At 46.3% G+C, this 576,716-nt stretch overlaps 10 protein-coding genes, 1 long non-coding RNA gene and 2 other non-coding genes across 29 annotated transcripts; 7 read left to right on the forward strand and 6 right to left on the reverse strand.

Annotated features, from left to right (window-relative positions):
• The first annotated feature begins 10,349 nt into the window (after positions 1 to 10,349).
• Positions 10,350 to 62,122, forward strand: SYT6 (synaptotagmin 6). Its single transcript, XM_059673245.1, has 7 exons — positions 10,350 to 10,594; positions 21,234 to 21,561; positions 22,943 to 23,501; positions 48,130 to 48,250; positions 52,547 to 52,718; positions 53,896 to 54,046; positions 59,207 to 62,122. Exons 1-7 carry the CDS (start codon positions 10,432 to 10,434, stop codon positions 59,276 to 59,278), a joined length of 1,566 nt encoding a protein of 521 aa, XP_059529228.1. The 5' UTR covers positions 10,350 to 10,431; the 3' UTR covers positions 59,279 to 62,122.
• A 46,529-nt stretch (positions 62,123 to 108,651) lies between these two features.
• Positions 108,652 to 112,105, reverse strand: OLFML3 (olfactomedin like 3). The gene is made up of 3 exons (XM_059674560.1): positions 111,826 to 112,105; positions 110,562 to 110,847; positions 108,652 to 109,915 (listed from the first exon to the last, which is right to left on the reverse strand). Exons 1-3 carry the CDS (start codon positions 111,937 to 111,939, stop codon positions 109,095 to 109,097), a joined length of 1,221 nt encoding a protein of 406 aa, XP_059530543.1. The 5' UTR covers positions 111,940 to 112,105; the 3' UTR covers positions 108,652 to 109,094.
• A 1,547-nt stretch (positions 112,106 to 113,652) lies between these two features.
• On the reverse strand, positions 113,653 to 159,082 carry HIPK1 (homeodomain interacting protein kinase 1). 3 transcript variants are annotated; one of them, XM_059674550.1, is made up of 16 exons: positions 158,764 to 159,082; positions 148,523 to 149,597; positions 140,979 to 141,102; positions 134,874 to 134,993; positions 133,958 to 134,044; positions 132,733 to 132,917; positions 132,246 to 132,408; positions 130,956 to 131,181; positions 126,897 to 127,018; positions 125,861 to 125,995; positions 122,988 to 123,127; positions 122,430 to 122,612; positions 121,729 to 121,935; positions 121,042 to 121,283; positions 119,332 to 119,462; positions 113,653 to 118,254 (listed from the first exon to the last, which is right to left on the reverse strand). In XM_059674550.1, exons 2-16 carry the CDS (start codon positions 149,593 to 149,595, stop codon positions 117,766 to 117,768), a joined length of 3,627 nt encoding a protein of 1,208 aa, XP_059530533.1. In that variant the 5' UTR covers positions 149,596 to 149,597; positions 158,764 to 159,082; the 3' UTR covers positions 113,653 to 117,765. The 3 variants fall into 3 exon arrangements, with proteins under 3 accessions (XP_059530533.1, XP_059530532.1, XP_059530534.1); XM_059674549.1 differs by having other exon boundaries at positions 122,988 to 123,130; positions 158,764 to 159,081; XM_059674551.1 differs by lacking the exon at positions 158,764 to 159,082 and adding an exon at positions 151,562 to 151,582 and having other exon boundaries at positions 122,988 to 123,130.
• Positions 159,083 to 159,178: 96 nt separating this feature from the next.
• AP4B1 (adaptor related protein complex 4 subunit beta 1) lies at positions 159,179 to 182,794 on the forward strand. Of its 6 annotated transcripts, none has more exons than XM_059674553.1 (11): positions 159,179 to 159,350; positions 172,559 to 172,696; positions 174,285 to 174,509; positions 175,646 to 175,776; positions 176,148 to 176,295; positions 176,845 to 177,341; positions 178,151 to 178,234; positions 179,167 to 179,270; positions 180,245 to 180,452; positions 181,511 to 181,792; positions 182,049 to 182,794. In XM_059674553.1, the coding sequence occupies exons 2-11, from the start codon at positions 172,584 to 172,586 to the stop codon at positions 182,474 to 182,476; spliced, it is 2,220 nt and encodes a 739-aa protein (XP_059530536.1). In that variant the 5' UTR covers positions 159,179 to 159,350; positions 172,559 to 172,583; the 3' UTR covers positions 182,477 to 182,794. The 6 variants fall into 6 exon arrangements, with proteins under 6 accessions (XP_059530536.1, XP_059530535.1, XP_059530541.1 ...); XM_059674552.1 differs by lacking the exon at positions 159,179 to 159,350 and adding an exon at positions 172,300 to 172,420; XM_059674556.1 differs by lacking the exon at positions 159,179 to 159,350 and adding an exon at positions 172,936 to 173,033 and having other exon boundaries at positions 172,577 to 172,696; positions 175,541 to 175,776.
• On the reverse strand, positions 166,092 to 171,856 carry DCLRE1B (DNA cross-link repair 1B). Its single transcript, XM_059674559.1, has 4 exons — positions 171,668 to 171,856; positions 170,871 to 171,036; positions 170,209 to 170,391; positions 166,092 to 169,081 (listed from the first exon to the last, which is right to left on the reverse strand). The coding sequence occupies exons 1-4, from the start codon at positions 171,854 to 171,856 to the stop codon at positions 168,009 to 168,011; spliced, it is 1,611 nt and encodes a 536-aa protein (XP_059530542.1). The 3' UTR covers positions 166,092 to 168,008.
• Positions 170,689 to 170,792, reverse strand: LOC132221417 (U6 spliceosomal RNA). The gene has a single exon (XR_009449971.1). It is a non-coding gene; the product is annotated as a U6 spliceosomal RNA (small nuclear RNA).
• A 7,239-nt stretch (positions 182,795 to 190,033) lies between the features above and the next one.
• BCL2L15 (BCL2 like 15) lies at positions 190,034 to 201,835 on the forward strand. Of its 3 annotated transcripts, none has more exons than XR_009449882.1 (5): positions 190,034 to 190,777; positions 191,316 to 191,437; positions 194,461 to 194,685; positions 195,220 to 195,292; positions 199,827 to 201,835. XR_009449882.1 is itself a non-coding variant. In XM_059674561.1 (4 exons), the coding sequence occupies exons 1-4, from the start codon at positions 190,645 to 190,647 to the stop codon at positions 195,235 to 195,237; spliced, it is 498 nt and encodes a 165-aa protein (XP_059530544.1). In that variant the 5' UTR covers positions 190,040 to 190,644; the 3' UTR covers positions 195,238 to 195,432. The 3 variants fall into 3 exon arrangements, 1 of the variants encoding a protein (XP_059530544.1); XR_009449881.1 differs by lacking the exon at positions 199,827 to 201,835 and adding an exon at positions 195,829 to 195,985 and having other exon boundaries at positions 190,035 to 190,777; XM_059674561.1 differs by lacking the exon at positions 199,827 to 201,835 and having other exon boundaries at positions 190,040 to 190,777; positions 195,220 to 195,432.
• A 2,939-nt stretch (positions 201,836 to 204,774) lies between these two features.
• On the forward strand, positions 204,775 to 247,373 carry PTPN22 (protein tyrosine phosphatase non-receptor type 22). Of its 2 annotated transcripts, none has more exons than XM_059675529.1 (21): positions 204,775 to 205,015; positions 215,803 to 215,911; positions 216,184 to 216,260; positions 216,376 to 216,471; positions 217,143 to 217,181; positions 218,312 to 218,383; positions 218,499 to 218,558; positions 219,127 to 219,269; positions 219,781 to 219,847; positions 221,706 to 221,783; positions 224,191 to 224,277; positions 232,659 to 232,735; positions 232,884 to 233,698; positions 235,858 to 235,941; positions 236,090 to 236,199; positions 237,457 to 237,484; positions 237,946 to 238,026; positions 238,273 to 238,388; positions 241,467 to 241,497; positions 243,678 to 243,755; positions 246,915 to 247,373. In XM_059675529.1, exons 1-21 carry the CDS (start codon positions 204,929 to 204,931, stop codon positions 246,995 to 246,997), a joined length of 2,418 nt encoding a protein of 805 aa, XP_059531512.1. In that variant the 5' UTR covers positions 204,775 to 204,928; the 3' UTR covers positions 246,998 to 247,373. The 2 variants fall into 2 exon arrangements, with proteins under 2 accessions (XP_059531512.1, XP_059531513.1); XM_059675530.1 differs by having other exon boundaries at positions 204,776 to 205,015; positions 246,933 to 247,373.
• On the reverse strand, positions 229,306 to 245,946 carry LOC132221308 (uncharacterized). Its single transcript, XR_009449943.1, has 3 exons — positions 245,857 to 245,946; positions 229,642 to 229,778; positions 229,306 to 229,479 (listed from the first exon to the last, which is right to left on the reverse strand). It is a non-coding gene; the product is annotated as an uncharacterized LOC132221308 (long non-coding RNA).
• Positions 229,618 to 229,781, forward strand: LOC132221482 (U1 spliceosomal RNA). The gene has a single exon (XR_009450014.1). It is a non-coding gene; the product is annotated as a U1 spliceosomal RNA (small nuclear RNA).
• A 1,182-nt stretch (positions 247,374 to 248,555) lies between the features above and the next one.
• RSBN1 (round spermatid basic protein 1) lies at positions 248,556 to 278,484 on the forward strand. Of its 4 annotated transcripts, none has more exons than XM_059674174.1 (8): positions 248,556 to 249,660; positions 260,024 to 260,249; positions 261,763 to 261,880; positions 270,238 to 270,375; positions 270,700 to 270,842; positions 271,805 to 271,972; positions 273,179 to 273,287; positions 273,864 to 278,484. In XM_059674174.1, the coding sequence occupies exons 1-8, from the start codon at positions 248,949 to 248,951 to the stop codon at positions 274,335 to 274,337; spliced, it is 2,088 nt and encodes a 695-aa protein (XP_059530157.1). In that variant the 5' UTR covers positions 248,556 to 248,948; the 3' UTR covers positions 274,338 to 278,484. The 4 variants fall into 4 exon arrangements, with proteins under 4 accessions (XP_059530157.1, XP_059530155.1, XP_059530154.1 ...); XM_059674172.1 differs by lacking the exon at positions 261,763 to 261,880 and having other exon boundaries at positions 248,559 to 249,660; positions 260,024 to 260,697; positions 273,864 to 274,271; positions 276,341 to 278,484; XM_059674171.1 differs by lacking the exon at positions 261,763 to 261,880 and having other exon boundaries at positions 248,560 to 249,660; positions 260,024 to 260,697; positions 273,864 to 274,340; positions 276,341 to 278,484.
• A 1,846-nt stretch (positions 278,485 to 280,330) lies between these two features.
• PHTF1 (putative homeodomain transcription factor 1) lies at positions 280,331 to 309,882 on the forward strand. Of its 3 annotated transcripts, XM_059675098.1 has the most exons (19): positions 280,331 to 280,841; positions 281,104 to 281,177; positions 282,255 to 282,311; positions 290,395 to 290,464; positions 290,930 to 291,088; positions 293,965 to 294,121; positions 295,356 to 295,490; positions 296,600 to 296,759; positions 297,784 to 297,957; positions 298,064 to 298,153; positions 298,859 to 299,077; positions 300,986 to 301,114; positions 301,516 to 301,788; positions 302,501 to 302,632; positions 303,127 to 303,213; positions 304,224 to 304,379; positions 307,942 to 308,037; positions 308,529 to 308,654; positions 309,405 to 309,882. In XM_059675098.1, exons 2-19 carry the CDS (start codon positions 281,133 to 281,135, stop codon positions 309,423 to 309,425), a joined length of 2,286 nt encoding a protein of 761 aa, XP_059531081.1. In that variant the 5' UTR covers positions 280,331 to 280,841; positions 281,104 to 281,132; the 3' UTR covers positions 309,426 to 309,882. The 3 variants fall into 3 exon arrangements, with proteins under 3 accessions (XP_059531081.1, XP_059531082.1, XP_059531083.1); XM_059675099.1 differs by lacking the exon at positions 298,064 to 298,153; XM_059675100.1 differs by lacking the exons at positions 280,331 to 280,841; positions 281,104 to 281,177; positions 282,255 to 282,311; positions 290,395 to 290,464 and having other exon boundaries at positions 290,930 to 291,036; positions 309,405 to 309,881.
• Positions 309,883 to 316,747: 6,865 nt separating this feature from the next.
• On the reverse strand, positions 316,748 to 460,390 carry MAGI3 (membrane associated guanylate kinase, WW and PDZ domain containing 3). 2 transcript variants are annotated; one of them, XM_059673614.1, is made up of 21 exons: positions 459,570 to 460,390; positions 369,995 to 370,111; positions 362,441 to 362,560; positions 358,114 to 358,323; positions 355,802 to 355,976; positions 352,175 to 352,254; positions 349,937 to 349,994; positions 345,663 to 345,757; positions 344,226 to 344,414; positions 340,898 to 341,494; positions 339,692 to 339,723; positions 337,632 to 337,788; positions 335,582 to 335,673; positions 333,519 to 333,711; positions 331,363 to 331,551; positions 326,434 to 326,619; positions 324,324 to 324,426; positions 323,627 to 323,717; positions 322,988 to 323,131; positions 320,177 to 320,315; positions 316,748 to 319,016 (listed from the first exon to the last, which is right to left on the reverse strand). In XM_059673614.1, exons 1-21 carry the CDS (start codon positions 459,883 to 459,885, stop codon positions 318,178 to 318,180), a joined length of 4,122 nt encoding a protein of 1,373 aa, XP_059529597.1. In that variant the 5' UTR covers positions 459,886 to 460,390; the 3' UTR covers positions 316,748 to 318,177. The 2 variants fall into 2 exon arrangements, with proteins under 2 accessions (XP_059529597.1, XP_059529598.1); XM_059673615.1 differs by lacking the exons at positions 362,441 to 362,560; positions 459,570 to 460,390.
• Between the last annotated feature and the right edge of the window lie 116,326 nt (positions 460,391 to 576,716).

Here is a 576,716-nt window from a genome sequence, read left to right on the forward strand (position 1 = left end):
CCACCTTCTATAGATAAAGAAATGGAGACTGGGGGGTGGTATATACATTGAATTCATCAGATCCCAGGATTCATGTCCATCACTGAGTAGCCCCAAGGCCCATGCTCTTCACTTCCATTGGGTCTTGTCCCTGGATGATTATCTGGGGCTGAAAATGAGGGGCATCCATCGCTCTGGGTGGCAGTCCACTGGGGTCTTATTCATGTTTTTACCAGAGAAGTGGGCGTGGCCTGACCTCTCCAGCTCATCTGAAGACTGGCAGTGGCTGGGAGGGAAGGCGGCTTTCTGCTCTGCCCCAGATTATTTAACCTTGCTCACGCCGCCCCACAAGGCAAGTTGTGTGAATTCCCAAGTGTCCGCGGCACTTGCCCTGGGACCCCATCCCTGCTGGCCTCTGGCATCCCGGGTCTGCAGCTGGGACATCAGCACCCACTTCCAGTCCTGGTGGCTTTTCGCTTTGGTCCCTCTGGTCTTGCACAGGCGACCACTCGGCTGCTGCTGCAGAGCGTATGGTGAATGCCAGGGCCCCTCGTTCCTGCCACTTAATTGGCGAGCCCTGAGAGCCCAGCTCCAGCCCCTCATGGTCTAGGTCCGGACCTCAGGGAGGCGCCTGTGATGGGCGCCTGCTCTTTCAGGCTGGAGTGTGGTGACTCTCCGGTCAGAGGCTGTGCTTTGGGAATCTAACTGTCCAAAACCACTTCCGAGGATCTGTGGTTCCTTCCTTCGCGGTCCTGGAGGTGCCTCTTCAAATGAACAGCCTGTCACCCCACACGGCAGCAGGGGACCAAGTCTTCCCTGGGAGCATGCAGAGGTGGCGGCTGGAATCAGCAACAGATTCGGGTGAAACTGAGGGGCAGACATGAGCTCCTGGTTCAAGGAAGACGATTTCCAGGGTGTGGCACCCATCAGGCAGGGAGAGCAGAGAAGGGGAACTGAGGCCTCCCTGGAAGGTCACCCCCTAGCTCTGGTCCAGGCAATGAGCCTCTGGGAAGACTTCAGAGCGTTACCTGGTAGGTCTTCAAAGCAGCTGGGCTCGGCCCTAGCTGGTGTGGTTTAGTGGATAGAGAGTCGGCCTGCGGACCAAAGGGTTCCAGGTCCGATTCCGGTCAAGGGCACGTACCATGATTGCAGGCTCCTCTCCAGCCCCGGCCCTGGTCGGAGCTCCTATAGGAGGTAACCAATCGATGTGTTTCTCTCATGTCAATGTTTCTCTCTGTCTTTCCTTCTCTCTTCTACTCTCCCTAAAAATCAGTGGAAAAATATCCTTCGGATGAGGATTAACAACAACAATAAAAAAGCAGCTGGGCTGCCCAGGCGGGCGGCTTTAGGGATTTCAGATGGAGGACATGCCCTCTCCTGTCCCATAGTCTGCAAAGCCCTCTCCCGTCCTATGGTCTGCAAACCTCCCTGTGCCCTTAGACTTTCTGATGATGCCTTCCCTGCCTGGCCAGGAGGAATCAATCAAATTATAAACAACTCCCCGCCATCACCGATTTGAAACGCCTCAGTTAATTCATTCCATTAGAACTGATTGAGCACCTGCTAGGTAACAGACGGTGAACCAGGGCTGGGAATGCCGAAGTGAGCAAAACAGATACACAACTTGCTCCTTTGCTGCCCCACCGTCTAGTCCAGGGGTGGGCAAACTTTTTGACTCGAGGGCCACAATGGGTTCTTAAACTGGACCGGAGGGCCGGAACAAAAGCATGGATGGAGTGTTTGTGTGAACTAATATAAATTCAAAGTAAACATCATTACATAAAAGGGTATGGTCTTTTTTTTTTTTTTTTTTTTTTAGTTTTATTCATTTCAAACGGGCCGGATCCGGCCCGCGGGCCGTAGTTTGCCCACGGCTGGTCTAGTCCCTGCCCCGCCGAGGAGACAGATCATTGGATAAGTAATTACCGGAAAGTCTGGGGGCAGTTAAGACAGGAGACCTGGGGAACTCTAGAGGTCCTACCTGATGAGCAAGACAGGACTCTCCTCTTAAAGAAGATCCTCAAAACAAGGAAAGGCTCGGTGTCATGTCTCTGGGCCTTTGCGGGGCAGTGAGAGGGCAGTCAGGGTTGTGGGGGGCAAGGAACTGTCTGAGCAGGGTTCGAGGGTAGCCAGAGGGATGAGACAACCATTGCCCAAGTTCTGCTCACAAACCCGAGTCCCGGGAGCCTCCAGGACACCTCACTCACAGCTCAGCTGCCAGGACACTTTCAGAGAAAGCAACCGACCTCCCTGCGTTGGGCTGTTTGGCTCTCACAATTGGATCCAATGAGCAATGAAAAGCCCCGCCACCCTCCCCACCCACCCCTACCCCAGGTGAGCACAGCTGTGAGGTTTTGGGCAACTTTCATGCACAAGAATCATAAAGACTTGGATACGAGACAGGCCAGGCCATCCAGCCAGCCTCCTACCGGCTCTCTGTGGTTTCCCCGAGCTGCGGAGCTGTGCCCAGGCTGCCGCCCCCACGCCTGCTCTATCTGGAAGTTTCCACCGCATCCAGGCCTCACTTCAGCAACCTCCTGCCCCATTCCTCCTCTTTAAGGAGCAGGCTTAACCACTTCCCTCTCCCTTCCTCCCTTTCTCCTTCCCCTTCTGCCCACCCTCAGCCTCTGGGCGGTGGGGTTGGCTCCATCAGCCACAGTGGATTTCTGCTGGCCAAGTCAGTGGGTGTCTCTCCAGCCCACCGGGGGGCAGGGGGCAGCCCCCGCAGAACAGAGGCCTCCGTGGGCCCCGGGCCTCCCCTCCACGCTTTTCTCGGCAGTTTCAAAACTTGCCCGTCTCCAACCTACAAAGATTGCTGCGGTTTTCTGAAAACGCAACAGCCTCCCAGCGGGAAAGCATGTCAGAAGCACTGTCAGGTGCCTTCAGGAGCGTGGCCGACAGTCCCCCTGGGGCCGCGGGTCGGAATGCGGCCTCTGCATGTATGTCAGTGTGGCTGAGTGTGTGTGTGTGCCTGTGTGTGTGCAAGGGTAATAATTACCCAGAACGAAGCAGAATACATTCCCATCAAGCTCAGCTGCTGTTCCTCCCAGCAGCCTCAACAAGCACAGTGCCGCCCTCTCACAGCCCGGTATCTGGCCCGGCATGGGGTTGTCTCCCCACGGCTGGGGCCAATCCCCATCTCCAGGGCATTAGACGGGGTCCCTGGCATGGCAGACCACCACTCCACACCCTGAAGGGCAAGTTGCTCTCACAGGCCCCTGGGCGCCTCCCTTTCCAGTTGGCAGATCTCAGCCTCTCCCTGTGCTCCCTGCCCCCTCCCAGCTCCACAGGCATTTGGTTGATGAGCGAAGCCTGAGAGTCAAAATCCAAACTCTGGCACCCAGTCTGGGCCCTCCCTTCTCCCCCAGCAGCTCTGCCCTGGGAGGGAGAGGGCAGCGAGGATGCGGGCAGGCGTGAGAAAGAGCAGAGAGAGGTAAAGAGGGGGGGAGGTGATGGGAAGGGAACGGAACATTCCCCATTAGTAGCGCTAATTGCACAGTAATGACTCTGTGTTATTACCAGAAATTTATCCTGGAAAACAGTCAGCTGTCCCAGCAGACACACACTCTTCACAGCGCTAGCTTGGCACTTGAGAAAAATGAGCAATTTCTTCTCCTAAGGCAGTGGTTCTCAACCTTCTGGCCCTTTAAATACAGTTCCTCATGTTGTGACCCAACCATAAAATTATTTTCGTTGCTACTTAATAACTGTAATGTTACTACTGTTATGAATCGTCATGTAAATATCTGATATGCAGGATGGTCTTAGGTGACCCCTGTGAAAGGGTCGTTCCACCGCCAAAGGGGTCGTGACCCACAGGTTGAGAACCGCTGTCCTAAGGAAACTTTTCAGGACCCAGACTCGGTGGTTCCTCCCCGAATCCTATGGCTTCAGCCCAGTCTCCTGGGGGGCAGGGACTGGGTCTCCCCCACTTGCCTTCTGACTGGAAATGACCTGGGCTCTCCATGAAAGTCAGCGGGGTGGGACTGAGTGGGGCGGTGAATGTGGGGGTACTTGGGGTCTGCCAGCCCGCTCTCTCACCCTGTCTGTCATCTGGGCTCCAGCCACGAAACTCTGCTCACTCCCCCTCCACATGAAGCCGAGGAGTGGAGGTCACTCAGAGAGACAGAAGAGAGAAGGGATGAGCGCCGAATCCTGGAGAAAAAAAGGGGTTGCGAGGAGCCAAAGGAGGGAGGGAGAGAATCGGGAAGGGAGGGAAATCCAGAGAGTACCATGTCACGGAAGAGAATTTCACAGTTGATGTGGGCGCGGGCAACGCTGCCACAAAGAGGTTAAAGAACTCATTTTAAACCAATTTCACACGGGGCCTCTCTCCACAGCCGATTATGTGCATTCCCCCTGGACAAGGCCGTGCTGCTGAGGGCTCTGACACGGGTGTGCCTGAAGGCCGCGTGTATGGGAAACAACACTGACCGTGCCTCCCCTGCCGGTGCAGAACTGGGCCTTCATAGCACCTCAGTAAGTGCTGAATGAATGAATGAACAAATGAATGAATGAATGAACGAGCGAAAGACAAGCTCAACTTCTAGCTCTGCCACCCGCCAGCTGCCATCCCAAGTCAGTTATGTTTAGCCTCCCTCAGACCTCGCCAGTGACATGAAGAAAACAATACCCACTTCTCAGGGCTGTGTGAGTATGAAATGAGATAACATATGGGAGACTGTTGTGCAAACTGTACCACGCTTTACAAATGTACAGGGGACTGACTCATTAAAACCACTACTGTACACACAGCAGGAATGGAGCTGAGGTTGCGGCTGGGGCAGAAAAGGATTTTTATTCCGCCAAATGGACGGAGGCCAAAGTTTGGGGAGCAGATTTACTGTCCTCAGGAGGTTCGACCCCTCAGTTCCACAGGGGCTGCAGGTCCCTGACCCCAAACAGGCTCTGTTGATACTTCCTGCTTGGGTTCTGCTGAAATCAAGCAGTAAGACTTCCTAGTTTTGACAGGGCCTTTTCGGACCTGTCACTTTAATCAGTTTTGGCATTTTATCTGGTTTCTTTTCATCAGGGGAGCAGCCAGAGTCCTGAGATTGCACACTCTCCCCGGGCTCCTTGGGAGCGTTCCAGTCTTTGGGGTGCTGGCCTTACAAGAAGCTTGGCCGTGGCCCTTTCCTGGAAGCTGGGGTCTGACCTCAGGACACGCAACCCAGAGACGCCCAGGCTGGCCTCTGAGGAGTCCTATCTCTGTGGCGAGTGAAGCAGCCACACGCACCCTGAGCCATGAAGCTGTCAGCTCCAGTCCTGTGTTTCATCAGTGACACTACCTTTTCTCCAGACCAGCAACTGGGTTCCAGAGGCGTTGGGGCAGCTCGGGTCAGAGGGCCAAAGGCTTTGCCGAGGACCCAGGAGTAAATCTTTCACTGCTTTGTCATTTATTTCCAAATATTTTTAATTAAAAAGTCCATTTAAAAATATTATAACCTTTTTGGTAAAAGAAGTACAATTCTTCAGACCCTCACCACCCTCCCCAGTTCTAGTATATGGAAATGGCACTCACCAGGGTTCAGAAGTCCTAGATTCCAATTCTCTGTCACCTCCTCACTTAATTTCCTCTTTTGCCAAATGGACCTTAGCGGCCACCCATTCTGCCCCTTGGGTTAGTTATAGGATTAAATGAGATCAATTCCCCTTTGGCAATCTTCAGGGACTTGCCCGGTGGGAGAGTAAGGGTTAACCCTCTGGATGCCCTCTATGGTCTGAGAGATGGAAGAGGACAGGAACTGTCATTTAACACCTGCCACTGATCAGTCACAGTATATTAGGTTGTCAACCTAACTCACAGGATCCTTGTAGACTATAAACCAGGCCTCACAGGTCCCATTTTACAGATGAGGAAGTTGAGGTTCAGAAAACTAAAGTTACGGTGCTTAACGGGATACAGTTCGTAAGAGACAGAGCCAGGATTTGAACACAGATCTGTCTGACGCCCTAACCAGCGCTCTTTCTTCTGCACAGGGTCAGGGTGAAGAGGAGTGAGCTTGGCTTCCTTCCTCGCCCTTCCCCTCCAAGATCATCCTTATTTCTTCAGTACTAGATCTGTGGACCCACCGTGGTCAGGTCCAGCTCTAAAACTGACTCAGGGATGATGCTGCCTTCTGACCTTGAACCCTGTCCAGTCTTCTCAAGTCTGATCTGGAATACTGTCTGCTTGAGCAGAGAGCTCAGAATAGAGATGAAACCTCTGAACCGGGGAAAGAATGAGAAAGCGGTACATCTAGCCCTGGCTCGGGAGGTGTGAACTGCCCGGCATCTTTCCTAGAATAAAAGCAAGGCTGGCCGCTGACTCAGGCCTCTGCAACGCCTTCTGCATCTTTCCCGGCGAGGAGGAATGCCTGGAAACTCTGAGGATGGCGTGGAAGGGCATGGCTTGCCTTCAGTCACCCAGCGTGGGCTAGAGTGGCTATGTTGGTGTGGGGGATGGGGGAGCAGAGAGTGACATCTACTGGAAATATTGATAAAGCTGTTCTGGCCCAAACCCCGTAGAGATGCCACAGCTGAGTGTGTTCCAAACAGTGGTGCACAGTGACTAGTATTCCCCCTGCCCAATGCAGGACATCAACTCAATTCTCCACCAGCAGTACAATGGGTTCAACGGATGTCTGTTTTCTTAAATTTAAAACCTTTGCAGAAAGTGCCTCAGTAAGCAGGAGATGGGGGAAGGTCAGAGGCCCTCAAGGTTTGGTTAGAGCCCTCTTATGAGACAAAGCAAGGGTCCACTTGTGTCCCTTTCTCTACCCGCCCCTGCACGTCAGACAACCCAGCTACGAACGTCAGGCTGCTCCCTTCACATCTCCGCTGGGGGCTCCGGAGGAGGAGGGAGCGGGAGAGGGCTCCTTATTTAGAAATTGCGTTGAGATGGAAAGACAATATGACACATCAGTTCATGTCAAAGGAGCTCATTCTTCCCGCCTACAGCATTAGCAATTTCCTACCGAGGCTGAGGTTTTTAAAAGAAATTATTATTTTGTTTTCATTTCTTTTATTTGTAGCATAACTCAACAGGGCCCTGCCACTCAGAGCAGGGTGGGAGCCTGTCCACAGGCATCCAGGCCACGGCCTGAGACTTGGGCGGGGGCGGAGGGTGTGCCTGTTGGCTATTTCTAAGGAGAGGAGAGCAAAGGAGTGGGAGGCTGCTGGTTTCTGCTCCAAACCTCCTCTCATTGGGCCTTGCCCCCCACCTCCAAGTCCCCTCTCTGCTCCTGAGCAGTCTGGCCAGTGGTGGGAGGGAGGTCCCAGCCTCAGGACGCTCCAGCCATGGCTGCAGAAGAGGTAAGAGCAAGAGCTATGGGGGAGGGGAAGCCCAAAGTGAGCCGGGATGTCTGTATCGCCACCCTCTTCTTCAGAGCCAGGAAAAGCTGCCCTTCAGTGGTCCAGCTCCTTCCTTGCCCCCCTCAGTCTCCTCCCTTCCCTTCATGGAGAATTCTAGATTGCTGCTGCTGGAAGGGGGCCCAAAGAGCTCCTCATTTAAGCTCGTCGTCTCGCAGACGAGGAAACGGATGCCCTGCAAGGAATGTGACCGCCCCATGGCTGGTTTGGTGCACCAGCCCTGGAACCCAGCCTGCTGGTGCCCTGCCCAGCGCCCTTGTTTGCCGCTATGCCATGCTGACCGTCTCGGCTCCTCCCCCTCTCTCCCCACCCTAAGCCAGGAATGATTTTCCTCTGAGACACAGCGCTGAGGGGCAACGTTCCACTTCTGTCCTCTCCCTCCCAGGTCTGGGGAGGACCCAGCAAATGTGCATTTGGGTTCTTCATACACGAAGAAGCATAGCTGTGTTCTGAGCAGGCTTGTGGGAGGAAGAGGGTCTAGAGAGGAAAAGTCCCCGTCTGTACACGAGGATTTGTGTTCTGCTTTGTGGCTGGTGATGCGACGCTAGAGACAGGAGCTGACCTGGGGGAGAGGGCATGAGGACAGCTCAGGTGACTCTTTTTCTTAATGTACAACAACAGACAAAACAAAACATACTTCTCTTTTATCTCTCATCCTCCATGTGTGCCAGTCCCTCTGTCTCTCTCTGTTCTGTCTCATCCTCGGCCTCTCTGTCTCTTTCCCTAGTGCCTCCTCTCTCTCTCTCTCTCTCTCTCTCTCTCTCTCTCTCTCTCTCTCTCTCTCTCTCTCTCTCTCTCTCTCACACACACACACACACACTCCAAATTCAGTGGTTATTGCCTGACCGAGAGCCCCGGCCCTCCCCACAGCCCTGTCTGAGCAGGACCTTCTCTCTGTTTGGTTGAGAAGTGCCAGGTCCAAAGCTGCTGCCGGCGCCAGAGATGCTGCAGAGCTGCCTGCCGAGTGTGGAGGCTGAATCCGGGAACAATGAGAAATTATCTGTTAATTCTCGGCTCCTGCCACCTGCTCTACTCCTAACAGGCTCCTTTACCTGCCGTTTAGATGTAAATACCCCCCACCCCCGCCATTGTTAAGTAAAATATTGATTTCTCTGCATCACAGGTCTGGGCCCTTGGACTCCTGTGTGGTTTTTTTTTCTCTGCAAAGGCAAAACAAGGTGCTTTGTTCTGCGAATTTCCCCGGGAACTCGCGATGGGGAGGGAGAGATCACCGCGGAGTGACAGAGTTGCCATAAACACCAGCAGAGAGCGGTTCTTCCCCATTTGTATTTTACATCAACACAAACCTGCCACCTGGGAACCTGCTAATGAGCCGGTAACAGGGGGCCTCTGTGCTCCGTCTCCCCCAGGTGCTGAGCTTTGCAGTCGGTGGTGGAACCCCTGGGCTCCTCAGGTGGGTTCTGGAGCACTGGGAGGCGAATGGGGACTCCACAGCCTCCACTCTTCTTGGAACAGTAACTCAACACCTCCCGCAGGAAGGCGGCCTGGATTACCTAGTGTCGCCTGGGGCACACCCGCTGAGTTCCTCCTACCTGCAGAGGTCAGGGCGGAAGCTGCGAACCCGCGGCCATTGCCCACCGTACCCCTTCCCTAACCCAGTTCCCTCACCCACTGGTCCTTCAGCACCGTGGACAGAGCCAGGGGGAGAGGGTGGTATAGTGGGAAAGCCCGTTCGGTTAGGCCGGGCCCTCTCCGGGCCTCGCAGGCCCTTGGTCCCGGGGCGCTAGCTGCCTGCAGTCCTCAATCCACACGCGGCTGCCGCAGATGGTGCAGACCTGCGGGAACTGGGCTCCGAGAATCTCCTCCCGCCCAAACGTGAGTCACCACCAGAGCCACTTCCCATTAGCGTGTTAATGAGGAGGAAAGACCTTCCTCCCCCACCCGCCACCCGGGCACACACCAGCCCCGCGGCTTCCGGAGGCTCCAGCTAAAGTTTCCTCCCAGCTCTAGGAAGGCAAAGGGACCCGAGCCTGGAGCTCCGGGTGGGCTCCACATAGGAAGGGGCCTACCTGCCAAGGAGGCGAGGACGCTAGACTTCTGTGGCAGGTCCCCCCTAACCCCCCCAAATCCGCGGGCGCGCCCCGGGGCGGCTCAGACATCTGCAGGGCTGAGCGAAGCTCCTCGGAGCCCCTCCGCCAACCTGCTCCTGGACCTCACGCCACAGTTCCACCAGTGGAGTTCTGCCTAAAGTCTAGCCTCCATCCTCCCATTTAATTTTGGTCTTTCTGGCCCCCACGATGCTTAATTGCAACATACATGATCTCCGTGGTGGTGTAGGGATGCAGGGAGGTGGGTCTAGTGGGAACCCAGCGCCCTCTTGAAAGGCCCCCACCATCCCTATTCTCCAGAAACTTTCCCCTCCCGTTGCCATGGAGAGAGACGGCCGCTGCCTCCCGTCGCCATAGCAACATGCGGTACCGGGGACCGCAGGATTGCGGGGCTCGGGAAGACTTTTTGCAGTTTGCATTGCCCCGCAGTCTGAGGGTTTTCTGCCTCCGAAGCTGGGACTTGGGGCAAGTCTAACTTTTCCCGTCAGGAACCTTGGCCAAGGCCCCCCAGACCCGCCGGTCGGCATCCTCTCTGTTACAGGTTTTTCTATTTCGTCACCACTGGTGTGGCATGGGGCAGTTCACCAGTGTTTCACAAACACTGTCTTTATATCCCCAGGTGCTCGTGAAACACTGCTCATCGTTATACTCCCGTACAGAGAGGGGAACTGAGGCCCGGAGAGGCCCAAGGTCACCCCAGGCAGTGAATGCGGAGCCAGATCCCCGGCCCTCTCCGGGGCCTTGCATCCTCCAGGGTGCGGGACAACCGGGTGCCATCTCCTGGAGCCCGCCGGGACTCAGGCGGGTCCCCAAGTGTAGAGGGGGCGGCCGAGAGGCGCCAGACGTGCCAGCTGCCGCGGGATGGGCGCGGGATGCCACGTGAGGGGCGGAGACCCTGCGGGAAGTGATTAAAAGCCCAAGGGAGCCGCAGGGGCCGCGCTGCTAGGAGGGTCTTCTTGGGGCCGCCTGTCCCGCCCCAGTCCGGCCGGGCGCGCGATCCCGCGGCTGCACCGAGGGCCTGGGTGTCCCGGGCATGAGCGGGGCGTGGGGGGTCGAGCGGGCTCGGTGCCAGGCGGCGCTCGCGGTCCTGGCCTCGCTGTGCCGGGCCCGGCCGCCCCCTGTCGGGCTGGACGTGCAGACTTGTCGGAGCTTCGAGCTACAGACCCCAGAGCGGAGTCCGAGCGCGGCCGACGCAGGTAACGCGAAACCCGAGGCCATCTCCTTTCCTGGATCGTCACCCTAACTGTCCACCCCCCCTCTCAGTCCCAACCCTCTGGCCCCGGGAGCACGGGACCCAGAGAGAACTCAGGCTCCAGATCCCGGATTCGCAGTCAGTCTCCGCCAGTGCCCTGGCCCGTGGCCCGCAGGGCAGGCGGCGCGGCGCCAAGGGGCCCCGGGAGGAGAGGACCCCCTCCCCGCTCCTGTGTGACCCCGCGGAAAGCTGGGCCCCCGCGATGCGGCGCCCCTTGGGGCCTCAGTTTCCCTTCGGTCCCTGCGCTCGCCCTGGGGGCGATCTGCCCGGGGAGGGGTCTGTGCGGGGAGCAGACCACGGACATCCCGGCTGAGGACCTAACTCGTCTCCTCGGGAGGTCGCGGTCCCAGGGCCCGCCTGTCGGTCTGTCCGTCCGTTTGTCTGCTCCCGGGGGGAGCGCGGCCCGAGCCCCCTGGGCCTCCCGGGGAGAAACTTGGGTCTGAGGCCGGCACGCGGTCTTTGTGCCCCGGCGTCTCGGCGGCGAGCGGCTCCCCGCGCCTCCGCTGGGGGGCGGGGTGGGAGGTGTCGCAGCGTCCTCCCCCGCCGCCTATAACTCGCTCCCGCGGCCTCCCTGACTCACTCGGACTCGGGGCTGGGGCGCGACGGAGCCGGTGCCTCCCGCCGACTTTGCCAAGCGGGCGCCTCCCGCCCGAGCGGCGCGGACCCTGCGCCCGGCGCAGCCCGGTGGCCGCCGAGCCCGGCCGGAGCCCCCGCCGAGGCGAGCCCGCCCGAGCCGGTGAGTCCGCGCTCGGCCCCGCGGGGTCAGGGCCGGGGCGGCAGCGTCTCCCCGGAGTCGCGCCCTGGCGGCGGGAGCGCGGGAGGTGGGCAGGTGGTGGCCGGCGGGCCCCAGAGCCGCGCGGCCAAGCCGCCCGCCGCAGCAGAGCCTCTTTGTCCCGACACCGACGTCGGGAGGGAGGCAGGGGTCGCGGCGCCCCCGGCGGGGAGGAGCTGGGCGCGCGAGGCCTCGGAGAATGCGGGGTGGGGGTGGGGACCCGGGCGCCCCGGCCCCCTTCGCCCCGCAGACTCCAGCCCTCCCTGTCCCCCACCCTGACCCCAGTGGCGCGGGGTCGGGGGTGCGCGGAGATGGCGCGGGGCTCGGTGCCAGCGGCGCGGGAAAGGGAGGAAGGGGCCGCGAGAGGCGGGAATTTCGTCTCCTCGCACTTCTCCCGGGAGGTCCAGGGTCCTGTCTTCACTTGAGGTTAAAGGTCAGGCCCATCGGTAGGTCCTGGGTTAGGAACGGCCCTGGGGTCGGGGAGAGGGCGGAGTAGGGGCCTCGGGGATCCTGTGTGTGAGGGTGTGTGTCCAGCCCGCAGGGGGGCCCAGTCCGCGCTGCGTGCGGTTGTAGGAGGCGCTGCTCTCTCTCTGGCCTTGGCGATGTCTAATCGAGGGGTTCTCTGCGACAGGAGGGACTCGGGTTAGACATGAGGAACTTTAGAGGGTGGCGGGTGATGGAGGTGGGAGGTTCCATCTCTCCCTTGGAGAATCTCAGACTAGGTTAGACCCGGCCAGTGCTATTAGACTTCGGTTCTCCGGTGCCATCACCTCCTACACCACCCAACTCCCCATCCATACCCGCCGGGCGCACAATTTCCCCCAGTCAGGGAGGCTCTTCCTGCCTGCCTCCCGCTCGCTTCCATCCTCCCTCCAATGATGCACCCCCGTGGGGCCCTCAATGCGAGTCCTGAGCCTCAAACCCTAAAGGGGATAATACAAGGTGGGGGCACACCTGTCGGGTTCCATCTGGAATGGAGGCGACCCCACCTGTCTGTCCAGGGCAGAGATGCTGGGGCGGGGGTAGTTGTGTGTGTGTGTGTGTGTGTGTGTGTGTGTGTGTGTGTGGTACATCCTGATACCGGGAGGCACTGGTGTTCTGACTAGAGGGACACCCTGTTGTCTGGAATGACAGGTACCTGACCACCGGCTGAGGGTGAGAGAAGGCAGAACAGCGAGAGCCACCGGGCCCAGATGAACCAGTATGTCCTCCCCGCAGGCTGCTCCAGAAAGCGAGTTTGAGTTGCAGCCCTCGGGGACTTTAACTTTCCCTGCTGAGTCACAAGCCTCAGGAACCCTGGGGACCAAGCTGGGGGGCTGAAAGGGGTGGGGGAGGCAGCAGGGGGTCCTGGATCACAGCAAAAGAAAGAGGCTGAGAGCTGCTGTGGGATCGTGCCCTTTAGGTGAGCACAGGGTCTGGGGAGATGCTGTAGCATTCAGGACCGGACCTCCGGGGAGCCCCCCTCCCAGCCTGCTCCCTGCATCCCAGAGCCACTGCCTGGGTCCAGATTCTCCATCAGAGAAGGCTGTGTGTTTTGTTTTCTCCATTTGCAGTTACATGAAAAATGCAAGTGGCTAGCGCATGCCCAGTCCACTTTATCATTGTATGTTTCTCCTGCTTTCCTCCTGCTCTAAGTCCCTACCTCGCGGGGTTTCTAGTAACACCCTGAGATGCAACAATTGCGATTCAGACTCTACTATCATTTACCGGGACCTATTCTAAGCCAGCGTCTGTGCTAGGAATTGCACAGGAAATCTCAAGCAGACCCCGACTTGGAAATGCCTCGACGCAAACTGTCCCAGCTAAAAGCAAGTTCCCTTTTTCTTTAAAAGCTCTAAAGGCAAAGGGTCTGCTTCCTCCTTGATATACACCTCCTACCCCTGTCCCCCTCGCCCCCCCTCCCGCCACCAGGGGACACGGCAGGCAATCTCCATCTTTCACCTTTTTCCATAGGCCAAGTTTTAAAGCGTTGGGTGTGGGTGGCATGGGCTCTGGACTGGAGGTAGCAAGCAGAGGTTTGGAGGTGTTCCAGAAAATGCAGGAGCCTGTGGGGGAGACCCCGCGCTGCCTGCCCCGTCTCGGCTGGCAGCCAGGAATGGTTATTCCCTTGCTCACCTATGGCCATGAGATGTATGTGATGTTTGTTCACTTCTCTAATGACTCTGGAGATGTACTTTGATTCAGCCACCGGCTTTGAAGTTGGCTGTTTGCAGCACAGATAATATTGTCCCTGCTTGTGATGGCACATTAAATGCACAGCGTGTCATCCACACACAGAAGTCTTGTTTCTGTTCTGATCAGCCCCTCTCTCCCTCCTTGCTGGGAGGAAGGCCTTCTGCAGGCTTTGCCTTCCTTTGAGAATCCTGGCGTTCGCACCTGGCCTGGTGGTCTTCTCATCCTCTGGTGTGCCTTGAGCCTCAGGATTCTAGAACCAGGCTCCAGCATGCTGGAGTGGTAGAGCCTTGGACTCACAGTTCTAGAAGTTCTCTTCTCCTGACTGGGGGCATCAAGAGTGGGGGAGGTGGATCCAGAATGCTCCATCCCTCCGAGCTCTGTACAAAAGACGTGTTCTCTTCTAACTGGTGTAGTGTCACTCTGTGCTCCCTGCCCACAGAGTTGGGCTGTGGATAACATGTGGCTGCAGATAATGAGGACGAAGATGGAGGCGTGGGATCAGGCCAGGTTTCTGGAGGGTCTGTGGGGCTGTCTGGAGTGGAGGATGAAAGGGGGAAGGAAAGGCCCCCCCCCCCCCCCCCGCGCTTGGTGGCACCCCTGCTGGTCCTGCTTAGAAAAAGCGGACTCTCCGGACTGAAGGCCTGGGCCACACGTAGGAGCTGAAGTCAGGGGGGCCTCCAGCTTGGGACACCTCAGGGACATGGCACCCCTCATCCCTCCCTTCTCTCTATTGCGGATCTGTTTTTCTTGCTCTACATGGGCCCAGGCAGACCTTTCCCCTGACGAGTTGCAGGTATAAACAGGAAGAGCGGGGTGGAGGGTAAAGAATATTCTGGCTCTCTGTCTGCCCCCTCCCCCCCTATCACCCCAGCCTCGATCTCCCCATTCAGAGGGACCACATGCCCTGACCAACCAGGCAGAAAGGTCCAGTCACCATCTGCCAAAATAACACTAAGAACTGCTAAATGAATGCCAATACTCTGCGGGCTGTAGCACTCATCAGCCCCGTCTTACCGCTGAAGCCCTTAATGAAGGTGGACGCGGCGGCCAGTCAGAAAGCTTGGTGCGGCCGTAATTAGCCCAGCACTGTCTCTCCCCATCACGGCCTTTTCGGGAGCATTAATTCCTTTTCTGTTTGGACTCCGCTAATTATCCCCATCGGTACTTTGGCCTGGATCTCTGAAAGCAGGAGAGAAAGCAAAGTCTCTCCACTCCCCCTCCTGCTAACCCGGAATTTTAATTACACCAGGTTCTCCTAATAAATTTACAAGCCTCGGCAAAGCTCATTATGAATGGATCACATCCGTGCGCCTTGGAACAGAAGAGCCCCTGCCCACCACCCCACAACACACACACACACTCACACACTCACACACACACAGGTATTTCTCAGGTACATCTCGGCAGTGAGACTTTCCAGGGGCCATAGGTTATTTGCCTGGTGGCTGGTGGGTAACCCGCCGTGTCTGCACTTCCCAGGGAAGAAAGGATGGGGGATGGGGAGGTTGGCCATAAGCCTGGTCTCCAGGTTCTGCCCAGGTTTGCAGGGTCCGGTCATAGAGTAGAGGATGGCCCCCACCCTCTCCTGATTATAACAAAGAGATGCTGCCCCAGTTACTCTGCCCAGCCCTCAGCTGGACAGCTCTTCAGCTCAGCCTCCAGCTCCCTCGGAGGCCTGGCTCAGGAGCCTGGACTCGGGCATCAGAAAGTCCCAGGTTCAATTCCCAGTTTTTCCACTTAATGCGATGTTCTTTTGCACAAGTTACTTAAGAGGTGAATACTAATTTCTTAGGGAGGCTTTAAAGATGAACTGAGATCATGTAAGGGGGTACAGGGCTGACCCCATATAAGTGAGTAACAAATAACATGACTGGTATTAATATTGGAATAATAATGCCCAGAGGCGTTTCCAGTCCCAGACCAGGCCCTGTTCCTCCCAGGCTTGAGCCTCTGTGGTTTTTGCTTTATGGCTCCGGGTCTCTGGGTCGCATTGTCTGTTGCAGTCTGTGTCTGAATGACAGCCCCTCGCCCTGCAGCCTTCTCCAGATTTGAGGGGAGCAGGGAAAATGGTCCTTTCTTTTCACTTCCTCTCCCCAGTTTATCTTTTCAATTACAATCTGTTAACGAAAATGCCTGTTACTGTTGCAAAATGGATTTTCCTGACATGGGAACCCATTGGAAAAATGGGGACAAAAGCAAGCGATAAGAGCCACAGATGAATCCTAACACTATGGGTGGAGAGAGGGTGGGGGCACCGGGGCTCTGTCTTTGGAGAAAGAAGTGTCAGTTGTGGAGATAAGAAAGCCCTGGTTGCTAATTAATAACCCAGCATTTCCTGGTGAGAGAGGGAGGCCATGAGCCATCACCCGTGCCAGACAGCCTCACTTAAGGTGACAGGCAGGTCCTTCAGGAAGATCTCAACTTCCCGGGACAGAGGAGGGGCCTGAGGGTCTCTCAGACACTCCGCCTCTGGGCTGGTGTCCCCCTCCTCTGCCTCAGAGGGCCCAGCTGTGGGTCCATTCTGTACGCAGTAAATGATTATCCTCCAACAAAAAATAGCAAAGCATGAAGAACAATAACAGTGTACGTTTGGGCCGCTGTGCTGAAAGTCTTCGCTTCTTTAATATTCACAGTGAGTCTGTGAAGTAGGGATAATTAGAATCCCCATTAACTAAAAGAAGAGACCAAGGTTTGGTGAAGTTAAGTAACTTGTTCAAGGTCACACCGTCGGACATGTGGGTGGACATGCTCTGGTCATTCTGGCGCTGGTGCTCCCCGAGATGTCCTCCCGTGTCTGCGCCCCAGTGAGACCCACTTCCCCAGCCGGGCCCAGAAGCCACGCGCCCTCGCACAGTGCCAGGTCCCTGGTGTGTTCCCCATGCCTCGTTCCAGAGCTCTTTGCTGCTGGGTAATTGGCCAGAATGGTTTCCCAGAGCAGGTGCCTGTGGAATCCGGCTCCTCTGATGCCCAATGAAGATGTTTCATGCCTAATATTGAGCAAAGGACTGCTTTCCTCCAGTTTCCAAGGAAAGTGTTGCGAAAGCGTCGCACAGTCTCAGTTGTTGACTTTTCTTTATGATTTTCTTTTGGAGCTCACGCTGCCCACCAGCTGGCTGGTGAGGGCAACAACAAAACAACAGGACAAGGAGCAAGCACATGAGTAGTGACTGAGAGACTTGCAGATATGAGAGCTTTCCTGCGGTGCCCATATGTCTTGAGCCAGAGAGAGACCTGGCTATGTATGAAATACAGTATTTCTGCTAGTAAGTTTGTTCCTGGTTGATAATGATAAAGTTAAAGCTATCTCTGCTTATTAGAGTTCATGGCTTGCAAGTGTTCTGCCAACAAAATAAATTTCACAACGAGGGGATATTTAAAGCCTGACTGGGTGGAAGCAGGTACTTCCAATGAAAATAGCTGCCCGGCCAGCATGGCTCAGTGGTTGAGCATTGACCTATGAACCAGGAGGCCTCAGTTTGATTCCCAGTCAGGGCACATGCTTGGGGTTGCGGGCTTGCTCCCCAGTGTGGGGCCTGCAGGAGGCAGCCGATCAGTGATTCTCTCTCATCACTGATGTTTCTATCTCTCTCTCCCTCTCCCTTCTTCTAAGAAATCAATAAAAATATATATTTTTAAAATAGCTAATATTTATTATGTTGCTTACTACCTTCCAGGCACTGTCCTCAGCATTTCTGATATACTTTTGATCTCACTGAAACCTCACAATGCCCCTATGAGGTAGATACTATCATTATACCCATTGTACAGATGAGGAAACCAAGGCTGAGAGAGCTTAAGTAGCTCGTGAAAGTCACACAGTTTAAAGCCAGTGGAGATGGACATTGAATGAGCCCAATCTGAGCTCCCTTCTCTCCAGGCTGAAGGGGAAATAAAGAAGGAAGATGGGGAAGAATACCAATATTTAGGAAGTATTTTCTCTTTCCAGTGCTGTGACAAGGGCTTTTGCCCTAATGAGAGGGCTGCCTCTGCCTTGTCATGAAGCTGTGCCTGGTATCCATATGAAGTGCACTGGGTCAGGACTCAAATGGTGGCTGAGCTGCCCATCAAATCTTACCTGCCTCACGGGGCTGTGGTTCCAACAAGACACGGGTGGGGAAACGGCTCTGAAGGCTACCTGTGCACCTGTGAGGGCAACACATCCTGGCCCATTGGCCGCAGCAGGCAGGGTAGAAAGGCACACAGCTTAGGTCAGCGGTCGCCAACGGGTGATCTGTGAGGTACGAAAGGTTGGCGACCGCTGGCTTAGGTGAGCTGGGCCTCTGCACGGTCCTCAGGCCTCGGAGAGCCTACCCTTACCAGCCTCGATGCACCTTTAACCAGGCTAAGTGGGCTGGCTGAGTTCAAGGCCATATGCAGTGATTTGAAGGGGGCTAAGTCCTGTACAATTACCCCCTGCCCTGGCCTAATTCTGCTCTTCCCGGCCTTGCTCACCTCCTTGCATCCCCTGTGAGGGTGAACCCAGGACCCAGGACCCGGGACCCGGTTCACCGCACAGTGCCTGCCTGGGGGGCGTGCAGGGAGAAGATCCGGTGGGCAGAGGAAGGCCTCCTGGTCTTACATAACCAGCACTGAGCGCTGGGTGCTGACTCCCAGGAATCCATACCCCTGCCTCCCTTAATCACAGCTTCGAGGGAACAACAGCAGGGGGCCTCGCGGAGAAGCGTTCAAAATAGCAACCACACGGAGGAAGAATTGATTCCCTCAGCCCGCCCCCTGCCCCACCCCTCTCTTCATTTAGGAATTCAGTATTTAGTCAGGCTGAGCATTTAAATGCACGCTATGCTCTCTGGACCCCTCCACCTCTCCCCCTTCCTCATTAAAATTCGAATTACTACCAGAGCAAGTCAGATGTATGATCAAAAGAAAGCCAAGTCCTAGAAATACCTTTTGTTTTAAGATGACTCACTGCAGAGAGGCAGCCAGCACAGCTGTAACAGAGAGCAGAGGTCAAGGGTCCGGAGCTGGCAGATACTTAGGAGGAGGATGCATCTGTCTGGGGTTGCTCTCGAGCACCCCAGGGGCTGAGGGCCTAAGGAAACTGTGCTTATCTGTCCCCATGATATATGCCACACATCAACAGAGAGAACTGCAGAGCCGGAGAGCCTGGGTCGTATCTCAGCGCCACCACTCGAGCTGTGTGGCTCTGGGCAGTCAATTCAGTCCTTTGTGCCTCAGTTTCCTCATCTGCAAAATGTGGATGATAGCCAGGCCCATTTCCCTGGAGAGTATGAGTAATACACATAAAAAGCGCTTTGTACTTTGGACATGGCAACGTTCGATAACTTGACCTACATACAATAATAAAATGCCATCATTTCTATTACTACCAACTTGTATGTATGTTAAGGTTTTTATGTATTCTTTTCTTAATTGTTTGATTTTAGAGAGAAAAGAAGGGAGAGGGAGAGAGAAAAACATTGATGCGAGAGAGGATCATCAATCGGCTGCCTCCCATACACACCCCAACCAGGGATCGCACTGGGGATTGAGCCCACCACCTGGGCACATGCCCTGGCTGAGAATTGAACCGGCAATCTTTCAGTGCACGGGACAACGCTCAGCCAACTGAGCCACGCTGGCCAGAGCTTGATGTCTTATTATTAAGATAGTAAATACCTATTAGAACAAGCTGATACTTCTTCTCTTGTGCCACCTGGATGCATGCAACACCCCATTAGAGACCTCAGTCTCTGGGGAAGGACTGACCGGCTCCTCTGGCCCAGAACGGCTCCATTGTCTCTGCGCAGGGGCCTGGGGGTTGGTGCAGGTGGCCGAGGACTTGAGGGTTCTCTGCTGTTACTCCCTATTCATAACGTGGTAGCTGGTCAAGGCCAGTACCCTAAGCCAGGGAGTTGGAAGGCAGTGCTGGTTCCCCAGAGAGGGTGGCTGGTGTCCTCGCCTCCTTGTCAGGCCCCTCTGGATGGGGGACTGCTCTCCCTGGGGCCTGCATGCTGTGAGAGTACTCTGGGTCCCCCCAGGAGGGACCTAGCATCTCTGTACTCCAAGCAGAGCTTAGCACCTGGCCCAAGGCAGATGCTCAGCAAAGTTGCTTGAAGAGATAATTACAGCTCCTTTATGTGCCATTCATTCATTCACTCATTTATTCTCATGGGCCAGTTTCTGTGCGAGGCCCTGAGTCAGACGAATATAAAAAACACAGGGTTCCAGTAGCCGACAGCTTAATCAGAGACAAACAGGCTGGGATGGTGGAAAGAGCCCCGGGCTGGGCGGTGGACATCTGAACCCTGGTCCAGGCTCTGTGTCTGACCTGTGACCCAGGCTAGTCCCTTCTCTAGACCACTCCTCCCACCTGCAGCAGCACAGCCTGGCCTTGATACTTGTAGGGTTGTTTCTCTCCTTCCTAAGATTCTTAAGGCATCGGAACAAGATCATCCCGGGGCTGCAAACTCACAGGCCTGCTGCAGGGGCCAGGCAGGGAACAGGGAGCAGAACTGGTGGGGACACACCCCTCCAAATGTTCCCATCAGGCATGAGTGCAAGGGTAGGTACCAAGTCATCTGTCCTTTGCCAGAGTAGCAAAAAGTCTGGTGGTGATGGCGGTGGAATCTCAATCTTCCAATCATCATGTCAGCATACAAGACTTCCCTGCTGGCCTGTCCACAGGTGACCTTTGTGCACACCTGCTGGGGTACCATTGCTTCAGAGCCTCTGACCTTTCTTCTCAGAGTCAGAAGAGGCCTTGGGCTCAAGAGGCCTTTCCTACAGGTGGGACGAGAGGTCTGCTCAATCATTTCTCCCAGAGGGAGGCATCCGCACAGCTCCCTGGGGATAAGGGCCATCCTACTGGGGGCAGGGGTGGGCTGGGGGTGGGGCAGTGAGCGTCCACCCCTGAACCAAGTACAATATTCAAAAATACCAGTTTCACAGCAGAGCTCTCAAATAGCCACAGGGATGGGGCAAGAAGAAGAGACAGCTATGGGGATCGTTTGTGTTTACTAGTAGCTTTGAAATAAACTGTGTGCCTCGGAGTCCAACTTAATACAAGTCTTTATGGAGCCTACTACGCGCAGAGTTCTGAGTACAGAAGAAGTATTAGAGTTAATCTCGGCCCTCAAAGCGATGGTGCAGGATTTCATTCATTGCAAGTCAAATCAATAACTACTTACTGAGCTCCCGCTCTGGGCTCCGTGGGGGGAGGGGGAGGTCCTGAAGCCTCCCATCTCCAAGGCGGCTCAGCCTGTTGAGGAAGAGAGCTGTGCCCGAAAATGACCCTGCCATACGCCGGCCATCGTAACAGCTCTAATAGAAATTCAAACAGCATCCGAATGTGAATGCTTCACGACTCTGCACATTTGCTTAGGCTGTTACTGAAATTACTCTCCCTTCCCCCGTGCACAAGCCAACAAGCATCAGGTGCTCCCCAAGCTGGCCGTGGGGGGAGGGGGCGCTGTAACATCAGCCGCGGGTGAAGGCCAGTGGACTGTGGAGCGTCAACCCTGAAGCCATGTCCCCTCCGCCTGGGCAGCTTTCTCACCACCATTCTTTTCTCTTCTTCCGTCTTTGTCCCTTGTGTGTGCTCCCTCTCCCATCGCCCTGCCCGCTTTTCCCGCCTCCGTCCGCCTGTCCCCCCCTGCCTGGCGCACGCCGAGGGCAGGCACCTCTGTCGGCCTCGTCGCAGTCGTAGTTGTCGTGTGTGGCGTGGCCCTGGTGGCAGTTTTTCTCTTTCTCTTTTGGAAGCTGTGCTGGACGCCCCGGAGGAACAAGGAGACCTCCAGCCCCTCTTGTGCTAAGGTCCCCGGCTCCAGAGGCGCCATGGCGGACAAGCTGAAGGACCCCAGCACCCTGGGCTTCCTGGAGGCGGCCGTGAAGATCAGCCACACGTCCCCAGACATCCCGGCCGAGGTGCAGATGTCCGTCAGAGAGCACATCGTGCGTCACACGAGGCTGCAGCGACAGACCACAGAGCCAACGTCATCCACCAGGTGAGGGGTGCCCTCCCTGCCCTCACCCCACACCCCCACATTCTCATATTCAATAAAGAGACTCTGCGAGGGGCAGAGGCCAGAGATAATAACAAGTGAACTATGATTGGAGAACATTTCAGAGGATGTGCTCCATGGTGGGTGATCAGCTAGGAGGTGGCACTCCCAAAGTCCTCAGGAAAGGGGAACCCCCGGGTGGGTGCTGTGCGTGTGGTGTGCATGGGGGTGTGTGCGGGTGGGAGGTATTGGGTGTTTGGAGGGAAGGAAAGACATCAGGCAGAGGGAAGAGAATATGCCAAGGCCAAGAGGCATGAATGTTCATGGGCATCTAGGGATATGTCAACAGGGCCTGGAGCTGGAGTCTGCAGTGCCCGGGAATTTCTTGGTAGCCCCTGGCAGAGTTCCCCACACGACAGTGTTTATATACATGGCATTCTTTAACGGAAAAACCAAAACCAACAACCGCCACATAATCACAAAAATCTGCTCTAAATCCAGAAACACTTTTAACAGAAGTGATGCGTGCAGGCATGAGGCATTGTGTTTCTTCACAACGCAGGGCTCTGTGGGATCCTGGTCCCTGCAGTGTCTCCCCCAGCTCCCAGGGGACCAGCCGGAAGGAAGGAGGCCTGGTCTCCAGGCTGGAGGGCTGGAATGAAAGGGCTGGGGTCATGTTGACAGAGTTCATCGTATGGCCTAGAGCCAGCCTCACTTTTCCCCACTGTAAAACAGAGCTAATGACTCTGGGGTGGCTGTGCGGAGCCCATGAAAGAATCCCTTTGATAGTGTGACATGTCCCTTAGCATTCACTGGCCCCGTTCTAACAAGTACTCTATATGTATGAATTCATCTCATCCTCACAGCAACCCTATGCAATTGCTCCTCTTATCACCCTCATTTTATCGCAAAGAGAAGTTAAATAACTGGCCCAAGGTCGCATAGCGAGACCGTGGCAGAGCCAAGATGAACTTGTACAGCCGGGCTGTAAAGCCCAGGAATGTTAACTATGGTGATGGGGTCGTGGTAGAGGGACAGCCCACAGCCACCTCCAGGACAGGAAAGGCTGGCCCTCCTCCTCAGGGATCTCATGGTTTAATGTAGGAGGCACGTCTCCTAGGAAAGAAACCTAGAAAGCAGGATGGTGGCAGAAAAGCAGGGAGAATGAGAATGCACGCAGTGGCTCATTTACTGGGCTTACTACATACCAGCCCCACTGCAACTACATCGCATATATTAAGATGTACGGCACACAAAGTGTGTGCAGAGGAAAAGGGGGCCCCCACCGCCGGGAGGATGAGCCAGGGCCACTGGGGGTGGGGGGGTGCCTGCCTACACCCCCTCCCCCTGAACTCTGACCGTGCCCTCTGCCCGTTCCCGCCAGGCACACGTCCTTCAAGCGCCACCTGCCCCGGCAGATGCACGTCTCCAGCGTGGACTATGGCCACGAGCTGCCGCCGGCCGCAGAGCAGCCCACCAGCATCGGCCGCATCAAGCCCGAGCTGTACAAGCAGAAGTCGGTGGATGGGGACGACGCCAAGTCCGAGGCCGCCAAGAGCTGCGGGAAGATCAACTTCAGCCTGCGCTATGACTACGAGACGGAGACCCTGATCGTGCGCATCCTGAAGGCCTTCGACCTCCCCGCCAAGGACTTCTGCGGCAGCTCGGACCCTTACGTCAAGATCTACCTCCTGCCCGACCGCAAGTGCAAGCAGCAGACGCGGGTGCACCGCAAGACCCTGAACCCCACCTTCGACGAGCACTTCCACTTCCCTGTGCCCTACGAGGAGCTGGCCGACCGCAAGCTGCACCTCAGTGTCTTCGACTTCGACCGCTTCTCCCGCCACGACATGATCGGGGAGGTGATCCTGGACAACCTCTTTGAGGCCTCCGACCTGTCCCGGGAAACCTCCATCTGGAAGGACATCCAGTACGCCACGAGCGTGAGTACAGCCCCGCCCCCGGCTTCTCGAGGATCCCCAGTTCTAGGTGGAGCGGGGCGTGTCCCAGCCCCCTCGCCCTGGGGACAGGTGGGCCTTGAACTCCAGGATGTGAAGAGGGACGTGGAAATTGACCAGTGGCCCCGTCTACCCCCAGGGAGTCCTTGCACTCGCCCCGTGTTGGTGAGAAGGGAAGGGAAGGGAAGGTTTATCTATTGCTTCTGATCACAAGTTCTAGGTAATTCTCTCTACCCGCTGGGCCTCGGGTTTCCCACCTGTGGGATAATGGCATATGTCTCTCCGACCCTGGGTAAGGAATGGGCCAGCCCACAGACTGAATCAAAGGCAATCAAGAACAGGCTACATTAGTTAGGATGAGCCAGGTTATGCCCCAGAAACAAACAATCTTAGGATCTGGTGACTTAAAGCAGCGATTTTCAACCGCTGTGCCACGAGAATTTTTAAAACATGCAATACCTGTCTATTTAGTCAGGGGCACTGACCTCTTTTCCCTTAGCTGTCATCAAAAAATGACAACAGCCAACACAATAGCCATCTGGTATAAATGAATGGAAATTATCCTATTTATTTAATTTTTTTGGTCAGATGGGCAAAAACATATTTGTTGGGTGTGCCACAGAATTTTAGTCACTAGTGTATGTGTGATGAGATGAAAGAGATTGAAAATCACTGGCTTAAAGCATTAGGTTGCATGCATGGCACCCGTGTTCTGCAGCCTGGCCCGGGCTGTGCTCTACCTGGTTACCCAGGGATCCAAGCCCACAGCTCCCTCTCCACACGTGCTCCCGTGACCATGTCAGAAGGAGGGGGAAGTGCCAAACTGTGACCGTCTCTCAAAGCTTCCACGCAGAAGTGACACATGTCACTTCCACTCACATTTCCTCAGCCAAAGCAAGACACAGGCAGCTCCTAATGTCAAGGGGGCTGGGCACAGCCATCCTACCGTGTGCCCAGGGCAGCCGGGTGTCCTTAGTGACCACACAGCAGAGCCCCTTCTCGTAGGCACTGCCTGCCAGGCCAGGCTGGGAGGGGGCGTGTGTGTCGGGAGGTGGCCTCAAAGGGCACCTGGCTAAGCCCCACGTGGGAGAGAGTGGCTGGGCTGTTCACACTCAACTGGAATTAACCCAGAGGATTCCAGGAGCTGAGGCTCAGTTCGTTCTTAAGAGGAGGGAGGGCAGCTCCGGCACAGAACTGGAGAGGCCACGCCCCGGGCTCTTCGGTCTAGTGTAGACGGAATGCTGCAGGCTCTGGTGGGTGCTGAGGAAGCAGTGTGATGGCCCTGCGGGTCGGTGGTGTGTCTGCGGAAGCCTGCCCAGGCCACCGAGAGCCCAGCAGGGTGTTCCCACATGGCAGCGATGGCCCCTCATCTGGTGTCTTGAGTGCTAACTGCTTCACTGTCTCCCAGATCTTTCTCTGGGGCAGAGACCGTTTCTCTGGGGCAGGCGGGACCCCACTCAGTCTGCGGGCCCTCTCTTTGGACATCAATACCCGATATCTCTTTGTTGAACTTGTAAGGGGAGGGGCTGGGGAAGCCAGCCCTGCTCTGGTGAGAAAGGGCAAGCACCTGGGTGTGTTCTGAGAGCCAGAGAAAGCTTGCTGGGCCCCGTTTCTGTGCCGGGGCATTGTCTCTGGGACACCCCATTCTCATAGCTGGTGCTGACTCTGACCTCCCCTCCCTTACTTTCCTGAAATGTCACCCCCAAGAACAGCACCCAGAGCAGGGCGGGCAGACGGGGCGGGCGCCACAGCCGCTCTGCCCCCTCAATCACTCGGAAGTTCACATGGGGTGCGTCTCTTCCCTGGTGGTCTCCTAAGGCGGCGGCTTCATTATGGTGACTGCGCAGGTAGAGACAGGCAGCTCATCCTCCCCACACTGCAGCTGAGACCCAGGGGCTCAGAGAGGGAGACTCGAGGGCCAGCCCTCCAAGGAGCCCCCTTCTAACCAGAATGCTCCCTCTCCTGGGACTTCAGCTCCGGGCCTGAGTGCAGGCCCCAGTCCTGGAGGAGGCAGTCCGCCCCAGCACACCCGCACCTGGATAAGACACCCTAGAACTGGTGGCTGTCCCTGCTCTCATCCCATTCCCTTCCGCAGCCCGGCTGCAGAAAAAGGCAGAGCGTCCAAAAGGTGCTGAACGAATCAGCGGCATCCCTATCATGCCCATCAGAACCATGACAGTGCCCCTCCACCTCTTCCGGCAGAACACTGTGCCAGGCCCTGAGGGCTGGGGGCTGGGACAGACGACGGCCTCTGCACCCCACAGAAACGCAGAATCCAAATACAGAGACAGGAACTGTCCATGCAGCAGCTAGTGATGTGCAGTAGCAAATACTATACACTGTGCGAGGTTGGATCTGAGAATCTGCACAGCAGGAAAGTTTCCCAGATGATGGGGATTAGCTAGGTGGGGAGGGACTTCATAGGCAAAGAGGAAGGGGAAGCATTCTAGCCAGGAGCAGAGGGGCTAGGAGCAGAGGGGCCGGGAGCAGAGGGGCCAGGAGCAGAGGGGGCCCAGGTCCGGGAGTTTCCGATGCTGAGGAGCCAGTGGCCAGGCTCACACATCCTTCTACCTGAGCTGGATGTCCTGCCTAGGTGAGGCCCTTGGGGACCTCCTGCAGGCAAAGCACCAGGCAAAGGAGAGGGAAGGGAAATAAAGAAGGCTGGTGCTTTTATCCGTCTCTGGGGGGACTTTTTGTTTTGTTTTGTTTTTGGTGCTGACTCTAAGTTGTAATTATTTTGAGGCCAGAGAAGCCCAGGTCACAGTTCCCAGGAATGATGGCGCACTCGGTGCCTGTGAAGTCCTGCGGCCCGCGCGGTGGGGGTGGAACAGAGTAGCGCAGCCAGCTCCCGCCCGCCAGTTTCCTTCCTAGGGCTGCATTTTGGCCCTGAGCTCAGAACTCCCGCAGCTCCTGTGCCCGCAGGCTGGTCCCTGAACATGCAGACATTCCTGCCTCTAGCCTTCACTCACAAGGTCCTTCCCCCCCCCCCCCCCCCCCCGGCCTGGGGCAGGCCCTTCCCCCACCTCTCTACCTGGCCCGAAGCAACCGCCTTTACAGCATCCCTGGAGTCCGCTGTCACTCCTCTGGGTTTTTTACTCTGTCCGTATCCCTCAGTTACACCCCGAATCGTATTCTGTCTTGCCAAGTGCTCCCAGTGGCACAGCTCGGGAATGGCTGTGTCCCACTTTTGGTCTCTTGGAGTGTCCCTCGGGGCTCAGCATGTCATCAGGAGCTCAGCACATTCTTGTTGAATGACCAATGGCTTAGTTACCTCAATCACAACTATGGACAGATGCGCCTTGACTGTCCATGGGATTATGTCTCAAGAAACCCATTGTAAGTTGAAAATATAGTGACTCAACATGCATGTAATACACCTCACCCACCAAACATCGCATCCTAGTTAAGCCCACCTGACACATGCTCAGAGCTCATGAGCCTACAGCTGGGCACAGATCATCCGACACAGTTAACACACTGTACTGTGCCGGTGGGTTTCCCTCGTGATCGCGTGGCTAGCTAGGAGCTGAGGCTCCCTGCCGCTCGCCAGCATCATGAGAACATCAGACCACAGATTGCCAGCCCAGGGGAAGACCAAAATTTGATATTCAAAGTTCGGTTTCGGAGTTGAAAATAGGAGGAAACCAAGATGGCGGCGTAGGTTAACGCAGGAGATCGCTGCCCTCGAACAACCACTTCAGAGATATAACTAAAGGACAGAACGGACATCATCCAAAACCACAGGAAGGCTGGCTGAGTGGAAATTCTACAACTAGGAGGAAAGAGAATATCATACCCAGACTCAGAGGAGGCGCAGTGCTGAAGTGAAATACTCAGGTGCGGAGTGCGCGCGCGGAGCGGGCTGGCAGCGGAGGGCGCGGTTGTTGTTTTCAATCGGGAGGGAGTTTCAGACTCTGAGCTCCAGATCCGGGTGAGTCTCTGGGGAGCAAGACTCAAACGGGAGAAGCGGGACTGTCTGGCTTCGGTCGAAACTCGAAGGCAGCTTTCTCTCCGAGGTTTGCAGCCATTGCTGGGACTCTGAGAGGCAGAGCCCCTGGGGAAGGAACTGAGAGCAGCCATAACTGCTCGCTCCGGCCAGCCCTGTAGATCCCCTGGGACCCGCCCCGCCCAAGCCCTGCGCAGAACCATTTGCCGGATAGCCTCAGGCAAAGGCTAGATTAGTACCGCCTTAGAGATCCAGCACAGAAGCCCTCCCACTGCAGACCCAGCGGACTCTCATAGCCAGTTAGCCTGGAGGTCAACTCACCCCCGGTATTGCCGACATCAATCAAGGCTTAAAGGCAACAAGACTGCACACAAAGACCACTAGGGGGTGTACCAAGAAAGCATAAAAAATGCGGAGACAAAGAAACAGGACAAAACTGTCAATGGAGGATATTGAGTTCAGAACCACACTTTTAAGGTCTCTTAAGAACTGTCTAGAAGCTGCCGATAAACTTAGTAAGGCCCTCGAAAAGACTGGTGAGACCGCCGATAAATGTTGTGAGATCCTCAAGAAATCTAATGAGACCCTCGATGTTATATTGGGGAACCAACTAGAAATTAAGCATACACGGACTGAAATAACGAATATCATACAGACTCCCGACAGCAGACCAGAGGAGCGCAAGAATCAAGTCAATGATTTGAAATGCGAGGAAGCAAAAAACACTCAATGGGAAAAGCAAAATGAAAAAAGAATCCAAAAATGCGAGAATAGTGTAAGGAGCCTCTGGGACAGCTTCAAGCGTACCAACATCAGAATTATAGGGGTGCCAGAAGATGAGAGAGAGCAAGATATTGAAAACCTATTTGAAGAAATAATGACAGAAAACTTCCCCCACCTGGTGAAAGAAATGGACTTACAGGTCCAAGAAGCGCGGAGAACCCCAAACAAAAGGAATCCAAAGAGGACCACACCAAGACACATCATAATTAAAATGCCAAGAGCAAAAGACAAAGAGAGAATCTTAAAAGCAGCAAGAGAAAGAAACCCAGTTACCTACAAGGGAATACCCATACGACTGTCAGCTGATTTCTCAACAGAAACTTTGCAGGCCAGAAGGGAGTGGCAAGAAATATTCAAAGTGATGAATACCAAGAACCTACAACCAAGATTACTTTATCCAGCAAAGCTATCATTCAGAACTGAAGGTCAGATAAAGAGCTTCACAGATAAGGAAAAGCTAAAGGAGTTCATCACCACCAAACCAGGATTATATGAAATGCTGAAAGGTATCCTTTAAGAAGAGGAAGAGGAAGAAAAAGGTAAAGATACAAATTATGAACAACAAATATGCATCTATCAACAAGTGAATCTAAGAATCAAGTGAATAAATAATCTGATGAACAGAATGAACTGTTGATTATAATAGAATCAGGGACATAGAAAGGGAATGGACTGACTATTCTTGGGGGGGAAAGGGGTGTGGTAGATGTGGGAAGAGACTGGACAAAAATCGTGCACCTATGGATGAGGACAGTGGGTCGGGAGTGAGGGCGGAGGGTGGGGCGGGAACTGAGAGGAGGGGAGTTATGGGGGGGGGAAAAAGAGGAACAAATGTAATAATCTGAACAATAAAGATTAAAAAAAAAAAAAGAAAATAGGAAAAAAAAAAAAAAACAAAGTTCGGTTTCTACTGAATATGCAGCTTTGACACCATCATAAAGTCAGACCGTTGAAAGTTGGGGACCGTCTGTATTGGTGCAAAGGGGAGGATTATTAAAGAGGCAGTGGCGTTGGGTTCGGGCAACCTGGGAGGGCTTCCTGGAGAAGGCAGCCATTTGGAAAATGGGTGGAGCTGGGGTTGGTGGGGAGAGACCCAGCCTGTGTTCCTTCAAGTATGGTTCAGGCAGATGGTTTGTGTCCAAAGCAGCAAAGAGATGAACCAGTGGGATCAGGTTGCCTGCACTGAAGTGGGGGGTCAGTGACCCACAGGCTGGATGGAAGGAGAGGGGGCTCTGGAGGGTTCTCTGAGGTCACACGGATCCATGAATGCCGTCCCCTTATTGCTCCCCCTGCTTGTATCAGAGAATCAGCTCCAGCCCTGGCCGGGGGGCCCATGTGGGCCTCTGTTTGGGCTCCACCCCAGCACTCGGGTGGTTTGCAGTAGCCAAGCCTGGAGCATTGGTAGTGTTTCCCACAACCACTGAGCGTGGAGCTTCAAGGCTAGTGAAGGGAGTGTGCGTCAGAGGAGTCCAGCTCTGTTAATTGCAAACCTTAAGCCAATTGCCTCGCCACCCCCAGGTTGTTCTGGAGGGCAGCCGAGGCATCAATAGAAGCCTAGCTACTGTCCCTCTCCAGGCTGCAGGGCAAGAAGTAAGGGAACCAATCACGCCAGGGCAGGGGGAGGCCTCTACTGCCCCATCCCATCAAGAAGCCCACGCGGGGGAAGGAATTGAGGGAGTTCATTAAATCCACCCCATCCCCAGCAGGGCTGCCTCAATGCTCCCGTCCTGCCTGGCTTGGCTAAGGTCCCGGATGGTCTCCTGGGCTTTCCCAGCGCCTTGCCATGCTTCTCCCCACCCAGAACTTTGATTGGCTGAAGTCACCCTGCTCTTTCCTCCCCCTCCCTTCTGCTCCCAGTCTCATTATTTCTACATAAAGCTGTAGATTTATCATTATAATAGAGCCACCGTCACCGGGTTTGCTAACATCTTTGTAATCTTGTACTTATTGCTACCGAGGCCTCAGACCTCAGTGCGCACACTATTCCTGTCGCTATTCCAGGTGGCGGGGAGGGGAGGGAGGGTGAAGGCTATAATTGGGGCCATAAATATGTGTTGTGCTTGGTGCTAATGGGCTCGGCCATCTTCCTGCCTTACTAGGTCCCTGCCAGGTCAGAGTGAGCATGTGTGTTTGTGTATACACGTGTGTGTGTCTACACACAACATGTGTGTGCATGTGTGTGCAAAGAGCTCAGGCTTTGGTGCCAAACAAACTCATGTTGCATTCCAGCTTCTGCCCCTTTTAGCCTGCAGACCTTGGGGACATTATCTAAACTGTGCCTTGGTTTCCACATCCACAAAATGGGGATGATTATAATGGTGTGGAGCTCATAGCGGTATGATAAGCAGGAAATTAAATAAAACTCACAAGCAAGATGCCTAGGAGAACGTTGTCCCGGAGCAGGCTCCGGAGCCCTTCTCACCGTGCCTTTCCTTCTAGCTCGGCCTGTGGGGCACTGACCACTCCCACGCCGGACCCCCCACTTTGGTCCAGACCACTTGTTCTGACTGGTCATTGGCTATTATTACTCCTATTTTATTTTATGTCCTAGCTATACCACGTGCTCCTGTGTGACCTTGGGAAAGTGACTTGCCCTCTCTGGCCTGTGGTTTCTCAGTGGGAAACCAGCTGCAATGTGCTGGGATGGGCTGAGTTTGTAGATTTTTCCCACAGAGAAGTGCTCGGTTCCCTCACGGTCACAGAGCGGAGGTGCCCCGTCCCTGGAGTGCGGTCTCCACAGGAGAAACTTAACCCCCAAGATAACAGGCCACTGAGCAGAATTTCAGACCTACCACCTCCCTTGAATGTCAGGAGGAATCAGGCCTCTCCTTCAGCTCCTGGGAAATGTCCTCTAGGAGGTTCTCCTGCCCCAGGGACGGCTGCCCCAACAAGCTGTCTCCCTCCTTCCCCACGTGGCACAGCCTATGCCTGGGCTGAGTTCGCTCCCCACCTGTTGCCTTTGCTGGGGATATGCCGGTTAGTACTTGAGCGCCTAGTACAGCGGTTCTCAACCTGTGGGTCGTGACCCCTTCGGGGGTCGAACGACCCTTTCACAGGGGTCGCCTGAGACCATCAGAAAACACATATATAATTACATATTGTTTTTGTGATTAATCACTATGCTTTGATTATGTTCAATTTGTAACAATGAAAATACATCCTGCCTATCAGATATTTACATGACGATTCATAACAGTAGCAAAATTACAGTTATGAAGTAGCAACGAAAATAATTTTATGGTTGGGGGTCACCACAACATGAGGAACTGTATTAAAGGGTCGCGACATTAGGAAGGTTAGAACCACTGGCCTAGGAGGAGCCAAGAGCACAACCAGCTTTATTACATCTCATCCTCACACAATCCTTATTATCATCCCCTGCATAGAAATAGAGAGACGAAGGCTGTAGGCGACAGGGTTCACCGAGTCACCCACAGAGAGCGGCAGGAGCCAAGATCTGACCCAGTTCCTCCGCAGAGCACAGCCCTCGCATGGCCCGAGGGGCGTGGTGACTCTGCTCCTGAAACGGGGCAGCCCGTCCAGGGATCCGTCCAGGGACTGTTAAGCTCTCTCATTCTCTCTGGGGCAGCTCTGGTGCTGACACTGGACTCCTCTGCCACTTCCCCGTATTCTTCCTGTGGGCACTGACCTTGACATTCTTTCATTCAACAGACCCGCCCCGAGTGTGGGCTCTGCTCGGGGGCTTCGCTGGGCACCTGTAGAGCCGGGCTGTGGAAACAGTGGCCAAGAGTGAGCCCTCCACAGAGTGCCCAGGCCGACAGGGACCGCAGAGCATGCCCAGTGGCCCCCAAACCCCCGAGGCCCTCACACACAGTTGGGGACAGACCAGTTCAGGAAGCTTGCTACAAAGTCACCAGCTGCTGCGCCACAAGCCACGTGCAGAAGTGGAGAGACGGAGAAAAGAAAGCAGGGTCAGGTGCGATTTGTCTAAAACAGTTTCTAAAAGAGGAAAGTTCCAGGCTTGCCTTTGGCGGCAGGGGAGGTGGAGAGTATAAAAGAGGCTCCGAGGGGAGAGTGTGTTCCTTTGGGTGGGGGAAGGGGCTCTAGAAAGAACTCTCGTGCGTAAGACAGGCTTTCTTTTCTGCACGCAGCAGCTATTTGTGGTGTAATTGCTACGTACCAGGAATACAAGGACTTCAACCCCAGTCCTGCCCCCCAGGCCTCCCAGTCTAGTTGGGGGGCGGGGGAAAGCGGGCAGGCAGGGAAGCAGCTCTGCCCTCCTGGGGAGAGAGTAAAGATGAAATGGGAGGTAAAGGGGCAGGAGAGGTTCATGGGATGCCACAATCATAAGTTTAAAAGGTTCACTGTAGCTGACGTTCCATCCAGCCTCAGTATCCCTGGAAACCCGCCTTAAATTCCTGAGCGTTTGCACTCTTGCAGGCAGCACCAAGTGGGGATGGAAGCAGACAGGGAGAGCTTTCCAGAAGGGACCTGCAGTGCGGGTCAGGGTCACACAGAAGCCCCGGGAGGTGTGAAGGGAGCAAAGCTGGGCCTGGGCTGCCCGCCCAGACCCATGAAGACTGCTCCCCAAGCTGGTCAGCCAGAGCTGCTCTGAATAATGTATGAAGCTGGCCAGCCCTGCCGTCAGTGGCCTGGCCCCAGCGAGCCCTGGCTGTGCCCTCCTGGCTGCCTGGCCCGCCGCCCGATCAGAAGCCGCCTGGGGCTGCCCAGCGGAAGCTGCCTCTGGCTCGCTTGTCTCGGCTAATATTCCTTTACCACAGCACTCCCTCAGGCCGGCCTGCTCGCCTCATTCTCTGGAATACCCAGCTTTCCTCCTCCACTTCCGTTCCAGTGGGTGGGAATGTCCATCAAGCCCCCGCTGTTTATCCCTCCGGCCCTTGGCCGTGCGGAGGGCAGCTGCGTGGGGTCTTTCCTTTCCTCTCCTCCCGGAAGAGATGGAAACATCGAAGCCAGGAGCAACTTTGGAAGTTTTCAGCTTCCAAAGAAGAACTGCAGCCATACCCTCAGAGCTCGGGGTGCACTGAGGGTCCCCCATGCTCAGATCTCAGGTCCTGGGAGTGTAGCTCAGCCTGCCAGGTGCCATGTTCTGAGGCCAAGGGGACCTTGGCCTTCCTAGGACTCCCCAGAGAGCCAAGGCTCCTCTAGAAAGCAATAGCTGGAAATCCAGCAAGAACCCAGAAGGGGTGGGGGGTGCAGGAAGCACACTGGTTCGGGAGATGGGCAGCCACCCCCAGAGTGGCTGCAGCAAAGGTGGGCGCGCCAAGCCTGCATCCCTTAGCAGAGGCGATGGATGGGCGCTGACCCTTCCTACCCTTCCTCTTGGGCCGGCTGGGGCCAGTGGCCATGGTTGGGTACATGGGGTAAAGGTTTCCTGGGTGAGGCTGGAAAACAAAGCTAATTGGTCCAGACAGGGCCCTGGCCTGGCTGTAAGCTGAGTTGCTCAGTAACCTCCCGGCTGGCCTGGGGTGTTCTCTTTGAAGTCGTTTCTAAACACAACGGGTCCTTCCCTGCGGCTTCAGAGGACATGGCCTTCAGAGGCTGCCAGAGGCTCAGAGCAGTGGAGACGGTTCCCTTCTCTCCGTTACTCAATCCCCGGCATCCAGGCAGCCCGACTGCCCACTCCACTGGCCTCTGAACCCAGCTCTGCGGCGTGCTACAGCTCAGGGCTGGGACCAGCCCATCCTGCCCACGTGTCCGTCGCTAGGGTGCGGTGCGCCTCAATGGTGTACATCCCTCATCTTCCCCTACATTAGAATGAATGGGAAACCACTAGCGGACAGGCTCATGCACCAACAGAAATGTGTCCTCCAACCCTGGGCATGCCGTCCTTCCCCGCCTTGTTGCTTCTGTCACCTGAGAACCCAGTGACATGCTCCTGGAGGGAGAGGATTTGGTCCCCAGGGAAGCAACCACCCAACATCCCCTCGAGGGTGTTCAAACCCAAGGGTTCACTCTGGAGGAAGGGGAAGGGGTGCATTGTATCCCCTGGATCAGCAGCAGTTTGGGGGAGACTGGGCTCAGGGGGTGTAACTATGACCAGAGTACCAACGGCCTTGGGAGAACTGGGACAGTCCCCGGGGGGTTTCTGATTTCCAGTGGACCACAGTGTTTTGTGTCCATGTTCTCCTGGACTTGGGGAAGGTCAGAGCTAGAAATGACCTTAGGGATGATTTGGCCCAATGTCCTCTTGCCTCAGATGAGCAAGTTAAGACCAGAGAAGTCACACCTGTCTGGGGGGGCTCAGTGAGTCCGTGCAGATCTGGACCCCGAGCCCAGGTCTCCTGAGACCCAGGCCTAGGCTCTGCCTGTTGCCTTTCTTGTCTCTAGGTTTTTATAGGCAATTCTCTTGCCCTGGTTTTTTTTTAACTCACTCCTCCCCACTTCCACTCCAAGCTCACTGCCCACTCGCTGTCTTCCTTCTGGGCCTGGGAGCCTCTGTCTTATAGGGAAGAGGCCAAGGGAAGATGTGGGGTCTAAGGCATGAAGTGTCCTAAAAGGCACAGAGCAGAGATGGCATTTTCTCAGCCAACAGTCGGTCTCTTCCATGAAAGGGACTTCCTGTCTCTACTGAGACTGCAAACAGGCAAACTGACAGGAAGCATCAGCCAGAAAACCGAGGAGGAAAGAGAGGCGTGGTCAAAGTGCCCCGACCCTAAGCCAGCCAACCCCTCCCATGACACATAAATATTTATACCTCGGAGGAGGAGACCAGGCTGGCCTTAGAGTCGAGGTCGCCCGTGTCCAGTTGCTGGCATGTTTTTATGGGGTTTTGATGTCAACAACAATGTAGAAAGCTGCAGCCGCTCCAGCAGGGAGCCTCCTCCGCACCACTCCTCTGCCAGCCCTGCACCCATCTGGCCCTCATCCATCCTCATCACTCGGCCCCTGTAGCCACATTTCCCTCCTGTGTCTGAACTGACACCTACTCATGCTCCATGAATATGCAATGCCTTCCCTTCTGGACAAAGAATGACCTTGAGGGTCTCCCCAGGGCTGCAGCCAAACTTGGGACGGAGGGTTCTCCATGGAGACCATTTCCACTTGGCCACGGGGTGAGGGGATTAGAGTTGAGAGACAGATCGTGGGCTGGGGGGGGGGGGGGGGGGGCGGTGCTGAGGAGAGATGTTTGCATATGCCCATCTCTCTGGCAATAGCCCTCAGCCTCGGTGGCCTGAGAAATACCAATAATTGTGTCAGAAGACGGCCATGTTAGAGCTCCACCCTGCTGATGGCTGGCCTGGGCACAGCTTGGAATCCAGGGAGGGCACCAGCATCTTCAACTATGAAACGGGTTTCTCCGGGGGCTGTTCTATACTGTGATCTGAAATCACAGGTCTGAGCGTGTAGGGGGTGAGGAAGTCGAGGTGGGGTGAGGAATGGTTGGGAGAATAAGACTCGGATCATTGTCTACTTGCAGAATTCCGATTGCAGGTATAACTGGGGCATCACTGGGGCTCCCCTGCTGCCTACGTGCCAGGCTGTAGGTGCCATAGCTTACATTGAATCCTCACCACCACTCCTGCAGAGCCGGAGTCAGACCCGGGGGAGTTGGCTGCGCTCCATCTGCTCCTCCCTCTGCCTTGCTGCTGCCGCCCAGAGCTGGCGAGGGGCTCTCCCCAAGGCCTGCCTGCCCGGGGTGGGGCCAGCAGGTCTCCCTGCTCTTTGTTTCGGCCTTTTCTGAAATGTTCTCCTCAAGCCTCCGATGGCTGTTCCTCCGTTGCCCCAGTCAAGGGACACGAGCCCAGGCCCCGCACCCCAAGCAACGCGAAGTGAGTCGCATGCTCCTGCGGGAGGTTGGTTGTCATGGGAACTGGGCATTGACCTTCCCACTGCCCAGTGAACAGCCCCACCTGGCCCAGGACTGCTGGTGGGCACCTGCCCAAGGGGTCCTCCCCCAATGCTCCCCGCAGAATGCCGGGTCCCCTCTCCTACCGGCTCCTCTCCACAGTCCCCCAGGTTCCAAGCTCAGTCACAGCCAACTAGCAAGACTGTTCTTTAAACTGCCGAGGGCGCTTTACTCTCTGGCCCCTGTGCCCGGCTCAGTTCCAGCCCATCTCTGAACAGTCAGAACCCTACAAGCGGCTTCTCCAGGAGCCTCGGACCCTGAGGCTGTCGCATAGCAGGTGACAGGCTCTGCCCTCCAGGGAGGGCCACTGTGGCTTTACCTGGGGCTTGTTTTGTCTCCTCACATTCTGTGAGCCATGAAGGGGCCTGTGGGGCCATCGCGTGTATCCCGAGGAAGCCCAGCCTTAGGGGGCAGGTGGAGTTGCCACCTGCGATAGGAAGGGGGGTTCTGTCTCCACCTCCGGTCCTGCCAGTGGGCCGAGGAGGAAAAGCCCTCAGAGGGAGCCCCAGGCCCGTGGGAGGACTGGGTGGGGTCTCAGGAAGGAAGGACACAGGCTGTTAGGACACCACAGGTGGACGTGGAGGAGAGGATGCCACGCCCCAGAAAGGAGCAGGGAGCTGCCTGGGAAAGCGCCAGGGAGGGGCTGTGGGTTGTCCCAGCCCCTGGGGGGTGGGGTGGGCGGGCAGTGATTGAGATGCCCAAGGCCCGCTGCCTGTGTGTCACTTGCCTGGTCTCTGCTTGTTCCTCTGTCACTTTAGTGTTCAGAGAAGTCCTTTCCCTCGCCAGGCTGCTTCCGGGAAGCCGTGGGAACCCCGAGGGAGCGGATTTGGGTCTCCAGGTGGTCAGGGCTGAAAGAGTGTGGGGGGCAGAGGTGATGGGGCAGCTGGGCCCAAAGAGAAAACCCCAAAGAAAAGCGGGGAACTCAGCTGGGAGAGAAGGGAGCCACTGCTCTGCCCCCCCTGTCCCCCCCGCAGGCCCTCTCTAGGCCCTTCCCTGCTGCCCCCAGGGAGGCGGCCACTTGCAGGAGGGAGCCCTGTCCCCGTGAGGAGCGATGGGGGTGGCGTCCCCCTCTCAGAGCAGGCTGTCATCGGGCTCCTTCCCTGGGGGGCTGACTCACATCCCTGGAGTGACACCCTGGGCCCTGTGCTAGGAGCCGCCCAGTTCCAGGGAGAGAAACAGCGCTGGTGTGTCATGTAGCAGCCGCCAGTAGCATCTCCCTTCTCGGGAGGTCGGGGACAGGCTGGCTTTGTGACTCGAAAAGGCCTCCACGTTGTCAGAAACCATCTCCAGCAGAGTCCCTCCCCAGGGCCCTGCCGCGGTGACACTCAGAGGGGCCATCCCCCCCAGATGAGTACATGGCATTAACTGAGAGTTAGCGGGAAGCGGAAGGGAGGGGACGAGAGCAGCTCGGTTTTGAGAGCCTGGAGGCCTGAGAGGAGAGGGACCTGCCACTGGGGAGACCCTGGAGCTGGCGGGCAGTCCTGGGAAGGCAGACCCTGGCTGGGTGGGCATTTTGATGGCTCTCAGGTGGCTTTTAAGGGGATGGGAGGAACATGGGGCCAAACTCTCTTCTTGCTTCGGGCCCTTCTGGCAGGTGTGTGTGTGTGGGTGTGTGTGTGTGTGGGGGGGGGGGGGGTGAGAAGAGGCCAGGGAGAGGCAGGCAGCGAGTATCTCTGTAACTCCACTTCCGATTCTTGCTGACAGCGCTCCTTTTTGTTGACTTTTGGGTATTAGTAAATCCTACCCGAGACTGGGCAGGCACCCAGCTCTCTTCAGGGAAAATTATTTCCCAACTCTATTTGGGCGATGGTTTCTGCCGGAGCAGCTCTGGCTGAGTGATGGCTGCCTCTTCCAGGAGACAGCAGGGGGGAACCTCAGCAGGGCCCCTGCCTGCGGGGGTGGCCAGCTGGCATCAGCCTGGGCCCCCCGGGCCAGACGCAGGCAGCCCTGTGCACACTCGTGCACCCACACGCACGGGGTCCAGGACACAAGCTTGTCCAACTCTGTCACTTCCCCCCCCCCCCGAGGACTCCAGCCCCCAGTGTGGGACACTTTTTCCGTTTCCCTAAGAAACCACATTGGGAAAAGGAGAATTGCAGGGAGACCATGCGTCCTGAAGATTATGCAACTTATTTGATAGCCACGTGAGTGGTTAGGATAAGCCCGCAACTGCTCCCACTTCGGTGTGTCTCCCAAGCGCTGAGAAAGGAGGAGGAAGATATCTCGTGTCCCTGACGGGGAAGCTGAGGCACTGATGAGGGAGTAGAGTGTTCCAGGCCACGGTCAGCTCTGGGCTGCCCGTCAGGAGGCCTCTGAAATGTGTTTGGTAGACAGGGCGCCGGCTCCCCAAACCTGCAGGTGAGCAGGAGTTGGAGTCCGGAAGCCAAGACTAGAATCCTGCCTCTGCTGTGTGGCCTCAGACAAATCACATCACCTCTCTGGTTCCTCGGTTGGCAGAAGGGAGCCGTGAGTAAAATGTGGGAAGTGTCCTGTGTTGCACAAGGTTGCGGGGAGGATATAATAAAATATCAACGAGAAAGGGCCTTCTGAGGCTCTAGCCAGTTTATCGATCCTGATTCTAAGAACAATAATACAGAGCGTGTTTCTAAAGCACATTCCAAATACATTATCCCATGTAACCCTCTCCACGCCGTGAGAAATCGGAACTTTTATTTTATAGATGCGGCAAACTGAGGCGATTCCCCAGAGTCACACACTTTTAAAATGATGGAACAGAAAAGCAGCACGGCGATCGTTTTCTTTAAAAGCTGCACGACTGTAACATATTTTACCCTTCCTTGCCCCAAGGCAAGTATTACATTCCTGTTTTAGGTCGTTTGGAAAAAACAGAAAGCCACACCGAAATGAAACACTGCTCACTGTAAGCTAATTATCCTGAGGTAACCACCGCTAACGTTTTTATGAAATCCAGAGTCCTCCCACTGCTTAGAAAAACCGTATGAGTGTGGGAATGCACTGGAGACAGAAAGAGCTGATGCCCCGGCTAGGTCAGGCCTGGAAATTTCCAGGATTAAGCTTTCCCATTCTGGACGAATGCTGGGAAGAAAGGAAGGATGTTGGTGGAGAACAGGAAGAGGGAGAGTGTCAGGCGCGCAGGGCCAAGGCTCAGAGGTGGGGTAGTGAAGACGGGCAGGGCGTGCGCACCTGGTGCACCCCCGGCCTGCCTTCCCACGGTAGACCAGACCACTGCGGCTCTGTTATCAGGGGGCCCCTGAATTCCCTGGGATATGAGGTGTAGGAGGGGCCGCCAGGCATGGCCTGGCCTTGATGCCAGCCTGGGCCCTTCTGGGGGCCTCTTCTAGGTTTATTCGGGGCCCAAAGGCAGTCGCTTCAAAAGAGCTGCTCATTAATTCAACAAGAATTTCTGTGGAGCTCAGAGAGCCGCTGGCCGTGGCTCTGGCACGGGGACAGGCCGGGGCCTGGGCTCCATGTTTCCTCTCCCCACCCCCCCACCCCACCCCCCAAGGCTGCCCCAGCCCGAACCCCATCTCCCTGTCTGCCCCCTGAACTTGGTGCCTGGAAGAGAGGAAGTAGCCATGTGTGTCACCTGCTCACCCATGGGAGGCGTTACTGACGCTGGCAGAACAGGCGCCCTATAATTTTGGACTGGCTACAATAATGGAGCTAATCTGGTGCCTTATCACCGAGCTCCTGGGTGAGCGAAGGGGGAAGAGAGGCCCGGACCTGGCTCAGAACCACCCCCGGCACAGAGCTCTGTACTTGCCCGGCTCTCCCACGGGTGGTGGAGGCTGCCCCCCGCCCCCTCGCCCCCTAACCTCCCCCCCTCCAGTGGTGCACTGTCACAACACAGCAGCGTGGCGATGGCTGAAGCCAATTCCTGGGGCCCCAGACGTAGCTCCACAGGACGGGGCAGAGAGTGTCTAAGAGTTTGCTGTGCACCCTCACCTGGCGGGGGGCGGTGAGCACACACATTCATGCATTCTCATGGCTGCACACATTCATGCATTCTCCCGGCCAACCCGTTTTACTGCAGAGAAGGGAGGGTCACCCCGTGCAATGCTTTCACTTTACAGCTGAGGAAGCCACAGCTCGGGGAGGCATGATGACTTGCCCTAGAGCAGTGATGGCGAACCTATGACACGCGAACTCATGTTTTTGGTTGATTTTTCTTTGTTAAATGGCATTTAAATATATAAAATAAATATCAAAAATATAAGTCTTTGTTTTACTATGGTTGCAAATATCAAAAAATTTCTCTATGTGACACAGCACCAGAGTTAAGTTAGGGTTTTTCAAAATGCTGACACGCCGAGCTCAAGGGGTTCGCCATCACTGCCCTGATCATTCCGCTGGTTAGCAAAGTCAATGTTAGTCCTAAGTTTATCCTGCTGCTGGAGCCTCAGAAGACCCACAAGATGCCTTCCTCAAGTCCACTTGCTGAAGGTGCTGATGGGTGGGGAAGCGCAGGGCTGAGAAGGAAGAAAGAGGCAACCCACAAGCTAGGGCAGCCGTGGGCAAACTACGGTCCACGGGCCGGATCCAGCCTGCTTGAAATGAATAAAACTAAAAAAGAAAAAGACCATACCCTTTTATGTAATGATGTTTACTTTGAATTTATATTAGTTCACACAAACACTCCATCCATGCTTTTGTTCCGGCCCTCCGGTCCAGTTTAAGAACCCATTGTGGCCCTCGAGTCAAAAAGTTTGCCCACCCCTGAGCTAGGGCATCTTCCCGTGGGCCCTAAAGCCAGGAGCTGTGGCCTCTGAAACCCAGGCTGGAAGATGTCCTCACTCCCGTCCTCCACCCAGCGACATACCCAACGCAGCTGCCCTCCTTCTCCTCTCGCTGGCCCCTCAGCCCACCAGGTGGGCTTTTGATAGCACAGCCCGTGGTGCAGGACAATGGGAGGTTTCCCAACAGGTCACATGCTTGCTGCGTGCCCATCTTGATTTTTCTCCCAACAGCCGGTCAAGTCTTCCTAGTGGCTTCTGCTCATGCCTGCCAATCCAGGGCTTGGAGGAGCTACCGGTTAGGGACTACCTCGAGGGCAGCGGATGGGCTGTTTGTACTGATTCTCAGACTTGTGATCCCTCTGGTTGGATAAAGAACAAAACCCCAGCTTCCCACCAGAGCCCCAACCGAAAGTTCCTCGCTGATGACTAACGTGGGTCTAGTTGAGGCCAAAATGCTTTGAAACATTAGACAGCCAAGAAAACAAAGTTTCTGGGCTTTGGCCAAGGGAAGAAGGAGTAAAATCTGACACGACCTCCCAGTGTGTGAAGGCGCAGTGTCTGCCTTGTATGATGAAGTGGCAGATGGGGAGGAGCGGAGGAGGAGGGAGGCACCGGGCTGGACATGAAGGAGAGTTTCCTGAGGTCCAGGTGATAGAACATGGAAACGTGTGAGTGACGTGTTTTAAAAAGAGGCCTCGGTGTTGGGGGTACGGTGGCCCTGCTTGGAAGCTGGGACTGGGTGAGTTGAACAGTCACTCGGTCTCTTGATGCCTAGTGATGTGAGATGGGAGTTTCCTTGCTCTAATCCACAAAGAACCCACCCAGGGAATGAATCCTGAGATATGACACCTTCAGCTTTCCACAGGGGCTGCAAGCCATCCCCTCACCCCATCTCAGGACTTCAGGAAGCGAGAAAATAACTCCAACTCTGCAGGAGACAGAGGGAGACACTCCCAATACCCCCCCCCCCCCCCGCTTCCTCCCCCAGTGCCGGTGGCTGCACCTGGGGGAGCTCAGATGGGAAGGTCCGGGCAGAGAGCCCAGGGTCCTTCCACTGAGCTTCCGCACGGGGACAAGAGCTTCTGCCCAGGGGTCCTGCCCACCGCTGCCCGGCTTCCTCCTCTCCCGCAAAGCAGTGTCCACAGCAACGTAGCACCTCACGAGATGATGCCATACATACAGGCTTTTTTCGAGACAAACGGGCTGCGGCCAGGACATACACTGGCTGCGGTAACTTAGCAGGAGATGGCTCCCCTGAAATCTGTAGTGCAGGCTGTAAAGCCGCCCCTGTGTCTGCCTTCCAGAGGAAGCAGGCCGCAGCAGGCGGAGGGAGGGATGGGGGAGAGCAAAGCCTTCAGCGTCAGCACAGAGGAGTCCACATCTACACTTGGTTGATCGCTCTGAGAACGTAGGCAAGGTTTAGCCTCTGCGAACCTCAATGTGGCTGTCATTCTGACCTCCTCCGAGCAAAGTGGCACAAATGAAATGAATTAAATACAAGTGAAGCGCCCAGCAGGGCCTCCAGGAACCAGTAGACACTCTTTATCTGATAGTTCCCTTCTCTGTTGACTTTGGCTTTGATCACCAGAATAAGTAGGCTAAACAGAGTGGAGGGAACTTCTAAATCCCGGCAGGTGCACATGCCGAATTGGTTCTTTAACTCGATAAGGCAACATTCTCACTTGCTAAGACTTCCCGAGAGGGCTTGTTGGACTCCACCCCTGGTGAAGGTGGGCCCAATAATGTGCATTTCTGGCAAGTTCCCTGTAATGCTGGTGCTGTTGGTCTGGGCATTGCGCTTTGAGCAATGCCTTAAGGAATATTTACAGAATGGGGCCAGACGTCTTTCAAAACACTACCCAGTCTTCTTAAACCCTCTGCCTGGGGCTGAGATGGCTTCTGACTACAGTTTAGCTATCCAGGGTACCTGGTACGTAGGGAGAAGGTGAAGGGCAATAGCGACCGGCCCCCATGAGGATCCCATCGGGATCCTGTCACCTAACGGAGAAGAGGCCCTTTTAGGATCATAACTTTTGCTCAGCAGCACGGGACGGAATGGCTTTGGTCGTGCTCCCTGGGGACATGCTCCATGTCACAGAGAGGCTAGTAGGGTCTGATCCAGGGCAGCCTGCAGTCTCCTCATTTGCCTTAAGTTGCAAACTGAGGACACGTAAGAATCTCCCGGGAAGCTTGTCAATCATCCACATCCAGGCCCCATCTAGAGCCTCTGACTCAGCAGATCTTGGGTGCAGCTCAAGAATCACACCCCTGCCTCCCAAACCGCACCCCGAGGAACACACCTGACCAGGCTCTACCCTGAAGCCATCCTGTTACCTACAGGGACACTCTTGTCACCCATCCTTTATGCCACCTTCTCAATCAGTTAAACCCCACAGGGCTGAGTTGCTCATTAAGTCAGCAAGTATTTATTGAGCACGTGTTGCATACCAGGTACTGTGCTCAAGCCCAGAAAGACAGTGCTGAGGAGAATGGAGGGACTAGGGTAAGGAAAGCAAGGCCTAGGGGGCGCCACGGGAGGAGACACCCACTCTTGGGGACAGGCCTGAGCCCCAGGGCGGGCCTCCTTCATACTAGTCCTGGGAAAACAGACCCGCCCTGTCCTTCGGGAGCTCAGTCTAGAGCAGGGACTGTGGCTTTGGAGGAAGTGGTGCCGGGGATGAGCGGGCACCTGCCTCGTGAAGAGCTCGGGAAAGTGATCAGAGGGAGCGAGATGTGCAAAGTCCTGGGGCGGGAATCGCCTGGACGCTGTGGAGCTGAAAGCCAGCCTGAGAGCTGGCGGCGGGAAGGAGGGCCAGGGCAGGGGAGAGGGCCACGAGTCGGGCCTGTGGTGTGGGCCTGGCAGGTCGTGGTAAGGGTTTGGGTTCTCATGCCTAGCGCCAGGGGAAGCCAGTGGAGGGTTTGAAACAGAGGAGCGGTGCGGTCCATCTTACAATCTGAAAGAGCACTCTGGCTGCTGGGGGGGAGGTGAGGCAGAGCCAAAGGAACCAGGGAGTTACCTGTGGCCAGCTGAGAGGTGGCGTGGCCCTCTGGGTGGCACTGAAGATGGGGAGAAGTGGGTAGACTGGAGATGGAATTTGGAGAGAGAACTGACTCAGGTGAGGAACTAAATGCAAAGGGGAGAGGAAGGCAGGAGTCGGCGGTGATGTCTCGTTTCTGACTTGGGCAACGAGGTGGGTGGAGGGGCCACGCCCTGAGCTGGGGAAAAGAGGAGAATGTAAATGGAACATGAGAGTTCACCTCTGAGCGTCTGAGACGTGCTCGATGTCTGCGAGATGTCCACAATGAGGAGTGTTGCTCCATGAGTCTGGAGTCTAGAAGACAGGCCTCTGACGGGGCCCTAAGTTCGGAGTCGTGACCATAGAGATGGGCATTGACGTGGATGAGAAGGAGGGAGAGGCCCAGACCCGAGTTCTGATGAACTGTGCTATTTAGAGGCAGGGAAGGGAGGAGGACCCAGCAGAGACTGGGAAGGGACAGCCAGAGGGGCGAGAGCGCGGAAGGGGATGCTTCCAGAGCAGACGGTCATCTCCGTGAAAGGCTTCACAGAGCGGCCTCACACAGCAGGACCGAGAGATGCAGGGGCAGGGGGCGGGGGAAGCCCAAAGCTTCGGGTCAGCAAAGAGAAGGAAGCCCAAGCCGCCGTCACCGGCAGTTCAAGTGTGTGCCCTTGGCTGAGCCCAAAGCCCTGCCTGTTTGGTGTCCCCAGGCACCTGTTGGCAGAACCATTCAGCTGCCCCAGGAGACCACCCACTGGGACCAGGACTCTTCCCTCCTGCCACAGCCCCGCCGGCACAGAGAGGGGGTGCTCACCGCCCCAAGATGCCCACCCTCTTCCTGGGGAAGCTGATGGCTATTTGACAGCCACAGGCAGACGAACAGCCCGAGTCAGGAAATGAAGACAGATTGTCATTGCCAACTTCGCTTATGTGCCTCTTGCTACTCCCGTCATTAATGAAGATGCCAGTGGGCGGACCAGGGTGGAGGGGAGGTCCTGGGCTCTGGCCTCTCGTGGCCAAGAGCCCAGGGTGCAGACTCCCCAGCTTGCCCAGGCATTGCCTCCATCTCTTCTGGAACTTTTCTAACTTCGCTCCCCTCTGGCTCCTTCCACCCCCGCACAGCCCCCTCCTCTGCGCCCACCTTTCCAAATGTCCTTAGGAAGAGAGCTGCACCTCCCCATGTGATTCTGAGTCACGGATATCTTTCCAAAAGTAATGGTGCGTGCGAAACACTGAACCTCTTTTCAAGGGCAACTTCACGAATGGGAGAAAGTTTCCTAAATAAAGCCGTCTGTTTCCCTGAAGATGCTCAGATACAGTAACATTGGCCTCCTGCTGTGCTGTGGCTCTCCGGGTCCCTGGGGACCAGACCCAGCCTCCAGATCTCCCCCACTTCCTGCCGCACCCCTGGGCTCCACGTGAGCTGGAGGGTCCCCTCTTCTCCCGGTGTCCACACCGCAGGCTGCAGCTGGAGTATATGGAGTCCGTTTGAGGCACCTCAATTCTGCCCCATTATGTATTCATAATGCTGCGCAGCCCTGGGGCGGAAAGCATTGAGAGAGGAAGCAGGCGGGGAACTCAGAACAAACAGAACCCAGCAGGGAGCCCGCGCATCTCGGCACACTTCCCGCCCTTCCAGCCACCCATCCAGGCAGGGACCCACCCACCCACCCACGTCATCAGACCAGCGCTCACAGCAGGAGCGCGCTTGGCACTGGAAGGAACGCCCACCCCGGGCCCCCTCCCAGCAGAGCCCTGAACCAGCTTGGGGGCTGGGGCAGGTGGAGTGAGTCTCTCTCTCCTCCACTGCAGCCCCCTCATCAGTGGGTCTCCCCATCCTACAGATGTGGTCTCCGATGGGCCTTAGCCTTGCTCCAGGGCACTTGTAACATCTGTCCCTAGGCCTCTGGACCCAGGGACCATGGGCACACACCCCAAGTCAGACCAGGGGAGTGAGGGGAGGTGACCCAGGAGGAGGGGACAGGACAGCTGGCCTGGAGAGGCAAGTGTTGACCAGGACAGGGAGAGGCTATTTCAGGGTGGAGAGAATAGGGCGGAGGCCTGGCCGTGCAAAGTAACCTGGAGAGTTGGGGGAGCAGAGCCTCAGAGAGGCAGGAGGGTGTGACCCAAACTGTGGGCTCTCCGGCCACACCTCTGGCTGCAGGGCCTCACATCCCAGCTCTGCCATGTTGCAGCTGTGTGTTCTCGGGCCAGTTGCCTAACCTCCCTGTACTTCAGTGTCCCCATGTGGAAAATTGGGGGTAATGATAGTACCCATCTCATTAGGCTCCTGTGAAGATTGTGTGGCTTCATATGTATAAGCACTTAGGACTGAATGGCACATAGTAAACATACAGTAAATGTTAGTGGGTATCACAGCTGGTGTGTAGGGCACCTGAAACAGAAGGGCCAGCAGCAAAGGCAAGGGCTAAATCCCAAAGAAACCGGCATGCCACTCTATTCTGTTAAATACGTCGTGCTACTCATAAAGTCAGAGGTGGAGCTTGCCCCAGAGCTTCCCGACCCCCACCCCTATTCACAACCACTCCTTCGTCACCAGTGTTTACTGAGCACTTACTATGCAGCAGGCAGTGGGCTAGACATGAACACTATAAAGATGGGTCAACCCAGCCCCCAGCCCTGTGCTAAGAGCCCACTATCTGGTGAGAACACAGTGTTCACATGTAATCCCCACAATCAACTGAGAAGTTGTGGTCGTGGCTCAGGCTGTGAAGGGGGGGTCACGGTGCTGTGCGGCAGAGACCAGGGCAGGGCGGTCCCTCCCGTGTCCCGCCTCCACATCTGACCCATCTCCACCCCCAACTCCAAGCCCCAGGCCGACACGGAGCGTTGGGAAGTTGCTTTATTCAATGGAGCCAAATTGGCTTCCACCGGTCTCTCTTCCAGGCCCTGCCCCGGGGTGACTGGGTGCGCCCTGCCCAGGGCCGCAGAGCTCCCGTCTCCTGTGGCTTTCCTGAAAGTGCAGCGGATGCTTCTCGCTGATGATGAGAGGTTCAGACAAGCCACTGAATGATTAAGAGACTGGAAGTGTTCTCTGAGATGGGGAAGCATCCTGCTGGCTCTGCTCAGCCTCGATTCCCAAGACGGACCGGGAGGCACTGCGGCCACTCACTGCCTATTTAGGAGAAAGAAAGCTGGTCCTGAGGAGGATCAAACTCGTGGAGGCGGTGGGGCCCGGAGGAGGAGAGCCTCTGGATTTCAAAACCAAGTTGCTTGATTCTTTGAGGTGGGCCACAGGCACCAGCCAGGCGTCCTTGGCCATCTCAGTGGTGACAGGCTTTCCACTTTGATTCTTTGGTTTAATGACGGGGACCTTAAGGATAGAACACTGAGTACAAGTCCCTCATATCACAGACGGGAGCCCGGAGCTGTGAAATGATGTGCCCGGGTCTCGAAGCTGGCTAGCGGCCGAGGGACGAAAGCCCCTGTGGGTCACGGCTCTTTCCCGGGCAGCCATCGCAGGGATTTGTTCTCTGCGTGGGGCCATGTGAGCGCATGGAGAGAGAAGCACTTTCGTGAGCGCTTGCAGACGGGCTGCTGGGGAGCCAGCGGGAGCGATGCTGCGCCTTTAAGAATTGGACTGCCCAGATGCCTGGGCACTGCAGCCAGGGAAAGCTCGACTGTGGGCAGCGACATCAGGGGGACAGGTTGCACTTTAAGCACGGACTCTCTAGGAGCCAACATCCCGGCTCTTCCTCCCTGGCAGCAGGCCCGCCCCTTCCAAGCCCTAGCCAAGACGTTTAGCCAGCCACTGCTGGGTTCACATCTACCCTGTCACCCCTAGATTAGGAGTTGGGAGGGCCAAGTGAGTTTCTGGACAGCAGTGACCTCTCCGGCAGCGGGGAGCTCATGACCAGGCAGGGGCCCTAAGGTGGCTCCCCTGACAGTGGGTAGAAATGAAAGCAGTAACTTGCTGGCTCTTCTGCAGCCCCTGGTCCCTCCTGGTTTTATTAAAGCCAAAGTGGCAAGCATCCCTAATGCGGATCAAGGCTAGGAAGGCACACAGATCTGGGGCTGGAACCTCCTGGGAAAGAGCACAGGGCAGGGAGAGGGCCTGGCAAGGCCACCTGTGGGACCAGGCTTTCCGAGATGCCGACTCTGTTTCCTTATTCCCCATCTCTCTATTCACTCAAAATCTACCTGTTATTTTCCTTATCAGTAACCCAGTCCTCTGCCTCCTGCGTGTGCAGGGGGCAATATCCCCTTGATCCACGGAGCCAAGAGCAGCCAACTCCCCACCAGGCCGGGTGAGGCCGTGACAAACAGCCCCACGTCTAACCTCTCATCTGCTTCTTTGCAGGAAAGCGTGGATTTGGGGGAGATCATGTTCTCCCTCTGCTACCTGCCCACAGCAGGCAGGCTCACCCTCACAGTGATCAAGTGTCGGAACCTCAAGGCCATGGACATCACCGGCTACTCAGGTACCTCTCCCGCCCAAGGGGCCTGCCACGGCCACCTGGCAGCCCGAACGTTAGGATTTGGAGAGAGAAGGGGAACGAACTGTCAGTTTTCACAGAAAAGCAGCCGCTCTGGAGGGACACGCCGTGGGCTCGCATCCCCGTTCTGCCACTTCCCTGCACTGCCATGTTTTGGTTTCCTAATCTGAAAAATAACTTCCCAGGTTGCTTTCAGGATAAACGAGTTAATTCACATAAATGCTTAGAGCTGTGCCAGGCACATAATGAGCACTCAGCAGATACTAGCTATTACCACCGTTCTTTCTCCAGAGGAGGGCGAGAATAGGAAGCGAACACATAGGAGTGAGTACATGTTTGAGGTCCACGCCGCCTGCAGCCGCTCTGCAGTCTCAGTCACAGGAGCAATGCCACCGAAAAGCAGAGTGCATCTGTGTTTGAGTTTTCCCTGCAGGGCTCCCGGCCTCAGCCTCAGCAGCGGGGAAGCTGCTGGGAACCGCAGGAAAAAATTAGTCCTCGTCTAGCCACCGAGGAAATGCCTGCTTGGGGGCAGCTGTAGCGATGCAGCTGGACGTGGGGTCGGAGGTTTGCCCCTTTGCCACGATTCTGCAAAGCTGTCAGAGGAGAAGGTGTTTGAGTTTTGATATCCCGGAGGAGTAGCTTGGGTCCCAGGAGCCTCCATCCACCCATCCACTAGGACACAAGTTAGCCCTAGGAGTGAAATGGGGCGAAGCACCCCTAAGAGCCGGCGCACGGAGCAGGCTGCGCCACACACGGAGGGCACGTGCAGGTAGAGGCCTGGCTGGCTTCCCGGGAGCCCACCTCAGAGGCTCTGATGACTCGGATTACAGCGTCAAGCCTCTCCCACGGTGCCTCCGAGCTTGGGTGGGAGTGTAGGGAAGGTTTTCCCTTTTATCCCTTAGGCTAATCTCCTTCGTCTAATCACAGTTGCCATGAGGAGGGGCCGGTCCAGCTGAAAACATCTGGCCCAGGTGCCACCTGGTGGTGCCCTTTGAAGAAGAGGCGGTAGAGGTCTTGAAAAATGAGGTTTCAGGGAAACGCCCACACACTTACTGTGTCTTGGTTGCAGCTTTGAATCGCTAGGAGCTTCTGCTTCTAGCCACCCCCACCCCGCTCCCTGCAGCGCTCTGGCCTCCAGGCCAAAGACTCCCCCAGTTAGCGCCCCCCACCCCCCGCCCCAATGCCTCTCCTTCCACCGAAGCTACCAGCTACTGCCACTCATCAGGAGGTGGGCAAGAGCTTAAAGAACCTTTTCAGACATAGTCAGCTTTCTCCAAAAATATAGCCACCGTAGATTTCATTTTAATATCAAAATAAGTGCATGCCAGGGACAGAAATTCACAGAGGACTCTCAAGGCTGCTGAGGCAAATGGGATTTTGCTTCCCAAGTCCCCACACTATCTTCTCGGGTGTAATTAAATGATGTGCTAGGGAGAGAGCTGGTGGCCGAGCCACTGAGGTCACTGCCGAGGCTGCTCCCATCAGAGGGTTGGGGGCAGAGGCCACGGGCTGAGTCTAACCTCTCTCTCACAGTTGCCCCTCCTTCCCACCTGGACTTAGAATCTGCTGTTGTCTCAGCTTGATTCTGAAAACGCAGGGGTCGTCTTCTTGTCAGGGATTTCTGCCTGTTTTGTTCACTGATAGAATCAAGTGTCTGGAACAGTACAGAGAACACAGTAAGCAATGAATAAATATGTATTGAATGAGTGAATGAATGAATGAATGAATGAGTGAGTGAATGGATTTATAGCTTGAGGAGCCTTATCCGGGTGATGCAGCGGGGGCATACATGCCAAGGGCCTCTCAAACTAGACCCCGTTTTTGAGGATGACTTTGAGGTTACCTTCAGCCCAGACTGCTTTGATGTTGGACTAAACGAGGAAGGAGCTTATTTGTGGTCTGTTCTTGATTTATATGGCGTTGACATCTAAAACCAAGGATCTTCCTACTCTCCTTGATCTAAACTGGTCGTGAATCAATCCTCTAAGCCTATCTACTGGAACCATGACAGTGAACATAATTCAAAATAGTAAGGATGGTTTGCCAGGAAGGGGTGGTGAGTCAGTGAACTCCCCCATCTCTGCCACATCTGGTCTGTACTACTTTGGATCCAATGGTTAAAAAGTGAGCTTTGGAGTCAGACAAGCTAGGGCGCAAATCTTAGGCAGGTTTCTTCATCTCTTTAAACCTCAATTTCCCTACCTGTAAAATGGGGATGATGATGATGACGAATATTTCATAAGGTTGAGGTGACATGTAAATGACATGATGCAGATAAATCTCTTAGCTCAGTGCCTGGCACATACTAAATGCTGAGTCATGATGGCTCTCGTGACAACGAGGCTGAATACCCTGCTGGCCTTTGTGCCCCGCCCTCGCTGCTTCAACAGCACAGGCTGTTGGAGAGGAGAGGACCTCAGAGGTCGTGTGGAGCCAGCATCCCACCGGAAGCCGTAAAGTTAGGCCTCAGCACCCTGGGGAACAGTCACCTCTCTGCTCAGTGTCTCGGGTGCTGGTGAGATGGTTGGTTCCTGCAAGGGACGTGCACCACTGGGTTTTTGGATTTGCCTCGTAGGGGTGGACAGAGGGAGGCGGAAGCTGAGGGTCAGGCATAAGGCATTTGCTCCATGCATGGCCCACGGACAGGTGGCTCCTTCCCAGCTTGGAGACATGGACGTGTGCCCTGCCATGGGAAGGTATGGACACAGGCATGGCAGGTGGTGTGGCAGCCTCCGCCTGAAGACACTTTCCAAAGCGGTGTGCACCCTTCAGGAGTTTCAGGGTTGCCATGGTAATGACAAGTCTGGGCGCTAGCTTTCCCTCTTCTCTGCTTGGACCTGAACTCTGTCCCGGGCATATCCACAGGGAGGGAGCCGGCAAAACCAAAAACGCCTGCAGCAGTGCTCAGGCCGCCTCTTTCTTTTTTACTGAAAATCCTCCTGAGAGGGGGGCCTTTCAAATGGGCCACGGGGGACACAGGTTGATTAAACACCTCATAGTCTCCCAGTTCCTCCTTAAACCCAGGTCTCCATGTCCCTGTGGTTAAGGCACAGCTGCCACTGCACAATGGCTAGTCAGTGGCTCATCTGTCTACGGAAATGCCTTCAAGGCTTGGGGTTTCTGATCAGGGTCACGGCTCCCTCTAGCTCCCCTGTAGCTGTGTGCCTCAACTGCCACCGAGCAATGCCCAGGAAGCGTGAGGCCTGCTGGGCGCCGGGGTGCCTGGGAGATGAAATACACCTGTGAATCCAGGAGCCGGGGGGCAGCTGCTCGGCGCCCCCCTCCTGACAGATTCGCATGAGCCCTGGCACCTAGGCAGGAGGGTGTCTCCGCACATCAGTGTCTCCCAAGCTGCTATTACCCGCGAGCCCCCCTCCCGCTTCTCGAGCTGTGCCCCATAAATCACAGTTACGATGCCGCCGGGGACACCTGTGCTACGGGATACAATGGGCGTCACTTCACTGGAATGAGTAGAAAATTCCAGGGTAGAAAGGTGACCATGAAACACCCATTCAGAAAACTAAAGAGACAAAGATGGGAGGCCCGTGGATGCCCAGTAAAAGGACGTCTTCTCGCGGGATGGCGAGAATCCAAGATCCCACTGAGAAATGAAACGCCAGCCGGCTGCCCTCATTGCCCCGGCCACAGCTCCCTCCTCACCACTCCCAGAGGTGGGCAGGAACCGGCCTCAGAGGAAGCAGCGAGGGGCCACCACTCCCCTCCTGAATGCTGGAAATGAGCTTCTCGAGACAATGGGACCCCTAATCCTTCTGCCAGGTGTGGGGCACACGGACAGCACTGTGACTGTCGCTGTTCAGGGACTCGGACAGCGTTGCTTCTCTTTGGGTGCCATCGAGTTCTATTTTTACCCCCTTACTCTTTGGTTAATAACGCCGACAAGCCCCCCCGAGAAAAGGACTCCACCGAGGTGAAAGGAACTGAGTGCCTTTGTTCAGCTTCACCACCCTTGGGAGGCAGCCGGCCAGCACGGAGCTGAGATTTAGGACATTGATTGCATACCCACGGGCAGGGGTCCTGTCTGACTTGGGGCCAGCCTTCCCATTAGTGCAGGTCTGTTAAGCACTCTCCCAGAATCCTGAGGTCTCTGAAGCATGGCGTGTCCTCAGAGACAGGTGTGCTTTGTTTTAACAACCCACTGGGGGCATCTGCTGACCAACAGTAGATGTAATCGGGCTTCTGTCCCTCTGGTGCAAATGGTGTTAGAGGGCATCTGTTTAACACGCTGCCTTCCCTTCCTTCCCGCCGCCCCCGTCGGCACAGATCCTTACGTCAAAGTGTCCCTGCTTTGTGACGGGCGGAGGCTGAAGAAGAAGAAAACCACCATAAAGAAGAACACGCTCAATCCTGTCTACAACGAGGCCATCATCTTTGACATCCCGCCAGAGAACATGGACCAAGTCAGCCTGCTCATCTCGGTTATGGACTATGACCGGTAGGTACGGGCCCCAGAGGGACACGACTCCCTCCGTCTCCTGGCAGCACAGGGCTTCTTGACCTTGGACCTTGTGGTTCACAGCCCGGTGTCCACCGGCCTCAGGCCTAGCTATAGTCACGGAGAGTACAGGAACTTGAGCAAGAGCCTGGGTTCCCCTAGGCAGAAGCTCAAGCTTCACTTCCCAGCTGCTCCATTTCCATCAGGGCAGCTCCCCCACCAGTTCCCCTGCATTCAGTCCTGACTATTCCCGTCCCTCCCTCCGGCACCAAGTCCTGTCACCTGTTCTTGAAAAGGCCTCTCTATCCTCTCCATTTCTGCTGCCGCTACCACTCCCGCTTGGGATGGCTGTGCAGCCTCCATCACTCCCTGGCTCTGCCCAGCAACATACGAAGGGCACGCCTTCTTCATAAGAGACCGCTTTCTTTCCGGGCCCGCCCTTCTCAAGAACCATCCTTGGCTCCTGGTGCCCGGGCTCTTCCCCTGAACTCTCAAGGATTTCCATAATCTGGACCCAGCACGTCCATCCTTGATTTCTCCTTTATTGGAGATATATCTTCTCTTCCACTTATCCAAATCCCACTCCTCCATCCAGACTGGCTCAAAGTATTTTCCGACTACTCTAGCTGCCAGCACTCCTCTCTCCACTTGTCACTTCTGCCGAGGGAGAAGGAAACCATGCGGCAAAGCCTCCCTCCAGGATTTTTAGTACAAGACCTCGGGCTTAGGAGGTGCTCGGTGAGCATAGTTGAGCGATGATTGATATTCTTGCTGAGTGAGTAACTCACCCCCCAGCTGCTGGGGGTATGGAGCAATGGTGCTCAGAGCAGGTTGATTTATTTCCACATGCTGATAGCATGTCAAGCCGGGTGTGATGTGCAAGCCGAGTCCAGTAAGGGAAGAGACCTGGACCCTCCAACTCCCCAGAGTCAGGCCATCTGCCCGTCGTTTCCTGAGACTCCAAACGAGTGTATCACCTTTTGCTCGTCTGTGTCCAGTGTCCACCCAAGGAGGCGGGGCAAAGCATCACTGTTGCTGGCACCCTGCGGCCCTGCCGAGCACCTGTTTTCAGAGCTCAGTGCCCTGAGTTAGACCTGCCAACAGAGTCCCAGCCCCAGCCCACCCTCTCTGAGTGTGCGCCTGGCCCCCCATGGGGGGTCTTTTGTCTCTCCCGCAGAGTGGGCCACAATGAGATCATAGGAGTCTGCCGCGTGGGGATCAACGCGGAAGGCCTGGGCAGGGACCACTGGAACGAGATGCTGGCGTACCCGCGGAAGCCCATCGCGCACTGGCACTCCTTGGTGGAGGTAAAGAAATCCTTCAAAGAGGTGGGTGAGGTCGCCCTCGGCCCTTGGCATGCTTGCTGCATGGCAGCGCGCGCTGGAGAATGGCCGTGGGCTGCTGCGAGGCCTCGCCTTTCTGGTTCCTGGGGGCAGGGGGCGTGGGGCCATGCGCTTCTCCCCCAGGGTGACGGGCAGGGAGGATGACCGTGGGCAGCTGCCTGGCAAAGAGCTTCTGATGTGGGGCAGACAGAAAGCAACACTGAGTTTTAGTTGGAAAATAAAAACTCAGAGGGAGCCTTACCAGAAGCCCCGAATGCTTTCACCAAGGCCCTGGGCCAAGACAGCCCTTGAGGAGCGAACCCCATGGGGGTGAGATCAGAACTTGGCAAGAAATTCGACCTCTGTTGGGAGCAGCAAGTTCCCGAGGCTGCAGCCTGGCAGTCAGGGCAGTTTTCACTCGGAGGGAGATGCCAGAGACCAGCGCTGCTCTAATCTACGTTGGTGCTCGCGAGCGCGGCTGTAGGGCCTCACTTTCTGGCGGGTCTAACAGAGACGCAGTGGACCGGGCACTGCCCGGGGCTCCCAGGATTCGGGCTTCGAACTCGGCCGCTCCTGCCTTGCTGTGTAACCCTGAGCCAGTCCTTTCTCTCTCAACTGCAAGGAGAACGTCCCCTCTCGTGACCGTTCCTCCGCCCCACCTCCACGGGCCTCCACCACAGTAGGCCCTGTGATGTATCCGCCTTGGTGGCCCTAGCCTGCTTTTCTCACGTGGGCTGGGACGTGGGGGTGGCCAGGCAGGCTTTGCGTCTCATTCCGAATGACACCCCCTTCCATATCCTGGAAAGCCCAGTGATCATTCACTCATCTTAACGGACTCCATGCCTTACAAGTCTAGGGAGCTGCGTACAATTGGAAAATCCGCTAATAAGAAAATAAAGCATCGTCCCTCTCGCCACATGGGCCCGCACTTAAAAGCAGAGTCACCTAAAAACAGAGGAGTCCCGTCCCCACACTCTGGGACACAGAGAAGGTGCGGCAGCCGAGCCAGAGGACCTGCCTGCCCCCTCCTTCTCAGTGGACAAGCCCCTTTCCAGCTGCTTCCAGCAGGGAGGTGTCTCCAGAGAGGCGGGGAGCTGAGGGCTGCAGGAGTGGAATCAGTCCTGGGGGAGCGAGGCCTCGGGGAGCCAGGCTCTTGATCTACCTCCCAGGTAGGTGAGGGCCTTTGAAGCTCCCGCCCTGCAGCCTCTGGGGCCCCCAAGAGGGATAAGACATGGACGCAAAGTTCCTGTCCACCCCCGGCCTCGCCTTTCCGTCTTGTGGTGGCCTTGCTTTGACCACAGCTGTGGAGCTTGAGTGATCGAGGCTGGTTCCCCAGCTATGCAGCTCCCAGCCCTCAGGGAAGCCTCTGCCTCCTCTTTTCCAGAAGATTCTCTCTGGAGAGGGGAGGTAGGGTTCCACAACCAGCCTCCACCTACACAGAAGGCAGCTACTTACTGGTTTAGGGGCGGGGCATAGGATGGGAGCTAAGAGGCTCTGATGGGCTCAGGCAGCTCTCGGTCCCCACCTGGTCTTCAGTTTCCTGGTTGATGAATGAGGGCTAGGCTCCTCCCAGGCAGCTCTGACCCTCCATGATGACTAGGCAGGGGAGCCAGAATCTTGCACCCCCTTTCTAACCTGCGGTCTGCAATAACCCATCACTGTTACCCAACTGGGCTGCCCACATAAACTGGATGTAACCAGCCAGGCGGGGGCTCGGGTGGAGGCAGGGCAGCACAGAGGTGGTACGACCCAGAATCACTCTTCTTTGAGATGAATGCAACCTAATTAAGCCAAATAATTGATTCCAAATCCTGTCTTTTATGAGTCCAACTCACTCGTTCAGACTACAAAAGAAAGAAAGATAAAGTAGAATCAAGCCCTTGAAAATGAATATTTGATGAGACAGTAAAGGGAAAGTAACAGTATATGGGAAACGAAAAGAGAATAAATTGATTTATATCCTTTGGGTTCTACTTTTTTCTTGACCTCGCCAATGGAGCTCCCCAGACCGCTCCTCCCCACTCGCTGTCCTGCCTTCTTCTGCTCAGCTGATGGGTTCTCTGAACGAAGGAGCTGACAATGACATTCGGCTTGGCAACCTAGGATTCCATCGGTACAAACGTGTATAAGAATTCTATCTACACCTTGAGCACCCACAGCTTAAGGATCTTTATAAACATGCATCCAAAGCCCACCGGGCTAACATGAAGTCCGCGTTCTTGGGTTCATGTGACGCGTTGCACTTGAACGCTAATGTCAGTCGTCCTTGGAGCTCTCATCCCGCCTTCTCTTCCGTCCTGTTCTGGACACTGAGGGAGAGTCTTGCCCCGGGACCGCTCTCTCGGGTTTGTATAATCCGCGAAGAAAGCTCACTCTCCAGCTCCCGGGAGGATAGATGGCATCGCACCTGGGAAGCATCTGTATTTATACTGCACGTTTCTCAGAGGAGTTTCGAGTGCTGTGATCATTTCTCTTTTTATTAACGAGAACAGACGGCTCCGTACTTGCTCGCTTGTTTGGGGTTTTAACATAAGGTTGAGGGGAGCAAATGAACTGAAAGGTATTTTTTCCCTGCTGGGATTTTCCCCCCATGAGTGCTAAGTGATGAAGCCACAGCCAGCATCCTTCCGTCTCTGCCTGTCATCGCTGTCACCACCTACCGCACCCGGGATGGCCAGCACTTTCTCCAAGGTGTTCTATTTTGAAGGGCCAAGTTCAGACCACCTGCCAGAGAGTTGAGGTCTATGTTGGAATGCGATCCCTTTCAGGACAGTACAAGGTCTTCCTGGAGTGCAGCCCCCCCCCCCTCCGCCCTGCCCCCAGGAATGACCATCTTCCCGCCTGTGGGGACCAGGTCTCCGCTAGTTCACAACCCCCGGACAAGCCTCCGGGTCATTCATTCGCCTGCCCACTGTCCATAAACCCGTCTCCTCTGTGTTTATCGTCATGGGAAAATCGGGTTAGTGGGGAGCCCGTGTGCCTGCTTCCTTTGCCCTGGATAAACAAGTTGCTCTGTGTGCCTTCTCTTTGAGCTGTTACAGAAGGAAAAACGGGCGCTCTGTGTAGAGATTTCATTTTTCCCTCTGATCTGACCCATCAGTCAGGTGGTTTAGGTAGCGTGGGAACCCAGGGGAGAAGCCAATAATTACAAGGGACCTTGTACCAACATTAATGGTCATCACAGATAAAGGAGAACTTCTACTAATAAAATGAAGGTCTGCTCAATGAAAGCCTTAGTCACCGTCTCATGTCATGTCCCTTTTTGGTTAAGAAAGACTTGAGTCGGAAGTCACGGTGGGCTCAACAAGCAGGCATTTATTGATCTAAAATATTTCACCAGGGAAACCCTCGGTTGTGAGTGCATTCACGTGGATGCTGCGAGCAGAGACTGCCGCCCGGAGTTAGGAGTAAGTACCAAAGAGGTTAGGCGTCTCACTGCATTCCCCTTCTCCTTCCCCTGGCGCGGCCAGGTGCCAGGATGGCAGCTAGGAGACCTGGTTTCGGATCCTGGTTCTGCCCCGAGCTAGCTGTGTCCTCACGTCTCTGTGTCTGTTTTCTTATCTTCAAGAGGAGAGAGTTAGATGGGCTGATCTCCCAGGCCTGCCTCGGGTCTGGCGTGCTGGGTCACGCAGTGGTGGTCAGTGCTGCTTGTCCAGCTGTGGTTGGCTGTAACGCTGCCGCTCGGCCTAGACGGGAAGCGCGAAGGGGCCACGAGGCGCTGAGGGGGGGGGAGGACGGCAGAGCTGGCTTTCCTGAGAACGGGGAGCATGAAGGCGGTCGGAAGGCTTGGGTCCCCTCAGCACCGGGGCCTCTGCCTTTCTCCAGAGGAGATGCTGATGGCAAATGGCCTATTCCTTAGGGGGCCCGGCTTTGTCTGGAAATGGCCGTGTTGAGGGGGGAACGGCGTCCTTTCCCCCCTCCACACACACATGCACAAATGCATATCCAGCCCCCACTCAGCCCCGTCACTCCCCGGGGAGACCCTGAGGCTCACAGCAGCACAGGCTGCACTTCAGTTCCAGAAAGGCCATCCTGCCCTCCCCGACTCTCCCTGGCCTTGTCCTGCGGCACCTAGGAGAGTGTTGGGTCTCCTTCGCTCATGGAAAAGCTGGACTGTCTCCCTCTGAAGCTCACAGCCCCCAGGCAGGCTGGGAACATCCATCCGCAGGATCAGCTCCTGGTCCAGCAAACACTGCTGTAGCTGTGACTGGCTGGCCTTTCCATGTAAGCAAGGCCTAGATCAGTGATGGCGAACCTTCTGAGCTCGGCGTGTCAGCATCTTGAAAAACCCTAACTTAATTCTGGTGCCGTGTCACATATAGAAATTTTTTGATATTTGCAACTATAGTAAAACAAAGACTTAGATTTTTGATATTTCTTTTATATATTTAAATGCGATTTAACAAAGAAAAATCAACCAAAAAATGAGTTCAAGTGTCACCTCTGACACGCGTGTCATAGGTTCGCCATCACTGGGCTAGATGCTCAAGTGCGGGTCCATCAGCCTTACCCTCTCCTTCACCCCATCATGTCTCATGACATCACCCACTTTCACAGAGGGGCTAGGGCTGGGCTGAGAGGAGGCAACCCCGAGACGAGAGAGCCAAGGGAAACAAAGGCGGGCGCCCGGGAGGGGGAGGGGCTGCCGGCCCTCCACCTCCTACCTCTTCACCAGTCAGCGCGGATGCCCCGAGGAAGCATTAAGACTGAAGAACGCCCAGAGCTAGAGCAACATCGGGCTTTTAACTGTCCTAACAGCTCGCAGACAAATCGCTAATAATTCATGATCGGGCTCTTGACAGGGAGGGCATACTCTGCAGCCTGCCTCTCTCGCTAACATAATCCGATTTTCCGTGTGAGAAATGGCAGAAGCTCAGAAACGGCCCAGTCATCGCACCTCCTCAACACACACACACACACACACACACACACACACACACACACACACACAAGCACGCCTTCACGATCTCTGCAGTAGGTCTATTTCTAAAATCAGGTATTCCCAGCCAGTAGCCCTAGAGCTGTTCCCTTACGTTTTGTGCATGGCTGACAGCAACAGCCAAGAAAGCTTCCAAGAGTGAATTCAGTGCATGAGCCAGACCAGTTCTGGAAGCTGAGCTGTCAGTTTCCTCCGCAATCAATAACCGGCTTCTCTCCTCCCAGCAGTGGCAGGGCCGCGCCGCCAGCTTCGACAGCGAGAGCTCGTGCCCCTCTCCGAAGCCACCTCCGACCCCATGAGCCGCACGGCCGAGCCACACCAACGGGACCCAGCACCGTTCTTTCTGCACCTGTTCAACCGTCTAAACACAGCGCCGTGCCGTCGGCGCACCAGGGGCAGCGCGGGGCGCGGGGTCCTACCTGCTCCTGTGTAGGTCAAGGCCGAGACACTTGTCCTGCGCTCAGATCTGTCTTAGTCTTTTCTGTCTCCCAAGGTGATGTTTTTTTGTGTGCGTGTGGCTTTCACTTTTTCTGGATCTGCTGTCAAGAAAGGAAGAAAAAAGAAAGTGGGCAAGAACAGAGTGGAGAGCCCGGAAGTCGGGTCAGTAAAGGACAGTGTAAAATAGTCGTCTCTGGGGGAAAGGTGATGTGAATTTCTGCAATGTGTGTCCCCATCAAGTGCCACTACCCTGGAGAAGGAGGACGTGGGGTGGGGCTATGGCCTCTTTCTCGGTGGCCTGCAGGTGCCCATCCATGCAAGAGCCTTTATGAGACTCTTGGGAGCTCTTCGCTCTGTGACACCAGCCGAGAGGCGGACTCCCGGTCCCCTGTGGAAAACACGAGCGCCCTGCGGTGTCTGCGGACCTTCAGGGGGTTGGACAGGGCTCCTCGCCCCCTTCCCCATGGACTTCATTCGTGATGTGAAAAGGTCTTGACCCCTCCTGGGAACTTAGTCACTTTCTTGAGGAATGATTCTGCTGAAACTCAACGTGCCCCGTGTTTTCACGCGCCCCACCGTTAATGACCATCTTTGTTTGGAAACGGGATCTTTGGTCTCGAAAATAACCTGCCTTGTCAAGGAGGCACGTGTCCTGGAGTGATTTCTGTATTATACGTGGCTTTATAATTCCACAAGGCACCAAGCGGCTGTTTCAAATGCCTACACAGGCCAGAGAAAACCCTAGGTAAAATGCCTTTTCTGAATGGGGAGGCGTGAAGTTCATGGAATAGTGGGAGCCCATCTTTCTAGGAAGAGTCTCTTCTTGATTGAGATCAAGGCAGCTTAGACCTAGTTCAGCCCCTTTGACTCTGGGGCAACCTTCATCTCGAACTTTAGTTCTATAAACTACTGAGTACTTCCTTCTGTGTTTGTTTGTTTCAGTGGTGATGAAGGGTTTTGTTTTTCTTTCTTTAGATATCTAGCTTAGGCCAAATTCAGTTTAGGAAAAATATATCTGAACTATTCTGTATTGTCAGAGCACATCTCTGTTGAGTTGGCCTCCCCACCCGCCCCTGTAACTAGGTTGATGTGCTCAGCTCAGTCAATGGGGGAGGGGAGTTTCCCCTTGAACTTGTGCTCAGAGCCGTGTGTGACGTCCCAAAGGCAGGTCTGCTGAAAGACCCCTCCATTCAACCACGGGAGGTAAAGAATATACAAGCTCCTCGCACACCGTGTCTTATTCTTTATATGTCACGTACTTTAGGAGCTGCAACTCAATAAAGTCACCCTCATTTTAAGCCAAGGTACCAGGTTTCTCTGCTGATAATACCTTTGGGTAGTGTGTTCTAGTCCTAAAAATGACCAGATTGGGCATGAGGTAACAGGATATGGTGGCAGAAGACATTTTAAGCTTAGAAAAGTAACTGTAGATAAACCCCAACTCCCCACTGTACTGAGCCTTCAACTTAGGGGCAACTGAGTCATTGGTATAAAGATACATTTTCTTCCCAAATGTCTTGTGATGGATAGACAGGCCTTCCTAGTCAGGCAGTCCTGCAGCGGATGTTCTCTTGAGAGCACGAGAAAAAACCCAAGGTCATGGCAAGATTCACATCCAGCCATAAACTTCATTTTTCTTGACTGACCCCATAAGAGGGCCATGTCAGTCACTGAGCAGACGCTGTGGGTCCTGCAACCATGAGGGGACACTTGAGTTTCCTGGGCCAAAAGGAGCCCAGAAGTGAGCTCAAGCACATGCACATCCAGCTGTCATCCACAACCCGTAGGCATGCCTGCTGTGTGGCTCAGTGGTTGACCGTCGACCCAAGAACCAGGAGGTCACGGTTCAATTCCCAGTCAGGGCACAAGCCTGGGTTGTGGGCTCGATCTCCAGTAGGGGGCGTGCAGGAGGCAGCCGATCAATGATTCTCTCATCATCGATGTTTCTCTTTCTCTCTCCCTTACTCTCTGAAATCAATAAAAATGAAAACAATTAAAACCTGCAGGCACTTGCAGATAACCACTCTAACCTTTTGGAGAAGGGAGTGTGATCGGTGTGAAACTTGGACTAAGTCCTGCTCTCAGCCATCTCTCTTCTGTCCAAGCAGCTCTCACACATGGTTTTGGAAAATCCTTTCCTGAGCAGACTATGGTCAGCCCCCACACAGCCTAACCAACTGCAGTCTTGGTGAGGTGGTAGATTTCCACAGGCTGGGAGGCCCCCTCCTACTCCCCGCCCCTCCTCCCCCAGGTCCTCAGGGGAAACCGTTTCTGACCGGAAGCCTGAATGAAACCTGAATGTCTGCCAACTTCATTATCTGGCCCAATATCTCTCTCCCACAGACGAGAATAAAATGAATTACAAGTTTCTGCATAAAATAAAACACAGGGTTGATTCGTTTGTTAGTTTCCTCCGCCATGAGAAACCTCCTGGGCTGCTCTTGTGAGCTTTGCTGACATTGGGATAATCGCGGCCTCGGCACAAAGATGTTTTCTTTAAAACTGCACAGCTCCCTGCTCCTTGACGCAGCAGTGTTCCTGGACTGAAACATGCCTCCTCCCCCCCTCCCCCCTCCCCCCATACTCGGGATGTTAATTAATTGCATCGTCATTTAAAAAATTATGTTGTTAATTACTGCCTCGCATCTCCCTACCCCTGTCACAGCCTGGAGTCTTTATTCAATTAAATCTCTGTCTCTTGCCCATTTCTCTCGTCACTGTGCGTTCCTGGGGTCTGTCAGTCAGCGCGCACACAGGGCGCTGCAAAGCTTTTATTTTTCATCTGCGTTCCACATAGGTGACCACGTCCCTCCCGGGTACAGCAAGAGGGCTGGTGGCTTTGATTCTGCCCAAGGACTCCTGCACAGCCCAGACAGCTGGAGCCACCTGTGTTCGCCAGGCTGGGGGCTCTCAGAGCACCTGGGGCATGGGTGGGGCTGTCTCCTCAGCTGTTCGGTGCCATCCGTGGCCCCTCCAGATGCCGAAACTTCTCTAGGGAAGTGGGTCACACCCTCAATCTGGAAAGCACGGTGCTCCGCCCACCAGGGGAGGGATCCTGCTAATTCTGATAAAACACACCGCGGCTGAGTGACAAGGTCCAATAGCAGACTGGCAGATTAAAAAGAGCATTCTTCCCGGCCGGTGTGGCTCAGCGGTTGAGCATCAAGGTTCGATTCCCAGTCAGGGCGCATGCCTGGGTTGCGGGCTCAATCCCCAGTGGGGGGTGTGCAGCAGACAGCTGATCAATGATCTCTCATCATTCATGTTTCTGTCTCTCTCTCCCTCTCCCTTCCCTCTCTCTAAAATCAAAATCATACATTAAAAAAGAGCATTCAAACTTCATAGAATACCATCTCTGCTCACCACAGCTCCTAATTTAGAAGGCAGCCCATAGAGAGGAGAGGGAAGGCTCCACCCTTTTGTGCATCTCTGCATCTAAGTGAGATGCCACCCAGGGAGCTAAGCTGCTGAGAGAAGCACTCTGCTGCTCCCCCCGCTTCCGCCTCCTCATCAGGTCACCCACGAGGCAGCACGCTCCCATGCGGTGATGTGCTAGCGGTATCGAGAGCTGATCCTCCCCGGGGTGAATGTGCCCGGCTGGCGGCCTGGGTCATGCAGCAATGCCAGCCTTCGGATTTCAGTGGCTGAAAACAACAACGGCTTATTTATTCATGTCAGGTGTCTATTGAAGGTCAGCAAGGGGTTGGGGGTGGGCGGGAGGATCTGCTCACGGATTTATTCAGAGGGACTCAGAATGGCACAGCAGCCAACATCTCAAACGCTGCTAGTTGCTGCCAGAAAAGAGCTCAGACGGGTCTCATAGTGGCCTCGATGCTCTGGCCCGAAAGGAACACGTCACCTTCCTTTGACAGGTTATCGCCCGGAACTACTCATGTGACCTCTCAAAATGTGAGGGGCCCAAGCGCTAGGGGAGAAGAACTGGAACTGTTTGGTTCTGGGCACTGGGAGGACCACAGTGAACTTTGACTCCTGGGAGGGCTGGTTCAGAGAAACTAGTAAAGGGAAACTAGCTTATTTATGGTGATGAGATGAAGGACTGCCCATTGGGCCACACCACTGTGCCAGCCTCAGGCTTGAATCTTGCCCACAAAAAGCTTTTAGTCTAGTAAGTTGCCAACACAAGTAACGCAGCCCAAGGTAGGAAGTGGTAAGTGCAGGGAGGGCGGTGAAACAAAGGCTCCAGAAGTCCCGGGGGGAACACCCCACGGGCAGGTGAGCGACAGCTTCGAGAGAGAAGGGGCCTCTGATGGAGACCTTGGTGAGGAGGGTGCACCTTCCAGAGGGCCCACCAGGTGCCGGCCTGGAGCTGAGGAATTCCCAGGGCTGCCCAGCACCCTGGACCCAGGGGGACAATGAACACAACTGCCACCTGGCTTGCCCTGCTCAGCCCAGGCAGACGCTGGACCTCTGCCCCAGAGCCCTCCTTTCCCCGCCCTCACCCCTCCTGCCAGGCCATAGACACGGCCCCTGCCCCGTTCTTGCTGCTGCCTCCACTGGGCATGGACCTGCTGCCCCTCCCCCTCCCGCGCTGGCTTGGCTTCTGCTCCCGAAGGGCTGAGCGAGGATGGGCAGGGCCCCGGGAAACAAGGGCGCCTGTGCAGGATCACAGACGGGCGGGCAGCTGAGCAGATCTGGAAGACAGGAGAGGGGAGGGGGATGCAAAGCATTCTATGTTTTTACATCCGAGGCAGGAGAAAAACGACAGTGCCTTCCAGAAACCAGAAACTCAGCAGAACACGGGGGGGGGGGGGGGGATGATGAGCCCAGTTTGGGCCAAACTAAGTTTGAGATGCTGGAGGGATGTCCAGCCGACAGCTGCAGCTCAAGGTGCAGCTCGGCAGAGAGGTCAGCGTGAGACGTGAATTCACAGGAAGCCTGCGCACCAAAACGAGGTGTGAAGCCAGGAGGGGCACTCTGCCATGAGGGCACAAGCTGACCAAGAGAGATTCTTTGGGCACCATCAACATTTAGAGGTCAGGGACCTGCAACGACCTCTTTGTGAGCCATCGGTCACGCGTACTAATTCGATCCCCTCCACCAGGTATTCTTCAGGAACAGCTAAAGAGTGTGGAGTCCGCCCATCACACCAACCCTGGCCAGTCACCCATAAACGTGCTGTATGTTGGAAAATGCACCCTGGCCCGTGTGGCTCAGTGGTTGAGCCAGGAGGTTCCACTCTTGGTCAGGGCACATGCCTGCGTTTCGGGCTCGATCCCCAGTAGGGGTCGTGTAGGAGGCAGCCAATCAATGGTTCTTTCTCCCTCTCTCCCCCTCTCCCTTCCTCTCTGAAATCAATAAAAATATTTTTTTAAAAAAGAAAACACAAGGAAGAGTGAAGGCTGGCTGTAGCTGGAGAGCGGTGCTGAGCTCCGTCGGGGCAGGAGGGCTCATTACTCTCCAATACTCAGCTCCCAACAAAGCCGGTGCCGTTCGACTTGAACAGGGAAACCCATGGATGAGCTGCCATGGGAGAGGGCAGGCAGAAGACTTCAGTGTCTGCAAACCAGACTCTCATCCAGGCTGGCTCAGTGCTCCTGCCTCCTGGCGTCTCCCCTCCCAAGGAGGTCTCAGCAGGGAGACTGACTGGCAGGGACTTAGCCTGGGGCTGGAGTGGGCAGCCGTGTGACTCCTTTCCCTGAGGTGATTCTTTTTCCCACACAGATTGGGGGAGTTTGTTGAGACATCAGGGATTATCCAGAGGGACCCGGAGCGCCCACGTGGCAGGTGCCTCCGGCTTCCTGAGTCAGGGAGCGTTTCTTGTCTTCTCTGCAGCTTCACCTGCAGCCTGTGCCGGAGCCAGGCCTGCGGGACCCTTCGGGCTGGGCAGTCAGGAATGAACCCCCGTGGCTAGAAATCCCAAGTGTTTGGGGGAATGCGAGTCCCTGAGACGCAGACTAGCTCATCCCGGTTGAAAGGGCTGTGGCCCTCTGAACCATGGCCTTTCATCTCCCCGGAGAAATGACTGGCAATGACACCCTGTGGCTTGTGAAATCAAAGAACCAGACGAACTTCAGACACCGCCTTCCTTACATGACCAGCAGCTTTCTTTCTCAAATGGTTCGAACATGCGTGACTGCCATGCACGGGTTCTTCCTCTGCCTCCTGGTTCGGAACCTGCAGCTGCCCCATTCTTCTTGCCCCAGCTCGCTCTCTCCCTGGCCCTGACGCTGGGGGTTGAACCGCATTCTCCCGTGTTTTAGTCCCAGGGGCCACCTGACAGGGCGCGCTATTTCCTGCCAGGCTGGCCACGAGGATGGAGTCATCACTTCGACATCAATACATCTGGAAAACTTGAGAGCCTAGAGCCAGAGTCCAGGGTTCAGCCCTGGTTCCCCACGTCCCCAGTCTACCCTGGGCAGATCAGATAACCCCTCTGAGGCTCGGCTTCCGATCTGCACCCTGAGAGCATGTCACAGCGTATCTGCCTGCACACCGTCCTCTTCCCTTGCAGGCCCTGTCACCGTGCATAACGGGTAACCGAGAACAAAGGGGACCGGCCACTGTGCTGCTCTTAACCCTGGTGAGGGTGGGAAGGAGCAGGGAGGGGGTGTAGGGAAGAAACCGAGTGGCTGTGTAATTAATTTGGAATAATGTAAGCACTGAGCCGTTGAAGAGAAACAAAAGTGGTGACATTTAATGAATGTGTCAGTCGATATCTCGCTCATTCCAGCTGTCTTTTTAAATGTCAAATATCTCACAGCTCCTTTTCCTTGCAGCTGGAAGGTTTGTGCCAATGACAAGCACCGACTCTGGTTTCTGCCCCCTAGGTTAGCATGGGCACGTGGTTTCAGAAGCAGGAAGTCCTAGAGGCTGGGACAATGACTGTCACCCCAGAGAGCCGGGCACGGCAGCTGCTCCTCGGGTCCCCCCACTGGTCCATTCTCCTTGCCCTTCACCCTCCTTCATGCCATCAACTCTGGAGAACACACGAGGTGTCCACTGAGAGGAAGGTGCCCCCCCCCGCCCCCGCCCCCCCCTGCCCCCCACGGTGCCTCTTCAAACTTCTCAGAGCTTGAAAATTCTCAGGAGAAAAACCTTAGCTGAACTCCAGGGAGAGAGAAAGCCAAGAGCCAGTTGCTCCAGGCTCAGAAATTTCCATTCTGAGCCACTGGCCCTTGGTTCCGTCCTCTATAAATACCAGATAACGCTTCGGAGACAGACGGGGGAGTGACCAGCTGGATTTTCACTCTGGATAAAAATGTGCAGCCACACGACGCTGCATGGTTTTTGTCCCAAACTCCATCCCTGCCCCCAAAGTGAGCTTCCCCCCTGTCAGCCACAGCTGAGCGGCCATTCTGTGACCTTCCCAGGCACCGGGTGGGAACAGGAGGAGCAACTAAGACCCAAGTGGAAAACTGGCTGGTGAGCAAGCAGCCTGGAAGCTGACGTGGCCGAGGCTGACGACAGAGCTCCGGCCAGTGCGGCTCATGGAGCAAGCGCAGCGCTGCCAGGAGGAGCCGAGGAGGGCCACGGTGTTCCAGGCTGCCGGGAGCAGGGCAGGGCGAGCCAGCTCAGGACAAATGGTAACAGCTCGGCCTTGGCCAAGCCCAGGTGCGCAGGGAGTACACAGTGACATGTCAGAGGACAGGCCACCCTCGATGGTCCAGCTCTTAGCCAGGAATCCATGCCAGCCTCTCAGGCAAAGCCAAATACACAGGGGCTCCCCCACCTAAGTGTACCGTCATCTAGAGGAGAGCCAACCACATGAACTCACCCCGCTGCCTTCTCGCTCATACAGAGCCAGTGGCTTATTACTCATTCCCAGGCCATCTCTTCGTGACTCCCACAGTGCCTCCCGCATGAGCAGCGTCCTTCCTTGAGGTTCTCTCCCTGCCCGACTCTGGTCTCCTCCATGGGATCCACCCCAACTCTTACGCACGCACCCCTAGAAATGAGAAGGCCCGCAGACCCAGGCCCTGGCCTCTCCCCAACTCTCATTCTTCCTGGACAGTTTCACCCACCATCGCCTCCACATCAGCGACTGCCTCTGTGCTGAAGCTGATCCACACCCAGCTGCCACGACTCTCGGAGCGCCCGGCCCAGACGGCCACCTGCCACAGACCAGGCCTCGGAAGTCCTGAGGCAGCCTAAAGCCCGCCTTTCCCACGGCGAGTGTCTCCCAGAGCTGCTCCTTCAGCTGTCCTTGAACCTCAGAAGCCTCGTTGGTTTAATCTTTGACTCCCTTCTCTCCCTCCATCAGCCCTTAAGTCATATTTATTTCTTCTTCTGTGTGGTCTCACTGCCCACTCTTTCTCTAGACCCTTATTATTTCCCTCCCAGATTACCCTCCAGGGACTGAAAACTCGAAGACCTCTGGGCTAAAAGGGTGGCATGAATGTGTGAGGCTGTAAGACAAAGGATGAGTGGCAGGTTGTGGGCACCAGACAGTGTAAGCTCTATCTAAAGACATTCAAAGTTTTAAAAATTTAAAACCCTCTCGGCAAACTAATCAGAGTTGTTCCCTGGACAGGGACTTTGCACCTCCACTTCCCTGGTAGTCTGACCACTTTTATATGATTAGTATGCCTTCCATATTACAGTACACAAAACCTTTCCTGACTCCCCTTTTGCCCACAGGGGAAAAGGAATGATTAATGTCTGCATAAAGTTTAAAAATCACCAAGAATTTTGTCTTACAGGAAGCTGGCAATGGATTAAAAGTCAGGACACTTCATGGGTCTCCACCTTTTCCACAGGCAAATGCAACCCCTCCTCTCACCATGCTGCACTGATGCCCACCCTCCCCTGGGAAACCCATCCGTTCTCTCCTTTTTAAAAAAATTGATTTGAGAGAGTGAGAAGCATCAATGCCTCCTGCACGCATCCCGACCGGGGATCAAACCCACAACTTAGGTATGTGCCCTGACGGGAATGGAACCTGCGACCTTCACTGTACAGGATGACTCTCCAACCAAGTGATCCATACCAACCGGCGCCCATCCATTCTTTAAGGCCTAACCCAAGCCTCTCCTGGAAAAGCCCTCCCAGAGCCCTGCAGGGAGAGTGACTCCTTCCCATCCTCCCAAAGCAGTTGCTGGCCCACACGCCCTTGTTGGATGTCAGTGTGTGTTTCCTGTCTTATCACTCTTTTCCATGCACACACTCCTGTCCTCCACCAGCAACCAGCGTCAGAGCCTTTTCCTTGTCTGGCTCCCTCCCGCTGTCCCGCTTATCCAGGTGCCCATCCTGGTGAGCCTGCCAGAGAGAAGCAGCGACTGCCAGAAGGGGGAGGGCACATGAGCCACAACCAGTCAAGTACCCAGATTCAGATTACCAAGTCTCTGGCTCAGGAAACAGCGTCTAGAAACCCCGGCATAATGGGAACTGAGGTCGGCCTCCAGCCACGGCTCTCAGACGCTCCTGTGCCTCCGAGCCGCCCGGAAAGCTGGTTAAAAAGGTAAATTGCTGCCACGGAGATTCCGGTGCACTAGTGGAGCCGTGGAGCCTGTGTTGCGCCAAGCTGGCAGAGGACTGTGATGCCAGTCAAGTTCAGGCCCACGCATGGAGGAACATCTGGTCCCTGAATCAGAGATTTGGCTTCACCTGGAGTGAGACAGTTGTTTCTCATCAAGAAGACCCTGACCCAGAGCCAGCTCCCAGGGTGACTGTGTTCTGAGCTCCACAGACAGGTGGTCGCAGAGGGCTGTGCTCATGGACAGTCTTGGGTGGGATTATTGCCTCCTGGGCATTGCTGTTTGACAGCCCCAGGGGCAGCACACTGTGGACCTGAACAGGAAGAGGGTGTAAGCAGCAAATGGGGTGTAAGGCGCCTGCTCCAGAAGCCCTGCCCAGGGCCCTGAAGGTCACCCAGCCAATGACACTGCAGTTCAGTCCCTACTGGAGCAGGACGCGCCATCTGCTTCCCATCCCTGCATCCTTTCTTCTGTAACCACAGAGCTAAAGCAGAGACAGGAGGTTGATCATGGCTGCGCAGGGGTTCAGAACAGGCTCCCCCAGACATGCCACGTTGGCATATGGATTATTTCAAGTTGAAGGCAATGGAGACCCTGCAGGCTCATAAGAAATTTGACCTCTCCCTAAAAGAATCTAAATTGGGGAGCTTTGCCCACAACAAGAGTTATTACCAGATAATCTTTTATGGCCTATCTATGGGGCAGGGCAAACATCTAATTATTTTTTAAAACATTTAAAAATATATATTTTTATTGATTTTGGGGAACAATGGAGAGGGAGAAAGAGACAGAAACGTCAATGATGAGAATATCATTCATTGGCTGCCTCCTGCACACCCCACACGGGATCGAGCCCACAACCCAGGCATGTGCCCTGATGGGGAATCAAACCATGACCTCATGGTTCATAGGCCAACACTCAACCACTGAGCCGCGTGGCCAGGCAACAACTAATTACTGAACATCTGCTTTGAAGCCCCAGGGTGCCTTCCCTCACTCCTTGGCTCAGAATGTCATATATACTTCATTTTCACTTCCTGTTTCAGAACCTTTCATGTATGTGGGGTTTCTGACCATCTCACATATGTGGGGTTCCATACGTATGTATGTAATTAAATTTGGCTATTTTGCTAATCTGCCTCTTTTCGATTTAATTATTAAACCAACTGGAATAACCTAGAAGGCTAGAGGAAAAATTCTTCCTCCCCCACAACTGAGAGCACCTGCTCTAACCAGACTGACCACAGTCTGGGCACCAGCAGGGGCAGGAGGCAGCGCAAAGTGCTGCCCGGGCCTGGGCACCTCTCCCAGAGCCCCTCCGCCTACCGCTCCCCAACTCAATGCTTGCATCTCTTTCTAGAACCCATTTCATTCTGATGTACATTACCGTTAGGATCTTCCTCATCAGAACTGAGGGTATTTAAGAGCTGATGTTTCCACTACACTTTACACAGCACCTGGCACATAGTAGGTGCTTCATAAATGTGTGTTGGATACATCAGGATGTGAATGAATGAGTAGATGACTTCTCCTACAGGCCAACATCCACATCATCACAATGACCCAGAATTATCCTACACCAGCCACAGACCACAGGGTCATTTCTGGGAGAGACAGGCTGAAGGGAATACATATTTCGGAGGTTCTCTATGGGCTCCCACTGCTGCTATGGTTTAGAGTGGCCACTTATGACCACACTGGCCACTATCTTCCAATAATGCTGATATTGATAATAGCAGCTCCCACCTGTTAAAGGATTATGATGTGCCAGTCACCATGGCAGCTTCTTTACATGTGTTACCTGATTCGTTCTGACATCAAGCTATGAGGCAGGCACCATTAGTATTGCCTCATGATATAGATGAGGAAACAAGAGAAGTAAAAGTCACTTGCCCAAGGCCAAGGGGATGAACCGAGATTCAAACGTGGGTGGGTCTGACCCTCACTGCTCCATCCGGCCTCTGGAGGGCTCGGTGCACCTCAGCCTGCACCCCACTGGCTCTTCCTGACCCATCAGACAGTAGGGACACTGTGAGCTCACACAGCAGATTCGACTCAGGCCACGGAAGACAGACCACTGCTCTCTCCTGCCCAAAGCTCAGGTTCCTCCCCAGGCCCCCAAACACCGCCCAGAAAACACCTTCCTTTGTGCCCTAGAACCCTGAGCCCATGCCACTGTTTCCAGACTGAAAGTGCTGCTTCTGGCCCATGCCAGCTTCCCTCCCTCTGCAAGGTGGTACCTAGGATCGGTGCCTGTGATGATGGATGCTCTCAATATAGTGGCCAGTCCCACTAAGAAGGTTTGAAAATAAACTGGGCCAGCAGGACAGGGTAATTAGGCCGAGCTCTCCTGATGGGATGGGCAGGTCAGCGGGTGCAGGATCAGGGAGCTGAGTCCTGGGGTGCATTTAATTAAGTATCGCTGTTCTGTTCACACATCGGATGGCAAAGCTTGATGCAATCCCCACCATCTCCCCTCAGGACTCCAGGTGGGGGTAGAGCAAGGAAGCCAAGGGGAGCCAAAGAAAAGAAATCAACACATCAGAGCAGCCAGCAGCCCAAGCCTTCTCCTTCTGCACCCTCAGCCCCTGATTATGGAAAGAATAACCAAAGGGGAACAGAGTCCTGGGGAGACAGGACAGCCCTGTGGCCCAGAAGGGCTGGAGGAAGGGGAAGGAATACTTAAAAATCAGTTAGGCGATAGCTGCGCTGTCACCCCGTGTAAATTCTAACAAGGCCCTGTACTTGGAGATAACAAAGGCCACCATGTTTAATTAAGGGTATAAATGGTAAAAATATGAGACAGGAGCTCTTACGAGATGTTAATGAGGTGGATGGGAAACCTCTAAAAATAAACCAGGCAAGTTGAAAGGGTAATTAGGGCTGCAAAAATAAACAGAGGGTGTCAGCTTGAGAGACAGTCCCTGGAAAGGCTCCTCCAACATGCTCTCAGGAGCCGGCGGGCCAGAGAGAGAGTGCCCCCAGGGGTCGCGGCCAGTAGGAGGGGCACAAGCGTCCTAACTTGCCTTGTCTCCTTCCTACACTTTCCAGAATGATCATGAGCTCCCCCACCCCACCCCAGCCCGCCCCAGCCAGCCCCAGCCCAGCAGAAACAGGGAGGCAGGCTATGCCTTATTTAACAGGGAGCCCCACTGACACCCGGGCAAATGTCAGGGGATAAGAGGCCTCTGGGCTAAGGGCTAAGAATCAACCTGGTTTCTGCCTTTGAGCCCACAGCCAGGAATTGTGCCTACGTGAGAGGGTGCATGCGCACACACACACACACACACACACACACACGCCCAAGATTTCAAGCCAAGGCCAGTTACTCCGATATAGAGGAGGTGGCTGCGAACCCGAGATGCCTCTGAGATGGTGTTGTAAGCCCCTGGCTTCCCCTCCGTAATATCTTTCTCCCCTTCCCCATTTCTGCTTTAAACCCAACCGTATTCAGAAGTCGTTCTGTGTCAAGTAAGTTTGGGAAATTCTTCCCGTAACAGGCCCCTCGGGAAGATGCACATGAGCACACTGAACAGGCTGAGAACTGCGGGAAGAAATCTCTTTGTGTTTATTTAACTCAGCATTTCCCAAATCTGGCCATGCCGCCCTGTTTTTACACAATACCATTTACCATCTGTCCCCACTACCCAGCCCAACGAGTAAACTTGGGGCACAGACACAGCCTCCTCCAGTCTGTGAGATCCTGTCCAAATGTGACTGCTCACTTTCTTACCACCTATGAACTAGATGATCCGTTTAATCTCTGCCAATCCCCAATATCGAATAATGCAGCAAAACCAGGAGGGGGGGACATTTACATAGAAAATAGAGGAAAGAAAGAGAAAACGAGAGGGAAGAACTTGATCTCTAGGGCGGCAGAACTGTGTTGACTCCTGGACCAAGCACATCTCAAAAAAATCCCAAAGCAGGAGGGGGCCCCTGGCTGGCACAGAAGGCCAAGGTCCTTGGAAGGCTGCCGACCGCAACAGCCCAAATGAATCGTGAAGACCGGGCCCACAGCCTGCCTGCCCGCCTACTGGCTGCTGCCTGGTCCAGAGGAGATGGGGCTGAAAAGGCCGAGGGCTGCCTGTCCTCATCCACGTTCCCACCGCAGCCCTGAAGACCGGCCTCTCGGTGGGGAGGTTCTTACTCGGTTCTTGCTGTTCCCACTGCCAGAGTGAGAGATGCCTGTTCCCCAGCAGCTCCTTTTCTTCCCAAATACTTCTTTTCCAACGGCCTGCACATCTGTCAATCAGGGCTTTAACTTGGTCACTAGCCACTTAATGAGACAGAAAATTAGGACCAGACCACAGTTTGGCAAAGCCCACTGGTTCCTGGACGTGGCTCTAAGTCATCAGAGAGCTCCCGCTACAGGCCGCGTGGGCTGCCTGCACCTGAGTCACATGACGGCCCTGCTCAGCTTGTTTGCTCTTAGGCATTCTGGACAGAAACCTGTGTCTGCTACTGGCCTTTATCTAAGGTTATAAGCAACACGCAATCTGCTGCATTATCCATTCAGGCAGCAGGCCTCCCAAAGCTCCACCTTCAGTGGGCATATGGCCTGGGTCTCAAGGGAGAGCAGGTGACAACTTAATTACTTGTTTGTTTTTTAACCAAAAAATCACAGGCTGAAAGCTTCCTATCCTGTAACGAAAATTTTTAAATTCTATCTCATCTCAGTGATACCACAGCTAGTCTCAGGTTTGAAGGCTCTATTGCTTAAAACCTCACTCCTGGTACCAATGCTATTCTAATGACAACTTTTCTGGTTTCACACTTAAAACAACTAAAGTAAAAAATATTTAAATGTAAATTTAATATTTAAATACCTATCTGTCTGTCTGTCTATATCTAGTGAAAGAGAAGGAACAAGGCAGCCAGGCTCAGGGAAACTGGGACTGAATATTGGAAAAAACAAACAAAACAAGCATCTTCTCTTTCTTCCTCTCTCAGGGGTGGTCACCCAGTTCTCCATCAATCTGTGTCTGCTCCAGCCTCCTCGCTTTTCAGGCCTTTCAGGAAGACAATGGGGGATCAATTTGCTGCCCTCTTAGCAGCTTACATCTGGCCCAAGAGCTGCTGTCACATCCCCTGTCGCTATACGACCTTCTAGCCCAGATGTCCATGAATGACTGGCATACTCAGTGGTGTGGCTGGAACTCTCGCCAAGACCCTGATGGCCATGAATGACTGGCACACTCAGTGGTGTGGCTGGAACTCTGGCGAGACAACATCCGATGGGTATGCTCAATGGCTTGACCCCGAGCACACGGGCAAAGCTACCTGTCAGCCGTGTGGATGCTGCCTTGGCGCCTGGCGTCTATTCCTTGTCTAGTCAGCGTCACAGTCCTGGGAGAACCAGAAGTCTGTAATTCTGTCCTTTCCTGGCGTTATGAGCAGCCCAGCATCGTGAAACAAACATCGGTATGTCTCCACGTGGACTCTCTAGGCTCTGAGAACGAGTCACAGCCCAAACTGAAATGATCATTTCTATAGACATCAGTCTTTCTCCTCCTTCTGTAACCCTGAACTGAATGAATATCACCACCATCCATACAGTTCTCCAAGCTAGAAATGAGGGGGTTACCCTCCCTGTCTCTTCTATCTCAATCCCCATATCTAATCAAACATCAAATTTTATTGATTTTTTTACCTCTCAAATATCTCTTGGACTCAGCCACTTCTCTTCAACCCTCTAGCATTATCTTAGACCAGGGGTTGGCAAACTTTGACTCGAGGGCCACAATGGTTCTTAAACTGGACCGGAGGGCCGGAACAAAAGCATGGATGGAGTGTTTGTGTGAACTAATATAAATTCAAAGTAAACATCATTACATAAAAGGGTCCGGTCTTTTTTTTTTTTTTTTAGTTTTATTCATTTCAAACAGGCCGGATCCGGCCCGCAGGCCGTAGTTTGCCCACGGCTGTCTTAGACCATGCTATTATGATCTCTTAACTAGCTTATACCAGGAGCCTTTTAACTGACCTTCCTCATTCAGCCTCTCCTCCTTCCAAAATAGTCCCCATTGGCTTTCAGATAAATTGGACCCTGTCACTCTTCAATAGTGCCCAGTGTTCCAAACCCTCCGTCTTACCACTTGACTTCACTCTCAGAGCCACACTGAACACCCACGGTCTCAGAGGCCACTATTTCCCAGTTTCTCTTCGGGCTCAGCTTTGCACATGCCCACCTCTCCCCGGCGGTCTTCCTGGCCTCTCAACCTACATTAGATGTGTTTTCTGTGCACTCGCATAAGGCACTTAGCATTGCATAGTTCTTATAACTCTCTATTGTAAGCACATGTTTTTTTAATCTGTATACACCACAAGACTCTAAGTTCTTTAATGGCAGGGGCCGTGGCTTACTGATCATTGTGCTGGGCACGTACTTGATAAGGTTTGTTGACTCAAACAGACACGCTTACCTGTTGCTCTGTATATACCACCCACCTCCTATATTCAGTTCTGTTTTCCTATCATGATTGCTTGCTTCTGTGCAGGATCTTATATTTTGTGAAGGATAGTTACAAGTCGTGTCACATGGGCTCATTCCAGCAAACCCTCCAGCCCTGGCCCCGTGACAAGGAACAAGGAAGAAATGCTACTTCCCTAAGAAGGAAACAGGATTCAAATATATTCAGTGACTTGCCTGACGGCAAGTGGCCAGGGTTGGTTCCTACTGGAGAAACCCACCAGACACCTGGGGAGCAGGTGCCAATCTCTGGCAGCAGAGAAAGCACATGAATGAGCGTGTTCTAAAAACACAAACATACTACGAGTTGTGAGATTTGAGGCCCTAACTCAGGAGACGCTAGGTTGTTAAGAAGACAATAGGAGAGCCATTCCAGCAGTTTGCAACTGCCACTTGGACGCAAGGAGGAGGGCAGCTCTGTGTCCTCACCATTAGAATTACATATTATGGTCCGTAAATGATGATGAATGGTGTTCTCTAATGTCAGCGCTCATGGCAGGGCTGAGCAAGGATTAGACGCAACACAGCCAGCTCAATAAGCAGCTAAAAACCATTGGCCAGCGAAACCGGAGGTACAGGGTGACCTGATTTTTAGGGAACAACATGACAAGGTGGGCCAAGCCGAGGAAGCAGACCAAGGATCAGGGCGGACAGCAGAAAACCAAACAGCTGCTGCCTGTGAGGGAGAGGCCGGCCCATCTCTGTCCCCAATTGTGTTTCAAGCATCATTCAGAGCTTCAGAGCCTCCACTCTTAAGTCTCAAAAAGAGCCCCCCCCCTTTTTTTTTTAGCTACAGGACATCAGAGCACTTTAGCAACAACAAAAACAATGCTTTACTCATAGGGAAAAAACTCAGGCAGAAAAAAAAAGACCCAGCTCCATTAAATAAGATTATGTCCGGAAAACCCAAGCCATCGATAGATCCGCAATGACAGGTGCACATGTCCATTTGTCTTACCAGATGTACAGGCAGCAAAAGAAAAGAGTGACACCAGAAACAAGTAGCTACCCACAAACAGCTTTGCCTCCGGCGGATGGGCGGATCACAGGCGGGCAGGAGTCCCCCGCTGGGATGGGTACTTGTGGCTGAGTTAAAGCTCCCTAGATGTGAAGTAAAGGTTCTGGCAGTTCAATGGGTATTTGCATAATTGATCTAACCAAGAGCAAATCTGCGGTCTGTATTCCTGGGCCCCGCTGATGAAATGCACTATACAGCATGGCCTCGTGTGGAAGAAGCGATGTATTCCAGGAGCGCATACACCAAGGGTTTCACCTGAAGGTGGAGAACTACAACTCCCAATGGGAAGAGATCTCTTCTTGCCCACCTTGTGGAATTTTGTAGAATTACAGAATTTCCAGCTAGTCAAACATTTCACCAGTCCTCCAGCCACTGCACGCCCCCCCCCCCCCACCTCTTTGCTAGCTCCCTACAGCTGCGTTGCTAACTTGGACTCAGCCCCAAGTCCAATAACATGAATTTGACCTGAGACATAAATAATTTGAAGAGCCTTGCTTTCCCATTTCCCATTCCCAGTCTAGTGGGGATTAATTTGAGAATGGAAACTCTTGTGTCCTCAGAGTCACTTTAATATTACTCTGGCCCAGGCGGCTGCCATACCCTCTCATCTGATCTGCAAGCTCTATCTCTGAAATCTGTCTTTATTTCCAGCTCCACCCTGCCCCTGCCACTCACTGCTAAGCCACCTTCTCATCTCTTTGGATTTCAGCAAAGCCTCCTAACCGGCTCCTACTCCATCCATCCTTACCCCCAGCAATCCATTCTCCACGCAACTGCCAAATTCTTTTCTTTGTAACTTTTAATATGCATTTTTAAAACATACCCCAGTAGAGAGCACAGCATAAAGAAGCCCTGGTGCATGTGTGTGTGTGTGTGTGTGTGTGTCTGTATATGTCAACGAAAATCTTAGATATTATGGCGTATTATCCACAAACACCTGTGCATTATGCAGCTCAAACTAATACAGACTTTTAACCTAAGAGTCATGCTATTATCACACAATTGTTATTTAATATCACCTGATACCTAGTCTGCATTTAAATTTCCTAGGTTGCCTCAAATATCTCTTTTCAGTTTGTTGGAATAAGGATCCACACTAGTTCTAGACGTTGTGTTTTGTTATGTCCTTCCGGGCTCTTAATATAAATCAGATCAGGTCATTTCCTGCCCCAAACCCTCCAATGGCTTCCCCATGCAGTTAGAATAAAATGCTAAACCCGTACCATGCCCAAGGCCCTGTGTGATGCAGGCCCTACCCCCTTTCCACTGATCTCTCATCACCTACTCAACTCAACCCACCAAACTCACTCCCACCTGGGATTCTGCACTTGCCCTTCCCACTGCCTGAAATGCGCCATCCTCCCTCACCGCACACACCCAGATCTCGGCAAAACTGGCTCCTGACCTTCAGGTCGCAGCTCAAAATGCCACCTCCTCAGAGAGAGATGCCTTACTGGATCAGACGTTCTAAATGAGCCCTTCTTCCCCCAGGCCACGCTTTATCACATCACCCCATTTCCACGCCTTCATGCAGCTTATTACTATCTGAAAGCACCTTCGCCTTCATTGGTTTCTTTAGGGCGACAGAACGACAGAACATTAAATAGAAGTTTCCACCCAAACACCAAGATACAATGGATGTGAAATTTCAAAGCTAGTTATCCCTCTATGAAACCCACAAAGGAAATGGTCAAGAACCTTTCCAGGATTGTTGAGCCCCTCAGCCAGATCCAGTATATAAACAAGGTAAGAAACCAAAAGAGGAAGGATTTATAGAGGATTTCTCTGGAAGGTGCTGTTGCTGTCCCAAGAAAGCCAACTGCGTCCACAGGAGAGGAAGGGATAAGATGGGGAGAGAGAGGGTTTAGAGGACCGCTTAGCGAGCTTACTGTGTTCTCGCAGGTTGCCTAGAGGGGAAGAAGGGTGGGGTGGATATTGAACTTGTGCCTGACTCTCACCTAGGAAACAGGACAGAGGGTGCAGGACCGGATTCAGCCTGAACTTCAGGGCCCGTTGGGATGAGAGAGCTTGAGTATTCCCATGGACCACTGTGAGCCAGGACTTCTGTGTCGTATGCAGGGAAACCTAGAAGTGCTGAGGAGGTAACCTTTGGCCAGTGGCTGGAGGGACAAATCTCTGACCAGAGAGGGATGGGAAGTGATGGATACATGCTTTCTCTTTCTTTCCTTCAGGTAGGTGGTTCTGAGATGTCGGTCAAATGGCTTCTCAGACAGTCCACGCAATCGGGTAACCGGGAAGAAGCCCAATTGACAATGCATCTTGGAGTCCGCTCTCTTCTTCCCTGGCTCACTTCCTCTGACTCTTACACATGCCTTCTGGTTCCCCCTCTCCGATAAAACCTCACATTTAAGCGTTTGTCTCAGGTTCTTCGTATTGGCTGCTTCCAGACTCAGACAGAGACGGAGAAGTTGACCCCTCAGAACACCTCGCTGCCCTGGTGGGTCCTGTGAGAGGGCACTGGTTTTGGTTAATTCTTTGTTCTCCATGTCTGACCCTCAGCCTTGTTGGTTCAGGAATTTGCATTTTTCAGAATCAAATGGAGAGGATCTCTCCCAGGGGCAGCTTATGTTGCCCACGTGCCTCAGGATAAGATACCCCACTATTTAGGTAGCTACCATCCAAGATATAACTGACCAACCAGAGACTTGAGTGCACCAGTGGATCTCCTCCTTGTGAGTGAGAAACTTGAGAGGCCCCGTGAACAAGTAACAGTAAATCCCCCAGCAGTTCTGGGTCTCATCCTCTTGGACTATAGCTCTCAGCTGAGCGCTTGAGGGTCTCTCGAGGCATCTTCTTGACAAGTAGCCTTTCCCAAGCTACGTAGCCTTGACCAAGTAGCTTAGCCAAGAACTCCTTTCCCAAAGCAGTGCCTACATGGGCACCATCCACAAATGCCCCTGTTACATCCCTATTTTTATGCTTCTACATCATCATTATTATAAAGAAGGCGATGTTTTGAACAATTACTCATGTGCTTTTCTCTTTTGCTTTTCAGGGGGTATGACCTTCCCCTTGGTTAGCCCCAGGCCTCCCTTTGCCTAGGGAGAGATTAAATTGTTACAGAAGAATGCAAAAGAAATAAAGAGTGAATATTCTTCTATTGACACTCAAAATGAGATTTCTCAGCAAGACACTAATCTTTAGATCCAGGCTGTTGTCTTGAGAGAGTCAGGATTGCCAGTTAGCGACAATGACAGGCTCTGAGGCACAATACCTGGGCTCACATACAGGTTATGTCATTACCCGCTGTGTGACCTTGAGGAAGTTACTGGATTTCTCCGTGACTTCGTGTCCTTATCTGTAACATGGGAGTAATGCTAGTACCTGCCTCAGAGAACGGTTACGAGAATTCAACAAGCTGGTAGCCATAAAGCTTGCCTTGAACAAATTGGATTCCTTCTAGATCCCAAGCGCCGTAACTCTTAGAAGTAGTTAGAGAGCGTCTGGAACATAATAAAGTAAGCAATAAACGTAAGCTGTCATTTTCAAAATTCCTTTACCTTCCTCTTTAATGTATTAAGAACCAGCTCTTAGAGAGCCAAAGAAGCCATGACATAAAATGATGACAGCTTCTCCTTTGAGTCCTGAGGGATTGTGGAGAGAGACTGAATATTTCCTAAAGGTATTGTTTACATTGTTGCCCTGGATTGAACTGAACCTAGATTTTTTCCTTCCAGCCACTTAGAGGCTAGAGACAAATCAAAGATTCCAATTATTTCTGGACATCCAAGATATGGTATAAGTCTTATGACCTTGATTCAGTATTTATTTTAGTGGATGTTCTCAACTGTGGAGCCCATCTTATTGGGGAGTTGCCCTCCACACCCACAAGGCAGGCCCAACAAACAAAACATCTCCCCATGAATAGGTCCTGCCCCTGCTCCTCCTCCAACTCCAATCTCAGGGATGATTGGTCCAGGGTGGACACGTGACTCAAGCTGGGCCAATTAAAATGTCTGCCTTGGGATTTGAGATTTGGATCTGGGGAAGATGAGCTGTTAGTTGCTGGAAGTCATGGCCAATTTCCAGAGCGTGACTCCAAGTACTACAGGGGCTCCCTGGTGAGCCTCAAACGGACCCAAAACGCAAGTCTGTGCTTCCGTTCTATGTAAGTCCATAAATTTTTATACACCGTGAGGAACTGTTTTGAGTAATCTACTGAATGGGTTATTATGCGTTACTAAAATTTAGGATTCACAAACTAAAGTGATTGTCCCCGTGTTCTGAGCACTCTCACCCCACATTCTGCTGGGAAGCTGTCTGCAGGGCCAAACTGGCAATGACGTGACACGACGCTTCAAGGCGCAGGCGCACACAGAGCTAGAATCCCTGCGATTTGGGATAACGACACTTTATTGTCAGTGCTTCATCGGTGTTGTTTTGAGTTGACTGTGGGTTTTGGATAGCTTAATTACACTGATCACTAATTATAAATTGCATTCATTGTAAATTACTGTAAATTTGGCTTTTGGATGATTTAGCTTTATAATTATCAGGTTAGTTTATTGTGGTTGTTGTGTGTAGTGATCTTTTGGATGAATCCTTTTTCAATAATGAGGCTTTAAAACTATGCATTATAATTCATTGAGCATCATCATGCCCCTATGCATGCATGAGTAATACTTCTGTTGTAATTTCATTAGTACAGTGATAATTCATGTACTTCTGGCTTTTATCCCATGGAAATTAGGATTAGTTGAAAGGTTTCAGAGTTTTTGCTCCTCTTTAGTGAATCACAGTGAAAAATCAGAGACCACTACTCTGGGGGAAGGATTCACAAATATCTGATTTTAAGTCCACAGAGCTGCCCTTATTCTCACTGTTCAGGCACCCCATCCATCAATTCCCTTTTTCATTCCATGGGTGTACATGACTAATGCTCATTTTGACTTAAATAGCTTGAGTTGGTTTCGGTTACTTGTATCAAAAGAACCTTAACTAATATTATCACAATGCTTTGGTCTGGGGCAAAAATATTATTGTAGTAGTATTCACAATCTTTCTACCTTTGCCTTCTCAGAAGGCTAGAGGAAGGGGATGGAATAGAGAGGAGTGAAGAAGCCAGATGGGTTGGAAGATTCTGGAAGGAGAGTGAAGACAGCTTTGTCAAGAACAATGGCCATAACGAGAGGTGAGAAATATGGGTTATGAGGATTTTCTGAAAGTTTTACTGTGTGCAAAGACCACACAAAAGTGACCAGTGGTACTCGGGCTTGAACCTGACCAAGCTGCATTAGTGTACATAGAGTTTTCTTAAAATGGGTGTATCAATGTGAAAAACATCCAAAACTGTAGAGAATTTTTACGAGTTTGAGCCAAACTGATGACAATTGCCAGGAACACTATTGGAACAAGCAGTGGGACTCAAATTGGGTCCAGTATCTACCCGAGTTTCTCTATTTTGGTAGTTATGCTGTGTTTATGTGGGGGAATATTCTTTTTCGTAGAAAATACACAATCAAGTACTTGAGGGTGATGGGGCACCATGTTGGCAACTTACTCTGATGATTCAGAAAAAAAGGGTCTTTGAACTGTACTTGCAACTTTCCTATAAGTGTGAGATTGTTTCAAAATAAAAAATAAATTTTTTAAAAAAGGAACTGGGAAACTATAACATCATGGGTGTGTGTTCCACCTTCTATTGTCATCACTTTTTCTCTCAGGCTCAGCAAAGCAACCTTATCTCATCCTCAACAGAGAATAATAGAGCCATCAGGATGGCTTTCCTCCACCTCCTGCACAACACCCATGCAGGTACGCCCCTCTCTTCCATCTGTACTCTGTCCTATGTCAATAAACGGGTCATCCCTCCACCTGTCCATGGCCAGCCAGGCCACATCCACTTCTCCTACCTCTTCACCTCAAGGACATCCATCCATCAATCAGTCCTTCTCAACCCTTTATCTTCTGCCTTCTCTGTTGGCTCTTTCCTTTCGATGACAAGCCATATTCACGTATGTTCCATTGTTTAAATATTTTTTCAAAGCCCTCTCCCTTGCTCCACAATTACTACTTCAGACCATCACTTTCCTCAAGCTCGCCATTTCATCAGGGAATTCTCCATCTTAGGCAACAGAACTCACTCTAGTAATTAATTCGAAAAAAGGTACTATTGGGTGTAACTAGGTAACTCACAGTATCTCTAGGAGTAGCAGAAGGACAGACTCAAAGGTGTGTGGCTAGAAACAGCCCTGCCTCGCTCTGACTAGCCCTCTCTTTCCCTTCGCCACCAAACGTTCTGCCAAATAAGTCCACACTTACTGCCTCTGCTGCCTTCCTTCCCGTCACTCTCCGCCCCCACATTCCACTGAAGCTGTCTTTGCCAAAGTCACTTGCAACCTCCTAGGTGCTAAGGTATATGAACACTTACATGTTCATTCCCCCGGGAAATTCCTACAGCATCTGAGACTGTTGCTCATGTCCTCTTTCCTGACACTTTCTCCTCACTTGAGTTTCCTAATCCTCCCACCCCCGGTTTGCCTCCTACCTGATATGAGTGGCCCTTCCTCTTCTCCTCCGGTTTCTTCTTACTCACTCAGCTCAAAAATGCTGGTGCTCCTCAGACTCACTCTGTCACTTTTTGTCCCTGTTAGTCTGTATTTCTTCCTCGGTGTACAGCCACTTCACTGGCTTCAGCTCCTACCCACACACTGTTTGTCTCCAGCTCAGACTGTCTGAGTTTCTGAACCATATAAACTTGCCACCTAACACTTCCACCAAGATGGTTCCCAAACATCTTGACATCGGTGAGACCTCTTAGTTACAAGTGAAAAAAAATCCAAAATGTTTTAATGCAAAGAAAATTAGTTGGAACAGCCATAGGTAGTTTTAGGTTCACGCACAACTTGATCCATGAGCTCCAATGATCTTACTAGGAGTCAGTTGTCTCTCCCTCCTTCTTCTCTCTGTGTTGGATGCATCCTCATCACAAGAGGGGTGTCAGTGGTGCTACCACCAAATCCATCAGATACAGCAGAGAATGAGAGCGTCTTTGTCCTTGTATTCCATTCAGAAATCATGAAATTCATTGTTTTGTCAAACTAAGGTCACATGCCCAACTTTGAGTCCATCACTGTGACCAGTGATGCTATTGTGAATGGTGCTGTTTTTACGAATTTCATTTTCCAATTGCTCATCGCTGGTATATATAAATAGTACAATTGATTTTTGTATATCTGCATCCTACAACTTTGCTAAATTCACTTACTAATTCTAGTAGTTCTTCTAGTAACTCCACCAGATTTTCTACATAGGCAACTGTGTCATCTGAGAATGAAGACATTTGTACTTCTTCCTTTCCCATCTTTTCACCTTTAATTTCTTTTCTTATCAGATTACACAGGCCAGAACTTCTAGTACAATGTTGAAGAGAAGTGGTAAGAGAGGATGGGGGTATAATCCTATATAATAAAAGTATAACATGCTAATTAGACTGGACATCCTTCCTAACGAAGCTGGGGCTGCAAGGGCCAAGGCAGCCAAGGTGGCTGAGCCCCTTGCATGAATTTCGTGCGTCAGGCCTCTAGTATTCTATAAATATAATTAGATCAGTTAGTAGTGTTGTTTAGTCTACTAGATCCTGATCTGGATGAGCAAGCATTTAGCTTTTATTATTAGATATGATATTAGTTCCAGGTTTTTCATAGATGCCAATTATTAAGTTGAGAAACTTTTATTCTATTCCTGGCTTTTAACAGTTTTCCTGCATCTATTGAGGGGAGCATATGGTTTTTCTTTTCAGTTTGTTAATACAGTGAATTACATTGACTGATTTTTTTTTAAATGGTAAAACAACCCTTCATTCCTAGGCTAAAACACATTTGGTCATGATTTACTATCATTTTATATATCATTGGATTTGAATTGCCAAAATTTTAAGAAATTCTGCATATATGTTCATGAAGAATATTGGTCTGTAGTTGTTTTTTTTCTTATAATGTCTTTGTCTGGTTTTGGTACGAGGATAATACTGGTTTCAAAGAATGAATTGGGAAGTATTCCCTCCTCTTCAATTTTATGGAAGAATCTGTTTAAAATTGGGATTATTTCTTTCTTAGATGTTTGGGCCTCGAGTTCTTTGTAAAAAGGTTCTTAACTACAAATTCAATTTCTTTAACAGATTTAAGACTATCTGTTTCACCTTGAAGGAGCTTTATTTAATAGTTTGTGTCTGCCAAGGAATTTTTCATTTCATCTAAGTTGTTGGATTTATTGACATAACGTTGTTCATAATATTCCCTTGCCTTCCTAATATTGCTAATGTATGTTTTTAAGAGATTGTTGTCTTCTCTGTGGATAATAGAATGGTGGGGGATGTTGGGGTATGAGGAGGTAGAAACATAACATTCATCTATTTTCCAAATGGGTTCTGAATACATGAGAGATTCTGGAGTCAACCATACAGCAGGAAATCAACACAGCATCTGTGTTACTGACAAAAGCTGGATTGGAGAATGTGACTCGGGTGTGGCAACATGAGCTTTCTAACACTTTTATCCAGAATTAATCCGTTTCCAACCCTTTACTCCCCAGGAACAGGCAGCTCTGTCTATGACAATGAGTCCCCTTTGGAGGGCCATTCCCATAAACCTCTGGGTGGAGAAGCAGAGCATAGCACCTGCCTCTCTAACAGTCAAACCGTAAGGTAACCCCAGGGATTTCCTGCCTTCTGGTGTCCCTGCTTTTATGTAATTCTTTCCCTTTGAGCGCAGGTGGAACCTGTGGCTTGCTTCTAACCTTATGGCAAAGGTGATGGGTGTCACTTTTGATTGGGTTAGATTACATGGCAAAGGTGACAGCATGACACTCCATGGTGCCATTACCTTATATAAGACTCTACCATAGCAGCTGGATGAAGACAGTCTTGCTGTTGGCTTGATGAGGTGAGCAGCCATGCTGAGGAGGCCCACATAGCAAGAAACTACAGGTAGCCTCTATGATCAGAGGGTGGCCTCCAGCTGATACCAGAAAAAGCCAGGCTCTCAGTCATACAACGTCAAGGAAACAAATTCTGCCAACCACCCAAATGAACTAGGAAGCACATTCTTCCCTAATTAAACCTCCAGACGAAAATGCCCTGGCTGACACCTTGATTGCAGCTTTGCGGGAACCTACACAGAGGACCCAGCTAAACCATGCCCCAAATCTTAACCCACAGAAACTCTGAGATCATACATGTATGTCATTTTAGTTGCTAAGTTTGGGGTAACTTGTTACACGGTATTAGAAAATGAATACAGCTTCTCCGAGGCCGGCAGATCATTGTGAAAGAAAGCTAAGCCTTGCATGCTGCTGAGCTCGCCACTCAGAGCATTTGCGAGGCCAGGACTGTTCATCTAATGCAGGTGCCTCCACATGGAAACATGAATCCAATGAGCCCACCTCTGTATCATTAGGAAGAAACGTGAAAGGAGAGAGAACTGGTAGGAGACCAAGACCATAGTCCAGGCAAGAGATGATGGTGGCCAGGATGGGGAGAAGTAAACGAATGTGAGACCTATTTGGAAAATATGTAAATTGCCAGAGTTGCTAACTGACTGGATACAGAGGGTGAGAGAGAAGGGATCTGGAATGACTTCCAGGTTTTCTGGGTTGAACAACGGATAGTGATGCGCTAACCAAGATGGGAAGCACTGGCAGAGGGGAAGTTTGGGGGAAGAGTGGAATTCGGTGTTTATTCTGGACAAGTTAAGCTTGAGTTCCTGTGAGACATCCACAGAGAGATGTCAGTTAGGGGACTGGATGTGCTGATCTGGAGCTCAGAAGAGAAGTCGGGCTGGAGATAGAAATGTGTGAATCATCGGCATACAGGTGTTATTTAAAGCCATGGGATGAGATAAAAGCACCTAGGGAGGGAGGCAGAATCTTGCCCTTCCAGCGTCTCTCCTCCGAGCTGCCCTTGGATTTGGACTTAACATTCAAAAATGCAAATCCAATCTTGCCATTCAGCTTGAAATTATGCAGTGGCAATCAATGGGTTTTCTTTCTTCTTTTAAGTTTCAATTTTACTAAAATGTTGTTTAAACTGTAAAAGGCAAGTTATGTTAACACATTGTACATTGACCTAGTTTCATAGAATAAATTACATAGCAGCTGATTAAAAGCCAGTACAATATTTGAAAAGTTGAAAAGCAGAGAGTGCAAAGAAAATATAATGAAGGCAAGTGAATAATTAAATTATAGTAAATGTGTTGCTTTTCTCGGAGAAACGATAATTTATATACCCAGCCCAAGATTTTAATTGCTTAAAAGGCCACTCGCTAGCTGTGTGACCTTGTAAATGGCTCTGCCCTTTCTATGTCTCCTTCTGATTTTCCTATAAATTACAAATAGTCATGTTCCCACTGTCCTGGAAAGGTTACTGAGGGTCAAATGAGATCATAAAAGTAGAAACACTGAAAAGTTTACAGGAGGAGGAGGAGTTACACGCTCCTTAAATTCAAGGACTGCACTGTATTACACTTGTATCCTCTCTGCCTAGCAGAGCACCTCAAGTTCATTACAGGGTTATTATCAGAAAGGAAACAATGCCTCAAGGGCTCCCCTTTGCCTTCAGAATAAATCTGGGTTGGGTTCCCTGAGAACAGGACCTATAATTAAGCCTTGGGTACAGATGGATCATGAAGTTGTCCAGACAGCAGGCATGAGGAAGCAGGAAGAGAAATACAAGGAGAACAAGCCAAGTGTGGGTACAACAGGCAACAGGGCTCACAGTTCTGCAAAGACCCTGCGATGCACACCGAGTCCCTTCCAGAACCATCCACCTGGAAGACGGGAGGCATCAGCCAGGTTTGTACCTTTATCACCCAACACAGGACCTGGCTTGCCTCGCCATACTTACTCCAATGAGCACTTGCTGATTGAATGAAGGAATGAATAGAGGCCCTTCACTGCCCTCCGCCAGGTGTCTGTGGCTCTGTTCTCTGGAAGACCCGCCTTGGCCTCGGTCACATGCAGCTGCAAAGAGTGCTGACTTCGTGGACAGGTGAGTGCTAAGGTGGGGCCAGCTCTTCTGTGACATTGCTGACCTGAGTCACTATCAGAGCTGAGTCTCCTTAGTTGCCTTGTGATGTGGTGCACTGGCACCGCCACTGCCAACTCAATTCATGCGACAGGTCCCTACAAGTCTCCAAGTGCCACGGGAACCACCTGCCACCTGGTCATCCTCTCTGCCTGGGTGACCAAAGCTGTCGACCGGAGAGTCAGGTGATCACAGAGTGTGGACTCCCCCTTTCCTAGCACAGCCTGGATGCTCTATGTCCGACTCTACAGCACCTTTCTGATGGCAGCCGAAGCAGTTCTTTACCAAATGCATCCGAAGCTGGAAAGACCCCAGACCCTGGGATTGTGGCCATTTTGCTCCCGTCTCCTTTTACCAGTGCCGTGCAAGGTTTCAGAGCTGAGTTCTAGACTCATGCTGTCCAAGATGGATCCTGGTTCCACCATTCTAGGAAAGACCTGGGGCAGGTCACTCGAGCTTTCTAATCCTTTGATTTCTCATCTATACCACAGAGCTAGTTAAGAACAGTGCCTTCTCTTAGGATTGCTGTGAGGGGTAAGTGAGACCAGACCATGGATGTAAGAGAGCTTAGCACAGACCAGGTCCTAAGTAAATGACAGCTACTATTATTTGCACACGAGGCGAGGCAGGGCCCTGTGGAAGTCTCCTCATTCTCTCCCTTCCTTCCTTGTCCCATGTCTTCCCCACACTGTTCTCCCTTTAAGCTGTCCCTCTGTTGGGATAGTCTTCCCCACCAATAGGGTGAAGACAGGCTCAGCCCGGATGAGTGGGGATGGGACGATGAGCAGATAATGGGTGTCTCGATTCCATTTCAACGTCTCTCCACCAGCAAATGCACGAGTCTGCGTCTCCCTGAACGACCTACAAGCGAGCACCCCTTGCTACGGCAACAATTCATTTTCTTCCTAAGACCGCAGTCGAGGATATGTGAGGAGCACGTATTCTTTCCATTAACACAGCTTTGACCCTGCTCTTTGTGAAGTAATTATCCCGGCCTTATTATGCTCCAGGCCCATTCGCCCATTTCCTGACCTGGTTTTTATTACAAAGCATCTCCCGTTAACTGAGAAGGCTTCCTTCCGCCTGAATCAGAAGACTTAATGGCACCATTCGGTATCATTTCTCTGATCCCCACATTTCTTTTAATAAAATAGTTGTTTTTCTTGCTGCTTATCCTTCTGCCCACTTCCCTCTTCCCATTTCGAAGCTCCAGCCCCTGTGGGGACTCCCACTCAGCCATGGTTTCTAGCCTGAAGGGCACCTCTTGGTCCCAGCTCACTGCAGAGATGACTAACATATCCTACACACAAGGATGAGTCACTAGGGTTACCAGCTCCAGCCAATTTCCTCCCAGACCCCGTGACCTCCTCGCCCACCCCATCCCATCCCTGTCCTCCTTGGACTGTGGTTCTCAACATGGTCCCTGTCCACCCACCCAGTGTGCTCTGGTGCCCACACTCCTAGCACCAGGGCATCGCTGGGTTTTTTCCGCTCATGCTCTGTGGCAGGAGCAAGCCAGTGGTACAGTATTGCTCCAGCCCCAGTTCTGACTCTGACTCCAAATCTTCCCACAGCTGAGCAATACAACCCCACACCCCACGGAGGGCCTCATTCTCTATTGTAGCCCAGTGCTACAATCTCTAGGCATTTCTTAAACATGCAATAGCAGCAAACATTACTCCTTCCAGGGGAAGAGAAGGCTCACCCCTACCCCCCAAGTCTCCAAGAAACCAATGAGAGTTAATTCCACCTAAATCTCAAGCCCCACGCTCCCAGAGGCCCCCGATAAACAAGGGCCCATAATGGGTACTCCGCTTCACTCCCCTCTTCACCCCAATTTTATGTCTGCTCGGCAATCAGAGCCATTACATCCGGAAACTAATTTGTAAGGAAAACAACGAGAAGAGTAATAGTGTCTCTGTAGGCTTCCAGTGGAAGGTCCCACAGGACTGGTGCTCTGGAAAGAACGGAGAAGGGCACCTGGGGAGAAATGTCTGTTAACATTCAACACGCCCCGAGAGGGATGGAAGCTGCCCCACTGCAAACGGAGATCTGCCCCAGCCCACAGGAGGCAGCACGCAGGCTCACGTTATTTATCCTGCAAATGGAGTGGCTAATAGGAAGCAATCTTGGGCCTGCTCCCACAGCTCCGGGCAGCCCGCAGAGCCATCCCCAGGATGTGTGCCTGGGTTGCTTTGGAGCCATGCTATTTGGAAAAGGAGAAAAACAAAAGGAAAGTGGGGAAGAGGGAGGGGGAGAAAGAGCTGGAACGGCTGAATGCCGGGAGCCGGTCCATCCTTGCTGTTTCAAGGAACCTGGCATATATGGCATACGGTTCTTAATATGTTTGCTCACCTTCTTGGCGCTGTGTTTTAACCAAAGTCACCTCTCCGAGAAAGGTTGAATCCCCAGGTAGGGATTTTCCCCTGAAGTTAGGGAGGGAATAAAACCCCTCAACTAAGTGCCAGGCGGGTAATTAATCCCTTTAACTACGAACAATCATGCTTAAACTACGTAATCTTTTCTCCCTGGAATGGAGATAAGAAGCGCCCTAACCTTTGTAATAGAGATTGATAGGATTGAATCAACTGGTATAAATACAGTTGTAACAAGACAGAAACACTCAGAACTTAGAACAGAATTCAGAAGACAGAACTTAGAACAGGATCAAGAAGACAGAGCCTACACGGAGCCTAGAGACAGAAGAACTTCGCTGGAGAGAGCATGCCGGAGGATCCTGGAGAGGGACTGGCCTCGGAGCCTAGAGACAGAGCCTAGCGGGAGAACATGGCAAGGGATCCTGGACTGAACCTGACTACAGAGATTGGCAGGAGAACCTGACTGGAACCTGGACACTGAACCTGACTGGAGATCCTGGACAGAACCTGGCTGGAGATTGTGGCTACAGAACCTGGCTAGGCTGCTGATCAACTGAACACTGTCTCCGTGCCCTTCCTCCATCACCGACTCCGTCCACACCTTTGGGGACCCCTGGACCCGCTGGGGTTGGACCCCGGCAGCTGAAGAGACAGTGGGCGGCGGAGAGGGCAGTCAGGGAGTCTTTGCCGGGCCCTTGCTGGGACAGCCAACCTTGCCGGGAGGGAAGCATCCAAGTAGCTTCTGCTCTTCAAGGATGTGGGCTGGGGACTCGGAGATGGGTAGAGTCACCTTGAGTCATCCCATGAGTCATAGGCAGGAGGCAGAAAGAGATCTATGACCCTGTTCCTTGTCACAGACATCTTGTAGCAGCTTTCACCAGGACTCCTGAGTGGGGAGGAATTCGGGTGCTCCTTGTAGCCTGGTTGGTCAGTTTGGTGAGATGTCTATCCTCTTCCATTCCAAAGATAAGAGACTTAAAGTCAAGAAGGACCAGGATCTTCAAACACATGTCCCTGCCCAAGGCTACCTCTCTACCCACATCAACCGTCCCCATTCTCGGCAAGGCACAGCTCATCTGTTTTCTGTCTTCCTTTGCCTCAGCTGCCTTCTCATCCCCACGTACCACACACATCCAGTCCAGCTAGGACTCTAGATCTCAGGGATGCTCATGCACTCCAGAAGGCCTTCCTTAATTTGATCAACCCAACTTTAACCCTGCCTCTTTCTTATATTCTCTTAGGGCTTGTGACCAACAAGGTAGATTGCCTACCCAACAGCCACAGTCCCTTCATGACCTTTGTCATCAGAACTCAGATTTAGTTCTGATTTTCTCCTCCCTTGTGCTCAAGGAAGGTGTTCCTTCCCCAGCCCATTCATGGTTCTGGACTCCTCACGTGAGGATACTACACTTTTGTAAGTGTAGGTTTTATTATTTTTCAGGTATGGTGAGGCCAACAGATCAGGAGATGATTGCCATTGAAAAGACAGTTTGTCACTCACAGTTCCCAAGAGGGAGCACAGCATGGGGGCCACATGGGGAAGCAGCAGGGTCAGTCAGGAGAGAGAGGGGGGGGAATGTGGACAAAAGTCTTCGTTGCAGTTTCTGTGGGACAGTACAGGCAAGGCAGGGCACTGCAGGACGAAATACATAGAGTCGGGGAAACATTACCTAAGAAGTGAGAAGACGAGCTTCCTGGGCTTGGCTTGGCTGCTGTCCAAATGTGTGACCTCTGCCGAATCACAGCACATTTTCTGGGCTGTGGTGTTCCCAATCACACAAGGAAGGAGTTGGATTAAGTTATCACCTCGAACTCTAGAAATCCCACGATTCTAAGTATAAACAGATCATCTCAACCCTCTTTCTGTTAAATGCCAACCACATACAATCAAGTTCTTTATGAGAAACAAAGACGCGAGTGTCCGGCACAGCTGTGTGTGTCCTGTCCCTGCCCACTGTCCCCACATTTACCTGAAAGGAGGAAAGTGACTTAAAGAGATTGAAGCTTCGCATTAGCCCCCAAGAAGGAAGCATCAGTGTCTATTCTGAGCAACATCTTCTCTCAACAGAATGATCCACATTCCTCTTCCTTTGGTAAAAGGTGGTGGGAAAGCCATCTGACTAAGCAACGTGTTTGGGTTAAGGCTGTCACGGCTGCAAATAACAAAACCCCACCTGAGCTAGCTTACACACAATAGGAGGATGCATTCTACGGACGTAAGAGTATCTCACAGAACCCACGAGCTCAGGACAGACCTAGACCAGGAGCTGGAAAACCCACAGGATCACATGGACTCTCATCTCTGCTTCTCTCTGTACTTCTACCTCCCCCGCCCCCCCCCCCCGCCCCTCTACCCGGCAGCCTTCATTGAACCCTCAGTTCAAGCCACACACAGGACCTCACTGGCCCTGAGTCACGGGTTCCAAGTTCCCAGGATTGATTCATTCCTATCCCAGCCAAGTGAGCACTTACTAACATAGTGGGACCATCCCAATGCCTGAAGAGCACGAGGCAGGGAGGGTTCTCACAGAGTAACTGAGGGCTGCACAGCTATCCCTGAGATGCCTCTACCGCACCATTACCCTCACGGACAGGGAACCAGCTACTCTTTCACCTGCCACGATTGCTGTTCTGTTCCCTTAACTCCAGCAGTTGTAGAGTGTTAAACAATGACTGTCATCTGGCTCTTTATTTATTGCTTTTCTTCTCTGAGAAAGTATCATTTGTTATTAAAACTCCTAGAATTATTTTTCCTGGAGTAGTTTTGTGGGTTTTTTAAAACTTCTTTCTGAATGTCTTAATAGGAGTCTCCAAACCCTTAGCTCATAATGATTCACCCCCAAACACTGGGAACTAAGGGAGTGGACCTGAGACCATTTTAATTAAGGCTAAGAAATAATAATAACAATCAGATGAAGAAGAAGGACGGTAACGAAGAAGAAATAGACGGGGAAGAGGAGGAGCAGGTGTATTGAACTCTTAGGACTGCCACGCATTGTGGTAAGCATCTCAGGGACTCCGTGGCTGGTCCTCTCCTTGAGCAAGTTAGAGACACTGGGAGCTGTAACTGTATTACCCGCCTACACCTAGAACTGCTGCTCTCCCTTTGCTGCCCCTGTGAGTGCTTGGTTTGATTGCACAAAATATTACTGACAATTCTCATTTACACAAATCGCTTTCATTTATACCTAATCACCATGTAGCACAAAGATGATTGTGTTGATTAACTTTGCTTTAAGATTAATTTCAGCATTAAACTCTGCCCATTATTTTCAGCTTCTTAGTTTATTGCTTGTACAGAATGCATCCTCTTCTCAAACTTAAAGATAATTACAGGAAACACCACATCCTGGGATACTGGGCCGCATACAGATGGCACGCGGGTCCTTTGACAAACAGCAGAGGATAATTGGATGTTCTGAAGAATTGATCTTAAGGTATCTGGATATCCTTTGTGAAATGGAAAGAATATTAGGGTTGTGGAGGTGGATTGTATGGTCTAGTTACATTTTTAAGGTACTAGAGAAGTGGGCAGCAAGGTACTATGGATGAGCACTAGTACTAACGTCAAAAGCCACAGCCAAGCCCTAACCGGTTTGGCTCAATGAATAGAGTGTTGGCCTGTGGACTGAAGGGTCCCGGGTTCAATTCTGGTCAAGGGCATATAACTCCGTTGCAGGGTTCTCCCCGGCCTGGGCCCCTGGTTGGGGCACGAGCAGGAGGCAACCAATCAATGTGTTTCTCTTACATCAATATTTCTCTCTATCTTTCCTTCTCTCTTCCACTTTCTCTAAAAATCAATGGAAAAATATCCTCGGGTGAGGATTTAAAAAGCAAGCCATGGCCAACTTGCCTCCAACAATTACTAGTTATGATACCTGAGTGAAGTGAGAATATGGGGTCAAGGAGGGGAAACTAACACTTGCTGGATGTATACTATAATTTTTTAATACTTTGTAATTGATTTTTAGAGAGGGAAGAAGGGAGGAGAGGGAGAGGGAGAGGGAGAGGGAAAGGGGGAGAGAGGGAGGGAGAGAGAGAGAGAGAGAGAGAGAGAGAGAGAGAGAGAGAGGCATTGCTTGGTTGCCTCCTGTACGCACCCCAACAACCAGGGACTGAACACGCAACATGATATGTGCCCTGACTGGCAATCAAACTGGTGCCAGTACACAGGACGACACTCAACCAACTGAGCCACACACGCCAGGGCTGAGTGTATACTACTAGAGGCCCAGTGCACGAAATCGTGCACGAGTAGCTCACTGCCACTTGCCACTGCTCCTGGATCGCCACCCCACCCGCCACCCTGCCTGCTGCCGCTCGTGGGGTGGAGGGGAGGGACCGAGAGGTGGTCAATGCACCTCATGGCAACTGGTGGAGTGGTCGTTCCAGTCGTTGTGCTTATGTTATGGTCCTTGGCCTTGTATTATATAGGATTATAAGTAATAGTACTGCCTGATACTTTAGTAATAGCAGTGATAGTAATGACCATAATACAGAAACAAGAAAGCCAGCACCTACTGAGATCTTTCTCTGTGCCAAGCAATATTATATTTAATCCTCAGAATAACCCTACGGGATTGGTGCTGTTGTCATCCTCAGTTCTCCTGAAGAGGAAACCAAAGTTCAGAGATGCTGAGGAAGTTGACAAAGACCATGTTGCTAGTTCAGAGGTGGTCTGATTTGAATCCAGGTCTCAGGGCATCAAAACTCAAGGTCTTTCCAGTTCTTCTGTCTCCAAGGTTACATGATCCCTAATCTCCAAGAATCTCAGCTTCCTCATTTGTAAAGTTGGATAATAATATTTTACTTAAAACACAAAGTATTGATGAGGACATCTGAGAGCACTTTGGAAAATGCTAGCAAATGTAAATTTGCTGGAGACTTAGAAAATTTACTAGTTTTCCTTGGGGGGAAAAAAATAGATAAGCTTTCCTTCCTTCCCTCCCTTTCTCCCCTTCCATTCCTTAAAGCCCTCTCTTTTGCTTTTCCTGCTTTCTTTCCATCCTTCAACAACTCCACTCTCACCCGCATCCATGCCTGGTTGGGAAAGAATGAACCGGGGAGCCCAGGAGAGCATGCATTTAATTAGTCATGTGTGACTCACAGGGAGATGGTTATGTCACCCTGAGGACAGGAGGCCTGCAAGTTTCTCACTCACACAGAGCTGGCTGCACACCCAGCAGGGCTCTGGGCACAGTTGCTAAATGATGGATGACACTGTTGCTCCAGTTAGGAGACTCATTGGACAGACCTGAGCAATTTCCTTTTATTGGATCATCTTCATGCAGAGTCCCAGGCATCAACCTGAAATTCTAGAGAAAAACTGGACTTCTGTCCTTGATCAGGTGTAGTGGGTAAGGCACAGCACCTGTGATCAGAAGATCTGGATCTGATTTCCAACTGTGCTACTTGTTTGCTGTGTGGTCTTGGGAAGGTTATTTACCCTCTCTGAGCCTCAATGTTCTCATCTCTAAAAAGAGGATAGTGATAACAACATGTGTTGAAGGTGTGTTATTCAAAAAGGTAGATACCTTATAAACAGTGTGCTTCAAGTAATCACAAATATCAGTTGTAAGTATTGATTGGTGGGCTATAGAAGGAGTGAGAGATGGTCAGGGATGATGTTCCAGGTTTCTTGTAGGAAACCAAGGTAGCTGCTTGAGTGTCCTCACAACATGGCGGCCGACTTTCCCCAGAGTGGGCAATCACACTCCATCATATCTGGTATATCCAATTGGTTACTCAGGTCAGCCCTATACAGTGTGGGAGGTGACTACACAAGGACACGAGTTACCAGGAGACAAGGATCTGTGAGGCCATCTTGGAGGCTGCCATACAAATATTCAAAAAAAAGAAACTTGCCTCATAATGTGACCCTCATCCTTACCATTCTTATAGGTACATCGTCAGGCCAGCGGGTAGCAGGAAAGCCCTGTTCAATAACGCTAGCCAACCAGAGGCCACAGTCCTGTCTTCAGGAGATCTTCTCTGAAGATCGCCGAAGGTCTGACTTATCTATGGATGAGACTTAGGCAATCTATTCTAGAGGAATGGCGGGAATGTTTGTCTTTTGCCTCCATTAATACTATTTTCTTTTGCAACTGAGCATTTGGTAAATGACGAGATGTAGGCGCTCAAGTCATGCTTCCTGACAAGTACATGGAGTTCAGCTCCTCCCTGCAACCGATTAAGGGTAGATCCACATTCTTTATTAGGCTGAGCTCAGGATGGGCTGTCACCTAAAAAGTTCTGAGGCCTCGCCAGGACACATGCTTGGCGGGAAGGAGAGCCTGCTGTGTGTAATACCTGCCCTAGATGCAGGCGGCCTTGGCATTTACGACACTCCCACTTTAAATCCACACTCCTCCTCCTCGCCCAGGAGCAGAAAAATAATTCATTCCCTCTTTTCAAGTTCTATGGAGCCTCAGAGTTCAGCTCAAAAGCTTCCTGTCCATCAAGGCTCCCTCTCTCCTCCACACCTGCTTTTCCACCTCCTCCAGTCCAGTGTCCAGGCCTCCCAGACCCTGCCCTGCTCCCCTGGCCAACCTTCCCGATCCACATGGAACTGACCATGACTGAGGAGGAAGGGTGGGTGCACAGTGTGGTTAGCAGGGTGCAAAGAAGTGGACGGATTGACCCCAACAAACCTGACCATCTCTTTCAGATACAGCACACGCCCCACCCAGGTACCAACAGGTCAGCTGTCCCTTCCCAGACCTCAGGCCTGTTCACAAGAAGCCCTGTCACTTATGTCTCTACAAACAGAATGATCGCAGGGGTACAGAGATGCCCACAAAAGATACCCACAATTTTTGTATTTGTTCAAGCATTTCTTTCCCTGAGGAAAAGTCCATGCTTTTCATCGTGTTCTCAAGACCCAAAGAGGTTAAGACTCCTTGTCAGAGAACACGAAGCAGGGCCGCAGGCCAGATGTGACCTCTGAGCTTATTGGTTTGGACCACACAGTGTTTTGGCAACATTTAAAAGTCAAAGGATTTTGCACAAAAATATCTATTTCTAGCTTAAAAAAAAAAGGAAATTGAGGCAACTCCACGCGCACATTCCCTGGTGGCAAGAATTGGCTAGATGGGGCCAGCAACTGCCCTTCAGAGGGGACCCGGGCTGCCCACAGTCCCCACCAGACAATCTTTTTTGATGGTTTTGCCTTCTTGACCCCAGTTGATGTCCTCTGTTTTACATCTTCAAAAACAGGTCATGTGTCTCTCCCAGCAGTTGGCTTTTTCTGGTTTCAGGCCATTGCTCGCTACTTTAGGTAACTCTCCACTCTCTCTCACACGGAGCACATCCTCATGCAAACTCTTCTTGGGTGGACAGCTCTTCTTCCCAATGCTGGGAGTTCCTTTCCTGGGGAGAGACCTACCCCAGCAGAGGAGCTGGCCGGACTCCTCCCCCCACTCCTGATTGGTGGACGGGTGGGTGGAAACCAGGCGGGTCCTGCCCTCCTGCCCCTTCCTCCCTACCCTAAGCTAGCATGCTTACTTAGTCTAATATCCTGAACATAGTAGGAACTTAATCAACTGTAATTTAGCATAATTTCTGGTCTCAGTGATTCATAAATTAAACCAAACATAGTAGGTGTCAATAAATATTGACTAAATGGGTGAATTATTGAATTCACGGATGAAAGTAAAACACAAGGAAACCAAAAACAAAATAAGAGAAATGCAGATTTTTCTCTGGCTATGGCATGGTCTCTCAGCTTCCCCTACCTCCCTCTGATGACCTCTGCAGTGGCTCCAGGAAACCCCAGGGGTCCACGCCCAGGGGTCCTCCAGCAGGGGTCCTCCAGGCATGGTTTAAACCACTATCCCAGCCTCCACTAACCTGGTATAGGAGCCAGACCCTGAGAGATATTCTTGATCCCTCTCCCTCCCTTACACCACCCCATCCAGCAATCTCAGGTCCCGCCGGCAGTCCCTCCTAAATTTCTCCCATCTCTCTCTTCCTCTCAACCTCACTGCTACTACCCTTGATTTCATGAATTTTTTTTTCTTTCATCCAATAATTCACTCATTTAGCCAATATGTATTGATACCTACTGTGTGCCTGGCACTGAGGTAGACACTACGAACACAGCAGTGAGCAACACAGACATAGCCTTGCCCTCAAGGAACTTCCATTCCACTGGAAGAAGACAGAAAATGGGTAAGTAAAAGATTTAGTATGGGGATGGGAAAGAAAAAAACATGGAAGTGGGACCAAGTCAGGGGTGAGGGGAAACTATTTTAATTAAAATGAGGAAGAAGCCTTCCTTGAAAAGGAGACTTTAAGCAAAGGCTTGGGGGAGATGAGGGAGTGAACTGTGCGAACAGCTGAAGGAAGACCATTCAGAGGAAAGAGAAACTGCAAGGTCCTGAGGTCAGTATGACACACATGTACAAGGATCGGCTAGCAGGTCCATGTGGCTGTGCCAGGGAACACGGGTGGGAGATGAAGTTAGACAACTGGTCAGCCTGGAGGGCCTGGCAGGTTGTTGTAATGGTTTTGAAGTCTTTACGCTGAGTGCATGGGGGAGCCTCAGTGACCCGCATGACTGCTATCACCTCCAGTCCGGCCTCCCGGACTCCAGTCTGCACCCTGCCTGCCCCACCTGGCAATGCTGCCATCAGCTTTCTAGGATCAACACTCCCATTCTTTTTGTTTGTTTGTTTGTTTCTTTAAAAACAATTTTTTTCATCACCACTTATCCCTCATATACCCTCTTCCACCTCTACCCACCTCCCCTCTTTCCTACCCTCTTCGAACCCAGCCCATTAAGCTAGAATTAACCTTTCCTCCACTCTTAACCTCTGCCTTGCGATTGATTTTTAGCAGTTATCACAGTGCCTCCTTTATTGGCTATGTGTGGACATGGGTGATATCGCTTCCTGGTTATAAACTCACTGGCCAGGAATCGCGGAATGAATTTTGATAACCACACTCCACCCTCATCCCCACTCCACCCGGAGCCTCTCGCAGGGAGAGTCTAGGAAAATTAAGAGGATGGGCTTTGGGATGGGACTGGCAGTTTCATCTCGACTTCCTGACCTGTGTGGCCTTGGCCAGCCATTTACCTTTAAGCTTCTCTCTCTCTCTCTCTCTCTTTCTGAAAAATGGGGGTGGCAATGGTGATGCCTATTTCCTAGCCCTATGGAAGGAGTTGAATGGGCTATGGGCAGGATTTGCCACTGATGAAGGGCTCAATGGGCGGGGGTGGGGGGGTGGGGGGATGTTATCATTAGAGGCACTGCAGAGAATTTCTCTGTAAAGTTCCGTCCGTCCCTTTGAAAAGAGAAAAATGTTCAGAGGATCGCTGAGGACACACATGCAAAGATACGGACTTAAATGGCGTTTTGCTTTGTAAATGGTGCGAACACTTTTGTAAAGCTTCTCACCAAATAGAAAAATCAAAATTCAAGCAATTCTTGGAGAACCTGCAGAGGCTGTGTCCACAGACCCCCATCTGGGGACCTCTGTTTACTCAGTTGGCTCTGGGCAGAAACAAAGGCAGAGGAAGGCGGGAGGCCACGGCCATGGCTGGCGGCGAGGTTTCCTTCCAGGGGACATTCTTCCTGGTGGTCTGCAGAGACGGGCCTTTTGTTCTTCCCATGGGGGTGGGGTTAGGGAGGAGAAGCCAGGAGACCAGCGTGTCCCTGGCCACGCTAGCCTGGAGCCGGTCCAGCCTGTGGGTGTGAGCAACCTCCCACCAGAGCCCTGGACAGGGACAGAGGGGAGAGGCACTGTGGGCAGGGGCAGAAGGGAGTACAGAGAAAACAAAGTAACGGAGGAATTTTGTGTCTCCAGCAGCTGGGAAAATCGCCAAGGCAAGCGGAGCAGAACCTCAACAACTAAAGTAAGAGGGCCCCCAGTCCCCTTCCTTCCCTGGCTCTCCCTCCTTCCCTCCCCCCTTCCTTCCCTCTCTCCTTCATTCCCTGTTCCCCCTGCTTCCAGGCCCCAGACCCTGCAGGGGCTGAGTGAGGAGCCTTTGGGGTCTGCTGCAAAGCTGGTCCCTAAATGCCACTTCTCAACCCCACAATGTCCAGAACACACTCCTCCCCCTCCCCCTCCCCCCTTGCATTAGCTTGTTTCTGGGCGACCCAGAGGGGAACCCTCTAGATTTCCCAACTTGCATTTCAAAGAGATCTCCAAGGCTCCCTCCCCATCAGCACAGGCAGCTCCTCCCACATCCTGAGGCCTCAGTAGTAAACAGACCAGCCACTCACCATTCTCCCTCCCAGAAACCTAAACGCGTGTCTGAGTGATCCCGACAGCAGCTGGCAAACTCATCCTGCGATGCCAGCCTCACCGACATGGGAATGCCCAGGGCAGCTGCCTCTCTGAAGCTGTTTTCTCACTAGAGACCCTTACTGGAGACCTCCAAGCCCGGCAGGTTCTTTTCCTGCCCCGCCCCCTCCCCAGACCCTGAAAAGAGTCCAGGCATTAAGCCAAGCCTAGCACCCTAAAATGGTCCCAGTGGCAACTTTGCAGGGACATAAGGTGCCCTTGACCTACCGCAACTGGGGGTGAAACAGCTCCTCAGGGAGCCCCTTCCCCAGCTCTCAGATCACCTGTGACAGCGCTGGTGGAGGCAGACACCCGGACCAGCCACCCCCAGGAAAGGCTCTAAATCACTGCACCTCAATCGGAACTTGAAAGACAATCCCCTGAGGACCCACAGAGCCCAAGGACCCAGGCAGGGCTCACTCCTCTCCTGTCACTTTCTTCTACCTCCTTCAACCACTCCTTCCTCCCTTCCCGCTGTAAACTGGGCCAGTTTTCCGAGAGTGAGGTGGCGATGTATGCAAAGTTCTTACCGTGTCTGACTTTCAGAAAGCTAACCCCAGAAGGTAATGTTTGTTTTGTTTTATATCTGTAAGTGTTCTCTTTGGATTGTTATTTGTAATAAACATAAATGACCCAGCAACAAGAGATTGAGTAAATGACGGTATTCTTGTCCAGTGGAATAGTATAAACTCTTGAAAAAAACATGCGGGGAAAAACCTCATGCTGTATTGGGAATTTTAAAAAGCATTTTTCAAAACATGATTTCAGCATATTTCCAATGATGTAAAGACAGCAAAACAAAATATGCACGCAAAAAAGGACTGGAAAGATAGGTTGCTGTATGGTGAGTATATGGATGATTTTCTTCTTCTTTGTACTTTTCAGATTTTCCACAGTTAACATGTATTACTTTTTCAACAGGACATACAAAGCAATACGTGGTCCATCTTTCTAAAAGACAGACACATCATTCTACCCAATACACATACTCGTAGAGCAAACTTCTTACACTTTGCTCCCTGAGAAAAGCCAGAGTTACAAGGGGCAAATGAACACAGTTCACTGACCAACGAAAGAGCCATTGGCAGGCAGGCTACATAATCGGCAGGACCTAGAACCAAATAAAAACAGGGGGAGGGGCCTTTGCAAAAATTAAGAATTAAGACAACAAGAGCAGAGCATTAAACCAGGTGTAGCACCTTCTCAGTGTGGGGCCCCCGAGGGAATGCCCAGGAAGGTGTCCTGGTCACTGGCCTGGAGCAGGACACTGGCCACCAAGTGCGGGTTTGCAGATCGGCACCCCGCCCAGGGGAGCTGACGGGAGGGCCCGCTGCCTCCTCACCTGTTGGTAAACAAATTCTCATTCTTTGTGAGTCCAGCTTCCGAGCAGTCACCCTTTGGAGCAGCAGCATCCTTTATCATATATATGCAAATCAGAAGCCAGCCAAGATTATTTAAACCCGGGTCATCACCTCCTTTTATTTAAAAAAAAAAAAAAAAAGATGAATGCTTACTTATTCTATTTTCAGCATATCAGAAAAATGCCAAGCCATCTTCTACCCTGAAATTAATGACAGTCCTTTGGGGAACAGAACATGAGTTATTTTTAAAGCAATTTCTGATTACTTTTCTTTCCAGAATCATCAAGAACCCTGACTTATGGAGTACCATGGTCTTTCTCTGGTCCAAGATCCCCCCCCCTTTTTTTGCCAGTCACATCTTTTGGGGGGCAGAGAGGAAATTCACTAACAAATTCACCACAGAGCGTTATTCATTCCACATGTCTCGCTCGGACGTTTTTAATATGAGGAGCCGCAGTAAATCACCAGAGTTGTGGTCACGTGGATCTAACAAGGCACGCAGAGCAACATCGCTGCTAATGACCAAGCGAAGGCGAGGCTGAGGGAGCCTGTTGCTCCCCTTGACAGAGGGGAAGCAAACTCATTAACTAACCGTGGGATTAAATTATGTGCAAATCTCTTCCGCTGCAACCAGTCACAGCAGCTGCCTGCCACAGAAATGCAAACAAACCAGAGTCAAGCCACAGCCAGACACCTGCCTGAGCCCGAGCTTGTGAGAAATGGAGGCAGAGCTGCTTAGGGAGAAACCCACACTCAACTCCCTCCTCTAAACGTCTGCAGGAGACACCCTCTGAGGCCAGGGCAGGAGCGGGGTAGGGCAGGCGCCCAGTTCTACCCTCGGCCCAACACCCCTCTCATCTCCCGCTGGATTTTCACTTTGAAGAAAAAAATGCACGGCCACGTGACACTGCACGGTGTTGGTCCCAAACTCCATCCCTGCCCCCAAAGTGAGCTTCCCCACTCTCAGCCGTAGCTGAACGGCCATAGTCAATATGTCATCAATATGCAATAGATTTTTAATTAATCAACTGGCCTGTCCCAGTTGGCTTGGACATTAAAGTGTTCCCACAGACGCTGCCTCTCCCATGGGCTTCATTCAGACTTTGCCGTCTTTCCGTGGCCTTCCCTGGCTCAGACCCCTGGCTCCCTCCCTCATTTTCTTCCTGCCCCATGAACTAGGTAGGCAGTGGGCCTGGCCCTAACTGTCATGGTGTTGTGACTTTGCAGCCCAACATTGCTTTTTGGCTTTTTACAGGGGTGGGCAAAAGTAGGCCTACAGTGGTGAGTATGCAAAATAGAGTTTATTCCTGTATTCTTATTTATTAATTATTGTAGTACTTTCCATATGAACAACTGCAGGCCTACTTTTGCCCACCTCCGTATTTTGACTGTCATATATTGTGTAAGTAGCGAAGGGAAGCTTTAAAGCTGTAACTAGAAGCACTAGCTCACTAATTAAGTAGGTAAGGGGAGACAAGGGAAATGCTAGTGGCATCCCTGGATTTTAAATTGAGATAGGAGTAATCTCATTTAAACCAAACTTCAGCATTCATTTGAAAGCCTATACGTTGCAGACAAATGACCAGCCATAAATTGTGATTTATGTTCTGTGGGTGTTTAATGAGGGCCAGTGAGGCAGCTCAACACTCTTACAGGGTGGAGCCAAAGTAGGTTTACTGCTGTGAGTACACGAAACATAGAGTTTATTCTTGTATTATTGCTTATTAAGTATTGTATCACTTATTTGTATTACAACTGTAAACCTATGTTGGCCCCACCCTGTATTTCACCTCCATCAGGACTAAGGAGGACTGGAAAGGACCGAGAGAGGAAGAGGAGGGACTTTGGCAGGTCACTATCAGGAATGAGAGGAGAAAATCACATCTATGTGTGTTAACGTCCCCTGGGCTGGGAGAGGAAATGCTAAAGAACCCAGGTCATGGGTAGAGAGAGTCCAGGGGGTAGGAACGATGGTGTCCTCCGCCACTACCAGCATCAAAAACGCCTGCTTCACAAGTGGCTGGACAGGGCACCGTGAGATAGAAACCACCTGCATGATGTGAGGGGCCAGACCAGATGATGTTAAGGCCTCTTCCTGCTTAGAACAGGCCATGTCTCTGGCCTGTGGAATACTCTGCCACACTCAATAAAGGCACCGGGCATGTGTGTCAACTCGAAATCTTTCCAAGCCCTGTCACTCTCGTGCTGTCCCAGCCCAAAGTGGACAGTTGATTAGAAACAGCGAGGAAGGTGTCTCGGAGTGGAGTCCCTGGCTCCAGGGAGAACGGACAGGGGACAGTGAGAGAGGAGAGAGAAGGAACAGTGAGTAGACAAGCATAATGGCCACGCTCCACACAGTATCGCGGGCCCTGCAGGCGTCGTCGCAGAGCAGCAAGCGTCATAATTGATGTGGATAATTCTGAGGCATCAGGAGAGGTTAAGTCATAGGTGTGTCACTAGGAGCTGGTCACTCAACTCATTGGCAAGGTATCTATCAGACACCCAGTGTGCTCGAGACCCTGTCTGGGTCTGGGGATGGGAAGACAGAAGGCACGGTCCTTCCCTCAAAGGCTCTCTGGACTTCTGTTTCTTCAGTGAAAGAAATGACACCAAGAGCTTTAGGCATTAGGGCTTGGACCTGGACAGTCCTGTGAGTGGTAACCCAGGTAACATAACTCTGTTTTGCAAAGGAGCCAACTGAGGCTCGGAGGGGTTGGCATCTGGCTCAAGGTCACACAGCTCATGGGAAGCAGGGCCAGGACTCTCAGCCACCGAAACAGGGAGGTCCTCTTACTCCCACCCCTGGGCCCTTTCCGCACTGTCTTCCTCCCTCCAACGGGCAATCAGAATGGATGGAGAACAGCTCGGGCGCTTGACAACTGGGCGGATTTACGGGTCTGGAACACGACGTCAACCAGCCACAGAACGAAAACCTTGTGCAATCGGACGGTAATAAATATCTCTAAGACCAAATGCAACCAAAACGGCCTTGAAGGATCTGTCAGAATCAACAGCAAATAAGTCCAAAAAGTCAACAGTGAGGGCTACAAGGGCACATGCTGAACAACTAAAATATCTTCAGAGGAAATGTGCTTGAGGAAAAAGGCAGCTTGGGAGCACTATGTTAAAAAAGAAAAAAAGCCAAATCCCCAATACACTGTCTCTCTCTCTCTCTCTCTCTCTCTCTCTCTCTCTCTCTCTCTCTCTCTCTCTCTCTCCTGGTGGAGTTGGTTCAGGCACTGAGAAGGGGCAGATGTGTCCACATCTGATGGCTGTCACTGCTAATGGAGAGACCTATGTGGGGAACAGGCGCCATGTTTTCCCACGGACAATGTGCAGATGGAGAGAAAAGGTGGCCGAAGAGCCACTGGATCCGGGCAGAGGGTCTCTAACACCAGACATGGCCACCGGCAGAGTGTCTGAGGGAAGGCGTTGAGAGCCATGGCCTGGGGATGGGCATGTCTAGAGCTCCAGTTAGTTTATAAACACCGGCTCGTCCACTCACAGGTCTCTGGGGAAGGTAATGCTCTCCGAAGCTCAGGGAATTGATCTGCCCAGGATCGCAGGGCCAGCGAGGGCTGTCAGAGCCTGGGCTCTGGAGGGGCCGGGCTGAGAGGGCGTCGTTTCTACTCTCTCACTCTGCCCTTTCATACACTGGCTTTCACATGTCTAATCCTTCTGCGGAGTTATTAAATCCATAAATAAAGATTTAATCTTTTAAGCTCTGCATGGTGAGAGCGGGAGTTGAAAAGGAGCAGGCAGAGCTGAGCTTCAGCCCTGGTGCCGCGTGGCAGAGGGGCAAGAGAGGCTGTGGCTGCTGCTGGGGGCTGAGGGCAGAGGGGCCAGACACGGCCACAGAGAGCCTGCGCACAGGCCCTAAAGAGAACGATCCTGCCCAGCCAGTGTTGCTCAGTGGTTGAGCACCGCCCAGTGAACCAGGAGGTCACGGTTTGATTCCTGGTCAGGGCACAGGCCTCGATTGTGGGCTCGATCCCCAGTGTGACACGTGCAGGAGGCAGCCAATCGATGTTTCTCGTCGATGTTGCTATCTCTCCATCCCTCTCCCTTCCTCTCACTAAAATCAATAAAAATAATTTTTTTAAAGGGAACCGTCCTGAAGGCTGGGAGACACCAGGGGAGTCTACCAGCTCTCACACTGAGCGTGTTCTGACCTGCACCGGGTGGAGAAAAGGGCAGCCAAGGAGGGGTGCTCCCAGAAGCCCCGGGAAGGCGCAGCTGTGTAAGGAGAGGGATTGAGAAAGCATCCAGAAACTCGGAGGGCAGGAGGAGGAGGAGGAGGAGGAGGAGAAGAGAGAGAGAGAGAGGGAAAGGGCTCAGGTTGGGCTCCGTTTGGCTCAGCCCCCGTCCCAGAGGAAGCCCTGACAGCTGAGTCAACACTCCATCGCCTGCATCTCTGCCCCTCCCTCCCCACCATGCAGGGGTCACACACACTGGCTCGGGTCCGTGATGACGACAAGATGGGCACTGTGGCTGCTCTGGCAGGGAGACACCAAGGCCCGCGCCAGGGGAAGGGACCCTGAGAAGAACGAGGAGAGCAGGGACGTGGGGACAGGACACTGTGGGGCCAGAGTCGGGGCAGGGAGCCCCTGAACCCTGCCTGGTGAGGGAGAGGCAGCAACTGGACCGGATCCGGGGAGGCTGTCCCTCCTGCCTCCGGCGGCCGCTCCCACAGCCCTCCCTGCCCTGACCGTCCTGGGGCCAGGCCTCGGGGGCGGGTGTGGGGCCGCCTTCTCTTTGGGCTTTTGCCCTGCTCCCCCATCAGGGTCTCGCTGCCTTTTGTTCAACCCAAACCAGAGGCCAGGCCTCCTGCAACCTCACTCCTCCTCCTGGTGCAGGACTCGCTTCTGCCCAGCCGGGCGGTGCAGGGTCCGAGAAGACGGGTGACAGATACAGCACCCAGGCCGCCCCGAGCGGCGGGCCGTCTAATTGAATGGACCCGGACAGTCCCCCGGACCCGAGCGGCGGGCCGTCTAATTGAATGGACCCGGACAGTCCCCGGATCTGAGCGGCGGGCCGTCTAATTGAATGGACCCGGACAGTCCCCGGATCTGAGCGGCGGGCCGTCTAATTGAATGGACCCGGACAGTCCCCGGATCTGAGCGGCGGGCCGTCTAATTGAATGGACCCGGACAGTGCCCGGATCTGAGCGGCGGGCCGTCTAATTGAATGGACCCGGACAGTGCCCGGATCTGAGCGGCGGGCCGTCTAATTGAATGGACCCGGACAGTGCCCGGATCTGAGCGGCGGGCCTTCTAATTGAATGGACCCGGACAGTCCCCGGATCTGAGCGGCGGGCCGTCTAATTGAATGGACCCGGACAGTCCCCGGATCTGAGCGGCGGGCCGTCTAATTGAACGGACCTGGACAGTCCCCCGGATCCGCCCGCACCGCCCCACCCGCCTCCCCAAAGCCCCGCCACAGCACCAGCTTTTGTACGGGAGCCAAAAAGGAGGGGGCGGGGGGTGGGGGGGAGGCGGAAAGAAGTAAATGACAAGGCCCCAGAGATGTCTGCCCTTTCAGAAAAGTCGGAGGGAACTTCCCCGAAGAAATGTTAAGGCCAGAAAATAACAACAACTCTTGTCCTGGAGGAATCAGGCAAAGAACGACGCCATGAGGGGGGCGGGGGAAGGACACCCCGGTTTTATACTCACATGGCGTCACGGGCGCCGAGTCGGACCGTCCTCTCCTCGGGTCCCGTCACCGAAAAGCCATTCCCGATGTTCGGTGCTGCATGAGGACAACCCACCTTCTAGCAGCTTCCAGCCCCGCACAGCAGGCGGGAGGCGGGAGGCGAGAGGCGACTCCCGCCAGGTGCGCATACGCATGCGCACACGTGCACGCACGCACGCACGCACGCACGCGCTCAGCCGCAGTGGGCGTGGCCACACACACACACACACACACACACACACACACACACACACACACACGCGCGCGCACCCTATGGCCGGACCCGGACCCCCCCCCCCCAGGCTGCACCGAGAACCCTCCCTCCCTCTCCTGCCTCCCTCCCCTCCCGCCTGCGCCTGCACCTGTGCTGGGGCCTCACGCTCTGTGGGCAGACCCCTCCGAGGGCTGATAGGGGTGATAGCCATTGCCAGCCCCCCATTAGGAGAGAAGTGGACGGGTGCGCCCCCACCGCCTCCGGCCCCTGCTGCCTTTCTCCCCCCTTCCTCATCCACCCACGTGGGGGGCGGCTCAGCCTGCGGGGAGAAGGCAAAGGAGGCTGGTGGGGCCCTGGCTGACCCACCCATGGGGGGTGGGGGGGGCTGGTCACTGTGGGGAGACCATCTTCCTTTTCCCTCTCCCTTTGGGGTAAGTCACCACGAGGACTCCCACGCCCCCATAACAGCAGGGGGTCGGCCGTCCAACAGCCTTGCTCAGTGCTGTCCAGGGCACCGGGAGGAAGCTGGGGCGGGCCTGGTCCAGAACTCAGCAGATTCCCAGGGACTGGGGTCCCAAACCCGGGGTTTTCCTCCTCCCAGAGGGTCTCCGGCCATTGCAAACCAGAGGCCAGGGGGCCATCCAGAAGGGGTTAAGTTTCCAGGACTCCTGGGCAGACTTCTACCAGGTTCCCGGCCCAGGGCAGGCCCAGGGTGGGTAGGTGGGGGGATGAGGGTGGAGAGAGGGAGTGTGTTGGGAAACTGGAGGCCTCACATCTGAGACATGGTCACTGCCCTCCACCCAAACCGCAGACGCTGTGGCAGCAGGAAAATCAGGGAGGCTCAAACCAAGTCCGATTGTGCAACCCTGGGGGCCAGCCCGCCGCTGGAGCCGGGAGTGCGGCTGAGTCCACTCCGGAGGTAGGACTTCAAGTTCTTACTGAAAACACATGCGTTCAGGGCGCTGGCTTCCACACACATGAGCCTGCCATGCAGCTACAATCAATCCACTTTCTGGTTCAACACCTCCGAGAGCTGGAATCGGAAGCTCGGCCGCTGGGCAGTCTCCAGCCAGAGGCGGGAGCCACTGGTGGACCTGGGAGGGCTGAGGAGGACGAGGTGGGTGTGGAGGGCTTTTGCCAGCCTCCTGAAGTGGCGGGCTCTGCTGCTCCCCGGCGCCTCACAGTGAAATCTGTAACCAGAGACGTGCCTCTCCCTCAGCCAGGGAACCCAGCCAAGTCCCCAATGTGGCTGGTGGAGCCGGGATGGGGTGGAGGGGAAAAGAGAGGGTCATGGGGTGAAATACGATCTGAGGGCTGCCCCAGACAGACACAGGCGAGGAGCCGTGGATTTTCCCTTTAATGCAAAACGCGTCAGTACAAAATGAGGTGGAGAGAGTCCCGTTCTTGAGGGCGTTGATGGGAGAGGGCAGCGTTGAAAGTCCTCTCTCCTCCAACTCACACGGAGGCAACAAATACTCTGTTGCCTCTCATTGGGGTGGCCCCCATCCGAGGGCCGGAGCTCTGGGTCATCTTAGGCCTGAAATTTGTGGACATGGGCCAGGAGAAAGGAGTGAACCCTTGGGTTTTCTCTTTTAGCTCTAAAAGGGGTACACAAGATCCAGAGTCCCCTAGGAAACAAAGGGGCCATCGGAACTTGGCTTCCATGGGCTAAAAGATGAGACTTGAACTACAACTTGCCCACGTTCAGAGAATGAGCAGGAAAGGTAGTGGGGCTATAAATGTATGGAGATGGGAGCGATTCCTCACACGAGGCCAGCTCCTCAAACTTCCTCCTCCTTCTTCCTCATCTCCAGCTTATAGACCAGCTGGTAGCCATCATCCCAGGCATAGAGCTGGCGCTCGCGGGGATTATAGCGGAGGCTGGCGTGGGCACCGTATCGGCGGGGGAAGTAAGGGAGCGCTGCCCTATCAGGGGTCAGGGTGCCGCTGGCATCGAAGGAGCATTGGATGCGGGCCCGACTGGCAGGGCGGGTGTTATAGACGACGTACAGGGTCCCACAGATGACAAAGGCAGCCTCGGCGTTCTCTCTGGGACACGGTGTGTCCCACTGCTGCTCCGTGTCCAGTGTCTGTGGGTCTAACTTGGCCAAACACAAGTGCCTGTCGTCCTCGCGGGTGGCATAGACAGCCCACAGGCCCTCCTCGTCGGCCGCCAGGTCGATGTACGTGTCTGACGTCAGCCCGTAGGGGGGGATCAGACCCTCTGCTGGGAACACTGAACTGTCCACCACCGTGCGGTTTGCCAGGTGGAATTTGATGAGCTGCAAAGTGTCCTCCAACTCCCCACCCCCTCCAGGTCCTCCAGGAGGCCTCCGGGCATAATAAAGAAAGCCACCGTATACCAGCTGCCCTGTGCCCACCCAGGGGAAGGGGACGCGGACGCGCGAAGCTTTCCGGGCAGCCGTGGCCAGGGTGAAGTCGCGCAGCCTCGGGAAGACAAAGGCCGTGTCATTCTGTGTCCCGTCCAACACATAGATCTTCTCTGTGGGTCCCAGCGGGTCCTTGGTCCAGAGCCCAGCTGAGCCCCCGAAACGCTTCAGGATCTTCATGGATCTCACCTGTGAGATGGTGTAGCCGCAGTCTGTGGGGAAGGAGGAAAGCACAGGAAATAGAGGCAAGAGTTAGATGCCCAACGCAGGAAGCGCCGGCTCCCAGGGTGGGCCACTGGAGAACAGTGGGCAATTGCCCGGTGGATGCCTCCACTGCTATGGGGAAAAGGGTCCCCAGAAACCCTCCTTGATGGGCCCGTCATTACCAAGTTGCCCTAAAACAGATTCCAGAATATAGTGGGGCCTTGACTTACGAGTGTCCCAACTAACGAGTTTTTCGAGATACGAGCCGTCTCTGGGCCGATTTTTTTGCTTTGAGTTGCGAGCTAAAATTCGGGTTATGAGCCAGCTTCAGATACCCCACAGCTGGTTGGCACAACGAACGTCACAGTGAACGTCACAGTGAACGTCACAACATCAGCCCAGCATCATGTGTCTCACTCGTTCACTTTTGATTTGACATACGAGTAATTTTGAGTTACGAGCTCCGTCATGGAACACATTAAACTCGTAAGTCAAGGCCCCACTGTATTCAGCCGAAGCGGATGGGGGCAAGGAGGGAAGAGGGGACTGTGGCGGACAGCTCAGGATTCCCCGCGCAGGCTTGGATTCCTCCGGACGGCCCGAGGACCAGGACACGGGTTCTCGGAGCCAGGCGTCTGCCTCCAGATCGCTCACCTGTCACCATGTCGTACTTCTCATTTCTCCTGCCCTTGCCTTTGGTCCCAGAGCCGCCGGGCACCTTCTCGTTCACCTCTTCACAGGGCAGAGCTGGGTTCTGGGTCTCCAGATAGTCCACCTCCCGCTCCAGACGGTCCACTCTCCCCGCGATGGTGTCCGCCTCCGTTCGGAGGGCCTCCCGCTCCTTCTCCGCCACCTCCAGCAGCGGCAGCATTTTGTTCTTGAAGTCCCGCAGCTCAGCAGCATGCCGGCTGCTCTGGTCCTGGCACTGGGCCAGCCGTTCCTGAAGGGATGGGGGGTGGGGGGAGGAGGGGATGGGGGAAGAAGGAAAGGATGCAGGGTTACGTACGACTCCCAGGCAGGGAGAGGCCCAACCAGGGAGTCGGGAATGGGGAAGAGCACACACTCAGCCGGGCAGCAACATCCCCTGCAGCCTCCATAGAAAGGAAACCAGATGTTCAGAGACGCTAACTGTGCAGAAAGCCTGGCTCGGGCTCACCTAGGCCCCTGCCACCGCAGCACGTCCCCGGCCTGCCTTCTCTGCCAGCAGGGCCCCTGAGCCACCAGCCTCTAGGCCAGGGGTGGGCAAACTTTTTGACTCGAGGGCCACAATGGGTTCTTAAACTGGACCGGAGGGCCGGAACAAAAGCGTGGATGGAGTGTTTGTGTGAACTAATATAAATTCAAAGTAAACATCATTACATAAAAGGGTATGGTCTTTTTTTTTTTTTTTTAGTTTTATTCATTTCAAACGGGCCGGATCCGGCCCGCGGGCCGTAGTTTGCCCACGGCTGCTCTAGGCCATCTAAGTGCACAGTGGGGAGGGCTCTCTGCTCCACGGCACAGTTCTCCTGGGATTAAGATGCTCCAGACTTCAACGTGATTAACTGGAAGCATGACTGACAGCAGAGCCTTTGTATACGGCTTTCCTTGGCCTGAAACAGGCAGAGTTAGTTCTCTGGAAGCTTCCAACTTGAGCAGAAGCACCAGCTCGTCCTGAGCTGCGTCCTCACAGTCTCAGCTTCCGTTTGCACTCTTCCCTCTACTCTATCGAATCCCAGGGGTAAGACGCAAAGGTCTGAATCGCTCTGTGTATGTGGGGAAGAGAGGGCTTAAGTTTTGAGAATCTTATTAAAAGATGGAGTTTTCTGTAGGTTCTGACAGAGCCCTGTCTTGTCATCCCTCGATGCCTGAGAGACCGAGTGCACCAACAAAAAAATGTGCCGCCCTGCCAGGCTGGGCTAGGAGAGGGGTCACTCACCTCTAGGGCGACAAGCCGGCGTTCCATGTACTCCACCAGGTGCTGCTGCTGTCCTCCAAGGGGTCCGGACCATGACAGAAGGAGCAGGAGGAGGAGAGGAGCGCAGGGTCCCATGGCAGCGGGAGAGTGGGGCCAGGGCAGGAGTGCACAGGCAGCCGTGTGCAGGCGCCTCTGCCCCTGGAGCCCGTGGGTGAGCCTGGGAGGCGGGGTGGGGGCGGGCCTTCTCCTTCTGGATCTCTGGGTCTCTCTCACTCCTCTGGAATGCTTTCAGGCCTTCACGGCCCCCCGCCTCCTCCTTTCTGCCAGGACTGATCAAACACAGATGGCCCCACTGCAGAGCAGCCAGAAGCCTTAACCACCTCCTGCCTAGGCTGTAGGCTCCCCAGGAGAGGAGGCGATGGAAACCCAGGGCACAGCCTTTGGGCAGTCACCCAGGAGAAGGGGGCGCTGGGGAGGCCCCAGAGAAAACCCAGCAAACTCTGTTCCCATGTTTCAGAAGGCCTCCAGCGCTGACATAAGAAATAGCCTTCATTAATCTTTCCCAGCAAGAAGGGCATGGGCTGTTTTCTGCCTTGGTCAGTGAAAGCTGGAAGCGGGAGAGGAGGTTTGAGGGGAAGAGGTGGGGGAAAGGGCTACAGTGGGTCTTCTGTATCATGGTCTACCGTAGCTCGTTGGCGCCACCTAGTGCTGAACACAGGGTATCATCTCAGGATTAACAGGGGAACCAAGGCTTCCACTTCAACTTCTTGTGGAATTTTCCACACAGCAGGCCAAGCAGACTGAATTTATAGGTGTTTTCATCATTAAATTGCAGATTTCCCTACAAACTACCCAAATACTTATGGGGCTATGCCAGCCTCTCTCCTATTTAGCCTAAAGACAAGAATATAACAGATAAAAAACAAATTGAAAACAAAACAGGTCATTGAGAAGTCGGTAAATTCCTGATTAACTGGAAGCATGATTGACAGCAGAGCCTTTGTATACGGCTTTCCTTGGCCTGAATGCTTTGAGGTACATTCTCTGAACTGGGGAGTGTTCAGCAAGTTCACCCTAACTTTACATTCATTTTATTCAGGGGAAAATCTGAAAAGTAGGTATGTGCAGTGTCAATCAGTATAAATGTATTATGACTTCCCTACTTATGGGAGAGGACTACTGATCATTAATCTTGGTGACAGTCCACAAGGGTGTTTCTGAATGTGTCTCATTTCTAGATCCCCACTATGACTTCAGGAGCCCCAAATGAGTGAATGGCCCCTGGAGGGTTAACTGGCCCTGAAACCCATGTCCAACGGAGTCAACTGAATGTAGCATTTATTCAGAGACCTGCAGTGATTAACCCAGACAAACCTCTAATTCTTGATCCGGAGGAATTTTTCTCCCTTTGGGATGAAGAGAGCTCTGATGACAAGTGCTCCTCCTCTACAAGGACCTGGCTTCCAACCAGCTGGCGCGGAGGGGAGAGGAGCAGTCTGGTTGTGACTCTGATGTTCACTCTGCTATGTGAAGTGTCGGGTGGAACTCGCTAGGAAATGACATTTATTTAATTAGCCTGTGTCAGAGGTTTCTGCCTCTGAAAGGGCCAGATCTCCAGTGAGGGCCATGCAACTCCATTCTTGGGAAATGTCCCCTCCCATGCCCACTCATTTCCACTCTGGAGGTCTGTATGAAAGATGAATTGGTCTCTAATACATAATGCGTCTACTGATTTTCAGGTGTATTTAGGTATCCAAAGATGCCATTTGGTGACTCCCTTTGGGGATCTTGCCCAGTAGAGTGCTGAAAACACAACTCAATATAACAAAAGTAAAAAAGCCACATAAATCAGAAAATTTACCCATTTTATTGATGCATGGCAATTGCTCTACATTTTACCATATTATGTAGAAAATACTGAAAATACAAGCTACTTTGTAAAACCAAAGACAAACATTGAATCCAAAGATAAACTATGTTTTACACAATGGACCCTTTTCCCCGTAGTTAGTATTAAATTTTAAATATCTATTTATTTTGTTAAAATGATTATTTTACATACTCCCTAAGTACATCTGCATTACAAACATAGCTCAGTAATTCTCAGAAACTGCTTCTAGAGGCTCATTGTCAAAGGAAGAGCGCGACCAGAAAAGGGAGGAAGCAACAAAAGTTTAAGTCGCACACAATAACTAGCCTAAAGTTGGAATTCCATTGCAATATCAAGGGTTCAAAGCAGAGATACTAACATTACATAGAATGTACATAGATGTACTGCTACATGTAGTGAGATTATTTTTCAAGCTGAATCAAAACCACACATTATATAAAGTTTAGCCACAAACAACCATGAAGACATGCTGCACCATCCATCAGTTAAAAACACAATCAAAATAGGAAGCAGGCTTGGGCCATTCCTGTCAGTGGGAGGCAACTTCATTTCCTAACTTAAAACAGACCACCCTAACCAGTGGGTTTTTGCATAATAATGCTGGAAAAAAAACGCCCTGTGACTGGACTTGCCTGGCTGAGGGCCCTCAGGCTTCCCCCCTCTCCTGGAGGATGGTGGGTGGCAGACCGCCTGACACGGAGTACTTACTCCTGGGGTTGGGAGCTGAGCACTGACTGCAGGACCACCTCCTGGGAGCGATTAAGAACTCTGGAGTGATCAGGCTGCGTTTAATTAACCCTTTCCCACCTTCTCTCTCACCCTGAAGGGGAGAAACAGGAAGTGCACTCCTGAGAGGGCCTACAGCCTTAACGTGGTCGGAGGCCAGGCCACCTCGACGCAGGCCAGCTGCTCAAACCCCAGGGACAGGATCGAAAGCCACACGGAGCACACAGACATTCAGCAGACACAGGTGGGTTTTTACCTGGGTGGATCTGAAATGCCAACTGACAGACTGACTGAAAAGCTCTAAAATCCCTAAAGCCACACAATGCTAGTAAGGTGATTAAGGTAACAATACAAATCTTGGCATCGTCTTTTCCCGCATCTTTAAACGGTATCTACCTACTGGACTGGGGGCAGGAGTGGAGTGTTTTGTGGTTGTTTTCCTGCATCTTGTTTCTTACAAAAACAACAATTCCTACCTCTTGTAAAGAAAAGGAACACAAAAAAGTTTCCATGACAAACTAGCTCTGCCTTTGAAGCAAGAAACTCTGAATGGACTTGGCACAAAGGAGACACAGAGACCACACACGCCGACCAGAACACGAACGCACTAGTGACAGAAACGATACTAACTGCTTGGGTATCTTGGCCAGTAGAGTGCTGAAAACACGACGCAATATAATTTAAAATACACAGAAAGCGCCGACCGACACCTTCCCGGCAGGCTGTGCTGACTGCCCCTCCCAGAAGCCCAGACTCCTCACAAAGAAGAAACTCCCGATACCTTGACAGCTCCTCGGTGTTCGACCCCGAGCAGGGCTGGCCGCCCGGGCTCCATGAAATCCCCCATCTCCATCCTGCACCTCCCTACACCATCTCCACAAAGAACCCGTCCCAGACGTATCCCTCAACCGGCATTTTCTCTTCAGATGGAACACTTCTGTGCCTTAGGGTTAACTCTCTTCCCCCAAATCTTCATGGGCAGGAACATCCCGTCCGCAGTCCCCTCTACTTGACCCAGATCCAGGCAGGAGCTGAGAGGACAAGGGCAGTTTCACAGTCGGAAGGGCCCTGAGAATATATGCGTTGGTAACAAGGAACCTCAAAGCCCAGTGGCTTTGGTACTTTCTTAATATTCTTCGCTGCCACCAGGGGCATCACAAGACTGTTCGTAGTATGGGGACACGGTGAGCAATACAACAGGCTCTTTGGTATAAACACATCTGTCATGTATTTTTTCAACAAGCAAATATTTTACTAGGAATGTCAGCTATCTGCAGGAAGGACTACCACACGGGAAAAGGGGGGCGGAATCTCATTCTCAAAGTGATTGCACATCCTTTTTGGAAAGAAGAAACAATGCATATGGAATACTGGCTTGACTCCTCTCACCTGCTTCCTGAACGCTCACAGGAGCAGGGAGCCACGCAGTGAGAGAGCCACGTGGGGAAATGCTTCTGTGAGAGCGAGGCTGAGTCGCTGGAATGGAGAGGGGGCAGAGGCGGCGGGAAAGGAGGACAGCTGCTATTTGAATGTTTCCGGGTCGGCAGGGAAACTGAGAACAATGCATTTACACAGCACAGCTACTAATCCTCTTCTATCAACCCAGTGACCAGCTTTGGGTTCCCGGGGGCTTGCTGGTCCATGCTAAGGCAAGCTCACTGTAAACTCTAGAACCACTACATTATCATATAAGGCACTACAATGAGGGAGAAGGAGAGAGGGGAGGGAGGGACACACACTGACCAGCTCCTCACCAGACACACCTGTGCAAAAACAATTCCAACGGTCTCCCCTCCTGGCAGGCTTCGCCCTGCGCTTTCAGCACTACAGTAATACGCTCTAAAGAATCGCAATTAATTCACATACATTCCAACAAGTATCAGTTCATTTTGGTTTAAATACAATGGAGACACCAATTCCATCTCCCGGGTAACACTGGAGGATCAGGTACACACGAAATACACAATTCAAGTGTAATCACTACACATTTGATTACAAATAACATCTTGGGAGAGCAGGAAAAATTGCTTATTATATTTTTCTAATCAATATGTACATATTTAATTATGCAAAATATTAAAACACCACCATTACAAAACTTCTAAAATATTTTTAAATTCAGTAATAAATTTTTAAAATATTTTTTGCAATTCCTACATGCACTTATTGTATAAGTCTTAATAAGAGGGCATTCAGTCTGCTGCTGGCATACAAAGGAAGCTAGTCTAAAGTATAAAAGCTATACACAATGTTTTCATCTGGTCTCGGATTCTTTCGCCTTCTCCCCACATCAATCACAGAGAACAGAAGGGAGAGGTGAGGCGAGAAGAGAGAGAGGTGGATTATTGAAAATACTTACTAAATCTTTAGGCGAAGCTCCTCGATGCCAGTAGCGCATAATACAAAGAGATTTTGCATATAATAAAACCACCACCACCATACAATAGCAACCACCTCAATGGCTTTTCCATAATAAAATTTGAGCTGAATCAGAGAACATTTTAAAAAATAATTTCAAAATAATGCACGGTGCTTCGTTTAAGAAGAACACCTGGTGCGTTGTGTTTTCATGGCAGGCATGGATTCTCACGCTGAGTTACCAGCCAACGGCGAGCTGCCTTTTTAACGCTACTTTGTAATGAACACAGAGCAATGAGAGAATCCCAATAGTAACTCAGAGCAGTACACAACCAGTTATGCAGAAATAACAATTGCCCGCTAAGTATATGACATGAAAACAAAACTAAAACACTGTAAATTTAAATATCTCACAGACAAAAGTAAAATTCTGAGGAGAAGTGCCTGATAGGAAAATAAGGACTTGTGAAAGCTACTCTTAAAATAGGCAATTAAGTCTTGGTTTTTAAACAAGCAAAAAGCAATGATTTTTGTTTTCTCACTAACAGACTCCAAGTCCTTCTATCAGCATTTTTCCTCTGACCAGTAACTACAATAAAACAAAAGTTAAATAAAGAGGGGCTTCACTTGTTTTTAAAAGCATTTATAGAAACAAAGTCAGAGAGAAAATATTTTTTGAAGGGTGACTTCAGAATGACCTCTCTCCCGTGGTCACTGCAGAAGATGGGCATCTGAACTCTTCCAAATACCAGAATGCTGTCGCAAAAATAAAGAATTAAAAACAGGCGGACTTGGGAGACTACAACAATGCAGTCAACACTGAGACAGGTTCCCCAGAGAAAAACCTTCTGTCAGTGGGCCCTGCAGAGCGAGGGGCTGGCTAAGGAGTTTCAGGAGAGAGTAGGGGAGGAGCTGAGCACAGCCCATTCTGCAGAACTCAGGGCCAGAGAGGGAAGCCACGGCCCCTCCTCCCTCATGCTCACCAACTACAAGTAGGAATACTGGCTGATCTTGGTAGGGCTCAGTGGGTATCCAGTGTAAATTGTTGAGCCTCGGGACGAGCCAATGTAGGACTGGGTGGCAAACTGGTGTTGGTACTGAGCAGGGGCCACACTGGCAGAGGTGAGGAGGCTGGGCCCCACACTGACAGGGACCTGGTGCACCAGAGTGCTGGGGTGGGTGGTATAGGCTGCAGCGTGCCTTGAGGAGCCCTGGGGGGAGAAGAGATGAGCAATGGAGCTGGTGGAGCCCAGTGCAGCAGCAGAGGTGGGGGCAGCGTACGTATACAGGTGAGGCTGGCTTGGCAAGTGAGCAGGGGCTGGGGCCAGGTGTGGGTGCCCCGTCGAGTGTATCGGGCTGCCATGCTGGAAGGCGTAGGGGGCTTGGGAGAGCGGGGCCACGAACGCCTGCTGTCTGCGGGGGGCAGGGTTGCTGCTTCTCTCCTGCGAGGTTGGAGCTGACGATGACTGCTGGTTCTGGAAGGAGGAAGAAGGGAGTCAGGCATCTCAGTCAGTGGTTCAGGGCACCGAAGGCCAAGCTGAGAGTTGAGGTGTTAACTTCCGCTGCCGCTGGGCTGCCAGAGCGCTGACCTCCCAGAGGGCCGTGCTGTCAGGAGGCAGCCGTCCAGCCCTCTGCCTCCTGGCAGCACATCCTAGCCCAGCCCAGATGGCAGCGCCTTGCTCTTAAGCATGACAGGAAGGCGGATCAGGAGTCAGGAGGGCTACCCACTCCTGCAAGTTAGTAACTGGTGGCTCAACTCACCCTAGTCTGGCGTCAGTGAGTCTGCATTTTTCCTAACCTTTCTTTCTTGGCAATGTTTTCTTTTGTTCTCCTCTAAGTTCTTCATCTCCCTCGTGAATTGTGGAGCCTAAAACACATGCACTAACTCGAATTTACATTTGCACTTACATGCGTGTGCTCTCTCTCACACACGCGTGCACACATACACACACACACATGCAGTTACATCCTCATATGTACACTTTCTCACTACTAGGGGACATCACACAGGCACCAGAATTTGAGCTGAGGAAGCGTGAGTGCAGATAGAATAGTGACCCCTCCCTGTACCCTATCAGAGGCTCGGATGGGAGGAAAAGGCCCCAAACCCTGCACTCACACATGTAGGAGTAGAACTGGTGATAAAGTGGCCAGAAAGCTTTTCCCTGTCTCTTGCTTCAAGCAGTGTGAGGCTCATGTTATTTATGATCTGGGAGATGAAGCAGGAGAATCTGGTCTCAAAGCGTGTGGTGGTGCAGAACCAGACACAGACTAAAGCGCCTTAGGCTCCTTCTGCATTCCAAACATTTCTCTCATGTCCCAGGACAGACAGGACAGTCTGATGGAAACCCTGGGATGTGCATCCTGCACACATTTACACATGGATGAAGAGACAGCGTGTGCGGATCTGACACGGGCCACAGAACACCACACCGTTTGACACAAAAGGAGCTTCATTGGGCTTTATTCAGCAGTCCAGCCAGAAGTGGGGTTCTCCAGAGAGTAACAACAGGGGGGGCCCCAAACAGAAGCCAGCAGCCCCTGGCGCTTACCTGGCTGAGGTTGAGTGGCTGTGCTGCGCTGGTCCCCCCGCGCTGCGCTCGGTACCCGGTGGGGGTGATACAGCATCCAGAGGACTGCCCACTCACCGAGGCCACGGGCTTGGTCTTAGTGCTCAGGAGACCTAAGAGAGGGCAGGCCCGCGTTAGGTACGAAGAGACATGGCTCAGACATGGGCTGAGCCTCAAATGGCATCGCACAGCGTCATCAGTCCACATCTGCCTGAGGCTTGCAGGAGTGAAGGTGTCAGGTGTATCTTATTTCCTGGTTCCATGGACACCAGCACACTATTTCCCTTTCCCTCCTGCTTGCTCCAAAGCTCAGAAAGGGTCCTCACCACACTCACTGCAGCAGATACTCTCTGACCTTCTGCAGGTGCCAAGCAGGAACTGAAATACAAGCAAAGCCCAGTTCCTACCCCGAGGAGCCTGGCTTTATGTAGGACGGGAGTAAACAAGTGTAGAAAAGCCGAGTACGATCCTGGTGATAGCAGGACGGCTGAATATTCACAGGGTTGAAAGGAAGGCAACGTTATATCTGTGGGCACTCACTGTCTTCAAGTTCTAAGAAATGCAGGGCAGCTGAGTAAGCAAGTTCACCTTCCAGCACTCTGCGTCCTCCTGCCCCCCCCCCCCCCCCCACTGGGAGGCTGGAGCAGTGATTCAGTGACTGTGGAGCAGCCTACATGCTCGGGACCCAACCGTGACCAGAGCTCTTCATCTTCTTGCTTGGGGCCTGGCGTCGGGAAGGCCTGCCTTGTTGACAATGGACAGTGGTCTACACCTAACGCGATACCCTCAGATTAGAGGCAGTAGCGTAATTCATTGTAAAACACGAATGCACACAGGACGGCACAGAGAGCTGTGCTGACACCAGAAATGCACGCTCCCCTTCTTCAGGTGTAAGTTTCTGCTGGAAATCAGCTGTCTAGTCAAGGACTACGTATCCCGGGCCCCCTTGCTCTGGGTGGCCTGTGAGTAGTTTTCACTATTTCTAGGGCTAAAGAGGTTAACAAATGTGTGTGTCTCTCCCTCTTTCTGACTGGATGCTGAGGAGGCCAAGCTCTGGTCCTTAACTCACCGCAGGCCTGCCAACCAGAAACACTTGTCTGGGAAGTCATGTGAGAAGGAAGCCTCAGTGTGTTGAGCCGGGGAACCCTGGGGCTTGGTACTGCAGTGAGCAATACCCAAATCTTAACCAAGAAGCACGCCCAGCATCTAACAGCAAAAAAGACCGAGGGATCAGGCTGATAATAAAGCCCACAAAGGACTGCTGCTATGACACTGGCAGAGAAAAGGACTAAAGTTCATACTGTTTTCCAAAAACACTTTTGCTGTCATTTTTAATATTATCAGTTCCTGTCCACTTCTAGATGGTCAAAATCAAATCACCTATGGCAAAACAACAACAAAACATTGCTAATTCTCCCTGCCACGTAACATATGTCTTGTCAACTTTCTCTCATCAACAGTGAGTGTATTTGTGAGACTACACATTCGTTTTTATACTAATCCAGGCAAAATAAACACAGGAAGAGAAACTGATGGCCAAAATTAATTTCACCACACAAGGAACTAGTTTCTGAATGAAGTAATCTGTAAGGAAATCTATGCACGGTCTCCACCATTGGCACAAGTAACGCTAGCAAAATGTGAAGGATACGCGCATCAAAGGAGAACTCAACTCCAGCTGGAGACACTCACCCGAGGCCTGGGTTGCTACAGTGCAGTCACCAAGCTGCGTCTTCAGCGGAGGCACAATGATGGTGCGGGTGCCAGCGCCGTCGCCCACGCCTCTGCCCGGCCCCTCCACAAGGGGCCCGCTATTGCCCCGGAGAGCGCTCAAGTTCTCGGTGGAGTACGGGCTGCTCAGGGAAGAGTCCGAGTCGGGAGAGTCATTGACAGTGACGTAGCTGATGACATTGGACCTTGCCTTCAGGCCAGAGCTGAGGAGGAGAAAATACATGAACATTCAGCCTCCTTCTAGCCATGTTTCTTTGATGGTCTCTGGTCCTCCCATGGTAACGATGATGATGATGATGACGACAATGACAGTGACAATAGTAATAATAATAGCAGCAGCAAACTTCTGAAGGACTGTTCTTACCCTCTACATACATCTCACTGAATACTCGGAACACTTCTATGAAGTAGCTACCATTATCCTTATTTTGAAGATGAGGAAACTGAGGCATAGGAAAAAGAAGAAACTTGACCAAGGGCACACAGTGATCAGACAGGATTCAGACCCAGGACAGAATGGCTCCAGAGTACACGCCTCTAACAACGATTCATGTTGCCTCAGCCATTCCCATTCCCACTTGCCTGAAGCCAACAGTTTACGGCCAAGGGTAGCAGCCGCCAAGATAGTGAACCGTTCACCCCTCTTACCTATTGGGCTTGTATTTGTTGTCCTCCTCCTCGTCGGTGTCACTGCGGATAGTGATGACACTCACAGGAGGGCTGGGAGTATCTGGAATGATGATTGGCTGATGCTGATCTTGGACAGGGACTAGGGAATTATAGGAAGATGTGGTACGGAGGGGACTGCTCCCAACCAGGGAATAGACTTGAGAAGGCAGAACATCCAGAGAAGACCTGTAGGAAAAGGTCGGAAGAAAGACCATTCAGTTCTTGGCCCCCAAAACTGTGTACAATCTTTTTTTCAAAACTCTCCAATTTGCTCTTTGGTTCCTTTTTACCTAATCATTAAGCCAATACACTTAACTATAAAAGTGCCAATAAAAAATAAACTAGCCACTCTAGCCAGGATTTCCAGGCACAAGCACACCAAAATACAACATAAATCTTATTTTTACATGCGCTTTACCCCAGGGTAACTTTCCCTCTGTAAAGTGGGCAGAAGAAAACCAGACTGCAGCCTCAAGGCCAGGGTCCCAGGTGGCAGCAGAGAGAAGGGATCAGCACAGCCTGGACCACCTGGTGCGCACGCCCAGAGGAGAGGGTAGCTCCTCCTCGGCCTGGCAGCACTCGCTGCCTCGTTCCAAAGTGTCCACACACAACACGCTACGTGCGGGGCCACATTGCTCCCAAACTGGCCCCGCTGAACTCCCAGCTCCAGCGAGACTTACTTAGAGGAGCCCGGAGCCGACTGCTTGTTCTTCTTTGAAGGCAGGGAACTGGATTGTTGTTGTCTGACGACGTGGGCAACGCCAACATTCAGGGGCTGCGCAGTGGCCAGTGTCACGTGGCTGGTGAGCAAGGACGGCGGCTGCATGACGGTGCTGTACTGGCTGCCATGCGAGTGGGCACTCCTGCATCCACGGGAAGAGATGGAGAAGAGTGAATGCCCCCAAACACTGCAGACCAGGGCCAAAGAGCCCAAAGGAGCTGCATCGGATTGGTCATGTGACACGTGGACCACAAGGCTGCAGGCTTTCCCTGGAGGGTTCCTAATTGCATCAGACTTCCTTTAAATCTGAAGTCCACAATTCCTGACTTAGCACCCATTATTTTCCTATATTCAAAGTCTGCTTAAACTCCATCTCCTAGCCTGATATGGGTTCTCCTCTCGAAGGATTTCAAACAGAGATAAATCTCTCCATTCCTTCATTTTCTCCCCAGTCGCCCCAAATCGAGCCCCTGCCCTGGGGGACCTGTCCTTGCACATCTCCCAGAGAGGAACTTGCCTCCAGTCTGCGAGCTGCTGGCCTCCACCCATGGCCTCTGGGATCACTGCCGTGGGCTGGACGGAGTTGTGCAGAGCTACTCCAGGCAACTGTTGCCAAGTTGAAGGCAGGAGGATCTGTTGGGTTCCTCCGGGCCAAGCCTGCTGCAAGGAAACACACAGAAAGATCCAGACTGGACTCATTCTTGGCTTTCTCTTTGTGTTTTTTTAGATGAAAGAAAAATTCACATCTTAAAAGAAGTCACTTGTAGATTATTAACTTGCAGAGATTAAAAAAGAAAGATCAGAGGGGCTCAAGGTTATATGTCTTACGTTTAGGAAAGAGAACATGCTGCTTTCTCTCGGCCACCTCCACAACCTGACCCTGGTTAGAGACTCTATTGTATGTACTCTAGAGCAGTGGTTCTCAACCTTCCGAATGCCGCGACCCTTTCAATACGGTTCCTCATGTTGTGGTGACCCCCAACCATAAAATTATTTTTGTTGCTACTTCATCACTGTAATTTTGCTACTGTTATGAATCGTCATGTAAATATCTGACATGCAGAATATATTTTCAGGGGTCGCGACCCACAGGTTGAGAACCGCTGCTCTAGAGCAAAGGGGTCTGGAAGTTCAGAGGTCAACTCTGGTTCAGTGCTGGAGTACCGTTTGTGCAGAGATTTAAAGAACATCCCAGAAAGTGTTAAGATGGCTCCCTTGAGATTCAAAATAGGAATGTAAATTTTGAGCACCAATCAGATAAGACATCAGATCCTTCAAACCCATAAAACAAAGGGGAGAATTGTTCCTTTTTTGAAAAGGTAGTACGTGGAGAATGGAGCCAGATGTGGATGACTGAAGACCAAAATCCTTTGGCAATCGAGCTGGTGCCGGCAAGAGAAAGCTGGCGCCATCATTTATAGCTAGTTAGTAGAATTTTAAAATAAGGCAGGAAGTAAAATATTTATGAAACAGATGCAGAGAGCACCATATTTTGTTTTATAGTTACCTAAAACATAGTGTTTTATGTATCATTTGTGGAAACATATTTCAACATAAAATTAATCACTACAAGAAAATATATCATTTCTAGTTTTTCACAAGCCATGTCACTTGAAATAGACAGCAACGGATATGTTGTCTGTATTTCTTACAGAAATTCTGGCATTTTCTAAAAAAATACCAACAGATTTGAAAGTTTCTTTTTAAAACCTGAAGTCTACAGTACTACAATCACCTACAGTGCTTAGGTACATATGGTTCTATATTTCTTGCATTTCAAACTGCAAGGCCATCAGACACTGTTTGAAAAATCCTTCTGCAAGTGACAGATCCACTTGTTACAAATACTGGTTCCAAACAAGAAGACTTCAAAGCAGAGAAACTGCAAACATGTCTGCTACCATAAGCAGAATTTAAAACAAAACAAAAAAATAAGAAAGTATGTTAAGTCACACCATGCGTCTTTCCATAAGCCAACACCTGCACGAGACAAAGCATGTAGTTTAATACAAAGCAAGAAATAACATTCCAACGCGAGGCAGAAATCTGGCGTTCCAAGCGACGAAACTGTTTTGACAGAAGAAGAACAAAAATAAGCGAAGCTTAGCAAACGGCCAGTGCAAACTTAAGAGAAGCGGAGAGGAGAAATGTCAACTACCTTCCCAACGTAGACCCTACAGGTGAGCAATCCAGACCAGTGGCTTGGATGAGTCCAGTTGGAAATATATCTGACTTCCTTGCACTTAGGTGTTATGCTTATGATATAATTAATCTGGAGGCGATAAAGGGCTTTTTAAACTGAAAAACAAACACATTCCAACAACCAAAGTATGTTTTTGGAAGTGCTTTCACTCAGACGAGTCCTTGAGAAACAAGAGAACTTGAAGCCTCTCTGAAGGACTGCAGAAGTATCGGGACTCCTGGTATCAGTTAAGTTTTAAGTGCTTGCCTGCTTTTAAATTTCAAAGTAATGAAATGATGGACGTCCAATAAGTAATTCTAACTCTCCCAAACAACATATAAAAAAAACACTCTTAAAGTTACAAATCCTGAAATACTCCTCAAAGTGCTGTTTGTATGTTCTTCCTCTCTCTAAGCCTTGTACTACTACATTCACAGCTGTATTTAATAAGTTTTCCTCAGAATTCTTAGTAACAAATCTTGTATTTGCATAAAATTTTTGATCCATATTTTCACCTTTGTATAAAGACTTCTTTGTAAAAGAATTTATCCATAAACCCCTAAAAATGAGTTCACCTTTATTTCAATCAACAAATATGATCTACAGTGATTCTAAGGCAATATCTTTCAATGGAAGATATAAACTGCCACTGATCGTGAGTGGCAAAAAGAGGAAAGTTAATAGCAACAGAGGAAGCAATAAACTGAGAGCATCTTAAACATGTCTACAGCACAAAAGTTTTAGAAGCTTAAAACAGCAAATAAAGAAGGATGCTAACTTGCAAGCAGTTCAGATTTTGGCCACCTGGGTGCCTGCAGCAGAGCCACACTAACAGCCATGTCTTCCCTCTCAAGGAGCAGAGGTAAAAGATTGGGCAGAAGACAGAGGGTGCTGGGCTCTTCTGAGCTACACCAAGAGCCTTTCCCACACTAGGCTGGCAAAGAGTCGGGGCCTGGCTCCTGACAGAGCCACACGGCACCCCAAAGTCAAACGGCACCTCAGCAAATGGGGAGGAAAACAATGAGACATTAAAGATGCAGCGAGAACACAGCCACAAGATGGCACATGCTTCCATGCCCCCTCTGCAAAGACCAAGTTGAAAATGTTTTTGAAAAAATGAGAAAACAGAACAAAAACGAAAAAAATAAAAAAGAAAGAAACCAAAGAAAACAAAAACTCCGTTAGTAACAATCAAGTGAGGGAATTACCAGTACAGCAGCGGTCTGTTCAACCAGCGCCGGCCGGCCGGCTGCGCAGCTCAGAGTAAAGGGCACCGCATACTGCGGTGTGATGGTGGCTACTTGAGGGTGGAGAGTTGCTACCATTAGTGGTGTACAGCTTCCCTGAAACGCAGATTAGGCAGGTGAGTGAAACAAACACGGAGGCAGGTAATCTGGATTCAGCAGGGCTCTCATTCCCCCCAAGTTATTACCAACAGTAAGCAGTAATTCATTTCCTATCACCTGGAACACACATACCAAACACAACTTTGCCCTTCAACTCTGCACAGCAGGGGCCCACTGGGTCAAAGGTCAATGGCCTAAAGCAAAAAAGTATAGGCATCCTTCTTGGGCCAGATTCAGAGGGTCAGTTCTACCAAGCTCAGTTCAAGTCCTGTTCACAAATTAGGGGGCTGGGATTTCAGAATTGCCCATGTGTCGTGGGCCATAAACATTTACACACAGAATGGAAAGTATATATACTATTGTCACTTGTACGAATACTCTATGATTTTCTTGACCTCTTAGTTGTGAGTTCTGGGGCAGATATAAAGACTCAAAGCTCTCTACAGGCCAGCAAGGCACAGGGAATAAAGGCATGTGATGCTTGAAGAGGCGTCTCATATACCCAGCCTCTCAACTGTGGTGAAATCCTGCAAGAGGGACCAAAGGGGACGCCAGGGAGCAAAAGGGGAGCCTTTCATTTTTAGAATCACAATGTTGTTACACGTGTACTGACCTCTAAAAGTGCCCACGTAAAAAATTAACTTCATCTCACAGAATGAGAGTATATTTACTCAAAAGACAATTTCTCCAAGTCTGGCCATTTGTCCCTGCAAGTCTAAGGCAGATGTTGGCAGAGGTGGGATGAGTACACTGTTCCATTGTAGATGTTTCCCTTCAAGTCCACTGAATCATGGCCAAGAAAGATCTTACACTCAAAGCAAACACCATTTTGTAGGACAAAATACCTGATTCTCAACAGTGCTTCAGCGACATAGATGCACGCGGCTCTGGCTCTTACCTGCGTGAGCACTCCCGACGGAATCTGCAGTGGCTGAGCTGCTGGCGCCTGGGGGACAATCGGCACAGCGTTATCCATCCTCACAGGGAACCCAGAATGCTTTGTCGTGGCCTGTAGTCCAGCTGCGGAAAACAGCATCACAGTTAAACTGCTTTGCTAGGTCTGGGGCTATTGTTTACTTACTGGGAGTGTAGGGTGTTTGTTTTTAGCTTTTCTGTTCGAATAATCTGCCACTTAAGTTTTAGTTCTAGACACTTAAGACAAAGTAGTTTCATGGAAGTCTGGGCTGTTAAGGAAAGGGAGACATGGTCCCTTCAGGTGGGATTAATGAAAAGATGTCTGATACATGGAAGGCTGATTTAAGGGAATTCTGAAATATCTTTTATCCTACAAAACTTAAAGCACAACACCCATCCCATTCTCATTAACAAACAGTATAGGTAGAAACAAAAAACCTTTCACTTAGTAAATCACATCCACTAGGGGGGAAAAAAGCATGTTCTTAAAATGTAATCAATTAAAAAGCATAGACTTAAATAAAATATAATTGTAACTTTAGGTTAAATTAGATAAGAAAAATATTATGAAAAGCTCAATAATTTATCAAGTAAATTAACCTTTTGTTCAGAGTATTTTAGGGGGACATTTTACTCCACTCCTCAAAGCAACCACCTAGTTCACAAATTAGTCCAATATTTTTTCTTTAACCAATGTGTGAATTAAATTATGCCCAAGATAAAAATACTTAAAAGGTAGACCTGTGGGTTTACAGAAACCCTTTTTTCTACTCTTTTAGAAATCTGACAGATTTCTAACAAGGCCCTTTTGTAGCTTGGACAGCTAGGAAAATCAAAAACTTTGAGCTGCCTTTAAAACCATGTCTCCCTTTAAAACCATGTCTCCCTTATCTTTCTATTCATTATGCTCTGGCACAAATACTGAATAAATGTTTCCTACAAACAGGAGTGTATCATTCTGGGGAAAAGAGGGGCTCAAGATGGTCTCCCTTTGCCGAGTTGAGAGAGAGCGGTCACAGCTTTCTTTTAAACCTACCCTCTCAAAACCATCAGGGGAGGGAACTTACGTTTCTGTCAGGCCTCTAGCTCATTCATGCCTTCAGATTTGTTAAGTAAGAATGCAAACACTTTAATTAGATCCTCCATCAGTGGTATTTTTTAAGCTATCACCAATTAATTTTTCTAAATATTACTATGGAGGTAGCCAATGAACATAACTCTAATACTGCTGCTTACAGCAAGTTGTCGTTGGATTTCATTTCAGTAATTTCCAACTAATTTAGTAACAAACTGTCATAGAGAGGAACATAAACACAACATGCAACGTAAGAGGGACTAGCAAAAATCATAATTAAAACACTCTAATAACTTTTTTAAAAGGACACACGCCTAATGACAAAACAATGTTATTGTAATAGCCTCCTACAAATTAGTAGACAGTAAGGAGGCAAAACTCAGGAAGAAATGGTCACTACAGAAGATCATCTATGTGTCCCAGGATGATGAAGTAAAAGGGGACAAAAACTGCAGAATAAAAGTTTCCACTGAGCAAAATGTGCATCTATTTTGGTCCACTAGAGGAGTACAGAAAGTAGTATTTATAGTACTGACCTACAACTGTGACTCTAGGTATTGCAATAGTAACTTAGGCTAAGCCACAGAAGTCAAGCTAGTTTCAGGAAACCCAAGTGGAAACAAAGAAGTTAATAAAAGGCAATACTTTTCGAAGGTTCTTCCCTGAACTAAGAAGGATTAAAACTTTATTTTGTGTTTTATTTTTGTGGAACACAGCCCTTTAAATAAAAAACCATGGAAGTCTGGAAAGAAGAGTAGAACTATCTAATCCTGAGGGTCCATTTCTCCTCTGAGTATAGGCATCTTGCAAAAGAGCAGATGGTGAAGGAAAAGTAGACAGCCTGGAATAAACAGAACTGCCCGGCAGAAACCAGCACATGGTTGTGGCTGGCAAATCTACGGACGTCTCTCTACAGCTATTTGAGTTTAAATACCGAGAGGTTGTATAGAGTAATACCGCAAAACTCATAAGCTATGAACCCTCCGCCTGGGTTCAAACTGTGGTTCTACCACTGACTAGTTAGAAAAAATTGGGCAGCTGAGGGAATCAGCTTTCTCATCTATAAATTGGGCATGATGTTACCCACCTCCTAGGGTTGTTGATGAGAATGAATTAGCACATGGAAAAGCACTCAGAATACTAACTGGCATGTGGTAACACATTTCAGCTTTCATCACCACCATTACCTTAATTTAAAAACTCCCTTTCATTTGGAAATTTTAAAATGTGCTCTACCTACTCCTCGGGTGATTTAGACTTCCCAAATGGGGGAAATTTCTCCAGAGCTTATACTTTCTTAATTATATCAAGAGTTGGTGATACTGCTTTAGCCCTGTACCTCTTCAGTTGACATTTTGTTTTGTTAAAGGAACTAAAAAGGTCGCGTACCTCATCTCTTAACTATTATCTGAGAAGAAGAAAAAAGGCTGGGAGTCCCACATGGGAAAGTTGTTCCAATGAAACTCAACCTGGAAAAGGTGAGGGGGCGGGGGGTGGCTATTTGCTAAATTCAGTAGCGGAACCACTCAGCATATAACAACCCAAAGGACAGAATGTACTATTGCGAAGCACGCGCAGGGAACAATTGGGTAAGTGAGGCTAAATTTGCATTTACGGGTTTTGAATCTGCTCCTCCGCTTTCCCTGGGGTTTCTCCCCAGTTTACATCACTATCGTTCTCCTCTCCTCCCGGCAATCTCTCAGTCTCCCCTAGCCCCTCTTTTCCTTCTGCTTGCTCCGACTCTGTCAGAAACCAAACAAACAAAAAAGTCACGGTCAATAAGTAACTGAAGTAAAAAGATAAAAGTGCTACCTGCTCCTATGGAAATTGCTATGAGAAGCCTGAATCCTGGCTTATTCCCACAGGGTACTGACATTGACTTTCTAATGGGAAAGTCACTGTGTCGTCAGGAAACATCCTTAAAAAACCCTAACCTTTTGGTCCTGGCCGGTTTGGCTAAGTGGTTAGAGTGTCAGCCCGTGGAATGAAGGGTCCTAGGTTCGATTTCTGGTCAAGGGCATGTGCCTCGGTTGCAGGCTCATCCCCAGCCCCAGTCAGGGCAGGTGTGGGAGGCAACCAATCTATGTGTCTCTCTCACATTGATGTTTCTCTCTCTCTCTCTCTCTCTCCTCCTCCTCCCTCCCCTCCACTCTCTAAAAAAAAAACAAAAAAAAAATCAATGGAAAAAATATCCTCAGATGAGGCTAAAAAATATATTTTTTTAATTTTACCTTTTAAATAGCTCGCTAGATCAATAAGCACGCATTTCCCATATTTCAGAAAAAAGGAACTGAACAGACTGAACAACAAGGAGAAAATGACAAAGGATGGGAATGTGAAAATTACAATCTTATTGCAACACCTGGGGGATTAGAGCACTGTCTTCAGCTATTCTGTTCCTCTGTTGAAGGAGTTTGTAGGAACAATAGGATTCATGAGCTGAAGCAGATAATCTTAATGCCTTCCCCATACAAGCACCTCAGCTTGTAGAATTTTCCAATGCAATAAATAAACATCTTTATTTCTAAATGTAACTTAAGAGGTTTCCATATTCTTAAACATGATTTTTACACTTTATAATGAAATTACCTCCTATTTTATATGGAATGATAGAGGAAATAAGATTCAATATATAGCAACTGTGTTTACACAAATTTTTTCAAGATTATATATTCTGCATATTGAGATACAGGCTTGTAACAAGATATATGACATTGATATCAGGCCTCAATGGGCAAGAAAACGGAAATCAGGCAATTCAAATAAGGAAACATTAAGTGGACTCCTGTCATGTGCCAGATAATACCCAATTAGATAAAAATAAAAAAGGGTAAATCCACTTTGTTAACTTTCGTTATCTTCATAACCGGAGATAGTTAAAACTTGTCAAAGACCAAAACTAAGAGGGATCTGCCCAAAGCAGGTAAGTCTGACATAAGACCCTATGAACAGGCGTTCCCCACTTACTTTGAAAAGCAGGTGGACATACTATAAAGGTTTGTTGGAATGGATCTGTCTGCGTGCAAATCTGGGTGGTTCCAGGCTGCAAGGAAACGCCCTGCTGGGCCACTCCAGGCACTGGTGCTGCAGACGAGGGGTACAGAGCTGACTGGTAGTTCAGCAGTGAGACATCCGAGTTAGCCAGAGACAGAGTAGCAGCTGCTGCGGTCGAGCTGGAAGCTAAAACACTGGCCTAGAAACAAAAGGATTAGAATTGTACACTGGTACAGAGAGAACAATATTTTTATACACAGGGAATCGGTCCAGAAAAACTTCAAGTGTTAAAATGTAATGCTGTCTGCTTAAGAAATTTTCCCAGTCTCTATATTTCAGACATGTTTAAGGTTGAATAAGAACACAAAGAATAAAAAATGGGCTCTGGCCTGGTGGTTCATTTGACTGGAGCACATCCTATGCACCAAAAGGTTTCGGGTTTGACTCACCATCAGGGCACATACCTAGGTTCTGGGTTTGATCCCTGGTAGGGGTGTGTATAGGAGGCAACTGATCAAAATCTCCTTCTCTCTCTCCCCCCCTTCTTCTTTCTCTAAAATCAATAAACATATACTCCCGTGAGGATTAAAAAAAAAAAAAGCATAAAAAATGGTCTTGTACTGGTTGAGGTTATATAAACCCCTCTCTCTTCTTTCTATGCAAAAAGTTGCTGGATTCCACCAAATCTCATTTAAAAATAGACATAGCTAAGAAAGCAGGAAGCTTACATGCAAAACTACTCTTAAAGTTAATTATTGGAGGGACCCAACTGAACTCATAGAAGCAGACAGTAGATTGGTGGTTGCTAGGGTAGAACAGGGACAGGAAGGGGAGAGTGGGTGAAGATGGTCAAAGGGTATACAATCTTCCACTGAATAGATGAGTAAGTTCTGGGACTCCAGTTCAGCATATAAAAAATTATTGGAAACGCCCTTCACTACATGTAACGAGACACAGAAAATCCTTCTAACAGCGTCATTTGGCTGAAGTTAGTACAACTAACAGCAGAAAGGAGTACAATAGCCAGGCTGCGTTTATTTGACGATGCTAAGTCTGAGGGCACAGATAAGGTCTTTATATTTAACTTCTGTCAGCACATGACCGGTAGGTATTATCAGTCTACCCTGTCTAGCATCTCTTCTGCCAAATAGAAAATTCTTAAGAAGCAGTAAGACCACCAAAGCCAAGACTGAGTTCTTTACTTCGACCTGTATTCTTACCAGTTTCTATCCCACTTAAGCTTGAGTTTCCAAAATCATTTACCTGATTGTGCACTGTATTAAGCTGGTTGCTGAAGCTCATGGTTAGGTTTGTGCTTGTATTTGGGGCAACGTGCGTCGTGAAGGGACTCTTGATCTGACTCACTGTATCATACATGTGAACCCTCCGCTTGCAGATCTCCATGTTCTGAAAACAAGACTTAACACTAAAAAAAGAGATGAAAGGTTCATTGAAATGAATGCTGAGACTTAAACAGATGAAAATAACTCAAGATGAATATGGATCAACGTTCCCGCTCCCCCCAAGTATTTTCAGATCAAATGAATAAGAGTTTTTATAACCATAGGGAAACATATATATCTGATTTTTAATTGCATAATTTTTCAATGAGAAAGAAAAGTTTCAGTCAGCCAAATACGTAAGCCCCAAAGCTGCTGCTCACGTGGTATTTCCATTTACCTATTAGATAGATGGTAACACAACAGATGAGCACATCATGGTAAAATGCCCCAAACCATATCATACTCACTGATTGCTATGTGGAAAATCCAGAAGATGAGTCATTGTTACAAATTGATGGTTAAGGGTTTTCAGAGGAGTAATTCTCTTATCTGCATCAATTGTTAGCATTTTTTTTAACAGATCAATGTATTCTCTGCGATCCGCCTTCTCTGCCAACATGTCTGTTCCTTCTAAGTCTGTGGACATGTTCACCTTCCCAGGAAAATTAAGAAATATTATGCTTCATTACTTAATCTTCAATGCTGCCACCAATTATCTACTTTCTCTCCAAACTATATAAAGTACACAAAAAATTTTGAGGAAATTATTTTTATTAGACTAATCCCTTTCACAGGTGGAAGCTCTTCTTATTCTAAATAAAATCTTCAATTTGGTAGAGTATGTTGGTAGAATAAAGCTAACTAATTTTCTGTTCATTCAAAATCTGAATCAAACAAGTTAAGCAAAAATGACTAGTATTATTTAAATATGTTTCTATTGTTAAAAAGATTAAACGACAAAGCATAAAACGTTTAACTAGAGTTTGGGACATAAGTACTCAATAAATGTTAGCTCTTAATAAGTATAGGGTGTCCCCCAAAAAATGTATACAGACTTTAACAGCTGATAGCTCAGTTGATGTTTTTTTCTTTTCAGATTTAACCCATTGGAATTATTAATTATTCAAAGTGTGTATACATTTCTTGGGGACATCCTGTATTTATTTAGTAGAGAATATGGACAAGAAAAAACTTTCACAAACAATATATCAAAATACTGACAATGCCCTGGCTGGTGTCACTCAGTCGTTTGGGCATTGTCCATTCACCGAAAGGATGCCGGTCTGATTCCCAGTCAGGGCACATGCCTGGGTTTTGGGCTTGATCCCTGGTAGGGGGGCAAGAGGGGTGTGAAGGAGGCAGCTGATCGATGTTTCACTCTCACATCAATGTTTCTCTTTCTCTCTCTCTCTCCCTTCCTCTCTCTAAAAATCAATAAAATATCTTTTGAAAAATGCTGACATGTAGTAAAACCAGTTTAACAAAACCAAGGAAGAAATATATAAAGTATCCTTTGTTAGGATTCAAATGTTATTTTATTACATGGCAAAATATCAATGCATTTTTTTTCTGCGAAAAATAAAGACATATACTGGAAGATAACAGATTGAGTCAGCCTTTAATATAACCAACAGAAGTATATCTCTGAACAGATACATAAATGTCTGGCTTTCTGAAAGATACTATACTCACCTGAGCCATGTCATCCAAACAATTAAAAATGTACTTTCGAGCTTCTTTTGATTTGATTCCAGTTTCCAGTTCATGTTCTTCAGGTGTCTATAAAATATAGATTTTTTTAAAAATTCCATCCTTATATTATTTCCACATTTTATTCTATTAAAAGCCAGAATACAAAGAAACAAGTGTCGTCACCTTGCCAACCAGAGATGACAACCATGAAAGTAATTTGCAACTAGAAAATCTCCCAGTGCAGAGATGTGGCCTTGATATGAAGCCACCTTTTCCACAGAGTAAATGTGCAAGCAACGATGTAGCCCAGTTCCTGAAGAATGTCAGACAAGATGGGGCATTACCACTTTTCTCTTATAGCTACCTTCACATGAGATGGTATTTCAAATGCTATCTATTCAAAGACCCAGGCAGAGAGTCACAGGGTTACTCAAATTATTCAGGGATCGCTCAAGTTAAAGGAACAGGCTCTGATGTAAAAAGCAGACATTTGTTTAAAGAAAATATAGAAGGACTTACTGAGGGCAGTTTGGAAATTATGTTGTTTTGTCATATTTATTGAGAATCCTCTAAAAAAAGGTCATTATTAATTACTCTAGTTTTCTAAGACTTAATGGTGAGTACATACTCTCCCTTTCTCAGCTGCTGGTTCAAATAGTCAAAATAACCTCGCCAACTGAACCCGCATTTAAAGTTTTGTTTTTTAATTAAGGGAAGGAGACAATAAAGTAATTTTTCTAAGTATTCCCTCCTGCAACGTATATTCACCCCTTTTTCCTCCTTCACCTCAAGAATAAACTTTGATGACCAACCAGAAAAAGTGATGTAACCTTAAAAATTAAAGTAAAAATAAACTTTGAATCTGCAGTTAAGAGTGAGAAGTACAGGTATGGGTAGTATAGCCGGGGAGACTGACCTTAAGCCTCCACAGTGGGTACCCCAAATTAGGATCTCTGTTGAAAAACCTGGTCGTTTTGGTCCCGGCACTGAGAAGATATTCAGCTGGCAGACCTTGTGTTTGTGAAATGTAACGAATCTGAAACATCAAAACCATCAAAACATTGATTTGGGATAAAAAGGAAGATTTTAAAGAATTTTTACACTAAAACATTATTGCCCTAGGCAAAAAAGAAAGCTATCACAAAGAAATAAACTCGTTGATAAAGAAAAATGAAATCTATTTATAAAGACAAATATATAAGCTAATGCACTCAGAAGTAATTCCCAAACATGTATTCAGAAACTTCCTTGTTACTATATCTGTGATTTACAAGGAAACCTGTTTCAAAACTTTTGTGTGTAATCTCTTGCTTTTTTGTAAAGTTCTGATACAAAGTTCAGAAAACTTTAGGAAATATTTTTTAGGACAGAACAGAATGGCTTTCAAGAAATTATACTTCATGGATTACCAAGGATTTTTTGTCTTTGTTTTTTGATACACTATCAAATTAAAATGATTAGGAAAAATTTCTATAAACCTCTTTCTTCCTTGGCTACTCTAGCTCCTGATCAACTGCCCCCCACTCTAAATTGTCACAGAGCTTATTTCTTGTACCATAAACTCAAGCACTTAATTTAGCTTCTCTGTAAGTACTGTGTTCATACATTCAACATTTTTGAACCACCTACTGCGGACTAGGTCAGCAATTCTCAAATGTGATCTGGGGACTCCCATAGGGTCTGACTCCAAGACCCTTTTGGGGGAGGGGAGGTGTGAAGTAAAAAATTATTTTCATAATAATACTAAGAAGTTATCTGCCTTTTCATTCTCTTCTCATGGGTGTACAGTAGAAATTTCCAGAGGTGATGGGTAATGATGTCATTGCTCTGATGGCTAATGAAATGTGTACTTGTATATGTTTGTTTTATGAATTTTCCAACTTAACTGTTCATACTTCTGGTTGTTTCTCCCAATCCAGGAAAGCGATAGAAGAGGCAATTTGCTTCTCTTCCTACTACTAAGAGCAATACAACAGGCAATTCTTTTTTTTTTTTTTAGAAATTTTGTATTCAGGAACCGTTTCTTTTTAAAAAAATATATTTCTTTATTGATTTCAGAAAGGAAGGGAGAGGGAGAGAGAAATAGAAACATCAATGATGAGAGAGAATCATTGATCGGCTGCCTCCTGCCTGCCCCCTACTGGGGATCGAGCCCGCAACCGGGGCATGTGCCCTTGGCCAGAATCAAGCCTGGGACCCTTCAGTCTGCAGGCCGACGCTCTATCCACTGAGCCAAACTGGCTAGGGTGAGAGGCAATTCTTTTCACCACCCCATCTTCATATATGAATGGCTATACTTAAGATAAAATTAGAGAAAAACTTGTAAGCAAAGAAATAAATCTTACTTCCTATCTATCCCTCCTCCCCCACCCCCCATCTTCAGTTTTAAATACTAATTCAGTATGCACTATATAAACAGAGCTCTTTAGGGTCCTCACCAATTTTTAAGAGTATAAAGCACAGGTAAGCCAACTATGACCTACAGGCAAAATCTGGTATGCTTATCTATCCTGAGACAATCTTAGCAGGAAATTACCCCAAACTGTGAAAACCAAAACACAGCATTAGCAAAATAGAAAACTTTTTATATGTGAATAAAAAAGTTTAAGTAGAAACTTCTTTTGCATGTAAGAGGTAAAGTATTTTTTTAAAAACAGCTCTATCTGGCCGAAACTGGTTTGGCTCAGTGGATAGAGCGTCGGCCTGCGGACTGAAAGGTCCCAGGTTCGATTCCGGTCAAGGGCATGTACCTGGGTTGCGGGCATATCTCCAGTAGGAGATGTGCAGGAGGCAGCTGATCGATGTTTCTCTCTCATCGATGTTTCTAACTCTCTATCTCTCTCCCTTCCTCTCTGTAAAAAATCAATAAAGTATATATTTAAAAAAAACCAAAAAAAAAAACAGCTCTATCTGTACAATGAAATACTATGCAGACATTTAAAATGATAGGGTAGACCTATATTTGTTATGTATAGTTTGCAATATACTAAATAGAAAAAGCAGATTACAAATTAAATATAATCTCTTTTTCTTTTAAATTACTACATTGCACTGGTTCTAAGAGACATATCTTTTCACATGCACATCTTTGAAATCAGGATATGTCTTAGCGCTGATACTGGCATGGTTTAATTGGCAGCATTTTTTCTCAGAGGTACAGAAAAATGGTGCATCTTTTAATCAGTGGTGTTGTAGATTTGATGAAATACTATATATATCTTCCTCTATGTCCATAAATTTTTACTTGGAACATAACTATATATAGCATATATTCATTCATACTTTCAATAAGTATTTATTGCGCCTGGCAGTGGTGATTTTAAAAATAGATATGGTTCCTGCTCTCATAGACCTTGCAGTCTAGTGAGGAAGACAGACGGTGAATGCATAATTCAAATCAGAATAAGTAGGCTTCCATAAAAATACTTAAAAAAGGAACCTGACCTAGACTGGGGACTGCTGAGGAAAGCTCCCTGAGGAAGTGACACTCGAGCTGATAAATGACTAGACTTTGACCGGATGAAATGGATGGCTGGTGGGGAAGCTCCAGACTGAGAACAGTATGTGCAAGGGCCTGTGTGGAAGGAAGCAGTGCTGAAATGATGCCAAGAGGACTAAAGTATGAAAATCAAGAAGAAACAGCATAAGATCAATCGAGAGAGAAAGACCAGAAGGGCCAGGACAACCTAGGCAGGGGCTCAGAGGTCATATTAAGGACTTAGCCCTTTATTCTAAAAGTGATGGGAGGCCACTGAAGAGCCGGGGAGTGGAATGATCAAATTTCTGTTTTGAAAGAAATCTCTCTGGAAAGTCGACTGAAGGGAGGCCGGAATAAATAACAGGAGATGGCCTGGTAGCCCAGGCACATGAGTAAGACAGCCTGGACTAGAGAGTAGCAGTGGAGAAAAAGAAGTATATTCAAGAGGCATGAGGGCATAAATGGTCAGAAGATACACTCGTGCGTGCACACACACATAGCAAACTACATTTTTTCTCTTTACACAATTTATCTTAATTGCAGTGTATAATTATTGGTATGCTTATTTACTTCATGTCTGTTTCCCACACCAAACGACAGCCTCCAGGCGAGGACTATGTTTTATTCAGCATGGCATCCCCAGCGCTCGGAGGACCTGACACAAAGTTGGTACTCAATAAACACATGATGAAAATTAACAAATTTTATACATATATTAAGAAAAGGCAAAATATAACCAAAACTTAAAAAGGTTACCTCTGAGGGGTAAACTATTGGAGGTTCAAATTTTTGTCTCTTGGCCTACTGTATCTTTTTTATTTTTCTACAGTGATGCACTTATGGAATTAAAACATTTAAAGATTTTAATATTATCCAGATACTACTTTTCACATAGCATAAGATAGAACAACAACAAAAGCTCCATATCTATGTAAACAGAAAGTATTTGTCATTTGTTATTTTAAACAATTCTAATGTTTCCAACGAATTCAAAGCCACTAATATCTACAGACTACACATTTGACTAAAACACTTGTACACCAATGCTCACAGCACCATTATTCACAAAGGCCAAAATACACACATGCACGAACAAACACACACACACACACACACACACACACACACACACACACACACAGAATGGAATATTATTCAGCCATAAAAAGAAATGAAGTTCGGATATATGCTACAGCATGGATAAAAATCATTATGCTAAGTAAAAGAAGCCTGTCACAAAAGACCATATTTTGTGATGAATATGATATACTAGAATAAGCATAACTAGAGACAGAAGTAGATTAGTGGTTAATATAGGGGAACTCACTTCAGAGATGTAATATGGCTCTCGCAGCAAAGGCATCTGGGAAATGTTGAACTCTCTACAACCTCAGGCTTGGCTATCCAGAAAGCCAGAATGCCACCCGGAGGTAAATGCCAGGCCCCAGGAGAGAGGTTAACGAATGTATAGAGTGTAATAACTGCCTGATGTGATCTTTTAACTTAGGGATGTATTGTTCTCTCGGTGGCCTATGTGACTACCCACCATATTGTTTTGTTATTAGTTAACCTCCTTTGAAAAGGGCCCTGTCCTGGAGGGGGTATGGTTTCTTCCTGGCCCTCACCACTGGGAGCAGCTGCTTTGCCTGTATTCGTTAAGTTTTTCCTGCTAATACAGTTCTTAGGAATCTGGACAAGGCTACATGTCATTTCTTCAGATCAACTGCCAAATCTAAAACTGATGAGCCCAAGTTTTTGGAGTTCTTCACCAACAAGGGCCTAGGGCAGGGATTGGGGGAGAATGAGGATTGGCTGCTAATAGTGATTAAAATGTTCTAAAACTGTTGTGATGGTTCACAACCCTGTGAACATAATGAAACCATTGAACTGTGCCCTTTAAATAGCTGAATTAGGTGATATGTGGGTTATATCTCAATAAACTTATTTTTTTTAAAAAGTCAGCTATAAGAATAAGGATGCTGCCAAAGGAATCTTTCGTACAACCAGAGATGCAGGATAAACTGTTCCCCACCCCCCACCCCCTTTCCTGCTCTATAATAGCAGCATCCTACTTATTCAGCTTGGTTCAACCAACTGTGGTTTTCCTCCTTCCACCCACAGTTTCACATTTATGCACCCAACAAAAATTCTCCAAACTACCAGATCTTTTTTTTTTTTTTCAAGGAAAGCCCCAGCTGTACCTTAGCTTCTAAATTTAATTGTATTTGGTTCCACTTCCTAGGAAATTTCATAATGGCAATCTGTTTACTAAGGCTTAAGGGATGCCAGTAAACAGTTGGGCTAGGAATGGCATTTTGGCGGCTGTAATTGCTCAGAGCAAGGTTTCTGAAGCAGAGGTCCATGAGTCCCCTAAATTTGTACACAAGACATGGTGAGCATACTTTTCTGAGAAGATCCATAGCTTCATCAGAGTCTCAAAAAGGTCTAAAACCCAAAAAGGAGAATCAAAAGCTTAGTTAAACCAGCTATGGTTTTGTATCATTTAATCTCCCAAATACTTCTTTGTTGTTGTAAAATAAGGAAGCTGCTTTTAACAATAAAGGATTTAAATTAATTAAAAAAAAAATAAGGATGCTGACTTGCTCCTCCCAAGGTAGAAGATAAAAAAAATTCCAAAGCACAATGTAACAGGTTATTTATGACATGAGTAACTAACTCATTTGTTATGTTTCACTCAAAGGCATGTCCAAAGAGTCAAACTTTTAGAAGTTGGTAAATGTTACATATACTCAATATATCAAGGAGTCAAAATTCTAGGCTGAATAGGAAAAGTACTGTTTTGCTCTTTTTGCCTTTCAATTCCAGATAACCATTTATTTCTCAAAAAAAAAATAAAAAAATAGAAAACTAGAACAAAAACAACACCCCCCCCCCCCCACTTTCTACACCTTGTGTACCTACTATGTTTAAGACACATGTAGCAGCCGATGATACACTGGTGGAATGAAACAGTCAATGCCCTTAAGGAGATTAAAGCATAAATGGTTAGACCACTTTTTTTAAAGAACAAAAAATTAGAATTTGCAATTTATTTCCATGGCAAAACTGTTGCCCTCAGCACCAGCTCTTTAGGAAATGTAGCATATCATCTAAAGCTTGTCTGTTTGAGACAGGTCATTTATTGCAACACTTTTCAAGTCCTCTGATTGCCCTCCTAAAGCCAATCTTACCGAGAACCCCCTCTACATCCCAGCCTCTGGGGCCCAAAGTGTTTCAGCATGCCGAGAGCATGCATTTCAGTGTGTGTCATGTATGAGAGGAAGTAGCAGGTGTGAATGAGCCAAAATTCATTCTTAAAATCTCAATTCCTCATCCTTACTTTGCTTTCATGTCTTCTTTCACAAGATGCCTTTGTTAACCAAAGTGAATACTCTAATAAATCATTACAGATCTGGGAAAGTACCAGTCTAACATAACATAAAATAAAATTCCCTTTTCATTGAAGAATTGCAAACATAACTTCAGACTAAGAAGCAGGAGGAGAAAATTCTATTCGTTAAAAAATTTAATACACACTCTTACCTGATCATATTCCGAAGCACCAGGATAAAGAGGCCATCCCAGGAACAGCTCAGCTATTACGCAGCCCAAGGACCACATATCAATAGCTTCACAAAATGGCAATCCAAGAATAATTTCAGGGGCTCTAGCAAAAACAAAAATAGTTGATAAAAAGATAAACGTTATTTGGGAAAATGAACGGTGTTGACTAAGTTCTGTTTTAGTATCAACTAAAGATACATTGATTTAATGAAACTGAAAACGATCTTTGGTATAAAATCCGTCATTTGAAATTCTTGGGGCCACGTGTTTTGGAATTCAGAATTTCTTTAATTTCAGAAAGGTACTACGATGACTATACTATATATTGCATAATAATCCCAAAGGAGTTTAGGAAAGTGCTCAGAATCAAACACATTAATGTTTCTGCAACAAAACATATGAGCAGTCATACTAAGTCAGCTAAACAAAGACTTCCAACTGCCTTACACTGGTTCAAGTCAGATCTTTCCAATCAATGAGTTTATACCAAACTCAGGAAAAGATTTTTAGTTTTTAGAACTTTCTGAATTTTGAAATCGTAAATAAGGAATCGGGGAATTATTCTTTTTACTTAGTACCTTTTTAATTATGGAAAAACCAATTAAATGGCTTGGTCAATAAATCCCTCTGCGGGACAGAAACGCGTCCTATAGAGATACAATGGCTGACAGCACAGACTAGAGCCAGCCTACCCGGGTTCAGAGCCTCAATTCCTTTATTTCGTAGCTGCAGACAATTACTTAATCTCTCTGTGCCTCAGGTTCTTCATTCATAAAATGAAAAGAAGAGGTACCCACTACATAGGGTGTTATAAGGTTTAAATAAGCAATTAATAATAGTAAGTATCAAAGGTCTTGGACAGTAAGCTCTTGTACTCAGCACATATAAAGTACTGTATAAGTGTTAGATATAATAATAACTATTAATATATATGATCATTATTTTTAAACTTTGAATTCTTTTCATTTCCATTAATGCTCCAAGTGAGAAATGAGGAGCCTTAAAGAGAAGACTAAGGCAATCCCATATACTTAGAGCTTGTAAATATGAACACATCCAAGGAAAATTGTGTATCCTCAATTATAGAGGAGGAAACCGAGGCAAATTATTAAGTGATTTGCCCAAAATCACATAAGTGACAGAGCTAGAATTTGAATTCTGACAGTCTAGCTATGGAGTTGAGTATATTATGCTGTGTCTAACTAAGTAAAAGTTAAGTACATACCTATCTATAACAATCTTTTTGGCATGGTGGTATACCATGGCATTTTGCAAAGTGTGTCGAAACTTAAGAGATCAATAAATGGGTTCAGAACAGGAATGAAAATAATAGGTAACACTATTATCAATAATACTAATAGGTGACACTTACATAGTGCTTACTATGTGCCATGCATTATTCCAAGTTCTTTATAAATGCGGTCATTTTAAACCTTACAACAATCCTATGAACGTATTACTACTTTTAAGCCATCAATTCTAAGATGCACTTTCTTTTACATTTTAACATCTCTGAAACTAAGAAAATTCTTGCAAACCATGGTGTATTTTAGTTTAATGGCAGTGCTTTTACTTTCTCGTTGGCACCTAAATAATGTTTCATCTTATAACCAAGGTATCTTGGCTTCTATGTAATAAAGTATGCACTTTACAGATGGGAGGAACTGGGCACTGAGAGGGTAGGTGCCCAAGACCACACAAGGACTGGGTGATGGCAGGCTTGAGCCAAGGTCTGAGCTCTTAAACACTTTAGCACCTTCTCCAAACAACTCCCTTTCCTTCTTACAAGTCATGGCATTTGAATCTGTAAGGACCCCAGATCCAGACCCCTCCTTTTAGAGGAGAAAAATGGAAAAGCAGATCTTTCCATTGGGAAGCATCGAACAGACCGTGTCTTCTTGTGGAGCGCCCACATTTCCCCAGCTGTACTTTCAGGTCATGTGAGCTTCCTCGGTGTGTGTGGAGGGAGCAAAGGGAGGAGGTTGAGTGGGGGAGGGTATCAAGATATTTCCCTAAATAAGAATATCCTCCCCAAGTTATTTTCTGAGAAAACAGGGTAAATTAGAGGGCTCTATAGAGTCTAGAACAGCCGTGGGCAAACTACGGCCCGCAGGCCGGATCCGGCCCGTTTGAAATGAATAAAACTAAAAAATTGAAATGAATAAAACTAAAAAAAAAAAAAAAAAGACCGTACCCTTTCATGTAATGATGTTTACTTTGAATTTATATTAGTTCACACAAACACTCTATCCATACTTTTGTTCCGGCCCTCTGGTCCAGTTTAAGAACCCATTGTGGCCCTCGAGTCAAAAAGTTTGCCCACCCCTGGTCTAGAAGCTTCCCTGATCTAGCAGAGAAAGAGCGAAAGACCCAGGCCTGTCAAGACTTATACTATGTGACAGCTATGGATGGAGCCATTAATAGACCGTTTCTGTGCTATTTAATGTGAATGAACTGTGGTTTTGTTAGCCAAAGAAACAACCATCAGAAGTGCCATTCCTGTTGCAGGTGGCTAGAGCCACATGACTGATGGAATTTCAGAGTGAGTGCAATTAAATCCCAACCACTAAGGCATGTTTTAAGGCAGCACAAGTTTGAGGGTATGAGGACCCAGAAACATAAAAGCTTTTCTAAAATTGAAAAGGAACAAAATTTTACTTTCAGTGAGTAGAATCATTAATTTCCAAGTTCGTGACAGTGCCAAAAATAGCTGGCAGGGAGCATGCAAATGGCTTTGTGCCCAAGTAAAAACTGGGCTTAGAGCATTCCTAAGCATCAGCTGGAGAGCGCGGATTGATTCTGCCATTCCCACTATAACAGGAAGACATTTTAAACCCCAAAGGGTAGGTCACAGGGAGAGGCCAGCACCCAATAACTTACTTCTTTAAAAAGGGAGCAGTAATATGTGATAAAACTTTAGCTTTCAGAGAAACACTAATTCCAGCCCTTAAACCCTATTAAACAAACAACAACAAAAACTCAAAACCTTTGGAATTGGCTGGAATCAGTTTTTCGTTTGGACTCACCCTGCCTCTAGAGTAATAAAAGCAGCTAAGGATTTCAAGTTCACTCAAAACAGTAAGCTCTACCATCTACCATACAAAAAGGTATCAAAAGAAAAAAAAATGAAAGCAGTCAAAATAAAATAAAAAGAAGGCTGTTCAGTCTCCTGAAGCACTTTTCACTATCATTACTCCTAGAAATGTTAGACTTACCGAGACACTGAACAGAAAGGAAATCATTTAGAGCATGTTCCTCTCTAAAGACTGAATGTTTTCAACTCTGAATTCCAATGATAATTCTTGCTAATATTTTCATTACTGTATCATCTTGCCCCTTGGCCTCTAGTATTTCTCAATCCCTTAATATAAACGTTTATCTAGACTCTGAAATTCCGGTTCTACTTCATCTGTGAAATAAGGAGGCTGAGTTAGATAATTACTCTCCTAGATCGCTTTCCAGCTCTGATGTTCTAACAGCTGGGCAGTAAAAAAGATTACCTATTAAAGCACAGGCAAGAGGGGGAAAAACAAAACTGGCAGTGTTCACTTTAGTACAAAAATGGCGCTAATTGCACTTCGGACATGGTGGTCTCCTCTTTGAAGATCCATCCCATCCTTAAAGAACAAATACTAAGTGGGCGCTAGTGACTAAAACCAGGTGGCAGAAATAGCAATGCCTGCCTTCTGATTTCCCAATTTCAAACTTCTTTAAACTGAAGAATCCTCTAAGGTCGTAAAGCTTTATTTCACCTGAACTGAGAGCAAGCTGAGGTGAGAATCAACAGCAATCATTCTCTACTCATTTTCATGAACACACTTGTTTCTTCCTGTCTATTGCAGAGGCATCAACCTTCCTAGATCAGAGATGTTACATAAAGGCAAACTTCCTGCATCTGTGGCTTAGATTAAGCTGCAGTTTCACTGTCAGATAAAACCAGATTGTTTGTTTGTCTAGGACAAAGTGAAAATACGCTTTCCTTCTGTAGACCTTGTCCTTCCATACAGAACAAATAAAGTGATCTCGGTTTTCAATGAAGGCCGGCTGGTTGGTTCAGAATGTGAAAGCATTGAGCTTATAAGCATGGAAACCTTTGTGCATAAAACTCAACCGCCAAAGACAGCAACTGTTCTTGCAATTAGCCTACATTCACAGTGGGCAGGAAATAAAGTATATTATTTCCACTGCCTGAGTTATTTAGCCATGCCGTGGCCAACAGACAACATGGTGGCAAAAATGTACGTCAACTGATAATAGTTTGGCATGCTATCAGCAAGATGAAGCAATGTAAACTAAAAAGGAGGGCTTGAGGAAGGCAGCCTGGGAGGCAGAATGCTTCACTGGCCAAAGTTCACGGAGGTTTTCTGAAAAGAGGGTGAGGACCTAATAGACTCTAATAAGGCAACAAAGCAACATGAAGTCACTGTGGGTAAAACACATGACAGAGAAGGAATGCCTGAGTGGCTATTCCCTGTGCTCAGGCTCAGTATCAAGTATTTCTGTGACACAACAGAACGTTCACGTTAAATCCTAAACACAGTCGAGACCTGATATTGAACCTCAGAATGCACAAGCATTACTCAGTCATATACAGAGTGAACTACTGTTTTTAAGAGATAAACTTAGCTCCATTTAAAATTACTCATATAGTCAATAACTAAAAGCCACGGATTTACAGGACTTTGTTGAAGAGTAATTACTAGTGGATTTAAAATTCTGCAAATCATATTTTCTATAAAAACAAAACCACCAAATTACTCAAATGACAGCTTAAATTAAAAGGAGAAGAAAAGGGGCAAAGACCAGCAACATAAGACTAAAAATTATTTAAATGTCATACTAGAGAAAGCTAAATAGCCAGAAATGTTTATAATCCCTCACATCTCCTTTACCTTTTATGAGAAAATTCCATAAAAAATTATTTCATTGCCCTAGCTGGTTTGGCTCAGTGGCTAGAGCATCGGCGTGCAGACTGAAGAGTCCTGGATTCAATAGCGGTCAAGGGCACATGCCCGGGTTAGGCTCCATCCCCAGTTGTGGGCATGCAGGAGGCAGCCGATCAATGATTCTCTCTCATCATTGATGTTTCTATCTCTCTCGCCTTCTCCCTTCCTTTCTGAAATCAATAATAATATATTTAAAAGCAAAAAAGAAAACCACACAATTATTTCATGAATAATTTTTATCTCAACTGCTCTTTTTCAATCTTAAAAGGGCTTCAGACCTCGTCCTTGTCTTTGACAGGGCAGATAAACAGTTAAACACCTGCAGGCACTGACAAGATGAAAGATCAAGAAAGCCCTCACTCCTCAGCTGTGCTCTCCTTCTTACTTCCCCAGTGCTCAAAATAAGACACAGAACTGAACTCTTCAGTGCACCTGTGAATGTGCTGTACACATGTGCACGTGTGGGTGGTGGTAGGATTGCTCAAAGGAGACTATCAGAAGCAAAAATAATTGGAACCTAACTCTCCCAAGTCATGAATAAATAAATGGAGGTGAGATTCTCAAAATTGATCAAGTTGCCTAGACAACATGAAACTAGAAATCAAAGACTCTAGGAATTTCTTTATCTCACTCAAGTAAGAAATACCATAGTTTTATAGAACTATAAAAAAAATAGATGAGAGTGGACTGGAAGACAATATTGTTAAAGTGTCAATACTAACCAAAGTGACTTACAGATTCAGTGCAATACCTATCAAAAGTCAATGAGGTTTTTTTGCAGAAAGAGAAAAAGCATCCTGAAATTGATAAAGATCTTGAGAGATTCCTTGAGATAACCGAACAATCTTGAAAGAGAATAAAGCTGGAGGTCTCCTACTTCCTGATTTCAAAACCTATTACAAAGCTACAAGTAATCAAAACAGTGTGGTACTGGCATAAAGACAGACATATAGGCCAATGGAAAAGAACAGAGAGCCCAGAAATAAACCCTCATATATACAGTTGAAGGATTCTGACAAGAGTGTCAAGACCATTCAATGGAGAAAGGATAGTCTCTTCGGTAAATGGTGCTGGGAAAATTGTATATCCACATGCAAAAGAGTGAAACCGGACCCTTACTTTACACCACATACAAAAATTAACTCAAAATGGATCAAAGATCTAAATATAAGAGCTACAACTAGCCGAAACCGGTTTGGCTCAGTGGATAGAGCCTGCGGACTGAAGGGTCCCGGGTTCGATTCCGGTCAGGGGCATGTGCCTGGGTTGCGGGCACATCCCCAGTAGGAGATGTGCAGGAGGCAGCTGATCGATGTTTCTCTCTCATCGATGTTTCTAACTCTCTCTCTCTCCCTTCCTCTCTGTGAAAAATCAATAAAATATATTAAAAATAAATAAATAAATAAATAAATATAAGAGCTACAACTATAAAACTCTTATAATAAAACACGAGAGAAGCTTCATAACATTGGTTTGGCAATGATTTCTTGGATGTGATACCAAAAGTACAAGCAACGAAAGAAAAAACAGACAAATTGGGCTTCATCACAGTTTTAAAATTTTGTGCAAAAAAAAAGTGAAAAATCAACCCCCTGGATGGGAGATAAAAAAAAAAACCCTGCAAATCATATTATCTGATAAGGGATTAATACCCAGAATATCTAAAGAACTCTTACAACTCAACAAAAAGCAACCCAAATTAAAAAATGAACAAAGGACTTGAACAGACATTTCTCCAAAGAAGACATACAGATGGCCAACAAGTACATGAAAAGATGTTCAACATCACTAATCATTTGGGAAATGCAAATCAAAACCACAATGAGGTATCATTTCATGCATACAAGGATGACTGTTATCAAAAACAAACAAACAAAAACCACAGAAAATAACAACTGTTGGTGAGGATGTGGAGAAATTAGAATCCTCATGCACTTCTGGTGGGAATGCAAAATAGTGCAGCAGCTGTGGAACAGTTTGGTGGCTTCTCAAAGAGTTCAACATAGAACTACCATATGACCCAGGCACTCTACTTCTGGCTCTATACCCAAAAGAACTAAAAACAGACACTTAAGCAACTGAATACCAATGTTCATCACAGCATTATTCATAACAGCTAAAAATGTAAAAATAAACAAGTGTCCACCACCAAATGAGTGAATAAACAAAATATGGTAGGTACATACAGTGGGATATTATTCTGGGGCATCTGTGAATTTTGATATCTGCAAGGTCCCGGAAGTAATCCCCTACAGATACTGGAGAACAACTTAAGTTTTGGGGGAGTCAAAAGGTATATGCAGGTTCCCCCTAACCGCCATGTTGTTCAAGGGCCAACTATATAATTCAACTAGGAACAAGCTTCGGAATCAGACAATTAATTTTTCTAGTGTTAAAAAAGATTTCAGATATACAATAATGTTGCTTATAGGAATACCACACAAACTAAAACATGATCCTGTTTCTACCTTGGACTCTGTAAATACATTCCTTGTCCTATGTAGCCTTATGTACTATATATTAACTATAAAGACAGATCTCGAGTCTGACACAAGCTTTTTAGCGTTGGCCACTTGCCTGTAGTAGCGTGACTGTAAGTAGGTTGAGCACACGGCCTTGGACACGTGACTAGCAGAACCAAAGTCAATGACCTTCACTCGGTAGGGCTGGCGCACTGGATCGACCAGCATTATGTTTTCTGGCTTCAGGTCGGCGTGAATGAGACCCAGGCTCTTGAGCTTCATCAGGGCGGTGGCCACCTGCTGCAGGATGGGCCTGATGTACTTGAGTGGCAGTGGACTGAACTTGTTCTGCTTTAGGAAATCATACAAGTTCTGCTCCAGCATCTCAAACACAAGGCAGGTGTGATTCTTATGCTGAAAGCACTCATAAGAACGGACAAAATTATACTCATCAGCATTTTCACTGCTGAGGCGGGAAAGGATGCTCACTTCGATCTGTCCTTGTCTGGCATAGGAGGGGTGGTTCTTCAAGATCTTAATAGCCACAATTTCCTTGGTGCTCCGCTTCCAGCACTTCGCCACCTGTCCGAACGTTCCCCGGCCGAGGAACTCCAGGACTTCGTAGCTGTTGGTCATCGAGCAAAGGATCTCATGCTGGACCAGCTGGTAATCCCCTTCTCCGCTGGAACTGCTACTCTTTGTGGTCACAGTGGTGGTCGTGGCAGCAGCACCCACCACAGTCCTGTTTTGCAGCATGAGAGGGGGATGTTCTTCTATGATCTGCACGCTACCGTTGCTGTCGACCTCCTCACTTTTTCTTTTCAGTCCACATTTTTGATATGGCTCAAGCAAAGAAACGTTGCTCCTGTGCGTCAGGGTCTGGCTGCTTTGGAAGGTGGATGTCGCAGCGCTGGCCGAGCTGTCAGCCGCTGTTACAACAATGTGCTCCACGGCAGGGGCTGGGAGGAGAAGGCCCTGGTCATAGGCAGGGATGTTGAAGTTTGCTACCTGGTGAGAGGAGCTGGCTTGCCCTTGTGCGGCGGGGAGGGTTTTGCTGTGGGGATAGTATTTGTCGTTGTTGCTCTGTCCAGAAACATCCCAGCCGGAGGGCTCTATTTTCAGTTTCTTCGCACTGCAGAAGGCACTCGACGACACTGATGGGGGGGAAAACTGCAGCTGTGATGCCATACCTGCACGGAGAGAGGAAGAGTCAGACCCCCAGGTCACAACTTCTCGTTTAGAAAAGCCACCAGGAAACATATCTGGCTGGGTTTAATTTGCTACATTTTCCAAAATATGTTTCCTGTTATAGAAGGATAAACCTTTTTTGTTATAGAAGGACAAACCAACTGAGCTACCCATCCAAGGCCCCCAAATTCTTATTTCTAAATAACCTAACCACTCTACACTGCAACTTGGATTAACTTACAGACACCTCAAATTCAACGTGTCCAAAATTTAACTAAGGAGCCTCCATCCCACCCCAGTTTTCTAACTCAGTTATGAGACACCACCATACACCCAGCACCTCAGGGCAAAAACCAGGGAGACCATGAGTCTGCTTCTTCATCTATAAAACATTGACAGTAATATCTACCTGGTGGGGTTATTGTGAGAATCTAAAGATTTGATACATGTAATAGTGCCTGGGACTCACTCACTGTTATTACCCTCATTCCTCTCCCTTATCCCCCCACATCTAATCTATAACCAAATCTTCCATTCTGCCTCCCAAGTGTATCTCCAATCGGCCGTTTTTCTCTACCCGTTGGAACTATTCTAGTTCACTGGAACTTCCAGTAGCCTCCAAACTAATCTTGAATCTTGAATGGGAGGTTTGAGGTTGGGAGGGAGTCCTATGCAAATTGAAAGACTGCTCTTTCTTTTTTGAGAAAGAAAGTCATCAGGATGATGATGCAAAGTCCTCTCTCTCCTCCTGCCTCCCAGGTTTCCCCTGCTTTGGGGATAAAGTCCAAAATCCTCAACCTGCCCTAAAGCTCCCAAACTCCACTGCTGTGACTTCCAAAGTCTTCCCCCCTTGAATCCTCCACTCCAGCCATACCACCCTTCTTTCAGTTTTCAGAAAGCTCTCTGATTCAACATAGATTCTCTGCTGGGAAAACTGTTCACACACACACACCTGCGCCAATCACCATCACCACTGCCCTGCCGCATTCCATAAACTCCCATAGCACCCTGTTCCTCCCTTACAACTTGAAATTATTTACTACATTCCCAGCTACAGTATCAGTTCCATGAGGGCAGGTACCATGACTGTCTTGTGCTTCGCTTATATTGCCAGAACCTACCACGGACTCTGGCAATTGACAGACACTCAATATTTGTTGGTGATGCAACCCCTGCCTACCGAAGGCAGAGCTACTCCCTACCATTCATATTAAACTGCAGGATTGTCGATGCTGGTTTCGTTTTTTAATGTCCCTCCATTTTAGTTGTGCAGTCCTAGAAAAATGGGGGAAGTCTCCACTCCAGGACACACAGTATAATTTTACTAGTCATAAGAGAATAAACACACACAAGTAGAAAGGAAGGAAGCGTGACAAAGGATGTTACAGAACATAAAAAAGCAGTGTGTACATTTCTTCGTGCCTGAATGCAACTGAAAACCATCTGCACTGGACTAGACAGCTGGAACGAACAAACCCTCAGCCTTCAATTTCTAAAAATGTGGTCTGGATGTACTTCAAACAAGAGTTTCCATAATTTATATGAATCTCGAAGAGAAAAAAGTGTAAATTAAAGGCTAGAGTCAGTGCAATTTAACTCCAAGGCTATAAATTTACAAATCAACTTGTTCTACCTATATCGCTGACATAATACCAAATTATAGTAACAGAAAAATCTGTACCAGGGCCTGTACAAAATGTACCTATTAAAATATATGCAAAAATATTTGTCATCATAAAATTGAGCAAGAAATGGAGAAAATTTGCGAAATTTGCTTTTCGCTGTCTATCTGTTGAGCTACTAAAAGAATTTAGTAAAAGAATTAGAATACACAAACTGCAATTTGTAGCTCTATGTCTGGGAACAGGAGGCCTTAAAATAATACTGAAAACAATTCATAAAATGTAATAGCAAATTCTTAAAAGCATGTTCATAACTAGACACTTTTTAAAAATATTGCATTCACCAGAGTAATGTTACTGACAACTCTTCACCCAATAAACAAAATAGCAGATGCTGATGGCTTCAACCTTCAACTCAGTACTGCAAAAGGCACCAGTTCTAGAAAATGTTTCAGAAGGTTCAAGTATATAAATGAATATAATTCTCACTCAGTGAGAAAAATTTAAGTTCCCCGCAGGAAAAGAACAACCAGAATTTCACGGGCCTTCCCCACAGCCAGGGTGGAGGGTACGCTTACGTCAGTATGGTGGCACCAGGACTCACAGGGTGGCTGAGACTCATGCTGACCTCAACGAGCACAAGGAGAGAAGAAAAGACAGAACCAAAGATGCCTACAAAAATCAACACTCTTACTGATGTAACACTCTGAAATTCAGCTGAAAACAGCCATTTGTAGACACGGGATAAAGGTACCATGTTCCACGAAATTTGCCTTTGCACATGGGCAGGCAATGTTCTACCTAGGCTGAGACCTCCCAAACAAAAACATGGAACAGACTTCACACTGTGGGAAACCTATCATGTATCAGCCGACTCTGTGAAGGAAATTACAGCTGCCCCTTGAACAATGCAGGGGGGTCTAAGGGCACTGACCCTGCACAGTTGAAAACCCTCCAAAACTTAACTACAGCACAAATATTTTCAATTCACAGGAGAACAGCTCCCAATAAACTAGACGTTATTTCTCTGACTTCCTGAAAATGTGGCACTTCGATCCAGCAATAAACTAGCCTTTTCATTTCGAACCTGACTTTCCAAGGATTTAACCATCTAAACGTAATGACAAATTTGCCCACTGCGTTAATCCCCAACTAAAATGAAAAGGCAAAAAGCTACTGGTACTTCTACTTACTACTAAAACGAGAAACGAGTCTTGCTAGAATCCAAGGCTTTCAAAACCAGGAAAGTTACCCCACTCCCTGCCATGGTCACATCTACTCAACATCTGTTGGGTGCCCCACACTAAGTCACTTCATAGGGAGAATCTTACAATAAAGAATTAAGCCCTCGCCGGTTTGGCTCAGTGGACAGACCAGCCTGCAGACTGAAGGGCCCCAGGTTCGATTCTAGTCAAGGACACATGCAGAGTTGCAGGGTCAGTCCCCAGTAGGGGGTGTGCAGGAGGCAGCCAATCTATTATTCTCTCTCATCATTGATGTTTCTATCTCTCTCTCTCTCCCTTTCCCTTCCTCTCTGAAATCAATATAAATATATTTTTTTAAAAATTCAAATATTAGCCCTAGCCGGTTTGGCTCAGCAGATAGAGTGTCAGCCTGCGGACTGAAGGGTCCCAGGTTCAATTCCAGTCAAGGGCACATGCCCGGGTTGCAGGCTGGATCCCCAGTGGGAGGTGTGCAGGAGGCAGCGGATCAATGATTCTCTCTCATCACTAATATTTCTCTCTCTCCTCCCTTCCTCTCTGAAACCAATATAAATAAATAAATAGTAAAAAAAAAATTCAAATATTATAACTAGGAATAGAACAACTGGGTATGACAACCAAGGTGATTACTTTGCCTTTAGTTTTCAGTAACTCCCATCTTTTCCCTGACATACCAATAACATATTCCTACTGTTTTCACTTAGTGTCATCTTTGCCTCTTTGATATAATTTAACACTTGGTGATCTAAATAACCTAAAAACAGTATATTGTTTCTTCCTCTAGTACTTGTCCTCAGCTGACATGTACACAGATGTACATACTCTCCAGCACACGATATATAAAGAGCATTCACATCATTAAAGTAGGTAAACAAGAATACATGTTCTGTAAAAATAAAGCAAGACAAGTTTGGCAAGAAAACTCTTTCACCAGAACACCATCTCTCTACTCCACCCTTTTTTTTCTACCCCTACTGCACAATTCAATAGTCTAACCTGTCTCCCCCAATCTGAACTCTCAAGGCCCACTTTTATTTATTTATTTTTTTGGAATTTTCTTTTTTTTTCTTTCTTTTTTTTCTTGCTTAAAGTATTACAAAGAGGATTACATATGTCTCCTTTCCCCCGAAGGCCCCCTTTTTATGCCTCCTTCTCCCAATTCACTCTTCACCTTACAAAAATGCGTATCAGTCCCCCACTTAAAACCTTCCAATAAGTGTTTCTAGCTGGGATCTCCAGGCCTTGTAAGATCTGGACCCTGATTAGTTTTGTAGCCTCGTTTTACCCATCCCAGGTTCTCTCTTTCAGAAGTACCACGTTTCTCTGTGTTCCTAGAGTAGGCCTTGCCTTCTCCTGCCCTAGTTCCTTCAAACATCATGTCCCCTCTCTGAACTTCATTTCCCCTTCAGCCTCCTTTTTTCTAATTTCTACTTATCCTTTTCATCTCCCCTCACAGCTCCCTTTTTCAGTGTGGTACAGGGTGTTGCTTGGGCTCGAAACTTCCTTTCTCCTTCATCCTAGGCTCGACTATGGTTCCCAGCCCCTCTCTCTAATAGGAAGTGATGTGGGGGGGGGGGGGGGGAGGAGGCTTTCATGTTCCTTTCCCTCTCCACCAGCAGGAACTCATGGAGACTCAGCTTCCACCATGAAACCACACCGAAGAATGACAGAGCAACGAGATGGAAAGAACATGGGTCCCCGAATGGCCATGGAGCGCGAAGCCACCTCCCCCACCAGCAATGATCACGGCAACCTGGAACATTCAGGCTGCTACATGAGAGAAAAACTATTTCCCTTCAGCTAGACTGTTGTTTAGTCTACCTTATGCTGACAAACATACTCAGGAAAGCCTTCCCCAGACCACTTCATAAGAGGGTAGGTTTGCTGGTAAAGGCTCCCGTAGCATCCTTCACTACTACATACTACACTTGTAATTACTCATTTCATTTATTAACAAACATGTCTATCTGCCTGGCACTGGTCTAGCCACAGGAGATGAGGTGTTCCAGATGGATAAGATCCCTTATCTCCTGGAGTCTACTTTCTATTGAGGAGACAAACACATACATACATACACACACATACACACACACACAAAATAGCAGCTAGTGATAAATGTTATGAAAACAAAACACAATGACATGATAGTGAAGGTGCAAGGAGAGACCCTGGGTTTGGTGGCCAAGGAAGCCCTTATAAGGTGGTGGCACTTACACTGAGACCGAACAGACAAGAAGGTGCCACTGAAAGTGAAAAAGAAGAGTTAGTGCCAAGACATACTCTTGGCCTCCTTGAAGAAGAGACCAGTATCGATGGAAAGGACGGAGAGAAAACAGTAGAAACAGGACCCAAAGAGGAAACAGGGCTAGTGACCTGTGGGCCGCTCTGGATTTTATTCTAAATATGACTATTTGTAATTATTTATTTAAAAGTTGACTTCTAAACTGCAAGTGTCATGGGCAAATCTCAACAGAAGAGTAAGTGTCCCCCCTTTTTTTAATCATCAGCATCTACCACAATGGTTGGCACCCTGTATGTGTAAAATGTTTGCTAGAATGAATGACTATAGAGAGATCACATTACTTCATATATATATATATATATAAACATAAGAGTTCAGAAGTCATTTTGACTAGATTAGAGAAATACATGATGAAAAATAGAAATTAGAATCTCACGTCTACAAGAAAATATATATATATATATATATATATATATATATATATATATATATATATATATATATAATCAGTTTTCTAAATATAATGATACTGAAGGAAAAAATAAGCTTGAAACCCTCAGGACATCATTTGAATCAAAGCTCCCCATCCCCTTTCCTGCAGCACTTCCTTCATATGGAACCATGTGAAACAAGCCAGTTCCCCAACTAGCACACAAAAACAGGGTGTGAAATAGGTGCTGTGAGCTGACAAAGTAACTCTCCAAGTCTATACAATTTCCAGCCATTTAAACCAATTTTGTAATTTTTCAGTAAACTGGCTGAGGGGGCTTTCCTTGTAGGTAGGATATTGTTTCCTAAATTCCAGTAGCTCTCTTAGGATTTGGAATGACGAATCTATAGTAACAGAAAAAAAGAAAAGAAAAGAAAGCAGGTGCTTTTGTGTTTGGTAAAAAGGTGCTATCTCAGTACGTGCACAGGACAGTCTACAGGCCTGTACAGTTTAAAGAAAACTGTATAAGGAGTACGTCAAACTAAAGCATAGCTCAATCTGAAACAGACACTAAAAGGGGACCCCATTTAGATCAACAGGCAAAAGTCTAAGGGAAACAGGACCCAGGCAAGGTAACAACCGTTTGGCAGGCAGAAGGTGGAAAGCGCTCTTTCAGATGAATGAGATGACTATTGCCAGTGTGCCAGGGGCCATGGAAAAATGAACTGTTTAGAGCAAGGAGAAAATCTGAATAAAAAACGTACTGCATTGGAGAAGACACTGGCAAAAAAAAAAAAAAAAAAAGGGGGGGGGGGGGGGAGACAGGGATTCTTACAGCTAAAACAGACCTTATATGCTTTCTAAAACTCCCTAATTCCAAGATGAGGAAAAGGAGACCCAAGAAAGCCCTAGTTTCACAGAGTTAATGAGTAGCGAGGCTGGCAAAGAACTCAGGCCTTCTGGTTCTTTTCCCTTAAGCTCTCTGGGAAAGCACTGTACCAGGTGTCCTTAAAGAATCCAAAAGAAATACACATAACTTTCCCCACCTCCCAAGAGCTTAGAAATGTGCTTTGGTGATATGACACACCAAAAAGAAAGAGAAAAATATAAAAACAGGATGTAAATTTCTTTAAGTGCCAAATTATGCTCTACCAAAATACGTTGGGCGTTTAGAGAGCTGCAAGATTCGGAACAGAAAAGGAATCAAAAGCAAATCAGTGACTGTTGAAGTGCTACTGGAAGGAAAATGATTTTGATGACTTGTGTTCAGAATAACATGAAACGTAAGCGAAGAAACTGTGGAGGGCCCAGCCTATGTGGCTCACTGGTTGAGCGTTGACCTATATATGAACCAGGAGGTCATGGTTCAATTCCCAGTCAGGGCAGATGCCCGGGTTGCCAGCTCAATCCCCAGTATGGGGCATGCAAGAGGCAGCCAATCAATGATTTTCTCTCATCATTGATGTTTCTCTCTCTCTCCCCCACTCCCTTCCTCTCTGAAATCAATAAAAATAATAAAAAAAGAAACTGGGAAGGAATTAATAACTAACTTTTTAAAAACTAAAAAAAAAAAAAAGGTAATGGATACTTTATACAGTTGTGAAAATGAAAATAAGAGGGCAGATCAGGAAGTTCATGTCTACAATTTACTTCAAATTACAAAAGGACCGGTTACAATATATAACTAACAACAAGTTGCACAAGTTCCAAGTATCATAAGTTTACAAGGCAGGGTTGGCTGGCTGGTTTCTACCAACACAACGACTGAGCTGTGCTTATGAAAACAAAACCACAGGATGAAAGAATTCCATTTTCCTGAGAACCGTGAATTTTGAGACTATCCTTTTTTACTTTTAGAAGGGAGTTCTGGTTTGGTTTTGAATCTCAAGTTACCAATCGACTTGCTCTGCAATCCATAAAACGACAATGTCCAAAGTGAGGATAAACTAGTCATGAACATGTCACCAGCAAAAGTCCTTTTACCAATCAGAGCCAGTATATTTACAAGATCTTATTCACCATTTTTTAATCATCAGATGCTTTACTGGCTTGGCTGCCTCCAGTTCCAACCACAAGTTGAAGGGTGGCCCTTTTTGTTCCTTCAAACCAGGAATAGTATCTTTCGGTCCATGATATCCTTCATCATACCAGTATTATAGCACAGAACCCCGAGATCATTACATGGAAATATCCAAACTCCCTTGCTGAATAACAACTGCTGGGTAAAGTGACTTGCTAGTAGATTTTTAAAACCGTTTTACAGAAAGCTTTAGACCTCGATGCGGGGAAAAAAAAGCTGGTAATGATTTGCACCCTCTGTAATCTTAAAAAAAAAGCCAAAAAAAAAAAAAAAAAAAAAACCACCACACACACACACACAAAACTGCAGACCAAGAATCAAAAATAGCTTTACACAAACAAGAGCAAAATTGCAGGTTTTGCTCAGGGCATCAGCCACTTAATTTAACCCCACTTCACCGGGGGCAGGAAGCCACACGGCTGTTTTCATCAGAGTTACTAGGAAACAAACAAGATAAAGGACATACTGGGCAGAACAGGCTCCAGTGGAAATGCATATTTGGATGCAATTCCTGAAAATTCCCAAAAGCAAGCATCGAGGGCTGCCTCAGAACGGGTGCACCTACCACGGAGTCGGCGGCGTAAGCCGGGGAGACCTAGCGGAGCCCCGGGTGGTTCCCCCTTCCCCGGCCCCCCGCTCTGCACCCCTCCCCTCCACTCCCCTCCCCTCCCCTCCCCCCCCCCCCATAAACAGGAAAAGCGCGCCCAGCAGAAACGCAGGCCCGGGCTCGGGATGGTCACGGCAAACCCGCGGGCGGACCCGCGCTCCCGGCGACCGACCTCCCGGTCCGGGTTGCTAGCAACAAAAAGGGCTCCTCCTTCCCACGGAGCCGGGCGAAGAGCGTGGAGTTTGGGTTGTTTCCTCGCCCTTTTATGATTTTTTTTTTTTTCTTAAACGAAAGCTTTGGGAAAGTGACAGCAGACAGCAAACAGCAAAAGTTTCCCCCGGAGCCAGACCTCGGGCTCGGCCCCGCACACACAGATGCATCCATCGGTGGGCTGGTCCCCCGCCGCCTCCCCATCGTTACAAAACGACAAGCGGAACGATTACACACCAGCGGGGCTCAACGGCACCGGCGGGGGGGAGCGGGGAGCGCCCACACCCGCCCGCCACCACCGATCCCTCCCGACGCCGGTGCCGGGCCCCAGACGGCACGCACGACCCGCCGCCGCGGCGACCGGCGGGGCCGGGAAGCACACACGCACCCGCCGCCCGGCCGGGCACCCGCCACGGGAGCCGCGGAGAAGCCGGCGGGGAGACGCCGGCGGCCCCTGTCATTCGAGAACAACACGCCCAGGAAGAAGTGGCAGGACGCAGGGGGAGTTGCCCCGAAAACCAGCCCGCAGCCTCCCCGCTTTCCCGGGGGCACGATCCCGTCCGCGGCCGAGAGCGGCCTGGCCGCAGGACCCCGACCCCGATCCCGGGGGGGGGGGCTCCCCGAGAGAGGCGTCCCCCGCAGGCCGGGCGCCCCGGACAGCCCGCGGCCCGCCCGGAGCCCCGCGGGGAGCCGATCCGAGGGCGCTCCCGGCCCAGGAGCCCGCCCGCCCGCCCGCCCGCCCGCGCCGACTCACCGCCGGTGTGTCTGGTTCTCAGCCGCGAGCTGGGGCTGCCGTGAGGAGGCGGCGGAGGAGACAGGATCCGGGGCCCCGCCGCCGGGTCATCATACCCCCCGCGCGCGCCAGCCCGGGCCCCGGCCCCCGCCCCCCGGAGCCGTCCCCGCACCCGTCCCGCGGGGGGAGCCCCCACAGCTCCCCGCTCGCCCCGCCGCCCGGGCCCTGGCCGCCGTCGCTGCCGCCTCGGCCCCGCGCGATCCCGCCTCGGCCTCCCGCAGCCGTCCGGGGCCGCCGCCGGGCCCCTCGCTCCGCCGCCGCCGCTGCTGCTGCTGTCGCCAGACCCGACGAGCCGAGCGCCGAGCGGCCGCCCCATCCGGCCGGCCCCGCCCCGCGGGAACTCCGCACCCGCCGGCGCCATGACACCTACTGAGGCGGAAGTGCCGGGAGGCGGAAGTGCCGGGAGCCGGCGGACCCGGACCGCCTTAGGGCGCCGGCGCGGGGGCTCGCCGTGGGTCCCCGCGGGGGCCTCCGTGGGGAGCCAGCGTGGATCGCGGGCGGGGGCCGGGCTCCCCGCCCCTCCGCACCGACCCCGCGAGGATCTGAAGGTGCCCGGTGGCGGGAGGGGGTCCGGCTGGAAAACCTCAGCCCTGCAAGTGTGACATCACCGCGGGCCGGTGTGACACCCCCCGAGAGTGGGCCGCGCGCGGGGAGGCGGGGCGCCCCGGGCAGCCCCCCTGCTGGGGAGGAGGTCCCTCCGTTGGGGATTCCCGGTTTCGTGGCCGCCTACGGGCGTTCAATCGGCGCCGGGTTCGGTGCACTGAGCGCCCGCAGGGGGCTCCCCGTGGCCGCCGGGGACCTGTGCGTGCACTGGGAGGTGAGGAGGCACAGCTGTGCTCGGACCAACCCCTCAGACCGGCGGCGAGCAGAAGCTGTGCCCTCATTTTCTTGCCTCCACCCGGAGCGCAAGGCCGGGTATCGGGGAGACGGAAGGCGTGGGGCACCCACCGCGCGGAGGGAACGGGCTGCGTGAGAACTGGCTGCCCCGGTGCCAGGACCGACGCCATCTCCCGGGGCCTGAGCTTCCGCGGGACTGACCGCACCTGTACCTCCCGCTGCGGAAAGTGCTCTGGTTTCTAGGGTGGGGGCGTTTTTAGGGAGACAGTGGTATAAGCGAGCTCTGTTTTTTTCCAGCCCACAGTGCTAGAGGCTGCATGGTCTGAGCCCTGGAAAGGGGCTGCCCAGCACCCTGGGCACCTACGCAGACTCCCCCACAAGTGGGCAGGAGTGGCCCAGACGAGATTCTGCCGAGATTCTGCCGAGATTCTGCCGGCAGCCTCTCTTCCTCGGTCTCACTCATGCATCCCTGGCCTCCTGGGATACCCATCTGCCCACACCAAAAAAGATCATTTTTGTGACGATGTGCGAAAGTGGTTAATGCTATTACCTTCGAGTTGTTGTGGGTTCCCCCCCTCCCTGTTTTAACACCACTGGGAGCAGTTCTGTTTTATTGGGAACAGGGAAGTTATTTCCCTAGAGAACCAGGGTTAGCAAAACAGGATGGCTGTTTGCTTATTTTCACAGCAACTGAGAGAACATCAAGTCCTCCATGGGGCTCTGTCTTTCCCCCTCCCTTCCACTCTCTGAAAATCAATGGAAAAATATCCTCGGGTGAGGATTGACAAAAAAACAAAGTTGCTGTGGCCTCCTAACCGGTTCCAGGGAGGGCAAATCCAGCATGTGTGATGGAGGTTAGAGGAGAACCTTCTCGCTCCCCCTAGGATTTCATTGTCTGTACAAGTACCAGGCACCGAGTTACAATGGAAGGATGAGTAAAGCATATTCCTTGCCCCCAAGGATCTCACAAGGTGGCCAACTAGGAATAATTATCACAAGTCTATGATATTGGTCTTCAAAGTGGGATTAAAAATACTGAGGAATATAAGAGTTAACTGTGTCTGGAGGTCACTGTAGAAGCTTCTAGAAGTATTGCTGTTGACTGAGCAGGGACTTAAAGAAGATGGCACTACGTCTGCTGGGCCATCGGTGAGATGTTATTTGCTTTTAGTAGCTTTTTTTTTAATCCTCACCTGAGGATATTTTTCCATTGAATTTTAGAGAGTGTGGAAGAGAGAGGGAAAGACAGAGAGAAACATGGATGTGAGAGAAACACATTGATTGGTTGCCTCCTGCAGGAGTCCCGACCAGAACCTCGGCTGGGGAATAGCCAGCAACCGAGATAGGAGGTATGTGTCCTCGACCTGATTCGAACCCAGGACCCTTCAGTCCTCAGGCCAATGCTCTAACCACTGAGAAAAACCGGCTAGGGCTTTAGTAACTATCTTAAGTACATTTTAAAGCAACTTGTGAACAGAAGAATAAATATGCCATTATACCATCATGTACAGGGGCCATGAGGTCTTAGGTGAGACAAGTACTCTCTTGGGAAGAAAGGGTTATCGGTGTGCTGCTCTAGAGTGTGGTACATCCAAAGCTGAGAAGTACGCACGGGCATTAGGGACCCGCCCAGAATAATAGGTGAGCGAGTGGGTTTTGTGGAAAAGGTCCCTCCCCCATGTTGGGAGAAGGCTTTGTCTCCTCACCACCTCCACGCTCCCCCCAGCTTCAACTCCCTAAGGCTGGGTTGGTTGCTGGGCTAAGTAGTGTGACCTGCCTGCTCTCAAGTCTAAGTCTTGCTAGTCTGTCTGCTTTTTGCATCAGAATAGGGCATTCTGGGGACTGGTTCCCAGCAGAAATGATGGCTTTGGTGGAATAAGAGTTTGGGTGAAAGAATAAGAGTCAAATACCAGTAATTAAAACAAAGGGAAGGTGAAACTAGGGAGAGGTGGTTGCCAACATTGTGAAGACACCCAATGTCACTGAACTGTACACTTTAAAAATGGTCAATTGTGCATTATGTGAATTTCACCCCAATAAAAAAAACACGGGAGGTTCATAGGAATTAGAGAGAATGGGCAAGAGACTTTATCCCTAATTGAACTGATTTTCAAGGGTCAACCCAGAGACTATTCTGGGGAAAGAGCAAATACCTTGAATACTCATACAACCCATGTTTATTCCTCCCCCGCCTCCCCAATCATGTCTATTTCCTCCCTGGTCTACACATAACCATCTAACCCTCCCTCACGCTCTTCATATACCAACTCTTTATTCAACAAAACTAAGGGATAGTGCTTTTCTCTCCCTTTCCTTGGATCATCGTCATTTCTCATCATGCCTCTGCCATTCTGTATCTTCTCCCTTTTCTTTGATCATCTTTGACCAACTGTTAAGCCTTTGGCACCTGCATTCCGTATCTTTCCCTCTCATTAATTCTAAGCCAAAGCCAAAGCCAAAATAAATGCTCTGGGAAGGGCAATGAATCAGGGCAGGAACTCGAAATTTCATAATTAGGTATTATTTGTGCTAGATCATTTTGCACTTCCTACAAACTCAGAAATGAAAAAGGCCCCAACGCAGTATCCCTTGCCTAACAAAATTCCTGGAATGTGGTTGGCACTAATAACTATTTTACTGAGTAAATAACTGAGTGTTTATTCACAGTGTTCAAAGCAGCGAAATTTGGTTAACTATAGAATAGAGTTTAAGAAATCTCAAAATAACAATCTTCATCTTTGGCTGTGAATTTAACTTATTTTTCTTATTACTTTTGGAAGCATTTCTATAAAATTGGTAAGCTGTCATCAAGTGGTTAGCAAGTGGTTCTCTCCACCAAGGTGGGGTAGGAGGTGTCTTATCAAAACTAGAGACGGACAGGCCAGCATGGCTCAGTGGTCGAGCATTGACCTATGAATCAGGAGGTTGAGGTTCAATTCCCAGTCAGGGCATATGCCTGGGTTTCAGGCTTGATCCCCAGTGTGGGGCATGCGAGAGGCAGCTGATCAATGATTCTCTGTCATCATTGATGTTTTTGTCTCTCTTTCTCTTTCCCTTCCTCTCGAAAATCAATAAAATATGTGTGTGGATAGGTAGATAGATAGATAGATAGATAGATAGATAGATAGATAGATATATGTATGTAATAACTAGAGGCAAAATTCTCTCGTGTGACGTAGGCTCTGCCTGACCAAGCTCAGTGCTCCCGGATGTCCAGTACAGAAGAGCGTGGGCTTCGGTGCCCGTCAGTAGGAAGCCCGACTCTTCTAGTTACTAGGGTGTGAGTGGACTTGCTCGATTTCCTCATCCCTGAAATGGAGGTGATAATGCTTTTTCTTACCTCCCTCATTCCATCCATCAGAGCATTTCCCTAATGTTACTTCCAAGATAACTCTGAATCCACTGCTGTTCCTATCTGCTGATCCTGTCTGTGAAACCAGAAAGTCTATGAGCAGTGAAAGATGGAGTAATAACAGGTACGGACTTCCACTGCCTTGATTAAAAGGGGCGGCAGGTGTAAATTATGTCTATCCTGACTCGGAGCCTTGCAGCGGGAGGATGCACTCTCATCAACTAAAAATTACCTTGTTCGTTCTGTACTCCCTGTAAGGAGACAGACTATTACAACTTGGTGAATTAAAAAGGCTTCAATTCACACTGATTCCAACTGTGCCCCGTTCTCCATTACATCTCATAGATCTCTTCTCACAGACGCAGATACTCACAGATCAGGACCAATGTTTTTCTCATAAACATTTATGGTTAAAACATCATAATAATTTCAATAATTTAAAAGGCAAGTATTCTCTGATGAGTGCAGTTTTTTTACTGAAGACTCTTATTCTCTCAGGAAATGTAACCTCTAACCCCAAGGCTTGTGTTGACTCCAAAGCAAGTAAACCATATCTTTTTTCCTAAGTACACAGTTACAAAACATGTCTATTATAGGAAATAGTCTTAATTCATAAAGTATTCCAGATATTCACTTAACGTTGTAAATAAACTTACGCATTATTTTCTTCCTTTCTTCCTTCCCTCCAAATATGTGCATCTACATGCTATCTGTGGGTGTATATATGGTTACATATACATTTCTCCTTTGGGTAAGCTTTGGTGGGAGAAAGGTTTATCTTAGTCCCTATACGTGCTTGTGCTAAAGAGGTAACGCTAATAGAGTCTAATAGATCTGAACACCATCCAAAGCCCATCTTCCGAAAACCCCAGTCCCGCTCACCAATACCTCTCACTGCTGGCAAGAGCTTCCTAACTGGTATTCCTGCTTTCATCCCTGCCCCTTTCTCCATCTTTGATTTTATTTGTTTGTTTGTTTGTTTTTTTGTTAACCAGGGTCAGGGCCAGGGAGGAGCCTACAACCAAGGTACGTGTCCTTGACGGGAATCAAACCTGGGACCCTTTGGTCCACAGGCTGGTGCTCTACCCATTGAGCCAAACCGGCAAGGGCTCCATCTGTTGCTTTGAAAAGTATGTATCATCAGGGGACATATGTAACACTTTAAACAATAAGAAAAACATTAAAAGTATTTATCAGATCGTATCACTCCCTTCCAGGGAAGCACTCCAGTAGCCTCCCATTAATTACACTGAGATAAAAACCCAAACTTCTTACTTTAACCTCTAAGTCACTTCTGATCCAAGGTCTGTCTCCCTCCCTGAGCTCATCTCCTCTTCTTCCCTTTGGCCATATGCTCTCCTTGATGTGCCTCGGGCACCAAGTTAACGCCCATCACGTGGTCTTTCATCTGACTGGCTCCTCTCCAGCACTCAGGTCTCAGCTTATGTGTGTCAACCCATAGACACCTTCCATGACCTGTATCTGACTTCTCCCCAACTCTGTTAGCCAGTTGTTTTTTTCTTAGCACTTTCACTACCTGGTATTTACTTACTGTCTCTCTCCTTTAGAATGTGAGTTCCATGTGGGTAGGGCAGTCTCTGTCTCGTTCGCTATTTTATGATCATAAGGGCAAGCAGAATCATTCTGTACCAATGTCGGTGGGATGTCCCAGGGAAGTGCCATGAACCTAAGACAAAATAGCTTGTGCTGGTTCGGGAGGGTTAAGAGTGCGAGGCAGGCGACAGCCTGACAGCTACTCACTAGCGGTAGCATCAAAATATGCACCCCCAGCATTTCTCCTGCTGAAGGACCACTTCGAGAATGTAGAGTGAACTCTGTCCCTGGGAGTGGACTTGAGACAGAGAACCCAGGTCCAAACCCCTTTTCTTGAACAAGCAGACCCACTTACCTCCTATTTCCTGCCACGAAGGGGAGTCTGAGTCAGGAGTGAGAGATGGTCCTTCAAAGCCAGCGAGGCCAATTTTCTCCTCTAAAGGGATGTAAGTCACTGCCGGTCTCCTTGTGGAAAAGTACAAGTTTTCTCACAGATCCTGAGACAAAAAACTAACTGACCTCCAGGGAACTTCCTTTCTCCCGGTACCTTCAAGCCTAATGGAAGATCTTCATAGCTCTATGGGGGTCAACCTTAGATTCTAAAAATAATTGCCTACTCAGATCTATGCCATGCAGCATTTTTATATGCGTATTGAGAAATAAAAACAAATAAGGCAATTGCCAATCTCTACTAGAGACCAGACAAATTTACTTTAGAATAGTAAGGAATTTTCCCATTACTAAACCACAAACTTGTACCAACAACTAAACTCCAAGCCCTTTGCTTCTGCTCCCCCACTCGAATGCATACAGATCCCTCTTCAAGGAATATGGGTGACACGGCATCCGCCAAGAGTGGGCAGGCTCCCTCTGTTACGAGGCGATAAGGCCGGCTTGGGTACCTTATCTCTCCCAAACACCTGTGGGCAGCACGGAAGTGAGCCAGCTGGAGGCTCCTGGAGGGAGCCAGGCTCAGCCTTACCCACACAGCTTAGTGAATCTTAACACGTGAGATGACTCTCTAAGTGTTTACATGTACTGTTCTAGTAACATCATTGAACTTAAAAAGCCTTCCAGGCATTTTAATGCTATCCTCTTCTGCAAAAAGGAGGGTAAGAAAATCTTTCTAGAGGGCAATTGGGCACAATTTGCATTAAGAACTTAAAACTGCATCCCATTTCCAATAATCTAACAAAAGTACCATGATATATGCACAAGGATGCTCATTGTGATGTGCATAATTGTGAAAAAGGGCACACAAAATGAATAATATGGAAATGACTTAAGATATACCCATATGATAGAGCATTATACAATTAAAATATGCTATTAAAAATGGCATTTTGAATATTTAATGATACAAAAAATGCTTAACCTATTAAGTAACCCACAGGATATGAAACTATATACAGCATTACCCAAATTTTGAAAAATCATATATTTAATACATTCACGTGCACAGAAAAAAGTTAAAACAATTGCTCTACATGGAGCAATTATACTTAAAGTTTTTCTTTATATTTCCATGATTCCCAAGGTTTCTTAGTTTATATGTAAACAGTTTTCCTTTTTACTCCTCACCTGAGGATATTTTTCCATTGACTTTTAGAGAGAGTGGGAGAGAGACGGAAAGACAGAGAGAAATATCAATGTGAGAGAAACACATTGATTAGTTGCCTCCTCTATGTGCCCTGACCAGGGCTCGGGCCGGGGAGGAGCCTGCAACCGAGGTATGTGCCCTTGATCCGAACCAAACCCAGGATCCTTCGGTCCACAGGCTGTCGCTCTGTGCACTGAGCCAAACCGGCTGGAGCTATAAACTTCATAAAGAACCAGGAGCTAAGAGAACCAATATTTGAAATACCCATCAGGTACTAGTAGTAGGCACTGAGATAGGAATTTCCTGTTCTCTAACCTCCACGACAACCAGGAGAGGTAGGTAGCCCAGCCCCTGGTTCACAGAGGCTCTGCTGTTCAAGCATGGATTCAAGCCCAGGACAATGCCCGTTTCCTGCTGCCCCACAGGCTCCCCAGCTGCGGCTCCCCGTGGGCCCACAGGAGGCTTAGAGTGAAGGCCACTGACAAAACACAGCTGTGGACAGCTTGCCCAAGAGCGAGGCCCTGTTTTGATATCTAAACTCTTCATATCTTCCTCCCAAAGTATGAAACTGTTTTTCCTGGACAAGAAACAGAGGCTGCATTACTGTGAGGGCTGGCGGGTCCATTCTGAAGCAATGGCTCTACATGCCGGTGCCCTGTGGCTCTCTCCTGCTTATTGGCTTGGCATCCGTCAGGCTGTGAGCAGAACAGGGCAGAACGGCACACCCCCACCCCTTCCACCAGCTGGCTCCTTGGTCTCTGCCCTGGATACTAAAACAAACAGGCTGTGTGCTCTGGCTCCCTACTCAACCCAAGGGCGGGGGCCTGAAGGGGGGAAGGCAGTAAACATCCCAGCTATGTGAACAATCAGGAATATCTGACAGCACATGTGATCTTTTGTAATTTTATTTCAGTCACAATCAGGGCCTCCAGGCAGCTGGGAGGCCCATCATACCCTCATCCCGGTTCCAGGTACCGTCCTGGGGAGGGTCCCCAATGCTCCAGCTGGCACCATTCCAGGTAGGTCTCCAGTGACAACTACAAACTCTCGTGGAGGCAAAGATGGAATTTTTCTGCATGTTCCAAGGCTCTTCACTTCCTGTTCCCTCCCCAAGACAGAGACAGGAAGTAGCTGGGATGGGGTCATGGCAAGTCAGTGACCTCCAGGATTGGAACGTGCTGCCTGGATCCCCACTTTATCCTCCAGCGCTACAGTTCCTAAGTGAGAAAACAGAACCACCTCGGGACTTCTGTCTAGGAAAAGGGAGGAGGGGACATGGAGAATGGCACATGACACACAAAATAACGGGAATACCCTGGGCCCCTTGGCTTCAGACTCTAACTATTTCTGCAGCCACTTAAGAGGATTGCACATTCCAAAATGTTGGAGAAACACTGTATTAACAAATTTAAGCAGGCCCTAGCTGGTTTGGCTCAGTGGATAGCGTGCCGGCCTGTGGACCAAAGGGTCCTGGGTTCAATTCCGGTCAACATCAAATGCCCGGGTTGTGGGCTCAATCCCCAGTAGGGGGCGTGCAAGAGGCAGCTGATCAATGATTCTCTCTCATCATTGATGTTTCTATCTTCTTCTCTGAAATCAATAAAAAAAATATAAAAAAATGTAAACAGATTATTACTGCAGGCCACCTTACAGGGGCTCACAATGTAAAGGAGTTTTAATGAAGATGATTTTTCAAACAGTCAACTACATACTGAGGATTCCATAAGCATTAGGCTTCCAATGATCACACTTTGAGGAGTGTTGCTCCAATGTGAGCCCAAAAGAATCCTGGGAAGACAGAAAAGGCCCTAAACAAACTCCCCACCAGCCATCAGCCGTTGTCTTTAAAACTGTGGCACTGGCTCAAACAAGGCTGTGCTCCCGTCTGCACTTCAGCAAGGATTTATGGTATTTTTCCATTTGCTGGTCGAAGCCCCTGGAAGAGAACCTTGCTTGGAAGAAGTTCAGTGGAGTCAGGAGGTATTTCAGGGCCAGGCCGCTGAACTCAGGAGCCAGAAGCGGGACAGCCTTGCTGCTGGGAGACTGGGGTGAATCCTGGCCCCCCCACGCACACAGGTTCCTGGAGACTGCTGTGCCATCATTGTCTCCCCTGGGGACCAAGTGGGGCCCTCCACCAATTTCCTCCCCAGTTTCCGGAGGGAGAAATTCCTCCTCTGGAGACCTTAAATGAACTGAAAGACCCAAGGGGGCAGTCAGCACGGTCACCATCTTCTGGGACTCGGAAAAAGGGACTGCCTGCTTGCTGCAGCGGTCTGGGAACAACTGCTTCTTGGTCCGCAAAGGATGGAGGGAAGGCTGCTTCTCAAGGTTCCCAGAAAGGTCCTCGTTCTTGGCTTTCTTGGAGTCCCCGTCAGCTTGAAATCGATCAGCCTTTTCCTCAGGAGATTCAAACACGACACCCTGGGTCCTCGGCCTCCTGAGCTTCCTTTCTAACAGGCAGAGGACGCTTGGTTTGCTGGAGGAGGCACTCATGTATTGCTGGACAGAGTCTGGAACCAAGGGCACGGGGAGCCTGGGGCCCAGACTGTCCTGAAAGTAGTCCCTACAGGGCTGGCGACTGACGATGGGCAGCACCTGGCAAGGCTTCAGCGCTGCCACAAAGGCACGCAGCTCCAAGTAGGAGGAGTGGTCGGAGTACGGGACGATGTGGATATTGGGGTGGGAGCTGTGGATTTTCCGGCTTGTGGGAAGGATAGCAATGGTAGGGCGGGTCTGGTTCCAGCGCAGCATGGCAGAATGGCAGATCTCCGTGTGGTTCACGGCGTGGATGCGGCCAGCCTTCTCCTCCACTGTGAACACATCTGCCAGGCCCAACAGCTGCACCAACTCCAGGCGCCGAGGACTCAACACCACCCAGGTCTGAAACTCCAGGGCCAGCTGCTCCAGCAGGGACTCTTTCCCCAGGCTGTAGAGTCCTGAATAACGGTAACAGTATTGGGGAAAGTAAAGGAAGAAAGAGAATGAAGCTATTGGGGAATCTAATAAATCAACCAAATGTTCAACAAAAACACACAATATAACGGGACAATCGGAGTGCATCAGGGATGGGATGGCATTTGAGCTGACATGTATGGAAAATGGGGTAGGAAAAAGCACAGAATTCACTCATTCAGTTCCACACAGAAAAGCATCTACCAGTGTTAGGCACTATGGGAACAAAAAGTCTCAGTCCTCTCGCAGCATGATCTACACAGGAACCCAGAAACCATGTGGTTAAGGCACTGTTAGAGGCACGCACACAGTAATATTGGGGCACAGAAAAGTATCTTCCAGTTGATGAAGTTAGGGAAGGTTTCCCGAAAAACGACAACTGCGCTGTCTTCAAGGATGGGTCCAGGTTAAGCTGGCAGGGGGAGGAAATGGCAGAACGTGTTAAGCGGGGTCAGTTTGCTGCTACTAAAGTACAAAGAAGGAACTGGTAAGAAATACCAGTAACATCAGACCCTCAATGAGTAATTAGAGATGTGGTACATACATACAACGGAATACTACTCAGCCATAATAGGAAATACTACCATTTGCGACAACATGGATGGATCATCTTGAGAGTAATATGCTAAGCGAAATAAGTCTGATGTTAAAGGACAAGAAGCATATGATTTCACTCATGTGGGATATAAAACAAAGCAACAAACTCAGAGATGCAGATAACTCAGATGCAATCAGGAGTTGGGAATGTGGAGGCAGGGACGGCGAGCAGATGGCCATTTTAAATTAAGATGGACAGCGCAGCCCTCCAGGAGGGTACGGTTCGGTCCGATTCCCAGTCAGGGCACATGCCTGGATTGGGGGCTCAATCCCCGCTAGGGGACATGCAGGCGGCAGCCAATCGATGATTCTCATCACTGAGGTTTCTCTCTCTCCCTCTTCCTTCCTCTCTGAAATCAATAAAAGTGTATTTTTGAAAACTTGAAAAAGATGGAGAGGTGTAGGTGTCCTGGAGAAGGGGGGGTCTGCACAAAGACTTGAGAGATGTGAGACGCCCACAAAGACCCTCGGCGCGCTCCCTACGGGCGAGAGAAAAGGAACGGAAAGCACTCACCGATCTTCACATCGTGCTGTGGGTGCTTTCGAATGAGCGCCACAATCTGCTGGGCCGCTTCGTGCTGGGAAGGGAGATCCAGCGCGGGGTTGCAATTGGTGTTGTCTAGGTACAAGGTGTGGATCTGCTTCCCCACGCTCAGGGCGGGCTCCTTCAGCATGGCCGGGGTAAACCGAAAATCGCCTGGGGGCGGCGACAGAGACAAAAGTATAGGAGACAAGCCTCCCACCTCCCACAACAAATGGGCATTAGCTTTCTGGCTCTCGGGAAACCTGGAGTCCGGCCCGAACTACTCCGCTTAGTACAGCTTCCTTGTGGAAATGTTTCTATCCCGTTCCTGTGCACGGTTTGGTCCCTGAAGGAGTGAGAAGTCTTCAGAAAGGGTCAGTGCTCCTATGGGGTTACGCTAGGAGGCCTTCAGACTTCTTTTTATAACAAATTTATTGGGTGGCACTGGTTAATAGGGTTCCATAGGTTTCAAGAAAAAGATGGAACTTCAGGAATTTGCGTGTTATCCTTCTGCAGGGGCCACGTTGATCTTTGTATTGTCCCCATTTTAGCGTATGTGCTGCTGAAACGAGCATTCTACTATTACGAGTTAAGGCTGGTCAAGGAAGTCGTGTGGAGGCTGAGGAAGTGGGAGGGGTTCCTGGGAGGCCCACCTGTGTAGAGGATGGTTCCAAAGTATCCTTCAAAGAGGAACATGACCGAGCCAGGGCAGTGATTGGCGTCCATCAGGGTGACAGTCATGGTCTCTCTCCCAATTTCATCTAGAGGCAGGACATGGCTCTCCCCAACCTCCAGGGCTCGGATCCACCGCTTAGACACCTGAGGAAACAGTAGGTCAGGCCAGTGAACACAGCCTTCCCCTCCCTGATACCTCCCTGGGCCAGGAGCTACTCCTTTCCCGACTGAGGGAAAGCTGGCCAAATGCTGAGCAGAAGCTGTAATGCAGATTCCTGCCTTCTCCCACTCACCACCCCACCCTCTGTACAATTTTAAATGAAGATTCCAGAAAACAGTCTAGTCAGCGATGCTCAAACTTTCCAGATCATCATAATCCCTTGGGGGCACCTGTTTTAAAAAAAATTTCCCACCAAATATCCAGGACCTGCGCCAGCTCTATCTACCGAACCAGATGGGGGAGGGGAGGTGGGGGAGAATCTATCTACCCAGCACATCGGGCGGGTTCTTATGATGAGGCCAGTTGGGGAAACACTAGCCTAGCTATGTGACGAGGCAGGAACAGGAGTTTCCTTGGTTGGGCTAAAAGGTCTCTCCAGCTTATAGCTGAAACATCCCAAGCCCGCCCGTTGGCATCCACACTCTCGCTCCGGCTAAAGATGCATTGCTGGGTTCGCACAACTTCCCCATTAGTAACAACCAGTCTTCTGGCCCCTCTAGGCCCCCAAGGCTGAGCTGGATGGGAGTCCCGGACGCCGACTCCAGCTCGCCGTACCTGTAGGTGACGGTGCAGGAGGAAGGCGGTGATTGGGGAGCAGTAGAGGGGCCGCGCCCACGTGCTGGACAGCCCCACGGTGTGGTCCGAGTGCATGTGCGACAGGAAGAAGAGCCGCGCGGAGCCAGCCCGGCGCAGGCTCCAGAAGTCCACCGCGATGGGCGTGTGCGGGATCAGGACCCCGTTCATGGTGGCGGGGTGGCCGTCGCCGTGGGATCCGCATGGGAACAGCCCCGCGGCGTGAGCCTCCGACAGCCGCCCCGAGAACAGTCCCGCCGGGGCGAGCGCGGGGCCGGGGACCCCGAGGGAAAAGCCAGCCCCGGGGAGGAGTAAGTCACCGGAGTGGGCAGGAAAGAGAAGGCAGCGACCGCGCTCGGCGGAGCGCCATGCCCACCCGCGCGCGGGAGCCGGCCGGGCCGGCGCGGAGCCCACTCAAAGCGCGCGCTGCCGGCGGGACAGGCCGAGGTAGCCGACTGCCGAGCGCCCGCCGCCGCCCGGCCGGACCGAGCGCGGCCGCACTCTCCGGGAGAGGTTGGGGGAAGGGCGCTTTAAGGTCTGGGCCAGGCGGCGCTCGGCGCTCCGGGGGAGAGGGTGAGTGGCAGCTGCTGGGCGTAGCCTCTGGAGGAGGAGGCGGGACTTCCGCCGAGCGTGAGCTAGGACCTGGGCGACGGCGGCCGCGAGGAGGCGCCAGAAAGGCTGGCACTGAGAGGCTGGGTCTGCGGCCTGTGGCCTGCCGGGCTGGAACTCCGAGCGGTGCGAGCCGGCGGGAAACTCCGGGGGAAGGAACCCCCGGGCCTGCGGGGGTGGGCGGCTCGCCGGGGGCGGCGGGGGGGCGGCCTGGCTGCGGCGGGTCCGGCCTCTGGTCCCCTCACGGGCACTTCCTTTGCGCAGGTTCCCCGTCGGGCCGTGCGGGGAGATGCCGTACCTCGGCTCCGAGGACGCGGTGAAGGAGCTGAAGAAGGCTCTGTGTAACCCTCACGTCCAGGCGGACCGGCTGCGCTACCGGAATGTCATCCAGCGAGTGATTAGGTACCGGCTCGCGCCCCCGCGCCCCCGCGCAGCCCGTCGGGGCGGCCGCCTCCGCCAGAGCGAAGGCGCTTTCCCGCGTGGGCTGGGCCGGGCTTCCCGCCGCCCGGAGTCTAAGGCCGTGGCGTCTCCCCCGCGAGGCTCAGTTTCGACCTCGTTTACTCAGCTGGGCGGTTCATCCCTCTTTAACTGCTGACTCCCTACCTGTCACACATCCAGTTCGGACCTTTTTTTATCTTCAGACCCGCAGCGCCTAACTGCTTGCTTGGCGTTTCCGCCTGGATGTTTCTTCAAAGTCATGCAAAATAGTTCCTCATCCTCCCCCGCCCCAAACCTGCTGGTGAACATCGCGGCCCGCTGGCCAAGCGTGGGAATCAGTCTTGATGACACTTCACGTCTCAAGCCGGACGGGTTCATAGTTCTGAATAACCATCCTTTAAAAAAAGAAAAAAGGGCACTGCTGTTGTCCCGGTTTCATTGCCAAAGCAATTGCAGTAGCCTAGGTACCAGCACGTCACCTTGCCCCCTCGTTGCAGGCAGAGAGATCTTTCCAGCGTACGAATTTGAGCATATAAAAGTCTTGCCTAAACCGTGGCTCACAAACTTTGGTATACGCAAAAGCCCCTTGGGGTGCTTTTTAAATTTTAATATAAAATTTTCATCCAATCCAGTCATTCTAATCTCAGTAGGATGGGATGGAACCCAGAAATCTGCATTTTTAACAAACATCCCATCTGATTCCTGCAGGAGACCATAGTTTGAGAAACGGCGATCTACAGAATCACATCAAAATTTATATTTTTATATATATGTGTGTGTATATATATATATTATTGATTTCAGAAAGGAAGGGAGAGGGAGAGAGAAACAGAAACATCAATAATGAGAATCATTGATTGGCTGCCCCCTGCATGTCCCTTATTGGGGATCGAGCCCATAACCCGGGCATGTGCCCTTGACCAGCATCGAACCTGGGACCCTTCAGTCTGAAGGCTGACGCTCTATCCACTGAGCCAAACCGGTCCGGGCACGTCCAAATGTTTTATCATTGCACCCAAGGAATGCCAGGCTAACTCAACTACCTGCAGACTCTCAAAAGAATGTACCATTGTTGCTCAGGCCTACCTGCCATATGGCACGTATTGTTACCTATCCACCACACCTGCCTGGTGAGTCCTGCGCATTCAGCTCTGGATTCCCACTGTCCCTTGTCTTCTGTTATCGTACTTATCTGTTGTACTGTAATTAGTGGTGCTCTTGTCTGGTTCCTTAGTAGACTTTGAGTTCCTAGACATCTGAGATCATTCCTTTTTCAAGATTATGTCCCCAGATCATATCCCTGGGATGTAAAGGCTGAATTTCACTGGAATGTATTCGGAATTCAGTAAGTGTTGAACAAATAGAAGAATGTTTATTGCAGGCCCCTGGGTGACATAATAGACAAGGTGGACCTGGTTGCTTCCCTCGCAGAGATCCTAATCTAGTTAGATAACCAGGACACGTATAAAAAAAAAACACCCAAAAAAACCCTTCATTATAGGTTGGGAATTAACGTGTTTTTGCTTCTTCCTACTATGTGTGTTGGTTTCAGGCACATGACTCAGGGCGTGGACATGTCTGGTGTTTTCATGGAAATGGTGAAGGCCAGTGCCACCGTCGATATTGTTCAGAAGAAGTTGGTTTATCTCTACATGTGCACATACGCTCCCCTGAAGCCAGATCTGGCTCTCCTGGCCATCAACACACTGTGCAAAGACTGTTCGGACCCCAACCCGATGGTGCGAGGGCTGGCGCTGCGGAGCATGTGCAGCCTCAGGTGAGCACCCTTTTGCTTGCTCGTTTCTCAGTGGCTGATGAATTTAGGGTGTCAAGGGGTAGGTTTTTTATTTCATTTTTAAATTTAATTTAACTTTTTCCATCACCATTTATCCCCTCTAGCTATGCCTTCTTCTATATCCCTTGTCTGCTCCCCTGCCCTCTGCAAGCACCATGCTGTTGTTCATGTCCATGAAGGGGTAGGGCTTTTTTTGTTTGTTTGTTTTTATTGATTTCAGAGAGGAAGGGGGAGGAAGAGAGAGACAGAAACATCAATTATGAGAGAATCATTGATCGGCTGCCTCCTACATGCCCCCTTTTGGGGATCAAGCCTGCAATGTGGGCATGTGCCCTTGACTGGAATCGAACCCAGGACCCTCCAGTCTGCAGGCTGACAGTCTATCCACTGAGCCAGACCAGCTAGGGCAAGGGGTAGGTTTTCAATGATGACAATTTATTTGAGCTTTTTTATCGTGAGAACGCTGTTGTCACAGTGTTCAGCCATCACTTTAGCTTGGAAAACTATATCACACTAGAGGCCCGGTGCATGAAAATCGTGCACTAGACGGGGGGAGAGTAGGGGGTGTCCCTCAGCCCAGCCTGCACCCTTGGGAAGTGGGCCTAAGCCATCAGTTGGACATCCTTAGCACTTCCGCAGAGGCGAGAGAGGTTCCTGCCACCGCCACTGCACTCGCCAGCTGTGAACCCTGCTTCTGGCTGAGCGGTGCTCCCACTGTGGGAGTGCACTGACCACCAGGGGGCAGCTCCTGCATTGAGTGTCTGTCCACTGGTGGTCAGTGCATGTCATAGCGACTGGTCATTCTGTCGTTTGGTCAATTTGTATATTAGCCTTTTATTATATAGGATACGATTGGTTCATTAGAGGGAGTTTTTCATTCTCACTCTAGATGAAATAGTTCTTGGGTTGGGTTAAAGGTTTCTAAACAATTGTGTGTAGCATTATTCCAAATATAAAGTCAAATAGGCTTTTTTTAGTTTGACAACAGCTTTCTCCAATTCATGATCTGATAGATGGACATTCAAACATCCACTAAACCGTCCGTTAAGTTGCTAGGGGCTGAATTGTGTCAAAACTAGGATTTCAAGATCTGGCTGATTGCAGGATGTGTTGCTTAGGATGCCTGGTGTACAGGAGTATATCCAACAGCCTGTTCTCAACGGTCTGCGGGATAAGGCTTCATACGTCAGGAGGGTGGCGGTCCTTGGCTGTGCCAAGATGCATAATCTTCATGGAGACTCTGAAGTGGGTAAGTTTCAGTGTGATCCATCCTGATCAATATTTATTTGTGCCTGCATTATATATATGATTTTGGGAAAGATTATGTAGCTTTTGTAGAAAGTAATAATGTGGCCCTGACTCTATTCATGTCCCTTTAAGCAGGATGCAGGGCTTGATATTTTCTGAGATTAGAGGAATCCTTTCTTTGAGGCTCAGGTGTGATCCTTTGTCTTAGGTATGCAGCAGATGGCAGTTTTGGGCCCTGACTTGGTATTGCCTTTGTGATTTTTGTAGCAGGAAGTTCAGCTTTGTTTACAGCTATTACTCGGGCTCTATTCCCTTATCCCCATGACTCTGAAGCTTTTCTTCTTTATCTGAGGTCTCTGTTCTCTTTTCTAGATGGTGCCCTGGTAAATGAATTATACAGTTTGCTGCGTGACCAGGATCCAATTGTGGTGGTGAACTGCTTGAGGTCTCTAGAGGAAATTCTGAAACAGGAAGGAGGTGTTGTCATCAATAAGCCCATCGCCCACCATCTCTTAAATCGGTGTGGATGCCTCACCTCAGTGCTCTTTTAATTATGACGAGATCTGCTCCTAGTGGGATCTTATCGATGTGTTGAGTTAAGGAATAGTAAAGAAAGTTAATTTTTTAAAAAAGAAAGCTTATCATAGCTATTAACTTCCCCATATTTCATTTGAGAGAATTTCTTTCATTTGCCTTAGTTCCTTTTAGTGATATAGAGAGATGGCAGAAACAGCCTGTGGGTTCTGTCCTCCTTTTAGTCATGTCCCTCAGACTAAGCCATTTATGCCGTCTTAAAAGGTAGAGGATCTGGATCGAGGGTAAAGTGATCATGATCATGTCTTTGGCCTTAGATGAGTGTGCATTTGTACCGTAAACTTGTATTAGAATTTAAAGACTATTTTGTGTAAACTTTAAGTAGTACATAAAAAGAATAATTTGATTACGGCACAGCCTATCTTTAAGAATTCTCCCTTTGTTATGATGAACAGATGACTGGTGACATGCAGTAGTATGCAAATAGTCCTAATTTTGTTGCTAAAATAGCACTTTTGTTTTCTTTTTTGGATAGAATGTCCAAACTGGACCAATGGGGCCAGGCTGAAGTATTGAACTTCCTGCTGCGCTACCAGCCCCGCAGTGAGGAGGAGCTGTTTGACATTCTCAATCTGTTGGACAGCTTTCTCAAGAGCAGTAGCCCAAGCGTGGTGATGGGAGCCGCCAAACTCTTTCTGATCTTAGCAAAAAAGTTCCCCCACGTGCAAACGGATGTGCTCATGCAGGTGAAGGGACCTTTACTGGCTGCCTGCTCTTCGGAGAGCCGCGAGCTCTGTTTTGCTGCCCTCTGTCACGTGCGCCAGATCTTGCATAGTTTGCCAGGCCACTTTAGCAGCCACTACAAAAAGTTCTTTTGCTCCTACTCGGAGCCCCACTATATCAAGCTGCAGAAGGTGGAGGTGCTGTGTGAGCTGGTGAACGACGAGAACGTGCAGCAGGTGCTCGAGGAGCTGCGAGGGTACTGCACCGACGTGTCTGCTGACTTTGCACAGGCTGCCATCTTTGCCATAGGTAGGTGTCTGCCTATGTTACCCAGCTAGAAAGCGGTGGAACCATAGAGAGCAAAAGGGAAGGAATCTTACCTCAGAGGCAGAGTACCATGCACCAGAGAATCGGGTCATTGATGACAAATGAGGGAGGAAGGGTTTTATTGGCTCTATCTTCCAGGATAGAGTATACAGGTAACTCAAACTATAATACTTAAAATTGATGTTGCTTTTTGTTGTCTGCTATCCTGTTCTTCATCTTACTTACCACTGTCTTGTGAGGCAGTGTTATTAGCTTCATTTTAAAGCGGAAGAAACTCGGGCACCAACAGGTTAACTTCCCAAAAGGAACTCGCAAGATGGAAGCGATTGGGGAACTAAGTATTGGAGGGCTTCAAGTGGAGGAGGGGAAGGAACCCTCCTGCATAGAATGAAGTGTGGCTGTTTTGGGGGGCAGAGACAGGGAACTAGGAGAGTGAAAATCCTGCAGTCAGGACACTGCTGCCACGTGTTCCCAGCAGGAACATTCCTGTGCGCGTATATTTCAGCAAGCGCTGCTGCCTCCTATCTGGTTGCCAAATAAATACCTTTGTTTCCAAAGCTTTCAACCTTGGTCAGTGGACAATTCTTTTTCTGTGAACTTTCAGTTTTCTACTGGTCTGTGAAAAACAAACAACAGATTCATTTTTACCAACTTTCCCTTTATAACAAACTTAGATTTGTATTTCAGTGTTTCTAGGTATCTCTGGTTGTCTTTGGCTGGTGGGAAATTACGTTAGAATGAGACGCTAGTATTTGACTTAACAATTTCCTCTGCTTTTCCCTCCTTTGCAGGTGGTATTGCGAGGACCTACACAGATCAGTGTGTGCAGATTCTAACAGAGCTGCTGGAGCTTCGACAAGAGCACATTACCACGGGTAATGGCTACCTTTCTAGGACTTTTTGTCACTTGCCTGGCTCAGAGTAGTTGCTCAAAAAATATTGTTGAATGACAGATGTTTAACCTTTTATTTTGCATCATCACGTTTGCCGTCAGACAAACGTAGTACCTATGGATGTAACACGGCAGTCTTCAGGTGGCCATGTGTTTGCAAGCTGCACTGTGGACAATGAAGGGTGTTTAGGAGGACCTCACTTGTTATGTCCCCACCTTTACTTCTCTTTTTGCAATGGCAGTATAATGTAAGCGGTGGCTTCTAGGGCTGGAACTCGGCTGAGGCAAGCAAAGTGCCTAGGATGCAAAAATTTTAAGAGTCACTCATTCTCAGGTTCATGCGTGGGCTAACCCTGCATGTCTTCCTAAATTATACACCTTGCTTGGCTCACTATAGTCCCAGCCCTGGGGGCTCCATTTATACTGTCTGCAGAGTATCACTCAACAACACTGCCCCACATTTGCATTTTACCAAGTGCTTTCACATCCATTAGCTCATTTATCCCCAAAGCACTCTCCTAAGAGCAACATTCACTTAAGAAACTGCCCACGCCCAGTTTGGTTGAGCATCATTCCATGCACCAAGAGGTCGCTGGTTGTTTCCAGTCAGAGCACATACCTGGGGCTTTGGGCTTGATCCCCAGTAAGGCGCATGTACGAGGCAGGCGATTGATGGTTCTCTCTCATAGATGTTTCTTTCTGTCTCTCCCTCTCCCTTCCTCTCTCTCAAATAAATAAAATATTTAAAAAAATTATTGCCCACATCAGACATCTCTCCGATAATCATTGACCAACCCTTCAACATCCATTAAAGAAATTCACTTAGAATCTAGTCTGAACATAGGACTTTTCTTAAGGTCCCTTCCTGCATGGAGGCTCTAATCCTGTGCTTTTGTGCCCTGAGCTGTGTTGTAGTGGTGGTGCAGACTTTCCGAGACCTGGTGTGGCTGTGTCCTCAGTGTACAGAAGCTGTGTGCCAGGCCCTGCCCGGCTGTGAGGAGAACATTCAGGACAGCGAGGTAGACTGTAATTCTCCTTTACTTCTCGGCAGAGGGTGAAGGGTGGGACCCTGACCTCTGAAATGGAATCTATTCTTTCTGCCCAGTGTCTGATATTCTTAGAATTGATGGCCGCCTCAGATTCTGTTTTAGGTGCAGATGGGATGTAAATGACAAAAACATTACGTTTTACCTATGGTTTTTATTACAGATACTTTATATCACTGTTCTCTTGAACAGTTTTGAGTCAGATTTAGACCATGGAGTTTTCAGCTGGAATGAATGTCAGAATCATATGTGGAATTTTTACAAATATTCGGGCTTCACCCACTTCTACTGACTTAAATGTGCCAGGAGTGAGGACCCAGCCACATATCTTTTTAAGAAGCCTCACATATGACTCTGATGTGTGTGTGCTACAGGTTAATCCCCATGATTACCTTAGAACCACGAAGTAATTTAGAGAAAATTGTCAGTAACTATTTCACTGAAACATTAAACCCCTAATTGGGGCAGAGGCCCCAAAGCTGAGGAAGCCTTGTTGCTTCATCACCATCGGCCATAAGAGTCTTGAGTCTCCTTTTGTGCAGTAGAATTTAATTCCTATTAGTTGTAGAAAGTGTAGGAGGAGGATTGATACAGTGCAAGTTGAAATAAATAAAAGATTTTTCACCACCCTGGCTGAGTAGCTCAGTTTGTTAAATTGTTGTCCTGATACCCCAAGGTTGTGGGTTTGATCGCGTTTCAGGGCTCATACAAGAAGCAACCAGTGAATATATAAATCGGTGTTACTCTTTCTCTCTCTCCCTCTCTCCCTCCCTCCTTCCCTCCCTCCCTCCCTCCCTCCCTCTCTAAACTCAATAAATAAATAAAAACGAAAGATGACACCTTTTCTGCTGACACTAGTGGGAAAACAAAACCTATAACTGTGTGCTGTCTGCAGTGTTTTAGACAACCAGAGGTTGAGCACCTGTTCGTACTCCTTCGTTCCCCAGGGGAAGCAGGCGCTCATTTGGCTACTCGGTGTCCATGGGGAAAGAATTCCCAATGCTCCTTACGTGTTGGAAGACTTCGTAGAGAACGTGAAGTCGGAGACATTTCCGGCTGTTAAGATGGAGCTCCTCACGGCGCTGCTGCGCCTTTTCCTCTCACGGCCCGCTGAGTGCCAGGACACGCTGGGCCGCTTGCTGCATTACTGCATAGGTAGGTTCTCCCGATGGAATGAGGACTTGCCATGATCCATAGTAAATTCCCACAGCTTTCCTGGTTTGTGAGTCATGTCTGGGACCAAGAAGAAAATGTTAATGTTTTCTAGAGTTTCTGTCCTTTATTTTTTCCCCCTGTTTTGGTTGGCACAGAGATAGGAGGAGAGTGTGTTTTTTGTGTTGTTTTGTTTTAAGAGTAAAGTTAAACTTTACAGTAATTTTTTTCTATATACAAAGAATTATAGTACATGTTCATGGGGACTCCTAGCCCAGGGCTCCCCTCTTTTCCACTAAAAGTTTCACTTACAGTTGACAATCTATGGGAGTGAGGAGGAGGAAAAAAAAAAAAGGTGATGGACCTCAGCTGTCCCCCACACCCCTTTTCTTAAAAGTATAAAGATAGATCTCTAATGTGAGCTTGTTTCTTTGCCAAGACTTTGAAATCTGCTCTTGCATGAGCTCCTGTGTGCTGCACCCACCCATCTTACACACTCTCACCTACATGCACACACAGGCAGCACCCACCGCAGACCTGGAGACCAGCTGTTCTCTGCCCTCCTCTGGAAACCTAAAGCACCAGACCGTTCATTTCTGCTCCTGCTCCCTGGGCTCTCCTCCTGCCCACCAAGCTGTGCTCAGCTTCCAGACTGTTCCACCTGAAGCCCCTCAACAGCCTGATGTCTGGAAAGTCATGGGAAAGCAGCGCTAGAGAAGGGACCGCTTAGAATTTAACGTGTGCTGCGTTTTGCTTATGTTGCTAGGAAACATTTCTTTCCAGGCTGTGGATTTCTAATTAAACTTTCTGCTTCCTTAAGAAATGATACCCTTAATCTTCATAAGCAATAGAGGTTCCCACAAGAGTAAAAGAGGTAGAGGGGGCAGAAGGTAACTGAGGGAGACCCCATACCTGTAGCTCTACCAACCCATTCCAGGCAGTGTGGACAGAGGCTATAGACAAGGTGACACCAGCCCTGAAAAACTCAATGGCCACCCTCACCTGGACATGGCATGAGAGTGTTTTTGTTTTTAATGAACTCATCTGTTGTTTTGCCTCAGAGGAAGAAAAGGATATGGCAGTACGGGACCGTGGTCTCTTCTATTATCGCCTCCTCTTAGCTGGCATTGATGAAGTTAAGCGGATCCTATGTAGCCCTAAATCTGACCCTTCTCTTGGACTTTTGGAGGATCAGGCAGAAAGACCTGTGAATAGCTGGGCCTTGGACTTCAACACGCTGGTGCCAGTATATGGCAAAGCCCGCTGGGCAACCATCTCTAAATGCCAGGGGGCAGAGCGTCGTGGCCTAGAGCTTCCCAACACTGCATCCTTGGCCGCATCAGGTAAAATAGTCCTTGCTTTATATCTTGTCACAAAACATTGTTATCTTTAGCAGTGACTAGTAGAAAGTAGAATACCCTAAATCTCAGACTGTTGCCTGAACTTGTGAGCAAGAAAGAAGTTCATCATGGGCTCTGTCAGGCATTTATCCAAAGATGAAAGTCACATTGTATACTTTTGGAAATCTGGGTTAAAAAAAAAATGTAGTTTCTATAGATTTAAGAACATCTCTTAACACAAGTTCTGTGATTCTTTTAGGACCCCTGATTCCTGAAGAGGACAAGGAGAGGGTGCAAGAACTCTCTGATTCTGGAGCCCTCATGCTAGTCCCCAATCTCCAGCTTACTGCTGAGTATTTTGAGAAAACTTGGCTTAGCCTCCAAGTTGCTCATCAGCAGGTGGTCCCATGGCAGGGAGCAGTCCACCCAGACACCCTCCAGATGGCCCTGCAAGTGGTGCACATCCAGACCATCGCAGTGAGCAGGGCTGGGGCTCAGCCATGGAAAGCCTACCTCAGTGCTCAGGACGACACCGGTTGTCTGTTCTTAACAGAGCTGCTGTTGGAGCCTGAGAACTTAGAGATGCAGATCTCCGTGAAACAGAGTGAGGCGAGGACGGAGACACTGAGCAGTTTCATTTCTGTGTTAGAAACTGTGATTGGAACAATTGGAGACATAAAACCGTAAGAGTTCTGCCACCTGTCCTGAGTGAGAAGAGCTCTCAGAGTTCCTTGATTTTTCTTATTGCAGATGCTTGTAAGTCCAGAGGATATCAAATGCGAAGGGCATTGGGAAATCTAGGAATCAAGATTTTTATGTTTTTGTCCAAAGACCATCAAATTATTCCTCTCAGACTTGCTGTTGAATGACCCCATTTTTCCAGTTGCTGTTGTAAAGGGTAGTGGTGGTGAGGGGATAGGAATGGGAGTCAGGATAGGGTGTGGATTCTTTTCTACCCAGTTTAAGGGTGTTTTACTAATTAAAGGGGCCTGATGTGTGTGGAAACTGGAGTCATCATTGGTGGGCATCATTTTCTCTTCTGGGTTATTGCAGGAAATTTCTGACTATTCTCATATTTCTAATCGTGCTGCTTAGGCCAGAGTTCAAAGTCTTCTGTGTCATGTCTCACCACTCCCCAAGCACCCTGTAGGCAAAGCGAGCCACTTGCAGTTCCCTGAATACACCAGGCTCTCTCTCCTCTGCTTTGACACCTGCTTTTATTTTTTGCCTAGAACATTTTCTCACCTCAGATCTTTATTTAAGTGACACCTAGTCTATCAGTGTTCAGACCCTGAAAGATAGACTAGGTGAAAGTTTTGTGAGCGTCACAGAAAACTTCCCCGTGACCCTCACTGCCTTCAGGAAGGGTCTCCTTCACACTGTCAAAGCAATGAGTACATTTGTTATTGTTATTGCTATTGCAGTACTATTGTTACTGCTGTCTTGTCATTCTGCCTCACTTTTTTTTTTTTTTTAAGTGATATAAATGTATTTTGGAAGCTGCCTGTGCATTCTCCCGTGAAGAGCCAGCACTCAGGGCCTCCCATGCCCACCCACATCCTCCAGTCTCCACAGACCCATCCCACTCCCTCTGTCTCTTTCTAGGGTGTCTCACAAGTGCCAAGAGGGGTCTCCAGGGAGATAAGGGGGCAGTATCAGAGGTCTAGGTGGCAGCTGTGGCAGTGGCAGCATCATGCGTCAGGGCTGAGGGTCAGGAGCCTTATCTCCAGCCTGGCGCCTCAGGGCCATGGGAACATGGGGTGTGGGTGGCGGCCTCTGGAGACACACAGGCTGGAATTGGGGATCTGGAAAAGTGCCAGTAACCTACACCTCCGACTTCGCTCTTCCCTGACCATCCCAGACCTATTCAACTCCCACACGCCTAAGAAAATGGGATGGAATGAGTGCTGGGCACCAGGGAGAGGTGGGAGATGGGGAATGTGGGAGGTGAGGTGTGAGGAGGATGGAGAGAGGTAGAGGTAACTGAACCCAACCCATGCCCCTCCCACCCCTGTCACTATAATCAGGAAGGGGGTTGGTGGAGGAGGCAGAAGGTCAGGAGGACCAGGGAAGGGGCAGGTATCCCATGGCTGCCCTGGTCACTTTAGCGGGGCCTACTAACAGCCCAGCAGCTCCACATGCAGAGTGATTCGGTTGTGCCAGGCTATGGGCAGGATGCACAAAGAGCAAGCCAAGAAGGGCGTCTCAAATGTTCTTGTGGGAATTATTGTCCTAGTTGCCTGGGAAGACCTTGCCGTCTACAGCCCCTGGTTCCTGTACTCAGTCCTGTTCACGCACCATCACTGTGGGCCACCTTGTAGGCTGCCACACTCGGGATGTGGCCAAAATTTGGGGGCCCCTGCATGATGATACCTGTCACTCCCTTCTAGGAGCCCCGCACTCGAAGGCAGAGTTCCTCTCAGCAGTCCAGGCATTGAATTTGCCCTGCCTTTTCAGCCATGCACAGAGGGAGACCAGCTGAAGGAACTCAGGCTCCAGGTCCTGTAGATGCTGGAGGCCGTGCTCTGCTTTTGGGGATGGTGGTGTCCTTCGGGCTCAGGGATTCGGCGCATCCCTTCAACTCACAGCCAAGGAGCTCAAAGCATGTACAAACTTCTAGAACTGTCCTGGGCCAGTGAAGCAACTCCCCTCGATGCCATTAACTTCTGAGGAAGAAAGGTTACAAACTGATTTTTTAAAAATATATTTTTATTGATCTCAGGAAATGAGAGGGGGGAGAGAGAGAAATATCAGCGATGGAGAGAGAAACATTGATCGCCTGCCTCCTGCACGCTCCCTATTGGGGATCAAGCCCACAACCCAGACATGTGCCCTGCCTGGGAATTGAACTATGACCTCCTGGTTCAGAGGTCAATGCTCAATCACTGAGCCATGCTAGCTGGGCATGTGCTGCTTTTTTAATTGGGAGGAAGATCATCTCTGCAGAGGGATTGTCCAGCAGGGACTGTGACAGACACACACAGGCTGCTGGCGATGCAGCTGTTCCTTTTAAAGGGCCAGCGCACAAACGTACTTAGACTTGATGCCTCTGAGCTCCAGCACTTGAGTGGCTCTTGGGGACCCAGACACATATGGGGAGGAACTGGACTGTCTGGAATTGGGGCAGAAACTCAGGAGTGGCTTTCCACCAGACGGGTGCTCGAAAGGGTCATTGTTCCTATGCTGGGACCTCCCCTGTCACAGGGCTGACTGGGAGCCATAGCTGAGTCTCAGTCAGCCTGCCCACACTGTTTGCTCCACTCTGGGGATCCCCTGAGACCCCACCCTGTCCAATCTACAGCACCACCCAAGCCATTTGTAGCAGCTTTTCTATGTGAATGGCCTGTCCTGGCTCAGGCCTCAGACTTTGCTAAAATCTCTCAGACAAACTACCGCTGGTGACAGCATGCTTCAAACCCATCAATAAAAGGCCCAAGGCCCAGCACTAACACCAGTTTGCCTTGTTTCACAGCCTCTTGCACAGCAGTATTCCCCCACTGTAGCTGCAGCTGGTCCTCACAGCCAGTTGGCCTGGAGGTCAATTCCTCCCAGTGACACCAACAGCAATCAAGGCTCAACTATAAGACTGTGTACACAGCCCACACAGGGGCATGCCTAAACTGCCCAGCTCAGGTGACTAGGGAGGCTGAGCCACTGGGCCCCACAGGACACCTACTATACAAGGCCACTCTCCCAATTCCAGGAGACATAGTACGTAGAAACTAGTACATAGAAACAAACACAAGGAAGCAGCCAAAGTGCAGAGACAAAGAAACATGTCACAAATGAAAGAAAAGGAAGCAAGCAAACTACTGGGTACAGAGTTCAAAACCATGGTTATAAGGTTACTCAAGGATCTTGTAAACCACAGTCCTTATTTTAAAGCATGCCGCATTTATTTCCCAGACTGCCTTATTTTGTGTTTAGCAAAGAGTCAGTTTGTGGGTCAGCCTCTGGGTGGCAGTGTTCTGGGGTTGGCCTCTGAGGCTATAGGGCCTCTCTGTTCAGTGGAAGTTCACTGCCCAGAGCTGACTGCGTAATAGTTAGTTACCGGCGCTATGTTGTTGCTGGGATTGAAAATCCCCCTATAGGCCAGACCCTGTTAACTCCCAGGGACTGATCAGGTTATCTTAATCCTTGATCTCGTACAGGGTGGAATCTGGGTGTGGCTGTGCTCCTTGCCTGGGGGCTGGGGGGAGGAGTCTCACTCTCCGGAGAGGGTGGCTGCCCCAGTCCTGGGCTCAGGGGTGTCTCAGCACTCAATTCACTACCACCTCTCCCGGCTCCCCCTCTTTCCCCAGTCTCTCCCCAGATTCCACTCCTCAGCACACTCTCCCTCTCTTCAGCACAGGTGAGTGTCTGTATCCGAAATGTCCCACGAACAGGATTCAGTGAAAACAAACAAACAAATGCCGGCTGCGGAAACGGGGAAGGCTTGGTTTCTGTGAGCTTCTTCTCTTACCGGGACTGCATGGTCAGGTCAGCTCTTCAGGCTGCCCCCTTTAGGCTCAGTCCTCCGTGATCACAGAACCCAGCTCTCAATTTCCCTGGCGGCGCCAGGAATCCCGCGGTTCTCCTTTCCCCCGTCAGGGGCTGTGCCTGTCCCAAGGGACGCGGCTGTCTGCCACGTGGTCTCCCTCCGACTCTCTGGGCTCAGAGGTCTGGCAAACTTTCCTGCCCAAATCCCTGTTTTTTTTTTACCTTTCCAGGGGAGTTCTGCTCTTCCCGGCTGCAAACCCTCTCACCAGCTGAGCAATTTCGCCAATTCGGTGTGAGTGTTACTAGCTTCAGCTGCTCGCTCCATTTGCTCCGGGACACGACCTGGGACACGTCTGCCTATATCGCCGCCATCTTGGTTCTCCCCAGGTTACTCAAGGATCTTGATGAGACTTTCAAGGATCTTAGTGAGAATGTCAAAGACATAAAAAAGTTCCAGTCAGAAATTAAGCTTACACTAACTTAAATAGCAATTTACAAGGATTCAGCAGTAGAGTAGAGGATTCTGAGAAACCCATGTTTTTTAATATGAGGAAGCAAAAAACACCCAATCAGGAGAGCAAAAAGAATCCAAAAATATGAAGAAGGTGTAAGGAGCCTGTGGGACAGCTTCAGGTATACCAACATTCGCATTATGGGGTCGCCAGAAGAGAGAGCAAGACATTGAAAACCTATTTGAAATAATGACAGAAAACTTTACCTACCTGGTGAAAGAAATAGACTTACAAGTCCAGGAAGCACAGAAGAGTCCCAAACAAAAGGAGCCCAAAGAGGCCCACACCAAGACATACCATAATTAAAGTGCCAAGGGTTACAAAACGAGAATCTTAAAAGCAGCAAGAAAAAAGCAGTTAGTTACCTACGAGGGAGTGCCCATACAACTATCAGCTGATTGCTCAACAGAAACTTCGCAGGCCAAAAGGGAGTGGCAAGAAATATTCAAAGTGATGAATAGTAAGGACCTTCAACCAAAATTACTCTATCCAGCCAAGCTCTCATTTAGAATGGAGGGTCAGATAAAGAGCTTCACAAACAAGAAAGAGTTAAAGGAGTTCATCACCACCAAACTAGTATTTTATGAAATGTTGAAGGATATTATTAAGAAGGAGAAGGAGGAGGAGAGACTAAAAATATGAACAATAAAATGGCAACAAATACATATCTATCAACAATGGAATCTAAAAATCAAAATAAGCAAACAAGAAATCTAATTAACAAATAAACTGGTGAATAAAACAATCAGAGGCATGGAAGCATGGAACAGACTGACGAATCTCAGAGGGAAGTGGGGAGGAGAGGATGGGAAGAGATTAACCAAAGATCTTATCTATGGACACAGTAGGGTGGTGAAGCCCTGGGGTGGGGCAGGAACTGGGTGGAGAGGGCTATGGGGGTGGGGAAGGACATCTGTAATACTCTCAACATAAAGATTTTTAAAAAATAAAATTAGGTATGGCTCAGCAATTGAATAAATTTTACTGAAGGATTCCCAACTATTGGTTGCTTTTTTGTCGTGTAAGGGGCACAGTAGAATATGAAACGGTTGCTTTTGAAAAGTGTAGTTTTAAGATGATCTCAATAAAGAGCTGATTGAACTGTAGCCTGGTTTTACTGATTTATAAGCAAAATCACTAAACCATGCATATCATGTAGTTATTTAATATTTCTTCCCCCTAGAAGCCTCTGCAGACATACGGTTTGATGATATGTTAGACATTTAAAAAACTAGAGGGGGTAGTTGATACTGTACTTTTTAGAAAAAATGGTCTTCAAATGTCTGTCTTAGTTGGTAAATAGAATGTAACACATGTAATGACAATGCTGCTTTGGAACATGGCAGAGACAATCTACATAGTTTCTGACGATAATTTTATTGCCGTGGACCAGTGATTGTTATGCCTCCACTCCACCCTCCCTTTTGAATGGGAGTTCTGTTACACTTTTTCTATCCCTTGCTCATATATTGGGTGTTTGGGGAAGACAAATAACTTATTTTCTTCGTTATAGGTTTCCACCTTGAGAGGAATTGTATCCAAGGATTCTCATCCACGTGTGGACCTGTTATGTGCACATAACAAGATCCTGGACTTTGAGCCAGTGAAATGATATAATGAGAAGAGGCTTTCGGGAGAAAAATGTAAATTGTGGTCAGAGTGGCAAAAAAAGCAAGTGATAGTGAAAAAAACCTGGCTTCATTTTTCAGTATTAATTGGGAGTCCAGTATTAGAAATGCAAGAGTAAAAGGTATGTGGGCTGGGGGTGGGGTGTGGGGATGATTTCAGAGGCCCAAAATGAAATTAAAAAAAGAAGAAGGTTGATTTCACATTGCCCAGGAGAGTGTATACTCTGCTTTTATAGCCTCACAATATTCATTATAGAAGACTAGAGGCCCGGTACACAAATTCGTGCATGGGTGGGGTCCGGCCAAAGGTTGGCTGGCCAGCCCCACCCCCTGGTTGAACTCCCGGTCGAGGGGACAATTTGCATATTAACCTTTTATTATATAGGATTTGAGACCACAAATAGCATTTTCCCATAAGCATATCAGTAGTGAAATGAGGAAGGTGGGAAAAGGTTTACTATTTGAGACTTGGTTTCTATTCTACCACTTACCTTAGGCAAGCTATTTTACACATTTTTTGTTTTGTATATTGTTTCAAAGTATGTTGTAAATGTATGTGTTGGAATCCTTAGATTGTTTATGAAAGGAGATTGGCCTAGGATTATCTCTGAGATACATTCTTCTTCTTTTTTTTTTTTTTCCAATAAGAGTTTATTTGAGCCAAACTGATGACATATGCTGGGAGCAAGATCTCAAATTATCTGTGAGGGACCTTCTGACCCTAGAGGTCTGAATCCTACTTAGTAGTAACTGACATTTCAACCCTGGAGATAGATAATGACAAATGAAAATGGCTCTTTAGCCACCTAATTCCCGTTCCTAGTGCAAAGCAGTATAGAATCATTTGTTTTTATAGAATGAAATAGAAAACAGAAGATTGACTCTGATTATTTTGCAAGACAGAAATTCCATTCTGAGCAACAGCCTTACTGTTCATGCTTGAATCTCTTATTAGTTCACCAGGTCAGAGTACCCCGGAAGAGCTGATAGGTTTGTGTGCTGCTTCTGGGACCCAAACCCAATATCTAGGTGTAGCTGCATTAAGAGGGAAGCCACTGTGGGCAAATGTCCAATCCTGAGACCTTGTAAAACAGTGGGGGAGTCTAACCCTTTTAGGAAAATCCTACTTAATCCTGTTAAAGAGTAAATCCCAGATCCCTTTCATCCTGGTCATTGGGCCTTGGGCTGAAAGGAAGACATTTAATGTTTACTGCATGTCAGACACTGCTGGTCATTCCACATGACATTATCTTATTTAATCCCTGTGAAATATTTTGTATTATCTCCATTTACAATGCCTCAAATGCCCAAGTTGTCTGTGTATGTGTATGTGTTTTTAAAATGAATACAACTTGTCCTTCAGTGCTCATCTCAGATATTACTACTTCAAGGAAGCTTTCCTAATCCCTTAGGTTTGTTTCCCATTTATACACTAACTAGAAGCCCAGTACACGAATTTGTGCACAGGTGGGGTCCGGCCAGCCTGGCCCGATCAGGACCAATTGGGCTGGGCAGGCTGGGGGGAGGGGCCGAGGGCGGTTGGCCAGCCAGCTCTGCCCCCTGGTTGAACTCCTGGTGGAGAGGACAATTTGCATATTAGCCTTTTATTATATACGATAACACACTGTATCCCAATAAGCACAGCAATTATGTGGTTACTTATTTAACATCTGTCACTCATGCTAAAGTACACTTTAGCTCCATGAGGACGGGGACTTTGTCTCTGTCATTGTTCTGTGTTATTTGTAGTGCCAAGTATAGTTCCTTACACATAGCTACTCAGTAAATAATCACTGTGATTTTGGCAAATCATTAGGAGTTGAATGCCTGTCTGTTAAGCTTCAGGACCTTTCTTCTTTAAGGACCACAAAGGAAGTGTTTCTTAATGAAATTACACAAGAGGCTCTTCCTCATCTCAATGCAAAATTGGCAACCTAACTATACAGTTATTCATTAACTTTAGATATACTGCTGAGGGTGTGGTTCTGAGAAAAGGAACTGAAAGTCTTCAGCAGATCTCCCAGTACTGGATGGTAAGCTCTTCAGAGCAGTCCCACATGTCTGAGCACCTGTTTTTGAAGAAAGTTGGTGGGAAAGGCTCTAAGGACTCTGTGTCCCATTAGGGAACTTCACAAGAGATAAACACACCTGCTCGTTTACCAGTGTTTCTGACTTCCCACTGAACTGAAAATTGCTTGTTTGGTGGGAAAACAAAACTTGGCAGCAAATCTCTAAAATGAAGACCCCTAAAACCTTTGAGGAGCAAACAGAATGCATCATGGACTTTCTACTCACAGACTTATTAGGCATACCTTCAAAGGTGACTAACCGGGACCTATGTGGTGAAGGTGAACTTGAAGCAGATTCAGGTAAGGCTCCTGGCCTGCAGTGGTGATTGCAGGGCCATAGGAGAATGGAAGTATGTTTTCTTATTTCCATTTAAGTTTCAATAGGCAACCTCTAAGCTTTCAGCAATACCTGCATCTTTATTTTTGTTAATATATTTTTATTGATTTCAGAGAGGAAGGGAGAGGGAGAGAGAGAGAAACATCAATGATGAGAGAGAATCATGGATCAGCTGCCTCCTGCATGTCCCCTACTGGGCATGTGCCCTGACTGGGAATCGCACCATGACCTCTTGGTTCATAGGTTGACGCTCAACCACTGAGCCAGCCGGCTGGGCAATAACTGCATCTTCATGGAAAGGAAATGGATTCTCAGCGAAGGGAGACTTTCTGACTATTGGTGTGGACAGAACATTGAAGATGTTCTTGGGAGAAAATGATGCCCAAATTGTTTAAAATTCTGGAGAACTTTCTTCAATGCTCGGATTCCAAGGACTTGCCCCCCCCCCCCCCCTCAAACACTGTGACAAATGTGATTGTGGACTGTGCTGCTCTGTTTTAGGAGAGGCTTGCTCTTTTGACGTGGCCATCATTGCTGGTCGCCTTCGGATGTTGGGGGACGAGTTCAACGGAGAACTGGAAGCTTCTGCCAGAAGTGTCATTGCAGAAACCGTTCGGGGACAGGTCAACTTCCTACTGCTTTCTATTTACTGCTTTTTTCCTATTTCAGACACCCTTTTCTTACTACTCCAGGAGTGTGACCAGAAATGTTCTGTGAGAGATTTGGGGACTTATATTTATCCAAGAGGATACAACATGAATTTCCGATGGCCAATTCTTTAGGAGTTAAGCAAAGGCTAAGTGGTATTGAGATGAAAAGCTTTGGGCATAGGCTGGTCAGCCTTCACATTGTTAATACTTTTATTTTTGTCAAAGCTGTGCTTGGTGGCATAGAGCATATATAAGGCACTTTATTCTTTCATACACCTGCTTTAATGCTTCTTTTTTTGGATGTGGGCACCTTTTTTCCCCCCAGCAGTGACATTACATTAGGAAGGATGGGCAGTGGACAAGTTTGATGCAATGAAGGATAATGGTACAGGAGCCCACTAGGGTGTATCTAGCTCTTTAACAGAATACTGATTACTGACAGAAGCACTTGGGCTCTGTATTGGATATAAAGATAGACCATAGACAATATTCTATAATGTTGCTGATTGACATCAGTAGTGATGGTTAATATAAATTCTTCACTTACCATGTGTCAGGAGATTTTGTAAATGCTTTACACTTATTATCTCATGTAAGCCGTACACCACTTTATGAGGTATTATAGAAACTTGTTCAAAGCACAACCTCTCCCCACCTGCATGTAACACTATGAGAGCAAACACCTAACCCATTTTGTTCACTGCAGTATTTACACAATCTAGAACAGTGCCTGATACATAATAGGTCCTCAGAAAGTATTTTCTGGCTTGATACCCATTTAAGCAGAAAGGAAACTGAGAACTAGGGAAAAAATTAATTGGGTTACACAGTAACTTCTTTTTTCTTTTCTTTTTTAAAATTTATTTTTCCATTACAGTTTACATTCAATATTATTTTGTAATATATTCAGGTGTATAGCGTGGTGATTAGACAATTATATACTTTACAAAATGTTCCCCTCAGTATTTCCACCACCCACCTGGCATCATATATAGTTATTACAATATTATTGACTATATTCCCTATGCTGTACTTTACATCCCTAAGCAATAATTATTGATGTTAGGATTTGAACCCAGACAGATCCCAACACCATTATGCTATATTCTTCCTACTGAACATAGTGTGAGGAGTATACCTACTATTCATTCAGGCAGGACTAGCTTTATTACTCTTAGTTGCTCATACTGATGCTTTCCTCGGTAGCTGAGAGCTGAATCTACTTTTAATTTTTTAATTTTAAGATTTTTTTGAAACAGCCTCAAACTCACAGAAAAGTTGCTTGTATTATACAAGGAATTTCCCTCTTAAATCATTTGAGAGTAAATAGCCAACATGATATTCCATCACCCCCTAATCCTTTTATTTTCCTTGAAGCAAGGGCATTCTCTTATATAATCACAATCTAACCATCAAAACCAGGAAATTATCATGGATACGTTTTCATCTCATCCTAAGATTCCATTCAAATTTTGCCAGTTGTCCTAATGATGTCATTAATAGCAGAAAGACATAGGCCAGATTCACAGATATTGCATTAAGTTGTTATGACCTTTTAGTCTCCTTCAATCTGTAATAGCTTCTTAGTCTTTCACTGATTTTTGTGACCTTGAGATTGAAGATTATGGTTCATTTATTCTGTAGAATGTCCCTTAACTTGGGTGTGGTTGACGTTTTCTCTTAAATAGACTTAGGGTATGTACCTTTGGAAAATCATAGAAGTGTTGCTGTGTTGTTGTCATTCTATTAAGTGGCACTGATTTCAGTTGGTCCCATTACTGGTGGTAAATTGAATCACTCCCAATGGTGTCTGCAAGGCTTCTCCACTGTAAAGTTACTCTTTTCACCTTGGTAATTAATTGCTTTATAGGGCAGAACTTTGAAACCATGTACAAATCCCATATCTCATCAAAATTTCAACCTATTAATTTATTTTTTACATCAACATAGATTTATGAATTCCTACTTTATTCAGTGGGTTATAATCTGTTACTGTCATTGTTTATTTGAATGCTAACCTTACCCAGCTCTGGCCAGTGGGAGTCCTTTCAATCTGGAGTATTTCTTTTTGGCATGTCCTTGTCATTTTCTGAGTACTTCCTTAATTTCTATCAGAAGATCTGTATTTTCTCATCTTTATCCGGAATTCAGCCACTCTCCAGGGAGCTCTGGTTCCTTTTCATGGAAAACAATATTTGGATATCAAGATCTAGCTACCCTTAGGTGGATGCCCTTCTCAGTTTGTTTGGGCTCTGACACCCTGCTCTGATGGCCATGCCCCCTCCCTCTACACCACATTGCAATAGATCTTGCTTGGCCCTACCTAATGGTTTTGTGTTCTGTTTTTTTATTAATCCTCACCCAAGAATATTTTTCCATTTATTTTTAGAGAGTGGAAGGGAGAGGGAAAGACAGGAAGAAACATGGATGTGAGAGAGACACATCGATCGGTTGCCTCTTGCATGTACCCCAACTAGGGCCGGGGAACCTGCAACCAAGGTACATGCCCTTGACCAGAATCAAACCCGGGACCCTTCAGTCTGCACACTGACACTCTATCCACTGAGCCAAACTAGCTAGGCCTACCTAATGGCTTTTGGACCAAATTTTTTTGGGAAGACTACTCTTCTTTTTTTTTCTTACTTTGTAACTTCCCAGACTTCAGTCGTTCAAACAGTATGACCAGCTGTACTATCATGTACTTAATAATTTTCTTTCAAAGCATTTGTCTCTCTTTCAATTATTTGGTTCATCCTATGCAACAATATCTGAAATCATGGGTTTGATGAGCTACTTCTGGTTTTTCTAATAGTCATTACAATAAATAAAATACTAAAATGAGAAAAGCCTATCCATTTACTCCCTAACATTACTTTAGATACAACCAGTGGACATTGGCTGCTCTCTGGGGAACACCTGCTTTACTAGATTCCGTACCTGCAGACTCCTGCACTTTTTAGTTAAACTCCACTGATAGAGCCTATGTTTCTCCCCAGGTAGGAGCTGTCCTTCAGAACACAGTAAAATCTCTCAGCAAGGCCTGGTGTGCTCAGAATTCCAGCTTAGCTTATGAGAGAGCCTTTTTGGCAGTTTCAATGAAACTGCTTGAATGTGTGGTCCGCCTAGCTCCAGAAATGGCAAGACAGGTGGCGACCCCCATGGCAGATATGATCAATGGGAATGGCGCCATCCGGGAGTTCATCCAGGGCCAGGGAGGTTGGGTAAGTATGTTGGGGCCCCTGGCTTAGCTAGCCATTTGCTACTAATACCTGGGACTCCAATTTATGATTCTTTCTGTAAGTTGGAAACCAAGCAGGAAAATGGCTCCCTACTTTGCTGAAAATGCCAGGGTTGCTTTTGCCATGGGAAAGGGGAGCATTCAGAAGCCCAGCCTGTGATGTTGGACCCCAGAGTCATGCTGCCTAAGACACTGACTGCTGACTATAGAATGCAGATCTCCACTCCCTACACATCTGTAAGGTATAGTGGTTGAGTTCTAGTCTCGGCCTGGCTTCCCTCTGTTAGCTGGTACATTAGTGGTGTCTGCTGGGCCGCTAACTAGACAAGGCGTTCTGAGCCCAGTCTTAGTCGTCATCAGACCATCTGCTCTCAGAGAGCACCCCCTTCACGGCAGGGTCAGCAGAAGTCCCAGCAAGAACTGCATTCCCTGGTGGAACCTCAGATCACTCCTGCTTTCCTCAGGAAGCCCCTGATGAGCATCCCTGTGACAGTTGGCTGTTCCTTGTCCTTTCTAGGAAAATCTGGAGAGCTGAAGAAGAGGGAGAGCTCCTTCCCAGCCTGAACATCGCTTCCTCTCTGACTAATCAGGTGACTGATTTCTGGCAATTACAACAGAAACAACCAAATCAAAAATCACTTTCTTTTGGACACAACTGAACTGAGTTGGATAATTTATTTCCTATCAATAAAGTTGGGAGGAGCTTTGAGAGGTCCACCGAGATTTTGTACTTCTGTTTTGATGTGAGTTTTAATGAGCTTCTGTTGAAGCAAAGACCTCCAGACACAGAACGGTGCCTTGTTAGCATGGAATTCCAGGACAGGCTTTTGCTGGAGTTATTTGGGGGAAGAGGGAGCACACAGTAAACTATTCCTTCAGATTTAGCTCTATCTTTGGTGAGAATCTTGTCTACTAATTTTGCAGCCAAGAGAGATTTTTGGTTGGGAAATCTTGTTAGTTTAAGTTGAGGATTTTCTTTTAAATTCATAGTCTCAGTTTCATGTTAATTTCATCTGAGCAGGATTATTTTATGCATTTTCAAGGTTGGAAGTGAAACTAGAAGTTTGCCCTTCTATTGGAAAGGTCAAAGAAAGATAAAACAGTTGCTGCATTTTTTCTGCCACAGAATGCAGGAAGTGCCGGCCCACGTCCAGGACAGGAGGGCCATCCACCTTAGATGCAGCTAGCTGCGTGCCACATTGGCTTTCACAGTGAGGCACGTGCCGCTTGTGGCCCTTACACATTGCTGATTCCCAGGTCCCATCCTAGAGATTCTGCTCCTGTAAAGGCGGGGGTGGGGGATGGGGCGGGAGTGGGGGCGGGGGTGGCCGTCGGAGCCTACGTTCCTACCTTTTAACCAGCTCTCCAGGTGGTTTGATGTACAGATCAAATTTAAGAACTGTCACTTTAGAGCCAGGGTTGGCAAACTGTAGCCCACAGGCCCATCCAGCCTGCTGCTTTTTTTTTTTTTTTTTTTTTTTTTGGTAAATAAAGTTTTATTGGAATGCGGCTACACTCACTTGTTTGCATACTATCTGTGACTGTTTTAGCATGGCTATGGCAGAGTTGAGTAGTTATGGCAGACACCCTATGGCCCCTTAAAGCTTAAAATATATACTCTTGGCCATTTAAGTTTGCAGACCCCTGCCATAAAGCTAAATGAACATTTATCATTGAGAAATTTAAACCCTGTTGCATCAGGATAATTCCCGGCAAACACAAGTGTAAGTGGGCTTACTCTTTTTTCAGAATTTAGTTTGCGTGTGTTAGTTCTTACATGGTCTACACTTTCTCCAGGACTTTTTGCAAATTAGAGCATTTTGTGACTCCTGACTTGTCCAGAGAGGGTATACATTCCCATGACCCACCACAAGAGAGTGGAGGTAATTGGAAGCAAAGCATATGGTTTCTATATATCAGAATAGTCCTTAATAATCTCATAGATTAGCAGGCAATCATCAAGTACATAGACCTCATCCAAAAGCTGTGAAACCAGGTTAGCTACCTACATGTCAGGAAGGAAAACATTGCTATATCTATTTTTGAAGAGGTGTTAATGTCTTTGGCTAAAGTTTACAGAGCTAACCACATCCCCTCTCTTCAGCCAGCCAGCTATCTATATAGAAATAAAGACACAGCCCTACAAACATATTCTGACTTTTTCAAAGTAGGCTATTTCCTCTATTCTTAGATAAATCACAATAGGTTAGTAAACCAGAAATAAGATTTCATGTTTCTCTTTAGTAGAAATTAGCGCCTTTTTTTGCTTCCAATTGAAGATACTTGATGTATTCCTTTGTCCCTTATATTACTATAAACTCAACATGGTAAGTTTTGTGGTTTTTGACCTCTTAAACGAAGTCACTGTTTTCACTTAGACTAATGTTCTTCTGATCATGAAATAAGATTCTTCTGTCTATGCATTTGAACTAATTCTCAGCAAGTGCAACTTCAATTAAATGATATAGAACCAGGACAGATTGGTGGTTGCCAGGGGCAGCAGATGGGGGTTTGGGAGCTATTGGTGAAGGGGGTCAAAAGGTACAAACTTCCAGTTATGAGATGAAATAGTTCCAGGGATCTAAGACAGCATGGTAACTATATTACATATTTGAAAGTTGCTAAGAGAGTAGATTTTTAAAGTTCTTACAAACAAACAAAAAATTTTAACTATGTGAGGTGATGGATGTGTTAACTAACCTTATTGTGGTGAGCATTTCAATATATATACAAATATATCAAATCGTTACATTGTATACCTTAAATTTACACAATTTTCTTTTCTCTGGAATCAATAAAAATATTTTTTTAAAAATTAGCCCGGCTGGCATGGCTCAGTGGTTGAGCATTGACCTATGAACCAGGAGGTCATGATTTGATTCCTGGTCAGGGCAAGCTCAAACCCCACAGTGTAGAGCATGCAGGGGGTAGCTGATCAATGATTCTCTCTCATCAATGATATTTATCTCTCTCTCTCCCTCTCCCCGCCTCTCTGAAATCAATAAAAATATATTAAAAAAAGAAAAGAAAGGAATGCATTCAGGTCGTCTGATTTTCACAATTTAATTTCACCATAGATTGATCATGGTGAAACTAAATAAGTAATCCAATCCCTTTGTACTTTAGTTCCCACATTTAAAATAGAGATGATTTGGTAACTGATTCATAGGATTCTTGTGAGGGGTAAATGAAGCAGGGCACTCTGTAAAGGGGTTAACCCAGTGCCTGGGCTATTGAGAGCACTGCCTAAACAGTCCGGAGCCCCTGTGCCTTGAAGTTCCTGAAGTTCTAGCTCAACTTTTTTCTCTTCATTAACTCTGTTTTTCACAAAGGCAAGCCAACAGTGTATAGTTTTACCTTTCACCTTGATGTGGGTGATTTTTAAGTCTGACTGCAATTTTTCCAACATCCATATCCACAAACTCTCATTCTTTATTTCTGTATATCCTTCATATTCCCATACTCTTCCTGATTGCCATCCAGCTGGCTCAAAACCTCCGTCAGTTTTCCCCTCTTCCTCTCCCCAGCTCTACTCACCCAACAGGCCTTTCTCATGTATTCCTTCCATTTTGTTCTGATTCTTCCTATATGAGTTTATTAACACCCGCCTGGGCCATTGGTAAAGCCTGCTAGTTAAGCTTTCATCAATCCTCCTGTCCCAGGCTTGTCCCATTCCAGTCTGTCCTATACACAGCCTGCCACTGGATCGACCAAAGCTGTGGTCCCTTTGTCCATGGTTTTATCCATTTTAGATATGCTATAATTCATTTTGAAATTATATATACCATTGAAGGAGATAATGAGACTTACAAAACTTTACCAGAAGGGAGCATTTATTTTTAAAAAATCAAGAAACTTTAACAAACAACAAGTGCTGGTGAGGATGTGGAGAAAAAGGAACCCTAATACACTGCTGGTGGGAATGCATCCTGATACTATGGAAGTCAGTGTGGAATCTCCTCAAGAAATTAAAAATGGAACTGCCATTTGACCCAGTGATACCAATTCTAGAAATATATCCTAAGAAGCCTGAAACACCAATCAGAAAGAACATATGCACACCTGTGTTCATAGTATCACAATTTACAATAGCTAAGATCTGGAAACAGCCCAAGTTTCCAGACGAGTGGATAAAAAAGCTGTGGTACATCTACATCATGGAATTTTATGCAGCAATCAAAAAGAAGGATTTCTTACCCTTTGAGACAGCCTGGAGGGACCTGGAGAATATTATGCTAAGCGAAATAAACCAGTCCAAGAAAGACAAGTATCACATGATCTCACTCATATGTGGAAACCGATGAACAAATTAGATCCAGAGACATAGAAACATGGAACAGACTGAGGAATCTCAGAGGGAAGGCGGGGTGGGTGGAAAGAGATTAACCAAAGAACTTTTATGCATATATATGCATAATCCTGGACACAGACAATAGTGTGGTGAAGGCTGGGGGTGGGGGTGGGCTAGATGGGGTCAATGGGGGGGGGGCGGGAAGCAGGACATATGTAATATTTTCAACAATAAAGACTTTTTAAAAAATCAAGAAACTTTTCCCCAAAGCATTGCTTTGATTACCATTCTCTTAAAACCTTTCATCAGAACTTTGATTAGATTAGATATGTTCATTATCTTGACTGTGGTGATGGTTTTATGGTGCATATGCACACCAACACTTACCACATTACATACTTTGAAATGTATGGGTTATTGTATGTCAGTAATACCTCAATAAAGTTGTTAAAAAATATCCTCCAGCGGTTTTCCACTACCCATCAAATAAAGCACAACTTTTCAGCCTGGGTCAAATTTCCTCCCGGGTCTGACCTCAGCTGCCCTTTTAGGCTTATCACTCCAGACTCCTGCACATAACCAATACTCCAGTGAAACAGCCACTCACTACGCTATCTGCCTCTCGCTGTCCTCTGTGTTTTGTCTTGCTTTCTCTCAGGCTCTGTAGACAACTTGAAGACCCAACTCAAAGGTCACTTCCCCCATGAGGTTAGCCAGATAACCCGAACAGGTAGTGAATTTTGCCTTCTCAAAATTTTGTTTGTACCACATCTATGGTCTTATCACAAATGCTCTTAAATTACAGTTATTTGTGTACTTACCTTCCTTACTAGAGTAAAGGATCCTCGAATGAAAATAATTTGTTGAACACTTCTGCAGCACCTCTCTTCCCATTCTCTTGCACGTGTGTGGATCTCAATGAATGAATGAACATCAAACGAAAGATGAGACTTCAAGTTTGATTATAGTTTTAATAAGATGCCAACCAAGCCTCACCAAGTATCTCGAACCTCTATTTTTTAAAAAATTTAAAAAAAGGTAAATTATTTCTGTTGCAACTTGTTGGTTGACCTTTGCCTCCTGAGGACTGTATTTGTGAAACCAAAGGCAGAGTACGAGTCCCTGAGTGGTGTGTGTGGGAAACTATGAAGTTGACAGCAGCTGAACTGACACGCTTGGAGAGTCTCAGAATGCTGTAGTGACGAGAAGCAGGTTGGAAGATGGGCAGGGCACCTCCCTGCTGTGGATGATGTGAGAACATGAGCAAAAGGCTTCAGCAGAGATGCTTTAGAAACCTCTTCTGTTTCTCTTTACAAAAGAAGAAAGGACGGCTAGTCTGGAAATAAAGGAGGTCAATTTTTTTTTCTGTCCATTGCAGCGCTTCGGGGCTGGACTGTGTGTCTCATTAGTAGCTCCATTCCTTTTGTCATAATAGCCCTGCTGCCCGAGCAGCCACATTCAGGTAGGGCCTCTTTGCCAGGTTCCTGGACCTCCCTCTGCTCCCAGCACAGCGAAAGTGCCCAGCCAGGGACCAGCACAGACTGTGCCAGGCAAGAGGCTTGGAGTAGCTGATGCAGCGAGTGACCAAGTCAGCGGGGGCCTCTCACCAAAGCCTAAGCACATCCCTGTATGCAGCACACTTCATCCAATAGACTGCTTTTAGGTAGGCTCAAGATCGCGTTAAGCCCTATGGGTTATACAAATGCATAGAAGATACTGTCATTGCCTCTGATAAACAAAGCTACAGGGGACATTTTATGTGTTTTCTTTTGCATGAACTCTTAAATAAACTGGTGGGAGACAAAGAGCATGTGAAGAAACTGAAAATTTCTGAATATAAATATAAAGATTTATACCAAAAGGATCCAGGCTAAGAGAAAGTCACAGTGAGATGGAGTTAGGGACAGGCTTTTTTAAGAGTAACTAGGTTTTATGGCTTTCTTTTTCATCTTGGTGAAAATTAGGGGGAAAGGTGAGAGGCAGCAGCAGAGCCAGGTCTATGGGTGATGTGGTTGGATAGACGAGTGGGGACACTTGATGGGGAGGGGCTTGTGACGAGCTGAGGAATCCGGACTTATTCCCATAGACTATCAGTCAGTACTTTGGTTCTTCAGCCTTAAAGTGGAGTTTTCAGAACGTTCACCCAGCCTTGGTTATTAGTAGATACTAGAGTGGGAAATGTATAGACACGGAGGTAGCTTATTGCTGTGGGAGTCCAGTTGTGAAAAGGGAGTGGTGGTTAGCCTGGGAATGGAAGAGGCAGCTTGAATCTAAAAGACATTGAGGAGAAAGGACCACTAGGCCTCAGTGACCAAGAGGATGTTTGCAAAGGACGGAGTGTTTCACAGAGAATACACACAGCCCATATCAAATCCATGACCCTGGGACGGAGGGGAAGTGGCTCCCCCGGGTAAACCATGCCTCCTCATAGAGAGAGAAGGAGGTTCTCAGAAACCCATTGACTAGTTTACTAGTATCTTGTGCTCATAATCTCCCCTGACATCCTCTTTGGTGAAAGTTTTGTTGTCATCTAATTCCCGACTTCGGTGACACTGCTATTTCCCCTTCAAGTGGCACACTCTCCTCTTGTGGGAACAGGTGACAGTGTCATGGGCACTCCTCTCTGTTGTCATCTTCCTGCTGAGCAAGCCTCAGAGCCACAGGAGGGAGCAGTCGCGTGTTCCTTTCTCAGCCTTCAGCTGCTCATTCACGACTTCACTTTCCACTGGCATTCACCCTGGATGGTTCTGATGAAGTGTTCATGCGCCTTTTACTGCATGGAATTGTTGTGTTCACTCAGGGCTTGTGCCACACTGGTTTAAATGTTTCATTGTAAATTCTGGGGGGGAAAATTTTAAGTACCTGCCAATCTTTGCTGCATGAATTGTTTCCCCTCCCTGTTCTTGATCTTCCCACAAGATACAAATGAGTTACCAGAATCTTCATCATCCAAAAGCATTATGTGCCTGTTGCCCTCCAGTACCTGCAAAAGGAGGTGTGAAAAAGTAAGCAGTAGCTTAGATTCGTTCAAAATAAAACATCTTCTTTCTTATCTCCTTCACTTTGGTGTTTGCTTGCTTGAGTGGTCTGCTCAGGAAATGACCTTTTAGCTAAGTGGGTTTTTGAGGTTTGGTTATTTCACGATTTTCTATACCTTTTGGTTTTAGAGTTGAACGGACTCCTAAGAATTGCTGCTTGCTTGAAAAAGATCTGCAGTTCTGCTAAGACACTGTTTTCAGATCCTTATATTTTGGGTAAAAGTCTATGGAGGGCATCTAAGCATGTTTTCTTGCTTATCCCTATCTCCATTTTATCCCTCCCTAAGAAGAGAAGAAAGTTAGAGATTGTTCTGAAATATGGACTTGAGGAAAATAGGTTTAAATTTCATTTTATTAGGTATCTTCTTGTTTATAATAGCAAAGTTCCGGTTTTGATGGAAGTGAAGGCATTCTTAGTGGACAGATTATGAAACTGTATGTATCTCTTTTTGACCAAATACAGAAAAATCATTTTCCTTTTTGGATTATGCTTTGCTACTCTGCAAATAAGCAAGTTCGTTTGGAATATATTAATTTTTATCAGTAATTAAGTTCACATCTTTAGTTTCTGAGATGCTTTCTTAACTCTCTAAGGATGTTTTTTCACTGTATTCTGGCTTGTTCACTCTTGTATACCCAGCCCAACATGTAGTGCTCAGCGTTTAGTAATACTCAATAAATTTATTGAACAAATTAATTGATTTTTGTGTGTGATTTTCTAATTTAAAAAATTATGTAGTAATTTAAGAATACTTTTTAAAAGCATTTTTAATCCCAACACCTACACAATTGATTCTTTTTTACATCTTTTAGTCTTCATTTAAACATGTACATAGTTTTACATAGTTTCAGTTATTGTGAACTTTAAATTTTGGCCTTTTAAAAATTGCCCCCTATTTCCAGGCTGGTTTGTCTCAGTGATTGAGCATCAACCCATGAACCAGGAGGTCACGGTCAGGGCACATGCCCAGATTTCGGGCTCAATTCCCAGTAGGGGGTGTGCAAGAGGCAGCCGATTGATAATTCACTCTCATCATCAATATTTCTGTCTCTCCCTCTCCCTTCCTCTCTGAAATCAATAAAAAAAAATAATAATTGAAAATTGCCCCATATTTTATATGTTTTAAAATAGCCAAATTAAACAATGCATTACTTAGAGCAGCAAGAAATTCTCTTTTAATGCTAAAGGGGATAATTTGACAAATACTATCCTAGTCTCAACAAATACTGTTGAAGAATTATGGTTCATTTTAATTTATTGTGTGGATTGGGGTTGAAATTTTTTATTGGCATCACATGATCTCTAAGCAGTATTCCTCAGCGACTGTTCCTTTCATGTTGCAAGGCTCAGCAAAGTAGATCAAGCCTAATAGCGTTTAGAATCATGATTTCCTACGGAGACTGTGAATAATGCTGCAAAACAGAAAGCATTGCTAATAACTAGAGGAAGTCCTGACAGCACATTTGTGAATTTTCTTCAGGGTTATTTCAGACTAATTTTTAAAAAATGTATTTTATTGATTTCAGAGAGGAAGGGAGAGGGAGAGATAGAAACATCAGTGATGAGAGAGAATCATTGATCTACTGCCGCCTCCACACCTCCTACTGGGTATCAGGCCAGCAACCCGGGCATATGCCCTTGACCAGAATCAAACCCAGGATCCTTCAGTCTGCAGGCCAACGTTCTGTCCGCTGAGCCAAACCGGCTAGGGCCAGACTAATTTTGTTACCACATTTATGGGACTTCTGTCCTCAAACAGATGACATGCTGCTTTTGGGTTGTTCTCTCGCTCAGTGAGACGCTCTCGGGTAGGTTTGTACCCATTGAGGAGACCATCTGAGATGTGGGAAGTTTTTCTTAGAGCAGCCTGCCTGTCAGATGGGGTCAAGTGCCACACATAGTGTGTGACTTCCGAAAACAATGACTTTTTTTTTTTTTTTCTGAATATAAATGTCTTTAACTAGAAATAGTTCTCAGGCTTTTTGTCCTGGAAGTCAAGCTGTTGCCAGCAGGTAGTTGACTCGCTCTTTTCCTATTTCTTCCTAGTTCCCTTCATTACATACGGGGGATATTGTGACCAACTTCCTGTGCTCCTGGGTCCTATATAGACCAGGACTCTTGGTCTTTGAGCTCAACTGAGGCTCAAAAAGTACTGGAGGCTCACGGGAGTCCTGAAATCCACAACACTTCCCTTAACGGAGGCCAGCTTCCCCAGCCCTGGGTGAGGCACCGGCTTTGTCAGAAGCAGCTGACTTTGTGAGAGGTTGAGGTCTGTATGGCAGACCTCAGAGTTCTGAATGGAAACGCCTTCTCGGTTAAACAGGAGTTTGCCATTGATCACACTGATGGGAAACTTTTAAAAAAACTTCTCAACTCCAAACAGTGTCTGCCTCCCTTTCTGGGCCTAACAGAACTTTGCAGAGTTCATTCAGGACATGAAGAAACAGGTGTCAACAGGGCCTTTGTGCTCACTGGGGAGAAGGGGAGAGGCAAAATCTCTGGGTGAAAAGTGTAAATTCTGCCTTTTCAGTAGGAACAAAAAGAAGGTGAATTTCACTTAAGGGCGATGGGGTGCAACACGGGGCTGGGCTGAGCAGACCACACGTTAGGTTCTGGCTAGTGTCTTGTTCGTTAAAAACTTGAGTTGCAACCAGGTTCCTTCCTTGAGGAGGAAGGCGCTAGGGCCCTGGAGTGAGGTGATGGCTTTGTTGTGTGACCACAGAGGCTGGTTACGTACTAATTTCCTCTCAGGCTTGTGATGAAGTCAGTAAACCACAGCTTTCAGCATGCTCTGCTGGGTCTGTACCAGTGGCTTCCCGCCGGTGTCTCGGCCATGACTCGCGTTGGACATGCCCTCCCTTAACCCAGTTGTACATGATCTCTCTGGCCCTGCAGCATGGACGAAAGGGAAATTCTGCAGAGGTTCCTGGATGAGGCCCAGAGCAAGAAAATTAACAACGAGGAGTTTGCCAATGAATTTCTGGTGAGTCCGACGTGTGACACCCTCAGGGGAGTTACATAGACTACATAACTGACTCGGGCGGTCCAACTCTCCCAGACCAACTTGCTCTTGGGATAGGTGATTATCGGACCTCGCAGGAGAGGAGCGAAGGAAGGCAACCTGAGAGTTTGACTTCTCTGTGTGCTGTGTGTATTTTAATTATTCCTTCCAAAATACAGCTTTTAGTATTTTCTTTGCTAGTTCTTGGAGTCTGACTAGGAATCTACAGCAGACATACATCATCCCAGGTGTATAAATACTAATATTAATGGAACATCTGGCATTCCCAGGTGTCTCTGTTGTAATGTGTGTTTCCAGTGGAGAACTTTCATTAAGAGGCGAGAGACCAAGATGAACATGGTCTCTCTTTTCATGGGACACTTTGTTAGCCTCCCCGTGGGATTTCACTGGATGACAGACTCTTCTAGACCACCCAAACTGCTGCTGCCACGTTTTCTAATTTTTCTTCTAAGACAAAAAAAAAGATTAGAGCATGTGTGTTTGCAATAACAGTGTTTCCTTAACCTTTTGCTCGGAGGGTGGGATGGCCAGGATGGAGAGCAGAGACAAGTGAGGGCTGTGGAAGAAGAATGAGCGTGAGGTAGCCCAGGCCCAGCGGGGCTAGATTCCCCCAGGAGCCCCGCGTCTCTGAGGAGCTGTGGTTATTGATGCCATGGAGCCGGCAGGCCTCACTCATCCGTAACCCAGCACAGCAGAGACATGGGGTGTCTGATGGTGCTCAGCATGTATTTTGGAATACTCCCAGCTGGTGTTTCAGAGCTATCACAACTTCAAACCTTAGCTCTTCGGCTGTGGAGAAGTGGGAAAAACAAGGGAATTGAAGTACAACACCTGAAATGAAATTGTAATTCTGTCTCCAACCAGACTAGCAATGATTTGACATGTTGCCTCAAGCCTCTGTTTTCCAACTTCTCAAGTGGGGAGAAGAATTCATGTCCTACCTATCCTCACAGGGTTGTAAAGATTAAATATCAATAATAATCAAATGTGATCATTCATTCAGTAATATTTATTGAGCACCTAGTAGTATGTCCCAAGTTCAGTTCCAGGCACTGAGGATATAATAGTGAACAGAATAAAAATCTCTGCCCTCATGGGGCAAACATTCTGGTACCAGATAGTAGATGGAAAAGTACTCTGTAAAGTCTCTAGTGACCAGATATTATGATTGAATTATAATATATTATAATAGAAATCCCTCTGTCAGCTCTACTTCGATAATAGTGCGTTGTTGTAAAATAAGTGCTCTAATTGCCACCTACCAGGCCGTCTGAGTCCCTCTGAGTAGGGACGGAGGTTAGGGGGAGTTGGGGCCTATGTGTCTGCTTAGGCAGGTACCTGCCCTGGACTGTGATTCCTGAGCCAAATTCACCCAATGCACAGAGGTAAAAAGTGAGCCGAGGGGGCCAGCCTGTTTTACTTTGGTTGTGTTTTTAAAAAATAATATAGACTATATCCCTAATATTTCACCTTTTCTTAGCTCAGTCATTGTAACCTCTCACCAAATCCAGCCTTGCTCCCCCTTCAATCAATTTTCCATTCAACACCCAAATGATCTTTTAATAATACAAATATGATCATTTTTTCCCTGCTTAGAAACCTTTTATAGATGGGTGTGTGTGTTTTTTTCAGCTGTTTAAAACTGTGAACTACAATGCCCATTTAGAAAAGTACATAAAATGTGTGTACGTATAATTATAAAGCAACCACCACCCAGGTCAAGGACTAGAACATTGTCAGCCTCAGGAGACTTCTATGTATCCCTTCCCCATAGGGTTCCTCATCCCCCCTCACCCCCACCCCCACCCTGACCTGCCCTGCCCTAGGAATAACCACTACCCTGACTTTTACATTAATCACTTCCTTGCTTTTCTAGCTCCTGATTTAAGGACCTTGTTTTTGGGTGATTAAGTGGAACCTCACTATTCACTGACTCACGTCCTCCAGTGGAAAAACAAAGTCTTGTTTTCAGCCCCACCTAAAGGTTCAGCTGAGATACCAGAGAGACAAGCTTTGAGGGGTTGGGGGTTAGGGAATGGTGAATGAAGCCAGATTGCTTGCTTGGACAAGGTAAATACGGCCATTAAATTAGGGCGGGGGGCAGGAAGGAGGGGACATTCCACCTAATCATGTCCCACATCCCACCTTAATCCCTTAATGTATTCTTTCAGGATTTGGCGTTTCTGGGGTTTAAGGACTGATTCTGTGACATAAGACCCCACTGGGTCCATGGCTTAGACTTTGTTCCCGCGACCCCTTGGCTGGCTATCTCTGTGCAGAGCACATAGCCCTGCTGTGGCCGGAAAAGCTAATACCATGCTGCTCAGGTCTGGTTCCCGGGGCCAAGACTAAATCCAGTAGCTTTTCTGTAGTTGAAACTGCCACTGACCACCCTGTAAGGTTCTCAGGCAGCCATTCAAACAGTTACTGAGTGCTCACTGTGTGCAAAGCATCGTGCTGGAAGCTGGCGTGGCAGCGCGGTGCTCCTGCTTTGGTGACAATGTTTCCTAAGACACTGGAGGAAGTCTTAGCGAGGCAGACGTTAAACAACGGATTCCGCCATAAAATACTTAATTATAGTTTGTTAGTCCTGGTGGGGTGTCAAGGAAGCATCACATTCATTATCTTATTTACTATACATTAAAAAAAACACAATCCTATGATTTGATTATAATCTCTGACTTACAGGCATGGAGACTGAGGCTGGAGAGGTTAAGTAATTGGTCTAAGCTCACTCAGCGTTCAGCCGTAGACATGAAATTTAACCTGGAGCTGTCATTCCAGAGCCTGTGAAATTAGTATCTTGCTTCAACCGATTGATAACATTGAGTCCCTCAAAGGGCCTACCTGACTTGAGGGTCAGTTAGTATAGTTTCTCTACCAGTGTAACATAGTTTCTATATAGCAGAAACTGCAGTGTGCCGCCACGCTATTGAAAATTTCTTTTTAAATAAAGCCCCATTGTCGCTATTCTTATAAAATAATATCATTGTAAGTTAAAAGAAAATAAATTCATCGTAGTATCAACATCCCAACAAATACAGTTTGGGGGTTTTTGTTTGTGTAGAAATTCTAGTTCTTATCCTTTTATATTATTGTAATTATAAGTATAAATGCAATTTATTATTCTTATTTTCGCTTAACATTACACCAATATTACCATGTTGATTAAAATCTGCATTCGTGACCTCTCACACAGCAGGGTATAATGAAAAAATAATCCTAATAATAGCTAATACTTCTGTACCTGTGATGGAAACTTTCTAAGTACTTACATAGCAACTCATTTAATCCATTGAGGAAGGCACTGTTATTATTTCCACTTTATAGACGAGGAAACGGAGACACAGCGAGGTTAATTGACTCACTCAGGGTCATGCAGCTAGCATGCGGTTGAAGTGAGTTTTGAGTTCAGGTCGTCTTGCTTTACCATCTGTACTTGTAACAACTTTGGAGTCGGATAAATTTGGTTTGAATTTAGGTTCTGCCTATTGTCAGCTTTGTGACCTTGAACAAAGTAATAAAAAGTGAGAATAAATAATATTCACTTCACAGAGCTGCTGAGAAGGTACTAGAATAAATATACAAAATGCCTGATACTTAGCAGGCACCCAAATAAGTAAATTACACCTCTACTGTTGGACATCTAGGCTGTTTCTAATTTTTCATGATTATTGATAATACTGCAGTAGCCATGTTTGTCCATGTGGGTTTTCCTTTCTTTTGGATTTGAGGCGAGAGCCCCCGAAGGTCAAAGGATATTAGCATCTCACTGGTTAAGTGTTGCCAAATGTATTTCCAAAAGAGATTTTTAAATTTGCAGTATCTGAATTTATCATCTTCTCTACCACCTTGCTAGTCTTAATTTAATAACTATAAAAAACAATATACATTTTTTACTACTTACCATATATGAGGCAATCTAAGTGGTTTACCATATATAATCTCAATCGCTACCCGTCCAAGAGGAGAGTATCAGCTTCATTTTACCCATACAATGGCAAAGCCAGGATTTGAAATCTTGGTCTAAAACTCTGAAACTTGAAAGTTTTCTAAGTATGAGCCTGTGGTCTTAGCTCCCTACCCTTATCCACACTCCATTGATTCAAGTTTATCCACTGGTCTTAACTTAAAAATTGCAGCATCTAACATAGACACAGAAACATGCTTCAAACACACATACACAACTTAACAGCTAGCAATAAAACAGGCACCCACATAAGCGCCACTAAGATCAAGAATTATAACATTGTCCACACCCCAGAAATCCCAGGGGTGTCTTTCCAGATCCTCACTGCCCCCAACTCCCACCAGACTGGAGGTCAACACTGTGCCGACATTGTTTTTGTTCTGTGTTGTCGCATGGCTTCAAGACCTATTTTTATATCACGAAACAATTAGACGTTCATCTTACTGGGTTTTGAACTTTATGTAAATGAAGTCATGTTGTTTCTTTTTATGCCTTTCTTTTCTCTCCTACCTTATATTTATGAAATCCATCTTTGCATATAGCTGGGCCACTCAGGGCCAGGCCAGTCTCGCCCTCCCTTCCTGCAGCCGCCCTGTTTGCTGGGGTTAGAGGCCCACGCTCCTAATTCCTTTTGCTCACACTCATGCACTCTCAGTCCTGTGGGAGCCAAGGGAGAGATGATGCTGACCTGCAGTTGAAAGGCACTGAGGACCTATCTTTAGGAGCTCTGGTTCCCTTCTCCCAGCTAGCACAGGAGGACCGTGTTTCATTTTGCCCACTCCAAAATACAGCTTACGTGATGGCTTCTGTACAACAGTGCCGTCTTCGAAGCAAAGAGATTGTGGTCTTGTGCTTTCTTTTCTCTTTCTTGTTCTCTTTTGAAAGTGAACTTAATTCATTTATCAGCAATTAATTGACTAATCAGTGAAAAGAACACACCAAGGATTCAGTCCTGATTTCTAGAATTTTATGGCGAGGTTCTGTTTTTCTATCTTGAAAGGAAAAGGGGTAATAGAGCCCACAAACCAAATGAGCGTACTCTTAGCTTATCAGGCCCAGGAGGGATACTGGCCTCTTTTATTTTTTCTTTTCAATTTTAATGTTTGGGTTTTTTCCCCTCAATTATAGTAAACATTCAATATTATATTAGTGTCTGGTGTACAGCATAGTGCTTAGACATTTATATAACTTAGGAAGTGATCACCCCAATAAGTCTAGTACCGCCTGGCACCATACAAAACTATTACAGTATTATTGACTATATTCCCTATTCTGTATGGGCCTCTTTTATTTATTCTCTCAGCATCTCTTCCCTTCATTTCGCTCATTGGTGCTGCCTCTAGAGAGCTCACATCCCCTACTTTGTAATTTGCAGAGAAATTTACCTCCCCCCTCTGACCTATCTTCTCCCCTGACCCCAACCTGCCTCCATGGCCCTGCTTTCTCTTTTATACCCTTTTCCTCCCCACTCTCAGAGTTTCTCCTTTTCTAGTGAGGTGTGTCAGTTCTTCTGTCCCAGTTCTACTCAGTTGTGTTCACTCTTGGGGCATTAGAGCCTGGGGGTCTGGTGGGGAGAAAAAGAATTAAAAAAAAAGGAGGATTTCACAGTGGACTGAGCTCAAGGTAAGATATCTAGGGGTAAAAATCTTTCCCACTTTCCAAATTCTATGGGACTTTCCTCTGTGATGTTCCCCGAGTGTCTCACTTTGTCATCCACCCTGAAGACTCCAGGAGAATGAATGGAGTAGAGAGAAAAAGCCATCCTGCCCCACTGTTGAAGGTGGCAGTCAAGGCAGCGAAACAAGCATTGGTCACACACACACACCTTTTATCTGTAACGCTAGAGGCCCGATGCATGAAAATTCGTGCAAGAGTAGGCCTTCCTTCCCCCGGCTGCCGGCACTGGCTTCCCTCCAGCACCTGGGACCCGGGCTGGCTTCCCTCAGGCCACCCACAGGCACCCAGGACTAGGGCTGGCTTCCCTCTGGCCCTGGCTTCATCAGGAAGGACGTCTGGAATGACGTCCAGTCTAATTAACATATTACCCTTTTATTATTATAAGTTTTACCAAATTAACTGAGGCATATCTTCTAAAAAGGGCTTTGCTTATGGCATTCTCCCTGGAAAGCACTCCACACGCAAGCAAAGCAAAACAAACAGATAATGTAACAAGGAGATGCACTAGGCTCAGTTCTGGAGGTTTCTAGAAGGAACAGTTCTGAGACTTGATATCTTTTCAGCAGCACTGGAGGCAATGGTAACCTGAAAATGATCATTCTGAAGGTGCACTCAAACAAAAAGAGCTGAGAGTATAACGCGAGTGCAGATGTTTTAGACCAGGGGTGGGCAAACTTTTTGACTCGAGGGCCACAATGGGTTCTTAAAGTGGACCCGAGGGCCGGAACAAAAGCATGGATGGAGTGTTTGTGTGAACTAATATAAATTCAAAGTAAACATCATTACATAAAAGGGTACGGTCTTTTTTTTTTTTTTTAGTTTTATTCATTTCAAATGGGCCGGATCCGGCCCGCGGGCCGTAGTTTGCCCACGGCTGTTTTAGAGTCACTCATGTCTGTGGCCATGTCCTTAGTTTAATTCCTAAACTTGCATGCATCTTGGTGTAAAAACATGCAGGGTAGTTATTAGTTCAGTATCTTTTCTCCTAGTCCAATTCTGAAAAACCACAAGAATTCTGTGAGGGCTAAAAAAATTAATACTTGGCCGGGCTGGCATGGCTCAGAGGTTGAGCGTCCACCTATGAACCAGAAGGTCATAGTTCAATTCCCTATCAGAGCATTAAAGAAAAAAATTAATACTTGTCCTCCCACCTTCTAAGTTCTTCTGTCTGGTCTAACCTTTAAATTAACAGAGACACATTAACAGGAGAAAATCAGTTTAATACATGTGCATGGGGAATTCACATAGGCATGAAAATTCCAAAGACAGTGAGGCAACACTGGGTATATAAGACATTTTTGGACAAAGATTAAAGGGAGAGGTTGGGGGACAAGGTATTAGATTTCAGAAGTGAGAATGTGCGATTTACAAGTAGTCAGAGAATAACACACATGGCAGGGAAATCCTTGCTAGGCAACTTAGAAACAATAGGACACAGAGCGCATCTAGCCAACAGGCCCTTGTCTGAAGTTCTCCATCTACCAGACTCAATTCAAAGTAAGCTAAGGGGGACATCCTCAGATCGCCCTTCCTGGAGCAGGTTGCTCTGAACCTTTTGGGCAGGAGAGGGGAGAGGGTCAAAGATTGTTTCTGAGTCTTGTTTATTAAGAAACAGCTTAAAAATCATTATCCCTGCCCTACCCGGTTTGGCTCAGTGGATAGAGCGTCAGCCTGCGGACTGAAGGGTCCCGGGTTCGATTCCAGTCAAGGGCATGTACCTTGGTTGCGGGCACATCCCCAGTAGGGAGTGTGCAGGAGGCAGCTGGTCGATGTTTCTCTCTCATCGATGTTTCTAACTCTCTATCCCTCTCCCTTCCTCTCTGTAAAAAATCAATAAAATATGTTTTTACAAAAATCATTTATCCCTAAAAGGCAGCTTCAGGGTGACAAAACTTTGGCTCCCTTTAGGGTCCAAGTGGGGAGAATCTTAAGTACCTGGCTAAGGAGTATAGGCTTTTTCCTAGTAACAAGGGAGATTTACTGAAGTTGTTTTGAGCATGAGAGAGATAAAGAAAGCAATGCTTTAGTAATATTATTTTGGCATCATCATGCCTAATGGATTTCCATGGGGAAAGACAGAAAAGTGGGAGGATGAGTTAAGAAACAACTGTTAACAGTTCAACCTTGAAGGGAATGGGCCTGAATTTAGGTATGTACAGTGGGCATAGGAAGGAAGGTTGATGCAATATATTGCATAGAAAGAATCAGTTGAACTTGCTGACTGAATTAGAAGTGAGAATTTTGGGAAGGGGGAACCAAAGTGACTCTCAGCTTCTAGAGTACGGCTACTTGGGATAAAGACAGTACCGTTGGCCCTGACCGGTTTGGCTCAGTGGATAGAGAGTTGGCTTGCGGACTGAAGGGTCCCAGGTTCGATTCTGGTCAAGGGCATGTACCTTGGTTGCGGGCACATCCCCAGTGGGAGGTGTGCAGGAGGCAGTTGATCGATGTTTCTCTCTCGTCGATGTGTCTAGCTCTCTATCCCTCTCCCTTCCTCTCTGTAAAAAAATTAAAAAAAAAAAAGACAGTGCCATTGGCATTAACAGTGGGAACAACAATGATAACTTACCCAAGTTATCTAGGACATGGGTGGGATTGAAATTTAGCAATCTAATCTCAATATATAAATTTGAGACATTCAATAGGGGTTGGAAGTATAATTCAATTTTGACCAGTTACATACAAATTTTAAAAATGTTGGTATGCCTTCTATAAGAGTATATAATATTTCTGAGTATATGTATATGTTGAGAGAAGAGCAGAAACTTGAGGACTTAACTTGGGAATTTTGGATAATTCACAATTAAAAGATGGAAATGGACAGAGAGCCAGTAAGAGTGAGAAATGGGAAGGGGAAGTCATTTAAGAAAGAGGAGAACCAAAATAATGTCGAGTAATAAGGTCCGAAGGAGGAGGAAATTTCAAGAGGGAAGTTAAGAGAATGAAAACTGAGCAAACCCTGAGGGATCTGACCATAGGAAGTAATTCATGATCTTCATGTGACCAACTATTAGTGGGCAAATAATAACTACTTTCTGTAATTCAACCAATATTTATTAGCTATCACAGATGTTTTCCCCTTATCTTTCTCAGGTTGAGCAAGGGTTCCCAAAAGTCAGATTAAAGGCGGTTTTGTCACTGGACCAGTTCTGTGTTGGAGGCTGTCCCTGCCCCCGCAGAGTCTGGGACCTCCAGGCTCTTGACTCACATAGGAAATAATTCAGAACGAGTCCAAGCGAGAGTAAAAGCAAGTTTTATTCAGGGCAAGAAAAAGAGAGTAGGCCTTAGGCTCCTGGAGACAGGATCAGAGGTTGAGCTGCCCGCTGCCCTTCTGGTTGCAAGTCTCACAGGATGCCACTGTGAAGGCAGCTAAAGCACACTTCCAAGTGGACGTGGGCGACTTATGTAAGTTGCGTGCCGGATTAGTCAGTTCTTGGGATTTTCTGTATTTCCAAGGGTGGGTTGTTTCTAAACTTTGTGCTGCCAAACTCTGACTCAGTCTTCTGATTGGGGGGTGAGGGCGTGTGTGTGTGTCTTATTCCTAATATGGTTCATTCCAGAAGTGTCATGACGCTGGTCCCCGTCAGCTCCCCTTTCAGTTGTGTCCGTTTTCATGATCAGATGGTACTCTGACCTCTGGGTGGTTCTCTGGTCTGTTTTTCTTCCATCTTGGATTGATCAGGTTTTAGCCAGTCCTTGTTGCTGTTGACTTCTGCGGCCAGGAGTTTCCTGCAATAAACTATTTCCCTTTGATCATGTGTTGGGGTGTGGATTCTGGTGAGAGGACTTCCTCATTCTACTTGTTTGGAATTTTCCCTAACTTCTTTTTATCCTGCCTGCTTCTTTGAATGACAGGGTGTTAAACAACATTTGGTGCGAGGTTGTTTTATAAGAAGGTTCTAAAGAAGAACCATCATTTCCTCTGACCTGAAATTTGGGTCTATAGTATAATATTGGCAAATGGGAATAATTTTAAGGAGTTACTTCGCTATCTTACAGACTGTTGTCCAATCATATTGTGCTAGCCCCAGACTGACCCAGATCATAGTCTACTAACAGAATATGGTACTATTTAAAGGTCATCGTTTGGTTGATGGGGTGGGCTTGAAGTTTGGATCCTATATAAAAAAAAAAAGACTGCTTTTGGGACTGAATCTTTGAAATTTAGCTAGGTCTAGAGAGATTTTATTCAGCTTAAGCTCCATTTCTACTTAAAATAACCCTGTAGTAGCTGTAAAGAAAGTAAATTAAACTTATAACAACTGACCTTTTGGGTGGTGCCCAAAGTTTGTTTTCAGAAGATGTTCATTAGTTAAATATTCACCAGTTTCACCTCTAAGTTTTAGCTATTTGTGGCTCGGCTGAAGTAAGTGTGATCATCTCACTTCTCCAAATGTTACTGAACTCTCCATCTGTATGCCCTGGGGCTCTGTCACGAATGGATTCAGCCCTAGCGGATGCTAAAAGGGCCGAAATGGAATGTTTGGGTAGTGGAGAAGGAAAGTGTGGGGACTAGAAAAAATATTAATACTTCCACCTTCTAAGTTCTTATAGGCTGGGCTAATAACCAAATTAACAAAGACAGACTAACAGGAGAAAATCAAAGTTTAATACATGCTCATGAGGCATTCACACAGGCATGGTAATTCCAGGAAAATTCCAAAAACAGTGAGGCAGCATTGGGTATAAGGCATTTTTGGGCAAATGAGAAAGTGGGAGGGGGAACTGGGTATTAGATTTCAGAAGTGAGAATGGGCGATTTACAGGTATTCGGCAGGAACTAGGCAACTCAGAAACCACGGGACACTGGGACCTACCTCCCTTGAAGCCCTCTATAAATCATACTGAATTCAAATTGGGCTAAAAGGGACATCCTAAAATTTCCTTCCTGAAGCAAGTTTCTCTGTCTGAATCTCTTGGGCGGGAAAGGGAGGAGGGTCAAAGTTTCTTTCTGAGTCTTGTTTCTTAAGAAACAGCTTCAAATTAATATCCCAAAAGGCAGCATCGGGGTGGTGAAACTTTGGTTCCTTCAAAAGCTCTCTAGAGACAGCTCCTCACCTATTTTCTCTGGGAAGATTTCATTGTTGGAATTTTATTACAGAAGCTGAAAAGACTCGCCACCAAGTATAAGGCAGACAAAACCTATCCCTCAACTGTGGCTGAGAGGCCCAAGAATATCAAGAAAAACAGATATAAGGATATCTTGCCCTGTAAGTTTCATTTCTCCCTATGGACTTGTACGTTCCCCCCAATTCAATGATCCCTATCTCTTTTCACCCATTGCTTGCTGTTCTTAGTCCTGGAACGAACATGGCTTTGCCAATGTAGTTTGTACTATTTATGACTACAAAAGAATATGCATTCATTCACTCACTCACTCACTCACTCTTCAGACCACCATTCACAGTGTTAGTCCCTGACTTACACAAAGGCCTCTGATTAAGCCCCCTTAATGATTCTATAGTTTTCTTTTGTATTATAGATGATCATAGCCGAGTAGAGCTGTCCTTAATAACCTCTGATGAAGATTCCAGTTACATCAATGCCAATTTCATTAAGGTACACTGCATATTCTCTAGGTTCCTAAAAAAAGGGAGGGGGGTAGGAAATACACTAGACAAGAGCGAAAGGTTACTAGTTGTAGTCACCGCATGTAATTTCTGTTCCCCTTTAGGGAGTTTATGGACCCCAGGCTTATATTGCTACGCAGGGACCTTTGTCTACAACTCTCCTGGATTTCTGGAGGATGATTTGGGAATACAGTGTCCTGGTAAGAGCAGAGTTATTTTTGTTATTATCTTTTCTCATTTTTAGGGACAGAGGGGGTGAGGGCATTGGAATATGTTATTGAGGTTTCCTATGTATTAAAATAGTGCTTTTTTTTTGTCAGGCACTAGAATTTCGGTGTTCCGGTACCTTTTAGTCAAAATCACAATGTCACTCTTCAAGGAAATGAAAGTTCTCATCTTGACCAGCTCATTTGTTAATGAGAATTTACTGATTTGAATAGAGAAAAGGGAAGTGAGGACAGAAAGAAGGATGGGTAGGATCAACAGTTTGTAATTGATCAAGATTTTTTTTTTTGGTTAAAAAAACAAAACAAAACAAAACCCCCCCCAGAAGCCCAGCTGGTGTTGCTCAGTGGTTGAGTGCCAATCCATGGACCAAGAGGTCACCAGTTCGATTCCTGGTCAGGGCACATGCCCAGGTTGCGGGCTTGATTCCCAGTAGGGAGCTTGCAGAAGGCAGCCGATAGATGATTCTCTTATCAATGTTCCTACCTCTCAATCCTTCTCCCTCCTCTCTCTCTAAAAAAGCAATAAAAACATTTAAAAAATAACAGAAAAGAATAATGAACACTTCTTGGCTCTGGGACCCAAGTATTAACTGCTCTTTCTAACTATATCAACAGTTAAGTTTCTATCTATTTCATCCCCGCAGATCATTGTTATGGCATGCATGGAGTTTGAAATGGGGAAGGTGAGTTCTTTTCAGTATACTTAAAGGTAAAGGAACGAAGAAAAAGAAGGGGGGAATTGGTAGCAAAACTTTCCTTAAGCTGCCAAATGAAATGACTCACAAGGCTTTGTTTTTTTTTTGTTTTTGTTTTGTTTGTACTCCTAAGGACTCCTTTTGTCCATTTCCCCAGTAGACTGTATTTTAATAAAACTTGAGTTATGCTTTTTAAAGTAACCATTCATCTTCCTATTTTATTAATCAGACATCTTTAACTGCCAGTCAGAGCTTCTAACCCCATGCTGTCCAACATGGCATCCACTGGCCACACATTGCTACTGAGCTCTTGAAATATGGCTAGTGTGACCGAGGAACGCAATTATTTTTACTTTAATGAATTTCATTTTAAAAACTGATACTGAATTCAGTGATTAGAAAATTTTAAGTATGTTTGGAACAACTTTGGTATGTGAATCTTTTCAACTATAAATTTTCTGAAATCTAAATGGGAATAAAATATTTCCAATGACAATTTAGCATATTAACTGAGATGTGCTATGAATATTAAAAATGCACTGGATTTTGAAGACAGTTTAAAATGTCAAATATTTAATGACTGCTGTATATTGATCCCATGTTGAAAATTTTTTGATATATTGGCTAAGTAAGATATTAAAATTAATTTCACTTTTTTCATTTTTGAATGTGGCAATTCAAAATTTTAGAAAATTTAAAATTACATATGTAGCTCACATTATATTTCTATTGAGCAGCATTCTTCTAACCTATTGTTGCCATTCTGAGTTGATACAATTCCAGCTAAAACCAAGGGAATTTGGTGTTTCAGTTAGCTTGCGCAACTCTTAGGAGACATGACTTTTGTTAATTTTTCTGAAATACTGGAAATGTCAGATTCCCATTTCTACTTCTTCAGACTTCTAGGAAGTCTGTAATTTATATAGCCTTTAATGTTTGATTTCCCATCCTTGGAGATTCCAGACCATATAGTTGGGTTTGAAGGACAAGGGGATTAGAAGTTCCTTAGGTGAAAGACACAGAGCTGAATTTACTTCTGAATGAGGGAGCGGGTGTTGTTACTCAGAAAAGACTAGAATATACAGAGGAAAATCACTATATTCTGCTTTGCGCTACAGAAAAAGTGTGAGCGCTATTGGGCTGAGCCGGGAGAGATGCAGCTACAACTTGGCCCTTTCTCCGTCTCCTGTGTAAGTATGACACCTGTTTCCATACGGCTGAGCCAGTGCTCCAAGCTCTGCTTTACAGAGGGTAGTTTTTGAATCTTAGTCTTTGAAATCACTAATATTTTAATTTACTTTTTAGGAAGCTGAAAATAGAAAATCTGATTACACAATCAGGACTCTAAAAGTCAGATTCAACAGTGTAAGTATAGAAATTCAAAAGCCTACAGAGATCAGGCAGGTGAATATATATGTGACTCGGGCTGGGCATAAGACAATGGGGAGTGGTGGAGCCTTTGATGTTTTGGAAAAATCTTCATATTAAAAAAAGACCTTTGGTGTAATCTGGGCTCCCCAATCTATTCCACACCGTGGCCACATATAAACAGTTTATGTAGGGTGAGTGGAGGTTGTACAGTGAATAGGGACTACGAAACAATTTGAGAACTCAGGCTGCCCAGTCTTGCTAAGACAGAGGAATTTAATTTATCGGCATATCTGTGACCCATTTGAATTTTCCCAGTTGGGGAGCTCTGGTTGAGTTATCTCTTCTTTTGATTGGGACAGATAGGGACAGGCCAATAGTAAATGATGTGAAATCACTTAATTGTTCTTCAAAGGTAATATGGTCACCAGAGGTCTATAGAGAAGAAAGCAGCATAAACTGCAAAAAGGATCTAGCTGCTACCTAATAACTCAGAGTAATCTTGTGGTGGAATGAGGTAGAGCCCCAACCTTGAACTCTCCTTTTATTCTGGCTATTTTTTTAGGAAACTCGAACTATCTACCAGTTTCATTACAAGAACTGGCCTGACCATGATGTGCCTGCATCTATCGACCCTATCCTTGAGCTCATCTGGGATGTGCGTTGTTACCAAGCGGATGACAGGGTTCCCATATGCATTCACTGCAGGTATGATGCTGTTGTGTGAACCTTCTCCCCAGAACAACCCATGTGTCCCAGTCCGGCCAGGACTCTTGCTTTAACTGAAGGAAGACTGACTTTGTTGGAAGTGAAGGCGGTATGAGCACATGGGACGTAGGCTCCTGATCTTCGCCTCACTTTGTCCAGTTGATCAAAAAGGAATGAAGCAAAAGAAATGAGTGGTAGAAAGAGAAAGGTCACAGCAGAAACAAGGTATAAAAAATTCAACATGGGAATTAAATGAATAGTTTTCTGATAAGTTGCTTGTGAACGGGACAGCTCTAGAGACTCTTGCTGTGAGCAGTTGCCCAGGATGTGTCCTGAAGTTCAGTGTGACATGTGGCAATTTGCAAACAGGTTTGGGAAATGGTAGTGTTTTGAAAGTTTTATTGCCTACAGGTTTCTGACTTCCTCAAATCTGCTGGGGAAATTGTCCAGCTACTGTCAATGACCCACTGTCTGCAATTACAGATGCTACGACTGTGATCTTTTATTTCAGTGCCGGCTGTGGAAGAACTGGTGTTATCTGTGCTATCGATTATACGTGGATGCTGCTAAAAGATGGGGTGAGTTTCTCTCAGCAGGCACTTCCCATTGGTTTACCCTTCTACTTTCAGACTTAGGAATTGTTTGGGTCTTCAAAACACCTATCTCCACAATTCATCTTCTCTAGAATGTTGACATGGAGACCTGCTTTGTCAGATGATTAAACTAGTCCCTAAGTTGGTGGTTCTCAAAGTGTGGTCCCCAGAGGAGCAGCGTTAATGTCAGCATCACCCGAGAACTTGTTAGAGATGCAAAATGTTAGGCCCCACCCGGGATGGACTGAAGCAAAAACTCTGGGTTGGGCCCAGTGACCCTCCAGGTGCTTCCTATGCAATGGTGTAGTTGGAGGACCATTGCTCTGCGTTACAGTCACCCTTCCTGTATGCACATCGCTTTAGTAGATGCACTCAATTTACAATCAAACTGTGTTCCAACACATTGTTTTTTAAAGGTTTGATAAGAAATGGGAAATTTAAGATATGGGCCTTAGAACTATCTGCCAACTTCTTCTATTTCATAAAACTCATACTTGCACATGCATATCTACTGAGTCTTCTTCATTTTACCTCTAACTTTAGACATCTGATCGCCCCATGTGAAATCATTTTGAAGACTTTCTTCAGTCTTTTATATATATACTAGGGGCCCGGTGCACGAAATTCATGCACTGGGTGTGGGGCGGGGGGGAGTGTCCCTCAGCCCAGCCTGCCCCCTCTCACATACTGGGAGCCCTCAGGCGTTGACCCCCATCACCCTCCAATCGCAGGATCGGCCCCTTGCCCAGGCCTGACACCTCTGGCCTAGGCGTTCGGCCCGGGCAGCGGGGACCCACAGCTGCAGCGGCCCCACGATCGTGGACTTCGCTTTAGGCCCAGGCAAGGGGCCCCTAGCTCCTGGGACTGCCAGCTTCGACCGTGCCCAGCTCCCATCGCTGGCTCCACCCCTACTTCCTGCTATCACTGGCCAGGGCGGAAAAGGCACCTGATTCTCCAATCATGGCTGGGGGGCAGGGCAAAGGCGGCCCTGGGGCCGCCTTTGCCCTGCCCCCCAGCTCTTAGCTCCCCCCTGGGTTTCTGATCACTGTCAGTGGCAGGGGGCTTCTTCCTGCTTTCCCTTTCGCCTCCCTGCATTGTGCCTACATATGCAAATTAACCGCCATCTTGTTGGCAGTTAACTGCCAATCTTAGTTGGCAGTTAATTTGCATATAGCCCTGATTAGCCAATGAAAAGGGTATCGTCGTACGCCAATTACCATTTTTCTCTTTTATTAGTGTAGTTACATATGTATATATATATTAAAAGCATAATATGCTAATTAGACTGGATGTTCTTCTAGACAACTTTCCCAACAAAGCCGGGGTTGTGAGACGAGGCAGAAGAGGTGGCCGCCTGGGCAGCGGGGGCCAAGCCCCTTGCACAAATTTCGTGCATCGGGCCTCTAATGATCAAATATACATATAATATATATTTGATTTCAGAGAGGAAGGGAGAGGGAGAGAGAGATAGAAACATAAATGATGAGAGGGAATCATTGATTGGCTGCCTCCTGCATGCCCCCTGCTGGGGATTGAGCCCACAACCCAGGCATGTGACCTGACTGGGAATCAACCAGTGACCTCTTGGTTCCTGGATCGATGCTCAGCTGCTGACCACATCCGACTGGGCTTTTTCAGTCTTTTCTAGGGCAAACAGCAGGCTGCAAATTGTGATGCAAGTGATGAGAATCTTCATTAGTTTTAAAAATACTTCTATTTTCTGATATTATCCCATGTTTGGAGAGCAGATATCATGCAAGTATCAAGACATGAGAAAGTGGCAATAATTTATTAACAAAGATAGAAACAAAGGAGTAAGATATTTTTTTCTTTTATTTGATAGATAATTCCCGAGAACTTCAGTATTTTCACTTTGATTCGGGAAATGCGAACACAGAGGCCTTCATTAGTTCAAACTCAGGTATGGACTGTGGTGAATGGATCATAACATGTGTCTGAGTCTTGCTCTACCTCTCTGTTTAATAGTAAGGATCCAAAATCAGCTGATTCCTTAGTCATAACACCAATTTACTATTAAGTACATTAGTCTGTTCCCATTTTCTCTAACTCTGAATATCCCAATATTTTTTCTGGTATCCCTTGCCGTGGGTCAAATTCTTTTCATCCCTTATATTTTACTTTCCAGAAAATATTGAGAAACCAATATAATATTTCTTACAAAATATGTTTTAAAAAAACCCACCTCAACAAGTTTTTGACTTCCTAGAAAGAAATAGTTGGTTCATATTAATTTGAAACTTTGTAGTAGTAATTTATCTCTGAAACCATAGAAAATCAGAGATATTTCTACTTCAGTAGGTGGTAACAGAATCTATAGCATGCAGTCTATGCTCGTTTTAGGAAATAATGAAAAATGAAGGTAAAATCAACCATTATCCCATCACCTATGTAGCCACTGGTACTATTTTCCTATAGTCTCTCCTGGTCCTTATTCTATGCATACTTTTTTAAAAAACATAATTACAATCACACTATATATATGATTATATATGTATCACAAAATTTGAACCCAGCCCACATTGCTCACACTCACTCATCACTCCATTAGTAATGCTCTTTCCCTTTTCTCCTCTCCTTTCCAAGTTCAAGTTCTCCCTCCTAGGTGAAACAATACCAGCCTGAATCTCTCACTTTCTACAATATTTAATTTCACCCATATTTCCTCACCAATAATTTTACCCACATATCTAATTGGTCTCCATGTTGAAGATACAGTTTATCATTCACCCATTCATTCATTCATCACACATTTATTGATATTAGGGATCAGTCACTCTTGCATAATTTGTTAGAACTACTTTTTACTGCTTAAATAGCAAAACCCTAACGTGTTTAAGGCAAATTAACTGACACATAGGTTTAGAGGTAAAACGATTGACAGTGGCAGTTCAGATATTTTCATCTAGAAGCTGTGAATTGAAGGGAAAAAATGAAGAGCTATTATAATATAAACATTCTGTTTGGCCCACACAGGTTTTCCACTAATAGCTAGTGGAAAAAATAATTTTTTTTCATGTGTTGACTGTAGGTGTGTTCTATATTCAATCTGTGAGGGGGAAAGTTTATATGAAATGAAAGCATAGTTTAGGGCTGTCAGAGTTAAGAGAAAGCTGATCCATGTCAATGTACACAACCAAGTTGTATAATATTAAATTGTAATACTGAATCAATAAATAAAACCATACCCATTTCAGAAAAAGTCCAAATCTAGCCTATTTTTAAGAGTTGGAAGAGAGCTGAAATAATTTTAAGTTAGTCTTCATATTTTGGCTTTATCAACGACTAGTGGAACAAATATCTTACCAGTTGTACCTGCTTGTTCTGACACTACTCTAACCAGGAAATAGCACAGTAACCAAACGAGTGTTTCCTGTGTGATTTTTCTCTATGAAGAAATTTAAAGAGTGTACCAATGGTCATGTTGGTTGACATCGACTGTTCATTGTTCTCCTGCTAAAATTATCTTTGGAAAAAGTTGTGCTTTATTTGTATAAGATTGTGTAAAGAGTCAGGGGAAAACCCTGACTAGGCCCATTCAGATGGAAGGTACATACAAAATCAAGTGTTTGAGCAGGTATGGAGTCAAAAATGGAGTAGTAAAAACCCATAAACATTGTAAATGTAGAGGACTCATTTCTCTATAATGAAATAATTTTATAACCATACATTTTCAAACTCTATTCAACAGTCTTCTTTGATGTCTTTGCTAAGACATAATTTCAGCAGTTTGATCTCAGTGCACTAAACTGAGTCAGAAGATACGGGTTCTAACCCAAATCCTGGAAATTACTTCTGAATAACCTTGGACAAATAGTCTATAAACAGGAATGACATCCTAGCTTGTTTATAGGTTAATTATAAGGGTCAAGTTAAATGTTACATATTAAAACCATCTATCTACCGTTTTCCAGAAAAGGTAAAGGTGGCTTGCACACACACAAAAATGCATCCAATATTAGATAAAAATTTTAACACATGAGCAAGGAAAACAGAAATAGAGGGATGAAGATAGAGAGAAAGATAAGTAAGAAAAGGAGGATAGAACATAGAAAACATGCTGCAAGTTCCTTCCTTGTATATTAGTTAGAGGTAGATCAAATATTTAGCTGTTCCTAGCAGCCTAAAAGTGCTCTGAAATCTGAAACGGGCTATACAAGCACAAGGCACTGTCGTTGAACTAATGTGAATGGTCTCTTCAGGTTTGCTAGCCCAGGATTTGATTGGTGTCCATATTTCTGAAATCAGGTTCTGTAGTTTACCAAGTTTTTTGTTTGTTTTCCTTTGTTCCGGTTTGTGATGCTCCCCAGAAACAGTATGAACTGGTCTACAAAGCCGTCATAGAACTATTTAAGAGGCATATGGATGTCATCAGAGATAGACACTCTGGAACAGAGGTAAACTTTAAATTTGATGTTTTTGTTTTTGTTTTTTAAAGATGAGATTTGGTGAAAGGATCTTAGGTTCGTTGCAGGACTTAGCTTATTACTTATCATCATAACTAAATTGGAGTGTCCGATCCAATGTGCATGGGCTGCGCTGCAAATCTCCTGTGGAGAACACAAATAATTGAAGTATTTTAACTTAGAAAATTTGGCCTTTGGTTAACCTCTTGCATACAACTTTTAGCTAAATTTAGAAACCATAGGTGTGAAAGAGCAAGCATATATTCTGTTCCCATGTTTTAGACAGTTGTGTGGTGAGTTAGAAATGAGAGTGACAGTTACAAAGCGAAACCATAATTGAGTACTGATGTAATTTTTCAGGTTACACTAGCCTCCTTTTTATTGCGTGTGTCTCATCAAGTTTTGATAATGTTTTAGGATATCCAAAGGACTTTTAGCTGAAGGCCTTAGGTATAAAAGCAATTATGATTTGACCAAATTCCAATTCAAAAATATTGGGCATTCTAGGATGTGCTATTTTGATCTTATCTCAAAAGTTGGTAAGTCAAATATTTACTGTGTAATCACAAAGTATTAGGTTCTGAACAAACCTTAAGAAAACAAACTTGCTGGCTTACCTTCCCAGGGTGTGTGTGTGTGCGTGTGTGTATATATATAAATTTAATTTTTATATCACATTTTGGATTGTTAACATGAAAATATTCACCAAAGACCTACTGTTTTCACAGTATTAAGAATACAAAATATATAAGAGATGACCCTGATCATAATTTTATCAGTTCATTATGGAACATGGAAAGGGAAAGATAGCCAAAAAAACAGTTGAGGATAGGGAATGAATTAAGCAATCCTATACTTAATGTTAACTCCAAGGGAACACAACATGGTGGAAGATGATGGAAATAAAAGTATAATTGCCAGAAAATGTTACTTATATCCTATTTGTGACTATATCATTGGCTAGTACTGCCCGAACAAGGTTAAATAATAGAAGTGATATGGATGACCGAATTTAATGGGCAGGATTATTATTATTATTATTATTAATTATTATTATTATTATTATTATTATTATTTTGCCTCCGTACCTGCATCTACTAAGTGTGATGCTGACTTGATTGGAGATGTTTATATTTTAATTGTTTAAAGAAAGTATTCATTGATTTCTATTTTATTAAGAATCTTTTTCAGAAAAAATGTTAAATTCAGTCAATTGCATATGTTTGCATTTGTGGAATGATCACAATGATTTTCTCCTTTAACCTATTAAAATCAAGCCATCCTTCTACTCTTAGGAAAACCCTTCCAGAACAAAAAAATATTTTATAATGTGTTGCTAGAGCATGTGGGCTAATAGTTTATTTAGGTTTCAGGAATTGTCAATACTCAAATTTAGCCCAGTGGCCATGCTGTGACTCCAGTCAGTTGGGTTATTTGGAGTGGGTCTTTAGTCAGTAAATTGGAACATGGGTACATGGCTCAAGCTCCCACTGAAGAAACTGGTTAAAGATCGCCAAGAGAACTTCTGTTTCTGGGAAGAGTGAGTAGATATACTTTTCCTTATTCCTCCCACTAAGTGCAACCAAAAAACCCTGGACATTATATTTAAAACAAATATAAGAAGGCAGACCAGCTAGGGACTTGTGACCCAAGAAAAGACATGATGGGGAGTTCCTTGGATTTTCCTTTGCCTCATATATTCCAGGCTTAGAATTGAAGAAGCCAATAACCTGGAAATGACAACAGTACAGACAAAAGAAGACTAACAAGAGCCTACTCTCTCTAGCCAAAGGACCAGGAAAGGGGTGGCCCAGCAAGGCATAAGACTTTTATCTTTCTGAAATATATTTTCATTGATTTTAGAGAGGAAGGGAGAGGGATAGAAACATCAGTGATGAGAGAGAATCACTGATAGGCTGCCACCTGCATGCCCCCTACTGGGGATCAAGCCCGCAACTCAGGCATGTGCCCTTGGCCAGAATCGAACCTGCAACCCTTCAGTCCGCAGGCCGACGCTCTATCCAGTGAGCCAAACCGGCTAGGTAGGGCAAGGCGTAAGACTTTTAGATAATAACCACTCTACTCTAGTCAACACCAAATTTAAAAAATGGCCCCCAACCCCATCCATGCCAGCAAAGGCTGAGTGCAGCGCCTAGAACCCCATCCCCTAGATTGTAATAAAGTTCTGGGGTGGCATCAGAAAGGTCAAGTAGAGAGCTAGGACTTTCATTCCCAGTGGCCTGCAATGTGTTTTGCCTGCAGTGCCAGTGGCGACCACATGGGGAGCCTGAGCTTCCACCTGGCAGAAACGCGGCACCGCCATGCCTCCCTACTGAAGTAAGGTCAGAGGAGACCTCATGGACAGTCAGGACCGTCACCATCATCCAACAATAATGAGGCCAGTTCCACCACAATGTCAGAGATGACATGGGAGCCTCTCCCATGGTGTCTTCCCTTGAGTATCCACAGATTAAATGAGGAGACTGGCGGAGGTAGATTTTACCTGGTAGTAACAAGTTAGCAGCACCCCCTTCTCCTGTCAGAATGGAGTAAAAACAAACAAAGGAACAGCTAAAAGAGAAGGTTAAACTAAGATACAGAGCCTCATATCTCAAACCAAGTGAATAAAAGATCAATAGATGGCAACACTGAGCTGACAGAGATGTTAGAATTATCTGACAAAAATTTTATTTTTTATTCTCTTTTTTTATTATTTATTTTGACAAGGATTTTAAAGCAGCCTTGATAAAAATGCTTCAATGAGCAATTACAAACATGCTTAAAACAAATGACGAAAAACAAAAACAAAAAAGCAAATGAATAAATAGAAAGGCTTAGCAAAGAAATATAAAGACTCAGAAAAAAAACAACCAGAAAATATAAAGAAGAAATGAAATTTTAGAACTGAAAAATATAGTAACTGAAACAAAATAGCTTAGTAGATAGGCTCAATAAAAGAATGCAGGGTATAGAAGAAAGAATTAGTGAATTGGAAGATAGAACAATAGAAATTGCCCAACCTGGACAACAGAAATAAAATAGACTAAAAAACAAACAAAAAACAGAACCTTAGGGAACTAAGGAACTATCACAAAAAGTTTAGCATTTGTGTCATTGAAATCTAAGAAGCAGAGGAGAAAAAAGGCAAAGCTATAAACGTACTGAAAGATTCATCATAATTAAACCTCTGAACCTAAAGACAAAGATTATAGAACGTAGCCAGAGAAAAAAAACGATCTTAACTGTAGGAGGAAAATAATTAGAATGACAATGGATTTGTCATCAGAAACCATGGAGGCCAGAAGGAAGTAGCACAATATTTTTCAGGTACTGAAAGAAAAGAATTCTCAACTCAGAATCCTACACCCAGTGAAAATATCCTTCAGGAATGAAGGGGTAATCAAGACATTCTCAGATGAAGAAAAACTAAGAGAATTTGTCACCAGTAGACTTACGCTAAAAAAATAGCAAAGGAAGTTTCTTAAACAGAAAGGAAATTATGAAAGAAGGAAGAACATGGTAAGCAAAAACATGGGTAAACAAAATAGGTTTTCCTTCTTTTAAGTTTTCTAAATTTTTTGATGATTGAAGCAAAATTATAACACTATCTGATATGGTTTTAAATGTATCAGAGAACATATGTAAGACAATGACATTATATGCAGGGAAGAGTTAAGAATGCCAAGGGGAAAAATAATGAATGCCAAGGGAGGTAAGGTTTCTGTACTAACTAGCAAAATGATAAGTAGACAGTGATAAGTTATGTATAGTTAATGTAATACCAAGAGCTACAGCTACAAAAGCTATACCAAAACATTTCTTTAAAAAACTATACATAAGATCAAATTCTGAAAAAGGCAGGAAAGAGAAATGTGAAATGGAGAGAACAAACAGAAAAAAATAAAATAAAATGGCAGACTTAAGCCCGAACATTCAAAATTACACTAAATTTAGCCCAGCGAATGTTGCTCAGTGGTTGAATGTCGATTTATGAACCAGGAAGTCACAGTTCGATTCCTGGTCAGGGCACATGCCCAGATTGTGTGCTCGATCCTAGTGTGGGGCGTGCAGGAGGCAGCTTATCAATGATTCTCATCATTGATATTTCTATCTCTCCCCCTCTCTCTTCCTCTCTGAAATCAATAAAAATATTTTAAACAAAAAAAGTAATAACTACACTAAATGTAAGTAGTGTAAATACACCAGTTAACAGACAGACTGACAAAGTGTATTGAAAACTTGACTCAACTATTTGCTGTCTGTAAGATACACACTTCCAATATAAGGTTGGTTTAAAGGATTGGAAAAAAAGATATATCATGTAAACACGAATAAAAGGTAAGCAGGAGTAGCTCTACAGGCTGGGGCAAAAGTAGGTTTACAGTTGTTTGCATGGAAAATAATACAATAATTAATAAATAATGGTACAAGAATAAACTCTGTGTTTCACATCCTCACAGCTGTAAACCTACTTTTGCCTCACCCTGTATTAATATCAGATAAAATAGAGCAAAGAAAGTTATCACAGATAGGGAGGGACATTTTATAACACTAAAAGGGTTTATTCACCAATAAGACATAGCAATCCTAAGTGCATATGGACCAAACAGAGATGTAAAATATGTGAAACAAAAACTGATAGAAGTGAAAGGAGAAATAGACAAATCCACCGTTATAGTTGGAGACCTCCAATATCCCTTTCTCAACAATTGATAGAAAAACTTGACAGAAAATCAGCAAGGACTCAACAATACCATCAACCAACCAGATCAAATAGATATTTTTAGAACACTCCACCCAATAACACATGATGTGCTGATGGAACGTATAGCAAGATGAACCATACCATGGGCCATTCAACAATCTGAAATATTTAAAAGAATTGAAACTATAAAAAATGTATTCTCTAACCACAATGAAATCAAACTGAAAGCCAATAACAGGAAGATAACAGGAAAAGATCCAAAAATTGGAAATTAGCCACATTCTTCTCAATAATCCATTGAGTCAAAGAGGAAGTATCAAGAAACATTTTTTTAAATGAATTGAACTGAATAAAAATGAAAATACACGCCAAAATTTGTGGGCCAGAGCTATAACAGTGCTGACAGGGAAGTTTATAGCACTCCAAATGCATACATTAGAAAACAGTAAAAGTCTCAAATCAATAATCTGAGCTTCCACTCTGAGAATCTAGAAAACAAAAAGAGCCAAAAAAAAAAAAAAATCAATGACAATAGATAAAAATCAGTGAACCAAAGAGCTGGTCCCTTGAAAAGACCAATAAAGTTTACAGACCTCGAGGAATACTAATAAAGGGGGGGAAGGGGCATACGCATGTGGCGGGGGAGATACCATGATCATGAAGGTGGTTTTCCCAGGGCGAGGCTTATCCATTGCACTCCGGATGTGCTGACTCTTGCAATTTCCCCAAATGTGGGAAACTCGACTGCATAATTTGTTGTAGTGGGGAACTGTGTTCTCACTCTTCCCTAAAAAAAGAGAAAGAAAAAAAGGACAGAGATGAAAATTACCAATATTAGGAATGAAACAGGGGATATCGCTACAGGCTCTGCAGATATCAGAAGGGTAATTAATAAAGGAATGTAGTATAAGCAGCTCAACACATATAAATTTCACCCCTTAGACAAAATGAAATGGGTTATTTCCTTGAAAAACACAGACTACCACAACTCACTCAATATGAAATAGATATTTGAATAGCCCCATAATGATTAAGGAAACTGAATTTGCCATTTGAAAACTCCCCCAAAAGAAATCTTCTGGTCCACATAGTTTCACTTGAGAATTCTACCAAATGTTTGATGAATAATTAACACCAATTTTATACATTCTGTACCAGAAAGCAGAAGAGAAGGAGACACTTCCTCATTCATATTTTACCATTTTAAAGTGTATAATGTAGTGGCATTAAGTACTCCTACAATGTGTATGACAGTCACTGTTTATTTCTAAAAAATTTTCATCATCCAAATCAATACCCTCCTGCCCCAATACCTTGTAACTTCTTTTTGTCTCTATGAATTTGCCTATTCTAGATACATTGTATAAGTGGAGTCACATACTTATTCTTTTTTATCTGGCTTATTTCATGCAGCATGTTTTCAAGGTTCATTCATTTTGCAACATGTATCAGAAGTTTTTTTATGGCTGTATAATAGTCCATTGTGTGTGCATACCGATTTTGTTTCAACGGGCACTTGGTTGTCTCCAACTTTTAGCTATTATAAAATTGATGTAAAAAATATTTGTTCAAGACGCTACTTTAAATTTTTTGGGTGTATACCATTAAGTGGAATTATTGGATTATATTGTAATTTTGTTTAATTTTTTAAGGTCCTGTCATATTGTTTTTCACTGTGACTGCAAAATTTTACATCCCCATGAGAAATGCACAAGGTTTCCAATTTGGCCAATACTTAGTATTTTCTGGTTTTTTTGTTTTGTTTTGTTTTTTAGATAATAGCCATCCTAATAAGTGTGAAGTGGTATCTCATAGTTTTGATTTGCATTTCCCAAATGATTAGTGATGTTAAGCACCTTTTTGTGTGATTATGTTGTTTGAGTGTTTAATCTACAATATATTTGCACATGTTTGTTTTTTTTCTATTGTTGATTTCTAGCTTCAATTCACTGTGATTTAAAAAGATACTTTTAAAATTTAGTAAGACTTGTTTTGTGGCCATATGGTCTATCCTGGAGAAAGTTCCATATATGTTTGAGAAGAATGTGCATGTTGTTGGGTGGAGTATTGTATGTGTGTCTGTTAGGCCTAATTGGTTTATGGCGTTGCTCATGTCTGCCCTGTATTTCCTTATTGATCTTCTGTTTCATTGTTCTATCCATTATTGGCAGTGGAGTAGTAAAGCCTCTGACTCAGTTTACTAGGCCTGCTGGAACATGTACCACAGACTGAGGAGGGCTCAAACAACAAGTCTATTTTCTCAGTTTTGGAGGCAGGAAGTCCAAAATCAAGGTGTCAGCAAGAGCCGTGCTCTCTCTCTCTCTCTCTCACAGCTCTAGGGAAATAAATCTTCCTTGCCTCTTCCTAGTTCCTGGCATTTGCCAGCAATTCTTGGTGTTCATTGGCTTGCAGATACATTACTCCTGTTTCTGTCTCCATCATTACATGGTGTTCTCCCTAAGTGTCTCTGAGAGTGTTTTCTCTTCTTATAAGGGCACAAGTCATGGTGTTAGGGCCCACCCTAACCCAGCATGACCTCATCTTAACTAATTATATCTGCAAAGGCCCTACTTCCAAATAAGGTCAGTTAATATCAGGGGTATGTTAAATTTTAACATATCTTTTTGAAAGTCACAATCAAACCCATAAGAGGTGGAATCTTACAATTGCTGATGACTTTTTTTTTTTTTTACATTTAAACATCTCTGAAATCAAGATACAGTTTTCACTCAATGGTACCTTGGGTTCCATGAGCCTCAGTAACAAAATTCATAATATGATAATTGCTATGAAGAAAATATAGGTTGAGAGTGGCTGGGCAAGTGTGTGGGAGTGTGATTGTAGGTTGCGTGTTCAGGGAAGGTTTCCTTATGCAGCTGACATTTAAGTAGAAAATAATTACTTAGAAAGAGCCAGCCATGCAAAATCTGGAGCAAGTGTATTTCAACCAGAGGGAACAGAAAGTGTAAAGGCCTTGAATTGGAAACACGTTTACTATGCTTAAGCAATGGCGAAAACCAATTGTAGCTGGAGCATTGTAAGGAAGAAAAGGTAGAAGAATATGAGGTAGGTATGGGGACCTAATAAACACCTATTAACATTCAGAGTTAAGATGCTGAGACTTCTGAAGGTAGAGCGTTCTTAGGAATAAAGCTACTCCCAAGAACATTTTAAGACGCCCCCATTTTAAAAGGTGATTAAGTAAATCCTTTCTAATTTCTATAACACTGTCAATCCTTTATTCTCATCCGTTTGGTCTCAGTTTGTGAACATGCTCTTGTTGGGTTCAATGTTTTGGAAATTCATCTAACTCTTTTATGAATTATTTTGTTTTTATATTTTCTGAAAAATAACTTTCCAGCCTTATGAATATAAAATATCACACTTTCATTGCTTCACTTAAAAAGCAATCTCAGCCCTGACCGGTTTGGCTCAGTGGGTAGAGCGTCGGCCTGCGGACTCAAGGGTCCCAGGTTCGATTCCGGTCAAGGGCATGTGCCTTGGTTGCAGGCACATCCCCAGTGGGGAGTGTGCAGGAGGTGGCTGATCACTGTTTCTCTCTCATCGATGTTTCTAACTCTCTATCCCGCTCCCTTCCTCTCTAAAAAAATAAAATAAAAAATAAAAATAAATAAAAATAAAAAGCAATCTCTTATTTTTCTTGAAGATTCAAGCAAAGTATCCAGTTCCTGAGCAAAATCCCAGTCTGGAAGCAAATGCTTATTCTCCTGATTTACCAAAAAGGTGAGTATAATTTTACATATCTACATGCTGTCTAATTGTGTCTCAGGGGCATATCTCATGCTTATCACTCATTGTGATGCTGGGAAAAGCTATGGAAGCAGCCTTCCGGGGTTATGATATCATTATTTCTTCCTCTTGGTTTTGGCAGCATGAAAGAAGCAGAAGTGATGAACCGACAGAGCAAACAAAGGATTCAGGTGAAAAACGCAAAAGCTCCTTCCTTTGAGCCGAGGACTTCTGAAATAAGTGAAAAGGGAGGGTTGGCTTTGCACCCTGCTAAACAGAATAGTTCTTGTGAGTTTTTGGAACTAAATTATGGTTGTAACAAAAATGCTGGCACAACCCTGAAATGGGAGACAAAGGCATTTCCAATAGTTGGGGAGCCTCTTCAGAAATACCAAAGTTTGGACTTGAGCTCTGTTCTGCTTGGAGCAGGTCCTGATTCTAAACCTGTGAATGCAGCAGGAAGATATTTCAACGCAAAGGGGCCAATAACACGGACCAAGTCAACTCCCTTTGAACTGATACAACAGAGAGACACCAATGAGCTGGGCATGAAGGACAAGTGTTCTTGTTTGGCATCTCAACCGAATAGTTCTTGTTTTGAGCAGGCTCAAAAAGCGATGCACGTTTCTTCAGCAGAACTGAATTATTCGCTGTCACGTGACTCAAAGCACCAAGTGTGCAATGCCTCCAGTGCAAAGCAGCATGACGCTAGGGCTTTCAATGCACATTCCCACATGTCTTTAGTGGATAGTCCTTATTTTCCATCGTCTCCAAGAAGTGCTGGCTCTAAGATGTCTCTTGATTTACCCGAGGAACAAGCTAGAACTGTGTTACCTTGTTCTTCGTTGCCAACATCCTCTGCAACCCTATTTTCTTATTATGATCCAGATGATTCTTTAGCACTGAATCCTCCAACCAATTTCCCCTCCACACTGAACCAAGAGATAGCAGATGTCGGTAAGTTATTTTTAAAAGCTTACATGGCATTTTATTTTTTAAAAAATCTTTATTGTTGGAAGTACTATATATGTTCCCCTTTATCCCCCATTGACCCCTTCAAGCCCACCCCTGCTCCTGCCCCTGCCCTAGGCCTTCACCACTCAACTGTCTGTGTCCATGGATTATACAAATATGCATACAAGTTGTTTGGTTGATCTCTTCCCATCCACCCACCCAACCCCACCTTCCCTTTGAGATTCACAGTCTGTTTATATGGCATTTTAGATTTCACTTTGTTTCTACAAAAGATTTGGTTTCTTCTCATCCTCCCCCTTGTCCTTCTCTGCTTCCTTCTCCTTCTAAGAAATAAATCCCAGGAGTGTTTTAATGCTGTGATAAATTGAAAATAGCAAACACAAACATGTAACATTCCATGATCCATATGATCTATGATCCATCATCCATGCCAGGGGTGGGGAACCTTTTTTCTGCAAGGGCCATTTGGATATTTATAATATCATTTGCCGGTCATACAAAATCATCAACTTAAAAATCAGCCTGCTATATTTGGTGAAACATTTAATTAACTCACCCCTAGTGCCTTGGAAGGCCAGACCAAATTATTTCTCCAGCCTTATATGGGCCAGACATTCCCCATCCCTGATATGAAGCCAACAGGAGTGCTTTTAAAGGAGGCAGTTCTCATTCCTGGAAACGTATATGAAAGGTCCACAATTTTCCCTTCACACACAGAAGCAACTACCAAATGAGTTTAAGAAAAGATATGACCTATGGCACTACATGGTCACTCAGAGTTTTTACTGCCCAACCATGTGGCTATACTTGCTGAGGCGGTTGCAAAAAGAGAACCTAGTTTCCTCCTGCCCTCTTATAATAACTTAGTAGGTGAGAATATGTGTTCCATATTCTGTGTAGGATTTTTTAAAAATACATATTTTTATTGATTTCAGAGAGGAAGGGAGAAGGAGAGAGAGATAGAAACATCAATGATGAGAGAGAATAATTGATTGGTTGCTTCCTGCATGCCCCACACTGGGGCTCGAGCCAGGGACCCAGGCCTGTGCCCTGACTAGGAACCTTTTGATTCATAGGTTGATGATGAACCACTGAGACACGCCAGCTGGGCTCTGGGTGGGATTTTAATCATAAATATACCTTTACTTTCATACTTTATTTTACAATTCTATACTAGTATTTTTGCATATTATACATATTGTTTTACTGGGTGGTTTGATAATAGATTTAAATATCCTGTTAGAGATGATTATAAGTTGGCTGTGAGAGGAAAAAAGCAAAGAGTAAATTTAACTCTCTTAGGTGTATCATCAGAAATTTATTAAAAATGTTTTACCTGAATAGGAAGTAGAAAGAGCTTTTACTCTATAACATTATTGTATAGTAGTGTCTTAATAAATGTGTCGACACATAGGTTTGTTACAAAAAATACTTTATCTGGATCTAGTTCCTTCTTTGGTTAGATTATTTTATATATTTTGATCTTGTTTTATAATTTAAAGGAATTTTACTTTTCTAGGTACCTATAATACGTTAAATTCTCTGAACATCAATGTTAAAAGACAAATCCTTATCTTCAAGGGTTGTAAGAACATTTACATGTGTGCCATCTGGTGGCAGTTTCTTATAATAGCATTACATTTTTCTATAAAAATTCTGAATATTTCTACAGAAATATAGAATACAACATTGTTTTTTAATAGACAAAAAGACATACATATTCTTCATCCTTGTAGAATGAATAAGAGATACTACAATCTTTTTGATTTCACCAAGTCTGTAACAATCTCTGGCATGTCAAAATGCTTTTATGATGCTGTATTGTATATTCTATGTAAAACAAAAGGAAGAGTTATGTAATTTAAGTTAATATAATATTTTGTTATGTTAGCTGATACTCAGTGACTCAATCAAAATACTTTTGGGCTTTTAACAGAAATCATACATTTTGAAGAAGCATAAAGCTCCTGGGTTTGCAACTTAAGATGAGAGAATTTATTTTGCTTTTTCCTTGAGTGAACAGATACCAGCTTAAACATTGTAATGGCACTTGATGGGATTTCCATCAAGTTGAAATGTAAGAATTTTCTTTGGATTTTCCTAATTAAAAATTATAATTCTACTTCTGACATTTTGGATAGCAACTTCTCCAAAAATAGACGATGAAACACCCCCTCCACTTCCTGAGCGGACACCTGAATCTTTCATTGTGGTAGAGGAAGCTGGTGAGTATCATTCAGTAAGTAACACAAAGCTAGGTTACTAATACTTCTCAAGTCCTTTCAATGTTGTACGCGCTATTGCTGAGTAACATTTGCTGTCTAAAAGAATTACAACTCTCCTAAGAATTGGACCATATTTACTTCCTTCCAGGAGAAGTCCCACTGCATGTTCCCCAATCTTTACCTTCAGCTGGGATGACAAAAATTGGAACATCACTAGAATGGAGTGGAACACCTAAATCCAGCAAACCTGATGACTTGGTGAGACTCAGGCCAATCAAGGTCCATAACTTCTTTTTTTCTGACTCATTTGGATTCGACAGACTATAGTCCTACTGCTTGTATTTTTAACACCTATCAGCCAATAAATATTAAGTAGATACTACTTATAAAACAATGTGCTAGAGGATGCATAAGATCCAATTATTGCCCTTAAGAAACTCATAGTCTAGCCGTGGAGATATAGGGTGTATATACAAGTATTGTTGTCTATTTATAATAATAAAAGCATAATATGCTAATTAGACCAGACAGCTGAATGACATTCCGGACAACCTTCCGGATGAAGCCGGGGCTGCGAGGGCTGAGCCCCTTGCACGAATTTCATGCATTGGGCCTCTAGTTTATTATAACAAGGCAAATATGACCAGTGCCATGGGAAAGAGAAGAGACTTGAAAGTGTGGGAGATCCCTTCAGGTCGGAAGTGGTAAATGAAAACACAGTGAAAGTGGAAACATTTGAGCTGATTCTTGAAGGATACTTAAAGCAAAAGTAAATGTTTCATAAGTAGGTAGCTTGTTTGCAATAGTCATTTGGTTGACTGTATTGTGTTAGCTGTGATAACGTATTATAGAGAGTAAATTTTTGAGTGACACATGTTCATATTATTTGAGTTAAACCTTTTGGAATAATGTTCCCTGCCTCTAGAAGAAAACTCTACACTTTCAACAATCTGTTATGCATTTGTATATATTATATGAACCAACTCTCTTACAATTTAAGAGATCATAAAAGTAATTAACTAAAACAGTTAAACATGCCTACAATCACAATGTAGTAGGCAAATACTCTGTACCTTTTTAATTATACTTTTAATTTACTAGTAATTGTTATTATTATTGTTAATAATATTCTACAAGTAATGGTGTTTCAATTAACAATTCCCAGAGAAAAGAAAATTCACTCCTTTTTCAATGTCATGAAGTAATTTCCATTTCAACAATTTACCCTCAATTAAATTTTCAGGAAATGTTCTGAGTAGAAAGGAAATAGGTCAAAACAGAATAAATTTAGGACCAACTGTCGTGACATATAAAAATCACTAAGAGTTGATGTCTTTTCATAACTCAGCACACTTACATGTTATAAAAAATAGGGTCAACATTTCATAACTATCTTTATCCGTATATGCAATATAACTTCAAAAATGCCATGCATTGCTTTGAGTTTGTAAATTTGTGTACATATTCTTCCTTCACTTTTCCTTTCTCTCTCTCTCTCTCTCTCTTTTTTTTTAGATTGTAAAACTCCGGAATCCCATATCAGGTAAATAAGTTCTCATAGCTTTAGATGAGATGTTAGCCCTAAGCATCTGTACTGTGAGAATGGCTCATTAAGTTTAGAGTAATTCACCTCAGGAGATGGCATGCTTCCCATAATAGCTTCCACTGTTTATTGATCTGTTTCTGGGTTTCCCAGGCTAGGAGTTTTGCTTTGTTTCAGGATGCTCTGTAAGAACTAGAAACTTAATTCAATTCGGGTTCAGTTTCTTTGGAAAAACACTTTTGTAAGTGAGCTACAAGTTTGTGGCGAATGAGAGGCTCAATGGCTAAAGAGCTGGAAGGACAAACTCCTGAGGCTCCAGTCATAGTTCAGATAATTTTTTATTTGGTTGCTGTAGGTTAATATTGAGAAGTTGGAAAAGTTATACAAAATCAAAGAGGGGTCTTTCCTGGAGACTTTAAGTGATGGATGTTTTTGCTTATTGTGCCCTGTTCTCATCACAGATCTGCATGAAGATCGCTCTTCTCCTCCCCCTCCACTCCCAGAAAGGACCCGAGAGTCCTTCTTCCTCGCTGACGAGGACTGTAAGTGCAGCACTTTCTCTCCAAAAAGTTGTAGAAATAAGACTGTTAAAAGGCTAACAATAAAGTGGGACCTAAATGAAAAAGGTACAAGAAATGATTAAGTGAGATAAAAATAAGACATTTTAAAGGCCCATACTGTATTGTAAAAGTAGTGCATAAAAAAGCCAAGCCAAGAATTACTAGATATATACTTATATAAAACCTGATAGCTTAGGAAGCTATGCAACAAATTACTTTTTTTTTCAGGTATGCAGGCTCAACCTATGGAGACTTATTCTGCCAGCTGTCCTAACACCGTGGAAAATTCAACATCTTCAAAACAAACATTGAAGACTCCTGGAAAATGTTTCACAAGGAGTAAGGTAAAAAAGATAGGAGTTTATGGAAATACACCAGAAGCTTTTCATTACTGGAAGTGTCACCTAACCCGCTACTCCCTTCTCTCCCACCAGCTGCCGGCATTAAGATGGAAAATTAGATTAAATATGGTCACTAACATTGTTGGTCTCATGACAATTAAAATTAATAGAAGGAGCCCTAACTGGTTTGGCTCAGTGGATAGAGCGTCAGCCTGCGGACTGAAGGGTCCCAGGTTCGATTCCAGTCAAGGGCATGTACCTTGGTTGTGGGCACATCCCCAGTAGAGGGTGTGCAGGAGGCAGCTGATCGATGTTTCTCTCTCATCAATGTTTCTAACTCTCTCTCTCTCCCTTCCTCTCTATAAAAAATCAATAAAATATATTTAAAAAAAAATAAAATAGATGGAAACAAACAACAAAAAAATACAACTTAGTTTAAAGCCTGCCTAATAAAACCGTCAACTTTTTTTTTGCTACTGGAATGAGACAAACTGATTCCAAAGTTCATATGGGGGGGATAAAAAGAGCAAGAATGGCCAGTAAACTCAAAAAATTAAAAATAGAAGTAACAGCAGTGGAAGGAGGGTTGGTTGCCTTACCCGACATTAAAACATTGTAAAGCCTCAATTATTAAAATGGTATGATATTGGTGTATGAAAAAAACACATACCAGCATAGCAGATGGGAAGTCCAGAAACAGATTTAAATATGTATAAGAATTTAGTATATGATTAAAGATGGATGTTTTAATTGTTGTTGGATAAATTGGATAAGCACCTGAAAAAAAATAGGATCCATATCTCACAGCTATACCAGGATATATTCTAGATGGATAAAAGATTTAAGTGTTAAAAAAAAAAGAGAGAAACAAAAACCAACCCAAAAAAAGTACTAAAGAAACTTGGAAATTTTACTTTACAACCTGGGAGTGGGAATGACTCAAAATCCAGGAGCCATAAGAAGAGAGATTTATAAATCCACTTAAATAAAATAGAAAATTTCTGCATGGCAAAAATAAAAATAAACTTAAAATCAAAAGACAAGGAACAAATTGGAGAAAAATATCTGCAACTGGCATCATAGCCAAGGAGTTATTTCTTTTTAAAAAAATGTATTTTTATTGATTTCAGAGAGGAAGGGAGAAGGAGAGAGATGGAAACATCAATGATAAGAGAACCATTGATCGGCTACCTCCTGCACACCCCCACCCTCACCCCCCCGGGGATCGAGCCTGCAACCCTGGCATGTGCCCTTGACTGGAATTGAACCTGGGACCCTTCAGTCCACAGGCTGATGCTCTACCCATTGAGCAAAACCAGCCAGGGCTTTTCTTTAATATATAAAGGCTCCTAGAAATTCATTGGTGATAACTTTAATAGAAAAGAGGGCAAAAAAACAAAAAACAAAACAACCCCATGATCCAATAGTTTAAGCCAAATAAATATGCACGGTCTGCCCTTTAAACATTTGACATGTTCAACCTCACTCATAATAAGAGAAATACAAATTAAGACCACTCTGACATAGTGTTTTTCATTCATCAGAATGGCAAATTCCAAAGTCCGACTACATTCTTTGTTAGGCAGACTGTGAAAATAAGCACATGCCTGCATTGGTGGGAAAGTCAAGTGGTGTAACTTCTATGGAGGACAATCTAACAATATCAAATGCATGTACTCTTTGACCCACTTCTAGGAATTTATCCTTCAAATATGTGTGTACATATATGAAACGAAGGGTATACCAGGTTATTTACTGAAAAATTATTTATAAGAGCAGGCGATTAGGAACAACATAAATATTAATCATTAAGGAAATTGATTAAATAAATCATGGTATGTGCAGAAATTGGAATACTATGAAGGTTAAAAAATGAAGTCTCTCACTATATTTATTATAATCATTAACTATTGCTTAAAAGGAACAAAATATGATTTATATCTGTATTCTGTATTCATATGTAACTGGGAGGATACATAAGAAGCTAATAACGATGGCTTTATGTGGGGGAGGGTTAGGAAACTGGGTAGATGGAAAATAAGAATGGTAGCATTTTTACTAAGATAACTTGAATAATAAATAAAGGATTTATTTCTTAAAATCAAAATAAAATTTTTCAAAAAAAGAGAATTTATTACATATCTATTATGTAGAAGAATACATTTCTGTTAGGTGTTAGGAAAATAGAAATGTCATAGAGGACATCTACCTGCCCTTGAGAAGAGGACAGTTAATCTACTGAACAGAATGCCTACATAAGAAACAATCTGGCCGAAACCGGTTTGGCTCAGTGGATAGAGCGTCGGCCTGCGGACTGAAAGGTCCCAGGTTCGATTCCGGTCAAGGGCATGTACCTGGGTTGCAGGCATATCCCCAGTGGGGGATGTGCAGGAGGCAGCTGATCGATGTTTCTCTCTCATCGATGTTTCTAACTCTCTATCTCTCTCCCTTCCTCTCTGTAAAAAATCAATAAAATATATTTAAAAAAAGAAATAATCTGAAAATTATCAAGAGGCATTGAATATTACAGAACAGATTAAAAATGTACGTGCTAAGGATATGTGGAGAAAAACATGTGGGTAGGTAATTTTATGTGGAGAAAAGAAAAAATGTGGGTAGGTTCTTTATGAACGAGGCAGAGTCCATGGGTTTGCTGAAAGAAAGGTGAAGGAAGTGGCATGGCTAACAGTATGGAGTGGACCCTAGGAAATGGAGTACAGAATACGGTTGGTAAACATTCCCGGCTAGAATGGGAGTGGCTGTGTGTCACAGCTATCTTCAGAAGGCATCGCGGATTCTGGAATGGTCCCCAAAAAGAAACGTAGAAACTGTTTTCCCCTGATATTCTGATACACTATTTCTAAATACATAGTGTCATTCTCATATGGGTGGGGTAAAGAGTGAAATAAAATCAAGTGGAGACTTTGCACTGAGTTTAAAATGGCAAAATGGTTTTGTACACTTTGATGGCTCTTATTAAAGGAAATTAATCCTTTTGACTGACATCTGTATTTCTACTTGATTAAAGTAGTTTGGATTTCACACCAAAAATCAACACTTTCCTCTTCTTCATTTTTGCAGAGTTTGAAAATTTTGCGGAACATGAAAAAGAGTAAGCTTCTTTATACTTATTTTTTAGAATATGTATACTACTTTCATGATTATTTAATTCTTCCTTATATAACCACTCTATGAAAAGTTAATATTATTCCTAAACAGAAGCTTGCTTGGGTCCTATGGGTCAGATCACCCCCAAACATTGCACTGTGCTGGGCTCCACAGTGATAATATAATACTGAGTACGGAGTGAAGGGTTGGGCGGGGGTGTGTGGAATAATAGAATGCTGTTTGTCACTTTCTACTCATCCTAAGATGCTGGCACCCAAGTGTGTTATTTAAAATTCCCAGCAGTCTAACCTCAGATGTATTTTCTTTGAAAACAGTCACAGCAAAGCATATTGTGAAACAAATGTGTTGATTTAATAAAGTAAGCAAAGTATTGAGTCATTTCTATTTTTACCAAGTATTATTAGCAATAGTCTGTTGCTTACTACTTTTGCTATATTGTAATGAAAACAAACTCAAAGACTCCTGAAACGGTGGGAATTTGATTATCTTAGAAATCCTTATTTATAACTATAAAGTATATAAAACATGGTGATACAATTGTTGTTTATATATATGTATATATTTATTGATTTCAGAGAGGAAGGGAGAGGGAGAGAGAGAGATAGAAACATCAATAATGAGAGAGAATCATTGATTGGCTGCCTCCTGCACACCCACACTATGGATCAAGCCCGCAACACAGGCGATTGAATTGTGACCTCCTGGTTCATAGATCGATGCTCAACCACTGAGCCACGCTGGCTGAGCGATGGTGATAGTTTTACAAATTTGATCAATTTGGTTAATCATCAAGGACCAAACAGTTGGTTGGTATTTTAGGGAGGGACAAAATACTGAGAAAACTTGATGTAAGGTATTATCCAAGTGAGAAGGTTGATAGCTGAATCTGACTCTTTTCTCCTGAGTTCTCACTCTATCTTTCCATAAACTTGTGCCAGGCTGCTCTCATTGCCACCACACTTGATCTCCGAAATGAACTGATTTCTCACGTATGATGACTAAGTATAATGGAACAGTAAGATGGCTAAAGCCAGTCAAAAGAGAATTTAAGCATTTCAACAGGAGGAAATTATAGTATAAAACAGGAGAATTAAACAGCTTAAAAAAAAAAAGCAATGAGTGACTTGAATAGCCAAAGATTTATTTGATCAATTTAGCTTATGAAATACACAGGTTTCTTTTTCTAAAAGAACATATCAGCCTGGCCGGTGTGGCTCAGTGGTTGAGCATCAACCTATGAACCAGGAGGTCTTGGTCAAATTCCCAGTCAAGGCACATGCCTGGATTGCAGGCTTGATCCCAGTGGGGGACTTGCAGGAGGCGGCTAATAGATGATTCTCTATCATCTTTGATGTTTCTGTCTCCATCGTCAGTGCCTAGCCCAATGCTTGGCATATAGTAAGTATTCAAGAAATATATTTTTAATTGAATCTGACTGAAATTCAGTATGTACTTTAGTGATTCATACTCAAGTACTTCCATGAATGGGGAGATGTTTCTAGAATCCTAGTATTAGGTATGTGTATATGAACATACACAGTCCTAACACTGTATTCTGAAAAATGTTGAAAACAAAACAAAAAATGACTAATAATTTCTCCCCAGTTATATGCTGCTTCTTAGAAAGTTTATACGAACCTGAAATTATCTTTTTTCACTGCTAGACAGTACTCCCGCAAAACGTGGGACATGTTTTCACTGGATTGCTTTCAAAATTGGGCAGAAACTGACGCCTCAATATTAAGGTTCTGGGAAGAGAAACACTATATATTTTGAGCCTACCAAGAAGTAGCTAAATGGCAAAACAAAGAAGCATAGTGCTCTGGGGAGATGAGATTCTGGGCCTAACTAGAATCATCTATAATGGGAAAAAGGCAGCCTGGAAAGTGAAGAAAGATATTACAGGAGTAGAGGACAGTGTAAGAAAAATCACAGGCTTTGCCATGGATGATCTGCTGTGGAGAACAAATGATTTGAGTAAGGGTGTGCATGGTGATGGGTGGTGAACACACAATAGAATATACAGATGTGTATTATAGAATTTACCCCTGAATCTTATACAACCTTATTAGCCAATGTCATCGCAATAGATTCAATAAAAAGGTAAAAAGTTATCTCAGTTTGTCTTTATTCTTTCCCTCACATTTTTTCTTTTCATTCTAGGTCTCTGTACTTCTTCCTCACCAAACAAGCCTGCAGACTCTGTTCAGTCAAGTAACTCCAGCTCCTTGCTAAATTTTGGTATGTGTGTTATTTTACAACACAGTTTATGTGTACCTAAATTATTCTTTTATAGTATAAGAGATACAACTTTAAATAGGATTTGAGGTTGCATGTATAGGTCCTTATATTTATATTCTTTTTCATGCAATTTATCTTTTTATTTTTGACCCCAGCTACCGCTTAACATCTTACATACCACTATGTATTCTATTACATGGATTTGCCTAGCATATGCAGAAAATAAAGCTAGGTAACCAAATGGTTCAGATGTAAGCAACACATGAGTTAGGATGTGTCAGGCATTGTGCTGGATGCTTTAATAAATATCTCACTGATGCTTTCAGCAGTTCTGCAGGGCCTACCCACAATTTTGCAAGATGATGATGCAATGAAAGGTTCAGGAACATCTTCAAGCTTACCACTCTCTGTTCTCCTTTTGTATTTCAAATCTTTCATTGCTCACTTTGCACTCCTAAAGCGGCTAAGTGTAAGAGAACCTTGAAAATATCCTCCATCAAAGAAAAGAGAAGTCATGTGTTGCTGAAGTGATAAAGAACCAACCGTCATTACTCTTCATATATTTTGAAAGGACGAAGAAAAAGCCATCATTGGTTGTGCAACATTTTTGCATTGTCCATCTTTGGGATAGCTGAGGGGGGATTGTTTGAGGGAGAGATATAAATGATTAGCTACATACTTAGTTCTCCAGGATTGTTTATTACTTTATTTTTTCTAAGCTTTTCAAACATAAGCTCTCAGTAAATGGAGGGCTTTCTGGACTGAAGCAGAAGTATAAGTGAATTTAATACAATCTATATGTATAAAAGCCTAGGTGACCGAATGACCGAACACCCGGACGACTGAACAACCAAACAACTGGTCAACTGGTCGCTTTGACATACACTGACCACCAGGGGGCAGACACTCAATGCAGGAGCTGCCTCCTGGTGGTCAGCACGCTCCCATAGCCAACCTCCCGCGGCCCATCGCCCCAGCCCGCCCCAATGGCCCTGATCAGGTTGGCTGGCCTACCTCCCGTGGCCCCGATTGGCCCTGATTGCTGGTCAGGCCAAGGGACCCCAGCCATTCACGAATTTGTGCACTGGGCCTCTAGTAATCTTATCAAGCAACTAGAGGCCCGGTACATGAAATTCATGCACTGGAGGGGCCCCTCAGCCCAGCCTGCGCCCCCTCACAGTCCAGGGCTCTTGCAGTCCGGGATGCCTCGCTCCTTACTGCCCGCCTGCTGCTCCTTAGCGCTACTGCAGAGGCAGGAGAGGCTCCCACCACCACCACTGTGCTCGCCAGCCATGAGCCCAGCTTCTGTGCTCCCCCTGTGGGAATACACTGACCACCAGGGGGCAACTCCTGAGTTGAGCGTCTGACCCCTAGTGGTTAGTGTGCATCCTAGCGACCAGTTGTTCTGTGGTTCAGCCAATTTGCATATTAGGGTTTTAATATATAGGATAATGCTTATTTTTCTGAAATTGAAATTTCCCAGTGTTATTTTTTTGATAAGTTAGTGGTAGGTGAAAAGATGTAGATAAAGGATTTTATTTTGCAAGTCAAATTAAAATATAGGCAAAGTTCATGAGTAGACTTTTTTCCCCCCCAAGAAACACAGATAAATGGCCAACAGGTACATGGAAAGATGCTCAACATCATTAATCATCAGGGAAATGCAAACCAAAACCACAATGAGATGTCACCTCACACCTGTTAGAATGGTCATTATCAAAGGCAAGAGACAAGTGTGGGTGAGGCTGTGGATAGAAATGTAAATAGTCCAGTCACTATGGAAAAAAGTATGAAAGTTCCTCAAAAAATTAAAACTATAAGTACCATGTGGCCCAGAAATTCTACTTTTAAATATAAACCCAGAGGAAATGAAATCATTATCTCAAAAGAGATACTGCACCCCATGTTCACTGCATTATTTACAGTAGCCAAAACACAGAACTCATGTGTCCATTGACAGATGAATGGATAAAGAAAATGGATAAAGGTAAGTTATAGATGTGAATATTATTTATCCATAAAAAAAGAAGGAAATCTTGCCTTTTGCAACAATATGAATGGACCTTGAGGGCATTATGCTAAGTGAATAAGTCATACATACTGTGTGTTCTTATATGTGGAATCTAAAATGGCTGAATTCATAGAAATACAGGGCAGAATGGTGGTCGCCTGGGCTGCGGGGATGGGGAAAAATGGGGAAATGTTGGTTAAAGGGTACAAACTTCCAGGTATAAGATGAGTAAGTTTTGGGGACTTAATGAACAGCATGATAACGATAACTAACAGTTCTGTATTATACACTTGAAAGTTGAAGAGTGTAAACCTTAATCACCACAAAAAATGGTAATTATGTGAGGGGATAGAGGTGTTAGTTAACTATATGTGTATCAAATCACCATGTTGTACATTTTAAACTTAGATACAGAGCAGGGCAAAAGTAGGTTTACAGTTGTGAGTAAGCAAAACACAGAGCTTATTCTTGTATTATTATTTATTATTGTATTGTTTTCCATCCAAACAGCTGTAAACCTACTTTTGGCCCACCCTGTATGTTATATATCAATAATATCTCAACAAAGCTGAAAAAAAATATGCTGAACTACTAAAGACCATTATACCAGATTTCTTTATCTAATTATTACCATTATTAAATTTGTAAGTGTTCTACAAATATAAAATGTTATTAGCATTCTATTGTTATCATTTCAGCATTAACTTAATTACTGTTATGCCTTTACAGTCTATTACTAAATTGATCAAAGATGCTGCCTAACCTTTAAAAAAAATCCATGTGTTTGAATATGTCATAACATACTCTAAAACCCATGTATTCATATTTATATAAAAAACTTTTTTCAGTTTTATTTAAAAAATTTGTACTTTTTCAATAATAGTTGGTATACAGTATTATATTAATTTCAGGTGTACAACATAGTGATTAGAAAAGTAATCACCTGGGTAAGTCCCATCTGACACTATACATAGTAATTAAATTATTATTGACGATATTCCCTTATCCTTAGAACATGATCACCTGGGTAAGTCCCATCTGACACCACACATAGTTATTAAATTATTATTGACGATATTCTATATCCCCATGACTGTTTTTTACTGGCAATTTGTACATATTAATCCTTTCCCCCTTTTCACTCTCAGCTTTATTTTTGTTCCCAGGTTTTGCAAATCGTTTTTCAAAACCCAAAGGACCAAGGAACCCACCATCAAATTGGAATATTTAACAGAACTGTGGACTACAGGCTGCAAGTGCACCTGCAAAGAAAAATTACCAGAACACAGCTAGCTACAGTAAAGTGCGCTAGATTCGTAATGTCAACAGTGCAGATGTGGTAATGTGGTAACAGCTCTTAAGAAAAGCAATGCACAATTAAGTGCCAAAAATTTTACACTGAATCTCATTTACATTGGGTTGGAAACAGCAGAGAAAGTTTGCCACTTCAGCCACAGGAGAAAGAGTTTGGGAATGGATTTTTTTCATTTTTGAAAGTTATTTATATTTGACTTTACTTTTCACATAAATATAAACTTGAAGGATTGGTAAGAATTGGATCTCAATTAAATGTCTACATTGCCAGAATTTACTTTAAACAATTTTTTTTTAAAAAAACCTTATCTTGTGGTTGAAATACAAAATTACTGCTTATGACAATGACTGTCCCCTGGGAGTTATTTTTGCCTGAATGGAGTATACCTTGAACATCTTTTCAAATGTTGTGGGAAACTAGAATCGTAAGAAAAGAAGTTATATTTAAGAGAATAAAATATGTAAAAAATGACTGTAATCTTTTTATTTACATATATCAACTAACCAGATGTTCAATTACATCCCTGATAAGTTTTAACCAAAGTTACTCAATCACCAAATCTAGAATGATTAACAAAATAGCTATCGTTTGGTAGCATTTTCTTCATTTCACAGGTTCTGTGTAAACATGTGCAACCTACAGCCAATCAGAAGCACGACTAGTTTAAAGTGTTTTGTTTTGTTTTCTAAATGAGTATGGATCTGACATATTTTAAGGGTATCTGATCTTTCCAATCTAATTTTATGTAACAAACGTTAGTAATTATTACAAAGGATTCTCCAGAGTTCTCCGAAATGATTCAACTGCTTTTAATTTTTTTAAAAAGTCTGTGGCCTCTAGAAGCATGGGATACGTCGTATTTTCACTGGGAAGCCCGTGAAGGCGACGTTACCTGTCACTGCAGCGCAGTGAACACAGCGGGTGCTCAGCAAGCTTGCTTTTCAGTGAGCTCGATGGAGTGTGGCATCGAACCACTGGCTTTTATCTGCGTACTTCATCGTAATCAACCATCCCCAATACCTCACCAAGGACCAAATATGCTAAAAGAATCCTAGGTACCACTCAAGCGACTAGGAAATTGTCCATCAATTTCTGAGCGGAAGCCTTGGTGGACAGAGGCGATTTGGGGAGTGTTCTCCGACAGGCACACATCTCAGATTTATGCAACCTTATACTTAGGATGTGAAACACCTCACACATTAAAAACCCTTTTCCATCTAGAATTTCCCTCTAACTGTAGGAATGTGTTCAAAATAGCGATGGACTCCGCCTTCCCAGGCGCTGGGGGAGGTGGGCGGACGGCGGGGCGGGGCGGGGCGGCGCGCCCAGGCTCCCCGGAGGCGCGGGCACCTGCCTCGCTACGCCAGGAGCGGTCACCATGGCAATGCCCACGGGCGGGGCCATTAGCCTCTAAAAGCAAAGCCGCCCTCGCGTTAGACACCAAGTTCCCCTTCCCTCTTCATCTCATCGCTCGTTCAAGGAGAAAAGGCCGGAGGTTCCTTTACCTCACAAAGGTCAAAAGAGGAACATGCCATTTAAAAGTAACTATGGAGACCACCTAGTCCGCGTGCCAGGACGGAGGAGGGAAGAAGAAGATAATGGGAACGCGCCGCCCGACTCGGAGAGCCACCAACACTGTTTGGGCCGTTAAGGCGGTTGGCGGCAACTCTCCGCCCAGCGGCGGTTGCGTCGCAGCCCGGAGCGTGACTCGGCGCACGCTCTCTTTCCGCTCCTCCGCCCCCGCAGCCAGGCAGGCGGCGGGGGGCGGGGGGAACTACCGCTCCCAGGAGGCTCCGCGCGGCTCGGGGGGTGGACCAGCGCTGGTGGAGAGGCCTGCGGAGAGCGGCGGGGAAGGGCCGTTTCCGGCATGTTCAGCTCCGGACCGGGCTCCGCCGACAAGTGGAGGGCAGCGGAGGGACTCCAATGCCCAGCGGGCCGTGCGCGGGATGCGCTTGCGCGATACGCGGACGGGGGGGCGGTCGGGCCATTTAAATGTGTGTTTGTGGGTGAAATGGCTGCGCAGGTCGGAGCGGTGCGCGTAGTACGGGCGGTGGCGGCGCAGGAGGAGCCGGACAAAGAGGGGAAGGAGAAGCCCCATGCTGGGGTCTCGCCGCGGGGCGTGAAGCGGCAGCGCCGAGCGAGCAGTGGGGGGTCTCAGGAGAAGCGGGGGCGGCCGAGCCAGGACTCCCCTCTGGCTCCCTCTCACCGGCGGCGTCGCAGCCGCCAACATCCCGGGCCGCTGCCGCCAACGAATGCAGCCCCGACCCTCCCGGGCCCGGTGGAACCTCTGCTCCTGCCGCCGCCGCCGCCGCCTTCGCTGGCCCCCGCCGGGCCCGCCGTCGCCGCCCCGCTCCCCGCCCCAGGCACCTCGGCCCTCTTCACCTTCTCGCCCCTGACGGTGAGCGCGGCCGCCGGGCCCAAGCAGCATAAGGGCCACAAGGAGCGGCACCGGCACCACCATCACCGCGGCTCGGACGGTGGCCCCAGCTCCTGCGTCCCGGGCGATCTCCGACACAAGGACAAGCAGGAAAACGGCGAGAGGGCCGGTGGGGTGCCCCTGATCAAGGCCCCCAAGAGAGGTGAGAGCCGGCGGGCGGCCGCGAGCTGGGGCTCTGGGTCTCTCTCGGCGCAGATATCCCGCCCCTTTGGCTCGGAAAGACGCCCAGCCCCTGCCCGCCCCTGGCTGCCCCGCGCCCACCGGGGCGGCCCCTGGATCGCACCCCGTGGGCACAGCCTGACCTACTTGAGGCTCTCGGTTTCCAGGCCGAGCTGTCAGTTACTCACCAACCCCCTGCCCCGTCCCCCCCGCCCGCTCCGCCCGGAGCCTTGGCCGACGTTTGTTTTCAAATTCGGCAGGGTTTCCGCGCGATGCGGTCCCCGGCGTGGGATTTGTAGGTGGCGCATCCAAAAAGACGGCCTTTCCAAAGGGAAGGCTTGTCGCTGAAATCCTTTCCTTCCTGTTTCCCTCGGTGGTGGCTTTCGTACTCGCTCTCCTCTGCTCCCAAATCTTGCCGGGTATGTTTTGGGGCTGTAACGAGTTTGAATTCGTAGGGAGGTTAACTCGACTCACTCTGATCGCCTGAGGTTCTGCAAGGTAAAATGTCAAACGCAGTTCATCTTCGTGTTTTTTTTTGTGTGTGTTTTTTTTAAGTCTGCAGGTTAAAAAAATCATTTTTCATTTTCATATTAGCTCTTAATCCTCAGGAAAGGGATGGGGAAGGTTTCCTCTCTCCTTGGATCCTAGGAAGTAGAACCCACCGGGCCGCCTAAAACGTGGGGTGTGCAGTAGTAGGTATCAGAGGCGAGAATTCCAGTTGCATTTTATTTTGTCTGGCACAACCAACGGATAATTTACTTAATTCCTGTAACCCCGATTAAAGTCACGAATCTTTAACACAGAAAATGTAGGGCTACCTAGTTAAGTGTGGGTTCTAGAGCAGTTAGGGTGGGCAGAATTGGCGTCTTCCTATTTCCAAGTTCCTGTAGCATTTGTTGTTTATATTCTCGTAGAATTTTGATTATGCCCTGAGTTTGTACGTTGTATATGATTTTATGTGATTTGTGAGTTGCATCTTCTCAAGAAGTTTTTAAGATTCTTTTGTGTGTCTTAGTACTGGGCCAGTTAGGTTATTAACATGTTAATGAACCCGTCTTCCAATCTTAAGTGTTGTGAGTCTTGGATTCCTTCACAAACTTGGTCTTAGGCTAAAACTTAAGACGACCACCAGTCATTACTTATTTTGGGTGCTACTTCCAAATAGCACAGTTCATTGTAAATAATTGCTCAATGGCATTTATTGAATCCAGGTAAATCTTTCTTCCGGTGGTGGTATCCAAATCTTAATCTCAGGAGTAGAACTTGTGCCAGGCTGACCAGAGTGCCAGTTCCACCATCAATATGCAGTGATCTTGTTCTCTTTTATTTTTACCTTTATTTCTCACCTCATTTCGTGTGTGTGTGTGTGTGTGTGTGTGTGTGTGTGTGTTTTAACCATTCAGAGCTAGAGGTAATTTTAAAGATCACCCAATTCAAATTTATATAGTAAAAGAGGAAAAAACTAAGGCCCCAAGTAGTACCGCGTAAAAGATTTTAAAATTCTTAAACAAATCATTGACCTGCTAGGGGGTAGAACCCAGATCTCCCGAATCCCAGGATCAGCTTCATCTCCCTGCTGTGCGGTGTTGCTTTCTCTCCTATTCATTTTCCCTCTTTGGGTATGAGATGGCAGTAGCCAGTCCCACCAAGCATTCCTGACAGCACCTCCGTTATGGGGGGACAGTGGTAATTCCATGTAAATAATTCACAACGTGCTTTTCTGGAAATTGTACAGGCCTCATGTTTTTTAAAAAACAAAAGCAAACCTTTAACCCAGTGTTGTCCAACCAACAACTTTCTCCAGTGACGGAAATAGTCTGTATCTGTGCTGTCTAACATGGTAGCCATTAATCATTTGGGGCCCTTGAAGCAAGCCTTTTTTTTAATACCTTTTTATTGATTTCAGAGAGGAAGGGGGAGAGAGAAAGAAAAACATCAATGACGGGAGTCATTGATCAGCTGCCTTCTACTGGGGATGGAGCCCAACCTGTGGGAATCGAACCGTGACCTCCTGGTTCATAGGTCAACGCTCAACCACTGAGCCACACTGGCCAGGCTGAAGCAAGTCTAAAAGACTTGTCATGTGGCTAGTGTGACTGAGGAACTGAATTTTAAATTTTATTTAATTCTAATTAATTTATAGTTAAATAGTTCCTTTTGACTAGTGGCTACCACATCGGACAGCGTAGCTTGAAGCAGTTGTAGTTTGCCAATAGGTAAAGAAGACATGTGGGTTAAGATCAGGTCATTTAAACTATTTTTAAAAAATTGAGATATAATTGCCCTGATCGGATGGCTCGGTTGGAGTATCATCCTGTATACAAAAGGCTGCAGGTTCCATTCCCTGTCAGAGCACATATGGAGGTTGCAGTTGGGAGTGAGTATGGGAGGCAACCTATCGATGTTTCTTAAATCGATGTCTGTCTCTCTCCCCCCCCACCCCCCATCCCTCTCACTCTCCTCTCCTCCCTTCCTCTCTAAAATCAATTTTAAAAATCCTCGGGTGAAGATTAAAAAAATAAAGATATAACATTATATTAGTTTCAGGTGAACAACATAAGGATTTGATATTTGTATGTATTGTGAAATGATCAGAATAAATCTAGTTTAAATATTTTAACGTTTGAATGAGAACATTGTTATGGGGGGAAAAAGCTTCCTGGCCAAATACCATTACTTTCTGGGTACATGACATACACTGGCATTTTATATGTGTATATTTTCATATTGATTTGAAAGAGAGAGACATTGATTGGTTGCCTCCCACATGTGCCCGACCTAGGATGGAACCCACAACTTGGGCATGTGCCCTGACCAGGAATGGAACTGGCAACCTTTCGGTGCACAGGATGACAATCAACTGAGCTACACTGGCCAGGGTACACATTGGCATTCTTAGAACCCTACATAAAATAATCGGGTTTAACCTTGTTTAATCCAGGTTCTGCCCTGGCTGGGTAGCTCAGTGGGTTGGGGCTTCCTCTGGATTTGCTAAGGTTGCAGGTTCAGTCCCTGGTCAGGACATACAAGGAGCAACCAATGAATGCATAAATAAGTGGGACAACAAATCCTCTCTCTCTCTCCCCTCCATCTCTCCTCTCTCTTTCCCCCCTCTTCCTCCCTCCCTCTCTTCTTTTCTCCCTCTCTTCCTCTCTCTAATAAATCAATAAATAATCCAGACTTTTGCACACACTTTGAATACCTTTTATGTTTTTGCTGAGCATCTTTATCCTTGTTACCGAGGCACGCAGGAGGCATGCCTCTGAGTCCATCTGAGTTAAATCTCGGCTCTACCACTTACCGTGTGCCCATGGGCAGACTACTTTAACCTCCATCAGCTTCCCTTTTCCTGTTTGTAGAATAAGGCTGTGGTATTGCTTTTATAAGGTTATTATGTGGTTTAAATGGGGCAATACGTGGGAAGCACTTAAAACAGTGTCTGGCTGATATTAGGCACTGTTAAAACTGTCTTTGTTTTTTTCTCTTGCTTCATCCTTGATTAATAAGGAGAGTGGCTAGACCTTTGTTATTTAAAAAGCTATGACTTCCCTTATCCTCAGATATTTAGGTACTACTTTAATTTTTTATTTTGAGGTAATTAAATATTTACAGGAAATTGCAAAAATAGTACAGACCTGTTCTTTCCTTCAATGGTTACATCTTACATAACTATTGCATACTATCAACACCAGGAAATTGACATTGGTGTGTGTGTACTTTTATGCCATTTTATCACCTGTAGATTAATTTAACTACCACTGCAGTCAAGATTCACAGCTATTCTAACACCATGAACATCCCCCTCATGCTACCCATGTATAGTCTTAGAAACCTCCTATGTCTCCCCCACCTTCCCTAAACCCTAGAAACCACTAATCTATTCTGCAGCAACCACTTATTTAACTTTATAATTTCATGATTTTAAAAAATATATATATTTTTATTGATCTCAGAGAGGAAGAGAGAGAAACATCAAAGACGAGAATCATTGATTGGCCGCCTCCTGCACACCCCGCACTGGGATTGAGCCCACAACCTAGGCCTGTGCCCTTGACTGGAATTGAACCCAGCCCCTTCAGTCTTCAGGGTGACGCTCTACACTGAGCCAAACCACTTAGGGCTATGATTTCATGGTTTTGAGAATGTTATCTAATGGAATAATAAAGTGTGCCATTTTCTGAGATTTTTTTCATTCAGCGTGATGTTTTTGAGATACATTCAAGTTACTGCATTTATCAGTAACTCACTCCTTTTCATTACTGAGTAGTATTCTATGGTATGGATATACCACCGTTTAACTATTTCTTAAAAGACATTTTGGTTTTCAGTTTAGCTATTAGGAGTAGAACTTCTATGAACATTCATGTTCAGATTTATGTATGGATGTAATTTTCATTTCTCTGGGAATGCAATTGCTAGGTCATAGGGTAAGTGTGTGTTTAGTTGTTTTTTTTTAAAGACATTGCCAATCTATTTTCTAGACTGTTCCATTTTACAGTCCCACTGGCAGTGTAAGAGAGATCTGCTTCCTCTACATCCTTGCCAGTATCTGGTATTGTTAGTATTTTTATATTATCTCTTCTAATAGATGTATAGAGATTCCTCATCATGGCATTTCCCCAATGGCTAGTGATATTTAACATTTGTGTGTCATTGTTTGCCCTCCATATATCCTCATTATTAAAATGTCTATTGCCCGTTTTCTAATTGAATTGTTTTCTAATTGAATTGAGAATTCTTTATATATTACAGGTAATATATTCTTAAATGTTTTTTATATTATAAATGTTTGGCAAAAAAACCCCATGACATGTGAAAGTCAAATGAAATTCAGATTCAGCATCCAGAAATAGAGTTTCATTGGAACACCGCTCCACCCATTCCCATGGATGGTCTGCGGCAGTGTTTGCGCCACCCCAGCAGAGGAGAGCTGTGGAGACAGATCAGATGGCCTGCAAAGCTTTTTATAGAAAAAGTTTGCAGACCCTGAGGCGGCTCATTCAGCACACCAGCCCCTGCATACCAGCCCTGCAGTACTCAGTCCAAGCTCACGTGTAGCTTCCCATAAGTGTCGGATGCTAGACATGTGGAGTTGCTCATAAATAGTTGAAACGAAAGTTTAATCTGTAAATACCAAGGTAAACTTGCTTTATCTAGAAAGTGGTACAGAAATTGATTTTTGAAGAGGTAAAGTGACATGCTTAAAATTTTCTAGTTAGAAAGTGGTAGAACTGAATCTAGAAGATACTAAATGTTAAGAGATATAAAAATCTTTTTTTTATTTCTTATAAGGAACAGGCTTGAGTCTTAAACTGAGTTACCTGAGTCTTTTGAAATGTTAATTTTTTTTCCTTTCCCTTTTAACTGCATTCAAAACTTAGACTTCCTCCACAAAACCCATCAAAGGAAGGAATGCTTCTTTTTAATTATTTTTGGTTAAATTTATTATTGTAGTAATATTTTTTAAAAAAGGAAAGGGGTGAGTTGATTCCTGTAGCTCTCTTCTCCAATGTCATTAAATGACAGGGTTGCTTTTATGTATTTCCAGTGAGTCAGCCTTCCTTTCTCACATTTTTTTCATCTTTGATCAGCTGTGCTATCACAGGGAGTGTCGCGAGGGCAAACTCCTAATTGAAAGTTTCTATGATGTCAAAGAGCTACTGGCAGGAATTTTAAATCCAGAAACAGTTGATTGTCTTGGTGATAAGAGTGAGGAATTACTTCGGGATTATACAGAGAACTGAAGTAAACAGATAATCTCATTTATCAGAGCAACCACTTCAGGGACTATACTTTTCCTTACTCAGAGAGAGGCAAAAAAGCCTTTAAGGCCTTGAAAGTGTTTGTATTTTTGTGTAACATAATGCTGTCATTATGATCATGCAGAATTATGTAGCGGGCACTCCGTAAAATATTCGTTGAAGTAATGCGCCCTTTATCTGAGGTTCCTCCAAGTCACCTCAAGTCCATTGATGGTGATGAGGTCATTGTAGTTGATCATCCAGTGGAGAGTGGCAGAGAGGAGGTGAGAGAGAAGCAGAAAGAGAACAGAGAGGAGTGCATTGGAAGAGTTGGAGTTTTGGAGTCAGACAAGCAAGAGTTTGAATCTTGGTTGTCACCTACTGACTTTGTAACCTAATATAAATAACATATAATGTTTCAGGCTGTTTTATTTTACTTTATTTAAGTATAGTTGGCCTGAATACATTCTCTGTTGGACCATTAACACACTCTACCAAAAAAGAGAAGATTGTTCATTCTTTAGACATTGATTTTTTAAATAACAGATATAATTGACAATATAACATTGTGTAAGTTTGAGATGTACAACATATTGATTTGATATAATTTATATTGCAGAGACATTGACTTTTAAATAACATTTTTAATTCAAGGCAAGGCAACCTTGATATCATTTTCAGGAAGCAGCGATGGCTAACTTAGTATAATAACCTTTAACAACTTTGTATATGTGTGCCATTCTCAATTAGTTACCACCATAATAACTTAAAATTAATATTAGTTTATTCATGGAAATTCATCAGCTAGTGTGACAAGTTGTCTCAGATTTCTCTATAATCAAAGGTGAGCTTTCTCTATCTCAGCCTTAGCCTTAGATAAAAATCAAAATTTGAATAACAGGATTAGTGAATAAAATTTCACATTTTAAACTTTTATCATGTTGAAATATGAGATTAAAACCAATTTAGGGCTTTTTCGTTTCCTTATGTGGTGGTTGTTTTGAGATGGACCATGCTGAATTAATTGAATGGTTCTCGTATAATGAGTTTTGGAATAAAACCCACAGAGATTTGGCCATGTTAGAAGTACCGTTGGTAATCTGATAGTAATATAGAAAATGTGTTACTATCAAGGTAACTCTTTGGTGTTAATTTCAGTGTTGGATCTAGGTCACAATTCATCTTCTGCATACCAAATACATCCTCTGAAGCTTGAAATAACAGGATCTATTCAGAGATTTTTTTTTTCTGTGAAATTGCTAAACATTTAGCAACGGGTAATTAGATAATTTTTTAAAAATTGGTTTAACCTTTATATTTAATGGCATTAACATTTAATTGCTTGGGAGAGTTGCCTAAATTACTGATTTGATATATAGGAAAAGTATTTAGATTAATTTATTTGGTAAGAAATATAAATGACCGTTACTAGGTGTTTTAATTAACTCAACTATTTAGTTGTATGTAGAATAAAAGATTACTTTTTTAAAAAAAATATATTTTATTGCTTTTTTACAGAGAGGGAGAGGGACAGAGAGTCAGAAACATTGGTGAGAGAGAAACTGCCCCCTGCACACCCCCCACTGGGGATGTGCCTGCAACCAAGGGACATGCCTTTGACCGGAATGGAACCCAGGACCCTTCAGTCCCCAGGCCGACGCTCTATCCACTGAGCCGATCAGGGCTAAAAGATTACTTTTTTTGCCCTGGACATTGTAACTCAATGCTTAGAGTGTCTGCCTGGGCACTGAAGGTTCAATTCCCTAGTCTGGGGCCCCAGACAGGGCATATGTGGGAAGGCAACCAATCAATGTGCCTCTTTCACATATTTTTCTCTCTCTCTCCCTCCTTCCCTTCCTCTCTTCCACTCTCTCTTAAAAAATCAGTGGAAAAAATATCCTCAGGTGAGGATAAATGATCCCCCACCCCCTCCAAAAAAAGAGTGCTTTTTCTCTTGCCAGTTTAAGTAATACATGTATATTTTGGTAAATGATCTCAGTTTAATTACAAGTGATGTTTGCAGATGGTTTTCTTTTTATTGCTTAAATGCAAGTATTAAATAGAATGAAAATCATTTGGTATCACATTAAAGTCTTTGATTTGCACTTTAAAAAAATTTTTTAGAAGATTTTATAACCTGTGTATCTGGTTATTAGAATGATTTTGTATAGACTACTGCAACTATCATATATTTACATATTTTATACCAAGAAAATTTTTTACTGTAAAGTTTATTGAGCCTGTTCTTCCCACGTATAGTGATAGGATTAGTGGGCGTAGCTATCCCAGCACTGAATTAGTTGTATTGTGTCAGAAATACTATAGTTGGCTGGATAAAATCTACACAGTACATACCACAACGTGCTTGAAGGTGGGTCAGGACAGTACCTGATATTTAATCCTAAAGAATTCTTGCTAGATATATTTTCCAACTAGTAAATAAAAGATGCCATTCTATTTTGGATTTGCCAATCCATGACGATCCCTTAAAATGAAAAATACATTTTTTAATTATGAAAATAATATATGTTTTTGTAGAAAGTTGGAAAATACATGTAAGTAAAGAAGAAAGCTAGACATTCATGATCCTACCAGCCTAGATAACTACCATTAACACTTTGGTATATATTTCTCCAGGTATTTTCTGTGTTGTATATATACAAAATACCTATAGATAAGTCAGAATTGTTCCTCTCTTTAGGTACTTCGCTTCTCCCTGGAATATTTTTCTCTCAAAAACATGCTTGTCTTCTCTTCTAGTTAGGACTTAGTCTAAATGTCATCTCCCAAAGAGAGCTTCCCCAGCATCTAGAGCAGTGATGGCGAACCTTTCGAGCTCGGCGTGTCAGCATTTTGAAAAACCCTAACTTAACTCTGGTGCCGTGTCACATATAGAAATTTTTTGATATTTGCAATCATAGTAAAACAAAGACTTATATTTTTGATATTTTATATATTTAAATGCCATTTAACAAAGAAAAATCAACCAAAAAAATGAGTTTGCGTGTCACCTGACATGCGTGTCATAGGTTCGCCATCACTGATCTAGAGTAACCTACTGATAACTCCCTTTTTCTTGTACAACTAGATTGTATGATCCAAGAGAGTAGGGATCATGTGTTTCTTAGTTAATACGACATTCCTAGTGCCCAGAAGTGCCCTCGGTACATAATAGGTACTAAATAAGTAAATGTCTGAATGATGAATGTTTAATATTATAAAAATGGGATAAGATTTATACATATGTTAGCTGCTCTGGAAGGAGTAGATTGCTTACAATTTAGAGGAAAGGTGGAAAATTAAATAAGTAATAGCACTGAATGTGGTAAGTACTGTGATGAGAAGTACAGTAATAGGAAACATACAGTAGGAGTTATTAAGAGAAGGCTTTCTGGAAGAGTGACAATGTAAGCATTTTGTAACCTTGTAATTTGTCAGTTCTTTTCATCTGTAATATAATTTACAATGGCTGGATAGTATTTTATCATATGTAAGTACCAGAGTTTAATCAGTATCTTATTAATAGACAATTGGGGGATTTCCTAAATAATCTATAATAATAAAAGCATAATATGCTAATTAGACTGGACATCCTTCCGGATGACCTTCTGGACGAAGCCGGGCCTGCAAGGGAAGCGCGGGTCCCGGGTGCCAGAGGGAAGCCTGTGCCGGCTTCTGGGGGAAGGAAGGCCTCCTCTTGCACGAATTTCGTGCATCGGGCCTCTAGTGCGCTCACAGATGTCTTTATGTGTCTTCAGTTATTTTCTTAGGTAATTTTTACTTGGGAGTGGAATTTTTGGGTCTGAAAATTAGAAATATTTTCAAGGCTTTTGGCACATATTAATTTTGGAGAGTACCAAATTGCCCTTCATCAAAGTTGTACTAGCTTATACTTTCTTTCTTTCTTTTTTTTTTAAATATATTTTATTGATTTTTTATAGAGAGGAAGGGAGAGAGAGAGTTAGAAACATCGATGGGAGAGAAACATCAACCAGCTGCCTCCTGCACATCTCCCACTGGGGATGTGCCCGCAGCCCAGGTACATGCCCTTGACCGGAATCGAACCTGGGACCCCTCAGTCCGCAGGCCGACGCTCTATCCACTGAGCCAAACCGGTTTCGGCCTAGCTTATACTTTCAGCAACAGTACATGAGAATGCAAAAAAAAAAAAAAGTTTTTGCCAATTTTGTAGGCAAAATGGTGTCTTACAGCTTAATTTGCCTTTGTTTGATTCACCTATATGTATCATAGTAATGTGTAACTGATAGCAAAATACGACGAGCTCCAATGTAGATTTTACAGTGGTTACCATACTGCATAGCATATGTGAAATCAATAACTTCTCTATTTCGTTTTGTTTTTTGATTGCAGGTTATATTAAGTTATATGCTGACCTTTGCATTATCTACTCTTTAGCATAATCCTCAAACCAGAATATTATTGTATTTTAAGATTTTTGTCTCATTTTATAAACATGTAAGCTGTAATAATGACAAATTCATAGAAACTAAGAATAGGTTAGTTAATTTGATAGAAAGTACCGTAAGAAGTTTGTATGTTGACACTAGACCTAGCAACTGACTTCTTTTTAATTATTGTGGCCAGAAACACCAGATGAAAATGGCAAAACCCAGAGAGCTGATGATTTTGTTTTGAAGAAAATAAAGAAGAAAAAGAAAAAGAAACACCGAGAAGACATGCGAGGAAGACGCCTTAAAATGTACAATAAGGAAGTACAGACGGTCTGTGCTGGCCTGACGCGCATCAGTAAGGAAGTCCTCACCCAGGGACAAGCAAATAGCACGGCGGGAGTTAACAAGGAGTCCTGCAGGTATCTGAGAGATGAACAGCTGTGCCGGTTAAACTTGGGCATGCACGAATATCGGGTGCCCCAGGGAGTACAAACACCTTTCATGACCCACCAGGAGCATTCTATTCGTAGAAATTTCTTAAAAACAGGTACTAAGTTTAGCAACTTTATTCATGAGGAACACCAGTCCAATGGCGGTGCTCTGATCCTTCATGCGTACATGGATGAACTCTCATTTTTGTCTCCAATGGAGATGGAGAGATTTTCTGAGGAGTTTCTTGCTTTGACATTCAGTGAAAATGAGAAAAATGCCGCTTACTATGCTTTAGCAATAGTGCACGGGGCGGCTGCTTATCTCCCGGACTTCTTGGACTATTTTGCTTTCAATTTCCCCAACACTCCAGTGAAAATGGAAATTCTGGGCAAGAAAGATATCGAAACAACCACCATTTCAAATTTCCACACTCAGGTAAGGTGAACTCATTGTTACATTATTTAGTAAGTACAGTTACAGTACATGCTAACCCACATTTTGTTGCTCAGCACATACCAGCACACTTTTAATAAAAACTCCTGGTGGTAAATGTGGTTCAAATTGTTTATTTCTCTAATTGAAAAATCTTGATTGCTGAAGTTCTTTGGGATGTGGCGTATGACTTGCTTGGTCTAAGAAATGCTTTATACATAAACTGTTACACATGATTACACGTCTTTATGGAAAACCAGCTTGAAAACTAATGCATTCTTTTGCAGATTAGGCAATGTTAGCATGGGCGGTGTGATTTAGAACTGGTAGCCTCAAGGTAACTCTCGTAAACTTCATCTTTTGTGTCATCATAAAACATCCGAGGGCATTGACCTATTTATTTGCCGGGTTTTTGCTTTTCTTTCAGTAACTTGTTGGCAGTCTATCCCAGAAACATCCCTTCTCCATGTGACTTGGAAGTGTCACTGGGAAGACCGCCATAGCTGCCGCTCCTTCTGCCTATGCACTGCTGTGGGTGAAGACATTTTCTGAAGCCTTGCTTGGGCAGCCAGGCTTAAGTCAGCAGGGAAACTCTCTTTCCTATCCAGTGGTTTTAAACAAAACATTTTTTTTCATTGAAGTTATCTTAGGGCATAAACTGCAGTTGATAATATGTTCTAGATTTTTTTCTTGCTTTTCTCATAAGGATTGTGAACGTGGATGGTCAGCTGTAAGTTTGTGGTATAGATACAAATTCTACAGCAGTTTCATGGAGAATGTGACACTCTTAGAGAGTTATAATGATATAACCTGTTTTTTTTCAGGTTATCTGATAATTTGCTGCCATTCTTAAGAGGTGTTTTTTTGTTGTTGTAGGTAAATAGACTCTTGTGTCATAAGACTCTCTCTCGGCTGTCTGCATTAGAGTGGTTTCAAGCCACTTAGATATGAAATCTCCTCTAACTTGAATCTTTTTAGTGCTTCTTACCATCCTTGCCTCCAATGAGGGGAGTATCCAGTTTAGATTTATGAGCTTCACAGTTTCTCTAATTGAAGTTCTCTCTGCAGTAGAGAGAGCAGGAGCAGCCAGTGTGGAGAGGTCGCAAGATGGGGCTGCCCAAGATGTTGGAACACGATGTGCAATAAAGGGCTTCGTCTTGGATTTTGGCCTTGTTACCACAATCAGGTACCGAAGTGCTGACTTTTGTAGTCGATTTTGTTTTTTCTTTTTCCTTTTTTTTTTCAAAGGAGTGAGTATAGCCCCTTAAAACTTAAGGAATCCTATTTTTATCAATATTGCAGAAGGGACAGAAAACAGTTCTCCTAATGTAGTCCATAGTCCCCATAAGTCCTTATTCAACAAAGATCTTGCTGAGAGCAGAATTAATACGCTCTTTCACTTTTTTAGTTTAGAAAGCTGCAGCAAATTTTCTCTTCTGATTGATAGACCAGCAAGCATATCTGAGAAGTAAGCCAGAAACTTGGGACGGTGGGGAGTTTTGGTTTTGTGATGATGACTTTTTAATATTAGTTAGTTTTAGTGGATCAAGATATTTAGAGCAGATATCTCTAAATATTCCCTGCTGATTTTTGTCTTCCAATTGATTTTTTTCAATGGAGCTGAGATTTCAATGACTGTACCAACAACTTACCTTGAGATTTACTTTCATATTTATAAAATAACCACTTTCTAAGAACATATCAGATTATTTAAAAATTTGATGTCATTAAATACTTTAACCACATGAGAATATTGAGGACTATTGAGTAATTGTCAAGCTCTGATGATCCTTGGTGAGGGAACTTCATTTTATTTCTGAATATTGAGTCATTGAGGAGAAGGATGAGGTGGGTGTGGAAGTTGGTATAGCCTAAGAAACTTTAGATTTGCAGCGGTGGAATCATTGGCAGATGTTGGGATGGAAGCTAAACTAACACAGTAGTTCAGATTTATTTAGCACTTCATGATTTATAGAAATGCTTTCACATTCATATCTGAATATTTTAAACACAACTCATGTGGTAGGTAAACAATTTTATCTCTGTTTTCCACCAAAGAAACTGAGGGTTGGGGATGTTTATTGTTATCCAAGGTTATGTAGCTAGTAAGTAGAAGTCGGGGAGCAAACTGCAAACTTAGGCCACTGGAACAATATGTGCATCATTTTACCATACTCCTTCCTTCCTTCAGCCATTGGACGAGAGACCAGTGCTTTTATTTGTCTAACACTGTAGTCAGTGAAATGAAAATATCTCAGTTTAACACAATATTCAGAGGCTATTCTAATATTTTCAACAAATACCCTTAGATTGTTGGGAATTAAGTGAATACCTTAAGTGTTTTGGACTTCTGTGTTTTGTGAAGTCTTATCAAGTTCTGTTGAGCCAAAAATAAGTGAAGTAAATTTTTTATTACCTTAAAGACACAATTATTAGAGGTTATAATTTAAATATGTAGCCATAATAATTATTCATGAGTATATTTCAAGATACTTTGCTCAGCAAATATTTATTGAGAACCTATCATGTACTGCACGTTCTGTTCTTAAAAGGACTAATTGATGAGCTCAGTTTAGTGGAGAAGATGAATAAACCAGCGGTTATAATGCAGTTTGACAAGCAAGAGCATAGAGGTATGCATAGGGAAAGCAGTTATAACAGAGGGAGCACAGTTTGAGGTGTTACCTAACTCAGGCTCGAGGTGATTAGAAAAGACATTTTATTTTTTATTTTTACTTTTTTTTACAGAGAGGAAGGGAGAGGGATAGAGAGTTAGAAGCATCGATGAGAGAGAAACATCAATAGGGTGTGCCAGCAACCAAGGTTACATGCCCTTGACTGGAACCGAACCTGGGACCCTTCAGTCCGCAGGCTGACGCTTTATCCACTGAGCCAAACCAGTCAGGGCTTAGAAAAGACATTTTAAAGCACGTAATAATGCTTGAGTGGGGTCTTGAAAGATTAGTACTTAGCTTAAGAAGGGCATTAAAAGAATACTACCTATGCAAACACACAGATATTAAAGAATGCAGCACTTTCAGGAAGCTGGGAATAGCTTAATATAGCAAGAATACATGCTGACTTAGGGGGTGGTGAGAGTTGAGACCAGAGAGATAGACAGAAATCAAGATTGCGAAGAGCTTTATATGTGCTAAAAAAATAGTGTTTTTTTCTTAGAGGTAATGGGGGATCATTGGTGAATTTTAAGAGGGGTGTGCTTTTAAGTTATGGTTGCAAAGATTACACAGTAGTGGGAAAATGAGATTGGAAGCAAGAAGATTGGTTAGGTTACTGTGGTAACCAGACAAATGATTCATGTCCAAACTGATACTGATGCCAGAGAGGAAGAAATGAAATTTGAGCAGTAATTAGAAGATGGGATTATTTGCACTTGGTGAGGGAGAAGTATACGTAGAGTCTTAAGATGTGATTTTGACAATGGACTGACTGATGGTGGTGCTGGTCACAAAGTCAATACAGGGTTGACAAAGCTGTTTTGGGGGTGGAAGGTATTGATGAGTTCTGTTTGAGGTGTTTTGTGTTGGAGGTACCTGTGAAGGCTAGGATTAGACATGTCTACTAGGTAGTTAAGTATATGGATCTATGATTGGGAGACATGTCTAGGCTGGAGATGCAGAAATTGAATCCATTAGCCTATAGGTGATCAGGGACAGCATTAGAATGGAAGAGAGAAAGTGGAGAATGGAATCCTGTGCTGCACCCACGTGTGGAATGGGAAGAGATAAAGACAAAGAGGTAGAAGGAAGTTAGATGACAGATTTTCTAGCTTTTATGAATGTTGGAGTGATTAAGTGTCATATCCATACGAGGAATGAAGTAAGATAAGGTGGGGAAAATGTTAGGTTGCTCAATTGGGAATTAAAATGGAAACATTATCAAGACCAGTGCTTTGCAAACCATAGCCATCTTAATATTGTAAGTTATGCTTTTTTAAAAAAAGCTTGCTATTGAAAGTGTGCTCAATATATGAATTTGGCATCAACAGAGAGCTTGCAAGAAATGCAGACTTTCAGACCCCTAACCAGGTCTTCTGAATCTTAATCTACATTTTAACAAGATACCCACATAGTACACATGCACACTAGAGTTTGAGAAGCACTACTGTAGAACTCACCTCCACTAGCCAGAGGAAGTAAAATATAATTTGTTTGGGGCAAGAAAACCTGTAGCTTCTGCTATTTTTATATTTTTAAACTATTATAGTCGTAAAGCTAGGATGCACATATAGGTGGGTTTTTTTTCCTTTGAATATTCTATAAAACTTAAATATTCTAACACCAAAGGAGGTAAGTTCATGATAAATGTCAATTAAAGCGCCAAGCTGATCCTCAAATTTAACTCTCAGCAGTTGATGCAAGGATAACTTTGTAAAGTTTGAGTTCTTGATTTAAAGGGCTACAATTCTGTAGAATTATTCAAGTCTAATTAGTTTTAAATAGTCATTAGCCAAATAACTGTTTTGACCAAAGAATTCAAGTGTTTGTGGAATCTTTTGGTCAGTTAATGGAGAAAAATTATAAATGTATTTCACCCCCCCCCCCCAAAGAATACACACACACACACACACACACACACAACCTTGAAGTGTTCTGCAATAAGTAGGCACTACTTGGCTCCCCTCCCTATAAAAATCCTGTGGCCTCTGATAAACTGATGAGCAGTTCAGATATCCTTCTAGTCACCTTACGGACTAACAGGATTTCAGAGTGGGTGGGGTCATTTCCTAGCCTTCGTTTCATAGGTGAGGAAGATCGCATTTTGTTTGTGACCCTTTCCAAGGGTAAAGAGTGGCAGTTCTTCAAAGAGGAATTGTTTTATAGTCTACATTTCTAACAAACTCCCAGATGACGCTGATGTTGCTGGTCCACAAACCAACAAGGCTGTAGGTCTTAAATTCTGTACATGAATTACAAACAAGTAACAAAAACACTAAAAATATAGTGAAGTTAAATGGGGAGTTGTTTGAAATATCACCATCTGAGACTATTTTCACCTTACAGCAACTAAGTAATTGAAGCATATGTATGGCAAAGAAAGTGTGTATATGTATATGCTGGGGGAAGAGGGAATTAATTTAAAAAGTGTATCTACCATAATGGGATTTTTTTTCTCTTTACCTGGCAAATGTGTATTTTAAATTCTGCTTTAAAAAAAAAAGATTTCTGCAAAACTTATATAATATTGAAGTCTTTTATTGAGGGTCATAGCTCTTTAACTTTATTTAGAAGTTCTTATAAAATGTTGCTTTTATTACTATAACGTGGTAATGTTTACTGTTCCGGAGAAAATCAACAAATGTTATTTCTTCATTTATTGTGTGTGGTGGCAGGGCCCACAATGGGCTTATAGGGGCCATGATTGATTAGGACAGTTAACATTTTGTGGTGAATTGGTGGTACTAATTAAGAATAGAAGAGTGCTTTGGAGCTTGATGGTAATGGAGAAACTCTTAAGGGCTACACATCAGTGTGTTAGAGAAAAGGAAAACATACTTTAAGAAATTTTATAAAATAAAACAGCATAAAAATTGTATGCTTGGTTCTTTTTTCTGTCATTCTAAGTATAGCTTATACTCTTTTGACTCATACTACTGTGTTACTATACGTTTAAACCGGGAATGCCTTTTTATTCACAGGCCACAAGGTTAGGAAGATTGCTGGCTAGCTTTTTCCTCTCTGTTTTTTAAACCATCGGCTTAAATAGGTTTCTTCATGAAACATGAGTTCTGTTGAATAATTATTCTCCCTAACTCCACACACAGGGTTTTCAACATAGTGTATTTCTAGGTTAGTGTTAAGTTTTGTTTTTAATAATTTATTTTTTAGAGCAATTTTAGGTTCATAGCAAAATTGAGGGGAAGGTACAGACCTCTTTCCCAAATACTCGCAACCCTCACCTATGCATAGCCTTCCCCATTATCTACACCCCCCACCAGAGTGGTACATTCCTTACAATTGATAAGCCTGTGCTGACACATCATAATCACCTGAAGTCCATAGTTTACACTAGAATTCACTCTTGGTGTACATTCTGTGGGTTTTGACTCACATGTACCTATCAGGTAACATACAGAGTAGACTCATTGCCCTAAAAATCATCTGTGCTCTGCCTATTCATCCTTTCCCTCACCCCCATCCCCACCCCTGCCAACCACTGATCTTTTCACTCCCTCCATAGTTTTGTCTTTTCCAGAATGTCATATAAGGATGGGGCAAAAGTAGGCTTACAGTTGTGAGTATTTGAAACAGAGTTTATTGTGTTATTATATTATTTTCCGTATGAATAATTATCAACTTTGGCTCCACCCTGAAGTATGTAGCCTTTTCAAATTGGCTTCTTTCACTTAATAAATGCATTTTAAGGTTCCTCCATGTCTTTCCATGGCATGATAGCTCATTGCTCTTTAGCAGAGTCATATTCCGTATATGGATGTATCACAGTGTATCCATTTACTTACTAAAGACATCTTAGTTGCTTCCAGGTTTTTGGCAGTTATGAATGAAGCTTATATCTTCTAAGTTTTTAAATGACTTACTAAAAGGTGTATGTAGCCCTGGCTGGTGTCGCTCAGTTGGTTGAGCATCGTCCCACACACTGAGAGGTCTCTGGTTCGATGCCTGGGTTGTGGTTCCATCCCCAGTAGGAACCATGCAGGAGGCAACTGATCGATGTTTCTCTCTCTTTCTTTCTCTCTCTCAAATCAGTAAAGAGAAACATATCTTTAGCTGAGGGTTAAAAAGCAAACAAACAGGGATATATGTATTGAGAGCACAATTGAGCATGTTTAACTCTCCTAGCAATTGGTACAGGATAACTTTTAAAGTTGAGTGTCTAATCTAAAGGACTACATATATATTGACAGCAGTATGTATAGTATTCACACATACTTGTTTAAACTTTTATGGCTATTATATTAAATTTTTTGAATGCATGCAAAGCTGGTTACTATTTTCTTAGAGGTATTTTCTTCCTTGATATCACAATCTTCCCCTCCCCACTTCGCCTTCAGATTTTACTAAAGGCTAACTTTTCCCTGCTTGGCATTATGTTCCATGCTCCCATGGCAGCTTTAGTGTTTTTCTGTTCTTTGGTCTCTACTTGCCTTCCTCCAATCAGCCTAACACTTGTTTCTTCCTTCACGGCAGTATACACACTTGGGTGGTAGAACTCAACTTGTTCTTTGCTTTTGAGTGGGATTTCCAGGCCAAAGCTTCTCAAACTTGCCAGATCCTAAGAATAATCTGGGGTTGTTCATTTCAGATACATATTAGAATCTCAGGTTCTTGTCTTGGAAATTCTGATTATCTTAATTGTTCTGTTTTGGGAGTGCTCTAGTTATAGACTTTTTTTCTTAGTCCAGAGCAGGAGATAATAATCCAGATGTTATCTGTGCAATAGACTATTGCCTTCCTCAGTACAAGAGTATACAAGATACAAGTTGCAGGCTAAACCACTATAAATCACAGATAGTGGCCAGAACAAAACAAAAATTTCTTGAATAGTAAGTCCAAAGGTGTTCCATGAGGTCATCCAGGATTCTGCTTTCCTTCTGCCATTCCCTTTGGTGTCATACGCATGGTTGAACCTGGCCCTCCAAAGAGAGAAAGAGGAAGTGGAGAGCAGGCTGCTTACTTATTAAGACATGTTCTGGAAATTGCATATGTAACTTATGCTAGCATTTCATTGGCCAGAACCTCGTCACAGGCCACGCTTAGCTGCCAAGGAGCCTAGTTGAGCTGTATGCCCAGGAAGTTCTGTTACTAAAATCCAGAATGGTAGGTAAGAACGGTAGATCAGATACTAACTAGGGGATAATTCGTAATATTCTTGTTTGGCATCAGTGCCACATAGGTGGTAGCTGCTGACTTTCTGGTAATAAATGCCGTCCATCTTCTAAACTTTGCTGTTAATTATTTAAATGCAGAACAAACATTAGCATTTAAACATTTTTACTCATGTGATAGACACTCTAATCAGCTTTACTACTACCACTACTTTTTTTTAAACCAGAGTTTAATAGCTGATTACTTCATTTCTAGCCTCAGCAAACATAAATTTAACAATTCCCCCATTTCAGGTTTACTTTCTCTTTTTAAATAGGAAAGGATATTTTATGAATTATCTTAGGTATTTGCATTTTAAGTTGTCTTCAGGTTCAGTGCTGTTGAATTAAATGGTATTTAAATTAGGAAAACTTGGAGTACTATGATCTAAAAATATTAATTCAGATTAAAAATGTGTTGAGTTGCATAATCTCAAAGCTAGCAGACCAAGTAAATTGAAAATTACTATAGGCAGTGTACTTCAGGATTGGTATTGAGTTACATGAACTTTAAATTGTGATAAGTCTTTAGAATTTTCTCTCATAAGATGCCATCATGTATAGTTTGAAAGTCTTTTTAGGTAGAGAAACGTCTGGTAATTGGGAATGGGAGAGACTATTTCTAGAACTGATGTTGAAAATTAACTCTGCTTTAATCATTTTGGGGTGCTTGGCTGAGAAAGGTTAGACCAATGCTTAGAAAAGCTGTTTTACTTCCTCTTCCTCCCTTTATTCCTACATCCCATGACCATTCTCTTTCCCAGTCTGCCTCCCCTGGCTTTTTATAGCATGATGATCATACAAACGAATGGAAGGTAATTCGTGCAAATATACGCAAGGTAATTCTGGGCTGGGCTGTTGCTGCTTAAAGATCATCACCTAGTCCTAGGGTGATCTTGGGGGGAAAATTTATAAGGAATTAAAAAATAAATGTTTGCTATTTGAGAACAAGATCTAAGACCTTCTTTTCTGTGTGTGTGTGTGTATGCATGACAGTGATGTTAAATTGTCTATGAAAAAAAAAATGGTTGGTTCTGAAAATGCTGCTAAAGAACTAATAGTAAAGAATTGTATAAGAAATACTAGATGGTCATTTATGCTTTCTATTAAGGCAAAACAGGTGACATTTAAAGAGGATATTCCAAGTAGACCAGATTCAAGAGAAAAATCATTGGCGTAAGTTTGATAGAGAAAAAGATGAGCCTGCCTAAGGTGGAGGATCTTATATGGAAGATTGGGTTGGTTAACAGTCAGCCTGCTATTTGGCCTGATGGGAAGGCTCTCAAGGTAGAGAGTACAGAATGAATACAGAGGATTAATCGATTAATCTGACCATGGTCTGCCCTGCCAATTTTACTGTTTACTAATTTTCCTAAATAAAGATCACTTTCAAGTGTTTGCAGAGTGCAAAATTATTATTCTTAAAGAAGTTTAAGTCTATCGTAATGTCTTCAATATTTCCTTGAGATGTTGGGACCATAGACTAACTTGCATCGTGCAATTTCAGATGTGGAACTTATATCAATGTATTTGTCAGTGTGTGTGGGTGCTTTTCTGTAACGGTTGACTTTGTCCAAGGTACTGACCTTTGAGTTCTTAGTATGAAGACGAAATAGCAACATTGGAAACAATGCCCTATTCTGATTCTTTAAATATAGAGTACCTTCAGGCCTTTCTTCCCCTCTTTGGCTTTATCTCAGGTCAACAGGACGTACTGCTGTGGCACCTACCGAGCAGGTCCTATGCGGCAGATAAGTCTTGTTGGAGCAGTAGATGAAGAAGTTGGTGATTATTTCCCAGAGTTCCTTGATATGTTAGAAGAATCACCATTTCTGAAAGTGAGTGTTAATTCATATTATTAAAGTTCGGATCATTCGTAAGTGGATACTTTTCATTTAAAAGTATTAAGCTAATCTTGTCTGTTAAAATGAAATTTTACCCAATGTTTTGAATAGAAATGTTTAAAAAACGGTTGCTATAAAATATTTAACTTCAGTATTCTTTTGTTTATAGAAATTACTATCTAATACATTTATTTCTTCATATACATACACAAAATAAGCTTCCCAGAGTTTTCTTTTAGGTGGGGTGGCTACCTAAAGACTATCTATTTTGTAAATAGTCTAAAATTTTTTTATGTGACTAATTCATCTGACTTCTAGATGACTTTGCCCTGGGGTACACTTTCCAGCCTCCGACTCCAGTGTCGGTCCCAGAGTGATGATGGGCCCATCATGTGGGTAAGGCCAGGAGAGCAGATGATCCCTACAGCAGATATGCCAAAGTCACCCTTCAAACGACGACGGTAAACAATCACTTTTCTCAAATAAGCAAAAGCACTTGTTTTAGTTGACAACTTATAAAAATGATTGAGACTTGAACACAGTTTGAACATCATTTGTCTAGATGATTCGAAGAGCTATCTTAAGTAAGTCTCTAGTGGTCAGTCCCTTCGTCTGGTCCACTCAGCTCACAGTCATCAGAGTGAGGCCTCCTCTGTTTGTTTTTTGTTCTTTTGTGAATCCTCACCTTACTATATGGATGGGAATATAAATTTTTCCCCATAGCCTCTACTAACATTCTTAACTTTGTTGATCTGATTGGATAGATCTGTGTCATTTTAATTTGCTTTTCTTTGAGTGGTTTGTACTTCTTTTGTGATTCCCTTTTAATTTCCTTTACCCGTATTTCTATTGGGGTATATTAACTTGTAAATTTTCCCTATAGATTATGACTATTAACTTCTTTTTAATGTTGTTTTTCTTTTAGTTTCAGATTTCTTTATGTTTCAGGTCCCCCCTTAGGAAATTTTTGTTTATATATTGTCAAGTCTATATCTTTTCCTCTGGGGTTTCTCTCATAGTGGCAAGCTTTCAAGGCCTACTCTCATTCAATGTTGTAAAATATTCACCTAGAATGTTGTGAGAGTTACAGGTATTTTGAGAGTCAAAAATGACTCAGAGTAAAGCCACATGTAGCCTTGAACTTTGAATTTTATTTTCTGTTACTAGACAACTAAATTTTATATATTCAAACACTACATTTGAGCCTAAGACATAGTTTCTATATTATCATGACATACCAAGAGAGAAAGGTAATCACATTAAACATTACAATAGAGTGTGTTTGTTAAATACTAATGATAAAAGTCATTGAACCCTCTCAGCCCTCCTCTTATTTGAAATTTGGTGTCTTAGTCAACTTTTTTGCCTAATTACTATTAATACTTTTGTCCTTCCCTTTACTTCACAACCAAATCAACTCCAGATCAATGAATGAAATAAAAAATCTCCAGTACCTACCTCGGACCAGTGAACCCCGGGAAGTCCTCTTTGAAGATAGGACAAGAGCGCATGCTGATCATGTGGGCCAGGGGTTTGACTGGCAGAGTACTGCCGCTGTTGGGGTTTTGAAAGCTGTACAGTTTGGTGAATGGTAAGTTAATGGAACTCAACTGCAAAGTTGGTTAATGTTGTCTAAGAAAATGTAGACTCAATTTAAAAGGTTGGGGACCTTTTTTCTTTTTATAATTGTAAAACACACATAACAAAATTAAAAGTAAAATCTGAACCATTTTTAAGTGTACAGTTCAGTAGTGTTAGGGATATGGGCATTGTTGTGAAAGAGATCTCCAGAACTTTTCCATCTTGCAGAACTGAAACTCTGTGCCCACCAGCAATAGCTCCCTTTCCTCCTCACCCTCAGCTCCTGCTAACCATCATTCGACTTTCTGTTTCTGTGAATTTGACTACTTTAAATGTCTCATATCAGTGGGATCATACAGTAGTTGTCTTTTGTGAGTTTCTTTTATTTAGCGTAATATCCTCCAGGATCATCCATATTGAACCAGGAGTCAATTTCCTTCCTTTTGAAGGCTGAATAACACTCCATTATATGTATATGCCACAGTTTGTTCAGACGTTCAGCTATCAGTGGATATACTTGGGTTGCTTCACCGTTTGGCTGCTCTGAACAAATATCCTATGTCTCCGCTTTCAGTCTTTTGTGTACACCTAGAGGTGGAATTGCTGTATCATGTGGTAATTCTATTTTTAATTTTTGTAGAAACCACCATCCTGTGTTTCATAATGGTTGCACCCTTTTACATTTATTTGGGGGCACAGTTTTAACAAAGCTCAGAACATAGAATTCAGCTCATTTAAAAACTTTTTTTTTTTTACTTTGTTTTTCATATTTATGTCAGGGCCTTCAATATTATTATAGAGTTTGATCTGAGTATTTCAAATGAAAGATTATTCAGTTTTTCCCCCCTTTCAATACTTTGAAAACTGGAAGGTGTGATCTTTGTGTGGTTGATGATGATATCACAGGGTGGCATTGAGATGGTGGGTAAAGTGGTGAAAGGATTACAAATGAAACCAGGTTAGACTAAAACTCTGCTTCTAGTCACTGTTGTTTTAGTTTTATAACAACTAATCTAATTTTCTTATTTTTAAACAGCTTTTTTAGTGTTTTGTTTATTGTTCAAGTTGATTAAAGGTGCAAATGTATACTTTGTCCTTGGGAGCTCTATACCTATTTCTGTGCTAGTAGCAGCATTTCCAGGAACAGGAACACTGAAATTTGTCCTTATTTCCATTATGAGATGATTTTCCTAAAACTTCATTGTGTCCATCTTAGGAGTGACCAACCTCGCATAACCAAAGATGTGATTTGTTTTCATGCTGAGGATTTCACTGATGTTGTACAGAGACTTCAGTTAGACCTTCACGAACCTCCAGTTTCCCAGGTAATAACTCCTGCGTTTTTATTACCCTTTGAGTGAGAAATTGGAGAGAAGTATCTTTACCCATTTTATTTAGCATTTTATCTTACAGTTAGAATTTTATTACTATTTAAGGCTGTGTGTGGAGGGTGTCAAAAATCATTGAAACAGAGCTTCCCAAACAGAATGTTTGAGAATCTCTTTAACTTGAGATGCCAGTTCTGGCCCTTTGCAGCCTCAGCTGCTAACCCCATTGCACTGGGTGCCTCACCTGCAAAAGGATGAAAGACTAAAGGAGCGGATAAATGTTGCCCTCCTGTGTGGCAAAGAGTATTGATTTTAACTGCACTTTGAAATACTAATTTAAATGGTTCCCTAGGCCTATGCTGACTTTAGCCAGTCCTTTGTTGCTAGAGAGGTAGTAAAACATGAGGAAGAAGGTTTGTCAGACATTACAGGAAATTAAAAGCTGTTATCATTTAGTATTGCTTAGCTTTCATTTGGCCCCTCTGTTTTCCTGTGCTAATAATAATATTTTATTTGACTAAATAATTATGCATTTTACTTTAAAGTCTCATGCAACTCTTTCCCTCTCTTTAGTGTGTGCAGTGGGTGGATGAAGCCAAACTAAACCAAATGAGGCGGGAAGGCATTCGTTATGCTAGAATTCAGCTGTGCGACAATGATATCTACTTCATCCCCAGAAATGTCATTCATCAGTTCAAAACGGTGTCCGCAGTGTGCAGCCTAGCCTGGCATATAAGGCTCAAACAGTACCACCCTGTTGTGGAAGCCACTCAGAACACAGAAAGCAGTTCTAACATGGACCGCGATTTAACTGGAAAGCGAGAATTAGAAGTTGACTCCCCGTGTGTGAGGATAAAAACGGAACCTGAAGAAACATGCGCAGAGATGCAGCTTTTCACAACCCCTTCATCTTCCGTCCCACCGTCCTCAGAACTGAATCTGCAGCAAGACCAGATGACACAGCCTGTCCCGGTTTTAAAGGTGGGAAGCAGACTGGACTCCGAGCAGCAACACAAGCTACAGGAGCATTCAAGCACTCCTGTGTGATATGTACATATTCAAACACATTTTTTAACTTTTTTAAATTTTGATGTGAAGTTATAGTTTTATAACTGGCTTAAGTTAAGTTTTATTGGAGAAATCTTGCCTATAATTCTATAAAAAGAGAAATGACATTCCACAAATGTCAAGCATATCTTTTTTACACAGATTATGCAAAGTTAAGAGTTGTATCTTATCCCGTTAGTACAGTACGTAATAGTGGGTCTGCTGCTACTTTCCGTTTCAAGGTGTGAGGTAATAATTCAATCTCTTCTTCAAAGCAAAATAACTCTCTGGAATAACAGATTCTTTTTTGGTAAATTATTCATTTCCCTTAATTTTGTCTTGTCTCTTGCCATAGTTGCTGTTTTTATGGTAGAAGATCAGATTTATGGTTTAGTACTCTGTCTTTATGGCACAGATTCAATTTCTACAGTAAAACGGTATAGGTTGCAGGAAAGAGTTCTTGTATCTTGTTCAAAAGCAAGTAAGTTATTTAGTTCCAACCATAAAGAACAGGTAGTTCTAAGGAAAATTCAGTGGCTCTCTGGTTTAACAGAAGAGAAAGCACAGCACTTTCTGATCCAAACTGTCTTCTTTGTGTCTGTTATTTAAAGCCCAGTGGATATTTCAATTAAAAATATCTAAAGATGTATAGTCCTTGCTCATTCATTATCCATGGTTCATATACAAGGTAACTATGGAAAATATTTTGGGTAAAAGAGATAACGTTGACTTGATACTCTACTGTTCTGCTTCCTGGCATCCTCACATTTTGTGTGGATACTTTTGCTTCCTAAACTGATCATGAGTATCAAACTGAGGGAATGATAGCAATCTTTCTGATGAGGCTGCCATATTCTGTGCATGACATTTAGGAAAATCTTTTTGTCTCCTGGCACCAACCTCTTCACGATAAAGACCTACTGTTGAGATCCTTCAATTCAGTTTTAACAGTGAATACCAGAGCTTATTTGCTATGACTCTGTGTAGCCACTTTCCAATAAAGAATATGGCACCGACTTCATCCTAGAGTTTCAGGTAGTCCAGTGCTTAGTGCCTGAGTATTTAAATTTTTTTTACACAGGCACAGTTCATATAGCTAGTGTAGTCTTTCTATTATTTTAGAACGTTAATGTGATACACATTTTACTTTCTCTTAGTTAATAATATTGTAGGCCTTTTGTTTATTAAAGGAAGAGTACTCCCCACACCTAAGACCAGATTCTTATATCTACCTGTTTATAGTGCAATTTGGAGATTTTTTTTTCCTGGAGGGTGAGATTTGGAATATTTACATTAACATAGGCAAAAAAAGATGCTGCTTTATGTCTGTCACCATGAAAACTTAGCTGCATCTTTTGAAATATCAAATATGAATTTTCTCTAAAATATTCTGAAATAGGTTAAATCTTATATAAATATTACTTTGTGCAATATTGTTGTGTAGTTAAATGCATATTAGCAAAGTATAGAGGTCACTGTAAACCGATAGAAAAGTAACCATCAGCAAATACTGCAGTGATTAGTTAGAATCTGTATTATTCCTTATATATATGTATATGTATGTATTCTCTGTTAAAAAGGATAAAGACAAATAGAGAAACATTTCACTGTAAACCATTTATGAATTGGAAGTGATGTTGGTTTTCGTTATCTCTGTAAATAAGGTAATTAGAATGGTATGAAAAGTAATGTGATTATTGCAGGGGTGTTTTTAAATCTTGGGTATAAATTCTAGGGTAAATTCTAGTTTATCAAGACTAGTTTTTAAGGGACCTGCCTTTAAGGATGTTTTTTGTTATCGGGGGGTGGGGTTAATCACAAAGTATGTGGGTTTGGGTTCTTTCTTGTTTCTGTTTTTCTGTCCAGAAGAATTTCATAGAGCTTTACGAGGCTGTGCAAAGTAAAATTCTTCTCAGGCAACATTTGTTTTTTAAAATAATCATGAAGAACAAGGTTGCTAAAGCAAAAACTTTCATTTTTATTTTCCTTCCTTGTCTTCCAAGATCCGATTTCCCCATCTCCCACTTGCCATCCAGCAGATGCCACCTGTCATCTGAGCTGGTCATTGCTAATACACAAGGAGTCTGTCTCCTGACAGCCAGCACTGTGTTTAATCACTCAGGAACCAGCGGATCTGCAAAGACCTACAATCAAAAGCAAATCCCCACTTTCCTTTGACACATTCTACCCTCACCTCCAATATTAACACATTAAAAGAGTATAAAAATGTTTAAAATCATGTACTAATAAATTCATTGTATGTTAGAATTGCAATAGGATGGCGAGAGAAACATTTAGCTAGTAATGTATCTGGAAACTGAATGTCCTATGTGAGTGAGTATTAGATTTTAATAGCATGCTTTAAAGACTGAGCAATATAAAAGCCCAAGTTTTGAGTTTCTTACTGCTTTCCAAGCTGTATCCTAGTTTAGTGATACAAATGATTGCAACTTTTCTAACTCATTAAATTATTTGGTTTGGTGGAGTGAGGCATGGAGCAAACTGGCGTCTTCTGATTTGTAAAGTATTGATGGCAGTGAAGTTGTAACTGAAATTTAAGCTGATCTTCCTTTTAGGTATCTTATCTGTTGTGCCAACTCTTTGAGATGACTTGCAGAATGTGGCTATAAGTTTTAGTATTTTATGGAGCAGCGGTCGCCAACCTTTCGGACCTCACAGACCATCAGTGGTCCACGGACCACCGGTTGGTGACCGCTATTGTAGAGCACATATTTTTAAATGTGCTTATGGAAAGGACCCAATATGTGAGTATTTCTAATGTCGTAACTAGAACGATTTTATGGTATTCATGAATAAGGATAAAAGTCTTCCCCCTGCCCCAGAAGTCATTCTATAATTACACCAAGATATGCTAGGAGTAGGGTTAGGATTCAAAGAGGTATTCCAAATTCATAAAGCAATAACAATAAAACCTACATGAGTTTCCCCCTTCAGAATTTTAACTCTTTAAGAAGGAATTCCTAGGCTTACTTGTGCGTTTATTAATTTGCTTATTCAGCACTTAACAATTTGTTTCATTGGTACTTCATTATTTTTAAAGACTTTTGAAAGGTGCCCTTCCCCCTTAGAGACAGTTGGAATATCAGATGATTAATATTACAAGCTCTTGTAGTAGGAAAAAGGAGCTTATTTAATAAAATTCTTTAAACGTTAGGAAAAGATGTCTTGCATCATCTTGCATCAGTCTTAAGAGGCATAAAGTTCACACTTTTGCTTATTGCCTTCCCCTCTATAAATATTGTCTAGAATGAAAGCTAATTTAGGAACAAGACTCCAAAATTCAAGAAAACCCTTAGTGAATATATTCTTGGTCATTAATATTAGCCCATAATATATTTTCATCTGTATTTGCCATTAAAAATTGGTGTTTATGCCTTCAGGATAATTGACTTGGTGTCTTTCTAATGAATCTGTTTTGTCATTGCTACAGGTTTTTAAAAAAGAACCTTTCACTAGTATTTCTGCTAAGTTTTATTTAAAACAACAGGTTGTAGCTGTATTTATTGGTCATGCAGTAAGTAGAGGAAATGTACAAGAGGTGTTTTGCTTTAGCATAGGAGGGACCTATCCCCATGCTAAAGTTTGTTGCTTTAAAAGCAAGTATCTCTCCATAAATATTATGGCCTTCCATTTTCTTCATACATTTTTTAGGATCCACTTGTGCATGTAGTTGAGACCACTGTCTCTTAATATAGCACTTTTCAATTCTCGCTAAAGAAATACTTATGTACTACTTCTATCACATGTTGTAAATTTTCATGTAATGGTGTTTTTTTGTGACTAAACTCCATTTTGATTGGCAGCTAAGACTTTTTTTCCTGTGGCTTTAATTTATCTAAGGTCTTTGCATATAGATGAAATGTATAATTTGCCTGGCGGACTATTTGCGTTGTGTGGCCTTAGTTTGTTTATTGACATTAACAAGTGTTTTAAAAAGGTTTTTAATGAATAGTCTTAAACCTAAATTTGTGTGAATAATCTTTTAGCACAGTGCTTTTTTGTAGCTGTCGAAGTGTGTTAACTTGTTAAGCTATTTCTTTGTAAAATAGGACAATGGAATGCATAGAGGTTTTTTTTTTTTCCTGTAAAGTATTTTTTTAATAAACAAAGTCTGATTTGTCCTTTACTGATGTTTCATGGTGAAATGAATAGCATGTGTGAATTCTTAGCTACCAGGAACCTGTTTTTAAAGTATTTAATCCCCTTCATCCATGTCCTCTATCACTTCCTAATAATTTAGAAAAGGTCATAGGTGTCTGGGGAAAAGCCCATCCATATTGAGATACAGCTAGTTTTGTGGAAGAAGAAAAACCATGCTTGACATTGAGGCAGTTATGTCTCCTGCTGCTTCAACTAGTTTATATCTACTTATGAGGACAATCTTAAATCTTCATGCTGCTGCTGTCATTATTTTTGAAAGTGCATGCATGCAGTGTTAAGGTGGTGTGTAGAGTTTTGCAAACAGATGTCATTGATGTATTAAATGACAACACAGTGGATTTTTTCCCTCTGTTTTTATTTGTGTGAACTTTTTAGTTGGACACGTCCTAAGCACTGACAAACTTTGGCTCTGATTAGTAAAGGAAAAAAAAGGGAACTCGTGTTTTGAGTAACTGCGGTGGGCCAGACAATATGAGGGAATCTCACTCTAATTCTCACAGCCTGTTCCATAGGAAAGTAACAAAACAATCTCCATAATACAGGTGAGGAAGCAGGCTTGCTAGGTTGACAAATTGTGGAAGATTTGATTGGTGGAGCAGGGCTCTGAAGGCAGTTCTGGGTTCAAAGCCATGTTGGCTCAGTGGCAGCCTTAGGAAGCACTGGAGTGTAGATACTTCTGAAAGATGATCTGCTACATACTGACCCTCCCCAATGTGATCCACCCGCCAGGGACTCCTCCCCAATGTGATCCACCCGCCAGGGACTCCTCCCCAATGTGATCTGCCTGATTCAGTTCTTCGACAAACTCCCCCAAAGCCTCTATCCAGTGCTGAGCAATGAAGAAGTGTTTGCTACTAACGTAATTTTTGTCTCAAATATTTAGATACACACAAAAAATGACTTTCTCATTTGTCACTTATCCAGTGTTTCTTTTTTAACTTGGCCATTTGTCTTTGAGACCCAACAGAATTGTCATGTTTACTGTAGCCTAGAAGGGAAAAGCTGCCAAGCAGCAGAAGCAGAAAGGAAACCCCTGCCAACAGGCGATGTAGAAAGAAGCCTGGTGAAGTCATTCCCCTTCTCTCTGTGGAGGCACCGCTCCCTTCTCACGCCCTGTTCCTCATGGATAAGACGGGGATAACTCCACCTTCCACGGGTGATTGGAAATGTCTGTAAAGCATTCAGAACCGCACGTCTTCGGCAACGTGCCGAGCGTTAGCTGCCCGATGCCACAGGCTGGGCAAGCCAGGACACCGCTGCCACCGAGGTGGGGTCTGGTTCCCTAATGACAACCAAGCACAAAACAAACCACAGCTCCACGGAGGAGGGAGCGGCTGAAAGCCTTAATCCTTAAATCTTCACGTCAGGGAGCAGCAGCTGCGCTTGTGTCCTGCCTCGGCCGGCCTCCTTGAATTCTTACTCTGGAGACGGTCCTGCGGGCCTCCCCCGCCCCCCCCCCGCCCCGTAATTTGGGGAAGAGCCCGGTCCCCCGCAAGCCTCGCCCTCCGCATCCCTCACTCCCGAGCACCCCACGGGGAGTCGCAGCTGCAGCCTGCCAGCCCCGCGCCCAGCACAGCGCAAACCCACGCGGTTCATCAGCAAAATCGCGAACAGGTGCGCCAGGCCCGTGCGGGGCGTGCAGCCACCGCCCACGGGGAAGACCGACCATAAAGGACGAACCACCGAGAAACAAGCGGGGATCCATTCGACTGTCGACAGCGATCTGCTCGGGAGCGAACCCGGGACAGTCACTGCTGGGGAGGCGGCGGGGGGAGCGGCGGGGGCGTGCGGGGCGCCGGGCGGGGGCGGGGCCACCTCCGCAGCGAAACCCGGAAAGCGGAAGCCGCGCCGGCCGCTCGGGGTCCGCGGAGCTGCTGTCGCCCCGCTCCGGCCGCTGAGTCACCACCGCCCGCGAGGACGCCCCGAGCTCCCCGGCGGCCGCCTCCGGGCCCGGGGCCGGGGCACCTGGCTCTCCAGCGGGCGCCGAGCCTGGGCCACCGCCGTGGGGCCCGGCGGCGGCGAGCCCCAGCCCTTCTCCGCCCCCTCCGTCCCCCATTCATTCTTTGCTTATTTTAGGGTCACTCCGCTGACCCCGTACGTCGGGCTTGGAGGACGCCGGGTCTGTAACCACAGACCGTCCTCCCGGGCGCCGGGCGGAAGGCGGCCTCCGCGGTCTCCATGGTAACGGCCCCGCCGGCGTCGCCGCCTCGGGGGGAAGATGCGGCCTGCGGGGCCCGCCGCCTGGCCCCCAGCCTCACGGCCCGGCCGGGGCCACTGAAGAGGACGGTCCCGGCCGCCCGCCTGCCCAGCAGCGGGCACCAGGTGAGAGCCGGGCGGGGGGCAGGGCGGCTCCGGGGACTGCCCTCCGCTCTCCCCCGTTCCCCCCCCAGCAGCCGCGGACACACTCGCGGAAAACGTCGCCCGGACGCTTTCGGGTTGCTTTTTAAAAACCACATTTCCTGGCGAACAGTCAGGGAAGCGGACGGCAGCGCGCAGAGCGGCAGACGCGGAGTCCGAGTTCCGCCCCCGCCGGGATGAGCGCCTTTCCGCCGCTGCGCTCACCCCGGGTTTCCTTCGTTTGCAGTGAGATCCCCGCCTCCGGCCGGGGGACAGATGGCCTCCGGCGAGCGCGATGCCATATCGTGGTACCAGAAGAAGGTAACGTCGGCGCGTCCTACTGGCCAAGCGCCCTTCCTGCCGGGGCGCCCCGAGGAGCTCCCGTTAGGCCCCGGCTTCCTGCACGCGCCCCGACGGGCCTGGGGAGACGGAGGGACCCGGTATCTGCTCCAGGCCCCCAGTACGACCCCCGGTCGCCTCCTTCTGCGGCGACACCATCGCGCCCCAGAACCACTTGGAAACAGCTTCTGATCAAACCGCTCCTTCTTAGACCCGAAACTTCTATCTGCACGCCATCAACAATTTTTACAAATGATCCTCACCTGAGGATATTTTTTTTCCATTGATTAAAAAGAATGTGTTTATTGATTTCAGGGAGAGGAAGGGAGAGATTGAAGCATCAATGGTGAGAATCATCCATCGGCTGCCTCCTGCACGCCCCCTACTGGGGATCGAGCGCGCAACCCAGGCATGTGCCCCAAGCCGGGGCGCAACTGTGACCGCCCGGTTCAGGGTTGACTCAACCACTGCGCCACACCAGCCAGGTTCCATCGATTTTTTTTTTTTTTGAGAGAGAGTGAATGGAAGGGAGGGGGCGGGACAGAGAAAGAAACACCCATGAGAGAGAGAGAGAGAGAGAGAGAGAGAGAGAGAGAGATCGATCCAGAGATAAACTGGTTGCCTCCGCATGTGCCTCCTGCAACTGAGGTAGGTGCCCTTGATTGGAAATGAACCCGAGACCCTTCAGTCTGCAAGCCCATGCTCTAATCACTGAACCAAACCAGCAAGGGTGGTTACTGCTAACTGTTTTTTTAAAATTATTATTTTTCTTTATTGATTAAGGTATTAAATATGTGTCCTTTTTCCCCCATTGCGCCCCCCCCCCATGCCCTCACCCCCCTGGTGTCTGTGTCCTGCCAGCTATCTTATTGAGCTGTCTGTCCCTTGCCTTTTATTCCTCTCTAGTTTTCCTGAAGACATGGAAACGTTTTCCAGATATCACACATACTTAATTTAGTCAAAGTCTGAGCAGCACAGGCATTTGCCACATATATTGATATTTGGTAGTTTACGACTTTGTGAGGTTTGTGTCATTTAAATAGCCTCTCTCTCTTTCAGATTGGAGCCTATGACCAGCAGATATGGGAAAAGTCGATCGAACAGACTCAGATTAAGGTAAAGTGATTTCTCGGATCCTCGCTTTGTTTACGGTGTTAATGTGAAGAGTGGATTGCACTGGTCCATCAGGTATGGCTTTCTTTAGTCTTTGAAGTTTGTAAGGCAAGCAACACTGCAAGCAGCATGGGAAATGACGGTTGGCTTTTGGCCTCAGCACCGGGGACGAGAAAGAAGTGGTTGGTCTGTGATGAATCAGAAAACCAATGTCCCGCATTCAGTGGGCGGTGGCTTTTTCACTCTGCCCCGCTTTGCTTTGGGCCAATACAGGCCCGCTATCGACAGATCTTCAGCGTTTTCCAGAGAAGCTGGGAATGTGTATTTTTATATGAAATAGCTGGACTTTCTAGACCTGTGCCCCCTCCCTCGCCTCCCCTCCCCTCTTTTTCCCTTCCCTCCCCCTCCTCCTTCTCTTCCTCATCCCCTCCAAGCCAAATAAAATCCATCTGTGGCCGGAATCACCTTTTCTTTTTTTTTCTTTTTCTTTTTTTTTAAAATATATTTTATTGATTTTTCACAGAGAGGAAGGGAGAGAGATAGAGAGTTAGAAACATCGATGAGAGAGAAACATCGATCAGCTGCCTCCTGCACACTTCCCACTGGGGATGTGCCCGCAACCCAGGCACATGCCCTTGACCGGAATCGAACCTGGGACCCCTCAGTCCACAGGCCGACGCTCTATCCGCTGAGCCAAACCGGTTTCGGAAATCACCTTTTCAATTACTGGTTTCGAGTAAACTTTTTTCTACAGTGCTGTTAGAACCGAGCAAATTCTTGGGGTTATTTCATGCTAACTAAGCAACCAACACTGATGTGGGATTCAGAGTGCCAGCTTATCTATACTAATAAAAGGGTAGTATGCGAATTAGGGCGGACGTCTTCTAGACGTCCTTCCAGACAAAGCCACAGCCACAGCAGCTGCGAAGGGCCCAGGCTCAGGCCAGCAGTGGCAGCAGCAGTGGGGTAATGGGGGCGGCGCCTTCCCCTGATCCACCAGGTCTCCTTCTGCAGAGGGAGGCCAGCTTGGGTCAGGGGCTGAGGCAGAGGTGGTTAGGGGTGATCAGGCAGGCAGGGGAGCAAGTTAGGGGTGATCAGGCAGGCAGGGGGCAAGGTAGGGGCGATCAGGCAGGCAGGCAGGTAGAAGGGTTAGGGGTGATCAGGCAGGCAGGCAGAAGGGTTAGGGGCGATTCGGCAGGCAGGCAGGCAGGCAGGCAGGCAGGCAGGCGAGCGGTTAGGAACCAGTGGTCCCGGATTGCGAGAGGGATGTCTGCTGGTTTAGGCAATAGGATTTTCATGCACCGGATTTCATGCACCGGGCCTCTTAGTTAATTTATAATGAGGGAGGGGGCATTACACATTCGACTGTGCCAAAGTCAGGGTTGTGGGGTCAGCATGGATGGGGGCTGGAAGGATGGTACAGATTAGTCATGGGAAGGGGGCTTGGTGCCACCTGGAACTGGATAGTCTTGAAATGTGGGAAAGCCTAAACACCAGCCCTGCCCTAAAGAATGTCTCTCTCTCTCGACTTTAATACTTACACCTGCAGTCAGGGTCTCACTTCCTTGGAAAGTGCCGAGTAAGGGCTGCGGATTCGTGGTTTTGGACTTTTTAAAGATTTGCTACAGACCCTCTACTAATGTTTCTAAAAAAATACGTGTATGCGGGTGTAACAGTTTATTTTTTTATTTTTATTTTTTTAAATATATTTTATTGATTTTTTACAGAGAGGAAGGAAGAGGGATAGAGAGTTAGAAACATCGATGAGAGAGAAACATCCATCAGCTGCCTCCTGCACACTCCCCACTGGGGATGTGCCCGCAACTAAGGTATATGCCCTTGACCGGAATCGAACCTGGGACCCTTAAGTCCGCAGGCCGATGCTCTATCCACTGAGCCAAACCGGTTAGGGCGGGTGTAACAGTTTAATAGTTTGTTCTGTTTACCTGCGTCACATTGGTTGGCCTGGGACATGCTTATCTCTGGTGAAGGACATTTAATCAACACGTTTAGGGTGCATTCTGGTTATAGACCCGTCAACCAGAAAGTTGTTTGAACTACATGGTGCTTGGCTAACTTCACGATGTTGTCCAGTCCTTGATTTTTTTTACGTTAATGGGAGATGGGGTTAGGATGATTAAATTCCCAAGTTTCATTTTGCCACTTTTCAGTCCTCTCCTGTTACTCCTTTGTGAGCAGCTAAGAAGTATGGCTGGTGTGCGGGGTGCAAGGGAAAGGGCACGGAACTGGGCGTTTATCTCCTTGGTGATCTCTAGCTGCATCTGGCGCACGCGCTATGCTTTGTCGGGGGTTCGGTTTCTTTATCCTTTAAAGGATTTCACTTACTACCGTAGAATTCCCTTGTTGAGTGTTTCCTTCCCACGTACCGCGTGGGTCAGGGCTCAGGAACTGGAAGCAGAGCCGCACACAAATGAAAATGAAAATGAAAAGACGAAATAATTTGAAATATTGGGGGACCAGGCGGGCAAGTCCAACTCAAGGGGACGGACTTCCACCCGTGCTCAGGCCTCACCAAGCTTTTATTGATCTGGGATGCACCCATAGCATAGCCCTTAGGCAGGTGACCCCTGGCAACAGGCAGACTAGCCCATCAGCAAGGATTTACATAATAATAAATGGGGGAGTAGTTTCAGCTACCACTGTCTGGACAAACAGAGGTGGCGCCCAGCTCCAACCTTTGCTAGGGCTTCAAAGGCACCCAGCCTTGTGTGGGGGGGTGGGGGGCGGTTCTCTATGTTTATCAGATAGTGAAGACAATAAACTGTTTTCCCACATTCCCTTACCTCCCTCCTTTTCCTACCCAGTTTAAACATTTCCTCAACGTCTACTTCCAAGCCATTGTGCACATACCTTCCTTCTAGTTCTCTGATCAAGGGTATTTGTTGATCTGTGCATCTTCATAGGCCTCAAGGGCGGGAATTGTATTTCCTTACTCGGTAACACATCTTGGTTCATAATAGGAACTCAGTGTCTGTTGTTGCATTTAATTGAACCTCATCTGTTATGTATATTTTTATTCATTGTTCTCTCATAAGGTAATCCAAGAACTCCTTAATGTATGACTTTTCATTTAGTAGCAATGGAAATAATACAATTAAAGACAACCCTAACAAGTGCCAACATGTCCTAGGTGCTAAGGATACTAGTACACTCAATATGACAGACATGGCCCTTGCCTTCATGAATTCTACAGTCTAATGGTGGTAGGAGAAAAGCCTTTTTAGAAGTTTAAAATTGACCAAACTATGGGATATAAAGTAGTATTTAATGTAATTTAAAAATAGATTACACACAGCCCTGGAAAATGTAGCTCAGTGGTTAGATTCCCAGTCAAGGGCACGTACCTGGGTTGCAGGTTCAATCTGGCCCAGGGTTGGGGCACATGAAGGAGGCAACCAATCCATGTGCCTCTCTCACATCGATGTTTTCCTCTCCCTCTCTCTCTCTCTCTCTCTCTCTCCCCCTCCCTCCCTCCCTCTCCCTCTCTCTCTCTCCCCCTCTCTGTTTTCCTCCCTTCCACTCTAAAAAATCAATGGAACAAAATATCCTCCTGTGAGGATTAATAACAACAGCAAATAGATTACACAAGTATAAATATTTTGAAAATAAATATAAATATTTTGAAAACAAATAAAAAAGGAAATAAAAAACAAAAGAATAATATCAGATCACAGTACGATAAAATTAAAAATTACATAATAAAATATAATTCAAAATTATAAAAGATATAAATTTAAAAAAAATCTTAACTTGAACCATGAAAAGTGGTATGAACTCCTCCACAAACAGTCATTGAGCTGCTGTGTTTAAGGCATTCTGCCAGGTGATGGGCACAAGAGAAAGTATTTACAAATGGAAGTAAAGGGAAGAGCAAGAAGTTCAATCTGATTAGAGATAAGGTTTGTAGGTGAGATGATAGGATATAAACCAGTTTGAAGCTGACTCGCTTGTTTTACTGAGAACTTTAGATATTCTGTAGAAGATGGAAAATTTTTTATGGCTTTTGAGTAGAGAAAGGTTACATCCTCTCTGTACTTTGGAAGGAGAGAAGTCATATAGATATAATAAAATCTACAGAATACTTCCCAAGTAATACTTGATGAAATTATATCACTCAAAATGTATGTGTGTGTGCGTATATTTTAGCAGCCATAGATATAGATATAGATATATATATGTGTGTGTGTATATATATGTATATATATGTATATATATATACATACACACATACTTATTGTTAACAGTATTACAGATGTCTCCCATTTCTCCCTTCCCCCCTTACAACCTAGCCCCTACCCACCTTCCCAGGTCTTCACCACCTTATTGAATGTGTCCATGAACTATGCATATAAATATAAGTTTTTTTGTTTCTCCTCATCCCCCCCCCCCCCATATATTGAGGTATGTTAGTCTGTTCCATGTCTCCATGCTTTGGGTCTTACTTTGTTGGTCAGTTCATCAAAATGTCTATATTAACAAAAGAATGTCTAGAGTCTAGACTGTCCGAGAAGAAAGAGTACAGTGATTTAAGTTCATATATGAAAAATCCAGAGAAAGAAAAGAGTGAGTCAAAGTAAAGAAGGGGAAGAAATGCCAAATATAAAACTGAAACAGTCACTATGAATTCTTCATTTAACAATATTTGTTGAGTACATACCTACCATAGGTCAGGCAGGAGGCTGTGTACTTGGTGTAAATAATAATGAGCAAAAAACACTCAGTACTTTTATTTTCATGGAGCTTACAATAAACTGGGAGAGAAACAGATAAAATAATACTAATGAGTAAAAATTACTGTGAAAGAAAATGCTCCAAAACTTGAATGTGTTGATGGTTGTACAACTCTATAAACTTATTAGAAATCTACCTACTTAATTACTAAAACTGTACAATTAAAAAAATGGATATTTTTAGTGTATACATTATACCTCAACATAGCTACTTTCTTCAATCATCAATAGAAAAAATAGGATACATCATAATGTTGTATACAAGAAATTCATACATATTCCCCATGAAAATTGTCTCCTAAAATTTCTTTCTTTTTCTTTTTAAAAAAAAAATATATATATATATATATATTTTTTTTTTTTTTACAGAGAGGAAGGGAGAGGAAGAGGGATAGAGAGTTAGAAACATCGATCAGCTGCCTCCTGCACACTCCCTACTGGGGATGTGCCCGCAACCAAGATACATGCCCTTGACCAGGATCAAACCTGGGACCCTTGAGTCCGCAGGCTGACGCTCAATCCACTGAGCCAAACCGGTTAGGGCAGTACCTATGTTTTCCTCTATTTAATTTATCATTTCAGATCTTATATTTAGGTTTTGGTCCATTTTGAATTAATTTTTGTGCATGGCGACAACTGTAATCTAGTTTCATTCTTTTACATGTCACTTTTCAGTTTTCCCAGCACCACTTATTGAAGAGGCTTTCTTTTCTCCATTGGGTATTTCTGGCTCCTTTCTCAAAAATTATCTGCCTGTTACTCCTGTTGCTTTATTTCTGGGCTCTGAATTCTGTTCCATTGATCTGTGCATCTGTTTTTTGGCCAATCCCAGGCTGTTTGGATTATTGTAGCTCTGTAGTATAATTTGAAGTCAGGTAGTGTGATACCTCCAGTTTCATTCTTTTTTCTCAGGATTGCTTTGGCTTTTCGGGGTCTTTTGTGGTTGGTTACATACAAATCTGATGATTTCTCATTCTATTTCTTTAAAAAATGACACTGGGATTTTGGTGGGGATTGCATTGTATCTGAATATTGCCTTGGGTAATATGGCCAAATCATATACAGAAATAAAGAGTCAGAATTCCATTTACTAATACTCCAAAAATGGAAAATATATTAAATGAAATTACCTGAATAATAAGATAGACGTATGGAATATGTTTGAGGTAGATTAATAGTTATAGAAGTAAATATGCATGTTGATAGGTGGGTGGGTATCCCAGTGTCTCGTGAGAAGATGGCTGTGTGGTCATGTGACTTGCAGTCCTTCAGGTGGGAGGAGAATTCTTCCCGCAGGCTTCAGGCTTGGTGAGCCGCATGAGAGCCGAATGGTCCTGTCCCTTCTCTTGTCTTTCCTGTTCACTGAGGAGCTAGAGGGCTCACGCTGTGACTTCGTCTCACACCGATCCACATTTCCAATGACCAGAACTTCTGGATTCTGCCTGCTAATACCTTCTGAGATAACACGTTGCCCAGTTCATGCTCCTGATGACCCGGCCTGGCCGCCTCTGCTGAGCACAGCGGGCTCTTCGTGCTCCCTGCGTATCGGCTGCGTCTGAGCAGTTTGATGCGCAGCCGCTGAGTAGGGGTGGCTGCCCGAGACCGCGCAGCCCACGGAGCCCACGGGCCTGACATCCGCCTGCCCTTCCAGGTAAAACTTGGCGACGCTGATCTGGCGACTGGGGCAGCTTTTTCCGTTTCCTCTGCCTCTGTCTCCCCTCGCCCCTCATCCTCACCGAAGCTGGCTTGTTGTGATCTTGTTCACGTTTCCACACAAACCCGACTGTCTTTCTCGTATTTGAAACTGTCCTCTGACTTCCTAGTGTCCTCCCGGCAAACTCACATTCCCAGCTTGATGATATCTCCGCTTGTTGACGTTCCTGCAGCTTGCGTCATGCTATGTCCCGTTGCTTAGGCTCTGCTCGAGTCCCCGCTGCCGCACGTGCCCATGTCCATCCTGGCAAATTCGTGTCCATCCTCCGGGCCTCAGGTTAGACCTTTCCTTTGGGAACCTTCCTGGGACTTTAAATCTGAGTCAGAACGCGTTCCTCATGCTGGCCCCGCCTTGCCGCCATCCTCTTGTTCACCGTGTGCCCTCAGTCAGCGGTGACTTCCTTTTCTGCGCCTGGCTCTAGAGCAGTTTGATCTTTTAATGGCAATACAGTGGCAATTTCAGACGCTGAGAGGTCGAGCTGTATGGCAGGGCTTACTGATCTTTTATTCCCTGTTAAATAGAGTCTGTGAGGGCAGTCACCCCCATGCTTTCATCCCTCTGCTAAAGGTAGGACTACGGTCAGTCGTTGCAGTTATGCTGGGGGTATTAACTTAAAAACGAAAAGGCCGGCCCTAGCCGGTTTGGCTCAATGGATAGAGCGTAGGCCTGTGGACTGAAAGGTCCCAGGTTTGATTCCGGTCAAGGGCACCTGCCTGGGTAGTGGGCTCGACCCCCAGTAAGGGGCGTGCAGGAGGCAACCGATCAGCGATTTCTCTCTCATCATTGATGTTTCAAACTCTCCCTCCCTCTCCCTTCCTCTCTGAAATCAATAAAAATATTTGAAAAAAAAAACACACATGAAAGGCCCAGGTGAAAGGCAACAGCATTTATTTCAGATTTTATAAAAGCTTAGCTAGTCAGGAAGCGCGGATTCAGGCAGAAGCCCGACCAGTGTCCCAATCAGGAGGCAAAGGCAGGGGCACTTATGAGAAAGGGAAGGGGACGAGTACACAGTGGAAGGCAGGCGTTTCTACAGGTGCAGACAGCTCATTAGTGACGCTAATTCTAAACTGTGTTTCCTTTCAGTCCCCTGGTCACATTACCTGCTTCCTTGTTATCCTTGCAAACAGTTCCTTTAGGGCACAATGTTGTTGAGGCCCAGCCCAAAGGTTGCTGCCAGTCCGAACGTCTCAGAGGTTGGAGGAGTGAGACGGGCAAGGCCGTTGCTCTGGGGTGGCAGCTGCGACTCCATTCGTATTATTTGTTTAAACGGGCAGGTGAGAGAGGGCTGACACAGCCTTTGAAGATGGAGCCGCTGTCTTCCCAGCTCCAGTGGAGTGTCTGGCACGTGGGAGACACACCTTGAATGTTTGTTGATTGAATGAATGAACGAATGTGTTTCTGTTGCTAAGGGAGCTTTTCACAGTTTGGTATTTATCGCTGGTCAGTGCTCGTTTTCATTTTATAACATAGGTGAAAAGTCTAGAAAGGACCAGCTCCTTTAAGGAGCCTGAGGAGTAAGCCTCTCCAGTTAGAGGGAGTCAGAGATAGAGACCAAGAAACTCAGTTACCTTTGCATTTCAAAGGGCTTTTCTTTACTCCTGTTTCTGTTCCCTCCTAGGGCTTCAAAAACAAACCAAAAAAGATGGGTCACATAAAGGCAGACTTGATTGACGTTGACTTAATCCGAGGTGAGTTCGAAATTGGGTTGGTTTCTCGTGTGTATTATTACTCCATGCGGTACTGAAGGTTACTTTTAGCTATCGTCTCTATGTGAGAATGTACTTAAATTTCCCAAAGTAATCTTACCTCACCGTTCAGGCATTAGCATCCCCCTCCCCCTTTGCTTAAGTCCCGCGTGGCTACACAAATTACATGGTTTTCCACATGACTCAAGAGGGAGAGATGAATTTATAGTTAAGACAGATATGCAGCATGGTATAACATTCAGGCGAGCCTGACTCATTTTGAGCGTGTGTCCTCATGACTGCGGCAAGAAGTTATTACGTCTAAGAGGATTCTTTTTATTCGGCTATATGCTGACTTTTTTATGTGCTGATTTTTGCTCTCACCTGTTTATCATACAGTGTTACAAGTGGGCATCAGTGTACAGTGTATGCAAATGCTTGACGTTTTGTCTTATTATACATTTAAAGGCTCAACATTTGCCAAAGCCAAACCTGAAATTCCGTGGACATCTCTGACGCGGAAGGGGCTCGTTCGAGTGGTGTTTTTCCCGTTGTTCAGCAGCTGGTGGATTCAGGTCACCTCTTTAAAAATCTTTGTTTGGCTGCTACTGCTTTACCTCATGCAAGGTAATTGGAGGAATTGGAACACGTGACGCCCATTTCTTTTTGCTGTTTTTGCTGTTAGATGGTACAGACCTTACTGTGCTTACATTGACCCTTTCATTTGGTGGTTGAAAGTGCAAAGAAATGAAGGGACCTGGGGACATACAGCGTTTGGAGATCATCTTAAAATTATTTGCTCGGAGAGCGCAGACACAATGGTCTAACTCGCCTCCCCCCATCTGCCTCACCGCCAGGCCTCTCCGTCTCTTCCTCGGTCTGGCATTGAGCACGGGGTCACCTCCAGGTGGGATCCCCATTCTCCTCTAACCTCTGGGTATTCTCAAGCCCCATTGCTTTAAATATAATGGATATAATGGATACGCTGATGGTTCTCAAATGTGTGTCTTCACATCCCTCTGCTGAGCTTCAGACTCCAAATGCCATTGCTGGCCTGACATTTCCGTGGAGATGTAACAGGGGTCTTGAGCTTAGTCAGATCCAAAATGGAACTCTAGATTTTTTTATCCAAAAACTTTTTATTTTTTTTGTACAAGCTTGTTCCTTTTTAGGACTTGCATTTCATTAAATGATGTCATCAACCACCCAGTTTTCAGTTTTCAAGTGAAATATTAACTTTCTAGTCTTCCCTGCCATCAGCTCTCACATCCAGCCTGTCACCAAGCCTGTAAGTTCAGCCTCCGAAACACGTCTTGACTCTGTTTATCTGTCTCGAGCCATCGCCGTCCCCAGAGCCGGCATCCCTCTGCCTGGGCCGCTGGAGCCCGGCTGCTCTGAGTCATCTTCCTACCAGCCGTTCCCGTCACAGCACTTGGAGGAATCTTTTAACACAGGAACCATATCCTGTCCTTTTCCTGCTGGAAACCCTCTAGTCTAGTGATTCCTCACTGCCTCTAAAATAAAATCAATCCCAGCTCCTCACCGTGGCCCGCAGTGCCCCACGTGACCTGTTCCTGCTGACCGCTGGACGTCATGTCTTACCGCTCTCCTCCGTGCTCACTCTCCACGCAGTGGCCTTTTTCTGTCCCTCACACAGAGCTCTTCGCTCTGAAACAACCCTAAGGCTTTTCAGGGGCTGTCTTCTTTCTGTCCTTAAGTTCTCAGCTCAGATGGAAGCTGTCACTTCCACAGAGAGGCCATCCTCTCTCTGCTTCCTAATCAGCCCCCCTCCCCCAGTCCTGGCCGCAGGAATCCATTCTCATTTGCCTGTTACACGGCACCACCCGATGTTTTGCCCTCCTCACCCTGTGCAGGGACCAGGCTGTCCTCTTTAGCACTCTGTGGCCACTGCCAACCCGGATGCCTTCTGCAGGAGGGCAGTGGACACTGGTTGTCCCTGTGCAAAAAGACACGGGTTAGCACACAGAGCAGTGGCGGTCGGGTTGGGTCAAAGGATTGAGAGGGATTTTTGTGTTTGTTATGTTGGTTTTTCTGAATTAAGTTATAAAAATGACAACCTGTAAGTTTCATTTTCTAAAGGCATGACAGTGCCGCCCAGTGGGATTTCTGTGCCGATGGAAATGTTCTGCACCCACAGTGCCCAGCACAGCAACTGCCGGCCATGTGGCTACTGGTGCTCGAAATGTAGTTAGTGTGAATAAGGACCTGAGTTTTAAATTTTATTTCACTGTGATGAAGTCTTCATAACTATCATTTTAATGGCTGTATAATATTCCATTATATGGGCATACACTCATTTTAATGCCTTTTTTGTTGTTGTTAATCCTCACCCGAGGATATTTTTCTGTTGATTTTTAGGGAGAGTGAAGAGAGAGGGAAAGACAGAGAGAAACATCGATGTGAGAGAAACACATCGATTGGTTGCCTCCTGCTCTAGCCCTGACCAGGGCCTGGGCCGGGGAGGAGCCTGCAACTGAGGTACGTGCCCTTGACGGGAATCAAACCCGGGTCCCTTTGGTCTGCAGGCCAATGCTCTATCCACTGAACCAAACTGGCTAGGGCTCATTTTAATGTATTTATAATAGTCTGTCATATGGATTTACCATATATGCCTTCTTATAGTTGCTCAGTAATCCATTATATAAAATTTTATAGCTCCATAATTTACATAACTGTTTCCAAATTGTGAGCATTTAGGTTGTTTCTGATTTTTTTCTTTTAATACCATCATGAACAAAGTTTTCCATATTTTATGTTATTTCTTTAGCACTTATTCTCTGAACCAGAATTGACAGACCAAAGGGTGTCAGCATTTTAAGGATTTTAGTACATACTGAGTTAGGCACAAGCAGGTTTACAGTTGTGAGTACATGGAACAGTTTATTCTTGCATTATTATTTATTATTTTTTCCATATAAACAACTATAAACCTCCTTTTGCCCCACCTTGTCTAGTGAAATTGTTGGTGACACAGTTCTTTTGGAAAATAATAGATGAGGGTGCCTGTTTTACCATAGTCTGAGCAGCATTATTATAAATTAAAAAATTGTTACCTAATTTGATATACAAAAAATGGTATTGTGCAATAATTATTTAAAAAATAGTATTGTGCTCCTTTAATGTGCATTTCTTTGGTCACTTGTGAGAGAAAGTTCCATATCTTTCCACGTGTTCGTTACTGAAGAGTTTCTTTTGTGTTGAGGTAAGTTGTGTATTAGGTTTCATAAACTCTTGGTCTCCGTCTGGACTAGACGTTCTGCACCATCGACTCGTGCGGTGATTCTTGGGCTCGCACTGCTGGACAGGGCTCCGGTTCTCACTCGGCTAATGTGCAGGTGGATTGTGTGTCAGGGACTCATGTGCTGTTACTGGTGTCCTTGGTAAAATGGTAGCTTTTTTGTAGAAATAATTTATAGACTCGTTAGAATTGTGTAAGACGGACGACCCCTGAGGCTTCACGTTCTGAAACCTCTTCTTTTCAGTGATAGCACTCGTGTTGTACCTGATGATGCCCATTGTGAATGTCAGCGAAGTGCTTGGACCTTTGTGCCTTATGCTCCTCATGGGAACCGTCCACTGTCAGATCGTGTCCACGCAGATCGCAAGGCCGTCGGGAAGCAATGGGAGTCGGAGAAGAAGGTGAGCTGAGACGTGCACTGGTGGTCGGGTATGTTCTGGGAGAGACACTGTAGACCCTGAAAAACCTTGGATTAAAGTAATAAAAAAATCTTCCCATTTGCATGTATTTTTTATTATTTTTTGGCTAAAAAAGGAAAGAATGCTTTGCTTTTCATTTTTCTCCCGGTTGCTAAGAAGACTTGTCATGAATTTTTAGTCACAGGTGGGACTTTGTCATTCAGTACAGTTGCTTAAAAGGAAATTCCTATACTATTTTCATATTATTATTTATTAAAAAAATATATCAAATAATGATTTTGAAAAAACATTCTTCTTCAGAATTCAGTCTTAATAAAAATTTGGTGAAAACTCACTATAAACAAGGATCTTGATACAATTGGGTTACTGCTACTAAAAATTTCACCTTGTCTCAATAGTGCATAATAAGAATGGATTTCTAAGTGCTCTGAACTTCTAGTAAAGATTGATTTGACTTTTCTCCACGTTGCCTTCATGTCGTGATTGGTTGGGTGCTATGTGCGGGCTTTGAAATTGTTAAAGGTCTCTTAGGCATATGTGCTTTTATTTTTCCTCAGGGTACCTGTAGATTTTTGTTTCCTTAAGCAGGTGCTAAATAAGATTATTTCCATTTGATGTAGTGAATTTCAACATATTCTTATTTTTTAGTAATTTTCTTTCTTTTTTTGAGTATTATTTTCAAAATAAATTTTTTTCCCCCCAAAAGAAGATTCCTTGAAAATTCAGGTCAGTTGATGTAATGCTTGCTGAGGGAATCGGGTGCTGTGCTGTGTCTCGGTGGTGTTTATAGGACGCATCCTTTAACTGCGTGGGAGAGCAGGACTAAGCGGCCAGTTGCTATTATTTTGTGCTCTCCTGATTAAATGCGCCAAATGGGTGGATTTCCGACATCCGAACTTACAGGCATCGTGCCTTCTGCTGGGGGTGCCCGGGAGGACGGCGTCATGCAGGTGAAAGCTGCTCTCCCGCAGTGTTTTTGGATAGCGGTTCTATTTCTCTAATGATTGAACAGGATGCTAGCACAGGTCTTTGTTTGGCACCTCTTTTTGCTCTTAAGTCAGAAATATCCCTGCTAATTGATCTTCTTTATAGGAAGTTCATTACCCTTAATTTCAGGTGGCAGCAGTTAGGATCACTTTCTGGACGGGATATTTTGGGCAGAAATAGAAAAGGTCTTGAATCATCTGAAGTGTTGAAATGTTTGTGTTTTTTATAGAAAATTACGAAAAACTGTGAATGGTGACGGGAGCCGAGAAAATGGAAATAACTCCTCTGATAAAGTCAGAGGAGTCGAAACTGTGGAACCCGGACCCTGCACCAGTGGCTTTTGGGGGACTCTCTTTGGCAGCAGGTGAGCAGCCTCGCGTGGAAATGTTTACGTGACTTTGTCTTCACGTCGGTGTTTACGTGGCGTAGACTCCGGCTGGGCTCCGGAGCACCCAGTTCTCATCGCGGCTGGCGTTGGAGGCGCTGCATGAACTGCCTACTCGGCAGGTCCCCACTGTCTGTCAGTCACCTGTAAGCCCGGGAGCCTGCCACAGTGTCCCCTTCTGCTCGGCCTTTAGTGATGGTCAGCCACAGGATCCCGAAACACAACCCTCCGAAAGGGCAACTGTCGTAGCCATGCGAGCCTACGTCAGGGCGAGGACGTATTTGGAAAAGATGAGGCCGTTTTCAGTGTCCACGCCTGGGAAGGGAGGCGGAGCTGGCGTCGGGGGCTGTGGGGCGGAGGGAAGTGGGCCCAAGACACCCTCCCTCCCAGAGCCCTGCAGGCTGTGACCACACGCGTAGGACTCAAGACTGGCTGCATATTAATGAGTGTGACTCGAAAATAAAGTTCTTTAGTGACCGTTTTGAAGATGAAGTATGTTCACATATTTCCCCAAAGAGATATGTACACGCCTTAGCTGGTGTGTGTGAGTTCTACTGAGCATCGTGCTGGGCCCTGGCCTCCCCACCCGCTGGCTTACTGTGGAGTTAGTGGGGGGAGGGGGCGGTCACCGCACAGATGCCACATGACCGCATGCTGACCGCAGGCCAGGCAGCCCCAGACGGAGGGTCACTCTGGAGGGGGGGAGTCCCCAGGAGCCACGCCGGAGCGGAGCGTGGCCGGGCTTTGAGGCACCGGAGAGGGACGGACATTCTACAAAGCGGCCCGTCAGGCGCTGGGAGGGAGGGGCCGTTTGTGTTTGAGGGAACGTGGGGAGGACGGCACCTGCTTCCTGGCAGAACCGGCAGCACAGGCCTCCTCTCAAGGAACTGACGAGGCTTTAGAGACGGGGCGGGGGGGGGGGGGGAGGGGTAACCATTGCCTTCCTCCACCTCAGCAAGCGAGAAGTCTAAACAGGATGGCTTCTGAATGTTCTAGATTTTCAGAGTAAAATCGAATTTACTGGGTTTCATGGAAGATGCTAATTTCAGGATGCTCATCAGTCATCTTTTTTCTTTGTTAAAAAATAGGACAAAACGAGGAAAATTAACATGTAACAAAGAGACCGAGACCAACAAGGACACCGGCTACCTGCGTCCCATCATTAAGAAGCGACAGGCTCGGCCAGAGGTTAAAACGTGGCCGACAGCAGAGAAGGCGAAGTTTTCCGACGGGGAGCAGTGCCGCAGGGTAAGAGCTGTGGGTGAATCTCACAGGATCTTTTCTCTCCGTGTGAAATGTTTCCCTTCTGACACCCTGAGAGATGGGAAATCGTGCTAATGGGCTTGTATACTTTCTCTTAACAAATAAGCGACATATAAACGCACAGGCCGTGAAAGGGAGGCTGTAAGACTGTAGCTCAGTGGTTCTCAACCTTCCTAATGCCGCGACCCTTTAATACAGTTCCTCATGTGGTGGTGACCCCCCAATTTCATTGTTACAAATTGAACATAATTAAAGCATAGTGATGAATCACAAAAACAATATGTAATTATACATGTGTTTTCCGATGGTCTGAGGTGACCCCTGGGAAAGGGTCGTTCGACCCCCAGAGGGATCGCGACCCACAGGTTGAGAACCGCTGCTGTAGCTTATTCTTCCCGTTTCTTGGACTGGAGTTGGGATGCACCTGCTGCGGACCCACCTGGCAGCGGGGCTGGGGATGTTATCGCCGGGTTCGGGGAGAGGCGTGAGGTGTGGGAGCCTGCGTTCTAGGTTTGGGGAGAGGTGTTCTGCTCTGAGTCGGAGACGGACTGCTGCTTTATCTCGAAAATGTGTTCTCACTTGTTAAACTGTGACATTACGAAATCACAAAAGTAGCGAATATTTTTGAGTCGTTCCTACAACCGGGCACTCTTCTAGGCCTTTGCCTGGAGTCACTCAGGCCATTTTTTCAACAGGCCTGCGACACGGGCACTTTGACTGTCATTGCTTTTCAGGAGGAAACCGAGCCCCAGACACACAGGAACTGGCCTGAGGTGGCCGGGCGGGGCGCAGACTTGGTGCGACTCTTGCCCGTGCTTCTCACCACCCCGTAGCCTCGTGGCTTAGGCCGTTTAGTTTCAAGTTCAGCATTTTGCTGTCTTGCGGTGAGCGCTGTAGGGTCGTGGGTTGTGTGGAGTTGCCTGGCACTGCGTCCTGGGTTGTGCTGCGTGGTGTGTGCACGTGCAGCTGCTGGCGTGTCGGGGCCCTGGAGGAACTGCTCTCTCTGCAGGAGGCTTTCCGGCGCGTGGGGAACGGCGTGTCGGACGACCTGTCGAGTGAGGAAGACGGGGAGGCCCGGAACCAGATGATGATCCTGCGCCGCAGCGTGGAGGGGGCCTCGAGCGACAACGGCTGCGACGTCAGGAACAGGAGGTCGATGCTCCCGCGGCACGTCAGCTCTCAGGTGGCCTTTGTAGCTGATGCGAGTCTAGGCGTTAACCTGTAAGTCATCGCATAGTCACACCGTGTTTAACACGTGTCCTGTCGCCCGCTGGCTTGATATTTGGCAGGTAACGAAAACCACCACCAAGTGGTGTCACTTTATGCGGGATTCCGACAGTCTGGCCGAGTCCGAGTTCGAATCGGCAGCCTTCAGCCAGGTAATGGGTCCCCTGGAGAGAGCATTGTCCAAGTGCAGTGACTTTCTCATCCCTTTTCGGGTAGTTGTTCCAAAGCGGTGTTTATAGTTTCCCTGCCCCTCCCCTGCCTCCAGCTCTGTCCACCTAACAGCTTCTCACCCAGAAAGAGAATGAACTCTTTTCATTTGACATAATCTTTTTTGTGTATTTTTCTTACTGTTTTCTAATGAGATTTATTGGGGCTGCATTAGTTAGTAAGGTTACATAGGTTTCAGGGGTGCGTTCCTATGACACATGACCTGTGTATTTACTGCATGGAGCACTCACCACCCTAAGTCAGATCATCTCCCGTCGCCATATATCTGGCCCCTGCCACCCTTTACTCACCGCCCCATTGTGACCTAGTCTTACGGTCATAGGTGATGCCCAGGTAACAAGAAGCTTGCTTAATATTCACCTGAAAAGGGGAGGTTACGTCTGATGAGGACAGGCTGTTGGGAAAGGACCCCTGAGAGGTGGGAGCGGACGGTCCCCTCATGAAAGCTAGGGGCCGGTGGTCCATGGGAATGCTGTGATCAGGGGTAGAGCATCTCCGTCACGTGAGGTGAAGCCTTGTGGTTGACGTGGGAAGGCTTGCCAGCCGTTGCCATAACCGTGTTCCTGTTACTTCAGATGTGTGACCGTTTCTAAAAATGAGTGAGAACATTCCTTTGTTTTCCTTTAAAGTGCTCTCGATCTGGCATGAGTGGCGGCTCTCGCAGCCTCCACATGTCGAGAAGAGACTCCGAGAGCACCCGCCACGACTCGGAGACCGAGGATATGCTGTGGGACGACCTGCTGCACGGCCCGGAGTGCAGGTCCTCCGTCACCAGCGACAGTGAGGGGACAGCGCCCACCCTGCACTCGGGGACCAAACGTGACCCCAAAGAGGATGTGTTTCAGCAGGTCTGTACAGGCGATGGCAACAGGAGCCGGATGTACTGTGTGCTTCCCCTGTGCCAGCACCGTATGGTCTCGTTTCACTTTATAATCCTATTAGGAGATGCTTTTATTATCCCTAATTTAGAGATGAGGAAATGGAGCCTAGCATGATGATTTTGACTTCCTTTGTACTCTTTGGACTCACAGTATAATTTTAAGGCATATGTAAGAACTAGAGGCCCAGTGCACAAAATTCATGCACAGGTAGGATCCCTAGCGGCTGCCGGCCGCCAGCCGGGGCCTTCCTTCATTCTGCGCTGCCCCCTAGTGGTCAGCGCACGTCATAGCGAGTGATTGAACTCCCAGTTGGTCAAACTCCTGAGGGGACACTATGTATATTAGGCTTTTACATATATCTATGCAAAGTGTCCCCTCGGGAGTTCGACCAGAAGACCTAGAGTTCAATCACTTGCTATGACGTGCACTGACCACCAGGGGGCAGCACGGAATGAAGGGAGGCCCCGGCAGGCGGCCAGAAGGCCCGGATTGGCCCTGATTGGCGGCCAGGCCTAGGGACCCTACCCGTGCATGGATTTCGTGCACCAGGCCTCTGGTAGGTAGATAACTAGGTAAGGTAAACTCACATGTCAAATGGGATTCACCATGCCCCAGTCCCCACACCTCAGCAGCTTTCGGTCCCCATGTTTCTGAAGGCCACCACTAGCCACCCAGGCAGAAGCAGTGGGCATTCATGCCCTCCCCCACTCCCCGTGTTTCTCAGGGTCCTCACTGGCTCTCGATCCTGCTGTTGAGCATCTGTCTGTCCTCCCGGGCCCCCTCCCCCGCCCACTGCTCAGTGCCCACCATCATGGCTCCCAGCTGGTCCTCACAGCGGCCCCTGCACTGCATTTTCCACGCTGCAGCCAGAATCATGTGTCAGATCTCATGTCAGCCCTTTAACGTCCGTGGCTTCTCCCCTTCTGGATTATTCGATTCTGTTCCTTTATTGGTTTTGATACAGTCTCACCTCTGACCACTCCTTCCCTGCTCATGTGCAAGGACCACATGTCAAGGACCACATCTGTCTTGTGTACATTGTATCCATAGTGCATGTCACATAGTAGGTGCCTGATAATTTTTTTTTTTTGCCAAATCAGTAAGTGCTCATCAACATGCTAAGCATTGGATTGGGGTAGAGAGAGCATACACCATAGGGTCCTCTATTGGAAAGTTATAGTCCAGTTTGGGATAAGATTACGATTCGGTGAATAAGTCCAGGACACTCGAAATGCAGCCTGTATTAGATGCTGACTTGTCTGACGTAGACTGTAAGGCCTTAGTTTCAGGGACGGCCACAGGAGGCCTGTGGGGACCAGAGAGGACCATGCTGGCGAGATGGGACCCGAGCTGCTCGCTGCCAGAAGCACAGGCAGGACCTGGCCCAGGAGGGGCTGCTGTCATTGTGACCGTCTCTTCTGAGGGTTCCTGTGCTTTGGTGTCTGGTTAGACTGGAGAAAGGCTTCTTGCTCAGTTACTCACGTGATACCCGCGGCCTCGCGCCTCTCATAGCTAACTGCCTGCTTCCCCGGAGAGCGGTGTTACTCTGGAACAGCTTTCCTCGCTGTCCGATGAGCACTCCAAGCTCACCCTCACGTCCGTGCGTTTAGAGAGGGAAGCAACCTTGGAGATCGTGGTCCGGTTGCTGTAGAAGACCTTCAGCTTCTCTCCAGGTTAAAAAAAAAAAGGCTTAGCAAAGAAAAAGGGCCCAGAACTCAGCATCTTGGAGGTGGCCATTGGGGTGATGAGCTTTGTGAGGGAGACAATAGGAGGAGGAGGCTGGCCGTGGCCGAGGTCGCCTGGGAGCTGGACGCGGGGGACATGCTGATGGAGGAGAGAAAGCGTGGATAGAAACAGCTCTGTTTTTCTTCTCAGAACCACTTGTTCTGGCTTCAGAACTCAAGTCCCGCCTCTGACCGAGTCAGTGCCATAATCTGGGAGGGAAACGAGTGCAAGAAGATGGACATGTCTGTGCTGGAGATCAGCGGCATCATCATGAGCAGGGTGAGCTCTTCGTCGTGAGTTTTTGGATTTTTTTTTTCCAAAAAATCTATTTCGTGACCAGCAGCGGTTCCACAGAACTGTTCAGTGATCGAGCAGTTTCCGAGACACAGACTTACGCATTTTTAATTTTGCAGTCAGTCTTTAGGTGGTAATACTTTTGTCGTGTTACAAAGGTCTCTGAGCACGATCCGGTGTTCAGGTATATCCTACACATGTTCCTTAGCTCCTGTGAGCCTGATTTGCAGTGAGATCTAAAAGACATAAATCCGGACATGGTTTTTATTTTTACATCCATTAGATGTAAAGGTTAAGTCTTTAATCACCTCAGTAGTATTTGACAAATACTGCTGCCTAACTCCGTTCAGTATGTGTAATGCCGGGCATTTTGAATTAATTCCCAGGTCAGCGCGTACCAGCAGGGCGTGGGCTACCAGATGCTGGGCAACGCGGTCACCGTGGGGCTCGCCTTCTTCCCTTTCCTGTATCGCCTGTTCCACGTCAAGGGCCTGGACCAGCTCAAGTCCGTCTCGGCCGAGGAGCTCCTGACTCTGTTTTGTGGGGCTCCGCCTGTCACTCCTGTTGTTGTTCTGTCCGTGATTAACTTTGTTGAACGGCTGTGTCTCACGTGGATCTTTTTTTTCATGATGTGTGTGGCGGAGAGGACATATAAACAGGTTGGTGGGACTACAGTTGCTCACCTCTGTGTTTGTCTGACGCTTCTGGGATTAGTTCTGTTCTCCTGGTTGGTTCTTTCTCCGAGAGTTAATGTGGGCAGTGAAGGGTGGAGCAGCGGGCTTCTGGTACTTGCGAGTTTAACGTTGGGGGGGAGGGAGTCGGGGGTGTGGGGGGGGGGAGTAGGAGGCTGAGCCAGGGCGGGAGCCCCGCTGACTGCTTAGGGCCTGCACCTCAGTGTGCCTTTGCTGGTTTTCACCCCTAGTACATGGAGTAATTCTCACAGCAAAAGGATTCTGTGAAAAATGCCCGAGTGGGGATTAAAATGATTGAAATTTGGTAAGAGTTAGGGGTTGAGGACTTAATGTATCAGTGGCATGTGCAAAAAACAGGGCTTTGGATGGAAGTGTAATGTGGGAGGAAGCCAGACTTCTGTGTAAACGTTTGTTTTTGAGGCCGGGACCCCCAAAGCCTCCAACAAAAGTCCATGCAAACGTGAGGAGCGGGTCTCGCCGGGAAGCATGGGGCCCTCTCTGCGCTCTGGGAGCAGCAGGAGGCGGAACGGTAACGGCTCGCCACTGCCCGGCCCAGCGATCGGTGACTCGGTGTAATCCTTTTGACCGTTTTTATACGCCGGGACTGTCGCTTACAGTCAGACAGATGCGCAGGCGCACGTGTCCACTTCCCTTTGTGATTTCTTCCCGCCGCCTCTAGAGATTTCTGTTTGCAAAACTCTTCAGCCATATTACGTCCGCCAGGAAAGCTAGGAAATACGAAATACCTCACTTCCGACTGAAGAAGGTGGAGAACATCAAGATCTGGCTCTCGCTGCGCTCCTTCCTGAAGGTGAGTCTCCCCCGAGGGGCCGGGCAGGGGCCATGGAGGCGCCGACATTCCTGCAGGGACAGCCGCGGGCAGGGCAGTTCGGGGCTGGTCCTTCTGAGGGTGTCGGTGGCCGGGAGACTCGCTGGACAGCGGGTTGGAGGTGATACCTCTCCAGGCCCGTGTGTGTGAATAAGAGCTTAGGAAGGAAAAAGGAAACGTAAGTCCCAGGGCAGAGCGGTACATTAGATATTGCATCTTTTTCTGACTTCGGGGCAGATATCTCAGCGGAAATAGGTCAGTGAATCCTCACTGTGGAACAGCCTGGGTTTCAGTGCTTAATTTCAGTTGAAGGCGCTAGAATCCCATGTCAGGAACTTCTTAGGAATGTATGTTTTAACATTAATGCAGAAAGACCAAAGAGAAAGGAAACAAAACCAGACAGACATGAACGCAGTGACATTCACGCTGCGGCCGTCTCTGTCGGTAACCTGGCGATGAACCGCGTCTCTCCACAGAGGCGGGGCCCGCAGCGTTCCGTGGACGTGGTTGTCTCTTCAGTCTTCTTACTGACACTTTCGATTGCTTTCATTTGTTGCGCCCAGGTGAGCGTTTCATCTCTGTTTTGGACACTTCGCTGCGTTTAAGTGCATATATATATATAATGTGTCTAAATTGCTTTTGCTCTTCTGAACACTTATTAATTTTCCCAACTTTTGTCATGAGAGTAAAGGTCCTTTAAGACTCCAAGATCACTCTGATTTAATTTTAGTTGGTAATTTTGTTTTGTTTTGTTAATAATTTTTGAGTGATGATAAAATTATCGCACCATGACGGTGGCAAAATCAACAACGGTCTTGGAAGGCAGTGGAATTCGCTAAGAGAAGGGGAGAGGGGAGGGGAGAAGAGTGAGGGGGTAGGGAGGAGAGGGGAGAGGAGAGGGGAGCCGGAGTGGTCCTGGGGAGGGGGCTGCTGCGGTGGTGACTTTCTTCTTAAAAGCCTGCATGTGGTCTCTGAGCATTCTCTCTCTCTGTATATTTTTCAATAAATTCCTCTTTACCTTGGGCTTGCATGAGTGTCTTTACTTTGGAATCAACAACAAAAAATTGAAGAAAAAAACACACACCAAAAACTTTTACCAGAAAACTTGACACGTAACAGGCATTGGATAACTGGTAGCTGCCTCTGCTGCTGTTCAGATTCTAAAATGGAGTGAAGAGCGGATCCTTAGGATTTTCTAGTCGCCCTGGTGGGATGGGCCACGCGTTTCAGGGAGCGCTACCAGTCACAGGCAAATTAGGGCTTTGGAAATGGTCACCGTGTCATTGTGAGTGGGCACACGGTGGTTAGAGGCTGGGCGTGCCTTGGTTTTATTTTACTTATGTTTCCCCCTTTGTTACTTCCGGACCCTTGCTGTCTTTCCTGCAAAGGAAGAAGTCTAGTAAACATGGAGAAACATATTGACTAATTAAATAGATAATATTTTATGAGTTAAGTCTCTTCTGAGTGTTAAGATATTGCTGTCTTGTAAACATTTTTAAGTAGCTGGCATAGAGAAGCAATTATAAATTTTAAGACAAATGAAAAAGTTTACTTTTTTTGGTCCTTCGTATAGGTTCTCCAAGGACATAAAACTTTCCTGAATGACGCTTATAATTGGGAGTTTTTGATCTGGGAAACAGCTTTACTGCTTTTCTTACTGCGCCTGGCCTCACTGGGGTCTGAAACCAATAAGAAATACAGCAACGTCTCCATACTGCTTACTGAACAGGTACTGCTGTCCCTGCCGGCCTGCCCAGTGGTTAGAGATGGCACCGTAAGATTCGTGCAGAAGATTCGGGGTGGCATTCAGTCTGTCACTTTCTAGCCACATGACCTTTGTCCCTGTGTGATTGTCTCCTTATAAAATGAGGACAGTATCTTCCCCACCTGCTCCAGGAATTGTTATAAGAATTAAGACCTAATGGATTGAAAATACTTTGTATACTATAAAGGTTTTCTTATTGGTGGGACTGGAGCATACTGTTAATCTCATATTCTACATCAAGTATTAGATTTTAGGAGTATTTGTCATTTAAGTATCCTATATAATAAAAGGGTAATGTGCAAATCGACCGAACAGTGGAACAACCGGTCGCTATGACACACACTGACCACCAGGGGGCAGACACTCAACACAGGAGATGCCCCCTGATGGTCAGTGCACTCCCACAGGGGAGTGCCGCTCAGGTGTGCCTGAGCCGTCAATTGGACATCCCCCAAGGGGTCCTGGACTGCGAGAGGGCGCAGGCCGGGCTGAGGGACACCCCCCCTGCCCACTGCCCCCCTGCTGAGTGCATGAATTTCGTGCATCAGGCCTCTTGTGTTTAATACACTTCTTTTTTTTTTTTTTTTTTTTTTTTTTTTTTTTTAGATTTTATATTTTTTATTTTACAAAAGAGAAAATGAGGTTTAGAAGTATTACTTGACTTGTCTGAAGCAACCCCAGTAACAGGTGCCAGAGTTGAAATTCTAGTTCTGTCAACTGGCCCCAAAGCCAGAGCTTCTTGCTTCTCACTACTGCACTGTTCCCTTCCTTCTCCATCCTCTCCTCTCATCATCTTTATATTAGAGCTGAAATCTGGCTGAGTCTCTCTTGTTCAACTTCAGCTGGTAACGAATGCCCAGGGAAACAAGTTGTTCACCATTCTACATGTCTATAAATGACCTTAAATGACCTCAAAAGCATTTACCAGCATCGATTTTCAGATTACAAATAAATTTTAGCAAGTAGATAAATTTGCAAATACAAAATCCATGAATAATGAAGATTAATTGTATATGTTAATTATCATATAGTTATGAAGAAGTTCTGTTACTGTTTTTTTTTTTTTAAATGTATTATCTGTGTGTTTTTTTTTGATTGTTTTTTTTTTGATTTTTTTTTTAATTAAATCTTTATTGTTCACATTATTACATTTGTTCCTTTTTTTCCCCCCCATAACTCCCCTCCTCCCAGTTCCCGCCCCACCCTCCGCCCTCACTCCCCACCCACTGTCCTCATCCATAGGTGCACGATTTTTGTCCAGTCTCTTCCCACATCTCCCACACCCCTTTCCCCCCCAAGAATAGTCAGTCCATTCCCTTTCTATGTCCCTGATTCTATTATAATCAACAGTTCATTCTGTTCATCAGATTATTTATTCACTTGATTCTTAGATTCACTTGTTGATAGATGCATATTTGTTGTTCATAATTTGTATCTTTACCTTTTTCTTCCTCTTCCTCTTCTTAAAGGATACCTTTCAGCATTTCATATAATCCTGGTTTGGTGGTGATGAACTCCTTTAGCTTTTCCTTATCTGTGAAGCTCTTTATCTGACCTTCAATTCTGAATGATAGCTTTGCTGGATAAAGTAATCTTGGTTGTAGGTTCTTGGTATTCATCACTTTGAATATTTCTTGCCACTCCCTTCTGGCCTGCAAAGTTTCTGTTGAGAAATCAGCTGACAGTCGTATGGGTATTCCCTTGTAGGTAACTGAGTTTTTTTCTCTTGCTGTTTTTAAGATTCTCTCTTTATCTTTTGCTCTTGGCATTTTAATTATGATGTGTCTTGGTGTGGTCCTCTTTGGATTCCTTTTGTTTGGGGTTCTCCACGCTTCTTGGACCTGTAAGTCCATTTCTTTCACCAGGTGGGGGAAGTTTTCTGTCATTATTTCTTCAAATAGGTTTTCAATATCTTGCTCTCTCTCGTCTTCTGGCACCCCTATAATTCTGATGTTGGTACGCTTGAAGCTGTCCCAGAGGCTCCTTACACTATCCTCGCATTTTTGGATTCTTTTTTCATTTTGCTTTTCTGGTTGGATGTTTTTTGCTTCCTCACATTTCAAATCATTGACTTGATTCTTGCGCTCCTCTGGTCTGCTGTCGGGCGTCTGTATAATATTCTTTATTTCAGTCCGTGTATGCTTAATTTCTAGTTGGTTCCCCAATATAAGATCGAGGGTCTTATTAGTTTTCGTGTAGAGCTCATTAAGTTTATCGGCAGCTTCTAAACAGTTCTTGAGAGACCTTAAAAGTGTGGTTCTGAACTCTATTTCTTCCATTGACAATTTTGTCCTGTTTCTTTGTCTCCGCATTTTGTTATGCTTCCTTGGTGCACCCCCTAGTGGTCTTTGTTCGCAGTCTTATAGATAAATCTTGATTGTTGTAGCTAATTCCAGGGAGGGTTTGACCTCCAGGCCAAGTGGCTATGAGAATCAGCTGTGTCAGTAGTGAGAGAACTTCTGTCCTCTATGGAGGTGCTAATCTAGCCTTTGCCTGAGGCTATCCGGCAAATGCCTCTGTGCAGGGCTTGGGCGGGGCGGGTCGAACAGGATCAACAGGGTGGGCTGGAGAGAGCAGTTATGGGGACTCTCAGTCCTGTCCCCAGGGGCTCTGCCTCTCTGAGCCCCAGCACCCGCTGCAAAGCTCGGAGAGAAAGCTGCACTCGCTCTGACCGAAGCCAGACAGACCCGCTTCTGCCGTTTGAGTCTGGGTCCCTAAAGACTCGCCCGGATCTGGTGCTCAGAGTCTGCGACTCCCTCCGGATTGAAAACGCCAACCGCGCCCTCCGCCGCCAGCCCGCTCCGCGCACTCCGCACCTCAGAATTTGACTTCAGCACTGCGCCTCCTCTGAGTGTCCGTGTGCGTTTCTCTTTCCTCCTAGTTGTAGGACTTCCACTCAGCCAGCGTTCCTGTGGTTCTGGGTGATGTCCCTTCCGTTTTTTGGTTACACTTTTGAAGTAGTTGTTCAAAGCAGCAAACTCCGGCGTTAACCTATGCCGCCATCTTGGTTCTCTCTCAATACACTTCTTGAATTTCTTCTGTATCAGCCGTGGGATACATTCAGTGTTTGGAAAATACTTGCTCTTTAGTATGTGAGTAGCTATTGCGATTGAGAAGTGATTCTTATAAATACAGAGTAGTATATAACATGTAAAATAATTTTATGCTTATCCATAAGTTTTAAATGAAAGTATTTGGTATCATTAGTTCTTTGTTTTTATTTATTTTTTGCCTTAGAATTATAATGAAGAATTTGTCCTACAAGGGAAAAAATAATGAAAGTTTTCATTGTATTGGTATTTAAATTGCTTTAGCATTTTTTTCTTTACTAAATAGTTTCTCTTTGCCAAACATGTCTGATCAGGGATGGGAGCTAGGGTCCATGACAGATGTGCTCCGTAGAAATAGCTGCTGGAATTTCAAAACTTATTTTACTTGGGAATATGACCCTTACAATCTGCCAGATGTAATGCAGTGTTCGTATTTTTTCTATGACATTTACCGTAATCTCTGTTCCTTTCCTTAGATTAATTTATATCTTAAGATGGAAAAAAAGCCAACCAAGAAGGAGCAGCTTACTCTAGTAAACAACGTATTAAAACTGTCCACCAAGCTGTTGAAGGTGAGCAGGGCCCTGTGACACTCACTGCCAGTTAAATCAAGCCATCACTTTACTTCTCAGAGGCGACCCGGGAACAGGCCGGTGCCGGCCGAGGAGACTCAAATGCCAACTCGATAGTTCACGCTGATGGCTGTACAGGAAAAAGCCCCCGTCGCTACGGGGTGCTGGCGACTGTGGGCGTCCGTCACATCTCTTACATTACGTTTAAAAAAACAACCAATGACCTGCTGCTGGGACCCACCCTAACAGACTTAGCGAATGGGAAAGGGGGGCCCTGTTACAGCTGTTTCTTCCTTTCCCCTTTATTGTGGCAGGCATTGCAGACGTCCCCTCTGTTCTCCCCTTTGGCCCCCGGCACCTCCTATTACAGCTACTGAAGGTCAAGGGGAGACGGCCGTAAGCAGTCGCCCTCACCTAAGACTTAACATCAGCCCGGAGTCACCGACACTGAGAAGCCACGTGTCTCATCTCGGTTCTTTGTGGTTTTGTAGGAGCTGGACACCCCCTTCCGCCTCTATGGCCTGACGATGAATCCCTTAATCTTCAACATCACACGTGTCGTCATCCTGTCTGCGGTCTCAGGCGTTATAAGTGATCTTCTAGGATTTAATATTCGAGTAAGGACTGCCACTCCGTAGCATCCGCCTTGGTCTTAAAAACTATATGTAATAATTACCTTTGTTCTTCACTCTGTGTGTGTGTGTGTGTGTGTGTGTGTGTCTGGCATGGAAATAACTTTTTTTTTTTTAATCCTCACCCAAGGATATTTTTCCATTGATTTTTTTAGGGGGAGTGGAAGGGAGGGTGGAGAAAGAGAGAGAAACATCGATGTGAGAGAGACATTAATTGGTTGCCTACAACATGTGCCCTGACCCCGGCCGGGGACCGGGTCTGTGCTCTTAACGGGGAATTGAACCCATGACCCTTTGGTCCACGTGCTGATGCTCTAACCACTGAGCAAACTGGCTAGGGCAAAAAAACTCTTGAAGTAAAGAAATAGCCATTTTGACGGGTGGCCCACAGGCTTCTCAGCTTAGGTTTCCTCCTTTCATGGAAGCACAGTATCCTGTGCTCTTGGATTGCACACAACATGGAGCTTGAATCTCATGTCAGATTCATAGTCTGGGCTGAGCGGGGTCTCTCTGGTCGAAGGCCACGTCCAGTCAGAACGAGTGACACCCAGAACCGGAACCGCAGGTGCCTTCTCCATCCTGGACGCTTTTCGCGCTTTTCTCTCTACGGCGGCCTGTGGCTGCGACGGCCAGTTTTCTTCTTGTTAAAGGGTCCTTGGTTCTCAGCCACCTAAGCGTTCTAACCCCCACCTGTTTGTCCCAACACCCACTTATTTGGTGACTTTCCTTTCTTAGCTGTGGAAAATTAAGTCCTAAGCTGAGCCAGGCGCCTGGACTCGCTCCCCTTGCTGGCGACACGTACCCACTAAGGAAAGAGACGACGGAGAAGCCGTGAGATGCCACCGCCCGCGCTGCACGAGGGGCCTCCGCGCGGCCTGGTCGCCGGCGTGTCCAGCCGGCGTGCGCGCTCGGAACCTGCTCTCAGGGGCTCCGGCAGCTGGACAGCAAGGACACTGGAGACTGTCCGGGAGCACTGGGACCGCGCTCCAAGTCAGGACGTGTGTTCTGGACGTTTCCCGGAAATGATCTCCTGGTAACTATGGCGGGGACCCGGAGCGTGACGCCAACATGCTTTAACGGAAATAGCAAATGCAGTCCTTCCTAGTACGTGAACAGAATCGGAGATGTCATTTCTCCGGCAGAGAGATCCAACTATTTTAGGTTGAACTCAAATAAAAGAACTTTATTGGAGAATGTCAGTTTCTAGGCTTCTTTCTGTTGTCGTTGAAGGAAAAAATTAACTTTTTAAACTGAGTTTCTGTTAAACTGTGGACACGTTTTTAATTTGTTTACAAATTTGAGGTTAATTTGGTAGCGGTACAGTTGTTGGTGAACGAGTCATGCGTACGATATGCCATGGAGAGATTTACGTGTGTGCGTACTCATCATGTCCAGCACACACGGCCTCCGTATCGATCGTTTGGGCTGATTGCCTTCGCAGTTCGAAGGGAAGCAGTCACGGCTTATCTGTTGTGCAGTTTAACGGATCCAGCCCTTGGTTCAAGGTCCTCGGTGTCTATTCTCAGCCAAACGATGCCTCTGACGACTTAGATTCTCTACCAGTATCCCCGGTGACACCCACGGCCGTATGCACAGGTAGTGAAAACTCTGGCAGGCTACACGTAGTTGTTAGTCATTGAGTTACCTGTTTTGAAGCATCTATTGAGGCAAATTGAAAACCTGAACACTGTAATAAGATTTTGTGAATTTTTAAAGGTTAGAAAATTCAGTTATTATATGTGAAGTCTGTATAGGCATACCTCGTTTCATTGTACTTTGCTTTATTGTGCTTCATCGATGGTGCTTGTTTTTGTTTTTTTACAAATAGAAGGCAAGGCCCTCCAGCAGCAAAAAGATCCTGACCCGCTTTTCCTGGAACCGAGCCTGCAGTATCTCCGAGGCCAGCCTGTACGCGCGCACCGTCAGGGTTCCACGTGCCCTAATGTGCGGGAAGGTGTCTGAGGTTTAAAGATGAATTTCTCAAGAGACCAGGGGTTGGGATGAGACATTTCCGGGTTCATCCCCTTGGTTCTGCCACGGATTAGCTTCATGAGCTGGGCAAGTTCCTTGACCTCTCTGTGTATCAGTTTCCTTGCCCTTTAGATGGACTGATACCTCCCTTGTAGGGTTGTCACTGAGGTTATCTTGTAAGGTACTGAGCACAGGTTAGAGTACTGAGCACTTAGTAAATCCACAATAAACAGCTGTTATCGATACTTAAAACCCTTTTTAAAATGTTTGCTGATAGGTTCCTGTGAAAACAGAAACATAGGAGGAAGGTTGCTGAACTGAATGTGGTTACAAAAGTACAGCTATCCCAATGGGGCATGAGTTACTTACATTTTTAGAGGGGGAACCCCCTTAGCGATTCACCTTCAGAAGGAACTGTTCTGAAAGGCCCGAGTGTCGCCACGGGTGGCTAGAGAAGTCCCGCTTTTCCTAGTTCCGTGAGGAACAGTAGCAGTTGTCTCACATCCAAGGTTGAGCTCAGTGCAGATTTCAGCAAAGACCGGCGCCTTCTTTCTCCCACAAACGATGCAGTGCTTTTCGTTTTTTTAAATTTGTAATGTCTCCTGAGACTGTGAATTCTTATTTTAAAAGCAGTATTAGAATAGTTTACTCGTATGCAGTTTCTGTTACGATTTTGATGGTGTATAACTTGGTTTAAATTATTTTTCAGGCGGTTAAAATTCTATAGGGTGGGGCCAAAGTTGGTTCACAGTTGTTCATGTTGAAAACATACAATAAGAAATATTAATGTTTAGAACAAATTGTTTCACGTGTTCACAACTATAAACCTACTTTTGCTCCACCCTGCACATAAGTATATAGTTGCTCATATCAGCAACTTGGGAATCATTCTTAACTCCTTATTCTACATATCTCACATCCAATCACCAAGTCTCTGAATAATTATCTTGTAGATATTTTTATAATCCATCCATTCTTTTGTAACCCCACTCTGCCACCCTAGTTTAACTCGGCATCATTTGTTTTGTTTTGTTTTGTTTTTTTAAACAAGTTTCTGCGCTTACATTTGCAGGGCGCCCCTGTACCCCAAGCCCAATCTGCTCTCAAAAAGTGAATGTCTCTTTTCTGAAAAGCAAGTCTAATAATTTAGAATCCAGTAATGGCTTGCTGCTACTTTTAACAAGGTGTACAGGCCCTCCCTGTTGAGGACTTTTGAATCTTTACATTGAAACACATATTTTTGCTGGGTATAAAATTCTGGTTTTAAAGACGATTTTGCTGTCCTGCTTCCTGAATGGCATTGTTCCTGAAAGGAAGGCTGCTGTCATTCCTACATATATCTTTAACATGTTTTGGCTGCTCTTCAGGTTTTTATCACTGAATTTGTACAATTTATAATGTATACTGGCGTTTTCCTTTTCTGTGTGCTTGAAGTTTGTTGCACTTACTGGATTGGATCTGTGAGTTACACAGATTTGGAAAACGTTTGGGTGTTTTTAATACCCACTTCCACCCCCCACCTCTGGTCCCTGTGTATGTAACATGTATGGGAGGCCGCTTGAAGTTGTCCGGCAGCTTGTTGACCTTCTATACATGGTTGCAGTCTTCTCTCTCTGTTGTTCATTTTGGATCGTTTCTATTCTGTATCTTCAAGCTCACTAGTCTCTTCTTCTGCACTAATTTGCTGTTAATCCTACTCAGTGTATTTTCATCTATAGAAGTTGGATTGTTTTTTATATCTTTTATGTATCTCATTGAGCTGCTTCGTGACTGCAGTCTTACACTCTGTCATTGCCACAGTCTCCCGTGACATTGAACTTGGTTGAGTTTGGTTCTGGAGACTTCATTCTCCTTTGTTAGTGGTATTTGACGGATTGTTTCTCTGCCTGTGCATTGGAGATGGTGAGCTCTTTTCTTTAGATAGTGGTTTTGTGGGAGTTGTTTTAGAAGGAAAATGAAATTTTAGTATTTTTAAAAAATCTTTATTGTTAAAAGTATTACATACGTCCTCCTTCCCCTCCCCCCATTAGCCTCTTCCACTCCCGTTCCCCCCTCCCCAGGCCCTCACCACCCCATTGTCTGTGTCTATGGGTTTTGCATATAAGCATACAGGTTCGTTGTTTGATCTCTTCCCATCCATCTTCCCTCCCCTGCCTTCCCTCTGAGGTTCAACAGTCTGTTCATGCTCCTGTGACTCTGGGTCTATCTTTTTTTATTAAATATTTTTATTTTTTATTGATTTCAGAGAGGAAGGCAGAGGGGGAGAGAGAGAAACATCAATGATGAGAGAGAAACATTGATCGGCTGCCTCCTGCACGCCCCGACTGGGGATCGAGCCCTCAACCCAGGCATGTGCCCCTGACCGGAATCAAACCCAGGACCCTTCAGTCTGCAGGCTGACGCTCTATCCATTGAGCCAAACCAGCTAGGGCTCTGGGTCTATTTTTATTTTTGATCATCAGTTTATTTGGTTCATTAGATTCCATATATGAGTGAGATCATGTGATGCTTATCTTTCTCTGACTGTCTTATTTCACTCAGTATAATGCTCTCCAGGTCCATCCATGCTGTTGCAAATGGTAAGAGTTCTTCCTTTTTTGTTACCTTTTTTGTGTAGCATTGCATTGTGTAAAGGTACCATGGTGTTTTTATCCACTCATCTGCTGATGGGCGGCACTTAGGCTATTTCCAAGTCTTAGCTGTTGTAAATTGTGCTGCTGTGAACATACAACATATAGTTGTATGACAGCAGGCTGATAGGTGGTGTGGTTTCTTCTGTTGTCCAGCAGGTGGCGGTGTAGCACAGTTTTATTTTTCTCACCTGCACTATTTGGGCCTCTGGGCTCACAGTGGCATGGGCGTCATTTTGGTTAAGGAAGGTGCTGTGTGTACCCGGGGTGGTGGCTGTCCCCTGTGACTCACCTTGGCTATGGGGCACTAGCACTGTGATGGGGGGATGTGGCAAGTGGAAGAATAAATGTTTTTCTCACTTAGTAAGTGGAACAAAGTTTTCCTAGTTGTTCAAGCCGAAGGCTCCGGGTTTATTTTCGACGCCTCTCCTTTTCCTCCACGTCTAACCCACCGCCACGTCCTGTCGGTTCTACACTCCACGGCTCCGGGTGAGGCCTCGCACTTCCACCGGGACCCGATGCTGACCCACGGCCCTTCCATTCCTGCCTCCCAGTCGGTTCTCCTCAGCCACACGAGTGAACTTAAACATATGGAGACTCTGATGACCTCCTCCTCCTGGAACCCTTCCTGGCTTCCTGTGGCGGCCGCCAAGCCATGCACTATCACGCCTGCTCCCCTCTCCAGGTCACCTTCTCAGCCCCTTACCTCCCGGGTCCCCCACTGCACCATGTGACTTCTCGAATGTGTTTTTCTAGGCCCACCCGGGGATGGCCTGTCGGCTGCCGGGTCCTCCGTGGGGCTTCTCTGATGGCCCTGGTGAAGGTCCATTTCCCGGTGCTTCTCCCAGTCTGATGACCGTTTCTGTTTTGCCTCCTTGTTCGACCTTCCACGGGCTGAGCCCCTCCAGGCAGGCGCTATTTTTGTTCACCTCTAGGTGCCCAGAACGCAGGACAGTCAGTACCTGACCCCATCATAGGTACTCGATAGAAATCGGTAGAATAAATGACAAACAGACCTCGAGTAATTTACCACTCAGGCAATTGTTTCTCCTGTTGGGATGGGAGAGTGTCACTTCATGACTCGCTCACCCTCAGTGCTTTGTTTGTTATCTGTATAACGATTTCTAGGAACTTGGGCTTTTGCTGTGATCCCCAAAAGCAGTGATATCACATACTCTGACATTCATGTCACTGAGAAATCAAAGTGTAAAGACAGAACTATTCGTACATTTAATTGGAATAGTAATAACCACAGGAGGGTCACTTAATTTTGTCATTTGTTGTATTGGGAAAAGGGATTCCCCCTGATTGCTATGGAGGTACAACCTCCGACTCCCTGAACATGTACGTCGTGGCCCGTGGAAATCTAAGCGAATCACTTTGAAAAGGTGAATAACCAGAGACTGGCCTGGTGGGGGACTGGTTTTCTTGACTTTCAGAGACACAGGAGAATTCTCAGTTCCAGGTTCTCTCCCAAAGTATAAGCTGATGGATGATGCTTGTAGTTTTGGTTCATTGCATTTAGAGGTAAGTGGACTGTAAAATTAACCTCCTTTCAAATGAATGAAATTCGTTCTTGACATTTTTTAGATCTACATACTCATAATGGACCGAATGGGTCTCACTTCGAAACGTAATGTATGACTTGGGATTATCGAGAAAATGTATTAAACCTAATCTCCTCTACACACGCACTGGCTGGTTTAGTCATTTAAAGGAACCCTTTGCCTTTCGCAGTTACGGGTGCCCACCGGGAATGGCGACGTCTGAATTTCACAAGAACTTCCACCCCTTCCCTGCGCACGTCCGGGGCCTGCAGCTGTAACAAGACATCACTCAAGGTAGCAGTGGTGGTTTATCAGGGGCAAAATAGGCCTCTTGATTTGTGTGTTTGCTAAGAGTTCTGCTTGACTTGGAGGGAAGCGTTAGGCTCAATGAAAGCACGTGGCAGTTTTTTGTCTCTTGGTGTCTATGTGAGCAGGATTCAGCGTTCCCTAGTAGCTAGAATTCCTTTCTTATGGCTCCATTTGCACAGCAGCATCAAAAAGAGGTCCAGGGGAGTGGCTATCTTTGAGTTAGTGAAAGCAAAGATGACGGGTTTCATGTGATCACTGTGGCATGCTTTCTGCAAGTCATTGTGTTGCTGATAACCCTTAAGAGCAGGACCAGGAAAGAGCTGCTCAGTACATAAACCGTTACTGCTCAGAAGCACAGACCGTTCCTGGGCCCGGACGCGCCACGGTTAAGCTGCTCTGCTGTATTCTTCAGGCTGAGCATCATGTTTTGTGGCCGGAGTCTGTGTTTAGACCGTGTCCCGTGGTCAGGAACACGCTGGGGAGGTCAGACTGTCACAATTTAGCTAAACTGAATACCCTGGCTTCTGTAAACCTAGCCTCTTTGCATGTGGGACCTGTGACACATGAAATTCAGGTAGCCATGTGTGTAGGAGCAATTGGCCTTTTCTACAGGCGACTACCTTACTGTTAAAAAAGAAATAACCAAGAGTCTCCGTAGAAATAAACAGCCAAGTGCTTCTCTGCGCCCAGGGCCTCTGAGAGAGTTGACTGCAGTGGCGTCACTAGGTTAGCACAGATAATGTTATAGGACAGCGATGGCGAACCTTTCGAGCTCGGTGTGTCAGCATTTTGAAAAACCCTAACTTCACTCTGGTGCTGTGTCACATAGAGAAATTTTTTTTATATTTGCAACCATAGTAGAACACAGACTTATATTTTTGATATTTATTTTATATATTTAAAAGCCATTTAACAAAGAAAAATCAACCAAAACAATGAGTTCGCATGTCACCTCTGACACGCGTGTCATGGGTTCGCCATCACTGTTCTAGGAGCTTGGTCTGCTCTTCCTAGTGGGACTACATAACAGCACCCAGAACTGTCCTTATGATCAGTAAGAAAATAATATCCACCCAAACAACAAGAAAAAGACTCGCTGCCGCTTCCTGCATCCTCCGCTGTGTCCCATCTCCACTGTGGGCCTGGGCTTTGCTCTCAGTGCTGGGTTCATGCGATGGTAGGAACACATTTTTCCCTTTAAGATGATTTAATTAACCATGTCTTGAAATAGGTTTGAGGCCTATTCATACCAAGAATTAAACAAAATCAAGTCAGAACGCTTCATTCTAAAAGTAAGTGTAACCTGTAGTAAATACTTTTAAGTTATTCTAATGTGAAACCACATAGTCTGATGAAAATAGCTTTTGTGACCTTGTGGTAACTGGGCTTACGCTGTCCCCGTGAGAAAAGGCTAGTAGTGCGTTTCCAGTACATATAAGAAAGGATTTTGGGTGGCAGTAAGTTACTCATGTAAAGCTATTTTCTTCACAATGAAAGGTATAAAACAGGTTTAGAGGTCAACATGTATGGGTAAAGTCATCGTCATCAGCGTTTTGATGGCAGGGCTGTGTGTGTGACCTGGAGGGACTAAATCTATTTGAGGACTCAGACCACGTGTTGGTTTTTGATTTTTTTAATATCTATATAAAAAATAGCGAGCCATTTACAGATCTTTTCTCTAATCAGAACCTCAGGTGTATATATAAAGGTACTGTACACTATATAAACATTTACAACCAGTACATCCATATTTGCTTAGCATTCCAAGGCCACATTGCTAAGTCAGAATAGAATCAATACAGTGACAGGTTACTGAGGAAACAGCCACAGACTGACAACACATGACATCCAGGTCATGTCACAGTTAACAACAGAAATAGGATGGTTACCACTGATTGTGGGCGACGGGGGAGTAAATCGTGTCTGTGGCGCTAACTGAGCATAACCAAGCCAGTTCTGCGCTGCTCCGGGGTCCCGGGAGGGGGGTCGGGACAGGGCGGAGTCCCTCGTCCCAGGAGGGAGCGTCACAGCCAGACGCCGAGAGGGAGGGGCCTGGACACGACGTTTCACAACCAGAGGAACCCGAGAGACAGGCAGTGTGTCCAGACACCCCCGCAGGGTTTTGTTCTGAGAAGTTCCTCGATTTCTAGCTGCTACTGCACGCTGCTCCAGGGGCTGAAAACACGGCTCTCCTGTGGTTCTGAGACCGCGGGTCCGCACAGGCGACCGGAGGTGTGGGCTCCCTTTCTTGTCTTTAGACGGAGTCCGTGGCGTGAGGAAGGCAGGGAGGCCTGTCCCCTGCGTGTCCTCGGCTGCGAGGGGGCTGAGGTCACAGCCTCGGAAGCTGCTGGCATGACAGACGGGCTCTGATTGTGACGCTTCAAATATGAACTAGCCACCGATGACTCAGCAGGTGCCACCAAAACGGCCAGAACCCGGAGCCTGCTGGTTCTTCCTCGGCCCGGAGCACACGGCGTTCCCCAGGGGCGGCCACGATCCCGGCTGGGGGCTGGGAGGACGACGCTGCTTGTTCAGTGCGGTGTCCCGCGGAACGGGCAGTGGTAAGTAATACCTTTAAGTTACCTGGGACACCTGCCCCAGCGGCACTGAAACAGAAAACCCCGAGGTCAGGCCCGACTACCTGCGTTTCTTTGCGGCGGGGACGCCATCGGGAGCTGTCGGAAGAGGCACCGCCATCTGTAGCCACGAGAGGCCCCTCTCCTGCGGGGACTCGATGGGCCTCTGTAAACATGCAACATGCGATGAGGACGTGGCTTCCAGGCCATGCCTCGGCGCCACTGCTGTGGGAATCCTCGCGGGGAGGAGGAAATGGACGCGGGGCAGCCGAGAGCTTGGCACAGACCTACAGTGAGCTGTGACCGTCACGTCCGCCGTCTGCTGAGACAGCACGAGGGCGAGGCAGGCGGCCGGGCCGGCGCGGCTCAGCGAACCAGGGCCCGTCCTGCGGCCCCGGCGACCGGTGAGGTCAAAATGTTCTCAGGCGTGAGGGTTTCCGGAAGAACTTTTGGGGGGAAACGCTTACATGACCGGTCACAGCCGTCTCTCGGCCACCCCAGTCGAGCCCGAGGCCTTGCTGGCACTGGGCACCTTCCAGGGCCCCGGCGTGATGGGCGCCCGCCGGCTGCTGTCGGCCGCCGGCTCCGGCTTCAGCTTCTTTTCCGACGCTTCTCCGAAGGGGGCTCGCTTTCCTTTTTCACTCTCAGCTGCCCCTCGGCTGGCAACCAGGGGCGTCTTTCTGGACGGGAGAGACTTCTCCTCCGGCCTCTTGCTTCTTTTCTCCGGAGAGCGCGCTCTGGCGTTCCCGGGCGGACCCTGCTTCGCCTCCTGCCCCACCCCGTCCGAGGCCGGCTGGGCGGGGGCCCCTGGGAGGTCTCTGCTGCCCTCGGCCCGCGGCTGCTTCTTGGGGCTCGAAGAGCGCCCTCTGCTGGGCCCGCTTTTACTCTCCCCTCTCCTGGGGCTGGAGGACCGGTCCCGGGGCCGTCTTTTGGGGTCACTTTTGAGAGGACTGGGAAGCGTTTCTAGATGGTCCTCCGCGTAGCGACTGGCGGACTTTTTGGGGCTAGCGGACCTACCCCGCTGGGAGACACCATTTTCCACTTTTAAGAGGTTCTTCTTGTCGCCGTGGCTGGCAGGTGGGTCCCTCTTGCTCGCGTTTTTCTGGAGAGACTGATGGGAAGCGCTCTTCCTCCCAGGCGCCGCGTCCTGGAGTTGTTCTGCCTGGTCCCGCGTCTGAGCTCTCGCCGCGGAGTCTCCAGTGGCCGGCACGTGCGGCTCTTCAAACGTGGACGCAGAACGCGAGGATGGGGCCGATGGTGGCTGTTCGTCGTAGATCACGCGGGGAGATGGAGGGTGAGTGGTATCCCAATCGCCTGGGGAGGAGGTGAGTGGAACACGGTTAAATGTTAGAAGTGTGAGTGAGGAGCCGTAAGGTTTGAACTATGACAGCCATCTGAAGTAGATGAGCATCTGAACAGATTACAGGCGTTTAGGTAGCTCTACACACTAGTACTAGTATCTCCATAAAGGCCGGTGTGTGCAGACAGCTGTACTTGTACATCCAGGGTAGGGCGTTTAAATACACAGCAAATAACAGGATTCACTTTTCCCAGTTACTATGTGTAAAGCCCAGTTAAAACTTAAAATTCGACCAAACTACCTGGTCCAAGAGGCGTATTAATTTAGCTCTAACCAATGGCCACAGCCTCAGGACATGCTAAATCGCTAATACAGGAGACCGCACTGTGGTCCGCGGGCATTTGTCAATAGTTTTCTTCATTAAGCTGTCAAATTTAACGTCAAAAGGAAACTGAAAAGTGCAGCAGAAGAATTAGATGTATTTCACAGCCTCATTTTTTAACTAAAAAGAAAAAAAATAAAAGACGGAAGTGATTGACAAGACATGCAGATTTACCAAGTCTTTTTAAGGAAAGACCAAGAAAAGCCCTGAAAGCCTTAATGCTGCTCAGGCTTCACGAAGGAGCACAGACCGGAAGGAGCCAAACCTGAAGGAGGAAGAGAGAAAGCCCAGGACTGTGTGAACACATCGCAGCGCAGTTAGCACAGACGTCGCCAGGCGCACGGCTACACGCAGCGGCGGAAGGCGACAGTCGGAGGATGGCAGGCTGAGAGGGGCCGCGGGAGGCCCTGCACGGGGCCACCGCCTTCTGGACCAGGGCACCAGCCCAGGCAGACATTTCAGCAGCGCCCGCTGCGGAATAATGCCAGCTGCAGAGGTTTCAGGTGTTTTTCCTGACATTTAAACCACTCGCCTCTGACAACCTTGTTCCTTACAGGCACATTTCTGCATTTTCTGCTGAAATTAGCTTCACGTGTATCCCATTCCAGCAACGTCCTGCCGGGAGCCACCTATTCTGTAATATTATTTATAACGGATGAGAGCCATGCGCTGTCGCTGGCTGTCGATGACTCTGGCCTTTGCTGGGACTGGGCGGGTACTCTCCCCTCCCAGGGCACTCCTCCGGCGGACCCTCCGGACCCTCCCGCTGTGCGGCTGCGGGCGCCCGCTCACCGCGGTCGGGGATCAGGCCGGTGCCCGGCCTCAGCAGCAGAAGGACCTTGTTCCCGCCGGCCTGGATGAGCTCGATGGCGCGCGTGTGCGTGATGCCTTGTGTGGGCTCCCCGTTGATCTCCACGATCTGGTCCCCGACCTAGACAGGGAGCAGCACACCGTCACCCGTTCCGCTTCCGTGGGCTCGAGAGCCGCTCAGCCTGGCCCAGCGCCCCTTCCACTGGTAAGACCTTCCCCGTGCACAGCGCCGCCCGCTCTCGCGCTGAGGGGGGCAGGCGGTGGCAGCAGAGAAATGTCTCACTTTACATGACTAGGAAGCAGGAGCTGGGCATCTCGAAATCAAGAACCAAATGAAATACTCGTAGATTAAAACTAAAACCCACCTTGGAGAATGTATTACTGTGGAGACGGACTTAAATCCAGTAACCGGCTCATAGTTCATTACTGTAGTGTAAAATGATTTCCCTAAAACAGCAGTCGCCAGTCTTTCGGACCACCGGCTGGTGGCTGCTGCCCTAGGAGACTAGGGATGAGAATAAGATGCCTAGTCCCTCTGCTACTTCCTAGAAACGTCCGCTATTTTTTAGAGGAAAAACACGGACAAGTTTAACTTCTGCAAAGGGCCTGATTAAAGATGATGGTAGGGACTTTACTCCAGATTTGAAACTACACTTCAAGGTGAAAAGTAAGTTAAGGGTGTTGGCTTCAGAACAAAACAAGGGAAAATTAGCGAAAGCAATTCCAATAGCTGCCCGAGCTTGCTAAGCTCCCAGGAACAGCAGCGGGGAGGCCACGACCGTCACCCACCTCCTCCCCCCACAGGGGTCTCACCGCCCTCTCTGTGAAATGGGGGCGTTGGGAGGACTTAAAGGGATAGAACATGATGACAAACCAAGCACAAATGTATGTTAGTGTCAAGTTACCTATTTTCGGGCTTTCCAAAAAAGTCCTAAGGCAGTGGTTCTCAACCTTCTGGCCCTTTACATACAGTTCCTCATGTTGTGACCCAACCATAAAATTATTTTCGTTGCTACTTCATAACTGTCATGTTGCTACGGTGATGAGTCGTCATGTAAATATCTGATATGCAGGATGGTCTTAGGCGACCCCTGTGAAAGGGTCGTTCGACCGCCAAAGGGGTCGCGACCCACAGGTTGAGAACCGCTGTAGGGCATGAGTACGAATTAGTTCACTGTAGAGAGCACAATGTAAAAATTGCAAGTAAACGATGAAGGAGAATAAGTGTTTTGCTGTATACTTTTGAAAAAAACGGAGGAGGATATCAGAAACAAGATCAATAGATTTCACAAAGTGGAAAAGAAATCTTTAAAAGCAAGATAATTGATTTTTAAAAAGCCCAGATTTCCTGTAAGTGACCGAAGAAGAAACATTTTCCTGAGGAAGTCGATGACAAATTAGCAGTAGCTGTGCAATCCTGCTGGTAGCTGGAGGAGAGAGAATTCGAGCAGACAGCATGTGAAGCGTGCTCTGGGTACCTCTTAGAAAACATGACTGAGGTTATAATGAAGTTTAAGCACAGTCTTTGGCTTAAATTCCCTATCCAGACCTGCACAGTTCTTACTGTTTTAGCACAGGTAAATTATAATAAAACTTGTAGCTGAACGGACTTGCCACCAGGTGTCGTTTCTGTTTAACTTTAAGCTAAACTGGGGGGGAGCGGAAGAGGGCCAGGGCTTGCAGATGTTGGCAGCTCAGCTTTGCACGGACCAGTGCAGGGCCCAGGGCAGACCGCGGCACGCTGAGAGGGAAATGCAGACATCCTGGCACAGCTCGGTTACTTTAAAATTTTTAAATGGGATGAGAACACGACGTTTGGCAAATAGCACGAAGTCATGTTCAGGTTTGTTTTACTGAAAAAGAAATTGAGGGGGATGGAGAATAAGAGAACGGAAGGAAGAAGGGATAAAGAAGAATTTGGTTGTCTTAAAAACACTATCTTTAAGGCAATCTCACAGTTTTTAAAACATCCACTAAAAATAGTATTTCTAACAGTTGTTCACATGATCATCTCAGAACATGTCCAGAGCCCACAGGCCTGGTCCCTCTGCAGCTGCCACAGGCTGCGGCACCCGGCGAGGGACCGTCTCGCTGAGCCTCAGGTGAGCTCTGTACGGGGCCGGCTCCCACCTCACGGCCGTGAGACTCGCACTAACACAGGGAGAACGTGTTGCCGGGGAGATGGCGGATCCTATACTTTCTGACTTGGTTCCGTGTTAAACACGGACATTATTCCTTAACGCGAACTTTTCCCACTTCGGCCGATTTCTCATTAGCTTTGCCGGAAACCTTATTTCCTCCTCTCTACATTTTAAGCAGATTTAAGGACCAGCCTGAGACCCACAGATACTCTCAACAGCTCTCCATCTATTACAAGTTCACATGTTCTTGTTTTAGCGAGTTACACTGTGTGCTAACTGCTTCGTATAACCCAGGTCCTGCCTGCCAGCGATCGATTCCAGGAACCAACCTTAAATAGTAACAGTAATCCTCTCATTAGCTAGAAGCATTATCCGCCCATTCTATTCTTCCTGCAAATACCTGTGGAGCGCCCACTAGGGACACCACTCAAGGTGCCGAGGGTGCTGGAGCGATGGGAAGGGAGCGACGGGAAGGGAGCGACGGAGGGAGAGAAGGGCGTCCTGGGTCAGAGAGGGAACTGGCAGGCACGTGCCCCTCGGGTTTTAGTGACGCAAGATCTCGCTGCTTAGACTCAAGAGCCGTCCGCACACCCTTTGAGCAACTACTTCCCGGCTGGAGCCAAAGCAGAGGTGAAGAGCGAGGCCGACTCACGTGAATCCGGCCGTCCTTGAGGGCGGGCCCGTCCTCGGCCAGGCGCAGGATGAAGAGCCCCATGTTGTACTCCTTGCCCCCGCGCAGGCTGAACCCGAAGCCCCGGGGGCCGCGCTCCAGCTCCACGGGGTAGCAGCCCAGGCCCTGGGGGAGGAAGGGAGGAAGTGAGCTACAGGGGCCGCCGGCTCACGGCGGGGGGTGGGGTGAGGGGGGGGGGGTGACAGGATCCACCCTCAGCAGCACTGGCATGGCGCCAGGAAGGAGCGGACTCTGCAGGCCCAGGGCGACGCAGTGTTTATAAATGCAGCCGAAATCGGGGGGTTACATGTCTCCTCTACTAGCTGGTCAATCAGAGAACAGAATTTGGGGACGTGCTTCCTTTAAGTAGATTTTAACTAATTTTCCTGAAAAGAGAAAAACCCACCGCTCCTCTGAGGAACTCAAGCCCTGCTCTAAGCACTCAACCAGGGTTCAAATTTCTCCACCCGCTGGGCAAACCTTCCTTTCGTTCTCCATTCTCTCCGGAAGCAAACGGAATGCCAACCACACAGTAGGTCCTCAAGAGTGACTGACTTGAACAAATTTATCTGATTTGCAATAAAAACCCCAGTGTAAACCGGGGGTGGGTGGGCATCTCACCTGGTGGTGCCGACTGCCCACAGCGGAGATCACGGCCGCGTCGGGCTGGGGGAGTTGCTTGTGGTCTGCCCACGAGTGTCTGTAAGTCTCACTGCGGGAGAGAAGCCAGGGCCCCCTCTGAACTGAGCAATCAAAACCAGCTGCACGTCAAGGCACCTTCCCCATTTCCTTTCAGAGCTGGGCCTGGCCACCCGCCGGCACACTGCTGTGGGGACAGGCTACACCGGACGGAGATGCCGGGCAGAGACCGGCCCTTCCGCCAGCGTCCCGTCCGCAGGGCCAGGGGTCCCGGGCAGCTCACACCAAAGAACTGCACCCGAGCGACAGCCTGGGCCCGGGAGCCGACCTCCCACACCAGACGGCTCTGAGCGCCAACGCCGGGAGGGGCTGCGCCGAGTTTCTAGTAACCGAGTGTTGATGGCCAAGGTTGTGACCGAAGAGGAAATAACAGGTGTGAACACTGCTCTGCTCAGGTCGCCTCGGAGACGGCAGCCTCTGTGGGGCTGGGGCTTCCCTCCCCAACCAGGGCCCAGAGTGGCCGTGGAACCTTCCGGTCCCCACGTGTCGGGTGCGATGGAGGGAGGGGGACCAGGAAGGACCTGACGGTGGAAAATGCAGGTTCGCGTGCTGACCTCCGGCTGCTCCGCATCACGGCGGGGTGGGGCGGGGCGGGGCAGTGGGTGCTGAGAAGCCTCACCTGTCTCCAGGCGCGTGGCTGGCCTGTGGCTGTCCCAGGGGCCGGTGCTGCAGGGCTGGGCTCTGCCTGGCTGAGTTTGTTCCTGACGGTGGACCATGATGCTCTGTTCAAAGGAGGGGAAACAGAACTAAGCATTTGTCCCTAAGAATGTGGAGGCCGAGTGGGTCCACGGGCACCAGGCGGTAACACATGGTGCCGCTTCCCGCCTCAGTGGCCGGCACGAGCCGGCTGCTCAGCTGCGGGAGGAGGAACGTGGCCGCCTTCCCCGTGTCCCCCGAGTCATGTTTATGTTTACGGAGGAGAACGGGAGTCACATTCTACTCCACACACTCCCCGCCACCCTGATGTGGATCGTCCACACAGAGGACGGTCAGAAAGGAACCCACGTGGGTCCTGCCGCGAGGACGGGCTCCAGGAACCCCCTCCTCGCCTGTTCCTCTGTGGGTCCCGGAGCTCCCCACCTCTGAGCCACTGCAGGAGGGGACAGGTCTGCGGAGGCGGGAGCAGAGGCCCGTCCGCCAGCCCCATGCTCCTCCAGCTGCATCCCTCATCCGGAGCAGTTACCTCGCCTGACACAACTCCAGCCCACGACCACCCCAGAGCGGACGAGTATTTAGAAAACAGACGCAGGCAGAGCTTTCTAAGAGCACAAAGAGGCGAGGAAAAGGCACATCTGTCCCCGCCTCTTGGGCAGCAGCTCCAGGTCTGTTGCCCTGAAGGCAGCTGTGGTACCGAGCGCTCGGTACCACAGCAGCTAGAGCTCGACAGCAGTCGTGGGCCCGGACCGTCAGACGGCTAATGTCTTATCCCGTCCAAACAGCAAACGTAGGAGATTGAAGTACGGGGGGGGGGGGGGGGGGGGGGGCGGCGCACAGCGTAGTGAGTAAGACCGTGACTGAGCGGGGCTGATGGGGCTGAAACCGGAGCCCGTCACCCGGGCCTCAGAGGGCATGGGGGGGCCCCCAGCACGCGGTGTCCGCCAGGACCCAGGGCAGACAGGAAGTTTGGGTGACTCCTTAGATGAAAACATGGCGGTGGGGCCGCAGGAAGAGAACAGACGGACTGGGTTAGAGGTCATGGGGGAAACGGACACCAATATGCACTGCAGTGCCCGACATCTTAATATGCAAGACTGACCCCTCATAGCTCTGCTGTTTCAGGCTTCTCGGTGGCTTTACACAATCGGGAAAGATGAGATGAGCACTACGTAATTCATAGAGAACAGAATGGGGCTATTCAAGATGGTTCCTAAGCAGGAATTCCTGACCAAAGGCAGCTTTAAAGCAAAGCGAGACACTAAGTGTGTTTCACGCCCCATTTACTGGCCATTCCCACCCACTCCCTCCCCCCCTTACAGGGGCCGCCCAGAGGAAGCCGCCTCCCCGAAGGCAGCTGGGCCTGGGCCTGACGCTGAGGCTCCGTGACTCTGAGCTCCTCAGAGGGTTTTCTCTCACTCCAGCAGACTTAAGACTATTTAAAAGGACACACGGTCGGAAAAGTCTACCGATCTCTCTCGCTGCTGGCTGCTTACTTCCCCGGCACACAAATGGCCACCACTCACTAGCCGGAGCTACTGTTGTCTTGAGCTACTGACACTTTATAATAAACGTTTTAATCCATTAAATGGAAAAGGCTGCCCAGCCATCATGGCTCAGTGGTTGAGCATTGACCTATGAACCAGGTCATGGTTCATTCCTGGACAGGGCACATGCCTGGGTTGCGGGCTCGATCCTCAGTGTAGGGAATGCAGGAGGCAGCCGATCAATGATTCTCTCATCATTGATGTTTCCAACTCTCTCTCCCTCCCACTTCCTCTCTGAAATATCTATATATATAAAAGCCTAATATGCAAAGTGTCCTCTCAGGAGTTTGACTAACTGGGAGTTCGGTCACTCGCTAAGATGTGTGCTGACCACCAGGGGTGGCACAGAATGAAGAAAGGCTGGTAGCCACTAGGGTCCCTAACCGTGCACAAATTTCGTGCACCGGGCCTCTAGTATATATATAAAACAGAAAAGGCAAACAATGAGACTCCAGGGCACATTAGAGGGAGCCATGCCTTCTGCAGGTCCTGGGCCCCTCGGGGCATCTAGGTTGACTGCTCCCTTACCTTCCTCAGCGATGACCGTCAGCGTGACAGTGGCGCCGGCGTCCTTGATCAGCTGGACGATGCTGTCGTGGGACAGGTCGACGATGGACTGCCCGTTCACTGCTGAGATGTGGTCTCCCACCTTCAGCTTCCCACAGCGGTCAGCTGGGCTTCCTTCTATGACTCGGCCAATTTTATGAGGAATAACTGTAAGAAAAAAAATCCCCAGGTTTTCAATTATTTAAAATATCTGTTAGTGTTAGATTTATCAGCATCGTTTAAAAATTCAACACAACATCAAAGAAAATTCTTGAAAAATACAGCAAAAAAAGCACCAAATGTGAGCCTCCTATCTAAATGCTGCTATTTCCATATCTATAACTTTCCCCTTCTTGCCCACATGCACTCTTTTTAAAAAAAAAAATTTTTTTTATTGCTTTCTGAGAGGGAGAGAGATAGAAACATCAATGACAAGAGAGAATCATTGATCAGCTGCCTCCTGCATGCCCCCTACTAGGGCTTGAGCCCAAAATCTGGGCATGTGTCCTGACCAGGAATTGAACCATGACCTCCTGTTCATAGGTCGATGCTCAACCACTGAGCCACGCTGGCCAGGCCACATGCATTCTCTTCACATAGCGGCAGCCCCAGCACACCAACCCCTTTGCTGTTTTCCATTCACAGTCTTTATACTGTCACCCTACAGTCCTGTGGAGAGATGCCTGACCTCGCTGATACGATAACATCTTGCCAGTGTGCTGGCCCTTGTCTGCCACTGGCCGTTCCAGCTGTCGCATCGTGGGCTGCGTTAGAAACGGCTACAATGAGACAGCCTTCGGGTCTCTCGCAGGGCACTGACTCCCACGAGGGACCTTGTGAATAAACGCAGTTCAAACTCTAGGGAGGACTCGGAAGTTCTTGGTTAGAAATCCACGTGTAGCGGAACGACTGACCATTCAAATGAATCGTACTTAGTTCTAGAGCAAAATTAATTCCTTGTGTTCAGGCCTTTAGATCTTCTTAAAGTTAGAAATTTTAAGAAGTGGAATTAGAACATTAACGCTTTATGTTAACAGTATTTGGCCCATGGATAAAACCCTACCCTGATCGGACAAAGCTGGGCCACGCCCTTTGCACAGACGCCCGGCTCACAAAGGCTTTCCCGACGAACTATCAGGACACTTTCCTGTTACTGGTGGGGCATCTGTGCTAGACACGGGTACTCCTTCCCGGGTCTCTGAGACGCCCCGCCTGAGCCCCGCGGACCCCGCAGGCTCCTGGGCCTGTGACTGCCGCCTGTTATGAGAAGGGACAATTAATAGTTTTAAGTGGCACTCTGATGGCATTTAACTCCCACAGCAATGGGCTCCTTGCTTAAGTATTTCTGGTCTTATTTGGTGCCTATTAGAGACATTTTACTTTAAAAATATATATATATATTTTTATTGATTTCAGAGAGGAAGAGGGAGGGAGGGAGAGATAGAAACATCAATGATGAGAGAGAATCATTGATCGGCTGCCTCTTGCATGCCCCCTGCTGGGGATCGAGCCCACAACCCGGGCATGTGCCCTTGCCTGGAATCAAACCCGGTACCCTTCAGTCGGCAGGCTGACGCTCTATCCACTGAGCCGAACCAGCGAGGGCTGGAGACCTAACAGGCCTTCACCTGGGACTGGAAGTGCTGTTGGCCGTGACTGATGTCCCCACGGACGCTGCTGTTCCTCAGCCCTCCCAGGGTTTCACAGAGAGATCTTATCTGAAAGCCGCGGAGGTCGATGTGGGAAGCAAGTGCCTTTTAGCTCTGAGTCATCTCAAGCACTTACAGTGCTGTTTTCCTTACAAACAAGGTCGAGAGGCAAGTGGCAGGAGGAAGGGCCACGTCCTGTGTCAGGTGGGAGCCAACACTAATGGCACCACCAGTGGCCGACCAGAGACACGGGGCTGACACGGGGCCCTGGTGACTCTGCAAATCGATACCTCAGCTACTCTCCTTCCCAGAAAGAGTTACTCGGGCGCAGCGCTCGCTCTAGGTCCCCCGGGAAGAAAACGGCCCAGCCCCTCGGCCTGAGAGGGTGGCTCGGACTCGGGAAAGCATCAGCCAGAACTCCTGAGTCCCGGCTCCCTCTCAGACCCGAGGACGGGGCCTCCGGGACGAGGGACAGTGAAAGCAGTCGGACTGTCCTCGTCTCGGCGCGGACGGCGACACGGCCAAGCCGGTTAGGAACAGCGAGAGGCCAGGAGGAAGACAGCTTCTGAACGGGCCCAGGAAGGACGGGGACCTCAAGGCCGCCCCTCGGAGCACACACAGCTCGGCAAAGTCCGCCGCCTGCCGCGCTGCTCTGGTAGAAAAGCCTGCCGACCTTGGCCATCAAGCCCGTTCATCCGCCTCCATCAGCTCCGGCCTCAGCCCATCTCAGACGGGCCCTCCAAACCTCTCGTTTCAGGAAAAGCAAGGGCAGTAGCTGGAAGTGCCCCTCCTCAAAGGAGCCCTTTGCAACCGGCACTGAAACGTCTCGGATGAGGGAGAGACACGAACACGCTGAAGTCCTGGCAAAGCAAGAGCCAGCCAGTCCTCTCCACCCAAAACAGGAGTCTCTTCTGAGCCCTCACCTGGCACTGATGCCGCGGGGCCCGCCAGCGAGGCGCTGGGCCTGGGCCCCGGCCGCGGACTTCAGAACTGCTGCGAGAGGCGCCCCTGGGAACTGCCCTTGTGACAAGTGTCAGAAGGAAAACAGTCCATACTGAGCTGGAGCCCAACCTAGACCAAAGCCAGGCCCATAAAGGCAGGCCTTCCGACAGGCAGGCCCCCGCCTGTGCTCTGATGTGCTCTCTTCCCTAAACCAGACCTCCTCTGCCGCCCAGTGCGCGGCGCTGGCTCTGTCTGCGTAAGGGCCCCTCGTCCCGCTCACCGGCCCGGCCTCCCTCCGTCTCCAGGAGCCGCCCGGGTCCTAGGAGGCTGCTCGCAGCTCCGCGTCTTGTGAGCCCGTTAACGAGCATGTCAGTGCGATGATCACTTCTGGCTTTGCACCCGACTGAAATCCCAAGTACTTGATGTAAGATGCAGTGCCAACCTCAGCCGAATTTACTATGCAAGCTGATAATTAATGAGCTGCAAACACTCATTTCCTGCCGCACATTAGCTGCTGCCTCACTCTTACATTTTAATTGAGCTTTCTTTCCCATCTCATTACTCAAGTATTAATAAACTTCTCAAAGCTTCTTTTAAAAAAAGATCAAGAGACAGTGACAAACAATTTCACAAATAATGCCGAGGATAATGGCGGTGGCGGCAGCGGCTACCGGCCAGTGCGGGTCCAGGCAGCGGGCCTCTGGGCTGTAGCTCCTTTAATCCGCAGACGCAAGCGAGACAGGAATCGGTACCACCGTCCTCCCCTCACAGAGGAACCTGGAGCTCTTAGAGGGGAAACCATGTGCCCAGATCAGAAGCTGTTACAAGACTCCAGCAGGGCCTGAACCCAAGGTCGCCAGGTCATAGAGCCCAACACCGATGACACTATCTTATAGAGACCGATGGCACACACAACCACCGAAACAGCAAGAAATTACTTTTTAAGTAATGCAACTGATTTTACTGAATTCCTCCATATTGCTCAGTTTTATGGTGAAGGTGGACTCCCCCCTGATTTTTATAGTCTGAGAAAAGGAATAGCTTCGATATAAAAAGTGCGTAGCATCCATCATACCGAGTAATAATCTTTCATTGTCTTGGTTAATCTGGAAGGCTGGGTTATTGTACGCTCTGAGGTTTAGAATACGATGATCTGAAATGGTTGTTTTTGGAAATCCTGATTTCCAACGACATAACATAAAAGGCACCTAAAAGCTGCTTTCTTTCAGTTTTTGAATCAGGCCACATAATCATCCTCACAGCACCAGAGACAGTTCCAAGTGTTACCATAGCAACTGCTTATGGAAAAGGGAAAGTAGTAGCAGTGAGCAGTGGCCTGACACTAGAGCCATAACTCATCATGTCACTGGCTTCCTCCTTCACACGAGGGCATTCGTTTTAGTGAGATTTCTGCAAATTCGTGGGCTCCCAAAAGTGTTGGCTTTTGTCACTAAGATTCTAGTGACCATCTCGTCTGAAAGGATCTCACGACCCAAGAAATCAACCCACAGGCAAAGACAAGAGGCATTTGTCATGTGGTCAGAGATGCTTATCACCTGACTAAGAAAAATAACGTTACCAGACAAACATGATACATAAAGAATCATTTGCCGGTCCTCTTATTCATCTGGATTTTCTAATTACATTTAGAGATAATTATTTCTTAGAAACACTAAGATGAGACACATTTTCTATTTGGTGAATCATAACAGCCCTGAACATACTGGAAGTAATTCCTCTCTGGTGAGGGAGTGAATACATTCATGCCTCACAGATGAGCATATTCCGTTACGCCAGTTCGGGATATCTAGATTAATTTTCAAAGGTTCTGACAAAATGTTTGCCTTTCAGTGAAGCATGCACAAGAAGGTCGCTTTAGAGGTAAAATACGGCAATTACTGTTAAATAACACAAAGGGACAATTGAAGACATATTTGGGTCAAGGGTTTTCTGTTAATCTGTTTTGCTCCCTCTCAACTGCTTCTAGCATGGCATTCACTGCTGCATACACGATTTCTCCGAATTAAAAACGCCACCTGTGCCCCCTCATTAGAACACTCAGCTCTGTCCTCTGACGAGGAGTCAGGTCCTGTCCCCCACATACTGCCATAGAATCCTGATGCGAACCGAGCTGCGAACCCTTCTTTCCTGGAATCTGATGACACATAAACTAGGAGGAAACCAAGAAAATATTCATCGTTCTTAAAGAGTGACGTCTCTAAGCCACCTGAGCCTCATTCCTGGTCAGTTTCGTGAACCCCAGTGGGAGGCTCAGGAAGCCGGACCCGGAGGTCGCGACGGCAGGCCCAGCGGCCCTCACCTCCTGGGGGCGGCTTGGTTTTGGAGGTGAGGATGACGAAGCCGAACCCTTCATTCTCCTTCCGCTGCAAGACGACCTCATAGGCCTCCGGGGGCGCAGGCCTGGCCGCGGCGTCCGCTCGGTTCAGGCGCGGAGACCCGTTCTGTGTCGAGAGGAAGGCTTGGGCGCTGTCATCCTCAGGCTGTTTCTCTACAATAAACATGGATCAATACACATCATAATTTTTGAGCACGGAAGCGTTTTTGTGCTTAAGCTTGCCACAAAAAAATTAGTTTCTAATAACAGAAGAGAAAAGCTGCCCGCCAAGCTCTGGGCACACTCTGAGGGCAGCTGTGGGCGGCGGCTTTCTGCGGACTGAAACACCCTCAATGTCAACGACTGGAGAAATACACAATAGGACCTCACTCTCAAGGGGGTTTTCAAAGCTTCCGTCAAATTTGATAGGAAAACAGTTCTTGAAACTGTTAGAATTCCAGAAAGCTTTTAACCTTGACCGGTAATTTTAACAAGTGCCAATGATGAGAAATGGCGCAGTAAGCTTCCCTTTAAGATCAACTTTCAGTGGCCCTGAGAGCCGGGCTGAGATTCATGACGCCTGGGCAGCGGCCGCACCAGGACAGGGTGCCGCCCATCACAGGTGGGACCGTGCTCCCACATGGCGGCGTTTAGGCCGCAGCTTCCTGGTGATGACACCGGACGAGGGAGCCAGGAGCAGTTCGCAGGCACGTGGCGCGCTGCCCACAGAACAGCAACCTCTGAGTCGGCCCACGGCGTCCCCAGCAAATGGCCAGTTAACCTCCCCCTTTTTTCTCCAAGGATTTTATCCTTGGAGAAAGAAGAGAAGTTAGTCCTAACTGAGTTTTTTAAATAGGCAAATTTTGTGCCATACATTGATACAAGCCACCATTAACAACCACAACACACCACCATTGATGACTACACAAGTACATTGTCTGCTTTGGCTCAAAATCGACACGATCCTAGGACTGCTTTGGAATCTCAACCAAGTGCCACCAACGTCCAATCATTAATGAAAAAAATGAAGAATTTCGGGGCATCATTCACGGTCAGGATGAAGGGGCTAATGCCTCTGGTGATACCACGTGGGCCGACGCCACCTCTGGTGCCGCCCCGGAGCGAGCCAGCGGCGGGTGGCCAGGCCGTTCCCTGCGTGTGGCTCACACGGAGGCCGCATGCACTGGCATCTGTGTGCACCCCTAAACGCCCCATCTTCCCGAAGCGCCGTGGGCTTTGCTTAGGATGCTGCCATCAAAAACACAGTGCCCCGCTCTTTCAGAGTAATGCAGACCTTAACCAATAAAGACGAAAAAGGGGTAATGTGCAAAGACCACCGCGTCAGCAGACATGGGACGTCCTCGCTGTGCCGCGCGGGTGCTCCTCACCGGAGGGGTCCGTGCCCCCACCTTCGGGGGCTCACCGTCCAAGCTACAGGGCTGTCCTTTTAAGACGGTAAGTGGCAAGAAGTCACCTCTCAAAATTCCTATCTAACATTCACAAAGCTGTTGATGAGGAAAATGTGAGGGAGATTCGTATCTGAGTGCACAGTCTAGACGGCGGGCTCTGTAATTAAACACCCACTCCAGTCCCCGCCAGCTCTGTGTCTCCCAACCTTTCTGGGAATAACTGTAAAACCAGATCATGACAGTATTTACACCACAGCGTTGTGAAGGTTAAATGACAGAATCCATAGGCCTGGGACACAGTAAGCTCTCAATAAATGTTAAATTTATTATAATGTTAAACATTATACTTCTCAAGTAGAGGCATTCTGTCCTCTGAAAATGTAGGATTTCATCAGGATCCAAAATCTTTTGATATTCAGCGAGTGGGATGCCTCAGTGCGACTAGATAACTTTGTTTTCAGAAAGCAGGTTTAACCTGGTAAAATCATCAACATATTAATCTAATTTTATCATGGACCCCCACCTTTTTCTTTTTTGACAGTGTGATTATTGTTTCTGAATCCTTTTGACCTTCCATGACCTTCCACAGTGAGGCCCTGGGTCCCGCCCAATGGGCTGTCTCACACACTGTTCCACAGATTATGTAAAAGAACCTGCAATCCCCCCTTCCCCCTCCCGGGAAGGGGCCGAGTTTCTGTTCGTTTTAACCCATCGGAGCTGCGGGGCGAGTACCTCCGTAGAAGATCTTCCTCCTGACGGTTAGGAGCACGTGGCCGTTGCGAGCAGCTGTGGTCATGAGGTCCAAGACCTGCTTGTGGGACTTGCCCTTCACCGGGATCCCGTCGATGCACATCAGCTCGTCGGCCGCGCGCAGCCGGCCGTCCTTCTCGGCGGCGCCCAGAGGGATGATGGCCCCGATGTAGATCTGACAAGACAGCCGGCCCCGACCCTTAACTCCCGGTTAAGGCTCCCCCACCCAGCGCAGTGCAAACCGACAGGGGACGGCCGCTCAGCTCTGGGGCGGTCCTATTTAGAAAGGCGACACCGTAGACAGTGGCCATTCCCCACAGCCGCCCTTTCAGTAACCACACCATCCCTCTGGGCCCTCGGGGCGGGGCACAAAGAAGACAGGAAACACCCAGTTGCGCAATAACTTGAAAAGTGCCGCCATCACCACCATCACTGCAACAAAACTAAACCATTAAACTCAAAAGCCCAATTCTGCGGGGCAGCTACAAGAGTCGACAAAAGTCTGTCGCTGTCAGGAAAACCTTTCACACGCTGTTCACAGCAGCTGGGTAATTCTCACGCCGCTGCCGTCGCATACCGCTATCAGTCCAAGTCCAGTACATCAAACAGAAGCATTTCTGGTTCCTAAATCTCAAAGCAGTGACTATTTTTAGGGGACAGAGTGGCTAAGGTACAGCGGCTTCCAGGTGAGCGTGTCTAGGTCATTCCGCTGGCTGCCGTTAAAGTCCTGCAATTAGGCAGGCCCCAGTGCTGGGGCTAACTTCAGAGCTGCCAAATCCTGACACTGAAGAGAAAGGTTTCTTCCAAGTTGTTTGAGATAAATTTTGAAAATGTCTAAATGACCACTATGAGTGCCAACAAAACAGGAAGTAATCCAACAAAACTCTCTCTTTTTAAAAAAATATATTTTTGTTGATTTTAGAGAGAGGAAGGGAGAGAGAAACATCAAAGATGAGAGAGAAACATTGATTAGCTGCCTCCTGCACGCCCCCTAGTGGGGATCAAGTCAGCAGCCCCGGCATGTGCCCTGACCAGGAATCTAACCGGTACCTCTTGGTTCATTTGTCGATGCTCAACCATTGAGCCACACCAGCCGGGCTCAAACAGAACTATATCATCAGAAATAATGAAGGTTCCTATGCCTGGCCTACATAGGGGAAACTGTATTAACTGTAACCGATAGGACTCACTAGGACACATTTATACGACAGCAATCAAATGTTCTATTCAGAAACAGAAGAAAGCCTGTCATTTGAAAAGATTATTGTTCTCACCTAACTTCCAAGCATCATCATAATTCAGTCTTTCTTGATATTAGACAAAAACCCACTTCAATACATTCTTAAATTCTAAAGAAGCACATTACTTCTCTGTCATTCAAACTAAGGGCAGAACTTAAGAATGATACCCACCACGTTTGCTCTTTAATTTTACACCAGAATCGCGTATTAATAAAATTCTGGATTTTAAATGCTTTGCAAAACATAACCCTCATGCTTCCTGGACAGAAACATTCATTATTTTATATCTTTCTGGTTTCATAGGTAACAAATGAAATGGCAAATTTCTGAGCATAAAAATGTCAACCCATTAATAATAAGGCGAGTAATACGGATGAGGTGACATAATATTCATGGCTCGTGCCAACTGTTGGCGGAACATTCGGAAGATAGAGTGACCATGGTAAATAGGATTTTGAATTACAGGTTTCTTAGAAAAGGAAAATGCCTTAAGATCTCTTTAATGAAGGCAAAAGGAAGGAAAGGGTTTTAAATAAGCCCTAGGCACATAGAGAAATTAATTCCTGTCTAATTGACAGCCAACATATCCAGTTTTCACCTCCAGCTTTAGCTGCACCAAATTAAGGAGGGACTACGACACTTAATAGAAATGCAATTCTTCTCATGTTAACGAAACTGACAGAGAAAACAAAATCTTTAGAAAAACAAAAAACAAAACAGAAAACGACAAAAACACCCTCTTCTACCAAACTGCCACTTAACGGCTGTCCCAGGAGCAGCCGTGTCCCCAGGATTCACACTCACAGCTTGGTCAGGGCCGTCTCCTCCCAGCACCCGGAAGCCGAACCCCGATTCCTGTTTCCGGAGAAAAACATCCAAGTCTTTGGTGTTTGGCGCTAAGGAAAACCAGAAGATATTAAATACATAAATAAATACTGTGGCTTATGTTAAAAGGAGTAAAATGAAATTAAGTTCAGTATTTAGTAGGAGAGTGTTATAGAGTTCAATAAACTACATCCTTAGAATGTTCTGAGATGCAAACATTTACCCGAGTAAAACACCACAAAAAAATAATAATTCAATTGTAAATCTTTGCTTTGAGTTCCAAACAAAACTTTGTATCAAGATTTACCCTTATGCCTGGCCGGCGTGGCTCAGGGTTGAGCAGTGACCTATGAACCAGGAGGTCACGGTTTGATTCCCAGTCAGGGCACATGCCCCGGTTGCGGGCTCGATCCCCAGTGTGGGGCGTGCAGGAGGCAGCCGATCCATGATTCTCATCGTTGATGTTTCTCTCTCTCCCTCTCCCTTCCTCTCTGAAATCAATTAAGAAAAATATAAAAAAAGATTTACCCTCACATTCATGTGCTCAGTGCTAACACTGCCATTAACTCCTCATGCCTTCAAATCAGCATTACAATATCAAATTAAAAATTACCGACTTAAGTGTGATATTTGATAGTGTCAATTACCTAAATTAACACTGGGGCCAATCCTGGAAAAAGAGAGTCCGTAAAATGTCTTAGTTCTGCTCCTAACCTAATGCTTTGGTTTCAGAAAAGCATTCCACATGAACTGCTGACTTAGCCTAATTTTGCAAAATATTATTTTAAAAGTAAGTAACGGTTAACACCATCATTGGCCCCATTTTCTAGCTGGGGAAACTGAGGACCCAGCATCACACGGAGGGAAATGGCAGAGCTGAGGTTTAAACTCAGCTTGGTTTCCATGGTCTGGCTCTTAACCCCAAAGCGGGTAGTCATCCGAACAGTAAGTCAGGAACAGCTACTGCATGACTAAAATTTTATCTCTGCGAAAGCATGAATGTTACTTATAAGTAGGAAGCATTTGCCAGGAAGGGAAAAGAGAGACATGTCAGGGAGTGCTTTCAAAAGTGAGCTACCGTATAGTCATTCCTGACAATGTTCCTTAGAAGCGATCTCTTCTGAGAAATCCTTGCTATCAGAATCCTAGAACTTTAGAGATAAAAGGCCTCATGTGCCCAACTCATCTGTTGTGTGGGTGAGGCCCCAAGGGGCTGACTAGTTTCTATCAAGTCCAAGACTGGGTCAGGCCATGAGTGGGGATCTGAGCGCAGGGATTCTCCATAGTCACACTAATTTAAATTACTGCTTCGCGGTGCTTATGCCTGGTTTTCCTCTTCTTGAATATGGCCTGGCACAATCACCATGAACATCTACACTTGGTGAAATAAGTATGGAATTAATTATATATAACATTTCCATCTACGTACATCTTTTCCAAGGTAGATTTAGACCTTTTTCCTAAAAACAAATACATTAAAAAAGCAAACCTACTTCAATCTGCAATTTCACTGCGGAAGAGGTTAGCATTAGTAAGTAAACGAGGATGGACCTGAATTTCTGCCTTATGCTCTCCCGCATCTCTCAGCGGGACTCCGCAGGGCGAGCTCCCGGGTTCCTCCTCAGATGGCACCCCCCACACCCCAGCCACAACGTCTTTCTCAGACACAGTCCAGTAGCATCATCCCTACGGTCAAAACCATCGCCGGCTCCCCTCAGGCCTCTGACCAACTCCAGCGCTCAGAGTGGCGCCATCTTTTCGGGTGCAGGGCCTACGTAACCTATTTATTTATCTCTGTATTCCCATTACTTTGATGTTGGGTAGATAGTAGGCACTTAATATGTGGTTTTGAAAAAGAAAATGAATGAATGCATGTTGAATGTGAATGGAAGAAGCCCAGAGTCATATTAGGATGGAATGAAGAAATGACTTTTCGACATGGTTTTGAAAGATGGTAGGTCCCGGTTTTAAAAAAAATTTCACATTGATTTTGTCGCATGCTCTCCTGAGACATCCCACAACCACTTACGTTTATCTTCATATAAAGTCTTGGACTTCAGGTAGACCTCCGAGGGGTCCAGCTTGGGGGACCCGGACCGGACGATGCTGGGTGGGAAAGGCAGAGGCTGCGGCACGGGCTCATTCACGGCCTCCGAGCTTCCTGAATGTTCCTTTTTATCCGTTTTCTGAAATGGAGAAGGGCTTTACTTAGTATTCTAAACAGCCAGATGGTTGATGAGTTCGTAAAACGGTTGTCTAAACCGGGTATGTCAACTGATGGTGGTTGTCGAGGGGCCGGTCGACACAGTTCACTACCATTAGAAAAGGCCCGCAGGGATGTCAACAGCGAGGCCTCAGGTAGCCCTGGCCGAGCCCTCCTGCCCTGTCCTGCACCCGGACACACGCTGCCTGGAGAGGAAGGGAGACCGGAGGCAGGGAAGCAGGAGGGACACAGAAAATTCTCGAGAAACTCCCCACCCCACTCACTGGACCCAGTGCCCAGGGACGACGTTGAGGATGATATTCTTTCTAAGCGACTGGACAGGAAGTGCTAACTAACTCCGCGGGGAAGACGGCTCTGTGGGAACCTCCGTGGCCGATTCAAGCGTCGGAGCAGAGATGCGCCCCTGCCAGGCCAGCAGACGGGGGAACTGGAGGAGGACAGTTCCACGCTCCCCCATTCAGACGGAACTTGCGCTAAATAATAGCCAAGTGAAATGAGCTCTTTAACAACATCCTAAAAATGAAGCCCCATGAGCAGCCTAAGCAATAAGTATGGTTCTGAGAACAGTGTGTCCTGAATTACTGTGAGGAGAGCGGGTGGGAGGTGAAATCATCCACCCTGGCAGGCTGCAGGGGCCCCGTCTGTCAGGGGGCAGTGCGGGGCCTGCTCTGCAAGGAGAGGGACCCTTCATTGACCCAGACCAGGCAGATGGCGGGGGAGGTGCGGACAGCCCTCCCCGCGCTCCCCCAGGCGCCCTGGGATTCTGTCCGAGCAGTGGGGTCACTGGAGACCTCCCTCAGCTCTGAAGCGTTAGGGTCATCGTGCTGCACCAGCATCCATTATGAAGCAGACACAGAAGCACAGGGGTGGCCAATGATTCCTGGAGGAACCAGAGAATGCAGGAAACGACAGTGCAATTTTAACTGAACAGGAAAAAACGAGTTCCGAGCACACCGGGCCCGCGTGGTACAGTCTGTAAAAGGGCAGAGCTCCTTTCCTTTGGACCCACAGAACAGCAGGCTGGGTGAGGGAAGATCCACCCCTTTCACCTCCGATGGCCTGTCCTTTACCAGCCCCTGGTTTACGGGTCAGCACGACCACCTCTCCCTCGTGAGAGGACAGACTCCACCGCAAGCGAACGAAAACGAATGCAGATTCACAATGAAGTGTCTGTGCGTCCACATCCACGCAATCGCGGCTACACTCGCGCTGCAAGTGAGCGGCCACACGGTGCGCCTGACCCGGTGTCTGCAGCATTATTCGGTGCCTCCTTTATAGGTCTCGTTCTCTACACGGGTCCTTCAGGCGGCTCCTCGGCGACCCAGGGGGATGCTGAGGAAACACTGTTCCAGGCTGACAGCCTGTCACTTTGACAACAAGTGGCCTGAGCACAGGGGACCACAGTTCCCTAGAGAGTCTCGCTCAGTCCTCCATGCGAGGTCACCTGCATGTGGGCGTTCACAGCCCCCATGAGACTGGGCGAGGCAGCCACGTCTTCCCTCTGGGCACAGGGAGAGGAGGCGAGTGTCCACGGCCCTCCGTGAGCTCCTCTCCAGGCAGGGAGGGCCCTGAGCAGGCACTGTGCCCGCGCTGCCCTGCTGGGGGGCAGGGACTGCTGTCCGGGCCGCTCGCGTCCCTCCATACACGCACTGAACCCCGAGAACACCGCTCTCTGCGGGCCGCCTTCTGATTCCCTGCTTCCCCGAGGGTTTGACACAGCCCGGCAGGGTGACCCACCCCGACTTCTCCTGTCTTCGCCCCCCCCCCCCCCCCCCCCCCCCCGGCAGGCACCAGCAGGGGGCGGTCCTTGCAGAGGGGGTGGGCTGTGTGCTGGGAAGGAGCGTTCGAGGGCCCCGTGTACTCACCATTTTGGCAGTTTTCGTGGGTGAAGGAGGACCTTAAAAACAAACACACAAGCTGAGTTTTAAAAACAGAGGAAGCATGTCCAGGTCACACATGCAGTTAAGGTGCAGGATGATCTGGCTGCGACGGTGCGGGCCGGGCGGTTCTGTCTGGTGCCTCCTACGTGCCAGGCAAGGCACACAGACGACCTCATTTCATCTCTGTGACAATCCTGAGGCATAAATGCCACTACCGTTTTACAACGAGGTAACCAAAGTTCAGAGAGAGTAGCACAACTTCAAGGCAGCAAGTGGCGTCCCGACTGCGCCCAACGCTGGTCTGCTGCGTCCGCCGAGACCGGGGACCCGCCTGCCCTAGCAGAGAGGCTCTCCCCGAACCCTCAGCACCTTCTGCCTCACCACCCAGAGAAGAAACAAATTCGTTCGAGAAATGAGAATAAGGGGGGGGGAACGCCCAATGCAGCTACACTTCTCACGTGCCTCAAAAATGAACACTAAAAGCCAGAGAGAGAGAAGCGTGGAGGCCAGATTTTATTCTTCCGGGCACCAGCCACGCTCGGGTGTGGATTTAAGGAAGCCCGTTAACATGGGAACGGGACGTATAATCGCCCGGAGCAGTCCCTGTCGGCTGGGGACCTCGGAAAATAAAAACTTTATTTCTCTCACGTGAGCACTGTGGGGTTTAATGAACCTTTAAGGATAGAGACTCAAGCTTAAGGTGGAAGCAAGCTATCGTGACTGTTCCTACGGAACGGATGAGCGCACTGCCTGACCCTCCGCTCGGTCACTGCGAGCCGCCGGCTCCAGCATCCCTGCACGTCACCGAGGGCCAGGCCGAGCACCGGGGCTGGAGAGAGTCAATTTCCCCTGTTGTCATTCACAGAGAAAACAAAAGGAAGAGGATCTATTTCACGTGAAGTAGCAAACACGACTGCATGGGGTGGCTCTCCCCTCTCATTAAAGCCGTAAATCCGAGTTTTAAACAAATAGAGAGGGAAGGGAATCCATCATGGACAGGAGGGAAACCATTAATAACTAAAGAATCTGCTGCAGAGGGTACTGCTTACGGAAGCAGTCAGACAGAACCTTCCGGAACATGCCCACGAAGGCCCAGCTGAGATACAGGGAGAAGACCTTCTGCGCTGCAGGAAGGACAAGGAACAGAGGCGCAGGCGTGAGCAGCGACGTCGGCGGCCGCGCTGCACTCACCTCCTCGCAGGATGAGCAGGGGCACGTCGGCGCCCACTGGGAACTGCTTCAGCACCTCGACCACCTGGAGGTGCGTCAAGTTCTGCACGTTCTGGTGGTAGATTTCCTTAATGACGTCCCCCTTCTGGAGGCCCGGGCACCACTGGCTGTCCAGGATCATCTTCACCTTCTGGCCGGTGGGGCTGTCGGCAATGGCAAACCCAAAGCCCTTAGGGCCCTTGATCAGAGGGACAGTCACGAGTTCGGGCTGGGAGCCGGCCGAGGATGCCATGGACGCTCGCTGCTCGCTCGCGTCCGATGGCCCGTTGAGACGGTCACCGACCAGGACCTGTCCCGGTTTTCCATTCTGGTCCAGAGCCATCGCCCCCGACTTAAAATCCTGGGTGTTCTCGCCCTTGGTCAGTGACTGTCCGTTGATGACGGGAGTAGCAGCAACCATGTCCACGGCAGGGTCTTCGTTGTCGTCCGGGAGCGGGTAACCGCGACACAAGGTGAGGTTTACGTACTGACTGACGGGCACCAGCTGGAACATCTGGACCACATCTGCGTGGGTGTGGCCCAGGACGCAGCTGCCATTGATGTCGACAATAACGTCGCCTGGTAGAAGATAATCGTGTTAGAAATACTGCAACCACCAAGTAAGTTCGTTTTTATTGTTGGGGGAGACAAATGTATAAATCTTCATTATCTTTGCAGCAAAGGCTTATGACCTCACTCTCAAGGGAAGCATGCTGAGAATAACTGCAAATTCACACTGTCATTGTTAGCATGTCCTCCGAGTCCCACCCACGTGGCCACACAGGCTCGGTGCGTTGTAGTGGGTGTTCGGTACACAGACGGGGAGCAAGTACTCCACTGACTACTTGTACCAACAGATCATCCTTAAACACTGCCTTGTTTCTCGACTTTTAAGAAGCCATTAAGATGTCATTAAAATTCATAATGTAGGGCGAAAGATTAGACTAATGTAGTTATGAATGTATTTTAGTGTTTTTCTTTTTCTAGAGTTTCAATTTGCTGTCATTCTGATGTCACAAGGAGAAGCAAGCCACAAAAACAGTCAACAGAAGCAGAGAACATATTAAAAGAAACACTGAAAAGTCAGCTAAATTAATCCTGAAAAGTTGGTTTTGCTTCCCTGATTTTGCATTATTATGACCACTGCCACTTGACATTCATCAGCTGTGTGTTTTTGATGCAGCCTTAAGTTTTAAAACGTGTGCTCGACTGTCTTATCTGTTTGCTGCTTTTATTTTTTTGAATATGACTATTTAAAAGGTTATGGCCAGCCTTGGCCAGTGTGGCTTGGTTGGTTGGGTGTTTCCCAGGCACTGAAAGGTTGACTCCTGGTCAGGCTCCTGCATGGATTGTGGGCTCCATCCCAGGTCCGGGGCGTGCAGGAGGCAGCCAATCAATGATATTCATTCATATTCTCTCTCTCTCTCTCTCTCTCTCTCTCCCCCTTCCTCTCCCTGAAATCAATGAAAACATATTTTAAAAAAAATCAACATGAATGGTATTAAAAAACATTAGTCTGTGGAAATTTGCCCATAATCTAAGAAGATACAGAAATTAGACTAATTAGAAACAAAGTTTTGACTTTTCCTCCCCTAGTTAAAAATCCCAGAATTTTCATGGAAGTATTATATTGCTGTGCAAGTTAGATAAATTTAGACAAATCTGAATATTATGAAATCCCAACAGCATATACAATGTCCACTTCATGGACAAAATGTCCAAAAAGTTAAAATTGAGAACTAAAAAAAAACCCCTTATTATTCATTTTAATCTCTAGAGTTTATTTTATAAAGTAATAGAGGAGAGCTAAAAATAATTTTCTTTACAAATACAACTTTTGATTATTGTAAGTTTCATGTTTTGAGTCTCTATCACCTAAATGGGAAGGAATAGTTTGAGAGATCCCCTATCCTAATTGGAAATAAGCCAACATCCACCATGAAAAGAACTATGGCGGCGGGAGCTGTCCATGAGCAGCCTACATGGTGTGTGAACTAACAGAGGATTAGAAAAGTCTAGTCAACAGTATGGGAAGCAAACTCAGTGGGAAACTAAACCCTTCTGGAAAAATGTGTTTGAGCCTCCCTCATAGTCTGTAACTAGTCCTGAATCCCCTCTGCCACAGACACTGTCAGCCACAGAAAACTTTCTAGAAATGAAGAAGTTAGAAAAGCTATTAAACACAAATTCATGCAGCTCTGTAGCAATGGCAATATCCACGTCTATCATTTTTCACAGAGCTGCTCAGCTTTATTCCCAACCAGTGAGACCAAGCAAACAAGCAAACAAGACAACCTGGGAGAAAACTCGGAACGTAACCATTTGTGCGGCGTTACTCTAAACATCACAATGGATCATTTTTCAAAACAGGTTATAGGTCATTGTTAGGTAGCTCCAAAAATACCCCACATGATCGAAGAAAACAAAACAATCAAATAGTTTTCTGAGATGGTTCATAAATCTTTAGTTTAGTCCAGCCAAAGGGTTATTTCAAAATTATACAGACTATTAAAAAAGTAATGCATTTCTTCTAAGTTTCCAGTTATTTGCAAAGACGGCCCTCCCTCAAAGCTAGTATGCACTTTGGCTGGGCCAGGTCGCTCCGTTGGTTAGAGTGCTGTCCCGATACGCCCAGGTTGGGGTAGATCCCTGTCAGGGCACATCCAAGAATCAACCACTGAATGCATGAATGGTCGGAACAACAGATTGATGTTTCTCTCTCTCTCTCTCTCTCTCTCTCTCTCTCTCTCTCTCTCAAATCAATAAAATAAAAATAAAAAAAAGTAAAACTAGTATGCACTTAAAGGATAAACTATTTTAACACAGAAGTCTTCAGTTGTATTATTTAGTTCTCTCTCTATAAAATTATATATAATAATATTGATGTTTTTTATAGAATTATCTACTTATTCATACATTTTAAAAATATTTAGTTTTATTTTTTTATTTTTTATTTTTAGAGGGAGGGAAAGGCAGTGGGAAAGAGAAAGAGAGAGAGAGAGAGAGAGAGAGAGAGAGAGAGAGAGAGAGAGAGAGAGAGAGATCAATGTGAGAGCAAACATTCGGGTTGTCTCCTGCACACCTCCTACCTTGGATCGAGCCTACTACTCGGGCATGTGCCCTGACGGGGAATAGAACCAGCAACCTTTCCGTGCACGGGACGATGCCCAACCAACTGAACCAGGGCTTACTCGTACATTTCTGCTACAGAAATTTAAACATGCTTGAGCCCGGGGCGCTGCCGCAGAGGCTAATGGCGATGGTGTATAGTATCCAGGACGCACACGCTCACGTTTATTAAATCGCTCACCTGGTGCAATGTTCCCGTCCTGAGCGGCGGGGCCGTCTTTCAGCACATTCTTCACCTGCAGGAACTCGTCCGGCCTGTCCCCTCCGATGATGGTAAAACCGAAGCCCATTATGCTTTTTTTCAAGGACGCCCGGACCAGGACGCCTTTAAGCTGGGACGGATCCCGCGTGAAGTGGGACTTTTCTGTGTCTGTGCGAAAATGGGAAATGGGTTTGAGAACAAAAATCCCTACAATGAACAGGGCCCTTGAAGGCAATATTCAAGGTCGTCTATATAATTTAAATATAACGAACCACAGAGAAAGAAAAAAGTTAGAGGGACTCTAATGTAATAGAACAGTTAGAATTTAAATTCATAAACTGAATCACTGAAAAATAAAACTCAGCGAGTGTCCTTACTCTTCTCTAAGGTTCTTCCATGTTATTTGAAAGGTAAGAGCACCTGCTTTTCCTCCTCCTTGCTTGTACTTATTTCCTCTCACCCCAAAGACTCCCTTATCTGGAGTCAAAATGGGAGGGACAGCTTAGTATTAAGCTCCTGAAAGTCAGGGACACGAACTCTGCATCCACTCCACTTGGTACGCACCGCTGTGAGCTCTTGAGAGCAAGACGCGTTTTACCCCTAATCGCTCCCCGCCCTTCCCCGCCCCCAATCGGTTTGGAATACCACACGCCTAGCAAAGCACCGGGCATATGGTAGGTGCTCAAAAATATTGGTTAAACTGAAAATATTTGGCTGAATATTTGGCTAAACTTAAGGGAGGGGACGAGGAGCAGCTATAAGAAAGAATGTTTCTCTCATGGGCAACAGGTGGGGAGCTACTCAACCTCACACAGTATGACCACAAAGGCCGTTACTAGGGCTACTAATGTCAGAGGGAGGAAATGGGGAGGGGTGGATAGAATGTGAGAAATTTCTGGGCAGCGTTTTCAAAATACACGTGGGTGAGGCTCCCCAAATTCTCAGGATCTATTGTTTAAAAATGTCCCCACATGATCCTAGTATTATTAACACCTTCCCATTTGAGAGGCAGGTAATATGGTGACTTTCTTTAGTATTTGTTCATATCAGTTAATGAGGGATCCTGAATGGGTTCTGATATCAGACCTAAGCAATTAGCTTGGGAGACACAATGAATGAGAGATCTGACACTGCCTGGCCTTAAACTTTACGAAACAATTCGATCTTCACCTCAGAGCCTCAAACCCATAGCAAGGGCTTCAGTCCCTGCTCCCAACCATTTCACACTTTCTGTATAAGCAGCACGAGAAACTCTCAGCGGCCGCAAACCCTCTGCTGCTTTATTACGATTAGTCCTGTTTTTACAGCAACAAAAATTAGACGTTCTCTGTTGAATGTGAGAGCCCCAACTACAAAAGGCTCAGTCGCTTCCCGTTCGTTCAGTATATGAATGTCACGGTCAGGAAAGACCTCTACCTGGTTTGGAAGGCCCCGTATCAGCCTGCCCTGACTGCTTTTTCCTCTTGGCTTCCTCCACTGGGTTCTCAAACTGGGTTTTCTGGTTAAGGTGGCTGTAAATGGAGAAAAGACAATAGGCATTTCAGTTTAAGATGGAAGAGTTACATTATTTTATTTTATTTTTAATATATTTTATTGATTTTTTTTTTTTACAGAGAGGAAGGGAGAGGGATAGAGAGTTAGAAACATCGGTGAGAGAGAAACATCAATCAGCTGCCTCCTGCACACCCCCTACTGGGGATGTGTCTGCAGCCAAGTTACATGCCCTTGACTGGAATCGAACCCGGGACCCTTCAGTCTGCAGGCCGACGCTCTATCCACTGAGCCAAACCGGTTAGGGTGAGTTGCATTATTTTAAAAGAGACTATCAGACCATTCTGTTAGCATGGCGTAAGGGACAAATGGGTCCCTTCAGGCATGGGGCGCACAGGAGCTGACAGGCCACAGCGGGAGGGCTTTTGTAACAAAGGAAAGTTGGAGAAGGTGCCTAGCAGTCCCAGCTGTGGAGGCAGGCACTCAGCTTCTTCATCAACGCACCCCAAATAGCCAACGGCAGCTTCAGACTGCAGGAGAAGCCCTCAAACGGATGCCATCAGAGCTGTCTGGTAATGGATTAATTTTTTAATAGCAGGAGGGTGTTACGTTTCTCTAAACTGAAGCAGCTATAAAGACACTTCTGAAGAAATCCAAGTACAGAGCATTCTAGAAATTTACCGACTTTTCCACGGACTCACCTGCATCGACTTAGCAGCAACTAAGAAAGAGGTTTGCTTTTACCAAATGATAGCACAGAACAACTCTTCCACGCTTAAATGCTTTCATAATTATAAAATGATTAAGTGGATTATGTAAATACCACGCAAGTGTAACTGGCATTGCTGAATTGGGGACATTCACAGTGGACTCCTGGAAAGCGTACAAGTCTACAGCGAAAAGCAGAGCGGAGGGAGACGAACAGGGTGAGCGGTCAGCCAACAGGAGTCGGTAAGCATCCAGAGGGACAGGGCACTGGTTTCCTGGTCGTGGTAAGAATGCAACCACTGCCCAGGTGTATTATACCCAGGATCACCAACGGGTCTAATACAGAAGCGACGGGAATGACTTTCGAGCACTTCCAAAGCACAGATCTATTTCAGCCAAATGATACGCATTATCCAGTGCAACCCGTTTTTTAAAAGTGGCGTTAGTGAACACCAACAATTAAATATCACGTCAACAGAATTTCACATTATGATTGCCTTTAGAGGGGCTGAGGTTTATAGAATCTGCACAAAAATAGTCACGCACTTGAATGATTACTTTGCCACGTGTGGACATTAAAGGTGGAGGCGGGGGAGCGGCTAGGCCTCTGTGTCTCTGTGTCGAGCGCAGTGTTAACGCTGAGACAGATGTGCTACTTCGTCTCGGAGCTCTAACGGAGGCAAGTTCTGCGTGACAGACACTCTGGGTTCTGATGTCACTAAAACTCAAGCATGTTTCTGCCTCTTACCACGAGGGGCGCCTTATCAGCTGAGCTACCTGCAACCCTCTGAGAAAATGAAGACATCTGGTGTTAGGCAAGGTACTATTTTTACACTTATTTATTAAATACTGACATTTTCGTATTCTTGAAAAAAATAAAACAACCAGAAACTGACCCTTAAAAAAAAAATAAACCTGTTTAGAAAGGACCTTGGCTCACCCCAATGTCATCTAGGGCTAGAATGACTTTCAGCCCAGGCATTAGAACATACAAGTAGTCATTTGTATTTGTCCTCTTTGCAATGAGTGGGAGAAGAGACCAGAAATATGCAAATGAGGAGCCCTGAAAATTCTCTGACAGAAGAATCTAAGATTGTCGTGAAGGGAGTAACTGCACCTGTCACCGTAGGTACCTAGATCAATGCCACCCAAACACAAAACAAAAAAGTAAAAACACTCTCTTTTCCATTCAGTTATTATGTAATCCACACTATTGCTAAGTGGAACAGATTTTGTTTTCCATAGAACTAGCTGTGAAGTAAGAAAGGAGATGGAAGATTATCAGAAAAATTAAACAAGGGAAGCAAAGAAGCATGATCAGAAATATTACATATAATTCGGAATCTCATCTGCACTAAAGGTCTGTGCATGCTATGTGGATTTTGAAAATTCATCTCAGCAAACAAAACCATTATTCTTTTAGGAAGAACCTGAGATATTAGAGCAGATGTCTATTTGGACTTTGTCACCGAAGTGCACTGAGACATTTGATGTGAAACAATAAGAAAACATTATTCCTAATACATACAGGCATTCTTTGGGAAGGCCTGCCGTCACATTTTTGGAACAATTTCATATTCAGAAATAGATTAATCCGTTTCCGAATCTCGTACAATGAACTAAATACCGACACAGAAACACTGCCACCGCAGTTGGTGCTACTACGGCGAGGCTCCTGCCAAGAGCGATCTCCGTGCCATCTGGTTTGACAAACGGAGAGAGCCAAAGAGTAGCCGTTCAAGCAACAGCTTTTTACCTCCATCAGCAAACTCGCCGCGGATGGCTGGGAGGCCTGCGGCCCAGATTCCAACCTCACTCATCTGGGAGCCCAGCCACAGTCCACAGCCCCACGGGCTCCGCGGGGACGTGCGTGCCTCTCGAGTACAGCCTGCTCTTCCTTCATCCAATCAATCACCCTCCTGTGAAACGAGCCAGTTCTGGGAACAACCACAGCCAATCCCGTCGTGCTGCTCTGACCCGGCCCTCCGCGGCCACCGGGCGGGTCGCTCCAGGGTCTGCCCTGACGTTGCTTCAACATTACAGCCTTGCTTAGTGACGCCCGCATCCTCGGGCCCAAGGGTGTCTAACAGGCAAAGGGCTTTCACCGCCCGACCACGTGTTCGAATGCGTTTGGGATGGATGATAAGAGCATGAGGACCATTATCTCCAGTTGTGCCCACCAATCCCAATAGACTAAGCTACCAGGGGGAAAATCTCACGAGATCTTCCTGGTTGGCCTTCAAATATGCCCTGGACTTAAAAAATAATTGTTTCTTTATTTTCACTACATATGCTTTAGAAAAACATAACCAAAGAGCTGCTGTATACTTTTCACATCACAGTAGCAGCAAGACATTAAATCGCACAAGGGACATACAATTAGCACAGCCTTGCAAAGGAGCCAAAATACTGACATTGAGAAGTTAGAGACCTAAGTGTCAAGCTAGTCACTTCCTTTGGATACAAGTTACATTTTTAAGGATTTCCACAAACCTCCCTGACCAGTGACTTGAGGATAATCCACACACGCACACACACACACACACACACACACTGGAATAAACACTAGAGTTACTAGTACAACCGGAGTCAGAGGTACTTACTTTCAGGACAAATACCAGGAAGTGGCATTTGTTTTTGCCAACAAGCAATAACAAATTAATAAGCCGTCATAGAGCTAGAAGGGTCTCAGGTTTGCTGCTTTTGCCAGGTAATAATGTCATTTCGCCTTCACTTGCCAGGCAGCAGGTTCAGGCTCCCGTTTCCCGGGAAACAGTAACATTTCTCATGCAGTTGTTTGCCTGGCACTAGACGCCTGAGGTCAGAATTGTATCGAGAGCATTTGGAAGGAAAGCAGCCCCAATGGTCATAACAACAATTCGATAAAGGGAGAACGGAGAGAAAAATTAGAGGTTGATGCCATCTTAATTTCTCAGGCTAACAAAGGCAGGGGCTTGGAATGCCCGCCAACATATGTGTTTAAATTTAACCAAAACAGCTGTGTAAGGAGCAACTTCCATTCATTCCTCCCCCCCCCCCCCCCCAAAAAAAAAATCCCTTACTACATTTTCCTTGGTTCATTCCTTAAAAGAGAACACTTTTAATCAGACACTTCAGCGTTCTGGAACATGCTGTCCTTACAGTTCCCCACTGTTCTCGGACCCTAAGGCGTCCGTGCTAGAAAGGCCTCAGCGTTCACCCGTCCTGCGCCCTCACCCCACAGCCCGCTGTCCACCTCTCTCAGTGGAGGCTGTAGTAGCGCCCATAACTACTCATCATCCGGCAGCTTCCCTCTCGATTCCCTCCAGAACCAACTCCAGGAAGCCCAGCATCGGTGAGTGAGGCTCAGGCCCTCCCCCCGGGCACCTCCCCTCCCGGAAAACCCTGGGAGCTGGCGGAGGAGCATGGAGTCTGCACCGCGGATGCCCTAAGGCTGCATAACCGCGGAGGAAGCACAGTTGGGAGAATAGGAACCGAGGGAACAGACTTACTCGACATAGTATGTCCCATACTGAGGGTCCTCTATCTTTTCCCAGCCATAAGGAAGTTCTGTAAGAAAAGGAAAGAAAAAAGAACGGAGTGAGATGCCAGACTCAAAACCGACAGGAGAGGACTCGCCAATGAGTGAACTGACATTTCTGGGAGGCAGAGAGCTGAGGGCTCCCTTTCCAAGAGCAAACAGTTTGAGTCTGAGTGGCTCCAAGACCCCCAGCGATGCCGGAAACCATGGACAGTACCCGACCCGATCCATACTACCTGGTTTAAAAAAGTGAAAAGGTGACATAAAACTCATCAGCTCTGCTGCGTTCTTACTGTTAGCTTGGGCTTATGTATTTGTATGATCTTCAATCGGTACTATCTTTTGCAGAACAATTTTAAAGTCACCTTTCAATTTGGTCTGGATTAAAAACCGTGTAACATGGTCTCTAAATCCATGGAATGGACACAGTCAACTGCAAAAGCCCACGGTGCCCTGGACGAGAGTAAGGCACTCTGGGTGGGTCTGTGATAATCACACAGAATCACATGTAGGATTGCCAATCTGTCTCTAAAGTAGTAGAGAACCTTAGTTTACTTTTTTCCTAAAAGAAACATTGTGGAAAATAAGTTCCAACACTTTTTTCCTGTACACCAAAAGGTAGTCTGAACAGCAACACTTTGGTGGCCACTGGCATTAGGGATGTATTGGAGAAGTAACTGAAGAAAGTAATAAGGAGAATGCAAGTGTGTGGTGATCAGAGGGTGGAGAGAAAGAGGGTAGATGGCAGACAGCTGTGTGGAAAAGCAAATACAGCAAAGTGCTCGTTGTCACACCTCAGCGGTGGACACATGTGTTCACTGTACAGTTCTGTCAATGCGTCTGTATGCTGGACAACTTTCATACCAATATACTGGCAAAATGTAGAAAAGGAAAGAGCAATAGGGAACAGAGCAAGAGAAGAGGAAGCAAATATGGCTGCAAGGACTTGGGCGCAGGTGACTATGCGGATGGCGTCGATGACAGAAGGAGGGGTGGGTGACTTCGGGAGAAAAATGTTTAGTTTTAAATACAGTTATTTGAAGTGCTAGTCGGACAATAAAAAAGAAAGTCAATAGGAAATACAGAAATAGCATTTAGAACCGAGGACAATACTGGAGACGTAGATAAGGGACCCAACTACAGGGAATCGATAGTTAAAGCTACGGAAATACACTCTACAGGGAAAACAGGAAACAGCAGAGAATTGAACTGAAACAATTAGTGGGCAGGAAACGGGGAGACCAGCGAGAGAGACATGGCTGAGAAGACTAATACCACATTCACAATCGTTAAACGGTCCAAGTCTATAGGGTCATACATGCCAGTTTACCCTCAGAGGGCTGATTTCACCATCAGAAACTTACTGCTGAAAGCCTTATACACAAAGGGGGCATGTTATAGAAATGATTTTAAAAATTATTTCGTAACGTAATAACAGGTGTCAATGCGGTTGTGGAGAAAAAGGAACCCTTATTCACTGCTGGTGGGCATGCAAACTGGTTAAAACCACTACGGAAGACAGTATGGAGCTGCCTCAAAAAATTATGACTGGAGTTACCATGTGACCCAACAACCCCTTTTCCGAGGATCTACTTGGAAACTTTGAAATTATTGATTTGAAAAGATATAGGTGCCCCTATGTTCACTGCAGCATTATTCACCGGAGCCAAGACATGGAAACAACCAAAGTGCCCTTCGATAGATGATTAAAGAAGATGCACATACATACACAATGGAATAGAGCCTTTGTCTTGACATAAATATTTTAGAATCAGCTTATCGATTTCTTCAAAACAAATTTTATTCTTCTGCAGTCCATATTCAGGAAGGCATAGCAAACCATTTTGGGTGGGGTAAATTCTATACTTACTTGTAAGACTCTGCCACTAAATAGAGTCTATAATATACGAGGCAGAATTACTATCCAATCATAATAATTACCCGATGATTCTTAGAGGAACAATTTTACTACTGAGCAGTAAAGACTGTTTGTGGGGTGGGGTTTATTAAAGACTGTCATTGGGTTCCTACCGCTGCTCTCAATGGCTAGGGATTAGCCAGAGTAATACTATCCATCCTAGTGATACTAAATTAAATATATTTTTGAAGGCTCAGCGGGCATGGTGAGGCTACCCTGGGGCGGAGAATGTACCGAACTTATTAAAACATTCATTTGGAATCTTTTTGAAGTTTGTCTTTGGGAACCTACCTCCATCTTCACAGTCCTCGGGGGCTTTGGCTTTCTTACAAAGGCGAGGGTCCAGCCAGGTGGTTGTTTTGGTGTTGTGGCTGCAGAATAAAGATTTCAATTAGAAACAGTAAAATACAGATGAAGAAACATATATCAAAAGCAAAGATGAAAAGTGACTACAAGGTAGATGTTGTTAGAAGAGTCATCTCCGACAGGCTCTGTTTAGCCTACCTCTGACTCAATAATCCGACTGTTCTCAGTCTGTGGCTTCAAAACTGCCATGAAGGGAGGCAATGCTAGAGGCACTGATTTGAGGATGGAGGTTCTAAGGAGGGGATAAGCAGCAAGGACAGAGTAACAGGCCCTCTCTGAGCGAGGGCGCACCACGGCCCCCGCCGTGCGCAGCCAACAGCAGGAAAGGCCGCGTGAGAACCTGGTTCGCTTGCTGCCCAAATTCCTTCCTCCTGCCCTTCATAAACCACTGTATTTCTTGAGTCCCTGTGACGTGTGGACACTGCTGGGGGCTGGGAACATGGAGATGCATGATCAGACTGAGCCTGTGGACTGACAGGGCTATTTAAAATAACATCACGTAGAGTGAAATGAAAGGGAAAGCTCTATAGTGTCTGTTTCTGTGGCACTGCAAGTAACGAGGATGGGTACAGCCCGGCCAGTGTGGCTCCTTGGTTGAGCACCGACCTATGAACCAGGAGGTCATGGTTCGATTCCCGGTCAGGGCACATGCCCGGGTTGCGGGCTCGATCCCCAGTAGGGGGTTTGCAGGGGGCGCCGAGTGATGATTCTCTCTCATCATTGATGTTTCTGTCTCTCTCTCTCCCTTCCCCTCTCCCTCTCTGAAATCAATAAAAAAAAAATTTTTTTTAATGAAGGGTATAATTAAACTCAACTCTACGAAGCTGTTTTTATCAGTACGGACCATGTATTTAATAGGAAGAAAAGGTGGAACAAAAAGATCACCCCACCCCTCTTTAAGGAGTAGGCCGCGGACGCCTTCAAAGAGCAGTGTCTGCCTGAGCTCACCACTGGTCACCCCGGTGACCGCAGGCCAGGCCACCGTGCAGTGGGCACTGATGCTACAACCACTGCTGGGCCCACGGTGCTACAGTTTAAGTGTCTGCAATATGAGGATAGGAAAGCAAGAAAAAACCCCCAAAGAAAAATACATAGGAAGGCAACAAAATATAAATGACAGCGATTCTCAAAGAATGCGAGGATAGCATTGTGACAAGTTATCTTTTCTTGGCGTCTATATCCTGAGATCAACTCGCTCATCTCGACACTGGCCGCTCCTAGGAAATGGAGCCAGTGGTTTCCGGAAATGAATCAGATCTCCCACGCCCTTCCTCACCCCTGCGCTACTGAGAGGGCTAGCTAGGCAGCCCTCCCTGCACAGTGCCAGGCCTGACTCTCCACTGTGGTAGAGACACTCCTGTATGCCGAGTACGGGTAATCTAAGTAGGAGACCCTGGGGTTCCTTCTAGAAAGTCTGTTACCCGTTCTGTCAGAGAGAATTTCCCCGAACGAAAACTGGCTAAAGCGATTTTAGTAAAATGAAAAGGGTCAGGTCTCCACTGAGGCCTAGCAGCATGCATATTGTTTAAAACAAATGATGGACATTTCTTACAAAACCAAATTCATAACTTTTAGAAAAGCTTAACTTTGGTTTCAATGATCCAAAACTTGTACCGCTAGGTTAGCAGGTGTAGGCAACCCACTGGGATTTTACCCACTGTTTCCCAAGGGAAAGACATGCCCATCGGGGCTGTACCTGAAACCTAATAGCTAAAGACTGCAGACTGGCATTGTTTACTGACAGATGCATGTCGTAACGGCAGCAGTCACACAGACCAAACACATGAGCTGCAGCAAGAAGGCTTAATCTCGCAGCAAATAATACTCAGCTCCAGCGTGGATATTAACCCCTGATGAGACGACGGTTTGCAAATATTTTCTCCTATTTCTTAGGCAGCTACTTCGCTCTGCTGATTGCTTCCCTCGGCTGCACAGAAGCTTTCAGTCTGATGTGGCCCCTTTCCTCTGTTTTAGCTTTCGCTGCCTGTGCTTTTGGTGTCACACCCGAGAAGTCCTTGCCAAGTTCAGTGTCACAAAGCTTTTCTTTTAGCGGTTTTATAGTATCCGATCTTACAGGCAGACCGCAATCCACTTTAAAAATGTTCACCTAGGAAGACATTTGCTGTATACATTCCCCAGCCCCGTCATTTACTCACTTCTCCGTTTGCAGGGGGAGGTGCTGTCAGATTTGATGTCTCATAATCTGCTTCTAAAGATATTCTAGCTCCTGTTTGTGACTCTACATCTTACCCAGGGGGTTAGTTCCCAAGTCAGCATGAAAGGCAAAGTCTAAATTACCCTGAAAAACTCCTCAAATTGGCCACAGAGAAGAGTCTACCTGATTTTGTCTATTGTGTGTAATCCTGGTCATTCATGTTTACATAAATATATAACGAAATCAATCATTTACCACGCATGGTAAAAAGAATACCCTGCACACAAAATCTATGTCTTTGAAACGCTAGACTCTCACTTGGTACAGCAAGATGCTTATTCTATCTGAAGGATGTGGAATGGGGGACCAATTGAGGAAACCCACTCAAATCTCTCACTCCTAGTTCATGTCTGTGTACATGTTCTTTTGGGTGTAGTATCCAGCCCGCAGTATTTTAATTAGTATATCCTGTAACTTCACTACTTCGATATTCTACCTCCGGGTAAATTCGTTTAAAGATGAGAATTACAGCTGCATGAGAATATAAAAATACTTCAAATGAAACTTCTAATAAATTATTTACATAATATTCTCAGGTGCAAGCAATGGAAACCTTTAGGTTGACTGAATACATACGGTACTCTCTATCTCTGTAAATATAAGCATATTAATAGTGCTTATTCATAAAATAGTTTTTTGTGGGGATTTATATTATACCAATTCTTCTGAGGACCAGTGATTTTTTCCCCTCCTATACTATTGGACTCAGTTGCCTGAAAACATCAACCCCAATCTCTAGGACTGAAAATATGTAGCTCAGATAAGAACTATGTCCCCCTCCTACGATAATTCCTGAAATGTGTGTTAAGTGGGACAATATACACAAAAGTTAAAAAACAAGAACAACAAGACAAGCGACGCAGCCCTGGCCTGTGTGTGTCAGGTGGTGGAGCATCGTCCCATGCACCCAGAGGTCACCAGTTCAATTCCTGGTCAGGGCACACGCCCACGTTGTGAGCTCCATCCCCAGTAGGGGGCGTGCAGGAGGCAGATCATCAATGTTTCTCTCTCTCACCAATGAAAGCATCTTTTTTTAAAGAAAGCAAACCAAACCTTCTTTATTCCTTACATTTTTCATTCTTAGTGATAAGTCTGTCTTTAATCCTCTTGTTTTCATAAAACCAGAGATCAAATACACTCTTCCTTCATCTAAGTCAAGTAAAAACAAAATACCGTCCAGGAGAAAAGTCAGATTAAGAATCAACTATAACATGGATGGAAAATATTTTGAAAGAAAGAAGACAGACATGGAGGCCTTGAGAAAGGAGGTTCAGCATGTTCTCAGACAAGCCTCCCCATGGCAGGGCTGGTGAGAGGAGATTCAGACATTGGCTTACTCAATGAAGTAGATCATCCCCGTGTCCGTGTAGGCCATCTCCCAGTTTTTGGGCAGCGGTTCCAGATTCTCATCTCTCATCATGTAATTTCTGAAGTCCATGGAGCTATTGGTTTGGTTGTAACTCGGGACGGTCTTCATCCAATCCGAGGACTCAGAATGCCTCTCTCTGCTTTCTATTCAAAGCAGAACAGTATGCAAAGCAGTGAGCTTATACTGTCTTCAAACAGCACCCTTCATTTGTGACAAAATGCCAAATATTGATTACACATTTCCTTGTCTTTTGGGTCCACATTCTGCTTTAACTTTAGAAAAAACAAACAGAAACATACTGGGGGTTTTTTGTTTGTTTTTTCCCATTTGCTAAGTGACATTGACCCCGTACAGCACCTTGGGGGCTAGTCTGGGAAAGAAGCAAAAAACAACTCTAGAATCAAGTCAGTTCATACTGAACACAGATCAATCAACAGGACACTAACAACAGCCCAGCAGCACGTGTACAATCCCTTCACGTGTCAGGCGCTATTTTAAGCGCTTCACATGTATTAACTCACAATCCTCACTCAAGCCTGTGAGTACGTCTTACTATTCCCATTTCATAGATGAGGAAACCGAGGCACAGGAGGTTAAGTTAATGTAGTCAAGGTTACGCAGCTAATCGACAGCAAAGCCAGGATTCCGACCCCAGTGGCCTATGCTACACCAAGCTGCCTCGTACCCATGTAACACAGGCCTTTCAGAATGACATGCAGTGGACTTCCTGTTGTTAAATATAATTTTCTGTTGTTGACAGTGAAATCCTTTTGGAGTCCCAGAGTCTATAAGGTAGGTAAAAACACTAAACGTGGGTCACTGTAGGGAGTGCACATTTCATGAACTTGAAACTTGTTTCTAGAACTTACAAGACAACCCAACTGTAATAAGCCCGGACTACAGTCAACGCCTCCGCATCAGAGACTCTGAGAGGCGGCCTTCGACATCCTTCTACAGCCTTCCTTGTCCTGACAGTAGTATTTGCACTCCACCCATCCTTTACCTAACCAAGCGCCATCATCCTTTAACCCCACTACTTACCTCCTCTCACTGCTCCTCACCCCCATCCACGCCCTAGCCATGTCCTCCTTGCCCTACCTACCCGAGAACACGTACATTCCCACGCTGGGACAAATTCCCGGTCTCTAATGCCAGTCTTACACATTTAAAGATGTTAACAAACTTAGTTCTGTGGGTGAGCAAAGCTGAAGGCTCTATGATATGATGAGTTCCCTTAACAACCCCTAAAAAATAAGATGTGAATTCACCTAAACATTTTTAGACCTTTTTTCACCCAAATATATTGGGGTAATACATGAAACATCAAACGTATGAAGTGGCATGATTATGTGGGATGCTAGGACTATAAAACAGGACTCACATTCTGGAGGGGAACGCAAACAATGAATGCATTGAAACAACAAATACAGTGTAGACAGCAAATGTTAACCACTGATAAAGAAAACACCGGGATGCTTTGGGAAAATGATCAAATTGGGTACCAGTGAAATATATCTTTTAGTTCCTGCTACATGCTGGGCCATGTCTATGCTGCAAGGGATACAACAATGAACAAAACAAGCAAAAATTCCACCCCTCACACAGCTTTTATCGTCATGCCTTGAATGGAAGTGTTATAATGAATAGCACTGAAACCAGGTCTACTGCAATTCTGTGGTTTCCTACCCATACTCTCAACTAGAAGTCTCCTAAGCAATCGCCACATGTTGGGGGGAATTCGAAAGAGTAAGATTCTCCACCAGTAAGTTCCTGTTGGTTTTGCATTTAACGAAAAATAGGAGAGGCAAGTTTGGAAATTTTCTTTGAGTGATTCTGAACGTAAAATCAAAGTACTGCTTGCAAACCTCTCGGATAACGTTGACTAGCACATCTCCAAAACTCTGTGCTGTGTTTTGGTTGAAGGCTGTATCTTAAAACATCTACTTTTGTTCATATCCTGCAAAGTAGGACGTAGGCCAACAAGATTCCCATATTCCAGCTTCGGAAGTGAATCCCACATCGTTTAAGCAGTAGGGCAATGCCATCTCACATTATCGCTATGGAAAGCTTATCACTGACGTACCGAAATGGCCACTTGGAGCAGTTTTACAAGATGATGAACAGAGATACACTTTGTTCCACACAAAAACCTTTACAGAAACATGAGACCCCACCACTCACTCGGCATGGGCTTTGTGGGAAACCTTACGACCGCCAAGGCAGGGTCGCGTTAAAGCCAACCGGGAGGTTCACTTAGAAGTCCTTCATCCCTTTACGAACCTGCATGTCCAGTGCCATTAACGGCTTCCTTGTCCTCATCGTCCTCCTCTTCGGGAAGAGAGCTGTCCATCCTCTCCATCTTGCTGACAGAGGTGGTTCGTTTCCTTTGGGATTCGGTGTCAAACTCATTATCAAAGAGGACCTGGTCCACAGGATCGGGCTGGAAAGGGCTGGGCTCTGCTGGAGGCTTGGGAGTCCCGTAGAAGTTTCCTAAGTGAACACAGGAACAGCAGCTGGGAACACTGACGTTGAACCGAGTGTTAGAGCAATCTGACCCCGTGGACGTCGCTGCCCTGTTACCTTACGCTGAATAGCCAACCACCACCGGCCAAAAGGAGGCCAAGACATTTCCTGGAAGAGGAGGAGGTAGAAAGAGCAAAAATAACTGATTTCCTAAGTGCCCTTCACCATCGAAAGCAGTGGTTCTCAACCTTCCTAATGCCGCGACCTTTTAATAGAGTTCCCCCAATTTCATTGTTACAAATTGAACGTAATTAAAGCATAGTGATGAATCACAAAAACAATATGTGATTATTTATGTGTTTTCCGATGGTCTTTGTCGACCCCTGTGAAAGGGTCGTTCGACCCCCAGGTTGAGAACCGCTGATAGAAAGCCAGGAAGCTGACTTTGCATGTGTGGCTTATTGATCCCAGCAGGGCTGTTTTGCAGGGCTTCTAAAGTAGGGCCTCATTTGTGAATTTAGATGCATTAACGCTCCCGTGTAAGGCTCCCTGGCATGGAAGTGGGAGTAAAGGAGAAGGAAACCGACTCAGATAATTGTGTGCTGATGTGCAACATGAGGAACTATTTTGGTAAGAGGAGGAAATATGTGGGCAAAGGATGAAGCTAAGAACTACCCAGTCTGCGTTGAAATGTAGGCTGTTTCTGTAAAAGTAATTTTTGAAAGTTTTCCTGAGATTCTAATTATATCATTTTATCTGACAATTTGTTGAACAAATAGACATTATTAGCATATTTCAATATTGGCTTACTCTCAGGGAAGCAAGAAATGCTTTAATATGTTAAGTCTTCAGGATCAGTCATTTTTGCAGTAAAAATAAATGTTCCGGAATAGAATGAGAACAATGGAATATCTTCTCAATTTGTCACGTAGCTCTCATTAGGCAGCCACATACAATGGGAAAATGCTCACTAGATCTACCTGCGTTAACAGTCTGTGGCTCCTGCTAGTTTTGACCTTGTATCAATCACTATGCTAATGTTATAGGAAGATAAATATGATTGTGGAGTCAAATATTCATGACCTTTCATTTTTTAAATCACTTTTTGTCTCATCGAATTCCTTGGCTCCTAAGGAGGCAATTAAGATGCTCATTTCCCACAACATAAATCACTGGGGACATAATGGCTTCCTTTTCCTGGATGAAGAAAGCATGGGTTGTGGATCGTAACACCGAGGCAAGTCCACAAATAACACAGTTTACCTCAGGTGGGACGTGCTTCGAAGGGGAAAGCACGAAGGTGAATTCTTTGGAAATGTGACTTGAGGCGGGATTGTAAGTCAAATGCTCAAGACAAAACAGTGGCATCAAACTATAAAGCTTTGCAACAACATTTCGCCCGCCTGACCCCACTACTCCCTTGCTTTCAAATCCACGTTTGAGATGGAGTCACTCCCGCCACGCAGATGACGCAAAGGCTGGCATCAAAACACATCCCTGTCGCTGAAGTAGAGCAAGGAACTGGTGGGAAAGTCAGTTCACGCTTCTCTGGGGCAAAGGGCAGCGAAATGGTCCAAACGGAGGTTTGGTTGGGGATGAGGATGCGCTAGGAGTCCCTGCGTCCTGTGCAGCAATACCATTACCACAGGACAGGGTGTGGATGTACCAAGACAATGGAAAGTCCACTTTTCCTAAGATGGGAGTTTTACTAGAAACACATTGTAGTGTGTATCCTTGCTAATTATTATTTTTTTTTAGCTCCAGAAAGTTTAATTTTTTTCTAGGGTGAAAAATGAGAAAAATTCAGGATATTGTGATTGTTATCCATAGACACTGATAAGATTTTAGGACTGGATCATAAATTCTGGCAGTTCCCTTATTTTTAAAAAATTATTGGTATTAGTACTAAGCATGCTTGTAAGTAAATTCGATCTATTTTTTTTGAGTTATTGTTAAATATGAAGATTGCAGATTACAGCAAGGTATATAATTACAAATTTTGTGAACCCTGACTATAGTTATTCACAGAAATTTTTTTTCATCCTTTGAAGCTGCATTGAGGCATTTCCTTTTTCTCTCTTTTCTGAAGGTGTTTTCATTTTTACGAAGGAACTATTAGCTATTTTAAACATATATACAACCACGGACAATAGTCTTACAGGAGTATTCGAAACCTCCTTACCTATTTACACATCCGCAGGGGACTAGTTTGCCAGATTCTTTCAGCTCTCCCCCTTTCCCCTTGGAGCACATACATGTACGGTCACATACACTATTAAAGCCCTAACTTCCTGTCTCTGCCCTCCCACTCTCTCCAAGTCATCCTGAAGTTAGCATTTCCCTGCATGTATGTACGCGAGGACATACGTATGAGCACACATAACGTATAAATATCATTGTTCATAAAAGCCTCACAAGCATCCTATGACATTTCATATCTTTTTTCTGAGGAGCATACTGCATGCATCATCCTTTTGCAACTTTCTTTTTATACAATTACTAGAGGCCGAGTGCACAAAATTCGTGCACTGGTAGGGTCCCTAGCAGCTGCTGGCCGGGGCCTTCCTTTGTTCCACGCCGCCCCCTGGTGGTCAGTGCACATCCTCGTGAGTGATCGAACTCCTGGCCTCCTGGTCGAACTCCCTAGGGGACACTTTGCATATTAGGCTTTTATATAGAGAGATATTCCTAAGACTTATTCCTGTTGACGCGTAGATTCTAGTTCACTTTAACTGCTGTAGGATAGTCCATTTTTATGAACAAATTAAAATGTACTTGGTTGATTCCCCTATGAGAAGAGAGTTGTTTCCATCCTCTCACAAACATCGCTACAGGGACTATTCTGGAACTGTCCACACATGCGCACAGACAGGGTTTCCCATGGGCATCTGAGGGGGAACTGCTGCGTCAATCACGCGCATCTTGGAAGTTACTAGCTGTGGCCAAGGCGCTCTCCAAAGGGAAGGCATCATTTTATACTCTCGCCAGCTGCCTATGGGAGTTTCCATTCCCTCCATTATCAGCCTGTAAAACTGTTGTCAACATGATGGGTGTGAAATGGTGTATGATTGTTATTTCAATTTGCATTTCCTTTAATTGGGCACAATTTGCCACTTTGTCGTATTTCTAACATGCGCTTACACTTAACAGAAGAAAATATCTTTGTGATCTAAGGGCAGAGAAGGACTTCTTAAAACTTCGAAAGTACAAATCATAAGGAAAACAGTGATAAACTCGGTGGACGAAAGTTAAGGATTTCTGTTTATGAAGCAACACAGGAAAAGGTTACTGGGTGGAAGAATAGGAGAAAATATCTGTATCCAATAGGGGATTCATACAGAAATAAATATGTAAATATCTAAGGAATGTCTGCCACTGGAATGTGATTGAGATCCCATTTAAAAAAAAAAAAAAAAAGACACACACACCCTCGCTGGTTTGGCTCAGTGGACAGAGCGTCAGTCCACAGACTAAAGGGTCCCAAGTTCGATTCTGTTCAAGGGCACATACCAGGTTGCAAGCTAGATCCCTGGCCCTGGTCGGGGCATGTACCGAAGGCAACCAATCGATGTGTCTCTCCACTGTCTCTCCCCTCCCTTCCACTCTCTCTAAAAACCAATGGGAAAATATCCTCAGTGAGGATTAACAATAAAATTTGAACTTGATCTTAAATCTGTACTTCCTGGAATCAAGTGGGTAGAGGAGAGATATATGAAAAGAAAACCAAATACTCTGTTTTTGCTTTTCTCCCCCCATTCTATATTCTCTTTTCTCTAAGCGATCCAAAGTATAAATAGATTTTTTAAAGTCTACAGTATTTGAATTCTCAATCACAAATAGAAAGCAATCTACCAACATTTGCTGAGCTCATATGATGAATATGAATTACTATGAAATATACAAACTAGCTAATTTGAATCATTTTAGTATATTATTCATAATGTGATGAAATGCTTTTGGTTTATTGTTTAATCCCATTTTAACTAGCAAATTGCAATTACCCTAATTAAGAGAAAAATTTCCCCCAAACCGACAGATAAAACTTCTTTGTAAAATGGTATTTTACTGATCAAATTCCCTCTGAAATAATTCCAGTCATTCAGATAGTTTTCTGGGTTACTGTTGTCAATATTTGGGGACATACCATCATACGTTCCACTTTCTAATAATGCTCCACTCTCTTCCAGTGCTTTGAACTGTTCAACAGAAATGAAATTATAGTCCACCCCTGGTACTTCCCCATCTCTGGGGGCCCTTGTGGTGCCTAAGGAAAAAAAACAACAAGAAAAAAATAGGATGGAAGTGCTTTTAAACTTACAAAATATTGCAAATAATAGAATATATAGCCTATAGAGAACACATGGAGAAACAGAACATTGAATATATTGTACCTACTAGAATGAGGATCAGGAAATCTGAGGCAAGTTAAGAATCCTAAGTGAACGCAGGAAAATAAATAACGTAGGATGAGTCAATAAACTTGAATAAACCTACAGGTAGCCATAAAATTCAAAACTACAAAGACTATAAAATTTTAGTGTCAGAGAAAGCTTAACTTTCTAAGACACAACCGTTAATTCTTCTTTTAAACCTCAGTTATCATTCCTTAACATATAACAATCCACCAATGATAGGCTTCATTTTTAGGTAGCTAACGTGTATTTTTTTTCCTTCCTTAGAGAAAAGAAACGAACATTCTACTTACTAGATGCATAAAGGACAATTAAAAGAAAAAAATTTAAGGTCTTCTAATGAACTCTATTTTAAAAACTTGGACAAATATTAATTATGAAATTATTTTAGGTGAATAAAAAGGCTTAAGGCTTCATAAAGGTAGGTATTTACACATTGCTTCTTAGCCATTATTCTCTTCAAGTAATTTTTAAAAATTAAGCAGTAAGTAAGCTGTTCAATGAAATTCAGCAACAGAGCACTGAATTTTATCTGCTAAGGAATTCATGCTAAAGTAGAGTTGATCCTTGAACAATGAGGGGGAGGAGCACGAACCCCCTAACACACAGGTGAAAATCCGCATAGAACTTGTGACTCCCCCAAAACACACCTACTGTCGTCCTTTGGTATCCATGGGGACTGGAGAAAGTAGGGTCCGGGTTGAACCCTCAAAACCTATGTCAGCATTCTAGCACCCCCAAATCGATAACAATCCTAATTTAAAATATTAATACAGTTTAAGAGCCATGTTACATTCCTAATTATAAATACTAGAATCAATAAAATATTTTGTTCTTTAAAAAATGTATTTTTATTGATTTCAGAGAGGGAGGGAGGGGGGGATAGAAACATCAATGACGAGAGAGAAATCACTGATCAGCTGCCTCCTGCACGCCCTCCACTGGGAATCGAACCCACAACCCAGACATGTGACCTGACTGGGAATTGAATCGTGACCTCCTGAGTCATAGATCGATGCTCAACCACTGAGCCACACCAGCTGGGCCTTCATGGGTTGTTGTCTTTTTTAAAGAAAAGAAAAGGTAGCTTGACAGAAAGGGGTACAAGGGAGGGGTGAGGCTACTGAACCATGAAGATAAGGCAAAATGTGCAATAAGCAATTTTAACATAAAGCACATGTTCCAATTGAGAAAAGAGGCCAAACTGAGATGAATGAGCATCCTGCACAGCCCACGTCATTCAGCTGTGTTTGTATATTCAGTGTTTATTTGCTGCTACTTGATGACGCAAAACATGAACGTGTTCAGGAAAATGGAATACAAACCGGTATGACCTCAATTAAATTGACATCGTTCTCCTGCCTACTCACCAATCACATAGGAACTTATTTGCATCACGGAAACAAATGTGGTAGCAGAACAGAGAGTATCTTTCCCCACTCTTTTTTTTTTCACCTTTAATCCTTTCCTTTATAGATAATGCTTTTGGCGTCTTGAAGAAATTTTTTTCAAGACCCTGGGGAGAGGCTATATTCTTTTAAAAAAGCATCACAGCTTTGCCTTTCATGTCTAATACTTTAATGCACTAAGATGGTTTAATTAGGGGACCTGGCGAGAGGTAGTGGTCTACTTTCCTTTTTTACCAAATGGCTACTCAGCATGATTTACTGAAACGACCATTACTTCCCCTCCGACCCACCACAGGGCTTCTGTCACAGAAACTTACATAGAATTGTCGGTGCAAGACTGGGTACCCCTCACCGGGCTCTCCTGCACATCCCACCTGCCTCCTGACCTGACCACCCCTGCACCACTGATGGGGTAATTACGTTTCATGATAAATCTTGGGATGTAGTAGAGCAAGTCTACTGATTTTGTTCTTTAAGAAAGTGGGGGGAGAGAGAAACATCCATTTGTTTTTGTTGTTCCACTTATCTATGCGTTCACTGGTTGCTTCTTGTGTGCCCTGACCACAGATCGAACCCACAATCTTGGCATATTGGGACGATGCTCTAACCAACTGAGTGAGCTACCTGGCCAGGGCCAATCTTGTTTTTTTCTATACATAGCCTTTTCCATCTAAATTCTGGAACCAAATAAACAAGCTAAAAATGTTGGGATTTTTATGGAGTTAGATTGAATCTATTAATCAATTTGAGGACTGATATCTTTGCCATATTGCATCTACAAGTAAGAAATCTCTGCCAATATATTTAGATCTTCAATGTCCCTTAATTTTACCTTACAGAGGTCTTTATAGTTCTTTAAGGATTAATTCCTAAGTATTTCAAATTTTTATGATATTATAAAGGGTATCTTTTAATAAACTTCCATCTTGTTGATGGTATAAAAGAATGTAATTGTGGGAACTCCGTTGGTCGCTGTATTCCGATGTCAGTTACCTACAACAAAATTCACTAATTCTAACAGTACAATTTCGTGAGTTTTGGGAACCATCACAATTGATAGGGGAAATGAGAAAAAAGTATCATATTTCTCCAGTGAGAATTAAAGGTTAACAATTTGACACAGAGATGCTACAGATTTGAAGCAATCTACCGATAGCAATGGAAGGGAAGAGCAGGAAACGCCACAAAGCAGAATCAAAAGTTACAGTTGGCATTTCCAGGGACCAGGACAGAGGCGTGTGGGGAGCGGTGGTCACCACCTGCTCAGTCTTCCCTGCAGCTGTTCCCACAATTCAGTGCGTGGTCAAGCCCTGCCTGCTAACGCTGGTCTTCCTTGCAGATACAATATTATTAAGATCAGATGCATTTGCACACTATGTAATTCTGTGAGCAGTGTTCCCAAAATACTACAACTTTGAAGGCTAAAGGAGTCCTTAACTGGACAGTTCTGGCGTGTGAATCTGGTAATGACGTTAGCCGTATCAGGCGTTCTGAATGGTATAATACTGCCTCACAGCATTCTCTGGCACTTTCCACCGTCTGAGTATTAGCGACAAGTTCCCGTGCTTTGCAAATACTAACAGGAGAGGTGCAGAGAGAAGATGCGGAAATCGATGTGGAACACGCCAACTGGATTCAGAAACTGGTCTAAAATCTGAAGTAGAAGCAACATGGAGTTCAAAGGCAACACCACAATCAGGGCCAGGAGACAAAATATTTTCATCATTAAAACAGAAAGCAAGCTCAGATGAACGGCCAATGACTGACGCCCAATTTAAAGACGCTCTTGGATACACGCTTCCAATCTGGTGAATATCAACGCAAGTCAGAGCAATTTCTTTTATGTCTAGAATATCTGCTACCCAACAAAGGGGAGGCGAGCAGATAATGTAACTGATACTTTGTGTGCTTTAAATTTTCATTGTAGGAGTGAAAAAGTCACGTAGTAAATATGTGTGACGGTTCCTTTCAAATTTGGTACTTATTTTTATTTTGTGTTAACGCTCCCCCTTTTTAAGTTGATCCATTTGCAAACGGCACTATGGGGCCATTTAAAAGTGTTACTAATAATCGTGCTACATGAGTCCATAATGGTAACAACCAGCAGATCCAGTGTCCTTTTCTCTCTTTAAGCACATGGAGCTCTGGGGAGAAGCCACCCCGCCCCACGGTGCTTGGAGCCGTCTTTATTGCCATAACGGTCACCTGCCGCAGTCATTTCGGGTCCCAAGGTACTTGGTTCAGCTGGCACTTTTATCGCAATCAACCAAAAATTACCCTGTGATTAAACTGTGATGCCACTTCTGGTCCTGAATTACAAACACCCGACTTCCCACTGGCTGGCACCTGGCACTGAACTGAGCCCAAGAACACAACCAAAACCAAGCCTAAAATTCCTTCCTGCGGGGCCTGTCCCTCGGGGCCACGGCCAGTGCCAGTGCTGTATCAGCCAGGGTCCAAGCAGGAGAGAGAAACCGCATGGTCCCCCGAACAAGGACAGCTTAATATAAAGAATTATTAACCGCTAGAGGCCCGATGCACGAAAGTCATGCAAGAGTAGGCCTTCCTTCCCCCGGCTGCCGGCACCAGCTTCCCTCTGGCACCCGGGACCCGGGCTTCCCTCACAGCCCCGGCTTCGTCCGGAAGGACGTCCAGTCTAATTAGCATATAACGCTTTTATTATTATAGATTCCCGAGGAACTAACTAAGAGGGAGTAAAAGGGAGCGCTAAAGCACACCGCCCTAGAGCTGAGGGAGAACACCCAAGTGAGGAACAAACTTGGAAGAGCCCTTCCGGCCTGGCTCAGTGGTTGAGCTTTGACCCATGAACCAGGAGGTCACAGTTCCATTCCTGGTCAAGGGCACATGCCCGGCTTGTGGGCTTGATCCCCAGGAGGAGGCGTGCAGGAGGCAGCCAATCAGTGATTCTCTCTCATCATTGATGTTTCTCTCTCTCCCTCTCTTTGAAATTAATCAAAATATATTTAAGGAGGGGAAAAAAAAATCTTGGAAGAGAGGGACACTCCCGGCCTGGGAACCAGACCTCATTGGAGAAGGAGTGGCTCCCCGTCCTCGTCCTCAGGCGGCGGCGGCGGCGGCGGCCGCGGCGGCAGCGGCAAGGAAATGTCTGCTGGGCCTGGATGAAACTGACAAGCCAGCTCCCTATGGTGGCAGCAGGGAGTGGTGTGTGGAAGGTGCTAGTAACTTACTAGAGAACCAGCTGGGATGCTGGCTGGACTTGCCAGATCCCACTGGAAAACCATGTGCGGGGAGATTAATGAAATGTGGGGAGCCGCTGGGGTGCCCACGGAACGCGTCAGGAAGCGGACAAGTCACTGGTGCACCGTGCCGCTCACAAAGCCTCCTGGGAAGGTGTTGCTGATTCGCTGCTGGGAAGCCCCACAGCTGCACCCCACTCCACCTCCCCCCCACCCCCACCCCACCCCCACCCACCAGCCTCTGGGAAGCTGCCTGCTGGTGCGGGGCTGACATTGCAGAGTGTCTTTTTGCAGGCAGGATGGGGGGAAAGACACTGGCAACTTCCTTCCTTTCTTGTTGCGAATAGTTCAGTCACAAGCATGTTCGCTGGACCCTTTGGGGCTGGCTTAATCGCCTTTGCGAACACGGGCCTGCAGGAGCTGGTGCAAGGAGGGAGCCTGACAGGTCTCTGGGCAGGCTGGTGAGAACTCTCCCGCCCCGGGCAAGTGCGGTGACTGGGTAAGCAAGCAGCTCCCGGAGCCCCTGGCCTGGCCTTGGGGGGTCTCACACGGCAATGCTCGGCTCAGGGCTCAGCAGCAGACGGGGGCGCTTGGGCAGACGGCTGGGCTCTGCCCGGCTCTCCCCCTGAGCGAGGCCCAGCATGCACCCAGGAAGAGGGTGAGGAAATCAGAGGACCCCTTCGCGTGTCACGCTCTGTCTCTACTGCGGCCACAGACAATTGCAGCGCCCATTCTCTTTCTCTGACATTAGTTTTGCTGCTCCATTGCCTCAGATTTTGTCAGTGGAGAACCCCTAGGTGCCCCCCCCCCTTTTTAAGTCCTTCTGATGTGTCCCCGTCATTTCTTAAGCATTTATGTACTTTCTGGTACAATGAGATGTTCCAAGCTCATCTTGTATTTCCCTTGCCCCACACCTGGAATCAGAATTTTCTCCACGAAGATCTGGTATCGTTTAGTAAAGAATAATATTCAGAGACCCGATGGGGTTGTGGCCACCTCCATGAGCAAGCGAAGAGGTCCTGTGAGGATCTGAAAGGCTGCAGCTGTGTGGACCCTACGGATTAAAACTACATAAATTGTAGCTCCTTTCTAGGGCAAAACCTCACACTGAGGAGAAAGTGCAAAACTAGGACAGAAGTAAATTAAGAAAGAAGATCCAAGGAAAAGTGGCAGAGGGCAGCAGAAGGTACAGGCACTTATTTTATTTACTTGTTTTAACAAGGACGACGGAGCTCTAGAGCTAGGAGCCTAAAAGTGCTACCCCGAGACACCCGGTGTAGGCAAAGCACCAAGTTCCTTACAAGGGAATGATAATCAGATTATTTCAGAATTTTTCAGAACAATGCTTTACAGCAGAAGACAACTGACTAACATAATTAAGACAGACCAGGAAAGAAAAATATGAGCCCGACATTGCATATCCGTCCAAGCAAACTTGAAGTATAAAAACCACAAGCAAATGGACGCGGTGGTCTAGTGGCTCTTCCTAGCAAGTCTAGCGGAGAACAAGCTTTAGACAACCGTGACCACTGAAGGAACAGCAATAGGCCTGGCGAGTGTGGCTCAGTTGGTTGAGCACTGTCCTGTGCACCGAAAGGTTGCCGGTTCGATTCACAGTCATGGCACATACCCGGGTGGTGGGCTCGATCCCCGGTAGGGGGTGTGCACGAGGCAGCCCATGGGTGTTTCACTCTCACACTGATGTCTCTCTCACATGGATGTTTCTCTCTCTGAGGCTCAGGAGGATTAAGTGAAGCAACTAGGAAGATGCTATCAGGATTATGAACTCCGTCTTGCCTAGCGCTTTGTCACTACATAATGCTATTTGTTTTTAAGTCCAAGCAAGAAAGAGTGAGGTCTAAGGCAGTGCAGAGGGATAGATGTTTAAGAAGCATCATTGGAAAAGCCTGGTAATGGACTGGGCATTGTGTGAGATTAATAACAAGAAAAAGAAATCGAGAATTTCAGAGCCATTACAAAAGCTGGCATCCTCAAGGAGTTACAGATAGTGAAAAGGAAAACAGCCGAGTGTCCTTTTATGCCTCCGTATTGTCTACTGCTTTTTACTCTTCACCAACCCGCGCTAACTACAGCTAACACTTAGGCATACATGATTTCTTGTTATGTGTTTTATCAAAAAACCCAAAACACCGTTACAACAACAACGAGGTCCTATGAAAACCATTAAGACGGGAGTAGAAACACCAACGTTAATGTCAACATTCAAAATGGTTGCCAAAAGGAAGGCACTGCGTTTTTCTTCCTTTTTTTTCCCTTTGGGGATGGGGCAGACTTTAAAATTAGCAAAGTCCTCGTAGTCAATACAAAAATGTCTCCATGTGTGAGGCACTGAGAGCACAGAAGTCTTTTTCCTGCTCAGGCTGTAGAAATTGATTTATAAGAATAAAATCTAGTTAGCAACATGTACACAGACTGACTTTTCAAAAAGTCCCAATATAGAATCTTTGGGTTTTTCTACTTTGAAAATCAAAACCCCTGAAAGTTCTCCGAAAAATGTTTCTCTTTCTCCAACTTTTGTTGCATTCCAGGGCCGCACCTTAGTCTTCACAATTTCATATGAGATGCTCTACTCTAATTCGTTCTAGATGTTCAGCCAGTTACACAAGTATCTATTTCTTTTATTCCATTTCCTACTTACATGGAATGGTTCTCAAGTAGAGATTATCTCTGATCACTTGCTGCAGTTTGTGGTCAATCGATCCTTTCTGAAACTGAAGACTCAGGTAATGTCGCAAATCTTTGTTAATGACTTTGCCTAAGAAAAGAAAACAAAAGAAGACAAAACGCGTTAACTGTTAGCTCTCCAGTTAAATATTGACTAAATACCCTTAAACAATAAACAGAAAATGAACAATAAAGAGAAATCAGCATATTTTATTAAAAGCAAGATAACCAACACCAAATTATTAAAGGCACTCTAATTAAAATATATACATGATTTTACAAGGTAGGGGAGGGAGATGGCATAGGTCAGAGAAGACAACAAGGTAAGTTCACTCGGTCCCATGGCTTTAAATACCATCTATATGCTGACAACTTCCGAATTCTTATCACCTCTCTATTCAAATATGTTCTCGCCAACTTAAAATGAAACCCAAAGCAATCCATACTGTTGAGTGGAAAGACCTCAGATAATTAGGAAAGTGCAATGCTAAGACAAAATAGATTATCTTACCGAATAAGAAATAACTGCTTGATTAAAATGTACTCTGTTTTATTTTTTAAATATATTTTTATTGATTTCAGTGAGGAAGGGAGAGGGAGAGAGAGATAGAAACATCAATGATGAGAGAGAATCATTGATGGGCTGCCTCCTGCATGCCCTGACCGGGGAATCGAGCCCGCAATCTGGGCATGTGCCCTGACAGGGAATCGAACTGTGACCTCCTGGTTCACAGGTTGACATTCAACCACTGAGTCACGCTGGCCGGGCTGCTCTTTGTTTTATTTGAACAGCATAGTTATGACAAAGTTAGATAAATCAAAAGGTTACTACAGATCAGTTCATTCTTTTCACCCATATGAGAGGGTGCTAATATAAGCAGGAAATCAGAGTCCTTCTGAAGTTAGAGATAATATTCAGATCCTTAACTGAATACACACAAACCCAAATGTCCCTGTTTTGCCAAAAATAGCTGCTAAGGAAGCCAGGAACTTTTATGATGAAAGAAAACCTGAAAGCCCTAGCCGGTTTGGCCCAGTGGATAGAGCGTTGGCCTGTGGACTGAAGGGTCCGGGGTTCGATTCCAGTCAAGGGCACATGCCCGGGTTTCAGGCTTGATCCCCAGAAGGGAGTGTGCAGGAGGCAGCCCATCAATGATTCTCTCTCATCATTGATGTTTCTATCTCTCCGTCTCTTCCTCACTGAAATCAATAAAAATATTAAAAAAACAAAACCGTAAAAAAAAAAAAAAAAGGAAAAGAGAGAAAAAAAAGGAAAAACTTAAAGATAGTCATAGGGAGAACACAGAAGAATCCCTAATTCCAGAGATTGCTTCTGCCAGGCACTTAGGGGCCCCATCAACTGGAGTACAATCCAGATGGGAGCATATTATTTCATTTGTTATTTATATTATAGTACTTGTTTGTCGCTGGGTAGAAGGAACCCCTAATTCAAAATCAATACCGCACAATCTCATTGCTTACAGAATAAAAACATATCCGATAACGGGTTCAACAAGTCAATTATAAAGGTTAACCAATTATATGGGTTGGTGTTCCTTAAGATTGATAATTAATAATGAACTACACTAGCTACAGCAGTCATCATAGACTTCCTTGCTTCAGGAAACCAAAAGAATTTTCAGAAGGGGACAGAATGTTACTGTTGCCTCTTTGATACGATTCTAGGAAAAAATTTTAAGTATAAATAACTTGTACAGGCAGATGACTAAAGTGACGAGAGGGCCAGCCAACAGTCACTGCAGAAGAACCTGTATTATCAAATGTACATGAACTTCTGCCTTTTGTGTAGGGAGCATTTCACAGAAACTTGGTATGTCAAGGGCATGAAACACATCTACCCGGGGTTAATGTAGTTGTTGTCAAACAAATAAGAAAAAAGGCTCCTTACAGTAGCCTTCTCACCCAGCCAGCCTCTGCTCTAGGCGCTGAGCTCGTCCACTGACTTCTAAGTGATTTATAAGTCAGGCTGATTTATGAAAGTTACAAACAGATCTATATATCTAAAATACAGCTCAGGTGGGGAAAGGCCTACAACTGAAATTTCAATCATATAAATTCAGGCACGCTAGTTTTGACATATAAATCCTTAGTCAAAAGAACTCTGAAGTAGAAATCCACGCTTTCTGAACGTATGCAAATTAACATCCACTCCTGGGTCACTGATTGCTACTTAGATACGCCCTGTGGCATGTGGGCTTAGGTGTGGCCGCAGGAGCAGCTGTACATCAGCCTAAATGCCGACACGCCGTTGTCTTTCCATGAGGAGAGTCTGGCAAGTGGTTGGCAAAGTCTCCTGAAGTCGAGATACAACATGTCTTTAGCATTCGCCAATCCAGTCATTACAAAAATCAAATTAAAAAAATAGAAAAATGGGGTCTGTTTGACATGTCTTATTCTTATAACTTCACATCGATTCGTGGTGATCATCCCATTGTTTTCTAAGCACTTACAACACTGTATTTTTTAAAAATAATCTCTTCAAATTTTGATTGCAGAGAAAGACAAAAAACATATGATTTCACTTACATGTTGGATCTAAAGAACAAAATAAATGAACAAAACTGAAACAGACTCATAGACTCAGAGAGCTAGCTGGTGGCTGCCAGCAGGGAGGGAGGTTGGGGGCCTGGCTGAAAAAGGTGAAGGGATTAAAAAGTACAAATTGGCAGTTACAGAATATTCAACGGTATGTAAAGTACAGCACAGGGAGTAGAGTTAACAATCCTATCTAATAAAGATGGAATATGCAAATTGACCACCACACCATCACAAAGATGGCGGCGCCCATAGCCACAAGATGGTAGCAGCCAGTTCCCTCAACCCCCGCCAGAGTCCCCCAGTCCTTTCAGCCCTGCCGGGGGGGGGGGGGGGCGGAGGGCGGCAGGTGCACAGTGTGGTCGGATCCGCCCTCAGCCCCCCAGGTGCCCAGGGCTGGCCCAAGGCACAGGCAAGCCTCAGATGTTAGCTGCCCAGCCACCCAGGGCAGGCCCGAGGTGCAGGCAAGCCTCAGACGGCAGCTTCCCAGCTGCCCAGAGATGCCCGAGGCTCAGGTAACTAGGGCCAGCCGAAGCTTGTGCTGCTGGCAGTGGCAGCAGCAGAAGCGTGATGGGGGTGTCGCCTCCTGACCCTGAGGGCTCCCGGACTGTGAGTAGGCCAGGCTGAGGAACCCCCCCTCCAGTGCATGAATTTTCATGCACCAGGCCTCTAGTATTGTAATAACTATATATGGTGCCATAAGTATATATAATAACTATATATAAATATATCACAGGGAAGGAACACCCTGTAAAGTATGTGATTGTCTACTCACTGTGCTATACACCCAACACTAATGCAAAACAATGTTGAAAGTAAACTGTAATCCTATCTAATAAAAGAGAAAAATGGTAATTGGCGTACGACGATACCCTTTTCATTGGCTAATCAGGGCTATATGCAAACTAACTGCCAACTATGATTGGCAGTTAACTGCCAACTAAGATTGGCAGTTAACTGCCAACAAGATGGCGGCTAATTTGCATATGTAGGCACAATGCAGGGAGGCGAAAGGGAAAGCAGGAAGAAGCCCCCTGCCACTGACAGTGATCGGAAACCCAGGGGGGAGCTAAGAGCTGGGGGGCAGGGCAAAGGCGGCCCTGGGGCCGCCTTTGCCCTGCCCCCCAGCCATGATGGGAGAATCAGGCGCCTTTGCCACCCTGGCCAGTGATAGCAGGAAGTAGGGGTGGAGCCAGCGATGGGAGCTGGGCACGGTCGAAGCTGGCAGTCCCAGGAGCTAGGGATCCCTTTCCTGGGCCTAAAGTGGAGCCCACGATCACGGGGCCACTGCAGCTGCAGGTCCCCGCTGCCCGGGCCGGACGCCTAGGCCAGAGGCGTTAGGCCTGGGCAGGGGCGGAGCCCGCAACCGCGGGGAGCTGGGGGTCCCCTGCCCAGGCCTGACACCTCAGCCGGAGGCCTCAGGCCTGGTCAAGGGGCCGATCCGGTGATTGGTGATCGGAGGGTGATGAGGGTCAACTCCTCTGGCCGAGGCATCAGGCCTGGGTGGGGGGCGGAGCCGGGGATTGGGGGGATATGATGGTCCCCTTGCCCAGGCCTGAAGCCTGGGTCAGAGGCGTCAGGCTTGGGCGGGGGGTGGAGCAAGCGATCAGAGGGAGATGGGGGTCCCCTGCCCAGGCATGATTCCTGGGCCAGAGGCCTCAGGCCTGGGCGGGGGCCAGAGCCAGTGATCGGGGGAAGATGGGAGTCCCCTGTCCAAGCCTGACACCTCTGGCGGAGGCGTCAGGCCTGGGCAAGGGGCCGATCAGGCGATCGGAGGGTGATGGGGGTCTACGCCTCTGGCCGAGGCATCAGGCCTGGGCAAGGGGCCGATCCTGCGATTGGAGGGTGATGGGGGTCAACGCCTGAGGGCTCCCAGTATGTGAGAGGGGGCAGGCTGGACTGAGGGACACTCCCCTCCCCACACACACCCAGTGCACGAATTTCGTGCACCGGGCCCCTAGTTGAAAAATAAATAACGTGAGGGAAGTGGACTTGAGTTTTCACCATCTACTTTATGGATTTTATGTCTTTTTGGAAACTGGGACATTTGTTTCTCTTCATTCTCCTGGTACTTCCCACATCCTCCATAGTTTCACAAAGAATATTGACAATAACCCTAGGATCGTGTCTGAGATTCCCTTCAACTCCTGTGAGGCCATTCAGTTGAGTCCTAAAAACTTAGATTCATTTAAAGTGAATGATCCTCTTGCTATCTCCTAATCTTCAAAAAAAAAAAATGTAATTTCACCTGTTTGGGGTTGTTTTCCCTTTTACTGTTGGAAAAGTAATTCTGCTAGTTCGAGATCATGGAAGCCAGTGACCTAACCAATGCTGATTGCTAGTCACATTGCTTATTGCTAATTTCATCTATGCTATCTGAAATCGGCCTACAATCAGCTAACATTAACAGCATCTGACAGTAAGCCTACTTTTCCTTCTTGTCGCTCTCACTCCAAACACAACCTTGAAAGCTCTTCGTGCTCTCTGAAGTATCACAGCTCCTTGTGAGCTTCCTTTAGAAAAAAATAAAAAAAACAACACAACAACCCTTAAATGTTTATTTCTTAGTCTACTTGATGCTGTAGAAATGTGATTCAGTCTCCTTCCACCTGCCAATCATATACATCTTTTTAAAAATCTGAGCTGCTGAGAGCATTCTGTGCACCCTTAAGGATTTCTTCATGTAAATTTTCTTTCAGAAAGCTCATCTTGGAACCACACCTATGGAATCTGTAAAGAAAAATCCGTTTTCCTCAAAGGCAAAGTATGGCTAAAACCATGCCTCGGTTCTCCTCCTTACCCCGACTGTAAGATGGCTCAGTGTTTTTCCCCAAATAAACTGTCCATTTAACTAGCTCAACACTAAGGTTACTGACCAGCCCTCTCCCAGGAGACCTGGACTCCAAAGAGCAGTGCGTTTTATTACTTCCTCCAGCCCCTGGGTGCCTCAGCAGTAAGAGAAAGTTCCATGAAACGGTGAAAGTGATACGCCTAAACCGAACTCCAAACCGGCTCCTTGGCTTAGGGCAGGGGGTCCCATCCATCCACCCATGCATCTCCATCTTTTGAGTTTCTTCTCAAGTATAAGTTTATAAGAGCACAGCTTTTAAGAGCTCCTTCCTAAGAACCTACCCTTCCACGAAGCAGTCACATCTACTCTGTAAACAAATATTTACCCAGTGTTTGGTAGTAGGCGCTTGGGGGTGAAGCAGTGAATGAGAGTTCCCCAATTTGGAACTCAAAGCCTGAAGGAAAGACGAACATTAAAATAGAAATTCCAAAGCCGGGAGCATTATGAAAGAGAAGTCTGGAGCACTGTGGGCATCTACCATAGATCCTCAGTCTGAGGAATCTGGGAAGGCTTCACCGAGTTACACTGGAGCTGTAACCTAAAGGAGAAAGAGGAGACAGGTAGAAAAAAGGGGGGACGTAGAAGGACACACAAAGGTACTAACTTGAGGTGGGAAAGAACACAGTGCTCACAGGACCCGAGAGAAGTCCAGTAGAGCTGGTTCTTAGAAAGTGAGGAAGAGCTCACACAAGCTGGGACAAGACCCAGGGACCAGTCGGTTGAGTAGAACCTTGTAACAGTAATTTAAAAGAACATCAACTAGCTCAGGTCTGACACCAAGGCCCTTCATAATTGCTATACACATGAACAACTATGGACACATTCCATGGTTGGAATTTTCCATATTTGTATTTAAATGCCATCTTGTTATTTCTATTCTATCTAGACGAGCATACTTAATGCTATAAGCTTAGAAGACCCACATCTACAACATTCTTTAAGTATGCCACTGTCATTACAGGCAAGTAGGCACTTAATGAATTTTAACACTAATTTGTAGAATGCTTGCTCAGTCTCAAATTAGAAAAACATTTGATACTCAGGAATCTTGTGAGCCATTTCAGTCTTGAAAACTGGTCATCTTTTAGTAGTCTTCTGAGTTAATTTGAAGAATTAACACAAACTAAAGCAATCAAGCATATCTTCTGCAAAATACTGCTGCCACCTCCCCAGACAGGAGACGGTCTCCTGCTGATGGAGTTCACACTCATTCTTTTGCCCTCCCCAGCTTCACTGACATATGTAAGTTGAAGGTGTATGAGGTGATGATTTGCTATGGAGGTTTGCACCTCCAACCCCTGACATAATACCATCTTTTGTGGGTACAGTGATAACATTTAAGAACTAGTTTCTTAACTATTTTCAAGTCAATAATGCAGTACTGTTACTATAGTCACCACGCTGCACATTAGATTTCAGAACTTATTCATCTCAGAGCTGGAAGTCTGTACCCTTTGACTTAACATTTCCCCATTCCCCGCACCTCCAATCTCTGGCAACCACCAATCTCGTCTCCATTTGTAAGAGTTCTGTGTTGTTGTTGTTTTTAATTCCTCATTTGAATGAAGGCATACAGTATTAGTCTTTCTCTGTTGCAGGTCACATTCTTTGTCCATGCTGTCAATTATGATAACAGTATATGGTCAATAGAAGTGCCCATTCTCCATTCATTCCTAGAAGCAGCCATCATAAACACATCGGTCGGATTCGCCCACCGCCCTGGGTCCTACATCTCTGGCAGTGTGAGGTCAAGTCTTTCTTCCTTCCCTCCCTTCCTTATTATTATTTCATTGAATTTGCAATCAAAAGACTTGGGAGTATAGCCAAAGAAAGCACTCTTTGGTTTGGGTAGCCTATACGTCAGAAAAATCCCTGAACTGCACCAAACTAAACGTACCCATTACTAAAAGCCTAAGACTGTGTGTTTATTACATGTAGAATTCAATATTAATGCAGTATTGAATTGTTTCATTATATTCAAATTAAAAAAAAATAAAACCCATGATCATGTTGTATACTTTACAAAAACCGGTTCATGGTTTTTATTTGGGTAAACAAAACAAGTACTAGTATTTCCGTGGAGGGTAATATTTGCAAATAACAATAATTTCTCCAAAAAAAACCTCTGATGTGTGGTCAGGAATCTGAGTTATAAAGAAAAAGAGTAGGTGCTCCAGAGGAAAACGCTGCTGTATGTATGTATGTATGTATGTATGTATGTATGTATGTCCGACTTCTGAGCAAACCCCACCCCACTCCTGTGAACACTCTGTCCTACCCCTCCAGGCTCCACCCCCATCTCTCTCCCTGTGGTTTCAGCTTTGGGTCTAACCCCTGACCCTCTCCTGTGCTGTGTGCCTGTAAATACTGTTAGAGAGGAAGGCCTGGACCTGGACCACCCCCCATGGGATACATGTCGGCCTCCCTCACTGCACCTCAGGCCTGGGAACAACCAGGAACTGTGTTTTGTTCACCTCTGTGTTGCCCAAACTACCTAACACAAGGCTGAATAAACACTTCTCTTAAAACACACCAGGCTGGCACTTTAAATACTGGGATTGCTGTAATGGTGGGGCTTTAACAGAATTCAGCTTAGAAAAATACCTGCACTTCAATCCTCAAAGACACAAACATTCTTTCAATCAGCAGACCATTACAAGTAATGTTTTGACTGTAACAATGTGGACAAATGCTTATGACATATTTTAAATGGAAAAAGGTCACAAAACAGAATATGTAGTGTGGCCCCAAATTATAGCACGTCTGAGGCTATGCAACTAAAAATATGTAAGGGATGTATATAAAGCAAACTCATTCTAAATACTTAATAATACCTAAAATATTATTGCAGGGTATAATTGAGTGATTTCTTTAAAAAAACTTTTTTTTTCTTTAAAAGCCTTTCTCTTCACGGTTTTTATGTTTTCAGATTTTCTACATTGAAAAATCTATTACTATAATGAGAAAAACTTTTATTTTGACTTAAAAATATATATTTGTATTGATTTCAGAGAGGAAGGGAGAGGGAGAGACGGACAGAAACATCAATGATGAGGGAGAATCATTGATTGGCTGCATCCTGCACGTCCCCCACTGGGGATCAAGCCCACAACCCAGTTATGTGCCCGGACCGGGAATCGAACCGTGACCCCCTGGTTCATAGGAGCTACTTGTGTCTCATGGGGAAAGCCAGTTGATCAAGGCTGGGAGTGCGGATGGGGAGGGTGGGATGGGGGCACAGTGCACTCTGGGCAGGGAAGAGCAGACATGGGGAGTGAAAAGCAGAGGCGGTGGGTTGTCCGATAGAGAGGCAGGAAGCTCAGAAGAGCAGGCTGTACCTATGACACTAAAAGGTTAGAACATTACTCTGTAGTGAAGTCACTAAAAATTTGAAATAGCACAGCCAAGACTTGAGTTTGATTCAGGTGGATCATTCCGGTGACAATGTGGACTCCGGACACCAGTCGGAGGGCAGTAAGACCAGCAGAGAATGGGTTCAGCCACAACTCAATTAATGCTGGCAGGAGCAGTAACAGAAGAAGCAAGGCAGCAGAAAATTGGGTTGGCGAAGGCGACTCAAGGAACATGCGCAGAACATAAGACATTAATCGAGACACGAAGCGAAGGCTCACAGATTTGCAGAGCGCTCTAATTCCAACTTCAAATTATAGGAGTCCCTGGAGGAGAAAAGAGAATGAACTAAACAATCAATAAACAAGGAGTGAGGCTGAAGAAAAGGAAAACATTTGAGAGAAATGGGACTGGAAATTGAAAGGCTCAGCGTGCGTCAAGGAAAAGGAAAACAGCATCACAAGGACCCAAATTTAAACTCTTCTTTTTTTGAGTCTCTAAGCTTCCCAAAAGGAAAAAAAAATTATTTAGAGTCAAAATTAAGAGAGATTAAGATAACTCCACGGTGAGAGACATGTGATGTCTGTACCCCATTTGCTAGGCAATGAAAAGTCTTTCAGATCTTTGATGGTAGTGGTGGGTTAAAAAAATTATTTTTTCATCTAACTACCTTTTCTTCAGAGAACAATGACAGGAATAATCTAGAACTCTGTGACTGAAGCTAAAAGAAAACCTTATCATTTAGAGCTACTGTAGGCAAATACTATACTATACTATTATCACGGCGATAAGAAATAAACAGGTGACACCTGAGAAAGAAATGTGAGACAGAGGCAAGGTAACAAGACCAATAGGAAGTGGACACAATACACAGACTATCTTATTTTTCATGGGGGAAAATCCCAAATTACTGCTTCAGAGAGAAATAGAAATTGACCACAATTCAGTGGGAAAAACTTTGTGGTAAGTTCAAGACTAACATCAGGCCCTGGCTGGTTTGGCTCAGTGGATAGAGCATCGGCCTGTGGACTGAAGGGTCCCGGGTTCAATTCCAGTCAGGGGCACGTGCCTGGGTTGCGGGCTTGATCCCTAGTGGGGGGTGTGCAGAAGGCAGCCGATCAATGATTCCCTCTCATAATTAATATTTCTATCTCTCTCTCCCTCTCCCTTCCTCTCTGAAATAAATAAAAATATGTGTGTGTGTGTTTTTTTTTTAAAAAAGACTAACATCAGATCCTCTTTGTGGCTCCTCAAAAACATGTACCTTCATAATTATAAAATTATATCACCTTGCAACTGACATTATGAGGCCTTTTGATAACACCCTGTTGGAATTCATGTTTCTAAACCCTCAAAAGATAATGATCCATTTGTGTCTATAGCTCAGTAAACTTCACATACTTGGTTAAATTTTAAATCTGAAATTAAAATCAAGTCCACTTTTGCTGCTCTTGAAGAATACGATCTGTCCTATTTAAGAAGGACTAACATCACAAAACCTACTGCAGGAAAGACTTCTTAGTTATCAAGAGCTTTTAAAGAATCAGTGATGACATTATTTTTTATCATTTGTACCATTTTCCTTCCCAAATATGATAATCATTAACAGTAAGGCTATATGTATATAATAACTATTTTAATTAAATTACCTAGTTAATTCCGTGAAGAAACCACTTTAACTGACTTTATTTGTTAAATTAATGATTTCTAATTGGCTCATAATTATATATCTGTCGTTGAAAAATGATACATTATAAAATTTTAAATAAAGAGCCCTACTTTATAGCAGTAGTTTAAAAAATTTCGCAAGAACAGAAGCCTACCTTCAAAGAGATTTTATGAGGTATTCTGAATGTACAAAAATAGATCGTTTAAGCAGCATTGCACCAGCCACCTTAGGGGGGACAGGGTTTTCTGTTAATATCGTGTTACGTATCAAGGCTCCCATAGCAAGATCAATTTAGTCAAAGATGGTGCCCTGCTTTTTTTCCCCCCAATACAACATCTGTTTAAATACAGAACTCTTCTTTTATTAGTTGAAAAGAGAGGGAGGGAGAAAAATATATAGAAGACAAAAAGAAAAAAAGGAAGGAAGGAAGGGAGGGAGGAAGGGAGGGAGAGAAAAGGGAGGGGATAAAGCCATTAAGAAAAAAAATGGCAAAATAAATGACTATAGACAGTTCACAGCAAAAGAAATGCATGAGAAGTATTCAACTTCACTCACAAACAGATAAATGCTAATTCGAACAGCGCAGAGATGCCATTTCTCGCCATCGGACTGATGAAACACGCACCAGCATTGGTGAGGTTGTTTCCATACCCTGCTCCTGGCGCCCTGGCAGGTGGGGGGCTGGAAACAGACCAGCCACGGGCTCCCAGCAACGGGGTGCATTCTCCATAGAGAATTTACGAAGTAAAACTAAAAGTTGCCCTGCTTCCTATGGTCACGTGGCAGCAATTTCTAAAAACTGTCAGCAATAAAACACACCCTGAAAAAACTCCTTTGTCACAAATGCTAAATAACTGCCCCGGTTGTGCTGGGGAGTTTTAATCATACGTAAGCTTCAAATTAGACGCTTTATTACTTATTTCTTAAACCTTAAATTAGATGTGGAACTTAACGTGGAGGACTCCCAGTTTGGCCCCTGATGGACACGCTCAGTTGTATGCTTTCACTTCAGAAGTTTGCAGGGCTTTGAAATGAGCCAAGCTCCATTTGAGCAGTTTGTCTCTAGCCTTTGTGATATACGACGTTCAAACAATAGATTCCAAACAAACAAGGATAGCCCTATGCTATTTCTCTTTTCTGGGTTACCTTTTCTTCTGGTAGGAAGTTTTAGATGAGCTAATCAGACACAAATATTTACAGACAGCCGGAATCAGCCTTGAACAATGAGTAATCGTACAACCCAACGTTTTAAAAACAGTTATTTAGAGAACAGAGTGCGGAAATGGTGGTCCAGGTCATTAACTATACAACAATTAAACATAAGGAAGTGGACATTTACATCAGGAAAAGGGAACCAAACTCTGAAGAACATCAGGAGAGACGACAAAACATGCTGCTCATACATTTCTAGAAGAAACCTAAAGGGCAATGTTTATTTGAATGCCTGGTGATAGCTGGTGGATCCAATAGGTTGCCTCTCATCGGGGATCGAACCCACCATGTGGGTAGGTGCCCTGACCAGGAATGGAACTGGCAACCTTTTGGGGTAAGGGATGATGCCCAACCAACTGAGCCACACCAGCCAGGGCGGAAAATTCTTTACCTAAGAAGGCCAACTCGCAGATGTGGACGGAATGACAGAATTAGCAACCCCCGATGAAATAGATTTGGCCAGGGCGATGTTCCTAAAAGGGCAAATCTGAGTAGATCACACCTCTGCTTTCCACATAACCTTCCAGTGGCTTCCAGCTGAACTCAGAATAGCATTCAAGTCCGTTCATTAGGGTCACAGGCCTGCAGCCTTCCCCAGCTATTTCCAGCCTCGACTCCTCGCAGCTCCCTCTCCATACCCCATGCCCACTGCCAGCCTTACACTCCTCCAAGCTCAGTGCCCTCCCTGGGCGGTGTACGCCACGCTTTCTTCTCTCCAGGACACTTTCTCCAACCCCTGGCCTGGCCGTTTCTTACACACTCTTTACACCTGCATTCATGTCTGCACGTGGATGCCATCTCTCTGAAGCCTCCTGATCCCCCAGTTCTAAGTCAGCTGCCGCTCTTGGTTAATTCCTGGGGACCCTGTAATCCCCTCATCAAATATACACACCTCATCCCACGGTCCTTTAACTGCCTAATTACTTGTCTGTTTCACTCCCTGGATTACCAGCATCAGGAGAACAGGAACAAGGCAGCAAGAACGCAAGAGAGACTGAAGAGGTAATAAAACGCGACGAAACAGCTGGAAGTCTTTGCTAAAGAGCACAACCTTCTGGGTCCAATCGTATTTTTTTTTCTTTATAAATCTTATCTTCTAGAATATTCTACTCCAAACATGTATTTTACTTTTAATGACCTTCCACATTACTCACTTATCTACATTACTCATTCATCTCCTCCAAACTTTGAACCGGTAGAGTTAAGTGAAGACTATAGTGAGAAAATATAGTTTTAAGAAAGTCTGCTGTCTTTTCATCTCCAAACGCAGTTTTCAAAAGGACATTCTACAAAGCAATTGTCCTAGACTCTTCAAAATGTCAATGTCACGAAAAAGAAAGAAAAAGGGAAGAAACTAAAAAGCAGGAGGAAGATTGGACTAAATTAACAGATTGAAGAGTCAGGACAAGTAAACGTGACTCCGGTTTGGATCTTAGACTTTTAAAAAGATAGAAAGACATAAAACAAAGAAAAATCCATGAATGATGTTACTCTAAAGGACATTTTTGGAACAACTGGGGAAATCTGAACGTAGCCTGTATAGCAAATACTGTTGTCTCATCCTTATATCCATTGAGTGTGAAAATAAAGATAGTGTGGCTATGCGGGAAAATGTCCTTATTCTCAGGAGATATAATACGAAGTGTCATGAGTGTGTAATATGTGCAACTAACTGCCAAGTGGTTGACTTAAAAAAAATCACACACACACACACACACACACACACACACACACACACACACAAAGCAAATTGGGCCTAAGTTAAAATTTGTCTAAACAAAAAGTATATTAATGCTTATTGACTCTTCTCTTCCCATTTTGGTAGGTTTGAACTAAAAAAAAAAAAAAGTTGGGGAGAAATAGCTAATATTCACTGAGTGATTATTCCAGGCCGGACCCTGTTCTAGGATATTTCTGTGTGTTAACCCTCACAATACCCCTGTGAGTCACAGTGACCGGAAGAAATGTATTTTAAAACCTCTTATGAAACACAATCTAATCAACAAAATCACATCCCTATGTTAACTTGTCAACATTTACTTGTTGGTTCGGTTCTGCATCCCTAGCATCTTAAACAAAGATAGGTACACAGTAGGCACACAAATGTTTGCTAAACTTCTACATGCTTATGAATCTTTTTTATACAGAACTGAGAAAAATAGTCTCAAGGTATTCATTCATACTGTGATCATTTTGTACCATGTCATTTTTCATTTCTATTTAACAAATAACATCAGATCCAAAAGTTAATATGCCTGAAGCATTCAAGTCTGAATTGACCGTGTCTATATTTTAAACCGTAGAAATCAGCTATCATATCATGAAATAGGCATGAATTTATCATCTTCCGAAGCTATAATAATTATGACAGGCAGATCTGTCACTTAAGTTACATCGCACGTGCGCAGAAAAGAATTTCACACAGCAGACCTGAGACTACGCTGAGAGGGGCCTGCTGGCAAGACTGGCCCACGGCTCGCCTCCAGGAGCCTGGACTGCGGGAGGGTTCCCACCATTCCGATGAGAGTGGCTCAGGGGCCTAAACCGTCTGTGAAAACAATGCGGTCCATGCGGAGTATCCGATTCCCCCTGGGAGCCTGGAGCTCTGGCACCTGCAGGCAGAGGGTGCCTGCGTGGCCAGCCCAGTAGACACTGGGCCCTGGTCTCTAACGAGCTTCCCTGGTGGACGATGCTGCACGTGTGCCCTCCGAACTCAGTGCTGGAGGACATGAGGGCCTGGCTCCCTCCGACTCGGTGCCCGGCGCCTTTCCCAGTCGCAGGAATTAAGCAGAGCCGGGAGCAGGACGGCATGCGGAGTCTGGGTCCTCCGAGGCGGTTAGCACCTGCCAGTGGACTTGGAGACCATCTGGAGACACAGATGTGCCGCACCAAGCTCACCATTAGGGATAAGGAACATCATCAAACATGTAACACACTTCCATGCAAAGTCATAACAAAAGGAAATTTAGTAAAAGCCACTAGGATTTTTACTGTGGACTGTGTTTTATAACACTTCCTTCTACCCGATGGTTAATCTATCTAGGCCTCCCTCATGGGATAAGGAAGAAAAAGATAATTAATGATGAGAAATTCAATTATACTGTAAGCTACGAATCATGTCTCAAGCCTCCAAAGCAATGGAATTGTTCTTAAGAAATCTCATTTCTATCCCGCTCCACCATCAAAAAGTCCACAGCAACCCCCGTAGACACCTCTGGGACAGGTGTCTGGAGCCCAGAGATGACGTTTTAAAGGAAAGTTTCCTGAGGCTTTTGCTTCTGTTTCATAGACAGGATTAGGGTGATGGCAGAAAGCATCAATGTCCCCCTTTACGTCTACAATGATGAGTCGCTCCTAATAATGGGGGAAACGCACTGTTATTCACTCCTCAGAAGAAATAAAATTTGGGGACAGTATATATTAAAAAATTGATTAGCTGCCGTCTACATCATATATATAGTTCCATTCATAAATAAGCACTGACAAGAACTCTTACATTCATATTTCAGAAAAGGCTTATTTTATGCAAAATCCTATATAACAAAACCTTAATATGCAAATCCACCGAACGGCAGAATGACTGGTCGCTATTACACACACTGACCACCAGGGGACAGACGCTCAATGCAGGAGCTGCCCCCTGGTGGTCAGTGCGCTCCCAAAAGGGAAGCGCTGCTCAGCCAGAAGCCGGACTCATGATTGCCTCGGCTGCAGGCGGGCGGTAAGGAGGGAGGGGTCCCAGACTGCAAGAGCCCCGGACTGTGAGAGGGATGTCTGACTACCAGCTTAGGCCGGATCCCCACTAGTGCACGAATTCGTGCACTGGGCCTCTAGTATTAAATAACATTCTAAATAAATATAATTACTTTTTAAGTAAAAATGGTTAGACTTAGAGTCTCTCTACAGGCAATCCACAATCCTCATTTTTACCTCTCACAGGAAAATATATTTGGCCTAACAAGTTTCATAGCAATTTCACTTTGAGATTCTTCTTCTAGCTACAGAGAGATTAGGTGCTTTGCTGAAACTTTACATTGCAGTCTGAACAGAGGCAACTGGTAAATGGGAATAGGGATGGGGGTAGGCGATTTGCTATTCTGATTATGGGTGAAATGCTTCAATATCTAACCAAAGAGCCAAGTGTAATATACAAATGATTACGCTTCTGTTGTACTTCATGCGGACACGTTAGAACAAAACACCACAGCAAGGTTTCTGCCTAATTTTAACTGCCCTGCTTTCCCATGTACAGCCACTGCTCATATAAATAAAAAAAAAGTCTGCTTGCTAGTTTATGAAGCCATACACGAAGAGATACCAAACACCGGAAACCAGTCAGGTTGAACACAGTGAATAAGAACTATAGCCCCAAGTCTAAACCTCATTCATCCACTTCGTCAATATGAATTAAACCGTTGCCGGGTCTCTGCGCCCCGAGAGCCATGTCAGTGGGATGGCGTTGGTTACGACAGAACCAAGTAAGGTGAGTTGGAGACACCGAAGAGGAAGCGTTCGACTTTAGAGGTCCCTCGGATGTGCCAGCAGAGTCCTTGCAGGCGAGGAGGAACATTAAAGGGTGAAGAGGAAGGGTATTAGCAGGATCCACGTTCCGGTTCAGATCCAGCACTTTCAGCAGAGACGCACGGGGAGGACGCAGACAGACCTGACTTTGAGTCCTGCCTCCGTCGTTTACTCACTAGCTGGGTAAGGGGGTTACTTATCGCTGGTCCCTCACTTTCCTTATCTGTAAATTAAGAGAATGCCTACTCTATGGGGTTGTCTTAAGGATTAAATGAGATAGGGAGGTAATCATGTGAAAGGTTTAGTTAGCACACGGACTGTCGCAGAGAATGCATTAAAAGATGCCAGCTCACTTTTGGAGGTCACAGATAAATAAAACCAACTTGCGTTATGTTGCGCAACGTAACTGCTTTTTATTATTAAATTTACTGATTCTAGAGACAGAACAACGAAGAGAAAGAGACAGAGAAGCATCAATTTGTTCCACTTATTTATGCATCCATTGGTTGATTCGTGTATGTGTCCTGACCGGGGATGGAACCTGCAACCTTGGCGTATGAGGACAAGACTCTAACCAACGGAGCTACGAGGCCAGGGTTTTAACTGCTTTTTAAGGTAACACAGTTCTTAACTAATTTTAGACAAACATTTAAGAAAAGAGTAAAATTTATTTCCTAGTCTTCACTTTCTCATTCCTTTTAGTCAAAACTGTACACATCAAGCCACACTCCCACCACTGACAGGTTAGATTCCATTCCAACCAACGAACGTCATGTCACAAAACTGAACGGTCTGAAACATTAGTCACATCAGGCAGGTATCACAATGAGATGACAAACATCAGCGGCCTCTGGGAGTTCGCTGCAATGAGATCACAGTATTATTATTGTTTTTTTGCCCTTTTTATTGAAGAAATGGTTTCCCCTCCTGCTTTTATTCTGTCACGGTGACATTCTACAGAAGAGACACTTTGATACAGTGGCTAAAACCAACATCTGAAAAGCCATACTGTATCCACATCAGATTTACTTGTAAAGATGCATACTATGTGCTTAAAAACACCAGGCAGGGGCTGGCAATTAGGGCACTGACCCGGAACGCTAGGCTTATTAGGGCAGGAAAACGCCTCTTACTTGCTCTTCAGATTTTACATGGGGTCGTTGTTCTTGCCAGTGGAGTTAAGTTCTTGTCCTGGAGTTAAGTTCTCTGTTTGGATCTTGGCTCTGTGGTTTTAGGAAGCTACAGGGGTACAAGCGCTTTGCCTCACCATTAAGGAGACCACTCCAGAGAGGACAGAAGGAAAAGAACCGGCTTTAAAAATCTTAACCATTGTGACCCCGAAGCAGCCTTTTACTCCTCTTCCTTACAAATGTAACAAACAGTATTCTGAGACAGAATAAGAAGCACATAGAGAGCGGGGCGGATGGATGGCTTTGTAGAAAGAAGTTCTCGCCCTAATTTTCAAATCGAACACGCAAACATGTTTAGATAGTTAAGTGTCTGCTGCAGTAATGGAGTTAATTATGCTCTCTTCAAGGCCTGCAATTTACAATTAAAACCAAATAAAGAGAGATCTTACCATTTCATTTTTAAGTCTATTAGTTCTCTGAATAGGAGATTAATGTGCTTAAACCTCTGCCAAGTATGACTTTGATTTAGGAATCTAACGCTTGACATAGAGGAAAATGTTTCTTTCTTTATGATGATCCCTTAGACCCGTGGTCGGCAAACTGCGGCTCTTTTGCCCCTTGTGTGTGGTTCTTCCTAAACCTTAGGAGCACCCTAATTAAGTTAATAACAATGTACCTACCTACATAGTTTGTTTAAAAAATTTGGCTCTCAAAAGAAATTTCAATCGTTGTACTGTTGATATATGGCTTTATTGACTAATGAGTTTGCCGACCACTGCCTTAGAGTCACAAACACATGTGAATCATTTTTTACCCTAAGAATAACTACTTTATTGATGTTAAATGTGGGATATTTTTTTGCCATTAAATATTTTTATATTAAAGTTACTGTCTTTCCCCCTTTAAAGTACTAAATGACCTCCAAATTTAAAGGGAAATAAAGCCGAAACCGGTTTGGCTCAGTGGATAGAGCGTCAGCCTGCGGACTGAAAGGTCCCAGGTTCGATTCCTGTCAAAGGGCATGTACCTGGGTTGCGGGCACATCCCCAGTAGGGGGTGTGCAGGAGGCGGCTGATCGATGTTTCTCTCTCATCGATGTTTCTAACTATCTCTCTCCCTTCCTCTCTGTAAAAAATCAATAAAATATATTTAGAAAAAAATAAAGGGAAATAAAAAAGATTAAAGAGGAATTTTTTTTTTTAATTTACCTCCCATCAACACAAGGTCAGGAGGGGGTTTGCGGAGAGTGTAATGAAGATAATAATTCGCAATGATGTTACTGTAATTTTAAAAGTCAGCTCCAATTTGCTGCCCCCCTGAGAGCAATGCTCCTAAAAGGTGACTTTTTCCTCAATTAATTCAACTTCCATTGGGTCAAAACCACTTAAGTTATAGCTCAATATCAGCTTCATTAGCCATCCTTCCTTATTAGTTTTCATAAAATTATTAATGAGGCACTTATTACTACCCAGTAAGAAATCTTTCAGATTTCTGATTCAATCCTTTAATTGTACTGTGGAAAAAAACTGAGGGGTGCACAAGATGCAGGACCTGCCGAAGGATGCCTAGAAAGTTAACACATGACATTTTTTTACGGATTTATTTTCACTCTACTTTGTGTTACTACCTAATACAATGGTCAAGTCTCCTACTGAGTTTTAAAGGCCTGAAAGTAAAAGAAACACTGAGAGCGAAACAACAACAAACAAAGCTACCCTAATTCGACCTCAAATAAGAGAATTTCTTTATATTTTAGCAAAAACTAAGGAAGACAGTAAGTGGGAAAGGCAGTACCACTCTGGCTACTAACATAATCTCAATTCCCAGCTGTGCGTGCGTTCACTGAAACACTTCTGACTGCCCGGTCCGCGCCAGGTAGGCCCCCTGATAGATGTGGAAGACGAGCTCTCATGTCCATGGCAACGGGATGAAGCTGTGCCTCCGAGCTCAGACATGTACGCCCAGCAGGCGGTATGCTGGAGGGTGGCTTCCCTTATCCTTCAATTTAACATGATTTTACTTAAATAAACATATTTTGGTCTATTCTTTGTGGGTGTGTGTGGGGGTAAATATGAATATAAATATTTGCCTGATGAATGCAATCATTCCATGTAGTGGTATGCCACATGTCTATGCGGTGATAGCTCTATTTTTATGCAGATAGTAGGATACAAAAACATAATCAACCTGCAATTACCTTGTGGAGGCAGAAAAGACACCTGCCATTTCATGAATCAAAATCTTCTAGCTAATCACCTGGTGACATAAAAATCAAAAGTATCACACGGCTATCACATTTGCACAGTAAAAACTAAAGCTCCGTCAGACTTATGTTTAAATTTGAAACAGATCTGTTGCTGTCTGAAACAGAGGAAACAACAAACCAGATGATATAAAGCAAAACTGATTTTTCCCCCTCCGAGCATGGACACACTTGGTCCAGCTGCTTCAACTGACAAGCTTCCAAGTAATCAACATTTAGTGCTCTGCACTGACCACTCTTCTATTCAAGCAGAAAACAGAACATGCAAAAAAACAAGCTCAAATTTAGATGTAATTTATGAGTTCGAGCAGGGTACTGGCATAAAGACAGACATATAGACCAATGGAACAGAACAGAGAGCCCAGAAGTAACCTCACGCCTATATGGGCAATTAATATTTGACAAAGGAGGCAAGGACAATGGGGAGAAGACAGTCTCTTCAATAAATGGTGTTGGGAAAATTGGACAAATACATGCAAAAGAAATGAAACTAGCCTACCTTTTTACACCATAAACAAGAATCAATTCTAAACGGATTAAAGGTTTAAATGTAAAATTAGAAAACATAAAACTCCTAGAAGAAAACACTGGCAGTAAAATCTCAAACATTTCTCTTAGTAATATTTTTTTCTGATATATCTCCTCGGGCCAGGGAAACAAGAGAAAAAAAATAAACAAATGGGATGACATCAAACTAAAACGTTTTTGCACAGCAAAGGAAACCATCAACAAAATGAAAAGACAACTCACTGAATGGGACAACGTATTTGCCAATGAAATAAATACCTGATAAGGGGCTAATATCCAAAATTTATAACGAACTCATACAACGCAATACCACAAAAACAAAAATCCAATTACAAAATGGGCTAAGGGCCAGAATAGACACTTCTCCAAAGAGGACATACAAATAGCCAACAGACATATGAAAGATGCTCAACATCACTCATCAACAGAGATGCAAATTAAAACCACAATGCAATATCGCCTCACACCTGTCAGAACGGCTACCATCAGTAAATCAACGGACAATAAGTGTTGGCGAGGATGTGGAGAAAAGGGAACCCTCGTGCACTGTTGGTGGGAATGAAGATTGGCGCAGCCACTGTGAAAAACAGTATATGGAGGTTCCTCAAAAAATGAAACGTGTAACTGCCATTTGACCCAGCGATCCCACTGCTGGGTATAAGAAACCAAACGGGAATTCAAAAGAATATATGCGCCCTGTGTTCACTGAAGCATTACTTACGATAGCCAAGATACAGAAGCAAGCCAAGTGGTCATCAGTAGACCAGTGGGGGAAAAAGAGTGGTACAAACAAACAAGGGAATATTATTTGGCCATTAAAAAGGAATGAAATCTTACCATTTGTGACAGCATGGATGGACCTAGGGGGGATTATGCTCAGTGAAATAAGTCAAAGACAAAAATAAGTACCACATGATTTCACTTTTTTATGGAATCTGAAAAACAATAGAAACGAACAAACAAAACAGAAACAGACTCATTGATACAGAGGACAAACGGATGGTTGCCAGAGGGGAGGGGCACTGGGGGCCTGGGTAAATGGGCGAAGGGACTGAGGAGTACAGATCGGTGGTTATAAAAAAGCCACAGGATGTAAAGTACAGCCTAGGAAATGTAACCCATCGTATTGTAATAAGTGTGTATGGTGCCAAGTGGGTACAGGAAATATTGGGGAGGACACTTTGCAAAGTGTTTGATTGTCTAACCACGATGCTGCACATCTGAAACTAATACAAAATACTGGAAAAAAAACTTGCTTTTAAGTTTGCATGATTGAAAAGTGACTACCATCCATCTTTCCCAGCTTGTGTTTGCATAGGATCACTCTCCTGCAATATCTACCTAATTCATTTTAAATATTACCAGGTAAATTTTAATAAGGTTTTGTAAATCATGCTTTAAGGATACTTCCCCACACCTACAACTAAATTATCAGACTATTCTGAACAGTTCGTACTTTGGAAGAATGTGATGAACAGAGGATACTATATTCCTTACACGTTTTTACAGTTGAAACCAATTCTTTTTGGGGAAAAAGTGTTTCACCTCTTTATCTGTCCCCAGTTCAACATCCGAAGGTCTATGAAACACCTACCGCATGCCAGGCACTTCAATAGGTACTCAATAGGTACAGAGGGTGAATTTACAAAAATAATGACTGGTCCACACTTCTAAAGAGTCCCCAATCTAGTGGGAAAGACACAAATAATTCATCGTAATGTAATGTAATGAGATATAACAGAGACCCGGACCCGCGTTACAAGGATGCAGAGTCCTAGAGGAATCAAAGGACATCTGAGCCGCAAAAAAAATAAGAGAATGACTCTCGGGGCACAGTGTGTGAGGTCAGAACCACGAAGGCCAGGCTGGAAGCCACGAGCGAGCCGTGCAACAAGGCCTCACCCTGTGGTGGTTGGGGGAGGACCCCCGGGCAGATGACACCGGGAGGCCAGGCTGAGGCCGGGATGCTGAGGGACTCGGAAGGTTCCGCTGCACAGTTCAGCATGTGGGAGACACTGACGCGGGACTGTGATGTGACCAAGACGTGGCCTCCGGTCCAGAGAGTCTGGCAACGGTGCGAAAGAGAAACCGCCAAAGCACGGAGACGCTTCCAGAAGAGGTCCCCGTCCAAGTGCACGTCTGGTCTGAGTGAAAGCGGAAGTTGTCAGCAGAAAGGGTGGATTCAAGAATAAGGCTGAGCCCGAACAGGTTTGGCTCAGTGGATAGAGCGTCGGCCTGCGGACTGAAGGGTCCCAGGTTCGATTCCGGTCAAGGGCATGTACCTTGGTTGCAGGCACATCCCCAGCAGGGCATGTGCAGGAGGCAGCTGGTCGATGTTTCTCTCTCTCATCGCTGTTTCTAACTCTCTATCCCTCTCCCTTCCTCTCTGTAAAAAAAAATAAAATATATTTTTAAAAATAAAATAAAATATGGACTCTCCATACAATAATATGTATGAATAGAGCATAATTTAAAAAAAGAAAAAGAAAAAAAAATAAGGCTGAGAAGGCCACACGGATATTTGGTGACCTGAATCGCGTGCATATTTACACACGTGAAATGTCCTGGGGGTGAAGAATACTGTCCCACATGTCAAAGGAAACAGGTTCGTCAAGGCCTAGGACGCAGTTTATTTTACATCTGTTTATCTCCCCGGCTCATTGTTCTTCTGTATCATGTTTAGAAACATCTTATCAAAGACTCATTAAGTTTCTGTTACCTAAGAAGCAGTTACAATACCAGCAATCTGCGGAAGAGTATGGATTACAGATACTTGGTTTAAAAATAAAGCTTAATACTTGCACTTTTTATCTCCTGAGCAAAAATAGGGACCGTGACTAGACCCAGTGACAGAGAAACAGTGAGACAGAAGATATTCGGAGGCGACCTTTAAGAATTATTTTCATAGTGGCATGCTCATTCTCACACCACAGACACTGGCAACAGCGGCACAATTCACATGAGAGCGATGGCAAACTGAAACTTTACCCTGATTCAGCTGAGAGCATTCGTAAGAAGGCGGCAAAAATAACCATGAAGTTGCTCGTTTTAAGGTGGACAAGTGGTGGGATTAGTAATTAATAGGTTTTGGGTTTGTTTGTTTTTTAATGCCCGTGTGAATATGGTGTTTTTTTTTTTTTTTTGGTTTTGGAAAATTTTCTAGATCTCGAAATAGTAATTTAAGAACAAACACACACTTTTATCAAAGGGTTATGGTAAATATGCAAACACAACAGCAGCGTCCTCACCAAGACCCTCCGGGGAATGTTAGGGCTGCCCGAGTGAAAAGGGGATTGTTGATAAATAATACCGTCATTTACTCATTTTGTGTCATTTCCTCCCACTCGGTTTTAGGAGGGGGGAAAAAAGAAATGAAGAAAAATATTTCCTCCACACCATTTATGCATCATTGTTTGCCTGTTCTGAAACAGCAGTGGCAACATCCGACAAAGGCTCCTGGCTGTTTTTGTTTTTTTAAAAAACATCAATGGTTTTCACAGTGGGGAGGAGTGTTGTGGGAACAGATCAATAACGCCTCCGGTTTCCTCTGGCTCCGGCTCCATCCTCCCATTAGGGAATCCTCGCTGCACCGGACAGAAGGTGACATGGGTCCACTGGAAGGGACAAGGGGCGACACTCAGAAGCTCAGCGGTGATCAAGGCGGAGGAGAGCCGATCAAATGGTTCTCCAGCGAATTCTTTTGCTCCTCACACCCCAGCCCTGTTGTCAGGAACAAGCTTGGCTGCTGGGAACTGTGATAACTTGCTCTCAGCAACTTCGGCTAACAAGGCGGGAGTTGTGATCGCTTCACGTGTATTTACTTCTGCCAGGGCCTTCGTCTGTGAGGAAAACAGTGGGGAACGTGGCACTGTGGGGCCTACAGCAAGGCCAGCCAGCAGCCGGGGCCCCAGCCCTGTGACCAGCGAGGAAAAATGAAGAGAGGGCTCGCCCTGAAGACTTCCATCCTTCAATCACTGCAGGCTCCGTCTCTCTTTTCCCCTTGACAAAACACGAGGACTGCACATGCCCCCTGTCCACATGCCCCGTTTCTTTCCTCTCTTTAGGATTTGCACTTTTTCATAAATTAGCAGGGTTAAGAGGAGACTTGCTTGGGAATCTGAATTCTCATTAATCTGTGCGGTGGACAATGACGGTCACCATGGTGGTTTGCTCCGGCTTCCTGTACGCTTCCTTCCAGAACCTGCCTGCACGACCATGAGAAGGAAATATACCGTGGCCTGGCCTGGCCATGTCTCATTTTTGGGGGGGCCGGCGGGGGGGAGGACTGATTGCTCCCAAAGGGCCAGGGTTCTTCAGTAAGAGTGAAGAGTGGCAGGGGAATACTGGGCGACAGGATCTCTCTCTCCCCTTAGTGGCTAAACTGGGGAGGCCAGGGTTACGTCTTCCTGTCTTATAGAGTAAACCTGCCTTTCTTTAGGGCATAAACATGATCCCATTTTCCAAAGAGAAACGGGTCCCTCCATTCAATCGCTCAGTTAACCATGACTGAACGCCTGCTGAGCGCTAAGTATTGTGCTGGGTACCGGGGATATAAAAGCAAGCAGAATGGGGACTGTATTTTGTGACACAGAAATCCAGGCATTATCTGCTGGAAGATTTTTATGTAACTTCTGCATAAGAAATATCACCTGAGAGACACTGTGGGTTTTTTCTGTTTGTTTGTTTTTTTTTTAAGCTAACTTTGAAGACATTTGGGTAGTCTGAGGAGAAGTAGTCAATAGGATGTTGAAGAATAATAGGAAAAAGGCAAATTTTACAGTTGCCATGATTATAAGACATTGTCTAGCTCCTCAAACATTACAAGTTTCAACACCATGTAAAATAGAAGAATACAAAGATTCGTGAAATGAGAAAACACAGATGCTACCCCTTCACAAGTAGGGTTGGGGGCAGCAAAAACTAGGATGCGGTTGATGCAAAGGCTTATCTGGTGCCACTCAAAGTGCACACATGCTAGAGCAGTGGTGCTCAACCTTCTGGCCCTTTCAATACAGCTCCTCATGTTGTGACCCAACCATAACATTATTTTCGTTGCTACTTCATAACTGTGATGTTGCTACTGTGATGAATCGTCATGTAAATATCTGATATGCAGGATGGTCGTAGGCGACCCCTGTGAAAGGGTCGTTGGACCGCCAAAGGGGTCGCGACCCACAGGTTGAGAACCGCTGTGCTAGAGGCTTCCTCGCGGGTACAACAGGAGCAATAGCAGCGGCTACCTCTCAGGGCTGTTTGGGAATGGAAGCATTTCATATGTGAAAAGCACTGCAGGGAAAAGTAATACAATCCCTTTGCCTCCGCTGGCCGAATACTCAACAGGAAGCAGATTGACAAGAGAAAATAGAATTTAATGCCCCACACACGTGAGGGGGTCAGAGACCTCGCACACAGGAGAGGGTCAGGGATGGAAGGGGGACTGAGGCAGGTAAGACATTCCATCGAGGGATGAGGCCAGGTGCCTTGGAGTCTTCAAAAGGTCATTACAGGACGATAAGAAGAGATGAAGATAAGACCTTCAGAAAACAGAAGCTTGCTCTCCCCCATGGACAGCTCAAAAGAAGTTATCTCTGATGATCTCTCATGGCTAAACCTCTGATTCAAATTCTTCTGGGCAGTTAAGGGTCGGGGAGGGCAAAAGTTTCTCTTGAGCCTGAAGCTAAAATTGCCTTTAACTCCAAGTAATCTGCGTGCCACTGAGCACATCTTGGGGTGGACTTTTCTGGACCCCACAGCACTTAAATCAACACCTTGCACGTGATAAATTATAAATGGTTTTGTTCCCTCAACTCTCACTAGCATTCGAACACAACAACAGCGTGGAGGGTCAAAGCAAGTCTGAAAGAATAGGAAAAGCAAAACACTGGGTGATCTGGAACCATTATATTAAAAAAAAAAAAAAAAAAAGACTGAAGTTTGGAGAGGATTTGCGACTGCTGAGAGATTCACAAAAAAGAGAAGTTTTCATTACTACCCCCCTTTAATTTATCTGCTTTGCTTTTTAATACCCTAAACTAAAGGGTTCTCTTACTCTATTATGGCTGAGCGTACTAAGTATATGCAAATTCTAAAGTATTTTTAATGTGACTCCAAAGTAGGCTCAATGAAAACTCTATTAATAGAGCTCTCATAACTCTCACAAACCCATCGGGAATCTGAGCCCTTTCTCACTGCCTCCGCTACCGTCTTGCTAATAGAGACATGTCACCTCTGGCCCACGCTGGGCCGCAGTCTTCATGGCTCTCCTCGGGTGCCCCCCGAGAAGGTTCCACACAGCAGCCAGAGCGAGCTGCCCCGAGCGCCAATGAGCTCGCTCCGGTGCTCCTCACCCTCCAATCACTTGCCGTCACAACCAGATTAACATCCAGTTTCATTACGTGAGGAAATGTGGACAAACTCATCTAGCCACACTTTCCCTCTCACCCTCTCTGCCTTGGGCTCTCTGGTCTTCCGGTCTCTAGAATATACCGAACCAACTCTGGCCCAGGTGTTCCTGGTCATTTTAATTTCCGCCAGTGGCATGGATGTGTTAGCGTGGTGCTATTTTAAATTGCACTGTATTGACTACAAATAAGTCTGACCATCATTTGAAGTATGATTGCCCATCAGAATTTGTTCTTCTTCTAAAATTGCCTATTCACATCCTTGGCCCATTTTCCTATTTGGTTGTTTGTCTTATCAGATTGTAAGAGGTCTTTGCATATTATAGATACAAACACTTTTATCTGATATCTTTATCGCAAATATTTTATTTTCCAAATTTGCTGTGAACTATTATTTAGTTTACGTTCTATTTTACCATAGGCATTTTAACTTTGATATAGCCAAAAGTCTTTTTTTTCCTTGTCCAGCTTCTAGAATTCCTGTTTATTTAAGAACATTCTCTAAGATGATTTCTACTTAAATATAAAAGTCTCTTCCTCCTTTCCACAAAAATATGAGAAATCTTCTTTAAATTGTACTTTGCTAAGAACCAACCCACATTTTTTTTATACCTGGCTCTTTTGACTCTCATATTTTAACTACACTGCAAAATATTGATATTCTAATTTTTAAAGTAATAGACTTTTCACAGAAATTTGAAGATAAAAAAGATACTAGCTGTCACCTTCAACTTTTTATCCGTCATAGGGACCCTCAACGTCACTGTCCAAGAATAACTGAACCTCCGCTTGCTCATTTCCAGTGATGAGATACTTATTACTTCTCTAGACCTTTCTATCCCATTTTCCAGAGTTTCTATTCATTTCATGCTGAGTCACGTTATATTTCTCATATTCCTGCTGAAATAACCACACTAAGTAAATATATAAAAGAATAGTCATCAGACTTAGTAATTAAATTATAATGTTCTTAGTGCCAAAAAATTATTCATCTCCTTCCTCATTCCCCTCCAATGACTATCTACTTTATGCCAAGTAACAAAAATACAAAGACAAGGAAAACACAGCTTTTGACCTTAAAGCCATGGTAAAGTAATGGGTATGTAATGTATATGTGGATATATTTTAATATATAAATATTTTGTATACAGACAGAAAATTACTATTCAGTGAAAATGCCACTCAAGATCAATTTAAGAAATTCTAGTGCATAGAAATTAGTAACTGGGATCACTGCAAATTATAGAAGTTAATCAAGCTGAAGATTGAAAAAGACAGTTACAGTATTAAGAAAATTAAAATTTAGCACTGTTTTCTTTAATCTAGTTCAATAAATTAAGCTCTAATCACATTGTTTTACCTAGCTAATATAATATTTGGGTCAGGCAATATATAATGCATTTTATAAGAGAGCTAACAAGCCTCAGGCAATAGATCCGCTTATCTTGAACAGTAATCTGGCCTAGATAAACATGAATTTTTTAAAAAGTGTGTCCAGCCAGCAAATTTACTTGCTTATTAAGTAAGGATCAACTTTTCTTTGGTAATCAGTACTATTCTAAGACTGAGCAAAAATGTAGAAAACTATAAACACTAAACATTTAAACATCTTGAAAATATAAAAAAATTGAAAATTGGGTCAAAGTGATTTTAAAAATAAGGAAACACTTCCCCAGTAAAATGCAATCATAACAGCAAGAAAGTAACAGACTAATAAACATAAAATAAACAAAACATAATATACAAGAAATGAATTATCATTGCTTATTCGCTCAAGGCAGAGGTTCACTCCGTCTGTGAAATTCTAAGACTTTGCAGACCCTTACTTGGTTTGGAGAGTAATTTCCTTATTGATTTATTTATAGTGCTGACAGTCACACTTAACACATGTAAAGATTTCTCTTTTTTTATTTTATTGATTTTTTACAGAGAGGAAGGAAGAGGGATAGAGAGTTAGAAACATCGATGAGAGAGAAACATCGATCAACTGCCTCCTGCAAACTCCCCACTGGGGATGTTCCCGCAACCAAGATACATGCCCTTGACCGGAATCAAACCTGGTACCCTTGAGTCTGCAGGCCGATGCTCTATCCACTGAGCCAAACCGGTTAGGGCACATGTAAAGATTTCTTAGGCAGTGAGCTACAGCAAGCATTCATCCATCCACCCATTGCCACTCCTAATTCAAACCTCAAACTCAAAAACATGCAACATTTTCTGGAACAAAGACACAGAATATTTCTCTTTATATTGATCACAAACCTTATCCTTGGCAAAGACAAATTTCAGCAAACTTTAAACTGAAGTAATAATCTATATATATAAATTATAGGTGACTGTCCGACTGGCCAGTATATATGACGTGCACTGACCCCCCGGGGGACAGACGCTCAACACAGGAGCTGCCGAGCTGCGGTGACTCAGCAGCAGAGGTTCTTGGGTGATGTACCCCGGAACCAGAGACGGGGGACCTGATTCCTTGCGGGCTGCGCAATTCCACCTTTGGCCATGGGTTACGTTGTTACTGGGGCACTGTCTGCCCTGAATCCGGTTTACTGCTGAGCTGTGGTAATTAATTTCCTTTCAATGTGCATGAATCCATGCACCGGGCCACTAGTTAAAGTATATTATCTATCTGAAAAGGTTTATTGTTCAATATTAAAGTTGCAATATTTTTAAATCTCAAAAAGCATTAACGGGCCAAATAACAGCAAATTAAAGCATAATTCCCTCATCCGACAAGGAGGCTAAAATAAGTACTAGGTAAAAGTAAACAAATAAATTTAAAAGTTGACAAGTAATTTTAACTGCTGAGAGCCTCTAAACCACCAGTCCGCTGGAATATTAAAGAAAACCTAGGAATGTCATTGTACAGCACAACCATTCGTCAAAGACAAAGACCTCTATGAATCATAACAGGCCTAATGATGTCAGCTGTTTTGATTTATGGAATCATAATACCGCTCTTCCTTAATATGACAGTTAGCTGAGCCCTCTGTTGTGTTTCTGTATTTTCTATGATGCATTATTATGGATAATTTATTACAAGCATTTGCTTATTCCTTCTGTCTCTTCTGTTGGTCTGTAAGCTCCTAGAGATAACGGACTTCATATCCCTAATGACAAGCACACACTTTAGCCCTAAATGGTTATTCAGTTTATCTGCTTGTTAAAATTAATGATGTTGCATAAACAGGATGATCTTAATCAGGGTTAGTTCCTACTCAGCATATCTTGCCTTCACAGACTTACAAAGTTAGGAGTCCTAATATACATCATAAGATAGCCTTAAAAGAAAGATCGAGGGGTGTGGCCCAGTGGCTGAGTGTCCACCTACAGGCCAGGAGGTCATAGTTGGATTCCCGGTCAGGGCACATGCCCGGGGTGCAGGCTTAATCCCCAGTGTGGAACATGCAGGAGGCAGCCGAGCATTGATTCCCTCTCATCATTGATGTTTCTCTCTTCTTTTTCTCTGAAATCATTAAAAAAATAAAATGAAAATAAAAAAGAAAGGTACAGTATCTTCAAAAGCTAAATCAAAACAAAACCCCATTCTTTGGAAATGTACAAGCTAAATAACTTTCTTGAATTCTAAAGCAGCATGAGGAGCTTGCTCTATTAACCACTGCATTTTTATGAGAGCCTGGCAAATGGGTTTTAAAGAGATTTAGACTTTTATGATTTCTTAGAACATGTATTTAGTATTGTTTCCAATCACTTAGCAGTTACACATGCTCCAATTGATTTGCATCTTGAAGTGAATGGAGCATCTGCCTGCAGACAATATACTCTAAGAGGTACTTTACAAGAGTTAATGCCTAAGAAAAATTAGAAAAATTAAAGTACTAACAAAAAACTATGAAGATTCTTTCCAATATAAATGCCTATATTGTTTTTGTTTTTGTTTTGTTATTGTTGTTTTTGTGTTAATGTTCAGCCTTATTTTGAGAATATACTTAAACTAGCACAGCAGATCTGGAACCCATCATTCTTTAAAATAACGAAAACAAGTATACACACAAAACCTTGCTAGTTTAAACCATTATTAAGAAAACCCATGCACTTATTTTGAGTATATTAATGTACCCTATCAGCTCTCACTCAAGAGCCTTCGGCTGAGCCATCAAAATTCAAAATGAACTAAAACAGAGTTGTTTGTGGACATGCTAATTGAGTTGTCGGTGACAGGCATAAAATGTGAACGGCACTTAGGAGTCCTTCCCCTTAAAACCGCTCTAATACTAGAAAATGATTTGAGTTTCTGCCAAGTTTTATATTTTAAGGAAAGATGCCCTGATACATCAATTACTATGTATGGACTATTACTCGTTTAGAGACTGTGATTTTTACAAGCATTTTCACCTTCATGAAATAATTAAACATCACCAATGAGACCAACTAAGTTCACGACGTCCTAGTATATTCTTCCCACAATATTTAATCCAAAACTAATAATGAGAAAACAGACGAATCCAAATTGAGAACATTCTGCAAAACTGGCCTAGAACCTAAACATGTCAATGCCAAGAAGACCTTTTTCACCCCCACCCCCAAACTAGATAACTATTAATTTAAATTAGATAACTATTCTAATTTAAAGGAAACCAAAGATAAATGACAACTGAACGCAATATGTGATCTTTGATCAGGGTGGGTCAGCTATAAAGAATTTTATTGGGACCCTTGGGAAAATTTAAATATGGACTCTATATTACATTTTAAATTTTAAAGTGTGTTAATTACATTATGTAGTAGAAATCCTTATTCTTAGGAAATACATGCTCAAGTATTTGGGGGGAGGGTATCATGAAATATTTAGGGAAGGAGATACACGTCTGCAATTTATTCTCAAATGGTCAGGGAGAAAAAAAACGGAGTCACATACAGAGATAAAGCGAATGTGGCTAAATGTATTCAACGGATACATTCAGATAGAGAGTACATGAGTAGTGGTAGTTCTCATCTTTAAAATTTTCAAAATTTTTCTTACTAAAAAGTTGAAGGGAAAATAACCAAACGTTCTAGAACTGGAAAAGATAATAACTAAAAATTAGAACGTCATGGATTGGGTTCACAGGCAGGCTGGACAGAACAAGACATGTGTTAAAGTGTTCAACAGCCGTGTGTGGGTAACAGCACCTCTGCTGGACACTGCAGGGCTAGAGAGAAGACAGGTTAAGGGACAAAATCTGGAGAAGAGACCCGGGACCTGCGGAGGGTTTACCAGGAACACGAAGAATGACTCGAAATTACAAAAGACATGAACTGGCCAGCCCTTGGACAGGGACCCAGTCCTACAGAGTTTCACAGCCCGGGGTGTAATACTGGAGGATTCTACTAGAGCAGTGGTTCTCAACCTTCCTAATGCCGCGACCCTTTAATACAGTTCCTCCTGTTGTGGTGACTCCCAACCATAAAATTATTTTTGTTGCTACTTCATCACTGTAATTTTGCTACTGTTATGAATCGTCATGTAAATATCTGATATGCAGGATGGATTTTCATTGTTACAAATTGAACATAATTAAAGCATAGTGATTAATCACAAAAACAATATGTAATTATATATGTGTTTTCCTATGGTCTTAGGCGACCCCTGTGAAAGGGTCGTTCGACCCCCAAAGGGGTCGCGACCCACAGGTTGAGAACCGCTATACTAGAGAGTCGTTGGAGGAGACCTTTTCTCCCTCAACTTGTGGCCACAGTGAGGAAGAAAGAAGTCAGCGTTGAAGTGAGAGGAAGGAGGGGAGAATCGAGGAAGCTCTGTCTTCAGTCCAAGAGGCCAAATAAATGTTAAAATACAAATTTTGGGACAGAAAGATGTAAAATAATAGTTTGGCAGATGTTATCTCAAATAAGGCCAAGTGACTGACTATGTTATCACTAACACCAAAGAACTTTTAAACAGTCGACTTGAAGGAATTTTGAGATGTTGCTTCTTTGGAAAGTTTGAGAGACTAGGTTTGGGATTAGTCTGAAGGGACTTCTGACAATGATGCTAAATATTTTCTGCATCCAACAACTTCATCTAATGGAAGCCAACCAGGAACATTTCAGGAGCCAAAAGACATCTGTATTCTTTAATTGCCATTGAATTCCCGGAATATCATGTAGAATTCGTCCAGGAAGTCTTATGGTCTAAGCAGGCTGACAATATTCAGCTATGACATATAACCCAGAGGGCTAAGATTTTAACACAAAATAACTAAAATGAAGACTAAAGATGAAAAGTTGTAAAGTAGTTCTTTTGATTCTCTTAAATCATAAAATTATGAAGTTGGCACATAACTAGATATCCCAAACAATTAAATTTTTAAAAAATCACATTCTAAATCCAAAACAGATAAATAAGATTTCTCAAGTGATCAGAGTCAACTTCAATGGAAATATAACCCTTACACTCTCTGGAGAAACATTATTTTTTAAGGAAACAGTATTTTAACTACAAGTCACAATTCTTCCAAACTGGCCCATTCAATAGATATTTTAGCAAATCAGTACTTACAGTAAAGATTTTCAAGACATTTTCCTCAATTTTAATTATTTATAACTCAAAACATAAAATTTAAAAACAGTAAGATATCTTTCAGAACCTTTGTTTTTCATAATCCTAAGCAACATTCATATAAGAAAACAATAACTTAATTCAAATTTTAGACTATTCTAAATTAAATGCTTATCTCAATTCATATTATCATTCAGAGAGCAATTATTAGTTTGTACAATCCCCAAAAGATAAGGAAATCTAGCTAGCAGGTATATATCGCTTAAAGTATTAAATGTATCCCAGAGAACTGAGATCTGGTTAACAAAGATTTCAATGTTTCCCTATTGATTTGTATCATAAAATTAGACATGCAGGCCAGTATTCCGTATTTTTTTGTCTCTAATAGACAAAATGCAACTAAAAGTCCTAGCAGAATTTTTTTATCATCAAAAAAAAGAGAGAGAAAAGGAGAAACTGATCAGGGGCTGGTATGCAACTTTCTATAGAGTATTCATATGAGGACATGAATATAGAGCCTTAATATGTTAATTTAAGGTGCAGTATCTCCCTGGCTCGCACCTCCAATTCCACGTACTCTAGCCTTGTGCTTCCCTCTTGTCTGTCCTGCACACAGACCACAGACACCCCAGTCTGGAAACCTCTTAAAAGCTTTCCATCACACTGTCCAAAATCCCAGCTCCTTCCTACGCCTACAAGGCTCTATGTGACGGGGCCCCTGGCTACTCCTCCAACCTCCTCTCTGTTACTCTTCCCCCGGGCTCACTGCTCTTCAGCCACACTGGCCTCCTTTCTGTCCTCGCACATGCTGTCACCTGGCAGTTCTCCCTGCTGGAGTGCTTTCACCGGAGGTCCGTGCATGGCTGCCCAGGCCTCAGTCCAAATGCCACCTCCTCAGTGGAGGCTTCTCTGACTCCGGCTGAATAGCCCGTGCCGCACCCCGTGCCTTCACAATCAATCAATACCTATTTCATCTTCTCCACCTTAATCGATATTATCTTATTGATGATTTAAATGATCTTACTTTTGTACCTGTTTATTATCTAACCACCCCCCTCCGCAATCCCCTTAAGGGTAGAAACTATCTTGATCACCGCGGCGTTCCCACACCAAGAACAGGCCCTAACCAGGTAGTCAACTAATAGGAGCCATTTAGACAACAGAGAGGAATCCATGAACGTTGCCATGTAGTCCTGGCTGCGGACAAGATGCGAGGTACAGAGGGCAGCACATGACCCCACTTCCACACACTTACTCAGCATCCTTACTGGGTAAGGAACGAAAATGTCTGTGTCGATCCATTCTCGTCACACAGTCTCAGACTCAAATAGGCGATCAGTGTTAACATGCTTACTCCGTACGGGTCAAATAGGTATTTCCACAAAACTCTATTCGCGTAATGAAAATATCCAAGAGGCATAGTCACAAAAAGTGATGCATTAATCAAAACCCATGAAGGATACCAGCATTTTATGCTCCCCCAAATTAATATAATTTTGATGTAAGTATAGGCACATAAAACGAGTTACCACCCTTAAAAGCAAGCACAGGTGAAAGTTGTAATATCTGTAAACCACCCAGCAAATACTCGCTTGAAATTTAAACCATAAAAAGAACTGCTTTTTAGATAATGAAAACAAGTGCTTTCAGTAAAAGCACTTTCTTTTAAGCATATTTTTTCTTTTTAAGGCAGGGCCCAAAGGAAGAAGAGCATCTTTTTTTATTAATGCCTTTTTAAAATTTTAAATCCATCTATCTATAGGACAAAGCCACTGCTATCTATAAAATGTAGCATTATCCAATTCTACTTTCTCTCCTGACTTACACTGATAATTTGAAACCAATTTCTGGGGCACAACCCCCATTAAATTCCTCAATTAGAGGACAAAAGAAAAGTATGTCCAGATTCCTACTCAGATTACATTCTGGTCATTCTTAGTCATTTGAAACTGTGTTTAGCCCTCCCAAACCGGCAGGCCATTGGGGTGAACTCTGGTCCCCTGAACTGCCACCCTTTTCCTGGTATTAACCTCTTCCTTGCCAAACTCTGGGCTCCAGAGCTATGGGGATTTTGAAAAAGGAGTGAGGACTGAAGGAAATAAAAGCACGGATACCGTCCACACAGAGAGAAACAAAAGGAGAGTTTCCCAGCAGCCCAGCGCCACAGGGTTCAGGTTAAAAGGGTCACAGCCTTTGAAAACCAAAGGGAACTTTAGGGGTCACTCAGCCTACCTACCTCCTTTACAGACACAAAAGCAAAAGACGTGCGTGTTCGGCGCCATGAGTGGGCCCTTCTCCCGTGGGAGCCTATGACTGAGTGATGGCCACAGTGTCCCATCCCATCGGGCCTGCTCAGCTCCCGCGGACTCAGGCTTATGGCTTCTTTTATGGAGTCAACCCACCTCATATTTCGTCTTCCTCTCTTCCTGCTGCCTTCTATTTTCCGAGCATAACTGTCTTTTCCAAAGAGCCCTGCTGCATGTGTGTGTCTGTGTACAGAGCTCCTAAAACAGTGGTTCTCAATCTTCTGGCCCTTTAAATACAGTTCCTCATGTGGTGACCCAACCATAAAATTATTTTCGTGGCTACTTCATAACTGTAATGTTGCTACTGTTATGAATCGGAATGTAAATATCTGATATGCAGGATGGTCTTAGGCGACCCCTGTGAAAGGGTCGTTCAACCGCCAAAGGGGTTGTGACCCACAGGTGGAGAACCACTGTCCTAAAACCCTTGGAATTTCCTGGATGAGAAGGTTATTTTTGTTATTCACATGCGGACCTTTCAAACACACCTGCGTGGAGGATAATGAGGTGAGCGTCCTAAGCCCCTCAGTAACCACAGGGTGGGGGCTGGCAACCATGGGACACTAGAGGGTTGGCACTTTTTAAAAAAAATATGTATTTTTATTGATTTCAGAGAGGAAGGGAGAGAGAGAGAGAGAGACAGAAACATCAATGATGAGAGAGAATCATAGATTGGCTGCCTCCTGCACGCCCCCTACTGGGGATCGAGCCTGCAACCCACGCATGTTCCCTTCAGTCCACAGGCCGATGCTCTATCCATTGAGCCAAACCAGGGAGGGTGAGGGTTGGCACTTTCAACTCCACACAGACCTCTAAGGCCTGAAGATCGAGTCCATGACCAATGGCCAAGGATGTAATCATGGTCACATAATGAAACTTTCACCAAAAAACCCCAAAAAACCCAAACACCCTAAATGGCAGGGTTTAGAGAGCTTTCAGGTTGGTGTAGACATCCATGTGCCAGGAGAGTGGTGCACCCCCAACTCTACGGGGGCAGGAGTTCCTGTACTGGACCCTTCCAGATCTCACCATACGCACCTCTTCATCTGGCTGTCCATTTGTGTCTTTCTATCTTTTATAATAGACTAATGAGTAGAAAGTAAGATGTTTTCTTGAGTCCTACTGCCTTGTCCAGAACTGGGCAACAACCAGAAGGTTCACTAACGGTGGTACTGGTGAGCCTTGTTTTACTCTATGCTGTGATGTCTCTAACACTTCATCGCAGGGCATGATATTGGCTATTGATTTGGATAGTTCTTTTTTTTTTTTTTTTTAACTAAAGTAGTCCTCATCCTATTAAAGAATAAAAACGAATATTGAGTTTTATCAAACTTTTCTGGCATCAGTTAAGATAATCATATAGTTTTTCATATTTGACTTCACATCCACTCACTTTTTTTTTATTCGGTGAATAAATTCCATCTGGTTATATAACATTTTGTTCTTTTAATATCCGGTTGAAGGTGATTTGCTTGAATTTTATATTGGCTTTTCTCATGACTGAACCAGGTCTGTAATACTTTTTGGTACTTGGTCAAATTTGATACTGGGACAAAATGAACTGCATAGCGTTCCATACACACACACACACACACACACACACACACACACACACACACACACATATAGGTATACTGTGAGTTTAATATAGAAAATTAATTATCTCTTAGAAAGTTTGGAAGAATCTGTTCATAAAACCATTTGATTTGGGTTTTCTTTTTGTTTGAGAGAATGGGTTTGTAATTCTCATCGTTAAAGAAGAAATGGAGCCCTAACCGGTTTGGCTCAGTGGATAGGGTGTCGGCCTACGGACTGAAAGGTCCCAGGTTCGATTCCGGTCAAGGGCATGTACCTAGGTTGCGTGCACATCCCCAGTGGGGGGTGTGCAGGAGGCGGCTGGTTGATGTTTCTCTCTCATCGATGTTTCTAACTCTCTGTCCCTCTCCCTTCCTCTCTGTAAAAAATCAATAAAATATATTTAAAAAAAAAAAAAGAAGAAGAAATGGAAAAAGTTGTATGACTGTGCAGGTGTTGATTCCGTCAGCAAGGATTTATGGAAAACCCCTCTCTTTGCTAGGCACTGGTGTTCAAAACCATCATGCCGTCCTCGCAGAGTCCAGTCTAGTTGCGGGGAAAGAAACACAAATCATCAGAAACGACTGCTAACAGGGTTAGGTAGGAAGCGCGAGCACAGGAAATTATGAGAACATGTGGCACAGGGACCCAAACCTGGTCTGTGGAGATGGAGGAGCAGTTTCCCCCTGGATGTGAAATTTCTGAGTTGAAACCCCAAAGATAAGTGGATATTAACCTTCGAAACAAGGGTGACAGCATCCCAGGCAAAATAAACAGGACGAGCCCAGACCCTGGTGTGAAAAGGGATGGTGGCTGTTAGACGAACGGAAAGATCAGGTGGCTGGAGTGCGGAGGCCAGTGGGGAAGGGCCCCCGGCAGGAGAGGCCGGCGCAGGTCAGAGCGCGGGATGGCGGGCAAGTTCAGTGCTGGCATCTGTCTGGCGGACCATGGGAGCTATTTAAGGGAATTTCAAGCAGACGCATGGCATATCAGATGCTTCCACCTCTCCAGATTTTCATCATCTCTATTTGCTCGGATATTTTAGATTTCATCAAGATTTCCAAATATATTACCACAAAACTCTGCAGTCTCATAAGTTTTAAGACCTCTTTCCAACTTTATCATATTCGTTATTTGTTTTTAAAAACCATTTCCCCTCTTTCTTTTTTCCTTAATTAGATTAGCTAGAGGTTTCTGAATTTTATTGGGACTTTTCAAAAAGTCTGTTCTGCCTGGAGGAGGGGAGAATGAGGAGGTGTTGGTAAGAGGGTCTAATGTTTCCATTATGCAGGATGAATGAGTTCTTCATGTACAGCGTGGTGATGACAGTTAATATTACACTGTAAACATGAAATGTGCTAAGAGAATAAATCTTAAATGTTCTTAACACACACACACAAAGTGATAACCTGTGTGGTGATAGATATGCTAATTAGCTTGATTATGGTAATCATTTCATAATGTATACATGCATCAAAACATCACATTGTATATCAGAAATATATGTAATTTTTACTTGTCGATTATACCTCATTAAAGCGGGAAGAAAAGGGTTAATGTCCATGCTCATATTTACCACACTATCTTTCTATTCTCTCTTATCAACTTCTGTGTCATTTTTATTATTTCCTTTTTTTAGCTGATTTTCTATTTCTACTTTGACGCAGTGTTTAGCTTTTAATGAACCAGAGGTAGAGCCCAGGACTATGACAACTATCCCAGACCACACACCAATTCTCCCTTACGCCTTCCCTGGTTCTCCTACTGACTCACTTCTGTGCCTCATCGCCAGTACCGCGCCTCTCGGGGTCATCTCTCAGGGCACGTTTAACCACACCCTCAGTGTCCCCTTTCTCATCGATGACGAGGATGACGGTGGCTACCATCAACTGAGCATTTGCCACAGACGAGTGTCGGAGCTCAGAGCAGGCCTCCCCATGATGGGCCACTTTGGCATGTGGGTTATTTTGAGCTGAAGGCAACTGAGACTCTGTGGGCCCGTGAGAAACGTTACCTCTCCCTTAAAGAATTTAAATTAGGGGTCTTGCCCATAATAAGAGTTAATCACTAGAAATAACTTTTTATGACCTATCTACAGGGCAGGGCAAACTACTAATCACTGAACATCTGCTCTTCTTATGGTCCTGCAATGACCTTCCCTCCCCGCCTCCCCGAAACCCCAAGGCACCTTATTCAGAATGCCATGTATTCCTCATTGTACGTTTCCACCCCTGACCTCCTCACGTACGTGGGGTTCCCATGCGTATGTATGTAGTTACATTCAGTTGTTTTCTCCTGTTAATCTGTCTCATGTTGACTTTGTTAACAGAGCAGCCGAAAGAACCTAGGAAGGTCAAGTTTCCTCCTGCCCCACATCAGGCTGTTCTAAGAACCTGACGTGAATTTATTTAATCCTCATAGAAATTCTGTATGAGAGACACTAATCCCTGTTTTATAATGAGGCAACTGAGAGGAGAAAGGTTAGGTAACTTGCCCAGAGTCACGTGGCTACCGAGTGAAATAAAAATGTGTGGGCTGGGCATACTTGTTAGTCTGGCCTCGAGCCTAAACTATGTTGCCCCTGGGTCAAAGGTAATCCTTTCTTATCTTCAGGATCTGAATCGGGGTGAGGACTGGGCTGAGCTCCCCACCAGGTAGGAGACTAACACTGATCCACAGCGAGCAAAATACTCCTCCCAAATAACCATTAACAGCCAACGTGGTTTTTCGTGTTGTTATGAACTCATAATTCTGTTTGGATTTTGTCTGCATAAATGGTTTGCATAATTTCTGTTCTTACTCACTCATTGCTCCACTGCTATCCTAATAGAAGATCGGTTTGGCTAATTCTTCCAGGGACAGCCACAAAGAAAGTCTACTCTGTTTAACAGAGAGAGTAAGTCACAACTATTCCATTATTTACTCTGCATCGTTTCTGTCTTAATTTAAGTGCCGTGTCATGGACACAGAGCTGTGGGCTAATCCTTCCCACCGGCGAAGCTGTAGAGAACACAGTGGTCAAGGACACAAGCTCCTCTCATACTAGTGTGTGTATATTTAGCTCCGGAGAAACTTGTCTCACCAAAGATTACTGTTAAAAGTCTTAACCATAATGGCCGATCACAGCCAAGTCCCTAAAGAAGAATATAGGCATTAGCTAAATCAAACACAATAAAAGCTCCCCATGTGGGCCGGCCTTCACTGTACTTATGGGCGAGCTCTCCATTTCCTCTTTTAAAAAACGCCCAGTTATCCGAAGCAACTCAAATGCTTGGATCCAGCCTACTCCACCAGCAGTCTGCTGTCGCAGTCTGTTTTCCTGAGTCAAAATATATGCTTTGTGTTCACGCTGTTATAGCAGTTTGTGATGGCAAAATGAAGCATTGTGAAATGTGAGTTCTAAAAAGGTGTTTCTATGAAAACAAGGAATGATTTGGGAAAACATAAAAATCTTTGGCGAGTTAAATTAGAAAATCAGGAAAGAGAAATTGTCATTTTAAAAAATGTAAACAAAACAAAACAAAAACAAAAATGTAAAAACCAAGAAGGTTCCATACTTAGTTTGCTTTGCCAATGGCTCACTTCTTGGCCTATTTTATGGAAATTGGGATTGAAAACAGGAGATAAGCATTGTGGGCCATCTATGCAAGACCGACAGCAGTAGTCCCCAATCAGGGGACCCAATCAATGAAAAGAACTGGACTTCACATCCAAAGATATTCATGTACAGGGATGGGCAAAGTAGGTTTACAGTTGTGAGTATGCAAAACAGTTTATTCTTGTATTATTTATTATTAACCTATTTTTGCCAACTCCCATATAATATGTGCTTTTAATTAAAAACAAACTGTTTATAGAAATGTATATGTCAACCTTTGTCATTCTCTTCCGTAACTAGGATTTTCAGTCAGTCAACTGTTGGCTCCAATCATATCCCACATGTAGAGGACAGCACCAGGCAATACTCAGGGCAAGGCCGCGCTGGGTTGCCTTCCCACAAGGAAAGTGGAACTTACACCTATATTTATGCTTATATACTTATCATTTATAACATAACATGCAGTGCACGGGTAGGGTCCGTAGGCCTGGCCGGCAATCAGGGCCGATCGGGGCCTCCTGGCTGCCTACAGGGGCCTCCCTTCATTCTGTGCCGCCCACTGGTGGTCAGCACACATCAGAGCGAGCGAGCGAGCGAACTCCCGGTCTCACGGTCGAACTCCCAGGGGGACACTTTGCATATTAGCCTTTTATATATAGAGATCATTTATAAAATAACATACAGTAGCCTATTTCCAAGGCCCGGACTGTTGGTAGGCAGACAGATACATTCTGCCTTGCATGCATCTATTGATTCCACTTTCACTTGCTTGATAACGAATAATCAAAGCGAGAATTCCTGCCGGATTACTCTTCATGTCCTTAAGTACAGTTTCTTCACTGAATCTTTCTAATCTTGCATTTTCTTTTGTCCCATTTTTCTCGTTTCTCCCTCATCTTACTTCAACCTCCTTACTGTTCGGGCCGTGCCATTTTGCTCAACAAGCAGACCACCCTAGAGGTTGTTTAATCCTCCTCAAATTGTCAAGAGAAAAAAGTATACAAACCAACTACCGTGTTTGTGACTCTCCTTTTGTTGCTATAAAAATATTATAAAAGCAGTTGCTTCTAAGAGACTGTCCTGATTCCTAAGGCTCTGTGAAGGGCTTCAGCGTCGTCTTTGACATTAAAAAGAGAAAACACATCTATTGTCCGCGCAATCTCAGTGTTGCATTTCCACCACAGCTTTCCTTAACAGTATACAAAAAGAGGTCAACTCGTTAAAAAATAACATTTTCAGGGAACAATGAAATTTCTGTGTGTGCACGCGCACAGAAACTCATCCCGCAGGATGCACGCATCAGTCCTCGGCTAACACTGATGTCCTAATGGCATGGTCACAGGGAGATCTTTCAGAAAGGTCATCAATCTTCAGAACAGATTGCAGAATAAAACTCTGCAGTGAGGCCGGCGTTTGTTTCAAAAGCCCGAACTGAATTAATGCCTAACAACTTCACCGCATCTCAAGTCCCAAACAGAATGCCCTGAGGCTACACACCTCGCCTTCCTGACTGCACTCCAGGCCTCCGAAGGGAAGGTAACTGCTGACTACGCTCCCTTCACCTCCCCGACTCCCACTCCTCCCCTCCAGAAAGGGAAGTTGGGAGCAGCACGCCACCTCTGTCTTTGCAGCAAAAAGAAGAATCAACAGTTTACACTTGTCCAGCTCAGGGAGGGGAAACACCGATCTCTCTCCCCTCCGTGAGCAAAGAATACCCTTCCGGAGCAGAAAGAGGTCGCTTCAGCGTGTCTGTAACTGGCTGTTCCTGTGAAATGGGATTCCTCAGGATCCCTGTTGGGAGCCAAGGAAGTAATCATGGAAAACCATTGTCCGTCCATCCTCATTCTGCTTAACCAGCTGGGGGACTGGCAATGGGAGACAGGTGGGCAGAGAGAAAAAAACTAATGTGTAGACACACTGCCATGGCGATGAAGATCACAATTACTTCTGCTATCTGTTGATTTTTTTCTCTATAAAATGTACGAAAATAGAGAAGAAAATGCTAGAGAGAAAAAACCCTTCCACCATTCCATCATACAAAGAAGACTATTAAAGTCTGGGATCATTTTCTTCCGTCCATGCTACATTCCCCAGGAGAACAGACTTGCACTGCCCAAGTCCACCTCAGAAAAACAAACAAAAAAAGAACACCCCCAAACGGGTGCCTATCTCTTTAAGAGAAACAAAAAATCTCAAGTATAACATGGTTCCCGTGGTGATCTTTACTAGGGCCCTTCCAAGAACCCTTGGCATCCAAAAGTAAGCCTTCTGAAGCATCATCGACGAGGAGTGACGTAACTGCATATGTGCAGATTTGTTAAAAAGATACTTAATGCTGTGTACACTTTTAAAGATTGAAAAATCTACTGTCACTTGACTGTTTTTAGAAAAATGTCAATTACCAAAAATAATTCCAGAACATGAAAACGATCTGAAGAGACCCAAAGCCAGACATCCGGAAAATAGTCAGTTATCTATAGACCCTCGAAGCCATTTAGAGTGAGATCATTTTCAGAGGTTAAAGCCCCAAATAACGCATGATCCTTAGAGAAAATTGGTCAGCTTGTTCTATCGGTTGACATAATTCTGATAACAAAATTTAATGAAAACAGCCTCCCCCTGATGCAAATGCTAGGCCAATTTTACTTACGCAGATGCACTTCATTTTTCTTTTTTAAAAAATTTGCAAATTGAATGTTGATATTAACATACATATATTTGCATATAATTTACCCAGAATTTCAATTACTATACTATATATTTGCATATAATTTACCCAGAATTTCAATTACTATATTATATATTTGCATATAATTTACCCAGAATTTCCAGGATGCTCTGAACCCCAAGAATTATCTTGTGGGGTTTTTTTCTTAACATTATATAACTTAAGGATTGAAGCCACACACACAGACACCAAATATAATACCACACTGACAAGGTGTTTATTTCCTGCCCCAACATAAGACTAAACAAGGGACCTTGTGCCACTGTGAAGTCACCGTCATCATCAATTATGATCAGCCCTTTTTTATCCATTTTGTTTGGCCTAAGCATCTATGTCATCGCTGACATTCTACCATCCAGTATATCACACTATTGCCACCTGATACTGCAAAATGCTCTTTTGCTTTGAAGCAACTCATGTAACCATTAAAACATTCAGTTAGATCAGTGGTTCTCAACCTTCTGGCCCTTTAAATACAGTTCCTCACGTTGTGACCCAACCATAAAATTATTTTCGTGGCTACTTCATAACTGTAATGTTGCTACTGTTATGAATCGGAATGTAAATATCTGATACGCAGGATGGTCTTAGGTGACCCCTGTGAAAGGGTCGTTCGACCGCCAAAGGGGTCGCGACCCACAGGCTGAGAACCGCTGAGTTAGATCATAATATGATACTCGTCACATTAAAGGAAATTAGGGTCACCTATATGAAAAAATATTGCTATTATTCTGAGCAGGCAAGTCCTAGCTGCCCAAGGGCTGTGATATTAGTTTTCAGGAAGGACAGGCTAATAGATTAGAGGAGAATATGGAAGTGCTACCCTATGTGGGTTATTTATCAAGTAAAATAAATTTTCCTACCCGTTATGTAAAAGAATACCTGACAGTTCTGCTCTTAAAGCTGCAGGGGCGCTGGTGATTAAGGGATGTTGTAGCAGAACAGGCTGAGATCTCCCAGTTACTTCAACTCCCAGCAGAACTTGGGGAAAGAAAAGATCTTTTTTTAAAAAAATAAATAAAATGTTTTTACTGATTTTAGGGAGAGGGGGAGAGAGAGAGAAACATCGATGTGAGAGAGAAACATCGATTGGCTGTCTCCTGCATGTCAAGCCTGCAACCCAGGCATGTGCCCTAACCGGGAATGCAACTGGCAACCTCTCGTTACACAGGACGATACCCAACTGAGCCCCCCCAGCCAGGGCAAGAAAGGGTCCTTACTAGAGTAATGTTACCCAATGCGCAAGGGGAGGCTCATTCTACTATTCAAACTTGATCCTTATTCTTGGCTATACCCTCAAGAAACATTTGAGAAAATTCATCAAATAGCTATCTATGCTCACAGAGAAAATCAACAAAAACTCCAGGAAGACTCTCAGCACAGGAAATCAAGCGACCAAGGAACTCTAGCCTTCTCAGGGCACAACTGCCTTGAAGACGCTTCTTGGCAGCCCAACCGAAGAAAACTGTGGAAAGCATTAGTTCTCACCCTTTGTAAGTATCTGTCTACTTAAATTATAGCGACTACTACTCACACTAGCGCAAAGCGTAGTCCTGTTACAGCTGGTTTCCATTTTTTTTTTCATTTTTAGTCATTTAAACTTCCACTATCCATTTAGTGTTCCTACTAAAATGCAACATTTGCACATTTTTAAAAGGAAAGGCTTAAAATGCTATTTAAATTCCACTGTTAAACCATTTAAAACCAATGTGAATCTACTGAGTAGAGAATTGTTCTTTCATAATTAACAGAAACAATAAAAGAAAAAGCAGTGTTCTATGAGCTTAAGTACTCTACCTTAAATATATAAAAATAGTTCTCAAATTTATTTAGGTGATGGAGCACCAGAAACAATTATGAAACCTATATATGTGTAATTTTTTTAAAAAATAAATATATAACTTTGTATAAGTAATAGTAGGTTTCAATTATTTAATAGTAGTTATAGAGGAAAATTAAAAATCAGTTACTTTTCAACAAAGAATTTTTAAAAAAAGATCAGTTACTTTTCTATAAACTGGAAAATAATTACTACCTTCCTCTAATTTAATACCATGTTACAAGGAAACTCAATTGTCTTAGAGGTCATTTCTCATCCACTAGAATTTTTCTAATCAAAAAGTCAGATACCAAGTGTTGGTGAGAAACTGGACTCCTCATTCATTGCTAGTGGCAATGCAAAACGGTGCAGCCACTGTGGAAAATTGTCCAGCAGTTCCTCAAATGGTTACGTACAGTTACCATGTTACCCAGAAATTCAGCTGCTATGTAAACACCCAAGAGAACAGAAAACAGTCACATAAAGACTTGTATACAAATGTTCACAACAGCATTATTTATTACTAGAGGCCCGGTGCACGGATTTGTGCACTGGTGGGATCCCTCGGCCTGGCCTGCGGGGATTGGGCTGAAACTGGCTCTCCAACAATCCCCAGATTGCAAGAGGGTGCAAGCCAGGCCAAGGGACCCCACCGGTGCTCATGTACCAGGCCTCTAGTATGCATGTAAGATCTTTGGGTAATCTCTTCCCCCTTCCCTCTGAGATTCATCAGTCTGTTCCATGTTTTCATGCCTGTGCATTGAGCATCTGCCCCTGGTGGTCATTGCGCGTCATAGCTACCGGCTGGTTGGCCGGTCACCCGGTTGCTTAAGCATATATATATATATATATATATATATATATATATATAGTCAAAAAGTAGAAAACAGCTCTGCCCAGTGTGGCTCAGTTGGTTGGAGCATTGTCCCGTGCACCAGAAGGTTGAGGGTTTGATTCCCAGTCAGGGCACATACCTAGGTTGCAGGTTCGATCCCCAGTTGGAGTAAGTACGGGAGGCAACCAATCGATGGATCTCTCTCACACTGATCACATCAATGTCTTTCTTTCTCTCCCTCTCTCTAACAAACGAAGAACTAATACATGCTACAACATGAACATTGAAAACAAGCTAAGTGAAAGAAGCCCAGACACAAAATGCCACTTATTGTATAAATTCATATGAAACAATCCAGAATAGGCAAATCCATAGAAGATAGAAATTAGTAGTTGCCAGGGGCTGGGCAGAGAGAAGAAAGGGAGGTGACTGATAATGGACATGGATTTACTTTGGGGTGATAACAATGTACAGGAATTATACGCTGGTGATAGTTACACAACTCTGAATATACCAAAAGCCCATAATGATACACTATGAAATGGTAAATTTTACTGTATGTGAATTATAGCTTACATTTTTTAAAAAAGAATAAATGAACACAGGGACAGTGCAGTTAGTGAAACTTAATGAGATATTAAATGAAGCCTGTTTTAAATATTTCATCAATCATGAAAAGTTATGCTTTGATACGTCTAAGAAACTTGCTTTTATGATATGAACATTTTAATTAAAAATAATGTTTCAAAGGGTAACAACTTTTACTATATTTCAATATATCCATTAACACTTTAGATTAAAAAAAAAAAAGACTTAAAAATTGCAAATTAAAACAAAACCAAGTATAAGATTATAGCCTTTCCACTATTCCCTAGGGTGGTTCATGGTCACTGGTACATCTTGAGCATCATAAATGACCCTGATTACAGACTTATTTACACAAGGTAGAGATGATAAAATTTTGACGCAGAGCCAAATTTCTAACAAGGAGTCAATGACTGCTATTTTTCACTCTGCACCACAATAAATGTCCAAAACCTAGTGTTTATGCTCTTGCTATGTCTCAATTCTATTAATGCCCTTCTGGGGGAAAAAAGACAATTCTCCAGGAACTCAGAACAACGGCATATAATAGCTTAAAATCTTATTAATTCAAATTAATATTACTGGAGGACTGTATGAATTATTACTACATTAAAATAACAATGTGTAAATTATTAACACACTAAAATAATTGTATTACTCCTACTACCCAATAATTCATTTTAATTCTAGCAAAATATACTGAACTGCCAAGCCAAGAACCTGCCTACGTCTACCTCATTAAGTCAACAACTATTCACTAAGCAGTTATGTCCACAGCATTGTGAGGACTACAAAGATAATAAGAAATTTATGATATAATACAAGATGGAAGTGAGCAGGCAATATAAACTGGGGACAGGCTATAAATGTTGAGGATTTCTACCTCACCCTGTAAGTAATGAGGAAACCATTACACGATCTGAACCATCTACCGTGTTACACACAATCAGACGCTGGGGGAGGCCGGTTGGGAGGCTAACACAACAGTCTGGATGGGGATGATGAAGAATCTAAATTAAGGGCATGGCAGGGGAAGGTCAGATGAGGAGGCAGAATGGACAGGAACTGGGTGAATGCGGACAGAGGAAGCAACATCACCTAGCAGGGGTCCTCAAACTACGGCCCGCGGGCCACATGCAAATACAAATATTGTATTTGTTCCCGTTTTGTTTTTTTACTTCAAAATAAGATATGTGCAGTGTGCATAGGGATTTGTTCATAGTTTTTTTTTTTAAAACTATAGTCCTGCCCTCCAACGGTCTGAGGGACAGTGAACTGGCCCCCTGTTTAAAAAGTTTGAGGACCCCTGACCTAGAGGTTAAGGCGTGCACAGGCTTTGAAAACACACCAATGGGTTAGCAAGCATGTCAAACTCGCGGCCCGACATGCTTGGGTTAGGGCAGTGATGGCAAACCTTTTGAGCTCGGCGTGTCAGCATTTTGAAAAACCCTAACTTAACTCTGGTGCCGTGTCACATATAGAAACTTTTTGATATTTGCAACCATAGTAAAACACAGACTTATATTTTTGATATTTATTTTATATATTTAAATGCCATTTAACAAAGAAAAATCAACCAAAAAAATGAGTTCGCGTGTCACCTCTGACATGCGTGTCATAGGTTCGCCATCACTGGGTTAGAGGTTTAGCTCTGACTCATTCCAGATGTGTATGTTGGACAATGACTTCATCCCTACAGGTTTCCATTTCCTCTGTAGAATAGAGACAGTAGCAGTGCCTACGTCGGGTTGTCAGGAGGACTCAATTAGAAAGGACTGCATGTAAAAGCACTTAGCATCGTGCCTGTTACAGGGGATGACAAGGTCAACAGTGGTCCAGCTGACAATGATAGCAAGTACAGGGAGACCTGTACGTGGAGGCAAAGGTGGAGATGAGTTAACTACTTCAACTGGGGTCCGACTAGAGAGCGATGACTAGCACAATAGGATTTGTGCAAGTAAATGAAATAAGACGGAATTCTAGAGGTTTCTAGCTGTGAAAGGGTTTGAATACCATGCTACGGGATTTGGACTGAATAATGAATCGATTCTGTCCAAAATACAGAATGTAGAGCTCCGGTATTATTTCATGCCCTTTACTTTCTAGACTCGGAAACTGAGACCCACAGAATGAAGAAGCATCTCAAAGCCACCCCGCCCACTGACAGACACCGTGAGCTCATTAATAAGTTACATGCTGTCAGTATTCGTCCTTTGCTTCACAAAACCGAGTCCAGCCCTCCCTGCCCCCTTGAGATAACGGCAAATTTGAAAGTACTGGCATAAAAGCTGAGAGGATTTAATATAATCTCGTAGTTATAATAAAGGTTTTCAGTAAATATGATTGAAACCATTCCTTAAAAATAATAATAAACTACAGAATTTTATGAAACCCCAAGTGTTTCCCAGGCGCTGCTTTTTTTTTTTTTTACTGATCATGTGGTAGAACTTAAATATGAAAAACTTATATTTAATGATCATTTTTAATTTATGCTTTTAGTCAACTAAATACATTTCCTGAAATATGTTCACACAGAAATCCAATTAACCTTATTTCCTTCATGTTGAGGAGTGACTGTAAGGACAGGAACAACAGCTATGAGAAGCTTCCTTTCTGTACTCCTCGGTTAAGACGCCCCCGGTCCACAGAGACACTGGATGAGTTAATGGAGAATCTAGCAGGCCCTTGAGCACGTCTCTCGATGACAAAACGGCTACTACACTTTTCCTCTCCCTCTCTCCTCTTTCTTTCTATAACTCACTCCATTCCCTGCAAGCAGCCCTCTCTCAGAGTCCATTTCCCACCTAAGCTCCATACGGTGCTGCCAGATGGGCGCTTAGCCAGAGCTTCTCTCTACGTGCTCCACAAGGCAGACAGCACTGCATTCTGTGCCTAAAACATTTTCAACTCTAATCAAAAGCAAAGGTACAGAGGCAAAAATAAGACCAGCCAATGAGCTGAAATTTTCGTAGACATCATAACCAGAACAATACTATAGACTAGAGGCCTGATGCACGAAATTCGTGCAAGAGTAGATCTTCCTTCCCCCCCCTCCCCCGCCCCCGTCCCCCTCCCACTGCCGGCACCAGCTTCCCTCTGGCACCCGGGACCCGGGCTTCCCTGGAAGCTCCGGCTTCGTCCAGAAGATCGTACGGAAGGACATCTGGTCTAATTAGCATATTATGCTTTTATTATTATAGATTATGTGAGATGGCAAGAACCTCAGAATTCTAGGTTTTAGTTAAAAAATAAGTTATATATAAAGAAACTTAACTACCCTAATGAAAGAATCTTTTCTGATCCAAAGTATTATAAGAACTTCCATCTTTAGTTCTTGAATCAAATTAAAAGTTTTTTCAATTTAATGCAGGTTATTAATACAGGAGTAATGAACACCAAAGCTTATCTTTCGTGCAGCTTAATATAATCACATCCACACATTAGGAAATGCTTAATTATACTTTTCTTTCATTTTCAGGTAAATTATATTAGCCTTGATTTCTATAAGGTTTTAAGATATTTCATTATCTCTCTAAGAAAATCCCATTTTGTGGTTTGCAAGCTCTCTAAGAACTGGGGAAGTAAATGCCTGAACCAAAAGAAACTAATTGTAAAGAGCTAATGTAGCACACAGAAATAATCTACGGGTATAAATTTTTCAATTTTTGGTCCTACATGAGAAAATGAAATGGAAGATTATTTTAAGTATGGGAGAGTGAATTTCAGCCCCAGGAGGTCATCCTAAAGATTTTACCATCAACCAAAGAGGGAAGACTTTTAGGATGGGAAACCCTGCCCCTTCCCATTGAAGATCATGACAATATGGGTCAATAACTCTATACTCTGTAGGTAGCTGGTCATACCTCTAAAATTAGGCAAAGAAGCATTTCAGTGGAAAACTTAAAAATAATGAACATATTTGACCTGAAAGAATTCAAAGGACTGAACAAAACTGAAACAAAAAAAATCTGTTTCATAACAAAGAGAAGTGCTAATGTACAGTTATTTAGATTTATATATACCAAGTGGAATTTATTTTACTGAAATAACATTTTTCACTAAATCAAAGTGCCAAGACATGTGACGGCAATATTTAATAATAAAGACTCTAATGGGTTAAGCCATGTTGTTTTTTGTGGGTTTTTTGGGGGGCGGGGGGAAGTGACCTTAGTCTGACTTACCCACAACAAATTCAACTTTTCAGTAACACAGATGGTAGACTAGACACTGCCAATGTTTTAAGCTTAGAAAATGCTTTTAATTTTTTTTTTTAATTCCCCATGCTGTGCTTACAGCTTTACATATGTCTCTGACTGCCAAAGAATTGTTAACTAATAGGCATGAGATTCATTCTGTTAGTACACAGCTGGGTGCTTTAGTCATACCACATCTGCTTCTAACATGTCTTCTGTCTTTCCTTCATGTACCTCCAAACAGTTTCTAAAAACTGTCACAGTAAAGCTTCTATGCTGCCTGTCAATATTTGGAAGCTGAACTTAGTCATCATTGTTGTGTTTATTGTTGTAGCACTAAATTATCAGGGGCTTCTGAGTAACTGAAAACCATCCAGTGGATCTAAGTTCTAGGAAATCTGGCATTAGCATCGATTTGCAAAACAATGCTGTTGAGCCCAAGAGTGAAACTCAGTCAGAGTCATGCAATAATCAGATGTCAGTCTTAACATACACATCGCTAAGCTCTCTGGGTGAAGACCAAATAGAAAAGTAACTGAAGATTTGGATATTAAAATTTTCTTACATGAGTGTGTATTACTTTGAGAATTAGAAAAATCTAAAACTTTTGTTTGAAGTGTAACTGGTCACTAAATATCAGTGCATGGGATTACAGCCTCTTATGTAATGCGATTCTGAATTCCTTCAAAAGAGCGTGCATTAGGAGGGAGTCACTTATCCTGAAGTTTTAGGCTATTTCCTAATAGCTGTGGACTTAGAGAGAATAAATCAGATGTTAATCCTTTCAAATGTTATGAACTGTACCAGCAAATTCAGAGTGTTCTATTTAAATGATTTAAGAGTACAGTCCAAAATGAAAATAAATTTAAAAAATCTCCTCGAAATAAAAAATCAGCCAGAGAAGCCGATCTGATCATGCGTGCTCTCTGATAAAATTAAAGACCCAGGAACGGCTGGAATCAGAAGCTATTCCCCCAAGTGCCAACTGGCCACCCATGCCCTATCTCCTACAGGCTCTTCATGGAAGAAAACACACAGATGGCCATTAATATAAAAAGTGATGCTCAGCCTCACTAAAAATCAAGAACTGCAAACTAAAACCATAAGTATGCCGTGAGGGTCAGAAGCAATTTAAAAGTCTAACAATACCAATCCTGGAAGAAGGTGTGGACTGTGCTGGTACGGTAGGAATTCTTTCCAGTCATGGTTACGATCCTTTCTTGTAATAAGTATTACAAGTCTCTTCTCCCAGTTTCTGACTTGTCACTTTCTTTATGGTATCTCCTGACAAACACAAGTTCTCAATGTTAAGGTAGCCACACTTATCGATTGTGGTTGTTCCTTTCTGATAAACACAAAATCCTTCCTAGAAAAAGTCCTTCCCTACACACAGGTCATAAGGACATGCCTCTACATTGAAGACTTTAGAATTTTGTCCTGCACCTTTAAGTGGAAGGGGCAGTAAGGAACGGTGGTTAAAGAGCCCAGACGCTGGAGCCAGACGACCTGGGTTCGCGTATGGCTCTGCTACTGTGGCCCTGGACAAATCGCTTGCTTTCTCTGTGCTTGCCTCAGTTTCCTCATGTAAGAAATGGAGATGGTGACAGCAGCTACCATTAAAGATAAATGCGATGATCAAAGGGGTAAACTTATGCCAAGTGCCAGAACAAGGTCAAGCGCATCACAAGTGCAGCCTAAGTCTAGCTGTTTCACTAAGTCTTTCATCTGCCTGAACCTGATCTGGAAGGGGGGCGGGGGATCCATTTCTTCCCATATAGCTAACCAATTATTCCGGCAACATGACGCACAGCGCATAGTTTATCTTTCCCCACTAATGCGCAGTGTCCCTCTGACATGTGTTGGGTTCCCATAAAGGTCTGTTTCTTGCCTCTCTTCCGCCTCATTAGTCTATTCCTCTGTCTCCGTGCTGCTGCCACACTGTCAAACTACACATTATTGACAGTAATTATACTGGACAGTGTCGACTTCCACCCCCAACTTGTTCTTCAAGTTGTTGGAGGCTTTCATGGCCTGAAGCGGGAGCTGGCAAGCTGAGGCCTAACAGGTCAGACCCAGCCAGCCACCTGGATTTGTAAATAAAACTGTGCTGGATCGTAGCCACGAGCATGTGTCTGCATATGGTCTACGGCTGCGTTCACCACAGCAGAGCTGAGTAGCTGCAGGAAAGACCATATGACCCACCAAGCAGGAAACACTTACTATTTGGCTCTTTGTCAAAACTTGCGAACCCCTGGCCTAAAGCACGATCAGTTTTCACAAATGTCCAATATGTGCTGGGGTGGGGGGGGAGTTTATTTTCCAATGGTTGGGAACAGAGTTCTATGTACATTCACCAAATGAAATCTGTTATGAAGGTTCCATCTCCTGGACCTTGACTCATTTTTGTCTGCCGAATCTAGGAATTACTGCGAGAGATGCGTGAAAATTTCCCACGAAAACGATGGACTGGTCAAAATTTTCTTTATCGTCTGGAGTTAGGCTATTAGGTTCAGACAAACGTAGAAGTAGTATAGCTTCCTAGTAGAATCAACACTTTATCGTTATATACTGACCTTCTCAGATGCTAATATTTTGCCGTAAGATATATTGGGTCTGAAACATGCTTTCCACATAGGAAATATTTTGGTTTCTATTTGCCAGTGTTTTCCCTCGTTTACTTCCGAGCTCCTTCTGTCCTTTCCCTTTAGGTGTTGTTGTCTTACAAGCGGGACAGAGCTGGGTTTTGTTTGCCTTTGCAGTCTGACCTGTATCTTCTCACTTAAGAATACATTCCATTAATACTTAGTTTGATTATTGATATCTGGATTTATTTTTACCATTTCATTTTGTCTATTTTCCCCACATTTTCTGTTTATTTTTCCCCCCTCTTGTTTGCCCTTTGGTTGAATTGACTAGTGTTTTTTTTTCTCATTTCATATCTTTTTCTTTCCTCATTTAGAAGATCTCCACTCTTTTGATTTAATTTTTAACATTCCTAGTTACTGAAATTCTGTTTTTTTAACTCTTTTCCCATAATGCAAGGCTCTTAGGCAGGTTTTAAATCTAACTATTCCCTTCCCACCTATAGCAAATTGTAGTCCAGTATTTTACACCACCCTGATGTTATCAAGCTGTTTTAAACTCCACAAATTAGATGTTTGTGTTTTTATATAATTAATATATGTTTAGCTTTATCCCCATACTTATCATTCTATATTATTATTCTCTTTCTGACACCCCAAACCCTCCTTCTGAGATCAGAAGTAAATCATTTAAAGTTATGTGGAGGAAGAGGGGAGGGTCTTAGGGAAGCAGGTCAACTCTTTTTGTTTATCTGAAAATAGCTGTCTTTTGCCCTCATGTTTGAAAGACTGTCTGACTAGAAATTCAGCCCTAAACTGGCCCTTATTATCATTCAGCGCTTTGATTATTCCACTGTCTTCGGGTTTTAAGATCTTTGTCTTTGTTCTGATTTCACTCGAGTCCATGGTCCCAGGTCTGCATTTCTTTGTATTTCTTGGGCTTTCAAAATGTGTTGATTGGAATCTTTTTTTTTTTTCCTGGAAAAATTTCAGCCATTAAACACTTCAAATGTCTTCTCTTCACCATCCTCCCCTAACATCTTCTGAAACGTACTCCGTATGTCTTTTATCCTTTTTATCACAGTTTCCACCCCCCTGCCTGTGCTGTCTTCTCTGTACTAGCTCCAGATCTACCCGCTGGCAATTTTTCTCTTCTGCTCTCTAATCTGCCATTTTGATCTTTTCATTGATTTTTGAAAAAATGTGTTTCATTATTTTGCATTTCTACAATTTCTGTTTGGTTTAAAAAACTGCCTGGTCAGTAATAGCCACTTGCTCCTTACGTTTCCATTTCTTCTTCGGTTCCTTTAGCACAGCGGTTCTCAACCTGTGGGTCACGACCCCCTTGGCGGTCGAACGACCCTTTCACAGGGGTCGCCTAAGACCATCCTGCAGATCAGATATTTACATTCCAATTCATAACAGTAGCAACATTACAGTTATGAAGTAGCAACGAAAATAATTTTATGGTTGGGTCACAACATGAGGAACTGTATTTAAAGGGCCAGAAGGTTGAGAAACGCTGCTTTAACATGAAAATGCTCATTTCGTGAACTGCATCTATATTCCAGGAACGGAAGATGACTGAGTCGGTTGTTCGGTGTGCTGTTCCTACAGACTCTTACTGCTGGTGGCTGGCTAGGACAGTCCTTTCTGACTTGCATGTGCCTATTTTACGAAACTCTAGCAATTGTTTGCTGCTTGGTTTAAGATGTTTCCTTCCAGGCAAATTTGAGGATGGCTCTGCCCATCACCTGGAGCAATAAAGATCCAGGTCCGTGTTAAATTATAATTCTGGATTTAGACTCTTTCAGATCATGCAGAAAAGTTAATTTAAATCCCAAATGTACACATGAGGGTGAGGATGGAGTGGCCATACATTCTCAGGGGAGACTTTTTTTTTTTTTAAGAGCTAAGGCCAGAGAGGACATTTCTTGTGCCTACTTCTGCAGGGCGAGTACTTTTTAAAAATCCCTGCACACTGGCTTGTCCTTTCCCTCAAGGAGTCTCCAACCTGGTCGGGAAGCCCTTATCTCACTCCCCAGCTTCTCTGTGCTCTGGTTAGAGGTCAGCCAGGTCTGTATATGTCCCCAGGGTCTCCAGTGCCTACAAAGCCCTCTCACTTCCCCATAAACCGCTCCTTCCCTTTTGCAGACTCATCCATTCACTTAAAATGACTAAATAGATACTTTTCGAAAGAAGACAGAAGGAAGGCCAAGAGACATATGAAAACATGCTCAAAGTAACTAATCATCCGAGAGATGCAAATCAAAACAACAATGCGGTACCATCTCATACCTGACAGAATGGCTATCATCAACAAATCAACAAACCACAAGTGCTGGAGGGGATGTGGAGAAAAAGGAACCCTCGTGCACTGCTGGTGGGAACGCAGACTGGTGCAGCCACTGCGGAGAACAGTAAGGAGTTTCCTCAAAAAACTAAAAACGGAGCTCCCATTTGACCCCGTGATCCCACTTCTAGGACTATATCCCACGAAACTAGAAACACCAATCCAGAAAGGATATATGCACCCCTATGTTCATAGCAGCACAATTCACCATAGCTAATATTTGGAAACAGCCTAAGTGCCCATCAGCAGATGAGTGGATTAAAAAACTGTGGTACATCTGCACCATGGAATACTACGCTGCTGTAAAAAAAGGAGTTCTTACCATTTGCAACAGCATGCATGGAGCTGGAGAGCATTATGCTAAGCGAAATAAGCCAGTCAGAGAAAGATAATATCACATGACCTGACTCACTTATGGAATATAATGAACAACATAAACCGATGAACAAAAACAGATCCAGAGTCATAGAAGCATCGAACAGACTGTCCAACCTATGAGGGAAGGCGAGGGTTGGTGAGGGGGTAAGAGATCAACCAAAGGACTTGTATGCATGCATATAAGCCTAACCAATGGACACAGACAACAGAGGGGTGAGGGGATGGGGGGAGGGGAAATAAGGACACATATGTAATACCTTAATCAATAAAGAAATTAAAAAATAAAATAAATGACTTTCTGTTATAACTGGAAGAGTCAAGCAGTCACATGGTCAGAAAAAGAAACCCAATGAGTGCTCTTTTGACTGCTCAACCTAACACCACAGCCACATTGACTTTTTAAACATTTCCTAACTTAAGAGAACCGTGCAGAAGTTACTTTAGGAAAGTCTATTCCACTAGGAAAATGCCTTTGGAATAAGAACTTAATAAGTCAGCTCACTAGAGTGCTGATGAAATCAAAGATTTCAATGTGGCAGTGTTTATGTCAGAACAATTAGCCAGATAACTGGTCTTGTGTGAATACGATTTGGGAGCTATTTAAAAAACATGAGATGATTTACTTTAATAATGTTCTATTCAAATCAGAGCAATTCACTTTCTCGTTATACATCATGCATCATGAGTTATACCAAATTATATACTAACTCAATTGTAATTATATCCCCAAATACCTCTTTTCATATTTTAAAGAAATGTCACAAAGCCAAAATGCCATACATTACTTTGTATTATATTACTCAGCCACTTTCACCAAAAAGTCTCAGTTTACAGTAACAGAGGGCCTCGCTTGTGAACCACAAGTACAATGACTTCATATCGGATCAAAGATTTCTGTTAAGTATAGTGCCTCCATTTATTCAAATATTTCAATGCCTACTATGTGTCAGGCCCTGTACTAAGTACTACAAGTAGCATAGAGAAGTATATAATTTCCAGAATCATCAAGTACTCCAACCTCTTCCCTGGTCCTGTACATGTTATAAGAATAAAGCTACCATATGATCCAGGAATTCCACGTCTGGGTATTTGTCTTAAGAAAACAAAAGATATAATCACCCCCATTTTCACTGTGGTGTTATTTGCAATAGCCAAGATATGGAAACAACCTAAGTGCCCATCAATGAATGAATGGACAAAGAAAATGTGGTGTATATACAATGGAATACTATTCAGCCACAAAAAGAGAAGGAAAACTTAACCATTTGCAACAACATGGATGGACTCCAAGAGCACTGTGCTAAGTAAAATAAGTCAGAGAAAGACAAATACTGTATCATCTTACTTATATGTGGAATCTAAGCAAAAATAACAAAACCACCAAGCTTATATATACAAAGAACAGACTGGTGGTTGCCGCAGGCAAGGAGTGGCAGGCTTGGGAGAAATGGATGAAGGTCAAAGGGCAAGTTTCCCATTATAAAATAAATGGGTCATGAAGATGCAATATATGGTGACTACAGTTAATGGTATTGTTATTCAAATAATATTTGAAAGCTGCTAAGAGAGTAGATCTTGCCCTAACCGGTTTGGCTCAGTGGATAGAGCGTCGGCCTGCGGACTGAAGGGTCCCGGGTTCGATTCCGGTCAGGGGCATGTACCTTGGTTGCGGGCACATCCCCAGTAGGGGAAGTGCAGGAGGCAGCTGATCGATGTTTCTCTCTCATCGATGTTTCTAACTCTCTATCCCTCTCCCTTCCCGCTGTAAAAAAATCAATAAAATATATATATAAAAAAAGAGAGAGAGTAGATCTTAAAAGTTCTCATCACAAGAAAAAAATTTTTTGTAACTATGTAAGGTGACAAATATTAACTAGACTTATATTGTGGTGATCATTTCACAAGCATACGAATATTGAATCGTTATGTTGTACACCTGAAACTAATATAATGTGATACATCAATTACATCTCAATTTTTTAAAAATTATAATGTTAAAAATTTAGAAGTTATAAAAAGGAACCAAATGGAAATTCCAGAACTGAAAAATACTTTGACAAGAATAAAAAATAATCTCTGGATGGGCTCAGCGGTGCAGTGGGCAGAATCAGTAAACTTGAGGGGAAAAATGACAGAACTTAACCAATCTGAGCAACGGAGATAACAGACTGAACACAGAAGAACAACGCCTCAGGAACCTGTGAGATTCCAAGGAAAGAACCAACATTTGTATCAGGATCCCAGGAAGAAAGGAGAAAAGAAAATAGGACTGAGAGAGTACGCAAAGAAATAATGTCTAAAAACTTCCCCAACTGGCAAAACACACAAATGTACACATTCAAGAAGCTGAGCAAACATCAAACAGGATAAATCCAAGGAAATCCATGTCAAGACACATCATAATTAAACTTCTGCAAACTAAAAACACAGAAAAAAAATCTAGAAAGCAGCCGGAGAAAAGCTATGCATTATCTATACAGGAACACAAGTTTGAACGACATTGACTTCTCATCTAAACCATGGAGGTCAGAAGGAAGCAACATCATTTTTCCAAGCACTGAAAGAACAGAACTGTCAACCACAAATTCTATATCCAGAGGAACTATCCTTCAGGCATGAAGGCGGGTGGAGAGAAATTATCAAAGAAGAGCCCAGCCGGTGTGGCTCAGTGGTTGACCTATGAACCAGGAGGTCACGGTTCCATTCCTGGTCAGGATATATCCCTGGGTTGCAGGCTTGATCCCCAATGTGGGGTGTGCAGGAGGCAATCAATCAATGATTCTCTCACTGATGTTTCTATCTCTCTCCATCTACCTTTCTCTCTGAAATCAATTAAAAAAATATTTTTAAAAAGAAATCTTTACATCCACCAACTGAATTCCAAAAAATAATGTATACCCTATTTGGAAAACTGCAGGATGAAGTATCCTAACTCCTTTCCATGTAACTTTTTAAGAATGCCATCTATGCTATTTTTTTAAGTCTGATTTTCCCCCTGAAAGAATTGGAGTTATTAAAATAAGTGAAAACCTATTTAATCTATAAGAATTTTTACCAAATAAAATTCGCAGTGAGTTTCCAAATCCACAGCCCTTGTTTTCAGTTTCTCTTTTTAGACCTTGTGTTCGCTGCAGTGTTGACAATAACGCGGTCAAACAACAAATGGAGTAAAAGCTGAATTCCTTCAGGCAGGGGCCACGTTCACAGCCAAACGCTAAGAGCACTGGGCTGTGCCTCGTGAGTCCTTCGATGTCAGCGCTTGCGAGGGTCCAAGGCTGGTGTACACCCAGCCGAGGCTCAGCTTCCGTCTGCAGCAATTACAGGAACAGGCCTTTCGTCCCCTGTTTAACACGCCAGTCTCTGGGACAGGCTGCTGCTTTCTGAGGCTGCCCACTCCATCCCCGCAGCTCTGCTAGAAGGTTCTCTTACAGTGGGTACAAATCTGTCTCTCTGTCGTTTCCACCCACAGGTTCTAATTCCATCCCTTGGGACCACACAGAAAAAGCCTCAGCCTTCTTCAACCTTCCATGTGTCAAATAGTAGGATGGATAGTCACCACGTCGCCCGTGATCATTGTGGTAGGTTGAATAATGCTCCCCACCCCCACAAACATACTATCTAAATTCTTATCGTCAGAACCGATGGGAATATGATCTAGCATGGCAAATGGGACTTGGCGGGTGTAAGATCTTCAGATGGAGAGATTAGCCGGGATTATCCTCGTTGGCCCATTGTAATCACCAGAGTCCTCGTAAGAGGGAAGTAGGGGGGTCAGAGAGAGAGGAGAGGTGACAATGGAAGCAGAGGCTGGTGCGATGCACTTTGAAGAGGAAGGAGGGGCCATGAGCCTAGGAATGCAGGCAGTCTGCAGGCCAGTGATGGCGAGCCTTTTGAGCTCGGCGTGTCAGCATTTTGAAAACCCTAACTTAACTCTGGTGCCGTGTCACATATAGAAATTTTTTGATATTTGCAACCATAGTAAAACACAGACTTATATTTTTGATATTTATTTTATATATTTAAATGCCATTTAACAAAGAAAAATCAACCAAAAAAGTGAGTTTGCGTGTCACCTCTGACACGCGTGTCATAGGTTTGCCATCACTGCTGTAGAACAGGCATGTCAAACTCGCGGCCCAGCCAATATAACGGTATGTAAGAAATGTTTTAATAAAAATTTTGTAACTTAATTTTTACAATATACTGTTATACTTAATTATTAATAATGAACTACAACGTTCACTAATGACTGATTACTGGAATCATGTTGCATTCATTTCCCTTACACGCCTTGCGTGCAGGTGCACCATTTCTCCCCACTAATACTAGCAGCGAATATTTTAGCAGCCGATGGTCACGTCATTGGTCTTGGACTGACTTGTTTGGTGTGTGCAACAGGAAATATTTCGCTTTTGGAGAACAAGAAAAATAAGTTTATTTGCGTTGAGCTTATTAATTTGTGCAGTTATTCAGTGTCTAGTAAGTTAATGTTCAAGAAAAAAATATTAATTTTTATTAAAATGTTCTATTACTTTATGTTAACGATGACTCGTTTATTTCAGCCCTTTGTATTCAGCAAGTCTCTACCAAAATAAGCCTACCTTTCTATAAAAATTGAAGCTTTTGCTTTTTGCGGCGCACAGAAACTTAAACCTTGTTTATTTGGCTCGTGTTAGCCTTTGAGTTTGACATGCTTGCTCTAGAAGTTGAAAAAAGCAAGAAAACAGGTCCTCCCCTAGAGCCTCGAAGAGAAACACAGCCTTGCGCACCTATTTAGACACCGGGCTTCCAGAAGGTAGTAAGTGGGTTCTCCTGTGCCACCGAATGTGTGGTCACTTGTTACAGCAGCAATAGGAAACTAATACACTCATTCTCTTTCCAAACGGAAAGACTGCTTCAACCACTCTCCGGATGACAGTTTCAAATCTCATCCTTGGAATATTTCCAATCTTCCTTTTGTCTGAAAGCCCATGTGTTTCCCTCCTCCTCCCTCCTCCTGCCATGCACCTCCTCTCCTGGCCCAAAGCGTTAGATTTTCTCTCCAGCAATGATGCCGAAAGCCCTCTCCCTTTGGTCCTCTTGCCCTTACCAAGCACATTCTCAGTAAATATGAAGTTGCCATGAAACAACTGTTCAGAACTCCCAATAGTTCTGATCTTCTCAAAGGTTAAGAGGCCTCCTTTCTCTTCTCCCGAACTGAGTTGTAAAAATATAATTTAACCTTTAGAATTCTCAAGTTCCCTCCTCCCCCGTCTATAAGGATGTAAGAGAACAGAATGTAGATTAGAGAGATGCCTTCTCAGCTGAGACGCAGTTATATGACTCCTTGACTAATAGGATGACTGAGGAAGTTGAAGATAAAAAGTTCCCTATATTATGTATACCATTAATGTGTCCTAATCCTGGGTCCCCTAAACTCTATATTTATTTTTAATCAACATGCAAATTGTAGAATTTATTTAAAAAATCAATTAAACGAAAGTACAGCATCGGTTAAGCCAATTTTTTTTCACTGTAGTGAAATGGTTTCATAATAGCTTTGTCTGACAACATTCATTTGTATCAGCAAAATGATATAGGAAAAAGAAGTCCAAATGTACTATAATAAACACTGTGCTTCTGGTATAATTCACTTCACAGTCTTAAAGGTTTTCCAACACTATTTGTGGATGCTAAAATTTAGTGCACTGATCACATTTCAGAATTGTGTTAGATAGTAAATGATTCACTATCATACTTTCTCACTGAGCTTCTATGCATTAGGGCAAACAGGACTCCACTTATTCTAATCAAATATGTATTTGCTGAAGACCATTGAGCCCAAGCCCGACATTAAAAACAGTGGGAAATTCAAGTGTGTATAAGACATGCTCCCCAACTTCAACTTGCTTTCGATCTTGTACAAGAAGCTGGCATGTTTATAAGTAAAAGGAGGGAAAAAGGAGTAACACAAGCAATGTAACAAATGAGCAGCCCAGATAGTTATGTGCCAGAAAGAGTTCCAAAGAGAGTTCTCTAGAGGGGAAGGGAGGTAGGGAACTGGGTGAAAAAGGTGAAGGGATTGAGAAGAACAAATTGGTAGCTACAAAGCCGTCATAGGGGATGTAAAGCACAGAATAAGAAATATAGTTGACAATACTGTAATAACTATGTGTGGTACCAGGTGGGTCCTGGAAATATTGGGGGATCACCTCGTAATGAGACGACTGTCTAGCCACTATGCTGTACACCTAAAACCAACACAAAATAATATTGGCTATAAACTGTAATTTAAAAATAAAATTTAAAAAATACATACATAAATAGAGTGCTCTATAGACTAGAATGGTCAAAGAAGTTGGCGGGAGTAGAGCTCAGAAAGAAATGAGAAAAAAGACCATACCCAACCGGTGAAAGAGCATCAGTAAAGGCAAGAAGGAGAAAGACAGGTTCAAGAGACAGTAAGCAAACGAATTAGACACTGTGGAGAACTTTATGTAGGAAACGGAAAAAGCTGGCAGGAAAGGTGAGTTGGGGACAAGTTACAGAGCCTAACAAATCACCCATCACAGCGCACGACACATATGAGACACTGAAACTTCTCAAATACAGTGTAAATAAAAGCCTTCAATGGTAGACAAATAAGTTCATATTTTCTCTGGTAAACAACAGGGACCCACTGAGGTCTCTGGATGAGAGAATGACTTCCATAAAACAGGACTGGCAGCCGTGTACACAGAAAAGAGAAAAGCAAAAAACTGAAATTAAACGACCCCTGAGTTGAGGTGGGAAAAGCCCAGACAAGAAACTAGATACAAAAATGAAAATGAATGGGTGGGCATGTAAAAAAGTATTATAAAGAAAGGACTGGCAAAACTTGGTAATTGGTTTTCTCTTTTCCATGACATAGATTAAAGAGTCTACAATTATTCTAAAGTATTTAAGTCTGGGTGACGATGCAAACTCATTTAGAAACCATTCGCTGAATACCTACTATACCAGTCACTGAGCTGGGGGACAGGGACAAAATAATGGTCGTGACAATGAACTACATCAGTGAGGCTTTGAGACTAAATAGGACACAGAAAAGCAAATATCAGTCATAACAGCGTGAGCTACGCTATGGATGAGCAAAGTAAAGCTCACGGGAAAGTACACAGACTGAGGTCGGGACAGGCAGTTGATTTTAGGAAGGAAATCAAATGGGAAAAGAAATCAAAAGTAGAAAAAGAATGCCTGGCCTCTGTTGCTCAGTGGTTAGAGTGTCAGCACGAGCAACGAAGGCTGCAGATTCTATGCCTGGCCTGTTGGGGTGCACGCAGGAGGCAACCAAGTGATGTGTCTCTCTTGCATGTCTCTCTCTCTCTCTCTCTCTATGTCTCTGTCCCCCCCGCTCTCCTTTCCTCCCACTCTCTCTAAAAATCAATAGAAAAATATCCTCGGGTGAGGATTGACGACAACAAAAAGTAGGAAAGTATAAGTATACATATTCATTAAGTCCCTCTCTTAAAGTACTCAGTTACAATATAAGGGATTCAAATTAAGCTTTCAGAGACCAATAAATGTGATCCCTAATTTAAGAACCCTCAAAATTTACTTCTGTGATAATTTGACTGGTTGAAACTCAAAATTTTTATATTACAAAATGAAACTGCATTCTCAAAAATTCACCAATCTATAAAGGGGCACTAGAGAATTTTATGGGAGATGGAAATATTCTTAATTTTGATTGTGATAACGATTATGTGACTATACATTCATCAAAACCAACAGGAGTATACACCTAAAAAGGGTGAATTTTACTGCATGTAAATTATCTTAATAAAGCTGACATTTTAAAAAATCATCAGACTTAACTGCTAAATTCAATGGCCATTGTTCCAAGGTGATTCAATAGTTATGAATGTCATATTAGAGACAAAGTACATGCCAATATCACCTTTACTATTTACAGTACTCCATACATATGCTGTAAACATGTACTTTCTTAATATAATTTTAACTTGAATGGAGCTCTGCATTTCACCCTGAATTCGAGACACAAGTCTAAATGCTCAAGCTCAGAATCTAACCTGAGGTCTCAGTTCATATCCTATCATCATTTTAGCAAGTTTAAAATCTAAATCATACTCCCCTTTAAACAGTTCTCCTTCATACTCTCGCTCCTTCTGCACCTCAAGATTAGTTACCTTTGATACCTGGTATCCTCCTGGCACCTCCTCCCAGGACCAGTTCTGCCTCCTGGGAACCACGGCTTCCTTTATTAGGGTTTTCTATTTGTCAAGTTCACGTCTTTAAACACTTGGTAGCTTAGCCAGGTTTGGCTTTGGTTTCTGATTTGCTTACTGACTTGAAATTTAAGACACTCGATTTTTAAAAATGGAAATATTAACAGCTTGGTGGTGTAGCCAAGATTACTTCTGCTTTTACACAAGGACCATCTGGCTATCTGAAGGAGGGCGGAAACTGGGACGTGAGGAGTTAAGTTCCAGAGACACGCGTTGGAGATGCTTACATAGGACAGTTTGTGTTGACCAAAGCAGTTACCCAGGCAAAATTTTAGGTGTAGAAGACAGAACACCACCCATCACCAATTGGTACTGGGCATCCCTACTGGGCCAGTTAACAACCTTGCATGTATCATGGTCATTTATCAGCCTGGCAGATATGGCAGCTTAGCAAATGATCCAAAATAATGGGTGACTTTTAGAACCTCTTTTTGGCTAACAGAATTTATTTTTGGCTAAAAGATCTGACAGCTGTCTAAAAAAAATACAAGAAATCTCTGAAGATGTTGAGACCATCTAGTACAATGGTTCTCAACCTTCCTAATGCCGGGACCCTTTAATACAGTTCCTCATATTGTGGTGACCCCCAATTTCATGGTTACAGATTGATCAATCAAAACACAGTATGTAATTATATATGTGTTTTCCGATAGTCTTAGGCAACCCCTGTGAAAGGGTTGTTCGACCCCAAAGGGGTCGCGACCCACAGGTTGAGAACCGCTGATCTAGTATAATGGAAAAGTATTATTAGCCCCAGAACCAGAGAGATAGAATGTAACAGTTATCAAGATTCACCAAAATGTTCACAGTTTTTTTATTAAGTAATCTTGTCTAGGAATGTCATAGCCAAAATAATTTAAAATAATAAAAGAAAAAGGGAAGTAATTATTATGATTGCCTCTGGGTGGTAAATGGTGAGTAATTTTTTGTCCTGATTCTCTATACTCTGTGGAACTTTTGGATACAGACTTGCAGCAAACTTCGGACTCATAACCAAAATCCAGGCTCTAGACCTCTTTGTAATAGAAGGAGAGGTTTGTCCAACTCACAAAAGGCGTGTCACTCGGGGAAAAATGAAGCTGACTTACATTTCAGTCCAACTTACAAAGAATCTCCGAAGACAGGGCACTCCCTCAATTAATTTATTTTGGACAACAAACACTGTTCCAGAAAGCAATCTGGTAAGAAGACAGATGGAGGGAGGTAACCTTCAGGCCTGAAGAATGTGAAGACCAAGGAGTGGGTGGGTGAGGAACCCCAGATACCTCCTCCCTTGTACTGTCCAGAGTCAGTTCAATTAGGCAGAATAAGTTGAAAGGGGTGACTGCAGGAAAAGTTCTTACAACTTTGCTTAAAATTCTGTTCTTTTGCGTCATAAAGGAGGTGAAGGGGGAAATATCGCTGAGTGCGTTCAGCCGAGGCAATTCGTCCCATCAGTTTGGTATAACTTAGTTCGGTAGGCTAATGAGATAGCTTTCCTGACACCCATGTATGGGAAATGCCAAGCGGTGGGGTGTGCCAATCAAGGAGAGGGGGGTGGGACTGGACAGGCAGGGGACAGTGTCCAGACACAGGAAAATAACAGCAAGAAGTGAAAATGGGGATGGGATGGGGGGGGTAAGAGGGAGGAGTTACCAAGTGCTAATTCCCCTTTCTAGTCTTACCTATGTCTAGGTCTCAGCCAGCTCCCTCCCTAATGCCGCCGCCGACGTCCTTTACGTCTCCTACCAAACTGGTACTGAGTATGACCAAACTAGCCAGGCTTCCTGTGCTAAGTGGGAAAATTTGAGGAATATTTCACAAGGATAAATCAAAGGTGTTAAAGAAAAAACTCCCATATGATAATCTTATACTTTATAAAACCATGTGCATATTCGGTGTATGGGGAACAACGTCACCTCTCTCCCTTACCGAACTTTGTCCCCAAAGGTTAGGTTCAAAGAGAGAGAGAAAAAAAGGACACACGACCTGCTTAATGCAACTGCGTAAAGTCATTTTGTGTTTGTGTTGTGTCTGTAAAAAGGGGAGGTTTTAAAAAGTCAACTCCTGGAGAAACCAAGATGGCAGCATAGGTTAACGCCGGAAATTGCTGCCTCGAACAACCACTTCAGAAAAACAACTAAAGACGGAACGGACATCATCCAGAACCACAGGAAGGCTGGCTGAGTGGAAATTCTACAACTAGGAGGAAAGAGAATATCATACCCAGACTCAGAGGAGGCGCAGTGCTGAAGTGAAATACTCAGGTGCGGAGTGCGCGCAAGCGGACTGGCGGCGGAGGGCACGGTTGTTGTTTTCAATCGGGAGGGAGTTTCAGACTCTGAGCTCCAGATCCGGGCAAGTCTCTAGGGACCCAGGCTCAAACGGGAGAAGAGGGACTGTCTGGCTTCGGTCGGAACTCGAAGGCAGCTTTCTCTCCGAGGTTTGCAGCGGTTGCTGGGACTCTGTGAGGCAGAGCCCCTAGGGACGGAACTGAGAGCAGCCATAACTGCTCGCTCCTGCCCGCCCTGTAGATCCCCCGGGGACCTGCCCCGCCCAAGCCCTGCGCTGAGCCATTTGCCAGATAGCCTCAGGCAAACGCTAGATTAGCACCGCCCTAGAGATCCAGCACAGAAGCTCTCCCACTGCAGACACAGCGGACTCTCATAGCCAGTTAGCCTGGAGGTCAAATCACCCCCGGTATTGCCGACATCAATCAAGGCTTAACTACAACAAGACTGCGCACAAAGACCACTAGGGGGTGTACCAAGAAAGCATAAAAAATGCGGAGACAAAGAAACAGGACAAAACTGTCAATGGAGGATATTGAGTTCAGAACCACACTTTTAAGGTCTCTTAAGAACTGTCTAGAAGCCGCCGATAAATGTAGTGAGATCCTCAAGAAAACTAATGAGACCCTCGATGTTATGATAAAGAACCAACTAGAAATTAAGCATACACGGACTGAAATAATGAAAACTATACAGACTCCCAACAGCAGACCAGAGGACCGCAAGAATCAAGGCAAAGATTTGAAATGCGAAGAAGCAAAAAATACCCAACCAGAAAAGCAAAATGAAAAAAGAATCCGAAAATACGAAGATAGTGTAAGGAGCCTCTGGGACAGCTTCAAGCGTACCAACATCAGAATTATAGGGGTGCCAGAAGATGAGAGAGAGCAAGATATTGAAAACCTCTTTGAAGAAATAATGACAGAAAACTTCCCCCACCTGGTGAAAGAAATAGACTTACAGGTCCAGGAAGTGCAGAGAACCCCAAACAAAAGGAATCCAAAGAGGACCACACCAAGTCACATCATAATTAAAATGCCAAGAGCAAAAGACAAAGAGAGAATCTTAAAAATAGCAAGAGAAAGAAACTCAGTTACCTACAAGGGAATACCCATACGACTGTCAGCTGATTTCTCAACAGAAACTTTGCAGGCCAGAAGGGAATGGCAAGAAATATTCAAAGTGATGAATACCAAGAACCTACAACCAAGATTACTTTATCCAGCAAAGCTATCATTCAGAACTGAAGGTCAGATAAAGAGCTTCACAGATAAGGAAAAGCTAAAAGAGTTCATCACCACCAAACCAGTATTATATGAAATGCTGAAAGGTATCCTTTAAGAAGAGGAAAAAGAAGGAAAAGGTAAAGATACAAATTATGAACAACAAACATGCATCTATCAACAAGTGAATCTAAGAATCAAGTGAATGGACTGACTATTCTTGGGGGGGAAAGGGGTGTGGGAGATTCGGGAAGAGACTGAACAAAAATCGTGCACCTATGGATGAGGACAGTGGGTGGGGAGTGAGGGCAGAGGGTGGGGCGGGAACTGGGAGGAGGGGAGTTATGGGGGGAAAAAAGAGGAACAAATGTAATAATCTGAACAATAAAGATTTAATTTAAAAAAAAAAGAAGTAACAAAATAAAAAAAATAAAATAAAAAGTCAACTCCTGGGCGAAACATATTCCAAATAAGTTCAAATGGTCATTAATTTGGGCTGCTTCTCCTGTGTTTTTTCTAATTCTCACTGACAAGGAACTACATTCCACTCGTTTCTCTTATTCCTTGTCAAACCTCGAAGAGTAAACTGCGTTCCCCATGAACCTTTCCACCAAGGTGAAGGCCTTCAGTCGAAAGTATAGACGTGCCCTCCAGTCTAGACAGTGTTTTATTGATTAATGTAAATTTGAGCATTTTTCTCAGCATTGGTAATAGAACAATTCCATCACCACGATGGAGTCTGAATTACTGGACTAAGAGCTATAATATTACTAATGTATAATGGCAAAGTCCGGAACTACTTTAGTACCCTGGGGTGGCCAAGCATAGAAATGCAAATGATAACCGAGTAACACTAGAAAAACTCCTGAAGGAAGTAAGTTTAGCAGCGGATCTGAAGAAGCCTGGAAAATACTTTGGTTTGGCTAAAATGGAGGATCCACGTTGGGTACTCATGAGAAATTAGTCTGCAAACTGTTGAGAGAGTTTGGAGGATAGTAAATGTTAGAACGGAGGAAAATCATAGCCAAGGAAAGAACACACGCCCTATTGGTTCATTTCCTTAAAACCCTAATGATCAGAAGTCAATAAATCGTGAAAACGTTTATTGTTGGAGAAAGCCTAAAAATGACATTAACGTAAGACAGTGTCACTTTTTAAAAGACAAACATGTCTCATGTTTTGGACCCCCTTAAATCATTCACTTCCAAGTCTGCCGCTGACTCACCTGTTAACCTGGCTGGTTAACTCCATCAGGTAGAAACGAAAAAGACATAGTTTCACTCCTTAGAAAATAAGGTCCTCACGCGAAGCAAAGGAAAAGCCTCCAGCCCAAGTCCGTGTGCATTTAATTTTTCCCTGACGCTGAGGTGGTTCTGTGGGTGTGTTTTTACCTCGACTGAATAAGCTCCTCTATCTTTTTGAACTTCAGCTTTTATTACATATTTTTAAAACAAACATACAGCGAAAGATGGAGAGAGATTTCAGAAAACTGGAACAAAAGTCAAAGGCTAAATTCCTTGAAAGAAAGGAAATGAATCATTCCCTTTTGTACTGCGGCCTGGCGCAGGCTCAGTGCATAGTAGGCATGCAAGGAACATTGGCTAATTAATTGCACAGGCCTTGCCAACAAGAGGATTAACGCTTGGACAAATCCCAAGCTACATTCCTGGACCAAACATCTGAAAATGTCCTCAATTCTACACCATCAGACTGTGAGTTCCAACGAGTCCTAAGTGCTGAGCTAACTTTGTAATCCAATCCAATGCAACAGTAGTTCTGCAGCCTTTGCATTTTGCCTCCAAAATGTGAGTCCAAAAGATTTTTAGCACATAAACCAGTTGGCAGCAAAACTTGTGCAGTTTCCAAAATTCACTTTGATTCTTATTTACGTTAAAAAAAAAAAAAAAGAACCAAGTTAGAGTCCCAGACAAATGATCACCTGTATGCTAATCCCAGATCCACCAATAATTAGCCACATGACCTTGAGCCTGCCACTTTTCTCCCAGCCTCAGTGTTCTCATCTGTAAAAGGAGGAAAAATGGGCATTTGAAAGCCTTCCTTGGGGAAGTGTATTCAATTTACTTTGAAATGCTTAAAAAAGTAGGAAAGACTAATGGGTGGGTAGAGAGGGAGTACTATGTAATCAAGCAAGTAGAGTAAAAAGTTGAGAAAATGATCTAGGTGCTAAATATGCCTCCTCCACAGCAAGAAAGCCTGAGCAGCCCTCCCAGGCTGCCATCTCTCCTGTCCCTGGAAACGGTACCACTCACCAAGTTGCTCAAAGCAAAAAACTAGAAGTTACCCTGAATTATTCTTCTTCCCTCATCTGCAATCTATCAGCACGTCTGCTCGATCCTCTTTCAAAACACATCTCAAATCCGTCCACTTCACTTTGCTGCCACGACTCTGTACCTGCCCGATCCATCATCTTTCGCCTAAACTAAAAGGTCTCCCTCTCCCCCCACCCCAATCCCCTGCTTCCAAATCACAATGGCTTTGTGAAATGGATTCCAGACAATCAGCCTCCAAGCTTGCAATTCCCAGGAGCACTGAGAACAAAGGAATCCCAGGCCCCCTGACCCAGGCTTACAGACCCCCCCTGGCCCTGTCTACTTTGATCTCATCCCTGGCCCTCTGTACGGGTTCACCAGGTGCCATCCACACTGGCCTTTCCGGTCCCGTAACACACCCACTTCTTAGGTGAGGCCTTTGAACTTGCGCTTCCCTTTGGCTGGGATGTTGAAAGCTCTGGGCTAGCCCAGCCGGCGTGGCTCAGCGGTTGAGCATTGACCTGTGAACCAGGAGGTCACGGTTGAATTCCTGGTCAGGACACATGCCGGGGTTGTGGGTTCTATCCCTCCGGCGTGCAGGAGGCAGCCGGTCAATGATTCTCTCTGATCATTGAAGTATCTGTCTCTCTCTCCCTCTCCCTTCCTCTCTGATATCAATAAGAATATATTTTTAAAAACAACTTCGGGGAGAGAAAGGGGCTTTGTCAAGTGGTTTGGGAGGACCGCACTCCAGGCATTTCAGTAAACTTAGGAACAGCTCAGTGAGGCTGTAGCACTACTTAAAGACGGGGCTCCGCATAGGCACAAAAGGAACTCTGACCGTATCCACTCGTCCAGTCAGGCCCCAGAAATTAGAGAATGACCACAGGAGAGCTGTGAGCTTTTAGTAACATCTGTTCAGATGCTTCTTCAATCACCACCAGTACCAGCGATGGAGAAAAATAGTACCTCAGAAGGTGAAAAGTTTGCAAACTCGGGTAATGACAAAAACTACACACATTTCCACTCAGTATGTTTATAATGGTATTTCTATATTGTTCTTCATCATAAGAGGTTACTGAATACATTAAAAATGCTGGTTAAATTCTCATGTGCATTATAACGCTTGGACAGTGGATTTGTATGCTACATACAATTAGACCGTTTTTATTCTTTCATTCAGTAAGAAAGTACCCTAAGAGATTACCTACTGGCCCTCCAAAGACCCATTTCCAACCGCTCTTCTTCTCAATGACTTTTAAAAGAGAGTGTGTGGTTCGCTACATGTAGCCCAACACGAACCTCTGGAACAAGGCTATCAAATAAACAGCAAAATATTATCCATCTAGGGACCAAGCTCCTGGAATATTTCCAAGTCCAGAAATAGAACCAAAAAATCCATACACACGCATGTGCCAGGGGTAAAGAGCCGCTCCCAGGTGTCTAAGAAAGGACACACATAACAAACCGAAGGGCCCACCCTAGGTTTTCAGGGACCCCGGCCCCAGACACCCCACGTGGCGAGGTTCAGCAGCCGCCCTGGCCGGCGGGGACCGCACAGGCCGGGTTTTCCTTGGGAAAGCGGAGACCCGTGGGAGAGGCGATGGGCACAGAGAGAAAACAAAGCTGGAGAGATGGGCAGAGAGCGAGCAGTGGATCAAAGGCAGGGAGGAGGCCGAGGCTGGGAGCCGCCGACACAGAGGGTGCACGTCTGCGCCGGCACCTCAGCGGCTCCTACGGGCACAGGCAGGAGCCACGGGAGCAAAGAGAGAGCTGCCAGCTGCCCCCCCACCCCGGGGTTCTGGCCCTGAGGCAGGGGCACTTACACAGTAACAAGCCGCTCTGCGGACCAGCAGCTCCCATCCATCCTCTGGCAATGTTTACAGATGAAAAATGCCTCAGGCTAAGAGATATGTATATTTATGTAAATAAAAAGACAAATATGTACTCATGATAATCATCCCTTATAGAGATTTCAATCTTATTCTAACGTAGCATGTATTGGGGGAGGGGTGGGGACCTTGAACTGCAAGCCGCAGCTGTCCCCTCTGGAAATTCTCTATCTCACTTCTTTCTCCCTAATGTACCTCCACATCGAGCCCAGAAAATCGGAACCAAAACTTTTAACATACCGCCTCCTCTCCGTGAGAAAAGCACCCATCGACATGGTAAGCAAAATAAAATTCCAGAGTGATGTTAAGGTAGATAACACAGAGGAACTCGCAGTTTCACATAACGCCAGGAGCGGCGAGTAAAACGGGGCTGGAGCTGGAGGAAGACTCCAGAATGACTCTGGGCCTGGGGAGGAGGACATGCAGCCCCCCCCCGGGGCTCTGCTGTCACCCCCGCTCAGCCTGACATGAGCGTCAGTTTTCCTGCTTACTCACAGTTCCTTCTCCCATGACGGTAGTTTGTGCGCGGTTCAGCATGGCCTCTGCAACCTTGCCTCTTGCTCCCCACACCCACAATCGGTGGTGCGTTTGGTAAATGCTACCAATTCCCGCCACAGCCGTGAGGACAGAGAAAACGGCGCTGGGGAGACAAGTGCAGGAGCAGGCCACTGCACCGTATTCCTACCACACAGGGATACATACATGCAACGACACCCAAGAGCACGGGTAGCCGTAAAATACATTGAAATTAGGAAATGACGTAAAGGCAAACTCGCAGAAACAGTAGAATGGTGACTGATTGTCAGGGGCTGGGGGGGGGGCACGTGAGGGGGGGTTGGTAAAAGGGTACAGACTTTCAGTTATAAGATGAATAAGGCCGGCGCTGAAACTGCAGAACATGGGTCTATAGCTGATGAGAACTAGTCATGTGCACCGAACAACGCTCCAAGTCAACACATAGGACACTGGCCCCATGAGGTTATAAAGGAGCTGAATTTCCTGCAAGAAACGGAAGGAGAGGCGGTTCAGAGGCATTTTAATACCTGTTAATCTACTTTGTCAGTAGATTCCTTCTCACAACACCTCAATTTTGAGGGCAGACAGCAGAGGAAACCAACAGAACAAAAAGGCAACCTACTGACTAGAAAAAGACGACCTGCAAACCATACATCCGATAAAGGGTTCACATCCAAAACATTCTCAACAGAAACAACCAAAAAAAATGGGCAGAGGATCTGAACAGACATTTTTCCTAAAGGACACACAGATGTCCAACAGGCACATGAGAAGATGTTCAACATCACTAATTATTCGGGGAATGCAAATCTAAACCACAGTGAGATATCACCTCACATCTGTTAGGATGGCTCTTATCAAAAAGACAAGAATAAGTGCTGGCAAGGATGCAGAGAAAGTGAACCCTCCTTGTACACCATTGGTGGGAATGTAAATTAGTACAGCCACTATGGGAAACAGTAGGACTCAAAAATTAGGAGTAGGCATAGCCGGTTTGGCTCAGTGGATACAGTGTCGGCCTGCAGACTGAAGGGTCCCGGGTTTGATTCCGGTCAAGGACACATGCCCGGGTTGAGTCTCGATCCTCAGTAGGGGACGTGCAGGAGGCACCTGATCAATGATTCTCTCTCATCTTTGATGTTTCTATCTCTCTCTTCCTCTCCCTTCCTCTCTGAAATCAATACAAATATTTTTTTAAAAAATTAAGAATAGAACTACTATATGATCCGGGTTCTACTTCTGGGTATGTATCTGAAGAACAAGAAAATACTAATTCAAATAGACATATACACTGAGTGGCCAGATTATTATGACCACCCCATCAGTACTTCATTGACACTTCCAAAAACACTGAATATTGAAAACTTCCTAAGCAAATACTCTCGAGGTTTTATTATTATTATTATTATTATTATTATTATTTGCATAACTAATTCACTTCATTGTACTGATGGGTGTGGTCATAATAATCTGGCCACTCAGTGTCCATCCCTATGCTCACTGTAGCATTGTTCATAACAGCTAAAATATGGAAACAATCTAAGTGTCCAACGACAGAAAATTGGATAAAGAAGATGCAGTACATGTGTAAATGGAGCACGACTCACCCATAAAAAGGTGAAATCATGCTACTTGGGACAACACGGATGAACCTTGAGAGTATTATGCTAAATGAAATAAGCCAGACAGAAAAAAGGCAAATACTTCAGGACTTCTTTAACTCCTGTGGAATACTTAAAAAAATGAACCACCACCAAAATACTCAGAGAGACGAGTAGCAAATTGGTGGTCACCAGAGGGGATGGGGGTGAAAGGGAGGGCGAAATGGGTACGCGGGGTCAACTGGCTGGGGACAGATGGAAACTGGACTTTTGGTGGTGAGCACGATATAGTATATTCAGATGATGAATGGTAATGTTGCAAACCCAAAACTTACATAATGTTGTAAACCAATGTTGGATGGAAATTTTGAGTGCACACATTATATCCCAGCTGGTCAGCCAGTGAGTGGCCTGTGTCAGCACAGAGGAGCCTGCCCTTCCCTACACCTCCAGGGCCACACATTCAGAGGGCGCTACAGCCCTCAGATCTCATGGGATGGTCGTCAGAGAACACTGCTGTGAATTCCTTGTTGGGAACCTAAGACCCTGTACAAGGCCACAGGCCCACAGGGGCGACCCTAACAAGCATGAAATGCCCCTTTAGCAAAAGCTTTCTCTGGTGTGGAGCCAGCCTGTCCCTGAACTCTGGAAATATCTCAGGTTGTAACGATGTCAAGCATAGGTGAAGTTTTACTTCTTCCATCAGTTCAATGCCAGAGAGAGTCCTTTGTGTCAGATAAGGTCAACGGAACCAAAAACTCAGCTCTACACCCTCTCCATGCTGAACAGCCTCTTTTTTATGCGTACCCTCAAGTTCCTTAATCTGACCACTGCTCCAACACGCAATAGCCAAAACCACATTGCCATGACAATGCCCTGCTGCTCCTTTATTTAATTATCATTTTTTAAATGTCTGTGAGGGACAACTAACTCGCCAAATTCCCGAAAACTGAACAATCTCAGGAAAGAGTACAGCCAACCCCAGCACATCACGGCAAAACCTCTCATCTCGAGCTCCGACTCCTAATTGGAAATTCCTTCCATTCTGTCTTCGTTCAAATGCCCAGGAAAGAGTCTGACGGGCTCCATTCATCTTTTTAAGCCCCAGAAGTCGCAGGTTGCTGACCAGCCTACGAAGTGGTTGCTTCAGTTGCGATGCCGGCAGGTTGCAGGGGAGCCTGAGATCAAGTGACATAAAACATAGATGTCTCAGCAGCAGAGATAGCAGGTCGGACAGACATAAGCCAACTTCGTACAAAAGGTCACTACAGATGTTAACAGTCCATCGGCCATGATCATGCCAATGACAGGTCCCTTCAAAAGGGGCAGCTCATGGACATCACAGTTGTCAAGAAAGGGCTACCTCGCACTTAAAATCCTGTCTTTAATAAGACGAGTGTCCGGAAGGTTCAGCTGGAACTCAGCATCCACCTCCTTCTAGCAGGCCTTCCAGAAATGCAGAGGCTGGGAAACTGAAAACTGTATTTGTCCGGACTCCTTTACAGCTAGCATTCAGGCTGCAAACCTGACGCCACCGTTAGGGTGCAGGACAGTCAGGAAAGCAGGAGGGAAGCAGAGCCCCATCGGCCGGTAGCTTTAGCTGCTTTCAACTTAGCAAAGAAGGTCATGGCCATGCCCTGCCCAGTCTCCAGCACTGAGGGTGTTGAGGACAGTGGCAGCAGTGCCAGATGCAGCATTCCAGCATCGAGCCACCCGTTCACGGGCCTCAAGAAGCTGTCACAGCCGTGGCCAGCCGCTCCATTCCAAACTCCAACAGCTATGATGGTGACAGCAATGACTATTGTCATCGCTGTGATCACAGCTACAGTGGCATCTTCCCGCCGTGATTTCAGTGACACCCTCCTCCCTGCCACTTCCCTGACCACGGCAGAGGTGGCAGCTCCCGTGGCGAGTGGCTGCAAGGTGTCCTGGAAGTCGTTCTCAGAGGCCTGGCCCGGAGCCCAGCCCTCCAAGCCCCACAAAGGTGCCCTACGCAACTGACTCCCTGCATGATATCCCTTTCTCTTCCTGCACTGATGCTGCAAAGGCTGCTTGTAGCAAGATTTGTTTCATGTCTACAGTTATGTTGTTCTTTCCCAGACATGCAACAGGTCACCCTTCCCATCCGTTTCACCCAGTGAATACCATTTCCCCACAGTTGCCTCCTCATCCCCTTTCTTCAGCTGGCCTCTCAACAGGTGTGTCCCTTCTCCTCTGCGCTGCCAACTCTCGGTGTCCTGAGACATCGACCTGTCCTGGCCCCTGCAGGGGCACAGGCCTCCTTTCAGTCACCTCAACCATCCTCACAGCCAGACAAGCTCAGGGACCCTGAGCCAAAAGTGCCCTCGATGGTTCATCTACCACATCCCTCAGCAGGCCCTAGCCCTAAAACTCATCCTCCCTCTTTATCATCTTCCCCCTCTGTCATCCCCTGGTTGGGGGGTACAGAGATTGGGGGGGGGGGCCCTAGGACAGCAATGGCGATCTCCACATGGCAGCATCCATTCACGAGGATCCCACGGTGAGCGCCGTGAAGACCATTTCTGATGGAAAGCTTCGTTTGCAAAGCTAATCCAAAGAACAAGAACATTCGGCTATTGGGCCGGCTCACCCTTTCCTGTTGTTTACATCTTAACCACACGCTGCAGCATTACGGGGGCTGCAGATGCCCTGGAAGCCTGTGGCACGTGGTGATGCCAACGCCTGTCCCGTGCTCCAGCTCCCGGTCACCCCTCCTCCCTGCCTCTGGCCTCGCCCATGCGGTGATGGCCTCACCAACCCAGTCAGCACGCCGCACGTAATCCCAAAAGAACGCAGATTTCTTAAAGAGACAGGCTTGTTGAACAGATTCTCCCCTCCCCCTCCCCCCAAACTCCCCCCAACTTCCTACAAAAACAATAAAAGGAACCGGTGTTCTGGTCCCCCCTCCGCCAGCTTCCTGCCAGGAGTCCCAAGCAGCTACCCATCTGTAGACCAGGGGTATTGGACGGATGGCTCTGGTTCCTCCCAGGTGACCGGCTGACTGACTTTGAGCCCACGTGGAAAACACGACAGCACAAACACTTAAAGGATGAGAGCTGGCGATCCTCCGCACCTGCTCCAGTGCCTCTTCGAAAGAACCGCCGTCCGCGGCCCTTCAGGCCTGGAACGGGAGCCATCCACTCGAGCACAAGGAGTTCCTCCCTGCCCAGCTTGGCAAAGTTCTGCTTCAGCAACGTGTACTTTGACAAGGGTCTACACACTTACGAAAACGTCTTAACTCCAACGCATATTCATGCCTCTCCGTTCATCAGAGCGTTTTTTTCAAGGCTTCCTGCCTCCAGGTAAGTGGGCTGACCGACACCTTCCTGGGAGGGAATTGCAGAGCAAGCGGACAGGAAACAGGAGAATCTCACAAGGAGGCGTCTCCTAAGAGCGCCTATTCTACCCAAACCGCTGAAAATACTGCCTCGCTAAGGTAGCAAGAATTAATGCTAACGGTGATGCTTGGTAATTCTTGGGAATAACTGATTGACTGTGCAGTTTAGCTGTACAGATGACACTGCACTGCCACAAACTTCGTTTAGAAAGAGAATCAAGCAACGGAGCTTTTATTTTAGGCACTTGCCCAGTGTGTCACCGGGTTTGACACCCACTCGAACAATTCAGGAGTGTGGGGGTTTTCACTTTAATAGAGAAAGAGGAAGTCAGACGGATTTGTCAGACATGGTGAAATAATGCTCTCTGGCAAGCGAGGGAGGACTGCTGCAGCTCACGGTCCTCCCTGGGAGTCTGTGTGACCTGCGTTGTGTCATCTTTCCAAGCACGCCTCCCTTCTGTCATGCGTAAAAGGGAGGCGATAAGACCCAGCGCATGGCGAGTAACAATCTACCCATTTCTTTACAGGCAACACATGTGCGCCAACACGCAGGTCCTTATAAACCAAACGAGGTGGGTGGATGACACCCTGGTACATGGTGGCAGCCAGTATTACCATGACAAGTCCCCAAGTCGGAATAGTCCGATGAGACTGAGAGCAAGGCTGTCAACTGACAGTTGCCACCAAAGGGAGTTGCAGGTGTCATTTCACTCATCAACAGCACGATGTGAGAGAGAGCTTTAGTTAGCAAATCTAATCCTATTCAAAGGGAATTCAATTTTTTCATTAGCGTGTACATTCCAACAAAAATCAAACACCGAAACCAGTGAATAGTATCCTTAGCTAAAATGAATAATGTTTTGACAGTGTTCTGTCGAAAGACAGTGAGGTGGGTAAAAACACAGTTCTGTGAGCAGAGGGAAGGACGTTCGTATTATTGTAACAGATTTCACGGCTTAATTAGGCAATCTATGGAATTAATGTTGGAGAAGTCGGATCCTAGCAGGCTTCTGCAGTAGACACGGTGATTTTCCACAGATGGGCTAAAGAAATCCCAAGGGAACATAACCCAGTGTAAACATACACAGGCCCTCCGATGATTCTTATTGATACCTCACACCCAGTTTCATGGATGCTCATTTTTATGTGCAACACGTGCATTTACCAATAACCTACCAGCCTGTCACACTCTCGGAAGGCCCAACTACCAGGCACAACTGCAAAGCTGCTACTGTGCACGCCATTCCCAAACGGAAGGCTGACATGACAATTGTTTTATGGCACCAAAGCTGAAGACATTAAGTAGAATATAAAAGTCTATATATATAAAAGCCAAGCAACCGGAACAACGGAACAACCAGAACAACCAGTTCGCTATGACACACATGGCAGTGGCCAACCGGTCTGATCAGGAGGTGCCCCCCATGGGCCTCCCTCAACCTACTGCAGCCCCTCCCCCCGCCCAGCCCCACCCCGATCAGGGGCGGGTCTGGCCGGCCAACCTCCCGCGTCCCCTACCCCCCACCGGCCCAGCCCCAATTGGCCCCCCTCAGGGCGGGTGGCCAGCCCCACCCATGCACAAATTCGTTCACTGAGCCTCTAGTAGTGTGATAAGGTATTCAGGGTACCCCCTCCCTTTCAGCCCTCCACCTCCACTCCAAGTACCTCTGTGCCCCCATGCAGGGCAGGCAGGAAAAAAACTTCACAAAGGTGGTCAGACGTGACCCTGCGATGCTTGCCAGACAACTGTTTGATGATTACACAGATACCACATTACACACTTAAGCAGTGTTTCAACGTTAATAGCCAGTGAAGTACTTCCTTTCTGTGTAACTTGTATGAGATCACGGGTAAAAAGCTATCATTAGGGAACCAGCCCTTAGAAATAATGCAATAATAATGCAGTCTCCAGTTACATTTTTAAAAGGCCATTGTTTTAAAAGCAAAACAGCTTGGAAAGCAATGACTTGAGAATTGCACTTTCAAAATGGTACAACTCAGGGGTGGGCAAAAGTAGGTTTACAGTTGTTCATATGGAAAAAGACATGGAGGTTATGGTTATTGCAATAGCTTCATTAACTCAAAAGAGTGTCACAATGCAACTGTAAATCTACTTTTGCCCACCCTTGTATTACGTTTAAAAAACTGCGCTAACTGCCCTAGCTGGTTTGGCTCACTGGATAGAGAGTCGGCCTGCGGACTCAAGGGGCCCAGGTTCGATTCCAGTCAAGGGCATGTACCTTGGTTGCGGGCACATCCCCAGTCGGGGGTGTGCAGGAGGCAGCTGATCGATGCTTCTCACTCATTGATGTTTCTAACTCTCTATCCCTCTCCTTCCTCTCTGTAAAAATTCAATAAAATATATTTTAAAAACTGCGCTAACTAGACTAATACTCATTTTCTCAAAGATAATGACATGGTCCTCCCAAGTAGCCTATCTACCTAAGAACAAGCAGCATTGATTTAGAGAATCATATTTGACATAAAAAAAAATTCAAAGAAAAGCTACAAGCAGCCCTTTTAAATTGTGCACGTTAAGGTATCATTAACATCTCAATTTCTTTTTAAGAAACAGCATTTAGATAAGAGCCATTTTTTAGAGTTAAAGTTTTCAAAAATGATAATATTGCTCCAGCTCAGCCGTTCTCAACCTGTGGGTCGCAGCCCCTTTGGCGATCGAACGACCCTTTCACAGGGGTCACCTGAGACCATCCTGCATATCAGATATTTACATTCCGATTCATCACAGGAGCAACATTACAATTATGAAGTAGCCACGAAAATAATTTTATGGTTGGGTCACAACATGAGGAACTGTATTTAAAGGGCCAGAAGGTTGAGAACCACTGCTCCAGTTGGTTTGGCTCCATGCATAGAGGGTAGGCCAGTAGACTGAAGGGCCTCAGGTTTGATTACGATCAGGGGCATGTACCTCGGTTGCAGGCTTAATCCCTGGCCCTGGTCAGGGCAGGTGTGTGAGGCAGCCAAATGATGTGTCTCTCTCACATCGAAGTTTCTCTCTCTGTCTCTCCCCCTCCCTTTACTCTCTTTTAAAAAAATCAATGGGAAAATATCCTCGGATGAGGATTTAACAACAACTGTAACAACAAAAAAGATAATATTTTAGGAAAATCGGTGTCTCGGTTTTGGCCTATGGCCAATAACTGTTCTTTAAAAAAATGATAGTTTTATGGAAACTATGTACTGCTGTTGGTTTCAAAATAAGAGAGATTAAGTGTTTTACAAGAGGCCAATTCCTCTAGCACTGTCTCCCAGCATCCCATCTTTTAAGGGCCTACCCCTCCCTTCTCTCCTGGGGTTCTGGTCCGGTTATTCATCATTGTGCTTTTCATGCCAGCTGCAGGCGTGGACATGGGACCGGGCCTGGCCCATCATGAAGCCCCACTGCCCTCTCTCCACAATTGGTCCCAGAGCTGGGCACGGGGCCAATGCAAGTCCCTGGATTCCAGAAAAAAAGATAAGAACTCTGACTTGGATTCAAAGTCACCTTCCCCGCTACACTGAGAACAAACCGAGAAAAGAAGCCAACCCAGAGGAAAAGGGAGTCAGGTGAACGGAGGATGTGCATTGAGCTGCTCATGTCCTGTGCCTGCGTTTTCATGTATGTGAGCCAATGAACGCCTTCTCCGCCTACACTACTCTCTAGAGTTTCTGCCACTTGCTACAGGATCCTCCCAAGTACATAAACTGGATTGTGAGTTAGGAACTGTTTGCCCTTCCTGCTGAGATGTAAGCTACATATCACAAGGTGCCTGCTGTAAACAGGATAACCACGTCCAAAGAGTAATAGATCGTCTGGACTCCTCCATTAAAGTGGCTTTTTAAAGTCATTTTATTAGAGGGGAAAAGCCAATTTCGCTTCATTCTATTTGATTAGGTTCAAAACAAAGCATTTGTGAATAAAGACTTCTTTTTGCCTTCCTTTTGGAGTATTTTCCCTTAGTAAGACTATTTCTCTTAAATGTCCTCATGTAGAGTAAAATCCCGTATTTCCCAGTCACATGTAATTCCCATCAGATCAATGAGATACAGGTTAGCCTCGCACAAGCTTCCTCAAGCAAGAAAAGTAGTTCTGTGTTTAAAATTCTCTGCCAAAAAAATTAAAAAAAAAAAATAGCACAGAGCCTAAGAGGCCTGCGAGTTTTAATGCGTAGATCAGTCACTGTTCATACTGTAAGCCCAAGACAAGAAGGGAAGTCTCTACACGGAATAGATCGTAATTAAGCCCTGGCCAGGTAGCGCAACTGGTTTCTAACCATTAGAGCATAATCTGATATGCCCAGATTGTGGGCTCAAACACACCCCCATCCCGGCCAGGAAATATATAAGAATCAACCAATGAATAAAATATATAAGTAAATGGAACAAATCAATGTCTCTCTCTCTTCCTCCCTCTCCCTCCTTTGCTGTCTGTCTAAAATCAATTTAAAAATTTTTTTAAAGAATTTATAGTAATTACTAAATCTGAAGCAAAATTTCTTTACATTTCCCATTCTGTAATAGGTTTAGAAGCCCTAATCTCCATATAAATTATAGCAGAAAAGTTGGACCCTCTATATTTCTTATTGAGGCTCTAAAACAGTATCTCTAGTGTAAACTGTGAATGAAATGAAGTATCTTATGATCTATGCCCACAGTCTTTTTTTCCCCCCAGGTATTTCAATATGTCACAAGTCAAATTATGGTCCCCAAAATGTAGTCCATGCCCCCTGGCCATGTTGGTATAACTGACCTGGGGGTGGGGGGTGTCCCCTGGGAACCATTGTAACAGCTGCCTAAGAATAAAATGGCTGGGATTAGGGGAGTGGAGATATATGAGCTACCCTTTGCACTGCAAGTCAGTCAACTGTGACTATAACCAGTCAGTCAACTGTGACTATAACAAAAGAGAAGGCAGGGTCAATGTGGAAACACATTTTCGGCTCCCTTTTACTAGACTAGCAAATGGTGTTTTCCCATAAAATTGGCTAGGTTTCCGAAGCAAGCCAAGAAAGCCTGTTAACCTTAAGGTACAGTGCTAATGGTAGTATTTCATCTACATTATGGGGTAAATTAAAATACAGAAAACATTACAAGTTGAATACGGTTGAAGGTAGAAACTGCATTAAGCACCTTACCAATATTATTTACAGAAGAAAAAACATTTCCAGCTCCAGCTTTAAAAAAAAAAAAAAGCCGATAGGAGACACTTATAGAACTACTTACACATGTAAATTATTAATATGGTCGATTAATATGGCTTTCCCTCTACTTTCCAATTATTCCATGAAGTGGATTTTGTGCTTTTATACAAAATAAAATTATATGCACACACAAAACTGCCGAGATGAGCCAGACTGCAAACCCTTCCATATTACAGGTTCTTTGCCGGCGTTTTTCTCTCCTTCACTTCTTACTTACCACTGAGCTGATCTTAATTCCATTCAACCAAAATGTATCCATCTTTCAAAGCCAGGCCGAGTTCAAAATTATTCACCATTTCCTCCCCAACCAGCCAAGTCAGAAAACAAGGGCAGGTGGCAAGGACCACAGTAAAACAAAAAAGTAACTTCCACAAATGTACTACGCATGCCCAGATGAGAATCATTTCTTAGAATTAACAGATGGCTTTAAAACAAACAAACAAACAAACAACAGATCTCTTTAAAGTAAGCAAATGATTTCATCTGGTTTTCAACAAAAATGGTACAATATAAATCCAATGTATAAAATACAGGTGATATCATTAAAAACATTGTAAATCAAACACAGTATATCTTAGGGGTAATTTAAACTTAAGGGCTTTTCAAAAGGTAATTTCGTTTATATTTGACTGCTCTCTTTTTGTAAGGACTTGAGAACACCAAATCCTAAGATGCAACTACACACCATTTTCAGAACAGAATACTGGGCAACAAACTCATTAATGTAGCTTCCACCAAACTTCATGTGAAACTTTTTATTTAACTGATTTCAGAGAGGAAGGGGGAGAGGGAGGGAGGGAGGGAGGGAGGGAGGGAGGGAGGGAGGGAGGGAGGGAGGAAACATTAATGATGAGAGGGAATCATCAATCAGCTGCCTCCTGCATGCCCCCTACTGGGGACCGAGCCCATAACCCAGGCATGTGCCCTGATAGGATTCGAACCATGACCTCCATGGGTCTACGCTCAACCACTGAGCCACAAGGGCCAGGCATATGAAGCTTAACTGAAGTTTTATTTAAGAACTGGGATAAAGTGCACAAGATAAAATGGTGCTCCTTTTATCCAGGTACTCCTTACCAATGAATCATTAAGCTCCCACCAAACCGTGAGCTTCTTGAAGACAGACTATTTCTGACTCATCTTTTTATTTTATTTTTTTATATCGCCAGTGCTGGCTCACATGGTGCACGCTCCACTAAATGAGGAGGGAATGAATGTGAGCCAGTAACAATATAGCTTTTTACGTCCTCTTTATAAAGCAAAATAAGCATTTAAAAAACAACAACATTCTGAATAATATTTGTTCAAGGACAAGGAGAGCGATGGATATGCCTCTCTTCCTCCAAGTCCCTCACAGCACCAGCCCCCCAGCTCCTGAGGGTCTTCCCCTTGGCAACAGTTGTAAGGGAGGATGTTCGTTCTCTCTACCAGACTGTAGTACTGCAAGGACATTGTCTCCCAGGATGTTAGACGAGAAACAAAAGCGATCAATTAAGCAAAGGAGACACAGTTCTAGTCTTCGCTATCAAAACATGTATCCGTTCTCAAACCACTTGGAATTGACTTGGAAATTGGAAGTTTGAAACTGGCAGGTGAGACTGAAATGGTTCACAAGCATGGAATTCTACGGCACACTCCCCAGACACTGAGGGCCCACAAACCCTACAAAGTCCGGAGGGTTAGAGAGGAAAGCCATGCTCTGAAACCGTTCACCTGAGATGATGCACTGACTTCGTAAGTCAGGTACCTGAACAAATGCAGGAGATCTGCTTTACCGTCAGTTTATATAAATTAGAGGCCAGGGGGAGGGGGAGGAAGTCACTGAAATTTGTCTACTGTAATAGAGGGGTGGGTTTTGTTGTTTTGTTATTTTTTTGTTTGTTTTTGGTTAATTCTCACCCGAGGATATTTTTTCCATTTTTTTTTTTTAAAGAGAGTGGGAGGGAAGGGGAGAGAGAGAGAAACATCGATGTGCGAGAGACACCTAGATTGGTTGCCTCCTGCACACACCCCCAACCAGGGCTGGGATCGAGCCTGCAACCGAGGTATGTGCCCTCGATCAGAATCAAATCAGTGCCGCAACCCTTGAGTCCAAGGGCCAGCGCTCTAACCAATGCACCAAACCAGGCAGGGCAAGAGGTTTCATAAAGGGCATCTCAGGATCTTAGAGGAAAAACAGTTTATACAGGGTGTTGCCCCCCAAAAAAGTACAGGTATACACACGTTTAACAGCTGGAAGCTCAACTTGGAAAATGAAATGTATTTTAACAAACACTGCCTCTATGATTATTCCAAGTGTGTGTATACCTTTCGGGGGGGGACACCCTATACTTCCCAGGGAACACTGAGTAGTGTGCCAAGAAAATCAGTGTTAGCATTAAACTGAATGAAGTAAAAACGACCTGAAAATGGAAAGGGCCAAATGTTAAGTGTTTGTTCTGCCACTACGGAATAAGCCCAGTACTCATGAATTGCATGTGTCCATGAATGGAGCCCAGAACCTGAACCTTGGATTATTAAGACTAACTTTAGATGCCCCCCGCTCCAAAAAAAAAATGCTACCAAATTTTGAGTCAGCAGGAAAGTTTCAAAGTTAATCAACGTTTGATGCTATTTTTCTCCCCAAGGGCTGCCTCACCCACTCTCTAGTTTCTTTTCCTTAAAAAAGGGTAAGGAGAAAAGTTTGGATTGCAAATCTAGGAGGCTAGCAATTAACTCTAATTTCTCTCACCCTTCCCTTCTTCAAATATTACAACCATCTAAACAAAACTCACCACAAGTCCCAAATTACCCACTCAACAAAAACAACCACGAAAAGACCCAAAAGTTAAGGAAGGGGTAGGAATTGTTTAAAAGCATACTCCGAAGTGAAATCAAAGAACCTAAGGGCGGTCACAGGACTATATCATGAAACAATTTCAGAAGTCCAAAGTTCAACTTCCTTTACTACAGGAAAACACAAAGTTCAAGTGAAAACTTTTTTCTTTGCAGAAAAATAAACAACAGGGTTGTAATTATGAAACAGGTGACCAGTTGGTTCAAGAATAGGTGGAACTAAGGGTTCTCCTAGAAGCAGGAAAGTACCAGTGCTAGGTAGTTATAATAATAATGATACTAAATAACAATGCAGTAAGAAATTCCCCAACTCTCGCAGGAAAAGCCTCAAATTAGGAACCAGATTTTAAAGAGTTACTTTCAAAGCTCCATTAAAGATTATAACAAAGGAAAGTAAAAAATCAAAACCCCAAATCAAAGCTAGACAGTCACTGCTGGAAAGAACCTTCACTAAGTCATCCGGGTGATGGTGTGGCTTTGGCTGGGCTCCTCTTAATAGATGAAAAGGAGCAAGCTGGAAGAATCAGCGCTCAGCAGCCTACCCCGCAGCCCAGCTCACCCCCACGGCCCAGCTCACCCCCATGGCCCACTCACCCCCACGGTCCAGCTCACCCCTACCAGCCAGCTCATCCCCATGGCCCAACTCATTACCATCAGCCAGCTCACCCCCACGGCCAAGCTCACCCCCACGGCCCGGCTCACCCCCACGGCCCGGCTCACCCCCATGGCCCACTCACCCCCACTAGCCAGCTCACCCCCACGGTCCAGCTCATCTCCACGGTCCAGCTCACCCCTACCAGCCAGCTCATCCCCATGGCCCAACTCACTACCATCAGTCAGCTCACCCCCACGGCCCAGCTCACTTCCACAGCCAAGCTCACCCCACCACCCAGCTCACCCCCACCACTCGGCTCACCTCCACAGCCCAGCTCAACCCCACCACCCAGCTCACCCCCACCGCCCGGCTCACCCCCACCGCCCGGCTCACCCCCACCGCCCAGTTCACCCCCACCGCCCAGCTCACCCCACCACCCAGCTCACCCCCATGGCTCAGCTCACTTCCACAGCCAAGCTCACCCCCACCGCCCGGCTCACCCCCACCGCCCGGCTCACCCCCACCGCCCGGCTCACCCCCACCGCCCAGTTCACCCCCACCGCCCAGCTCACCCCCATGGCCCAGCTCACCCCACCACCCAGCTCACCCCCATGGCTCAGCTCACTTCCACAGCCAAGCTCACCCCCACCGCCCGGCTCACCCCCACCGCCCGGCTCACCCCCACCGCCCGGCTCACCCCCACCGCCCAGCTCACCCCACCGCCCAGCTCACCCCCACGGCTCAGCTCACTTCCACAGCCAAGCTCACCCCCACCGCCCGGCTCACCCCACCGCCCAGCTCACCCCCACCGCCCAGCTCACCTCCACGGCCCAGCTCACCCCCACCGCCCAGCTCACCCCCACCGCCCAGCTCACCCCCACGGCCTAGCTCACCCCCACCGCCCGGCTCACCCCCACCGCCCGGGTCACCCCCATCGCCCGGCTCACCCCCACTGCCCGGCTCACCCCCACCGCCCGGCTCACCCCCACCGCCCGGCTCACCCCCACCGCCCAGCTCACCCCCACCGCCCAGCTCATCCCTCCACCATGGACTTTGTCAGAAGACAGTATGAGGTCATGCCCCGCTATTACTACATCTTACAGCACGGTTACATTCACTCTGGCATTGTGCTGGTTTCTAAATGACATGTTATGAATATAGTTTAACGGAGAGTTACTAACAGAGACGAGAAACAGAGTGCTAAATACACTTTTCAATACTTATTGAACTGAAAAATCCATTTCTCTCCCAAACTTGGAAGAAAGGAAGAAAAACAAACAATGTGCAGGCCAGGTTCCTTCCTCAATACCCTTCCTCTGTATTTTCCTGCTTTTCTCATTTAAACCCAACAGTACGGAATCTTCATCTTCTCTGGAGGTAATATTTACCCGGTTTTTAATCACACTCAAAGTTCTATGAATAACCTCTTCTAATATTTAAAGTCGTGTGCTTCACCTGCAAAAACCTTTCTACTTTATAATAAATGTTTAAGCAAAGCCATTTAAGAAAGCCATTTAACATAATGCTTAACATGAGGCTATTAAGAAATTAAGAATACTATTTTTAAGAGATAAAAAATTTGTAATTACAACTTGCCTAGAAACAAGAATATTAATCTTAGATGACACACTGTGATACCCTTTAGGAATTCCTGACCAGGATTCGAACCCACAACCTTGGTGCATCAGAAGGATGCTCTAACCAACTGAGCTACCCGGCCAGGCCAAGAGTAAAATGTTATTGCTCTACAAATTGTCAACTACATTCTGGGGTATAGAATGTTTACTCACCACAAATAATACTACTAAATACACTCTAAATTTGAATTATTTTCTTAAATTTGGTATAAAGGTTGGGAAAATGTATAATATGCAGACCAGACTAATATTAATTAAAGATACGCTCCCCAGTCTATAAACTTCTTCCTCAACCAATCAACTCTCACAGTATTTTTGAAAATAAGTTATACTCTCACCTATGCCCCAACTAATCAAAGCAAAACACAAAGCAATGCTGGCCATGTTCTCATTAGTCCCTGACTCATAGGGCTTGAACTACATGGCACTTAGATCAGGAAGTGCTGGGTATATAGTATCTGGCACATTCCAGACAGAACCTGACCGGCTGTATTATGGCCCCAAAGCCTTTCCTCTACTCTCCACATAATGGCTCCGAAAGTTTGAGTTAAGAAAGAATTTTTGAATTCACAAAACTATCCAGAAAAATTTGTTTTAAGTCTTCCAAAGTTTTTTAAAATGAACAGCAATAAAAAGAAAACCTCACACAAACTGATCAGTAAAAAGAAAACCTCACACAAACTGGTCAGCTTAAAATGAATATGCTGGAATAGACCATTTGAAGAAAATCTTAGTTTGAGGTTGCAGACACATGTGAGTGCATCTGTATCTGTATATGCATACACCCACAATATATGCACATATGCATAATGCACCATGAACCATCAGTTGCGATTAAGCTCAAGGACTATTAAAGAAGTATTTCCCGAGCTGCTAAGAAGGGGGGGTGGGGTGGAGTGGGGAGGGGGGGTGGGCACATAAGGAAAACAACATGTTAAATTTTCCTCCAGAATTTTCTAGCATTTTGCGGTAAGGGACGGACTGCCTTTTCTAGCCCAAGTCACAATTAAGCAGCCCATTCTATTTTGATGCATTGTGTATGCAGTCGGGCACATTCAGCAAAAACAGTCTGATTTTTAATAACGTTGTAGTCTTCATTCTCTCTCCTACAAACATCTCAGAAAACAGAACTACACCCTACCGATGCTGACACCGACCAACTCTTTGTCAATTACAAATGCGTAAGGACTGTTGCAGACGTTCGGATTTGACGCTCCCCGGCAGAGCCAGGCTTTGAAACTGACCAGAAATGTCATACAACGTAACGTGTTTCGCAGCCGATTTTACTAGCAAAAGAGACACCAGAGCGACGGGGGGGAGGGGGCTTTTCACCCACCCCCTCCAATGAAATTCTGTAAAAATCCAAGACTGACACAGGATTTCACTCAGCGAGGCACCTAGCCAGGTCTTCTTCCTTCGAAACCCAGACTAGGCAACAGCTCGCTGCAGGCACGCTCGGTCGCCTGTCATGTGCTGGACCCCATTGGTGCCCACACACCTGAACCACCTGGGCGGGCGGGCAGCCCCCGGGCGCTGCTGGGGTGCAGGCGACACCCAAGCGGCTCAGCTCCCCCGGGGACACTGGGTGGTGGTAACCTTGGCGCCAAGTCCCTCCACAGTCCAGACCCGTTTCCCTGCTGGAAAATGCGTCAGACTGTGCCAAAGGCACTGCTCCGATCCTGGGGACCTCGGCCACAAAGGAGGACAGAAAAGGGCTGGCGTCCTCCAGAGTCCAAAACTCTGCTCCCCACGCAGGCCACCCGGCTTCGGGTCGCAGCCCCGTGACAGCTCCCGGAGCAGCCCGGCCGGCCGAGCGAGAGCTCAGTTTGCCCGCAGCCGCCCTCCCCTGCGCCAGGGAGTCCCGCACCCCCGGAGGTCTGAGACTCCCAGGACGCCCCCTACCCCCCGGACCTCCCCTCCACAGAGACAGCAGACAGCCTACCGGGCTTCACGGTCTTGAGACGGATGGGCTCGCGGAAGTGGCGGATGACAGCCAGGGTGTCCCGGTTGGTGAGCCCGCTGACAGGCGTCCCGTTCACCTCCAGCAGCACATCCCCGGGGCCGGGCGCCTTGCCCGAGAGGACGCAGCAGGTGCCCCCGCCGGGCTCGTCGCGGAGCCGCCCCAGGTAGGGGAACTCGCCGCGCTCGGCGCCGCCGCGGACCTCCACGCCCAGGTCGCCCGGGGGCCCGGCCCAGGACACCACGCACTCCTGCACCTTGCTCAGCCAGTGCTTCTTCTTCTTCAGCGTCTTCGACATCCCGACCCCCGCTGCACCATGGGGGAGACCCCGCGCGGGCGGCGGGGGCCCCGGGCGGCCCGCGCAGCCCGGCGAGGGGGGCCTCGCCGCTCCGGCGCCCCGAGGACCACAGCCCGCGGGGGGCCCGGCCGCTCCAAGCCCCGAGACGCCCCCCTCGGACGCCCCTCCCGGCAGCGCTCCTCGGGGCTGGCCGGGCTCTCCCGCGGGCTAGACCGCGGCGAGGAGGAGGGCACGGTCCCCAGGCGGCTCCGGAGGGGTGTCGGGCGGGGTCACAGGCGACCGCCGGCCCCGGGGGTTCTGCGCCCCAGCGGCGGGAAAGGCGGAGGCTGAGGGGCGGGGAGGTCAGCGGGGAAGCGCCGGGGCGGGAACAATCCGTCGGGGACGCGCAGGATCCCCATAGACCGGCGCCCGGATCGAAGGTGGCCGCTGCGGAGCCGAAGCGCGGAGACCGACGCCTGCCCCGGCTGCCAGGAAACTGCCGCTTTCAAACCCGCCGCAAGCTCCTCCGCCGCCCGGTCCCTGCCCCCGCCCTCGCCGCCCGCCCTGCCCGCCCCGCCCGCGGCGCCCGGCGCGCTGCCGTCACTGGCCGGGCGCTCGGGACTGCGCCCCAGCGCTCGACACGCGCGCGGAGGATTGGCCCCCGGCGGGCAGGGGGCGGGCCCTCTCCGCGAATGAGGGCCAACGATTGGGTGGTTGGCGTGAAGGAGGCGGGCACTGGGATGACTGAAGTTTAAAGAGGGTGGAAAAAAGAAGTTTGAAGAGTGAGGGAGGGCGAGAGGGAGGGGTAGGGGAGGGGAACCGGCTCCAGATTGCAGGGCCCAGAGGCCCTCGGGCAGCAGCTGGAGCCCGGGGTGAACTCGGATCGGAAGAGAGATCCCACTCCCCGAGGTGGAGGCGTGGCTGGCGAGCCGGGCGGAGTCGGGGCGGAGCCTGCAGGAGGGACACTGAGCCCCGAGGCTGCACTTTGGACCTGAGACTCGTGGCTGAGTCCACGGCCAGAGGTGGCTGGGCCTCCAGGGTGGCCTGTTACAGCCGATCCCTTACACTGAGGCAATGTTTCTTGCTAGTTCTTTCTTTTAAGGAATGTTATTGAAAGTCAACTGAGGCAGGGAGTCCCTTTGATAAAAGGTAGAGTCCGGGCCACACTGCTGTGTGCCCTCGGGCAATTAGACCACCTCTCTGAGCTGCAGCGTCCTTAGCTGAAAAATGGAGATAATTCTACCCCTCCAAGTTGTTGGAGAAATAACATGAGGTGCATATAAAATACCTGCATAGACTGTCTAGGGGACTGTCTAGGGCGGGGGGATAAAATGGATACATATGTAATACCCTTTGTAATACTTTAAGCAATAAAAAAAAAAAAAATACCTGCATAGCAGTGGTTCTCAACCTTCCTAATGCCACGACCCTTTAGCACAGTTCCTCATGTTGTGTGACCCCCAACCATAAAATTATTTTCGTTGCTACTTCATAACTGTAATTTCGCTACTGTAAACAATATGTAGTTATATATGTGTTTTCGGATGGTCTCAGGCGACCCCTGTGAAAGGGTCGTTGGACCCCCAAAGGGGTCGCGACCCACAGGTTGAGAACCGCTGGCATAGTGCCTGGGAGGGGCATGGATGCCTCTTAACCATTTGGTTGCTACTGCTGAGGATAAGGATTACTCTATGGCAGAAAGTGTGCCAGGTACTGGGGTTCAAGGATAAGGAAAACAGAAGCCCTGCTCTCAAGGTCACAGTCTAGGAGAGACTGACAAGTTAGCCACCTGCCTGAGGTGAGCTGGGGTAGAGTGGAGATAGAAGGTGGAGTAAGAACTAGCCTAGTAACTAGCAGACCTGGGTCGGAGTCCTGGCATGCTACTGCCTTGCTGTTTGACCTTGGCCGGATCTCAGCTTCAAACTTGCACATCTGTAACCGAGGTGGAGGGAGAACTAACATCGAATAAAGGGCATCTTAAGTCCCTTCCACTACTTTCCAGAAACTCTTCTGGAGCTCTCATCTCTTCCCTGGTTCGACTCACACTCATCTCTGGCTTTTAAAAATCCCATCCTCCTCAGCCCCAATGCCATCTCTTCCAGGAAGCCTTCTCTGATTTCTTGTCCTCAGGTGGAAAGTGTCTTCTCTGACCTATGATAGCTTGTTTCACCTTTGCACATGACATGGAGGTACTCTCCTGCCTCCCTTTAGATCAGTAGTTCTCAACCTTGGCTGCACATTAGAATCACCTGGGAATCTTTTTAAAATTCTGATTTCTGGGCCTCATCCTCCCGAAATTCTGTTTCTTTGTTACTAATGTTGTGGCCCCACCCCATCACAAAGAAACAATTTCCGGAGGATGAGGCCCAGAAATCAGGATTTAAAAAAGATTCCCAGGTGATTCTAATGTGCAGCCAAGGTTGAGAACTACCGCTTTAGAGGTTGGGGAAAGCCCTGAGGTAATTCCACAGAATCTGCCCCCCCCCCCCGTCTTGTGCAGACTGGGCCCAGCTTCCACAGCTGCAGTGATTTTGTTCACACCTTTGTATCAGTCAGCGCCTAGCAGGAAGCAAATGGTACTTGACAAAGATGTGGGCAGGGTAGGAAACCACAAGGGAATGTGGAACCCTGGGGCCACAAGCTCCCAGATCTGCAGAAACAAGGTGAAAGGAACAGTTAGGAAAACTCGGCACAGAGAGGGCAGCCTGACAGACGCCTGTGACCTTTTGTCCAGCAATGGAATCACCCAGGGAGGAAGCTGGGAGATTTACACCTCACTCACCGCCCTCCACCAGGCTCTTGCTGGAACATCCTGATGGCCAAATCCAACCGGAAGCCAAAGGGCAAGACAGCCTTTTGATGCAGTTCACCTCAGTCAGACACACAGAAGAGGAAACTGCATCTGGAGATAAAAAATAAAGGGGGGGGGGCGCTTAGCACAGTTACGTGGGCTGCTCAGATTTACCCAGATCTGAGACAAAGCTGGAGTATTTCTTTCTGAACTACTGCCTACACTGACGGATTCTGGAATGAAATCGTGATGATCTCCCCATCATCTATTTTTGCAGCAACTCTGAGAAAACACCTTTTCCTGACCAGATTGTATCCATTAGGATACCTTAGGCCACAAGGAATAGAATATTCGACTAACAGAAGCTTAGAGTATGAGGTTATTTACTACACCTTTAACATGCTATTCAGATATCTTCTATAATAATAAAAGTGTAATATGCTAATTAGATCGGACATCCTTCCGGATGACCTTCTGGACGAAGCCGGGCTGCGAGGGAAGCCCGGGTCCCAGGTGCCAGAGGTAAGCCTGTGCCGGCAGCCGGGGGAAGGAAGGCCTACTCTTGCACGAATTTCATGCATCGGGCCTCTAGTAAGATCTCAGCATTGCTAATCACCTTTAGAATTCTGTACGTATTAAATGCACCCATCTTTGTAAGCTTGGGCTCAGTTTTTTAAATACACTAGAAAATAAGCTGTCCACCCCAGTGAATTGATTCTGGTAGGATACTGTTCCGGAAATAACTACATAATTTTAAAAAAATCACATTATAAGCAACTATCTCTGCTATGGCGCGTAACCTAATAACATAACCTAATAAGTTATGGCTAATGATCTCCAAGGTTTCTTGGGGCTCCCTCTAGCCACCTAATCTACAGAGATACACAGACATGTATCGATGTGCATTCCCACGAGCTGGGCCCCAAGATGGCTGCAAGGCTCCCAGAAACGTAAGTATCACAGAAGTGTCCGAACTGAAAGAGGCGAAGGGAGTGTCTCCTTGCCTCATTTTCTTCCCATAAATCGAGGAAACCTTCCCACCACGCCCCCCAGCAGGACCTCCCCTCCAGCCCCTCAGCCAGACTTGCCCAAATGTCCTTTCCTAAACCAAAGACGCAAACGGTAGTGAAGACCCTTATCCAATTCCACCCTCTGAGCGGAAGAGGACCCAGCATCTCATACAGCACATGGCTACACAAGACGTGAAGGAAACGAGGCGGGCTCGTAGCAAACGTGGGGAGGGGAGATTGGCTTTCAGGTGAGCGATCACCCACAGTGTCCTCCACAAATACACGTGCTCAGCATGGACTGACTTCTAACCAGGGTCGGGGAGGGAGGCGCCAGGTGGGAAGTGTGGTTTGTTTTATAATATTGCGCCAAGTGGTCCTAATGAGAGTTAATCGATGCCAGTATAGATTTCCAATTTTTCTCAAATGGCCCATGCTCAGTGGCTCCTCCGGACAACTAGCGTGGCCTGGGATGGTGATGGAGCTTGTGCAGCCGGCAAGGTTGGGGCCCTCATCACACCGGAGGCTATGTGGGTAACGCCCTGGAACGGTACCCGGCTCTGTCAGAGCGAGGCAGGCACCGGGAGACATGTTACCTTTCACTGAAGTGTTCCATGTTCACAAGCTTCTTTTCATGGAAGCCTGGATCTCTTGTAACTGCAACTCAAACCTGCATTATTTCGATAACGTCATTCTCAAGTATGTAGGCGGCAGGGGATGGGGGAGAAGCGGAGTGGACAGATAAAACAAATATTTGCCTCCTATACAGAACAGGTCTCCGGTTTTTATTCCCACGGATTATTATAAAATCCTCTTGGATTTTTAAAAAATTCTGATGCACAAAAAATCTTTCACTGGCTTAGAAAATGCTCAGATTTACCTGGACTGTGGTGGAAATGATAGATGTAACGTCATCTAACATTAAAAGCCTAACCAAATTCTGTATTAATGATCTTGGGGATCCTTACATTTTATTAGCATCTTTATTTGCCTAGGTCTACGGGCTAATTTGTATGCTAATGCTAAGATAGTCTCAATTACCAAAGCAATAACATGGAACATTTTATTTCAGTTAAACTAATTCATTCTCTAAAATCTGGTTTACTTTGTTTCATGCATAAACGTGCATTTTTCTTTTTGCCCAGAAGTGCCCTTACCTGCAAATGATCAAGTGACTCCAACCCCAAATCATCACAGAACAAGAGAAACATTCAATACCAACTACAGCACCAACATTAGAGAAGACGGTTCGGCAGTCAGATGCCAAGTCTGGCTAACAAAGCAGGGCAGAGAGAACACTGAATGAAACAGAACATACCAAAATGCCCGTCTTTTCATCTTTCAGCTTAAATGCAGCCTCCTACTCCAGACCAGCCTTGATTTCCTGCTGCTGGGGGCCATCTCTTCCTTCTTAGGAACCAACAGCCTACTGCCATCTACGTGTTTTCCTTTTCAGTGGGCCTCGAGATTCTTGAGAACATTTGTGTCATCCCTCACCTCCCCCTCCACCCCTTCCCCCTGCACTGGCTGGGCACTTCGTCTTCTGTATCATTTGCACACATTTGTTCATTCATTCATACCGACAAGAGAGAAAGAGAAAGAGAGAGAGAGAGAGAGAGAGAGAGAGAGAGAGAGAGAGAGAGAGAGAGACCCAGTTACCAGTAGGCATTATTTTAGGTGTTGGTTTACAGCAAGAAACAAGGACCCACCTTTTGTGGGGAAAAAGATAGCGTAGGGGAGAAAAAGGTTTTTTCCTCAACCCTAATCTTAGGGTCCCTGGCTGGGTCTGAAAAATAATTGACAGATTAAAAGGAGTAAAACATACTAACTTCTTTAACATAGCTTTAACGTGACACCGGAGCCTTTATAAGGAAATGGAGACCTGGAGAAATGGTTAAACCTGAGTGTCTTTATGCTATTGATCAAGAGCTGAGAGTCGTGGAAAGATATGAAGGCAAAGAATTTGAGCTAAGTGCGGTGACCTGGGGGGACCCCGCGAGGCCTGTTTGCGGGATTATTCTCGATATTCTCTCATGGTGGAGATACGGATGCTCGTTTCCTTTGGGTAGAGGGAGGCATCTATCCCATGAGCGAGCGTCAGAGCAGAAGGGCAGGGGAAGGTCAGAGGGACCTTCCTACATCTGCCATTTGCCCAAACTCCTTCAGCTTAAAATACTCACCACACCATGGTGCCCTATTGGGGTCTCGTGTCCCGGAACTCCATCAACAATAAACACGAAACAGGCACGTGGTCAAGATAATTTCCAGGAGTAACAGTATTATCATTAAAAGAGACGATGACACAGAACGAAGTGATGGGGAGTTAGGAGAGGCCGCGGCCTACCTGAGGCAGAGGTCACAGAGAGGGTCCGGCTAAGAAGGGGACAGTTTTTGCTGAGACCTTAAGTGAACAGCCGAGACCTGAGGCAGCCCTGTGTCTGAGTATGAGGAGCGGAAGAGTGCGAATGGCTGGAGTATGGATATGCAGGAGAGAACGGGAGGGAAAAAGTCAGAGAGCTGGGCTGCAGGCCAGATCACACACAGCCTTTGTCAGGCCAAAGGAAAGGAATTTGAATTTTATCCGGTGCATAATGAGAAGTTTCAGGGGAGGAGTGGCAGGATCCGCTGTACATGTTAGACTGACGGTTCTGATTGACGGATGGAGAAGGAAGGGGGTGACAGTCGAAGCGGTTATCCTCGATGGGAACCTGGCAAAGGGAGGGCGCCTCTCCCATGAGGAGCCAGTGACTGAGGATGGTGGCATGGACCAGAGCAGAAAAAGCGAAGCTGAAATTTGTCAAAGACACTCTGGAAATCAGAAATTATAGTTTTAATTTCCTGCGCTGATCACGGTTAAAGAAATATGATACAATTGCACTTAATAAGAAGCTTTGTGGAATGTAATTGCTTTGTAGAAATGTCCCTTCACAGTAAGATATGAAGGAAGAAGTTAGAAAATAAAAAGTGGGGAAAATTCTTAATTAAGTTTAAATTTATACAGTTCTTTCTTTTGTTGTGTTTAGGAGAGGAGCCTCCAGGGAGATGGAATGTTAATTTCAAGGGTTTGGTTTAACCTCTTTAGGAAAGTCGCATCCAACCCAAACATCCCATGACTTTAAAGTTGGTGAAATAACATAGATCGTTCTTTTAACCTACGGGTTATGTTGATATAAGAAGTGAGATTTGCTTCTTGACTTATAAAGGCACTCACAAGCTTTGTTTGAAAAGAGCTCTACCACCATAGAAAATATTTTAGGTCCTTTACAAGTTGGAAAACTTCAGGCCCTGGAGTCTTAGTTGCTCATTGCAGACGGAAAGCAAATAACCAGTGTCTTTAGCAGATTCCAATGCAAAGCATGATGTGAAGGTCCCTTTCTTCAATAGAAGGAAAATTCTGACTTACTTGGCTAAGCCTAGATGAAGTCTTTCCAAATGCACACTTTCAAATTTCACAGTAAAAAGCATTGGAAACACACCCCATGGGCTTAAAACAAACACGCCCCATCCAAACACAGGGCACCAGGGCCTATCTTATACTTAACAAAAGTGTCCAAACGAAGTCTGTGTTTTTCTTCGTTCAAAAACTGTAGAGTGATCTTGTTGGATTTGGGGTCAGGGAGGGAAGGAGCTGAATTTCAGTTCAGAAGCAGAGGAACCTTCTAGAACGGGGGTGGGCAAACTTTTTGACTCGAGGGCCACAATGGGTTCTTAAACTGGACCGGAGGGCCGGAACAAAAGCATGGATGGAGTGTTTGTGTGAACTAATATAAATTCAAAGTAAACATCATTACATAAAAGGGTACGGTCTTTATTTTTTTTTTTTAGTTTTATTCATTTCAAACAGGCCGGATCCGGCCCGCGGGCCGTAGTTTGCCCACGGCTGTTCTAGAATCTAGATGCTATGGGTTCTGATGAGGTGCTTCTGAGCTTAGAAGCTGTCATTCATCTTGGCATGTTTGGGAAGACACGTTTAATATAACAACTGTCTGCTAAGAGAGTCCATCTTAAAACTTCTCATCACAAGGAAAAAATGGTAACTGTGTGGATGTTAACCAGGTTTTCATAGGTTGCTTGAAAAAAAAAGCAAACTATGAAAATACCATGTTCCAGGAAGAGGAGGAAGTGACGTGGACAGGAGAGGGACTGGGGGAAGGGGAAGAAGGGAGAGGAAGACATTGAAGAGAAACAAAAGTCATCAAGACCTCCACTTCTGTGTGCCCCACGTGGCCTCGCCCAGTGTCTCACACAGAGTAGGGCGAATAAATCAAGCACCCAACGCAGAAGCTCTACCAGTCCTAAACCTCATCCAAGTCCCAATTTGATATTTTTGACTCTGATTAACCTTATAAAAGCAGACTACTTGGGCAGGAAATACTCAGGTCGGGAATTTTCTGGTCCTGGAAGGTAGTCTGTGCTGATAAGAAATGAAACTTTACCCAGGGCTCACTATCTTTACATGAGATGAAGGGTAGATCAACACTGGCGAGAAGCACTCTCGCATGACAGCAGCCCAACTGAAGCTAAAGGTGGACATGCTAGAAGTCAAGGGCAGTTCAAGACTTCTGTTCGGATGCCAATTCTGTGCTTCTAATGGTTTTAGATCGAAAATGAGAAGCTGTGCTTTCTGCTTAATTATGCTGTCATGAAAAGCTGAAAAAGAAGTGATTGGGACAAGACCCTCTTGGCAGAAACAGCAATGTTAGTTTTTGGAGAGATCTGGGGTTCAGCTTATTTCTTGGGGTGGTTTGCGGAGAGTGCTCTAGTCCATGTTTATCGTGGTCCAGGTGTTAATTTATACCCAAAGAAAGTGATGTAATAGTTTTATAGAATGTTAATAAAGCCATAGCCAAAATATAAGCAGGCAGTAAAACTTGGGAAATTCTTAGGAACTCAGTTTTGAATGTATTCATGTCAAACTGGCTGATTTGGTTAAAATTATATATATATATATATATAGAGAGAGAGAGAGAGAGAGAGAGAGAGAGAGAGAGAATATGTTCATCTATCATGAGTAAGAGTCCTTCCAATTATAAAAATGTCTACCCCAAAGAATTGACATACAGAATTGTTGAAGTTCAGAAACGACAATGAAGGCAACCTTTTTAGAACCAGGATTATACCCTTTCATAGTTGCAGAAGTACAGTGTAGGGAATGCAGTGAGGTGGAACAAGGGACAAGCTTAGTCAAGGAACCCAAATGCCCGTTCCTGGAAGAGTGTGAAGCCTAGACCCCCTGGGGACTCATGTTCCCCAGACTCAGCCGCACAAAAAGTGTGATGTTTCTCCTTCCGTCACTCCCCGGGGCAGAAACAAATATTGCAGAAGCACCGTGAGCTGTGGAAGCAGATTCTCCCACGTCCCCCCCCCCCCTTCATTTTCATGTTATTGCCTACAGGCTGATATGCATTCTCTTGATTCCTTTTTGTGAATCTCAGCAAAATGCTTATGTAAGAGATTGGCCTTTTCACAACAATTAGGCTCTCTGCCGGGGCAAGTCACCAGTTGTATCAAGAGTCCTAAACTTAGAAATCCCAAGATACATTATTTTAAAAGGTCTTGGGTGAGTTCATTCAGATGATAAATGGTGACATTTATACAGAAACCAACCTGGATTGAATCGTAGGCCAGCCAGTGTGGCTGGAGCATAGAGGTCTATGGAGACAAGGTAGTAGGAAGATTCTGGAAAGAATGTTGGAAGGCCTTGAATGTCAAGGAGACCAGGCTATATTTAGTAAGCTCTCGCAGGAAACTTCAGCAGATCAGAAAACAGGGTAATAGCACAAGTGCTGCTTTTAGGCCATGGAAGACATGAGAAATTGACGGAGAAGAAATTAGTGGGGTTTTTTTTTTTTAAAAAAATTGTGTATACAGTGAAGAATGGCAGGAAAGCATTACAAAGATATTCATAGTAGTTCAGTAATCATCTCCGAGTGATAGAATTACTAATGCTTTTTATCTTTTTAAAATATTTTTATTGATTTCAGAGAAGAGAGAGAGGGAGAGAGATGGAAACATCAATGATGAGAGGGAATCACTGATCGGCTGCCTCCTGCACACCCCCTACTGGGGATCAAGCCCACCCCCTGGGCATGTGCCCTGACTGGGGAATCGAACCATGACCTCTTGGTTCATAGATCGATGCTCAACCACTGAGCCACACTGGCCAGGCACCAATGCTTTTTATCTTATTCATCTGTGTTGTCTAATGCGATTGAGAACGCATATGTGTTGCTTTGCATTCAAGACCTAAATTATGTAAATTATTTTATAATAAAAAAAATTAAATAGGAGAAAGAATCATTAAATGAACCCCCCACACCTGCCACCCAAATTAAACAACTACCAAGATTTTGCCATATTGGCTCTATCTCCCCCCCTTTTTAATTTCTTTCCATTCCTTTCCCAGTATCTTGCCCTTGCTAGTTCCTGTGTCTTTCTGACCTGACCCACTAGTCCCCAATAGCTCTAGTTCCTGTGTCTTTCTGTCCTGACCCATTAGTCCCCAATAGCTCTAGTTCCTGTGTCTTTCTGACCTGACCCCCTAGTCCCCAATAGCTCTAGTTCCTGTGTCTTTCTGTCCTGACCCATTAGTCCCCAATAGCTCTAGTTCCTGTGTCTTTCTGTCCTGACCCACTAGTCCCCAATAGCTCTAGTTCCTGTGTCTTTCTGACCTGACCCATTAGTCCCCAATAGCTCTAGTTCCTGTGTCTTTCTGTCCTGACCCATTAGTCCCCAATAGCTCTAGTTCCTGTGTCTTTCTGACCTGACCCATTAGTCCCCAATAGCTCTAGTTCCTGTGTCTTTCTGTCCTGACCCATTAGTCCCCAATAGCTCTAGTTCCTGTGTCTTTCTGTCCTGACCCATTAGTCCCCAATAGCTCTAGTTCCTATGTCTTTCTGTCCTGACCCACTAGTCCCCAATAGCTCTAGTTCCTGTGTCTTTCTGTCCTGACCCATTAGTTTCCAATAGCTCTAGTTCCTGTGTCTTTCTGACCTGACCCATGGGTCCCCAATAGCTCTAGTTCCTGTGTCTTTCTGTCCTGACCCATTGGTCCCCAATAGCTCTAGTTCCTGTGTCTTTCTGTCCTGACCCACTAGTCCCCAATAGCTCTAGTTCCTGTGTCTTTCTGTCCTGACCCACTAGTCCCCAATAGCTCTAGTTCCTGTGTCTTTCTGACCTGACCCATTGGTCCCCAATAGCTCTAGTTCCTGTGTCTTTCTGTCCTGACCCATTGGTCCCCAATAGCTCTAGTTCCTGTGTCTTTCTGTCCTGACCCACTGGTCCCCAATAGCTCTAGTTCCTGTGTCTTTCTGTCCTGACCCATTAGTCCCCAATAGCTCTAGTTCCTGTGTCTTTCTGTCCTGACCCACTAGTCCCCAATAGCTCTAGTTCCTGTGTCTTTCTGTCCTGACCCATTAGTCTCCAATCGCTCTAGTTCCTGTGTCTTTCTGACCTGACCCATTAGTCCCCAATAGCTCTAGTTCCTGTGTCTTTCTGACCTGACCCATTAGTCTCCAATAGCTCTAGTTCCTGTGTCTTTCTGACCTGACCCATTAGTCCCCAATAGCTCTAGTTCCTGTGTCTTTCTGTCCTGACCCACTAGTCCCCAATAGCTCTAGTTCCTGTGTCTTTCTGTCCTGACCCATTAGTCTCTAATAGCTCTAGTTCCTGTGTCTTTCTGTCCTGACCCATTGGTCCCCAATAGCTCTAGTTCCTGTGTCTTTCTGTCCTGACCCACTAGTCCCCAATAGCTCTAGTTCCTGTGTCTTTCTGTCCTGACCCATTAGTCCCCAATAGCTCTAGTTCCTGTGTCTTTCTGACCTGACCCATTAGTCTCCAATAGCTCCCCTGCTTCTCAGCACAGCATGCGGTGCCCACTCCATTTCACTTCCTGCCAATCTTTCAAGGTGCCCCCCCTCCATTTCCTTTCAGTGGATTCAAAATTGTTTTAAGCAACAAAGGTACAAGCTATTCGTGCCCCCCTCTGCCCCCCCGCTTTTTTCAGAAGTGATTCCTGGACAACTGGGGGTGTTACCACGCTGAGAGTTGTGGAGAAAATATGAAAAACAGCACAGACTTAGTGAGGCCATGCTACATTCTACGGTGAATCTGCTTTGGGAACAAAACAGACTCGTCAGCATGAAAAACTTGCCCCAGTTGGTAACCCGTCTCCTGAGTCACCTCCTTCAATTAAGGAAAGAGCCTCTTTGTGATCTTTGAAGGAGAAGCTGCAAGCCGGCTCTTGCTGGATAGAATTCAGCGTCTTTGACACTAACTAGTCCCTCCTGTCATTGCCATGAACCTTAGCAACAGGCTGAGCAGTCTCTGATGCCTTCTGCGTCCGCTTAGGGCCATTTTCCTTCTCTGGTCCCATGGTTCCATTCACGTGGGGAGGAGCAAAAACTTCCTTTAACCAGTTAACTGCCACGCGAACAAAATGGAAACCATCCCCACAGGCCACGGTATTTTGAATTTAATTTTAAAAACCAGTTTGCAATGAATATTATACATATATAACAATTCGGGTGCTCTTGAATATTTTGAGCTGGAAATTTTCACGAAAAATGATTTTAAAGTGGATCAGGGCTACCACTTAGGGAAAATATATATTTTTTTATAGATGCATATGTCTACAGACGCTTAAGACATACAATGGGTTAACCTTTAAAGTCGTGCTTCTTGGTGGGGGAGTTGGGGACAGGTGTAGGGTGGAGGGGGTCAATGGTAACGCTTTCAACAATAAAGATAAATTTAAAACAAATAAGAAAGCAGCAATTCTTAATTTTTTCCTCCCCATCACAGGTGAGGAATACTGAACTGAGTTCAGTGTTTAAATAATAATAGCTAAAGTATAAAGGACTGTTGATTTGCCAACAACACTCTCAATTGTCACACACATTCGCTCTTTTTTAAAAGATATATTTGTATTGATTTCAGAGAGGAAGGGAGAGGGAGAGAGAGCTAGATTACAGCCGTGGGCAAACTACGGCCCCGCGGGGGGATCCGGCTGGTTTGAGATGAATAAAACTAAAAAAAAAAAAAAAAAAAAAGACCGTACCCTTTTATGTAATGATGTTTACTTTGAATTTATATTAGTTCACACAAACACTCCATCCATGCTTTTGTTCCAGCCCTCCGGTCCAGTTTAAGAACCCATTGTGGCCCTCCAGTCCAAAAGTTTGCCCACCCCTGAGCTAGAAACATCCATGATAAAAGAGAATCATTGATCGCTCCCCCCTGCAGTCCCCACACTGGGGATCGAGCCTGCAACCTGGGCATGCCTCCTGACTGGGAACCGAACAGTGACCTCCTGGTTCATCAGTTGGCGCTCAACCACTGAGCCACAGCGGCTGGGCTATATTAGCATTGAACCCTGACAACACCCTATGAAGTAGGCACTAGTTACCTTCATTTTATAGATAAGGCGCTGAGCCATAAAGAATAAGTCAGGAGCCCAACACCCCTGGGCGATGAGGTGATGGAGCCAGAATTTGAAGCCAGGAATCTGGCAACAAACTCACTGGGGATTTTTTCCCCCCTCCCTAAACAAACAGAACCATCTCACATCTCAAAACCACCCCTGGAGAGAAATTACTTATTTGAATAAATACCAGAACCCTTCACTTTAAAAGCAAGAAAACGAGGCGCCACTATCACCATTTAGATTGTTCTGGCTGAGTCAACAACAACAGGCCCAGCTGATAATTGTCTCCTTATTACTAGCACTGAGATTATGCAAGCTCCATGTGGGCAGGGACCATAGCTTCATCTTTACTGGAGGTAAGTAACACATAAAATAATGTTAAATGAATTAAGGTTGATAAAGGGCTCTGGATTTTTAAAAAGTGCATCGTGCACCACACCTAAGTCTAGTTGACCATGTTTTATCCAAATCAGGACACTTTCTAAAGTAGAAGAGGGAAACCAGTCCGAATGACGCCAGGACAACAGTCTTATTGGAGCAGTTTTGCTTAGAAAGCAGCACAACCACCCACATCAGCTGAGTCCCACGGCGAGGTAATTTACGAACATGTTAGTGTCCCATATTTTAGAAGAATGAAGGCTGTTTCGTAGCATAAATTTGTCAGACAGCCCTACAAGCTCCTTCCTAACTGTTTTTATGACCCATTAGTGAAAACATTGCCTGCTATCTTTTTGTTGTTGTTGTTAATCCTCACCAGAGGATATTTTTTCCCATCGATTTTTTAAGAGAGAGTGGGGGGCGGGGGGGGGGAGGGGGAGATTGATGTGAGAGCACGGCCAGAGATCTAACCAGGTTCATGCCCTTGGCCAGGAATGGAGCCCTTGATTGGGGATCGAACTGGTGTGCGGGCCAGTGTTCTAACCACTGAGCAACACAAGCCAGGGCTCCGACTATCTCTGAAGTCCTTTACTTATGCTGCTGTTCTGTTCTAAACAAGTGCCTGCAGTATCTGCCTAGACGTTTAGTCTCTGTTCTAAGTTGAAGTTTTCTATTAAGCTATAGATACTAAGCAATATCTTCACAGTCAAATTCCAGGAGTACTTTTCTATGTAATTGTGATCTTTAAACTTTGTGATTACCCACCTACTTTAGGGGTGGTGACACTTGGTCGGCAATTCAGAGAAGTATTTATTCTTTCTAGCTAAAAAAAAATAAAAAAATGAATCTTTCAATCTTTGTTTCTGTGGCTAGAAAATCAGTATTTATGATTTCCTATGAACTCCTTTCGTAGTCTAGCATTTAGAGGATAGTGGGGTTGGACGTCTAGTTGTTTACACCCTTAAAAATGATTTAGCTTTCCCGTTTTGCCAGCTCAGCCTTTTAAGTCTCCGATGAGCTACAGCAAGGATATAATATCATTTGCAGTGTTATTTGCAAACATAAAAGGAAATGACTGCGTGGCTCACAGACACCACTTACATTCCATTGTAGACAAGAAAGCAGGGAACATAAGCATAGTAGTTACAGATTTAAATGGTTTGCCTGTTGTTCCATAAAACACTTGTTTCATTTACTCCTCCAAGTCTGCGCAATTCGGCTCAGTTACTGTGAAGCAGAAAATATTATCAATTAGAGCCGCAGTGCGTTAGTCCTGAATCACAGGGCTTCGGTACCCTGGTGTGTTACGGTACCCAAGGCTATACCCTGCTTCCCGCCCCAGCGCACACATCCCAGGAGGCCTGGATGTGTCGAGAGTCGAGATATACCGAAACTCAACAGAGAACAACACTAAAAAGGCTCAAAGTTAAGAAACACAAGTTTCTCCCAAGGTGAAATCTGCAAATCCACAAGAGGAATAAAAGATAGATAGATGACCACAGCTCTTGCTCCTCTGGGGCCCAGTAAGATGAAACCTCTACATTGGCAAAAGCCCTCACATCAAACTCAGCACGTCTAAAACGGGACTTATGTTCTTCTACCATCCAACTCCAGCTCCAGGTCAATGGCAAGATCACGGGCAAAGGCTGGAAACTGAAATCCTTTGAACCGAAGCCCGTCTCTTCCACCTGCCGAGCAATCAGTCGGCCAGTGTTTCTTGGATCCCATGTTCGGTTCTCACTTCCATTGCTTCACTGTCATCCAGGCCTTCGCGGATTCATTCTTGGGCCTGAGAACAGCTTTCCAGCTGGTCCCTCTCGCACATGATCTTCCCCTTCCCATCCGCCCTCACATGTTGTAAGTGGCAAGTTAATCTACCTAAAGACCGCTTACATTTTCTTCTAGAGGGAGGCTCAGCAGCTCCCTCAACTGCAAGGCCCTCACTATCCAGACTAGATCCCTTTTGTCCTCCTCAATCTTATCTCACTGGTTCTGAATCTGTATTCTCTCATCTGGTCAAGTCCTTCTCGGCACAAACTGCAGGCCCTGCCCGCTGGTCCTGGGCCTTCTCTAGGGCATGTCTTTTCCCCTTCGTCCATTAAAACTCAGCGACAAGTTCAAGCCCTCGCTCCAGCCCTTGCCGTCTCTGAATGCTACTACTTGACCAACATCTGGCTTCCCCTTCAACAAGCAGAACCCCGTGCTAGCATGTGGGTGCTTCACTCAACCTTGAACCGGAGAGGGACAGGGGCGTCAGAGTGCTTGAGGGTGAGCTCCCAGGTCAGATGCCCCCTTTTAGAATGTGACCTTGGGTTCGTTGCTTAACCTCTGCCAGTCTCAGTGTATTGATCAGTGCAGTGGGGATAAGAACAGGCCTACCTCCGGTGGTGTTGAGGGGTTGGCTGAGACAATTCAAATGAAGTGCCCAGCACTGTGCCTGATGGGAAGGTGCCCCATAAGCATTAGATATTATTCCTGAGGCATTTGCTGAGTCCAGGCTCGAGAGCCCAGCCTCCAGGAGTTCTCAGTCCAGGGGAAGAGAGACTCCGTGTGTGTGTGTGTGTGTGTGTGTGTGTACACGTGTGTGCACTCGCAGGGCAGGAGAGGTAGAGTCAGGATGACACTGAGGGTTAGAGGCACCATTGCCAAGGTAGCTAAAGAACCCAGGAGAAAGGTCAGGGAAATGAAGGGAAGATTATATGGTTGGGCTGGGAAACATTGTAATGCCAGCAGGTCATAACTGAGACATGCTTGTCACATACACTCCGTTTGCCCCAGCATATCTGCTTCCAAGCTCCCTCACTCTGCCCTGGGCACCCAGGGGCTCATCTGAGGGACAACCTCCATAGCCCCATCCCGCTCCCTCTCACCACATCCCTCTGGCTTCTGTTCTAGTGTGGCCAGTGGGGGACTCAGCAAGAAATCGGAAGAAAGGAGGCGAGTGAGGCCTGGGTACTTATTCCTCCGGTCTCTTCCCACTGAGGCCATCCCAGGCTGGCGGCGTCCCTGGTAGATCACTGTGCTCTCCAGGCAGCCTGTCCTCCACAACTCCCTCACCTCATCCCTGTGGACTAGTCCCTTGGGGTTCCCCAATCTCCAAACCTTTGTAAATCGTCCCTTGGTAAATAAACTCTCCCGGAATTAGCGCAATTTAAATCTGTTTCCTATCGACACCTTCAGTGATACACCACGCTGACCTGGCCATTAGGATTCTGGTCTAGAATTTGGAAGCGAGATTAGGGTTGGAGATACAGATGCTGAAAGCCAGTGCAATCAGGAGGAATGAGTGAGACTGCTGCCTGACGGGGACTAGACGAGGAAAAGAGCATCCGAGGCTGACCCCGGGTGGCCTCCATCTGCTTCAGGCCGTGAGAGATAGAACACAGCAGCGTCGGGTGGGAAAGTAATAACAACTCTCTTTACTTATGACCCTGACGCTCCTCACATCTTCCCAGAAAGATGTAAAAATGTAATAATCCCGTTGACAGGACAGTCATCGTCGAGCATCATGAGGGCGCCTGACAGCTGGGACTTGGCTTGGAAACAGACTCCGGGTTCATTATGCACCTCTCTCTGCAGAGGAACGTCACCTTTCAAATTGTTCAATTTATTTTTTAATAGGCAACGCATTCACATGATTCAAAAATCAAACGGTGAAAATAAAAAGGTAGACAGTGAGTTTCTTTCCCATTTCTGTCCCCATTCATCTTGTTTCTTGTCCCAGTTTCTCCAGTACCGTTTTTTTATTAGGAGTGGTGCAAAGGTAGGTTTACAGTTGTGAGCATGCAAAACAGTTTATTATTATTTATTAATTATTGTATTATTTTCCCAAATGAGCAACTGTAAACCTATTTTTACCCAACCCTGTATTCTTCCCATGTTTTTTTAATGTAAATACAAGCTAATATAACTTTATGTTCTTATTTTCCTTCTTAACCAAAAGGTATTATACTAAATGTACTAAACCTTGTTGTTATTTTCACTTAACAGGGTATCTTAGAGAATGTTTCATCATCTTCTAGACAGTTTACTTATGGGTTTGTTTTCTGGGGGGGGGGGGGGTTGTTGTTTTGTTTTTGTTAATCCTCACCAGAGGATATTTTTCACATTAATTTTTTTTTAAATGTTAGGGTTTGGTTTCTATTTTTTTTAAATATATTTTATTGATTTTTTACAGAGAGAAAGGGAGAGAGATAGAGAGTTAGAAACATCGATGAGAGAGAAACACCGATCAGCTGCCTCCTGCACATCTCCCACTGGGGATATGCCTGCAACCCAGGTACATGCCCTTGACCTGAATCGAACCTGGGACCCTTCAGTCTGCAGGCCGACGCTCTATCCACTGAGCCAAACCGGTTTTGGCCACATTAATTTTTAAAGAGAGTAGAATGGAGGGAGGGAGTGGGAGGAGGGGAGAAAAAATGGCGGGGGAGAGACAGAAAGAGAGAAACATCCATGTGAAAGAGACACATGATTGGTTGCCTTCCACACATGCCCCAACTGGGGCCAGGGATAGAACCTGCAAACCAGGTAGGTACCCTTGACCAGGAATCCAACCAAGACCCTTTGGTGCCTGGGCTGACGCTCTAACCACTGCACCACACCAGACAGGGCCTCAGGGTTTTTTAATAATTACACAGAATTCCATGGAGTGGAGATACCACTGTTTCTTTACCCTGAGGCAGAGGAGCTTCAGCGAGTGCTGCCTACCAACCTCAGGTTCCTAACTGCAGGTCCCACCCCTTTGCTTCTCCCTGCAAACACCGTCACCCCCTGCTGCTCTTTAGGGCTTTGTCTCCCTCCCAGTAGAGAGGATTGAGGGCTTCACGAGGAGCTTTCTCACATTCCTGTATCATCCATAAACCCCACTCCATCTGCGTCTTCCCTCCGCGGCTACACAGGAGGCCGCTCTCACCTGCCCTGTTCATGCAAATCCTCTTATCGCTGGTTCAGATGCATCTCCAGTCCTCTTCCCAGGACCTTACACTATAGTCAACCCCATTTTCTCTCCTTTGGATTAAGCTTCTCCCTCTCAACTAGACCCTATAATAATACAGCAACCCCCGTAGACTCCATTCTCTCTCCAGCTCCTGTCCTCTCTCCCTCCCTCTTCATCAGAGCCAAACTTCTCGGGAGAGTCCTCCACAGTCACAGCTCCAGTTTTCCTGCTGGCTACTCACTCCCCCACCTATTTCAGCCCAGTTCCACCCCAGCAACCTATCCAGGCTTTTCACTCTAAGCCGCCAGTGACGCTCAGGCCATTCAACACATGTACCCTTCAGTCTTACTTGACTTCTCAGCAGCATTTGACACGCTGGCCCTCTCCCTGTCAGAAACACTCCTGTGATGACACTCACTCTCCTGGATTTCCCTAATCTCTGCTACTTCTTTCCCACAGACCAGGAATGGTTCTTAGTCCATAGTTAGGTGTCCAAGAAATGGGGCCGAAGAAGTAGAGTGAGGTGGATGAGGCATTTGCACTCAGTTCGGTGCAAAATTTAAGGGGGTGCTAAGTAACTTACTAAACAACAGAAATCACATTTTAATACAATATCTTTTTAAAGTTCCATTAATGTCAAAAAAAAATCCACATTGAACAAAATATCAAAAATTTTAAATGAAGACCAGGGCTGTGCATATTCAGCTTGGAGCCTAAGGCAAAAGAAAAAAAAAACCTCCATACTTCTAGACACATGTCTTTATGGATTTTGTAATGCTTAATTTGTTCCCTGAACATTGACCCAGTTGGGAAAAATATTGGAAAATTGAAAAATAGATGTAATTAATACATTATTTTAAGTTTAATATGTCTTATTTACACCAAAATTAGATTATGATTTTACTTCAAGTTAATTAATTAAGATTGTCACCTGATCAAGACAAATTTTAGAATATGGCAATTCTGTTGTCTTAGTGGGAAATGAGGCAAACAAAGAAGCAGATTTGGAAAATGTTATTGACAAGCTGGCTTCTGTGAAAGCCAGGGCTACACTTCCCACTTCCTCAGACTCCATTATGGCATATAAATGGAACTGTCAGGAAACATCACATTTTGTTCTATGTTTTTAAACCGAAGTTCAGACTTTTTCTTACTGTCCCACCAGCCTGGTGAGAAATTTAGCCTCAGTGGTTCTTTGGAGTTTCCCATCATAGAACTGGGCAAAGATCTGGAAGCCATTACCCCCCCCCCCCACACACACACACACACACACCCCTACCCCAGGCACTGGGGCGAGCTTTCCACTCATTGGTCATCCATCCTCATTAGCGCTACAATATGCTTGCCCAGGCGCACCTGCGGCCTCCAGGCCCTGTGGTTTTTGCTGCATCTAAGGCAGAGGCGGGGCACCTCGGCCCACGGGCCATGAAAGGGCCAAGGAATCATTGGGTCTGGCCCTGCCAAGGGACTAGGGGTGAGTTAATTAAATGCTTGACTGCCGGAAACCATTCATTGTCTTCACTAGCTGAGTTTAGACAGAGACCCCCCAAAAGCTAGTAACCTTTGAAGTTCTAGCAAAGGTCAGAACTGTGCACCACCCAGTTAATCTAGATAATGATAGCTGAAGCGACCTCCCTACCTTTAATCGTGTAAATTGCCTAAGGGTGATGTTATGACCTAATCTGTGTGTCATTGAAACCTCCTTAACCTAGGGCTACCCCAAACAAACCACCTTACCTTCGGGCTACCCCAGACAGACCTCCTTACCCTAAGGCTACCCCGACCTCAATAAAAGATCGGAGCGGCCTGAGCTTAGGTGGAAGTCCCTCTCCTTGAGTTGGACTTGCCCGCCCGGTCCTCCAATATTACAAAATTATCTCGTGTCTCTTTCTCTCATTTGTTGTGCGGCTCCTCTTTCAGATACCGAACCCTACTCCACGCGGGTCGTGGAAGGAATCACTCGACACTTGACCAAACATAGCAGGCTAATTTTTAAGCTGATAATTCTGTATGGCCCTCAAATGATGTTATAAATATATCTACATGGTCCTTTAAGGCAGAAAAAACGTTCCCCACTCCTGATCTAAGGTCTCTGAAAGGCTCGGGGATCTTGGCTGAAGTTGGGACCTTGAGCGGAGTGTGGGGGTCTTTACGATTCAGGACCCTTTGGGCCTGTCTCCCTTGGCCCCATAGCTTTTCTTGGTCTTCTTGAAATTTTACCAAAAACAGCAAGAGGCTTTCATTTCAGAATCCTTCTACTTTAGGCCCTGCCAAGATCCCTGAAGCCAGGAATAATGAAAGCAAGCTATTAGCTTAGAATGGGATGAAAGGGGAAAATAAGAGAGAAAACGAAAATTACTATTTCCACAGACTCTCCTGCCACATCAGCTTCTTTTGCGGGTCCATCTTCCTCCCCCTGGTCACCCAGGGTAGGAGACCCACAGGGCTGGGCCTCATCCGTATTCTCCCCAGGGAACCTCATTCCCTTCTGGCTGCAGGCTCCATCCCTAAGCCGGTGACAGTCCGATTGATTTGTTTCTCTGGCCCAGACCTTGATACCTAGCCCTGGACTGATATGTCCAATTGCTCAACAGCTCCATTTGGACAGTTCTCAGTGACATCAAAGTAAATCTGCCCAGTCCCTTCCCAGGGCCGTCGCACTCCAAGTAATAACTCCAGACGCCTCCACTCCCCGTTCATCCTGAATCCCGTCCACTGCCTCTCCTGCCTGATTCTCAGATTCTGCATCGCTCCATGCCCACTGCCTCCACTCTGGGCCACCACGGTCTCTGGACTAGACTACTGTAAAAACCTAATGGGTCTTCCCTGCTCCCCATCTGAGCCTCCTCCAACCTCCTCCCCAAGTTGCCAGCAGAACGACCTTTCTGAACACAAATCTGAAGGTGGTACCTTCTGGCTCAAACTCTACAAAGGCTTTCCATTGCTTCTGGAAATCCACCCACAGGTGGGATAATCTGTTAGGTCTGCCTCCTCCTCCTTCCTCACCCCTTAGCTTCCCTTGTCCCATCACCCCCTACCCAGCGTTGCTCCTTGAACGCCAGCCACCCAGCTGTTCTCCCCCAAGCACCCAGCTCTCCTTCTTGTCTGCATGCTCATTTGCATGATTATGTGATTAATGCCTGCCTTGCCCTCTGCACTGGGTGTCCCCAAGGCCTCACACGGAGCCCCTAACACAGCCCCTAACACTCGATGCCGATGTTGGTGGGCAAATGAGTGACTGGATTGCATTCTTTTTTTTTTTTTTTTTTGCGAGCTGAGCCCTTCTGAAGTTTCGAAATATATTTGTAAGAAATGTTTCTCTCTCCATAACGTTAGAGAATTAGTGTTCCAGGCGCTGTTTAAGAGCTTTTCACATGTGTTAACTTGGTTCATCCCTGGGATGTGCCTGGGAGGGAAAGGCTATTTTTATCCGAATTTTCTAGATATTGACAGAGTTCAACAACTCGCTCACGGGCTCGCCGCTAATGAGCAGTGGAGCTGCGACTCGAATCCAATTTTGTTTGCACTGAACCTCCTGTTTGTTCCGCCACTATTACCCAGCGAAAGGCACGGTGACTGAGATGGGCTAGAACACCTTTAAAAGGGGCAAGTGTCCAAACGAAAGGGATTACTGCCTGTGGAAGTGACACTGTGCCCCGTTTCATGTAACCCCCTCTGACGGATGAAGCTGGGGATTCCTCACGCCCATTTTACAGAAGGGGAAGCTGAGGCGCAGAAAGGGTCGCATACGCAGAAGGCCTACCTGGAATCAAACGCAGCTCAGGGCGACTCTCCAGCCAGCGATCTTGCCTCCCAGTGAAAGCTCGCGGAGCAAGCTGCCTGCGATCGCTCCCTTTTCACCACAAACGGCTCACCTACCGGTTCCAGGTTCCATGACCCACACCTGGGACTGAGCATAGGCATCACCTGGCGAGCTTGCCGGTATCACAGCTCCCTGGGTTTCCCCGTTAGAGATGTCGGTGCGGGAGGGCCCTTTAACCTGAGTTTTAAATCAAATGAGCACCCCAGGCAGTTCTGCTACAGGTGATTCTGATCTCGTGCTTCCAAAACGTTAGCAGGACCCAGAATCACCTGGGCGGGCTGGTCAAGGGCAGATCGCTGGGCTCCACGCCTAGACTTTCTGACTCAGAACTGGGGCAGCTGGAGAACGTTAATTTCGAGGAGGTTCTTAGGTGATGCGGGGGCCAGCTTTTCAGGCCCACTAACTCTCCTGGGACAAGACTCTGAGACACACTTTATTGGTTATTTCATCTAATTCTTCTTGATTCCACCACTTTGGAAGCAATTTCCAAAATACAGGTGCCCCCTCGCTGCCATTCCTCCGTAACCTCCTCTTAGAGAACTGCAGAGAAAAGCAGATTTGGGAACTTGGGGGAAATTCATTTGTGGTGAAATATTTAAGCAGCTTGAGACGAGAAAGAATCTCCTACTTTCAAAATAATGTGACCTTTAAACAAAACTCCAGAATATTAGATGTCTCTAAGTAGAACTGATTCCAGATTCAAAATAGAGCAGCAGTCAGTGATTTCTCACCTGTCCTGCTTAAGATTGAAAAGGCAAGGAAATTCATTTCTGTTTAACTGTGTGGTGTGTGTGTATGTGTATACATTTATTTGTGAGTATATCCAATAAAGTATAAGTTGCTTTTGAAGTTCTTTAGCTTTTAAGAAACTTGCAGGATATCCAATTTAATATGATGGATAATTTCAATCAAGTTAAAAGTAGGGTTCGCCCTGGCCGGGTGGCTCAGTTGGTTGGAGTGTCCTCCCGTACATCAAAAAGTTGTGGGTTGGATTCCCAGTCAGGGCATATATCTAGGTTTCGGGTCTGATCCCTGGTCAGGGCACATACAGGAGGCAACTGATCAATGTTTCTCACATCGATATTTCTCTCTCTCCCCTACCCAACCCCCCCCCCCCACCATCCTTTCTAAAATCAATAAAAACATATCCTCAGGTGAGGATAAAAAAATAAAAACCAGTAGGGTTAAAATTTTTTATCTTCTACCGTTCCTCCTGGAAAATCATCTTGTCTTAGGTTACCCAATATTGCCCAAGATGCAGAAAGAGAGAGAAAGAGAGAGTGTGTGTGTGTGTGTGTGTGTGTGTGTGTGTGTGTGTGTGTGTGTGTGGAGAGGGTTTGGGGGGAAGAGAGCGCCTTGCTTGATTTCATGGCCCAAACCCAGCAAAGTGCACCAAGTAAGCAAAAAGCGTTCGGGCTGGCGATCCCTTGATTGACGGCCCCTCCGCCTGACACATTCGCCGCTCTGATGGGTGATCTTTCTGGCGCGTGTGATTTATGGAGATGCTCTCCATAAAGGCATTTGGGGAATGAGTGCCTGATGAAATAGACTTCCAGCTTCGGGATCTTCAGAAATAACTCGGCCCTTTCATATATTTGAATTAAGTAGAAGATTTATGTCTCTCCTAGGCACCCATGAGGAGAGCTGTCAATGTCGCACCTGAAAAACCTTTACGAAGATCAACGTCCGCACAACGCCGCCTCCGCTGGCCCTCGGGTGGCCGGTTCCGAAGCCCTGGGCCCACACCCGCCGTCCCGCTTCCCTGTCGTCATGCAGCTCCGACGTGGGATGCACCTTTCCAGCTCCTGCACAGGCTTTATCGACTGGAAAATCAACGCGACTCCATTTATCTCCCCTTCTCCTTTAACTACTTCCAGCTTCAGTATAAATGCTTCTTTCCTGCAGCTATCCACGGGAAGTGAATATTTTAAAATCAGCAAATCAAATGTCGTGGTGGGTAAGGAATTACGTTTCTGCAGACTCTTGATGATTAAGGCTCCTGAGAATGCCAATGGGCATTGCAGATTTTTTTCTCTATTAAAACAGACCCAACGGCCTGACCGGTTTGGCTCAGTGGATAGAGCGTTGGCCTGCGGACTGAAGGGTCCCGGGTTCGATTCCAGCAAGGGCATGTACCTTGGTTGCGGGCACATCCCCAGTGGGGAGTGTGCAAGAGGCAGCTGATCAATGTTTCTCTCTCATCGATGTTTCTAACTCTCTATCCCTCTCCTTTCCTCTCTGTACAAAAAAAATCAATAAAATATATTTTTTAAAAAAAACAAAACAGCCCCAACGTCAGGAAAATTTGAGGTAGATGGCAGCCCCCCACTAAGGGTGAAGCTGGATGGAGAGTCTTCCCCCCTCAGGCCATAGTGGGGGGCAGAGTCGACACGCACCTGGTGTCCGAACCCAGACTGTGAGTTCAAATCCGGGTCCTACAGTTCCTCATCCTGTGGTAACCTGTGCAGGTTACTCATCTGTACCACGGGTTTCTAACAGAGTCCCTATTCTGGGGACTCCATGTAAAAGGAACTTGGAACAATGCCTCGGACATAAATAATAAGTTCGTGGTGCTTGTGTTGTTATGATTATTATTGAAAGGTTCGCCTAATGTTGACACAGAAAATGAGAAGCTATTTGATTCTAAAGGGATAAGTGTGAACAGTGGTGTCGGTAACTGAAAAATGCCAATGCCTAATTCAGGGAAAACAGGATAGTTATTAGTTTACTTGATTCCAAATTAAATGAGAAAGCTCTTTTCCATAGAGAGCTGCTCCTGGTTGCTAAGGTGAGCTGTTATAAAGTATGACAAAAGGGCTCGCCCATACCCCTTCCCAGATACCCTGGATTTTAGTTAGCAGCGGCAGCCGTTACATTATCACCTTGAGACAGTGGCTGAGAAAGAAGACAATTATATAATCACATAATGAATGCATATTCATTTATTTATGCTGCAACGTATCCCAGAAAGGAATAGAGGCTTCTCTAATGAGTGGCTCTCAAGAGAAACATAAAGATAAGGAAATCTTCTAATGTTGGTAGGCCAGCTTTCAGCGCACACAGAATTCACTGTGGGAAAAGGTATAAATAAGTAAAAATAGAAAATGCTCCTTCTACATTTTTATTGCTGGCACCACATTTCCTATCTTGAAAAATCAACGTTTCATTTGAATTCTTCCCATCCCTCGTTCCCCATACGCAATCAGTCGCCAGGACCTATTCGCCTTGCCGCTGCAGTATTTCTTGGATCTGCATCTTTCCCTGATTCTATTGCCGATACTCTAGCTCACATTAGCTCTTTAAGACTAAAAGTTTCCTGTTCATCTCTTGGCCCCTGTCTCTCCCCTCTCCATCCTCCTTCCCTTCCAGGCTATCACTATAATTCACCCAACACAACACTACAGAACTAATTTTTTCTACGGTACATCTCTGGCCTTGTCATTCTCCTGCTCAAAAGCCTTCTGCGCCCCTCCTCGCTTTACATTTCATTTGTACTGCTTCTGTGCCACTTCATGTTTTCTACCTGATATTCTGAGAAATTTTGTATACAGTTGAGCTTCTCTACTGAAAAGAAAGCTCCTTGTCTGTTTCCCCCACAGTGTCTAGCATATTGTCTTTATTAATGGATGTTGAAAAAAATTAGTAATGAAAACCTGAGGAGAAAATGTGATCATGTGGATAGGCCTTTTTAACTACCGCAGCTCTATCTTTATGGTGACATAATTTGCTCGGGACAAAGATAAACATAAGTCAGCAAATTAGAAAAATGTAACTCACTCAAGACCTTACTTACAGATTGGCAAGATGGTCGCATAATTCCTTTAAATTGAGAAGGACACATTTTCATCTTGTTGTCTGCTATGTTCATGGTGCCAACTAAAATATTGCTCAAAGGTTAAGGAAAGCCAGGAGAACGTAAAAAAACAAAACAAAAAAACAAACAGAAAAAACCAGTAACTGAAAATAAAAACATTTTAAAAGGGAGCCTGACACAAGAGATGATCATGAAAATGATGAACTCGAATGCCCTTCCAGGTACGGTAGCTTGCAAGCTGTGTAGTAGGTTGGCTGCCTTTGAGAAAATGTATAAATGCATGACCATTGAAAGAGAGTAATTCATTTGTGCTTTTATGATCCTGCAGACAAACGGCATCTTGGCAACACGCACTTGAATGTTGTGCGACCCCAGAGTACAATTATATGAAGATAGATTTCCAGCTTGTGTACAATTTGCATTGGAGCATGTTCAGCCTCGGAAGAAAAGTCACCCAGGGATTTCATCAGATGTTCAAAAAGAGCTCAGAAAAGTAAGCAGTCATTTTGATAACAACTCGGCTAAGACAAAGATAGGCATCTCCTAGTATCCATCATCATTACCAGGATTAAGGTTTGTGTCTTTCCATACGATGGTAATACCCAGAGCTACTTCTAGGGATTACAATTGTTGCTGTATAAATCTCCAAAATATTTCTCTTCACGGGATCCTAAAAGTGTATTGAATTGAATTTGAATGAAAGACAGGAGCTTTATTGTACATTCAGATTATTGCAGGTAAGATATTTTAAAAGCAAACCCCCTTCCTTCCCCCCGATTTCCTGGGAGTGTGGGCAAGACTTAATGACTTGCTGCCCAGGAATAGAGTATGGGAAGGGGAAACAGTTTCTTTACAGCAGAGAACCCGGCCAACACCACCTTAACCAAGGGATGAGGGCTAACATCTCCAATGATGTCATGTTCATACTAATGTGTGTGATGAGAAGAACACCTCATCTTGGTGGGATTCTTTTCAAAAACCCCACAATACCCGTGTCATCATAAGAAAACCACCAGCCAAACCCAAACCAAGAGACACTCTACAAAATCCCTGGCCAACACTCCTCAAAACTGTCAAGGTCGTGACAAACAAGGAAAGGATGAGAAATTGTCACAACGAGAGACTGTGGAGACCTAACAAACTGAATTCTGGGTTGGATCCTGAATGGGAAAGAGTTCATTAATGAAAACAGGTCCATGTTGGTTTCTGAGTTTTAACAAATATATCACGGACATGGAAGGGGGTACTGGGTGAAGGGGAACCCTTTGCAACTTTACTATAAATCTAATATTTTTTGCAAAATAAAAGCTCATTGAAATAATCTTAGTTTTTTCTGCCTCTGACCCATAGCGGATATCGCCATGGCATGCCTTTGCTGCGTTAACACGGTCTGATCGGTGAAATGGACAAATAAATAAATCTATGGTGGTCAATGGCGGGGGGTGGGGGGGCATCTGTAATACTTTCAACAATAAAGATAAATTAAAAAAATAAAGACAGGACATGAGGAAGTCAAGAAAATCAAAAGCTTTGGCAACAATGTATGATTTAAATTATTTTTTAAATATCATACTTTTTACAGACGGCCACAAAGGAGCCGAGGTGATAGAAATCCACTTTCACTGCGTTGTGATTCCATTAAAATGCGAGCTATCTCTCTGTTTACGCTCCTCTCAGGAAAGGCTCTGCCCCCTTATCTCCTTGGGGAGTTCTAAGCTGCCCTCCCGCTACGGGGAGACCTGGGTTCTGCTGGATCGTGTAGAAGGAGGCTGCAGCCTGCAGGCACCCTTTGAGAGAGGATCTGAGCAGTTTGAGGGCTTTCACCTCTTTTTAAAGTAGAATTTGGCTCCTGACTTCTTTTGAATGTGAACAAAGGGAGATGCCACTTAAAAAATGGATGCGATGCTCACCCTGAAGAGCGGCGAACCAGGGCCTCGTGCTCCCGGCCCGTCTTTTTTTCCCGTGGCGGACGGCCCTTGCTGAATAGTCAGTCGTGCGGACCGCGACTAGCTATTCTTAAATATTTACAAGAATTTAATTGTTTCTCTGCCTTTGGGGAGGTTAGTTCAGATTCTCACTGTGAAATGTCTTCTTGATGAATTTCAAGGATTCTTCAAGGAAGTTTTGCTCACTATTACCAGTTTACCCTTTGCTGTGACTCTGAATAGATTTTAACCCTTGTCATAGATGTGCAAACACGGGGAGCACTGGTTAACTTCTGTTTGGCTCCCAAAGGAAACATTTTCAAAACTGCTGGATTTTGTGCATCTAGATGAGCGCTTTTGTTTCCAGTTTGTGATTGAAAGATCCATCCACCCCTGGTAGCCCCTGAAATGCGAACACTCCGTGTCCTCATAGAGTCTGCCATTAGGTAGAATGTCGCATCGCAAGCCTAATGTTCCTGTGGGCCCAGGAACAGATGTTGCACGATTTGCAGCGTGGAGGTAGAATGAGGAGCAGTCCCCTTGGGATTGAAAGAGCAATGACCGTGAGGAAGAAGTGCGGACCGGCCCAGCAGAACGCCAGGATTCCATGGAGCCTGGCCCCGGGGAGGGGTGGACAGAAAGACCGGCTGTTTGATTCCCTAAGGCTTTCCCCTGCCTGTCGTCCTGGATCCTCAGTGTAGTGGGACCTTGGTGAGAGGGAACAGGAAGAGTTGCAAAGGCTCGCCATCCCTCCTTCACCCCGCCTCACCGCCCCCCCCACCCCCCACCTGTTGTTGGACTTCAGGGCAAGGCTGCCGCTGAGGACTGACCTCAGACACTTGAACTTGTTGCCCCTGCTGGCTCTGCGCTTTGGGGTGGGCTCTACACCAGCTGTGCCCTCAGCACAGGGAATGGTCATTTTTCTGTTGTTATGGAAAGAACTTTCTATATTGTAACGTTCCGCTATTGCAACGCCAAATAGCTGCTGCCTCCAACAAGATGAGCCTGGTTCTCTTCACATTAAGGCACATTTGTGTCACTTAAAAGGCAGCTTTCCGTGTAGATAATTTCCCTACGTTAAAGACATTTCTGCTTCTAAGCGAGCCGTTTTGATGCAGAGCCTGGGTCTTCATGGGCGCCATGCTTTTAATAGTCTTCTTTCTGCTGCTCTTTTGGCAACTTGGCACACATTTGTGCTGGTTTTTTTCCTGCCCTGGCGATGCATTTGCCAAGGAAGACCTCCAGAATGGGAGCCACTAAGAATGGGGATATATATATATATATATATATATATATATATATATATATATATATATATATATATATTGATTTCAGAGAGGGAGAGAAAGATAGAAACATCAATCATGAGAGTCATTGATTAGCTGCTTCCTGCACACTCCCTCCTGGGGATCAAGCCCACAACCCAGGCACGTGCCCTTGATCGGAAGCAAACCCAGGACCCTTCAGTCTGCAGGCCGACACTCTATCCACTGAGCCAAACCAGCTAGGACAAGAATGGGGACTTCTTACTTGGCAATATTTATATCAGTGCTTGCCAAATAAAGCGTGTTTCATTCCTGCTGATTAAAATATACAGAACACCATTCTCTTACCCCTCCCCTCATCCTGATGGGTGTCACTACAGTACGCACCGAATTCAGGGTTCACGCCTTGGACGGTTCTGTGATGTCAAGGGTCCTGCATTATTAATGGGTCCCGGGGAGTTGTGAGCAAACTTACCAAGTTTCTTTCCTGTTGGCTCTACATGGGTTCTCACAAATGACCTGACTCTACAGCCAAGATCTATTACCGCTCGGTGTCTGTTGTCCGCTGACCTAGTTTCCTGGGGGCCACTTCTTTTCTACCTTCTCATGTTGTTGGGGTGTTTAGTTGCTTCTATTTCTGGCCTCATTCGCAGGAGAAGTAGAACAACCTAGAAAGCCTACCACAGTCTTGGAGAGTTGAAAGGAGTAGCCTGGTGGATAGGATTATAAGCCTAGTGAAGTAGGACCCAAACGGGACAAAATTGTGAATCAACCATCCGAGCGTGTCCACCATCTACGTCCAGGGAGGAATTGTGTGGATACAAACAGGCTAATTGGAACCTTCTGGTGGGTTAGTCACAAACTTCTCTGCAAACTAAATCTCACTACGTTAGCAGGACCCTTCCCCCGGGTCCAGCATACCCCTCCAACGATCTTCTCTGCGTTGATGTTTATGCCTCCAAGTGTTGCGCACACCCCTCCCCACTTTTACCTCCTCCTGCTAAATCTCCATCCGCAGTCTGTACTATCGCAGTCCACGTTCCCTTCCTTGTCCCCTTCTCTCTCACCCCCAGCACCATGTTCTGTGTTGTTTTGATTGCAACTGACAATATTTTGTGGGAAATGTACTCTTCTGTTCCAGGGCCTCTTTGGCAATTCTGCCCGGTCGCCGCTCCTTTCTCTAACTCCCTGAGCTGGCGGGGAGGAGATCTGCACGCTCGGTTCCCCATTTCCTTCTCTGGACCGTGGTTCCTCCAACCGGTGCCTCCAAATTTCCATTAATGTCCCCAGGGTGCTCCAAAGCAACTCCTTCTCCATGTCCGTCCATGGGGATTACCGCGATGTCTCATATCCTCTCCCACTGCAACCACAGACACTCAGAAGCTCTTTCTCTGCCCAAACTATTTTATGACATTCCAACTAGTCATCTTGTAATTGATTTCAGAGAGGAAGGGAGAGGGAGAGAGAGTTAGAAACATCAATGATGAGAGAGAGTCATTGATGGGCTGCCTCCTGCACGCCCCACACTGGGGATCCAGCCCACAACCCGGGCACTGCCCTGACTGGGAATCAAATGGTGATCTTCTGGTTCATAGATTGATGCTCAACCACTAACCCACGCCGGCCGGGTAGTCATGATATTTTGACAACACATTCTGGCCGCTGGGATTAGAATCTGTGTTTTCCCCCAAACAATTCTGCTGCCCATTGGTGATTGAAGATGGGGGCTCTTGGTTCCTTTTCTTGTTTTGTTTTTGGCATATAGGCCATGTCCTACTGGTTGTCCAACAGGAATTGCTGACCTGGGCTTTAAGTTTGACTCCTCTTCAGGATTAACACATGTTGATCTGATTATGTGTCGTATTTTCCTATCACATTTCAGAAAGCAATTTCAAATTTGGGGGTCACTTGCTGTCATCACTCTTGTATCTTCTGTTTACCTAAACCAAGATTAAGCGTAACTTCGAGAATGGAGAATTTTAAAAATATATATATATTTTTATTTATTTCAGAGAGGAAAGGAGAGGGAGAGAGATAGAAATATCAATGATAGAAGAGAATCACTAATTGGCTGCCTCCTGCACACCCCACACAGGGGTTCGAGCCCACAACCTGGACATGTGCCCTGACTGGCAATCAAACTGCAACCACCTGGTTCATAGCTTGATGCTCAACCACTGAGCCACGCCTGCCGGGCAAGAATAAAGAATATTTAACTGCCTGCATGTTCTGTCTTTGCCCAGCATTTGCCGAACCAGAAACGGATCCAGTTTGCAATCAGTATAATGCATGGGGGAGGGAAAAGGCAAATTTAATCTCTATGCATCATAAAAAGTCCATTAAAATGGGCTCTACAGTAGGTCTTCATAGCTTTCAGAAGGATGTGCAATTTATTTCAGAGGGTGCATACTGTTCTTTATAAAATATTCCTTTCTTTACCATTCCAGCCTCTTTTCTCACCATTTTCTCCTCTCCCTTCTACTCTAGGCACGCTGGACTTCTTAGAGGTCTTCCCCAAAGACATGATTTTTCTCACCTCAGAAGCTCTATTGATCTTTGCTTCCTCCACCTTACCTACCTAACCCCTAAGAGGTCCTTCAGCCGCATGACCTGGGCTCCCTAACTCCCACCCCCAACAATGTCACAACGAGTAGTCTACCATTCCCCACTGGTAGCTCATGTCCTACTGATTTGCAACTGCCTGTGAGTGTGCCTGTTTTCCAATCAGCCTGTAACCCCCAAAGTCAGGAACTGTGTCTTGTCCACTGCTCGAGTCCCATGACCTTGGATGGTTTGGGGAACATAGTAGGTTTTACTTATGGGTTGTTTTTGTGTGTGTGTGTGTGTGTGTGTGTGTGTGTGTGTGTGTGTGTTTTGGGTGTTTTTTTTTTTTTTTTACTAGATGAATGAATAAGTGGATGAAAGAATGAATTGTTTTCTAAGATGAGACAGTCAGGTTTGTATCTTAGGTGTAGCGTTCAATCCCCATGAAAATGAGTATTCCCTGAAGGATTGGGAAGGTGAATGATAGTAGTTTAGTAGAATCCAAATTATTTAAATATTGGGGCAACTGCCAGATGTCTCTTTCTCATATGCATACTTTTACATCTGGATATTTTATTTGCACAGGTAGAGTTCTTCTGGGATATAATATGTATAGGCATTCCAAGTGAATACACCATCAAAAGAGAAGGCTCAGCCTAAACTAATTTGAGAAACTAAATATAACCAAGTGGAAAAGATATAATGCTTACTGTTATTAAGAGGAAGAGCACACTCTATATTTTTTCCTGTAATCAATGGCAAATTTACATTTGATAACTATGGTTGTTGCTTAATCAAAAATGATTATCTTCCTTGATTAGGAGTATTTTTTTTGGAAAAAGGAATTGCTAATTAGTTTGCTATCACTCTGTTGAAGGTGTTTGCAATTAAATTGAGGAGGTAAAGAAAGCTGCAAATGATTCAAATGCTGAAGTGTAGTTTCCAAATATTGAAGGTGTTCCTCTTTTAAGCTCTGTGAAGCTTTAAATGTCTTTTAAAAATAAGTGAACCCTACTACTTAGAAAGCCATTTTTACCAAAAAAAAAAAAAAAATGCCCAAAGTCACTTCATCAGAGCACTGAAAATGAATGAATTTATGTAAAGTATTACCTCAATACAGCTGCTAATAAGAATCATTCTGAAGAGCTAGATTAGAAATGAAAATGACCTAGAGATCATCTAGTCTAGCGTTCTCATTTTGCAGAGGAAGTCAGTGAGGTCAAGATGGGTTCAGTGATGTGTTTAGGGTCATGGAGGCAGCTATTATCCTATAGGCCCTCGAACCCAAGCATTTGGAGGTTAGCATGTTCACAGGTCTCTTTCTTGGATGTACACTCCTTGACTACCCAAACTAGAAGGGGTCACCTTTTCAAATGCTCTGGGTACATCTCCTTTATGGCCTTGAATACAGCTTCTCATTGTCCCTTGTCTCTGATGGGACAGCTAACTCCATGAGAGCTACTCCCCTGGTCCATTTTTGTTCAACATTTCATCCCTCGTACCTGGCACAGAGTGTAGGTGTAATGTGGACTCCCAATAAATATGAATGAATGGATGAATGAACAGATGGACCTTAAGCCCAATACTCATTGTAAAGAAATACCTCCAAAGGACTCTTCCAAAGACTGGTGACACCCCACCCAGAGGTCTTCAGGAATGGCCATTACCCACTGTAGCAAGGCGAAGCTGAATAGCTTTTTGGATTTCATAATGAGAACAAATAGGGTCTTCAGATTGGGAAGAGTGGCCACCATAGAAGAAAGATTCACTCGGCTCCCACTAACTGTCAGGAAGGAGGAAGAGAGACCCTCCCCTAACACACACACACACACACACACACACACACACACACACACACACAAAAGCCTGTAAAAAGCCATAGACCATGGACAGCTAATGCGAGGACTTCATAGGCTTTGCAACTGGTCAGCTCGTTACTTTTGCCATCTTCTAGAACATGTCTAGGGGAGGAATCATGTACAGGAAGGGAGGAGAGAATCTGGGGTTGGGCAAGAGTCACGTACTCTTAAAAAATTTCTTAACTGCCCCAACAATTTTAAGCGTCATGAAGATGACCTAAAAAGAGAAGCTGAACATAGAACTTCCTGTTACAAATACAAGATCAGGAACGATTCCAGCTCCTGACTAAACAACTTTGTGGTCACTGCAGTGACCATGCGACGTTGCAGTGTCACAGCTCCTATTCCCCAGGAGCACATGGTGCTGGGAAGATAGACAAGTAAACCATACAGAGCCATGAGTGTCGAGTCCGTCCAGGCCTCAAGTGCAAGCAAGACATGCTAACCTGCTATCTGTGGCATAAAATATACATATATTTGTAGATGGATATGAGTCAGCTCTTAAAACTCAAGGAAAGGATGAAGAACCAGGTCCTCCAAACAACAGAAACGTAAGGAGCTCCAAGACCTAGAGGACAGGAAAGAATAGAGAACCTCTTCAAGGCTCCTCGGTTGGAATAAATTAGCTCCCTTCTTTCCCAGCATCTTGTCAATCATTCTCACTCAATGCAAATTCCAGAAGTCTGATTGGTCAAGGTGGGTCACATGCCCATCTCTTGGCCAGGGAGCACCAGGCAGCTTCACTAACAGTTTCACCAAGACTGCATGTGTGTGGCAGGGAGGGACAGCACCCCAGAGGAAAAATGAATTGTTATTTCCAGAAAAAGAGCAGAGACAAGCTCCAGACATGCCCCGGAGAGAGATAAACAGAGGGTCCCTCAGGCCGAGGCATTATGAGATCGTAGCCCTAGCCAAGTTGTGGGGCGCTTCAGTTAAGTTTCCAGAGCGAGTAACATTTCAACAGACTTTCTGGGAGAGACTGCTGCAAAATCCTTGCCATCACGTCTAGAAACAAGTAAAACTAGACCTATCAGCTCTCAAAGTCCAACTTTTGTCTCTTCCATTAATTCTAAGTCTGGGGGTAGCTAGAAGGAACAGGAATTCTTCAATAAATCAATATTTGATAATAATAACAGCCAGGCTTATTATGTTTCATACACTGTAATTACATTATTTCATTTAAACCTGTCAAGAACTGATGAAATTCCTACAAGACAGAAACCAGTTTCTCTCTTCCAAAAGGGAAGGTGTGGGCTTGGTGGGGTCAGGAAATGTGCCCAGAATGCCCACTGTGGGTAGTGCCACTGGGTCAACGCTCAGGCTGGGCTGACTCCAAAGCCCATGTTTCTAACAAATATGCACTAAACACTCCCCCCATTTTACTATCAAAATCAATGATATGTTCTTTTGTTCGTTTTGGTGTTATTCTCAAGTTCAGATTTGTTTGTTGGCTTATTTCTACATGAATGGTAATAGTGTTAAGGCTATAAAAATATCTAAAATTAAAATTCCAAACTTAATTAACCTTAAGGCCCTTATCTTACACCAGCTACAAATATTAAATCAAAATGGATAAAGATTTAAAGTCAGAACTAAAACTATAATACTTCTAGAGGAAAATATGGGGGGAAAGCTTCATGACATTGGATTTAGCAATGACTTCTTGCATATGACACCAAAAGTATAGGCAAAAAAAGACAAATGGAACTAAATCAAACTTTTCCACATTAAAGGAACAATCAACAGAGTAAAAAGGCAATGGGAGAAAATATTTGTAAACCATGTAGCTGACAAGGGATTAATATCCAGAATGTATGAAGAACTACACTCAACAAGGAAGCAAATAACCTGAATAAACATGGGCAAAGGCCTGGAATAGACATTTCCCCAGAGAACATATACGAGTGACCAAAAAACATATGAAAAGATGCCAATATCACTAATCATCAGGGAAATGCAAGGCAAAACCATAATAAGATGCTACCTCACATCTCTTAGAATGACCACTATAAAAAAAAAAAAAAAAAAGAAAAGAAAAGAAAAAAAAAAGAAAAATGAGTGTTGGCAAGGATGTGGAGAACTCGGAACTCTTGTGGACTGTTGGTGGAAATGTAAAATGATGTAGAAACTCTGGAAAAAAACTATAGAAGTTCCTAAAAAAATTAAGCATAGAATTGCCATATGATATAGCAACTTCACTTCTGGGTATATATCCAAAAGTGTTAAAAATAGGAACTTGAAGAGGTACTTGCACACCCATGTTCACCGAAGAATTATTCACAATAATTAGTGTGAATTGGAAGCAACCCCAGCGTCCACTGATATATGAACACATACTTACAATGGAATATTATTCAGCTGTTAAGAGGGAAATCCTGTCACATGCTACAACATGGATGACTCTTGAGGACATTATGCCAAATGAAATAAGCAGTTACAGAGAGACAAATACCGTAGGATTCCAGTTATAAGAGGTATCTAGAGTAGTCGAGGTCATAGAAACAGAAGCATCATGTGGTTGCCAGGTGCCGGAGAGGGAGTGGGGAGTTGTTGTTCAACAGGCATAGAGTTTCCATTTTACAAAGTGAAAAATTTCTAGGGATTTGTTGCACGACAATGTACATGTAGTGACCAATACTGCACCGGTTAACACGGTGAATGTTGTTATGTGGTCTGTACTACTGTATTTACAAAAGCACTGTTGGCTCTGGGTAAGTTTGTAGTCACATGAGTTCCCTAGTTCTTAATACACAAGTTACCACCAAGTTCACTCTCTGTCATCCTGTACCTATGAAATGAATTTTTCCCCAAAAACCTTAAACGGAGGACTTGACATTTTTGCTTTAAAATTTCATCATTCAGGCTTTAACTCATCCTTCCACCCTAAGAAGGATTAGCATCTCACTGTCATTGGCTTTGTATTATCTGAAGTATTTGTTTAGTATGAGTCACATGTCTCTATCCAAGTCACTGAAAACAGGATGGAACAGCCAAGGTTAAGTCCACAAATGACCTCTCTTCAAGCCCTTGATCTGTACTACTGCGTTTAATATCCCTGTTCAATGAACCCAGCTCTTTGTGCATCGAACTTTTACTGGCTATCTCCCAGGTGCCAGGCTCTGTGCTGGGGGCTGGTGGTACACATACGAATGGCACACACACACACACACTCTCTCTCTCTCCTACCTGGCAAGAGTAGAGTCCATAGTTCTGTACTTTATTAACAAACACATCATCAAAGACTGCAAGGGATCCTTATATTAAATCCTTAAAATAGCAACTGGACAGCAAAGGTGACGTCTATCTTCCCCTCAGATCTGGGCTGATCAACTTCTTTCTATGACTGCTATTAAAAGTTGCTTTTAATCCATTTAATTTCCCTCTACATTTTTACGGCCAGCTTGCCCTAAACTATTTTCTTAAATTCTAGCCAATTGTTAAACAATTTCTATGTTGAACTTAAACACTCAGTAAAAAAAATAAAATAAAGATTGTGCTTGGTTTTAATTTGTATGGTTCATTAAACCCATGGTTTTCATTATAGTAATATTTAGAGGACTAATTATCTCTCAGTAATCACAGAGTATGAAGCAATTTAAATGTCATTCCCAGCACAGGTTAGAAGCACATTTCCTTATTAAATTATGAATGTTTTCCTTTATACTGGCCATTGAGTAACTTAAAAAAGAACACAATGAAATTGAACACAATTTCAAAGATGGAAAAACCAGCTGGGTAGCTCAGCTGGTTAGAGCATCATCTCAATACATCAAGGTTGCAGGTTTGATCTCTGGTCAGGGCACATCCAAGAAGCAATCAATGAATGCGTAAATAAGTGTAACAACAAATCAATGTCTCTCTCTCTCTCTATCTCTCTCTCTCTCTCTAAAAATTAATAAATTTTAAAAATGTAAAGGAAAAACAGACGTGATGGCAGTAGCTTTGCATCAACTCAGAACAGTCAGAACTGAGTTCTTTTTCTTAAAAATAAAAAAACCTCTGGATGTTGGAGGCACAGTTTCAAATGTGATTTTCAAATGATTGATTTCATTAAAATTTTTCAAAAAGACTCTATTCTCAAGCTTAAATAACACTTTAGAATGGGAATTAGTAACTTTAATTCCAAAGAGGATTCCTTTTTAGTTGGGCAATGATAATGCATTATTAGGTTCAATCATGTATTGCAATTTTTGTAAGTTTTCAAAAATGATTAAAAATTGGCAATTTCATACAGTTCAATCTAATGAACTTAACCCAGCATATAATAGTTCTTTAAAAATAGAATTTGAAAATCCATGAGATTTGAAAAAAAAAGAGAAAAATCTATAACTTCACCACCACAACATACATTCTACAATCATTTCTGCACATTCTCGCTCATTATTTTCTCTTTTTTTTAATTTTTTTTTTATTTATTGCTTAAAGTATTACAAAGGGTAATACATATGTGTCCATTTTATCCCCCCGCCCTAGACAGTCCCCTAGCCTCCCCTATCTCCCAGTGTCATTATTTTCTCTTGTGCATATTTTTACATGCTTATAGTCATAGCATTCGTAAATGTTTGCATCTATAAAATGTCTAAAACCTTGCATCATTTATATTTTTAATTTGTGAGATAATCTTTGCATTTATAATTGTTAATAATTGCATCAGCCACTCATTGAATATTCTATAATTTACTTCCTCATCCCCGTTTTGTTAAACCCTTAGATTGCTTCAGTTTTTTGATATTACAAATAGCATTAGGATAAGACTCTTCCAAATTGCTAAGCAAGAGCTGCTTTATATTTATATAATCCATTAAAAAATGTACGTCTGCACTTTCCCACTGTTGGAGTGTTTTTAATCAAGCAAATTATGATGAATATACTCAGTACATCAGGAAATGGAAAGCAGTTCCATAAGTTTTTCTCTGTAATTCATTCACCACTACCACTCAAACTGATTTCTTTTACAGTCATTAATTTATAAGGACAACACAATAATAATTTTCGAGGCTCCCATTCGACTACTGAACTTTCCACTGAGCCTGTAATTAAAATGTCAGGACGCATTCCTGTCCTTGAAAACCATTTTGTGCTCCTGATGATCGATTCAAAATGCTGCTTTATAGATCTTAAGTCTCACATCTACATCAGAGCAACACAAATCCTTGAGATCAGAAGCAGAGGAAGAGTTTAGAATTTAAAATCTCTTCTTATTAGGCTGACTTAGATAACACAGTTAGATGTTCTTTAACTTTTTTTGTTTTTGCAAACTTAAAAATAAAAAATTTGAATTGTTGCACACCCAGGATTTTAACTTTTCCATTGGACTGATGACGTTATAGTTATTAAATTTTAAAGAGTGCTATTTTTGTGTATTTTAAGGAGAATGTGTTCAGTTCCTTCTTAAGTTAGACTCATACAGCAGCTTGGTCTCTCCCAGATTTTACATCCTCATGTATGAGAGCAGGAAAGACAGCCAACGTACAGTATAAACTTGAGCTATTCGCCAATGTCACCTATGATCCACCTTTGGGTTGTACGTCCTGGCACATGAACTGTAGTCAGCCAGTTAAATGGAGTTCCAGGAGTCATGATTCCTTTAGAGCAGTGGTCGGCAAACTCATTAGTCAACAGAGCCAAATATCAACAGTACAATGATTGAAATTTCTTTTGAGAGCCAAATTTTTTAAACTTAAACTATATAGGCAGGTACCTTGTTATTAACTTAATTAGGGTACTCCTAAGGCTTAGGAAGAGCCACACTCAAGGGGCCAAAGAGCCGCATGTGGCTCGCGAGCCGCAGTTTGCCAACCACGGCTTTAGAGGACTATTCCTCATTATTCTACCTTGGAAGGGCTGTGACAAGTGTTAGGAAGTGGGCAACATTTATTTCATATTCTGAGTATTTAGTCCAGAATAGTGGCAGTAGAAATGCATGTCATCGTTCACTCATTTCCTTTGATCACCATTTTTAAAAAATTGAGAGAGAGAGAGAGAGACAGACAGACAGACAGACAGACAGACAGACAGACATTGACTTATTGTTCCACTTATTTATGAATTCATTTGCTAATTCTTGTATGTGCCCTGACTGGGGATCAAACCTGCAACCTTGACCTATCGGGATGATGCTCTAACCAACTGAGCTCCCCGGCCAGGGCCTCCTTTAATCACTCGTGATGCTAATACTCAATAGTTGGCAATTCCTACCGTAGCTACAAGGACTCCATGTCGAGAACTAAAACGAAGCGTTTTCATGGAGACTGTTCCAATCTGCTTTCTGTCCACCATCAAACATTCTACGAGGAGAGACCATGCAATTCGACAAACACTTGAGTGCCTTCTGCATGTAGGGTAAGATGTGTGTCAAGGAAAGCTGTGCCTTGGATTTTTACATCTTCCCTCATTTCATGAAGGGCCACTTCCCTCCCAAACAGGAAAGGTTTTTGCTAGCGGTTATGCAACCTTCTGAAAAAGCACGGTCCGCTCCCAACTGGATCTCCTATAAATTGAAGACATTAGTCATCGCCGGTGCCTTTTTCCCTTCCGTTTCAAGCACACACACACTTCGATACGTCTCTTCCGGTCACATTTTAAGTGGTGTATTGAAAGATTGGAGGAGAAATGCCATATGTAAACAAAAAAATAGTTAGACAGATCATATTTTAAAAAGCAATCTGCATTAGGAGGAGAAATGGTGTCATTTTCTTGCATCTCAAGCTCCAGGCTTACACGTATAATTTAACAAAATGCAATAGGAGGCAGCCCTCATTCACACACTCAGCGTGTAATTATCGAGCACTTGTCGTGGGTGTCACACTGTAATCATCTCTGCAGGGGACCCAAGGGGAAGAAGGGCCCGTCCTGGCCCCCAAGCAGTTCGCAGCACCTTTGGGGAGGGAAGGCGAGCGTGAAAAGTTTAATGACAGTGGCAGAGTGGATGACAGGGACCCACGCAGTGCTTCGGGTATGCCTGAGGCGATGGTCTTAGGAGGCTGCAGAGAATTAGGGAGACCTGAGATGAATCCTCAAGGAAGAGTAGGATTTAGGTAGGTGAGGAGAGCCAGGGATGGTAGACAGAGAAGGACATCTAAGAAAAGGTGGGATTGTGTAACAGTGTCCAGGGGATGCTAAGTCAGAGCCTGGCTGACGTGAAGGGCCATATTATGATGATCTCAGACCTACATTTAGGGGCGGGGAGAGACCGGAAAGGCAACTGACTCCTATGACTACCCAGCATACGCCAGGCCCTTCATGTATCTGGTTGAATCCTTCCAACAGGCCTATTGCTTCCCCGCTTCCTAGATGAGAAAATTGAGGCTCAGACAGACTGTGGTTTTAGTCCAGGTCATAAGGCTGTCAGCACATCCTTGCCCTTTTCTCTATACCGGTGTATGGAAGTGTCTTGCAGGAGACTTGAACTTGGTTCTGAAGGAAGGTGTGAGCAGGTGCCTGAAGGAAAGCATAACCAGACTCTGCGACTTGTCCTGTGAGTGTTTGGCCTCTGCAGGCCTGAGGGCCTACACAAAAACAAAGTAAGTGCAAAGAGGCTCCCTACTTCCTTCGATCACAAACCTCATGGATCCCAAGGTCTGCGATGGTAGAAAAGTCAGGTTGAAACCTCCTGGCTCATAGGTCGACCGCCAACCACTGAGCCACGCCGGCCGGGCTGCAGTTCAAGGGTGCTTGCGTTCGGTTGGGTAATTGGACATCACCTTTTAGTTCCGTTTTGTAGAATGCAGTCCTGTCAAACCCCGTTCTGAAAGCTTGCGGGTCTTCTGTGAAATTCCCCACCCTAAGCTTGATGCCAATCCATTTTCCAGAGGACGATGACTAATGGAGTTTTTGTCTGATAGAAGAATCATCTAGTCTCGGTCACTGAAGACAAGTATTTTGAAACCATGGGACCACATGTGTGTGTGTGTTTTTTTTAATTAAAAAAAAAAAAATGGCCGCCCTAGCCGGGTGGCTCAGTTGGTTGGAGCGCCATCCAATACATCAAAAGGTTGAAGGATTGATCCCCCGTTGGGGGGATGCAGGAAGCAACTGGTAGGTGTTTCTCTCACATCAATGCTTCTCTCTCTCTCTCTCTCTAAACCAATAAAATAAAACCATATCCTTAGGTGAGGATTAAAAAAAAAAAAGAAGCTGCCCCTTTAGAGTAAAAACAGGAAAAGAATGTCCTTTTTGTCTGCAATGCTTCCCACGGTCCCTTCTCTGTGGAACATGATAACAGCTGCAATGCACTGTTCGCGAAAGAACGAATGCGATGGATAAACAGTCATGGCCACTTGCTATTCAGCGTGTGTTCTTATTACTTTAAACAAATAACAGGCTATCTAATGATTCATTTAACCCAGTTTACAAACTTCCAGTATCTAACTTTTATCTGTCACTGACAGATTTCTGCTTTTTCTGAAAAAAGAACTCATTGGCCTCCCAGCCTCCTGGAACAGCCCCCTGGGCGGTCCCAGGGGTTTTGGGATCTGGGAGCTGACAAAGTGCAGGTATGACGACTGGGGGGTGAGGGTGAGGGGAGGGACACACTCCTTCCTTTCTGGGAGCCTCCCAAATGCAACCTGGGTTCACTGTGGGTAGAGGAAGCTCAGGACAAAAGTCCTGCTCATTTTCCAGCCGTTGTCCCCTTAGTAAAGCAGAGAGAAAATGAAGGAGAGGGAGGGGCAAATGTTTCCTAGAATGTGTTTACTGTTGGGCCCGGCGGGGCTGGCCTCAGGGGTGGCGACCCGAGTGGTCACACAGGGCCCTGCATTCAGGAGGGTGTAGCCCCCTGCCGTTGCTGTCTAGAAATTCTTAATAAATTTGAACCCGGCGCCTCATGCTTTCATTTTGCACGAGGCCCAGGGAACTTCTGTGATCATACAGACGCCTATTTGTTCTAAGGAAAAGGCTCCTATCAAGCTGGTGGAAGAAGAGAAGCAACACGGGAACTGCAAGCAAGAGAGGGAGGAGGGAGCGAAGGGAATGGTCCACGGTCATGGTCCTTTTGTCACTCACAGTGATGCACCTGCAGCTGGTTCTCGGGGGAGAAAGAGAAATGTGGTTGCGAAGGGAAATGGTGTATTCGATACCTCTTCCCACGTGGCTACTTTTTTAATATTTGTATTGATTTCAGAGAGGAAGGGAGAGAGAGAGAGAGATAGAATCATCATTGATGAGGGAGGATCATTGATCGGCTGCCTCCTGCAGGCCCCGCACTGGGGGTCGAGCCTACAACCCCAGCATGTGCCCTTGACCGGGAATCAAACCGTGACCTCCTGCCTGGTTCATAGGTCAATGCTCAACCACTGAGCCACACTGGCCAGGCCCCACATGGCTATGTTTTATCCAAATCCCCCACTCCTTGCTTACACCCCCTCCACCCCCCTGCACCTACCCTGCTCTGTGCTCACAATCATTTGGACATAGAAGCCTGTAGCTTTGTCTATAGCATCCACAACTGCTACTGATATCAAAGGCAACATCGCTTCTATTGTTGATACTATTAAAACCTGAGTCTTCCCATTATTTCTCTGTTCTCAGGGGTGGGATTAAATGAAGACCAACCAGATGAGAAAAGCAAAGGCCGTTTCTTCTGAGTCTACGGTAACCAGGGAGTCAGCCACCACGGAGCGTCTTGGCAGAGACCAGAGGGGGCGGAGCAGTGGGGAAGCTCTATTTTGGGAGAAAAGGAGGCTTCGGGGCCTGGCTGGAGGCTGTTGTCCTGGGGAAGCTGCAGGCGGGCTGCCTACAGGGCGCCTCCTGGGCGCTTGCTTAGGGGGCATATTGGCCTTTCTCTGGCTGGCCCCAAGTTGGAAGCAGGAGACAAATGTAGGGGAGCTGTCAGTTATTATCAAGTCCTGGCCCCTTGGGGCTGATGGTTACCGAAGTCGTTATTCACCTTCCTGGGTTGTTAGCAGAGATAGTCACCGGCTTCCTGCAAGGCTGATCTATAGCTGGCTGGCTCCCCAGCTTGTTTACTGTAGAGACGGGGCAATCAGCCAGGGCTGGCTGTGGGTCCGAGTGCTATTTTTATATGTGGGCTGGCCGCCGTGCTTTTGTATAGTCAGTCTCTCATAAGGCGCCCCTTAATAACTGGGCTTTGTCGATGTGGTTACAACAGATTCGCTATTTCAAGCGTTTCCTCGCATGTTTTCTATCTCTCCCCTTCACCCCCCACCTCCCCAGGCTAGGTAACAATCATTTTTCACACTAAAGGCACCAGATCATGTATTGCGTATGTCGACTTACTGAGGAGGCCTTATTAGCCGATTCATTTTGAGAGTTTACATGTTAGACGGAAACAACTTGCTTTAAGCCAAGCCTTTCACAATTCGTTTGTGTTGCTTCAGTGAAAACAATCTGTACCCCTCACTTTTCCCTCAGATACCTAAACTGCTGTCGCCTCTAAACTTCCATGAAATGATGCCTGCCCTTCGAGGAGGAAGTGGGGTCGAGGCCAGCATACGTTTGGGACAAAAGGCTTTTAGCCATCAATTCTTAACAAGTCGCTGGCAGGATTTTCCCTGGCTTGGGAGGGGAAAAAACCCAAAACACGTACTGACTAAGAAGAGTGTGTCTAACAGAGTTTTTGTTATGACGAGATTCCATTCGACAGACATGGCTTTCTGGTTGATGGTTGTTATAACGATATTTGGCGCATATTAAAGTCTTGACTGAATTAGCAGAGATCGCCCCTTTCTCCAGTCAGATTAGAAAATATCTCCAATTCCTATTCATTTTAGCAGTAACATCAATGAAAAATTCAAGGCCCGGGTCATGAAATAAAGTTGACAAAGAAATCATGGTCGTTACCGACACGTACTGAATAGAGCTTCCAAGTACAAAGTTTAAGATGTTTGGTGAAATAGATGTTGCTCTAAAGAGACGTGTAATTTATGGAATAGAGTAGGATAAAAATGGAAGACATAGAAGATGTATCGCTCGAAGCTTCCAGCAGCCCCCTTCGCAATTCCTCCTCGCGCTCCTGCGAGCCCACTGTTTTCTTTCGTCTCCCGCACGCCTGCCAAAGCCAGCTGCCAGGGTCAAGTTCTCACTCTTTCACATCGCGGTTATTACAACAGCCCTTCCCTACCTTTACCCAAACGCTTCTACCCAGCTGCCAGGGAGAGTGTCCGCAAACATCCTTTCCATTACGTCCTTCCCGGCCTCAGCAACTCAGGGGCATAATCAACATAACTAACCTATGCGGCCGCTTCCTGGGCACCAGGTATAGGTGCTGCTGGACACGCACAATAGTGCTAGGAGCTGGTTCTACTATTTTGAGATTTGGAAACGACTCCTGAGAGGGTTAAGCAACTTGCTCAAGATCTCATCACCAGAAAGTGTGGACCAATGACTTCATGGCCTCAACGTCCGATCTCCGCTCTTAACCACAATGCTCTTCTGAGCCGTGGGAAGAACATGAGCTTCTGCATCGGGCAGGCGTGGGCTTGAACTTGAACTCTCTCTACCATTCATTAGGTAGGGGCCTTGGGAAACGTGACCTCTAAGGGTGTCAGCTTTCTTCATATGTAAATTGTGAATGTTGGGAGGATCGGATGATGGAGCAGAGCTGGGATTCAAGCCAGGCATGAGTCTGGCTCTTAACCACTCTGCAAGGCACTGTGCATTAAGCGCTCAGCACTAAATCTGGAAGAGACCAGGTACTCAATAAATGATGCTTGACCAGCCAACACCACTCCTTAGACTAGTTCCAAGACTCCCCGTCAGCTAGATCCTTCTTCTCCCTGCTAACTCCTCAGCCTCCCCCGGCGCAGCTCTCTCAGCTTAGCAGGAAGCAAGGCTGGAAGAAGAAGGCATCTCATTAGGGTCAGCCCTGGGTACCAGTGTCTTTGAATAATACAAATTGACAGGTTTGATGACTGATCCTGGCAAAATGCTGTAGGCAGTTTTCAGAAATGGTAAGCGAGCCCGGAACTTAGAAATTAAATTGGTAGATTAATTTAATATCAGAATAGGTAGACTAGGAACAAATCATACCAAATGTGGCTCACTTCTCGCTTTATAAAATAGTTATGTTTCCCACTATGAATAATAAACACTCGTTATAGGAAACTTGGAAAATATAGAAAACTAGGGTAGGAAAGAGTTCTGCCACCCACTAATAACATTTATGTCATTAGTATTTTTTCTAGGAATAACTGTTAATATGGTTGTAATCATTCCGTACATTGTGTCTGATAGTGGATCTATTTTTTTCTCTTAGCATTATACCTTAAACATGTTTGTTGTGTAACAAAATCTGTAAATATCACTTTAATTAGATGTTGACTTCTTACGGATGCATTTTAATATAGTATTGAATATTTAAGTTCTTTCCAATTTGGGGACATTTAAAATAATAATTTGATTGATACCTTTATGTATAAAGCTCTTTTGATAGGTGGGACAGATTTCCTCAAGTTAGATATCTAAAAAATATTACAAGAAAAAAAAAAGTTAAAAGATGTAAATATTTTAAGGCTTTTGTTATATATAATCAAACACTGCCCACAAGAACTGTAACAATTTACAACACCTCTAGTAATGTAGGGGTGTCCACTTGACAACATTATCATTAAAAAAGAATAAACAGCCAGTCGGTGTGGCTCAGTGGTTGAGCGTTGACCTAGGAACTAGGAGGTCAGGGTTGGATTTCCGTCAGGGCACATGCCCAGGTTGCGGGCTCAGTCCCCAGTGTAGGGCATGCAGGAGGCAGCCAATCAATGATTCTCTCTCATCATTGATGTTTCTATCTCTCTCTCCCTTTCCTTTCCTCTCTGAAGTCAAAAATATATATATATATATTTTAAAAAGAATAAACAAAACCAAAACACTATGCCTACTTATTAGCAAAAACAATGTCTCAATTTTCTTTGTTTTTAAAAATACGAGTAGTACATGCATACAAAAAAAGTCAAGTAGCATAGCAGGGCATAAAGTAAAAAAGCAACAATCTCCCTCTTCCTGCCCATCTCAACCTCCCCTGCTCCCCAGAGCAGCCACTGCAAAAGTTTCTGGTTCATACCCTTCTGAATTTTTTAAATTAAAGTCTTTGCAAACTAGTACGAGGTCCTATTTATATCAGACTTTTCTGAGTCTTGAAAGCCTTTCCATGTCAATGCACATAGCTCTCCTCTTTGAATGTATAATAACGTATTGAGCCAGCACCCTATTGATTGGCATTTAGGTTATTTTCCATGTTTTGCTGTTGCAAATGATGCTGCAGTGAACTTCTTTGAAGTAAGATCTTGGTGAACGTATGTAGGATAAATTCCTGGAGGTGGAACGGTATTACATTTGAGATCTAAAAGATGTCTGAGGCCGTTTACAATCTCACCACCAATATGTAAATGTTTATTTCCTGGCCTTCGGTGATAAACCTTGCGTTATCAGACTGATCTGTTTTTGTCAATCTGATAGATTAAAGAATGCCACCTCAGCATGCGCTCATTCATGAATATTCACTGAGTTCCTGCCATGTGCCAGGCGCTGCTCTAGATGCTTGGGACACACAGGGAACAAAAGAAAGGCTCCCTGCCCCAATGGCGTGAACAGCGGTTCTCAACCTGTGGGTCGCGACCCCTTTGGGAGTTGAACGACCCTTTCACAGGGGTTGCCTAAGACCATCGGAAAACACATATATAATTACATATTGTTTTTGTGATTAATCACTATGCTTTAATTATGTTCAATTTGTAACAATGAAAATACATCCTGCATATCAGATATTTACATGATGATGCATAACAGTAGCAACATCACAGTTATGAAGTAGCAATGAAAATAATTTTATGGTTGGGGGTCACCACAACATGAAGAACTGTATTAAAGGGTCGCGGCATTAGGAAGGTTGAGAACCACTGATCTAGAACAATAAATAATAAACATAGCACACAGGTAAATCGGGCCGTGAGTCAAGTGAAGAGCTGTGCGCGCCAGGATCTCTGCCTTTGCTGCCTCTGAGGCAGGTTGTCATGGCTGCCTTGTCACCGTGTCACCTGCGTGGATTTGGGGCCGTGGGTGCTCCTGAGCCTCGCTGGGTTCTGCTGCGAAGGCCGGCAATAGCCTATCCGACTGGGAAAAGCAGACCCTGTCACCACTCTCCCGCCCTAAGGAGGGTGGGAAAGTGAATGCATGGACCGTTCAGATTCTGGGATGGAGAGAGGGCTCTGGCTCACAAGGGGGGGGTTTCCTCAAGCACAAGACGGGGTTCAGATGCTGAGCGCCCAGGAGGGTTTTCAAACATCCGCACACCAGGTTTGATTCCCTCTCACAAGCTCCTGGGCCAAAGTCAGGGAACAACGGTCCCCCAAAGTCAAACTGGACCTGGGAGGGTGGACCCCAGCGTGGCCAGGGGCAGGTGTGTGTCATCTGATGGGCAAGGGCAGGCAAGAGCCACGGTCAATACTTGGAAGCGAGATCGGCCTCAGGGAATAATGCCAAGTGTCACAGATGTGAAAGCCACATCTCCACGGACACCAGGAGGTTTAGGGGGATGTAGAGCTTGCCTTCGTGTGTAAATGTGGGTCATATGTATTTTTAGAAACTGCAGAGGGCACAGCTACATTCATCATGTATTTGACAAATATTTAGTGAGTACCTGCTATATACCAGTCATTGGTGCAAGCATTGGGGATATAGTAATGAGCAAGGCACATCAATTCCTACTTATGTAAACCTGGCATGCAGTGAGGGAGCAAATATAAAAGGGCTCACACACACATATTTATAATAAAATGTTAGGTAGTGCTAGGTGCTCTGAAATAAAATAGAACAGGGGTTTAAAAAAAAAAAAAAGCATAAACATGACCAATAAAGCAGTGGGCGAAGGCTGCTCTGATGATGGTGACATTTGAGCAGAGACTTGAATGAAGGAGGGAGCAAGCCCTGCAGGTGGGGGAAGAAGTTCCAGGCAGAAACCATGTGCAAAGGCCCTGGGGTGGAAATGCATGCACATATTTGAGAGCATCAAGAGGCTAGTGTGGCCACAGATCAGTGAGTACTAGGACCTACATTTGGAGACACAATCATGAACCAGGTATGAAAGGGCCTTATGGGCCAAGGTAAGGCATCTTGATTTATTCTAAAGGTTATGGGCTCCGGTCAAAGGTCCCTCAGCTAAAGAATGACATAATTTGACTTATATTTTACAAGGATTTTTTTAAGTGGCTGCCGGGCAGAGAGAATAGATTATAGAAAGGGAAAAAGGTAAGCCCAGGACTAGTCAGGAGGCTACTGCCATGGTCCAGGTCAGAGATGGCGGTGGGAGTTTCAGAGAGACACTGTGTATCGCTTTGTCTGAGGAAAACCTCCAGGTATCAGAGCTGTGCAAATATAGAATGGTCTGGGTGCTGCAAAAGAGGTTTCTGCATTGGGTGAAGTTTGGTCTAGAACAGGCGTCAACAATCTATGGCCCATGGGCCAAATCTGGCCCACCACCTGTTTTTATAAATAAAGTTTTATTGGAACGCAATCAAACGCATTATTGTCCATAGTTGTTTTTGCACTAAAATAGCGAGTTGACTAGTTGCAACAAAGACCATGCGGCCTGCAAAACTGAAAATACTTATTGTCTAACCTTTTCCAGAAAAAATTTGCTGACCCCTGGCCCAGAGGGCTCTTCAGGTGCTCCCTCCCGCCCGGAGTGTCGAGAATGCCATATGCAATGTTCACTTGACACTCATACGTTGTCTTGGTCCCACCTAGTTCATCATTTCCTCATGGGCATGATGCTTGTTTTCTACCTCTTAAATATCTTCCTGTTACCTAAGTCTAAACACTGAGCAGTTTCCTTAAGCTATACTCTTGTTTAGGAGATCAAGACTAGAGGCCATCCTTACTTTGTGAAGGAAAAAGAAATTATTCTGAGATCCCAAGGGTAATACTAACATCTCCCCTTAGAGAAAAAGTCTATGCCATCGGCAGCATCCATGAGGTAGCGTAGTAGCTGCTTCATACGAAGTCACCTTGACCATTTTCACCGACGCCATGGGGGAGGGAGGCCGGAACGTTTGGAGTGTGAAGATGATCTGGCTCCTGGGAACAGACCTCGGCCAAGAGTCATGGCAACAGGTACCTCACCAGCCAGGGGAGGCTGCCTCGGCTCCTGGCCTCTGAAGACGCCAACAGGTCCTACATTGGGGGACGTGAGGACATTCCATGCCTGCACCGCCAATTACATCTCTCTTAATGAATGAGAAGAATGTCTGCACACGATACGAACTAATCTTAATTATAAGACAAACAAACAAACCGACAAACAAACTGAAAAATGCATTAAGAGCTTCATCACCACCATGCCAACCCTGGAATCTGAAATGCAAACAGTCCTGATTTTCGGGCATGAGGAACAGGGTGCTGGAAGAGCAGTGCTGAGCCAGAGCAGGCCTTCTTGAAAGGAATGCTTTGAAGAAAGGGAAGGGTTTCTTACTCAACGAGACCTTGAAGATGAGGAGCGAGAACAGGGGCAAGGAGAGGGCAGCATGTTTCACTGATTCTTATTGACGCTCACAGTGAGCCAAGGCCACCGCTGCCGACTTCCCAGAAAGTAGGTTTTTCCTCTCCCCTTGGCCTCCACTAGCAGAAACATCAGAGGCACTTCTATTCTTCCAATCATTTTCAACTCTACATCTGTCTTTTTTTTAAAATAGTTTTTTATTGATTTCAGAGAGGAAGGGAGAGGGAGAGAGAAACAGCAAAGATGAGAGAGAATCATTGATCAGCTGCCTCCTGCACTTCCCCAACTGGGGATCGAGGCCACAACCCGGGCATCGACATCTATCTTCTAGACACACACACAAAATTAACTTAGAGATTATTATTCAGACAAAAAAATTCCTGTCATTTTGTGTTTCTTTGTGTAGATATATTAGTGACGATATAGAAATCCTAAAAGAATGTTCACTGTTTGCCTCAGCTACTGCCCGGGCCCTTCACCTGGCCGTCATAAACACCGCAAAATTATTCGTTTCCTCTGTCTCTGCGGTGGTATGTTATAGTGACCTAATCAATTCTAAATAGTTTTGTAGAATATGAATAGGACTGTTGCATAAAAGCCTTTAGTTCTGGAGCTTAGCTTTAAGCATTCTTCCTAGGGCAGCCCTCTTCCAATATATCTAGGCTAATAGCTATTTGGTATGACGGTTCATTTATGTCCACACGCCCATGCTTACTCAGTGCTTGCGTGTTGCTTAAGGCAGATTAATCCGGCTAACCTTTACAAATGCGGAGTGAGAGATAATACAAATGCCATTTTATTCTTTTTTACATAGGAGGGGCAGAGCACTGGGACAGGCCACGGGACACCTCCGAGCTGTTTTGTCCATCTATACAGTGGAAATAGTAATATATCTATATCTACCAATCGATAGATAGATAGATTTCCAAAAACACATTGTTCTAAGATCGTCATTGGGAATGGACTAATTATGAATGAGTAGCAGAGAGAGAGGATTATTATCATTAGAAAATACCTCTCTTATATTGGATCCCAGGCTTCCTTGGAATGATTCTATGCCTGGGGAAGAATGTGATCATTATCCAATAATGGTCTTGGTAAGAAACATGATGAGTCGATAATTACGAATACCAGGGTTCAATTACGAATATGGGAGGCCCTGCAGCCGGTCAGCCATTTTCTTACAGTCATTTGCAGTCTCCTGACTCCCCCAACTGTGACTCTTTTAAAACTCAGGGTTCTGGTGGCCACAGTCTCTAAACGCCAAGTGGGGATATCTAGTGTGACCTGGGATTTTCATCCTGTGACCAAGTATATGAGATATTTTGTGAGACATATTGAGGGCATCGAGTTAACAGGAATTTCTGGGACTTTTTTTTTTCATAGGAAAGAATCAGAATATTTGAAATCTGGAAAGTCCCTGATAATCAGAGATGTATGGACATGATATTAATGGCAGATTGCCCACAAATGCCCAATTTTAAGAAGTAGAGTTCAAATTTGAATGCAGAAAATCATCTGTACCATGGTTAGTCTAATTTTAATGAGGCAAGCATGATTTCTACCTAGTAAATTAAAACGAGAAAAAGACGGTAGAGCCCAGTCAGTGTGGCTCAGTGGTTGAATATTGGACCTATGAACCAGGAGGTCATGGTTCGAGTCCCGGTCAGAATACATGCCCAGGTTCCAGACTCGATCCCCATTAAGGGTCGTGCAGAGGTAGTCGATCGATGATTCTCTCTCATCATTGATGTTTCTATCTCTATCTCCCTCTCCCTTCCTCTCTCTGAAATCAATAAAAACATTTTTTAGAAAGAAGGTAGAAAAGCAAACACCCCATTATGATCAAGTGGTTCTCTCAGAATTTCCCACCAAGCAATCCTTCTGAATCTTGTGACCCAAAGAATGCATTGATTTCCCTGCTGATTCATTGAAGTTTAATTGAAATAATTTTTTAAAAAAGAGGTCTGGGATTAAAAAAAAAAAAAAAAGGAAGGGTTGGGAGGACATAGGGCAGAAACTATGAAAAAGGCAAGAGTCTGAATGGCAAACTTCCCAGTTCCGATATTACAGACCATTTCCTATGAATGGCTACTGTTATTCTTAGTTTCTGTATTATACACTTTGCAAATGTGGGTTTCAAATAGCATTCGGGCCCATCAGATTTCATAGGAGTAAAGGCGAGGAGGGGAAAAGAGAGGCGAAAATCATCTTTCAGCCAAACCATGGAGGAGGAAAGCCATCGTGTCTGCACGCCAACTTTTAGCTTCCCCGTAACCAACGCAAAGAGGGAAATACGGGGAGTTATGTCACTTCCTTTTTTCTAATACAGTTTAATTCGTTCTGAGACCGAGCTCGTTAAGGAGCTCGTTAACTCAAATTACTCTGTCAACTCAGTGCAAAAAATCCTTGGAGAGACAGCTGGTATCTCAAAAAACTCGTTAGTCGGGACACTCGTAAGTCAAGGCCCCACTGTAGAAGCAAACAGGCCGGTGGTTGAGGGGAGACAAGCCTGTTTTGACACGGAGCCCTGGAAAAAATGTGGCAGGGAGGTTTTTGTAAATGACCTTGAACCAGGGAAGGGAGGACATTTTCCAGCCGGGAGACTGCACGCGTGTATGAGAGCTAAGCTGCCAGGGAGATGCTCCTCCATGCAGAGTAGGAAAGGGGAACCTCTGTCCCACACTCCCCCCGCCCCCCAAACACCCACAGCCTGGTCCGCGCACACGGGCCTCACAGGGCACATGGGGGCGCCACGGAGAAGCCATGCTTGCATCATGGCTCGTGCTCTTTCGGGAGGTGTGAAGAGGTGTCCTCATCCCTTTGAAGTTGGGGTAACTGTTCTTCCCCCCCTCGTCCCCAGCAGCCTATACATATTGAAAGGGGGGTTTGTAGCAGCTGTTTCATTCTGCTGCCTCCTCTACCGCTCTCTCCTCCTCTTTCAAGGAGCAAGAATACAAGGTGGGGGAGACAGGTGGTCACGTCCCCGCATCACCCAGCAAGGATGTGGCTGGAAGGAATGAGCGACTCCCCGTGCGCGGGTCCCAGGGGAGCGAGACAGTGAGCTGGGGAGGACGCCTGCTGGCAGGGAGGAGTGAGTGGAAGGTTCGCCGGGCTCGCGGTGCTAGGAAGCATGACACCTTCGCAGGGAGATCAGAGCAAGAGCCCAGGGGAGCGTGTTGTGCGGAATGCTGCCTGGCTGCTCATTAAAGGCCCCGCACAACACAGCGAGCAGGCCGCTAAGTGCTGCTTCGGCGGGTGAGCCTCAGGCTGCCGCTCACGTTCTGAGATCGCAGAGTTCCTTTGAATGGAGCTTCTTAGAAAAGTCACTTTCTGTGTCCCACCCCCGCTATGGTTCCCAATAGCTGGCGAAGGGGGAAGAGCTGACTGATTCTTCAGGTTTAACCAGGCGGGGGCGGGGGGAGGGTCGGAACAAACACCAGAATACAAGATCCCATAACGAATGAAGAATAAGAACGCGGAAGTCACGTGGCATCGGCCAAAGGTGATGTTTTCTTATAAAGATTCGGTTCCTTTCGGAAGTTCGCAATAGTTGCTCCCTTAATGTGGCCCTACAACTTCTAAAAATAAAAAAATAAAAATAAATTTAAATTGATTTCGGAGAGAAAGGGGAGAGAGATAGGAACATCAATGATGAAAGAGAATCATCGATCAGCTGCCTCCTGCACGCTCCAAACCCCCTCCCTCCCCCCTCACTGGGAATGGAGCATGTGCCCTGACCAGAAATCGAATCGTGACCTCCTGGTTCATAGATGGACGCTCAACCACTGAGCCACACTGGCTGGGCTGGCCCTACATCTTTTTTTTTTGAAAATTATTTATTTGGCTCTAGAACCATTGAAATGGAAATTAAAAATAAAAGTGAGCTTGGGAACGAGAAAATGCGTTATAGCAATGTTTCTCAACTGTCTGTGCACCAGAATCAAGCGGGAGGTTTTATTTTATTTATTGTCTAAAGTTTTACATATGTCTCCTTTTCCCCCCAATTGACACCCCCCGCCCCCCAGCCATTCCCACCCCGGGCAACCAAAGGACTTGTATGCATGCATCTTAGCATAACCAATGGACACAGACACTGGCCCTACATCTTAAGAACCTTAACATTAGGCTAATGTCTTTAAAATATCACAATTCAACTTATCCTTAAAGTAGCCATGATCACCCTGGAGCTCATATGACTTCAGGGACCTGAGCCACATGCCGTCCTCGGGAGGACTCACCTGCCTCCTCTTGGCGTCCATCCTCAGCTGGGGTAGAGGGTTAGGCCGTGTGGGGCCCGAGGGCACAAAGGGGAGGGACAGTGCTCACTCCCTGTCCCAGGGCTCAGATCCCACTCCCGCCACAACCTGGAAGTCGCCGGCTTTCCAGGCGCATAGCTAGCTCCCAAAGAGCCCCTCTTGACAAGCCGGCGCTCCTTAGAAAAGCCGAAAGCAAGTCACGCAAAACATTTGTTAAAAAACACAAACACACCACACTCATTCAAGAGCACGTAAGGCAGCGGTTCTCAACCTGTGGGTCGCGACCCCTTTGGGGGTCGAACGGACCCTTTCGCAGGGGTTGCCTAAGACCATCGGAAAACACATATATAATTACATATTGTTCTTGTGATTCATCACCATGCTTTAATTATGTTCAACTTGTAACAATGAAATTGGGGGTCGCCACAACGTGAGGAACCGTGTTAAAGGGTCGCGGCGTTAGGAAGGTTGTGAACCACTGACATAAGGGAAAGGCACTGCTGGAAGGAAGCCGCAGCCGCTGGGTGTACGTCTCAGGACCTTCCTGTTATCACACATCTGCGTCTGTTTATAAACCTGTCTCAGCGCAGACGCACGCGTCACAATGGGTCCCTCGCAGGCCGTGGGCGCTGCCACGCGGGGGCTGAACGTGAAATGTGACTGCAAGATGACGCTGCTCTACAGGCCAGTGGGATGGGGAACAGTCATTGTTCCGGCCCAGCGACTCTCCACAATGCATGTCTGCTGCAAGGACTCATTATTGTGATCCGTTTCTTCAGCAAAGGCTCCTGGAGGGCGAAACATATCTATTTTCTCCTTCCCGCCCTCAAAAGTATTTCAGGCCTTGGAGGAATTCCATCTGTCGTCTACCTATACTGAGGAAATGGGCTCTCGGATGCTTCCAGAAACCGTGAGCCCTGCTCTCCCTGGCTTGGGACCTGCTCTAGGAAGACACCCAGTGCCAATGGCAGCCCCCAAGTGCATAATACCTCCCACCCCCCAACCTTTGAGGACCTCTGTCGGAGAGCTGTGCACACAGCCAGTAACCCAAAAGCTACAGTTCAATATAATGAGTGGACACATCGTGATAATGGTAGAAGCTATGGGTTTTTAAAAACTACTTTTTAGTCCCTGAAAAATGATTATCCACAGTTTTATAGTTTTATATCAAAGATGGCCTCTCTGCTGAGCATTTATCCACAGGAGTTGAAGAGGTTTTGGAGCTGACACGCCCACAGCGGCAGGAAGAATAAAAGAAGAACAGAATAATAATTAGATACAAAGTATGGTTATTAACGCCATCGCCATCACAAGTCCCGAAATTGCTATAATTTCTTGGACTTTTCCAAGGGCTTTCACACACATTCTTGTTTGCTCTGCGGACCAGGAGGTGACACACCTATTAATTTGAAACCAAATGAGCGTAGCCGAGACGCATACGGCTCAAGTCGTGACCTGCGAAGAACAGCCCAGATTTCCAAACTGTGAGCTGACTACACAACCAGGAAAAGAAGCACTAAGTTGGACTTTGGGTGGTGGGCACACGGTGCAATATACAGATCTTCTAACACAGAAACCCACACCTGAAACCTATATGTTCATGTTGACCAATGTCACCCCAATAAATTTAAGACACACACACACACACACACATACAATGCTAAGATCAGGTCTAAACCAAAGAGATTTGGGGGGGGGGTGCTAGCCAAATTATCATATTCTGACCTCTTCTATGTCTTCCCCAAATGTTTATAAAGGGAATTAAAAAGTTGTCTTGGTCTGTCCGTGGTGTTTGAATTCCTGGCGTTGTTGAATTCATCTGCGGTGTTTTAATTCCTGGTTTAATTGTCAATTGTTTTCTCGGGCATCTCTGTGATTAATTTGATTTTTCAGTCTTTGAACAAAATCGTTGGTCGTTTAAAATGCCCAATGGGTGCGAAATATGAGGATCCCTCTTTTTTTCGCATGACTTATTTCTGAGAATGATGGTGCATGGGAATCAAACTTCACTTCGTTTTGCTGAAGCCAATTTAAGCAACTGGAAGCACAGTGTTCTTTTTGTCAATGGCTTTAAAATTCAGAACCCCAGAATTTTATAACCTGGGGACAGGGCGGAAAATCAGTCTCAGGGGTGCGAAGATGTCTGTCTATTCGATCAAAGTATGTGAACTAGATGGTGAACTAATGAGTCCAGATTTCAGAAAGTTTGGCTTAAAATGGCACCGGAACATGCTCACCTCACAGTGAAGACTATAAATGTGAGCATATTTGTTACTGTCTTCACTCATAATGGCTCCTCTTATACTCAAATGATGGCTATTTATTACGTAACAAATTGTTTTTAAATGTCTCCAGTCTTATCTAGGATCCACCATCATGAGTTTCCCTTCCAGGCATCTTGGAAACTATCCAAAAATAGACTCTTCATCTTTGACGGCAGAGCATGTCTTAATGGGACAGTTATAGTGGTAATTATTCATATTTATTATATTCTCCTTAAAGACGCCTTAAACACATATTTCACTTTTCATTACTTTGTATCATAATGCAGCTTCATAAGCTTGAACTTGAAACCACTCCTTTAGCAGCACAGGCACTACACATCTTTGTAAAACGGGAAATCCTCTCTCAACCGCACCTTCGGAAGAGCCATTTTTCTACGTCTCTCTAGGCACCGCGTTTCATAACTCGGTTCTTTCCCATCTCAACAGTAACTGCGTTGGGGAGGTACATTACTGAGGACTGCATTCCGCCACCAGCCCCAGAAAACCCAAAAAGCAGCAGCCTAAACGAGTGTGAGGGTCAGTGGGTCCTGACGGCTCTGCTCATCCTCTAGTGGCCTCGGTCTTCATCGTCACGGCACAGCGACCGACCTGCAGGCCTCGCATTCGCCTTCGGGGAGGAAGAGAGGGGTGGCGAGGGCCACAGGCAAAAGGCCTTCCTGGGAGGCCCACTGAGTCTGTCTCTTTTTTTTCTTTTTTTTAATTCTCACCCAAGGATATGTATTTATTGACTTGGGGAGGGGGGGGGGAGAGAAAGAGAGAGAAACATTGATCAGTTGCCTCATGTACAGCCAGGGATGGAATCCACATCCTACGTATGTGCCCTGACTGGGAATTGAACCCACAACCTTTTTGCTGTACAGGATGGCACTCATCCAACTGAGCCGCCTGGCCAGGGCTCGGTTCTTTTTTCATTGCGATATAATTCACACACCGTACAATTCACCCCTTTGACATGTATCATTCGGTGGCTTTTAGTATATCACAAGGTTGAGCAATCATCACCACTACGCAATTCCAAAACATTTCAGTCATTCCAAAGAGAAACCTATTGCAGCCAGTGCCCCTGGCCCCGCCCTCTCCCTACTCCCCCCCCCCCAACCCCCCCCCGCACTCCCACCCCAGGCAGTCACTATCCACCGTCTGTCTCTATGCCTCGTCTGTACACTCAACACAAATGGAACCCTATTTGTGTCTGGCTGCTTTCACTTAGCATAAGGCTCTCAGGGTTTGCCCACTGAATGGAAATATCAGCACTTCACTCCTTTTCGTCTTTTCCCGACTGGCTGCACTGTTGTACAATCTCCATGTAACACATTGGATAAGGACAGTGGAGTTAGCCCCACTTTTTGGCTGTGATGAATAATGCTGCTATGAATACTGTGTCTGAGTTCTTATGTGAACGTGCCTTCTATTCTCGGGAGTATAGATCTAGGAGTGGAATTGCTTGGTAACAGAGTTACATAGCGACTCCATGTTTTCGGGTTTTTTTTATAACTGTCACATTATTTCCCAAAGTGGCTGCCCTGTGGTACAATCCCTCCAGGTGTGTGAGGGTCAAGATGAGTCTCTTTTAAAACCTTGTCTCAAAATCCTCCCCCACCTCTTCCACCCAGACGTCTGCTAACGTCCCATTGGTCAGAGCTCATCACGTGGCCACTCCTACCGTTCCCTATCTGGGAAGTGGGCATTCTAGACTGTACACCCCTATTGCAGAGAAGGACAAGGAGGTTTGCAACTCTGTCTGCTGAAGAAGTGACTCTGGATGTCTTTCCTTTCCTTTTTCTTTTTTTTAAAATATATTTTTATTGATTTCAGAGAGGAAGGGAGAGGGAGAGAGAGATAGAAACATCAATGATGAGAGAGAATCATTGATTGGCTGCCTCCTGCATGCCCCCCACTGGGGATTGAGCCCAAAATCTGGGCATGTGCCCTTTGCTGGAATCGAACCTGGGACAATGAGTCCGCAGGCTGACACTCTATCCACTGAGCCAAACCAGCTAGGGCCCTGGACGTCTTTTCTGATAGGAAATCCCCTCTTCAAAATCCCTGACAGAGGGACAACCCACTCTGTGTGAACACGGCCAACACTGAGAGGTAACTTAAGGGAGCCCCCACACCACATTTGAATGGATCTTATTGTTAGCTCTTTCCGTGTACTGGGTGACACAGCTGATCATTTAATTTGCCTTCAGAAATAATAAAACAAAGGGAATCGGGAATGAAAATGAAACAGAGTCATTAATAATGTAGATGCGATGTTCTAGCCATGACGGCCTCGCTCACAGGAGGGCTCGGTAATTGTCTGTCTTCTTCCCTCCCACCTTGCAGCCCACCCCCCATCTCTCCTTTCCTCCTCCTGTGATGGGAGGCCGAGGAGGATGCGGTGTGCTGTTCAATTAGGTGACACGTTTCCAGGGCTTAGGGGATGCTGTTGTCTAATTGACTTTGGTCCACACCGGCTACAGCCGAAGCCCGCGGATGTGAGATTAACCATCTCTTTTTCCCACAGACGAGCCGGAAGGCAAGGCAAGTGGTGACAAGGAACCCCTTCACGGGCCTCGCCGCTGGATTATCAGCATGCTGGGTGCTTAATGAGATGCTGATAACGTAACACTTCCTTCGTTCTTTGGCGGCCTCGTGATGAAGTGCTATAAATATGTATGATTTATGACTGATGTTTTGGATAGCATCGGCTTTGGAAGGCTCATGGATCACACTGATTCCAACGGAAAATAAGGAAATAAAACTATAGAACGCTGCTTATTTATGATGCGGCTCAAATGGGTTATGCAATTTTTCAGAAGCTGGCGGAGGTTAAAGGTGTTTGGCGGCAAGACCACAGATTTCATGTAAGAATACATTTATAATAAACAGGCGTTGAAGTTATGCCTCGCTACTAAGGACTCCCTCACTTTTGAAGGTTTCGGGGAGGCTGCAAGATCAAAGGGGTCAACGTGAGGTTTCCTGCCAACTACGTACTTTTTGTTGTTGGTGTTAATCCTCACCAGAGCATATTTTTCCATTGATTTTTAAGAAGAGTGGAAGGGAGAGGGAGAGACAGAGAGAAACATCCATGTGAGACAGGGCCGGTGAACCTGCTACCAAGGTACATGCCCTTGACCAGAATCAAACCTGGGACCCTTCAATCCACAGGCGGACGCTCTAACCATGGAGCCAAACCGGCTAGGGCCCTGTAAAGTACTTTCTTGCTCTATGTGCCAACCAGGGACCAACGCCTGCGGATCTTCCCCCTGAACAGAACACTTGTTCTGTTTTGCTGCTGTAACAAATGGAAAGACAGCCCCGGCCGGCGTGGCCCAATGGTAGAGCGTCCGCTCACGCACGCACACACGGAAGGATCATGGGTTTGATTTCCAGTCAAGAGCACCTACCTGGGTTGCAGGTTCATTCCCTGGCCCCGGTTGGGCACGTGTGGGAGGCAACAAATGGATGTGTCTTTCTCACATGGATGTTTCTCTCTCCTCCCTCCCTTCCACTCTCTAAAAATCAATGGGGAAAAATAGCCTCGGGTGAGGATTAAGAAAGAAATAAAAAAGAAATGGAAAGGCAAGCTTGGGGAAGGGGAGCGGGGCAATGGGAAAGAGCACCTTGTGTGTTTCTCAGTGAAGGGAAGGGGCGGATCCTCCTTGAGAAAGGCCCCCGGCCTTCCTGTAGAGCAGGAAACAGCGGACAACCATCGCATGTTTTGCAAAAGAGACCTCCTTTTCCCTGGCTTTCCCCACTGGACGACTTTTAAATATGAAGCTCCGCTGATTTTGAGTCTCAAAGACGGAGCAGGGGAGCGAAATTGCGGTTTCTGTTTCACGGGTCGGTGTCGCCGGCACAGAGTGTGAGGAGCCTTTGCACAATGGGCTGCAGTGTCTGCCTACTGCACTGACTCACACCGCGAACGGGCAGGATGGAAATGTCACCATTTCTAATACGCTAACGCCAACAAAGGAGGCAGGAGCCTGCTGGGCGCTTGTGACGGACAGCTCGGCGCTCTGGGGCAGCTAATGGAGTCTCCCCCGCCAGCAGAGCGGCCGCCTGGACCGCGGCTCAGGTCAGATCCCCGTGTCGCTGAGGGAATGTCAACTGTTGCCTCGTTTGCAAAGGGATCCTTAATACCTCATCACGCCCGTGTCTCCCTGGTTTTGCTCCAGACGAAAGGAACTGGGTTGCACCCCGAGAAGAGAATATTGAGAAGACCCACGAAAGGAAAACCTTTTCAGGAATGAACGGAAGGGCACCCCGTCTCCCTAAAATATAAAGTCCTGGCTGGAGGGAACAAGTAAGCTAGCAAAACCAGCCTGGCCAGCCACTCCATCACGCCCAAGGCCCGGCGGGAACGTGGCAGCCCTTCCCCTGGGTGAAGTCGGTGGCGATGAATGGCATTTCTGAAACGTTTCCTATCCGCCGGCCGAGCGACTAAATACTGCACCTGGTTCACTCCTGCCAACGGCACCACAGGCAGGAAATCTTACCTTCACGTCAGAGATGTGGAAACTGGGGTTTGAGGAAGAAATGCAACTAACCCAGGTCTCACCGACACTAAACGGCGTAGCAGGGACTCAAAGCCATGGCTCTGGGTTACCCTACTTAGTCTCTCTCACATCGATGTTCCTCTCTCTCTCTCTCCCTCTGTTCCTCTCTCCCTTCTTCCCTCTCTCACTCCCTTTCACCCACCCTTCCACTCTCTCTAAAAACCAAAGGAAAAAATATCCTCAGATGAGGATTAACGAAAAAATAACAATAATAACAAAACAACAAAATCCCCGGCATCAGTTCCAAACCCCGCCTCCATGGCCTTCCAGCCCTGACCCTCCTCGGTCACCTCTGTGGGGAAGGCACAGGGGACAGTTTACAGAAACGCTCCAGCCCAAGGCTCCCAGAGGCCAAGGGCGTATAGTAAACAGAGAACAGAGTCCTGCGATGAGACGTCATAGAGGCTACAACTTACAGTGCTTTTAGCGCCCCAGGCCTGTCGGTATCACTGGCGGGTAGCCTGCCTGGATTATAGCAGTTTAACAATCTCTCCTCATCCCTGTCACCATCTGTGCGTCTGTGTGTGTATATATATGTACGCACGACACCCAAAATCTAGCACCGGGAGTCCCATCGCTGCTGCAAAACTGTTCCTTCTCCCCCTCTTGACGAGCCTCGCCCCCAAAAGAGGGGCTGGGGGTCATCCTTCCGGAGCCAGCGACGCGGGGACGTGAGCTCCCCCACCCCCGCCTCCATCCCCTGCGACCCCTTCGGTAACTTCAGCGTCGGTGTACGCGGAAAAGCGCACAGATTTTTCTCTATAAATAACTGGTTGGCGGAGCTGTGGTGACAATTTATATAAGGGAACTCATGCTTAAATAACAAGGTAGCAGCTTTGGACTGTGAATTTTAAAAATGTTTTATTGAAATGTAGACTGATGAACAGGCAAGAGTCTCCGTCTAATTATTTTAATTATAGGCTCTTAATGACAAGAAGCTGTAGAGATAAAAACACGTCGAAATCACATTTGAAATGAAGTGGGAGCCCCATCTTCCCCGCAGCTGGTTGGGGTGCCCTGTGGTTACCCCGAAACGGCGCGTGTGGACACGGGGTAAGGAGATGCTCGTTGGAGGAATAGGGTTATTCCTGACCCACAAGGCCCAGGACCCAGAGTCAGAGTCTGCGTTCTGGTCCCGGCTGTTCAGCTGCCGGGCGATGGCCACTCTTCCCTTCCCTTGGCCTCAATGTTTCACGTAAAATGTGGAAGTGGAAGCTAATGATCACTGAGCACCCTCCCCCCTTTTAAATCTTCACCCAAGGATATGTTTTTACTGATTTTTAGAGAGAAAGGAAAGGAGAGAGAAACATTGATGTGAGGGAGAAACATCCACTGACTGCCTTCCATTTGCACCCTGACTGAGGATGGCACCCACAACCTAGGTATGTGCCTGCCCAGGAATTGAACCTGCGACCTTTTGGTGTACGGGACGATGCTCCAACCAACGGAGCCACTGGCCAGGGCTCAGCCCCCTTTTAATGTTCCATAATTTAATTATTCCACTATCAAGAGTGATAAACTTCAGGGAAAATAGATTGAGCATATCTGTCGCTAAATACTAATTCACATGCACACAACGATGGTGGCTTTTAGGACACAGACAGGGCTTTGCATTAAAATTTACTGAAACTAAGTTGACCATGGATCCATGTCCCCGACACTGTGCCAGGTACCATGGACCTGTGGGTGGGGAGGTGGCGAGGTAGAGAAAGAAGAGTATTGGCTCGTCTGCCGGTTCTGACATTCATTTCCTACGCAAATATTTATGTGCTTCTATCAGGGAAGGTCTCGCTGATAAGAGAAATCTAAAGAGAGGGAGCCATGCAGATTATCTTGGGGGAAAGCATTTCAGGGAAAGAGCAAACAGAGAGAAGCTGTAAGGTAGGTGTGGGCTTGTTTTGTTCGGCTGAGCAAGGAGGTCAGTATGGCCAATGCAATGCAAGTGAGGAAGAGAGCTATGGTTGATGAAGTCAGGGAGGTAGGAAGGAGCTAGGTCACAAAAGAGAATAAAAAAAAAATTCTCCATTCGGCACTAGTTGAACACATTTATCTACCTTGGAGTCCCGAAAATTACCAGCCATGGTCTCCACCAATACATCTTCTCTGCTGCCATCTCGTTCCCTTTTTCAGGAGTTCCTATTAGAGCCACCCCATCTTTTCTCCGTTTTCTAGTTGCTGTGTTATCGTTTAATACTCTCTTCCTCATTCTATGCTGCCTCCTGGCTCAGGTTCTCAGTACCATTTCCCGGTTCTTGACTAAGCTGCTTACATAGGTCCAGTCTAGAGTACAGCCTATTCATTGTGATTTTCATTTCAATGATTTTATTTCCCTTCCACCCCAGGATTTCCAATTAGTTATTTTTATATCCACCTTTTTCTGTTTCACTGATTTTGTTTTAGAATTTCTTGTCCTGGTTTTTCATGCATGCTATTCCTTCCTTTATCTCTTTGAGGATCTTAACCGTGACTACTTTAAAGACATCTTCATATTATTGTCATTTCAGCTGGAGCAAATGTATCTCCTAGCTATTGATCTCTTTCGTCTCCCTTTCCTCCATGGGTTTTAGAATTGGGGGTTGAAGGCACAGGGTGGGAGGCGGTTTCATTGTTTCCCTCCCTTTGTTCCCCCAGCTCTGGCAAGGTTGTGTTGTCTTCCTTCTTTCACGGGGCAGGCGCCCACCGAAGGACGGCTCTCACTCCGTGACACTGCCCTCCCCCTGCCTCTCACGGGACACGCCGGGTCCCTGTTACCACCCCGAACACCAACATGCACAGCCGTGCCTGCCTCCGCACCCGCCTCCCATGGCGTCAGCCTCGCTCACGGCATTTCCTTTCGTCTGGGGTCCATGCAGGGATTTGTTTTGTCTCTGAGCATGCCCATTGTGTGTGGGTTTCTGTAACAATTATTTTTGTCTACCACTGTGTGTGCTTGGAGCCCTGGAACAGGGTGCGGACCTAAAAGTGCTCATTCACAGCCTCTTCGCTGGAAATCCCTTCAGGAGGAATTTGACATGGAAGATGGGCCTTAGAGAATGAATAAGGCCCGCGTAGGCTGGGTGGCCTCAAGAATACGTAGGACACGTGCAGGGAACCGGGAGGGAGCCAATCTGGCTGGAGAGCGGCTGGTGAGACCTAGCGGATCCCAAAGTCAGGGTCAGACGCCCCTTACTTGTGTGTCTGGAACACGCTGTAGTCTCCTCTTCCTGCAGAACCACGTATGTCTTCCTCGCCACTGTGTCCTCTCCATCCTGCACAGGGCCTGGCACATAGTAAGTGCCCAGCAAACAGGTGTGGAGTAAATGAGTAAACGCTGGGCAGGCAAATGAGGGTGAAAAGATACACTGGCCACACATAGCTTCATTAAACCTGAGGAATTCGTCTCTCTCTTCATCCACAGCAGAGCCCGGCTGGGGGTGGCGGTGGGCGGGAATCCCTGTGACCCCAGCACTCCAGCTGACATCAGGAGGTTGGCTCCACCCGCCTTTCAGAAGTCACCTGAGAGCGTCTTTGTCACCCGAGTTTCCGATGCCTGCCCGGAGCGGGGGGCACTTTAACTCGCGGAGGTAATTGAGTCATCATCCGGTTCCGAGCCCCACATTTCCCTCCCGAGCTTGTGCTACGAGCCATTAGCAAAGCGGGAAGCTGGCTCGGCTGCGGGAAGCTGACAGCGAGCTCATGTTCTCTGAGGCACCTCATTGCGAATTCCTCTTCCTCCGAATCTGATGGAGGGAGTCGGTTGGGAGATTCACTCATCCGGGAAATTGTCTCCTTGAAACTGACCTGTGTGGCCTGAGAGGGAGACTGCCTTTTTCTCCTTCTCAAAACTTCTCAGCGCCTCCCCCTCCTCACTTCCCGCTCCCTGCCCCGCCTTGCCAGGTTAGTACAGCCTTTGAAAGACACCCTGGCCTTTCCGGGGACGTGCTATTCTTACAAACCAACAGGGTTTGGTTGCTTTAGAAAGGGTAAAAGCGGCCTGATCGGCGTGGCTCAGTGGTTGAACGTCGACCTATGAACCAGGAGGTCACAGGTCAATTCCAGGTCAAGGGCATATGCCCAGGTTGCAGGCTCGATCCCCAGTGGGGGGCGTGCAGGAGGCAGCCAATCAATCTCTCTCATCATTGATGTTTCTATCTCTCTCCCTAACCCTTCCTCTCTGAAATCAATAAACATAAGTATTTTTTAAAAAGGGCGAAAGCACTACAAGATGATTTATTGATTCCTCGTCAGCTGTCCCCTCCTACGCATGTGCCAGGCACTGTGCTAGGCCCTGCAATTGTTTATAAACACCCCTGCCCGCAGAAATTAATTCCCCTTCTATGACTTGCATAACTCAGGGGGACATTTTCCCAGCCTCCTGTGCTGGCTTCCCCCTTTGGTGCTTGGCAACCTTTCCTTGCACCTGTAATTAACTGCTGGTGGCCACACAAGAGGCCTTTATTGGAAACCTGGTATCTGGGACAAGAGGTACGTGGGAAAATCCCACAACGGTACCTGTGCCAACGCAGCGCAACAAGGAATTCATTTGCGTTTCCTGCAGAGTGCACTTGCCGGGGACTAAAGTATTCCCGGGCCTCTCGGCGCTCCCGTTACTTCCTGTTCACTCTGCTCCTTTATGACGCGTGAGAAATGAGTCTCTTCTGACAGCCCGGCTCCTCACACGCCCCTCGTCTGGGCTTCACCTCTGATCTCCCCCCCTCCCCGGGCCTGGAATCGCCCGTGCCTCGCAGCCCTGGCGTTTCTGTGCCTTTCGAGGGGTTTCTCACCTCTGATGGCTGCTGTGCTCCTTCGTTCCCCTCCTCCGTCCGCACACAGAACCTTCCAGGAGAGGCTGCGCGTGTCTCCCTGCTTCCTCACACTGTGTGGGTTTGGGCTTTTTCATTTCACTTCGTTTTCCAAGTTCCAGGGACCATGGCGGCTGGAGTCCTCAGTGGACCCGGCTGCCGGCTCCCCCTTTTCCTCTGCGGGGCTCCAGCACTGACGTGCCCTCTGAAAATGGCTTCCTTGGGCCATCACCTTCCCACTGAGCCCACCTGTAGCTCATCCCCATGGGTCTCCTGTGCGCCCCCAAAATATACCCAGGGGACACTTTCAACTCAAGTTGAGTGCCAACTCCTATCGCTGCCGGGCCCCGCTCCGGGTGCCGGTGGTAGGAAGATAAGCAAGACTCAGGCCTGGACCTCAAGGGGCTCCATTTTGTGCGGAAAATATACACACAGATCCAACGATTATAATCCAGTGACTGTTTGGGGCTACGACAGTGCATGCACGGGGCAGTGGAGCAGGTAGGGACACGGGGGGCTCTCCAGGGAAGTAGAAGTTAAGTGTTAAAAACAACACACTTAGAAGCTTTGACAAATCGCAAGTGGGAATGGAATTGGGGGCAGGGGAGGGGATAGAGAGGCCGCCCTGAGAATGTGCCATTTTAGGACACTGAAGATGCAACAATGCAGGACGCACGGCCCCCCGAACACATGGGAATTTTCCAGATGAATGAGGAAGGAAAGGTTGTTACTGGGGAAGGAAAAAACAAATTTCAAAGGTGCAGCTGGGGCTTCTTGGGGGTGGGAGCACTGTGGGTGGAGAGGTTGATGAGGTCGAGTGAGAATTGGGGAAAGATGCCTATGAGGGCCCCTCTGGGGTGGGGCATGAGGACCAGGGAGACGTGGGGTGTTATTGACTCAGAGTAGCCAGAAGGAGAGAGGGTCTACAGCAGTGTGTTTGCACACGTTTCAACTACATCTCACCGAAAACAAGATATTTTACATGGCAAACCAGCACATATACATTGAAATTTTACTCTTATTATATGATTCACTCTGATATTTTCTATTTTATGCTGTACTAATTTATTTATTTTTTTTGTATTTCATCTAAAAAAGCTAGTCGTGACCCGATGGGTCGCAACTCAACGTTTGGAAAATGCTGACTTAAAGTTATAATCAAAGAGGGAAGCCAAGGGCAACTCAGTGTGAGGGGCAGCCAGGGCAGAGGAGACCAGAAACTTGCCAGGAGAGAGAAAACGAGGCGCCACGCTGCGGAGCTCGCTGGTGACGCAGCAAGGGTGTAGGGAGCCAATCTCTACAGTGCTAGTTGCATATCACAGGAATGGGCTGGTTAGCTGAAACGTACGGGGCTCAGAAAGACGATGAAAAGCCTTATGTGCTATTAAGCGAAGGAGTTAGGGCTTTGTTGAAGAGGCCATTAGAGGCACTGAAGAGCTTTAAGAGGGTGTATTAGTTAGCTCTTGCTGAATAACAAAGTACCCCAAAGCTTAGAGACGTAAAACAACTTTTAATTGTTTCGTCACAAGTCTACTGGTTGGCTAGGCTGGTCTTACTATGCATTTGTGGTCAGCTAGCACAGTGGTCGGCAAACTGTGGCTTGCGAGCCACATGCGGCTCTTCGGCCCCTTGAGTGTGGCTCTTCCACAAAATACTGACTTCTGTGCATGGGCCACGAAGTTTCAATCGCACTGTACGTGCGCACCTGCACGTGGCCTTGTCTGGGACAACTTGGCTTTTCTCCACAGCCAGCTACTCTGGGCATGTTCTGTGGCACCAGGAGGAGTCCAAGAAAGGAGGCAACAGGCAAGTGATTGTTTTTAGTCTTTGTGTCAAGTTGGTTCTTATCCCCTTGGCCAAAGCAAGTCACATGCCCAAGTCTAGAATCTGTGTACAAAGGCACTGTCCAGGGTGTAGGGGGAGAGAGGCATAACATCAATCATCACAGGAGAGAGGAAATAAGGTCGGATTTGTATTTTGGAAAGATGACATTGGCTAGGACTGAGGTGATGCTGGAGGCAGGGAGGCCAGATAGGAGGATGTTTTAGTGACTCAGATGAGAGATGACAAGGTTTCTAATGAAGACACTAAGATTGGGAGACTGAGGAGAAAGAAATTGCTAGGGGTTCCAGGGAGTCAATAAATCATACTCTCTTTCCTCCTGAGCTCAGAATCAACTGAGAGATGGACACATGGGTCAAACAGAGATAGCCCATTAGAGAAAGTGCTTTAAATCTGCCTTCTCAAACTCTCTGAACCCTGCTATTCTCTCTCTCTCTCTGCCAAGGCCTTGGAACACCCCTGCCAAGAGCAAGTCTGGATCGAAAGAGTGGGTGCCATCCCTTTGGTCTAGGACAGAGAGGAAAGGAGGAGTGTAAAAGCAAAACAGCAAGATGGAGTTGGCATTGTCAAGAGAAAAATCAAAAATGGAGCCAGGATGCCTCTAAGAAGCTGAGCTAATACGCCCCTGTCCATATGAAACTGAACTCGGGAACGGGGCTAAACCACAATGGCTCCTTCCTGATACAGTTCCTGGAACTAGCTCTGCATTACTGAACTTTCTATTAAAAAATAAAATTTTCACCTAGCAACAGACATACGCAATTAATCATGCATAGCACAGTATCCGTCAGCTGGCCAGCACTAATCACAGCGCTTTCAAAACATCTTGTGTATTCCACTTGGAAGCGCCCCTTTTATTCTGTCTTAATAAGCTCTGTCCCTTTCTTCCCCCGCTTGGATTGAGGTTGGAATTTCTACCTAGATCCGTGTTTCCAAATTGCAGTTCCTAAAGAACCCCAAACAAAGCATTGTGTGCCTTACGGTTCTTGGTCAAAATTGACCAAGGGTGAAGGGAAAGGCCAGGAGTGATAACTAGGTCAGGGGGTCATGACCTTTTTCTGTAAAGGATCAGAGAGTAAACATGTCACACTTTGCAGGACATTGGGTCTCTGCTGCAACTACTCGATTCTGCCACGATCGTGTGAAAGCAGCTCCATACATAATGGACATGGCTGTGGAGTCTGAAATTTGAATTTTCATGTACCACAAAATATTCTTCTTCTGATTTATTTTCAAGCATTTTTTAAAATCCTAAAAAATATTCTTAGCTTGCCTGGCTGGTGTGGCTCAGTAGTTGAGCAGTTGACCTATGAACCAGGAGGTCATGCTTCGATTCCCAGTCAGGGCACATGCCCGGGTTGCAGGCTTGATCCCCAATGTAGAATGTGCAGGAGGCAGCCGATTAATGATTCTTTCTCATCATTGATGTTTCTATCTCTCTCTCCCTTCTCCCTTCCTCTCTGAAATCAATAAAAATATTCTTAGCTCTTGGGCAGCTAAGACAGACAGACAGACAGTGGGCTGGATTTTGATTGCACAATCCAGCGGAAGTCCTCCCTCAAGAAAATGCCAAGTTAGGGAAACAGAGTCCCTCCTTCTACGAGTCAGGGTCTCTGCAGGTGACATATTCAAACTGTGTGCCTGAGGCTTACTTATAAAGGTGGGCAGGGCTTAGGGAAACTAACAAGGAACCAGGAGGGGCCACATTGGGAGCTGCTTCTATATTCCAACCGAGGCATGAACTGGCAAGGAAGGGAGCATGGATCAGACCCACAGGGAAGGGCTGTGCTGGAGAGGGCTGCCCCACAGAAGCTCTGATCATTGGCTGGAGGGTCATGTGTAACCTGTGGTGGCCTGGCAAGGAGGGACCCCAGGATAGAAATATCCTGACCTCACACCCTCCTGCCCTTTGATCCACTTCTGATGCTTCCCATTAGTCAAACGCAACTAGAAACCAGAGGGCAAGGGAGCTCACTGCTGTGCTCCTTCCAGGTGAGCTGCCCCTCCCCCCCATCCCCGCCCAGCCAGGGAGGAGAGGGGGCAGGAGGGAGAGTGGACCTGAAGGGGCAAATCAGCAGTTCCCTCACAGAAGCCAACTGGAGGGCTGCTGAGGAGGCATGGCTGGCAGGAGCCCCCTCCTCCTCAGCTGTAAAACGAGAGGGTGGGAGAAAATGATCTTTGAGCCAATCCGAACGTTCTTGGGTTCCATGACGATGCCCCCCACATTCCTCGCTGCTAAATTAAGAAAAGGAGGGTCTTTCTTCCTTGGACCCCAGACCCACAGACCTCCATTTCCTTCTAAGGCCTCACGCCAGCACCGTGTGCCTGGAACCAAACGAAGGTCATCTCTCAGGCCAGCGTTGTTGCTTCATCATAGGAAACGCCTTCTATGATGAGAAGGTCAAGTGGAGGCCGAGGGGTGCGGTGAAGGGCTGGGAGATGGGAAAGGAAGGGAGGCTTTTAACATGCATTCGTGTCTCCTCTGGGCAAGACACTCTGCATATGTGGCAGTCATCTAAAGCCAGGGGAGGCTGTTTTCATGATGCCCAATTTGCTAGGGAGGAAGCAGAATGTCACAGAAGTAATGAACTTGAGTGGCCCAGGGCCTCACCGTGAGTAGGCGGAGAGCTGGTTTTCTAATCTAATGCTCTTTCCTCCAGGGCATGGCCTGTCCGATGAGCCCAGCTCTCACCAGGTAGGCAAATCCCTTCCAGTATAACACTCTTCCCAGGACTGTGTCCCAACCCAGAATGGCCAGAGAATGGCAACATCTTCAAAATACCAGGTGCCCACTAGTAAAACGGAAGAGCTCGGGCACACGGGTATTGCAGGCCCCCAAGTGCCCCTTCTTTGCCAAGCATTAGCCTCCTTTTCTCCCGATGGTGGGCAAACATTCCCAAGGACACGGGGTTCCTCCTTGTGTGCCTCTTCGCCATGAGGGAGGACGGGAGAGGGAGAGAGAGATAGAAACATCAGTGATGAGAGAGAATCATCGATCGGCTGGGTATCGAGCCTGCAACCTGGGCATGTGCCCTGACCGGGAATCGAACTATGACCTCCTGGTTCATAGGTTGACGCTCAACCACTGAGCCATGACGCCGGCTGGGCTCTTCGCCGTGCTTTTTTTAAAAATTAGGCAAAATTCACATAACATAAAATTAACCATTGCGGAGTGTACAATTCCCGGGCATTCAGTACATTTACAGTGTTGCACAACCACCCCTGGATCAAGCTCCAAACTTACAGCACATTGCCCTCATATTTGGGAGATGCTGATCTACCACATGGGGCAGTTCATTTCTTGAGGCCAAAGATTGTGTCTGTTTTATCTACGAATTCTTGGATCATCTTATAAACATTCCATGCCTTCCAAAGCCTAGTGGAATGGAATTCCAGATACCTTCCTCCCTATTTCTGCTTCTGAGAAGCACTTCAAAGGCTGGATATGACATCAAAAACAAAATCAAAGCCTACCGTGGGCCTTCACTGTGTCCTTGAGTCAAAGCAAGAAGCTTCACCGTGAAACAGACTCTCTGCCCTTTCTTCTTTGGAGACATTCTTTCCATCCCTTTGTCTCACCCATGTGGCTGTTGACTTACATCAGCCTACGGCTCCATTTTAAACGTGCCCCTGAATTTACATTCTGCTTCGAAGCAAACCACCACAAATCTGAACACCGAACCTCATTAAGTAATTGATTTTTCCAGGATGGCTCCCACTTTGAAGAACAGCAAATATTACACACATAAATATGAACTGAGATCTTGGAAATCGAGGCAGATGGTAAGCGTATATCTTTAGGGCAGAATTAGAAAAAAAAATAGTGCATTATGCTTTTAAAATCATCATTTATTTGTCAAGAGGTTTAGTTTAAAAAGGAAAGCCTAGCCGGTATGGCTCAATGGTTGAGCGTTGACCCATGAACCAAGAGGTCACTGGTACGATTCCCAGTCAGGGCTCTTCCCCAGGTTGCAGGCTCCATCTCCAGTAGGGGGCGTGCAGGAGGCAGCCAATGGATGATGTTTCTCATCCATGTTTCTATCTCTCTATCCCTCTCCCTTCCTCTCTCTCTCTTAAAAAAAAAAAAAAAAAGACCCTCACCTACCTATATTGTACTTCCTACAAATGATCAAGTAAGCCTTCCAGTTGTTACAGAATTTTTTAGTTTCTAGAAATAGATAGAAATCAGACTCATTCACCATCAGAAAGCCCTGGGTTTTCGGTGTGATGGTTCTATACAAATTACAGGCTATGCAAATCATGCTCCACTGAATACCATCAAATACATGTGCCTTTCTTCAACATCAGCCAAGCACAGCCTTCCCTTCCACTACATCAACCCCTCTGCACAGGCAGGTGTGGGAACACCTGTCGGACACGTGCTGTCGCTTCTTCGCTGCTCTTTGCAAAAAAATAAATAAATAAATAAATATATACATACATATATATATATATATATATATATATATATATATATATATATACACACACACACATACACACACACATATGTATATGTGTATATATATATGTATGGCTGGGCAACAGCACACACACACACACACACACACACACAATATCTGTGGGGCCTCGTGTTTTAAAACCCTAATTGAACATCTGGGTGATGCTCCAGATGTGTTGGAGGAAAGCTGGAAGAATGGAAGCCAAGGTTCCCAGAGGTGGAGGTGGGGCCACGGGAACAGAGCACAGAAGGACAAAGACTCAATTGACTTGATATTGCTGTGACTTTTCCTTAATGTTTATGGGAGAAATTGACTTAATTCCAGAAGAGCATTTCTCATCCCTCATTACATTCTAATCATCCTCTGTACCTATTGGTACTATTGGACTAATTCCATTATTAAGACGTGTTGGAGGGCAATCACTCTAAATCTCTGCGCTTCAATTACACCGTTTGATGGGACCGCGCTGGCATAAAGAGAAGATTATTTATACCCTTCCGGCCAGATATGCTGGGCTCAGCAGCTATTTTGCTGAGAAACAAGGCATATCTCCTGAGAGCTGGGGAAAGCGAGAACTAGGTTTGACGCCTCTCGAGCAGTAGTTGCAGCGATCTGAAAGCGCTCGCTGCGGGAGTCATTTAACTGGGACGGGGTCCCAGAGCTCAATTAGGAAGCAGCCAAGCCCATTAGCCACAACGCGTATTCTGTGAGGACTGAGGGAGCCATCACCACCCCCCCACGGCCCCTCCCCGATTACGTTTCTGGCTTTGAAGTCCAGCGGAAGGAAACTGTGCCAAGGAGGAACGGCTCGCCACAGGGCTTGTGGGGACTGTGGGGCCTGGGAGAGACACGTGCGTGCCGTAGACCTCCATCCGTTTGTCACAGAACCTTCACCTGAACCGAGGGAGGCTGCCTGCGTGCAGGAGAGAGGCCGGCTGTCAGCAAGGTCATGGCCCGCCCCGGGCAGAACTCCTCCCCACAGGCAACTGGCACGATTACATCGGCATCTCCAGGCGTTTGGGAAGAACACAGGTTTTCACCTGGCAAATGGCTGTCACCAAGTGGCCAAGCAAAATCTGGGGGACACGGTGGAGGAACGTGGCTGCGTAATCCACGTGCGCGGCCAGGAAGTGCGTGGAGAATGAATGACGAGACACAAGAGAAATGGATGCGTTCAGCGCAGAGAGATGAAACCAAAGCCTCTGACTTCCAGGCGGTTCAGGCCCAACGTCCAGGGCCGAAATAAACAACTGTCAACACTTGGCAACTTTCCCAAACCGAACACGCAAGCAGCGTCGGAAAGGGGCTGTGTTCTTAGGTTAAGGCAACCCCCGAATGGTCAGGATTGTGCGTGGGGAGCTGGAGACACAAGTAACAATGTTTCCCATTCAGAGGCGAGGCTGAGCGTCCAACACTGTCCTCACGGGCACCAGAAAGAGGTACTCGGTAGGTCTTGGTCCTGAAGGAGCCACTGCGGGGAGTTGACGCCGGTGGTAACGGAGGAGAAGGAAGGGCAGAGAACAGACACAAATGGGGAAATGCTTAGGTTTCCTTTAGCTTTCCTCAAACAGTCACAAACTATCCTTTTTTCCTGTTGGGGACTCCTCCTTGAAGCAGGGGAAGTGGGGGGGAAGACTCCCCGCAGCGGGATTCACAGGTCGTTTTTTCCCCACCCTCCACCCCATCCCTCTTATGGCATTATACCCCAGGTCTGCATCAAGGCAGATCCCCTCCTGCTCACAGCCCCTCTGCTTGGAGTGAGATGCTGGCTCCCACGCTGGCCCCCTGGGTCGGGCATGTGACCTAGTTAAGCCAACCACGCGGCGCTGTTCCAGCCACAGAGATGGGCACATGACCCCACTGGGGCCAAGCATATGCCGCCAGCTCCTGGGACTGAGGCAGGCGCTTCAGCTCTGTTGGACGCTGAGGGCCGCTGAGGTCATTTCTGCCTGTGCAATGGTGGCCGTCTAAAGCGGGCCATGGCCTTAACCAGTTTGGCTCAGTGGATAGAGCGTCGGCCTGCGGACTCAAGGGTCCCAGGTTCGATTCTGGACAAGGGCATGTACCTTGGTTGCAGGCACAACTCCAGTAGGGGGTGTGCAGGAGGCAGCTGATCGATGGTTCTCTCTCATCAATGTTTCTAACTCTCTATCCTTCTCCTTCTCCCTTCCACTCTGTAAAAAAATCAATAACATATATTTAAAAAAAAAAAAAAAAAGCGAGCCATGGCGCGCAATGTGAATCCAGCCACATCTGTAACTTCGCTTACCGCCGGGACGATTCATTTGCAGACGCCAGTAAATCCCCTTTTTGCTTCAGTCAATTTGTATTAGGTGTCCTGTCATTTGCAATAAAGTGAGTACGAAGAACGCATCCCTTACCTATAGATTTGTCATCTATAAAATGGGGAATCCTGCTAGGCGAGACCATCTATCTGGAGCCTATAATTCTGGTCTGAGGAGAAGAATGGGGGAGGAGAAGCCTTACAATATTCGGAAGCAAAACAAGCATTTCCCGAGAAACTGAATCCCACGCTTGCAATCAATTCGGATCATCCGCTGAGGGCCCACTGCACGTAAGCGCGTGTTGCTTCCCCCTTTCTGAGCCCCCAGGGACGGTGAGCGCGCACACACAGCCACACTGAGTGCCATTCATAGCACGAGTCCAAATGTGCCCCGGACCATGATACTGCTACCGCGATTAGAACCCAGTTATAGAAAAAGCAATTCAAGTGAGAAAGACCCATTATCATCTTTTAAATAGCATTTGTCGGACCTGTGGGAATGGAGTCTCCACCTTTTATCAATATCGCCAAATACCGAGTCTTTAACTAGAGTTATGCAGGCGTGCAATATTCTTGTCTTGCAATTTTTCTATTAACTTGGACATACTGGGAATGCTTAACCTCGGGGAAGTCCCGAAAATGCCAAGGAAATGAATGGCTTTGTGCTGCGTTGCTGAAACATGTCCACTGATATGCAAAACTCCACGGTGTGTCCCCAGCATCACTCACATAGCTGCTGGCTTAAGCTGAAAGGCCTGAATCTGTGAGGTGGGTCAGGCCGTTTCTTAAGTCTCTGTCTTTTGGGCTTTTGTTTCTCTCTCTCTTCTTTATTTATTAATTTATTTATTTTTTAGATTTCAGAGAGGAAAGGAGAAAGAAAGAGAGATAGAAGCATCAATGATGAGAGAGAATCATTGATCGGCTGCCTCCTGCACACCCCTCCAGGATCGAGCCCTCAACCTGGACATGTGCCCTGACCAGGAATCAACCATGACCTCCTGGTTCATAGGTCAACGCTCAACCACTGAGCCACACCGGTCAGAGTCTCTCTCTTTTTTTCTCCCTCCCTCCATCCTTTCCCCCTGCTCATCTCCAGTTTCCTGGGATTAATTGAGAATGTTATTCATGAGGATTTGGAATAGGATTACACAGATAGAACCGGTTACAATTTGTCAGGATATATTTCATATTTCTTAGGTAGGAAAACCCCCACATGTACTAACCATCCGTGCCTCGTTTTAAATATTCCTGTGACGTGTATGTTTCTTAGCCGTGAAATCCATCGTTTTCAGTGTCTTCCAAGGAAATCTCACAGGCCATGTGCAGTGTTCATGTGGTCATACATCAATGTCACCCCCGGGAACGGCAGTCTGAGGCTCCCGTTCATGCTGTCCCTTCCGTGACATCTGTCAGAGAGGGCAGTGTCGGTGCCAACCAGGCCACGCACCGACCTGCCCGGGGACCCTCCGTGTGTCTGCTGCCATCTCACATCGCCAGAAGCACCCGTCCATATTGCATGGTTTGCCTTTGAAAATAAGGCCATGGTCTTACATGGGCATTTAATCCATTTGCGCTGGCTTCATGCCTACTGTATGACCCTCATTTCTTTTCTCCACAAACATTGTGCCAGGCACGGAGGTGGCACTAGAAGTATTTACCTGCTGCTCCACTACTTGAGGGTGCCCTGCAAGGGCCTTTAACTTAAACCATCTCCCTTGAATCTCATTACCTGCCCCACCCAAACGACAGGAATGGCTACAAGAGCAGCAACAGCCAATGACTTACTTCTGACCTCTGCATCCTCCCCCTTGCTCTCGCCTCTCAAAGTGATGGCTCATTCTCTCCCTCACTCACCACATCCAATGGTCTACTGCAGTGATGGCGAACCTATGACACGTGTGTCAGAGGTGACATGCGAACTCATTTTTTTGGTTGATTTTTCTTTGTTAAATGGCATTTAAATATACAAAATAAATATCAAAAATATACATCTTTGTTTTACTATGGTTGCAAATATCAAAAAATGTCTGTATGTGACACAGCACCAGAGTTAAGTTAGGGTTTTTCAAAATGCTGACACACCGAGCTCAAAAGGTTCGCCATCGCTGGTCTACCAAGTCTGTTACCACACCTCCAATCAACAGGCCACCGCTCATCCTGTCCCTTATCCTGACCTTTGCTCGGGCCCTCAGAACCTCTCGGCGCTTCTCCCTGGGGTGTCTCCAACTGCGATTTATTCATGTGCTGCTGCCAGAGTTAGTCACCGTGTCACTTGCTTGCTCACACACCTCCCATGCTCCTACCTGTCTTGTAGGATCCATTCTCATCTTCTTTGCATGACAAGGTCCTACCTCCCCAGCCTCCTCCCCTGGGGTTCTTTCCCACTTATTCTGCTCTCCCCCCTCACCTGGCCTCACACATCCCACATATGCCTCTGGGCCTTTGAACGTGATGTTCTCTGTTCTCGGTTCCTCAAAAGCCCCCCTCAGCTAATGGAGCTTCCACTTTCTGCTCATCCCTCACGAGTCAGCTCACGGGTCACTAGGAGGCCTCCCCTGTTTCCTCCAGGTAGTTGTCAGCGCTCTTCTGTGCATCCCAGAATCCCTGCAGCATAGCTTTACTCTAGGTCGTTTCCTACCCAGTCATGATGGTTTGTTTATATATCGATCTACGCTATGAGCCTATGAGCTCCTTAACGTATCTGGCTCCTCTCTGTGTTCCCAGTATGCCTTGCAGCACTTAGCTCACAGTAGCTACTCACTCGGTGCTGTGTGGGAGGTAGAGAAACACCAAGCATGTTTTCTATCCACCCCCTCCCATCAAAAAGGCATGATAAGATATACACATTATTTGTGAAAAATTAACTAGTAATGTGTGCTAATAAACAGAGGCCAAGGAGGGGTGTAGTCTTACAGATTTGGGAGAAGAGAAATAGTGTGGTTAACAATGATAACTTTGACAAATAGGAAAGTCAATGGAGAGACTGATTTGAGAGAGGAAAGCGAATGTTATTTGAGACTGGGTACATTGAAGAGAACGGCAGGCTATCCAAAGAGAATTGTCCAGTAGATGATTGGAGATTAAAGACCATATCGTGTGGAGGTCAAGCCCGTAGATCTAACAAGCCTGGCCTTGAATCCTGGGTAATTTTAGGTCTCAGTTTCCTCGTCTCTAAGATAAATATAATTACAGTCCTTCTCTCATAGGGTTATTGGGAGGATACATGAGAGGATGTACATAAAACCACTCCTCACACACCGTGTCTGGCACATGGTAAGAGCTCAGTAAACATTAGCTATTATTGTTAATAATGAAAATCTATATAAATATTTTAGAGTGCAGAGGAAAATTTGTGTGTTTCCCCAATGATTATGTAAGGTGAGTATTATTACTATTATTATTATGTCATTTGAGAGTGAGGGAACCATAGCTCAGCAAGGTAGTAGGTAGCAGAGCCAAAACTCAAATGCAGGCTTTCTATACCAAATCCTATGCTAGTCTACAGAGCCTGCAAACTCTGATTTAGATTGGGGGGGAGGGGTCAGTCACATAACCTTCAAGCACCACCACATTTCAGGACTAGGTTTTGATGTAAGGTTCTTATTGCCACAATGATAATCCTACTTGAAATATACCAAAGCTATCAAGTCCAGGGAAGAACAATAAATTCTTAGACGATGGGGTCCTTTAAGATTATTTTTTTAAAAATACATCTTTATTGATTTCAGAGAGGAAGGGAGAGGGAAAGAGAGATAGAAACATCAATGATGAAAGAGAATCATTGATTGGCTGCCTCCTGCATGTCCCCCACTGGGGATCAAGCCCGAAACCTAGGCATATGCCCTTGACCAGAACCGAACCCGAGACCCATTAACTTGCAGGCTGATGCTCCATCCACTGAGCCAAACCAGCCAGGGCTGTTTTTTTAAAAATATATTTTTATTGACTTCAAAGAGGAAGGGAGAGATGGGAGAGAGATAGCAACATCAATGAAGAGAGAGAATCATCGATTGGCTGACTCCTGCACATCCCTCCCTGGGGATCAAGCCCACAACCTGGACATGTGCCCTGACTGGGAATCGAACCGTGGCCTCCTGGTTCATAGGTCAATACTCAACCACTGAACCAGGCCGGTTGGGCTAAGGCTATTTAGTCTCTGCTAAGTGTTTGTTCAGTGTAAGTCCTTCAGTGCCACCTCACCCGGCCAACCTTCTCAGGCTCCGGTATAAACTCAGAGACGGGTTTTCTCCGCTAATTTAGAACACAGGCTACGAACAACAGCCCACGGCCTGTCAGCAAGAATCTCACCCGGCCGGAACAGCTGCCCATAAATCTCCTGTTTCATGCGATTTCTCCAACATTGAGAAGATGGGAAATGGTGTTGAAGAGGAAATTGACAATGAGGTTCTCCCTGGCGATGGTGCAGAGGGTTCTTGCTGGCCCTTCCGTCTCTGAATTACTGCTTCGCTTTCTGCCTGGACACCTGGGAAGGGGCAGCCTTTGGGGACATGGCCAGAGCGCGCTGGCTCACCCCGGGTTCCTGACCGGTGCTTTGCCCAAGAATAGACTCCAAGGGGGGATGCCAGAGAGCGGGGTGGAATTCTAAGTGGGCATTTTGCTCATTTTCTCCAATAAACTCCTGTGATTTCAGAAGTGAATCAAGTTCTGGCGTGAGGCCATATAGGATGGAGAGTAGAGAGCGCTGGAGAAATGACAGGCACTTCTGAGAAAGCTCTGCTATTAAAGGAATGTGAGGAACGAGATGGCCAAATCGCATTCCTCCACCAAGGCATCGGGGCGGGAGGCCGGTCAGCTGCTCTTATGGAAGATGGAGACGGGGAATGTCAAATTCGAATCCTCCCTGGGAATGCGATCCCATCATGGCCAAGGGCATTTTCCACTTCATCTCCACGTCTCTTTTCCCACCTCCATAAAGAGGAGTTAATCAAGGGTGTTGCTGGGGTTTAATTAGGTAATACTTGTAAAGTGCTTTGAAGAGGAAGATTATTACATATCCAAGGGTAAGCCCTCTTTTAAGAACTGTGGGTTGAAGTCAAGGCTTAACAAATCATTGTCCCCAAATCGTGTGGGGCAAATGGAGGTGCTTTAGTTCTGGTGGGTGACCTTCCCTGGCATTTCATTACTCAGATACTGAACCCCGGGGTGGGGGTGGGGGGGGAGGATGGGACCCTCTTCTAGGGCTTCTCAGAATATAGAGAGGAACTAGTTTGTCTCCAGCAGGATAAGGAATCAGGGACTCTAAAGAACAGCAGCAGTGGATACAAATCTTCCAGTGAGTCTCTACGCGCCCTGACCTGCAGCTGGGTTTCCCAGACCCTCGGACCAAAGGGCTGTGCGTGGTGTCATCAAACAGACAGCGGGGAGCAGTGGAGAGAGACTGTGGGTTCCCGTTCACCTCGGCACCGTGTAGCTGTGGGAGGCTGAGGAGTTCCTGCACTTCCCGTGACCTTGGTCTCTTCCTCAGCCAAATGGGAACTATTCCTTCTGGTAGGAAGTGCCTGGCCTAGAGTTTCTCTCTGACTTTCTATGATTATGTTCCTCCTATTTCTCGTCCTCCTTCAGCGCAGGTCGTCCTCCTCAGAAGCTTCTCAGATGCCATCACGTTGGATAACCGTCTTCGCTTCGGAGCTGCGGGGCGTTCTGTGTACTTCCCTCGCTTTCACCGGAGGATCCCAAAGGCTCAATTCCACCAGGAAGCCCCATTCCAGGAAAGGAGACTCTGCTTCCTGCCACGGTCGTCTCAGGGGGAAGCTCAAGTTTACAACAGACATCTGTACCTCGGTCATTCCTTAAGTCCCAGATCTCCACGCAGCTGTCTTTCCATCCCACTGTCTTGCAACTGCCAACCTGGTGTGACATTCCTGAGTTCCTGAGCGTGAAAGCCCTCCGAACGCATAGCTCACCAAGGGGGGAGGCCTGGGACGGCGACGTGCGTGTGGTTTAGTCTGTGTCTGTTGTCAAGGTGACCGAGGGCCTCTTTCCCGGGAAGCTTTTGGGAGGCAGCATTCTGTTCCCGACGAATCCCAGCCACAGTCCTCGCTGAGATTCACAGGGACCCAGGACGGTTAGCGTTGGGGGAGTTTAGAGATGGTGAAGCTGCCCCCCTGCCCCCATCACTGATGGAGAGACAGAGTTCCAGGCTCCCCAGCGATGTACATACACCATACGTCAGGACCATTCACCGGCAGATAAATATCCCTCGGCCCTACCCACCCACGAGCCAGTTTGTCAAGGTGGGACCACGGCTGTAGGGAAATGTCACCCACCAGATAGACGGGTAGAGCTACTGATGTCTGAAAAGCATGCGTGAACCAACACCTTCCGGAACGGATGGGACAGGTGTCAGGGAGGGACCGTGAGTGTGACACCTGGACGGTTGAGAGTCACTCCAGTGAGATGAGCATGGAATGGCTGCTCTCCCCGCTCCTCTCCTGGCTCCTCGTTTATACTATGAAGGCTGGCAGCACTGGCATCTCTGAGCGCAGAGGACAACAATGGAACCCCACGCAGAGATGGAACTGGACACATTTTATACATTGGCTATGCCGTCGGTGTCTGCCCACACACCAGCTTTGCCAGTGGCGCACCTGCTGCAGCGTGGCTCATAAAGGAGTTCGTTGTAGAGGGAAGAGGTGTGCTGGCGCCCTTGGTACCAGGCTCCCAGTTTGAGTTACAGGGATGAGCAGGAAGGAGAGAACAAGCAAGGAGGCTTGTAACACGCCACACACCCCGGATGTCCTGCCTGCCTCCAGGATGCGTCACCGAGGATGGACTGAGACAGCTCTGCTCCTAAGCCTTGGGCTGTCAGCAAGGAAAGAGCATGCCCGCCGTTCATTCACCAGTGACATGGGGTCTGGGCTGAGTCGTCACGGAGGCAGGAGACCCGGCCTTGATTCCTCTGCAGGACTCGGCATCACATGTGTTTTACATAACGCTCTTCACTTCGGATCTGTTCCAACCCAAGTTATATCATATTCTTATTGTCACCTGACCCTGCTGTCACCTGTCCTCCCACCTCAGGAGTAGCCAACACAAGGCCAAGGACGTTTACTGAAGTCTCTCGTGCTCGTAATGGGATGCTGTGAGCTCGGGTTCGCTCTCGCGTCACCAGCCACCACCTCCAAGGCCCTCGACCCCTCCTGAGTGGCTCCACTTGCCGGATATTGCATCAGAGGGAAACGGTTAAATGAGCCTTTTCGAGGGCAGGAAATTTGGGTATGTGTCTTAGGGAAAAAAACAGGGCATAATTGTATTTAATGAGGAGAGTAATTCATTGCACCCTGATAAAATGGAAACAATGGAAATAAGTTATTACATCCATACACAATACACACACACACACACACACACACACCAGCATAAAGTATGCCGTGCGATTAACAGTATTAAGGCCATAATGCACATTTCATAGAGTGTGGTTTCTCCACAAAGCCACTTGACAAGGCACCCTGGGATTCACGTCACACGAGGGAAGGGGTGATGAAGGGGAAGACGAGGTGAGGGAAGGTGGGGTGGCAGAAAATAAGACCCAGGGACAAGGGTGACAACAACCTCTGTAGCACTCGGCCTGAGGGGCCCCTACCCTCGATCTCATGACAACACCCACTTAGCAAAAAAACAGCACACACACGAAACTAAACTAGAGCCATTACCCAGCGCTTCAGAAAAGCCTTGCCCTCCGCCCTGCGCCTCGCTGACATACATTATTGATCAGCGCCATCTCACTAAATAGGGAATCGATAGATGAAAACAGAAAAGACCTGCGGGAATGACCACGCCAAGCCAAGGGAAAGCTTCTCCTGGAACTGCCCAGGGGCCTGGACGCGGGAGCAGAGGACGCATCTGTTTCTGGCTTCCCACTCGCCCCTACGGATTCCGCCCGGGAGAGAGAGGCTCGCCTCCCTCACAACACCATTTGCAACCGTCCGCCTCATTCGAATCCTTACCTCTGGAGTCTTTATTCTGATCGGAGAAGCCATAAAGGAATTGGGCTTTGCTCTCAGAAGTCTGCCTCTAATTACTTTTCGTGTCAAATGGTTCCAAAAGCCGGAACGTAGTGATGTGGAGGGATTAAAACCTCAGCTAATCGGTTTGAATACAGAGCACAACCGGTCGTGCTTGGAGGCGGAGAAAGGAGGGCCTGGGATACAAGGAAGAGAAAGGGGGTGGCCTGGCCTGAGCCAGCCTCTGTGGTGCCTGCCTCCCAGTCTTGCTTTTTATTCTCCCCGCTGGCTTACCGGCCTGTCTTCCATGAGGAAGGACCATGCTTTGGGATATGGCTTCATCTCCACGCCGCATTTTATTTGATGAAGGAAGTCATCGTGGGTGAGATAAAGACAGTTTTTCCAGTATAATTCAGCAAGCATCTGTAGAGAGAGATCAAGAGCCACCACCAGGCACTGGAGGGTCCAAGTTCCTCCGTCAAATGTTTACTGAGCGCCTGCTCTTTGCGAGGCAGTGGGCTAGGTGCTGGCGACGTAATGATGAGTGAGGCAACCTTTCTGCCTTAGTCCAGTCAGGCTGCTATAAGAAAAACACCATCGATTGGGCGGCTTATAAACAGCAGAAGCGCATTTCTCATGGTTCTGGAGATGAAAGTCTAAGATCAAGGTGCTGGCTGATTTGGTGCCTGGGGAAGGGGGGTGAGGCAGCTTCCTGGTTCATAGCTGTCCATCTTCTCCTTGTATCCTGGCATGGCTGAAGGGAGCTCTCCCAGAGTCTCTGTTATAAGGGCACTAATCCCATTCATGAGGGCTCCACCCTCACGACCTCATGACCTTTCAAAGGTCCTGCCTCCTTTCCATCCCATTGGCGGGGGGCAGGGTTTCAACCAATACATTTTGAGGGGACACAACCATTCCATTGATAGCACCTTCCTTATGGGCTTATCGCCTGGCACGGAAGACAGTGAAGTAATTCATTGACATTGTGGAAATCGATGGGGATGTCCAGGTGGTATGGAAAAGCATGAGGAGGGTCCGGTCTGAGTGCTGAGGGAGGCTTCCCGGAGGAGGTGATGATTACGCTGAGAACCAAAGGAGTCAGCTCGGTGAGGGAGGGGCACATTGGGAGGTGGGAGGTCGCATGGACTTTCTCTCCCAAAGCTCCCAATAGAGCGGGTGGGAGCCAGAAGCATGAGTGAGTAGTTCTGGTCCCATCTAGACTGAGTGCCATCCTGGAGATGCAGTGGGCGGGGTGGGTCTGTGAATGGACCGCTGCAGGGTGAGCCTGCCTGCACCCGACCCGAACCCCTGGCTGCAGAGTGGGAGAGAGGAAATGAACCAGGGAATCCATGGGCCAAGATGACACCATCCAACAAAAACCAGACAGAGATAGATAGATTCCTCTTGTCTTGTCGGCTGAAGTGCTGTCGATGCTCAGTAAATGGAAAACAATATGATCACCCTTGTTACCATTTCCTCACTTGGATAAGTACTTCAGCTTTTAATCTCCTTTTGAAAGATGAAAATGAGGACTTGGCAAAGACGCCACATATTTTAGATCTGGAACATTTAAAAATTCTCCTCCTTTAGCTCAACTGTAGCAAAATATGCCACGGTGACTGTTATTATTTTTTTAAGCAGGATGGTTTTATGAGGTAATGGAATGTGTGATTGAAAGGCCAAGTGTGTGAGTTGATTCTGTGAGCTTTTCTTTTTTTTCTTTTTCTTTTTAATTGATTTCAGAGAGGAAGGGAGAGGGGAGAGAAAGAGAAACATCAATGATGAGAGAGAATCATTGACCAGCTGCCTCCTGCACACCCCACACTGGGGATCGAGCCCACAACTTGGTATGTACCCTGACCAGGAATTAAACAATGGCCTCCTGGTTTATAAATCGATGCTCAACCACTGAGCCATGCCAGCTGGGCACCATCTTAAAATTTTTAATACTATTTTTTGAGTTGTGATTCGTAAGTGATGGGACCATGTGCTGTGGCCTTGAAGCCTGAGCTCTCATGTGACCCCACCCTCTGCCTCCCCCATTGGGTTCTCAGCTGCCCACACCCCAGGCCCCATGCCACTCCGGCCACCCTCTGCCCAGTGGGAGCTGGGCACAGGCACAGGGAGTCAGGGTGAGGCATCTATGAATGTTAGCCCAGGAGTGTCCCTGTGCCCAGAGGAGCCTGACATTCAGTGGCCAATCAAACACCCCATGATGGTCAAGAAAGACCGCGGAAGGAAGGAAAGCTTTGCTCCCTGCCATTGGAACAGGGCCCTGCCCTGCATTTTCACGTGTCCACAGCCTGCACATTATGTGGCTATTGCTGCCTCTCGGGGAGGGGACATCTGAGTAGAGACCTGAAGGGAGGGGCGATGTGGGTGTCAGCACCCCAAGCCGAGGAGACCTTAAGTGCTAAGGCCCTCGGGCTGGGCCAAGCATGACAGTGCGGTGATCTCAATTTGCCAGACCCTGCCCGCCCATGCCTCTCTCCCTACCTCTCTGACCACCACAGTCTTTATCTTTGCAGCTTTCTCCCTCCCTCAGTCCCTCACCATGGGCACTGACTGACACTCACTCTGGCTCATTGCCCAGCCCAGTCACCTCGTCAGGGAGCTTATCTACTGTCCTGCCATCAACTGTTCCAACTAACATGGCCTCCCGGCTGAGTGGAGGTATATGATTTCCAAACACACCTTTAGCCCAAGCTTTCTCTCCCATTCCAACCTTAAATCATCATGTCTAAGAAAAGCTCAGAAACTTTTTATAAAAATATCTTTTCATGTTTCTCCAAAAAATTAAAACTAGAATTACCACAGGACCCAGCAATTCCCACTTCCGGGTATAGACCCCCAAAGAGTTGAAAGCAGGGACTCGAAGAAATATTTGTACACCCGTGTCCATAGCAGCATTATTCACAGCAGCCCAAGTTGCTTCCTGTTGATGGATGAATGGATAACTAAAAGGCGATGTATCCATAGAATGGAATAGTATTGGGCCCTAAAAAGGCAGGAGGTTCTGACACATGCTATAACATGGATGAGCCTTGGGGACAGTGTGCCGAATAAAATAAGCCAGCCACAAAATGAGAAATACTGTATGATTTCATCTACATTAGGTATCTAGAATAGTCAAATTCATAGAGACAGAAAGTATAACGGCGGTTGCCAGGGGCTCTGGGAAGGGGAGGGTGGGGGGTCAGCAGTCGATGGGTACAGAGATTCAGTTCGCAAGGTGGAAAGAGCTCTGTGAGTGATGCGGTGATGTTTGCCCAACAATGTGAATGTACGGAATCCACTGACCTGTGCACTGCATGATGGCCAAGATGGTAAACATTCATGTTACATGCATTTTACCATAATTTTTAAAAATCACTTTTCAGTCTCTAAACTTCTATCAGTCATCACCACCTGACATGATTATATTTATTTATTTGTTTCTATCTGGAGTCCACCATGCTCTCAGCTGTGGAGCTAATTTCTACGGGACCCCACCCTTTATCCTCTCCATACAATGTGTCTCATCCATTTTGTCCTTGAAACCATCACAGATGTTTCCTTCTTCATTCCTATCAACTCATCCACTTACAACACAGTCTTTGCAGTGACGTCAGAGGTCTAGCCTCCCCTTCCTCCTTAGACTGGAAGCCTCTTTAATGTCCCTGCCCAAGATGATCCAATCACTTAGTCATTCAACAAATATCTGAGTCCCTATTAGATATATTGGGACTACAGTGCTGGACAAAGAAGGCAAGATTCGGGCCATCATAAAGTGTAGTTATAGTTAAGCAGGTCGACAATAAATAATACATATAATCATTTCAGACAGTAATAACTGGTAGAGAGAAAACAGAACTGTAATGTAGGAAGCGATGGTGGAGGAGGTGGGATGGAATTCTTCTTCCAATCGAGTGGTCAGGGAAGTCCCTTCTGAGAAAGTGACATTTCCGTTCTCCCAGATGAACTGAAGGAGAGAATCATGTGAGCTCCAGGGGAGCCGGGCAGGGGACATCTGGCGTGAAGGCCCTTGGCAATGAACCTGGCTCGTTTGGGAAACCAATCAAGGCTGGTGTGGTGTGAGTGCAGTGAGCTAAGTGGGGAACCATAAAAGATGAGTCTGACTCAGCCAGGATGGCTCAGTTGGTTGAACATCATCTCATGCACCAAGAGGTCGCTGGTTCAATTCCTGGTCAGGGTACATGCCCAGGTTGTAGGCTCGATCCCTGGTAGGGGGTGTTTAGGAGGCAGCCAATGGATGCTTCTCTCTCTCTCTCTCTCTCTCTCTCTCTCTCTCAAAACTCAATAAAAACATTTTTTAAAAGATGGGTCTGAAGAGGCAGCCATGGCCAGGCCATATGGGGCTTCCTAGGCTAGCCTGAGGGGTTGGAGCTTGACTCTAAGTTCAAGGCAAAGCCCTAGGAGGGTTTTAAGCAAGGCGGGGATGTGATTTGTTTGGCTTTTTTCTGTAAGATCACTCTGGCTACTTCCTGAACGGAGAATGGATTGTGAGGCTCATGAAAGAAAAAGCAATTAGGAGGCAGTGGCAGGAGTCCAGCCGACAATGAGGTAGCCTGGCCGGGGTGAGGGCAGTGGTGTGAGGGCAAGTAGACAAATCTATATTGAAAATAATCTGGAGGTAGAAATGACAGGATTTGCTGAAAAATCGGATATGGGGATAAAGGAAAGGGAGGAATTAAGGGTGACTCCTGGGTTTTGGCTCAAGCAATGGGTGGAGAGGGATGTCATTTCCTGAGATGGGGAAGTCTGGGTGGAACAGGTTGGTGGGTGGAGAGAATCCAATATCTAACTGCATACACCGAACAGTGGGACACTCATTGCTCAGATATTAAAATAGCCATATATGGAGCCCAAATCTGTTTCCCTGAACATTTACTCATTCATCCTAATTCTTCTTCCGTAAAATGCATCGTCTTTCCTACATGACAGTCCTTGTCTTTACCCGCGTTAGGGAGAAATGCTATCGCCTTCTAAGTCTTCTCTCCTCTGAGCTCAGTATCCCCAACTTTCTCCAATTCTTTCCTCTGCAGACTCCAACTAGTCTTTCTTCTCCCTCATCCCAGTCCATCCCGCCGACTCCGGCTAAGTCCACCTCCTCCAGCACCAGCCACTCATCCCGAGGGCCAGGCCCTGTCCTGGGGAGAGACGGCAGTCGGTGCTGAAACTGGATTCTCCTGCCTCGGTGTACCAGGGCAGGAAGACAACGGAGCCATCTCTTCAAAACACCACCATGCAAGCATTTCAGTTAGCGGCCAGGCAGACGCTGAAACGCTGCCCACATCTTTCAGGTAGGAGTTGAGAATGGGGACGGAGAGATCTGAGTGAAGGACAACGTGTGCCCTGGCTGGGAATCCCATTTCTCCCAAGGGTGGGGGGAGCGCTGCTGCCCCTTCACCTCAGGTCAAGAGAAGGGGGCCTCGGACGATCATCTGCGAGCTTGACGTGCGACCCCAGGGTTAGGGGGCCCCACAGACCGGTGTCTGACTCCTGCCTGGGAAGTCTAAGAGTACAGGTGGGCTGGCTAGCTGCTCTGAGGGCCAAGGTGAAGGCGTAGATGTTGCCCAGGCCGCCTGCCCTGCAGAGTGTGTGAGGCACAGACCGTGAGGATGTTTCCCGTGGAACTCACGTGCACCACGTGGGGCCGGGGATGCCTTCTAGACTAAATCCCAGCTCCTGAGCAAGAGCCTGATGCCCGCCATGACCCGATCTCATGCCTATTCCCCAACGAAACCTCCCACGGTTCCAAATAGAACATTCGCCTTCGGTCGAGTGGCCCTCTGTGCCTTGTGACCCAGGCACTGTTCGGGGACGTTTATATCATTTCATCCTCACAACAACTCTTGAGGAAGGTATTATTATTCTTACCACCTTTTACAGATGAAGAATCTGAAGTCACTCACCAAGGGTGTGTCCGGGATTGGAACCCAGCAGTCTGACTCCTGAGTCACCACCCTAATGGCTAAGACATTGCGTCTTCTGTCTACATGCGTGTTTCCTTCACTCCCAACCCAGGCATCTTTCAAATCCCGGCTCTAACTCCTCCCCTGTGAGGCCTTCTCTGACTCCTGCACAGCTATCCGGACCCTCTGACCTCCCCAGACATGTCATCCCTGTGCAAGGACTTTAAAACTTGAACTTGTGCCGTGTGTTTCTCTATTGTTGCTTCGGGCAAGTCACCTGCGTCAGCCCCTTCCAGGATGAGGCCTGCCTGGGCTCCGTGCCGCTCTTGTACGCACCAGAGCGGTGGCCCTCCAACCTCAGTACAGAAAGCTAGCCACAGACAGCCGGCAGAATAAGAAATGCAAATGACATTTAAATGTATGAAAAGATGCCGGGCCTCATTATCATAAGAGACAGGCAAAGTCTCACTGGGTGACTCTTTATCATCTGTCAGACAAAAATGTTAGAGTGTGACAACATATTCCGGTGACAAGACTGTGGGGAAATGAGATCTCTCTCCTGCCTTGCTAGTGGGAATGCAAAATGTTTTCCCTCTCGTAGCAAGGAATTTGGCAGCGCCTCCCAAAGTTACGTGTACATGCCTTTTGACCCAGTAATCCCGCTTTTGGGACTCCATCCTAAAGATACACTGGCAAAGAAATCTGCAATGCTGGATGTTCAAAGCTATTCTTGGCAATATTATTCATAACAGCAAAGGCTGGAGGAAAGCCCCAGTGCCGATCGCTGAGGCCCGGCTGAGCAACGGGGTACTGCCGTGTGGAAGAGCATGTGCAGGGCAGAGGAAGGAGCGCCACAGGCCCCCGGCATCTCGCCAGGTCTATTGTTCAGTGCACAAGGCGGAGTGAAGAGGAAGGTGTGCCATATTCCGCCACTCGTGTAAGAAAGACAGGAAAGTGGCTATCAATATGTTCGCTTACTTTTCTAAAGGAAACAATGGAAGAAGAAACTAGTCGCTGATGAAAAGTGTTACCTCCGATGGGAAGAAATCAGTGGGAGGCAACTGGGATAAGGCCCGCTCTCCCTGAAGGTGCCTTGTTATGGCTTTTGATATGCTCAGTATTTTATATACTTCCAAAACAAAGTTCAACCAAAATAAAACGTTAGAAACAAACTACAACAGCTCTACGCAGCTACTGAAATGAAACCATAAAGGAAATAGCTGGGAGCCGGTGTCTGGCTGCTGGAATGGGAGATCACAGAAGAGCAAGAGGAGGAAGCCAGCGTGATCCGTGTGGTAATGAACTAAAGTTGGCGGCATTAGTATGAACTCATATTTAGCTTAATATTAGCTATTCTGTTGGTCAACATAGACACAACTGATTATACATAAAATATTTATAGATCTGTACGCATACACAGTTAGTATACATGCCCAGGTTCATACACAAACACAGGTTAGTACACATACACAGAGTAGTCTACACACAGGTTAGTACACACACACAGGTTAGTACACATACACAGATTAGTCTACACACAGGTTAGTACACACACACAGGTTAGTACACACACACAATTAGTATACATTCACAGGTTGGTACACACAAAGGTTAGTACACACACACAGGTTAGTACACACACAGGTTAGTTCACACACACAGGTTAGTATACACACAGGATAGTTCACACACACAGGTTAGTACACACAGAGGTTAGTTCACACACACAGGTTAGTATACATACACAATTAGTACACATTCACAGGTCAGCATTATTTCCTTGGTCTGTCAGCTGAGAGGGCCTGAAAGAAGGACACCCCAAGAGCAACCAGCATACCCAACACTGAGACCCATTCTCCAACGAAAGGAGCCAGGCCCCTTGGAGAGATGTTGGGTTCTAGACCTGAGGCAGAGAATATACAAGCTAAGCCTGGAGAATCGTGTGGTGCCAGAAAGCAAGCAAGTGCTCCAAAAAAATCGTGCAGTTGTATCAAAGGGACACAAAAGCCAACTCAAGAACCCCCAATGGCCAAAACTGGACCCATTTGAGCAACAAAATGAAGTAGAATTGGATTACAACCCAAAGTATAAATATCTATGCATTCATAGTGCTACCAAACAATTGACTTACTCAACCGACCAATCAACAGAGAAGGGACAAATCACCCACGTAAAAGAATTCCAAGTAATTGATGTAGATGTCCACCCTCAAGGAGATGGAGCATAACTCCCCTCCTTAAGGGTGGGCTGCACGGTGACTCCTTCCAAGGAGCACGGTACGGAAAGGAGGGGAAGGGAGTAGTTATACTGTAGAGAAACCTGACACACTGACCTTGGCCAGGCGACCAAGGTTAATGTCAGCAGCAACAAGTCAGGATGATAGTATGTGTCCTCGATACGACGTGATGAGAATGGCACTTCTGTAGTCTTCCTCCCCAAAACACATAATCCCACCCTCAGCATGAAAAGACTGTCAGACAAATCGCAATTGAGGGACATTCTACAAAATAGCTGACCAGTATTTTTCACAATTATCAAGGTTATCAAAGCCAGGGGGAGTCTGAGAAACTATGATGACTGAACGTACTGTGCTGTCCTACAGAGGATTCCAGAACAGAAAAAGGATGTTAGGTAAAAAGCAAAGAAGTTTGAATCAAGTGTGGACTTTAGAAATGTATCGATATGGGTTCATTAATTGTGACAAATGCACCACATTAATATATGATTTAATTATAGTGGAAACGGGTTGTGGGATAGATGGGAACTCTTTGTACTATCTTTAGAATTTTCTTGTAAATCTAAGACTGTACTAAAGTTAAAAGCTTATTTTAAAAAAAAATCTAAAAGAAATAAACCTAGCTGTATAAGATTTGGAAACAGCCTAACAGATGAGTGGATTAAAAACTGTGCTATATCTACACAATGGAATACTACGCTGTTGTAAAAAAGAAGGAACTCTTGCCATTTGCAACAGCATGGATGGACCAGGAGAGCATTATGCTAAGCGAAAAAAACCAGTTGGAGAAAGATAAATATTACATGATCTCACTCTTATGTGGAATATATAATGGACAACATAAACTCATGAACCAAAACAGAGCCAGAGGAAAAAAAATATTTTAGAATATAATAGAAGTAATCTTGTTATTCACAGATTTTTAATTATTTCCTACAACTTTTGTGATATTATACTATGTTAGTACAGTTTGGGTAATATTATTATATTTAAAATCTTTTTTTCTTGGAAAAAATTAATTAATAAATAAACCTAGCTGTGTATCAAGTTGATTCAATAAACATAAAGAATTATTTTAAGTGACTTTAAAACACAATATCGGAGTACAAACTTACATACAAGGAAATCTTAGATTGCCTTCAGTGTTATTAGTGCTGGTTACTGTATTGGTTTCCCATAGTGGCTGCACCAACTCATATTTCACCACAGTCCGGAAGGGTTCCTTTACCCCAGTCCTTACCATCATGTTATTTCTTGTCCTTGTGATACAGTCCTAACAGGTGTGAGGCGATGGCTCATGGTGGTTTTGATTTGCATTTCTCCAATGCTTGCTTATGTTGAAGGTCTTTTCATGCACCTGTCGGCCATTAGTATATCTTATTGGGGAAAATATTCAGATCTTCTGCCCATTTTTAATTTGGATTGTGGTGTGTGTGGTTGTTGTTGTTTTTGCTATTGAGTTGTATGGGTTCTTTATATATTTTGGATATTAGTTTCTTCTCAGATATATGATTTTTGTTTTCTCCCATTCATTTTGTTGATGTTCCTTTATCGTGCAGAGCCTTTTAGTTTGATGTAGTCCCACGTGGTCTCCACAAAGATGTGGAGAAAAGGAACCGTTGTGCACTATGGTGCGATTGTAAACCGGGGCAGCCACTATGGAATACAGCATGGTAGTTCCTCAAAAAGTAAAAAATAGAACTACCCTGTGATCTAGAAATTCCATCAGTGATGAAAGCAAGAATTCAAAAGATGTACACACTGCAGCATAGTTTACAATAACCAAGATATGGAAACAATCGAAGTATGCATCAATGGATGAATGGATAAGGAAATTATGGTATATATATATATGCACAATTGAACATTATCTATAATAATAAAAGCGTAATATGCTAATTAGACTGGATGTCCTTCCAGATGTCCTTCCGGACGACCTTCTGGACAAAGCCATGGTGACGGCAGGGGGCGGCGAGGCAGAGGCAGATGCCTCGGTGAGTAGGGGCTGAGGCAACCACTGCAGTGGTGGGGGCCGAGCCCTCGCACGAACTTTGTACATCGGGCCTCTAGTTCATCCATACAAGGAAGAAAATGTTGCCATTGGCAACAACACGATGGACCTAGCGAGCATTGTGCTCAGTGAAATAAGTGAGACAGAGAAAGACAACTACCACATGGTCTTTCTCATATGTGGAATCTAAAAACACGCATTAAAAAAATAAAACTTAAGCTCACAGATACAAAGAATTAGTTGGTGGTTGCCAGAGGTGGGTGGAAATAGGAGAAATGGGTGTTTTTGTTTGGTTTGGTTTTTTTATGTTAAATAAATGAAATTCTTAAAAAGCAAAAAATTAAAATATAGTTTTATATACTTTTCTTTCTTAAAAATATTAAGTCATATGACATAGATGTTTCTTAAAGCGTCACTGTAGTGATGGAGAAGAGAAATGTAGAAAGCATAATAAATTAATTTTTTCAAGAAATATATTTGTTATTATTTTTACCAATCAATCAATAAGTGAATCATTCTCTGGGGGGGGAAAAAGAATTATCTAGAGAACCTGGAAATATTTAACCCAGAGAAGCAAATGAACTATACTAAAAACATGCTTATTTCTTCCCATCTCCCCTACATCTTACTACTATATTTGAATGTTCCTAGAATTCATTCTTTGTCCTTCTCTCTTTTCCGTGTATCCTAATTCCCTCGGTCATTGAATCGGTCTCATGGCTTTAAATACCATCAATAGGCTGAGAACATATAAATCTCCACCCCTGACCCTTGCCAAGACCTCAGGCGGTCTCCTATCCAACTGTTTACTTGATGTCTCCACGTGGCTACATCGTAGATGTTTCAAACCCAATATGATCAAAACTGGACTCCTGCTTAACTGCGCTCACTCCCTCCGTGGGCAGTCTCCCCACCTAAGTCAGCGACAACTCCATCCTTCGCTTTGGTTGGGTCAAAACTCCTGGAGCCACGCTTGATTCCGCGCAGCAAAGGGGACGTGATGCCCGACAGGTGAGCGGGAGGAAGAGGGAGGACACAGAGAGATCAAGTGGGAGCCAATCTCCTCGCAGCCCGGCCGCTGGAAGCCTTTAAAGTGTGTGTTCAGAGCGACATTTGACAGTGACGGCTCAGCCCTGGTTGTGCATTTTGAGGAGGATCCTGCTGCTCTGGCAGGGGCTGTGGATGAGGGAGATCATGGGGATGAAGTTAGATTCTAAAATGGCTAGCCTCCCCGAGAGGCTGTTCCGTGAGGTTTGGGAAGTCTCATCCTCCGAACGCACTTCCGCCACGGGGAGGCCTACTGTGAGGCCTGTTGGTGAGACTGAGAACGAAGCTTCTAACAGCCGTTTCATCCTCAGTGTGCAATGCAAAACCCAGCACGCGTGGCTGCTCGGTCTTCGGTTATTGTGGAAGGGACTGCATGAGTCACGGGACACGATCATCCACAACATTTCTCAGCAGAAAAAAGAAACCAAGCCTGCCTCTCTTGGTTCAATTTCCAGAGCAAAATTCAACAGATTTACTGTTCTACAAAAACACACACACCAAAAAAACTCAAACTGACTTAAATGACAGCTCAGATGCATGGGAAATGCCTATGGATCTCACTGAAGATATTTATTTTTAATTTTCCCTCTCATTTGTCTTTTTTTAGAGATATAGCGTATTTTAAAAGCTAGCATTCTACTTACTATAATTATTCATTGTTCTGAGCATTTGATGATCATTCATTTCCCATGTGCTGACAATGCCTTTTTATAAACATGCTATCATCAATTGGAACATAATTGGAGTTTTCAATGCGCTGAGATTCAGTAGTAAGGCCCCACTGCTTTCAGTGAATACAAGATGCACTCGTTTACTTGTGTCTAAAAAAAAAAAAAAAAAGACATACCAACAAAACACAACGTATGCATCTTTTTGGATCCTGATTTAAACAAACCAAATACAAGAAGACATTTTTGAGACTGCTATGGAAAACTGAAAATGGACGCAGAATTTGATAATATTAAGACATTGTAGTTAATGTTGAGTGTGATGCTGGCATTGTGGTTATGTTTTTAAAAATGTTTTTCAAGACCTTTTCTGTTAGAAAAACATACTAAAGAACTGATGGGTGAAAGGATAAGATGTCTGAGATTCACTTTAAAATATCCTAGCCCTCCCCCCCGCCCAAAAAAGGTATAGGAGAAACAAGAACAATGGAATGTTGATAGTTATTGAAGCTGAATAATGGGTACCTGGGGTCTAATATATTATTCTCTCTATGTTGCATATGTTTAAACATGTTCCTGATAGTTTTTAATTTTTTTTTAATTAAAAAATGGTGCAGGTTTGAGCACCAATGAGATTTTTATTCTAGATTCGGGGTCTTTCAAACAAGCAGCCCAGGTCATTCTGACCCCGACCGTCCAAGACGAGGTGGAGAGAATCTGCTCTGGGTGGTGAGCAAACCTCAACGGGTGCTGACTGACGGAAGATGGAGACGACGTTGCTATCAGGAATTGACGTTGGAAAATTCTTTCCCAGTGGAGACACCTGGGGAAGATCAAACGTGCGAAGAACTGGCGAAGAGAGGCATCTCGCGGCCTGGCTGGAATGCCCAGCTCCCTGGGGTTGCATAATACCGCCGTCTCTGTCGGAGCCCATTTCACAACAGGGCATCTGGCTTCTGCAAACTCATTAATTGAAAGGATCGGTTGGGTTCCCAAAGAATTCCTCAGTGCATGCCAACTCCGTAATTCCCTTTCCTGCAGCTACTGGGCTGGGCCTGTGGACAGTGTCTGCAGTCTGGTCTGTGTCATGGCCCAGCGGTCTCCCTTTCCCTTCTACCCAGATGCCAAGAAAAGTGTGTTTTCTGAGGTCTGTGGCCCTTCCACCCCCTCCATTTGCTTAGAGGCATATATTAGCTCAGTTACCGACAGCAATAAAGAAGGCGCATCTGTACGGCGGTGCCCTGAGACCCCTGCGAAAGCAGATCTGTTTCGATAAACCAGGGCGAGAATCCTCCTGAGGTACCTGAGCTACCGAGTTTAATTGAGCCGCAGCTGCTTTCTCTCCTCCCGCACGCATTCCGGGTGCAGCCTGCACACAACAGGGATTTGCCAGTTAATGGGCTGTTCCTATGATTGCCATTCACTTAGGCACTCTTCCCTGTTCCTTGTTGCTACAAAATGCTTCTTTTAAAACCCTTTGCTCTCCTGTGGATCCTGGAGGGAGATGTACAACGCGAAGATCTTTCGGATTTGTTAGAGAGAGGCGGGCCTATCTGGGAGATGGTGCGTGTCACGGGATTTGGGTGTTGCTGCAAACAAAGAGTGGATTGGACCGGGACTGGCATCCCGGGTTATACATTATATAAAGGAGCTGGACACGTTTCAAATCCCAGAACCTGTTGGGCAGGTTGAGGGAGTTTCTTTTTATTTCTCCCCGCTCAGTTGAACAGAGGCAACTTTCAACTTCATCAGGCGAATGGTTTCCTTGGGATTGTTGGGAAAGGTGAGCACCTTGGGGCTTAGGTTTCACGGCGCTCTCATCCTTTCGGCGAGGTCCAGGCCCCCCAGAGCAGAGGCAAGGCAGCTGAACTGAGCAAGAGGTCTGCTGGCCCCACCAGCAATCAGTTCCACTTTAGACCTAGACTGCCCATGGTTTTCCCACTTGGCTGGTCTCTGATATATATTAAAAAAAAAAAAAAAAAAGTGGGGGGAACCATCGCCAAAATCAATCCATCATGTTTGCCTGTGTGTCTGCCGGCCAAGGTTTGCATCGTGGTATTGGGTTTTGGTGGTCATCCTGTCTCCTCTTCTTATTGCTTAGTATTCAACTGCTGCCCAACTTTTATTTTTTTAAAAAAATATATTTTATTAATTTTTTACAGAGAGGAAGGGAAAGAGATAGAGAGTTAGAAACATCGATGAGAGAGAAACATCGATCAGCTGCCTCCTGCACATCTCCTACTGGGGATGTGCCCGCAACCCAGGCACATGCCCCTGACCGGAATCGAACCTGGGACCTTTCAGTCCGCTGCCCAACTTTTTGCCAAATGGACCCAGCACCTCGCTCCCTAACTTCTCCAATGGAAAGTTCCAGAGTAATTCTAAGGGTGCCTCTTTGGAGTGCCTTGCCATTTTTGTTTTTTAACAGGAGTCTTGCCATCCAGGAATCCGAATTGGTCCCCAGGAGATGAGATGGTCCTTTTGGCTTCCACAACCTCTGCATTTCTGCGAACAATTCTCTGTTTACCAAATGAATACCCGAGTCCCGCAGCCAAGTGTCAATCAGTTCTCGGCGCTCTCCACTTAAAGAAGAAAAGGTACACGTTGTAAATCGAAAAAGAAGACTGAGGGTTGGGTTTCACTAAGAGCCTCTCTTAACGCAGGAATATGTCTCAGTGACAGGTGAGGTCAAATGGAGTAAATACCTTGCAAATGCTTATATAGAACTCGAGTCCCCGTGCATAAAATTCGTGCAAGGGGCTCGGCCCTACCAGCCTCGGCCAGCCCTCGCAGCCCCGGCTTCGTCAGGAAGATCAGCTGTTCTGCTGTTCCATCTAATTAGCATATTAGCTCTTTATTATATAGGATGATCCTTACCTTTTCCTTCCTTCCACTACCAGAGTGGGGAAAGGGAGAGAAACCCCAGCGCCCAGATGGCTGCCCGGCCAATTAAAGCTCTACCTTTGGGGAAGCCTTTGTTGGTGTTGGGTTTTTCTGTTTGTTTTTTTGCTTTAACTCCCCAGATGATTCCAGTGTGCTCTGGAAGAAAGACCAATGGGCTGGGAATAAAATGATCAGCGTTCAAATCCTGCCTTTGTCATTAATGAGTGTATTGGCCCATAAAATTATGGGGACTCTCTTATAAGATGATTTGAGCTCTAACATTGTATGATTCTTGCCCAGCTGGTGTGGCTCAGTGGGTTGGAGCATCGTCTTGTGCACCAAAAAGTGGTAGGTTTAATTCCCGGTCAGGGCACATACCCAGGTTTCGGGTTCGTTCCCCCATGAGGGCATATGTGGGAAATATGTTTCTCTCTTTCTCTCAAAAAAAAAAAAAATCAAGTAAAATATTCAGTTATCTACCCTAATAAAAGAGAAAGATGCAAATTGACCATACCTTTGTGACGCCCACCAGCCAATCAGGAGTGAGTATTCCAATTAACCCAACAAAGATGGTGGGTTAATTTGCATATGCAGGTGCCGAGCAGCCGGGGATGGGGCATTCCGCACCACCCCAGCCGCTCCGGGCCTCTGGGCAGCGTGAGAAGGCAGAAAGGCAGCTCTGGGCCAGAGCAAAGGCAGAAAGGAGGCTATGGCCGGAGCGACTGGCAGCCAGGGGAAGGAAGGCCCATTCTTGCACAAATCTTCATGCATTGGATCTCTAGTGTGTATATATATATATATATATATATATATATATATATATATATATACACACACACACATATACATATATATATTTATATTTGTATGATTCTCTTTCAAAGGGTCTCTCTCCTAGAAAGAAGGAGCACACCCAGGCCAGCTCTCTTCCTGTCACACCTGGCCCTTCTGTAAAGCTGTCTACAGGGTAAAAGATCTGTCGAATTGGGTCAGCGTGTTGGTGCGTTCGGGTTGCCTTACAGGCTTAGGTAAATCAGCAGTGTGGTTTACGCAGGAAAAACACAGGTGCCATAGTGTTTCTGATACCTACGGGCCTACCGACCCGTTTCAGGTGCGTCGTGGAAATTTTTCTTCATGCATATTTAAGTCCTCTCGCCCTGCTAGTTTCCAATTCCTCCCTCTGATAGTCAGTTAATAGGAAATACACCCTTCTCAAGAATGCCTGAAATAAAAATGGACCCCCCTACTCTCCCCTGCCGGTAGAAATTTAAATACTGAGAAAGCTAAAGAGACTTTGTTATCCAAAATATGCAATTTTGTCTGGCCTGGATTTTAATTAGATATTCCTGTAGGTGCCTCAATGGGTAGAGAGAAGCTGTAACTCTTGAGCTAAGGCAGTTAGCAAGGCCCGAAGGAATTGTAAAGGGACACTACAGTAGTCCACAACGTTGCTTTCCACCGTTTCCGTTACCCGCAGTCAACAAAGGCCTAAAATATTAAATGGAACATTCCAGAAATACAGGAGTCAGACATTTTAAATTGCATGCCATCCTGAGTAGCGTGATGAACTCTCGCACTGTCCCGCTCCATCCCACCCGGGTCGGGAATCATCCCTCTGTCCAGCTCGTCCGCGGTGTACAGGCCGACCTCGGAGACACGGGGAGGTCGGTTCCAGACCAGCACAAGACAGCAGGCGGCCCAGTGAAGCCAGCTGTGATCCTTTGGCTGGCGGCGGGTCTGGCCTCCAATGTGTGAAAAATGAAACATCCGTGAAGCTCAAGGAAACGACGTGCCTGTATATACACCCCGCCCGTCAATCACTTCGTAGCCGCCTTGGTTATCCAATCGACTGTCAAGGTATCACAGCCCTTGTGGTCAAGGAAACCTTATTACTTACAGCAAGAGCAGTGACGCTGGCAGCCCGGACGTGCCCAAGGGAAGCCATAAAGTGTATGTAGAGGGGAAAGCACGGTATAGATAGGGTCCCCTACTATCTGGGGTCTCCGGCATCCACTGGGGGTCTTGAAACGTATCCCCCGCGGATAAGGGGGGATGACTGTCATTGCCTTTGAAAAGGTAAGTGAGATTGAAAAAGGTAAGTGAGAAGAGAAGCAGAAAATTGCTTGGCTATTTAAGAAAGCGGGCGCTTGTGAAATTAGGACTAACAGACACGGCCGACAGGAGCTCCTCACCACTTTCTCCGCCAAAAAGAAATCCCACAGGCAGAGCGGCAAGCTCCAATGCCACCCAGCGCAGGCCAGGCTGTCTCCCGGACCCGGTGACCTGCGGGCTCGCCTTCACCCCGTGCAGCCACCCTTGGCCAGCTTACAGCAGGGACCCCGATGCTGTGAGCCAAGGTTCTCTCGAAGGGCGTCTCCTGAAACTGTCCCAACGAAGGCAGTTTAAGTTCAGTTTCATTTTTAAGTGAACCTTCAGGGCAGAGGCCAGGGGCGCGCCTCTGTGACCTGCGTGGCCCTTCAGGGGGCGTGAGGCACAGGATGAGCCCCCTGTGTGTAGAGGCTGCCCATCTATGGCTCTGTAGCTGCTGAAGCAACTGAACGCGGTGTGTCACAGCCACAAAAATGTGGGGAACCCTGACCTCGGGGCGCAGCCAGCCATGCTCTTTCGAGCAGGAAGCATTTAGAAAAATCAGCCGTCCTGCCCCTGGGAATCTTACGGCGGCTGAGCACGTGTTTGGTTTCTCCGGGACTGTGTGCAAATGGCCCTTGGTTTCACCCTCACACAGCATAGCAAAACTTGGAAATATTTATCTAACACCATCCCCGGGTGATCACCGGACATCGGCCTGCCCTAGTCTCCTTCCACCTCTCACAGCATCCGCACAGCCTGCAGCCCTGCCTTCACCGGCCCCCTCTCCAGGCTCCAACCTCAGGGCCTGCCTTCTCCCCAGCCTCCTCTCTGCTGGAACGTTGGTCCTCCTCCTCCCTGTCACTCTCCCCTTGGGCACCGCACCCCTGGCCTGGCTTTCATTGCCAGCTCCATGCTGACACCTCCCCCATCCGCATCTTCCGCTCAGACCTGGCCCTCAGCTGCACTCACACATCACTGCCTGCTCCGTGTGTCCGCATGGGGGCCTAACAGGCATCTCATCCCTGACTCCTGCCCCGCCCCCCTGCCCCGTGCTCTCCAGTAAGTGAAGTGGGACCAGCTGGCAGCTCCCACCAAACCTCATAGTCACCCTCACTTCTCCCCTTTCCCTCCTCCCCACATTTAATCCATCAGCCAGTTCTGCCGGTTTTCTCTGCAAAATATAGTATCCCTAATCCTCCCGCTCATGGCCATTTCCACGCTCCCATCATCTCTGGCCCCGGATTACGGCAATAGGCTCCCCGCGGCTGACCTGCCGGCCTCACTCTCGCTCCTCTGCGAGGCATTCTCCACAGGGCAGCCCGGCCGAACTTCTCAAAACAAAAATCAGATTGCGTTCATGGTGCCATCAGAGCCCTGCAATGCTATCCCGGGAATGCCAGGCTCTCTGGTTCTGTAAAACGCCAAGGACGGGGTTAAAGGACCCACACTGCAACATCATGCATCATGCCAGCGGGCACAGGGAAAGCTCTCAATGACAGGTCAACCATGAACTCATATGCGTATATGCCTAGCCCGTAGGCACAGACAATAGCGTGGTGAAGGCTTGGGGGGGCGGGGGGAGGGCAATGGGGGGACAAGCGGGGCATACATAATACTTTCAACAATGAAGATTTATTTTTAAAAGAAAACACAAAACACTGAGGTTTTCTCGTGGCTAAAACTCTTGGCAACCCAGGAATAGAAGAGATCGTCCTTTGTCTGGTAGCAGGTACGCCTATTGAAATGCTGAGACAAACAATCCTATTTAACGTCAGGCTTGAGAACCACGTCCCCTGGAGTCAGAAAGAAAAGAAACGTAACTTCTACCATGGTTTCCAGCAGGCACTGTCTTGGAGGTCCCGGTCAAGGTCAAACTTCGACTCAACAAACACTTCTTTTTCAATTCAACAAGCATTTATCAAGTGCTTACTATGGGCAAGGCAGTGGCGGGCGCTGAAGATTGACCAGTGGCTGGAACAGACAAGGACAGCACCGAGCACGCGGGGCAGTGGAGGGACGCAGAAAACAACAACGGATATCGCCACGGGCTACGTTGTGTTCCCTCCATTTTAATTCTACCCCCCCCCATCTTAATCCCCCCCACACACACACTTTAGAATATGACTTGGTGACAAGGTCTTTAAAGAGATTAAGGAGACAATTAAGTGAAAATGAGACCATTAGGGTGGGTCCTAATAAAATCTGACTGGGGTCCTTATCAGAAGGGAAAATTGGGGCACACAGGAGACCCCAGGGATGTGTGGGCACAGAGAGAGGCACTACCTACAGGCCATGGCGGGAGGCCTCAGGAGAAGCCAGGCCTGCCCACACCTAGACGTTGGATGACTCACCCTCCGGAATTGTGAGAAAATAGACATGTGTTGTTCAAGCCACCAAGGCAATGGCATTTGGTGATGGCAGTCCTAGCGGGCTTGGCAACTGGACATGGGCGGTTTTTTCATTTCAAGAGCCCATGAGCTTTGTGAGAATAAGACATGGACCCCAGTGAGGAGTTCCTGGGCTGGGACAACACGTGGCATAGACACACTTACCATGGACTGAATGTTTTGTGCCCCCAAATGCATATGTGGAAATCCTACCCCCCCCCATGTGATGGTATTAGGAGGGGCCTTTGGGAGCTAATTAGGTCAGGAGGGTGGGGCCCTGGTGAATGGGATTAGTGCCCTTCTAAAGGGACCCCAGGGAGCCCTCTCTAGCCCAGACACCTTGAGCTCCCTGCAGGCCCAGACCCTCACAGCCTCTTCCTTCGGGCCCCCAATGTTTTATACATTTTCCTCTCCTTGGAACATCATGGGGCTTTCCAGGCCTCCTCTTAAAGTCACCCCCTGCTGTGGACACCGGCCTGTCACCTCTCTGCCACTGCCCCCGCCCCCCACTTCCCCCACCCCCGCACACATTTCGGTGTGTGGTCGCCTCTACCTCGGAGCTCCCTGGCAGGAATTGGGTCTGGTTCACAGCCGCGATCCCACTGCCTACTGACCCTCCCCTCTCCCCACCCCGGGACACCAGTCACCCCGGTTTCTTTTGTATTAAATGGGCAGGTAGGTGGGAAGGAAAAGGCTCAGGCTCCGCTGAGGTCAGATCCTGTTTGCTCCCGCAGACTCCTGTGTGGGGAATTTCCAAGAATCTGAGCTGCCAGGGGGTCGAGAGCAGCAGGAAATGCAAGTGCAAGGACAGGGGTGAGTCAGCGAGGCCCCAGTCGCTCTGAGGAGCAGGCAGGTGGGTGGGGCCGGGAGAACGGGTCTGGCCTCTCCTCGCCTTTACAGCCTGGCTGTGCGTGTGCGGGGGCCGGGGCCCCAGCTCCTGCCCCCGGGGCACCTGAAAGGAACGTCAGGAACTCTGAGTCCAGGTTCAAAGGTGGGAAAGTACACGGTGTGTTTGGGGCGTGGGAAAGAACAGAGACGACAGTGTCGCCTGGGAGTGAATGGAGAAGGGGCCCCAGGGGCAGGTGGGGGCAGGGGTTGGGGGCAGGAGGGCCAGCCGGGAGGCAGGTTTTATCTGAGGCCGTGGGAGATCGCACCCACCCGGGAGGGTGGCTGCAGCCATGGCCCCATGGGAGTGAGCACATTCGGGTATGTTTTTCTAGAAAGAGGACCATCGCTTTTATCAGATTCTCAAGAATGCTGTGCCCACGGACGGTGAGCAAACACTGTTGGAGGCTTTGGGGAGCACGGCCTGGCAGCGTGTGCGCGGTGGAATGGAGTCCTGCTGGTTCCGGGGTGGAGCCAGGCTCCACGGCAGGACACTGAGCAAATATTTGAGGGCTGACATTTGCTTGTTTCATAAGCTTGCCTGCTGCTCCACATTCGAGCTGCAATTTTTATTTTCTCCTAGAAGCAGCCCCCGACGTAACACACACGCCTGTTCTGTTCCCGGGGCGGGGACATCCTTCCCTCTGTCCCTTACCCCCCTCGGACTTGGACGCTGCCTGGGGCCCCAGCCGGTCCTGCTTCTCATCTCCCTCCAGGCTGGTCCCAGCTAAGTCACTTATTTGTTTGTCCAACAAATATTTTTTTCTTCTGGGCGCTGATTAGGTGCTAAGCACGGTGCTAGGTGGTAAGTCCTGCTCCTTGACCTCGAGGGACCCGCAGAGCAGTGAGGGAGGCGGGTGGGGAGGCAGGGTGAGGGGGGAGTGCGGGGTCCACTCCAGCTCTAGCCCCTGGGCCTCTGAGGCAGGCCCCACGCCAGCGAGGGGGAGGGGATGCCGCCCAGGTGAGCCTGGCCCTCTCTGTGCCAAGATGCCTAGTTGGCCCCTGAGTTTCACTCTCCTCGAATATGACTTGGATCCCATTGCAGCCCCCTGCGTGGTCTAAGACCAGCCACTGCTGGCATCTGCACGTCTTGGGTTTTATTTCCTTTTCCTTAGAGGCGCTGGGAGGTGGCAAGAGAAAGCAGCTGACCTGAGGAGCAACTCAGAACGTGCTGTCGTGCCGTGGGGTTCACTGCTTTGGAGAACGAAGGCCTGCGCCTCCCTCCCTCCCTCCCTCCCTCCCAGGGACACCCAGCTGGCAGCGGCCTCGGCTCGCACCCGCACCGCTGCTGACATCTGTGCCAGGTCACCCGGGTGGCCAATGAGGCAGTTGCCCCACCCTCTCCCCCTGTCCTGATGCTCCACCCGACACGACGGCACCCACGGCCTTGATGTGTCAGACTCATCCCTGTGCTCCAGGGTAGCGGGGGATTGTGACATCAGGGGGAAACCGTGAACTGTCCACATCATGTCCGCCCGGCTCCGAGAGGAAGGCACAGGGCGTCCCACGCTCCTAAGGCAGCCCGAGAGCTTACATTTCTCCTCTTATTCTCTGGTCCTCAGTCCCCCTCCTCCAGGCCCACAGCACAGATACCCCCCTCTCCCCTCTAGGGAGTCCCTTTCTCTACCCACAGTGCTGGTTTCACCCTAGAATACATCCTCCTCCTCTCTCCGGATGGACGGGTGATTCCCAGCAGTGGACTTGACCCTGATACACTCAGACCAAAGCCGGGATGGGAGTGGGGCTCTGGGTGTGGGCCTCAGCGGACAGCGTCTGCGTCTGCGAGCTCCGGTCCCGTGGCTGGTTCAGACCTGTTGGTCCACTGGGTACCCATCATTCAGACACAAAGACCGTCTCCTACAGACCCTTCTCGCCCGTGACCTCTGGGATAGCTCACCTGATAGCGAACCTGGAGGGCCAATTGCGTAAGGTAACTTCCTGTACTGAATGCCCAATGGCCTGGCCTCAGCTTTGCAAAGACACTGCCTGGCACCTGACGACACCTTCCTTCTTATTCTCTGTGGGCACAGCTCTGAGGATCTCAGGAGGCTTTTGTCAGCTCATCTGGGGACAGAACTAGCACATATAACACGGCTTTCCTGCGGGACATGCACAACGGATCTGAACTAATCTACTCTCAGTCTCATCTTCACCTGCACCGCCACGGCCCCGAAATTCACACATGTCCATACACTCCGTGTGTGTGGAAAGGGCCCCGCTGCCTCCTAACCTGCCCGCCCCCTCCACACAAGGTGCGCCCGGTGAGGTGGCACCTTGTAGCTGAGATGCCGCGAGTCCCCAGGGCAGAAACGGCGCCTCATCTTCACGCCTTCTTCCCCCCAGTAAGCTGTGAGTGCGAGAAACAGCATAATCACCGCTCGCTTCCCACTCACACCTTCTCCCTGGAGCGGGGGAGGGGCGGTTGTGGAGGGTGGGTGCTGGGGAAGAGTGTGGGCGGCTGTGCTCACAGCCACCCGCCCACGGTACCCCACTCACCCTCACGGAGGGCGAGCCAGGACGTAGTTATCCTCCTGCTCCTTTCACTGACGTTATTCTGCCTGGCTTCATTCTCTAGTCTTCACGGTAGAGGAGGGCTTCCCGCCCTTCAGAAGGCAAGTTGTTAACAGGGAAAAGAACCCGTTTACTAGAGTCTACACGTCTTGAATGACCAGAACATGCTCCGTGACTGTGAACTACAGCGGTTCCGACAGCATAAGCTATGCAAACCTTCTAAGAATAGCCTGGGAGATTCTGGAAAATACTTCTGCGGCTCCATATATTAGAATTCGACCGTGGTTCTCAGCTGGGGACAATTCTGCCCCCCAGGGGGCATCTGTCAATGCTTGGAGACATTTTGGGTTTTTATGACTGGCGGGAAGGGGCCAGAGATGCTGTAAATACCCTACTATGCACAGGACCCCCCACAACAAAGAATTATCTGGCCCAGATGTCAGTGGTGGTGAGATTCACAAACCCTAAGTTAGACAGATATATGTGTTCTGTCAATATTATGCCATTATTTAGGGAAGCATCCAGAGACCATTAGCAAACTGCATATTTATAAAGATTAAAATGTATAGAAAGGGCAGTCACTTTTTTCTTTCGGTCTGTATTGGTTTCGGGCGTACAGCTTAGTGGTTAGACCATCAGATACTTTACCTAGTATTCCCCTTGATATTTCTAGTACCCACCTGGCATCATATATACTTACCACAGTATTATTGACTATACAATGACTTTGTTCTGAATTTTATTTTCCTTAGCATTGGTTGACTGTACATGTTTCTATGCCATGATTTAAGAATTTTTAAGTTTTCTTAAAATTTTATTTTTCATTGTGAACTATTTTTCCCAAATAAGTTTGTATTACTCTATGCAAGTAATTATTGAGGGAACAGAAGAAACTATAAAGTATTGAGATAAAGTGACTTGCTCATTCACCAACTAAGATTATATTTTTGAAAATGACTGCATCAATGTCTCCCATTCTACAAACTCTTCTATAACATGGCATTAGCACCCTTCCTATTGACAGGTGGGGCCTACGTCCCCTCTGGTTGAATCTGGGAGGGTTTATGACCATGGCACAAGTTCCACTATAGGACTTCTGAGGCTGGCTCATAAAGAGAATACAGCTTCCTCGGTCCTCTTGGAACCTAGCCACCATGCTGTGAGGAAGCTCAAGCAGCCACATATCAACGTGTCCTGGCCGATAGCCCCTGCTGAGGAGTTGAGATCCCAGCTGACAGCCAGCCTTAACCACCAGACATGTGACTGAGCAAGCACGCTGTTAGATGACCTCTGCTCTCAGCCACTGAGTCACCTCAGTCTTCGAGTCTTCTCAACAAAAGCCCAGACTTTGTGGGGACAGAGACAAGCTATCCCCATCATGCCCTTTCCAACTTCCCGACCCACAGCATCTACAAGTATAATAAAGTGGTGTTTTAAATCATGAACTTTCAGGAAAGCTGATTAGTAGCCTAAACGACAAATTCTAAATTTTCAATGTCAAAGAGCTTAGCCAAAAAAGTAAATAATTGGCACGCATACTATCACTCTCTTAGCCGTATCTCTGGCAGGCATCACTAATCAATCATAGAACATTTTCTTGATGAGCAGGGATCCAGCCTTAAATCCCTTCTCCGCAAAGCACATTGGCAATCCCGTGACTGGGGCTGGCACACCATGGGAACCCTCCCTGCCATCAACGTTCCTATAAGAGCTGAGGCTGGATCCCACCGGCTAATTCCCAGGCAGAAGGATTTACTCTTGTTTAACCAAGGATGGATGGCTGGGCAGCACCTGTTTGCACAAATTCTGTTATATTAGCTGAGGACAAGAATATGGGGGGATCTTTTTATCATGATTTTTGAGAGTTTGGTCAGAATCCAACAATAGCAATCTACCGATGCCAAGAGCCACTTTTATTAAAAACAACAAGCCCAAATCCCTAGTTCAGCAGAAAAATATTTTATTGCTTAAAAAAAAAAAAAAAGTGGAAGAATCCCTTTAAAAAAAGAAGAAGAAGAAGAAAAAAAAAAGACTAATGTAATAAGATGGACCCGTCTGTCTGGTCTGTGATTGCAGATTGTCAACTCTATAGGATAATTCAGAGGTGAAAGCTTTCATTTCAGTTTGATGAGCCGAGCCCGTGGCGAAGGGGCGTCGGTACAAGTATTATTTTGATGTTTGCTCAGTACACATTATTATACCAGGTCCGGGGAAGAGCATGAAGTGAGTATGCCCTCTCTTTTTCAATTTTCTTTTCGTGAAGTTGATGTCTTCACCTTCCCACTGACAGCTGAATTGCTCTCTCTCATCTATCAGGGATCCTGGGAAGCCTAAAGTTGTTTATTTTTTTCAAAGAAATGTCATAACCGTTATTTGAAGAAAATGACCGAGGCGATTGGGTTCCTGGGCAGGCAGTCAAGCCGCGTGTCTGGGGTACTTTTTAACCCAGGATTTCAAGGATTCTGGAGGCGCCAGGGCAATCTCCCTCTCTGCTGCTGGCTTTCTGAACTCGGAATCAAGTCCCCTGTAAAAGTCGGTGGGAGCAGGGACAGAAAGGAGGTCACATCGATGGAAATTCTCTAATTGTCCTCTTGAGAACATGTTTGCTTTTTTCGTTTGTTTTTTTATTGATTTCAGAGGGGAATGGAGAGAGAGAGAGAGAGAGAGAGAGAGAGAGAGAGAGAGAGAGAGAGAGAGAGAGAGAGAGAAACATTAATGATGAGAGAGAATCATTGATAGGCTGCTGGCTCCTGCACACCCCCTACTGGGAATCAAGCTCACAACCTGGGCATGTGCCCTTGACCGGGAATTGACTCCTGACCTCCTGGTTCATAGGTCGACACTCAACCACTGAGCCACACCGGCCGGGAATAAAGAGAACATGTTTTAAAGTCATAATGTAACCAAGGCAATAACACTGGGAATATTTTGGAGATGATTAAAACTTATCTCCTGCACCTGTCTGCCTGCTTGCCTTGTCCCCTTCTCACTTTCGAACACCCCACTCTCCCCCCATCCCCGTTCCAAGCAAACAAGCGAACCCCTGATTTCATGCCACTTGGACACCCGGTCTGTCCTTCTCCTCCCCCGTTCCTTTTGGGGGTCCCATTTCTGTCCCACCCCCTCCCGAAAACTGCGTGACTCCTTGGCGAATGTGATAAACTGAGCCAAGCTGACGTGTTATTGTGACCTTTTTCTGTCAAGAGCCACTGCCCTACAGAAAAAATAAATAAATAAGAATCTTTTTTAAAAATTGAGAGCCATAAACATTAAAAGCATATTGATTTCCTCGTTTTACTTAAAGACTAGACATTCCAAACCAGGTAAAAATGTCTATGGACGTTACACATTACAGTCTCACAATTCTTTAAGCTATATCTGATTGGGCCTATTTTCCTGATGTGGAAATGGAGGCTTGGGCATCTCAAGAGATGGCTCAAGGTCCCAGGATTCAAACCCAGATGGACTAGACCGCAAAGCACATGCTCTTACCCCCTGTGCCTCCCAGCCTCCTGCCTCCTGTCATCCCACTTGGCTTTGAGAGCGTGGACAGGATAACCTTTCCTGGGCAACTTGGGGGAGCGAGGGCATTTTAGCATCCCCGTTCCTCACAGCGGATGTCAGAAACCACACAAGTTTATGCCTGTGGCTATGCTGGGACCCTTAGCAAGGGGCTTGCTTTGGGTCGCTGAGGGTTTCCTAACTTAAACGCCAGCTGTTAAATGTGTGTGGAAATTTTCCTTAAGTACATGAAGTGTAATTTCTTGCCTTTTTAGGCTGAATATCCTAAACGTGGTGCTGCCTTTAGCCTTTCCTTCTACACTCCACGTGCGCCAATGTGAACATTAGCTACAGTTAACAAGGCTCCAAGACAGCAATGCTCCGGGGACGAGCGCAGCGCACCGGGCTATTTTAACCTACATTCTAAGTGGTCCCAGGCTACTGTGCTATTTGAGTTCTGTGTCTGCTTTTCATAGATTTCCTGCCATGTGTCGGCCTCTCGGTTGACTCTGGGAGCTATTATCTGTCTGCATTAGTCCTTCTTTGCCCTCTTAGATTTGCTATTTATAATCTGTGGTGGATGTGAAACCAAAGTATTTAGGCATATTTTGTTAGAGAAAAGAAAAACAACGAGCAAATACTCATTGAATGGCCAAAGGGATTTCTCGTGAGTAGGAACCATGAATTTTCATGAATGGGATTTGTAACATCTATTGGAAATTCCTGATTCTCTGACTCAATAGTGGATGAGCTTGTTAGTTAACCCATGTACTAGACCTACCCACAGCTACTTGCCGGCCCACAACCCTCTTTGAGGCAAAAGTGTTGACCTACCACAGCCCCTGCTTCATCACACTCCGCGTGAGGCTGGATGAATGCGATACGGGGCCGAGGGCAGCCGGACCACAAGCTGCCATCCATGACGAAAAGACAGCCGCGCTGCGCTGAGCTGAGCTATCTCAGCTCTGGGGCGTTGGAGCCGGGAAGCACATGGAGGCAGGTTGCTCAGGGTGGTATTTGAAACCAAGGTCATGAGGTAGAGTTGTGGCCTGTGAGGCCACGATATATCCAGAGCCATCAGAAGGGATACAGCAGTGGGATGTCTAAGAGAATCAGTTGAAAGAAAGAGGAAAAGATAGCAGAGAGAGAGAGAGAGAGAGAGAGAGAGGCAGAGAAATAGAAAAAATAGAGAGATGGAGTTGGAGATGGAGATGGAGACGGAGACGGAGACGGAGATGGAGATGGAGATGGAGATGGAGATGGAGATGGAGATGGAGATGGAGATGGAGATGGAGATGGAGGTGATGGAGAGACAGACAGACAGAGGAGCTTCTGTCCCTGTGTGTCTTCACTTCAAACACCAGTTCTTGAGGCAACTTGTGTGAGTGTCTGTATCTCCCACCCCCAAAGAAGCTAATTATAAAAATCAATGTCTCGGGAACTGAGCTGTGCGTGTAACTTCCTATATTTTCTGGATCCTGTGGATGCAGAAAAACACAAACCTTTTAACTCTACAGGAGAAGTAACCGAATTTGAAATGGGGACACGAAGTCAGAATTCACACAGAAGTGTGTGTGAAGAAAGAGATGATCGCTAATAATGATGCCAAAATACAGGCCCGGCACCCTGTGGCCCCTCCAGCACAGAAGCCAGGCTGAAAAGTGAAGCAATCAAAAGAAAGCCCTCGAGTCCTGCTAAGGTTCTTTCTTAATTAATAAAGCAATTACAACCCGTGTGCGACTCTCGGTTACTCTGTGTGTGCATGTGTGTGTGGGTGTGCGTGTGTGTGCGCACGTGTGTAAGGGGAGAATCGTATTGGGGGGAAGCAGGGATGAGACGTTCCCATGAGGCCCTACAACAGCTGTGCAGAGAGGCACGGCTAGACAGGGACTCCCGTGGGAACTCCACGGGGAAGGAGGCAGCCAGAGGCAGACAGCTACAGAAATGAGCCAAGCAAGAGGCCAAGACCCGCTGCTCACTCACTCTTGGTGGGTCTGGAGAATGTGGCTCGGTGCAGCTTTAGAACCTTGGCCGAGGTCAGTGAGGCGCCTGGAGGTGCTCTGAACGCTGGCCCTACACCCTGAGGCAGTTGACCTAAGATCAGAAAACGGTGGGCACTCATCTTTCCCGGACAGCACACGGCACTCAAGCCCTCTGGCCCCACGCACGAGGCTGGGGAGAGGCAGGTGGCTGCCATCCATCCAGGGGACGGCCAGTTCCGGTGGGGGGCGGGGGGTGTCCTTGCTGGAGCAGAGAGGTAGAGGCCAGGCTGAAAGGGAGCCAGGGTTGCCCCTGGGAACGCTAGAGAATAGATCAAGCCAGGGGGCTGGGGAAGATGAGAAGCAAAAATGAGCAAGACAGGGATGGGAGGTGAGGCATCCAGGGCCCAATCCTTGGGTCTGTATCTGAATAACAGGAAGGGAGGCTGCGAGGCTGGGAGGCTGGGAGGCTGGGAGGCTGCCACCTAAAGGAGCCAGGGTGGGGGTCAGGGTGGGGATGGACAGAAAACCATAACTTCCAGACACCTTTTTCTCTGCCCACAGCAGGTAGTTAAAGGAGAGGATTAAGGGGAGGAGAAAGAGAGAAGAAGTGGGGTGGGGGGTACAGAGATGGGGGGAGAGAAAGAGAGAGAAACCATTTAAGAGAGGACAACCAGAGCTGACAGACATGGCCCAGGCTGTTACTATCTCCCCCACAAAATTCCCTTCCTTCTGACACAACAACATCACCACCAAAACCTAGAAGCTGCCTGAGCTAATCCTCAAATATAATGAAGCAAATAAGAGGGTTTGATGGGATCCTAATTAACCCGTCAGCGACCTTGGTCTAATTCAGCCGTGGGCAAACTACGGCCCGCGGGCCGGATCCGGCCCGTTTGAAATGAATAAAACTAAAAAAAAAAGACCGTACCCTTTTATGTAATGATGTTTACTTTGAATTGATATTAGTTCACAAAACCACTCCATCCATGCTTTTGTTCCGGCCCTCCGGTCCAGTTTAAGGACCCATTGTGGCCCTCGAGTCAAAAAGTTTGCCCACCCCTGGACTAGATTCTGGGAGGGAAATTTGCATGGTGGTGGTGGCTTCACTAATCCCCCCTTGAGCCCAGTGTCAGCAGATCTGTTAGAAGTGAAACCTACGGGGCATTGATCAGAGAGGAGCCGTGTAACCTGCATACCTGCCCCGGGGACGCGAGTCCTACGAGCAGGAGTTCAGCTAAGTCTCTCGGGTAAAGAAGGACGAGGCCTGGGAGGGGACACTAAGGGGAACGCTGCCCCTGGACACCCTGACATGAGAGCGGACAGAGGTGGGTGGGTTCTTTCCCCAGAGACGCCGAGCGTCATCCTTGGGGCTGAGCTACTGACCCATCGATGACACCTGCCCACCTGCCCACCTGCCCACACCCTCCCTCCATTTCCTTTCCTAGATGCTTGGGTATTACACTTCCTCTGTTTTTCTCTTCTTCCTTCGTTCGTGGCTACTCTTCCTCAAAGTCCTTTTCTTTCTACGTTTATTGGAAAACTGCAGATATTTATAAAAGTGCAGAGAAGAGTGCGGAGAAGGCCCCTGGGTCCCTCATGCGCCCACGTGTCCGAGCTCCACCAATGAGGCTTTGCCCTGGACCCGCCCGCGCCCCTGCTCTGAGGTTTCCATTGAAATAAACCCTCGTCATCACATTGCAACATGCACCTCCAAAGACCCCCTTGGAAAATCATAACCTCGCTTCCACCCAGCATGCTCCCCAGGCATCAACAACGACTCCTCCACAGCGTCAGGTGGCCAGGCACCCACATCTCCCCCGTTGCCCAGTGAGCGGTCCTTTCTTTTACGGTTTGTTTGAATGGAGATACAGGTGAGGGCAGCACACCGCTGCTGCTTGATATGGCTTTTAAGCGTCTTTCAACTTGTAGTCTGCCACTGCGTCTTTTCCTCCTTTTCTTACCATTTTCCTGTTGAAGAAACTAGGTTGTCTATCCTTTAGAGCAGTGGTTCTCAACCTTCTGGCCCTTTAAATACAGTTCCTCATGTTGTGACCCAACCATGAAATTATTTTTGTTGCTACGTCATAACTGTAATGTTGCTGTTATGAATCGTCATGTAAATATCTGATATGCAGGTTGGTCTTAGGCGACCCCTGTGAAAGGGTCATTCGACCGCCAAAGGGGTCGCAACCCACAGGTTGAGAACCGCTGCTATAGAATGTCCCACCATCTGGAGCTGGCTGGTTACATCCTGTGGTTTCTTTAACCTGCGACTCTGTCCCTTTTATGTCCTGTAAATTGGTCATTAGATCTAAGGTTTAATTAGACTCAGTGTCTCCTTTTTGGCAACACATCATAGGTAGCGTCGGGAGAGGGTAATATGCGGTCGAGTCTTTTTAAAACGTCAGAACCCATTGACGATCACTCAGTGGTCCCGTCCATTAATTCAACGGGGACTTGCACAATGATGTCCTCCCTCGCCCATTTACCAGCTGAAATGCTTCAATAAAGGAAACTCCCCTGTCGGCTCTTTGGCGACTTGGAGGTATGCCCCCTGCCTGGCTCGCCCAGCGCCCCTGCCCCTGGCTCAGTGACCCCTGTCATCTCGTCTCCGGGAACTCTGTTCCGTTCACAAGGTGAACACGCGCACGCTGCCTAACTCTAGAACTGCTGTCAAGGCTAAAGGAAACCGTACGTGCACAGGGTCTGACATGCGAGCATTTCGTGGCCGGGAACTGCTATCTTTATGTCATTGTTTGAATGAGGACCTCCTGGCCCGCAGCCAGAGCACACGGGTGCTGAGCAGGTGGGGTTTCATCCCTTGCAGCCATCGATAGACTTGTTTGCAAGGAGGCGAGCCATCCCTTCGCCTGGCGCTGCTTCCTGGTGCTGGTGACGGTACCAGCAGCCCCACCTCCGCCCAGGCGGGAGCCAGGCCAGCGGGCCAACGGGTCAGCAGGTCCGGGGGGGGGGCGGGCAGCCCTGCCCCTCCCCGGGGAGCGCTCCAGGTGGCAGGAAGGGTGCCCTGGTCCTCAGCGAGCTCTCTAGCCCGAGACAGACACGCTGTCTTTGGAAACTCGTGTGAGGAACTATTTACTCTGCCTCTGGTGTGGGCAAGTCTGTAAATTCATTTCACTTTTTTTCCCCCAGAGCAGTCGGCTGCTCCTGTATAAGGATGATGATGTTAAGGATGATGCTATAAGCCTTTGGGAAAGTCACTCCGGCATAGTCAGGGCCTAAAGGCACTTGTCTCAGCATCGGCTCGGGGTCTGGCTTCTGCATTTCTGTGCACGTTGACTCTACATGGCCACTGGCTTCCTCTTAATGGTCTGCACTTACTGGAGGAACCCGGCGTCTTTGGGAGGAGCTATAAAAACAAGAAGCCGTTGGGAAGTCGATCGGGGGTGGCTGTTGTGAAGGTAAATCTAATTCTAGCGGCTGAACCCCAGAGGCCGAGTTTCTGAGTCTCTAAGCAGAGGCCGCTCTCCAGCCTCGGACTGGAAGAGGGCGGACTGTGTGGGCTGAGGGAGGGAACGCCCCTGAGGGCACAGCCTGGGGTCCCCCTGCAGAGGCCGAGGGAGGGAAAGCTGTCCTCTCTCCTCTGTTACGAACTGGACTTCGCATCAGACTAACCTCGCCAGCTGCTTGCCCTCTCTGAGCCTCAGCGTCCTTGTCTGTAAGGCGAGAAGAGAGATTTGTTGTGAGGCTGAAATGCGCTCAGGAGATGAGGTGCTGAGCACAAGGTCGGGCAAATTTTAATAAATCAATAACTGTTAGATGCCATTACTATTATTGCTATCACCGTTATTACGAGGCCGTGGCCCTGGCTGGCCAGGCATGTCACAATTTGTGTTTAAAACCATATTTAGTTGGAATATTGCTCAACAACCCAGAGGAACAAACCCTTGCTGCTCGCAACTTGGAGGGGTCCCCGGGGCATTATGCTGGGAGTGAGAAAAGCCAAGCTCCAAGGACCACGTACTGTATGATTCAGTTTATATAACAACCTTGACATGGCAAAGCTATAAAGACAGAGACCAGATGGGTGGTTGCCAAGGGAACGTGAGGGATGATGGGGGGTGGGGTGACCGTAAAGGGACATCTTTGTGGTGATGGACGAGCACTGTATCTTGACGGCAGCGGTGGTCAGTGAATCTACACGTGTGATCAGATGGCGTGGCGCCCTGCAGACCCCATGCTCCAACGCCACTTTCCTAACGGATACCGGTTTACAGCTGCGCAAGATGCAACTCCTGGGGGAGACGGGGTGAAGGCTATGTGGGACCTCTGCCCTCCTTATCTTAGCAACTTCTCGTGCAATGTAATTATTGTAAGATGTACAGCTTTAGCAAAGGATCTTTAGTATCTACACTGTAGAGTCTAAATTGAGCTCGTGGCTGAGCCACACAGGTATGCTAGGATGGCTTCTCTTTCCTTGGGTGATCTTTTCCCTCTAGATGTAAAATGTGCCTATTTCATTTGTTTTGATTGCCACTGACCTTGTACCAATTCTTCCCAAACTCTGTGGGAACTGTGAAACCCCCCTCGGGGTGGTCAAATACATTAGGAGACACGACGGTTCCGCATTTCTCTTGGGGACATCCTCTGGGAACGCTCTACCTGCTCCGATCCAGCTCCAAAGTGGGCCTGCTGCGCCCCAGGCTGACTCCGGGCCTGTCTGCACAGAAAACACTGGTGGCCTCCAGATTAGGTCTCATACTGTGGTTTTCACAAGGTGCTGAGATTTCAGAACATGTCATCTTTTGGTGGGGGGGGGTTACCTGTATTTTCTGACTTTGCTCCAATACCTCGTGCTATGCCATCATTCTACCCCTTACCACAGAACAAGGGAGAGGGGCATACAGTCCAAACATTAAAAAAGTAAAGTGTCTAATTTAGCGGAATGAGCGCATACCTGAATGCAGGGACATAGTCACCCAGGCCTGTACCCCCTCCAACTGACTCCATCGCCACGCGGCGACGGGGGCCTCGGAAGGCGCTCCTCTGCGTCTTAATCTTGACCCTCCCTTGCGGGTGCGGACAGGGCTCAGTCCCGGACTCCGGGCAGGTGCCGCGAGGTCACCCCGTTCATAGCAAACCCACCCTGGCAACACGCTTGCATTCCTACCCTCTCATTTCCCTCCTCCAAATCCCTTAACACCGTCAGGCCCTTTGCTTCCCGCCCCGCCCAGGCTCTACCCCAGTTCTAGGTCTTTTTCCGCTTTTTCTAATCCTGCAGCTGGACGGGAGGGGGAACACAAAGGAGCTGCAGACCTGCAGCTGGAAGAAGGGGGGCAGGGGGTGGGGGGCACGCAGAGGTCTGGCCTCAGAATGGAGGGTTTCATACGCGCAGACCTACTCCATTGCTAATCCTCTGATTCTCACACCCTATCAGACCCCAGAAGTTTCACCTCGAAGATGCTCGCTCGCTCCTTACAAGCTCAGGTGGGTGGGCACCCGCGTGGAAACGTGTGTGCGCTGTGAATCCTCAAGAAAAAGAGCTGTAACGTTCAGGGCTCAGGTGGAAATGAGCCTCGTCGCCTCCGAATTCCGGAGGCAAAACCAGAGAGAAATCTCAGGGGCCGTCTGGGAGCAGATCTGCCGCCTCTGAGAACACCAACACACGGCGAGCAGGCCCCGAAGGCCCCGCCGGATTTGTGCTGCGTTCATGAGCCAAGTCATTAAGGGTTTCAGGATAAGCGCCCCATTCTCCACCTCCTCTCATCTCTCAAGGTTCCTGGGTGTATTAAACCCCTTCCCAGGGACATTGCAAGAAAAGTGATCTTCCAGAGACCAGCTCCCCGTAGAACAGGATTGTTTTCTGCCCGTCCCACGGTCCCTTCTCACAGAATGTCACGACTCCAGGGCGGCGTCCCTGGGCCGCCCTCCACGTACCAGAGCGTTTTGAATTTGCTCATTTGATTTAAGAAGCCGGCGGGTAACCTCTGCGGGAGACATATCCACTTACTATGTCATGTTTCCTTAAGTACATGAAAGACCTTGGAACCTTCATTTAATCAGGAATGTTCTCCTTGGCCAGGGTCCCCTGTGCAGGTCGCCAGCAGTGACGGCGGGGAGACAACCTGCGCATCTGCTT

Source organism: Myotis daubentonii, chromosome 18 (genome assembly GCF_963259705.1).
Source record: "Myotis daubentonii chromosome 18, mMyoDau2.1, whole genome shotgun sequence".
In the NCBI taxonomy this organism is placed as follows: Eukaryota; Metazoa; Chordata; class Mammalia; order Chiroptera; family Vespertilionidae; genus Myotis; species Myotis daubentonii.

Coding starts and splice junctions, on each gene's coding strand:
- RSBN1 (XM_059674170.1), top strand. CDS start 248,949: ATGTTCAGCTCCGGACCGGGCTCCGCCGACAAGTGGAGGGCAGCGGAG. Junction 270,376..270,699: donor AAGAATCACCATTTCTGAAA/GTGAGTGTTAAT, acceptor TCTGACTTCTAG/ATGACTTTGCCCTGGGGTAC. Junction 271,973..273,178: donor GCTGTACAGTTTGGTGAATG/GTAAGTTAATGG, acceptor TGTCCATCTTAG/GAGTGACCAACCTCGCATAA.
- PHTF1 (XM_059675098.1), top strand. CDS start 281,133: ATGGCCTCCGGCGAGCGCGATGCCATATCGTGGTACCAGAAGAAG. Junction 294,122..295,355: donor AATGGGAGTCGGAGAAGAAG/GTGAGCTGAGAC, acceptor TGTTTTTTATAG/AAAATTACGAAAAACTGTGA. Junction 308,038..308,528: donor TGTCCACCAAGCTGTTGAAG/GTGAGCAGGGCC, acceptor GTGGTTTTGTAG/GAGCTGGACACCCCCTTCCG.
- SYT6 (XM_059673245.1), top strand. CDS start 10,432: ATGAGCGGGGCGTGGGGGGTCGAGCGGGCTCGGTGCCAGGCGGCGCTC. Junction 10,595..21,233: donor TCCGAGCGCGGCCGACGCAG/GTAACGCGAAAC, acceptor CGCCGAGGGCAG/GCACCTCTGTCGGCCTCGTC. Junction 23,502..48,129: donor ACATCCAGTACGCCACGAGC/GTGAGTACAGCC, acceptor GCTTCTTTGCAG/GAAAGCGTGGATTTGGGGGA.
- BCL2L15 (XM_059674561.1), top strand. CDS start 190,645: ATGAAGACCCCTAAAACCTTTGAGGAGCAAACAGAATGCATCATGGAC. Junction 190,778..191,315: donor TGAACTTGAAGCAGATTCAG/GTAAGGCTCCTG, acceptor GCTCTGTTTTAG/GAGAGGCTTGCTCTTTTGAC. Junction 191,438..194,460: donor CAGAAACCGTTCGGGGACAG/GTCAACTTCCTA, acceptor GTTTCTCCCCAG/GTAGGAGCTGTCCTTCAGAA.
- PTPN22 (XM_059675529.1), top strand. CDS start 204,929: ATGGACGAAAGGGAAATTCTGCAGAGGTTCCTGGATGAGGCCCAGAGC. Junction 217,182..218,311: donor TGGAGTTTGAAATGGGGAAG/GTGAGTTCTTTT, acceptor TTTGCGCTACAG/AAAAAGTGTGAGCGCTATTG. Junction 236,200..237,456: donor CCAGCAAACCTGATGACTTG/GTGAGACTCAGG, acceptor CTTTTTTTTTAG/ATTGTAAAACTCCGGAATCC.
- OLFML3 (XM_059674560.1), bottom strand. CDS start 111,939: ATGGGACCCTGCGCTCCTCTCCTCCTCCTGCTCCTTCTGTCATGGTCC. Junction 110,848..111,825: donor GCCGGCTTGTCGCCCTAGAG/GTGAGTGACCCC, acceptor CCATCCCTTCAG/GAACGGCTGGCCCAGTGCCA. Junction 109,916..110,561: donor GAAGTACGACATGGTGACAG/GTGAGCGATCTG, acceptor CCTTCCCCACAG/ACTGCGGCTACACCATCTCA.
- DCLRE1B (XM_059674559.1), bottom strand. CDS start 171,856: ATGAACGGGGTCCTGATCCCGCACACGCCCATCGCGGTGGACTTCTGG. Junction 171,037..171,667: donor TCCTGCACCGTCACCTACAG/GTACGGCGAGCT, acceptor CTGTTTCCTCAG/GTGTCTAAGCGGTGGATCCG. Junction 170,392..170,870: donor TGGAACCATCCTCTACACAG/GTGGGCCTCCCA, acceptor CGCCGCCCCCAG/GCGATTTTCGGTTTACCCCG.
- AP4B1 (XM_059674553.1), top strand. CDS start 172,584: ATGCCGTACCTCGGCTCCGAGGACGCGGTGAAGGAGCTGAAGAAGGCT. Junction 176,296..176,844: donor GCCCACCATCTCTTAAATCG/GTGTGGATGCCT, acceptor TTTTTTGGATAG/AATGTCCAAACTGGACCAAT. Junction 181,793..182,048: donor TGCATCCTTGGCCGCATCAG/GTAAAATAGTCC, acceptor TGATTCTTTTAG/GACCCCTGATTCCTGAAGAG.
- MAGI3 (XM_059673614.1), bottom strand. CDS start 459,885: ATGTCGAAGACGCTGAAGAAGAAGAAGCACTGGCTGAGCAAGGTGCAG. Junction 370,112..459,569: donor TCTCAAGACCGTGAAGCCCG/GTAGGCTGTCTG, acceptor TTCTTTTCTTAG/GCAAAGTCATTAACAAAGAT. Junction 319,017..320,176: donor CGGCCTGATCCCCGACCGCG/GTGAGCGGGCGC, acceptor CCTCCTCCCCAG/GCGATTGGGATACCACTCAC.
- HIPK1 (XM_059674549.1), bottom strand. CDS start 149,595: ATGGCATCACAGCTGCAGTTTTCCCCCCCATCAGTGTCGTCGAGTGCC. Junction 134,994..140,978: donor GTGCTTCGGAATATGATCAG/GTAAGAGTGTGT, acceptor TTGATGTTTCAG/ATTCGTTACATTTCACAAAC. Junction 121,284..121,728: donor AACAAATACAAGCCCAATAG/GTAAGAGGGGTG, acceptor TCTCCTCCTCAG/CTCTGGCCTGAAGGCAAGGT.